Source organism: Gasterosteus aculeatus, chromosome Y (assembly GCF_964276395.1).
Source record: "Gasterosteus aculeatus chromosome Y, fGasAcu3.hap1.1, whole genome shotgun sequence".
Classification (NCBI taxonomy): domain Eukaryota; kingdom Metazoa; phylum Chordata; class Actinopteri; order Perciformes; family Gasterosteidae; genus Gasterosteus; species Gasterosteus aculeatus.
The window spans coordinates 9,772,281-10,266,524 of NC_135709.1; the positions used below are offsets into that span (position 1 = coordinate 9,772,281).

General features: G+C 44.3%; 20 protein-coding genes and 8 long non-coding RNA genes across 49 annotated transcripts; 16 read left to right on the top strand and 12 right to left on the bottom strand.

Annotated features, from left to right (window-relative positions):
* Positions 1-17,056: 17,056 nt before the first annotated feature.
* On the bottom strand, positions 17,057-18,765 carry LOC144391363 (uncharacterized). Its single transcript, XM_078097981.1, has 2 exons — positions 18,379-18,765; positions 17,057-18,225 (listed from the first exon to the last, which is right to left on the bottom strand). Exons 1-2 carry the CDS (start codon positions 18,725-18,727, stop codon positions 17,057-17,059), a joined length of 1,518 nt encoding a protein of 505 aa, XP_077954107.1. The 5' UTR covers positions 18,728-18,765.
* A 4,048-nt stretch (positions 18,766-22,813) lies between these two features.
* LOC144391025 (uncharacterized) lies at positions 22,814-24,273 on the bottom strand. Its single transcript, XR_013454889.1, has 2 exons — positions 24,180-24,273; positions 22,814-23,602 (listed from the first exon to the last, which is right to left on the bottom strand). It is a non-coding gene; the product is annotated as an uncharacterized LOC144391025 (long non-coding RNA).
* A 1,762-nt stretch (positions 24,274-26,035) lies between these two features.
* On the top strand, positions 26,036-40,868 carry LOC120812494 (RING finger and SPRY domain-containing protein 1-like). 3 transcript variants are annotated; one of them, XM_040168564.2, is made up of 15 exons: positions 26,036-26,573; positions 27,008-27,613; positions 28,920-28,972; positions 29,812-29,924; positions 30,363-30,489; positions 30,779-30,837; positions 31,040-31,106; positions 31,422-31,553; positions 31,649-31,764; positions 31,902-32,045; positions 32,142-32,253; positions 32,488-32,590; positions 32,729-32,881; positions 33,523-33,627; positions 33,854-38,208. In XM_040168564.2, the coding sequence occupies exons 2-15, from the start codon at positions 27,222-27,224 to the stop codon at positions 33,948-33,950; spliced, it is 1,773 nt and encodes a 590-aa protein (XP_040024498.1). In that variant the 5' UTR covers positions 26,036-26,573; positions 27,008-27,221; the 3' UTR covers positions 33,951-38,208. The 3 variants fall into 3 exon arrangements, with proteins under 3 accessions (XP_040024498.1, XP_077953681.1, XP_040024497.1); XM_078097555.1 differs by lacking the exon at positions 33,854-38,208 and adding an exon at positions 40,731-40,868 and having other exon boundaries at positions 31,902-32,253; XM_040168563.2 differs by having other exon boundaries at positions 31,902-32,253.
* A 76-nt stretch (positions 40,869-40,944) lies between these two features.
* On the top strand, positions 40,945-41,478 carry LOC120812538 (metallothionein B-like). The gene is made up of 2 exons (XM_040168652.2): positions 40,945-41,053; positions 41,252-41,478. Exons 1-2 carry the CDS (start codon positions 40,945-40,947, stop codon positions 41,341-41,343), a joined length of 201 nt encoding a protein of 66 aa, XP_040024586.2. The 3' UTR covers positions 41,344-41,478.
* Positions 41,479-42,938: 1,460 nt separating this feature from the next.
* LOC120812487 (nuclear pore complex protein Nup93-like) lies at positions 42,939-64,365 on the top strand. 2 transcript variants are annotated; one of them, XM_040168534.2, is made up of 22 exons: positions 42,939-43,113; positions 46,312-46,494; positions 46,829-46,946; positions 53,982-54,044; positions 55,408-55,536; positions 56,213-56,287; positions 57,086-57,178; positions 57,314-57,453; positions 57,549-57,681; positions 57,923-58,080; positions 58,177-58,342; positions 58,482-58,575; positions 59,909-60,100; positions 60,171-60,297; positions 60,470-60,542; positions 60,877-60,921; positions 62,065-62,181; positions 62,322-62,440; positions 62,522-62,639; positions 63,432-63,515; positions 63,589-63,717; positions 63,980-64,365. In XM_040168534.2, the coding sequence occupies exons 2-22, from the start codon at positions 46,316-46,318 to the stop codon at positions 64,088-64,090; spliced, it is 2,463 nt and encodes an 820-aa protein (XP_040024468.1). In that variant the 5' UTR covers positions 42,939-43,113; positions 46,312-46,315; the 3' UTR covers positions 64,091-64,365. The 2 variants fall into 2 exon arrangements, with proteins under 2 accessions (XP_040024468.1, XP_077953682.1); XM_078097556.1 differs by lacking the exons at positions 42,939-43,113; positions 46,312-46,494; positions 46,829-46,946 and adding an exon at positions 50,638-50,659.
* A 4,025-nt stretch (positions 64,366-68,390) lies between these two features.
* Positions 68,391-70,850, top strand: LOC120812860 (uncharacterized). The gene is made up of 6 exons (XM_078097982.1): positions 68,391-68,424; positions 69,499-69,657; positions 69,702-69,951; positions 70,145-70,249; positions 70,578-70,588; positions 70,681-70,850. Exons 1-6 carry the CDS (start codon positions 68,391-68,393, stop codon positions 70,800-70,802), a joined length of 681 nt encoding a protein of 226 aa, XP_077954108.1. The 3' UTR covers positions 70,803-70,850.
* Positions 70,851-74,182: 3,332 nt separating this feature from the next.
* On the top strand, positions 74,183-85,560 carry LOC120812492 (matrix metalloproteinase-15-like). 2 transcript variants are annotated; one of them, XM_040168558.2, is made up of 11 exons: positions 74,243-74,509; positions 76,148-76,171; positions 76,314-76,462; positions 77,312-77,434; positions 77,506-77,828; positions 78,422-78,583; positions 80,413-80,819; positions 80,988-81,126; positions 81,841-81,991; positions 82,145-82,260; positions 83,060-85,560. In XM_040168558.2, the coding sequence occupies exons 1-11, from the start codon at positions 74,390-74,392 to the stop codon at positions 83,518-83,520; spliced, it is 2,175 nt and encodes a 724-aa protein (XP_040024492.2). In that variant the 5' UTR covers positions 74,243-74,389; the 3' UTR covers positions 83,521-85,560. The 2 variants fall into 2 exon arrangements, with proteins under 2 accessions (XP_077953683.1, XP_040024492.2); XM_078097557.1 differs by lacking the exon at positions 76,148-76,171 and having other exon boundaries at positions 74,183-74,509.
* Positions 85,561-87,636: 2,076 nt separating this feature from the next.
* On the top strand, positions 87,637-127,261 carry LOC120812510 (cyclic nucleotide-gated channel beta-1-like). Of its 11 annotated transcripts, none has more exons than XM_078097561.1 (21): positions 87,637-87,760; positions 88,750-88,887; positions 88,990-89,095; positions 89,428-89,447; positions 89,525-89,624; positions 91,250-91,274; positions 91,497-91,581; positions 91,886-92,013; positions 92,132-92,195; positions 92,541-92,616; positions 92,777-92,801; positions 94,529-94,793; positions 95,623-95,775; positions 95,896-97,929; positions 99,810-100,011; positions 100,097-100,387; positions 100,478-100,523; positions 100,693-100,767; positions 100,846-100,893; positions 100,971-102,919; positions 103,170-107,645. In XM_078097561.1, the coding sequence occupies exons 2-14, from the start codon at positions 88,751-88,753 to the stop codon at positions 95,945-95,947; spliced, it is 1,236 nt and encodes a 411-aa protein (XP_077953687.1). In that variant the 5' UTR covers positions 87,637-87,760; position 88,750; the 3' UTR covers positions 95,948-97,929; positions 99,810-100,011; positions 100,097-100,387; positions 100,478-100,523; positions 100,693-100,767; positions 100,846-100,893; positions 100,971-102,919; positions 103,170-107,645. The 11 variants fall into 11 exon arrangements, with proteins under 11 accessions (XP_077953687.1, XP_077953685.1, XP_040024532.2 ...); XM_078097559.1 differs by lacking the exon at positions 100,846-100,893 and having other exon boundaries at positions 103,170-103,353; positions 106,637-107,645; XM_040168598.2 differs by lacking the exon at positions 100,846-100,893 and having other exon boundaries at positions 100,971-101,157; positions 102,791-102,919.
* Positions 127,262-127,578: 317 nt separating this feature from the next.
* Positions 127,579-133,316, top strand: LOC120812522 (uncharacterized). Of its 2 annotated transcripts, XM_040168621.2 has the most exons (5): positions 127,579-128,024; positions 128,370-128,474; positions 128,632-128,766; positions 131,333-131,512; positions 132,317-133,316. In XM_040168621.2, exons 1-5 carry the CDS (start codon positions 127,974-127,976, stop codon positions 132,695-132,697), a joined length of 852 nt encoding a protein of 283 aa, XP_040024555.1. In that variant the 5' UTR covers positions 127,579-127,973; the 3' UTR covers positions 132,698-133,316. The 2 variants fall into 2 exon arrangements, with proteins under 2 accessions (XP_040024555.1, XP_040024556.1); XM_040168622.2 differs by lacking the exon at positions 128,632-128,766 and having other exon boundaries at positions 127,662-128,024.
* Positions 133,317-133,966: 650 nt separating this feature from the next.
* On the bottom strand, positions 133,967-155,666 carry LOC120812491 (engulfment and cell motility protein 3-like). 4 transcript variants are annotated; one of them, XM_040168555.2, is made up of 22 exons: positions 155,384-155,665; positions 152,773-152,873; positions 143,026-143,066; positions 142,863-142,935; positions 142,253-142,303; positions 141,993-142,162; positions 141,755-141,854; positions 141,500-141,651; positions 140,963-141,041; positions 140,439-140,519; positions 140,217-140,267; positions 140,011-140,133; positions 139,585-139,707; positions 139,372-139,476; positions 139,031-139,139; positions 138,803-138,939; positions 135,898-136,061; positions 135,701-135,813; positions 135,502-135,606; positions 135,309-135,388; positions 135,135-135,215; positions 133,967-135,034 (listed from the first exon to the last, which is right to left on the bottom strand). In XM_040168555.2, the coding sequence occupies exons 2-22, from the start codon at positions 152,848-152,850 to the stop codon at positions 134,822-134,824; spliced, it is 2,229 nt and encodes a 742-aa protein (XP_040024489.1). In that variant the 5' UTR covers positions 152,851-152,873; positions 155,384-155,665; the 3' UTR covers positions 133,967-134,821. The 4 variants fall into 4 exon arrangements, with proteins under 4 accessions (XP_040024489.1, XP_040024490.1, XP_077953694.1 ...); XM_040168556.2 differs by lacking the exon at positions 140,439-140,519 and having other exon boundaries at positions 155,384-155,666; XM_078097568.1 differs by lacking the exons at positions 152,773-152,873; positions 155,384-155,665 and adding an exon at positions 143,988-144,374.
* A 2,526-nt stretch (positions 155,667-158,192) lies between these two features.
* LOC120812515 (transcription factor E2F4-like) lies at positions 158,193-165,800 on the bottom strand. The gene is made up of 11 exons (XM_040168608.2): positions 165,367-165,800; positions 163,927-164,036; positions 162,836-162,997; positions 162,175-162,218; positions 162,019-162,083; positions 161,609-161,797; positions 161,383-161,470; positions 161,077-161,223; positions 160,420-160,467; positions 160,290-160,331; positions 158,193-160,139 (listed from the first exon to the last, which is right to left on the bottom strand). The coding sequence occupies exons 1-11, from the start codon at positions 165,529-165,531 to the stop codon at positions 160,024-160,026; spliced, it is 1,176 nt and encodes a 391-aa protein (XP_040024542.1). The 5' UTR covers positions 165,532-165,800; the 3' UTR covers positions 158,193-160,023.
* A 16,199-nt stretch (positions 165,801-181,999) lies between these two features.
* Positions 182,000-199,438, top strand: LOC120812505 (FERRY endosomal RAB5 effector complex subunit 3-like). The gene is made up of 13 exons (XM_040168587.2): positions 182,000-182,091; positions 182,347-182,535; positions 183,043-183,188; positions 184,020-184,201; positions 185,177-185,276; positions 194,287-194,411; positions 195,365-195,471; positions 195,660-195,857; positions 196,001-196,129; positions 196,621-196,689; positions 198,310-198,367; positions 198,662-198,729; positions 198,849-199,438. Exons 2-13 carry the CDS (start codon positions 182,355-182,357, stop codon positions 198,917-198,919), a joined length of 1,434 nt encoding a protein of 477 aa, XP_040024521.2. The 5' UTR covers positions 182,000-182,091; positions 182,347-182,354; the 3' UTR covers positions 198,920-199,438.
* A 660-nt stretch (positions 199,439-200,098) lies between these two features.
* On the top strand, positions 200,099-218,715 carry LOC120812512 (solute carrier family 45 member 3-like). 2 transcript variants are annotated; one of them, XM_078097570.1, is made up of 6 exons: positions 200,099-200,244; positions 210,739-211,070; positions 213,212-213,402; positions 213,486-214,170; positions 215,871-216,136; positions 216,226-218,715. In XM_078097570.1, the coding sequence occupies exons 2-6, from the start codon at positions 210,923-210,925 to the stop codon at positions 216,646-216,648; spliced, it is 1,713 nt and encodes a 570-aa protein (XP_077953696.1). In that variant the 5' UTR covers positions 200,099-200,244; positions 210,739-210,922; the 3' UTR covers positions 216,649-218,715. The 2 variants fall into 2 exon arrangements, with proteins under 2 accessions (XP_077953696.1, XP_077953695.1); XM_078097569.1 differs by having other exon boundaries at positions 200,113-200,244; positions 210,739-211,063.
* Positions 218,716-221,536: 2,821 nt separating this feature from the next.
* Positions 221,537-227,186, top strand: LOC144391030 (fibroblast growth factor 4B-like). The gene is made up of 3 exons (XM_078097572.1): positions 221,537-221,979; positions 222,588-222,691; positions 226,640-227,186. Exons 1-3 carry the CDS (start codon positions 221,628-221,630, stop codon positions 226,814-226,816), a joined length of 633 nt encoding a protein of 210 aa, XP_077953698.1. The 5' UTR covers positions 221,537-221,627; the 3' UTR covers positions 226,817-227,186.
* Positions 227,187-233,347: 6,161 nt separating this feature from the next.
* Positions 233,348-235,569, top strand: LOC120812525 (fibroblast growth factor 23-like). Of its 2 annotated transcripts, XM_040168629.2 has the most exons (4): positions 233,490-233,625; positions 233,713-233,996; positions 234,384-234,487; positions 234,589-235,569. In XM_040168629.2, the coding sequence occupies exons 2-4, from the start codon at positions 233,783-233,785 to the stop codon at positions 235,021-235,023; spliced, it is 753 nt and encodes a 250-aa protein (XP_040024563.1). In that variant the 5' UTR covers positions 233,490-233,625; positions 233,713-233,782; the 3' UTR covers positions 235,024-235,569. The 2 variants fall into 2 exon arrangements, with proteins under 2 accessions (XP_040024562.1, XP_040024563.1); XM_040168628.2 differs by having other exon boundaries at positions 233,348-233,996.
* An 832-nt stretch (positions 235,570-236,401) lies between these two features.
* LOC120812526 (putative fructose-2,6-bisphosphatase TIGAR A) lies at positions 236,402-240,266 on the bottom strand. The gene is made up of 6 exons (XM_078097571.1): positions 240,003-240,266; positions 239,675-239,707; positions 239,476-239,596; positions 238,206-238,283; positions 237,953-238,063; positions 236,402-236,904 (listed from the first exon to the last, which is right to left on the bottom strand). The coding sequence occupies exons 1-6, from the start codon at positions 240,176-240,178 to the stop codon at positions 236,500-236,502; spliced, it is 924 nt and encodes a 307-aa protein (XP_077953697.1). The 5' UTR covers positions 240,179-240,266; the 3' UTR covers positions 236,402-236,499.
* Positions 240,267-245,635: 5,369 nt separating this feature from the next.
* On the bottom strand, positions 245,636-263,816 carry LOC120812517 (G1/S-specific cyclin-D2-like). The gene is made up of 5 exons (XM_040168613.2): positions 263,298-263,816; positions 261,720-261,935; positions 259,036-259,195; positions 252,351-252,499; positions 245,636-246,479 (listed from the first exon to the last, which is right to left on the bottom strand). Exons 1-5 carry the CDS (start codon positions 263,601-263,603, stop codon positions 246,318-246,320), a joined length of 993 nt encoding a protein of 330 aa, XP_040024547.2. The 5' UTR covers positions 263,604-263,816; the 3' UTR covers positions 245,636-246,317.
* A 12,171-nt stretch (positions 263,817-275,987) lies between these two features.
* Positions 275,988-278,826, bottom strand: LOC144391031 (uncharacterized). Its single transcript, XM_078097573.1, has 5 exons — positions 277,009-278,826; positions 276,810-276,871; positions 276,630-276,707; positions 276,412-276,526; positions 275,988-276,317 (listed from the first exon to the last, which is right to left on the bottom strand). The coding sequence occupies exons 1-4, from the start codon at positions 277,261-277,263 to the stop codon at positions 276,517-276,519; spliced, it is 405 nt and encodes a 134-aa protein (XP_077953699.1). The 5' UTR covers positions 277,264-278,826; the 3' UTR covers positions 275,988-276,317; positions 276,412-276,516.
* A 5,929-nt stretch (positions 278,827-284,755) lies between these two features.
* On the bottom strand, positions 284,756-367,252 carry LOC144391337 (uncharacterized). The gene is made up of 5 exons (XM_078097957.1): positions 367,198-367,252; positions 366,500-366,583; positions 321,788-321,885; positions 299,763-299,812; positions 284,756-285,429 (listed from the first exon to the last, which is right to left on the bottom strand). The coding sequence occupies exons 1-5, from the start codon at positions 367,250-367,252 to the stop codon at positions 285,387-285,389; spliced, it is 330 nt and encodes a 109-aa protein (XP_077954083.1). The 3' UTR covers positions 284,756-285,386.
* On the top strand, positions 293,273-293,800 carry LOC144391038 (uncharacterized). The gene is made up of 3 exons (XR_013454901.1): positions 293,273-293,351; positions 293,455-293,568; positions 293,668-293,800. It is a non-coding gene; the product is annotated as an uncharacterized LOC144391038 (long non-coding RNA).
* On the top strand, positions 328,146-329,541 carry LOC144391032 (uncharacterized). The gene is made up of 5 exons (XM_078097574.1): positions 328,146-328,535; positions 328,673-328,734; positions 328,825-328,902; positions 329,004-329,118; positions 329,213-329,541. Exons 1-3 carry the CDS (start codon positions 328,280-328,282, stop codon positions 328,840-328,842), a joined length of 336 nt encoding a protein of 111 aa, XP_077953700.1. The 5' UTR covers positions 328,146-328,279; the 3' UTR covers positions 328,843-328,902; positions 329,004-329,118; positions 329,213-329,541.
* A 12,221-nt stretch (positions 367,253-379,473) lies between the features above and the next one.
* Positions 379,474-382,977, top strand: LOC120812561 (uncharacterized). The gene is made up of 4 exons (XR_013454899.1): positions 379,474-379,577; positions 380,053-380,736; positions 380,902-381,029; positions 381,174-382,977. It is a non-coding gene; the product is annotated as an uncharacterized LOC120812561 (long non-coding RNA).
* A 7,887-nt stretch (positions 382,978-390,864) lies between these two features.
* Positions 390,865-391,841, bottom strand: LOC144391037 (uncharacterized). The gene is made up of 4 exons (XR_013454900.1): positions 391,480-391,841; positions 391,280-391,341; positions 391,100-391,177; positions 390,865-390,998 (listed from the first exon to the last, which is right to left on the bottom strand). It is a non-coding gene; the product is annotated as an uncharacterized LOC144391037 (long non-coding RNA).
* A 1,518-nt stretch (positions 391,842-393,359) lies between these two features.
* Positions 393,360-398,720, bottom strand: LOC144391034 (uncharacterized). Its single transcript, XR_013454895.1, has 6 exons — positions 398,583-398,720; positions 396,535-396,688; positions 395,202-396,443; positions 395,029-395,108; positions 394,153-394,323; positions 393,360-393,587 (listed from the first exon to the last, which is right to left on the bottom strand). It is a non-coding gene; the product is annotated as an uncharacterized LOC144391034 (long non-coding RNA).
* A 5,484-nt stretch (positions 398,721-404,204) lies between these two features.
* On the bottom strand, positions 404,205-407,766 carry LOC120812548 (uncharacterized). The gene is made up of 7 exons (XM_078097575.1): positions 407,673-407,766; positions 407,376-407,488; positions 406,551-406,601; positions 406,077-406,265; positions 405,190-405,354; positions 404,678-404,686; positions 404,205-404,631 (listed from the first exon to the last, which is right to left on the bottom strand). The coding sequence occupies exons 2-7, from the start codon at positions 407,482-407,484 to the stop codon at positions 404,318-404,320; spliced, it is 837 nt and encodes a 278-aa protein (XP_077953701.1). The 5' UTR covers positions 407,485-407,488; positions 407,673-407,766; the 3' UTR covers positions 404,205-404,317.
* On the bottom strand, positions 406,660-407,222 carry LOC144391035 (uncharacterized). Its single transcript, XR_013454896.1, has 2 exons — positions 407,111-407,222; positions 406,660-406,707 (listed from the first exon to the last, which is right to left on the bottom strand). It is a non-coding gene; the product is annotated as an uncharacterized LOC144391035 (long non-coding RNA).
* A 5,552-nt stretch (positions 407,767-413,318) lies between the features above and the next one.
* Positions 413,319-414,344, top strand: LOC144391163 (uncharacterized). 2 transcript variants are annotated; one of them, XR_013455051.1, is made up of 3 exons: positions 413,319-413,644; positions 413,912-414,060; positions 414,250-414,344. It is a non-coding gene; the product is annotated as an uncharacterized LOC144391163 (long non-coding RNA). The 2 variants fall into 2 exon arrangements; XR_013455052.1 differs by having other exon boundaries at positions 413,320-413,608.
* Positions 414,345-429,400: 15,056 nt separating this feature from the next.
* Positions 429,401-439,412, top strand: LOC144391225 (uncharacterized). Its single transcript, XR_013455122.1, has 2 exons — positions 429,401-430,070; positions 434,530-439,412. It is a non-coding gene; the product is annotated as an uncharacterized LOC144391225 (long non-coding RNA).
* Positions 439,413-494,244: the final 54,832 nt, after the last annotated feature.

The window sequence follows — 494,244 nt, forward strand, 5'->3', positions numbered from 1 at the left end:
CGGTTAGTGCGCGACAGTAGACAGACAAGACAACAGTGCACAAGTAATAAAATAAAGTGGAATGAAATGCTAATGCAATGGGTTAGTAGAATAAGGCTATGGCTATGGGTTAGTATAAAACAAGGGAATAAAGTTTAAAAAAATTGCAAAAAAGTGCACTAACGAACAAGTAACAGACAAGAGACAAAGTGACAAGTGACGACAAAGTGATGAATTGCAGTTAAAGTGGCATGTGCAGGATGAAGGGGACTGACCGGTGGAATGTTATAGTCAGTCAGTGGGGGACCGGGCTCTGTTGATGAGCCCGACTGCCGACGGGAAGAAACTGTTCGTGTGGCGGGAGGTCTTAGTCCTGATGGACCTTAGCCTCCTCCCAGATGGAAGGGGCACAAACAGTTTTTGTCCGGGGTGGGAGGGGTCGGCCTTCTTTTTAGCTTGCTTCAGAGACCTGGAAGCGAAAAAGTCCTGCAGGGACGGCAGAATGCAGCCAATCACCCTCTCTGCAGAGCGGATGACCCGCTGAAGCCTGCCCTTGTCCTTGGCTGTGGCTGCAGCGTACCAGACGGTGATGGAGGAGCAGAGGATGGTGGACTCGATGATGGCCGTGTAGAAGTGGACCATCATCGTCTTTGGCAGGTTGAATTTCTTCAGCTGCCTCAGGAAGAACAACCTCTGCTGAGCCTTCTTTGTGATGGAGCTGATGTTCAGCTCCCACTTGAGGTCCTGGGTGATGATGGAGCCCAGGAAACGGAAGGAATCCACAATAGTGACGGGGGAGTCACACAGGGTGATGGGGGAGGGTGGGGCTCAGCATACATGCATAACAGCATAGCAGGCAACAGTCATTATATGAGATTAATTTACATGAAATACAATGAAATACAATTACAATGAATCACATACCTCGCTCCGCATATCAAAGGGTGCTATAAAGTGGTAATCCAGGGAAGTCCGCCGATAGTATGATGTCTAAATAAAAGTCACATAAAATCTAAGTAGGAAACAGGATCATCAAAATGAAAGAACACTGCTAGTGGTCATTTACACTCCCACCAATCATGTTGTGAAGAGTGAAGACAAGGGTCAACCTGGCTGAACGCATCATACTTGAGTCCTGTCTGTATCAGTGTTTCTAGATTTGTGTAGGTGAGTAGTACTTAATATCTAAGAGAGAATAGACTATGTCATAAGGGAATAAAAGGTGTAGACAACTAGACTGATTACTCACTCTCGGGGAGGAGAACTAGTTTCTGGATGGGCCTTTCTATGATCAAAGGTTTGGTAGGGAGATCTTGTTTTGCTGATGTTCTTTCTCCTACTAACACCTTGACGCGACACACTAGACCATCGCTCCCCTTTGTGGTTTCAACCACTCGTGTTTTGGTGTCACATTGTTTCAGTGCCTCTTTGAACTCATTTCTAGCTCCCACAAAATTGGTTCCTTGATCGCAATGGATTTGACGAACGGCTCCTCTGAGACTGATGAAGCATCTTAAGGCGTTGGTAAATGCTGTGGATAAGTCCTCAAGCATCTCAATGTGAACAGATCAAGAGGCAAGGCAAGTGAAGATTAAGCTATAGTGCTTTGCTCTTTGCAGGCTTTCTTAGTGATGAATGGGCCGAAGCAATCGATGCCACAGTATGTGAAGGGAGCAGAGACTTCCACACGTTCCTTAGGAAGCTCTGCCATGCGTTGTTCTTCTACAGGCCGTCTGAGTCTTCTGCACTTCACACATCTGTGTATCAGCTTAGCAACTGAATTACTTCCCCCAATGACCCAAAACCCATTGGCTCGAAGTTCTGTTAGTTTGATTACGTCCTTGGTGACAGATCCTCTCGTGGCAGTGGGTCAAAATCAACTTGTTAATATGTCCTCCTTTGGGTAGAATCAAAGGGTGTTTGACTTCTAGTCTTAAGGATGACTGATCCAGTCTTCCACCAACACGAAGTGCTCCTCCTTCTAAGATGGGATTCAAGCGAAACAGAGGGCTGGAGTTTTGAAGACGTTTTCCCTTTTGAAGTATCTCCATCTCTTGGGAGAATGCTTCTTCTTGAACAAGCTTCACTACTGATTTGGCAGCTGTTTCGCGTTCTTCTACACTCACAGGTTTGCCAGGATGATTTTGCCTTGAGTTCAGCCTCTTGATTCTTGCAATGACTTTCAGGAGTTCTGACCAGGAGGATAATCGATTTAGACGGGTAAGAAAGTCTGACTCGGAAGGTTCAACCTTAGTTGTGAACGCCTGCATTGACCTGACCTCAGGATCACCGACAAGCAACTCAGGAGTGAGGCGAGACTCGCTGGAGACTGGATGTATTTCTTGTTCCCACAGGAACTTGGGTCCTGATAGCCAGTTTGTTGAGGAGATGTCCACTGCGTTTAGACCTCTCGACGCATGGTCAGCAGGGTTTTCTGTTGTGTCTATGTAGTGCCATTGGCTGGGGCTGGTGTGCTCTCTGATCATTTGCACACGATTGGCAACGAAGACATGGAACCTTCTTGCTTCATTACCAATATAAACCAGGACAGTTTGGGAGTCAGTCCAGAATAATTCTGCATGGATCGGCATTTCAAGCTCGTTTCTCAGCATGACACTTGATATTGCAGCGACCACTGCTGCTGAAAGTTCCAATCTTGGAATGCTTGTGAGTTTTGTAGGCGCAACTCTTGCCTTTTCCATCACGAGGCTGCAGTGAACTTGACCATCTTCATTTTTGCTTCTCAGATAGGAACACGAGCCATATCCTATATTGCTGGCATCGGAGAAGTGGTGCAGTTCCCTTGTGACAGTTTTGCAGAAGCCTTGTGGTTGGTAGCATCTCGGTATTGAGACTTCCTTCAGCCTTTGTAGGTCGCTCTTCCAACTCTCCCACCGTGGACTTAAGTCTTCGGGAAGTGGGTCATCCCAGTTAATGCCTCGACGACACAGCTCCTGGAGGATGCACTTTCCAGTTAAGATAAACGGAGCCACGAATCTGACTGGATCGTACAAAGAAGCAATGACGGATAGGATTCCGCGACGTGTGGATGGCCTGGGTTGTGGGTTTACATTAAAGCTGAAGGTGTCGTGTTCAAGGGACCACTGGACACCAAGAGCACGTTCTGCTGGAGCTGCATTTAGGTCCAGATTTAGGGGTTCAGATGTGACTGCTCTCTCAGTTGGATCCACAGAGTCCAGGACGGATCTTTCGTTTGAGTTGAACTTGTGTAGACGCAAACCTCCTCCCTTGCACAACTCTTGTGCTTCAGCAATCAACTCCTTTGCTTCTTCTACGGAGGGGACGCTGATAAGCCCATCCTCGACGTAGAAGTTCTTTTCAACAAAGGCTGATGCTGATGGATACTCTTCCTTGTGTTGACGTGCCAAGTACTTCAGGCCAAAGTTGGCACATCCGGGTGACAAAGCGGCACCGAATAGGTGGACAGCCATTTGATAATCTTGAGTTCCGTAGTTCCGTAATTCAGGAGAAACGTAAAACTGATGGAACATTTTCTCGATGTCGCATATGATGGCTACCACCTCTTTCCTGAAACGACAGGGACTCCAAGGAGAGAGTTGACCAGGTCAGGACCTGTTAGCAATGTATCCTTTAGTGAGACACCACGGAACTTCGCTGAACAGTCAAAGACTACCTTTAGCTTCTCTGGCTTCTTGGGGTGGAACACCCCATGGTGTGTTATGTAGCACGTAGTCTGCTGTTCTGTCGCAGGAGAGGCTGGCTCTGCGTCGCCTTTCTTTATCATATCCTTCATTAAGGCTTTGTACTGTTCTTTATACCGCTCATTATTTTTCAATCTTTTCTTTGGGTGCTGCAGTCGAACTGTTGCCAGCTTCTTGTTGTCTGGTAGCAGAGGTGGCTCTGTGCTCTTGAAAGGAAGGGGCATTTCATAGTGTCCATCTTTCCTTTGAGTTATGTTGTCACTCAGGAGCTGAATGAAGCGAACGTCGTCTTGTGACACATACTTGTCTTTATCTGCATACTTCCTTTCATTGAAGTCTGATTCCAAGACCTTCAGCACGTCATTGGTTGATGCCGCTGGTATTTCCTTCACTGTCACTCGATGGACAAACCTCTGGTTTCCCTGGCGATCCAGATGTGGATTGGATGAGCCTACAATGCTCCAGCCGAGTTCCGTTCTCTGGGCGAATGGATCATTTTCGCCTCCTATGACGACTTCCTGGGGGGCTAGCGCCAACGGGCAATCATTTCCAATTAACAGTCCCACCTCACAGTCCTTCAGCAGTGGAAGTTTGTTTGCTAGATGCTTTAGATGAGGCCAGAGCAGCGTTGTTTCAGAAGTTGGAATGTAGGACTTGTCGACCGGGATGAAACCACAAGTATAGGCCTGCCGCAGCTGAATCTGTTTTCCAGACTGTAGTCCTCGAACTTGTAGACAGCAGACACTTTTGCTTGCTATGGGTGTGTCAACAGCTGTCATGGTGCTCAGTTTAAGCTGTACTGGTTCAGCTCTTCGAGTAGCTCTTCGAGTAGGTCTTCCAAGACAAATGTCGAATCACTCTGCGTGTCTAGAAGAGCATACGTTATAACTTCTTTCTGTGGTTCATTTGCAGATGACATGAAAACAGGGACGATGCTTGATGTGGCAAAGACGCGCTGCGTCACTGGATGGGACGTCACTTTGATCTCTTCCTGACTAACGTCTTTATCTGTGGAAGTGGACTGTTTCTCTTTTGCTTCCACAGATCTCTCTTCATGTAGACAGGTGGGGTGACTTCTGCTGCATATGACACAAGTGTGTTGCGTTTTGCAATCCTTACTGTTATGTCCCTTTCTCAAACATCCGTAGCACAAATTGTTTTCCCGTATGAAGGCTTTCTTATCTTCCAGAGATTTTGCTGCAAATGTAGGGCACTTTACGACGCCGTGCATCTCATCTTTGCAGATAGGACAAGGTGGCTTCGACTTGGTGCTGAACACTTTCTCAACATTTTCTGTGGGATTGTTCCTTTTAGTGTTTGTGTGAAGTGCTCTAGCTCTCTTGGGCTGCCTGTCATCTGTGGCCTTGATCAGAAGTGGAGAGGTGACAGGGTTACATGCTATCCAAGCCTCCTTCTAGATGAACCTTGTGAAACAGGAAAAGCTTGGGTAATCCCCGGATTCGTCCAACCTTTCCGTGACGACTCTGCTCCATCTTCGTGTGATCCAGTCAGGTCATTTCTTCAGCAGTTTGTGGTTCTCTTCCCAGTCGTCCAAGATGGCCAATCCTTTCACATGAGGCATCACTTCAACACATCCTTGCAGGAAGTCAGCAAACTCTCAAAGTGCAGCAGGACCACTGGTACCAACCGTGGGCCACTTCATGAGCTTGTCTCTAAAAGCCTTTTGCACAATGAAGTGGTTTCCGTACCTTTCCTCCAGGACCTTTAAGGCCCCATGATATGCTTCTTCTGAGTTTCTATAGAAGAATCCCTCTACAGCTTTACGTGCTTCTCCACTCAGATAGTTTTTTAAGTAAAACTTTTTTTCATGAGCGGGGAGAGGATGGTGGTCTATGAGGGCCATGAAGGACATCTTCCAGTCTACATACTTTAGGGCTTCGCCAGAGAACTTTGGTGGCTCAGGAGCAGGCAGGCGATTCATATTGAGTGAGTTAATGAGTGCTTGAGTAAGGCTATCTTTCTCATGAGATGCTAGCGCTTTGGCGTGCGCTTGGGGAGGCTGGTATGCGTTGGCCATTGGATTAAGCTGGCTTTTGGATTCAACTGTGAGATCGGTCTCTTTTAGACAGTCTCTGAAGTCATGTTCAAAGCTCTCGTATGCGTTTACTCTCGCCTCTGCTATTCTTACTTCTGACTCTGCTTGAATTTGCTGCAGTCTTTTCTTTTCCTGACGCATATTTGCCTATATCCTTTGAAGAGCAACTTGCCTTTCTTCTTCTAACCTTTTAAGAACTAGCTGCTTCTCTTCTTCTAACTTGCTAAGAACTTCTTGAGCTTGTATTTGATATACTGCTTTAGCCTTTTCTTGTTGCGCTGCGAGTTCTGCTCCTGCATCTAGATGTTTGCTTGAGCCCTATGAGTGGATAGAATTGTCTGCCAGAGAGAGTACAGTATCTGTCTTTGTGTGTCCGAAGATAGATCCATACTCATCCTTCCTAAGTGCCATCCTCACTCGTAGTTTCACAAGTTCTGGATTAAAGACCTCATCTACAGTTTCAAGCCGCTTCTCTATTATTTCGCTGCTCTCTGCAGTGAGTGCTATACAAGCATCCATTTTTGGTACAATGTCTGGGGTGGCATCATGGTTGCGTTGAATGGGCTCATAACATTCACTTACTGCACTGTGTCGACTTTGGATATCTTCTCTGATGTTATTTAGTTCATCTTGAGAAGAGAATGATTTTAGTGCAGTCCTAATCTCTCCTGCAAATTCTTTCCAGCGGCCATAAGCTTTCATGAATTCTTTATTGTGTTTAATAGCTTCCTGTTTGTGCATCTCTAATCCCCTTTCTGTAAATGTTCTTTCACGTGAACTAGACCTGACTGGCTTTGGGTTATCCGTTTTCATCGGTGGATCATGTGTGCTAACTACTTCTTCTCCATTAAGTGACATTTTGTTTAAGTTGTGTTGTTGTTTGTTTATCTTGAACTAGTTCAATTACTGAAATATAGACTAATAGCTCAAGTACTTAATATCAAGCATGCACTGGGGCGATTATCATCAACAAAAAATGTAGGTTAACACACAAACAGCTTAGCAAGGTATGCTGTCATACAGATTTACCCATGAATGAATTTACATTTAACAGGTTCAATTTGTTCAATAGTTTTTTGTAAAGTCACCTTTCTGTAGCTTTAAATGCACCTTTCAAATGTATGATTAATTTAGAGCATCAAATATACAGTAAATTGTTCATAAAAGGTGACTTCAGTCCCTTACATAAATATCACTGTTCGTAATCAAAGAGTCCCTGTGATTGAATGCAGCAATCAGCAAACAAAAAGGACTGATCTTGCCTGGGTGCCGGTTGAAGTGAGGGCGTTTGAACAGAAGGTGGCAGTCTTGTACACAAATGGCGGACGGCAATCATACTAACGTTGAGTTGAGTTTTCACTCCACATCGTGGTCGAGTTTTCACTGTAGCATCCCTTCAACTTGGAATAAACAGGCTTGGGAGTGTTTCCAGACGGGTGTACTTTAATTCAGACGAGTGTGCATAGCACCAACACCAACACCGTCACCGTGAAAACTAAAAAGGGAAATAACAAAGGCAATTTAGCGAGATACAAAATAATCCTTTGACAAATGCACTTTAGCATACATGGATAACAGCATAGCAGGCAACAGTCATTATATGAAATGAATTTACATGAAATACAATTACAATGAACACCATACCTCGCTCCGCATATCAAAGGGTGCTATCAAGTGGTAATCCAGGGAAGTCCGCCGCCATTATCTTAATTTATTAAATTGCTAGCTAGCTTCTCGTGTCTTCTATTGAACAAATGTGAGCGTGAGCATGCGGGTGAGCGATTAATCACGTGAGCAGATAGTATGATGTCAAAATAAAAGTCACATAAAATCTAAGTAGGAAACAGGATCATCAAAATAAAAGAACACTGCTAGTGGTCATTTACAGTGAGTATATACAGGGCCGGCGCTAGCCATTTGGGTGCCCTAAGCACAAATGCTTGGTGGTGCCCCCCCCAACCAACAACCAACCACCACCACCACCAAAGCAATAACAACCATTCAGAATTTCTTAGTTCGGTTCTCTTTATTCCCCAAATAACTTCTAAACATAAATAATGTACATAAACAAACATGAAAAGAAATAAATTATATAAACGATAAAATTATAAATACCAAATACCACCACAATTACTAAAAACACAGATTTGGAACTGAACATAAACGCAGAAAGTATTCAAGTATATAACCGTGTAAGTAATAATGTGCACATTTCTTCAGTAAATAATATACATAAGTACAAATAATAATAATAAAGTGCACATTTTAAAGTGCAAATAACCATACATAAGTACAAACTGCACAGTAGAATTTACTTTACCATCTCTATAAAAGAGACCATTCTGCTATCCGATAGAACTATATTACAAACATTTTCACTACCATCAGTTGTCAAAGGCCCTAGAGGCACACGGCTGCATTTCCTAGCTGCAAAATCAGCTATCAGGTCAAACAAAACAAATGATAACAAAAACGGTAACGGTAACAGAAACTTCGGGCGGCCCGCGGACGAGTACCGAATACGGCCCACCGACGATCCGTGCGGACATTATGAGCGCGAGTATATGTGGCCAGCCGGCCGCCCGTTGACCGCTAGCAACGGTCCTCACAAGAAAAAGTTTGATTTAAAACATTGTCTTACCTGAGAGCGACGCGCAAGCATCATCCCGCTGTCTCTTCTTTTTTCTTTTTTCCGCCCCCGACTCTTGATGCCTTTTCGAAGCCATTTCTAAGCTGTCTGCCACATTTGAGATTTGAGGCATAATCGAACAAACCACTGGGAGGTGGGGGGAGGGGGGGCCGCACAGGAGGTTCCCCTTTTTCTCCACTAAGTTGGTCTAGGCCTATTACTTTTGTATTTCTTTTGCATATTAACATGCTTTAGACATATTTTATTTGTTATTTATACTAGTAGCCTACTGTGATGATTTTTCACGTCCCAGATTTTTTGATGCCCCCCCAGACACTTGGTGCCCTACGCGAAGTGCGTGATGTGCGTGTGCGGAGCGCCGGCACTGAGTATATACATTACAACCTTTAAATGCACTGTAATATTTAGAAGTTATTGAATGGGAAAGTGAAGGACGTCACACAGCAATACCACATAGAGATACCTGTGTGGTTGTGTGTTAAGTAAAATAAGTGTCAACAAACAAATAAAATTGTCAACAGAAAGCGTATAGAGAAAAGAGGAGCTCCTTGCATGAGATCATTGTTAACTATTGTTCTTCGAATCTTTATTCCAACAACTTATTATTCTATTTCTTACGCCGCACCTTTCAACTCCTTCACACTTTCAGCTATTAAAACCATTCAAATATTAAAATATTCAGCTCTTTCGGGAGAGGGGGGGGTATGGCTTTTCAGCTTTCTAGCTCTTAAGCTTGAATTTATATAAATCAATAATCATTAATATTTTAACATCGTTTTCCAATGGAGACCGTTTTTCAAATCCTCTTAAACTTCAACTTTCAGATTCTTCAGCTTCGCCAATCTTTCAGCTACAGACACCATTTAAACTTTCAAATGTTGACGCAAGTCTCAACTATTTCATGAAAAAACTGCTTGTTGATATCTATTCTAGTTTTTTTCATAATCACTGATTATGTTTCACTAGTTCTTTGCTCCGTTTCTGAGTTTTACATGAGTGTGTATTGCGTCTGCTAGAGTGAGACCCGGAGATCTTAGAGTGTCGGGAAGCGTCAGAATCTGGTTTAAAAAATATGGAACTTCTGTCCTTGTAGCCAAAGTATATCCTCTAGAGCAGGGGTCCCCAAACTACGGCCCGCGGGCCGCATACGGCTCCACATTTGACCCGGCCCCCTGAACAATACTGAGACGGAAAAAAGGCTAATGGTTATGGTAAAATGGTTGTGTCATACAAGTAATTACGACTGCTCGACGGATTGCGGTCCCTTTAAATGTTCTGTTGTTGTTGATGACGTAGAGCCCGTTGATAGGGAGATTACAAGGCTGCACCATCTTGTTTTTTCATCCGTTGTGAAAAATAAACGAGACACACGCTTGTTCTCAACTTTCTCAGTGGAATGCAACTTCCACAATAATGGCAAAACGGTGTGGTAAGAGAAAAATTGATTCAGAATGCAGGGTATTTAACCCGCAGTGGACACATGATTACTTTTTTGTTCAGTTGAAAGAAAAGGCTGTTTGTCTCGTCTGTCAAGAGACGGTGGCGGTATTCAAAGAATACAACCTGCGCTGACATTATGAATCCCGTCACAAAGACAAGTATGCTAGCCTGCACGGCCAAATGCGAGCAGAAAAAATGTCTAAGCTAAAACTGGACTGTTCGCTCAGCAGACTACATTTGTACGGCAAACTCAGCTGAACCAAGCATCAGTTCGGGCCAGCTTCCGTGTTGCTCAGCTGATAGCAAGCTGCGTAAATCTTTCACTGAAGGAGAGTTTGTCAAGAAATGTTTGAATGTTGTCGTGGAGGAGGTCTGTCCCGAGAAGAAAGATGTCTTTAATGCCGTGAGTCTGTCGGCAAGTACAATTACCCGACGTGTTGAAGAAATTGGGGGTAATGTGTATGCCCAGCTGCAGCAGAAAACTAAAGATTTTCAGTTTTTTTCATTAGCACTGGATGAGAGCACGGACGTGCAGGACACCGCGGAGCTTCTTATTTTTATTCGTGGAGTTAACGCAAACTTTTTGGCAGCACGTATATCTGCGAGCAAACCTTTTCACGCATGAAACTCCTGAAAACTCCAACGAGATCAAGATTGACAGATGAACATTTGCATCAGTGTTTGAGACTGGCTGTGACTAGAATGGAACCGGACATTCAACTTCTCTCCAGCCAGATGCAGGCCCACAGTTCACACTGATGAACACACAGTACATAGGTAAGCTCACTTTTCTGACTTATATCAGTCATTCTGTGTATCAACAAATGTAATCATAATAAAATCTATTGGGATAAAAATCCATCTCCACAACCATACTGGTATTGAAATGCATTGTGCTGTATCACTTAGTTTGGTTTCTTAGCCTGCTTGCTTTGTGCTTTTCAGAGGGAAGTTGATGAGAGGGAGCCTACAGTGGTGTCTACTGGGCTAGCCTATGGAACCTACAAAGAACACAAGAACTTTGAGAGACATTTGAGATTCTGCTGTGACAAGTGAAGTTTACCTTTTATCTAGGATTGTGCATGGCACAGCATAACTTTCTTTCTGTGAAGAACCCAGAGAGGGTTATTTGATCTCAGAAAGGGTTATTAATATTTGGATATGTGTGGTGCGCTGGAGTGTCAGCATGTTTTCTGGAAAACAATAAATGATTACATTTAGGGACCCCTGCGAATGTCACACTTTTTCTCTTAGAAACTAACCCTGGCCCCCCATCAGAGAAGGGAAAAGTTATGTGGCCCTCACTGGAAAAAGTTTGGGGACCCCTGCTCTAGAGGCTACATTTCTTCAGATTATCAAGGGCATGGTTGTGCTGATTGGATTAATGTGTTCATGGAATCCCAGAGTTCTTTAGTTTTGGTTTAAGGAGTGTTAGAGTGACACAACCTCTGCCAAAAGCCCCATAGGCTCCAATACAAATCTGCCGACATATTTCTCACAAAAATCCAGAAGGTACACGTTTTGTCAACTGCGATAAGAGCCGTATTTATTACCGGACAGACATAAAAACACATCCATGCGTTCGGTAGAGTCTTGGATCTTGCACAAGTGTCTTATTTTTTAGATAGCTGTTATAGTTTTGCGCTGGTGGTCATTTGTTTGAGGTGTGGATTCTGTGTAACTCTCTGTCCTGTGTCTGCCATTTGCAGCAGCTCGTTAATGAGCCCAGGTGCGCCGTTGCCGTGGTTACTCGCACACACATGCTGTAGTATCTCTGTCTGTGACTCACAGCTTCTCCTATGACCCTTCCTCACCCTCTCACCCTCCCTCTCTCTATCCACACCCCCCACCCCACCCAATCCAATAATATCAAAATAAAAGCCCCATGGAGGGAATTTTTACTGTAATGTTTGTGATGAGGCCTATTAATTAAAAACGTTTTAGTTTGAATAACAAACATTCTGTCAGAATCTGTGTGTGTGTGTGTGTGTGTGTGTGTGTGTGTGTGTGTGTGTGTGTGTGTGTGTGTGTGTGTGTGTGTGTGTGTGAGGAGGATCCGATTGCAGGAAGGCTCACACACTCCTGACGTCCTAAAGCAGGTCAGTTCAGCAGCAGTAACCAATTTGCCAAAGTGCTCTTCTGAAAGTCCTGACCAAATAATCCTTGAGGCTCTTGAGTGAAGCTGACCAGCATTCATTGATATGCTGCCGTACTCGTTGCCAATTCGTTCCGGTAACATATGTATGCATGTAAATTGTGATCATTTCTGATCGAGTTGACCAAAACTATATAATCTTGTATTCAAATTAAACATATGAGGTGAAGGGTCAAACATAGTTAATAGGATTGGATACAACACATTAAATACTAAATACAAAAGTTAAAGTGGAGACATAAGAACCACATCATTTGGGAGTCTACTTTGGAGCGAGATGGATGTACGTGGCTAAACAATTAACTCATTTTTCTACAGCTTCTCTCAGTAATTTGCATCATATGATCATTCAACGTCTGAGATGTGGGGAAATCCCTGTTGAGTGACCTGATTGGGTCTTAGTAGAGTTTGTCAATCCATTTAAACAGATCTCATCACAAGCTGCAGGTCAGGACTTTGATCCAATCAGAAGCAGCCAAGGTGAAGAGGTGCTGTTGTTGGAAGCCGTATCCAATAGATAGAGGGCTTAATGAAGGGGACACTGAGGATCTGAGTGGATGTGGCTTGCATTGGGACTGTGGCCTTCTCTACAAGTATGATGGGTTTATTTTTGTTGTCTTTGTTAGGGATTTAAGCCAGAAGTGCACCCCTAGTGGTGGAAATTATAATACGTGTAATAATGTTTAGTGTTAGAATTGTAGTTTGTGATGTTAGATATTAGTTATTACATAAACATGTTAGATGTGAATGCAATTTGAATCAAACACAATGTACAGTCATTTAAATCATATAAACACTGTACACAGTCCTGGGGACGGATGCTAATTGCCGTCGTTTATGGATTTCTCCCAATTTTATCCCCAAAGAGGGTTTTTTGGGAGTTTTTTCTCCTGTCAGGTAGTAAATGAACAACTTAATGTAAGGCAGCCGACTGAGGCAAATGTCTTTAGAATTGGACCACATGAACTGTCTTAGATCTTATGATGAAGTGTGATGAACGGTGATCATTAATGATGTGTTGTAATTAAGGTGTACTAGTTATAAGATGAAGACAAACTATGCATGCTTTGTTATATTCACTCATTGAGGCATAAAGTCAAATGTATCTACATTGAATGCATTAGAATGTGAGGGACAGATAGGACAGAGAGGTTCAGGTTACAGCTGCAGCTTCACACCTCGGTGTGAAGGGGACAGTCCAGGAGGGGACACTTTGAAGGAGAAGCAAATGACATTCAAATGCACCCAAGAAGACACACCTCGAGAGTTTTCAAAGGACCAAAGCGGGGAAAGGACTGTTAGAATTTTCCTGCAGCGCTTTGATAAGTCGTTTTAGACTTGCTCAGAGAATTCTCTATTTTGTGAAATATTTTACTGTTCGGTTTGTATTTCACTTTGTAATTGTATTCCCTATAACGTTGTTTAGTTATTAAATACTTTTTGATTTTTTAATTTAAGCAAGCTGACTCTTTTGATTCTTCGTTTCCGGCCGGGACGAGAACAAAGGAGTGAGGTCTCCCTCGAGAGCTTTCCGAAACCCTAACATCTTGAAACTCATCTTTTTGTTGTGTCAACCCCGGCCTCCCGTAGCTGCCTGTCACGTTGTCCACATCTACCTGGTAGCAGGGGATCGTTGTGGCCGACCGGGAACTCTCCGGCCCGATGATCCCGGACGGCCGTGACTGCTGCTAGCAGTCTCTCTGCTCCTTCTTTCATCAGTTGTTTGGTTTTCCTGGTCTGACTTTACGTTTAACCCCGGTACCTGATATCATTCAGGTCACTTTCCATTTTTTGGTTCAATTCTGTTTCATCGTACGTCTCTTTGACAAGGGTCTGTTTTAGGCCGTCATGGTGGTTGAGAGCACGATCGATTATACCGCACATTTGCTCTCTTCGCAGACCGTGCCATGGATCATGTGCTGGACATTGCTGACAGTTATATCTTCACTCCGTATGTTTATCTGGCCTCATGGCCTGAGCACAGGGCTCTGCGTCAGATCCTCAGCCTCTGGCTCCCAACCTGGGAGCAGTGCTGATCTACCTGGGCTTGGGAGCTTTTAGCTTCTGCTAGGTGTTTGACCATAAGCTCATGAAGCATCCACAGTTCATCAAGGTAGGTCGTTCTGTGGCCGGACTGGTTCAAGGGTTGGGGAATGGATTGGGCTTTGTTAACTATTGGTGACTTTGGCTGTTTACTATTATTTAAGAAAATATCAGACTTTTCCAAACTTTCCCCTGATCCAAACTTTGTGCGTCATGTATCGACAGAACCAGGTAAGGAAAGAGATCGAACTCTCAGCGACCTCGATCTTCTGGATGAGCTTTCCCACCGTGGCCCTTTTCTTCCTCGAGATCCACGGACACAGCAAACTTTATGACAACATCAGTGAATCTTTTCTGGATGAGACAACAGTAATACAGACACATTGAAACACAGTTCAACAATTTACTGACTAAAGGTCAGTCGATATTGGCCGCCAATCAAGTATTTTTGGAACAGGTTTTAAAACAGTTTTCTTTCTGTTTCAGGCTAGTCTAGGTTGTTCCTGAGCATTGCTGGTTTCTTGTTCTTTACCGACATGTGTATCTACTGGATTCACCGCTCCATGCACCATAGGGACATCTACAAGGTGAGCTCCGTCATAATCATGGCCGGATCAATGCTGCTCCAAAACAGTGAACCACATTACATTACATTACATTACATTACATGTCATTTAGCTGACGCTTTTATCCAAAGCGACGTACAATAAGTGCATTCAACCATAGGGTACAAACTCAGGAGAACAAGAAACAAGAAAGTGCAATTTCCTCAAATAAGCGAATTTACAATTTGCTATAGATGAGTGACGTCACAAGTACAATTTAAGTGCTACAATTTGTTAGTCTTTAGTCGAGGTAGAGTCTGAAGAGGTGTGTCTTTAGTTTGCGGCGGAAGATGTGAAGGCTCTCTGCGGTCCTGATGTCTTCAGAGAGCGCGTTCCACCATTTCGGCGCAAGGACAGCGAAGAGTTCACATTAAAGTGAACTTTTAAGATGAGAAGTGACGAAAGCACTGATCAACCTGTCTGCAGTTCCACTTTTCAAGTTATTGTGTTAGTGTCTTTCCTTTTGTGTTTTGGTTCAGTCTCACTGTTCATATCAGCTTGTTTTCCGCAGCTGTTTCCAGCTAAAAAAAACGGTGAAAACCCCACATTATGCTACTTGCGTTTATTTGCGTATAACGACCAACGATCAAAGTTAGAAGCTATAAATTCTATAAAATCCAGCTGCTAAAGAGCCAGATGTTTACCTCAGATGCTGATGAGACCAAAGCAGAGCTAAAAGAAGGGTGAAAATAACACTCATAAGTACATAAGACTGTTTGCTGACATGTTACACTTCATAAAATTATGTCAATGCTGCGCCAAAAAAGACATTGTCAAAGGTTAGTAAAGGTTAAAAGTAATGTTATATACCAAACTACTTAAATGTGTATATTTGGCCAACTGCTTTACATCAAAATATTTGTGAAATCAGTCACTGAATCAACTTTGCTTGTTAGATGGGTCACATATTTGATTGGAGTTAATACAAGTAACAGTAGACTGGTTTTCCATCATAATTCTGGCCCTAATTAGCTGTGGATCGGTTTGTATTTTATTTCCATCCCTCAGCACCTCCACAAGCAGCACCATACATTCAACATCCCTACACCATTTGCCAGCCATGCCTTCCACCCGGTGGACGGCTTCCTGCAGAGCTTACCCTATCACATCTACGCCTTCATCTTCCCCCTGCACAAGGTGGGGGTCTGCCTGACACTATACATTACATTACATTTCATTACATTACATGTCATTTAGCGGACACTTTTATCCAAAGCGACGTACAATAAGTGCATTCAACCAAACTCAGGAGAACAAGAAACAAGAAAGTGCAATTTCCTCAAATAAGCCAATTTACAATTTGCTATAGATGAGTGACGTTACAAGTACAATTTAAGTGCTACAATTTGTTAGTCTTTAGTCGAGGTAGAGTCAGAAGAGGTGTGTCTTTAGTTTGCGGTGGAAGATGTGAAGGCTCTCTGTGGTCCTGGTGTCTGTTAGGGATTTAAGCCAGAAGTGCACCCCTAGTCATAGAATTTGTAGTGCGTGTAATAATGTTTAGTGTTAGAATTATAGTTTGTGTGATGTTAGATTAGTTATTACATTAACATGTTAGATGAAGTGAATACAATGTGAATCAAACACAGTTTATAGTCTTTTAAATCGTAGAAACACACTACACATTTACATGTTACATATTTGTTACATATTTTCTGTTACAATGTGATGTTAAAACCTGGGGACGGATGCCAATTGCCGTTCTTTATGGATTTCTCCCAATTTTATCCCCAAAAAGGGTTTTTTGGGAGTTTTTTCTCCTGTCAGGTAATAAATGAACAACTTAATGCGAGGCAGCCGACTGAGGCAAATGTCTTGAGAATTGAACCACATGAACTGTTTTAGATCTTATGATGAAATGTGATGAACGGTGATCATTAATGATGGGTTGTTGTAATGAAAGTGTACTAGTTATAAGATGAAGACTTAAACGATGTATGCTTTGTTGGGTTCACTCATTGAGGCATAAAGCCACTGTATCTGCATTGCGTGCATTGGAATTTGAGGGACAGATGGACAGAGAGGTTTCAGGTTACAGCTGCAGCTTCACACCTTGACGTGAAGGGGACAATGGAGGAGGTGACCCTTTGGAGAAGAGGCCAATGACATTCAAATGCACCAAAGAAGACACACCTCAAGAGTTTTCAAAGGACCATGGCGGGGAAAAGACTGTTAGATCTTCTCCTGCAGCCGCATTGATAAGTCCCTTCAGACTTGCTCAGAGAATTCTCTATTTCGCGAAATATTCCACTGTTCGCTTAGTATTTCACTTTGTAATTGTAATCCCTAATACGTTGTTCAGTTATTAAATAACTTTTGATTTTTGAATTTAAACGAATTGACTCATTCGTGTCCTCGTTTCCGGCCGGGACGAGAACAAAGGATTGAGTCCTCCCTCGAGAGCTTCCGAAACCTTAACATGTCTTCAGAGAGCTCGTTCCACCAGATCTAGTCGAGTGTTTTGCTCTCAGTGAGGGAGGGACGAGTAGTTTTGCAGATGCAGAGCGGAGAGTGCGGGTTGGGATGTAGGGTTTGACCATGTCCTGGATGTAAGCTGGACCCGATCCATTCACAGCATGGTACGTGAGCACCAATGTTTTGAACTGGATGCGGGTGGCCACCGGTAGCCAGTGAAGAGAGCGGAGGAGTGGAGTAGTGTGGGAGAATTTCGGAAGGTTGAAGACCAGTCGAGCTGCTGCATTCTGAATGAGCTGCAGAGGTCGAATGGCGGTGGCAGGGAGCCAGGAGGGAGTTGCAGTAGTCCAGGCGAGAGATGACAAGAGCCTGAATCAGTACCTGCGCTGCCTTCTGAGTGAGAAGGGGACGTATTCTCCTGATGTTGTAGAGCGTGTATCTACAGGATCGCGTTGTCGCGGTGATGTTGGGAGTCAGGGAGAGTTGGCTGTCGAGTGTGACGCCGACGACGTCGATTTTGGATCGGTAGAAAGAGCTTTTGGCAGCAGAGATAGAAGCAGAAAACGAGGAGAGGAGAGATTGAAATTCAAGCAGGTCGTCAGGTCGTTTATATTTACGCCATCTCCTTTCCGACGCTCGCATGGTGGCTCTCATGGCACGGACCGGTTGAGACAGCCATGGAGCCGGAGGGGATTTGCCAGTCCGTTGTGTCGTAAGAGGGCAGAGAGAGTCTAGAGAGGAGGAAAGAGTTGAGAGGAGAGTCTCTGCAGCAGCGTTCGGATGCAAGAGTGAGAAGGAATCAGTTGAAGGGAGGACTGATAGAACAGAGGATGCCAGCGAGGAGGGAGAGAGGGAGCGAATATTGCGACGAGCCGGTATAGAGTTAGTCAATGAGGGAGGTTTGTTAGTTATAGAGAGTGGAAGGGAGTAAGAGATGAAGAAGTGATCAGACACATGAAGTGGAGTTACGGAGAGGTTAGTGGTAGAGCAGTTTCTAGTAAAGATGTAGTCAAGGTGATTGCCGGCTTTGTGAGTAGGAGGAGAGGGACTGAGTGACAGAGCGAAGGAAGAAAGTAGGTGTAAGAGGTCAGATGACTTCTCTGTCTGGATGTTGAAGTCACCCAGGAGGATGAGCGGAGGTCCATTTTCGGGGAAATTAGACAGGAGAATGTCCAGTTCTTCCAAGAAATGACCTAAGGAGCCTGGCGGACGGTAGAGGACAATGATGGTTAATTGTACCGGGTGAGTGATTGTTACAGCATGGAATTCAAAGGACAATGGGGTGGATGGTGGTAGAGGGTAGAGAGAAAAGCTCCATTTGGGTGAAATGAGTAGACCTGTGCCACCACCCCTACCAGTGGGCCTGGGAGTGTGGCTGAAGGAGAAGGCGGAGGAGAGAGCGGCTGGGGTGGATGTGTTCTCAGGTGTGATCCAGGTCTCGGTGAGAGCAAGGAAGTCGAGTGACTGCTGGATAGCGAAGCCGGAGATGAAGTCAGCCTTGCGAGTCGCTGACTGGCAGTTCCAGAGACCTCCTGTGACGAGGTGCTGGACATGTGTGGAGCGGGTGGGATAGGTGAGAGAGGAGAGGTTACGATAGAGAGCAGATCTAGCCCGAGGCCTGTAGTATCTGCGGGAAGAGATTCGAACAGGCACGGGTAAAGGGGTCAAACACATTATTAAGAATAGCAGAAGAAGGCGCCGCATTCAGCCGCCCCGAAGACTCAGCGAAAGACTCCCTGGTCTTTGTTCTGCTCGTCTTCACATGAAGTAAAACGATTTAGGATTTAAGACGTTTTATTAAACGGACCCTGGGTACGATCATTTAATTAGTCAGAAAACGGTTTTCCAATGATGCAAGAACACAACCTGTAAGTATGTTTTGTGGTTTCCATGGCGACCATGTCTCCATGGCGCTTTGCTCTGGTCAGATAATCGTTGGACACACCAGCATTTGAAGGTAACTATGAATTAAACCGATAATAGAATGGGAACTTGAGCGTTTCATTCAGGGAGGGAGGGCTTTTGATGCTACATTAGTATATCTGCTAGCGATAACTTATTGGTTAGCGTCTAGTTTTATCGAGAGAAACCTTTAGTGGTTGTTGTGGCAACGTTTTCCTTTGGAGGTGGCCTACTTTTCAAATATATACCAAAGGAGATTCCGTCGGAAACTGTATCCAAGTATTTCCTAAACACTTCTAAAATATTGTAGAGTGCCTTGAGTTCATGGATGTATATGGTTCTGATTGATGTTGCTGTTGCGTGGGCCGGGGTTGGGGTGCCGCCCCTTCCGGGATGGTGTGTGTGGTTTCGGGGAGCACAGGAAGGTGAAGTTGAGTTCTGACTAAAATGATGACCGGGTGTTGTGGAATGGCGTGGCTGTGGCCGACAACAGGCAACAATAAACCCGAGTGATAAGAAACTGGCTCTTTATTGACACGGAACGTTACAACTTGTGTCAGAAGAAAACTTAAGTCTGATTCTGATAATGTAGTCGACCGCTCTGGCATTTGCGGACTACTGTTTGGTGGACGCTTTTTCTGGTGGAGATGGAGCGTTCTTTTGGCAGAGGTTTTTGTGTCAAGAAGGAGGAGGAGGACAACGAGTACGGATATCCTCGAGCTAGCTACACGGCGCGCGAAAAATTGCAATCCTGACTGACGCACTGGAGTACGCGCTGGAGAGGGAGAAGGTCATGAGCGCTGCACAGCACGATGCTTCTCCAATGGTCAGGGTGGTAGGAGAGACAATGTCAGAGCGGCCGCTGTGGGTGAACAAGGTGGCCGAGATGATCAGGGGGTTGGCTATGCCCCCTGCCAGGCGTCAACAAACACAGGCCCAACAACAACAACAGCCGCGCCTCTGCTGGGGGTGTGGCCAAGCTGGACACCTGGTGAGGGATTGCCCTGCCTCGACTAAAGCTCTGGGAAACGGCAAGGGAACGCAGTAGACGGGACGCTGCGTGCCCCCACCCTTAAGTCCCGTTCGGCACTGGTTGTGGCCAGCAGCGCCTCTCAGTACAGCATGGGCCGGGGGCAGAATGTGGCTGTGTTGGGAAGGACTTCCATATCGGACTTCTGCCACATTCCCATTTGCATCGAGGGAGTTTCATGCACCGCCCTAGTGGACACAGGGTCAAAGGTCACAGTGGTCCGGCCGGAGGTGGTGCCAGTGGGTACACAGCTGGAGGACACAGCAGTTCAGCTCCGCACAGTAACTGGTGAACTAGCACCAATGAAAGGGAGAGGGCAGCTGATATTGACTGTGGGGGGACGGAAAATGAGACACACTGTGTGGGTAGCGGAAGTACAAGATGCCTGTATTTTAGGCTTGGACTTTTTGCGGGAGCAGGGCTGTCAGTTAGACTTGGGGAAAGCCACACTGAGCTTTAGTGATGTGCTGGTGGTATGAGACCGCTGGATTCCCAGCGCGCAGCTACACACAGCCGGACCTCACGGGTGCTGTGTGCGGGAAGGAAAGCAGACAAGGGCTGCCATGTCGTACCTGTCACCCGTAGCTTGGACTCGCCAGTCAGGCTGACCCCGTCTGCGGTGGAGGGCTGCGGTGGAGTCTGCATGAGAGCGAAGCGAAAAGGATGACAGCTCTGCGCGAGGTCTGGCAAAGAAGTGCCGGGGACTTGGATTCTGAGCAGCAGGAGCGACTATGGCAGCTGCTGATAGAGTTCCGCGACTGCTTTTCATGCGACGAGGACGAGCTGGGACAGACCTCTCTCGTACAGCACACAATTGACACGGGTGATGCGGTGCCTATACGGCAGCGCCCACGTCGCCTCCCCCTGGGCCGACAAGACGCAGCGGAGCTGGCTTTGGAGAAAATGCAGCGAGCAAGCATAATAGAGCCCTCTGAGAACCCCTGGGCATCACCAGTCGTGATGGTGCCGAAGAAAGGAGGTGAGTGGCGCTTCTGTGTGGATTATAGGAGGCTTAATGACGTCACTAAGAAGGACTCCTACCCCCTTCCACGTGTGGATGAATGTCTGGACCTAGTAGCTTGCTCTTCCTGGTTCTCGTCCTTGGACTTGAGGAGCGGCTATTGGCAAGTCCCCCTGGCCGAAGAGGCCTGGCCCAAGACCGCATTCTGCACAGGAAAGGGGCTGTGGCAGTTTAAGGTGCTCTGTTTTGGACTGTGTAATGCGCCTGCCACATTCGAACGCTTAATGGAGAGGGTGTTAGCTGGAGTTCCACACACAGAGTGCCTGGTGTACTTAGATGACATTCTGGCCCATGGCAGCTCATTTGATTCAGCTATGGCAGCACTGCGCAGTTATGGAAAGGATCAAAGGGGCTGGACTGAAGTTACACCCGGACAAATGCAGGCTGCTGTGCAGGGAGCTGACCTTTCTGGGGCACCGAATAGGCAGCGAGGGTATCGGCACAGTGGAGGAGAAGGTGCGTGTCATATGTGAGTGGCCCACCCCGACAGACCACAGGGGACTAAAATCTTTTTTGGGTTTAGCTTTCTATTACAGGAAATTCGTGCGGGGATTTTCAGGCATTGCGGCCCCCCTGTAAAGGCTCCTGGGCTGTGGTAGTAGAGGCTCCTGGCCTGTGGTAGTAGCCAGTATTTATAATAATAATAAATAATTAATACTTTATTAATCCCGCAAGGGGAAATTCCATGACTCCGGCTATTATGGGGTGCTGCCCTGCTGGGGGGCGGAGGTCGCAGCTTTTCTACAAAAGTAGGGGGACGGCAAGGAAAAAAGGTTGGGAACCACTGCTGTATGGCATGGATCAGTGCAGTATGTGCAAATATTTAGGGATGTTTAAAGGTTTTAGAATATATGGGAAAGTATATAGTCCAGGATCCACAGCCCGTAAAGGGGGGCCAAAAGCGGCAGTATTATAAATGTTTTTGCCCACCATAGCCTACTCTTTAGCTCAATAAGTAAGTTAACTTGCCTAAGGCCTTCTTCGGACAATCTCCTCTGAATCGTGCTGGATGACACACCAATCAGATCCGCGATTTCTCAGGTTGATAGACCGGAAAACACAAAGTTAGCCAGCTTGTCGCCAGGAATATCCAGAGGCGGGCGTCCAGCACCTGTGCTTGTAGTACCAGCTAATCTTGACTTTATCAACTTGGACCTCTTCCACACGCACGCGGTGCTCAATCAGTCTTAAACAATTTAAAACTTCGTCGTCTATGTATACATCTTGAAGAGCACTTATCTGCCCTAGTATTTCCAAAAAACCCTCAATATGCGTCAAAATCGTATCTGCAGAAAACCCATGTTGATCGATTTGATCTGCTAATGCTAGGATGCTACCTCGGAGCCCACCAATATCTTCCATTATGTCAACACCCAGTGAGCATTTTTTTGGTTTAAAAGACGTTTAAAAGACGTCTATGCCCGACGTTGAAAAGACGTTGCAAAATGGTTTAAAAGTGAAAGTTGTTTCAACATCTATTTGTAGACGTTGAAAAGACGTTGCAAAATGGTTTAAAAGTGAAAGTTGTTTCAACATCTATTTGTAGACGTTGAAAAGACGTTGCAAAATGGTTTAAAAGTGAAAGTTGTTTCAACATCTATTTGTAGACGTTGAAAAGACGTCTATGTTTAGACCACATTTCAAAGTGATTTTTTCATATGGTAATATTTCGTCCTCTCTTGTGTGCTATATCATTATTTTAGAGGTTTAAAAAGAAACTACGTCCACATTTGTAAGTTTACCACCGATATTATAAATCACGTTGAAATGTGGTCCATACGCGAACGTCTTTTCAACATCTATGAATAGACGTTGAAACAACTTTCACTTTTAAACCAATTTGCAACGTCTTTTCAACGTTGAGCCATAGACGTCTTTTAAACGCTGTTTCAACGGATGATTTGCCTGCTGGAAACTTACAAGTTACATACTTAGTCACAGTTGTCATGTTAACAGCCCTTAACAAGGACAAACACATTATTTTATTAATTTGTATTTATTATAAATATAACACTATACATATAACAACACTTTTGCTAATTAAAAACGATACAGAAATAAAATATCTATTTCAGGGAAATTAACCATGAAATTAAAATTGCAGAAACAACATTTCTGTGTTGAAAAACAACAGTTTTGTGTTAGTAGACCAATTTTCTGAATCATTGGAACTTAATTTTTAGATTCTGTAACAAGATATGGCTGTGAGTCACTTGAGTTGGGATAGTATACCTGAAATCAGCTGCATCTCCAACATCCTCACTTGAGGATTCTTTGTGTAAAGGGAGTCAGAGTGCACAGAACACCCCTCAATTGCAGATTCCTCTGGTCAACGTGTTTATGCATTTTATTTTGTTCAGCTTTGGAATCTGTAAACACGCAACACCCTGTCCCAAAACCCCCATAATATAAAAAACCTTCAACCGGGAGAAACCTGAGGGGAAAACAGCAGGGAAGTAGGTGTGTAGAGTATGAACGACTTAAAAGATGTACAGTACATTCAATTCCTACAACAGAAATGATTCAAATATAGTGGATTATTAAGCCTGGGGTAACGCAGGACCAGTGCAGGGACAACCATCATCAGACGTAACCTCCATCAGATGCAACCACCACCCACAGAAACCTGTGAGGAGGGAAAGCACAAAGGCAAAGTTGGTCATTTGGGTTTATGATGACATTAATAAACTAGTAATAATAACAGCAGCAGGTGTGTTAGAATCCTCATTTATAGATTGTTCACTTATTACATTATAAACAAGATAACAATTCATCTGCAACTTATGGTATTTCTGGAGTAACATTTCCAGGTGTATTACACAGTATCATGCTTTAAGCACGCAGTAACTTACAATGTGTTGGCCCTCTTGTTTACAGACCACAACTTGTTGAATTCAGCCCTTCACCCCTGCAATCTGTATTTAGCCCCCATTGCTTTAAAAACGTATTTTCAATGTGAAATGCAATAATATTTATGGGTACGCATTAGCAACACCAAACACACAAAAAATATTCTGGGATGTTTACTTTTGGTCCAGGTCATCATGCTGAACGCTCCAAGCGAGCATGCTAACTAGCAAACTACCTGCGCTAATGCTAACTAGCTTAACAAAAAGGACCGTCTTTCCCGTATCGGGTGGGCAGCACAAGTAACACCCGGTTATAGTTCCATGTGTGCTTCATTCAAACACTCACGTACTTACAGAGTAGTGGAGCCGGTAGTCGTGGTTCACAGCTCGTTCATGTCGCTCTGCTGCCGTAACTTTGCCTCGTGCGGCACCCGGTCGGAGCTCTGCAGGCGTCTAAGAACTCGCGCATGCGCGTTACAGACGTCAGCGGAGTTACGTGTTTACGAGTAATGTTTGAACCTGCCCGCATTATTATGTCTTAAACGCATCTTATTAACAGCACGCAGTCCGTCGTTTCATATTTATGACGTTTTAAGTAAAATATTAAATACGTTGTAATCACGTCTTCGCTTAGAGTAAATTTCGCCGACCAGTTCATTACTATAATAATCTTAATGTTAATATCGTCTCTCTTTCAACCTTACGTTACAATATGACACATTTATCAACAAATTGACGTTTTCTGGCACGTTGATGTTTCATCCCATTTTTAGCCGGTTGAAAAGACGTTGAAAGGAGGTCTTAGACGTTCAGACCTCATTTCAATCCATTTCAACCATATTTCAACGTTGAAATTACGTCTTGTGCTCACTGGGCACTCACGTCCCTTAGCCAGCCTTCTTTTGCACACGGCTCTGTTGTCTGTTCTGAATGTGAGATATAGCCACGCCCCCTGATTTGCCTATAAGAACGTGAAATGTAAAACGGCATTATGAAATAAAAGTCTCTGGAAATGTAAAACGGCATTATGAAATAAAAGTCTCTGGAAATGAAAAGTTGCATTATGAAATAAAAGTACCATGAAATGAAAAGTGGCATTATGAAATAAAAGTACCATGAAATGAAAAACGGCATTATGAAATAAAAGTCTCTGGAAATGTAAAACGGCATTATGAAATAAAAGTCTCTGGAAATGAAAAGTGGCATTATGAAATAAAAGCACCATGAAATAATTAAATGTATTTAATATTTACTGCCTCATTTATTTATTTCATGATGTATTTCAAATGCATATTTCATGTATTTATTCATGTATTTATTTAATTGTAACTAAAACTGCATTCCATAGTATCGCGACAACTCTTTCAATACCACCCTGGACCGCAGTCGGGTGCATGACAGCACCACTTGGCGATAACGTTGTCATCGCACTTTACTGTATTGACTATCAAAGGGGCGCTCACACAGTTTGTCGTTGCATCTGACTCTTAACCAGTCGTTGTCTTGGGGGCCCTGGCCAACTGAGCTTATGAAGTTATTCATTATTCATTCGGACAGGGACAATATTAACAGCAGCTGTTCTTCAACGGATATTAGTGAATTAAGTGTTTAGTCCCTGAATGTAAAGATAAAACAGCTTGTATTTTATTCTGGTTTGTTGTATTTGTGACACTGCATGCAGTGGATGCCTTTACCCATTTATTTCTTTGAATTGATAGTACTAAGCATACCATCATACATATGTGGGAGAGCTCAATAAATAAATAAAATAAAGACTTTTTGGAGGACCGATAAACAGATTCTCGTGTATTTTTTACCATTTCAAATGCCGTTTCACCTTGAACTATTCATAGTTCTCTCCTTAAGTTTCCTCTTTGTAAAGTTAAGAAACGACCCCACTGCAAGAAGATAACACATTTATTCCGTATTGAATTTAAACATTCAAAGGTATTACATCATGTAGTATAGGTGCCCTTTAAAATTGAATTATTATTTATGCCTGGTACTATTCTGAGGGGTTTTTGATCTTGTGACTGCTGGGGAGCGTTCAGGGACACTCGGAAAGTCGCCTCCTACCATTTGGGTGCCTTCAATTAATTTATGGTTTATTTTCATTCATTCACATTTTTATATGATGTCACATTTAGAACTTGTTGTCATTTTTTTATTTTTCCTTTCTGTTAAATATAACGTCACATACGTTACATAAAACACACACACACACACACACACACACACACACACACACACACACACACACACACACACACACACACACGCACACACACACACACACACACGCACGCATCCAAACAACCACATCTAGAGTATCCCTTCTTGCACAATAGAAGAAAGATCGGAGCTGATGGAGCTTTTAGCTGCAACCGCTACGGAACTTAGCCAGGCGCTAGCGGTGTAGGCTCGTTAAAATGTGTGTGAGGGGTGTTTGCTGGTCGTCATATGAGGGCGCTTGTCAGCGAGCGCAGTAAATATGTGTTTAATAATACTAACTAGTCACTCAAACGTGCCTTTATACCAAAACGGCGTTTGAGTACCACGCGTAGGATCGGTGCTACTCGCGTTAGCTTCGTGTGTAGTTTGACGGTAGGATCAGAGGAGGTACACCGGCTATCCGCTAGCTGGTTAGCAACACACAGCGCAGCTGGCTAGTTAGCTCTCTGTTTTGTTCAGCACTTCGTTCTGGATCGACTTGAGTTTGAAGGCTGCTGGTTTTCAAGTGGTTGCAACGTAAGTATGCGTTTCGGATCAAATTGAACCATTATAGTTCACCAACCAAAATGCTGACTTGTGAGAATGGGTCTTCATTTGGAACCGCTACGTTACGATGCCTGCTTGGTGGGTGGCTAGCTGGCTAGCGAGCTAACTCCAAATAGCTATTATATCAACAATGCTAAAAGGTCTCAGTAACACGGCACGACTACAGACTAAAATGCTAATACTACACGCAGGATAGTTTCTACTTCACTCGTGAGACTTCTTAATCTTAAAATGTGGATTTTTGTTTCTAGTTTCCACTATTTGCTTTCTTCAAGGATTCCCATTCCGTTCTATAAGGGTGTTTTCAGCGAGTTGTTAAAGCTTTGCCGCTGGAAGAAAACAAGCAGCTGCTAAACGATTATGTATACTTTAACAAACTGAACCTTGTTTTGTTTGTGCCTCAGGAGCCCTGGAGGAGCACCAGGCCTGAGCCTCGGCCTCTCAAAGATGTTCAACGCTTTCCCCTGTGCATCATCAGATCCCTCATCTATTTGACTAGCTAAAATATTACTCACAAACCAATCCCACATCTGTGCTTGGCAACACTATGACCATTCACGTTGACCCGGCCCATCCCGCTGGGACAGTAGTGCCCAAAAACCAAGCTTGCCAAATGATATGATAGTAGCCACCTGGATCACTTTCTGTGCTTGCAGAGGCCTTGCAAGGGGGCTGCTCTTCTTTTCCTCCACCAGCTCGCGCTCTCCCTTCTGGGAGACACTTGCCAGTGTGGTCTCTCGCACCATGGGTAACAGCTGCGTGTGCCGTGAGGACAGTGCCTTGGAAGACCACAACCATCGGTCGTCGAGGGCAACCAGAGGACAAGCAAGGCGGGTGGATCGCGGTATGGGCGTTGGTGGCGACGCCGCAGAGGCGCTGAGCAGCAGACCCAGGGACCCGGTCAGGCCGCCGCGCAGAGGCCGAGGGCCTCACGAGCCGAGACGCAAGAAGCAGAATGTTGACAGCCTGGTGCTGGACACGTTGGCTGTCATCAGGACATTGGTGGACAAGTAAGTCTCATTAAAAGCAATTATGAAATTGAAAACATTTTCTATAGATTCTTTAGTATCTATAATGAAATGGGCATGTAAGACACAAGTGCTCTGTGAAAGAAATCATGGCGAACCAGCGTATTTCCGTCAGACGTTGGCTTGGAACATGCAGAGCTTCTCGATCGTGTTTTGTCATATTCAGTATTTGAGACGTACGAACATGATGATCGACTCAAGCACTGGAAACTTTTATTTTAAGACTACGACTTTGACTTAAAACGCCTTTGATCAAACTGACTAAAGTCACTTTCACTCGAACGAAGAAAATTAAATTAACCAAACTGCGGACTTATCTTTGTATTTCAATTACTGTTGAAATGTGCTCTGCAGCAGTCCGTGTGTACTTTATGTATATTGATGACTTGTTGCCAGCGGGCTGAAAAACTTTGCTCCTCCTCCAGAGGCTTCAATAGGTAGAACTACTTAAAGCCCTTTGTGCAAGTCAGTAATGTTGGTGTGTTCAGGGAAGCGATATCTTGGTCAATTAGTTACTGAATTTCAAGGTTGAGGTGCTCCGTGTTGAATTTGGTGCAAAACAATGACGGTTCTATTTTGTAGCTTAAATGATTATCAAGTGAACGGGATATTTATTGACAGTAAATCAAATACTTCATCTCTTATGGAACCACATAATTTGGAAGCTGGTTCCATTACCTTGGACACGATCACGAAAAATGTTTGCAAAATGAAGCTAAATAAATATAATAAAGTTTGTAAAGAGAACACTTACATAAATACTGTACGTTGAACCCCTGTCTTTTGAATACTTTTCCAGCCCTGTATTAAACATGCATGAACAATTCCAAGAATGCGTTCACATTTGACTTATAAACGAAAGTAATTCTTAGTTGTGTTAAGAATCATGAGCATCGAGTTAGCTGCAATAATGAAAGCACTTGGGACGAGCCAGGACAGAAAACCGTGACAGCAGCAGCATCAAAAACAACAACAACAACCACTGAAATAAAACATGTACACGTGACACCCCCCCCCCCCCCCCCCCCCCCTCCCCTTTGGACAACATCACCCTCGGCCCTTTGCCGAATCCCAAGTGCACACAGTCATGAATCCCATGTTTGATACTGTTTCATGTGCAGTGATCACAGTGTCAAAAACACTTGAAATTAACGTGTAACACATGTTCTCAAATACATTCAAGTAATACAAAAAATAGAGATTGCGATGCAGAGCAATTATGTGGAAGGAGAAAGATGTGAGAATCGGGCTGTTACCACATTCTGTTCAAACCTCTTTTTTTCCTCAGTGACCAAGAGCCCCCCTACTCCATGATCACTCTGCACGAGATGGCAGAAACAGGTAAAGGCCAATGGCAAACACTCATCTACTCCCTTGGCAGGGACTTCTTAGACATCACTTTGTCGAGGTGAAAGGCTAACACACACACACACACACCCACGCGCGCGCGGTAAGCAACGGGACGCATCAATGGTTTATAAAAGGGGGAAAATGTTGGAACATTGGCTCCCTTTGTCATCAATAATCACACTTGTCTAAACAATTTAATGGTCGTCTCCATATTGAAATGAAACATCTACTGGACTGTAGCTGAACAGTTGAGTTTTTTTCTCAAACTTTCCGAGGGATTCATCATTTCAGCTGACTGGTGAAGATTCCCGGGAATTTTGATGATTGTCGGGTCTTTGCTTGCAGACACTGAACCCTGAAGGCAGCCAAGCAGCAAGCCGCTCCCGTTCCGTTTGACTTAATGCTACATTATTCATCACCTAGTTGGCTTTCATAGTATCTTATTGAGTCATCTAACGAACATAAAAAGGGTGTTTTAGTGTTTATAATGCAGCTGATAATAATCTTGGGGTGATTGTTGTGTGCGTTATCAGTGTTTGCCCGAGGCTTCCACCTTAGGGTAAAAATAGCAACTAGAACTTTTTTCCCCACATTTTTCCAGGGGGGAAGTAATTTTGGTTATATTCCTGTTATAATGGTGGAGTCCCTCAAGTGTCCCTGAGGAAGACACCTGACCCCTAACTGCTCAAAATGTTAAAAAAACATTGGTTAAAAATGTAAGTCGCTTTGGATAAAAGCGTCAGCTAACTGCCATGTAATTTAATCTGAATGGCCCATATCACTTTAATCCGTTGAGTCCCCTTTGAATGATTTCCTCTCTTCTCCCTCAGATGATGGCTGGCTGGAGATTGTGCAGTCGCTGATTCAAGTGATCCCATTGGACGATCCGCTTGGCCCCGCAGTGATAACGCTTCTGTTGGACGAGTGTCCTCTGCCCACCAAGGTTAGTGGCTAATAACTGTGTATGACACAGAAGGATTCATTTGGGCTGCTAGCTTTGAACACGAGGTCACCTGTCTGCCAAACAGTATGAACCCTGTAGTCATTCCAGTATTCAAAGATGATTCTGCTTCACTTAACAAAACATGTTTTGACGGTTTCAAACTGAAAATGCGAAGCCTTAAACACCCAGCAGCTCTAAAAAGAGTGAAATACAAACCTGAAACACGCCCTTGTGGATGCGTATAATCAGCACTGACTGTGCTGACACTGATGTTGTCTGATGGTGCTTTCTGCTGCAGCACTTTGTCTCTGTTAATAAAGTAGATTTGATTTACTTTCTCCAGCTGTTGGTCCAAAGAATCTCCTCCAGTTGTGTGTGTGTGTGTGTGTGTGTGAGTCAGACTTTCATCAGAGTAACTGCTCCCTCTGCTCTGCTCAGGATGCTCTCCAGAAACTGTCCGACATGTTGAGTCTGAGTTTGGCCATAGCGCGACAGGACGCTCTAAACCCAGCGAAGCACAGGAACACCACGGCCGTCCTGGGATGCCTAGCGGAGAAACTGGCTGGTAAATCCCACATTTACACACGGGACACTTTCAGACCCTCGAGTCAGCGGCGCTTCCCCCAGTTGCTTAACGGCTCATTGAAAATCAAAGATTGCAATTTAGGTTTTACTTTTGCTATCAAGGATAGCTTGATGTATTTTGTAGTTGTAGATTCTGTTCTGTCTTGATTAGTCAGATTAGACCGGCTTTGCTCAGTCACAAAATAATCTTTGAATAATAAAGCCGTTCATGAAGGAGTCTCCTTGAGAGATTTAATCCTCAACACCATTTCTTTCCGTTTCTTCTTCAGGTCCAGCGAGTATTGGATTGTTGAGCCCTGGAACCCTTGAATACCTTCTAGAGAGCCTCGTGAGTGCGCATGTACACACACACACTTTCTCATCACTCCTGCCGATGCCTCCACTCACTCTAATGTGCCTTGTCAGAGTTGTAAAGTCAGACTGATCCAACAAAAAGCAACACAACGCAGTGGTGTCATTAAAACATCACAACGTGTGTCACGAATGAAACTGTTGCAACGTGTTGATCGTTTCTGTAAATCTTCCTCCAGAGCTCTGAAGCCCACCCTACGGTCATGCTGTTTGCCCTCATCGCTTTGGAGAAGTTCTCCCAGACCAGTGAGTTCACCCGCTGTATTTTAAGAGGCAGCTCACGTTGAGGATTCGCGATGAGTCAGTTGAAATCTTGTGGCTTGTAAAAGAAACTGATGAACTAGAGTGCCCTTATCAAAGGAACGACATTAACACGTCCCAACTTCTGCTTTCCGCGGCTTCCCTGTGTGATCACTGTTGCATGTGAAAAGATATCGCAGTGCAGGAGAGACACGGATGTGCTGTTCATCAGTTTTTAGTCAAGCCAATGTGTAAATTGCTAATTGGTGTCAATGTAACATCGGTGTGCTAAAGCATATTAACGATCTTCTCTCTCTGCAGGTGAGAACAAGCGGACGGTGTCAAAGTCGTGCATCAGCAATCGACTCGCTGTGCTGGAGTCGTGGGCGGAGCATCCCGACTACCTCAAGAGGCAGGTCGGGTTCTGCTCACAATGGAGCCTCGACAACCTTTGTGAGTACAAAGGGCCACGCTAGACGAGGCCTTTTTAAGTAGCCATTTGTGTTTTGGGTGTGTGAGTCCCTCAAGAAAACGTTTCTTTTGTCCAGTCCTAAAGGAGGGTCGTCAGTTTACCTACGAGACGGTCAACCTCACCAACATCAACGCCATGCTCAACAGCAATGATGTCAGCGAGTACCTCAAGATCTGCCCCACTGGACTAGAGGTGTGTGTGTCATTTACAATGCTCAACAGGAAATGTTGCCTTGTTTAACAATTTACACCCATTAGCCGGATGGGAACGTTTTTACGTGTTCATTTAAAATCAAAATTATTTCATGAACGTTCTCCTCCCCTCCTCAGGCGCGGTGCGATGCCTCGTCCTTTGAGAGCGTGCGCTGCACATTCTGCGTGGATTCGGGCGTTTGGTACTACGAGGTGACGGTCATCACTTCCGGCGTGATGCAAATCGGATGGGCCACCAAGGACAGCAAGTTCCTCAACCACGTGCGGCTCGCCGGCGTCCGCACTGCTCGCCTTCCCACCGCAGCCGCTGCTTGTCCGCGCTCGCCTAAATTAGCGCTGTGTGTGTGTTTTTCACAGGAAGGCTATGGGATAGGCGACGACGAATACTCGTGTGCGTATGATGGCTGCAGGCAGCTCATCTGGTACAACGCTCGCTGTAAACCGCACTCTCACCCCTGCTGGAAGGATGGTAAGCAATACACACACACACACTGTTTACCTCAATCATTCACTCCAAAGAACGTTTGTGTTACTGAATATTAGAAAAGACATCACATTTAAACATTTTATAACATTTTTTGGTTTTAGAAGTTGCTTTAGTGTCTCTGGGCATGTTTTGTGGCTGTCTCTCACACACAAAGTATCGGATAATAGTAACAGCAGCGCGCTGCGACTTAATCGCTCTGCGGTGCGGCCTGTTTAGGAGATGCCATCGGCTTCCTGTTGGACCTCAGCAAGAAGCAAATGGTTTTCTATCTGAATGGACATCAGCTGCCGCCGGAGAAACAGGTCTTCTCCTCAGCCACGTATGTCCACAGTCGCCTCTTTAATACCTTTCTTCTTTTTTTTGTCCTGTGCCTGCTTCCAGCTGTCCGTCCTCATACTCTTTCACCCCCCCCCCCCCCTCCCTGTGTATTTACCGTTCCCTGTCTTGTGTCCATCAGGTCCGGTTTCTTTGCAGCAGCCAGCTTCATGTCTTACCAGCAGTGCGAGTTCAACTTTGGGGCAAAGCCTTTCCGTCACCCGCCGCCTGGCAAGTTCAGCACCTTCAACGATTTCGCTTCACTGCTGCCCGGTGAAAAGATCATCATACCGAGGTAACGGATTATGAGCTGATCTTTGGTGTCTACAATAAACTTCCTGTCTCCCCGACTAGTGAATCACTTGCACACTGTGTCCAACACCTTTTGGGGATTGTTCCTGAGTACAGACAGTATTTTAGACTAGTTTGTTGCACCCATCAAAGCAGCTCTTAAGACTCTTCAGTCTAGATGTAATAACTACTTAAAAGTTGACCTGAAGGAGGAGACAGGAGTCGGTCACATGTGCAAAATGCGACAGGGATCCAGCGTCCACGGCTCACCGGCAGCGGAACACTAAGATTAAATGCACTGTTGATGTCACTTATTACACGTAAATTTGAGACAAAGTGTTTAAAGTATCTCCCCGCCTGTCTTGAATAATATGTTTTGTGAAGGTGAAAATGATCTGATTTCATTTGACTGGCCGAAAGAGACTCAATTCTGTCGCAATCCGATGCCTACACAGAAGTTGGACAGGATGTAAAACCATTTATTTTGGACAAAGAAGATAATTATTATAATATTACAATCCTGTTGTCATTGGATCTAAGCGGTGCACATATTACTGATATAAGAAACGGCGAGTAAACGGAGGATATAAAGAATGTAAATGTTGTGTGTGTGTGTGTGTGTGTGTGTGTGTGTGTGTTTCACAGACAACGACGCCTGGCCTTACTGAAGCAGGTTAGCATCCGGGACAACTGCTGCACGCTGTGTTGTGACGTCATGGCTGACACGGAGCTACGGCCCTGTGGCCACGGGTACGTGTGCATCTGGTGCCGGCAAATGCTGCTTGAGTCATCACCGTCTGAAATTACAATATTGTAGGTACAGATAGTCAGAATATCAACGAGACAAGTTTGTCTTTGTAAAACTGAAAACCCAAGTCCATTTTCTTCTGTATAATGTTCTATGGTTGGCTATTGAAATCTCCCTTCGTGCCCCCCCTCCCCCCCCCCCGCCCCTGTCCTCCTCCTCCTCTTCCAGTGGTATTTGTATGGAGTGTGCCTTACAGTTAGAGACGTGCCCGCTGTGCCGCCATGACATCCAGAACCGCGTCAGACTCATTGCACATGTCTCCTGACAATCCTCCTGCCCTAACTCCTCCAACGAGGACGGACACGGAGGCCCCCACAGCGGGGCTGTGGTGATGCCAGAACTGTGACTTCTGGTACGAGGAAGCAACAGTGGAGGGTTGGAGTAAAGAAAATGAAGAGATGAGTGGAAGGGTATTTAAACCCCAGCTGGATCCCTAGGAACTCTTTTTTTTCATTTAAAAAAAATCCTTCCGACTGCAGACAACGGGCCAAGAGTTGTTAACTTTCTATATTTCAGAAATAAGGAGCAAAATCATATCGTATCTATGATGTGAGGTTCCCACTCATGAAAAATGCCTAGCGTGTAAAGAAATCAACCATGTTCCAGAACCTCTCGTAGATGACCAAAGTGTTGTCCATTTCATCAACAACGACATTCTGTATGAGTACTATGTCCTTATTTTCCAACACTTTTTTTTTCCAATACTGCTTTTTCACAGGAAGACCAGTGAGGAGTGGTCCATGGTTGTGCTCTCTCAAGGATCTTGTTTTGGAGAAGTTTGTTCTTTTGTGCTGACTTCTCTCTGACAATCGGCGAACAACTTGCTCCAGTGGTTCTGTAGGCTTGCGCAACAGTTTCTTCAGGCGCCCACAGAAGTTTTCTAATGGGAAGCATGAGATATTATCAAGGACACCATACTTTTTGGCATCTTGGCTGAGGTGCACTAATCCATGCATGTTGTAGGTCACTTGTTCTTTTCCATAAAGCTTGCTGCAGTGATCAACAAAGAGAACCAAAATTCTGTGTGCATAGTCTGCAAGGTCAGCACACAGGGACACATTCAGTAGGATGGTAATGCCAACTGAAAGCAGCATGAAGTTGTTGTACACTTGAGTTGGTACAAGGCCTTTTAAGCTGACTGGTCCAGCGTACAAGAGGAACTGCCTGAATTCTGTAGCTTTCCAACGCTCGACATCTTCCATGGATCGTTGCTTCGCAGCTCTGGAGAGCTCTTTTACCATGCTGGGCGAAAATCTTGTCAGCCGCCGTCCCTTTAGCCAAAGGTGTAACAGCTTTCTTGTCACTCCAAGGCATACCAGATGCATATAATCCAATGGGAACTGCGTGACCAATCCAACAGACAACAATGACAATGGCGTTTCTCCACACTGATGACTGTCATCAGAAAGTTCATCACGGAGTGCATCGTCTACTTGGAGTAGCATCTGTTTGAGGAAAAGTCATCCTGTTCTCGTAGTGGACCCCCTTTTGAACACACTTGTCACACCCATAATATCCACTGTGACCTTTCACATTTCTAACAAGCGCACAAGCAGGGGCGTCACAGAGGAATGTTGATATTTCGAAAGAAAGTGCTCTCCCTTCAAACAGAACTCCTTCCGCTTCAAGCCGCTGTGCCTCTTCTACAAAAGGATTCAAAAAGTGAAGGCTGGTTGGCTTCTTCTTTCCATAATAGAGACCAATGACAAACGGAAGTTTGTTTTGCTGGACATTACCCACGTATTGCTCAATTAAACTGAGAACTGGCCAGAACTGGGCATTTGAGCTTCTGAAAAGTGGAAATCCATCAACATTAACTTGCATTGAAACTGACGTCAACTTCTGCAATTCAGGAGACATCAACAACTGCGATAGTATTCCACTTTCAATTCCAGAGTGATGGTATACACCACCTGAGAGTTCTGTTGTTTTAACACAAGTCACCGTTTTAAGAAGGGTTCTTGGGTCTTTAGGAAAGGTTGGATGATCCTTGAACAAAATGGTTAAAAGCTTACCAAGTGCCACATGGGGGATCATGTTGTCAGTAGCCCACCCTGCCAATTGTGTCCTTAGGCAATCCTCTTCCTCTTCATCTTATGTGCTTGAGGAAAACATCTCACCAGCTTCACATGCCTCATCAACAATTATTTCCTGTGCTACAGTGGTCACAGTTTGTACATGGCTTGTTGTAGCCATTCCATATAGATGTTCATTAACATGGGGAGTTACTTGGTCAAAGACTGGAAAAAGAGCAAGTAGAGCATTGTTTGCAGCCGTAATTTCCTTTTTATCCCTCTCAACTCCTTTCAATATTCTTCTCCTTTTGGCCCAGTAACTAGACATTGTGACTAACAATGCATTTACCTTTAAATCCAAAAAGATTGTCCAACAGTAGGTCTCTTGGGTGAAGATAACCGGTAATGCTCTGGTCAAGATATCTGCAAGAAAATGTGAACAACAACAACAAAACGCATTGTTAACGTTAGGAATCAGTTGTTATGCCGTGGGGGGAAAAAATACCCGCCAAATGTATTCATTAAATTGTCCTCTAACATGAAATGTACAGCAGTTCACAGAATTACAAATCTGTTTGTTAGAAAACACCAAAAGTTAACCGGTGGGTGTGGGCTGGTGAGGTCGTTTTTTTGTGTGCAGATAAACAGACGGCAGCACTTTGAAACTTGGCAAAACAACTATATTTAAGAAGGGTTTGACTTCATATTACATTTGAACTTTTTTTCCTTCATGATAACTACAATGGCATTAGCCATAGCCGCGCTCGGAATGAACCGTGTATCTACAATTTACACTACTGACTAAAACCCATTTTTATTAAATGCTGAGGTGATTACTACCAGACAGCATATTTTATGAGTAAACTGAAAAGAATATAAACATATTATTGTGTTAAACACAAAGGAAAAATGTACTTATCTAAACGATGGTAGTCGACGTCGATGACTTCAGACTCCAGGCTGTAGCAACTTCGAGTAGAACCAAGTAGGAGACACGCCACTTCAACACGTGTTTTTAAGAAAAATACATAACGGTAAATATGGCGACTGTATGCACATGTCCCGCCCCTTCCGCTGGAAAGCCAATCATCTACTTCATGTCCCGCCCCTCCCGCGGGAAAGCCAATCATCTGCTTCTTAACAAGCTGGGGAAAATTTAGGCCTATGGACAAGTTTATGAGCCGTTTCCGCTCTACATCCTAAACTCCGCCCATTTATGCAATCCACTTCCGTTCTCGCGGGCTGGGTTGTTTTGCTAGCTAGCTGTTCCACTGACGGTCGCGCACAGACCAGAACCCTTGCGCATGCGTAGTAACAGTATAACCTCTGGGGGAAAAAGGCGATCCTTGTTTTGGGGAAAAGTCACCACCATCTTAGCCCCGCCCGAAATACTTCTGAACACAAAAAAACACTGCAGTTCCTTCTATGCGTTGTATCAATAGCATTTATAATGTGCTTAGATTTTATTTCTTTTTTAAAATGTCTTAAACATTTCTACAGGTTGCTAATTAATACTTAACTGATAAAGGCAAAATAAATAAAACATTGAGATAATTTTATTTTTAGACGACAAAAGTCTATCATTAGTTATGAGAGATGCACCCAACAATGGAAGAAAAGCTTTGGCAATATTGAGAGAGTATTATGGTGTAGTCACTGCAGAAGTGACACACACAAAGACGCCACGTGTAGGCGTAAGGACAAGGACAGTAAGAGCACAAAGGATGGTGCGAGTAAAGTCTCAGAAGACGCAGAAGACTACATGTTCAAGATGAGAGACAGTGAGAACGATACCCAGCGGCAGCCGCCATGCAACATCCAGCAGGCTCTGATGGTGGACACAGGAGCTACCTCTCATATCATCACGGACATAACCATGTTCAAGAACTTTGACTGCGCGTTCAGGCCGGAAACGCACGGTGTCGAGCTGGCAGACGGCACCCGGTGCAGCGGGATAGCTCAGCGGAGGGGAAATGATGAGCTTTCCCTTATCGATAGCGGAGGACAGCGACGCAAGGCGGTGCTGAAAGACGCTTTGTTTGTACCGTCGTACCCCCAGAGCATCTTCTCTGTGAAGGCAGCGACCACCAGTGGGGCTACGGTTGTCTTTAAAGAAAATAAAGACGCCCTGATAGCCAGAGACGGTACCAGGTTTAACATTCACGTATACGGAAGGTTGTATTTTTTGCACACTGAAGCTGAGTCTAATGATAAGTGTAACGCATGTCACGACATACAGACATGGCAGAAGATATTGGGTCACTGTAACTATGACGACGTTTTTAAGTTGCAGAACGTTGTTGAAGGTATGCAGATCAAAGTCAAAACAGGCAGACCCGAGCAAGAGTGTGAGGTTTGTATTCAGGGAAAATTCGATTGCTGAATTGCTGTAGAGCCGTATGTGGCATTCCACAGACTTATGTGGGAGCAATGGAGTCAGCGAAGGTACTGTAGGTGGGCCGCGAGAGGTCATTTACAATAAATAAATAAAAAGTTTTTAATTTTCAATTTTGAAAAGTTTGAAATTAATATAAAAATATGTATGACGCTGCACATTAGTTATGTGAAACATTAATTGATGAACCACAAACAATTTAAACGAACAGATTGGTTAATCCATACTGGTTGTACACGGCGCTCAAGGCGCTCTGCCAAACATGCCAAAGCTTGTCTACGACGGCGAGACGCGCTCAAGCGCGTGAGATACGGAGCTTGTTTCAGGGCGCGTCGGAGAAACAAAGCTGTCGTTCTTGCCGAGCACTTCATGAGATTAAAGAGCGAGAGACAGTGCCCTTTTCTTTGCAGTAGCTGAACCATCTTAACGGGGAAAATAAGTTATTCTAAAAGGAGCCCTTGGTAGGCGGCGTGGCTGGAGAGCTGCCGAAGATTTAAGGCGTGGATGGCGAGGGGGACGCACCTCGCAGTATCGATCGGACCCTGGAAGCACCGTCTCCACCGTCTTGGCTCCAGCCAATCCACAGACGGGGTTTGTAACCAATCAGGTGTAGAGACCATATGACTGGCTCCGTCCCCTTACTGTCAGAAAGAACAACCGCGTAGAAAACTCCTTCGAGCGCGAGCAGAGATTCTCCTCGCAAGTTCACGTCTCGCAAGCGAGCAAATACCTCGCTCGAGACGGACTTTTCCTGACGGATGTTTGATTTACGCACGCGCATCAACCTGATTTGCGCTCTTGAATTTTGACAGTGATTTGCGCTGATAGACTGCAGTATCTTATGCGCCTTATTGTGCGGAAAACACGGCACATGAGCTCCGGAGAAAATGGTATACAAAACATACATTGCCGGTTAATACATTTTGAATCGGTTGAATTCTTAAGGTCATTTAATCATCCCTAGTTTATGTTTTGATCAGGAATCAGGAAACATTTATTACCAAAATATGCCAAACATACAAGGAATTTGTCTTGGCGGTTGGTGCGTGACAGTAGACAGACAAGACAGCAGTGCACAAGTAATAAAATAAAGTAAAATGAAATGCTATCAGAGTTGTGATTAAAGGTTTGGGTGGGCCGCAAAAGATTTTCAGATTTCAAAGTGGGCCGCGGCATTCTTGAGTTTGGGAACCGCTGCTGTAGACCAAGAGAAACACCCTGTGAGCAAAAGCTGGTGTATACTGAGGGTGCAGTAAAGATGGAAGATGTCAGGATGTACAGAGAGGCTGTGGGAAGTCTTATATATCTGACTGTTTGCACCAGACCAGATTTAAGCTTCGTTGTGAGCAGGTTGTCACAATTCTTTGCTGAGCCTACAGAGGAACAGTGGATCACTGTGAAGCATGTACTTAGGTATCTCAAAGGCACAGCAGAAAAAGGGTTTAGGAGAAACAACAGTGAGGAACTAGGTATACAGGCCTACAGTGACGCCGACTGGGCGGCTGATACCAGTGATAGACGCAGTACCACAGGATACTGTGTGAGCCTTAGTCAGGACAGCTCTCTAATCTCGTGGAAGGCTAGAAAGCAGCCTACTGTCACGCTATCCACATGCGAGGCAGAATATATGGCACTGGCATCAACCATACAAGAGTTTCTATACCTAGAACAGTTACTGGAAGGTATAGACAACTATGAGTACACACAAACTGTAGTACATGAGGACAATCAGGGAACAATCGCTCTCGCCAAAAACCCTGTAAACAGACGAAGATGTAAACATATTGACATAAAGTATCACTTTATCACATCAACTGTGAATGAGGGAAGAGTGACTTTGATGTATTGTTCTACTGATAACATGATTGCTGATGTAATGACCAAACCTGTGAATAAGTTGAAACTGAAGAAGTTTGCAGGTCCTCTTTTTGGAGATTGATATGTGTATGACAGGAGTCCACATTCATTCTGTTTTTGTTGTTTTCGTTTTGCTTAAGAAGATAGCAATCTAAGTACAAGTGGGGGTGTTGGGATATGTTCATTATGTCCTCAGTTGTGGTGATGGTGTAGTACAGTGCTGATCTGTGTTGTGCATGAGCCACAAGGGGGCACTCGTTTGCATTGCTATTTTGTTTGTCCCAAAATGTTTTGCCGTTTTATATGAAGAAGTAATGAAGGCTGTCTGACTGTGAGACTGATGTGTCAGCGGCAGCTCCTAAAATAAATATGCCGAAGACAGCTAAAGATGGCTCATCTGAATCGTCCGCTCTTTTCCTCCGAATGCAACGTTAGCTGCAAGAATGCGAGTAACCCAACTCAACAAAGAGACATGCTTGTGCTTTAAGAGACATGCAAAGGCAAAAATAATTGAATATTTGTGTACCAATCTGCTGTCTTTAGATTGTATTCGTTTTTTTAATTTGGGGCTTTACACTTATTTCACTTACGAGCATTTATTTCCAAATCTCAAAAGGAGTGTGAGGGCAGTGCGCCCTGTATAGTCCTCTAGACACAGCAGACTTACGTTAATACAGACCTGTAATATAGTGGTACACTGCATGTAGTTAGTATAGATAAATATGCCCACTTCTACCTTTCAGCTATATGACATTTATCTTTTGTTGTCTTTCTTCAGTTCCTCTGTTTCAGCTGCAGCTTTTGATGCTGTTATTGGCGGCATAGAGGAGATCATCATGGGTAGGATAAGTGATGAGAGTGCACTTTTCTATCTCACCTTTTGTGAAAGATTATAAGATTATATACATTCTAAGAAGCGATTGTCAAAGTCTTGTGTTGGAAATAAAACACATCTTAGCAGTCTTTTGAAAACCATTGAAAAAACCTACTGAATGCAGGAAAACTTTGCAGTCTGTCTTCTTTTTTCTGTGGCAGGTGGAACCTGCAACTGCGGAGGATCTTGCTCGTGCACAAACTGCTCCTGCACCACCTGCAAGAAAAGTGAGGCAAGCGAGCTCGTTACTTCGAGTACATTATTGGGATCCAACTCCCATCCAGGGTGACTGTATGAAGTGTGTTATAACGTCACTCCCCTAAAACAACCCAATTCCGTGTGTAATTCAGCGACGGTCTGTAATTTCCCTGGAACTCCTGTTGATTGATGAATTGCCAGATTGAATAATGCGTGACTTGTTCCAGGCTGCTGCCCCTGCTGCCCGACTGGCTGCACAAAATGCGCCTCTGGCTGCGTCTGCAAAGGGAAGACGTGCGACACCAGCTGCTGTCAGTGAGGAGCCTGCAGCATCAGCCCTCTTCTGACATGAGATGGCGGCAGTTGGAACATCATTAACTTGTTAATTGGGAATGTCTACAGATAACTATGTTTCGTACTTGTCTTCAATGTTGAAATAAATATCTCTTCCTAACGTGGGTGTGCTGTATTTGTTTAGCTTGTAATGGTCAATGGATTATACGTAGCAAAGGTGACATTCCTTCACCTGGTGTAACGTCATGTTGAGGAAGTAACTACGACTTCTTGGTGTCCACTTTTTTATCGGTGTGTCAGCAGAATTTATCGCCTTATCGTGAAACAAAGGACAAGCAATGGTTGACTATTGGTTCAGGATTGAGAGAACAAAACGGTCTAAAACCTGTAACTATTCTTTGTATTTTATAGTATGTGGAATGTTTCTAGCAGGACAAACCTTCATTCAACCTTCAAAACTGTTGCATGTCCTTTGTTCTATGATGAAGTGCAGCACCGGCGCTTTGGCTCCGCATGACTGCTGTTCTCACAAAGCAAGAGCCTGGAGCCTAGAAGCATCATTCATCAATCATCTGGGCTTTGTGATTCACGCTGCAGTCGGTGGATTGCTCTCATTTGACTACAAGGGCTGAAGTAAATTAGTGTTATGAAAAGGTGGTTGTGCACGTGGCGGCCCATCAATTGTTCAGCATTAACATATCACTTTTATTTACAGGAGTGATGTAGCTAGTGGAAGGCTGCATTGGGCATGTTTGAGGAAGAGTGACACTTCTTTACATTTGGGCTGCATGGAAGAGTAAATTCACCATTTTGCAGAGCTGTGTTGGTGTAAATCTTTAGCCCTCACAAAACAAGGGTTGGGATGAGGACACAAGAATCTTAATCTTCATATTTTTGCCAGTAGATACACTCAGTTCAACTGAGACAAAGAAAGACTACTGTTGGGCTGCAAATAATGTGTATCATGATATCAATAAGGCTGTACTATTCTAGGTTTTTGCTACCCTCAGCTGGCAGACATCTTGTCAGCCGAGATTAGGGGCGCTGGGACATTCTGTCATTATGAGGGTCCCATGAGGGTAAACAATCAGTCCTCTGTACGTAACCATCCCCAAGCCATACCTGCAGTATATGTTCCTGCTCCAAAGATGAAAACCTTTGAGCCTGAATAAACCCTAAATAAGCCTGTGTTGTGCTTTACCCTGCATTCATATAAACCTTTTATTTCACATGTTCTGTTCAGCTCAAAGTAGAGGTGCCATGTTGACCTGAATAATTTGCCATAGCTCTGATAGGTTGGCTCCATGAGGAATCTATGTGCCAATTTTAGGGTTGTTAATTGTTCTCACAAAAAGACACAATGGTTTAACGGTTCACGTGTTCGATTGTATTGCAAAAACACAGTTTGAATATCTCAACTTTGCCAAGTACATGTTTAGATAGTATTGTAATTAACATTAAAAAGGAAACAAACAAATAAAAGATGTTAATTTCAGGAGAAAGTTGTCTTAAACCACTTCACTGTTGAGCGCTCACGCAGTCTGTGGTCGGACTGTTTGTCCTCCCGCCCAGCTGGCAGAGCAACGCGGTTTATCACATCTCGAAAAATGCAGAAGAAGAACAACATCCGGTCCAACTGTCGTCCAATCAGCATCGGCTCCAGAAGTGCCGGGGCAAACAATGCATGCATGTTGCACGTTAACGTTATTACTTCTTAGCAAAACTGAGTAAACTGTGAACACATTCACTCGAGGGACACAGACAGGACCGTATTTACGTCAATTCCACACAGCAGGTATGAAGCGTGCCTGCCTGTAACGGCGTACGACCGAATTAAAAGATTTAAAAAATCCAACCAGTTGTGAGCGTGCGAGAGAGCGTTAGCCATGTAGCCTCTTGCTAGCTAACTATGTAGCGCCATCCGTTTTGACACAAAGCAAACTGGTGTAGCAAACCGTCGGGGCACGACGCTGTCGTCTTAGTTGTGACTACTCTGTGCTGCTAGCTAGCCGAAGTGTTAGCATTGTGCTAACGCAAAACTCAACAACCACCGCAGCGCGCGCAGCAGTTGTGATGTTGTTTATGTCAGCTGTCAAAAGGTGTTGTGGTATCGGTTTATATCCGGGATAAACGGAGTATCTTCAGTTTTTTTTGGCGTGTTTCTACATCTGTTCTAGATGTTCTTAATGTCATGGTTTACAGCAATGGTCAAGTTTGTGTATATGTTACATACTGGTTCAGTCATCGACCAGATTACTACAGGAAACCGTCGTATTGAAATAATCGAGTGTCGAGCAAACGTCATGCAAACTGAATTATTATTGTATTGGCATGACTTCTGTGTGTCAGGTGGTGAAGCACAGAATTGACAACAAGAGTGATGGGGACCAGATATATAGAGCAGCACCAAATAACGTGTCTCAATCAGGGACCCTTGTTGTAATGTGAATCAGTCCTTTTATTTCTGTGTGTCCATTTGCGCTTATATTTATTTTGTCTCAATTTACACAATTTCCTTGTTCACCGTAGGATCTGAAATGCAGCTGTGGTCATGGTTAAAGTGCGAGAGACAGCGAGATCCTCCTTGTGGCACTGGCACTCAGTGGCTCTCAGTGGCTCTCATTGGCACAACTCGTGGCTCTCAGTGGCTCTCATTGGCACAACTCGTGGCTCTCAGTGGCTCTCATTGGCACAACTCGCGTGAAGTAAAGGGCGGGTGTCTCAACGCCACCCCGAGTGTGCGGAGCCAGGCTTTCCCGGAAACGGCCGTTGTTTGTGCGACAGGTTAGCTGCCGTAAAGATGTTTTTTGTAGTTCTTTTTATTTTATTTCATGTTTTTTGTATTTATTTTATTTTATTTGATACACGACATATTCCCCACATCTATCTCAAGTCCGACGTATTCCGCTGGGGGGTTGGGGCGTGGGGCGCAGACGGGGGTGTTCTGCGGGGGGGATCGGCGGTGTTCCGCGGGGGGGGGATCGGCGGTGTTCCACGGGGGGGATTGGCGGTGTTCCACGGGTGTGGGATCGGCGGTGCTCCACGAGAGGAATCGGCAGTGTTCCGCGGGGGAGGGATCGGGGGGATCAGCGGTGTTCCACGGGTGGGGGTGGGGGGGGGGGGGTCGGCGGTGTGTAATTCAGTGGCAACAGTGGCACTCAATGGCACAACTCGTGGCACTCAGTGGCACTCAATGGCACAACTCGTGGCACTCAATGGCACAACTCGTGGCCACAGTGGCACATCAGTGGCCACTCTGGCAATTCATTGGCAACCTTTTACGCTCCTCCAAGCGCCACTCGATCCGAGAGGCTGCCGAGCTGTTTCTTGTTTTTTATTGACTCGAGTGGGGTTTTGTTTTTCAATTTATTGGGTTTGTTGAGCAAGTTGTTTTGTTATTCTAGGGCTTGCACTTATTTGTCCTATTGCCACTTGTCAGAGGATATCCAAGCTGCCACAATAATACCTCTAGATGTCAGAGTTTATTCCAAAAATACTCTTTTTAAGGTTATTTTATTCTGTTATGTTTTCAATGAAAAGTACTATTGGAACAGAAATTCAGTTACACATGAAAGCATAAATATTTGCCTAATCAATAGAGTAAAAAAAAGTTGTCATAAGTGGGACCATTAGAAGAATTAAATGAGACGCAGAGACTGTCAGGAAGGATATATATATATATATATATATATATATATATATATATATATATATATATATATATATATATATATATATATGTATGCATGCTTATTGTTATGCCACTGATGTGCCACTGAGGCCACGAGTTGTGCCATTGAGTGCCACTGTTGCCACTGAATTACACCCCCCCCCCCCCCCGTGGAACACCGCCGTTCCCTCCCGATCCCCCACCCGTGGAACACCGCCGATCCCCCCGTGGAACACCGCCGATCCCCCCCGATCCCTCCCCCGCGGAACACCGACGATCCCTCTCGATCCCTCCCCCGCGGAACACCGACGATCCCTCTCGATCCCTCCCCCGCGGAACACCGACGATCCCTCTCGTGGAACACCGCCGAGCCCCCCTCCCGATCCCTCCCGTTGGAACACCCCCGTCTCTGCCCCCTCCCCCCAACCCCCCCAGCGGAATACGTCGGACTTGAGATGTGGGGAATATGTAGTGTATCAAATAAAATAAAATAAATACAAAAACATGCAATGAAATAAAAAAGAACTACAAAAAATATTTACGGCAGCTAACCTGTCGCACAAACAACGGCCCACTCGGTGTGGTGTTGCGACGCCCGCCCCTTACTTGCCGCAAATTGTGCCACTGAGAGCCACTGAGTGCCACGAGTTGTGCCAATGAGAGCCACTGAGTGCCACGAGCTGTGCCAATGAGAGCCACTGAGTGCCACGAGCTGTGCCAATGAGAGCCACTGAGTGCCACGAGCTGTGCCAATGAGAGCCACTGAGTGCCATTGCGTGCCAGTGCCACAAGGAGGATCTCGGCCCTGCTACCCTTTTCAGGTTAAATATGAAGCTGATTAGTTACAGTTAGTCATGTGACTTCTTCAGCCAATGAGTCCTTGAAATCTGCAACCAACATACAGCAGCAGACACTTTGTAGCCTCCTTGCTGATGCTCTGCCAGGCCGTCTTTAGTTATGCCTTATTTTGGTTTAAGGGTTTTCTGCCTTAAGCCTTGTCTTCAGTTTTCCAATTTTAGGGCTCTGTCTGTTGTTGCATCTGTCCTAGCACATAAAATGTTTTTAGTTAATTCAGTATTCATTTAGGTAATTCTTGTTTGTTGTTGTTTTGTTTTATGAATAGAACAATAAACAAGACTATGCCTCCAGTATTCCTGTAAATGTTCAAAGTGTTGCTCAAAGTCAAGTAGTTCATGCCTAATCAAATGTGCTGCCGCACATAATTTAAACAAGAAAGAAAAGCTGAGTGACTGTCCAACTGTTCTCCCAGATTTATTTTGATTACTATAATGTCTGTCTTTACTCACACATTTCTCTCTTTAGAGGAATGGATGCAGAGGGTTTCGGGGAGCTTCTGCTGCAGGCAGAGCAGCTAGCTGCTGAGACAGAAGCAGTATCGGAGCTACCGCATGTTGAGAGGAACCTCCAGGAGATCCAGCAGGCAGGAGAGCGGCTTCGATCCCGCACCCTGACCCGCACCTCGCAAGATGCTGCCGATGTGAAAGCGTAAGGAATATGTCCAATGCACCTATTCATAGTGTTCACAAAACCCATAGAGGCTGTGATCTAATCCATCTGCTTCTGTAAAATAAACAGTCATTTCATTTTACCACTCACCTTTTTTATTCCAATAATGGGTTGTAATTTTTATAAGTGGTGACATACTAAACCATTGGATATAATGCTCTCTTGATTGTTCCATTTGTAGTACTGCTATAATCCTATCAAAGCTTATTGTGACCTCTAGTGGTTGTCAAGCAAAACTACAGTCAATCTGTTGCTCAGTTTTATCCTTTCATTACATTAATGAATTCTCACCACCTCTCTTTCCTACTCTCAGGTCAATCCTCCTCGGTTCCAGAGGTTTAGACATCTTCCACATCTCTCAAAGGTTGGAAAGTCTTAGTGCAGCCACCACCTTTGAGCCCCTGGAACCGGTAAAAGACACTGACATACAGGTATGAACGGCCTCACAGGCCATGAGTCCAACTGGGTTCTCGCTTTGTGGTCTTTTAACACCTGTGCTATAGCTTGTTTCGTCAAAGAGATACTCACCAACGTGGAGGGCTTTTTGGTAGAATGCTTGGTTCAGACATCACAACAACAGAGAATAAGGAAGGAACCATCTTTGGCTCAGCTTGCATTGTTGGAACATTGGCTTGCGGGGAGATTGCGTTCCCAAGATTGAAAGGGAAGACAACTTGTTTTAATGTCACGGTATTAATGTCATTTAGTTATAGATGATAAGATCTGCAAGTTTACAAACCTCAATGAGTACATTGTTCCCGGCTGAAAATAAGCGTCAGGGTTGATAGGCTTTTTTTGGTTATATTTTTTATATATTTCATGTAAGGTATTTCTGAGAGGCTTTTCCTTTCGATACGTGATACACGATACATGACTGTCACGGCTACGCTTTGATTGTGATGGTAAAGACTTTTCACATGTCTAGTAAAATGGAGTGGAAGTGTATGAAGGGAAATAGAGTTGGATATTGGAAAGTAAAAATATTCACAATGGTTTCACATGGATGGGAATTTACTCATTGCACATTTATCTTGGTCAGCCGGATGTACGCTGGCTTGGGTGCTTTTGACTGACTGATTGGAGGAGTACTTAGCGTCTGGCACCACACACACACACACACACACACACACACACACACACACACACACACACACACAGAGACACACACACACACACACACACACACAAGTATCGTTCAGTAGACTATTGCTCTGCTGTATTACAGAAGGAAAAAAAAATATGGCTCCATTCGAACAAGTTATATATATTTTTTAGATAGTTACATAGTATCCGAAGCTCATCCTCTTCGGCTTCATGTAGCCAATAATACTTTATGGGACTGATTGTGAAACAAACATCGTTGCAGCGAACACCGTAAGAAGATCTAGTTCTGCTAAAACCACGGCCATTGACTAAATGCATAATGGGGCTTTAAAAGAAAAGCCTCAACATCTGCGTCACATCAGCCTTTCAGAGTCAAAATTAACATTTTCCCCCCGACAATACGTTTCACCTTGGTTTAAGAATATTCTGATGTCAAACTTTGTACTGGACTAATGTACACTGATATGTAGTTTCAATATTTTATGTTAAAACAACTTGAAACACCACAAATGACGTCCTAAAAAAAGACAATGGACATCTTATCGGGACAGTGTATAAAAAATATACAAAATGAAGTCCCAGTAGAAATATTTGGAATGTGTTGTGTTACAAACGGTTGCTACTTAGCTGGTCACTCAGCATCTGACTGGAAGACCAAAATAGAGGTGAGTGGACTTTTAATAAGCCGGCTACTGATACTTTGAGCATTTGTTTTTCTAATTAAGATCATAAGGTGATAAGCAAGCAGTCCACGCCTAGTGGAAAATTGTAACCAATTTGCGACTCTAATCTCACTGAGTCGCACAACACAGGCAGCTTGTGTTGATTTGTTGTTCTTATCGACACCGAGCAGCATTGCAGCCCTGTGATTCCTCCTTCACATCTCCACTTTACAGCCCGCTAGGAGAGTTTCAGTCACGTCAAGTAGCCAACTACACAGAGCGGAGATATTACAAGAAGGCAACTCGCTACGGGATTGATGTTTAACTCCTTGGTCAAAACAAGTTCTGATTCTAAATCTGAAAAGCTACAGGCACAACTTTCAGAGACTGTGTCCTAGTGAATGTTAGCCATCCAATAAAATGCAAATGCTGCCTCATTCTAAATAATTTGAAAGGAGGTAACTAGATTAAAGGGAGAAAAAAAAGATTTGGGCGAACGTTCCCAGACATCTATGATCATTACACACCTACATCTCCTACTGAGCCATCGGGGACAAGCAGCACATTACTGTGGGTCATTTATGATTTTGACAAGAAAACATAGAGAAAAAGACACACGTCTCCGGTGTAACCTGTCAGTCCAACAGTGCTATTGGACTTTGGGATCATTTGCACTGTGATTATATTCACAGATTTGTGTTCGTTATGTATGGTTCAAGGCCATGCATGTGTAAACATGGAGTTAGATGGATGCACACTAGGTTCCAGCAGGGGTCATCTGCACTACCTAGTAAACGGTTTATATCCTTCCTGAAACCTTGTTTGATGCTCTAGCAGGTTTGGCATTCGCGTCGTATGTTCTCTGTGTCTGTCGACGTCATGGTCGATGTCGTCTTAGTTGGTATTTGGCAATCTTGGGTATTTGTTTTATGCGTCATTAAATATTGTGTACAATGTTAAACACAGCAGGATGACTAACATATGAAGAGGCTGAAACCGAGGGAAAAGAGGAGGTAACAAGGGGCCAAATGAAAAGTGGAAGTGGAAGGCTCAGGCATTTTTTTTTCTGTCTCCGTGTCCTCGTCTCACTTTTCACTGTTTCCATCTTTCTCTGCCAGCGCTCTCTCTCTCGCTCTCTCTCTCTCACTCTCTCTCTCTCTCTCTTTCTCTCTCTCTCTCTCTATCATCCGGTGCCTCACATCACTCTGCTTTTCTCTTTTGCTTTTCCTAACATCCTCTGTCTTCCCCTTTCCATTAACATCCTTTTGTCTTTCTTTTCTCCTGCCCTCCCAATGCCATGCACACACACGCGCACACACACACACCCACACACACCCCTCAGCAGTGATGGCATGCGTTCAGCGGGTGCAGTTGGCTAAGCCCAGTGCATTTGCTGGGATAGACGAACAACGCTGACATAGCTTCACAGGGTGTGTGTGTGTGTGTGTGTGTGTCGGGCTGCATGTGTGTGTGTGTGTCGGGCTGCGCGTGTTTGTGTGTGTGTGTGTCAGGCTGCATGTGTGCGCTGTATGACGTGGGCTAAGAAGTGTGTGTCATGTGCAGAAGTCTGCAAGTAGAGAGTCGTGAATGTGAAACCATGCGTGCTTTCTGTGTGCTGTAATAGTGGGCCCACATATGGGAATGGCCCCATCATCCACCTCCCCAAATGTGCCTCCCAAAGCCTTCATTAACAAAACATGACCCTTAAAAGAACAATTCATTTCACAGACAGGATGTCGGAAGCATCAACCAAGCGGGTTTGGGTCCATTACTATAATTGCATTGAGCTGAGCGAGGGAGGGAAGAAACGACAGATGTACAGATGGATAAAACAAGAAAATTAGTGGGATTAAGGGAGAAAAATGGGACACGGAAGGCTGTGAGATGCTGGGATGAAGTGGAGGAGGGATGGGGAAGAGTGGTGGTGGGAGGGGGAGGGGGGTGCCAGCTGATGGTAGGAGTGATATTCTATATGAATCCATAGTTTCTTCTTGGGCGTCCCCCCCCCCCGCGTCTGAGTGCTCAGTTGGTACGGCCCTCTGACAATAAAACCACCTCCGATGAGTCTCAATGTGGCACTTTCGCTCGGTGCTCTGGAGTCAGCAGCCCTGCTGGGGGGGAGGCTGCAAGCGAAGCAACATGCCGGCTCGACGGGGGCGCAGAGAACACGCCGCACCATGGTGTCCGCCGCTGCCCTGGCGCAGCAACAGGGTGGGATGGAGAGACAGAGGAGGGGGGGGGCGGATGTCTCCCATGTTGTCAAAGAGCAGATACCTTGGCACAGACAAAGAAACAAAAAAAACCCTACTTTTTCTTATTTTTGACTCTCCTCATCCTGTCTTCTCATTTGCCGCCAGGCTGGCAGGAGCTCAGCATGAGTGAGTATTGCCCATCCACATATACATACATGCGCACCCACTCACACACAGGCATGTGCTTTGCCTGTCACAGGTATTTTTTTTTCTTATCTGTCCATCTCTTCCCTGGTTCTGCTGCTACGCCGTCAGGCACGGACACGGCAACGATTGTTTCAGTATATAGACGCACACGTGTGTGTATGCTCCGTAGTACTTTGTGTGTAGGTTTTATGTTGCACATAAAGTGAAGGGTGTGGTTTTCTCAGTCACTCACACACAGTAACACTCATAAACACACACTGTCATTGTGTCATTGCAAATGACAGAAAGCCTCCGTCTTGTACGTTCACCATGACTGGCACAGAGAATACGGCTCGCTGGCTCCATTTGCCCTTTAACTGCTCTTTGGCTGTGTCCTCATCTAGCCTTTTGATTCCTCGAGACCATTTATTGACCAATCATATGTCATAGATCAAGAAGGGTGGAAAAAAATCGTAGTAGCTGGTTTCTCTTCATGTGGTGAGAGACTATCTTGACCGGGCTGAAGGCCTGTGAGTGCCGGCAGGGAGAATGCGGACATCCACCCATGCATGTGAAGGTGCATATTTGAAGACGCGCTCTCACATGAATTAGATACTTTACAGGAATGATGATTAGAGATCATTTAAAAAAAGGGTTTAATTTCCATCTTGTATGTTTTCAAATGAAAGGCAGACTAGTCCTCGATTCCACCTTCTTCCCCCCCGGTTATTTAACACAATTGTTGTCCTGATTTATCACTCATTATTGTATTTCTTTTGTGGCTGTGTGAGACGTGGGCCGTCTGGCCGGCAGGCTGTGGGTGTTCACAGTGGGCTGCAGATCACGATGCAGGGGTGGGGCAACGGGAAAATCCATCTTCAGGTACACCTATCGCACTGAATTGATGCTTGAAACTGATACGCGTGCCGTTGTGCCACATGCTGGAATGTAATGTTATTTTTAAATTGGTGTTAACTGAAACCAAAACCAAAAAAAGGATAGTTAAAGCATCATCCATTAAATTCTGGGTACCGTGTGTGAGAATAAATAACGTGCCAATTTCTTTCAACCGTTCAATGTAAATCAAGATCCAAAGGCAGCAGTTTTGACGTTTAACGACGACGATGTTGTGCCTTTTCTGATGGATCCTCTTTTAATTTAGTAAAGTGGACACGATTCATCCAGGTTTGTGACAGTAAGGGGGGGTTGGGGCGGGGGAGTCTATTTATTTGTTTAGTAACATCTTGTCGTAAAGAGTTCTCTCGGAATTGTTAGAAATATTTCGCGGCAAAAGGGACTTTCTTGTGAAAAGAGAAGATCCTTTACTTTTTTGTCACATGTTCCACAGCTGTTTATTATTAGTTATTAATTCACATTTAGGACAAAAATGTTGCAGCGTGAACGCTGTTGGCAGTGCAGCTGGAATCGGTCGACTAAATGACAACGATGAAGCTGAACTGTGTCAGTCAGTCGTCACCAAAGACTAATGCCGTCCAATGTGCTCCTGTAGGACACGTATCCCACAAGCCTCTATTCTTCTTCTTCTCTTCCCAGTGCAGCTCCCCAGTGAGCGTTGACCTGAGCTCTCTGGTTGCAGTAGTCAGAAATAGACCTGCTGTATTCTCTGTATCTCCTGGGGAAAGAAAGTGTTGATGAGAGAGAAACTTAATTGATTCAAATAGACTATATTTGTTCAAAGCATTTGAACCTTTTCAGTTCCAGCTATTAAAATAATAAATTATGCCAACTTTAAAGGTGAAATGACCCTCACAGATTTGAAGTCACCTCTGATTTCAGCAGATTTAATATTGCGTCAGGAAACCAGTAGAACCGATCCCAGTTCAATAAAGCGATCTATCTTTCTCTGTTAGAGCTTCTCTGTGACTGGAGTGCTTTTCCCTTCATTTTAAATACGCATTACCGGTCCGTTTGGAGTCTAGTGGACTGCTGCCCACCGGCACCCGACAAGATGGAGCTCAAGGTCTTCCAGCCTTGTGTCTCTGGCATCGACCAGCTTTCAATGAAGTCATTATCGGTTGCTTTGCTATCAACGTTGTTTCCAGAAGAAGAGCAGGAGAGGGGAACGCAACGACAGGCCGGTGAAGGAAAGATAGGAAATGAAATATATGCTGAGTGACGAAAGAGAGAATGATCACCAGGCGCGAGCTGAAAGCTTCCGACGTTCTTAGGACGCTAAAATAATACGGTGCAAAAATGTCAGAAGTGAAATAAAATGTTGTAATCTTAGTGAGATAACGATGTTTTTTACATTACATTACATTACAGGTCATTTAGCAGACGCTTTAAACCAATGGCCTTTTCACATTTTTGCCCAGGGAGCAATTAGGGGTTAGGTGTCTTGCTCAGGGACACTTCGACATGGAACATGGGGCAGCCTGGACTCAAACCACCAACCTTGTGCTTCCCAGCACACCTTCTCTAACCCCTGCGCCACGACGAACTGAAGAGGATCTTTATGTAAACTATGAGAATTCATTGTGTGACTTTCTTGCATATTTAAGAAACGCGTGTTTATCTACACGCTCAAAATTGTTCAACAAAAGCATCACATGCTGGCAATTGTCTTTTTTTTTAAAGTTCTTCTTTAGGCAAAGACTTGCAGGAAAGGCGTTTTTTTTGTCGATACCTCTGAATAGAGCGACGACGCGCCGCTCCTTTTTGTTTTCCTCCCGTGGCTTTCTGACTCATCCGCAGCTACGATGCTGCCGTCCTTCCTGCATTTAAAACGCTCCTCACAGGAAAAAGACTGTCGACCTGTGTTGTTGTTGTTTTTGAACAGTGCAACGCTGCCTGTGACCTGTCAGGATTTGCCAGGAAACAAGATGACTTGCAGCATAGACGGCATTTTGGTGCTTTCGCAAGATGTCGGTGACGCGTTCCCTTCTGACCACTCCAGCTGTTCCGGGAGCACCACTTACTCGCCAAACAGCCTCAGATCATGTGTATAAGAGAAGTCGTTTCAGTGTGTCTGGTGTAAATCAATACAAACTTCATAGGACGGGCCAGAGGAAAGGGGTTCATGTGGGTTCAATGGTGGCCATTGAGATAACTTCAAAATGGAGGACGACTGCTGTCTGAAATCAAAATTGTGTGTGTGTAAAACATTTGCTTAATCCTGACTGCACGTGTCGAGGAACGTCGCGGGGGAAAAAAAACGACTCGAGAAGCTTCTGAAAATAACGGTGCCGCTTAATCCGTCCAACCAGAAATCTGCACAGTTGATCTCCGCCTCATTTTGTCCCCAATTTTGCAGCTAATATTCTCCTGCGTTCTGTCCCTCCCGTCCCCACTTTGTCCACAGGGCTTCCTGAAGAACGAGCGGGACAACGCCTTGCTGTCGGCCATCGAGGAGTCTCGACGCAGGGTCAGTATCTGCTCGGTGTCGACGGTCTGAATCCTACAGCGTGGAGCAGCAGAGCAGAGACATTTGTCTTTCTTCACAGGTCAAATTGTATAAATCTGGAAGGATAAAATGCCAAAATTAGACTCCGCAATCACAACCACACAGCAGTGGTTCTGTTTTTGCCTCCTATTTAGTTTTAACACAATGGGATGAATTTTCAGCTATGTGTGTGAACAGCACAATATAAAGACGGTTAAAGCCCCGTGTCTACAAGTCCTTCTGGTGTGGACCTTGGGGGAATGGTTTGAAATGTCTTCCCTGACGTGCACAGCTAATTGGCCTCCCTCTTAATTAGCTGCTGCTCCCATTATCGCTCCTCTTCCTGAGAGACGGGAAAAGGAGGCAAGCGAAACTCGAATGCACTTATTAAGAAGAAAGCGGCTGTTCTTGCAGATTTCCATCTCGACTTCTGTAGCTTTTCACATTAAATGTTGGCCGGCTGAATGACGTACTTAGTCAAAGTGTCTCTGAAGCTTGACGTGAATGTGATCTCATTTAAACGGGTATAAATGTTTGACGAATACAAAAAAACTCAACTTACTTAAAGCATATTTTATGAGAATGGCTCAAATGTGATTATAAGGCAGCTGGCAAAAAGAGATATTTACTGAGTGGGACGTTTTACAATTAAAACGTAGTTTAGTTCTCTGTGGACCACAAACTATTTGTATAATCTCGTTTTAATTACCTCAAATGTATCTTTTCCTTTCTGCTCTGAAATATGTGGATTCCATCATAGTTTTTGACAGACTTTAGTGAGGCAACATAAACGCTTCGCCCCTCAGGCAGTGAACAAGTGAACCAAGGAGACGCTGCTCTGGTCTACATGTTAAAAATAGATTAAAATAGACTTCACTGTGTCCTAAACGAGTGGCGTGATCGCGATGGGTCAGGTGCTAAATCAGGTGTGTGTGTGCCATATACACACTGTATTTAATAGATTAAATGTCTCTGAGATTAAAATTTCGTTTTTTAAACCAGCAGAGATGGGCCTGCTGAGGTGTGTAATGTTTAGTTTAGACCCTAATCATCCACATGTATGTCGAGCAGAGCAGTTATCTAAAAATAAAAGGACAAGGAGGGGAAACTGTATTTATTTGAGAAAAGAAAGCTAATTTATTTTAACATAGTTTGCTGATGTGTGATAAATAATAGTTCTAATCAATACTAATAAAGGTTAAAAGGGACATTAAGCACATGAAAAATTGGTATCATGCTATAATAGCTCCTAGCCTGCAAGTGCTGGCATTACGTTGGCTTTACTGTGCGAAACAGTTAATTTACTGCACAAAAGAGTTAATTTACTGGCGTGCTCCCGTTGCAGACGTTCCTGTTGGCTGAGGAGTACCACCGGGAGTCCATGCTGGTGCAGTGGGAGCAGGTGAAGCAGAGAGTGCTGCACACGCTACTGGGAGCAGGAGAGGACGCGCTGGACTTCAGTCAAGATGTGGAGGTACGGGAGACGGAGACGCTGGAGGAGGAGACTCGGGGACAATGTCTTCGCCGCAGAGAGAGAGACACAAACTCTGCCTGCTGAGATGTGCTCGCTGTACCTCATGGGGGCGCTGTTTAAGCTGATTCCTAGTTAAAAGAAGATATTTTACTTTTGAAGTTGAATTTATTGAAGATTGAATTTATTACTTTCTTGTATTTTACACTCAAACTACAACATGGTGCAAATATAAGTGACCTTGTTTTAGTGACTTAAGTTGTGAACCGTGTGGAAGATTGCTATGTTAGTATATTAATGTGCAGATATTCTGTGCAACAATCATTGAGCGGCAGTGTAATTTTGTTTGAAATTAATTTATTCACATCTATATTATAATATATTAACTTCCCTGGCCAAATATGTGTACTTAAAAGCAAGTTACCCATTCATCTAAACGAACCAGAGCAATGTCGTCTGAGATTCATAGATACTATTTTTATCTTGCTTCTGAATAACGTGAGGGCAACAGGCCCTGATTACGGTCTTTAAAATGCAGAATATTAAGCATGAAGAAAGAAGAGTCAGTTAAGATGCCGACACATTAGATGAGATTAACAGTTTCTTATCAGAGTTCATTAACAAGGCTTCTTGTGCAGCGTATTTATCGAGCAATCTGCTGCCTCTGTTTTTATTGTAGCCGAGCTTTGTGAGTCAAGTACCAGCTGCAGGAAGAAGCGCTCTGGACAGCGTGGAGGTCGCCTACGGACGGCAGGTGAGTTGATGTCAGAAGGATCTATTTGTTGAACATGGAATAGACCTTGGATGAAGACTAATGGAGAGAAAAACATCCCAAGAAAACTCAGAGGCGCTCTTTTTTAATTTTTAATTTTTTTTTAACAATTACAAGGCTTTTATTGTTTGACTAAATATGTGATGCGTTTCAACAAAATGTGTGAATCAACAAAAAAACATGTCACCATTTATATATTAATAGATATGAGCATGATTCATCTTTTAAATCATTTTGCTGTAGAACAGAGAAATGTTCACACGATAAATAAAATAAAATCGTTGAATTGAATACGTGTTTGTGGTTCCCTCTGCTAGTTCAGTTAAAATTGGGTCACAGCCAGAGATCAAACGTATCGATTGATTGGGCGGTCGAGCGGGACTCTTGAGTAATTCTCTCCCCCACCCTGTGTCTGTGTGTCTCCCCGTCCCTCCTCCCTCATCATCCCGTCTGACCTTCTGTCTCTGTCTCTGCTGCATGACGCACTATTTATTTTCCTCTGACGATGTGTCGACACATTGCATGCGGCGTCATTTGTCTCGTTTTTTTAATCCTCTTCGATGACCTTCCGAACATTTTGATTCTTTTCTTCTTGTTTTTTGTCGTGAACCATTTCACTCGATGGCCTTAATATCGGCTTTTACCTTTTGAAGTTACGGATAGAGCTGTACGCCGATTTAAAACAAAAAAAACAAAAAGAGAATTATTCTCTCGTTTAACCGGAAAACCTGTCAATTATTTTTCCCTCTCCATTATTATAACCAAGTCTTCCTCCTCCAGATTTACGTTTTCAATGAGAAGATTGTGAATGGTCACATTCAGCCGAATCTGGGAGACTTGTGTGCTTCAGTCGCAGAGAGCCTGGACGACAAGGTAATCTGTGTAAAGTGTTGTTTTTCAGACCTAAATATTTTGTCCTCTGCAAAGACACCGCTTACTTCTACTCTGCCAGAGGACATGCCCCCTTTTCCTCAAGTAACCGGCTGCGGGCCCCTCTCTGCCCTGCAGAATGTATCAGACATGTGGCTGATGGTGAAGCAGATGACGGATGTGTTGCTCGTTCTGGCCAAAGACACTCTGAAAAGTCGCACCTCTGTTGAAATGCAGATGGCTTTTGTACACCAGGCGCTCGGCTTCCTAGAGAACAGGTGACTTGTTTTTGTCGCTGTTTTCCATAGGTTATCAGTGGTGATACGGTGGTTTAAATTTAGGCTGATAATGATGTTTGTGTCTCCTCTCCTAGTTATAAAAACTACACCTTGGTGACGGTGTTTGGGAACCTCCATCAGGCCCAACTAGGGGGAGTGCCAGGAACATACCAACTAGTCCGCAGCTTCCTCAACATCAAACTACCGGGGCCTCTGCCTGGCATGCAGGTAACACACATGTATTTGTAATAATAATAATAATATAAGGGCTGAATATCCAGAACGTGATTGAGCACCTTTCTAGACTAACAGTCAGATTGTGACCTGATCTTCACTTGTGTTTGCAACCAACAACTCTACACGATGAGTTTTTGGAGAGCGAGCTTGATTTATGTTTGAAAACCAACATGGGGACATAGTGGAGTCAGTGGAGTATTTCCAGCCCTGTATTAAACGTGTGTCCTCTCAGGATGGTGAGATAGAGTGCCACCCAGTGTGGGCGGTGATCTACTACTGTCTGCGCTGTGGGGACCTGAACGCAGCCATGCAGGTCGTGAACCGAGTGCAGCATCAGTTGGGAGACTTTAAGACCTGGTTTCAGGAGTACATGAACAGCCCAACCAGACGGTGAGCTCCCCTTGTCTTTGAATGATGAGACGCGCGCGGCGGTCAAAGGAGGTCCAACCGTTTCATTGTTTATCCCTCCGGATCTTCTCCTTTCAGCCTTTCTCCAACTTTAGAGAACAAGCTCCGCCTCCACTACCGCAGGGTGCTGAGGAACAGCGCCGACCCTTACAAGAGAGCCGTCTACTGCCTGATCGGGAAGTGTGACATCAGCGATAACCACGGAGAGGTGGCAGACAAGACTGAAGACTACCTCTGGCTTAAGGTACGGTGCACCTCATTAAGCTCTTCTGGGTTTATTTAAACATGTGTGGCCAGAGGAGAACGCTGGCCCAGATACTGATCGTCACTAAAAGTTCCACGACTTGTTTAACAAAGTCGGTACCGCGTTGTCGTCCCTGCAGTTGAACCAGGTGTGTTTTGATGACGACGGCAGCAGCTCTCCTCAGGACCGACTGACCCTGCCGCAGCTGCAGAAACAGCTGCTGGAGGACTACGGTACGGAGCGACTAAGACTGTATCTGAAGTAATCTTTAGCATTTCTCCATTTGCATCCTGTTTTTGGTCTTTTTTTAAATTTCTACATTCTAAACCAGTGGTTTGCAACTGGTCTGGCTCCGGGACCCGCCATCACCCATTAATGACAAGCCGCGACCCAAATCGAGGAACATTCTCAACTTCTCAAATTTATTTAATGAAAATATGGTGCAGTTTGAACCTGAGATAGTATGGAGACAGAATATGTATGCCAACACAAAAACAAAACCTCCTCTCCTCCGCTCGCTGCGTCCTCTCCTCCTTTCATCCTTTATCCCTGTTTCTCCTCACACCCGCACTGCAGTTTCCTCTCCTTTCCTCCCACCGATTTATGTCCCCGTTTCACTCCTTCCATGTGTTCCTGTGTCATGTGTCATTTCTTGTTTGTATAATTTGCTGCAGCCACCACCACCACCCCCACCACCACCACCCGCTCTTATCCTGCCTTCGTCCTGTTCTTCCTCTTCGTTGCTCCCTCCCTCTCTTCCTCTCTCATGCGCTTTCCCTTTTTGAACTGAAGTGCTGTCAGTCTGAGATAAGGCTGAGAAATGGCTGACGTGGTCCACCCTGTTCTCCTCAGCCAGCTAGAGGATTAAGGATTATAATTAAAAAAGTAAACTTGATGACTAAATACCTGCACCTCACGGCCTATTTTCAAATTCCTGCATGTCTGTTGCCATAGCGACTGCCAAAAGTTAACTTGGCACATGTAGAGCAAGAGTTCACCTGTCCTCCCAAATGATGATTCTCACTTAATACATTTAAGTACATAACGACCGCAGGTAAGCGCTGAAAAACCCACACAGGACATTCAATCAATTTGTTTCCCTGAATTAGACCGGGATCTTGATTGACAGGTCCTTCCATAACGGATGCACTGTGTCGTCTTATGCCTCACTTCAACTGCTTGGTTCTGCTTGATTTGCTTTTGGTAGCAAGTCATTTTCCTGTTTCATTTCCTACTGCCCTTGGTTCCTCCTCAGTGGAGGCTTCTCGGCTGAACTGCCACGACAACGTCTTCACTGAATCAGACCAATGTCCGCTCTGTCGCCTCACGTTGTCATTTTACAATGCTGCTATTTCTTTTTTCTTTGTTAGTCATCTGAATAAACTTGGTTACTGGAATGGAATAAAATTGGTTACTACCAGAGTACAAAGAGTTACAAACGGCTCTCAAGAATAACATGTGCCGAAACGCATCTGACATTGAAATAATGTGCTGGTTTAATTGAGGTAGAGATACTTTGACTCTTCATCGGAACCAACTGCTTCCCTCTCATCTGCCGGCCTGCAGGAGAGTCCCACTTCTCAGCGAGCCAGCAGCCCTTCCTGTATTTCCAGGTGCTGTTCCTGACGGCTCAGTTCGAGGCGGCGGTGGCGTTCTTGTTTCGCGTGGAGCGACTCCGGAGCCACGCGGTGCACGTGGCGTTGGTCCTGTACGAGCTGCAGCTGTTGCTGAAGTCGTCGGGACAAAGCGCCCAGCTGTGTGAGTGTGACCCCCCCCAATTAGAAAGAGAGCGTGAGTGAAACCAAATGCGTTGACCTGTTGTCCGTAGTGAGCCAGGAGCCTGGCGACCCCCCCATGGTACGCCGCCTCAACTTCATCTGCCTGCTCATGCTCTACACTCGCAAGTTTGAGTCCACCGATCCACGGGAAGCCCTGCAGTACTTCTACTTCCTACGGTGAGTGACCTCAGTCCAACAGTCAGGTGAACGCCGCCTACTGGCAGATTATGGACATTTACCAAACAGTGTGTGAGGGACAGATGTCATGAATTCAGCTTTTGTTCTGGTCCACCGATGTTCACCGCAACGCCTCCGTTTCTAATTCCTCCTACATTTGTTTGTCCCGCAGCAACGAGAAAGACAGCCAGGGAGAAAACATGTTCATGCGTTGTGTCAGTGAACTCGTGATTGAGAGTCGTGAGGTGAGTGACCCATGTTTACAGAGAGCAGTTCGTCCAATGCGTCTTGACTTGTGAAACGGTTGAATTAAGCCAATGAATAGATTTTTTTAATAGATTTTATTAATTTATTAATTTTTATTTATATTTCAATATTTTGGAAAAACATACAATAATTCAAATTTTTAACACTGTAGAACCCTGTTTGGACTTTTTTTTAGATTTGTAGATAATAACATATATAATAACATAGAGGTTTGAAGAGACCTTTGATCATTTTTTAAGACTGAACAAAACCAAAGTAAGTAAAAATAATGTCATTTCTAAGGTCTGTACTTGGTATGTTTCTTGTTCACAGTTTGACATGCTGTTGGGGAGACTAGAGAAGGACGGCAGTAGGAAGGTACGCAGAGTGTCTTTGGTCTGTGTCTCTCCATCTCGTCTGATCCGTGTTTCTTTCATCATCGACTTCTCTCTCTGCTCCACGTTCTTTGTCCGTCGCTCCTCTTCTCTGACTCTTTGACGTTCAGCGGCACTTTGTTCCGCTGTCATGGATCCAAAAGATCTTCACGATGTTTCTTTAAAGCTTTTTCTTTCAAATGTTCTTCACATTGCTCACCGTGCCTGCAGAACTCTACAAATATGTGAGATGTTTTCACAGTATTTTATTTTGTATGTTTCCTTCCACCCGGTGACAAACACACTGGTTAACTTATTTATGAATCTGATAACTACCTATTAATGAATCAGGCAATAGGATGCGAGTGAATTGGATGCTAAATGGAACTTTCTAGTCCTCTACACCAATAGACCTTTTAGGTGACCTTATATTAAACAGCATGTGATTGTAAGATTGTTGTTTGCTGGATTGAATCATTATTGAGGCAACGTCCTTAATGTTGTGCATTCCATCGACAGACATCTGACTTGAGACCGTTCTATAAGTTTATGCCTTAGAGCGTTATAACGGTCATGTATCGTGTACTTGAAACTACTGTGACGTGTGATCAATCAGATCGATCAGCAGACCAATTACTGTAAATCAGATACAGTGTTTAGAAAAAAAGCACTTTGATATTAAACATCTCTGAGCTGTGAAGGTTTAACAACAACAATTTGTTTAAAAAAACATGTTGGAATTTTTCTAAGGAGTTAGATTTTGCTCATACTTGGTTTAGTGTTTAAAATTGGTTGGACATTTTAATAGAGCATAATTATGGATGTTTTTTATAGGTAAAATCTGGTAATTTTCAAAATATCATCACTCAAGAGCAAGTTATCGCGACCGTTAAAGACCTTGATTAGTTATTGAATTTAAACAAGCTGTTCCGGCGCAGCTATCGGATGTCAGATGTAACGAAGAAAAGAATCCTCATCTAAATTGACTTTTATCAGATTGTTCTAAACTGGCTTGCTTTGCTTTAGTTTGATCTCGTGTTCTGGTTGCTGGAAGCAAACCAACCACTCCAGTCCGGTTCCATCTGCTCAACCAGCAGAACCTCAGTACTCCCAGTCTCACTCGGTTCTTTTCTCCTCCTCCCTGCAGCCCGGAGTCATAGATAAGTTCGCCGGGGACACCAGAGCCATCATCAATAAAGTGGCTCTGGAGGCCGAGAACAAGGGCTTGTTTGAGGAGGCGGTCAAACTCTTCGAGCTGGCCAAGGTGAGCGGAGCTGTCCGTGCTTCTATGCCTGTGTGGACCAAACCAAAAGTTCCTGCAAAGCTGCTGCCGCCACATGCGGCCGTTTGTTTTTTGTTTTTTGAGTCGTCTCACTGTCTGTTTTTCCATTTGTTTCTATCTAGAACCCAGATAAGGTGTTGGAGCTGATGAACAGGCTGCTGAGTCCAGTCGTTGCTCAGGTCAGCGCCCCTCAGTCCAACAAGGAGAGGCTAAAGAACACCGCAGTGGCCATCGCCGAGAGGTAGGACGCACGCGCCATGCACTCTGAGTCAAATTCAAAGCCAAACAAATGAAACGCAATCATTCCCTCTTTCCGCCACAGGTATCGTTCTCAGGGCATCGCAGGAGACAAGTCCATCAATAGTACTTTCTACCTGCTGCTGGACCTGACCACCTTCTTTGACGAGTACCACGCAGGTCACTTGGACAGAGCCTACGACGTGAGTACCGTATTTTCCGCACTATAAGGCGCACTTAAAAGCCTTTGATTTTCTCAAAAAACAACAGTGCGTCTTATAATCCGGAGCGCCTTATATATGGATCAATTGGTTGATCCACACTGGTTGCACACGGCGCTCAATGCGCTCTGTCAAAATGTTTCAGTATGAAAAACCAATAATAATAAATATGTTTCGGTACGACTGGTAAACTACAAAGTCGCACCGCTTGCAGCATTACGGCTACCGTAGTCAGTAACCACCGATACTGTGCTTACTTACAGTTAGGGTGACCAGACGTCCTCTTTTCCCCGGACATGTCCCCTTTTGGAACATAAAAAATGCATCCGGCAAGGATTCCAAAAACGTCCAGGATTTTGCTTCATCGGATATTTGTGTTTCTCTCTTTCACAAACTAGTTATTCCGCCCTTAAGTTTTGGAAATGGTGTCTCCCTTGTTCTACCTTCTTGCATGAGCTCTGACTGTAGAGAGAACAGTCATTGGTCGACCGATCTCAATGTTGCCAGATACACGATAATTATCCTCCAAATACGACCATTTTGAGCCAGGTAAAACGTTTGACTGCAGTATTTTATTCGTCTTATAATCCGGTGCGCCCTATGTATGAAAAATGTTCTAAAATAGGTCATTCATTGAAGGTGCGCCTTTTAATCCGGTGCTCCAGATAGTGCGGAAAATATGCTACGCTTGTGTATTCGACGCTATGCTCCTTTTTTTAGCAGTAAATCCAATCTCCTCTGTTCATGACATTCCTCTTTGTGCTTCTCCACCAGGTGATGGAGCGTCTGAAGCTCCTTCCTCTCAGTCAGGACAGCGTGGAGGAGAGAGTGGCTGCTTTTAGGAACTTCAGTGACGAGGTGGGAGACTTTGTCTCACAACAAACAGCGTTGTTCTTTCGCTCGGTTCTTAAAGTGCTCTCTGTGTCTCCAGGTGCGCCACAACCTGTCCGAAGTGCTGTTGGTCACCATGAACATCCTGCTCACTCAACACAAGCGCCTGAAGGCGGCGCCAGCGGGCACGCCGGGACGACCCCTAAGGACCGCAGAGGACAGGGACATGGTGAGAAGAAGGGCTCTGATCGAGCAGAGGGACAAAGAGAGGCATTGCAAATTGGTGTGGCGCGATGAAACCTTTGGAGACAAAGTCTGTAACGGACACTCGCAAAACCTACTGTCTGTAGGAGAAAATGTCTACTGCCACGTATTGCCATTAATATGCGGACAGCGTCTAATGAGATGTACGGAAGAAGTTTCTTATTACAGTGTTTTAATTTCTTTGTACATTTCTTCTGCTTCCTCTTTTCTTTTTGTTCTGTGAACAGCAACTCCGCAGTCAGGCCAGAGCCTTGATCACCTTTGCTGGTATGATTCCCTACAACATGGCCGGAGACACCAACGCAAGACTGGTGCAAATGGAATTACTGATGAACTGACACACACACGGACACACAAACACACACGCACACATGGACAGAGAGCGACAAACAGAAACCTTTTGGCTATATAAGATTTCCACCAATCGTATTCATACAAACCCTCTTGTCGACCATTTCTGTTTTATAGAATACAATATTTGTCGTTGTTTTATCAGATACATCGTCTTGCATCATCCATTTGAGTTCATCTTTGTTGTCAGTTGTCTCTTTTTAAATTTTTGTTTGGTATTTGTCTCTTTTGATGATTTGGATTTTAAAAAAAGTATGCTTTTCAGTTGCCTTTATTTTCTACACGTCCATTTCACTTTTTTACACATCTAGCCTCACTTTTTTAAAATCATGATTGTTTTTTTACAGTTATTGTTGCACGTGCAGAGCAGTCAGTTTTCTCAATTTTTCATTTTCAAGATGAGACAAGACAACCAATACTGTTCAATCAATTTACCTTTTAAACTTGAGTTTATAACAAACAGTGATGAATCAAAATTGGGCTTAATTTAACATATACAGCAGACTGATAGCCCTCAGAGCTCATCTTTCCACAGAGGAAAGTGGTGATTGATTGTCCAGTTTCAAACATTTCATCTCCCTTTCGTCCCTTTATGAGCAAATTACCATTCTTGGTCCTAAGTGTCGCAGACAGACGCCGCATTGTCCTCACAGGCTGCGCTGCTGTGTCTCTGTCCCGTCCTCTGGCAGATGGTTGGTTGGCTTGAGGCGGACTGGAGGGCTATTTCTGCTTTGTCGCAGTATCAGAAGGGGGGTTTCCGGGGTAACGGGAATAGACATTTTAGACACTGAATTAATAACGCTACATGTTTTTCCTGTTGAAAACTATGCAAATGCTCACACACACACACACACACACACACACACACACACACACACACACACACACACACACACTCCGATGTGATTACTGTTTGACTCCATGGTTCAAATGTTCATCATTGCTGTCCACTTAAATCAGGTCTCTGCTGTTTCAGCAATTTCATCTTTAACCGGGATTTTCCAAAGTATAAAGCCTCATCACGGCACGTCTCGGATGATGTTTCCCACCTAACACTTCAGCAACCCCAGGGAGACGCCATAGCAACCATCCAGAACGCCATAGTAACAACCTGAAGACGGCACAAAAGCATTAGGCGCCGGCCTGCCGGTACGTTTAGCAGAAAAAACTAACTCGTGTTGATGCCTTTAAGCCACCAAACCACATGCAAAAAACCCCGGATCCCATCACCCGTCATCCCCTCTGTTGAATGGGTGGCCAACACTCTCTGGCCTGAGAGAACGCAGATGGCGGCTCATTCTGTCTTGGCTCCTCTTCATATCCAAGCTGATATGTATGAGAGAAAGCTGAGCCAAGTACTACGGGGCCCATGCTGTCCTTCTCCTGCCCGGGGCGGTGAGCGGGGACTCACCGGTGATCCTCCTGCACACCGCCGGACGATCTGGAAATCACCTGACATCAGAGTAGCTGTCCAACCCGTCACGTTTGAGAGCGCAAAGGCTGCTGCATAGAGTCCTGACTTTAGCTGTTCTCTTCTTAGGGTTTTAGTTAGGGCTGCAACAACGAATCGATAAAATCGATTATTAAAAGCGTTGGCAACGAATTTCATTATCGATTCGTTGTGTCGCGCGATTATTACGTCACTCAATGAGTTGCGGAGATGCGCGCGGAGCAAAAATAAAAATAAAGGCGCCGAGCCGACGTAGAGGAAAGAGCAGCCGGCAGTTGTTGTGAGTCACATGATGCAGGGAGAGACGACGTCTGTTCGACTAGTCGTCTAAGGTGTGCGAGCGTGGGGGGTCCCGGTCCACGTTGTCCCGTTTTGACGTAAGGGACGTAACAAGCCTCCTGTTTACTCGTCATCCAGCTGATCAAGCTAGCGTTAGCTCGCTAATAACAGCAGTAAAGCAGTTAGCAAGACTAAGACACGTTTTTATTTACTCGCCCCCTTTGGATCATTCATTTTTCAATGTGTTGTCTGATATTTTGTGCTTTGTCCCATATCGGTTATTGTTGACAAATATATTTGTGTGTGTTGTGCTTTTTAATGCTGTCATATATGGTAGTCCAGTGCGCTTGCGCATATACTGTGGGTTATACGGTAGTTGATGTTATGCCTGTACTGGGAGACACATGGTGATCCATTAAATCAACTAAGAAGCCTCTAATGCATTTGTTTACAAACGGTGGTTGTTTTTTAGCTGTATGCATTTACTTAACTTGCACTACAATGATGGTAATAATTTGTTTTAGAATAAAGGGTTGGAAATTAAAGCTTTTTAATGCCGTTTAAAAAAAAATCTGATTCATCGATTAATCGAATAATCAACTGATTAATCGATTATCAAAATAATCGTTAGTTGCAGCCCTAGTTTTAGTACAACCTGCCATGTGTGTGTTTGTGTGTGTTTCTACACATCCAGCAGCAGAAGACCGGCCTCTCAGGTGTGTGTGCTGTAGCTGGTGTTGTGAATCAGGCCGATGACAGACACCTCCTATAACCCGGCTATTTCACAACACCAGGGTGGCACCGCACCGCTACCGACCAGACCAAGAACCACCGCCCGGCGCCGCCAAGGGAGGAGATGCAAGATGAACACACACACACACAGAGCGGAGACATTTCAGTGGGCTGTAAAACTGGTGTGTTTGTTGTGCAGGTTCTGTCAATCACACCTGATCATAAACTGAAATCTTTTTTTGCCCCATATAATGATTCAGACTTATTCACTTTCACTCAGATATGAGAACCACATATGCGTACAGATTTATAACCATTTAAGGATTCACATGAAGATTCTCTGTATTGAGACACAGTTGTCTTTCTTACCCCCTTTGCTCTGTAAATAAATAACATTACCAATATTTCCACTGTTGCTGTTCAATCAGTTGCATTTCTCCATCCTTTGGGCAGTCAACCATTCCCATCTGGTTATTTGTAGACCAGATTATTACTTTCTACTTTGAAGGGTTGGGCAGAGAAAGAGGACTTATTACGATTGCAGCCATTGTTAATACTCAAGAAACAAACACAACCTGGTGTTGTTGCAGACCAGAGCGGATTCAAACCTGCAGCATCCATCACGGCTCGTCCCTCTTCAGCAACTTATCCTCTCTGTGATCTTTCCCACCAAAGACAGATGGTCTGCCTGTTGTCTGGGAATATGGAGTGTGGCCTGCGGGTGTGACCCACTTATGTCTTTCCCTCAAGACACCGCTGAGCCGCTCACTGTTTTGACCTGCACACTTTAAAAAACAAATTTATTTTCCTTCTGTTCACACAATATTTCTCTAGTCGCCCTATAGTATTTATATAAGTAAATGTAGAATCGGAAATAAATCGTCTTAGAGATTTCCCAAGTGCATTTTAATTGCTTTTCTTTTTTTTGTAGTGTTGTTTGAAATGGTGCAGGGGAACTTTCTACAGCGCTGAACCATTTTGTGCAGAAGATAAGGACATCTAGTGGAGGTACCTGGCATCTAGTTTCTATCCAGTCTCCACATTTCTCAATAGTCTCAAAAAGTCTTCCCGTAAATCAATGTAAATAGAAAAATAGGGGTTTCAACTGTCTTTGTTAGTTCGTCCACCATCTGCATAACAGTATGAGTGGTTCTATTTTTTATACTACTCAAAAATGTCCATTTTCTGTAATTTCACAAGTCAGTTCTTATGTTTTCCTCCACTTTTAATGCTTCCTTGTTGTGAAGTTTCTTTTTTCATGCCTTTTGCTGACCTTTAGTAATCCATGGTTTTCCTTTATCCAAAACGTCCTAACAAGACAATGTTATGGATGAAAACAAAAGGCCTGATTAGAATCATTAACATACAATTTCTACCAGCTGTTCATTGTAAGTTCCATCTTTAATGCCTCAATTCTCTCAAATGTTTTCACCAATTTACAGGAAGGCTTCCTGACCCAACTCAACAGTTAACCTTCAAAGTAAGATTTGAAGATGGTCACTGAAATCAGCTAAAAACCAAACCACCTGTTTCATGTTAGTAATTGTGTCATGATCAGAACCAAACACTGATATTCTTTCAATTCCAACACATCAATATTAAAGTCACATGACGTGGTTGACAATTTCATTAAATGCGTGTGTTCTGTTTTACAAATAGAAACCCACCAACTCAACGACATGTTTAATCAATTACCAATGATAAGTGTAACGCGTTGGTAAGGTGTTTGTGATTGAAGAGCAGCACCTGATAAGAAAACGGGCTCAGCGGAGGAGCGCGTGCGTGTGACGACATTGTGGCCGAGTTCAGGCCCCCGGTCACCTGGCATGCCGGCCTATCGCCGAGAACACAGTCGAGAACGTTGGATGGAATGTGGATTTTGGCGTGGGCGCCCATTGCCGCTTCGACCGAGGTCCTTTTTTTGGTCCCACAGTCTTTCTTTATTTTTTTTAGTGTGTTTGTTATCTGGACGAGGCTCCGGTCAAAACCAGTTACAGCCATCTCTCTCTTTGAATCTGCTGCAAAACCGGTTTCGTCCGCGAAGCCCCATCTAACTTACTCTGGACTTCTGAAGAGGACCAGAGTGCAAGAAAGCAGCTTGTTTCCTCGTCTGACCAGTGCTGTTTTTGCCTAGTAGCGTCCATTGTGTTGTTGTTAGCTCGATTAGCTGCTATCGAAAAATGGCGGATCACAAAGTTTCTCTCGTCTTGTTGGTCACGGTAACCCCGCCCCTAGCCGCTGACGTAAGCGGTTCTTACTTCTAGACCAGCAATGATATGGTGCTACTTAAGAACCACTTTTACTGGTTCGGAGCTGGTGCTTTGGTGGTGGAAAACCGTAGAACCGATTTGAAACTAGGCTCTGGCTTCGAACTAGCACCAGTTCTGCCTTGGTGGAAAAGGGGCATGTGAAAGAGGTAAGCGTGTCTACGTTTAAAAAAAATATAATATAGGCCTACATACAAAAACCCTGTAAACTTGCTGCAGTTTGTCAAAACCATTGATGGTTATTTGTCTGCTGGTTAGGAGTTTGCAGTGTGGAACATTGCACCAACAGCACCAGGTGTCTTCTGTCTGAAGTCCAAAGGAGATGCAAATGTGCCAACGGATATTATTCGGACCTCTGTGACAAAAAGTGGACACTTTTTCTTACCTGATCAACAATTTTCCATAAGTGGTCGTTCTGTGTTAGATATTAATTTGTTTTCTTTCCAAGGAGGGGAAAAAAACTGTTCGCTATTGACAATTTATCAGTATTCTACGTGGTTGACACGTTTTTATGTAGTTTGTCTACAACTGGTTAATTGCTTAGTTTGTAAATCATTATCACATTCTACTTAAGGTGTTTCTTTTAAGCTCAAAACAAGGAATCTGATCAATACTTCTGCATTTCCATCTTTGTTTACCATGTTTGAATGACTTTTTTTTTAAACAGATGCACGCATCAAAGTTGTGTGCGGCAAGGACTTCATTGCAATCCGGGCGATGGAAGATTACTTCACGTTTCACAGCGTACCGCTGGAGTCGCTGCACTTGCCCAACAAGTCCTCAGAGGGAGGTCATCAACGGTGTGCCGTACTTCGTGTCCAAGATCTCTAAAGATAAATATCAAATGTGTCGAGGCAAGGCGCTGACGGTATGACTGGAGCACAAATGTCACGATTGGGTGTAAAAAAAAAAGGAAAACTTCTCCCTGTCAAAACCCTGAAGTTCTTGTTTTTTGTTTCTTCGAGAAAAAAAATCAAATCTCCTATTCCCCGAGTCTCCAGTCAGAGCCTCAGGTGATTGGAAACATCGTCAGAAATCCAGTCATCAAGATGAACTACACCTGCGTCTATCCGTCCATCAGAACCGTCAGCCTGCCTTTCCCAGTCATCTTATTTTCCAGGTAAGGAGGGACGTTGAATCTAATCAATCTTATTGATACCTTGGCAAAACCTCGCTTACTTGCAACATTCAACACGGGCATTAACCATTTCAAGCTAATTTGTCCCAAATCTGGTTGTACTGTGCACTACAATATTAACATTGGTCATCAAAGTTCCCTTATTTCTTCCCTTCCCTCCTCTGCATGCATACAGTGAGCTGGTGATGCATCTTGACGAACGTTCCACCATTCACTACAGCTTCGACATGTTTCGTTTCACAGCAGAACCTCACGACCTCTATCTGCACTGCACCGAACAGTGAACGGCAGAAGAGCACAGCTCCTGTATGCCGGTCAGTGCGCTCGGCTCGCTTGCTTTGTACTCTTGAATCAGTCATCTGAATCGGCCTTGTTTTTTGTTTTATAGATTAACTTAAAAAGATCAAAGGATACGTGTCTTCAGTGTTCTTGTTCACTTCAGTCATGTCTTTTATTTTGTATTTTTACTTCACAGAACTGTAATTCAATGAGTAAGAGGGAAGCGATGCGGTCGGACCTCTCTCGTATGGACCCATCCAGATCGAGATGCCGGACAGACATCAATCCAATAAGTTTCTCTATCACTTGTGTCCTCGTACGACTACGAGCTCCTTGCTCTGTTCGATGCTCCACCTCTTTGTTCTCGCTGCAGGCGTCATTTGAAGACAAACTTTCCTTCGGGAATACTGCAATGACCTGTTTTTGTTTCAGGCATACTGGCGACTGTGGTGCTGCCGGTCGCAGGTGTCTGGATTTTGGGCTTCTTCATCATCATCCTCATCACTGTGATCAAGGCAGGCAACAGGAGGTTAAAACTAACTGGGGAACAGTGACAACAATGTTGCTGCTGTTGGCAGCTTGAATAAAACTTAAAAACCTTTCTTTGTTCTGTCAGCAAGGTTAATAATCGATTTGCAGGTCTTGTGACATTTTTTACTTTCACCAGCAGTGCAGCCAAAACAACTGTTTTCAGGACTGCTACTAACAGTCTGGATGAGTTCAAAGGCTGTGACTTCTTGCATTGTCACCAGTTTGAGTCAAACCCTGGTTTACAGCGGAACTCAACTACGACTGCAGAAGAATCAGGCATTTAGGAGTTGGGACAAAGTCTTGTCAAAATACAGGTTTGGCAAGGCGGTGAGAGATGTCTGTACTCTGACCAGTGTTGGGCAAATGACTGAAAATGAGTATTAAGTTAGTTACTAGTTAGTTCTTTTAAAGGTAATTGAATTACTTACCAGTTACTGTGTATCAAAAGTAATTTGTTACTCTGTAAAGTAACTTTTAAGTTACTTTTATGTCTGCTTTTTAAATGTAATGAATATAAATAGTACTGAACAGTCAAACATAATAAACATATTTTTTAGACCTATTTATTGTAATCAACAGGGTAACAGGCCTACAAATCAAGCCATAGTACAAAAGTCCTTTTTAATACTTAACTTAATACAAAATAACTGTTTCAGCAGCTGGTCGGGACTCCATCTCCACTCACACCCTGAAGCAATGTGCTGGTCAGCGGTCTCTGGTGTTCAGACATCTTCAACACCTCCCTGGAGACATGCCACGTACCAGCCTGCTTCAAGGACTCCACCATCTGTTCCTTCTCTTTGAACGGCACTTCCCCGTCACCGCCGCGGATTCCTTCAGTTTTCTGGGCTCCATCACCCAGGACCTCAAGTGGCTGCTGAACATCGGCAGGAAAGACTGTAGCTGACCCCTCACGCCAGTCAGAATCTTCCCTCTGCAAGAGGTTGCAGTCCAGGAACAAGATCTCCTGCCACAGTTTCTTCCCCGTCAGCAGTTGGTCTCTTGAACCAAGAGTCCCCCATTGACTCAAATACTTCAACCTCTGAACATTGCACTGTCGATTCACACCATGGAAAAATAAGTACGTTAACACACGTATGCATGTCCACCTGTTTATATTAATTCTTGCCTTTTATATTCTTATTGTACCAAGTCAAATTCCTCCATGTGCATGCACGATTATCCTGATGGCTGACATCTGGTTCAAACTAATGAGACGGTTTGAGCGCCGATCTGCCTTCGAGGAACTGAGATAGCCTGATGTCAATCATCTCGGTAATTTGAGCTGTAGAATGGGACATTTGATCGACTTAGTTGAACCACGTACGAGGAACAGGGCGGGTCTTTGTGATCTCTCAGAAGTCTCTCTCTATAAGGCGTAATTCTAACTGATATCGATCCTTCATCAATGAGGAAGAGCGCTGCCCTTTTTTTCTGGGGGAGTGATTAACTAATCCAGAAGCTCAAATGAACCTGCGCCAGAGCAGGTTTAAGTTTTTCTATGTGTTGCTATGGTGATTTAGACAAACCTGCTTCGGGGAACCGAAAAGCCTGATCTATGTCATCTCATCCTGAAAATGATCCGGCTAACTCAGTTAGCCACGTACGAGGACCAGGGCCCAGACTGCTGCATAACAGGATCATTTATATTTGAGGAATATTTTAGGTGAAAGTATATTTGAGTTTGAGGCAACATTAACAATTCATTGTTATTCAACCCCGTTTGCAGTCTGAGGAAACAACATTCTGTTGTACACACTAAATCCATTCAAATATATGAAATAGTTATTTATTGAATGTCAGCATCCAAACTGGATCTAATCTTTTAATGGACTGACCATAAACCAGTGAAGCCTACCAAGGCCTTCATCTCGCATCACAATGAAACCAGAATTTGAAGCGCAAAACAATCTAAGCTTCCAAAAAAGACAATAAAAACCTAATTAAGTTTAATCTGAGCTTTTAGGAAGAATCATCTCATGATGGTTTGTTCTCATTTCGGTGGTAAATATTGTGAGAATCACACATCACCACTTCCTCCTCTGGTAGAGTAGCAGTGTATGTGGATTGTCCTGCTGGCTCTCTGTCCTTCTACAGAGTCTCATCTGACACACTGATCCACCTCCACACCTTCAGCACCACATTCACTGAACCTCTTTATTCTGCGTTTGGGTTCAGGTTCTGGTCCATGTCTGGTTAGGATTCCTGTTCTGGTTGCTCGGTGTCTCTGTGTTCTCTGCAGGAGGGAGAGTCTCCACCTGATGGAGAACCTTCCTCTCTGCATACCACATAGTTCAGTCTGTACAGGTCATGTCACACAGCAAAAAAAGCAAACAGCAGCAACGTTCCCTAAAAATCAAATAAAACAGAAGTTCTGCAGCCTGAACAGAAAGACGAACGACTTTAACTTAATCTCTTAATAACAATGTTATTTTACCTGAAAGAAATGATTACAATAAAGTACATCCTCATTCTTCTCTAAGCGGTCAGATATTAACAAACATTTCTCTCCATCAGCCCAGTCAGGGTTATCTTTTTATTATTATATTATATACATTCTGTCTTCTGAAACCAAATGAACTCATAGCAACAACAAAAAAAGGAAAAGAACTAAAAAATACATTTAACGTCTGAACTAAAATAAGGTCCACTCTGGACCCACAGAGACCCGGCTTCCATGTGTCAAACAGAATAGGCCCAATTCTATAATGCCAGATTTGGCCCATGTTCGGCAGCCATCAACGGGCCAGAACCGGCTTCAGAGCTGCTGGCCAATAAACCCGGCTGCGTGCGCTGTGGTGCGAGGCTCTCATACAAGGTGTTACCATCCCCCTGGAAATGGGAAGACGGAACGTTTTAATAAAACCACCCTGTCGTTGTTGCGTACCTTGACTGACACAAAGAAAGCTGACTGGAAGAACTCCCTGGAGAAAATGGTGCATGCATACAATTGCACACGCAGTGAGGCAAAAGGGTTTTCTATCTACTATCTGCTATTCGGTTGTTCAAGCTCAAATGCCGTTAAACAGACTGATTGCAGAGGGTTGTCATTGTTGCTCTGTGTATCTTCAGACTTTACCTTGACTAAAAAACACAACAAAGCTAAAAAGCACTTTAATTGTACTTATAATGGCTCTTTTCTATCAGCTTATTTGATGAAATTGCACTTTCTTGTTTTGCGTTCTTCCGGGTTTTGGATGAAAGCGTCAGCTAAATGACACGTAATGTAAAAATCTATTGGACAAATCTCATTATTCCCTCTAGTTTTCCGGTGCATTTATTATTTACACCAGATGTACCTGAACAAATCTCAGTTTTTGACTATTTAAGCAATCATCCATCTTTTCCATGATGTCCATGATGATAGTCTCTCGTGGACCAGCCTGCAGTTTCCTACAACGGCAGCAGATGTCCCAGTGGTCTGCAGCGTTAGGAGGGAGGAGAGCCCTCTCTCCCTCTCTGTCTCTCTCTCACTTTAAAACCGCTTCAGATCTTACATCAGATCGACCACCGCACAGCTGTTAGATGGCGGTCTCTCAAATATTTAGACAACGCGTTTCCGCTGCGAGGAAGTAGTTCGGCTGTTTTCGGGCTGCGCATCGGGAAGAAGATGGCACCCAAACAACCGTGGACCCGGATCCTGATCACGCTCTCGTCCTTGTTCTCCGTGGCCGTGTGCAGCACGGCGGCGGCGGACGCCCTGCAGGAGGAGGAGGCCCTCAATGCGGAGGTAGGACCACGTTCTTCCGGCAGATGGTTGATATTTTTTCGGTTTTGCTATTTGTCAAAAGTTTATCAATTCATGATGACTGTCACTTTTTTTCCTCCTATTGAGGAAATTCATTAGAGAAATTAATGGTTTTGTCGGTTATTAGTCGAAATCTTTGTATTTGTTTTGGTAAAACATCAAAGCATCAGGAGGGGTGTTGCACTGCGGGGATGTCCTTTGACCTTTTGACCCTTTTCGAAAAAAACACCAGTACATGTGGGACACCTGGGAATAACACAATATGATCTATTTTGTATTCCCAATACTTTGGTTGAAATCACATTTTACAGCTAATATCATGTCGCAATAACCAAATGTCTTGCTTAAAGATTTTTAGAGTTTGTTCATGTATTCACAAATTATATCATGTAAGAAGCTTACAAAACTGAGCTATAAACTGATGAACGATATGATGCAATGTGGGTGAATATGAAATATGTCTTTATTGTTTATATCAATGTGAGTTCTAGTTTTTCACTTTTGCAATTGAGATTTGGAAGAAATCTTTGAATTTGTTGTTGCGTTATTGATGTCCTCATAAGAAAACTTTGAAATAAACCTCTAAATATTTCAATGTGTATAACTAGTTAACTAATGCTTTATAACACACGGTTGGGATATGTTCATGTAAATATCATACAATTTTATTCTATACTGTCCCTTTAATCATTCACAAACTGTTTGTACACCAATAACAGAGGCAGGAAAGTTTTGATGGTAGCATTAATACTTTTTATTTATTTATTACTATTCCAAATTACATTTCAGTATTTTATTAAGTGTCAAAATGCTTAGTAAAATCGAATAAATCATTATTCTGAGGAAAGATTATTAAAAAATAAACAAACCAAATGATGAGCTTTTCAGTTTCTACACGTAATGGTCGAACACTGTTGGTTTTAGTGAATACCAATTTTATTCTTTTATTTGTAATTGTTCTATATTTGCCATACTCTGATGGATATGATGATGTCTGACGGTCACGATATTGAAGCTGTCCCCTACCGACGCACTGCTGCTTCTCTTTCACTATGTTGGTTGGGACTTTCCTTTCTATGCAGAAATGGTCTGGTCTAGATTTTCTCTGCCTTTTATAAGTGCGCACATGTTGGGTCTTGTGTGTGTGTGTGTTTTTTTCTCCTGGCCTGCATTCATCCTGTACATGTATGAACATGCGAGTCCCATGATCCAGCTGTGTGAGAGGGGCTGCAGGGTTGTTTTTGAGCTCCACCGAGGAGGTTTCTTAAAGGTCAAAACTCCCCAACCCCCCCCCGGAGTCGTCATCCTGTTTCCCTGGTTACGTTGCTCCGCACGCAACAAACTCGAAACAAAGTGTCACTAGGCTGTTGGCCTTTTACCATCATTTCAATGGTCACACATGTAGGGTTTCGTGCTTATCTTGTGTTGCTACAGTGGTGACACTGGGTTTGATTATTGCCCTTTTTTGTTCTCCTGTTTCCCATCCTTCCTCTAGTCTCCTCTCCGCAACTTGGCTGTCGGTCAGGAGAAGGCGAGAGGAATGAGAGAGCAGGAATTTGTAATGTTAATGAAAGCCATCTGGTTTCTATCTCTCCTTTCTCTTTCCTTTTACCTCCTCAGATGGTCTCTTTCCCGTTATTACAGGTGAGGGGGGGGGGGGGGGGGGGGGGATATCACAACAGCTGTAACTGTCATTCGTTTTAATACACCATCCAACGCACACACTCAAAATCAGACGCGTGGGACCCACAAAGCGGAGCTGAACCCTGGCTTTTCTTCGTCGCAGGCTTGGCTTCGTCAATTCGGCTACCTGTCTCAGGCGAGCGGTCAGATGTCCACCATGCAGTCGGCTCAGATTCTGTCCAAAGCTATCAGCGACATGCAGCGCGTCTACGGCCTAGATGTGACGGGGCAGATGGACCCTGCTACTGTTGCGTAAGCATTTTATTGTTTCGCCACACTATCAACACAAGCTGACTCATTTGCATTTTTATGAATAAAGTTTCTATTTTTCCACGCATTATACATGTAATTATAGATGACCGCACATTTCCATTTGTCCTCTGTGAATTCCGGGCCAACAGACCTCAACTCGACAAACCAAGCTTCGTGAAACAATTTGTTTCAGAGCACTGGCTTTTTGCCATCACATAATAACATTGTCCGATTAATGTGTTTGTATAACCAGGGCCTTCTGAAACAATGCCAGGTTGAATTGTTTTTCTTTGCTCAGAAGGTTTGGATTACAGTTTAATTAGCTTATATCACGTCTTGACTAATGAGACTATTGTTTCGTATCTTCGCATTTAGCTGAGAACCAGATTCAAGGTATTATCAGACCTCTGGGTTAGGGTTAGGGTTATTTGACCTCTGCTCTCAGAGCAGTCACTGTGTGTGAAGAGAGAGTCTTTTTTGAGAGAACTAGATGAGAGGATTGATCCAACTGTGTAACTGAAACTACAACAGCAGGAGCGGGTTAGCTTAGCATAAAGACATTCTTTGATGCTTTTGAAAAATGTTACTAAATCAACACCTCACAAATCAACACATAATATTTCATTGGTTTAATCTGTACAACCTTTATTTTTCCTTTGGCTGTTTCCCTTTCTTTCCATCCTTCTCATTAAGCTAAGCTAACAGGCTGGAGCCTTATACTTTGAATAGGTCGATAGATATGAGACTAATGCTGCAGAGTGGTTTTGCTGCCAGCTGTTTATAAGGTGTGTGTGTGTGTGTGTGTGTGTGTGTGTGTGTGTGTGTGTGTGTGTGTGTGTGTGTGTGTAGGGCCATGCGTCGGCCTCGCTGTGGCCTCCCAGACAGAAATCTGGAGAGGATGCATGGTGGCACGAGGAAAGAACGCTACGCTCTCACTGGACAGCAGTGGGGAAAAGATCACATCACCTACAGGTTCATAGCATTGAGAAACGGCAAAGCTGAACGTTTCTCGATTCTAACGTGCTTTTACCTTCCGGCTCCAGCATCATGAACCAGCAAATCCCCTCCTCTCTGGGCGAGGAGCGGACCTACAATGCCATCCGCAAGGCCTTTGACGCGTGGAGGCGGGTCACGCCGCTCACCTTTGAGGAGTTACCTGCTGAAAACCGCATCAGCATCAACATCAGCCAGGCAGAGCTGGCTGACGTCCTGTTGTTGTTTGCGTCTGGTTTCCATGGTGACATGTCTTTGTTTGATGGCGAAGGAGGGTCGCTGGCCCACGCCTACTACCCCGGACCAGGGATCGGTGGGGATACGCACTTTGATGCCGATGAGCCTTGGACGCTAGAAAACCAAAACCCACAAGGTTAGTGGGGCGGATTTCTTGTGGGAATTGAACCTGTGGCGTTCTGGTAGCCGCATTGTCTCTCTAGCCGTTATCTTCTCATGTGTGGTCTGGTCCACTGGGCTGGATTTAATGCCATAATAACAACATATAACCACTGACTATTCTGTTAATTTGAATGTTTCTTGGGTTCTAGGTAAACACCATCGTCAAAGCGTTGATATGAAACAATGTGTTGAAACAGCTCATATTGCGAGATTCAGAAATGTAGCAGGTTTAACAGCAACATGCATTAATGAAAAGTGATTCCTCTTTGGTTCAGTTCTGTTTATTTATTATAGTGAGTATCAGTGTTTCCTCTGTTTGATCCCCTGTAATGTTTTTCTGAGGTAAGGGGCTTCTTTTTGTTAGTGAATTGATGCTGGTAGTTTTACAAAAGCAACAGATTAATGAAATATGCACAGTAAGTGACGTTTTTTTTTGCATGTGGTGTGCAACACAACTCCAATCTACATGCATCTACTATGTTCTATGGGTTGCATTCACTCCTCTGGTGCTTGTTATTTACACACATACCTCTGACAAGTGTGGACCCACTGTGTGTGTGCCTGCAGGTATAGACCTGTTCCTGGTGGCGGTCCATGAGCTCGGCCATGCTTTGGGCCTGGAGCACTCCGATAACCCCAATGCCATAATGGCTCCGTTCTACAAGTGGATTGACACACACAACTTCACCCTCCATGACGATGACATCAGAGGAATACAGTACCTATACGGTAAGGAGCACTCACTCTGCTGAAGTTTAAACCCACAATATTTATTTTCTTTAGAGTCAACACCAGCAGAATTTGCACTGAACCACTTGAGACCCAGTGAGTCATTTCATTTAGTGTTCTACACCAGATACTTATTTCATTTCCTAGAGACGTAGCACTGACCCAACCAGCAGGGACACAATACACATGTGTAAAACCACTGTGAGGGTTGAAGTGCAGAATGTCTGTTGTAATTTGTCAGTATATCAGACTATCACATCGAGACACTTTGATCCAACTCCACGTATTCATCCGGGAAACATGGCTGAACAGCATGTAAAGCATGCCGGGATGATGTTCTCATGCGTTTCCTGTGTGAATAGAGGGCATTGTTTATTGACAGATGACATCTTTGTGTGCGTGTGCACATGTTGGTTAGAGAAAGGCCTTGTGTGTAGATGTCGGTCTCTTTCTGCTTTGGCCTTAAGAGATGTAATTAAAGGTGAAAACTCTAATTTTTGTCTTACATCGAAGATGTGTTACAGACATTGTTTACACTGAATGACTGAATGACAATGTATTTTGTTACTTTTGTCTTGTCCGGGAAACATCTCTGAAATCAATCAGCAGAACAAAAAATAGAAAATGAATTGGCGAGTTGAGTTTTTACAAACAGGAAAAATCTTAAATGTTTGGACTGAAATTACATAGTGATCCTTTTATGAAACAGATCGAAATGACTGTTTTAGAGAGAAGAACACAGAATCCACTTTGTTGGCAGGAATAAACATACAAGTTCTTTGTAGAGGTTTCTATGCCTAAACTATTGAGCTGAGAGACATAAAGTCTCAACAGTAAAACACATTTACTTATCTACAAATCAACTTGGGAATAAGTAATAAGTAAGTAATTCCAAGTGTTTAACGGCTTTACATTTTAGGAGAACAATGTTGCTTTAGGTCTGTGTCTTGATGTCCAGCATGAAGCATTTCCCAAAAAGGAAGATTTGAAATGATCAGCTGTACAACCTTTTTATATCTTTCTTTTTTGGCTTTTTTGCTTCACTCTAATCTCCCATTTTTGACTGTAGTAAGCAGCTGTTTTAGCTAATCAACTTTAACAACCAACTACGACGCTACCTGCAGAGCACCAAGCGGCAGACAAGACGATTATCTCCATGTACAGTCTGGTAAAAGTCCAAAGTCTTGAATTGACAAAATCATTCTTTATTGACGAAGACGAAAACCACCAACTACTCGGCCGGTAGACTAAGAAGGGACCCGCTCAGAGGCACTGGGCCGACGGGTTGGTAAACACCCCTTTGCCATGTTGAATGCTGCTTTTAAGACACAAAAAAACACTTCACAGATTCTATTGCCGTTTAAAACGCAGCAGGTGGTGTATTTCTGCACGCGCCGCGTCGCTGGCCAACATCGTCCCTCATATATTCCTAGCAGTATTTTTGGCTCTGTGTAATTCAATACGTCTTCAAGTCCATCAGCTGTCCCTACATATTACATAACGCTCTGTATCTGTGTGTTTTCCTCCCTTAGCAACCAGCTGGGTTGTTTTTTTTCTCTCCAAAGAACAGCAGCACAAGTCGCAGTCAATCGAGTGTGCTCATAGCTGCTCGACATGATGGAAAATAAGGTTTTCTTTGACATTGTGAGGACAACGGAGGAGAGCATGAAATATACCACTGGGGTTTATTGCCACACAGACAGGCTGGGGGAATTATGTTATTTCAAAGGGAACTTGTTTTTGCATTTTACTTTAAAGTATGAGGAGGGGGGAAATAGCCTTTTAAATGTGGACGTTTGTTAGCCGCCTCTCCATCTTTTATTTCCCAGGCCCCCCCCTGCTCGGCGACGCTCCACCGACCTCTCCTCCGGTCCTCGACGACGAACCCAGACACGACTCCCCCAGCTCCCCTTCTCCTCCTGAAGATGGACCCGACCCAACTCCTCCCAGGCTCCCCCCACCCGATTCCCCCGGCCCGACCGACGGCATTCCCGATCCCCCGGAGCCGAGTCCCAGTTCTACCTCACCCACGCCCTCCCCCACCGACTCACAGCCCCAACCCGTAACCCCACCTATTAGAAAGGATGTCCCCCTCCCTCCTCCTCCTCCTCCGTCTCCTCCTCGGCCCCCTGCCCCTCCCCGACCCCCCAAGCTGCCGGACAACCAGGCCCCCGACATCTGTGACGGGGACTTTGATACGGTGACCGTGTTGAGAGGGGAGATGTTTGTCTTCAAGGTGAGAAGTGAGGAGTTATTGCTCATGCTTGGTGCCACATGATATGGATCATGTTGAGTGTCACTGGTGTTTTTAACCCCAAACACCACCCTGCTCAGGGTCAAAACAGCGTTCCAGTCATGCAAGCAGAACATTCTGACAAAAAATACGGTGATTTTGCCTGCACAGGGTCGCTGGTTCTGGCGCGTGCAGAGGAACCGGGTCCTGGATAACTACCCCATGCCGATATCTGTGTTCTGGAACGGCCTGCCTAGTGACATTGACGCGGCCTACGAGCGCCACGATGGCAAATTTGTCTTCTTTAAAGGTATGCGAAAACCGTTAAATCCCAATAAAACGTGTCGCCTTCCAAACACAGCATCAAAACCTTCTTACAAGACCATGAGTTTTAATAGCTGTTAATAATTAATAGCTCAGCACAGCTATAACTCGGTATCTGGCAGAACAACCCACTGAAACTGTGGAAGTTATGTTAACAAGAAAATGATTTCCTGTTTAAACATTTGGGGAAAACGGCCGCAGATGGAGACTGATGAGTCTGCGTGTCTTTGCATCTTTGTTTAACTGCAGAGTTCATAATCGTATTTTAGTGTTTTGCATCTATGTTGAATGGGGCTTGTGCAGCGTGGCGGCTGTCGAAAGTCCAGAATGTGTCTCTCACTCCAGCTGAGTGCCAGAAGGCCTAATGAGAGTGGTGGAGGATTACATCAGCCTTTACAGCTCACTGCTCCAGATGTTCACAGGAGCTGAGCTGAGCCTTCAGAATCAGGTCTAACAGTGATTTGTCCTCCTCACAGATAATTTTTTTATTCCCCATTAAAGGAGTTTTCGGGGAGTTTATTTTGTAAATTCAATCGAGGGTTGATATAAAAAGAAGGAATGAAGACATCGGAAAACACACACGAGAGAGTGTGTGTTTCCGATGTCTTCATTCCTTTTTTTTTTCACTTGGAAGTGTTATGCCACCCGTTTCTACCTCTTGTGTCCAGGTAAGAAACATTTAATCTTCTTGCCCCTGCAGATGATAGATTCTGGGTGTTCAGGGAGGCCGACGTGCTGCCCGAATACCCGCAGCCATTACACCAGTACGGACAAGGAGTTCCCGCTCATAAGATCGACACAGCAATCTGGTGGGAGCCCAACGAGTACACATACTTCTTCAGCGGAGACAGGTACACTATGCTACATAGCGAATGAAAGACAATCGCTAGAAGAATCTCTTTTGTCACCTTCACCTCTACAACTTTCTATTGCTCTCTATATCTAAAAAGGGGTTTTGATCAATGTATGAAACTCTATGCACACATCTCGCTGTCTGTGTGCAGATACTGGCGATACGACGAGGAGACCCGCACCACGGACCGGGACTTTCCCAAGCCAATCAACAGATGGGGCAGGATCCCTTCGTCACCTAAGGGGGTGTTCCTCAGCGATGACGGCGGTACATATCGACTTTCGATTAAGCGAATGCGTCCTTCATTTGGAGTAAAAAGGCCACTTCTGTTTATTTGAATCAAATCAGACGCCAAACATTTACCGTGTCACATGTCACCGCGTTGACAGCAGGGGAGTAACACCATTTAGTGAGGAGGGGGAGGCGGGGGGGAAGATGACATTTTATGCTGCAGCAGAGAGAAGGGTGAGGGAATGAAGAGAGGAATGAGAGCTCTGGTTTGAGAGTTGGCACATCGCTCCTTTGGAAATTAGATTTGTGGCAGAGCTGCTCTGAATGCACTCTGCAACAAGTAACGTCTCCTCTCCACCCTGAATGTCTCTGCAAGTCTGGTTTGCACTACAAAGCTGCACTTACTCCTGGAAATGGACCCAAGAGGAGTGTTTTTACTTATTTTTGCACCGTGTTGCCAAATCGTAACGCATGCCATTGGTTTAGTTTTCTGATAACCCTTTTAGGTGTTACTAAACTAGTCCTTGACAAAACTGACATTTTATTGAGATGTAGCCTAGCAATATGAAGGGTGATGTAATGAGACATTCATCTCCTCTCTTTACAGTAAATACAAAGCTACAGGCAGGCGATGCCTTAGCATAAAGACTGGAAAGAAAGCAAAGCGGCCAGCTCGGGTCGGCCTGAATGCGTCATCTAAATATCCCATCTAACCCTCCCCCTATATAAGTGGAGAGCCGAGACACCAAATATCAAAACTGTATAAATTCTACAGTATACAACATTATCCATTGACTTTCATTCTTTCTTTTCTTTGAATCCTCCTCTCATGCAGCTCACACCTACTTCTACAAAGGCACCAATTATTGGAGGTTTGACAATCGCAGGACGGAAGCGGAGAAAGGCTACCCTCGCTCCTTCCTGAGGGATTTCGTGGGATGTGTGGCAGCCGCCCACCCGCAGCCTGATACGGACACCGAGCAGGGACCCAAATACAAACCAGTCAACCCGTCAGACCGAGGCAACGACGAGCACGAAGAGCCCGACGGGGCCGGAGACAAGAACGAGAACCCGTCCTCCCGACCTGACGGCGCGGAGGAAGAGGAGGAGGATAAAGAGGTGAACGTGGTGGTGACGGTGGCCGACAACGGATCAAAGGTCATGACTCTGATCATGGTGATTGTGCCTCTGGTCCTCATCCTGTGCGTCCTCGTCCTGATCTACACCATCCTCAGGAACAAAGAGACCCCGGGGGCCTTGGTGCACTGCAAACGTTCGTTGCAGGACTGGGTGTGAAGCGCAGAACAGGGGGGGCGGGGGGGGGGGGGGTGCGCGGTATTCGACATTCGCAGTCGTTACAGGCGTCTAAATTTGTACTAATGGCTCTGACGCGGTAGTTTAAGTCTACAAAAGCAGAGGATGAGTCACCGTTTGGGGCCCCGTTTATTGTCAGAGCTTTTATCGCTGATGTGAAAGATGTAGGTGCCTGTGGAGCGGCAGCGTACGTTTCCTTCTACTGGCTCTTGAAGTTCTTGTGCTTTGTGCCTTCAAAATGTCTTAAAGGGTACTTATATATTTCTTTAAAGAAAAAAAAAATCAATCACAGCTTTAAAAAACAAAAGATGTAGCAGCCACCAGATGTTTACTGAAGAAGACGCACGACACTTTTCTATTCAGAGGGGAGGGACCAGTAATTTAGTCGTTGTATGAATGCAGACCAAGTCTGCACACAGAAGCACACGCACTGTACATAGACACAAACATGTGTCCTTACGGCTAGAGAATGAATTATTCAAATACACTCATTGATATGAACAAGTCTTCAATACGCTCGACTACGGTGCCTCAACAAATTCTAACTTGATTCTTTGTTTGGATCACATCATTTGCTCTTTTGATTCAGTTTTGCTGAGGGGGCGTTATTGCAGATGCGCTTGTGTGTCCTTGTGTTTGAAGCACACTGACACCAGCAGAAGAAGGCCGGCGCAGGAATGTCAGACAGCTGTGTGCGTCCGTGACCGGCCACCTCCCACTGAGCCCATTATGTCGGACACGCACCAGCATCACATGATCTCAACTCCCAACTCTCCCTGCACATGTGCAGACACACACACACCCACACGCACACACTAAGACATAGAGACCACTTACCCAAACAAAGGCACATAGTTTTTGCACACAGACACAAAGGCTCCAGCCCCCCAAAACCCCCCTCCCACCACAGCCTGATGTGAGCACCACTAAAACAGCGTCCCAGTGGAGACGCCCGGGGCCACGGCTTGGATGAAATACAACAGAGGGGCATTTGTACACACTTAACCAGAAGATTTGAAAAGTGCTGTGATGTTTTACAAATGATCTCTCAGCTTTTTTGCTTTGCAGCAGCGGGTCCGGCTCTGGTTTCCATTAAGCCCACATGCCGCTGATTTATTAGTGTCAGGCATGAGCGGAGAGAGGGGCGTTGTGGAAAATGCAAGAAGAAGGAGGTATAAAATATAACAGTGGGGGGAAAAGGGGGAAATGAGAGAGAATGAGATGACAAGAGAAAGAAAGAAGCCGGTGGAGGCGGTGAGTGAGGAAGGGGAGACGGAGAGCTGTGCCAAAATTTCCTTTCCAGTTTTTGTTTTTTTAAGGAAGAGGAGGAGCAAGGGAAAAAGGGAGGACGGATGTTTGGGAGGAATAGCGCTGGCGTTGCGCCTCTTGACCTAGATTAGGACACTAAATCCACGCCTGCCTTTCAAATGTTCTTGTTTTTGCTGGGTTTATTTGTCATGAGCTGTAATCAACGTCCTCTGCGACCCCCTTCGCTCTCCATTATCTCTCCTTCTCTCTCATTATTCTCTCGTGTCACCGTTCTGCTTCTGGCTTTGTCTCATTGCTGTAGCTCTCTGCAGTAATTCACTCAGATGTATTCACTTTATAATGCACAGAAACATCTACAGAAAAGGTTAATTTAGTCTTCCTTTATCAATTTGTTTGTTTTGTTGTTGTAAAGTCACTATTGACATACTAACCATTACATTTTACTTGTGTCTTCCCATTGTCCCCATGTTTGCTTTTTACCATTATTGTGCCTTTTTTCTGTGAATTATGAGATGGCTTTTTTTTTTTACTATAAAAATCACGAGGGGACATTTAAAAAAAATGTGTTCCCTTTTCTTTTTTAAATCGTATTACTTGTAGTTTTGAAAATTGTATTTTTGCTCTAGTTTTCTGTATGGACAGTATCTGAGATAATCGCAACGTTGATCCATGCAGGGCATGTTCTGTAAGGCCTGTGCACTCCTCTGTAGAGTACATTCAAGTTTTCACAATAAAACGTACAAGTAAAAGCAACACAAGTCGTCTTTGCTGCAGTGTTTGGCCTTTTGTTATTGTAACTGTACACCTTCAGTGAGATGTGTAAATGGCCAGTACAAGGAGTTAATTCTACTTTTGGCCGCAAGATGGGGTGTCTGCTTCAAACATGTTGAAAACAAAATCGTAATAAAGTTCCGCATAACACAAAAACACAATGATAACTAATTAAAGTTAAAACATGCTGGAATGCAGAATTCATCCAGTCTGTGAACTACTAATTACAATCTGGAGGTAATTGTACTTGTTGAGCAATTTCCATTTAATGCTACTTGATACTCCATCTAAATTGTTTTTAAAAGCAGTTCATATTTTTTTTTACTTTATGCAATTGGCCCCCCTCTGGCTCGAATGATCAATTGTTGTGGTTCTAATGTTCAACTGGAGCCAAGAACTTTTATTGATGGAAAATAATAAATTGCCTGAAACAGACACGTTGACTAATTTACTAGTAATAGTATGTTTGTGTATGTGAGAGCACCTTCCTGAATGTCTTTATTTCAAAGATGATCAGGATTAGCTTCCATTACAGATCATCCGCTACAGCTTTACCTCCGCTTTCTCTTTTGTCTCTTCTCTGCGTTACGTCCCTGATGGCAATTCTCTCCTTACATTGCAGTTTGTTGTTAGTTTTAATCTGTTGTACAGTAAATTAAACATCAACATATATAGACGAAAATGAATAGTGCAAATTAACTTTGGTTTCCTGAAAAGTTTCCCCATAATTAGAAATTGTTTGCACACATTTAGCTTCACTGTGTCCATTTCCCTGACTGTGTCCCAACTGCCCCGGTCTCCTGTCTCATCCAGATGCTCAATTAGGATTGAGGCCACATTGGTGGCGCCCGTAGGTGCTGCCATATTCCAGCCGTGGGTCTGTGTGATCAACCTGCTCTCCCGGCTTAATCCCTGCTGAGCTGATAATTGGATCTGCCTGCTGCATCATCAGCACCATGAATTGTGGTGACCATGAAGGTTCTTTTCTCAAACCCCGGGCCGCAGAGGAGACGAGATGAGATCCGTCCGCCTGTCAGACAGGATTTTTTTATACCTGTCTGTGGCTTTTTGTTTACCCGTCAAACATATGTCACGTGTATACTTTAGCCTGACTGATGCTTGCACAAGTTGCCTGTTTGGAACGGCACTAATGTCACGGTAATGCCTTTGACGTCAAATGTGCCACGTCCTCGTTACTAGACCGTCGGTTAATGAGCAATGACAGGCGTGGATCCTTGTTAATCACCATTAAGCATCATGCAATTTGTCTCCATCCTCTTCCCTCTTTATCTTGATTTGTACTCCTCATTGTGTCACCTTGCGACCTGCATTTAAATTCTTATTTCAATAAAAAAAACAAAAAAGTTCAGTTTTTAAAAGTGTTCGAAGGGTAAGGTAGCAGAGTTAATGGTTAATGCCTTTTGACGTGCAGTTAAATGTCTTAAAGCCACATGGGAGATGTGGTTGGCTTCATTTTCAAAAATAGAAGAAAAGCTTTGCTTAGCCTTCAGTCTTCATGGGGCAGACATGCGAGGAAGTCTCTCATCAGGCCCCCGGTCAGACCCTGAGCCTTCCTAATAAGCTTTACCTTCCTTTGAACTACTCCACACCGATACTGAGTTAAAAGGTTTGTAAAGCTCATTGCTGGTCAGTCGGCAAGTGGCCCTGCGTCAGTCGCTCGGGGATAAAACTGTAATCAGGATGCGGTGGGAGATGATAGGGTGCGGAGGTCACCGGGTGGGGGAGGGTGGAGGGGACGCACTGTGCACGCAGTAAAACCAGTGACCTCCCTTTATAAACAGTACGCATCCCAAAATGTTCCCATCTTTGGTAAAAAAAAGGCAACGTGTTGATTACAAATGACAAATCAGGGCCCAAGATAAAACACGTTGTTGTCTGCGCTCTGTGCTCATAGTCAGCACTTGTTGGTTGGTGGGGGTCAGGGTGGGGTCAGGGGAGGGTAACATTTTTATAGGTTGAATGAAAGATGTCCTGGCGATACGTTTCGCTGCCGTTAATCTGCGATGGCTCAGAGTCCAGGATTGTGCCTTGACCTTCAGGCTGTGCAGTAATCCCGTTAGCCGCGGGCGGCCGGTGTGGAGATCTCAGCAGACCTGTGCCATCTGCGCCGCACTCTGGACCTCTACGCCAGCGGCATGCAGAACCCCCTGTAGACACACAGGTAAGCAAAAACAAAGTCTTTGTTAAACTCGTACAGAGGACGGATGTAAATAAATACAGCGGATTGGAGTTGCTTGTTGTGATGACCCGCGTCTTGGGAAAGAGACGGTGGAGGAAGTTGCTTTAGTGGGTAAATGGCCGTACATGTTGATGTGATCAGATGTTGTCTTTCAGCTTTGCTTTGCATTTGCGAGAGGCTGACATGCACAAGTCATTGCTGAACTAAAAACACATAATATCCTAAAGGAGTTGGGGGGGGGGGGGATCTTCCTCTGATTTATTTATATAGTGAGATGAAGACGTCAGGGGTTGATCCAGCCCTTAAGCAGAGAAGAAAGCTGTAGATTAGTTGGGGGACAGAGCTGCAGTATTTAATCCGATGGGACGGTGAAGAGGCCCCGCTGATCTCTGCTGATTGGGACAGTTTGTCACACACTTTGATCACCACAACAGCTCAAATTAAGTCGGAACAGCTGGATTTGTAAATGTATCTTTGTAATTAAACTCTTATCTTGAATCTGTTTACTGCACCCTTAGCCCTTTTTCCCCTGAACATTTGTTGACCGTCTGTCACGTGGACGCTGTTGGTAAAGTATAGTTTGTGTCCCCCCCACTGTTCCTCTGCCTCCTGGTCTCCTTTGACTTGATCTCTATCTCTTCCCTGAGTTAATTATCTGACTTTGAAAAAGTCTACATAACAAATTGCAAACAAATTTATTATTCAGTCATATAAAAACCCAGCTTTCCGTGACCGTAGAGAGACACTTCCAGTTGGAAACTATGTTACGTGGGATGAAAGCTTAGATGATGCCGGCAAACGTCCTTCAGCTCTGCTCACTGGACCTGGTTAAGACATGAGTAAGGAGTAAGTAAGGAGTAAGGAGGAGATTATGAATTCATCATCACTACAATCACCATTGACCATGTTTGCTTTGTGGAAGCTGACTGTTTGGGTTTGTGTGTGTGTGTGTGTGTGCGTGTATTCAACAGGATGTTTAACTGGGTGGTGAAAGTGGCCCCACAACCCCCTGAAGCTCCTGGAACAGACGACGCCGCCAAGACCCCCGCCGGCGGTTCAACAGGGAAGCAACCTCCACAGAAAAACTCGGACGAGAATTCAGAGGACAGGTAAACGCGTCTCTCCGCTGGCTTCTCCGAATGCCTCGATGAGTGTGCGTGCGTGTGAGTGTAAACATACTGACTTGGTGCCTTTCGCTATCTGCTCTGCAGCCAGGCCCAGGAGGGAGTTTTAGGCTGGCTGTCCAATGGGTTCGTCAGTGCCTTGCCTCGACCTTCGGCTTCCCCTCGACTCAGCAGGTTCACCTCTGACGCCAAGGTGAGTGTAAAGGGGTTTGAGTATCCAGTAACACGTATGTTTACTCGTCAAGGCCTACACTGGTAAGCTGATGGGGCCAAAATGGCCCATGTTTAGCTTTTATGAACTAGTAGGTGTCAGAAAGTCAGGTTATCCCTAAACATACGTACCTAAAAGGGAAATTTAGACCAAAAAAATTGAGAAGAAACACACAATTGACTTTAAAACATTCAAAAATACAACCATGCCTGTTTCCTTGGTCATAAAGCCATGTGAATTTCTTTGGAAAAGCCATTTTATTTGCAGTAAATTCAGCATTTTTGTCATTCTCTTTCTTTGGATCACAATGGCAGCCAGGAGAGGATGGAGAAAGGTACGGTGGGCGCAGATTACCGTACATATTACCAAATACATTCTGCAAAGGTAAACTACGTTCGTTTATTCTTCCAGGTCTGGAGTGATAGGTTGGGTGACTCAGGGTCTGACCAAGCTGTTGCCTCAGCCTGAGGAGAAGTACAAGGAGGCGGAAAACAATGACGAACCCACCGAGGTGAGACACCAAATCAATATCTTAACAACATTTGTAATATAAATAGTGCTGTAACATCCAAACATCTACTAATAATCTACACGTAGTACACCAGGACTGAAACCAAGACTCCAACATAGGAACGGCGTGTTTTTCATTCAAGCAGCAAAGAGAAAATAGGAACTCTGTGACACTTGACTCAAGCAACTTAATATTGCCCCACCAAGGGCATCAGACTGATTATATGTAAGGATTCAGTTCATAGAGGAATCTTCAGGCGGTCTGCCAGGATAAACCCCTCCATATGGCGCTAGCCATTTGGGTGCCCTGAGCACAAATGCTTGGTGGTGCCCCCCCCAACCAACGAACCAACCACCACCACCACCAAAGGAATAACAACCATTCAGAATTTCTTAGTTAGGTTCCCTTTATTCCCCAAATAACTTCTAAAAATAAATAATTTACATAAACAAACATGAAAAGAAATAAATTATATAAAAGATAAAATTCTAAATACCAAATACCACCACAATTACTAAAAACACAGATTTGGAACCGAACATGAACGCAGAAAGTATTCAATATAACCGTGTAAGTAACAATGTGCACATTTCTTCAGTAAATAATATACATAAGTACAAATAATAATAATGATAAAGTGCACATTTTAAAGTGCAAATAACCATACATAAGTACAAACTGCACAGTAGAATGTACTTTACCATCTCTATAAAAGAGACCATTCTGCTATCCGATAGAACTATATTACAAACATTTTCACTACCATCAGTTGTCAAAGGCCCTAGAGGCACACGCCTGCATTTCCGAGCTGCAAAATCAGCTATCAGGTCGAAAAAAACAAATGATAACAAAAACGGTAACGGTAACAGAAACTTCGGGCGGCCCGCGGACGAGTACCGAATACGGCCCACCGACGATCCGTGCGGACATTATGAGCGCGAGTATATGTGGCCAGCCGGCCGCCCGTTGACCGCTAGCAACGGTCCTCACAAGAAAAAGTTTGGGGACTCCTGATTTAAAACATTGTCTTACCTGAGAGCGACGCACGAGCATCATCCCGCTGTCTCTTCTTTTTTCTTTTTTCCGCCCCCGACTCGTGATGCCTTTTCGAAGCCATTTCTAAGCTGTCTGCCACATTTGAGATTTGAGGCATAATCGAACAAACCACGGGGGGGGGGGGGGGGCGCACAGGAGGTTCCCCTTTTTCTCCACTAAGTTGGTCTAGGCCTATTACTTTTGTATTGCTTTTGCATATGTTTAGACATATTTTATTTGTTATTTATACTAGTAGCCTACTGTGATGATTTTTCACGTCCCAGATTTTTGATGCCCCCCCAGACACTTGCCACGCAGTGCGTGATGTGCGTGTGCGGAGCGCCGGCACTGTGTGAGGCTCACAAGCACCACATGTAGTCCACTCTAAAGGCAGTGAAGGAGCACAGCAGACAACCGCCTCACATTCACAATGGATTTATAGTACAACAGCATTCATCTTCATTATTTATGAATGGAATATATACACGAATTCTGCCACGTACATCGAGGATAATATAAGAAAGTAAAGAAAACATAACCAGTCTCATTCTGATTGATTTTAACAGAATTTTGTACCTCTTCTGTCCCAGATCTATGAAGTCGAAACGATGCCTGGTAGGTTTCTTGATCATTTATCAAAACATTTTTTCACATTGAACAAAAGCGATGTTTGAAAGTTAAAATAATTATTAGTTAAAAGAAATAATAAAATAATAGAACAAAAGAATAATAGAACGTTTAAATAATTGGCTTAATTTTTTTATCCTTTTAAAAAAAATGGAATATTCAATCCCGACTACTGAGTTCTGCTCTCTGATCGGTCTGTCTGTCTTTAAGATTTTGATCCCCTCCCACACATCCCAGTGGTGGAGATTTTGTCGGAGGACGAGTCGGAGGTGGAGACGCCTCAGTTCCCTCCAAAGTGAGTACAAAACGCCTTTCGCTCACGAGAGGGTTCATTCGATCACATGAACCCTCACACACCAACACATATCAAACAGCGCCTGATGTTTGATGGGTTCCTTGGTCCACTGGAGTCCAAAGTACCTCGGCTGGATTTTAATGGATCAAACACACACACACACACACACACACACACACACACACACACACACACACACACACACACACACACACACACACACACACACACACACACATATAAATACAGGTAGTTAAAAAACAATAAGCATAATAGGCTGACTTTTTTTTTTTTTCTGCGACAGCGTGGTGACGTGGATAAATCGGATGGTCCCTCAACCAATTTTACTGTCCCCTGGTGCCGTACCCATTGAGCCATCAAGCAGGGCATCCCATTCCTCACTGGACAAAAGTACATACACTCTGTGGCAATGTGGGTCATACAACACATTACTTAAACACACCGTGATGCACTTCACTGTATTATTCTGATTTAACTGGAAGGATTATTGCTTTGTGCACTGAAATGTGTGTCCTTCCCCTCTTTCCAGTTTTGTCTCCACCACCCGAGTCCCTCAGTGGAATCTCACTGGATACTGACAGCAAGGCCTCAGCGTAGGTTTTATCCATCACTGTCCTATTTTATCAGACTTCACCCAAGACAACATGCAAGATAAAATAACGCTCGCAAGGAGAAATGAAAATGGTTAATTAGCTTGTAGAGCTCAGCCAGCAAAGGAAGCTTTGGACGCTGAAGGCTTTAATTGGATTAACACGTCATCCATCCATCCATCTTACAACGACGGCACATGGACGGCTGAGATGTCGACTGGCTCTACTAGTGTTTTTCTGGAAAAATACATTGAGATTAAACACTGTGATGTTGGAAAATGCTAAAAGTAACGGTTTGTGTGTAAGTGTGTAAAAGTACATGCCGTAAAGTCGTTGGTCTCTTGACAGTGTGGTTGGCTGGTTCGTGTCAGGACTCGGCCTGAAGATGCCTCAGCCTGCACTTCCATCCAGAGATAATGCTGAGGTAACTTTTGGGGAATAAATAACTTTTCCTCTATTTTCCTTCTCCTCTTCTTGTCTTTCAAACCCTTCAACCTTTCACCGATCTTTTGTGAGTTGTGCTGCCACCATATTAAAAACAACTCCACTTATACATTATATTTCTTTCACTTTTTTACCCCTAGAGTGCGACTGAAGTTCTACAGAAAGGTACGTCTATTCACTCAATAATTCTTTCCCGTAGTCTGCAAAATAAAACTATGATTGCAATAGTATTGTCAGTATCACTGCTCCCAAATTCCACAATTCACAGTTCAATCAGGTAGATCTCACATACTGTTGTCTGGACGATGTGTTTAAGTGTCTGCAGAGCAGCGCTGCAATTAAAAAAAAACATCTCCTCAATAACATGGAGTGGGTTTTTTTGTCTCCTGTGGATCTGTGTAATATTTGGGACCTTTTGCCGCGTTGAAGCACCCTGCAGCTTTTCCCCCCATAGTTTTTGAAGAGGTGTTTTGGTCGGAGCCTTACTCAGTCCCTCTTCTCCTTCTGTTTCAGGGGGGAAGGCGCTGCGAGCCCCTTAAACAGCAGGAGGAGACGACTGGGGGACGCTCTGATTCCCACACAGATATATATTAATATTGATATTGCACTGCTGTGAGAGGTGCAGGTGCTGTGACGCCTGCAGCTCTGCAGAGATAGGCAGCTGTAAAATAACAAAAGAATATTGAGATATATTCAACTCACCTTACTGTACTTGTACAGTTTCAAATGAATGTATGATAACTGAAATGCGTGCATTAATGTAAAACGTATACTTTTATGTAGAAAAATTAGATGAGGTTTTGTCTTTGTGATTGGAATTTTGCACATTTGCCATTTAATTGAAACTACCGCAGGTTTCATTCGCAAAAGATTGCAGAAAGAACATTTTATGTGACCTTATTGTGCTTTAAGCTGTGGCAATGTAGACTTTAAATTCATGTTGCCATTTTCATATGTCTCTCTGTCTCTTTACATGACACAGCAACAGGAGATACAAAATATAATTTACTGGTTATTAATTTAGATACAAGAATAATTATGAGACGTCCAATGTTCCACATTCCATTAACAGAAATCTGGATTTACTAATAAAATGGCAGCTATGTTCATTTATCATTGTGTTATTTTTTGACAAAGTACAAACTATATCAAAATTTATATTTGACAATTACTTGAAATTATATTATTTTTTTTAAATGTAATTCCTGCTCATTAACAGTGCTGATCATTGTGCTCTAGTTTGGTTCTTAATCATGTAGCAGTTTGTATTGAACAACCAGACACAGACATACAAATAAGCCTAATTGATTGGTTTTCATGTTGAACTTTTTGAACTGTGAAATGTGGCCTGGGGACTTGTTGAGTTGTTGTTTCAAAAGGTTTGACTTCATTTAAATGAACCACATTTGCACACATTGAAATTTGTTGACCGTCTTCAAGACAAGACAGTCAACAAATTTGTGTAATTAGACACTGTAATGTTAGGATACTACAGGACTAATAAAGATGCAATGTTCAATCATATCATGTGGTTGCCTTATCAATAACACCTTCCATTGCCTCATGAATATTCTACATATCAAGTTGAATTCAATAAGAAAATATCTAGTTTCTGCCTTTCAAAAAAAAAACAGCATGAACTAAACTCCCTCCCAAGTGAGCATTTTGAAATGTGAATGCAGCTTAATGCATCTGTGTTATAAACAGTCCTGCTTGCAATCCGTTTTGGTATATTCAGCAGATGTATAAATCTAAATCTCAAATCCAGCATTGTACTGTGCGCCCATTTCTTTCCACAAATCCAAACAAAAACCGAATCCATCTATGACATCTACAATGTCACCCGCACGTCCCCTCTTCCTCACACGCCGGTGCTCGTCACCCTCTTGCAGCTTCATCCAAACTCAGACTTGACCTGGTCCTCGAAGACGTGGACTCGGACAACGAGGACGAGCATAAACTCCAAGATCAGTCCAGAGCTGCAGCGCTGACTCGGGAAGTGACACAGCCGGCACAGGCCGACCCGCAGCCAGAATCCCCAGACAGTGTGGGAAGGTCTCAAGAAGACGCCGAGACCCAGAGGGGCCGCTGGACGCCCTTCATCGAAAACATCAAGAAGAAGGCCGAAGGTGCTGCTTTTGCTAACATGGAGGAACGGTAAGACGGGTGGAGGACGAGGGAGTATTAGTATTAAAAGTATTAATCCCTTACCGGGTGGTCACAGTGCTGCACCCTGTCAAGTCAATAATACCAGTATTTCCAGTTTAGCTGACATGCAGCCTTTCTGCAAAACATCTTGCAAACCTTCAAAAATGTCAATATCCAACAACCATCGTTTAGGAGCTCAGAGCGTGCGTTATTAATGATGTTCACCCTGGTGAACTCAGAGGAATGAGGAGACCACTGCTCAAGTCTTCTGCAAAACAGAAACAATTAACAACCCAGTCTCACAGCAAAACGTGTAATAGCTACGTTGTGGAACGTGGTATTCTCGCAAAGCAACGTAGCTATTTTTAGTTTTTTTAGTTGCAACTAGTTCACGTGACAATCAACTTCCCCTCAGCTAAAAAAAGAAAATGGCGGACTGTCGGTCTATTATCTGTGAAAAACATAATGTTTTATGAAAGCATCAGCATTTGCATGCATTTGGATGGCATTTCTAGCGAGAAGTATGTGTTATATTTTCATAATCTTCTATCAGAGAATGTAGAAGACCTTTTATTAGTTTCTAGTGACGTAGTTGCAAGGCAACGTAAATGAATAGGCCAAAATAAAACGTAGTATTGACACGCTACTTTTTAGTGGATTGCTTTGCTTTATGGTCTTATAGTCTTCCTGCCCATATATAAACATAAATATACACAATATGGCGATGAACCTTTGTGAATTTTGAGTTTTTGCTGTGTGACCGGAAGTCACTGCAATATGAGAGAAGACAATTTTCCCATTCCCTTTTTTCATTTACCATTTTACATTTATAACACAGTCTGCTACAGGAGCGCGTGGACGTGGCACGGATTGCTGAGGAGGTGGCCAGAGAGACGGCTGAGACGGCCATCAGACAGAGGACCAGGGAGGGGCACTCCATTAATTTATCACTGGGGAGTAAAGGACTGCTGCAAGAGGAGCCTGAAGTCGAGTGAGAACTTTTCAACTGTTCAAATTAGACAGAGAGAAAGAGAAAGTTTGTTTCAGCATTTCTGTATTTTGCCGAGTCGCCCCGTGTAGTAACGTGGCGCTACGTGTTCACTGTGACCAGGCTGCCAGTGGAACAAGAAGAGGAGAGCGAAGTGGACCAATTCACAGAGTAAGAATACTTATATGCAGCCTTAAAATCCTTTGTAGGACCCTTGACTTACTTTGTCTTTCCCTTGTAATAGTGCTTTTGTGCCTTGAAATAGTTTTTATATCATTGTAATTATATATTAACAAAGTTCTAAACTTAAAAACTATCCTGATGACTTGAAGAGGAAACATCACTGTCTCGAGTAACTTGTTGAGCAGATGATGAAAGTTTAGCAAGTGACTCAGTGTTGGATGAAGTATTCAGATCCTATATTTAGGTAAAATAATCAACTCCCTTGTTGTTTGATTGACAACTGGCGGTAGAGCTGATTTAAATGACTGGGTTCCCCAAAAGTACTGTTGGGTAGTTCAAACAATAACAATGCATCTTTTGTTTAAATGTGTATAGCTCAGACTATCAGATGAATTAAGATGAGTGAAGTTGGTGCAAGCATGAGTACAAGCAGCTGCATGACATGATCCTGAATCGTGCCACTAAGGCGTGCAGGTAGACCTGCTGTCTCAGGCTACCGCATGGATCCTGGTCCCAGTCCGATCCAGCAGTCATTTGCCTGACAGCGCCCAAATCCTGTGGGTTCTCGTTATGTGATCTTTGCCGCGCTCTGCCTCGGCATCGCACTGCCGTGTCATAGCAACGGCAGCTTCCCTTGGAAACGAAACGGTTACCCCGGTAACAGCGTGCACCTGCTGCTGCTGTTTCACTTCTGGAGACGCACGCAGAGAAAACGATGGTCGGAAATGTATTGGGACATTTGTCTACGATGTTGTTTTTCTAAAATGTTCCGAAATCTCCCGGTATGGTTTTAACGACCTCACAGCCGAGTTTGTGCCGCTTATTGCGTCTCAACGCTCGTGGACATTTTGTGTCTCAGCTGCTAACGATAAACGCGCGTGAATACTGACAGAGAAAGTGAGTATACCTCGCGATGACGTTGTGTTTATGTTTTAGGCTAACATAGGTAATTCAATAAATAACGTTGTTGTTTTACACTAACTTTGTGATGCAATAAGCGTCACGGGCTATTTGTAACCAAGTCAGGCCGCGTTGTAGTACCCCAGATAGCAAAAAACATCGGCACGGCTTCTATTTCCCGCCGACGCTAAGCTGTCGGCTATAGGTGCGTCCCGCTGGCGGGGAGACGACAAAGGTAGCTTAGCGTAGCACAGAGAATATAGAGGGAGGGTGAACAGCTTGCTCGGTTGTCTTCTCTCTTTAATTGGCAGTTGAATCATGTTTATCATTTCCTCATCCTGTTTGAAAAAGTATTTAAAAAAAGATGTCAATGTTGTCTTTATTTTTTTCAAACCTCAATGTTTTATTTATTTTGCCTTTATCAGTTAGGTATTAATTAGCAACCTGTTGAAATGTTTAAGACATTTTAAAAGTCCCTGAAAAAAAGAAATAAAATCCAAGCACATTATGAATGTTATTGATACGACGCATAGAAGGAACTGCAGTGTTTTTTGTGTTCAGAAGTCTTTCGGTCAGCTAAGACGGTGGTGACTTTTCCCCAAAACAAGGTTTGCCTTTTCCCCCCACAGGTTATACTGTTACTACGCATGCGCAAGGGTTTGGGTATGTGCGCGACTGTCAGTGGAACAGCTAGCTAGCAAAACAACCCAGCCCGCCAGAACGGAAGTGGATTGCATAAATGGGCGGAGTTTAGGATGTAGAGCGGAAACGACTCATAAACTTGTCCATAGGCCTACATTTTTCCCGGCTTGTTGAGAAGCAGATGATTGGCTTTCCCGCGGGAGGGGCGGGACATGAAGCAGATGATTGGCTTTCCCGCGGGAGGGGCGGGACATGAAGTAGATGATTGGCTTTCCAGCGGAAGGGGCGGGACATGTGCATACAGTCGCCATCTTTACCGTTACGTATTTTTCTTAAAAACACGTGTTGAAGTGGCGTGTCTCCTACTTGGTTCTACTCGAAGTTGCTACAGCCTGGAGTCTGAAGTCATCGACGTCGACTCCCATCGTTTAGGTAAGTACATTTTTCCTTTGTGTTTAACGCAATAATATGTTTATATTCTTTTCAGTTTACTCATAAAATATGCTGTCTGGTAGTAATCACCTCAGCATTTAATAAAAATTTTAATCAGTTTTAATCAGTAGTGTAAATTGTAGATACACAGTTAATTCCGAGCACGGGGGGGCGCCGGGCTAATGCCATTGTAGTTATTATGAAGGAAAAAAAGTTCAAATGTAATATGAAGTCAAACCCTAAATATAGTTGTTTTGCCAAGTTTGAAAGTGCTGCCGTCTGTTTATCTGCACACAAAAACGACCTCACCAGCCCACACCCACCGGTTAACTTTTGGTGTTTTCTAACAAACAGATTTGTAATTCTGTTAACTGCTGTACATTTCATGTTAGAGGACAATTTAATTGAGCAATACGTGGGTAATGTCCAGCAAAACAAACTTCCGTTTGTCATTGGTCTCTATTATCGAAAGAAGAAGCCAACCAGCCTTCAGTTTTTGAATCCTTTTGTAGAAGAGGCACAGCGGCTTGAAGCGGAAGGAGTTCTGTTTGAAGGGAGAGCACTTTCTTTCAAAATATCAACATTCCTCTGTGACGCCCCTGCTCGTGCGCTTGTTAGAAATGTGAAAGGTCTCAGTCGATATTATGGGTGTGACAAGTGTTCAAAAGGGGGTCCACTACGAGAACAGGATGACTTTTCCTCAAACAGATGCTACTCTAAGAGTAGACGATGCACTCCGTGATGAACTTTCTGATGACAGTCATCAGTGTGGAGAAACGCCATTGTCATTGTTGTCTGTTGGTTTGGTCACGCAGTTCCCATTGAATTATATGCATCTGGTATGCCTTGGAGTGACAAGAAAGCTGTTACACCTTTGGCTAAAGGGACGGCGGCTGACAAGATTTTCGCCCAGCATGGCAAAAGAGCTCTCCAGAGTACTCTTGACCTTTACACCCCATGTTCCGTGCGAGTTCAACAGGAAGCAACGATCCATGGAAGATGTTGAGCGTTGGAAAGCTACAGAATTCAGGCAGTTCCTCTTGTACACTGGACTAGTCAGCTTAAAAGTCCTTGTACCAACTCAAGTGTACAACAACTTCATGCTGCTTTCAGTTGGCATTACCATCCTACTGAATGTGTCCCTGTGTGCTGACCTTGCAGACTATGCACACAGAATTTTGGTTCTCTTTGTTGATCACTGCAGCAAGCTTTATGGAAAAGAACAAGTGACATACAACATGCATGGATTAGTGCACCTCAGCCAAGATGCCAAAAAGTATGGTGTCCTTGATAACATCTCATGCTTCCCATTAGAAAACTTCCTTGGGCGCCTGAAGAAACTGTTGCGCAAGCCTACAGAACAACTGGAGCAAGTTGTTCGCCGATTGTCAGAGAGAAGTCTCAAAAGAACAAACTTCTCCAAAACAAGATCCTTGAGAGAGCACATCGATGGACCACTCCGCACTGGTCTTCCTGTGAAAAAGCAGTATGCGGAGTGTTACTTTCAAGACTTTGTTGTGAAATGTTTGGAGGGAGACAATTGTGTCCTGTTGGAAAATAAGGGCATAGTACTCATACAGAATGTCGTTGTTGATGAAATGGACAACACTTTGGTCATCTACAAGAGGTTCCGGAACATGGTCGATTTCTTTACTTACCCTGTGGAATCTTCCACACTAGGCATTTTTCATTTATCTGGCCTATCAGATACACTCCACTTTACGCACACAGCAAATGTGCAGAAGAAATATTATCTTCTTCCTTGCCCGGAAGGAAAGGCTGGTTTTCCGTTGATTCACTCGTGAAAATTACAGATTGCTTTGAAGGGGTGAGAATTTTGCCTAAAAATGTGTATTGTGCAATTCTTTCTTGTATTTTAGATGCTGTTTGCCATTGTTCAGTTTATCGACGAGGAGGATCTGCCATTTGCAGTGGTTCCCAATCTGTGGCTCAGCGGGGCCATATGCTATTGGCCCCCATTTACCCTCCGCAAGTAAGACAAAGGCAACAATTTAGCCATCCGTTGCACGCCTCCACACAGCACCTGGGAAAAACATACTTTTAAGTTCATGAAGGGAGCAGGTAAATGAGACTTGTGCATTTTTTTTCCTGTCATTTCTTTGTTTATGGCGCATAACTGACTCTCAGTTATTGTTCCCTGATCTAGAATCTTGGCAAGAGGCGAAAAGATATTTGGAGCGCTTCCAAACAGGTTCCAGCGTTGAAAAAACAACAGACGACAACAAGAAGAGAAAGCGAAAGAGAATCTTAAATTCCAAGCACCGACCCCAGGCCTCTTCTGACGAAGAGGAGTCTACTCTTCCGGATGCACTAGCTGTGCTGAGTTTTGAAAAAAGTGTTCCCGGTAACAAGTTTTCCGTGCTGCCCGATACTCCAGAAGTTTCATTCGGGCTAGAAAACCAGGAAAACGTTGAGCCATCTGTAGACTTCAGAGCTGGTATGTAAAATGTTTGGTGGGGTGCTTAATTTGTGATCCTGCCACTAAACTATACCATTTGTTAGATTTTCACATTTTCCTATTTTTCAGCACAATGTTTCTTGTCCACTTCTAAGAGCCAAGAGTTTGAGTACAAGTAAGTGACGTTGTTTGTCTAAGACTATTGCTTCTATTTAAGATTAGGAATCCTTTTATGCATAATCTGTTCTTCATTAGGGCACTTGACTGCCCTGGATGGAAGGTGTCTAGGTGTGTTGTCCAATTCAGTAAATATATGCAATAACTTGTTGTCAATTTATCAATAGGAGAAAGTCAACACTCAGTAATGGGCCCTTGGACTCCCTGGAAATCACGTGTACAGCAAGTTTCCAACACCGAAGGTATATTCTTGACCTATATCTCATAATATAGTTGTTATATAATGAGCCTTTCAATTCCTACAACTTGGACTGGTGTAGGGGCTAAAGCTTGTTTTAAAGACCTGTTCCTGAAGAACATTGTTCAAAGTAAGTTAGATATTCTCTTAAGTAGATGTGTATGTCATGTGTATTCAAATGGAATGACAGATCTGTATTTTCTACAGGGGCCATACGGAAGAATCCGGCAACCCAGGATGCCACTGATGAGGCGGTCCAGGTTAATGTAATGCGTTACCTGAAAGGAGCATCTGACCGCGAAGGTGGAAAAAGGCGCCGCACAACAGAGAGGGACCCGCAGCCGACTCCTCAAACCTAGGATGTCTAGACTACTGACACCCCAGCATGTTCTATGTGTGTGTGTGTGTGTGTATATTTTATGTATAAATTATGGCTGCAACTAACGAAATTCATCGATTATTTCATTGATTAATCGATGAATCGGATAAAAAAAAAAAAACGACATTAAAAAGCTTTAATTTCCAACCCTTTATTCTAAAACAGAACCTCAAATTTGTCAGAACTAGTTCTCTATACTACACTCACAAACACACCGTCATGTTCACTTGAAGCATATTCAATAAATTATTACCATCATTGTAGTGCAAGTTAAGTAAATGCACACAGCTAAAAAACAACCAAGTGCTATGAGATGAATTTAAAATTCAATTAAATAAATGCATTAGAAGCTTCTTAGTTGATTTAATGGTTCACCATGTGTCTCCCTTTACAGACATAACATCAACTACCGTATAACCCACAGTGTATGCGCAAGCGCACTGGACTACCAGGAGGAAATCAGGATCAGGAAACATTTATTTGCCAAAATATGCTAAACATACAAGGAATTTGTCATGGCGGTTAGTGCCATGTGCCAGTAGACAGACAAGACAACAGTGCACAAGTAATAAAATAAAGTAAAATGAAATGCTAAATGCAATGGGTTAGTAGAATAAGGCTATGGGTTAGTATAAAACAAGGAATAAAGTTAAACATTTTAAATATTAAAAAAAAAGTTAAAAAGAAAAATATTAAGCAACCATATATGACAGCATTAAAGTACAACACACACAAATACATTTGTCAACAATAACCAATATGGGACAAAGCACAAAATATCAGACAACACATTGAAAAATGAATGGTCCAAAAGAGGTGAGTAAATAAAAACGTGTCTTAGTCTTGCTAACTGCTTTACTGCTGTTATTAGCGAGCTAACGCTAGCTTGATCAGCTGGATGACGAGTAAACAGGAGGCTTGTTACGTCCCTTACGTCAAAACGTGGACAGGGACCTCCCACGGATATATATATATATATATATATATATATATATATATATATATATATATATATATATATATATATATATATATATACACACACACCTTACATTGAGCTGAACCAGCTTGCCCGACACTCCCCCCTGCCTCACCCATACCATCCGCAGCTCCGGACCCGCTCCCCGTCTCCGTCTTCCCAGAATGGTAGCGCCCTCGAACTGCCCAATGTCCCGTCCTACCCACGCCTGCCGCCCATTGTCAGCCCCCCCTCAAAGCAGCTCCTCTCGCCGCCCCACCAGCTGGCGGGTCTCTCAAACCCGGCATTCTTCATTGAAGACGACACAGACGTTTCAGCGAGTGAAGCTCATTGTGTTCATTTGTGGTATTCTTTGCGGATACCTGAACTCAGCCATAACCAGTGATATATGTGGCATCCGGGTAAAATAGCTCTAAAATGAAAAGTACAGCTGATTGCCCTCAAACCGTAACAAAGGAAAGGATCAACTGAGTTCAGATGTCATTGCAAATTTACTGTGAGAGTGTTTCTGATCATGAGCACACTCTAGCTGTTTAGTGTTGTGGTTGTGACTTTTGGATGTTGTTGTTTATGTGTTGCTTATTTGAGGGTTCAGTCGGCCCTCAAATAAGCTGAGGCAGGGTGGGAAACACGCAACGTCCCTAAAACTCTTCCATTGTTTTGTTAAAGTCTGTGACAAAGGGTAAAAACCAGACGAGGCAGCTTACTGGCTGTTGGCGGTGTTGCCACACGAAGACGACAGAACTGTGCCAGTGCACCATAAGCCTGATTAGCTGGACTCACTTCCTCGCCGCAAGAGTAAGTTCGTCCTCTCGGCTCTGAGGAGACTTTTATACGTGGTCTAGTTCACAGGTGGATCCTCTGGCATTAGCCCGATGTAGGCCCTCTCACACTATCCTGCCCCCCTCTGCTTGTTGTCTGTGACGTGCTTTGCTGCTGGCAGTGCTGTTTAACGGTCCTGTTTGTCCTAAATGCAACACACGCTTACTTTGCAACAGTATAGTATAGTATATGATATATTCATCCACAAAATGTTTTTCCTCGCCAGAGAGCTCTAGCCTCAGCCTTCGTCCAGCTGTCAACGTAGAGGATGTTGACTCGGAACATGAGAAAGGAGGGGAAGGAGGGGCAGCTGGGGAGGAACAGAGCATCGTCCCCAAAAGCCTCCCCCCTCAGGACCCCAAACTTACAACCCTCACCGTCCCTGTGACCCCGTCCGGAGGTTGTCAAAGGTATGAAATACTTCTTCTGTTTTACCGAGAGGTTTACACTGTTTATTTAGTGAACACTAGCCGGGGATCATGCTGTAAATACATTCAGGGGCTGAGTTTAGGCATCAACAGTTCATTTAGGCTGTGCATTACACCACTTTCAATCTTTTCCTCTCCCCTCCCAGATAAAGAGTAAGAAAACTGCATAGATCGGTTGAGTTGTAGTGCGTGTAATCTTCTTTCAACAGTCATTATTGTTTTTCTCCAGTAAAACCACACATAAGCATGTTATTTGAAGTATGTCAAGGTGCAATCTTCTCTGTGGGCAAAGGGGAGAGTTTTCAACCAAAATGAGATTTTATAGAATATTGGTATCGGTGGCATAACGCAAGAATGTCATTGAAATCAAACATTCCTTTTGAAATGTAAATGATTCTAGTGACAAAGAATTGTGTCTATCGTTTATGGCAGGGGTCTTCAACGTTTTTCAGGCCAAGGCCCCCCAAACTGATGATAGAGAAGGGACCCCCTACTATATAAATTACATAAAATTGTGTTTATTATATACTGGGCCTAGTGCCATATAAACATAGCTACCCTGTTATTGTGCATTCAATACTAAGCTATTCAAATAAGACACAGGTTAATATATTCATTAAGATTTTTATTTTTTAACATTGAATTTAACATTTAACAACATGAAAGGTATAGTGTGGCCGTGCCACTGCCATTTAAAAACATACATCTTGCATACAACTCTGAGCTAAATATTAATAACAACTTATTAAAATATTTCACATATTTGTTTTTAGTTTAACATACATAAAGAAGCGACAGTGAATCCTCAAGCATCTGTGGATGGCACACATACTTCCACATTAGTGAGCTGTCTGACCCTGATGTGTAGCGCACAACTTAACTAACCTCGGACGGATGGACGTTGTCAGGCAGAGGGTCATATCAGCCTCAGGCTGCAGCCTTGACCTGTATTTGTTTTTCAGGTAGGTGAGTAAGGAAAATCCACTTTCGGAAAGATAAGTTGTTGCAAAGGGCAAAAGGCTCATCATTGCTTTTGATGCCAATTGTGGAAAGTCTTTCTGGCAAGAGATCCATTCTATCAGCTGATCCTCCTCTGTCACTGTCAGCCGTGTGCCGTCTGCTGCGTTGTCTCTGAATGGAAACTGTATCCATGCCTTGTCCCAGCGCCAGGAGTCAGCCTCAGAAAAGTAGTTCCCAAATTGTCCTTCAAGCGCCTCGAAGTGCGCAACAATTGCGCGTGTTACGGGAGGCGAGAGCACAGCAGAATCCCCCAGCTCATCCACTGACAGAAACATGGAAAATATTCCCACCCCGACGCGTTCCCTCAATCTTCTGATTTTTTTTCAGAAGATTTCTTCCATTCTGTCATACAGCTGATTGGCATGTGTATTGCGACCTTGCATGGAACTGTTTAGTTTGTTCAACTCAGCGAAAATGTCAGCAAGATATGAAAGTTTGGTGACCCAGATATTGTCACTGAAAAGTGCAGCCAGCTCTGCGCGCTTTTGGAGAAGTAAAAACTCTCAATAGATTTGCGTAATTCCAACACTGTTCCACGTGAATGCCATCGCACCTCAGAATGGTACAGTAGCCCAGTGTGTTCTTCTCCCTCAGCAGCACAGAGATTAGAGAAGAGACGCGTTTGCAAAGCACTCTTCTTGACTATATTTACAACTTTCACGACTGAGTCCATGACATCTGACAATTCTGCACTCATGTCTCTGGCAACAAGTGCCTCCCTGTGTAACATGCAGTGCGTCCAAATCACGTGCGGAGCCACATCCCTTACAAGCAAGATTAGTCCACTTTTTGTACCAGCCATGGCCCTTGCACCGTCGGTGCACAGCGCATACATTTTTCCCATGGAATGTTGTTTTCCCTAAAAAACACATCGATCACTCTGAAGATTTTCGAACTAGTTGTGCGTTCAGGAAGGCGCTGTTGTATTCGAAAATGAAGAAACGCCAGACGGACAGAGGTCATCGCTGATCAAAAGGTTAAATCAAATGTATTTAATAAAAGAGATGGTGTTGTGGTAAAAAGAACATCTCAGCTGAGGAGCCGCTGGTCTCAGCAACCAACAGGTCCCAGGTCAGTCCTTTTGACCATCCCTAGTGCCCGTCTGTCGTCTCCACCAGCGAACTCGAGAACAATGGTTCCTACATGTATTTATAACAATGCTTAAAGGTGTGAAAGTTAGTGTCCACACCTCTGGGAGGGGTCTTCTGGTGAGTTCATTGTAACTCGGATTTCGAATGGCCCATAGTCAATATCAGTTCAGTATTACATGCATGCATTCCAGTTGATTACATTACATTAAATACAATCATAACTGTACATTGGTATTATTCTATTGCAGTTGCAGAAATACAGTGGTTTTACAATATTGTCATTACTTTATTGATTACACAGTTTCAGAATCATGGCTGTATTCTGGTGTACAATATATGCATTATATTAATTTTATGAACCGGGTCTCAATTTGTTTTTAATATCCTACAGCGCTTACAAAACAAAAATTCCTCCTGCATTTCCTCTCCATCGACAAAGCGCACAAACGCCAGAAGCTGGGCGTCCTTTGCAACATCTGTTGACTCATCTAATTGTAAATGCATCTGCCTCATCAAGCTCAGCTTCTCTATCAGTTGCTCCCTCACATCAAAGGCCATCTCGTCAATACGGCGAGCAATGGTTGTGTCCGACAGTGTAATACATTTCAGTTTATTAATGTCAATATCATTCCCACACAATGTTTTACACATGTCAGTGGCTGAAGGCAATATTAGATCCTCTCCAAGTGTGTATGGCTGTTTCTTCTGGGCAATCCGAAGAGCAACTTGATACGAGCATTTCAAGGCTAGCGCACCAACTTTGGCTGATTTTCTCATCAATGTTTGTTGACCTTGGAGGGATTTGATACTCTCTTTGAAGTATTCTAAAGGTTTGTCTTTTAAGTGGCAGTGGTTTGCCTCCAAGTGACGCTGCAGCTTAGATGGCTTCATGGATTCATTTGACAGCACAGTAGAGCAAATGACACACTTTGGTAATTCAATGCCATCTGTCTCCTTGAAGGTAAATCCGAATTTCAGATGATTTTCTGTATATTTTTGGGTCTTCTCTCGTTTGCGCTTACCCTTATTAGTTGCTACATCAGCAGCAGGTGCCGCCCCTTCACCTGTGGTTTCTGAGGTGGATGGTATCTCTCTCTCGCTAGTGGAGTTTTTTTGCAGAATTACAAAACGATCCATTTTCTGTCTTTACAAAGGTATCTTCTTTTCAATAATGGCTGACTGACACGATCCAACGAATGACGGAGGAGGAGTTTGGCGCATGGTGTTGTGTTGATAACAGAGACGTTCTAGTGAGATTGACAGGTCAACAATTTAATCACGCCGCTAGCAAGTTGTTAAGCTTGTAGGTAGTAGCATGCTAACATTAGGTGGGTGGCTCATACACCTCGCAAATCCTCTTAGACTTATTTTTCAGTTACAATAAAGGTTTTTTTACATTGTACACTGTCTATTTCTCGGAAATTAAAAAAAAAATCTAAGCAAAAAAAAGTCAAACAAACAACTTTTAGGTACAAATAAGACCATCTACGGAGTTTGGTCCGCCATCTTTTATTTTTGAGCTTCGCGCAATATGTTGAATTTATCTTAATGTGGATTTAAAGACAATAAATACAATTCTGATTCTGAAGACATTTAAATTTGTGGGGAAAAAATGTGTTAAAAATTTTTTTGTAAGAAATATAAAAAAATTGTCTTATCAAATAACATTTCGTGATCCCCCTGCAGTACCTCCGCGGACCCCCTGGGGATCGCGGACCCCCTGTTGAAGACCTATGGTTTATGGTATTGTGGAATCATTAAAGGTATCATTTTGAGTTTAGATTCTTCATGTTTTGCCTCTGCTTAGTGCTGTTTATATCTACTGCCCTCTGCTGCACAGTCTGGATTTCAGTGTCGTGCAGAAACCTGGTGTGTTCTTTAGGATTATTGGAAATGCCTTTCTAAGGTTGGGAAATCTGTTTGGACTTAAAGAAAAACAGTGTGAACTGTCGGATTCACACAAATAAAGCAAACCAGCACACACTGTTGTGTTTATGCAGAACACACACAGTCATCAGTATTGTTGTGGAGCGTCATTGTTTGTGTTGTATTGTGTTGTGATGTTCTGTTCTGTTCATGTTTGTGTGACTTTAACCGTTTTTTGTTCATTTGATTGGTGTAAGCATGTTGTCAGAAGAAAGTCAATAAATGGATGCATCATAATCTTCCACTTGTATCAACCACTCTGTCACCTGCCTGTCCACATGGATGGATTACTGAATGGGTTTACCAAGTAGGGACCCGAAGGGAGGGGCCCTAACTGAAAAAAGAGTGTAAAACACCACACACAATGTAAAAACGCCCCAAAAACCTGCAAAACAATCAGAGAGATGCAAATCAATCCCAGATATGCAGAATTACTCAAATGAAGTGTGGAGTGAAAAGAGTGAAAGTCAACTCTCAGCAGTAGATTGTATGTGTTGTTTCTATGCAGACAGGGCGGGCGGCCTCTTATATGCTGGTGCCCGCGCCCCCCCCACTCATAATCCATCCATGCCTGTGGAATATTGTAATGTATTATCTTCACTTGTCATCTGTTTCTTGGACTAATATCATGCCTTCCGTTGGCACACACTCGGCACACAATCCCTCTCTCTCTCTCTCTGTCTCTCCTGATCCCCTTTTCCTGAACACTTGGTGACTTTCATCGCCGCTCCGACCATCCCCGACAGTAGTGGAAGGAATGGTAGGACTATCTGGACAAAGATATCCCACTTGTACTGTATTGTGTTGACCGCTGTAGTTTCCATCCATCTCATGCTGCCCTGTCATAGATGTACAGTGGTATGAACTCCATAGTCTCTCATTAATCAAGGTTTGCTCATTCACTTGTTTACTAATCCTTTTAAGTTCGCATTGTTCCATTTACCTCACAATCATCAGTACAGAATATTTAGCTTGTAGTGTTTGTAAATAATTAGATTCTGTGTGTTAAAATGCACGCGTGCGGCTTCAGAGAATGAGCAGTGAAGCCACATCGCAGTGGGTTTCACTTTGTCCCCGTCTCGTCCCAACGATGTCGCTGTCTCCACTTGACTAAATCAGTAGGACCCTTCACTCTCAAAGTGAAGATGATGATGATGATGATGATGGAAGAATGCCTGTCAGAGCCTGGCCCAGCCAGTCCAGCCTGCCCTATTCAGATTACAGGTCAGATGAAATGTGAGCGCTGTGCACACACACACACACACACACACACACACACACACACACACACACACACACACATACTAAATAGTGCTGATGTGAGGCAATATGGACATTTCGTGATCTTACAAATGATCATTTAACTTAATTTGTCTGCAGCCAGTCAGACCAGTGCGGTGGTCAACGACCGCCTTCAGGAGCTGGTCCGCATGTTTAAGGAGAGAACAGAGAAGGTGAAGGAGAAACTCATTGACCCCGACAGCTCAGACGAAGACAGCATCATCCCCTGTGAGTTAGAATCTTTGTGCTTCTCTTTCTTTTCCATCTACACACACATAAATAAACATAAATGATGCAGTTTGTAATTCATTTGTGGCATTGAAAAGCCCTTTAGAGGACTTACATTACATGATTCGATTTAGGCCCTTCAATGGATTTCAAGCACTGTGATCCGGTTTGAGATGGTAAACCTTCTTCTTTGGATCTTTCAAAAAAAACGTTTTGCTCCTTCCCCTCCCGCCTGTCTCCCTCCAGCTCCTCCTCAGCCTGCTCCCGGTGCTCAGCCACTGGACGGTGTAGAGGATCAGGATCAGGATCAGGAAACATTTATTTACCAAAATATGCCAAACATACAAGGAATTTGTCTTGGCGGTTAGTGCGCGACAGTAGACAGACAAGACAACAGTGCACAAGTAATAAAATAAAGTAAAATGAAATGCTAATGCAATGTGTTAGTAGAATAAGGCTAGAGAAGGAGGCACAGGCAGGTCCATCAGGAGGAACAGGAGGAGGAGGAGGAGGAGTGGAGAACGGGGTGGTCCAAAATACAACTGAGTTAAATGATTAAACATTATGGGTTTTGGGTAAAGGAGAATGAGTTGCACTCTCTTCTTGATATGAGGGCACCTCACCATTTGTGAATGTCAGTTTCATTTCACCACTCTGTCTCCTTTTGACAAAGACAACTTCCAAATAAGGCAACGTTTGGTTACAGATTAGCTCCTTTAGCTTATTTGTGCTGCTCTTTGTCTCGCTCTTACTGTAATTAACAGCAATTAAAGGTAATCGCTGCTTGCATAGTGAGTGTTTCCAGTCTTTCCTCACTCTCAATTCTCCTGCTGTCTGTTTTCCCTTCAACTTCTCCTTCACCATCTCATCTTTTGCTTCGTCCTCAGACCTAATGTACGTGCTGTGGATGCTTTTGGTTTCTCTGGCGTGGAACTGGAACGCGTGGTTCATCCCGGTGCGCTGCTCTTTCCCCTACCAAACCCCAGACAACATTTACTACTGGCTGCTGACCGACTACCTGTGCGACCTCATTTACATCCTGGACATCACCGTCTTCCAGCCGCGCCTACAGTTTGTTCGCGGAGGTGACATAGTGGTCAGTGGGGACACACGCAGCCAGAATCACAGGAAACACTGTTTCACAGCAAAATAATCTCTGTTGTTATCGTCATACTTATTTACGAGTGTACATGATATTTATACATTGTCATGGTTAGTGAAAAATCTCAAGGTTATGTGTGTTTCAATAATTGTTGGAATGCATTAAGCATTTCAAGTATTGTTCTTCGAATCTTTATTCAACTTATTATTGTTGGAATGCATTAAGCATTCCACGTATTGTTCTTCTATTCTTTATTGTTGGAATGCATTGAGCATTCCAAGTATTGTTCTTCTATTCTTTATTTCAACATATTATTATTCTTCTATTTCTTCCGTGGCACCTTTCAACTCGTTCACACTTTCAGCTATTAAAACCATTCAAATATTAAAATGTTCAGCTTCTTTCCGGCTTCCGGGCTATGACTTTTCAGCTTTCCACCTCTTAAGCTTGAATTTATAGAAATCAATAATCATTCATATTTTAACATGTTTAAAATCTTTCAGGTACAGACACCATTTAAACTTTCAAATGTTGACACAAGTCTCAACTATTTTATGAAAAAAACTGCTTGTTGATATCTATTGTACTTTTTTCATAATCACTGATTATGTTTCACTAGTTCTTTGCTCCGTTTCTGACTTTTACATGTGTATTTGTGTATTTACGTGTGTATTGCGTCTGCTAGAGGGGGACCTCAAGGAATCTGGTTAAAAAAATATGGAACTTCTGTCCTTGCAGCCAAAGTATACACTCTTGAGGCTTCATTTCTTCAGATTAATGAGGGCATGGTTGTGCTGATTGGATTAATGTGTTCATAGAATCCCAGAGTTCTTTAGTTTTGGCCTACGGAGACCAACAATCACACAACCTCTGCTAAAAGCCCCATAGGCTCCAATACAAATCTGCCGACATATTTCTCAAAAAATCCAGAAGGTACACGTTTTGTAAACTGCGACAGGAGCCGTATTTTTTACCGGATAGACATAAAAAAAACCCTCTCTGCGTTCGGTAGAGTCTTGGGTCTCGCACAAACGTCGTATTTTTTAGATAGCTGTTATAGTTTTGCGCTGGTTGTCATTTGTTTGAGGTGTGGATTCTGTGTAACTCGCTGTCCTGTGTCTGCCCTTTGCAGCAGCTCGTTAATGAGCCTAGGTGCGCCGTTGCCGTGGTTACTCGCACACACATGCTGCAGTATCTCTGTCTGTGACTCACAGCTGCTCCTATGACCTCATTAGTGGAGTCACATGACGCAGCTATGTTTTCTGTCAACAGACTAATATGCTAAAAACACTCGCCCCCCCCCCCCCCCTTCACCCTGACCTCTTCTCACTGTTAATCACTCACTCCGTCAGTCTGTCTGTCTATTTCTCCTCCCCTCTCCCTCTCTATCTCTTCCTCACCACCCCTTCCTTCCTCACCCTCTCACCCTCCCTCCCTCTATCTACACCCCCCCACCTCACCCAATAGGTGCGCCGTTGCCGTGGTTACTCGCACACACGCTGCAGTATCTGTCTGTGACTCACAGCTGCTCCTATTACCTCATTAGTGGAGTCACATGACGCAGCTATGCTTTCTGTCAACAGACCAATATGATAATGATGCTCGACCCCCCCCCCAATCACCCCTCACCCAATTCCATTATTACAAAATAAAAGCCTCAATGATTATCTGTACCTTAACCATGAAGCTCAGAATGAGGCGGTTTCGGTGAAATACGTATTGCTCTTTCAAATACTACTACAACCACTACAAATATTACTAGTACTACAACTGATACGTCTACTACCATAATACTAGTATTTCTACTGCTATTAATACTACAACTACTACTAATGTTATTACAAATACTACTATGGCTAATAGTATTAGTATTACAGCTGTTTCTACTGCTATTGATACTAAACCTACTTCTACAGCTAGTACTACTAATACCACAATTACAACTATAACAAATACTACTACTAATATTACTACAAACTATTTTAAACCTCTTTTTATTCATCTCAGCTTTTGTTATTTCTGTACTTTTTAAAATTCATTTAAGCTCCTGCAACTTCTGTTTTTTGAAAATGTATTGAAATTCAGCTCCCCCCACTTCTTATATTTTCAGCAGTTCTTTAAAATAATTTATGCTTTTCTTATGCCTCTATTAACAGCAATGTTTTAATATTAATTTCTGTATTCTTTTTTTGCAATATTTTACATTTATTTCCGTTGTTTTCATTTCTGCTTTTTTAGCAAATCTATTGAAATTCCTTTCAGCTTCTCCCATTTCTGTATTTTCAGCCATTTCAAATTAATTTTAGCTTTTCTAATATCTGTAATTTCAGCAAATGTAATCAAATTCCCTTCAACTTTCTGTAATTTCAGCTATTTTTAAAAATTTATTTCAGCTTTTTGCATTCCAACGCATGTATTTTCAGCAATTTCAAATTAATTTCAGCTTTTCTAATATCTGTAATTTCAGCAAATGTATTCAAATTCCCTTCAACTTTCTGTAATTTCAGCAATTTTCTGAAGTTCATTTCAGCTTTCAGCATTTTGCATTCCAACACATTTTCAGCAGGAAATGCATTTTCTCGTTAAATAATGTAATTGTCTTCTTACAAGAATTATAATTAAATCTGCAGTTCTTATGTTTTTGTTACAGTATGAGAAAAAAGACATGAGAAAGAATTGCATGACAACCAGGCGATTCAAAGTAAGTTACCAGAGCTGAATAAACCGACTCTATTCGCCTTTGCTTCTCCTATTATGTGTTGACTCAATCATCAACGCAATTCAGTGAGCCAGGTGGTACCTTCTCTTTTTTTTTAGTTTGATGTTGCCAGTCTTGTTCCCCTGGAGCTCTTCTATTTTATAACTGGCATCAACCCTCTCCTTCGCTTGCCCAGGCTGCTCAAGGTGAAATTTAACACGGTTTATTGTGTTTTCTAAACAAACCAGTGTGTTCCAGTTCCCACATTCTGGCAAACTCTGAGAATCTTTCCACATAAATCCAACCTCCACCTCTTACAAAGGAAAGGGTTATTTCACTGTATATATCCGTTTTGAGAATTGTAATTACTCACATTTGACTGTTTAAAATGTTTGATTGCCATTTTTTAAGCCAAACTCCTTAAATGTTTTTTTCTCTATCAATGCCTCCTTAGATCAACTCCTCCTTTGAGTTCAATGAGCGTTTAGAGGCCATCTTGACCAAAGCCTACATCTACAGGTCAGCTTCCACCCGATGGTATCTTATAATATCTCTGACTGTATTCACACCCAATCAGCCTTTGCGCTGATTATCACTGCGCCAAATAAATCAGCTTTTATCAACAACTTTATCATCAGGTAGACGAACGATTAGCTCACATTCCCTCGGATGCAGCGACCCTAAATTGTCCTGATTAGCAGTGAATGCAGCCTTACTGTACTGGCGGTTCTATCTCTGCATCCCCACATTGTCGGCCTTCATTTAGAAGGACTCAGATGAACAGATTCCCTGGTTTCCGGTGTTCCGTTGCGTATGTGTTGGCTCTCTCGCTTTCTGTCTCTCAGAGTGATCTGCACCACCACCTATCTCCTTTACTGTCTCCACTGTAATGCCTGTCTCTACTACTGGAGCTTTGCCTTCACAGTAATAGGCTCCACCATATGGGTGTACAATGGCAAAGGCAACAGGTTGGCGGTATTATAATTTGTCATTCATTTGAAAACCCATCCTGTTCATTTTAAACATTTTCCTTCTCTGTCTCTTTCTAATCTCTCTTTCTCTGCTCAGTTACATTCGCTGTTACTACTTTGCGGTGAAGACCCTGATCACCATCGGTGGTCTGCCGGACCCCACCACCCTGTTTGAGATCATCTTCCAACTCATCAACTACTTTGTTGGAGTCTTTGCCCTATCATGATTGGACAGGTAGGCATACGAGTGTAATTGAGATATTAGTGCCCTCCGCCTTCCACATATTTAACCTTAAACGCTCCAGTGTCTTTATTACACCCTTCAGGCAGCAAAGACTCATACTTCATAAATGTCTTTGTGGAAGGACAGAGTTAAATAGGCAAGCGTGTTTTTGTCTCTCAGATGCGTGACGTAGTGGGTGCAGCTACAGCAGGTCAGACCTACTACCGCACATGTATGGACAACACGATCAAATATATGTCCTCGTATCGCATACCCAGAGACGTGCAGAACCGCGTCAAAACCTGGTACAACTACACCTGGCAATCACAAGGCATGCTGAGTAAGGAAAACTCTGTCATGCACAGTCATATGCATGTCATACGTCTGACCTTTAAGCCGTGCAGTTCTTTCACTGTCCTCCTACCAGATGAGCAGGAACTGCTGACTCAGTTGCCAGATAAGATGAGCCTGGACATTGCTATTGTTGTGTTCAAAAATGAAGAAAACTCCAGACGAACAAAAGATACTGCAGATCGAAAAAGTTAGATCTAAAGAGTTTAATAAAAGAATAAGCGTTGCGCCAAAAAGTTAACACCTCGATCGAGGATTCGTAAGCTTCTCCAGTCCACAGGCCACAGAGAGTCCTTTGACTTCAACGTAGTTAACTGTCTACCGGTTTCACTCACGAACCCCGAACGAAGGGACAAACACGTACATATATAGAAAATCGGAAAGGTGTGAAAACTATTCTATTGGTTTACAGAGTTCTTCTATGATGATTGGGTTAAAGTTGGTGCGGTAGGCAGTGTCTACGCCTCTGGGCACATGACGTCTTCTGATGCGTTCAATGTTGACTAGTTATTTGAAGTGGTGCAATGTGGTATTACACTGAATGTCGCGTTCAGTGTAACCTGGGTTTTTTAGTGTCTGACAATGTAAATGGTTTTATTACATTTTCCTGTATGCACATTACATTTAATACAATGATATTTTAGCTTATTGACTCAATTGATTGTCTCAGAATTACAGTTATACATTGACATTACATCGTTCTCATTTCTTTATTGATTACATAATTAAAAAGGAGGAGAATTGAGTTTTTAATAACCTACAATCCATCCCTTTACACCAATCTTGGTGTAACAATTCACACGTAATGAACAAAATACATAGGGAGGGGAGTGACAGTCGGATCAATGTCAGTCTTGTCAAAGGAGTCATCTGTATCACTGAGATCCATACTTACCACCGGCATCATCCGGGATTGGTTTTCCTGTGACAGTGCGGTGGCTATGAGTCTTGTCATGAGGGTTCTGATACAGGGGATACAACAGCATCCACATAGGATGAGAATGCTGGCCATGATGATAATTGCGGTGAGTGCAGATATGAACAATTGCTTGTATTTACCAAACCACGAGTCCAGAAAACCTGTGAATGAGTTGTCAATGCCACTGTTCTCGGTTAATTCTTCACTTAGGGAACTCAGTCCTGCCAATGCTCTAGTCACAGATCCGTCGGGGGCAGTGTTATTGGGAATAAAGGTACAGCACATAGATCCAAACATCTTACACACTCTGCCCTTCTCAGCCAGCAGCATGTCCAGAGCCATTCTATTTTGCCATGCCATTAGTGAGGTTTTATCCAATTGCTCTAACAGTCCTTCGATTGCATCTCTAGTGTAATTGACGAATCGTTGCTGGTTGTAATAGATGTAATTAATCCAATCTACATTCTTGTTAATAGTGGGCCACAGGAATATAGATTCAAATCCTGCAGCTATTTGGTTACGGGCTTTGTATTGGTCGGGGACCCCTCTCGGAACACCTATGGCGTCAATGTAGATGTTCTTGTCGAATGAAGTTGCAAGCATTTCTCTGCGGTTTCTGTCTAGTGCTTGGTTGCGGGAGATTCTTATTTTCATAATATTGTGAGTTTGTTTGTGTAATGGGATCATAGACATGGGCATGATTAGACGAACCATAGCACAGGTACCTGTCCAACTCTTAGGGAGATAGACTCTAAGAATTCTGTCGCCACAATACCACCACACGTCCGCACGGGCAGTGTTTTGTTCAAAAACTCTGCTGGTCGTCACATTCCGCTCTCCCGCTGTAATGTTAAAAATGGTGGAACAGTCTGTCAAGATTCCAACTTCTTCTGATCCTTGACTGCTATGTAAACAAGTATAGTTGCCTGGATAATACGTGAACGTCGGAGGATTAACTGGATGCACTGCTGGGAAAAGTAAGTTTAAAGAAGTACAGTTGCTGCTTGTCTGCCCCTGGAAGAAAGACAACATGCATAAAAAACCATCTGGATCATTATTGGGGTTCAGGGTGAAGGGCACAGTGGCCAATTGAGGTCGTGCTTTGGCACACACTAAACCAGGGGTCTCAAACTCAAATCAGCTGCGGGCCAGATGCAGCCCACTTCAACCGAACGCGGGCCAGACTAGCGTCCGAACGGCATGGTCGACAATAACACAACTTAACACTCACTTTCAAAAGCAGTCATTGAACCCCACCCTGGGGAATCGGTCCGAATGAGACTACAACACTAGTCCTCCTTTAACTCAGCGGGGGAGACCTAAGGTCATGTGACCGTGGAATTCCTTTATAGCCAAACGTGAAGTTACGTGAATCGAAGCTGCGTAGTAATGGACGAGACGCTCGTCGGTGACGTCAGATGCTTCATGTGTTGTTAGTGTGAGTCGTAAAGGAAAACTTTATTAAACGAGCGATGCTAACGGTTAGTCACATGATCACCTGCGCGAAAGAGGGCAGGAAACTGAATTTCACCCTCCTGCTCTCTGCACCTCGGCCGACACACACGACCCGCCCCCCATGTCAGTCACATGCATGCCACGTTCACTGGACAAGCACACAGTAGGAAACCAGAACATCATAACATGTCCCACACAGCAGCTGACAGTGGGGTTACAGTATAAAACTTGCGGGCCGCACTAACATTACACTTTCATATTAAGGATGGGGCCACAAAATATCGTCCCGAGGGCCGCAATTGGCCCGCGGGCCGCGAGTTTGAGACCCCTGCACTAAACAGTCGGGTCGATTAAGGTCTTTCGCGGTGTACAATAACCAATTAAGCCACTGGTTTTCCTGAGTGTACCCGGTTTCAGTTGCTATGGTCAGTCTTGTGGAGGAGATATTCAAATACTTTATTAATGGTTGAGGGATAGGAGATGTTTCCTTTGGTGGAGCTGTCGCAGTTTCGGATTCAGGCATTACTGTGGAAGATGGGGTTTCTGGGTTAGATACAGTCAGAACAATATCCCACCAGGGATCAGGTCCTTCTTTATCCACCCCCAGCTTATAGGTTCCAGTCATGTCTAGTTGTGGAGACGCTATCGCTAAGTTGACAGCGTTGCAACGGGGCCAAACGATGCTTTGTTGGGGACAAGTTTGTAGGGGTCCAATTAGGGCTATTTGACCAGCCCGTCGATGCTCTGGGTTGACGTAACCATGGGGATCAGTGTGGGCAAACACATCAAGCCAGTTTTCACAATTTCCAGTGCACAAATACTTATGATATTTGGCCATTTGAGTTATTGAGCTCCATTGTAGTTTTAATGAACCGGCTGGGCAACCTCCGGTCATACATAAATCAAAACGTGCTACACAAGGTGTTCCGGTCACACATTTCACATGGATCTGAGGTTTTGTGGTGAATGTGTTTCTTTCCCTGTTGGATCGTTTGGTTCGGTGATGAACTTGTGCAAAATTCTGTCCCTGGGTACAATCTTTACCATTATGTACGGTGGAATTCAGTTGTGGTTCTGGTTTGGTCAGGGAGGTTTTTCCTCTTACTTTCATTGGTCCTCCCCACCATAGAAGTGGAAGGAGTATGAGACCAGTAAAGAAGACCATCCCTAACCAGAATTTAAATGCAGTGAGACCACACCTCTTTCTGATTCTTCTCCCTTCGAGGTTCTCCATCCCTGTTAAACTCATTCCTTTGAATTTATCAAATCTTGCCGTGTAAGTGTTCTGGTTGGTGGTTCTGTTGCTTGACAATGGGTTAGACGATGCCACTTAGTTTTGGTGTGACCTCTTACTTGGAGTGCGTGTGAAGTCCTTGCAATGACTTCAAACGGTCCAATCCACCGCGGTTCAGTCCACTTTCTTTTGTGAACTTTCAACCTTAGCCAATCACCTGGTTCCGCTGATGACACGTTCTCATCAGCTGGTGTCTGGTTGGCTCTTTGAATCTGTGTAGACAAAACTCCAAGCTGGTCACATAACTTTCCATAATATTCAGACTCTTCAACTTGAAATATGTCTAGCATAGGACTGTCTCCCAACTCTCTGTCTGGACCCGGCATGGGTCTCCCCGTCATCAATTCATGAGGAGAAAGGAAAGTTTTCCCTCCCTGTGAGGACCGCATAGACATTAATGCAAGAGGTAAAGCATCCAACCAGGTAAGCTTAGTGCCGTGACAAATCATAGCTATTTTGGACTTAATGGTCCGATTAGCTCTCTCGACTATCCCCTGTGACTGTGGGTGATAGACTGCTCCATGTGTGTGTGTGATGCCCAAATACTTTTCAACCTCGTGTAAGTGTTTGTTTGCAAAATGTGTGCCATTGTCAGACCTGATTCTTCTGGGAACTCCATATCTTGGTAGGAGCTCATTTTTCAGCCATTTGATTACCGTTTTGGCATCTTCTTTTTAACAGGAGATGGCTTCAACCCACCTGGTATACCGGTCTACCATTACCAGTTGGAATCTGTACCCCTTCACTCGGTTCTCTGCTCCCATGTCTGTGTAATCGATGCAGATTTCTTTGAAGGGGGCATCTGGAACTGGGAATGCTCCTTGTGGACATTTGTATGGTTTTTTCAGGTTGAAGCTATTGCAAGTTGGGCATTCTTGGTGGTATAGGTTGACCAATTCTTTCATATATGGATGCCACCATATTCTGGAAACTTCTTCTTCGGTTCTTTTTGAGTTGACATGAGAAGGGCCATGAGCCTGTTTGATGATACCTTGGCACAGTTTTGCTGGTGCCACAAGTCTTCCATCATGTGATCTCCACAGTCCTTCTTTTTGTGTTGCTCCCTTTTGGGACCACTGGTTCTGTTCATACACCCCTGCTTCTTTCTGCATTAGTTTGATGTCTTCAATTCCCAGTGTTGGCAGTTGTGGTGTTGTGATGGTTATCATTTGTCTGGCGTAACCTCCAGCTTTCTTTGCTGCAAGGTCTGCTGCTTCATTTCCTTTTGCGACTAATGTTTGGGATTTTTGATGTCCTTTGCATTTCATTACTGCTACTTTAGTTGGCAGTAATATGGCTTTAATTAGTCGTTCTAATAGTTCTTTGTGTTTCACTGGCGTGTTTTCTGTTGTCAGGAAACCTCTTCTCATCCATTGTGGGCCATCCACATGAACTGCACCATGTGCGTATGCAGAGTCTGTATAAATGTTTACCGTGTGGCCTTCAGCATATTCCAGGGCTTTTGTTAATGCTATTACTTCAGCTAGTTGTGCTGAAGCAGGTTGTGGGATGATGGCAGCTGCGATGGTGACATGTTGGTGTCCTTTTTGTTGCACAACAGAGTAGGCTGCCACATTTCCTTCTTCTCCTTTGTGGCAGCTTCCATCCGTGAACAGGGTCATTTCTGGTTTGTCCAGAGGGGTTGTTTCTAGATCAGTTCTGATTTTGAGATCAGTTCTTGCTATTGCTTCACAGTTGTGGGGGATGTTTTCGTTCATTGTCAAACCTTCTGCCATGTTGATTTGTTCATGTGCAAACATTATGTGTGGTTGTTGTAAGGTTTTGGAGATTTTGGCTTGCCTTCCTGCTGTCATTGTGAATGCGCTTGAGGAGAGGTAGGCAAGGACGCCATGTTCTGTGTTGACTTTGAGTTCATGGCACATAACCATGTGTGCAGTTTTTTCTATTGCCTTCTTTAGAGCTGCTAGATGTCTTGTACATCCCGTTTGTCCTCTTTCAATGTGATCCAATTGTGGGCTGTAATACATCAGAGGTCTCCTTCCTCCCTCCTTTTTCTGAAACAATACTGCGGATACCATCCCATTTGTTTCAGAAACATCCAAATGAAAGGGTTTTGTGTAGTCCGGAGTTGCCAGATGTGATGCTTGGCCAAGCTCCTGCTTGGTTTTGGTGAAGGCTTCTTCTGCTTCCTGTGTCCATGTCAGAGGTGCTTTCATGTTACGGTTTCCGGCTTCTGATAGAAGTTCTCTGAGTGGTTGTGTGAGGGTGGTGTAGTCCGGGATGTAATGCCTGCTGTAACCTTGTAGCCTGTTTTTGACAGCAGCGTGAGTAGTTCTTTTGTGACTTTTTTTTTTTGAACACACTTCAGCTGTCGGTGCTGCCAGCAGTAGGTCGTCAACATACTGGATGATGATGACGTCTTTCAGTAGGTGTAACGGTGTCATGTCTTTCTTGAGGGCTGCGTTGAATAGGCCAGGGCTGTCTTTGTAGCCCAGGGGCATCCTGGAGTAGGTGTACTGATGTCCTTCAAATGTGAAGGAAAATATGTCTCTGTTTTCTTCATTTAAAGGCAAGCAGAAGAATGCATTCGCTAAGTCAATTACTGTGAAGAACTGTTGTTTTGGTGATATGCTAGATAATGCTACATAAGGATCAGGGACTGAAATGTTTTGTGTTGTTGTTGCTTGGTTGATGGCTCTTTATCCTAATTGCGTTGTTCAATTGTCCTGCAACGCGGGAGAGAGGCTCGTGGTCGGGAAGAGTGTGCACCTTGGCGTCTTGTTGTACTGCGATACTCTCCACCAAGCTGGAGCACTGGGTGAGGAGGGATCTCATATCTCCGAGAGCCAGCGTGTGTCCTGCTGTCAGTGTGTTTAGCGCTCTCAGCCATGGTTTTCCTCTGTCTTCAATTGATGGCAGTTTCTCTACTATCATCTGGGTGTCTCTCATGCTGAAGGGTTGATATTGTTGTTGTCCATTGGGTAGTGACAAAAGGGGGGCTTGGAAGTCGGGATGGGCATGTACCGGGAGCTGATGGCTTGTGTGACCTCTCGACCTGAGGTTGTGGTTGTGTTGGGCTGGGGCGGCGTTGTCTCCTATCAGTGTGAGATGTTCCGGGAACTGGACTGTCCCCCGGAATGGGAGGTCAAAAGGTCGCTGGGCGCCCTCCGTATGAGATCTTGGTGAGTTCTGGTCTCCCTGGAGAGATTCTGGCCTCTGTTTCTGGTCTGGTGGTGTGGTTGGGTAGACTCTGGGGTGAGAGGGTGCTTTGTTCTGGCCTGATGGGGGTCGTCCAGTCACCGTAATTTCCGTTGGAGCCACTCAAGTTGAGAGGGTCGACGGAGGCCTCTCCTCTCTGGTGCCATGCTGGGTCATATTCCGCTGCTGCTGGGGTTGTGGTGTGACTTTCAGGTCCTGCTGAATTGAGGAATGGGTTTGGGCTTTGTTGCATGCTGGCTTCATGGCTGTTCGTCTGACTGCGCATGCTTTTTTCCGTTAGCTCGTCCCCAGCGGTCAGGTGTCTTTTCACTGTGTCTGTGAGGTTCTCTAGTTGTGTTGTGAGAATGCCCACGGCATGGTCAGTTAATGTCGAGCTTACGTCCAGTGTCCCTCCTTTTACCTCCAGTATGGGTGCTTGTAGCTGGGGTTCAAAAGGACGTCCTGCTGCATATGGGGGGGGGCATGAGAGAGGGATGAGGGAAGGAGGCAATGACAGGCTCGCTCCTGTCATTGTCTTTCTGTCTGGCATCTCTGTTGGTGTACTCTTTATGATGGCTTCAGGCATAGGGGGTAGCGTGGGAGAATCAACATCAATGGAAACAGGAGACATGTAGGCAATTTTCATTTTGTCCATCCCTTCTACTATTAATTGTCCGATCGCCAAGTCTTTTTGTGCTTTCTCGATCTTGTTGGATTTGGATCTAAACCATGCTCTTTTCACATTGTTTACTTTGGCCATCTCCAGTCTTTGTTGAAGGATTGTTAGCAGACTCTGCCTTTGTTCTTTGGTGGGAAGTGTCATATTTGATTGGTCCAACAGTCCGTCTGTTCTCCATTCCAGAATGCGCTTTTTTATTCTCCTCTCTGTCTTGTGTCTGTCCTGAGGTGCGGTGACATCCCCAACTTTCCTGCACAGCACGTCAAGCCATGTATAGGGGTTTTTCGTAGTAGCCATCTTCAGGTCTGACCAAGTGTTGGTGTAAACAATACTCACCGTTAAATAAGAAAGATATGTTACTAAAATTAGTTAGGGTGCTTGTAAAAAATGTATGGAAATGGGAAAAAATTGGTTATGTTACAGAAATGTGCGGACAATGGGAAAAATGGTTATGGTGATTATAGGAATGTGCGAAAAATGGGAGAAAATGATTATGTTAACAAACAATGGGAAAAAGAGGTTAGGTTACAGAAATGTACAGACAATGGGGGAAAAAAATAGTTATGGTGATTATAGGAATGTACGAAAATGGGAAAAATGGTTATGGTATTATAGGAATGTACGAAAATGGGAAAAACAGGTTAGATTACAGAAATGTACGAACAATGGGGAGAATGGTTATGGTGATTATAGAAATGCACAAAAACGAGAACGATGTGTTAGAGAGAGCACCGACTGTTCAACATGCAGGAAAAGAAATCTCGTGCAGACAGAAATCCCAGTTTCGGAAATGGGACGGTGAGAAAAATCAAAAAGGCACCACTGTCAAACAGTAATGTCAGTAACAATGCTGGTGGGGAACAATAATCACATAGCGTCATAAGTTTGTCATAATTAAAATCAAATATTTTCCGAACCGTCGAATATGTGTCAGGAATAATGCTTAACAAGTCTAATGGTTAATCAAAACAGCAGGCCACTATGTCAAACTTTAACGTAAATAGCACTACTCTCAATGCTTAAATGTCCGTATGTGTGGTTGATGAACTTCTACCGCTTCATTCATCCACTAGATGTCAGTATTTAAAATTAGTAAAAATATGTTAATTGGTTCCTAATCCGCCATTTTGTAATTACATTCACTATTCATTTCCGGCTACCATCTTGTAAAGTTCCAAGAAACATGTGCTCCGCGTTCCCCACCCCCAAACAATGGTGGTTTCGGTCACAGTCCTTTGTTTCAAAGAACAAAGCCTTGCAGGCCCTGTTTAAACCATGTGCTCCTTTGTCCTCACGAGATTAGGCCAAGAACCAAAAAGCTTAACTGGTTGCGGCCGTTTCAAAACAAAACTATACAATACACTATTATATACAAAATCGCAACGTTTTCAACTGATCTATATTTATTGTAAAAATTTATCCAGTAATTTATAATTTAGTATCCTCACCCTTTTCGAATTTTAAATTGTAACTTCCAGCCTTCAGGGTCTTGGCGCGCTGGTCCGTGACTCTGTCCTCACCTGCAAGGCGAGTTATATGATGACCTATTTCTTATCTTATCTCCTATCTCTTATAATTTTAGGTCTATTTATCCCTGCACTTAATTATCCGCAAAATTTTAGTCAGTTCTTGGCAACTACGGCGCGTGGCTCTGTCCTCACAAGTTCCAAATTTATTTATTTATTTTTTAGTTATCTAGCCTCATTGGCGTCGTCTAGTTCATATTTTAATTTATTGTGCCGCCTAACAGATTCTAAAAGAGCTTACGGAGACAACGAAGAACCGCCATTACAACGCGAACCTCTTCCACTCAATTACTGCTGGTATCACTCCTGGTTCCATCAGGCCTTGTGGACTTAACTCTGCTAGCGCGTTATACACAGTGCATTACGTATACAGTCTATAAATTGCTATACGTTTATCCCCAACTGGTTAGAGGCCTATACTAGGTTTCCATTCATTCTACGACTGATCAGTTAAATAACGTCGCCCATTCACTTAACGTTAACGCTACACAACCGAAACTTCGTCGGTAACACACACAGAGACGTCCAAACAAACACTATATACAATGTGCCCCTTTTTATCGCAACGCCCATCCAAGCTAAGAGAAAAATCTCAAAATTTTAGTTTACCTCAACACATCGTACTTTGTCCACTCACACCTAAATGTTCTATGATAAACTATACAGCATTTCGGTTTTTAAACAACTGGTTGCCGGTTACCTTTTTCGATGGCGCCGTGTGAGTGAAGAAAATCGATCGCTGGGCCTTTGTTCAGATCAGCTGTTCCTCCGTCCGTCGCTCCTCATCACGTCGGGGTCACCAAATTGTTGTGTTCAAAAATGAAGAAAACTCCGGACGTACAAAAGATACTGCAGATCGAAAAAGTTAGATCTAAAGAGTTTAATAAAAGAATAAGCGTTGCGCCAAAAAGTTAACACCTCGATCGAGGATTCGTAAGCTTCTCCAGTCCACAGGCCACAGAGAGTCCTTTGACTTCAACGTAGTTAACTGTCTACCGGTTTCACTCACGAACTCCGAACGAAGGGACAAACACGTACATATATAGAAAATCGGAAAGGTGTGAAAACTATTCTATTGGTTTACAGAGTTCTTCTATGATGATTGGGTTAAAGTACATAATTAAAAAGGAGGAGAATTGAGTTTTTAATAACCTACACTATAGACGTCAACTACTCCATTGTCAGCAAAGTCCGTCAGCAAAGTCCGTCTTTTTCAGGTAGAAATTCCTAAAAGATACCCGAACAAATTGCACAGTGTAAGAGACAAAGCAGGACATCTGCTGCGTTGTCATAGAGATCAAATGTCGGGAGACATCATAAAGGTTGGCGAGGTGCAGGTGGTCGGGGGACCGGAAAGGAGGACAGTGTTTGTCACTCTCAGGGCAGGATCGGTCTTTGGAGAAATCAGGGGAAGACATTTTCAAAGGTGGCGATCAATGAAAACTTTGTCTTTGAAGATGCTTACAAATGGCAAACAATAGTAAGATTTATTATATACGTATCTAAGCTGCCGTTCTGACAAATACCTTAGAACAGGACGTGGGGTTTTCAGTCTTTTTGTGTGAAATACCATAAACCTTGTATAGAAAAGTCTAGCAGACCAGAGCTTTTCTCATGCTAATAGGTCCAATGAGGTAGAACATAACCTTTCACACCATAATGTGTGTAATTTGCAGTTTGCTTGCGGTAGGCGGCGGTAACAGGCGAACAGCAAATGTAATCGCACACGGATTTGCCAACCTCTTCATCCTCGACAAGAAAGACCTGAATGAGATCCTGGTCCACTACCCCCAGTCCAAGAAACTGCTCCGCAAGAAGGCCAGGTCAAACATCAATGCACCCACAACAACAGTTACCTGTTACACTATAACTCTCTGCTTTGTAGACGTCCTGTGCAGATGAAGTGGGGCCACCAGATCAAAAATCAACTCTCAGAAGCCTTCCTTTGTCTGCGTTGTGTGATTGTTCCTGAATCAGTTACTCTCTCACAGGAAGATGCTCAACAAGGGAAAGAAACCTGAACCCAAAGAAGAGGCGAACCCCGCTCACGTCGGCAGCCCCTCTCAGACCAGAAACTCCCAAACTGCTGAGAGCAGCCTTGGAGATGGCAGAGAAATCCTCTGGACTGAAAGGAGCTCTGTCTAAATTCAAAGAGAAGTACAGCAAGTCCAGCGTCTCCCTACAGGTACCGCAAATACAGTATGGACGCGTGACAGAGACAAGGAAGAGAATGTCCACTGTGTGGTGGATTAACGTCTTCCTTTCTCCTCCAGCCCTCCCTCTCCTCCTCCCTGCCTCCTCCGTCCCCCACCTTCAGTTCCGGATCCGACCGAGACGTGGACTCGCCATCGGCCGTCTCCACCTGATCTGCAGTGCTCCCCGCCTCCCATCGCCCCGACAACGGCAACTCCGCTGTGCCTCCCTCTGCATCCAGGGGCCGCGGTGACGCAGACCAGGAGCGTGATGTGGACCGAAGAGAGGCGGGCGTCGGCGAGGTCGAAGGGAGCGAGGGTGGAAAGAGGAAAGAAAAGAAGTTGTGATAGTTCATTAGAGGATAAGGACAAAAGATCTTTAAGGAGAAGGGAAATCGGAGGGATCACTGGGAAATGAAGAAATGCTCTTTTTGAAAGGAATGTGGAAGAATAAACTACGGAAGGGAAGGCCGGCTATAAAGTGGCAGAATTTTGGAGCGCAGAAGTGACGAGGTGTTACTGATGAACACGTACAAAACTGCTATACCTGATCTGCAAGTGGGCGTTTTGTAGGACAGCATCATTGCAAAAATATAAAGGCAGTACTGTAATCCACACTGACCGATGTCCACTAACCAAATATCACTACCATGACATTAGCTGTTGTAGGATGAGCTGAGTTAACCATTAGACTAAATATAGTTAAAAAGCAAGATAAAAGCAAGCCATTCAACTCTCCACTATTCAACCACATCATCATCTACACCGAGGTGGCAATGTCAGGCCATAACTGTGAACTTGGACGAGTCCTTTCAACGGAACCGAACTTCTTATCTTTCCAAATCACACCAAAAGGTTTTTGCTGTTGTTGTCTGCTGACTGTAGGTTTCTTTTGTAACTTGAATTAACAATTTGCCTTACACGTTGTGTAATTTAGGGTGTGAGTAGTTTGCAGTGCTGATGTATTTAAAAGTGGTTCTGAAGAACAACACCAACCTAGAAAACCTGTTTTTAATGTTAATGTTTAATGTAATAAAATGATCTTCTGTACTCCATCATGAGAAATGTTACCAAAAATGTTGACATTGTCAGGTCATTGTAACGTCATCCTAGATTATTCTGCATGGATTTCCAGGCTCTCTTTGGCAATGATAGCTTTATGAATTGCGAGTTAAAACATCACCTTTTTAACTGATTTAACATGCTAATCTAAGCAGTATATATTATATACATATTAATAATCAATCATGTAAATATATAGCCATCAACACATGTAATAGTATTGATTTACATATTTTATAACTAAAGTCAACATTTTAATTTTCATGTTTTCTTATGTACAGTAATGTAAATACATTTATATTTTGAAAGTTAGATGAATTTCACTCTCCTGTTCTTGTAAGATCACTTTCCTGCTTGTAGTGCTGTGACATGTACATACTGTACATTCTAATAGTGCTTAATATATAACGTGTGCTGTAAAATGTTATAGTTATATGTTATAATGTTACAGACACAGCATGATGTTTTTCTATAGATGGTTTTATCGATACAGCCTCTGAAAAAGGGCTAGCCACACTGCCAGACCATCTATAGAGAAGATTTGCAATGTTTTTCTCCTTTATGGTTATATGTTTGTGTGTGTGTTTGTGTGTCTGTGTATATGTGTTAGTGTGTGGTGAGAGGGGAGGGATTTTAGCATAATGAACACAATGAATGTGTATGTAATATAGGGCCCTTAAAACTTGTGAGTGAATAAATTATCTGTATCAGCATAAGCAGTCGTGAGTTGTTTATCTCCCAGGGGTCGTCGTGGCGCAGGGGTTAGAGAAGGTGTGCTGGGAAAATGTGAAAAAGCCATGGGTTTAAAGTGTAATGTAAGTCGCTTTGGATAATATTTACATGTAATGTAATGTAACGTATCTGTCCTCTGGCGACCCAACATGGCCGCAAGTTAACAAACAACAACAACAGCAACAACAACTAAAGGAAGGAAGTTATTTGCAACAGGTGTTGTTGAAGAGGTGATGTCATCATAACGACCTCGTTGTCGTTGCTTTAAGTGACGTCAGAGTGCGCTAACTGACTCGTTGGAGGTGATGAACCACTATGAGGGAGACATAGTGGGGAAACTACATTTCCCACAATGCTCCGCGCCTTGACGTCGGTGTTTTCGCAGGCGTCAGCTGATCCAACCGAAGTCAGGCGGAAACGTACAGGCTGCGTGCTTGCGGTGAAGTGTGCGCAGCGAAGTCGCTCGGTGAGTTGACAGCAGTCGACGAGCCACCTCGCGGGCTTCCATCGATCTGGTGTTGGTATTCGCATCGATTGGTTCACCATAAAATAATGGAACTTAGCAGCGGCCTCCCCTCACGCACAAGCTATTAGCTGTGAGGCTAACGGCAGCTAGCTGCATCTTTTAACGAGCCAGCGAGCCGCTGGGGATGAAGGTCCGGAGGTCTTCATCGTAACGAAGGAGAAGCTGCGATGGAGGAATGCGATGGGGAGGACACGGAGACACCTGATCTTCCCCTGGAGGTGAGTTTGTCCATAACTAGAGACTAAAGTTATTTAGAGTAACTTTTATGTAATACAAAATAATTTAACACACTGGGACGCATCACAAATGTACAGTATATGTATTTTATCAAAAGTATTCCCGTTCCTGTTTCCTGAAGTGTGCCAAAAATGCTTTTAAAATGAGAAGAATGTGTATTTTGAAAGGCACCAAGTCTAAAATTATAATATGATCTAATTGAGTATATCAAAAATAAAATAAACTACATACATTGTTTTTACAATATGATACACAGGAACAATACAATGTACAGGTTGTTTACACTTTCATGTAACCTAATGCTGTATTTTGATCCCTTGCCGCAGATCCTAGTTTACATCCTTATTCGCTTTCTTCACACATCGGAGAGGAAGGAAGCCTTGCTGGTCAGCCGCAGTTGGTATTATGCCAGCCAGGACCTTAGCTTTCAGGTGATTGCCTCACATCATGATTTCGAGGCGCTTCATTGGCTGTAGACCCACAGTGCCGAAAGGCGACCGTGGAAGGATCTGCTTTAAGGATCTGCTTTATATGCTATGGGGTCAATTCAACCGCATGCCACCTCTTTCTTTGTTCCTGTTTGTGCAGAAAAATGTCACCTTCTGCTTCCTGGCTTCAGCCTCGTCGCTGGAGCTGATCAAGGGTCTGAGCAGAAAGTCACGCTGCAGTCTTATTATCAGCCAGCTCGATGGGTTCAGTATGTCCAGATCTCTGCTTCTGGAGGTGCAGTATGCTGTTATGATTCAAACGTATAGCAACTTGGGTTAACATGATTTCAGATTCCTTGTACGTATCGATATTCTCCGGTGTTTTCACATCTGAAGAGACTACGTGATTAAAGATAGATTGTTATGTGATTATTATAAGATGTTTTATTTGTCCAAGCTGCAACTTAAGAATATTTCAAACTGAATATTTATCACACATTTCCTGAAGAGCCCCTGAAGCTCCCCCTCGAACCCCAAATGAATCCTGCTTTACGAGGCCAAACAAGACAAATTAGAAGTAGAGGTGAATGGGGGAAAAATCTAAATATGGAGCATTATTGATCGTCTGTGTGTCCATATGTTTCCACTCTGGACTGAAACGGTAGCATTTATTGTGAGAACGAAATTGATCGCTGCTGTCATGTGAACTGTGATTTAAATTAGCATTGTAATCTCCCCTTAGATGATCTCCCTATTCCTCCAGGGAATTTCCCCAGGAGGAGGGCTTCTGACAGCCTTTTAAAAAAAACAATCTGAGTAACCAAGTCAAGGGACACATTGTCTTCAGGTCTCCCCTCCTGAAAGGCCGTCATTGTAGTCAACCAGGAACAAGGATTACATTACATTACATGTCATTTAGCGGACGCTTTTATTCAAAGCGACGTACAATAAGTGCATTTAACCATAGGGTACAAACTCAGGAGAACAAGAAACAAGAAAGTGCAATTTCCTCAAATAAGCCAATTTACAATTTGCTATAGATGAGTGACGTTACAAGTACAACTTAAGTGTTACAATTTGTTAGTCTTTAGTCGAGGTAGAGTCTGAAGAGGTGTGTCTTTAGTTTGCGGCGGAAGATGTGAAGGCTCTCTGCGGTCCTGGTGTCTTCAGAGAGCTCGTTCCACCATTTCGGCGCAAGGACAGCGAAGAGTCGAGATCTAGTCGAGTGTTTTGCTCTCAGTGAGGGAGGGACGAGTAGTTTTGCAGATGCAGAGCGGAGAGTGCGGGTTGGGATGTAGGGTTTGACCATGTCCTGGATGTAAGCTGGACCCGATCCATTCACAGCACGGTACGTGAGCACCAATGTTTTGAAGTGGATGCGGGCGGCCACCGGTAGCCAGTGAAGAGAGCGGAGGAGTGGAGTAGTGTGGGAGAATTTCGGAAGGTTGAAGACCAGTCGAGCTGCTGCATTCTGAATGAGCTGCAGAGGTCGAATGGCGGTGGCAGGGAGACCAGCCAGGAGGGAGTTGCAGTAGTCCAGGCGAGAGATGACAAGAGCCTGAATCAGTACCTGCGCTGCCTTCTGAGTGAGAAGGGGACGTATTCTCCTGATGTTGTAGAGCGTGTATCTACAGGATCGCGTTGTCGCGGTGATGTTAGGAGTCAGGGAGAGTTGGCTGTCGAGTGTGACGCCGAGGTTCTTAGCGGTCAAAGTGGGCGTTAGTACGGAGTTCCCAAAGTTGACTGTCAGGTCCTGGGTAAGCGAATCTTTTCCGGGAAAGAGAAGTAGTTCAGTCTTGTCGGGGTTGATTTTCAGATGGTGGGCGGACATCCACTGGGAGATGTCAGTTAGACAGGCAGAGATCCGAGCCGCCACCTGGGTGTCCGAGTGAGGGAAGGAGAGAATTAGTTGGGTGTCATCGGCATAGCTGTGGTAAGAGAAGCCATGCGAGCGAATGACAGCGCCAAGAGAGTTAGTGTAAAGCGAAAACAGGAGGGGACCCAGCACGGAACCCTGAGGAACTCCAGTAGTAAGAGGACAAGGTTCCGACACAGATCCTCGCCAGGTTACCCGGTAGGTGCGGCCGTCGAGGTAGGACGAGAGAAGGGAGAGAGCAGAGCCTGTGACACCAAGTTCCTGAAGGGAGGGAATAAGGATCTGGTGGTTGACCGTGTCAAATGCAGCAGAGAGGTCCAGAAGGATGAGGACAGAGGAGAGAGAGGCGGCTCTAGCAGTGTGGAGTTGCTCTGAGACAGCAAGGAGAGCAGTCTCTGTGGAGTGGCCTGCCTTGAAACCCTTGAAGGAGGTTGTTACAGTGGAGATAAGAGGAGAGTTGATTAAAGATAGCACGTTCAAGGGTTTTGGACAAATAGGGAAGAAGAGAGACCGGTCTGTAGTTGTTTTCTTCAGAAGGGTTGAGGGTGGGTTTCTTCAGGAGAGGGTTGTCTCTTGCCTCCTTCAGAGAATTGGGAAAACAGCCAGATAACAGAGCGTTGTTGATGAGACAGGTGAGGAACGGAAGAAGGTCCGGTGCGATAGATTGTAGAAGATGTGATGGAATGGGGTCAAGAGGGCAGGTGGTCGGACGGGCAGAGGTTACTAGGGTAAGAATTTGGTTAGGAGAGAGGGCGGTGAAAGTGGAAAGTGAGGGCGAAAGGATAGTTCAGGGCGTTGAGTATTTGCATGGCAGCACTCTTATCATTTTGGATGATAACATGTTGCGATCCAATGTTCAGAGCAGCTGCAGGTGTTTCTGCGAAATTCAAACCCTTATCGCTCAACTCAGCAATAGCGTGTGTACGCGCTTCATTGAATTTCCTGCTCAAAATGAAGCAAATTGCTCTCCCTTGTCTTCTTTTAGGTGGGTCTGTGCCTGGGCTCCAAGTTGGAGAGCTTGTCCCTGCCTGGCAGCAGTATCACCGAAGCCTCTCTGCTTGCACTCCTCCCCCGCCTCACCTCCCTCCGCAGGCTGGACCTCAGGGGCCTGGACAGCTTCTTCATGTCCGGCCCTTTCCTCTCGAGGGAGAAGCATAGACAGCAGGTTTTATACGTTGCGTTATGCGTCAAGGAGTGTTTGAACACCGGAGTGAAGTGCTAATAAATGAAACAAAAGTTGACCAATGGCATTTGGGAAAATGCAAATGCCAAAGGTGGTATCTAAGAAATTGCCTGTTTGGTTTAATAGAATTTGGGGAGATGGTGCTGTGCATTTTTTGAGGGGACACAAACATTTTATGTAATGGTAAGATTATGAAGTAATAAAGTAATAATGATTTCCTAGGCAAGGCACGTTTATTTGTATAGCACATCTAAAAAAACAAGGCAATTTAAAGTGCTTCACATCAAACCTTCAAACAAACAAGGAAAAAGAAAATGGATTAAGAAAATTTATTAAAAACAGACAAACAAGCTTAAAATTGCTTCACTGGACTGTTTTCATGTCCCCAGTCTCTACGTCTTTAGTGCAGCTTTCTGGGAGTTTGTTCCCGATATGAGGCACACAAAAGCTCAATCGTGCCAATGAAACACTGTTACTAATCTTTTTGTTTTTAAAGAGGAGGTAATTGGTGATTTGACACAGATTCCTTCATGTTTTATGCAGCAGTCTGCCCTTAAGAACTGTAACTTATTTTTGGACCTTTTCCCGGGTAAATCTTGAAGACCTTTTGTGTCCTACTGTCAAGTGTCACGCTTATGTTCACTACACTATTACGACAGTTAAATGTAGCCTCACCGCTCATATTGATCCCCCTCAATAAATGTTTATGTCATTGTGTTTGCACGACTTTATAGTTTTTCCACCTGTGGCTCCAGATTCAGCTCAAACTCCATCTTGCGGTTGCAGGTCCGGTCGGCTCTGTCTGGTCTGGAGGAGCTGGACCTGTCCGACCTGCGGTACCTCTCCGACGTCACCTTCAACCGGCTCACCGGCTGCGCCCCTCGCCTCCGCCGCCTCTCGCTGGCCGGCTGCCACATCGCCTTCGAGTTTGACCCGTACCGAGGCTGCCCGGTGGGGGACGTTAAGGATTCCTCGGCATTGCTGTCGCTGAGGAACGTACGGAGGCTGTTGACGGAGCAGAAATCCTCCCTTGTTGCTCTGGACCTCAGCAGGACTTCTATTACCCCCGAGTCACTACGCACTATAGCACAGGTCAGGTTTCCTTCAGTCCCCCGGTACCTACACACTGGTTTATTCAGTGACAAAATACCTGCATTCTGCTCATGATTTCAGTGCGGCCTTTAACTTTTCCTAAAAATAAGTGTTTTGCTTTCCTGTGATCATAGAATGCATAGAACGAAGAAATCGAATATAATATTCAGAATTCTGTTTTCATTATTTTATAATGACTTGAAAGTAAGAATTGTGATGTTTTTGTTACCTTTCTATGTACATTGTGGAGCAGGTTCATATGTGTCCAAGGCAGCCAGCACGGTTCAAGAAGCCTTGCGATGATGATGATGATGATGATGATGATGATGATGATGACATGTATGATGTTATGTCAGCGCTGATCACATTCATTAAGAAAAGGAATTTAAAAAAGTTAATATATCTTCTGTAGCAGATACCATCACAACTTTTAAAGACTTTCAACAGAATTTAGGTCCTTTTGTGGTTCTCAAATGTTTCTATTCAATCTATTATTTTTTTAATTTCCTGAAACTTCTAGAACTATGTTTTAAAATAAAACCAAACATGTATTTATTGGGCAAGAGTGACTCCATCCAAAGACATTACATGTTTTTTATTATATTATATTTTTTTATCCTGTGATCGCAATTTTTCCAATTTTCTGTCCGCTTGGTCTCCTTTTTTAATAATAAATGTATAAACTCAACACTAATGCACAATCATGTTCATGACCTTTTATTTTCCCGGCACAAACTGTACGCTACAACTAATTATATCAACATAAACACAAAAGGAAAACAGAAACAGAATCTGAATCTTTTATATTTATTTAAATTACATACAACAGTTTGGGCTTTTGAAATGTCTTTTTCCTTGATGGTTATTGATAAAATAAACTTATGTATTACAATACACACAACTCTTACAGTGGTCATATCAAAAGTGTAAAAACAAAAATAACAAGCTATAAATATCTAACTACATATAGGTATAAAATGGAGCGTGGTTATGTAGAGCTGCGCTGACCAAATAATGATCAACAGCTGCTTTTCATCTGGATCAAACACTGACGTCCACAGACACTTTATGTCTGCGGTATTTCAAAAATAAAAGTATAGTATTTAAAAAAAGTCATGTCAAAGCATGTTGGAAACCAATTATATAACATGTAGTTCTAAAATGTAAGTTGCATGTCAAAAGTACAGTCATGGCATTTCATGGAATTACATGTTAAGTTATAACAATGTTATAAAAAGGAGTTTGCTTGAATGGTCATTACAGGCCGTTCTACCGATGCCTCAAATGGCTTCATCTCTTTGATGAGTTGGTTCATGTGCCATAAGAAAAACCCACACGTTCTAGTTTTTCGGTATATTCAAACTGTTTATTATTGAAAAGTCATCAAAAGTGCGTGATACAGAGCAGACCGTTAGGTCAGTTAGTCACTACTTACTTTGAGAGTCAGACTGTAGCAAACTGTGCCGCAGCACGCTGCCTCATATCATCACCGTCATATTATTGTCCATTTTGTAAAATCGATCAGTTTCAGATCAAACAGTTGAGGAAAAACCGTTGATTGCATTCTGCGTCATACAGATTTACGCAGATGATTGCTGGCTGGATGCACAATTTGTCATAAATTCTGCTCATTAAAAAACTGTTGATCACAGCAAAGGTACCGTTCTCCTGTTGATAATAACTAAAGTAAAAAACAAAAAGGTTGGCTTGTTTATGAGTGTAGCTGTGCATCACTGTAATAGAACGAGACGTTAAACAGAGCTTAACTTCATAGTAACCATATTGAGCCACTGGGATCCATACCAAGGCCAGTACCTGTATTAGGTATATTTAAGTAAAACACTGCCTAACACGAAAATAAAACCCGCTGTACTTGTCCTTCATATGTTGGAAATGAAGGACATGTACCGTGTGTTGAGAAAGCACCGGCTTCTATGTTCTGCCCATTCAAAAGAAAAAAAAAGACACGGTTTAGTTAAGATGTATTGAGAATTATTGATTGATCATTACAAAACAAAATAAACCGGTGTTATAGGAATAAGTGCATGGAGGCACAGGGCGGAGCTCAACACACGTGCACCATTTCACACACACACACACACACACACACACACACACACACACACACACACACACACACATTATTATTTTTTTACACTTTCACACGTCTTAGTTGCACTACAGCAAAACGCACACACTCTACTGCTCCGTCTGGCTGAAGTCGTAGCAGAAGTTGTAGTTGCTCGGCGGTTTGGGGACGACCGGCGCGCTCTTGGGGATGGGAACGTTCTCCAGGTCCAGGAGGCGGAGCTTAATCTCCATAGAGAGCAGGATCTCCAGCTCGCTGTGCATTGACTCGCTGGTCATGTCTCGGCCCAGCAGAACGCTCAGTCCATCTGTCCACAGGCAGAACTGACCCCGAAAAGAGGAAGCCAGCGAGCACACGATGGGTTCATGTTCTTATGAAACGCGCACAAACTTTGATAAGAGAGGAGAATGTCCGGAGACTCACGTCTGTTCTGGAGGGGGCGATGAAGTTCAGGCTGTCCTCCTCTACGTCATATGTGATGCTAAATGCCAGGTCAAGTATCTCCTGCAGTGGGGGGAGGGACATATCAAGGAACACACGTACAAACACGGTGGAGTATTGTGAGCATGCGGAGCACATCAGATGGGTGCTGCTGACCTTGTTCTGTTTGCCTTTGTGCTCCTTCATGTGGGGACAGTCTTTCCCCGTCAGCAGGCCTTGGATATCTGCTACTGGAACTGAGAGAAGAGAAAAAGAGTGATGCAACCTCGAGACCTCAAGCCGGATTTGTCTCAAATAAATAAGCCAGGGCTCAGACTAATTTTCACATCCCAGAGCAGCTTCTACTCACTCTTCTTCTGCAGCTCTTCGATTGTGGGACTGTCGGTGTCTTCCTCCGCATCACCGTAGTGAAGCATTTTGTGATTAGGGGACAAGCGGCAGTACCACAGTTTATCTTGAGAAGCAGGGAGACAATCAGAGACGTGGAAGGAACCAGACGCAGACGGCTGTTTTAGGGTGTGTGTCTGTGTGTGTGTGTGTGTTCTCACCCTGTCTGCGTCGGCTGCTGATCTTCCTGAACATGGTTCCTTGACACAGCCGGTTGAGTCTCTGCTGGCGGATCAACTCCAGCAGCTCCGGCTTCAGGCGCTCTTTGAGCTCACTGTGGAGAAAGTCCCTCGCGTTACGCCTCGTCACACACGTTGGAGAGCGGCATGGACGCTCTTTGGGACGTCCTGCTACTCACACTGCGGGCAGCGCCAGCGTCTCTTCTTGGTGCAGCCGCTCCGTCTGCCGCAGTTTGAGGATCTCACTGTAGTTCAGGGCATTGACTTTGTTCTTGAAGAGCTCCAGGGAGGTCGGCTTACTGGATAGCGTCCTGGTGATCTGCTCCCTCACCACCTGCATCACCTGGAGACGGATCGAAGTTAGACGCAGGGCGGGTCACATGGTGGTCACATGGCGGGCTGTGGGACGTGTGTGTTCCAGTAAGAAACAAAAACTAACGTTATTGTTGTTGTTATTGTTGTCGTTATTATTGTTATCGGAGGATTCCTTTGGGTCTTAGTGGCCTTCAAAACGAGTATGATGTCAAGTGTTGAGATTAGGAACTCGCACACTTCACCAGAAGTCCGCAGTAAAAAAAAAGAGAAATGTATGAATTCAAATCCGGGGAGGGACAATCTATTTCTTCCTCTTTTCTATCTCCAATTTGTTTTTTATTCACCCTGTGTCTGGTGGTTTTCACTCACTCCACCCTGAGGTTTGCAGAGGTTCCAGTGAAATCCAAACACAGCAAACGCCTAACACCCATTTCAAAAGTAAAAGCCCATAACTATTACCCTTTTACCTTTAAAAGCCACATAATGGAGCATCCAGAACATGGCCCCCGGATTGATTGATTGAGTGATGAAGAGTGGAGCCTGCAGGGAACTTCCCCTTCCTCTCCTCCAGTCAATCATTCATTATTAGGGTTGGCTGCATTCACATATTTACTTTAATTATCAGCTAAAGCGCCCCCCCACACCCCCCTCGGCGCCCTAAAACAGGAGCACAACGCAGTCGGTGAAATGTGGAAGATCTACATCCAACTTGGGAATACGTGAGTCGGTTGTGAATGGAGGGGATTCTATAGAGGTGCAGATAGTAAACGGACTCGCTCTATCTGACCCACACTCTGCTGACCTCGATTCTTCCTGTTCACACCCGACTCAACGGGGGTTGTGATCAAGTAGTGACTGAAGTGTAAATCGACCCATTCAGCGCGGCACCGTCCGGGCTTTCTCTTCCACGTCTTACAATACAAAATATCTGAGATAAGCATTCGGTTGCAAACAATTGACAAATAAAATCAAAAACCAAAAAGCAGAGCTCTCAATCAGAGATCAAACCCCCCCTCGGGGTGAGAACGTGAGCCGCTTACGAGCACACGAGAGACCATTTGTCCGGCCGCAGCGCCAGCGCAGATGGTCATTTCATATTGTGTGAACACGCAGGACACCAAAACAAGCGGCTAGAGTTTCACCCTGTGGCTTCTGGCCCAGACCCCCCACCTCCTCATCCCCCCCGAGCCAAAATGCACTCACGGTGCTCCAACTTTCACATGACACAAACCTGGGACAGCTGCTGCACACCTGTCATCTGACCTTTCGTGCTAAACGTCATTTCTGCTGGTTATGGCTCCCCTGGTTCAGCCTTGGAGTCTGGTGGAAAATGTGGAGTGGAAACCTTTGATTGGCCTTCCTAATTAAAATCCTCATACTTCTCAAGCAGGAAACAGTTGTTGAGTAATCGCTGCTTGAGCCCCGAGCGCTTTGTTTTTCTCCTTTCCTTCTCCCCTTCGTTTCTGCCGTCCACCACGCTTCTCTTTGTCCACCCAATGACCCTTTGTCCTTGCCCCAAAGCACCCTGGGCAGGCTCGGCTAACCCGCATGTCGTTGTGTCCTTGGGCAAGACACTTAACCCAACATGGCTCCTGTAGCTGGGACAGTGTATGAATGTTAGTTACTGATGGCAGTGTGATACTGTGTGTGGTTCTCCTGTCATCAGTGTGTGAATGGGTGAATGATGTCATGTCGTGTTGAAGCGCTTTGAGTGGTCAGAAGACTAGAAAAGCGCTATACAAGTACAGTCCATTTACCATTCCTGAATGCAGGGGGAGGATTTGGATACGGTCATCATAAGAATAACACATTACAAAGTCACAGTGGTAAGCGGAGCCTGTGAGAGGTTCTACTATAAGCCAGACTGTGAATGGAAAAGCTCTGGATCTTTTAATCTTTCTGTATCGTACCTCAAAATTATACAGATTCTTTCAGGAATTCTTTTTACCATTACAAAATGGTAAAATATGTTATAACATTGTTTTGTGCTAAAGCCGTGTCTCAAGTGTCCTGTATTTGACCCTGATGTGCAAAGAGCAGCATGATACAAAATTTTGCTTTGCAGCTGTGTCTTGAGAAGGGAGGACGGTCGACTCAATCTCATAGAAGCTTCAAAACAAAGGACTTCTGTTCATGGCCTTGGTTCATATCTTTTTCGGTACGAAATTTCCGGATCCACGTTTTTACTTTATGTCAATTAATTATGATTTGCACCGGCCACTGAGGAGGATCTAGTGTGTGTGTGTGCTACCCTCAGCTTCACCTGGGTTCTTATCTCAACCTGTTTTGCAGCTTCTCGTAACTGGCACGGAGAATGTCCTTCATATGTGTATAAAAACTCAGCGTTCTTACTGCTCGGGGACGCCATTTCCACAGAGCACCGTGATACGTGCCTGTGTATTTGACCTCCTGCTTGCAAGCAATAAATGGACTTTTTGCAACATTGATCATTCATCAAGACTTTATCCGACAAATCATTCTCTTCTACCGAGCTTTTATTGAAATATTGCATAACAGAATCTAAGGAGTTCCCTTTTGGGGATATCAGCATCACTTATTAGCACAAAGACTGAAGAAAGGGAAAGAGGCAGTCGGGCTTTGAGGACAGTATTGATCTATTAATCAAACTCTGAATGAGTCTCCAAGTTACAACCACTGTTGTAAAGTGAAAAGAAAGCCGGTTGGGTTTAAAGATAGAACCTCCAGGTCAAAGTCGTCCTGCATGTTGCTGGACCTTTAAAGACATTTTGCGCCACGCTGTTGTCCTACCTTGTCAAAGTCCTCCTGCGTGGCCCTCATCTCCTTCCACGTCTTGTTGATCAGCTGAATGCAGACACAGAACAGCTCCTCCATCAGCCGATCCTGACTGAAGAAGACGGGATGGTAGTCGCTGCCCGTCTCCGAGGCTGCGAACGGAGGAAGGAACCGATGAGAGGGAGGACTGAAGAGAGCAAAGTGACAGACAGCCGACGCCACGAGGACCTGAGGACAACTCACGGGGCTCGCCGATACGAAGGATCTCACACAGGATGAGGGTGAGCTGGATACTGCTGCGTCCAAACGGACACTCGTGTTTGTCTTCCCTGCTGCTGTTCTCCAGGACAAACTGGGGGGGGGGACAGAAACAATTGTCCATTGTAAAAGGTCATCATTACAAATGAAGCTGCTCGGAAAACTCCCGAAAAGCTTTTCGCAACAGTTACACAACATTTGCTCTTTGCACTTTGCGTTTGACAACTGAAACCGGATGAAACTGCATGAGATCAGGTTGTGGAAACGTGTCGTTCATGGAGCTCAGGCTCGTGACGTACTGCCACAAGCAGCTCGATGACACTCACCCTACTGTAGGCGTCAGTGTAGCGTGCAGCAAAATAACACATGGTGTCCAGAGCGAGAAGACCGGGAGGCGTCCGCACCAGGTCCTGACCGGGGTTACTATTGTTCTGAAGTGATCAAAGAAAACATCAATATGAAATCACAGCGATGTGAATAGTGGAAATAAGAACTCAGAGATTTAATGATTCTTTTTTTTTTTTAAAGCAGTCGCTCACAGAGAAGCCCAACTTCTTGAACTCTTTGGCGCAGAGCGAGCGGCGTCTCTCGTGGTTCAGACTGTTCTCCGTCTCCGTCTCAAATGCCACGAGCCGCAGGTTGTGGAGGATATCTCTCTGCTCCTGCGGATGAAAACGAGGAGGTTCACTGGCAGGTTAGTGGTGCACATCTCTGTGTGGTCGCTGTGGCGCATCTCATAATTACCACCGAGTCACTATTATGATGAAAGCTTTATTAGATTTGTCGGTAAAATGTAGAAACTGGAACAGCTCGATCAAACCGCTGATTTAACTTCCGTTGAGATAAAAGAACAAGAGGGATGTACTTTAAACATTAACAATTTGAGGCCAACCAGCTGAGAAATCCAACCAGAGACAATGTGCAAGGCGGGTCAGACAGAGCAGCAAATGATTTCAGCACCTCACCTGGCTGTAACAGTCCATAGGAGTCCTCATGCGGGCCTCCATGTGATTTAAGGTGACGGACTGTAGGACATAGAGGTAGTGGGCCATCTTGTCCTGGACTGAACCAGAACTATGGATGATGTTCTACAACAAAAACACACAAATTAACTCAATGGGCCGGAGATGTTGCTTTTACTTGAGACAATGTTAATAAAGAGATCACTTACTTTATGAATGTACTGCCGGAGATTCTTCTTATTCAGGAACGCTAAAATATCCTGGAAAAACAGAAGGAAGAGGGGGAAAAAAGTGAGCGCGACTAAAACGTGTAATGACATGTTTCCAGCAGGAGGTGGCGACATATAGTCAGTTGCAGATTAGTGGGGAGGGGCGAGGGGGCAAGGGTCAGTGTGTTGGACTTCGGCCTCTGGGACAAAACCATCACTTACTGGTACATGCATCTCTAGCCCCGCCTCCTCGTTTGGTTTCAGGGCCCATGTGCTGAGAAGAAGGGCGGGTTTGTTGACCGACTGTTAAAGTGAGGAAGTGCGAGTCAGTGACAAAGAGAGTCTGACTGAGAGGGAGACGCAGGGCTGAATGAGGAGACTGTTTCCGTACAATTGGAGAAGACCAGGGACTGAACAGTGGGAGTGAAAGCCTTAACTTTCCAGCGGTCTGCAGGAAGTGACGCCTGCAGGATCCCGACTTGCATGCTCAAAAAACGGCCCTTCTCTGCCTGGGATACAAAAGCTCCCCATCACTACACAAATGCACCACAGCAAAAAGAGTCACGATGGCTGAACACGACAGAAATATCAGCTGGTTTTCAGGTTTGGAAGTCACAGGCATTGAAGGAGGCCCTGAAACTGAGCAAGTAGCTAGACGCACGCACGCTTGTTGGTTTTAATAGCCATGAGAACAGGAAGTTGATGTGCTATCTGATTAGAAAGTAAGAAGCGGGCTGCGGCGGCACCTGTCTTTCTGTGTCCCCGGCTGTTTGTAGCAGCGCCATAAGTAGCGCCATGGCTTTGGTCTGTATCTGCTGGTTCGTCCTGAAGACAAAAACAGAAGTGAGACAAACACATCATGGTGATACGGTGCATTTAGGGAGAAAAACAGACTAAGATTAAAATGATCCTCACATCTGCACATTCAGTCCAGATGAACAATGCTATTGTCTGCACTCGTTTTTTTTTTTACATATTTAAAAACTTCCTGTTTCAGATTCTGGGCTGCTGTTTTTATCTGCACCGCCCAGAGATTTGTATCACTGGCAAAGTTACTTTCTCATTGCTGAACAATAGATTTAAAAAAAATCAATTTTATCTGCAACATTTACCACAGTCTCTGGTGTGTTCCATTGCGCTCCACCGAAAGCAGTTTTCCTGCATGTGGTTTACCTTTAAATATCGGTACATCCAGCTGCTGTGGCTGCATTCATTCAAGATTTCAACTAACTACTAAAAAGGATCGGCTTCTAGGAGCTGGACCACATGTATTGGTTTCTTACACCTGGAGGTGAGCGATGAGACGCTCCATAGTGATCTCCTGTTTGACCTCCAAGAAGAGGCTGTGGCTGCTCAGCACCATGCTCTCCAGGATGTCCAAGGACACCTGCTGTATAGACGCATCGGTCAGCTTGGCGTTGACAAAGCTTGCAATCTGAAGGGAAGGGAAGGAGAGAAGGAGGAGGACTCTTGAGATAAGGGGTGCAACTGAAACCACGGCAAACAAAACCACAGACGCTGAGCACGAGATGCAGCACCTTCTTGATGAAGACAGACGACAGGTTCTCCCATGACACTATCCCATGATCCATCAGCTCCATGAAGCCACTCAGCGTGTGGGTCATTATCACATTGCTCCTGAATGACAGACAAACATACAAAGAAATATGAAGCGCTTTCGGATCGATCAAAAAAAATGAACGAATACTGTCAATACATGTTCAGGTCACCGCTCTGCACCACTGGCACACACCCAGCCATGGAGGATTAACTCACTCATTAGCGTCCTCTACTATTTTGACCAATAAGAGGTGTCCGTCTCGACTGATGAACTCCTGAGCGAAGGTCACGTCGGTGGAAACCTTTGCCAGCTCCTTCAGCGAATCGCAGCGCACCCCCGAGTCGGAGCTCTGGATGCCCTTGTACAGGTCCTCTGCACAGCGGCCCTGCGTTCAACAACACCGCGCTGCTTGTTCATATCAAAAGGAGCCAGAGCGCTTGGAGGAGTGCGAGAAGCCCGGTCCATGCAGACTCACCGGTGCCTTGGTCAGACGCAGAATGCAGCCGTTCTTAATGTCCAGACGGTTCTACAAACAAACAAACAAACAGTCAGGAATGCAGGGAATTAAAACAGCCCAAAAGCCCTTCACACACAGTAACCTATGAAAAATCCCACACTTGGATGAATATAGTCGGCTAAAATCTGCAATAAAATGGTGTGTAATTAACTAGTGACTCGACTTGTTCAGATAAGAACAAATCTGTGTGCGAGCTGCAGAAAGACAAACAGCTTTTTCTTTTCTATTAAGTATTATTAGGGAGACTGATGTGGCCGGCCTGCTGATCCAACACTGAAATACAACGATACATCTGCTTCATTCGTTCACAAAGGTCACTTGACACCAAGAGGACCAGCTGCTTTTCTGCGTATCCTTCTCTTCCTGTCTTTCCATTTATGTGCTTCTGGACTCACACAATTGGAATTCCCAGATTCTTTGTTGTACATTCGTTGAGGTGTTCGTCTTCAACTTAGAGACGGTTTTCAGATGTGCTGCTCAGGATGTCGTCCAGGTGAGTCCAAACTTTTTTCCAGGTGTAGATCACCTTTTTGTGTTTCATTTGCCACACTCGGCCGACGTGACTCACCGACTCAGTGATGTACGTCTGGACTCCGTCAGCGTACTGCAGGGCGTAGTTATCAGGACCCGGGAGGTTCCAGCTACACACACACACACACGCTGACATCAATCACAATATACAGACATATATACGGTTCAACGACATCACCACAAAGACGGCGCCAACTTACCCATCACACACTTCCTTTATCACAGCAGACAGAGGCTTTTTCTGTACAAGGACACAACAAAACAGCGTGTGGTCAGAAACCAAAGCAAATAGAACATAAAGAAAAAAAAAAAGTAAACCCCTTTGCATACGCGTGGGTCACGACAGCAGATATGACGTTTTGGGATCACGGTACCATGACTATTACTTTTGGCTGCAAACCTCGATTGCAGAGAAGCGGAAGTGACAGCGTTTCTAGAATAGGAGCTGCTGCCTGTCTGGCCCTCAGCTAGCCTGCCATTAGTGGTCCACCAGTCAGAATGTCTGTGGGATCCGCGGTGGACCCAAACGGGCGCAGGGGGTCATTAGTGGCGGCTGAGAATGCCAACCAATCAAATGGGTTTAGTCGAGACGCCCGGGACGGTGGGAAGGTGTCGGGGGGGATTCTTCCGGGCCGGCACGATTGGTTGTGAGCAATGTTTTTTTTTTCTGCTGTTACGGATCAGTAACACAAATGTAGCACCCGTATCACCACTCTGTGAGTCACTCACGTGAGAATGGGGGGTGCTTGGGCTCGATGTATCGTAAAACCTTTTAGCAAGAAGCTATTTAAAAAATAAATGAGACCCAGAGATGGTTGTTCTTTTAACAAAAGTAAAATAAATAGGGCAACGCCCTTGTTTATTTAAATACAATAATTAATTTCCCCCAAAACCCAATATTACCAAATAGAGAAAAATAAATAACCAAAACTTCCCCAAAACGTAAATAATAAACTCCAAATTCAGTGATATAAACCCAGTAGTATCAAGGACGTTACATCAAAATAAATGTTCGAAATGTTCCCGTTCCTCAACTCGGAGAATACCAGAGTTCAACAATAACAACAAAAACTTTCCCCTCCAAGTGTCTTGAAACAAGTATTAGCCGATGCGGTGTTGGGCCCAATCACCACACACAGCCACACATGTTCCAATTACTTACGGCAACTGAGCGGAAAGAAAAACACGTTGCAGACCTGTTTGGTCTGGCAAAACATTGAGTGCGCTGAAATCACTTTGAAAACATTGAGAGCGTGGAAACTCGGATCCGCGATGCGAGTCACCGACACTTTCGCCCGGCCACGCCCACCGTGGCTAGCAAGCTCGGCTCCCTCGATGGCGACCTCCGCTGCTTCTCCCCCGCTCCGTCCGACGGGGTTTCAGCTTTGGTTTTTCCTCCGTTTCCAGGCTCACAAACACACCGAGTCCGCGGTCCACTCCTTCCAGCCTCCCGCGCCGGTTTATTCTGCCTTCTTGTCTCCTGCTAGCGTCTTTTTCTCTTCCCCAAAAACGCCGGCGTCCCGTCTCTTCACGACTTCTCCTCTCTCTTCCCGAACCCCCAAACTTCCAGAACTTTCCAGTCACGTGTCCTCCCCGTTGTTTTCCCAACCAATCACTATTGGCTATACAGCGCGAATACACAACTGACCAATAATACGGTAACAAACAGTAATCAAACAGTAAGTACTAAAAGGCTAACGGCCTAAAGCCTCTGGAGATATTATTTAACTAAATATGAACTTAACATTAGTATTCATCACTATGACAAACATTACTCCATGCACGACAAATAAACATCTCCCCACTTAGAAATCAGGTGTCCTCTATTATGTATTTAATGTAAAATGAACATTTACTTTTTCTTTTTATAGCCAGGCACCTAGTTTTGAAAGTATGACTATAGTCCTAAGGTCACCAGGGGACTACACTCTCCCCCTTCTGGACAATTTTGATGCCCTCATCAAAATAAACCTTAGAGAACTCTAATAGTCTACCAGCCAACACTAGAGACCGGATTAAAACAAGTGTAACACAACGCCATGGGGTGGCACCAGAGAGTTTGACATACACCGCTCCTGGAGTCTCCGTAGAGTCCACTTCCCACCAACACGCCATGGCTTAGGACTGTCACAGGGTGGTCACAAGGCTTGCCCAGTTCATCGTAGCTCAGCTTGACCACTGGACGAATTACTCGTTTTGAATGCTCAGCTTGTCCACTCTCAGCTTGAGTGTTCGGATAGGGATTGACATCTGCTCCCCCCTCTAGAACGTCAACTTCTGGATCAGCGTTGGGAGGCAGGTTGGTCAGATTATTGACCGCTGGCTCTATTTCAACCGGGTCGTGAACTTGTCTTTCAGGTTCGGTGACAATTGGCTCAGATTGCTCCCGGGACAGTTCTGGACATGTCAGCAACTTGTCCCTGTCTAACTCAATGGGGCTTGGCAGGTATACTTCGTCATACTCTAATTCTGAGGACACATCGTCATCTTGGTTGGTTGTCGGTCCCCGTTCTTTTGTCTGTTGATGCAATGCTCTGGTCACAGGTCTGTGTTGTGCCCCCACTTCACCTTCGTCGACAGGGATTCTCACCAGGTAACCAATGGGTAACAGGTGGTTACGATGAATAGTTTTTTCGGCTCCCATGCCCCTCTCTGGCTTGATCTTGTAGACAGGTAAGTTGGGTAGCTTCTCCATAACAATATATGGTGAGGGTAACCACTTGCATTTCAATTTGTGCTTGCCTGTGACCCCAAGGTTTCTCAGCAGCACCCGGTCGCCTTTGTCAAGGACTTGTTCTTTGACGTGCTTGTCGTGTGCTTTTTTATTTCTTTGGTGATTACTGTCTGACGCTTCAGTTGCAAGACGGTAGGCTCTTTGGAGATCTTTCTTTAGCTTAGCAACATACTGATGGTAGGACTTGGTCTTTTGATCGTCCTCGGCCACGCCAAAACAGATGTCTACCGGTAAGCGAGCTTCTCTGCCAAACATTAGCAGGTAGGGCGAATACCCAGTTGCGTCGTTTTGAGAACAGTTGTAGGCATGGACTAACTGACTGATCTTTTGACTCCATCTTTGTTTTTGCTTTGGATCAAGTGTGCCCAGCATTGACAAGAGCGTACGGTTAAATCGTTCTGGTTGCGGATCTCCCTGAGGGTGGTAAGGCGTTGTTCTTGACTTACGAATACCCAACATCCTCAGTAAATCTTGGATCAGGTTGCTCTCAAAATCGCGGCCTTGATCTGAATGTATGCGGGCAGGGAGTCCGTAGTGTACAAAGTAGCGCTCACACAGTATCTTGGCAACGGTGACCGCCTTCTGGTCTTTGGCTGGAAAAGCTTGGGCATATCGAGTAAAGTGGTCAGTCACTACAAGGATGTTGGTGAAACCTTGAGAGTCTGACTCAAGTGACAGAAAATCAATACAGACTAGGTCTAGAGGGCCTTGGCTGGTAATCTGTTTTAAGGGAGCAGCTCTTTGAGGAAGGGCTTTGCGAGTGATGCATCTGCCGCAGTTTTTGATGTACTGCTCCACCTCAACTCCCATTTTCGGCCAATAGAACCGGTTTCTGATGAACTCAATGGTCTTGTCCATTCCCAAGTGACCTGACTCATCATGCAAAGATCTCAGGACCATCGGAACATACTCTCTTGGCAGTACCAGCTGCTTTACCTCCGTCCCATTTTTCTCAACCTTTCTGTAGAGCAGATGGTTTTGAATGAACAGCTTGCTTACTTCTTTGTTCAACAGGACAGAAATTGGATTATCGGGGCTGATGAATGATGAACCACCACAAAGCGACTGCTTGACTGGAGCGATAGTAGGATCAACATCTTGAGCGGTGACCAGGTCTTTGTAACTGAGCTGACTCAAAGAACCGAGATCCAACCAAACTGGGGAGGCAAAACACTCTGGTATACCATCAGGTGACACTCCAAGGGACTCGGCCATCGTCGTGGACTCCGTTGGAGTTTCACAGCACTTGATCTGCTTGCACAGGGCTTGAACACTTTCAGTCGATACAGTTTGCCAACGTTCTTCTGTAGTCGGACAAGGGTTGCGTGACAGGGCATCGGCGTCGATGTTGCTGCTGCCAGGCCTGTACTGCAGGGTGAAATTGTACGTGGCCAGTGCCGAGAGCCAGCGGTGACCTGTCGCATTGAGTTTGGCAGTCGTGAGAACATAAGTTAGGGGGTTGTTATCAGTCCTCACGGTAAACTGTGCTCCATACAAGTAGTCGTGGAACTTGTCCACCACTGCCCACTTAAGTGCCAAAAACTCAAGCTGGTGCACAGGATAGTTCTTCTCAGAGGCACTCAGCTTGCGGCTTGCAAAAGCAACAGGTCTCAAGCCCTCAGGGTACTCTTGGTTGAGGACAGCTCCAAGCCCTTGGAAACTGGCATCTATGTGAAGTATATAAGGCTTGAGGGGGTCGGCGAATGCCAGCACAGGTGCATTTGTGAGGCAGTGGATGATCTTTTTGAATGCCTCGGAACATGCCTGGTCCCACCGGTCCCCAAAAGGCTCATTGACTTTGTAGTAAGTCGTATCTGATGCTGAGGTAGACTTGTGTTTCTTTTGGGTGGGAGGATACCCTTTGCACAGCTCTGTTAGTGGTCGGACGATGATGGAAAAGTTTTTTATAAACCTGCGGTAGTAGCCGCAGAACCCCAAGAACGACTGCAGAGAAGGAAGGTCGGTTGGCGTCTTCCACCGCGTCACTGCGTCAACTTTGCCCGGGTCTGTGGCGATACCGTGCTCAGAGACGATGTGCCCGACATATGTGACTCTTGAGCGACAGAACTGGCACTTGTCGAGGGACAACTTTAGTCCAGCCTCTTCAAGACGAGCGAGAACTTTGAGGAGTCTTTGCTCATGCTCCTCCAGAGTGGTGCCGAAGACAATGAGGTCATCTAGATAGACAATGACTTCAAGCATGTGCATATCGCCGACTGCCTTTTCCATAAGCCGTTGAAATGTCGCAGGGGCCCCTGTAATTCCCTGCGGCATCCGCTCAAATTGGAAAAATCCCAGGGGACAGATGAAAGCGGTTTTGTCTTTGTCCTCCTCAGCCATTGGGATTTGGTAATAGCCACAGCGCAGATCCAACACCGAAAACCACTTACTGCCTGACAAACAATCGAGAGCGTCGTCGATTCGGGGTACAGTGTACTGGTCTGGGATAGTTCTCCGGTTCAGGGTGCGGTAGTCGATGCACATACGAAGTTGCCCATTCTTTTTACGTGCAAGAACAATTGGTGAAGCATATGGACTTCTTGATTCTTTTATGATCCCAGCCGCCAATAAACCTTGCAAGTGACGTCGAAGGTCATCCAAATCCGCTGGGGCAATACGTCGAGATCTCTCTCTGAAGGGAGTGTTATCATTCAGGCGGATGTGATGTTCTACCCCTTTAGCCAGACCGACATCTCACTCTTCAACAGAGAACACCGGGGAATGTCTGGAAATCTTTTGACTCAGCCTCTCTTTCCACTCTTTGCTTATGGGTGACTCACTGAAGTCAAACAAAGAAGGATCCATAGCTGGAACAGATTCCACATTAGGGTTCGATGCATCGGTCACAATGTCAGCGACGTGAAGGTGAGCGATCACAGTGCCCATTGGAATGGCAGTTTACTTCAGAGACTCATTACGCAGTAGCACCAGGAAGTTGTTTGAATCGAGCATCTTGCAGAACAACACAGTTGGCTGGACAAGTACACTTGAAGGAAGGGTAGGTGAGCGGGCTCGCTCAATGATGAGTATGCTGTCTCTGATGACTTGTGTTTCTTTAACTTTGCAGATAGCAATGTATTCAGTGCCAGGGGGAATTCTGAGAGGACCAGGCCCAGCCCATTTAACTTCAGCCACAGGCAGGTCTTTGTTGCCTTTTATTGTCATCCCTGCAGGAATGGGTAAATGGTTTTTCTCTTGCACGTGGATGTTGAGTGACTTTATGTTCTCCAGGTCCTCTTTTGTTGTTCTGGACTCGAAAGGCTGAACCCCCCTAACGTTTGTGCCGATAAGGACAGGTATAGTCTCGGAGCAACGTGGATCAGGGCACACCAAGGCCAAGACAGAAACAGACTGGACCTTGTGGGACTTCGATTTTTTTGGCAACTCCAACTCGATCTGGATGTACCCTTTGTACGGGTAGCTGCTCTCTGACTCACTTAGGCCCCATATGGCTAGACCGGTCACAGAATTTAACTGAATGTGTGATAGGTGTTTAGTATACCAGCTGTCGAAAATGATGGTAACTTGCGACCCACTGTCCATCAACGCGGTGCAGGGGTTGCCATTGATCCTGACCTGAGCAGTGGAGGGCGGTCCCACGAGTCCCTCGGGCAAACTGTTGGTCTGTACATTTACCGCGCTTCTCCTGACACTGGCATTTGTCGTCTTGGTTCTTGTTTCGTTTACAGATGTGCTGTTCTGTTTGGACTTTCTTTGCGCTAGCAACAACTTCTGAATAACTTTGGGATAGTTCTCAGGAGAGACACACTTGGTGGCAAAGTGCCCGTCTTCCCCGCAGCGATAGCAGAAAAAATCAGTGGGGTCTCTGGCTGTAGAAGGTCTTTGCTGCCAGGGTTTTGGCTGGGTCTCTTGTGGGCAGGGCTCAGTAGCAGGACCATACTTGGGCTTGACTGACATGACAGAGACTTGTTTTCGGAGCTTTACTACTTCTTTCTTTAAAGCTTGAACGTTCTTGTCGTCAGAGTTCTCTGCCGCCGGAGTGACTGAGAGCAATGTGCTCGTAGAAAGGTGACTTGGCATGGCGGCGGGGAAAGAGAGTTTCACTTACTTGGTCTCCGAGTTGGTGTATTTCAGCTCTCAGATCTTTTAACTCTGTGTCGAAGGTCACAGTAGCGCTTTTGGCGTAGACGGCTTTGGGATTATGGAGTCTGCGACGTGAAGCTTCATGCTCCTCCTCCTGTCGTATCTCATTCAACAGCTCAAGAAAAATGGGAGGATTGTTTCTGCGCTCTCTCAATCCGAGATTTAGTATCATAATATCAGATCTGATAGCCCCTTTAATGAATTGGTCAATATGTGCTTTGTCTGCCTCCGATGACTGGAGTCCACCCTTTTTGACAACTTTATTTAGGATTCTCTCAAGACGTCTCAGGAACTCCGAGAGCTTCTCATTGGGGTACTGACACAACATTCGGAAAGCAAAGTAAAGTTCCTCACCGCTCTCTGGGTTGCCAAAAGTAGTCTCTAGAATGTCAATGTACTCCATAGAGGTTGCAGATGGGTTGTTGAAACGGACAGCTTGGAGGATCTCCAGTGCGGGACCCTTTACACTTTCCATTATTCTCATTTTCTTTTCTCTTTCAGGGCGATCGTATTCTTCAATTAAAAATCTAGCTTGCTCAACCCAGTTTTCCAACTGTTCCTCTCCTGGGGGTGTGGGCATGACCCCTGAGAAAATGCGCAGTCTTCTGTAAAGATTGTGGTCACTATGTGGGGGCTGGCTGGCCCTTTGCAGGACATCACCAACTGCTCGAATGATAGCTTCAGGAGTTGAGGCTTGCAGTGGGGAAAAAGGACTGGAATCTGGCAGCGGCACATTTTGAGCATCACCAGCTGCCTGAGCTTGGGTTTCTCCCTCCTGCTGAGAAGGTCCAATGATCATCCAGGCCTCAGCAGACCCCTCAGGAAAAATATCAAAAGGAATGGCGTCGGTGTCCACATTCTCCCTGCACTCACATAGCACGGTTAGACTTTGAGACGTTGGGTCATACATTCTTCCTCTCACCCTGACTCTCCCGAGTGCTTTGACAGTCTGCATCGTTTCCTCAATGAAACCAATTTCAGTGTTCGGAGGTACATCTTTAACCAGCAAGGCTTTCACCGGGTCTATTCCTTCTCCAACACACCAGTTCTTCAACTGAGCCATCCCCACGGGTTGTGCACTTACTGTGATCACTTGTCAGAACTAAATTTGGTAGGTTTTACTTGTAGGTTAAAAGCTAACCAGCTATTGGTTTTAAACTACTTTTTAAACAAACTGTTTAAATCTCTGGGTCATACTAAAGTTAGAGCTAATTTAAACTACTGATATAAACTAAATTAACAATCCCAGCGGTGCCTCCATTTTATGTAGCACCCGTATCACCACTCTGTGAGTCACTCACGTGAGAATGGGGGGTGCTTGGGTTCGATGTATCGTAAAACCTTTTAGCAAGAAGCTATTTAAAAAATAAATGAGACCCAGAGATGGTTGTTCTTTTAACAAAAGTAAAATAAATAGGGCAACGCCCTTGTTTATTTAAATACAATAATTAATTTCCCTCAAAACCCAATATTACCAAATAGAGAAAAATAAATAACCAAAACTTCCCCAAAACGTAAATAATAAACTCCAAATTCAGTGATATAAACCCATTAGTATCAAGGACGTTACATCAAAATAAATGTTCGAAATGTTCCCGTTCCTCAACTCGGAGAATACCAGAGTTCAACAATAACAACAAAAACTTTCCCCTCCAAGTGTCTTGAAACAAGTATTAGCCGATGCGGTGTTGGGCCCAATCACCACACACAGCCACACATGTTCCAATTACTTACGGCAACTGAGCGGAAAGAAAAACACGTTGCAGACCTGTTTGGTCTGGCAAAACATTGAGTGCGCTGAAATCACTTTGAAAACATTGAGAGCGTGGAAACTCGGATCCGCGATGCGAGTCACCGACACTTTCGCCCGGCCACGCCCACCGTGGCTAGCAAGCTCGGCTCCCTCGATGGCGACCTCCGCTGCTTCTCCCCCGCTCCGTCCGACGGGGTTTCAGCTTTGGTTTTTCCTCCGTTTCCAGGCTCACAAACACACCGAGTCCGCGGTCCACTCCTTCCAGCCTCCCGCGCCGGTTTATTCTGCCTTCTTGTCTCCTGCTAGCGTCTTTTTCTCTTCCCCAAAAACGCCGGCGTCCCGTCTCTTCACGACTTCTCCTCTCTCTTCCCGAACCCCCAAAACTTCCAGAACTTTCCAGTCACGTGTCCTCCCCGTTGTTTTCCCAACCAATCACCATTGGCTATACAGCGCGAATACACAACTGACCAATAATACGATAACAAACAGTAATCAAACAGTAAGTACTAAAAGGCTAACGGCCTAAAGCCTCTGGAGATATTATTTAACTAAATATGAACTTAACATTAGTATTCATCACTATGACAAACATTACTCCATGCACGACAAATAAACATCTCCCCACTTAGAAATCAGGTGTCCTCTATTATGTATTTAATGTAAAATAAACATTTACTTTTTCTTTTTATAGGCAGGCACCTAGTTTTGAAAGTATGACTATAGTCCTAATGTCACCAGGGGACTACACAAACAAAATCAAAATGTTGTTTAAGGCATCGGGACTTGAAAAAGGGTGTCGATCGGTGATACGTGTTCTTTCCCCTTTCAGTGAAACCTCCTCAAGTGATGGGTGGAATGTAATTGTGCTGTACGGGACTCGGTTCAAACTACCACTCACGCTTATCATTAGTGTCTTCGGTAAGGAAGTACAACTTCCTCATGGTTTCTAAGAAAGATGGAAAACTCCCTCACAACCTCATGCTGCGAAATGTGATGAATCTACATATATACCGAAAATAAAAAAGGAAGTCCAGGCAACACTTCAGTTAAAGGCAATTTATTCATATTAAAACTTGTTTATCAAACATTGAAAATGTTGGTGCGCCGTAGATTGTTATGTCAAAAATAGAAGAAAAGAATGAATGTTAAAAGGCTGACTGGTCTATCGACCAATCAATGACATCACCGGCGATGCCAACACATTCAACCAACTGCGCTGCCATGGGCATCTTTAAACCCTGGTGCCGAGTTAATCTCCCTCTGGAGGCTGAAAGATGCTGCAAGCATAACGTACAACTGTGGTTTGAAAAGGACGACATTTGTCATCTTTTGGTTGTGTGTGTGTGTGTGCTTCACCTGGTCCAGTTGTATGAGCTGGGGGTAGGCCCCTGGCATCTGGATAGCAATCTTCACTATGTCCTTCTGTTGAGGCATGTTGGCACCTCGTAGCTCCGCCACTGTTAGTAACAAAAGGGAAGGGAACCATCACACTTTATACACTACATTCCTGAATCAGACTGTAATGATCATCGCTACCGGCAACCAGAGAAACAGTCCAGTGACTCTGTTGTGTCCCAGAACAAAGAGAAGAAGCTGAAACAGTCCTGTAAAGGAGGACCACGTGTTAAAGTGACGGCTCAGCCGAGTCTCGTCAACTCATCACGGCCGGTGAACTTAACTATCGTTTTAATTACGAGGCCGTGCAGAGACGTGTTCCTCTTTCACACACACACACACACACACACACACACACACACACACACACACACGTGTTGCAGTGAGTAATTCTGAGAGCGCTGAAACACTGTCTGAACACGCAGCTCCCCGAACCAACTCTCACACACACGCACGCACAAAAACATGGTACAAACATCCCCTCCGGCCTTCAGACGCTGCGTCCCAGAGGAGGATACAGAGGATACCAACCAAACCCCCCCTCCTCCCTCGTCTGTCTCTCATTGAAACATTCCGACCGGAATCAAAGTTCTTCTGTACGTTCTCCATAGAAGCAAATAAGTCGAGCTTGTGATCGGCTCGGTTTAATGCCCCCTCCGGCTCCCCCCATTCCTCCGGCTCTCGGATAGCTCACCTTTGCTCAGTCTACAGGAGAAAGCTCCCACAGGTTTATAGCCGGTTTCAAAGCAAATCTTCTGTCGAAAACAACCTGACGTCTCCTCCACTCGCCCGCCTCGAGGCAGCCTCTCTCCCCGACGAATCGGCCTTTGAAGGCAGAAGGGGGAAAAAGGTGGAGGACGACCACAGCAGGGCAGGCTGAGGACGCGGGTTTTTGGATTGTTGGGGCACGGAGGTCAACTTGCCATTGAAGGATTTGCAGACGTAATCTTTGAGAGATTTGGGTGTGGGGGGGGGGGGGTGAGGGAGGAGGGGAGCGTGGAGTTCTGTTGAGCACAGCTTAGAAATCAGCAAATTCAAGGGCAAACTCCGGGTAACAGGCACGTCGTTTTTCTGTAACAGCAAAGACCGCCCGAGGTCAGAGGGGGAGGGTGGGGGTGTCAGCTGCACATCTGTCTGGACTAAACGTGAATTCACTGAATCCCAAAGTAATACCTGGTTGCATGACCAATAACTAAAACTACTAACTATTAACACACGCACACACACAGGGAAGGCACTGCAGTGGACACCCTCGACCTATCCGTACACGCTGATGAACACTGCTCAGCCCGCACTGACATTCCCCCACCATCACCACGCCGAGGGCCACGCCACCCTCAAGTTCGTCTCACCACCACCAAGAGCAGCAATATTTAAATAAAGTAAATGGACTCCATTTATGTGGTGCTGTCTGAGAGAATTACCCTAAAAAGGTTTTTACAACAAAGCCGGCATTCACCGATTCATCAACACGTGATCATCTGTAATAAACACACACACACACACACACTTCAGGGACCGGGAATCGAACCACGGCTTTTAGTTTGTTGGTTTGTTGCACACCTCTGCTCATGAATTCAAAACGGTTTCCCCTTTTTAACCTGAGCAAGGGAAACACAGCGTGTGTGTGTGTGTGTGTGTGTGTGTGTGTGTGTGTGTGTGTGTGTGTGTGTGTGTGTGTGTGTGTGTGTGTGTGTGGAGGAGGGAGGAGAAGCTGAAACAGCACCGTCTGTTTCAACCGGTTTTAAACAGAAGCGAAATCAAGAGGTATTAGTACACAAGTACAATACTCATCTCAACAAATGAATGAGTTACATGAACAATAAATGCAATATACTTGGTTTCAGTGCTGGCTTTTGGACATGGCTACTTACACTGAATACATTACAAAAGGAGCCATCACTACTGGGCATTTTTATGCATTTTCGAAAAGATTGACTAATAAATAAAACAGTTGGCTGATACATTTATTAAATAAATCTGACAACTGCCAGTTTCATTAGTTGTCATGTCACTATTGCAATGTGGAGCTATAACGGTCCCAGTAGAAGAAAATAAGAAACTCCAGAAGAAACAGCGAGATTATAAAAGAGTTTTTAGGGTTTTTCTGATTAAAGCTCCACCATGTTCAGCAGCTGTCAAAGCCTGACTCACTGACGCGCGCGAGTCAGTGTGCGCGCGCACACACACACACACACACACACACACACACACACACACACACACACACACTAAAGGGTAGACCACAGACAAAGACTGACTTGAGGTGTGACTGACTTAATGGCTTGCTTGCTATGTATTTATTAAAGTGTAAAGAATATTAAAGTGTCGTGCATCCTGTTGATGAGGTTGATGCAGCTCCACACAGATGAATGTCTCCATCTGCAGATGAACACTGGAAGCTCAATTAAGTGACATTAGTTCAATAACTGTGTTTAAACATAAGTAACTTTTCCGCCAGCGCAAATAAACGTGAACATAACTTAACGGTGAGTCCTTCAAACTGATGCGAATGAGGCCGAAGCTTTTTGCAGAAAGATGACGCGACGAGGAGAGAGAAAGAGAATCCTACCTGGTTCGAGGAGTCGAGGACTAACTTCACTAACTGTGATAAACTTCACTGTCCCACAGGAACCGCCGCGGCTGGAGCGAGAGGCATCTGCGAGGGTCTACTTTCCCCCGCGGAAGGAACTTCTTCGGCCCGCAGCAGCGACTTCGCTCGGAGAAATACTTCAACTTGTTCTACGGAATAAAACAAGGGCTGAGTTCCCTGCGATGGTTTGTTAGGAATAGTTAGTGGACCTAAAGGTTCCGGGTTGGTTCGAGTCTCTCTGCGAGAGGTTTTTTAGCGAGGGATTTAGGCCACGAGTTTCCGGTTGCGCTTTCAAAATAAAACCCATCCGATCGAGCGCGTTGGGGTGAAAACTCCGATGTGTCATGGTACAAAATGTGCAAACAATGCACGAACTGAACTACCAATGTTGACTTATTGCATCAAGTGTAATTCCTCCTCAACTTTGTGGATGCGAGATGTTACCTTCCTAAATGTTATTGTTACTTTGAAAGTACAATTGCAGGAAGCCGTGAAATGCCGCCAGTGCTTGTGAACCTGAACAATTCCTGCTTTCAAATTTCCAAGAAGTAGGTTAATTAAATCCAAGTTCCGGATCGGATGCAGCAGGTTACAGCTGCCCTCTACTGCCCTTTCCCCCTCAATAACAGCTGTATGTCTTTTATGTAGATGAATGACATCACTGCTGCAGGTCGACACGTTGACTTTGAATCGGTACTGTTTCATGTTACATTACGTTATTACACGTCATGTAGCTGACGCGTGTTGTAACCAAACCTCAACTCCGTTTCAAATTATCAAATTGTGGGCGTAATGATGACATCACAATTGTATGACGCTTTTAATGCACATAAACAGTAGAAGGGCATCCAAATTCCAGAATATATGTTACGATTCTATTATTATGAGGTCGCACAATTGTCTATGAGAGATGACTTGATGTGTCAGGATCAATGGAAACACACGGGTTGATCGGCTGCATACTCCCATGCAACCCTAACCTCCAGTCAGTACATAAAGTATCATTACATTACTTTAGATTACAAGTCATTTAGCGGACGCTTTTATCCAAAGCGACGTACAATAATTGCATTCAACCATAGGGTACAAACTCAGGAGAACAAGAAACAAGAAGAAGAAGAAGAAGAAGAGTGCAATTTCCTCAAATAAGCCAATTTACAATTTGCTATAGATGAGTGACGTTACAAGTACAATCTAAGTGCTACAATTTGTTAGTCTTTAGTCGAGGTAGAGTCTGAAGAGGTGTGTCTTTAGTTTGCAGCGGAAGATGTGAAGGCTCTCTGCGGTCCTGGTGTCTTCAGAGAGCTCGTTCCACCATTTCGGCGCAAGGACAGCAAAGAGTCTTGATCTAGTCGATCTACTCTAGCAGTGTGGAGTTGGTCTGAGACAGCAAGGAGAGCAGTCTCTGTGGAGTGGCCTGCCTTGAAACCTGACTGGTGGGGGTCAAGGAGGTTGTTACAGTGGAGATAAGAGGAGAGTTGATTAAAGATAGCACGTTCAAGGGTTTTGGACAAAAAGGGAAGAAGAGAGACCGGTCTGTAGTTGTTTTCTTCAGAAGGGTTGAGGGTAGGTTTCTTCAGGAGGGGGTTGACTCTTGCATCCTTCAGAGAATTGGGAAAACAGCCAGATAACAGAGCGTTGTTGATGAGACAGGTGAGGAACGGAAGAAGGTCAGGTGCGATAGATTGTAGAAGATGTGATGGAATGGGGTCAAGAGGGAAGGTGGTCGGACGGGCAGAGGTTACTAGGGTAAGAATTTGGTTAGGAGAGAGGGCGGTGAAAGAGGAAAGTGAGGGCGAAAGAGGTGAGGTCGGTGGGACGCGAGAAGTAGGAAGTGGGTTTGAGAAGGAGGAGCGTATGTCAGCTATTTTCTTGGTGAAGTAGTTGATAAAGTCTCCCGGAAGAAGGGGGGAGGAGGGGTAGGGGGTTCGAGGAGATTGGAGAAGATCGAGAAGAGTTTTTTGGGGTTAGAAAATGAAGATTCAATTTTGGATTGGTAGAAAGAGCTTTTGGCAGCAGAGATAAAAAGCAGAAAACGAGGAGAGGAGAGATTGAAATTTAAGCAGGTCGTCAGGTCGTTTATATTTACGCCATCTCCTTTCCGACGCTTGCATGGTGGCTCTCATGGCACGCACCGGTTGAGACAGCCACGGAGCCGGAGGGGATTTGCCAGTCCGTCGTGTCGTAAGAGGGCAGAGAGAGTCTAGAGAGGAGGAAAGAGTTGAGAGGAGAGTCTCTGCAGCAGCGTTCGGATGCAAGAGTGAGAAGGAATCAGTTGAAGGGTGAGCTGATAGAACAGAGGATCCAGCGAGGAGGGAGAGAGGGAGCGAATATTGCGACGAGCCGGTACAGAGTTAGTCAGTGAGGGAGGTTTGTTAGTTATAGAGAGTGGAAGGGAGTAAGAGATGAAGAAGTGATCAGACACATGAAGTGGAGTTACAGAGAGGTTAGTGGTAGAGCAGTTTCTAGTAAAGATGTAGTCAAGGTGATTGCCGGCTTTGTGAGTAGGAGGAGAGGGAATAGTATTACATTGGTCACTGTTATGATCCAAGTACAATATTTCAATATAGCTTATGGTTGTTCATCAAAAAAAATTAAGTTGAACTGTTTACCTAACATCACAAACATATTCTGTTTCTTTTTTTAATCAGTTTTCATTAAAAATAAAATGTAAGCACCTCATGAAATTATCTACTAAACAGCTTTTAAGCAAGAACTACAGTCTGTGTGTGTACCATGACGCACGGAAACACTTGCCAAATTACTTAAATTAGAAAACAGACAATACTTCAGGAATGCCAAAGCGTTTATTTTATTTCATTTGATGCAACTATAGCTTAGCAAATAGTGAATCTTGTAAAAAAAACAAAAAACAACTACTGTCTAGAACGACTCTCTCAAGCCGTCCCACAATGTCTTGATTCATTCCAAACATTACTGCCGGGCTTCTTTACTGAAGAAACTCATGACGCCGCCCAAATATGATGACTCGTTACTGATCAGCTGAGAAACAACCAATCAGTCCACAGTGATGTAAAGTGCAACAAGGAGACAAGACGCTTTGACGAAGCAGTGGAGGAATTCAAAACACCATTAAGTGAAGCCCCAAATACGTAGCAGTAGTAATAGATCTATCGGGTATAAAAAAATAAAGGCTATCCTATACAAGCGGTAGCGATGGATATAAACAGCACATACTTTACATAGACTTAATCCGGGGCAAAACGGACATGGAGGAGCCATGTAGAAACATGAATGATGTTGATATCGGACAAGCTTTTAACAGTTTGACACCCAACGACTCATCCTGAGCTGCTACTCACCTGCTTCCTGCAGAGGAAGACAGATCAGATTCAAATAACTCATTACACGAGAAACAGAAAGGACTTGGAATAAACTATTGAATAGGGATCTTTACCAAATATACAAACAAGCAAACACACGTGCGTCGTCAGTGACATCGTAACCATATTCGCTCAGTAAAAATACATGTCCAAGTCCCTTTCCATAAACATGAACTGAGTACGGTGGTAATCATATACATACATAATTAAAAGACAAAAGAAACAGAAGTCTTTTTAGAGAGTGAGGTGGGGGGGGGGGTCCTTTGATGCGCTCCAGTTATGTTTTATAATAATCAGAGGCAATAAAAATAGCAAGGTTCAAAAGTAAAGAGGCAAAATAAAACGGAAAGCTGGGCTATAATTCATTATCAGTGGAGACGTGGCAGACACATTTCATTTTTATGAGCACCACGTTGACCTCGACAGTGTTCACGTTAATAGGAAAAAAAGAATAAAACGAGTAGCACGGTAAAATTCTCCAACTAGACCTCTAGTTTTGGTCTGTGCCTCTTTGTCACATATATTTTATTGGGTTTCCGCTTTCTGTATGGTTCACAAACACACCTTCGACACTGGAGGGTTTGAGACAAAATGCCCTGGACTTAACACGGCGCGCCATACAGACGGCACGAGCGTTAGCGTATCGGGATCTTTGTTCATTTACAGACCAATGATCTGCCTTAGTTACAAATGAAGTTTATTACTACACACTCGCGTGCTGGTAATTCAAAATATATATTCTCTATGTACATAAGGGCAGTGCATATTTAACCAGCTGTGTGTGGACTCGTTGCAGCCATGCATAAGCAGCTGCCGTGTGACGAGGGCTGTGCTCCGTTAGTCTGCCGGGACTAGTTATCTGATAAAAAAAAGGGGTTCTCCATTTGTACCCCCTCTAGAGACATCGGACACAAGTTAAGAGAGCTTTCAATACGAAACTCACTCACACACACACACGCACACGCCGTTACCCAAAAGCACTGCTTTGACATACATAGCCATTTAAAAATATAATTATTTGTCACTTTGCTTTGACTCGGCTTCCTTGGAAAAGCAGGAAGTAAGACGTTTTCGTTCATGCCGGTACGTGTTCACAGGGCTGCCCTCGGAGCAACGGTCGGAGCTCAGGTGTCCTCAAGACGCTCGTCGAATCAAATCGGCGTTCCTGTGCCGCCACTCACCTTCGCCGTCAGTGAGCGGGGGGGACACTTGGGAGAGAAAAGGGAATTAGCATGTTTGGGGAGCCGTTTCCCACTCCGACATCAACCTCAGGAGTCAGAGATTGAGGATGGGCACGTCGAAGAGGTCACAAAGGCCCTCTGTCTCATCCAGGTTGTATATGTAGTCGTGGTCGCTGGGCGGGGGGGACAGACGGAGGAGAGGCGAGAACACTAGAGGAGACGAACAAAATGAGACATCCAGGACGCGTTACAAGGGGAGGCGATGAGTGAGGACATGTATAAAAGCATTTCTTGGTTCTATACAATATATGTTAACATTCATAAATCAACTCTTATTAGACACGGTCAGGTCAAACTCACCTTCTGATGACATCAGGTCCTCCAGAAGGTCTCCGCTGATCTCTGCCAGATACAGAAAAGAGCCATCAGTCCACATCACAGCAACAGCAGATCAAACATGTCATTCCTGTTATACGCGGGGGCAGTTTACCTTTTGTTGGATCAAACATGTCAGAAAGCTCTTTGGGAAAGTCCAGCACTGGAAGAAAACCACAGCAAACATTTCAGCTCTAGAGTTTCTCACTATATTAAACCGCATCTAAAAAGATACTCTGATGTCAAGATCGAAGATGATCGCAGATGCACCAACTGCCACGTCAAATTCCTTGTATGTCTAACATATTTTGGTAATAAATGTTTCCTGATTCCCGATGTCAAAAATGGTGGCATAACAAAATATATATTATATATATCACTTCTACAGAGTTTATTTCTGTGACCGTGATGACATTTATGTTCTTTAGGATCGGAGTGTCACATTGTGTATTACGTGAGCAGAGTTTAGACTTCCAAAATATGAAAAAATATATATAATGTGAAAAGGACAGAAATGTCTTTACGTATAAAAATAATGAAAATGTCCTCTTCATATGGCCCAGTCCTGAATAGAAAGTTGTAAAAGAAAGTTTACAACCAATATGTGCACGATATTATTAATGTAACGGTAAAATATTAGCTTTATCCCTTTAACCTTTGCAAACCTGAATTTTAGTGAGTGTGAGAGAAAAAGATTGTGAGTAAGAGACAATGTGAGTGAGAAAGAGAGAGAGAGAAGCTGTAAAGAGATCAACAACTTGCAAATACTCACATTCAGACGGATCTGACTTAATTGGTTGAAACCCTGCGGACGCAGAAGAGGACGCAGATCCATCCAGCGAGGCAGAAGACTGCAGCTGCTGAGTAGCAGCAGCAGGCGTGTTTGTCGTCGGGGTGAGCAGCGCGGCGCTCGTCGCTTCTGAAATAAAACAAGAGCATCTTGGCATTATAGCAACAGAAACTTCCAGAAGGATTCAGTGTAAAACAAATCGCTAAAGTAGATGAGATGTAAATATTTGAGATAAGTTCGTCTTGCTGTTGCTGTATTTCAGCTTAGAGTGCCGGTGTACTCTGGTACCTGTCACTGGGGCTGTCGCGGTGGCTGCTACAGCGGTTATTGCGGCCGGGCGGGGTTTTGCAATCATTGCTGGAGCAGTTTTGGAGAACTGGAGGGCGGAAAGATAAAGTAAAGAAGATAAAAGTTTTTATATGAAAAAATAAATATAATGTATTCTTCAAAGAAAAAAAGAGACAAAAGCAGAATTGAAAACGTTGCATTCAGTAATTGCTGGACCTGCACGGACCTGTGGGACAGCCGTGGGCGGCTGAGAGGTAGGCGTCGGTACGGGGAGGCTTTGAAGGATGTCGTCTGGAGGAGGCACGGGCAGCACAATAGGTGAGGCACTGGACGGGTCTTTATTGACCAGTAAAACCTCGATGGCACCAGATGAGCTCTTGAGACGGATCTGGTATTTCCTCTGCCCGTTGAGGACCTGGATGAGAACACATTGGCCCAGTGTGAAACATGACATCGAACAGCAGCTGGACATAAGGAAACGACACGCCTGACTCCCTCCTCTGACGTTCTCCCTAAGGTTTCTTTTTTCGTTTAATTTCCTGTGCAGATGTCGCATGTGTACAGACTGTAAAGCTCTCAGAGACAAATTTGTAATTTGCGATTTTGGGCTATACAAAATAAAATGAATTGACTTACAGACTCGGGTATGGGGACCTCTAGTTGTGTGCCGATGGGAGCCCGGATTGCTAGCAGAGTCTCACCTGAAGAAGAAGGAAAGACAATTGTGTTTGGTAGCTGTGTTTGAGATGCACAAATAAATGTCACAAAGCATCAAGCATCTGAAACAATTACCATTGAAAGCGCCACAGAGGTCTTCATGTCTGATATATGCCATAGTGGGAATTTGTTAAGGGTCCATTTCCACGACGATGAAACTGAAATTCAACTTGACCGATGGGCTGTGCAAGTCTTTAAAATACGTTTTCTGTTCAGGATGCACCGAGGACAAGACGGTTTACTGAATACTTACGATCCGTTAGTCGGGAGCTTCCGAAACATAGTGCTGCACTTCTTCAAAGTGGGACTCAAAAGACACAGAATAAAACAAATAGATATCAACCAGGAGACATTTTCTTTTGTAGCTGGAGTCAAATTACAAAATTGGTGGACGGAAGAATTAAGAAATTAATTGGCTGCTGCATGTCATATAAACACGGATGTAAATATGGACCAGAAACTGTCACACGAAGGCTAGTTTACATTCATTAATGGTTATTACTCAACTAATGAATGTATTCTGGTCACCGTCATGTCAGACAAAAATACCACACGTACTCCAACATGCATTACATCACCTTGGCCGGGAGAAGCACCGCTAACAAACCAATATTTTTAGGAGCGGTCCTCTCTAGGATTTGGAAAGCGACCGAATGAAATCCCGGCGACCACAGGATGCATCTATGGAGCACTATTCCATTCACAATAAACACATAAACACTGCAGGGAAGGATATGGGCTGTTGTTAGAGTCATCCGTTACATTCTTGATGCTCTGCTGGACCCAGACTCTCTGCTGGTCCAGCTCGTTCTCCCTGAGAGCCAGGTCATCCAGCTCGGCCTTCAGATCAATTAGCTTATCTGCGATCTCCCTGGTGTTACATCCTGGACCTACACCCCTGAAGCACAAAGACAAATGCACAACAGGGTCATTCAAGGTCTGCATGCAAACACAGCTGCATAAGCATGCGAGCACGTGTGCTGTTTTTTCAGTAACATCCTGCTTGGTATTTATTCAGCTCTACGGATTCACTTTTCTCGTGGCTTCTGATCAATCTGCCTTGTATTAGTGGACAAAAAAATAAATGAATACAGCTGCATTTGCAGGGGGCATTGCCTGTAAAAGATGTGGTAATCACCACACAGCTTGACTAATGTTTGTGGTTCAACAAAGTAACACATTTCATACAGTCAGGCGGGTTGGAGTCATGTGCTTTCTTATGCTTAAGGACATTTTGTCATTCCATCGTTGTAACATTAAAATTAGAAAAGGAAATGGACAAATTGGTCAGCTCTTTAACCGAGATGCAAAGATTTCATGCAAACGGAGATCCTATTAAGCGTCATGTGGCCTCACACTCTCCTCCCCAACCAGCATTACATACGAGATGCAGTCATCAGCATGTTTGTACCACGGAATAACACACTAAAAGTCATGAGTGGAGGATAACGCGACTAAATCAACAATTAGTGCTTGATCCTCAGATTTTGGCAATAAATGTTTCCTGATTCCTGATAGCTAGAATTTGAATGTTTTAAATGGAAAGTGGGGGGGGGGGGGTTGGTGCAAGCGCTTGCAAGAAACATTTTCAGTTAGTATTGTTGTTTGCTACAGTTACCCTCTCTCATTATCTAAGCATCATCACATTTCTGTAATGTCAGTTATAGACTAAACTGAAATATTGATCCAATTAGCTCATTAAATACAAATAGTGGCGGTCTTTTGAAAATTAGGATTCAATTTAACATTTTGACTTTTCATGAACGCACCATGCAGAAAAATGTGGTTATTTCTTTGGGAATAAAAAAATATATACTGTGTGCTTACTTCCATTGGATGCTGTTCTTGGATTTCTTCTCTATCAGCCCAATTCCCTCCAACACGTTGGTGATGTCGTAGATTCGCCGTTTCTGCCGCACTGCCAAGGTGTCTGCGGCCTGAATTTTCAGGACCAACAAAATGAAAAACATGGTCAAGATTATCTGGCAGCATCTTCTCCTTTACAGGGTCCATGACTAAAACCCAGACAAACACATCTGTGCCAACGGACTCAATGCCCTGCAGCCGCCCATTGTACGATATGACAGGAGCATTTCAACTTCCTTCCCAGCAAACTTCTCGGCGTTAAACAACCTCAGATAACCACATGGCTGGTGCTGATAACTTGGGGCTGCGTGTCGGCACTGTGGTCACAGACTTGCTCAATGACAGCTAACAAAACCGTGGCAGTTCACACACACACACACAATAATTTCCCTTTTCACTTTCGTATTAGAAAAAAAAAGCAAGGATTTAGTTAGCCGAACAATTGCTGCAGCTTTGGTTTCGGTATTAACACATGCATTACATTTAATAAACATTTGACAGGGATTGAGATAATGAAATACAAAGTATGCATTACTGTTACAATCCAGCTCGCCCGGCAAATCAATGAATGTTATGTGAGAAGACAATACAAAGGGATGCTTGGCTGGTCAAGCTGCCATCTGGTTCACTGATTTTGTTGGAGAGAAGGGAAAAAAACGTGGCTGGCACTTGTGTATGTTTCTATTTATATTCCAATTTGGGTGTGTAGTGAAACTGCTTTTCTTAAGTCTGGGCTTCAGGGTTACTCCCTTTGGAAGGATTATTAATGTTAATGGCACTGGCTAAACACTTTCCCGGAAATCAAAATATCTTTATCATAATAGGAGTTTACACAAAATAACTTGCTGTTCGAGCAACTTTTGTCACCGAAACTGTGGCTGCTCAGCAAGCGATGGTTTACCTGAAATATAATACGGCATCTATGTATTGTGGCTTCGACGCGGCTAAGTTTAGTTTACGTGACGTTAAACGTAACGTTGGTCTAGAAGCTAAACCATAGGCCCACTTCCTATTGGACACTAATGGAGGGAATGCATGAGGGTAATTGACAAAGACGTTTCAATCAATCAGAAAATGATTGCTCATGTGTTAAGATGCAGCAGCGTTAGCTTTAATAGGAACCACAAAAGCGGACCCACTTTTTAAACTTTGAATCCGCGGAGGGGCGGAGGCAGAAAAGTTGACCCGAGTTCACTTTGAAGCCCCACTTCGCGACACGCCAGATACCACGACGCAATCACGAATACCCCAATGGCAAATAAGTGTCCCAAAGAATTAGCATGTTAAACAGCTAGGCTATGCTAACTGGCATGCTAGCGAAAGTGCATGCAACCCAACGACAGCGGGCAGGCTCAAAATGACATGTGCTAGCTAACAACAAAGAGCCGGCTGCATGCTCACCGCCTTCAGATCCAGCACTCCGTCCTTCGCCTCCTGTAGTAAAGTCACAAACTTGGTCGTGAGCAGCCCCAGGCTCTTTTCGTGCCTGCTGGGAGTCTGTGGCTGCAGCGAGTCCCCCACAGCTCCCAGTTCGCCTCTGTTACTGGCCGACTCTAGCTCCATCATCACTCGGGACCAGCTCCGCGAGCGTTAACTCCCCGCTGCCTGCCCGAGCAAACCCAGCCAGCGAACTCAGGAAAAGCACGTGCCGCCGCCGCAGTCAGACAAACGGGAGGCCGGGGAAGTGTGTCTGCGGTAACCGGTGTTTAATGGGAAAGTTCGACCTGGTTTTTATTCCGTATTTTCTCCCCAAAGTGAGGCGAACGGGCTGAGTCGAGTGATTCAACGGGCGACGCGATCAGTCGGCAGAGAGAGCCGTTGGCCACGCGAGGTATGACGCGACGGTTGATTCGTCGCAGGGAGCGTCTGCCAGTTCTCACGCCGATTCAAAAGCGTAGTACAAACCAACAGTGCGATCAGCACAACGTCTCAAGCCAATCAATGTACTATGTTCGAAATATGTATTTTTCTAAAGGTTGATGGATGTCAAGGATTAGGTAATGTCCTTCTAAAAATGTTAAAGAGGCTAATTTGGATATGTATGGTAAAGATACTTTTACACGCTCCCTTACTCACTCAAACTTGAAGAAAACAAGCACGCGCGTTTTGACGTGCGTGCATACTAGCACCTCTTGTTCACGCAAACTGTCAAGAAAACGTTAGAAATATCACATAAAACAATTCAGAACTTAAATTCAATTCAAAACTTTAAAAATCCTGTGAGTTTGAGGTCCGCACCAATTGTATGAACTTCACATAACTTTGACTGAATATTACTTTTAAAACATATATACCAGGCGAATTAACACATACGTAATAGACTAGTATTTGCATGTTCAAATCTTATTGGATTGTGTGTGTTAACGGCACCAGACCTAGAGGAAATCTGGACCGGCAGCAAAGGTTACACAGGCTAGGAAGCACTGTGTAGCCTGTGGATTAATATGAAGAGAGGACACACGTTAGCGTCATGCTCAAGCCAGAGCTAGTTTTATTCTGAGCTGCGCATCAGCGGAGCCTGTAGCTACGTTCTCTCCAACGTCTCACGTCTTAAAGAGTGCATTTATTAACAAGGAGAAAAAAGGGGGGCGGGGGGGGGGGGTTGTTTTAATAACAACTAACGTGTAGCATTTCCAACCTACAACACTCTCCCCTGCTTCAAGAGATGTCTCCGGACATCCGAAACCTAACTATCACCAGTAAGTTTAGGTCAAGAGTCTCCCCCAAGCCCAACAGTCAAAGTACAGTCAACAGTGAATTTTTTTCTTCTTCGTCATGATGTCATTACAAAGTTAACATGTCCATACTGGTGTCGGGTAGTAACAGAATTCAGGAACAGCCGGGTAAAATGGCATGGGATAGGGGACACAGGCAAACATACAATTTGCTCCTAACTTCCAGGGCTGAAATGAAGGTTGTCCAAGTTGGTTATATGTGAGCATTTTATCAGGTTTTATTGCTCGAGTTGACCTTCTCACCGGTGGCGCTTCCTCATCTAATAGCCTTGGTTCAGGTTCACTATTGTCTGCTTGCTCTTCTCAATCTGCATTGTCCATATTGTCCTCCCTTGCTGGTTGATGTGGTAGCTCCTCAGCTGATGGTGTAGCAGCCGGTCCCGGCAGCTGAACTGAATCTGGCTCCGCAACTGGCTCACGTTCAGTTGGCTGCCGTATTTGAGTGGTCTCTGTCGCTTGTCCCATTGGCTTGAACTCTGGGGCTACAGCACTGAGTTCACTCGGAGGCCTTGGGGGTCTGACTCTCCTCCTTTCATACACTGGTATGGTCCTGAGACAATATGTGTATTGTTCCTCATCCTCGGGATGTTCAGACTCCTGCTCCACTGTTGTATCACTGTTCTTTATCTGATTGTCCCTCTGTTTTTGGTTTTTCTTGAGTGCAGGCTGTCTCTGCTCAACCTGCTCCAAGGGCAAATCATTTACCGGAAGCAGCAGGTTACGGTGCAGGACACGTAAGGTTTGATCTCCATTTTCTGGCTGAACTCTGTACACAGGTCCATCTCCAATCTTTTCGATCACGTGATGAATTCTCTTCTCCCAATAAGCACAAAGTTTACCCGGCCCACCCCTCTCTGACAGGTTTCTGACAAGCACCCGGTCTCCAGGCTGCAATACCCTGCCTGTCAAATGCCGATCATAGGATTTCTTTCCCTTTGCAGAGCACTTCCCTCTGTTATCTGATGCAATCTTGTTGGCCTGGTGCATGCGAGAAGCCCATTTCTGCGCATACTCTTGTTTGGCCGTTGGTTCTTGTTGAGGTTTCAGGTCAAAGAGTAAGTCAACAGGCAACCGTGGGGCTCTTCCATACAGGAGAAAGAACGGTGAATAGCCTGTTCCCTCATGTCTCGTGCAGTTATACGCGTGTACTATGTGGGGTAAGTGATCCTTCCACTCAGCTTTTTTTTCCTCTTGCAGAGTGCGGAGCATCTGTAGAAGTGTCCTGTTCAGACGCTCAACTGGATTGCCCTGCGGGTGATAGAGGGTGGTTTGAGAGTGGGCGACTCCTGCAAGCTGCTGCAGTCTCTGGAAAAGACCATTCTCGAACTCCTGGCCCTGATCGTGATGCAACCTTGCAGGGTATCCGAAGCGTAGAATAAAGTCATAGAAGATTTTCTCAGCTGCTTTTCTGCCTGACTTGTTCTTGTTGGGTAGGCTTGAGCAACGCGAGTGAAGTGATCTATCAGAACTAAAATATACTCATAGCCACCTTTACTGCGTTCAAGATGGAGATAGTCAATGGAGATGAGCTCAAAGGGGGCACTGGTTGTTATTGAACCCATTGGTGCTCTCTCTGGAATATTTGGCTTTTTTTGTTTAACACACTGGCACTGACGAATTACGTAGTCTTCAATTTCCTGTTGCATGAAGGGCCAAAAAAACCTCTCTCTCACCAGGTGGATCACTTTGTCTGCGCCAACATGCCCCATATCATCATCCAAGTGTTTTAGTACAGTCAACTTCAGTTTGCTGGGTAGGACCAACTGTTTCCACTGTTCTGTCTGCCGGTACAGTATTCCTTTATCCAATTTGAGTCTGTTCCATTCATGTACGATTCTGCGTGTCTCTCGTCCCATTTGTCTTTTGTCTTTATCATTAGGATTCCATCCTCTTTTTTTCAGGTTTATCACCTCACAGATGGGAGCATCCTCCTTCTGAGCCGCTGAACACTTTCTGGAGTGATAACCGGAATGCCTTCACAAAGTGTGTCTTCAGCATCATGATGCAGCTGTAGTGCAGCCACCCATGGCACATTACCGTCCCTCATAGCTTTGTCCCCCTGCCAGATGGCAGAGACAACATCTGGCGACATTGTTTCTGTGTACTCTTTTAGATGGTTGCGAAGTGGTACTGGATATCGTGACAGGGTGTCAGCGTTTGCATTTGACTTGCCTGGCTGATATCTGATGGTAAAAAAAGTCTGCTAACTCACCCACCCAACGATGTCCAACTGCATTCAACTTGGCCGTACTCAGAACATAAGTAAGGGGATTATATCCGTGTACACGCTGAAAGTGGGCGCATAATAGAGGTAATCTCTAAATTTATCACAGACTGCCCACTTTAAGGCCAGGAACTCCAGCTTCCCAGAATGGAGATGATAGTTATTCTCAGCTGGTGAGAGTTTCCTGGAACCATAAGCGACAACACAGAGTTTGTTTCCCTGCTGTTGATAGAGAACTGCCCCCAGACCTTCATTCGATGCGTCTGTGTGAAGGACAAATGGCAAATCAAAGTCTGGGTAGGGCAGGATGGGTGGACTGCATAGCATGTCAACAAGGTGAGCCACCACTGCACTGTGTTGTGGTGTCCATTGGACCGGTACTTTAGATGAAAGCTGACCACTATTTGCGTCCCTTGCCTTGGTCTTGTTTGATTTAGCTGGGTTGGTTTTGGAGTTGTCTCTAGGACTTCCAATTAGCTGAAACAGAGGCCTGGCTATCCTAGAAAAGTCCTATATGAAGGTTCTATAATAACCTAGAAACCCTAAGAGAGCCCTCCTACGTTCTTTGGCTCTCTATCCTCGAAGTGCTGAATGGCCTCAAGGTCTTGAGGGTCTATCTGGATGCCTTCCCTGGTCACTAAGCGCCCTAGATATCTGACCTGACTTTTAAAAAGCTCACACTTTTTTGGCCGTAACGTTTAATACCGTTTTCTTGAAGGCGGCCAAGGACCTTCCTCAGGTCGTCAATATGTTCCTGGAAAGTCTTGGAGAAGCAGAGCACGTCATCTAAATATGGAGAGCAGCACTCATCCCTTAGACCATCAAGAACTCCCTCCATGCATCTTTGAAATACTGCTGGTGCATTGGTCAGGCCAAATGGTAGTCGAATCCACTCGTTGAGACCCCATGACGTGCTAAAGGCAGTCAGGTGTCTGGAACACCCATCGACAATACCCTGGTGGTAAGCACTTCCTTGATCGAGTATGGAGAACCATGATTATCCCCCGAGATTATCCAGCAGATCTTGGATACGTCAGAAGAGGGTGACGGTCAGGGACAGTGTTTCGCTTCAAGCCTCGAAAGTCAACACACAGGCGTAGGCTCTTGTCTTTTTTTCTGACACAGACCACTGGAGACGAGTAGGGTGGGGTGGATTTCCTGATCCACCCGTGGTCAAGCAGGTTCTGGACATATTCCTTTACCTCTTTGTACAAGGGCTTGGGACCTGAATTGTAGAACGTTCGTTTGTTTTGTCCTTTAGGAGGATTTGCAGCTGCAAGTTTGGGATGGACCCAATGTCAGAATCCTACCTGGCAAATACATCGGACTCTTCGTATAACATGTCTCTGACTATCTTCCTCTTTCAGGTGTGACACGTCAACAGGGGGGTGCCGGCTCTGCTCTGACATGCCTTTCATCTCATGTCTATCACTTGTTTCTCTCTGCTGATTTGTGTTTAGCTGAGCTGAGTATGCGTTCGCAGTGGGATGGGATAGTGGCTCTGACCCACCTGGAAAACAGTTAATTGGTTTTACTTCCATCGCTTCCTCCAACGTGCCCAGAACCGTTCTCTTTGTGAGATAGATGTTGTGCTTAGTGGGGTTCTGAATAGGAATTTTGACTATTTTTGTGTACCCACTTGGAAAATCTACTAAAGCCGGAAACAGCTCTAACCCTTCAGGGCAGTTACTCACTAGATTGGGTTGAAACAGCATTGTCCCGCCCCTTGGCCACTCTCTAACTCTACACCTCACCTCACAAATCTTCTCTCCAGGAATCGTTACTCCTCTCCTTCTTGTCCTCACACTACACTCAAGCTCGGAAGCAGTTTCCTCAGTGGTCGAAAGCTGGAGAGTAGCAACCAGGGCCTCCACTGCACTGTCACTGACACTTAAAGCTTCTTTAAGTAAAGCAGAAATATCAGCCTACCCTCTTTGTTCCTGGTTTGTTTTGATAATCTCAGCTATAACGTTACTGCCTAACAGAGGAGAGTTAAGAACATTCTTGCTGATCAATACTGGCACTTGTATAGTGACATGTCCATAATTTTGACTACAGACCTGGAGTTCAACATCTGCCCATCCCTCAAAAGGAACATCTGTACCATTAGCTGCCAAAATCTCCAAGGGCTGGTCGAAAAGGAGGGATTGGAGTGGCTGGATTTGGACATTGGGAAGTGTTTTTTTCATCCATGCTCTCCCTACCATAGTCACTTGAGCCCCTGAGTCAAGCAGCATTTGTAGAGGAACTCCATTTATAGCACATGAAACCATGCATCGCTTTCCTATGAGCTGTGCTATACACTTCCTTGGTGGTGGTTGATGCTGTGTGTCTGCTTTTACAGACCTGACTGGTGTTGAGGCCTCTTCAGCTGTCATGATCACTGGCTGCCACGCTCCAGTGACCTCAACCCAGTTTCCCGACATCTTTTTTTTCAGACAGCCTATGGCGCGATGTCCTGCTTGACCACAAACGAAGCAGTGAGGGAAGCTAATTTTTCCCTGTTGTACACAGTCATTGCATCGGCCCCTAGTCTCTGTTGTTGGTGCCTGAGGTCAGACTGCTGATGGGCAGGTGTCCTTTGGTGTCGTCAGTAGGTTTACCCATCTCAATGTCGCAGCCTGGTTAGCTTCTACCCCTTCGGTGTCTGTGGCCCCAATCCTCTAGGACTGACAGTTTCTCACTTCTGATATAGTCGACAATCAGGTCATACAGTTCTGGTTCGCTCAGATCCTCAATGTTGCCAATTGTACCACCATCATCAATTGAACTCGCAACTCTCAGGAGTTGACTTACACTCAAGTCGGACAGTCTCTTCTGAAGCTGGGAGACCAGCGTCGGTCTCAGGGTGACAGCGGCCACTTTTTACCGTTACCACGGTGTTCTCTGCTCTCTGGATGAAGCACGATATTGCAGCCTTCCCTGAAGCTTTTGTCACCGGTTCACGTTGTTTTAGCACCCACTTCACCTGGTAAAGACGCCAGATGATCCAGGACGAGCCCCCAATTGTTACCGGCACCAGACCTAGGGGTAATCTGGACCGGCAGCAAAGGCCAGGAAGCACTGTGTAGCCTTAATCCTTTGGATTAATATGAAGAGAGGACACACGTTAGCATCATGCTCAAGCCAGAGCTAGTTTTATTCTGAGCTGCGCACTCATAACATTTTACAATTTCCACAACATGGTGTGAACAAATACAAATGAAAAAAAATCTCTTCCATATCCAGTCCTACGAACATCTAGCAACTACGGTGTAACACTCAATAAGAACCTGCCGATGTAAGATTTGTTTAACACTACATCACTTCCACCGAGACAACTTTGAGACATTCAATTTTTGTTTTCTTTTAAAGAATAGTTAGACTCTGGTGTTTAGTTTATTCCAGGTCATCTTAAGTGCTGTTCTGATGCACACTGTTTTAAAACTTATTGTGTGTGTGTGTGTGTGAGAGAGTAAGTGTGATTGCGTGTGTGAATGAGTGAGTGAGTGAGACTGTGTGTCAAGTGTGTATGTGTGTAAGATGTTTACAGTTATTTTATTGCACTTTTCTTCAGATTACTTGATTTGTGCTGTTATTTTTGTGAACGAGTGAGACTGTGTGTCAAGAGTGTATGTGTGTGTGTGTAAGATGTTCACACTTGCACTTTTCATATTTCTAAATTTTTAAGAAATTAAATAAATATTGACATGACAATCAATCTGAAACCCTTAGTTTCAAATTTGTTTTCAGAATTTTTTCTGTTAACAGGATTTCCTGTTTTTCAAACACAGCTCTGGTATCGGAATATTATCTGTATCGGCCGATATCCAAATTTAGATATCGGGATCGGATCGGAAGTAAAAAAATGTGGATCGGTGCATCCCTAGTTCCTACCTATAGTTCCTATTGTTACATCCTTTCTCTTTTGAGAGTTAGAGCTGTTATCTCAACATTTGACTGTGGCCAACAAGCAAGATTATAATACTGACACTGCTTATTGCTAAATCATAAACAATTCAATATGCTCATCAATCAAAATCTTCTCTCAGCAACTGATGAAAATAGCCTTTCACGTGCCAGGTGCATGTAAACATCAGCATTCATCTGCATGATACCGCACAGTCCTTATATCGCGGTGGCTGCACCACTGTGCGCCCGGCTCTGGTCATGACAGGGGTGTCTCCGCCACCAGTGTCTCTGGGTGTATGTTCTGCTGCGACACCGTGAGGGACAGGAACAGACTCTGCAGGTTCATGTCTCACAGCCACAGGCTGTGAGACATGAACTGCTGATCTCCATATCGAGAGGGTCACTAAAAGTCACACCAGGTGGACGCCTGAGGTGTCTGCGATTTCTCCTAATGACACTTCCAGATTGCAACTGAACCTCATAGGACCTCCCATCAACTGGCTTCAGCACCCTGCCTAGTCTCCAGACAGCATGGGGTGAGAGTGGTTGTATCCTCACACAGTCACCCGGGGCAAGTGTGTCCAAGTCTCTAGCTGATCTGTTGTAGTATGTACTCTGACATTGCTGCCTGTTCTTCAGCTTCTGGCTGACCTGAACGACTTCTGGCCTGAGCAGGGTTGCTTTCGTTGGCAGCAGTGTTTTGGTACGGCAGTCGCTGTGCTGGGCTACTATCCAGGCCCTGTGACGGTGTGTTGCGGTGGTCCAGAATTGCAAGATAAGGATGCTGTCCAGCTGCTTTGGCTTTCATGAGAAGTCTCTTTGCCGTCTTGACAGCTGATTCTGCTTTGCAATTGCTCTGTGGGTAGCCAGGTGACGAGGTCACATGCTGGAATCCCCACAGTTCGCAGAATTTTTGGAAGTCCTGGGACACGTATTGTGGGCCGTTGTCTGACATCACTGAATACGGAATGCCTTGGCGGGCAAAATGAGCTTTCAGTTTCTTTATCACTGTGGTGGATTTGGTATCTATCAGGTAGTCTATTTCCCAAAAGTTTGACCAATAATCCACAGTGATGAGATAGATCTTGTTGTCAAACACAAACAGATCTGTGCCCACCTTCGCCCATGGCCTGCTTGGAACCTCATGTGACATCAATGTTTCTTTTTGTTGTTTATTGTCCATCGACCTGCAGATATCACTGTTAGCTATATACGTCTTAATCTGGTCGTTCATGCCCAGCCAGTAGACACACTCTCCAGCTCTACGTAGGCATCCTTCAACACCCAGATGCGATGAGTGTAATCGACCAGTGATGTCTGATCTCAGCGTGTCAGGAATTACGGCACGCTCACCCCTGAAGACTATTCCATCTTGGTGGCTTAATTCTCCTTGTAATGAGAAGTAAGGCCTGATTTCACTGGGTACCTTTGATTTGTCCTTGGGCCATCTCTGGCTCATTGTTTTAATGAGAAGCTGCAATGTGGTGTCTTTTTTTGTCTGTCTGTCTGAGGAGATCGGTAAGTGTTGCACCATGTTGACAGTCTCTAGATCAGCTTCCCCCGATATACTCTCAGGAAGATAGGCTCTGCTGAGAGTGTTGGCCAGAAACATGTCTCTTCCAGGCACATAAATGACATCCAAGTCATATTCTTGTATGCGCAGCATCATGCCCTGCAGCCTTTTGGGTGCACTCAGCAGGGGTTTGCGTACAATGGTTTCTAACGGCTCGTGATCACTCTGTACAGTGACTTTGCGGCCATATGTGTATTGGTGGAATTTCTCCATGCTGAAAACCACTGCTAAAAACTCTTTTTCTATTTGGGCATAGCGCCCCTCAGTTTGTGTAAGTGCCCTGCTTGCGAAAGCGACTGGCTTCCCCATCTGCATCAGTGCTGCGCCCAAACCTGTGTCTGAAGCGTCACACTGTACTGTCAGCTCCTCCTCAGTGTTGTAATATCTCAATACTGGAGCATTCGCAATTGTCTCTTTCAGGTTGAGGAATGCCTCCTCATGTTCTGTTGTCCATGTCCACTCACTGTCTTTGTGTGTCAGGTCTCTCAATACCTTGCATTGGTCTGAGAGGTGTGGGCAAAACTTGGTGAGGTAATTAACCATACCTATCAGCCTCTGCACTGATTTTACATCTGTCGGTGCTGGCATCTGCCCGATGGCACGCACTTTTTCAGGATCCGCTTTGAGTCCATCTGTCGTCAAGCGGTGTCCAATGAATGTGGTCTCCTTCTGTCGCAGTCTGAATTTTTTTGCATTCAATTTTATGTTCTTTTCCCTGCATCTGTCGAGAAACTGTTTCAGTTTTTCATCGTGATCCCGTTCCGCTTCCTCTTGTGTCTCCCCCTGTCCTGTGATCAGAATGTCATCCGCAATAATGTACAGACCAGGTACATTATCCAGCGCTTGTGTCAGCTTTCTCTGGAATATTTCAGGGGCCGGACTTATCCCCATCGGCATCCTCCGCCATCTGTACCTTCCAAATGGAGTGGCAAACGTTGTCAAATAGCCGGACTCCTCCTCCAGCTGTACATGGAAGAATCCACTCTTGACATCACACACTGTGAACACTTTAGCTTTTGACAAGTCTGGTAAGATGTCCTTGATGGTTGGAAGTGGGAAGTGACTACGTTTTAGTGCTTTGTTCAAGGGTTTGGGATCAATGCAGACCCTTGGCTTGCCATTCGGTTTTTGTACTACCACCATAGCACTGATCCAGTCTGTGCTGCATTCTACAGGAGTGATTATCCCTCTGTGTTGCAGGTCTCTAAACTCTTCCTTCAGTGGTTTCATCAGGGCCACTGGAACCCATCTCTTTGGCAGCTGCACCGGCTTCACTGTGCTGTCCACCTCCATCTTGTATTTACCTCCAAGACAGCCATCTCCAGTGAACACGTCAGCATAACTTGTTTTGATTTGTTCCATCGTCCACCCTGTTGTCGGTTTTCCTGTTGTGATTATACTGTCTATTGTCATGATATGGTGCACTTTAATCACTGTAACAATCACTCACCCGGTACAATTAACCATCATTGTCCTCTACCGTCCGCCAGGCTCCTTAGGTCATTTTTTGGAAGAACTGGACATTCTCCTGTCTAATTTCCCCGAAAATGGTCCTCCGGTCATCCTCCTGGGTGACTTCAACATCCAGACAGAGAAGTCATCTGACCTCGTACACCTACTTTCTTCCTTCGCTCTGTCACTCACTCCCTCTCCTCCTACTCACAAAGCCGGCAATCACCTTGACTACATCTTTACTAGAAACTGCTCTACCACTAACCTCTCTGTAACTCCACTTCATGTGTCTGATCACTTCTTCATCTCTTACTCCCTTCCACTCTCTATAACTAACAAACCTCCCTCATGGACTAACTCTATACCGGCCCGTCGCAATATCTGAGCGGCCAGCGCAGCCGTTCAGAGGTTAAATTCCCCTTCCCAGACCTGAACTAGCCAGTGTGCATCTCTTCTACAAGGCCACCAGACATCCAGGCGACCTGAAATCGGACTAAGTATCTCTTTCTTTAAACCAAGCTAGTCTGCTAAATTTGCTGTTGATTCTAGTGTCTTAAGTTAATTTGATTGCTGATTTGCTTTAGTTTTTGTCGTCTCACGACCAGTTCTCTTTGTTTGAAGTCATCTTGGTTGCTAGTTTGCTCAAGCTCTTTCAGTCTTTTAGTGCCAGTTTGTGTTCTAGATTCTACTATTAAGTTAACTGCCAGTGTGCCCTCCTAACTCTGCTAGGTTTTGACCTGATCTAAGTCTGTTTTGCCTTGTTTTCTGAAGCAAATAAGACTTGTATCCTTAAACTCTCATTTTGTCAAAAGACCACATGGTGTTCACTGATTAGGGTGTCAAGCTATTGGTGCTTTGCATTTTGAGGAGTTTCTGTCGGGGGCCAATCGACCTTTTGTCTCCTAAACGACGGGGGAGCGGCCAGCGCAGCCGCAGCCGACTTCCACTAACGAGGGAGTATTTAACTAGAAATCGTAGGAAGCGTTAGCTTCAGCGTTATCTTATCCTCGCAGCACGAAGACGAGCAGAACAAAGACAAGGGAGTCTTTCGCTAAGTCTTCGGGGCGGCTGAATGCGGCGCCTTCTTCTGCTATTTTTAATAATGTGTTTGACCCCTTCACCCGTGCCTGTTCGAATCTCTTCCCGCAGATACTACAGGCCTCGGGCTAGATCTGCTCTCTATCGTAACCTCTCCTCTCTCTCCTATCCCACCCGCTCCTCACACGTCCAGCACCTCGTCACAGGAGGTCTCTGGAACTGCCAGTCAGCGACTCGCAAGGCCGACTTCATCTCCGGCTTTGCTATCCAGCAGTCACTCGACTTCCTCGCTCTGACCGAGACCTGGATCACACCCGAGAACACATCCACCCCAGCCGCTCTCTCCTCCGCCTTCTCCTTCAGCCACACTCCCAGGCCCACTGGTAGGGGTGGTGGCACAGGTCTACTCATTTCACCCAAATGGAGCTTTTCTCTCTACCCTCTACCACCAGCCACCCCATTGTCCTTTGAATTCCATGCTGTAACAATCACTCACCCGGTACAATTAACCATCATTGTCCTCTACCGTCCGCCAGGCTCCTTAGGTCATTTTTTGGAAGAACTGGACATTCTCCTGTCTAATTTCCCCGAAAATGGTCCTCCGGTCATCCTCCTGGGTGACTTCAACATCCAGACAGAGAAGTCATCTGACCTCGTACACCTACTTTCTTCCTTCGCTCTGTCACTCACTCCCTCTCCTCCTACTCACAAAGCCGGCAATCACCTTGACTACATCTTTACTAGAAACTGCTCTACCACTAACCTCTCTGTAACTCCACTTCATGTGTCTGATCACTTCTTCATCTCTTACTCCCTTCCACTCTCTATAACTAACAAACCTCCCTCATGGACTAACTCTATACCGGCCCGTCGCAATATTCGCTCCCTCTCTCCCTCCTCGCTGGCATCCTCTGTTCTATCAGCTCTCCCTTCAACTGACTCCTTCTCACTCTTGCATCCGAACGCTGCTGCAGAGACTCTCCTCTCAACTCTTTCCTCCTCTCTAGACTCTCTCTGCCCTCTTACGACACGACGGACTGGCAAATCCCCTCCGGCTCCGTGGCTGTCTCAACCGGTCCGTGCCATGAGAGCCAGCATGCGAGCGTCGGAAAGGAGATGGCGTAAATATAAACGACCTGACGACCTGCTTGAATTTCAATCTCTCCTCTCCTCGTTCTCTGCCTCTATCTCTGCTGCCAAAAGCTCTTTCTACCAGTCCAAAATCGAATCCTCATTCTCTAACCCCAAAAAACTCTTCTCGATCTTCTCCAATCTCCTCGAACCCCCTACCCCTCCTCCCCCCTCCACCCTTCTTCCGGGAGACTTTGTCAACTACTTCACCAAGAAAATAGCTGACATACGCTCCTCCTTCTCAAACCCACCACCTACTTCTCGCGTCCCACCGACCTCACCTCTTTCGCCCTCACTTCCCTCTTTCACCGCCCTCTCTCCTAACCAAATTCTTACCCTAGTAACCTCTGCCCGTCCGACCACCTGCCCTCTTGACCCCATTCCATCACATCTTCTACAATCTATCGCACCTGACCTTCTTCCGTTCCTTACCCTTCTCATCAACAACGCTCTGTCATCTGGCTGTTTTCCCAATTCTCTGAAGGAGGCAAGAGTCAACCCTCTCCTGAAGAAACCCACCCTCAACCCTTCTGAAGAAAACAACTACAGACCGGTCTCTCTTCTTCCCTTCTTGTCCAAAACCCTTGAACGTGCTATCTTTAATCAACTCTCCTCTTATCTCCACTGTAACAACCTCCTTGACCCCCACCAGTCAGGTTTCAAGGCAGGCCACTCCACAGAGACTGCTCTCCTTGCTGTCTCTGAGCAACTCCACACTGCTAGAGCCGCCTCTCTCTCCTCTGTCCTCATCCTTCTGGACCTCTCTGCTGCATTTGACACGGTCAACCACCAGATCCTTATTTCCTCCCTTCAGGAACTTGGTGTCACAGGCTCTGCTCTCTCCCTTCTCTCGTCCTACCTCGATGGCCGCACCTACCGGGTAACCTGGCGAGGATCTGTGTCGGAACCGTGTCCTCTTACTACTGGAGTTCCTCAGGGTTCCGTGCTGGGTCCCCTCCTGTTTTCGCTTTACACCAACTCTCTTGGCGCTGTCATTCGCTCGCATGGCTTCTCTTACCACAGCTATGCCGATGACACCCAACTAATTCTCTCCTTCCCTCACTCGGACACCCAGGTGGCGGCTCGGATCTCTGCCTGTCTAACTGACATCTCTCAGTGGATGTCCGCCCACCATCTGAAAATCAACCCCGACAAGACTGAACTACTTCTCTTTCCCGGAAAAGATTCGCTTACCCAGGACCTGACAGTCAACTTTGGAAACTCTGTGCTAACGCCCACTTCGACTGCTAAGAACCTCGGCGTCACACTCGACAGCCAACTCTCCCTGACTCCCAACATCACTGCGACAACGCGATCCTGTAGATACACGCTCTACAACATCAGGAGAATACGTCCCCTTCTCACTCAGAAGGCAGCGCAGGTACTGATTCAGGCTCTTGTCATCTCCCGCCTGGACTACTGCAACTCCCTCCTGGCAGGTCTCCCTGCCACCGCCATTCGACCTCTGCAGCTCATTCAGAATGCAGCAGCTCGACTGGTCTTCAACCTTCCGAAATTCTCCCACACTACTCCACTCCTCCGCTCTCTTCACTGGCTACCGGTGGCCGCCCGCATCCAGTTCAAAACACTGGTGCTCACGTACCATGCTGTGAATGGATCGGGTCCAGCTTACATCCAGGACATGGTCAAACCCTACATCCCAACCCGCACTCTCCGCTCTGCATCTACAAAACTACTCGTCCCTCCCTCACTGAGAGCAAAACACTCGACTAGGTCTCGACTCTTCGCTGTCCTTGCGCCGAAATGGTGGAACGCGCTCTCTGAAGACATCAGGACCGCAGAGAGCCTTCACATCTTCCGCCGCAAACTAAAGACACACCTCTTCAGACTCTACCTCGACGAAAGACTAACAAATTGTAGCACTTAAATTGTACTTGTAACGTCACTCATCTATAGCAAATTGTAAATTGGCTTATTTGAGGAAATTGCACTTTCTTGTTTCTTGTTCTCCTGAGTTTGTACCCTATGGTTGAATGCACTTATTGTACGTCGCTTTGGATAAAAGCGTCAGCTAAATGACATGTAATGTAATGTAATCAGTTTCATCGCCTCACTGGCTTTCCGACCCAGCAGAGGCACTGCACCGTCTGTGTTCACCACTTGGAACTCCAAGCGATACTGTTTGTGATGTCTTGGATTTCAATGGATTTTAATGTTACATTTCCCCACTGGCTTCAGCTTGCTTTTGTTGTACATAACTAGTACACTTTTAGTGTGTTCTAGCTCGGTGTCTGGATTCAGCAGGTTAATGGGGATGATGTTGCAACTAGCACCACAGTATTTGGAATCTGACCATGTCTTTGCCTAGTAGCACACCAGCATAGAGAAGCTGAGTGTCCTCTTTAACAGTGTTGTTATCTTTCACATCCTGTTCTCTCTCTGGGTCTTCATCTTTGCCCAAGTCTGTCTCCACTGCATCCACTATCTCAATGTCTGTCACAGTGATACATGTTATATCTTCATATTCATCACTCACATATTCTGTTGCTATTGTACTCACATTTTTCTTCCTCCTTTGGTCTGGTTTAGCTTCACATTTGGCTGCAAAGTGGTTCTCTCTGCCACACTTTGCACACTTCTTTCCGAACGCCGGACATTTCTGTTTGGTCCTTTCATGGGTTCTTCCGCAGAATTTACACTCCACTGTGTTGTTACCTGTTACGCCCCAGTCTAGGGGTGCCTAAGGTGCAACATGGATAGGCCCCAATCTTCCCCGTCTCCCAAGTAGCCACACACACTTTGCATTTATATAGGGGATATTTATTGAAAAAAAAGAGCTGGGTTGAGTAAACCCGGTATGTTGGGGTAAAAACAAACCACGGCTTCGCCGTTGCCCATCCCCAATATAACAAACAAACCAAAAAAACGATCCTAGCTATAAATAAGACACTGACCTACCAAAACAAAGGAGAAAAATAATGACATCAGTCTTACCTACCTATCTACTTAAAAACAGGAGAAAACCAACTCAAAAGAAAACATCAAACAACATTTTCTCTCATGATCGTGTTGTTACCACCACGCACAATCCTATCACGAATGAGCGAGTCTCTCAAAGTCCCAACGTTGCATGTTTTGGCCAGCAGTCTCCGTTCAGTGACATAACTGTCCATATTTTCACTGGCGCCCTGATTTCTCGTGAAGAAACAATAGCGTTCGACAGCTGGAGCCCAAACACAACGTCTGTGGCGGCTTAAGTCCCTCCATGGAATCACACGGCAGTCGCGCGCTAGCGGCTCAACCTAGCAGCGGTTAACTCTCTTCAGATCGGAGAAAACTAGTACGCACTCAGAATGAGTCCTCTTCCGGTGCCACCATGTTATAACGCGGTACTTAATCACAAAAACGAGCACACTCTTCCAGGTCTCACCTCACTGGGTTGTAAACTTTAATAAACTTCCACGTCGCGTGTACGATCCATCTTGCTCGGTCCGGTTACAAGACAGTGTTTTCCCAATAACAGTCCGTGTGACTCACGGAACTAAAATATGGTTCCTACCTATAGTTCCTATTGTTACAAGTACGAGGTAACACAATATGATTGATTTGATATTAATCAACTGTATTATCTATCATAATTATTCATTATCAGGTATTTCACAATGCTATAATAAGTTCCACAGTTTGTTAGTACAGAAGTGAATTGTTTAAAAGTTTCGGATTTGCCTCCATTTCCTATGTTATTTGAATAATGAGCAGGCGTGGTTGTATGGTACTTTGCCAGCAGGGGGCGATAATGCCAAAGGAATAAAACTCTCCCTGATTAAGTTTCAGGATCATTCATTAGATTCGTGTAAATCTACTACGGCTTTGTAAATCTACTTTGTAGGTGAACAAAATAATCCATATAAAATGTCTACGATTTAAAAAACAAATAAACTTTAGAGAGATATCACAACAGGTTTGATAAACACCATTAAATATTTTACATTAACAACCATCTAAAGTTGCGAAAGTGCTTTTTCTGTCACGGCGCTGAAGACACGAACAACTGAAGCGGTCAGCTGACTGAATCTGCAGGGCCACTAAAGCAGACAAACGCCACATTTATTCTTTCTCAGGTAAAACCTTCGCTTATAACATATTTAAATCAAAGGACGATGCTCAGCTAGACGTGTTCACCTTTGCTAGTAACAGTTTAAACATGTATTTATAAAAAAAACAATCCCGAAATCAGTGTGTTTCCTGCTCTGTTCGGGAACACCGTTTTGCCTTCTGGTTTCCTTACTTATTCCACGTGACAGTGAGAATGATGGTCGATGACGTTCTTCCCTTCCCATGAGACTCTCACGCTTCATCTATTCACCTTTTATCAGACGCAAGAATGAAGAAGAACAAATGCAAAGCGAGCAGCACAGCGGAGAAGGAGTTCGTGTTTGAGTTCAGGGCGGGGAAACACAGTTGTGTCCTCAAAGCGCCTCTGCAGTTTCCTGCTCAAGAGAACATCTGTGACCTCCACGGACGCCTGATCCTGCTGCATACAATACCCTGTTACATAGAGAACGGTGAGTGACCCCCCTCCTGCCCCCAGCTGGACCTTTGGCATTTCTCAGGCAAATCCTGAATTGGCTTCTTAAGCTGGATTTCTGCCTATCATTGCAATTCTGATGTTAATATCAGCCGAGCGCGAGCATTGTGGAAACTTGTCAGAAAATGTTTGCGGTCTTGCAGAAAGGTCCCCGTCCGTCGTTCTAACATCTCTTTATTTCTCACAACCTTCTCTGACAAAACCGACTAGCATTGGACAGAACTGTCACAAAATGACGACAAATGGTATTTTAAGTGTTGATTTAAATTCTCTAAAGCTAAACAGTCGAATTCTGGTTATTAAAGATGAATCTATTTAAGCAATATTTCCCTGCATGTCTTCATGGGGATTAAGAGTTATTGTCAAAATGCAAGCTGTTATTTGAAGCAATCTCATGCAATGGGGCCATTTTAACACTTTGCTTGCACAGTAACTAGAACATTGAAATTATGTTTTTTCGCTGTGTTTTCACCTCCTCCTTTAGAGCTAAAAACTTCCCTTTCCAACTTTGTTGAGAGTGAGACCATCCTGGATTATGACAGCGAGGCAGAGCTGGCCCTGCAAAGACTCACAGTGGGGGATGTAGATGTGAACCAGCTCACCAACGCGTGGACCAGGTCTTATGTGGAGGTAACTACATATTTCAGCATGTTTATTGTGCATAACAACTAAAATGCATTGCCTTCTTATCCTATCAGTATTTGCTGGACTGGCTGTTGACAGATTCACGGTCATGGTGCATTTTCTTGGATTGATTTTGATTTGTTAAAGCCACTCATCACCACTTTCTTTTACTTTTATGAGCTGATTGTTTCCCTCTAGTGGTACACAAGGTTGTTGCTTTTGTATACTACAAAATATCAGACTTTATTGGTAATATACATATATATATATATACAATATGTTTTTTATATACTGAGTGAAATAGATGCACTACTTTTTAGTAATTTCAAAAGAAGTAGTGCCGTTCATCTGCATCGATTATTCATCGAGTTTTTGAGAAAAAAACACAATCTTATTTCAAAAGCCGGCATGTGAATGTAATGTCTCTTCCATGCACTTGGCTAAACTTTGATTATGTTGCATCGGGTTGCACATCCTTGAGAGAAGGATCGTCACTTTATGTCAACGATCAATAGCAAACCGTCGGGTGACACGTTGAAGTAGACTTTGTAGTTCCAATGAGTACACTAAGAACAAACCTCTCACCCACACATTTCTTACATGATAAACGTCTCTTATTACTTAAGTCTTGGGTATTTGTAGAAAGACGAGGGCCGCCTCAGCGCCTGCTGCTCTTGCACATCTATCAGTTTACCAGGGCCCGTCATGTGTGAGTCTGTATAAATAAGGGAGTTTCACATTCTGATACTGTTCGGTCTCTGCTTCTCACTGGCCACTTTTAAGTGCAGCAGATTCGTTTTTTCTAAAGGGCAACTCTCTTTGTGCGCTCTGTCTCAGACGACGCTGGAGCATGCACGGCCCGAAGAGCCCAGCTGGGACGAGGACTTTGCCGACGTCTACCACGAGCTGATCCACTCGCCCGCCTCGGATACGCTTCTCAATCTGGAGCACAACTACTTTGTCAGCATCTCCGAGCTCATCAGCGAGAGGGATATGGAGATTAAGAAGCTCCAAGAGAGGTGGGTGTTTGTCTTTGTGAATTAGACCCTCGTAGGTGCTGAAGCTCTTCTCACCTTCTGTATGTTCAGCTTGCTCTCATTAAATACATGAATTAATCCATTCAAATTCAAGGTTGCATTGCTTGAAAATAGGTATAACTTGATGGGGTGAATATCTCAGAGGGCTCTGTAGATAAAGATGTATTTCCCGATCACTCTAATCAAATAAGCAGGCATGAAAATCCCTCACCTTTCGGCGAAGTTCGCCGTTTTGAAACCAGAACAGGTGACCTACGTGAATCGTGTAGATTCGATGATTTTTTTTGGGGGGCGGCGGGGTGTATTCATATTCAGTGAACTGCGAACAGGTGCGCGTGTCAGAAGGGAGCGCGAGATTCAGTGAATTGCGAACAGGGTAAGTGATGGTTTAAATATTTTCTGGTATATCTAAGTTAAGTTACCCAGGAGCTTTGTTGACATAGACTTAGCTAACGTTAGCTACAGGTTGATGAATTGAGTCATTTAACACAGCAGGAGAGAACGCGGCGTTGGCCAGCTAGCTAAAGCTCCGGTGGAATATGATTAGCTAACGCTAGCGTTTTTGAGGAGGTAGATTTTGAGGTGAGGGGACTGACAAGGTAAAGTGGTCCACCGTTCTATCAATAAGCAGACCTGCCAACCTGATACGCATTTTGACTTCAAAGTACGCTGGTACGATTTGTCACTCTAAACTACGCAAGAATTTGTCTAAAATTAATTTTAGACTAGTTGACCAGCGCACACTATATGCAATGCAATATAATGCATGACGAGTATTTAATAAGTATTTAATGTATTAAATACTATTTATTTAGTATTTAATGACTTGTCCGCTATTAGTTGTTGTCAACCCCCCCCCCCCCCCCCCCCCCTTGGTGCAAAAAATGATCCCTGGGACAAAACCAGTTGGGAAATGTCCCAAATATAGGGAAATGTATATTTTTCCTTGTCTGACAGGCAAGCCGTTGAAATGGACAAAGTGATGCACGAGCTGGGAAATACTTTGAGTGACCACGATGTAAACGCAGTCGCCTCTCAACACTTTGATGCACAGCAGGTAAAAAAGTGTTAATAGCAGGTGCCCTTTGATCCAAGTACCCAGTTATCATTTGACCGCAGACATTTCAGGGGGTTGTGGTGGAAGATTTTGCACAGACAATCGTTAAGTAAGAATCAAAGGCTCTGAGTCAAGTATGTCTTTTCTCCGTTTATTTCCTTGCAAGGGAAAAAAGGGTCACAACAGCTACGTGGTCAGTAGACTGTCAAGAACCTCCTTTTCTTCCCAACACATCGAGGCAGTTCTTATACCTAAACTTAGATATCGGTGGCGTCAACAGAAACCGTTAACCATCTTGTTGAGTCTCTACAGCCAGGGTACTGGGAACACCTTGTCAATGTGAGACACATCAGTTCTTTGACCGTGTCCTTGCTCTCCCAACATGCTTAAACAAAGGTGGTCATAGACATAACAAACACTTTGTTCAATCTCTACAGCTATGACGCTGGAAACATCTAATCCAAGTGGGAGACATCAGTTTGTATGTCAGGGCCTTTGTGACCTAAGCACTTGCAACTAATAAACTGGTTATACAAATGAAGCATTTAAAAGGGTCACATATCATTTTCCCATTACATTCCACTCTTTTGATTACATAATAATCACAAACTATGCAATCAATTTAGAATGACTACTCTAAAAATTCACTAGCTGATATCTACCACATCAAATATCACAAAACATGAACATCTGGACATCGCTCACAAAACTTTTCCTGCCACAGAACAAAAACTCCCTAAAAAAAACCTCCGAAATGGGAAAATAGGAAGAAATCTGTTAGGAGAAGATAAAGACTGGAAACCTTCTCACAGGATTTGAGCGTTACACCCCAGATGTCATGTGTACAGTATTGAAATAAAAAAGGAAGGAAAACATGTTTAAATCACAATACCAGAACTTGATCCCTTTTCACACAATACAGATATAGAATATTGTGGAAAGGTCATTATATCAATCATATTTACGTTACATACTAATAAATGCAAGAGTAAAAGCTGTTTTTGTGAGAATGTTATTTCTCATTGTTTTAGCAAGCTACTGTGAAACCAAAAACATTTAGAACACCAGGAATGCACACAGACAGTGTGTCACTATGTCACTATGCGTATGTGTCGAGGTCGTAAGTGTTCAGCTCGTCAAGGGAGTCCGAGTCACTGTTGGGGTTATCGTCAGAGTCGTTCCATGATAAGAGAGAACCACACTTTAGATAGCTGACTACGGAATCACAAAAAGATGCTGAGATTCAATGAAACTGAAGCAAGCAATAATATGAATAAAACCGTAGTGACACAAACGACTACTGTGTCTATGTGGAGGGGTCCTGGCCGTGTTCTTCTTCTTGTGTTGGTCCGCAGGTACACGTTGGGATGTGGAGTCTGCCAACCTTCTTTCTTGTGAGGCATCCGCGTTGTAGACAGTCAACACAGATCACAATGCACTGTGTGTCTGTCGGTCAACTGTCCGTCCGTGGTCACTGGATCGGTGGTGTCGGTTGATTGACACTTTTTGTGGGGGTAGGGTCGCCTGAGCCCACTGCTGGTACTGGATCTGGAACCTTCTTGCAATGGGATGCGTGGACCCAAGTTGCTCTTTCAGCTACCTTGACCGCTGTTTGGGTGACCAGGAGAATCTGGAATGGACCCTGCCACCGTTTAGCTTTCCAACTTTTCCTCCTGAAGTCCTTCACCAGCACAAAGTCACCTGGTTGCAGTCGGTGTAGTGGACCCGTTGCTTCTCTTGGAAGTGCAGCTACAACCTGTTTTCTTACATCAGACAAAGTGGAAGACAGTCGAATGCAATAGGTTAACATGTCATTCTCGCACATTGTGGTGGAAGGGAGTGGTGTTCCTGGAGCTTCCACACCTATATGGGGAGGAACTGCGAAAAGGATTTCAAATGGGCTTAGGTTGCTGCGTGTTTGTTTCCTCATCCGCATGTACATCAGAACCAATGACAGTGCTTTTGTCCACGGTAGACCTGTGTCTGTGCAACATTTGGCCAGTTTTGTTTTCAATGTTCCATTTTCTCTCTCTACCGCTCCCCCACTAGCTGGATGGTATGCGCAGTGTGTTTTTAAGTCAATACCCAGGTATGCACTTAATTCTGTGATTGCTTGGTTGACAAAATGTGAACCATTGTCGCTAGAAATTTTGCTTGGGATTCCCCAGCGGGAAATGATCTCTGAAATCAAGGCTTTAGCCACTGTGGAGGCTGTCTGCTTACTGGAGGGAAACACCTCAACCCATTTGGACCACATGTCTACCATTACAAGACAGTGTTTCTTACCTTCCGATGGGGAGAGTTCCACAAAATCCATCATTACATGTTCAAATGGTCTTGCAGGCGGTGGATGTGCTGCATGATGTGACACCTGTACTGAACGACCTACATTGTGAGTTGCAAATGTTATGCATGCTTGGCAGAACCTTTGTGCGTAAGCTGCAAAACCTTTTGTGAACCATGTTGCATCAATGATACTTAACATTCCCCCTTTTGACACATGGTCTAACCCATGAGTCAATTTCGCATATTGAGGGAAGAAATGTTTAGGTAAGCATGGATTACCATTCGGACCATACCAGATGCCGTCTATGAATTTGGAGCCTGAGGAGGACCAAAAACGTCTCTCATCTGAAGTAGAGAGGGACTGCACGGCTGCAAGAGAGGAGGGAAGAGAACACATGGCCGGAACTGGGCGTGATGGTTTGGGAAAAGGACGTCTAGCAGCCGCTTTTGCAGCTAAGTCCGCTCGCTCATTCCCCTTTGCGATGTCGCCTGTGCCGGATGTGTGCGCTGCACATTTACAAACGGCAATAGCTGTGGGCAACAAAATGGCATCCAATAGTTCTGCTATCAGAGTGTGGTGTAACACTGGTTTGCCATCCACAGAAAATTTCTGTGTCTCCACAGCGCGCCGAAATCATGAACCACGCCAAAAGCGCATCTGGAATCAGTGTGAATGGTTGTCGTTTTATCCTTAGCTAGTTTACAAGCTTCTGTTAGCGCGATTAATTCTGCTGCTTGGGCTGAGAGGTGACATGGAAGAGGGCCGGAACACAGAACAGCTGAGTTTGAAACAACAGAGAAGATTAGAACCAGTCAGGGGATCCCGTGAAGCAGATCCGTCAACATACATTACCATGTCACTGTTGAGCAGAGGTGTATCTGCGAGGTCTGGTTGAGGTGTGCACTGAGCTTCCAGCTCAGCCAAACAATTATGCTCCTCTCCATCCTCCGGAGTGGGGAGAAGAGATGCAGGATTGAGGACATTGCAGCGTTTTACTGTAACATTCGGCATGTCTAGGAGACATGTGTGATATCGAAGGTAACGCGCTGCAGATAAATGAGACGACTTCTGTTCGAGAAGAATCAGTGAAACCGAATGTGGAACCAATAATGTTAGCGTAGCATAGCCTACAATGTCACGAGAGGCTGTAAGTGCCTTTTCAGCAGCTGCCACAGCTCGAAGGCACTGTGGTAAGCCTGCTGCTACCGGATCAAGTTTCGCAGAGAAATAAGCTACTGGTCGTAGTTTATCGCCATGGGATTGTAGGAGCACTGATGTCATACATCCAGAACGTTCATCAACGGTTTGTGTGAACGGTTTGTGAGGATCAGGAAGACCCAAAGTCGGAGGAACTTGTAACGCGCATTTCATGTCCGTGAAAGCTTGAGAGGCTGCAGGGAGCCACTGAATTTTATCATGCGCGCTGAGATTTTTTCCATGTATCAATGAGGTTGCTCGTTCCTCTGAGGAACAGAGGTTGCTCGAGTTGGGAGTAATTTGGAATAAATGACCTACAGTAGGAACACATTCCCAAAAATGACATCATCTGTTTCTTGGTTTGTGGTTTTGGAAGTGTTACAATTGAGGCGATGCGTTTTGGTGATAGTGTCTTCCCTTCACCGGAAATGTTATGGCCTAGGAAATGAACGTTTTGTGAAACAAACTGTAGTTTGGATAGGCTGGCCTTGTGTCCTTCCGCTGCTAAGTGTTGAAGCAATTTGAGTGTGTCCTGTTCACACTGCTTTTGTGTTGGAGCTGCAATTAAACAGTCATCAACATACTGCAAAAGAGCTGTTCCTGGAGACAAAGTGAGGCTCTCCAAACTTTCCCTGAGTGCCTCGTTGTAGATCGTAGGTGATTCTGTGTAGCCCTGACACAAGCGTGTGAAAGTGTAAGGCTTGCCATTGAAATTAAACGCAAACCAAAACTGACTGTCAATGTCCACAGGGACACTGAAAAAAGCATTTGAGAGGTCAACCACGGAGAACCATCGAGCATCAGGTGGAACCTGTGCCATAATGGTGTAAGGGTTGGGAACATTTGGGGCTCGTGCGTGGACGGCTGCATTAACTGCTTTTAGGTCCTGCACGAAGCGCCACTCAGTTGGTTTGCCTGCATCTCTGATCTTTTTAACTGGAAAAATAGGTGTTCTTACCGGCGAGTCAGGACATGGAACAATGACTCCGGCCTTTAAGAGGGAGTTGAACACCGGTGTTATACCGTCAATGGCCTCTTGGCGCAGTGGGTATTGATGTTTGTGGGGACGGAAGTCTGATCGAGGAGTGATGACCACAGGTTGACATTTTTTGATGAGTCCCACGTCATATTTATGCGCTGCCCACAAGGTGTCTGGAACAGAACTGAGGGCAGGAGAAATAGAGGAGACATTAGTCAAAAATGTATCAGTGTGTGTGTCAGAAAATATGTTATTTTCATCCATGACATAAACAGATCTGAGAGCAGGTGTGCAAAATGCGAATGGCTGTTTAAAGAAGCCTGTCGACGGAGAGCACATCACAAGTGGATCTGGTGTAGCCTCCCAATCTGCCAATGCCTCGCACGCTGCGACAAAGGGTCCCAAATCTCTCCATTGGTCTGTTGCTGCTTTAGACAAGGAGATGTGTGGGAAAGAAGAGTCCACATTAAAGAGGTGCTGCTGAGAGGGGGTGAGAGAAACGGAAACAGCACATTTAAGTGTGGACCAAAACAATGTCATACATGCAATTTGATCATTCAGATCCTGTAGAAATAATGCATCATATTGCTTATCTGGCCCATGTGACACATGAGCTGTGCAGTGGAGATATGAAGCATCCATGCACTCTGCCTCAGGCTGGACGCGTGATGCTGCCAGGTGGGACAGTTCTGATTGTGAGTCAACCGGAAGCCACCACTGGTACACAAACATTGGATCACTCATAACTGTATTTGCCATCTGGTCAATGGCTCTGCATCTCACCACTTGCAACCCTGTAGGAGTGGAGATGAGGCTAATGCCGAAAGAACACATGAGGTCTCTGCCCATTAGATTAATGGGACAGCAAGAGGACAGCAAAAAGGAATGTTTTACTGTGATGTCTGGTTCAGGGTCAGTTGAGTCAGTGTGTGTACTGGTCATAGGTGCCGTAAATCTCTCTACAATAGTCATCCCTGAAGCTCCTTGTGAGAAAACCTGTTTTCCACTAAGTTTCTGACCTGGAAAATACTTCTGTTGTATTACAGAATGTGTAGCCCCCGAATCAACCAAAAACGATAAAAGTTTCCCTTGAATTTGCACCATAGTGGTGGGCATATTTTCAAATGATTTTCCTGAAAACTTTGCGTATGTGTGTTTAAGTGAAAGCTTTTGTTGTGTTCTCAATTGCTCTGTGATGTCCACGAGAGCTTGTTGTTGCTCTGGTGTGTGTGTGTGAGTGTGTGTGTGTGTGTGTGTGTGAGTGTGAGTGTGAGTGTGCGTGTGCGTGCAGGGAGTTAGTGCAGAAAGCGTTTCTTCATTGCAGGCTGCGGTGTGTGTGTGTTTTACTTCCCTTATCATGTGAGGCCTCAGCATGGTTGCCGTCTCCCCCTCACATGCAGCCTCCTCCCCCTCCGCCTCACGTCAATCGGAATGTGCGTTGCCACCCCTTCCTCGTCTGGCCAGTCCACGCCCCCATCCTCTACGAGGTGCGTTTTGTGGACATTCTCTGTGCCAATGTCCCTGTTCGCCACAGCGGAAACACGTATCATAGTCATTGGGTGGAGACAGCTGTGATCCCTCCTGGTTCCAGGAGGAGCGTCCCCTCGTCATATCCCGACCACGCCCCCTGAATCCGCCCCGTTGGTTGGGATCCCGTGGGCGGTCGTTTCTGGCAAGTTGAGTGACAGCTTGGAGCATAGTCAGTTGGGCGAGTTCAATCTGACGTGAGCGCCTTTTCCCCTCGTGGTCAGTTCTCTCTATGTCCATGGATTGCGCATGCGCAGCATGTTTCTTTACATCCGCTAGTCGCGAGTCTTCCATTCCAGCAACAGAGCGCTGCACATTCATTTTTATGTCGGGTAATAGTCCATTCATGAAAGCATTCTTCAGGTGTGATTCCCACGTCCCCAGAGCGTCTCCTAACACGGCGGGTTGTGGAATGCCACTGAATGCCACAGAAGTCTTTGGTAGTAATCATGGACGGACTCACCCGCTGCCTGCTTGTTATTGTTGATGGGAGTCATATCCACTTTGTCAGGGAACAATGTCTTTATGCCGTCGCTCAAAGCCGTGAGTGTGTCTCTGTACGGCTTATTTTGATTTGAACTCCATTCAACGTCTGCCGCACTGGTGTCTCCTGCAACCAGCTGGTTGAGCTTCTGGTAGTGAGTCGGACCCACGTGACTCATTAGAACACGTCGAATTTCAGCAAAGTTGGGCAGGAATTGCTTACAGAAGTCCATGAATGCTTCAGCAAACAGTCTTCCCGAGTGCTGTATCGGCGGGAGATGAGCCATTGCAGCTCTAATGTCCGTATCAGTCCAAGGCCGGAAAACAAGTATGGGACCTGAGTGTCCTGGTACTTGAATCATTGGGGTTTGGAGCACAGATTTTCCATCCGGGGGAACTCCCTCTGGGTCGAAAGAGGGGGAAAAAACATCTGATGTAGATGGTTGCTCTGCAATCAGTTTGTTGATGGCAGAAGTGTCCCCTCCGGTTGCTCCTGGAGAGCGAGATCGAGTGAGGAGAGCAGCCTGTCTCTTTTCCTCCTCTTCGCCGAGGAGTCGTTCTTGTGCTGCTTTCACTGCCGCTTCCTTTTCCTCCCTCTGCCGGGTGTAGTGAACTTTGATATGTGCTCCTGCAGACGGAGGTTGCTGGTTCGCAGATGAAGCAGGGTACGGTGGTGGGCATGTGTTGAGGAGAGGGCCGCCAGCCCCTGTGAGACTCGGATACAAGGGAGAAGAAGCACATCGGTCATTTTGTTCAATAACATTTGGATCTGGTTTTTCAACCAATGTGGTTTTTGCGCATGTCAATTCTTTAGCCATTTGTTTCCTTTCTCTACATTCACATTCATCCTCCCACCATTTTAACCATTTACTTTGTTTCTCAATGTTCTCCAAGTCTTTGCCTTTTATCACCCTCTGAGTTTTTATACCCTTCTCTTTTCCCTCTAAGCCTGTTCGTAACATGTTCAGTTTTATTCTACTGAAAGAACCATTTGCAGGGAACCCAAAATCTTTTGACCACTCGGGCAAAAACTCTAGAGATTGATCTCCATATTTCCTTCTCATCAGATCCACAATGGGTCCCTCCGGAGAACCCATTTCCTTTTTACCTTTACCGTGTACACCACCCATCTTTCAGGCGTGGTGAAGTATACTTTTTATTACTTAAAATATAGTCGTCACTATAAGTCTTGATTTTCTTTTACGTAGGAAAAATACAAGTTAAAACCCAACCAGAACTATTGGTTAATAAATATAGGTCAAGGGCGCAAATATCTGTTTTCATACTTCTGTCCGAAAACCCCGATATTGTTCCTGTCTTCCTGTTAGGTCAAGGGCTGAGATTTTGCGACTTCAATGAACTCTCAAAATCCCTCCTATCTTCCCCTTCGGTCAAGGGTCACAATTGTCAATTGCCCCTGTCTTCCCCTTTGGTCAAGGGTCACAATTATGCGTTTTCAGAGTGTTAGTCTGAATACAATCGTAAATGCGCACATTGCTCCCTGTCTTCCTCAGTAAAAAGTTGGATGCTGATGAACCGGAAATACTGTACAATTACTCTTATAATTTTATACACATTTTTCAAATAACCGGATAAAAAGACAAGTTATCATCATTAGAAGCCCAATCAAATAACCGAAATTTGGATTTTCTAAGAAGAGAGAGAAAAAATAATTTAAAAAAAATCCCAAAGTACTAAATACCCGTCTTTGTAATCTGTTATCACCCGTTATAATTCAGGAAGCCCCGTTTGAAAATCAGAATATCAACTTCTTACCCGATTCGTGTGAAAATCTTCCTCATCGGATCGTGTTGAAGCCAATCAGGTCTCTTTTGGTCGCCGGCCCCCTCTCTCTGAGTGTGATGAGGTATAGGGCAGAATCACGTTTGGTGGATCCTGAAGGGGCCCCTTCCCGGACGTCCTCGGAGTCCCGACGGAGCTTCAAACGATCCCACTTCTGACACCAAATTGTGGTGGAAGATTTTGCACAGACAATCGTTAAGTAAGAATCAAAGGCTCTGAGTCAAGTATGTCTTTTCTCCGTTTATTTCCTTGCAAGGGAAAAAAGGGTCACAACAGCTACGTGGTCAGTAGACTGTCAAGAACCTCCTTTTCTTCCCAACACATCGAGGCAGTTCTTATACCTAAACTTAGATATCGGTGGCGTCAACAGAAACCGTTAACCATCTTGTTGAGTCTCTACAGCCAGGGTACTGGGAACACCTTGTCAATGTGAGACACATCAGTTCTTTGACCGTGTCCTTGCTCTCCCAACATGCTTAAACAAAGGTGGTCATAGACATAACAAACACTTTGTTCAATCTCTACAGCTATGACGCTGGAAACATCTAATCCAAGTGGGAGACATCAGTTTGTATGTCAGGGCCTTTGTGACCTAAGCACTTGCAACTAATAAACTGGTTATACAAATGAAGCATTTAAAAGGGTCACATATCATTTTCCCATTACTGGTGAATTATCCGATTGGCTCTGGCCTGCTCAGTTCCTCGGTGGGTGACTTTGACTCCTTTGAGCAGGTGTTGGAGAACAAGTGGGCCAGTGAGCTGAAGCAAGTTACTGGCATTCAAAAGCACGAGTATCAACAGTGGGTCATCAGTCTGCACCAGGACCTGCAGAAGTCCAACAACAGCAGCCAAATCAAGTGAGTTCATCTGCATGTGTGTGTGTGTGTGTGTGTGTGTACACTCAGACAAAAGACTATGTCAGCCTGTTGGAGTCGTGGAAAAACTGAGGAATGATGTGTGTGTTTGTGTGGCATTGTCGGATTTAAATTCAGTTTAAATTCATATGTGATTCAGCATTGAGTCGATACTAACACTTAACACTTACATTAAGAAAAATAAGGTGATAAAAAGAGGGATCTAAATGATTAAAGCAACTTGTTAAGTTCTAAAACAGCCTGATTCTGACTAAATGGCTTTAGATTTGCTGCAGTAAAAGTCTTGACTCGAGGTCAAACTGACACTTAACTGACAGGATCTTACTTATTACTCACCTACTAATCCAAAACATGGCATGTCGACTGGCCCTTTTTATGTACATATAAACCGGTGTTGCATCTAAGTTGCACCAATGGTGAGCTTTATAACATCAGTTCGGTCCGGCATCGTTGGATAAGAAGTGCAGAAAGAATCGAATGACGGTTTGCGGTAATGTGGTCTGTTTTAAAGAGAGTGTTTAAATTCAGGTCTTACGTCCCTCTTCCATCAAAACACCGATGAATGCTAAGAGCTGCTCGGACAATGTGCTGACCCTGCATCAGTTCTCTCTCTTAATGATGAATATCATTATCTTGTTATGTGTTGGTGGAACTTCCAACTTCCAGATCAGCACTTTGTAATCAAGCATTGTAAAAGAATTCAGGCTGCAAATTTGATTCCAATTGAAGTGCTGAAAGCAAAAGTAAAATCCTTACCACATTTATAAATACATTGTTTAATATTTTTGAGTCGCCACGGGAAAACTGCTGCTGAATGAGTGCGATCGTCTTTAATAAATGTGCCTTATCCCTTTTAATAATGTGTTTTCCAGGCCTCGTAGGGGAAATCTTGCAAATAATTTCAAAGCAGTAAAAATAGATCTCTTTATTTCCAGTGAGGAGATTATGGTGCAGCACAGCCAGCAGTCGGAGCAGGCGGATTCCGAAGCCAGGATGTTTGAGGAGCAGCCTCCGCTGAAGGAGAGTTTCACCATCCACTTAGGTGCTCCACTTCTAACACGCTCTCCGAGTCCTCGCGCAGAAACCTCAACGACAGTCTCCCCGAAACACTCGTATCTGTTTTGCTTTTTGGTAGCGCGACTCATTAAAATTCCTAAAAAAAAAAGAAAATTTAAAAAAAGCTGTATTGACGGGTGCTACGGGTCAACACGTGATCACTTTCCCGACCAGGAGCTCAACTGAAGACGATGCACAACCTGCGGCTGATCCGGGCCGACGTGCTGGACTTCTATAAGCACCGGCGGCACGGCAGCGGCGGCGCCAAGCTGAGGCGGCTGCAGACGGCCCTCTCGCTCTACTCCTCCTCTCTCTGTGGTCTGGTGCTGTTGGTCGACAACAGGGTCAACTCCTACAGCGGCATCAAAAGAGGTAGGGAGGGGGGGGGTTAGTTTGCTCATTTAAAGTGTTTAAAGAAGGGGGGTAGCACTCCTTTGATGGTATGCTTATAGACCAGGCGGTCCATTCTCCTTTTTAATTGTGGCTGTGTACCAACTTTATCTTCCCCCCCTCAGACTTTGCGACTGTCGCGAAGGAGTGTACAGACTTCCACTTCCCCTTCCTGGAGGCGCAGCTGGACGAGGTGCAGCAGGTGTTGCTCTACGCCAGAGCCCAGCGGAGCAGCAAGCAGAAAGAGCAGCCCGGTCCGACTTTTGCCTGCTCCACGACATCTGTAATCGAGACAGAACATTTAGAGAAGATCAGAATCCAGACTGAGGAATGTAGTTGATCATTCGTTTCTTTTTTTTTCTTTCATTTAGCCCGCCGTACCTCACACAAGGGTTAACTGATGTTGTACATCATGGCCATGATGCACGTGGTCGTACCGCCTTGGTTTAGCTGAATTCCTCTCAACATGGGGAGTGAGTCTGTGTAAATGTCTGCCTTGCAGCGCAGAATTTTATATAGGAAACAGTTTTTTTTTTTTACAAAGCTGGAACATTGGATTCAGCATAATGCCGGCAGTGTGAGCCGGGGATTAAATAGTCAGAAGGCAGAAGAAGACACTTTCCCGGGCTGCTATGTATAGAAACATCCTTCCTAAAGAGCAGCCGCCTCAGCCGTCAATGACATCATCATTTGACAAAATATTCGTACCAATTTTCATTGTATTTCTCAACCTATTTCCTCACAGAGACTCAGAGGAACGGAGGCGACGATAAGAGCAAAAACCTCGAAAGAAACCCATCCAACATCCTACCAGGTAGTAATGCTTGTTACATGTAGTCCTGGTCCCGGTTTTCAACTACAGGTTTTCTGCAGGTTCAGGAGCTCCACACAGATTTTGTAGAAATTGAGAGTACGGCAACTATGCACCAACCTGTTACACCTGAGCAATACGCCAACGAGCGAGCAGAGATGTTCGACCCTTTAGACGAAATTAACGTGTAGAAAGTTTCAAATGAGAGAGTAAAAGAAATAAAGAATTGAACCAGTTGGCTTAATGAAATAAATAACTGACTCGCCGTTGGCCGCTCCATGTGACTGGAGTACGAAGGCGGAAACAACGAGAGTCCAGAGCTTAGGTTGATGGAGTCCCACGAGGTCAGGGGTCACGCTCAAGTCCTGATATCGGCCTGTTGTTGCCCGGCAGAAAACCTCCCCGGCTGCACGGGCCCTCAGCGATGGCCCTGAAGCGCCGCGTCCTCAGCTGTGACCTGGCTCATCAGCCATCATCTTATTACCCCGGTTCTAATCCAGGAGGCCAATGTAGAGGGTCGTGAACTCTTGTGTTTACCGAGGACCTCGGTGTGTGTGTGTGTGTGTGTGTGTGTGCAGCCGTACAAGCTCTCAGCGTCGGATCAAGTTCAGCAGAAGATGCCATCACAAATAGGGGAAATTATATGTGGGGGAATTAGAAAAACATTTTTTTAATTTATTCGTATTATTTGGCCAGCTGAAAAATTAATCAAGGCGCACATTCTTCCTCGTTCCTTAACTGAATTAAGATTGAAATATATTAAACTGAGAGTCTCACACGACGGGACGTACGTTTCATGAAGCCTCTACCTGGATCCCCATCATGCCACAACATTTCCATCCTTCTCCGGTCTAATCAAGAGTCGTTGTTTACGTAACCAAAAGGCTTCTAACTTTTGAAGCCCCCGGAGGAACTTTGATTAATAGCTTCTGGTTCCACATCAGAACTTTCTATTTGTCATCTTCCTTTCAGTCTTGTTTGCTGCTTAGCTGTGATTTAGGCCTGTCGGCACAAGCCTGCTCTTGTGTTTGGCATTGAAAACCCCACAGTTTATTTTGAAGAACTGTGGAATGCAAAAATAAGCCAACCTGACAACGCTTTTGTTCATCTTCCTGGTTGTAATTTACCAGCCTCAATAACTTGTGCGAGCACACCTTCCTTTGTAAAACTCCGGCCAAACGGTTGATTAGTTGTGTCAGATCGCCGCTGCTCGAGTCTGATGCAATTGATCTGGAGGGCAAACCGCTCAGTGGGTGACGGGCGTTCACACCGGTCCAATCGTGGGCCAGTTTGTTGACAAAGGAATGGCTGCAACACAGCGGATAACGAGAGTGTGCGTCTGTGAGTGTGTGTGATTGTGTTTGTGACTCTGCCTGTCTGATGTTGTGAGCAAAGGTTGGATGCAGCGATGACTCCCTGCTGAGGTCACTGTGTGAGAACCAGCAGTCTGCAAACAAAAGTGACTTCACTTAAACATTATTTGTGTGGATAGAGTCCACTTTGTGTTTGACTTAGATACTGTACGGACTACATATTAACTAATGTGTACTCAACTCAGACGAGGTGGGATTTTGTTTGATCCTCCAGCACATCTTTTGTGTGTCTCCCCTCGCCTCTCTGCAGGAGATGACCATCCCGTGGTGTCTAAAGAGAGCAGAGCTGGTATTCAAATGTGTCAAAGGTGAGATGGACATCCAACAACATTTTCACCTGGGAAATAATTTTCCTGAGCTTGTACGCTCCCTCAAATATGATCACCGTTAAAGCGGCAAGTGACATTGCCACTTGGACGCGTTGGTCCTTAGCCTGCTGTGTGTTGGTGCCGCTACGGCAGCATTTTACATGGCAAGAAATAACCAAAGAAATATATAAACACGCACGATTTATAATAAATTGTTGTCAGATTGAGATAAGCAGAGAGCTCCTACATACAAACGTACTGCGAATAACTGCTTCAATCTGCTTCTGTCTCCAGGGTTCATGATGGAGATGGCCTCATGGGATGGAGGAATATCACGCACAGTCCAGTTTCTAGTGCCAAAGGTGAGAGGCGAACGTCCCCTTCCTCCCCGGCGTGTTTTCTGTCTCAAAACTCTTTGCCGAGACGATGCGCTATCGTCCTTCCGAGCAATAAATCTGCGCTTCTCTTTTTGTGTTGACAGAGTATCTCCGAGGAGATGTTCTGCCAGTTGAACACCATGCTGCCTCAGATCTTCCGTCTCCTCCACCCTGACGCTCACCTCAAAGCACTGAAGGGAGCGCGTTGCCCTTTTTTCAGGAGCTGTTGACTTAAGTAGTGACGATTTCCTGGCAAAGTAGCACACGTGCCAAAAAAGAAAAGGAAAAAAAAGAGATGTAGACAAGCAACGTCTGGTGAGCCTCGTTATTTTTGCACCTTCCAAAGCCACCAACGCTGTAAATCCTTCTCATTCCAGTCAGTCAGTGGCTCATCTCCAAAACAGCTGTCGCAGTTTTCATTTTGAGCCTGGATCACTCTTTTTGTGTATTTGTATCTGTGTGAATGAGTGTGTGTGTGTACGTCTGTAAAAGCAGTTGGCAGTGTTCCTGAAGACAAAGATGCAACTCACACACTTCTCCCTGCACAAGAGATTTAAAGATGTTAAGTTTAAAAAGAATGTCGTCCGACCCTTGAATTTCATGTTCGTCCTCATGAGCCGCTTATATTTTCTGTACATTCACTCTATATGTTTACATTTTTAATGTTTGAATAATAAAACGCTCTCCACACGGATTTGATGTAAATTCGTCATGAAAGCCACTAAAAGCTCACGACAGACTTTCCCATTTTGGCTGGTGAGCTTTTTTCTCCCCCTCTGCCAGCCACGTACAGCTAGTGGCGTTTGATGAGTTATCCACAAGCACACAATCCCTCTGAAGTCATTCATTGAAATTACATCGCTCACTTATTTAAATTAAATCACTGCACTGCTTAATGAATCAAAGCCATGATATTTAATAAACAAGCAAACTGAATTTATCTTAGAAACCGCACCCGCCACAAAAAGTTAAATGAGGACAAATGAATTATTCCAGGTAATGACTCATACCCAGAACGAGTGGAATAGTCATTTTAATGTTAGTTGCCGCCATAATTTATTGACTATTTTATGCAACGACGTCACAGGTATCACTACCGGACGTAGCAAGGTTTCGCTTCATGAAAATAAAAGTCGTGTGTGATCATCATGGGGCACTTTGAAAACAACACAAAAATGATGTGCGTGTCTCCGTTTGGTCAAGCGTGTACATATATTACAGCATTCGTTTGTTTTGGGGTCCCTTGAGTTATTAAGATGCTATTAAGTCAGTCTGATCGCGGGGCCCATTTAACTTTGAAAAACTGAAACCGGAAGCTGCGGCTGTGATCGGCGCTCGCTTGACAGCAGTTGTCACAGCTGGGTATCTGGCTCTCCGCAAGTTGAGCAACAAGCGTTACGTCGAGAGCAGAGCGACTTGCCGCGCGGATCTGCCGGAGCTGCGCTCAACTTGAGGTGAAGTTGGATTCAGGAGAGCCCTCCAACGACGCGTCGTCCACCGGTATGAACTTGACCGACACGGCCTCTCGTTTAGCATCGTTTCCTGTGAGTGACGAATCCGACGCGGTACTTTTGTAACCGTAAGCGTCGCTGCGTGGGTTGAAACGTATTCATCGTAATGTGGCTGGCTGCCTCTTGACCGCGTCGAAACCTCAGCAAACCCCCGAGACACCTGCTTGTGTCCCCGGTGCCGCTGCGCACTGATCCGTGCGACGCCAAAAAAACGGTGATTTAAAAAACAAAAACATTTTAATGATTGTTTTTTTTTCATGAAAGCGTGCGGTTGTGTCGGTCTGAAAGGTGCAGCCTGTGGTCCAGCGGCGTGGTGCTTTCTGGAAGTCCCCCCCGCAGCCCCCTTACCTTGCGCTGTTCGCCGGACTCCGTGCGCGCACTGAACCGGTGCCAGGTGCCATGGTGGCAGAATAACTGCACCATCACAACGGTCCCTGCGAAACGCCTCCTCCTCCTCCTCCTCCTCCTCCTCCTCCTCCTCCTCCTCCTCCTCCTCCTCCTCCTCCTCGCTGTTTGCATCCCCCGGTTGGGTTGTTGTGGTTTCTGGGAACCAGGGAAGCTTTGCTGCTTGCAGCTGCGAACACTATCAGGTATTGTATTGTATTGAATTTGAGAAAACATTTTTAGTGTGCTAGCCTTCACATTTCTACTGTGGATAAGCAGGCGGGGATCTCTTTGGTTTGGAAGCAGTCCTCTCTTGTTGTAATCCGCAGTGCAAAGCAGGAATATATTCCAGCTGTTCAGTCCCAGTAGAGTAACAGCAGGCACATTTCTATTTAAACTCTTGGATCAATCGTTGCCTGAAACGATCCACTTAGTGGCTTACTGTCCATACGTCACTTTATTATTGTTATAGCCCAGTGTTGTAAAAGTAAAGAAGGATTTTGACTTTCTTACAGTTCAAAAAAAGGAAAGTCTTAAAAAGCTTCTGTTGCCTTAATGTTTCTACACTTACCTTTGGGTTTGTCTACTTTTTAAAGCCTCTCATCTGAATCTCTAAAGGATACAGTGGGTTTTCAAGTAGCCTAAACTTCTCTCGAAAGCTGCAGTTAAGAGTTTCCGTGTGTGTGTGTGTGTGTGAGAATCAGTTTTTTTTGTATTACACCCTCCATGATTGAAGACCACATTAAAGGGGAAGAGGATCAAAAGGTTAAACAGCTCTAACCCACGACAGAGGGACTTTTATTGTCACGATGGCCGTGACAACACACACAAAGACCCCCCCAATCCAGAGCCCTCGAGTGTTATTCATTCCACCAGGGGAAATAGACTCTCCTCCCTGAACCCTGTTGGGCACCTCCTCCTCATCTTTTGTCTTCGCCTTTAAGATTCAGTCTACTCAACAACCGGCCGTCCTCGGCCTCCTCCTCCACAAACGGGTACGACGTCCTCTTTTTGTCTCCCAAGGGGAGACGCATGACCCCCCTCCCCCCCCCACCCCCCAGAGCGGCTTCTGATGGATGCTGCGTGGTTAGACCTCTTGTGCCCCCCACCCCGGAGAGGACACCAATCTGTTTTGACGTCAAAAGTTTGGACGCACCTTGAACGAGGACGGCGGCGGGTGGGTGGGAGGGCCTCGCTCGGGTTGTCACTCAATCAAGCGAGAAGGTGCGTCCAAACTCTCGACTGGTACCGTTGGTCCTCTCCGGTTTGGCCTGTAAATCGCTCCTTGCAAAATGTGTGTGGGAGCTTTTTGGCTTTTTTTTTTTTCTTGAGCAATCATTTTGTAATTAACACCTGAATGCGCATTAACACAATGATGTGGTGCGTGCGAAAGAGCTTCCGCACGCAGTCACACAGTGAGTAATGGGCTGATGTGAGTGGCGTTCATTCGGTGTGACGGGTGATCATCTCTCCCCCGTTATGACGCGGCTCTCGGCGCTCTTTGAAGTGTGGGACCCTGCATATTCTAAAAGACGCCGCCGCGCTGGCTTTCATGTGAGCGAGCTGGAAGGGATGCTGTTGACTGTCGGAGGGCGACCTTTTGATATGCGAGACGCTCCCGCGCCTCGGGGAGAGGTTCCAGCTTACGATTTCAGTCAACATCTGTGCGAGCTCTTTGAAGCCCACTGCCGCCGCGTTAGTGTTCGTGTGATTGGGCGTTCGCACGCTGGGTCAACGGCAAACGCCGTCCCGTTTGTGGACTGCATTGCCATGGAGCAGCCTGTCGGAGGGCCAGAGGAAGCGAGAAGACTTCTCCTGATTGCACGCCTCTTTTGCCGACGATTGACATTTGTTATTTACGCGCAGGGTAGACTTCCGCCTTTTTTGCCGCCTTTTTTGCCGCCTTTTTTGCCGCCGTTTGTGGGTTGGGCCACGCACGGGGATAGAAACTTGCGGATTTGAATGTTTTTAAAGGGAAGGCTTCATTAAATGGAAATGCGTCTGCCGAGCACTCCGTGGCCGTGGGCAGGATGTTTACTAAAATGTTTTTTCGCGTTGTGCGCTCTCCTACGTGGAGGGTCACGGCGGGTCACGTGTGTGTGGGTGTGTGTTAGTGTGTGGTTTCGTGCCTTCCTGTCCGTGCTGCTGGTTGCAGAGAAAGTTCCATCTTCGCCATCTGGTTTGACTGGGACGTTAATCATTGTGCCTTTTAGGGCTGCTACCGCTTCGACAACAGCTGGAAAATGGACCCGTCGATGTCCATCCGTCCGTATTTCTGTCAGTCCCGCTCTGTAAACTGTATCCGTGCAGCAGCAGGGTTCATGACCTCGGTGATGGAGGTTTCTTGAAAACAGCCTGGAAAGGCCTCGTCGGCTCCATTTCCGCTTTCCGAAATGTCTTTCTGCCCTCAGCTTCCCTAGGTTCACTGACTCGCCTTTTTATTTTGAGAAACTAAGTGCTAGTTCATGCCTGCCACATCCCAGGGCGCTCCCCCCCGTCCCCACCCCCCCAAAACTGTCACGTGTGTGTGTGTGTGTGTGTTTTTAAGAGAGTGGCTGTTCATGTTCGGCCCCCTTGTCGAGTGATCCTGTACCTACAGACTTGTAAAAAGTTTGCGTTTTGAGTGAAATGTATGTTTTTTTTGTTTTAATTTACTGAAGTGTTCGATCAAATTTAAAGTTGTATTTCTTATTATGTGGAATGCTGTAATATCAACATCTTTTGCATCTGCAAATGCAGTTGATACAGACCTTGTGGTTCCGATCGCCGTCAAAATCATGGCTTAAAGTCCATCGACTTTTCCAAGCTTGTTAATGTCGCACATTTCCCCTCTGGTGAATAACGCGTGTCCTGCAGTGAGGCTCCTCTTCGGGAAGCAAGCAGGTGCTGCTCTGCACGTTAACAATGGCGGTGTAATGCTACATGATTACTTTAGTGAATTAATATTTTCCTCTCAATATATGAACTGAAAAATGCAGTTTTGCTCCTTTTTCTCTTTTTTAAATGGCCGGTTTCCATTTATTTTGTAGGTTTTATTTCATCCAAATCTGGTGATTCTTCATCTCATTGCTGTTCTGGGAAAAGAACATTTGCATGATCGACATAATGTTGCAGGCATTGCTGTTTAGACTTTTGGATAAGATCGTAAATTAGAGAGGATTGCTGCATCATTATTTGACAGCGCTTCTGTTGTGGACTTTCCTTTTTAATCCATTATTAACTGATAATATCACCATGGAAACTGCATTCTGTGTGGAAAACCCTGCATTTCACGCCAATACATGTCAAATTTCCACTTTAAAAAACATATCGGACCTGGCATTTGTTTCTTGACTCAACTCTTTTGGTTTGAGCTTATTTTATCAGACCAAACATTTGTAAAGCAGTTCTCAGCCAGCTGAGTAATCTCAGAGGGGATGTAGTATCCCGTGGGCCTCTTGGCGCGCGCGGCTTTATCAACGGCCCCATCACTTCATCACCACGTTATCGGACAAGACAAGTGATGGCATTCTTAAACTCAAGGAACCGACTAGAAGAGGCCTGGACAGTCCATGCTCTGTCAGAGGACAGAGGACTCGTGGGCATCGTTAAACGCCCGGTCCTCTCGTCGGGTATGTAGGGTACCTCCGCGTTTATTTATTGGCGTCACGTATTTGCTTAAAGGTTAATTTGGCATAGGCGCGCACACAGTGAGTGATTGATCTTTTCCGTCCCACCGTCCGCCCCGCGGGTAATGTGGTTGGCATATAGGCTCTCTGCTGGATCCCAGGCCACGATGTCCGAGAGCAGCGGCCCTCGAGTTCTATTTCTGACACACCATTTTGGCTTCATCGAGGCAGAGAGCGGTGTGTCGTAGCTTATTATGGGCACGCAGGGGTTTGGCCGGCCCTCGCAGGAGCCGTGCCATGTGGGAAAAAAATGGTGTTGTTGACTGCATACTTCATTGTGCGGACTTCAATCTGGTTATCCTGGTGCCGAGACAATGCAAACCTTCTCTTTCCCTTTTTCCCCCCCCGCAAGCGTGGTGCTTGTTGGAGATATGCGTATTTGTTCTCGAGGCGGGCGGCGGCGCTCTGGCCAGATAACGCACACTTGCCAACTCTTTCAAAGGAAGGGCAATGTTAGTTTTGCGTGAGCTTATCCAGATTTATCAGAAACAGGCGCGGTGTCGGGGCGTGAGACGTCATTTGGCGAGTTAGGACACCACCCACCGCTACCACTGCCATTAACCACCCTTTCCCATTTTAGAGCTCCCTTCGTTCCACTTTTTCTTTTCTACCTCTCACTGTTATCTAATTAAAAGCTTTTCTATAGAGGGCTAGTCTTGGCCACCAGGCGTGGGGTACAGAAATGGCAGCCTACCGGGGGTTGAGTGATTGTGTGTATGTGTGCGTCCATGGACAAGCGCTCATGCGGTACCGTAAGCCGGACTGAGACTGGGCTGCGGGGGGGCAGAGGGGGGGTAATGAGAGAGGTGGGGCGGCTGCCACTGGCCTGAGACAGCTGAACATGATACTGGGTCAGGGGGTACAAAGCAGAACCTCTAGGGAGTTGTTACAGATGGAGAGGAGGACGGGTCGGGGAATGGTGTTGCTGTTAGACGATGTCTGTTAATTTGTTTTGTCTCCAAGTATAATATTCCAGGTCAGAGTTTTAATTTTTTGGGAGATGGATACGGACAGAAGGTGACAGAATTCTTCTAGTGCTGATTTCCCCAGTTCCCACCTTAGAGGCTGAGGCACACGGGGGAGGGAGGGAGGGATGCAGAGGAGGTGGGCTAAATGAGAGAGGAGGGAACAGGGGAGATGCAACGAGGCAGCAGGATGAGAAAGAGTCTGACTCCGGGAGCATCGAGTCAAAGCAGGTGGTCAAAGGAGCCGTGTGCAGATGTGCTTTGCAAGTGGAGGGTGTCGATCGTAGGAAAAGTACGAGATGCTCAATCTCCAGATGTGCGTGTCTGTAGTTGGACCTTTTTTGGAGCTTTGCTTCAGTGGCAGGTGAGTCTCATTTAGCCAAATAGCTTCACTCCTACTCATTCTGTTCTTTTGCACTCATCGTACTTTCATACCATTGTCTTCCCTCAATGTGCAAATAAGGATAGACATAATTAATACATGGCTTTGAAATGGTAAAGATTTTTTATCCTGCATTTGGGATTTTATTCGCTGCCTTCATTTAGTCAAGACCAATGTTTTTACTCTTAATGTGATGAAATGAAATAACTCCTGTGTCTTAATATTAGTAAAGTTCCATTCATTCCTTTTTTCTTTTGGAGAAGCCACGTTTTTACATTAAACGAACTGAACTGAACTGGCATCCTCACAAGAACGCTTTCTTTTTATTGATCAAAAGGCAATTTCCAACAGACTGATTCAACACCCAGATGAATATTACATGACGTCTTATCACATTAATGATTTAACTTGAATACGATTTTTACAGTTACTGAGTTAGTTTGACCACTAAACTCCTTCAAATAATTTCATTTCATAACGGTTTGTTGGTTAAACCTGATTAAGACGCCGTCTGCGCTGTTAACTGAATGTAAACACACCTGATCGCTGTTGAATGAGAACTCATTAGCGTTTGCATTCGCCCCCATTAGTCCTTTCACCTCGCCACAATAGGTTTTCAGGGACTGTGAAGCTGCGGCCCGCGGGGATACGCCGCTCAACTCTGCTGCACTCCTTTGTCGCGCTATTTGCATGAGGCCGGTATGATAACGGTCACCCTCCCTGAGCCGAAGCTTCCCTCAGTTCGCCCTCTCAAACACACACACACACACACTCGGCCTAATTATCCCACGCCAGAGCAGCCCATTGCACACTGCATTACATTACATACATTCCTCACATGTTCACCTGATAAGAGCAATTTGCACACGTGTGTGTTAAGTTGTTCCGTGTGGATCAGCTGCAGTCTCCTTCAGATAAGCACCAACGCTTTACTCTCTCGTGGAGATGCTTTTTAAAATACTGCACTGGGGACTTCTGGTGTAGTGAATGATTTCTTTGAGGGTTTTCCCCTTTTTACAGTAAAACATACCGGAAGCGTTTATCCCGCGCTTGACTTCGTTTCACTTTAAACCGAAATGACCTATTTTGAGATTGTCTCTTCAGCCGGAACCACCCGGCGACCGCTTGACTCTTCATTTAACTAGACGGCTCGTTACGGGAGGCGAAAATCAGCGGCAGACAGTCACGCGCCTGCTGGCGCTGTCTTTGACATGCCACGACGGTCACGTGATTTGCGGTGAGAGGCGAGTTCGGGGGTCACGGTGACGGATGTGGGTTTAAGATTACAGGCAATGGGGGTTCGGGTCAGCACGGTCAGTTCTGTCGGAGGCAGAACACAAATCAAACGGTACACTTTCTTTTAATTGTGGAATAAGTTCCATGTTGCCATCCAGGTGTGAGGAGCTGAAGGAGACTGATTGGTGGTCTAAAGGTCGTGTGAGGGGAGCTTGCTACCGGCTGCACAGAACTGAGAGAAACATCCCTGAATAATCACAGGTTAAAGAAATGAAGACTCATAACCACGTGAAATGTAAGCATTACAATTGGATAATGTGTCATTTCAGCCGTTAGGGAAGTCCAGAGGTCCAGATAGGGACCGAATGTGCATCACATCGATGGGCGAGGCATCGATGGGGCGGGGACCGGGAGGGAGGAAGGCCTCAGAGCCGGAGCCCTTCAGCTGGAGCCCAACTCCCTCCTGCTCAACTCTTTATATACACACACACCCACATCCTACCATCTATATGAACGCTGCGTTAATAAAAGACTTGGAAGTGGACTTTGTAGCCCACTATATCAAATGACTCTCCCTGGCACTATGTATACAAAGGCTGTTTTGTATCTTTAGAATACGTCATTTAGAACAGTTTTTTTTTTGGGGGGGGGGGGGGGGGGGGGTGCAGCTGAATAGGGCATAGTAATGGGGCAATGGCAGAGCCGACAAAAGCCCCCCCCACCCAAACACACACACAGACCCCACCCTCCCACCAGCAGCCCAGCTCGTTTTGTTTGAACGCGTAAGGTGAATGAGGAGAGTACGCCGGCCGGATGCAAGTAAAAGAACAGAACAAAAATTGTATCATGATCATTGATACTTTCCCAATGTGGTAATTGTGCTGTTTGATATCCTAATAACAATTGGACAATTGCAGAGGGAGCTCTTTGTCTAACCGTGTGTGCGTGTGTTTGTGCACCGGAGCGATAGGAGCGCGATGAAGGGCATGACTGGAATACATTGTAGAGTCAGAGGTGTCATTAAGTGAGTGGTGCAATGTGTGTGTGTGTGTGTGTGTGTGTGTGTGCGTGTGTGTGTTTCTCTCCTCCGCCCTGAGAGCTCCGTGCTGCTCTGTGCACACGCCACAAACATCTAATTGGCCTAATGGCCCCCATATTCGCACAAAAGGTTTTATTGTTTGACTTTGAGGTGGATGAATGCAGTGATGAATGCTTCAGGACATACACTAGTGCTTTCTCTCAGTCCGGCCTTCCCTCTGTCCTGACTCTGACTCTCCCACCCGGCACTCGGGTCGAGACTCACGCAACCGCTCCATTTTTAAAAACCCTGGAATCTGACTAGCATGCGGCTTCCAGACAGGCCGCAGAACATCTGATGCAGCATCAAGCTGGGGCCACAATTGAAAGCATTTCAGAACGCGATTCAGAACCGAAAGGCGCAGCCAGTCGTGTCAAAGGGGTGCTGTTAGAATGCAGGTCAGAAACTAAGCTGACCTCAGGTGTGGAGCAAGGATGAGGACGAAATGCAGTGGTGGGGGGCGGGGGTGGGGAGGGGGATGTGCACACACACACAGACAGAGAATCGGCGGGTAGGGGGTTGTTGTGGGGCAGAGGCCGGTCCCCCGATGGGTGTCTTTCAGCGTGCCCAGGCAGTGGGAATAGGATCTGACGGGTGTGAAATGGTTCTCTCTCTCTCTCTGTCTGTCTCTCTCTGTGACCAAGGGCCCCGCTCGCTCCGGCCGGCCGACACTGTCGCTTTGTCCTCCAGGTTCTCAAAGAGCCTGTATATCAATGCGGCCCACAATGCCCGGGCCGGGAACCCGTAGGAACTCTGACGGCATCATGGACAGCATTCGGTTAACATGGCTGATTCTAAGGTGGTGAAAGGCGCCAGTGGGGGGATGTGGAGGGGGGGCGGGGGGGTTTAGATGCAGGGAGACGTGCTAGTGGGGCTTAAATACAGACGTTTAGGGACACCTGAGTTGGAACGACTAGATACTTTCACTCACTGTGTTTACATTAGGGATGTAACGATTCATTTTAACAATCGATTCGAATTGTGATTCAAGGTTGCCGATTCGATTCATGGACGATCTGGGTTAATTTAGAACGATTCGATTCAGTGACTTGAAATCGATTCAGTAACTTTACTGGACAGTGCAGGCAAAGTTTCTGAGATCCCTGTTGTTTCTTGTTAGGAAATCAGGTTTAAATTAATTATGGATATTATAAACAAGCAAACAACAATTAATGGCAAATGAATTAACCTTTTATTTGAATCAAGTGCCATTTTCAATGTAAACATTACACAATAATTACACAATGTTTGGATCAATTTACAGAGCCCCGGATTTTCAACCACATTGTAGGGTTGCATGTCTTTACAGATAAACTTGGCAATTGTTACTGTGATGTAGAGTTTGGTGCTGGCGAGGCCTGAGGTGTCTGCAGAGCTGGAGTTACCTTCTGCTGCTGCAGCGGTGACGCTGCTAGAGGTCCTGACTGTCGCCGTTGTTTAATCCCACGGCGCCTTAGTAGATGGCCGGAAAGATTCGACGCTGGATCGATAAGTTGGTTTGTAAATGTCTCGCTCGCAGTCGTCTCCTCCACGCCGTGTTTTGTTGTTGTTCAGAGTTTCGCGCGGCTGCCGCTGCGTACTGATGACGTCACAGACAGGCAGACTGAATCGAGTAACGTTTAACGTGTCTAAAGTGCTAAAAAACAAACAAACAAACACACATCCACACCGTTTTTGTACTTAAATCCAATATGCAGTTTCCAAGTATTGATACAATCGATTATGTACCATTTCAATCGATTTGTTATCGATATATGTCATCCGGATTGCCGATTTGCGGAGCACAGATCGATTCAGTTGGATCGCAAGAATATTAAGCGATTAATCGATTCAGTGGATGAATTGTTACACCCGTAGTTTACATGATGGTATTGGCCGAAAGCATGTCATATCCGATACGATAGGTGGCGCTGTTTTCATTACAACTAGTTGTGATGCACCCATTTCCGCTTGACCGCTTCACCACTACCAACAACAACATCAACATCAACATTACGAGAAAGATGGCGAACGGAGAGCAAGGTGAAGCTACGTCCCTCTACTATTTGTGCATGATGTTAATAGGAGTACAGCGAATGCGAACCGCGCTATTGGCTGATTTGATAACAGAGAGAAGACGCCGTCGGGATCTCAAGCATGCGCAAAGACGCAAAGTGCAGTTCCTTATCCGATTCACCGTTACATGCCGCAATAGTCAAAAACTATGAACTGGATTAGATCGAGTTATCCAGGGGTGTTAGTCGGATCGTAGTTGGACCGCACATAGTCGGACAAAGGTGTTTACATGAAACGGACAATTAGATTTCAGTCCGACTACGCCAGTTATTTGAATCCATGTAACCACGCTGAGTGTAGTTCTTTTTGAAAAAGCGTCCTTGGAACGCTGAATCGGATGAAATCACCTTCCGATCAGAGTAGGTTTCCTGTTATTCGTCGCATCTTGTTGGAGATAAGGAGAGAACAGATGGGTGCCATTGGCAGAAAGTGATCTCACCAAATGCAAGTATAGCACCTTGTTGTGTCTGTTTGCGGCGGGTCTGACTGTTCCTGCTCTCTCCCTCTGCTTTAAACCAACGCACGCCTCATCAGAAATGAGAAATAAGTTGACTTATCTCCTCCGTCCGCCTGTTGTTGTTACTGCTGTCCCCAGGCTGTTTCATCATCATACATCATTTTCCTCAACTGTCACTCACACTTTTTTCAGTTTCTCTCAAAGCATCCTCCCATGTTTCACAGCTCTCCTCATCCATCTTTCCCCCTGCTCCTGCAGATCCACGATGCTGAGAAGAGGATGAGTCCCCCAGGTCACCTGAGACACCCACGCATCCTTGCTGCCGTCCATCCCCGGCGGCCCTCTCCTCCCACCCGGGACGGATCATCATCCGCCTGCCTGCGCTCCCCCCCTTGCCCGCCCGCCTCTAGCCGGTCCCGGAGGCGAGCCCGCTTGTGTAAATATGCCCGGATGGAGGTCACAGTGGCGCCTGGTCCTGCTGAACTCCCTGGCTTGCGGGCTGGAGATCTGCGTGGCAGCCGGGATCACCTACGTGCCCCCCTTGCTGCTGGAAGCGGGGGTCCAGGAGCGCTACATGACCATGGTACTGGGTAAGGGCTCGGGATCTAGTTACCAGGCCGCTTTGCGTTGTCATGAGGCTGGAGGGAAACTGGATATAATTTTAATTAGTCTAATCGCTTGTGGGCAGCGGTTCCGTTAAAGTGCACCACAGATGGGATCTGATGAGTTTCGGTGTGTAATCGTGGGGGTCATGCACAGACTGTGCCTCCGGACTCCTCTCGTCTGTCCCATTCAGGTCATAAAGACGTAATGGAGGACGTGGCAGAAAGCACGTGGACTTCTCCTCTGTTGTTTTGGGGAGGTGGTAATTGTAAGGCAGCAGGAGAGCAAAGCGCCCGGAGCAGCAGCCACAGTTTCCAGACAGACTGAGACACGTGTTGCTTATTGAAGTTCAGTGAATTCACTTGACGGTGAACTTTGGAAAACAAGGAGCATCTGTGATTCACATCCACTTTCTTTACTGGTCAGTTCACACCAGCATAAACATTTGATTCATTTGTTTTCAAAGAACTGATTCAGAAATCACATCAAGACGGTGTCCATTGCTTTGTGCCCTGTCAGTCTGGGGATTTCTTCTATTACGTCATCTTGACTTTGTGTGACCCGTAAACTTAAGCGACCTTCTCTGGAATGCGGGCGCGGCCAGCAACCTGTCAATCACAATAAGCCCGCCCCTCCTCCGCTTCATGGTCTATTTGACTCTAAATGGATCATCATTTAGGAAATGATTCTGCGTTAAAGATTTAGACTTTAAGCTGACAATTGAGATAAAAAATCCCTGTTTACAATGTTTACTCTGTTAATAAGTAAGTAAGGTTATTTTCTCATACTTTCATGTAGTAATATTAATAAAACCAGTGTGAGCTATAAAAACACACCTCTACATTTTGATACTTGTACAACAGCTGCATAAGGCACAGTTTATAAGCAAGTAACAGCAATATAATAGCTTCCTCTCCTCCACTGATTCACGTGGCGTCTTACGTTATTATTTTGCTCAGTGTCCGACCGACGTACAGGCTGTAGGTTATTCGGGCGCTGTGATACTCTCACACATTCTCACCGGAGTGATATCTGAACAAAGCTAGATATCGTGTCTCGGGAGGGTTAGAGTTTATTTCCTTCGGGCAGTCGTGTCGGGTTCACAGATGGCTGCTCTCGACTTTATCTGACAGACGTTTGTTGGCTGCTTCATCCTCCAGTTGTTACTTCCTTTCTCTCGTTTCCCCCAGTGGACGAGCTTATGCGTGACTTTAAAAACTGAGGTGTCTGTTGCTCTGTTATATTAAGCACTTTAAGGTCTGTTTTTCACAGGTCACATGTTAATGTGTGTGTGAGTAGGTAAATAGAGCTGTAAAACAGAGAGAACCCTGAGGGACTATCAGGTCTACAGTCTAGGAAACATTTAACATCAACAACGTGGCAGTTTAAAGTAACACAAATAGTTCTGTATTTCTAACCATGTACAATCAGCTTACGCTTCGACCGCACGCAACATGTTTCAGGGCAATAACTCATTTATATGCTAATTATGAGAATTGACGTCATGTTGGTGGTACTTTTACTTGTTGTGTGTCTCTTGTTGCTGTCGCCCACCCGGTCTCTGTGTCTCAGACAACAAAAATGTTGTGTTTTTCTATTTGTTTTGTCTGTATTATATGAATATACACACACACACACACACAACATAACCCTGTTCTACCGTCGGGTTCCTTTTCTCCGTAGATTGTGTTTAATTTATTCATTTTCATTTTCTTTTGTATCTTAGACATGAATTTGAATCAGGGAAGTACGAATTTGCAAGTCTCCAACGAAAACACCAAGGGGTTCCTTTTTTCTTAAATGTCAAACCCCCAGCATAATCCACGTGTGTCAGACCGTGGGCGCCGCATGTAGCACGGTGTGCTCCAATTAGCCGGACCCGACCACGCGCGGCAGCTGAGCTGCTCAGCAGGCCATCTGCAGGAACCTCACCAGCCGTCAGCAGCAGCAGCGACCTCATCGACGCTTTCTGGCTCGCACATATTTCCTGCTCGGAAAGTGCAATTTGTGATTTCAGGCTATCATACGAAATTTGATTTAGAGTGCGTCCTTTGTCCAAGTCTTTTGCTGTTTGTCCTCTACACATTCTGTCCCTAAATGCTTCCGTGCCGTGCTGCTCTGTCCGCAGGTATCGGCCCTGTGCTCGGCCTCCTGTTCATCCCTCTGATTGGCTCTGCCAGTGACCAGTGCCACAGCAGCTACGGCCGCCGCCGACCTTTCATCTGGCTGCTGTCTTTAGGGGTCCTCCTGGCGCTATTCATCATTCCCAACGCCGACGTACTGGCGGCGCGTTTCGCCTGGGGAGGCCGCACCTTCCAGGTAGGACACCCGTTAATTGTCTTTGACCGTCCATCCGACCCGAAAAGGAAGAAATTGACACGCGTTCTACCATCCTGCTTCAGGTGGGCTTCCTCATCTTCGGGGTGGGCCTCCTCGACTTCTGCGGACAGGTGTGCTTCACGCCGCTGGAGGCTATTTTGTCGGACCTGTACAAGGACGAGGAGGACTACGGCCAGGCCTTCGCCATGTTCTCCTGCATGGTCAGCCTGGGCGGCTGCGTGGGCTACCTGCTGCCCGCGCTGGACTGGAGTCGCGGCGTGCTCTCCGCCTACCTCGGAGGCCAGGCCGGATGCCTCTTCTCCCTTCTCGCCGCCATCTTCGTCTGCAGCGTGCTCACCACCATGAGGGTGTCCGTGGAACCCTCGCGCGCCATCGGCGGCAGCTCGGCGGCGGCGGCATCGCCGTTGTCGTCTGGGTCTCTGCTGGAGCCGGGGGCCGGCGCCATGGAGGCCGGCCAGTGCGGCGTGCCGCGCTCATGCTGCTACCTGCTGAAGGGCAAACTGAGGTGGCTGAAGTCCGGGCCTTTGCTCTGCCTGCTGAGGACATGCTGGTCCATGACCCCGGTCATCTACAGGAGCTACTGCCACGTCCCGCACGTCATGAGGCGGCTGTGCGTGGCGCAACTGTGCAGCTGGATCGCAGTCATGTCCTTCATGCTTTTCTACACAGACTTTGTGGGGGAAGGGCTGTACGATGGCGTGCCCAGCGCATTGCCAGGAAGTGTGTCCAAGCAGAGATACGCCGAAGGTCAGATCTCCTCTTAATAATACGGATACCACCGTCATGTGTTATGCGACCTCATTTCATCGGTCTTCAACAAAAAGACACTTTCCTCTCGGCTAATTGAGGCTGCACACTCTTGATAATATGTTTCTTCCTCTGTTAATCTTTTCATCTTAACAAAAAGAAAGAAAATAAAAACCAATTCACGGTCCACGTGAAGCGGCGTAGGGTCCATGGTGGAGGAGGGAGACTTTTGTCTTTTTAGATATTGTACCAAACAACCCTTGAGAAAAGAAGAGGTTAAAGTAAAGAATTTACATTTTTACTTTTCCTCCGTCTCTCCTCCCTGTGCTTCCTGGACCACGAGGAATGTCGCACTCACAAAGAATTAATGTCAAGGAATCGGCACACAAAGAACTTTCATTGAAGTCCGGTGGAATCCTGAGGTCCGTCTGCACTGCATTTTGTTTAATCTGAAACTCGGCGGATGTTATTAAACCACATCGCACAACCTGCAGATGTTGAGCCGCAACAAGGTCCTCTGCTGAGTTGCATTCACAGTTTCCTTTTATGTGATCAGCTCTCCTACTGGGAATGGTTGCCATGCAAAACATGTGTGAAGCTCGTGCTACAGATACAATGCCCTTTCCCAAAAATGCAGCAGTCCTCCAGCGCACACATTCGGTAGCGTTCTGACTCTACCGAGGGCTTGAATATCTGTCCTTATTGTCCGCTGTGTTTGCAAAGTGGGCTTGGCAGCTTTGCTTCCCGAGGGTAATGTGATCCACGCACTCCTTTCACAGAAGCAATTCTCTGCCCCGCGGCTGAACTTCTGACCCACACTGTTCACCGGGAGCAAGCCGGGAGATCAGGCTGATAGCAGCAGAAATACATAACAGTGCAGACGTGTCATCACCCCGGCTTCCAGGGAGAAATAAATGTGCTTTGAATTTTCCAGCAGCTTACAAAATCACTGGTTCACTTTTTTCCTTCAAATGTTTTAATGGACTCTTTCTTTCTTGAAACAGCCAATGCAAACGCTTGTATAATTGTACTCTACTTTAGAAGCACACTAATGTTTTCTTTATATTTTGATATTCACAGCATCGATGTAGCAGCAAACACTGAACTGTAGTTTCTTTTCTTTCCTTCCGCAAACTGAACTTCTCAAAGGACCAGCACTGCGTACTGTGAGCCGCTACCAATATCGCCACTGGTAAATGTTCATTGAGCCCACTGGCCGTTAATCCATTTATTTAAAAATAGAAAACATTTTGACGCCATGCAGCAGGCAATTGAGCGTAATCGTATTTTTCCTAATCTAAGTATGCAACTCTTTGAACTTAGACTTCCGTCTCGGTCAGACGGTCAAAGGACAGAGGCCACACCTGAGGCCAAGGTACCAACAGTACTCGTTACTATTTATTAAGGGTTAATTTCTAAAGTGTCCCACTTTGCTAACGGGCTAAACGGTAAAGTTTGGGCTCATGTGAGTGCACCAGCTAGGAGTTGTCATAAGAACGGCTGTGCACGCTGCGTGTTTTTTATTTCCTTATTCGTGGGGAAATGATCGGAGATGATGCGGATGTCTTATTTTACGTCTGTCCTGAAAATGGTTTGCAACAAGGAAACCATAGTTAAAGCTTTTTCCCCGAACAAGGCTGTCCGACAAGCTACGAGTTTAATGTGGCTAAACGTTTTTCTCCTCCTTCCTTTTTTTTCAGGTGTCCGTATGGGTAGCACGGGCCTGTTCCTGCAATGTGCTACCTCAACCTTCTTCTCGCTGATCATGAGTCGTTTGGTTCGCCACTTTGGCTTCCGCTGGGTCTACATGAGCAGCATGGTGAGCTTCACAGTCTCTGCTCTGGTCATCTGCCTGTCCAAAAGCGTGCTCCTGGTCACTATCATGACGTCCCTCACTGGCTACGCGTACGCCACGCTGCAGTCTCTGCCCTACACGCTCACCTGTATGTACCACAAGGAGAAGGAGGTGAGTTAAGAGCTAACAACTTTCACGCAACGTTGCGTTGACAAAACCTGTGTGAGTGATGAGCTGAGCCCTCTGTTGTCTCATTTCAGGTCTATATGCCGAAAAGGAAAACCCAAAGCTTGCATAAAAACGGTGTCACAAGCAAGCGGGACCCTGTGTATTTGAAGGAGGGGGGAAGATTGACCCACACGGCAGGGTCTCCCTACGAGAATGCCTTCTTCGGCCAGCCGCACGGCCCGAACAGCTCAACTAACAGCTCAACTAACAGCTGCGGCGGCGGGGAACAGGAGGAGGTTGACTCGGGTCGTGAGAAACGCGGCGTGGGTTTGGACTTTGCCATCTTGGACAGCACCTTTCTCCTCTCTCAGGTTTTCCCCACCCTGTTCATGGGCACGATCGTTCAGTTCACGCAGTCCGTCACCGCCTACATAGCCTGCTCCGCCATCTTCGGCACCGTCGCCATCTACCTGGCCAGTTGGATCGTCTTTGAGCAGAAGGACCTCAAAAACTGAGACTCGCGTGACGCAAAAAACATCTGGAGAGCGACGGCGTCGCAGGAAGGACGTAATGGATCCGTCGGGCTCCATGAGGCGGAAACCCAACGGTGCACCACGATGCCTCGCTTGCTCAAGCACCGTGTGTCTGCACTTGTGAGCGCGCTGTGTTGGGGAATTGCCTGTCGGGTTATGATGGAAAGGGGTTTCTGTGATGGGGTGTCAGGAGTTGGCCCCAACATACAAAACATTTTTGTTTTGATATCTTTAAAAAAAATTTTAAACAAAGCATTGTCTTGGAAGAGCAGCGAGCGAGCGAGCGACCAGGTACCTCACCACTAGATTCTGCCAAATCCTACTACACAACCCTTTTAAGTGCCAACCCCTTTTAAACACTGCCCTCAGTTTTAATGGCCGTTTTCCTTTCCACTGAGTGAATACCAAGCGCACCTCAAGGTAAGACAAGGACCAATATATCCCTATGGGAGTTCTGTTATGCAACCTTTTGAGGTGAGGTTATATGGGGATGTAAAAATGAAACCGTTTACTAGAACTGGAAATATTCAAATCAAGGGAGTTCTGTCTAACCAAGAATAATCTATTCTAGTTGTCCAACTATGCTCCTGATCAGGACAGTCGTCTCAGGTTAGTACATTGTTTGTGTTTCATCCTGTCCTTTTTAAGCCACTGCTAAAAAAATATATACTTTTTTCTTTTTTTAATAGTTCCCATGAAGTCTAAACCTTCATGTTTTATAGTATTCTCAAATGACAATCCACCACATCCGGGCGGGCTTTTTGCATAATGCTGTCATGTAAACATGTCGGGGGATGTTTGATGGAAGCTTGCTTCATTGAACCTATTCATGGAAGACCAAAAGTGAAGTGAAGTAAATATTGGGTTACTGAAAAATGGTGTGAGTTGACACTGTATATTGATGGTAGCAGATTTGGAGTGTGTGCTTGTGTGTGTGTCTGTGTAGGGGGCGGGGTTGATGGTGTGGGGTGCATAGCACGGAGGAAAGAGGGACAGTGAGGAAATGGTACATTTTTAAAAGTGGTGACGTGAGGGTGTGAATGTGTTGATTATTTTTCCCCCACACCAGTCAGTATGAGCTGTATGGACGTCACCACGGCCCGTGTTAACTATGCGTCATATTGCAACGTGGCCTTCATTTGTTCAACTTTTAAAAGCGGTCGAATGGTCTAACCACCGCGCTCGTTTCCTAACGCAAAGGGAATTCATCCGAGCATCTTCTGTCCTGCTCGAGATGAATTGCTTAAAACCGTCCTGCAGGATCTCGTTGCCTGAGGAGTGCTCAGCACGAGAGAAGTGAACGCGGCGCAGGGTTTGTCCCCAAGTTTGGTCGAGTAGCTGAAATGTCCTAAAGAAGGTTGTTTTACAAGTGCCTGTACATTTTTCCATCTTTTTTTGTACATATGGATTTATTTATTATGCTTTTATTACTAAATTTGCACCTATTAAACTATTTGGCTCATCTCTTTGGTGCGAGAACGAAGGCTGTTTCTGTGAATAAGAAAAATGATTTGTATAGATGTGCTATAGAAGCATCATCAAGCATAATTTATTTTATCATTACCTGCTTTATCCTGTAACTTTGTTAGCATCTCTGGGTGATTGCCGCTATAACTTAATTCCTTTCACACTACTTCTTTCTGATTTGTCTTTACTACCTGGTGTAGTTGACAATACTGCCTCATCTGGGTCACATGTAACCGTGTATTTCTTCTCATCCAGGAGCTGTGGTTGAGTTAAACGTAAACATATAAACACACAACAAATATTTCACTGAATTGTTTTCAGTCCCTGTTGCGCTAAACCAAATGTCTTTTTTAATTTCACACAAAACAAGTGCCAATGGTCCGACTATGTTGAGGCCACAAGTCGATGCGATCGATCAGGTTTTTTTCAAATCCGTTTTTCGGTAACGTGTGTTATCGTCATGAATGCGGTGAATTAAAAGGGTGTGTTTGTGTGACATTTTCATCATACATCCATCGAATGCTGTATGAATATGCAGTTAGCAAATAGATTTTATACAAAATAAAAGAACTGCATTGTTAACTAGGTGTCTGTAAGTACATTTATGAAACGCATTCTCCTTCATATGAAATACAGATGAATTATTGGTCAATTCTGCATACAGTACACAACTTTAAAATATTTTAATGAATCGAATGTGAAAAGCCTTTTGATTATAGTTATCATACGTCTACATCAGTTGGGGGGATGTGCTTACCGCGAATAAGTAACCTGATAACCTCATTATTATAGGTTTTTTATTTATTTTCATAACACTAACATTTAAAGTGGAAAAAAAATGTTACATGAAGCTCCACACCTACAAATACACCGATTGCTGGTACATGGATGACCAGATGCAATTAACTCAGTGACGCGAGCAAACTCACAAGAACCAGACACAATTAATTTAGAACAAAGCATGACGAAACAATATCAACAATAAATCATTAACTTTATAATCAAAACGATAGACAAAGTAACACATTACTGAAGACACAAAAGCAGTTATTTTAACAAATGCCGTTCACTATTTACAGACAAAGCTCAACTTGAACTCTAAATAAATGGAATGCCGTTTTAGTCAAAATTAAATAAATGAATAAATACGTAAATACATGAAATATGCATTTGAAATACATCATGAAATAAATAAATAAATGAATGAGGCAATGAATACATAAATATTAAATACATTTAATTATTTCATGGTACTACTATTTCATAATGCCACTTTTTATTTCCAGAGTCTTTTACTCCATAATGCCGTTTTTCATTTCCAGAGACTTATTTCATAATGCCGTTTTACATTTCACGTTCTTATATGCAAATCAGGAGGCGTGGCTACATCTAACATTCAGAACAGACAACAGAGCCGTGTGCAAAAGAAGGCTGGCTAAGGGACGTGAGTGTTGATATAATGGAAGACATCGGTGGGCTCCGAGGTAGCATGCTAGCATTAGCAGATCATATCGATCAACATGGGTTTTCTGCAGATACAATTTTGACACATATTGAGGTTTTTTTGGAAATACTAGGGCGGATAAGTGCTCTTCAAGATGTATACATAGACGACAAAGTTTTAAATGATTTAAGACTGATTGAGCACACCGTGCGTGTGGAAGAGGTCCAAGTTGAAGAAGTCAACATTAGCGCTGGTACTACAAGCACAGGTGCTGGACGTCCACCTCAGGATATTCCTGGCGACAAGCTGGCTAACTTTGTGTTGTCCTGTCTATGAACCCGAGAAATCCAATATCCAAAGGCGGGCGTCCAGCTCGTTCGCTATCTGTTCATGTTATTCATGTTAATGTGTTAAAGAATGTGTTAAAGACAATAAATACAATTCTGATTCTGAAGACATTTAAATTTGTGGGGGGAAAATTGTTGAAAAAAGAAATCTTATCAACAAAAAATTGCAGTACCTCCGCGGACCTCCTGGGGGTCGAGGACCCCCTGTTGAAGACCTCTGACCTAGAGGAGGTCACTGGATACATATACGTATAGGTGTTTTGACGCGTAAAGTATCGGGCTCTTTGGAGTTGGATCTACTGACAGCTAAGGTCTGAGTGCTTAAAAATTGAATTTGGAAATGGTGCCCTCCTTTGGAGATCCCGGGGAACTGACGCGTGCACGAGAGACCGCTGCTGCGCAACTGCGCTGTCCTCAGTGACGCATGGGCACGCTGCTGGTGCCATTCTCTGTTACATGGAAAAGACGACAGGCTTTCACGTTGCATGGCAATGGCACGCTGACAATGTGCACCATTTCATAACGGGCCTCTCCGGTGTGCTCCTCGGTTCTCACCAGTGCGCCATGGAAGATGCATTGGGGTTGTGATGTACTGTTACAAATACATATATTTAATGTATGCATACTTTACAAAGCCGTATAGAGCCAGGGGAGGCGGGGGTGTATGTATGTCTTATGTCGCCCCGACACGCAGGTCTTGAACCCTGATCTCAGCCCGGCCATGGCCTGGTGGGGCCCCCGCTGGCTCTCTGGTCCAGCATCGTGTTCTCAGGAAAACACAGATTTATAGAGAGTTAGAGACAGAGAGGGGGGGGGGGGGGCATAGCAGAAGAAGTGGCATCACAAGGGCCCTGTCATTGCTCTCCGGTGACAAGCGGGCCTGTTTTTACACCTTCCTTCTAAATAAGGAAGCGGCCTGACAGACATATGACCATCGACCCAATTTGGGAGCAGCCCGCGTGCCCCGTCGCGTCTCACGGCCCTACTGAACGCCACCAATGAGCTTTCTCCTCGCCTCAAGTCCCAACAGTGACAGTGGGGTGTTTCTCCCTCCCCAGTATGTTCCCCTGCTGTCAGCACCTCCCTCTACCGTCGTATTGTCCCCGCGGCGAAGTCAGCACGATTCCATCTATAGGGATGCAGGGATGCGCCTGACGAGGCTGAACCGGGGTTTTCAGTGAGTGGTACAGAAGATTTATCTTGAACTATTACCGCGAGGAAGACAGGCGGGGGAGGCGGGGAGGGGTGGTGGAAAGGGAGAGAGGAGAGAGTGTGTGTACGTGTGTGTGCGTGCGTACGTGTGTGCGTGCGTGTGTGTGTGTGTCTGTGTGTGTGCGTGCGTGTGTGTGTGTGTGAAGGAGAGAGAGAGATAGAGAGAGAGAGAGAGAGAGAGAGAGAGAGAGAGAGAGAGAGAGAGAGAGAGAGAGAGAGAGAGAGAGAGAGAGAGGGAGAGATATGCGCTGCAAAACATGGTAATCACCACCACCAACCTCACCATCACCATCACCTCCAGCTCTGCCGCGCACTCTCCCGACTCCTCTCCTCCTCTGCACCGGGTAATGCGTTTCATGCCCAAAGCCCCGATCCGCACTCCAGAAATGACCCCCCCCCCCCCCTAGGCCAGCATGCCGAAGGAAGCAAAACAAGAAGAGCGGTATTTTTAGGGTCATTAATATCAACCACGTGGGCCGAAGGTAAACCGGATGGCCGTTGCGCAAAGGCTCCTCGTCAGTATGTCCTGCGAGGCCGGCACGCCGCACTGGATGCTGACCGCGGTGGTCCTCCTGGGCTTTCTGCTGGGGGTCGTGTCAGCGTACCCGTTACCGAGCAGCAGCAGCAGGACAAATGCAACTTTACTGAAGAGACGATGGGAGACGCTTTTCTCGCGCTCCGTACTGAGGATCTCCGGGGAGAAACCGGAGCTCAACTGGGAGAGTGACTATCTGCTGGGAATCAAGAGAGTGCGGAGGCTCTACTGCAACGTGGGCATCGGGTTTCACCTTCAGGTCCTCCCCGACGGCAGGATAAACGGTGTACATAATGAAAACCAGTACAGTGAGTTATACCTCCACCGATGTAATGCAATGGACGTGAACGAGAGGGCGAGTCAGTGCGCATGGATCTATGATGAGCGGGGTAGTCTATACCCCCTCTTTCAACGTGCAGGATCATATGTCATAAAGTATCTATTAGGGCTGAGCCCCTTCATTTCTTCCCCCTCCTCCCGGAGCTCAACCATGACATGAATGTATCGACGCTTTTAGACACAACTTATTTTTACGCAGCCCAGTGAGGGCGGTCCGGAGACTAATGGCACAGTGCACGTCGATGCAATTACTGCCGTAACAGCGAGAATGCGCTTAATTGGCACGCGCCTGGGTGCAAATTTAAGATGGGGTGAAGGATACAGAACAAAGGCTCCGTATGCTGCGCAGCAATCTGCAAGGTTACACCCATAGACGCAGAGAGGGAGAGAGAGAGAGAGAGAGAGAGAGAGAGAGAGAGAGAGAGAGAGAGAGAGAGAGAGAGAGAGAGAGAGAGAGAGAGAGAGAGAAGAGAGAGAGAGAGCGAGAGAGAGAGAGAGAGCGAGAGCACAATGTCACGATCGGTTGGTGTTTCGTTTGGTTTTAACTCTGATGCTGTAACGCTTTGTCTTGCTTCAGGTCTATTAGAGATTTCTACGGTGGACAGAGGAGTGGTGAGCCTATGTGGGGTGAGGAGCGAGATGTTTGTCGCAATGAACAGCCGTGGAAGGTTGTACGGAACGGTAGGTGCGCACTATATTTCTTACTGTCCAGCAATGTTAGTTTATGGGATATTCAGCTCGATCCACCTTCTTTTTGATTGCCAGTCTGGTTTTGGGGATGCTGCCCTTCCAGCAGAAGAGCTGCTGCGAAATCCCCATATTTTAATTTCATTAGGAATTTATTAAGCTCCATGTAAAGTGTGCTAGGCCCGGTCCCCTAGGGGTAAATAATGATGAGGTTAACCGATGCGAGGTTCAGTCCACGCGCCTGTAATGTGGTCGTGTGTCCTCACACACAACCACATTACAGGAGGAAGAGGAGGAGGAGGAGGAGGAGGAGGAGGAGGAGGAGGAGGAGGGAAACCCACCTGACGCAATGAAACTTGTCAGCAGAGCTGGAAATCGATTTAAAAGCGTTTATTCTGCAGGGCGAGTGCACATCACACCATCCTGGGAGGACCAGGCCAAACTCACCACCGCTGCTCCTCCCACCTCCAACATGACACACAAAAAAAAAAGATTTCCACTTGATTTTAGCAGTGGTGATTTGGCAATGAAATTGTTGTATTCACCGCGGAAGATTTAAATGATGCGATCCAAACATCCCATTGATATATCACACCCAAACCGCAGCCCCCCTCAGCAGAAATAGGAACATGAGAGGAATAATACAAAATCAAGCAATGAAGACCTGAGGACATATGTTTTTACCGTAATGACACAAGGGACCTTCAAAAGACCAAGTTAGAGTTCCTCAACATCAAATAGCCCATGAGCGGCACTGAACAGTACATTTGTCATCTGTTGATCAACCTCATCCATGTAAACGTTGTACATGTAATCCAAAAGTCAGTTTTTAATAATGGCTGCTTGAGCTGGAGCCTCAATTAGTCTCAAATATGCATCTTGAAAGGCCGGCAGACTCTTCAAGACAACGCGCTTTCCGCAGTGTTTTGTTAGAATTCTGCGTTGTTCCCACTAAGCCCAACTTATCTGCTTGTTAGTTTAAAATCCTACCTGCCTTTCTGGCAGATCTTTGTCTGTGCATCCACTTGCTGTCTGTTTACGCTATAAAATAAGACATGAAATTTAAAAATATATTTCTATATAGTATATGTTCACGTAACCAAGTTTTCTTTTGACACATTGTTGAATGATCTATTTTGATCATTTCCTGCTTGAAATATGAATACGTTGTTGGGTCCATGTGTCCCAAACATTTTATTATTTATTATTATACTTTGACCCAGGGGTACGAGTCAGTATTGCTGTTCTGACATTAACTTAAGTTCAATATTAGCTAGAAAGACATGAACCATTAAAGTCCCCCACTGGGATCCCGATAGCCCATCAGGCCCCACTCGCAATCTAAAAGGTCACATTCATCGCAAACAATGATGTGGCTTTGACATATTTTAGGTCAGTGAGTATGTAGCATATTTCTTTCGTTAATGCCCTCTATGTTATTTTTTCTTCACATTTTAAAATGGCTGATACAGAAACCTTGTAACATATTTCACAGGCTGAAGAGAAAGTGTGCCACTAATTACCTTCTACTATGTATGAATTAAACTTTCCAAAAACCCTCATTTGTTCTCCTGATGATTGCGGTGAGTGTTTGGAAATATGAAATGCTGGTGGCAGTTTACTTTGTGTAATCACAAATGCACCTTATTGAAACATATATACATTTATTGCATCGCCAACAAAGAAACAGCGTTTTATTGATTCAATGTAAATGTAATTGTAACTTGAACATTTTAATCCATTAGAATGAATGTAGTTTGTCTGGTTCTGGAGCACGGGCAGTTAATATATGAGTGTGGCTGGTGCAGGGGGAGGAATCCGTTTAGTAGAGCCCTGCTGAAACATGGCCGCTGCCTCGCACTCTGTGGTCAACATGTTTGACAGACCCGATGCGAGTCGGTTATCTGGTCTCGAGTGATGAAGCATCAGCTTGTAAATTGGCTGATGATCCGATAAGAGATTGAATTATGCCCCATTCCCGAGGGAGAGTATTTGCTCTGCTGCTGCACACGTCATACACTGTTAGCAGTGGTATTGTTCAGTGACAGATTTGTGTGTTTAGAGAATATCTTATGTAGCAGGGCTCTATGTTTAGAATAGTGATCAGGACTCTTGTACCTAAAATCCTCATATTGTCTATTTTATAATAAATATCAAAGGTAAATACGGTGCTCAATTGTATTGTTTGAAAATTCCAGAAATATTTTTTTCTTTTTAAAGGAATAGTTTGTAAAAATAAGTTGATGTGCTTTCCTACCAATTGATCTTAGAGCCAGCGGAGCATTATTTTTAGCTTTGCATGAAGAGTGGAAAAAGGGAGCAAACTGGGAAGTTAAAAAAAACCTTTAAATTATTGAAGAACAATCTGAAAAAAACTGTAGAGTTCCGTTTTTTGGATTCATTAGCAGGATGACAGATATAATGTGTTATACTGTGGTATGGGGAGCATTAGAGGTGGTAGTAGGCGTATTTTGTTACCTTTGGACCAGGGCTGTCGGAATAATCCGAAATAAACGTGGTGTAATTTTAAAACAGCTAAAACTATGTTTCCTATTGTTGAACATATAAACGTCGTGAGTCATTATAATCTGCGCTGTATTATGGTCTGTGACCATCCAATCAGTGCCTTGCGGCTGCAGCAGCGACACCAATCAGGATCCAGGAGGTGTGTACACGTTGTGGATCAGCCTAGTGGTCCCCAACCTTTCTTACCTCACGGATTGGTTTCATGTCAGACAATATTTCGCGGACCGGTCGAGAAGGTCCGACGGGGGGGGGTGTAGTGGTCGTTGCGGGCGGATTGACCGATGGGGGGGGGGGGGGGGGGGGGGGGGTAGTCGCGCGCTCTGTGTTCGCTGGTCGTGCACGGTAAAAGGACAAGAAAAACGCCTGGTGACGCGTAGATTAGAAAACAAGTCAGTTCTCAATGTGAAAAAAAACATGCTGTATAGGCTATTTATGATGACATAGGTAGTACATGAGTGTTCCTTTAACTTATGTTGTCAGTGTAATTGACAAGCTGCTTAACTGGTTAACTCTTAAATTCAACATATTTTTTCAGGCAGTGATAGGACAGGCAATGATGCAGAGAGCACAGGGAGAGGAGAAACACCAGGTCGAATAGAGAGAGAAGCATAGAGGAGCCATGAACCCCAGAACAGAACGCTCCTCTGTGCAAGGCAGGACCTGACGTGGAGGACTGTAAAAAGGAGACTCCATATGTAGATAGTTCTTAATCTGCAATTATGTTGTGTCTTTTCTTCACTGTTTTCTTAGATTTAATAAACTACAAACTACTAACCCATTTATTCATTGTCATTGATTGTATATGACTTTTACTGATAACATAATGCAATATATCCAGGACAGCCTTACAGAGTCGCAACGCTTTGTGTTGCGTTGCTCCGCATCGCGTCAAGGTCTGTATGATCACAAAATTCAGAGTTTACCCACCTCTAATTTTACCACTACAGCACTGCTTTGGACTCAACCCCCCTGCTTCAAGTCTTTAAGCTAAGCTGAACTCGACTTCTCTTCTGGTGCAGCCTTTTACCCTACAGACAGCAAATCTCAAAATGTAAATCTATTTATTTAAATTCTGCACTTCAGTCAAATTGAAAATAAATCAGTTAATATACCAACCTTCCAAAGAGCTTCCTTTAATGTTCAACATTAGCACATTTATTAGTGGATGTGGCTCACTGTGTTTGTTTTAAGTAATACATTTTTTTAGGAGCAAACTACATACGCCTCATATTTAAGAGCTGTTAGCATTGCTGGAGGATTGCTCAAAGATAACGCTAACAATGATGTGTGGGATCTCATCTTTGAGCTTTATTCATATTTCATCTTCAGTCTGCCCCCATCCCTCCAAACTACAAAGTGCCTGTTTCTTGAGCGGTCCATTAAAAGACACTCCGTCTGTCTCTTTGTCCTCTCCAGACAGTCTTCCATGACGAGTGCAAGTTCAAGGAGAGCTTGCTCGCGAACAACTACAACGCCTACGAGTCTCTGGTCCACAGAGGCTCCTACATAGCGCTCAGCAAGCATGGCCGCGTGAAGAGAGGGAACAAGGCCACGAGCGCCATGACTGTAACGCACTTCCTACCCCGGATATGATGAGTGGAAAACGGGCAATAACAAACTTATTTGCACATGTGGATTATTTCCGAGGTAACATAGATGCCGTATACGTAGGTACAAACAGAGAAGACAACACGGACTGTAAAAGAAAGATATCTGATAGTATTTATTGAAACTTCATATGTATATTTGGGTAGCTTCCTTTGTATTACAAATGATGGAGATGCCATTCTTTGCTGCTTTTTTTATTTTGATCATTTTGTGACATGATGGGGATGGACAGGTGCCCTCCATCTCCTCAGTTTCTATGGGTGCTTGCCGGAATTGGTGGACCTCTTGCTCTGTCAGTGGATGACAGTCCACCAAATGGATACATTATTACCTCAAAGCACCGTTTCCTGAGAAGTAGAAGGGGAAGAAGAAAAAGAAAAAATGTGTGCATGAAATTTCTACAGAGAAGAACGCCTGTTTACTGAAAATGCCTTTTCGATGTCATCCATTGAGGATTTGAGCGCTTCCCATTGTCTAAGTTCAACTGTCTCTGTCACTGTCAGGGCAACTAGGGCGCTTGCGAATATGGCGGTGTGTTTTTTTTGTTCATGCCTCGTCATGAGGTGGCGGTGCCTTGAGTTCCTACTTGCGTCCCCACCCCCCCGCCACCCCTTGCCCTTGCATGCGAGAAACATGGAGCTCAAGTCAGAAATAGGAATGAAACACAAGTGGTTGCCTCCTCAGACACCACCAGGAGGCCTGAGCCCAATTCCTAGAGGGCCGGAGGTTTCTCCACTTTATTTGCTTTCCATAATTAGACCAATTACGGAATCAAGACTATGCTGCACAGTCACCCAGTGGAGGCCTGTTGTTAATATGGGAAGCTAGATTTGAGTCGGTACCCATCCGCCCCCTATTATTTCCAAGGGAGCTTCACAATCCCAGGTTTTATTCACACAAATGTTGTGACCGGATCATCAGGCCAGATTGAATGTGCGACTTTTTAGTAAATATGTCGGCATGCGTTACTTTCAAGTCTAAATGTGGACTTTTTCAATTTAAGAGCTCCTCAATTTGAAAGGCTTTCTTTTTTTTTCATCGTCCGAGGTCAAGGGTGCTTCTGTGTAACAGAATATACAGAATATACCAGACCTGACAGTATGAAACGAAATGCCCTCCTGTATATTTTCCTTGAGTTCGGTTTCATTGTCAGAATCTGGCGCTTCTGGTCTGGAGCCTTGCCTTCATATTTAAAAGTGAAGATGGGAGTTGTGTGACTTTCACACGGGTTTGATGATGTTTGGAGCTTAAAGTCTGGTGTTGGTGTTTCAGTGAACATCGTTGAGTGCTCAATTACCTGTAAAAATGATGGTTCACTGCATTCATTTGAAATAGTGTAGATTCTCTGGTTTGGTTTGGAGGGAACTTGAATTACTTGTGAGTTAATGATTCTGGGATATGTGAACAATACTTCAGGTAACTTAGTCCGTCGGACATTTAGAAGATGTCGATCGCGCTCACAGGTCCCAGATCTTTTAGCGCATTTTTGAGATTGGCCGCTGAGTCACAGGATGGCTTCTTGCAAACAAAGAAAGACAAGCAATTTTGCCAAACGCAGCGAACCAAAGGGTTATAAAGGCAAGGTTCCTCCGGGCTTTGTGTATGCAGCATACCATACTTGAATTCAACAACTGCTCGGGCTCCTCTTTTAGAGACGAAGGGGGCGAGGAGGACAAAGAGCGAGCAAAGTTGAAGATAGCAATGATGTGCGGATGACTTAGATGGCACTCGGCATGTGGCACTGGTTGTTTGCTTAACTTGGCGAGGATGTGAATAATGTGGGGTAAAATACCTGAGCATCACACTTAGCGTGCCCCTCGTCGGTTGAGGGCCCTGGGATTCTTGTCCCGCTCATCTGAGCCATTTTTGTACCAAGGTCGAAGACCTGTGCTTCCTGGCCTTTGTGTTACTGACCGAGGCACGTTTTCTGGTCCATCTCGACGGCTTTAGTCGGTCACAGAGCTCTGTGCCTGCTATGTCTTGTTCAAGACGTGAATGGTTGTCTTGTACTGTATAACAAAGACGTAAAGGATTCTGCACTTTTCTCGTTCTCCCGAGCAGAGTCTTTTTACTGTGGAAATGTGGCGTGAGAGAGCTAGATTTCATCTTTATGATTTTGAGAAACGTTTTGCTATTTCAGCACTTGATCGGCAATATCCTGTCAGTAGCGAACCAGCACTCAGGCCAGTTTGGTGTCATATGATGAAAGAAACGTAGCATGGCTATTAGAGTTGTATAGTTATCATATATCACCTCATGCCCTTTCGAACATCACTGCAACGCGTTGACAAAATGTCTGTGAGCAATGGTTTACGTGCCCTTTAAGCTCCAGCTTTTATGTCTAGTGGCAGAGATGACGGAGTGCTATCTGGAGTCTTTGTAAGCATGTGTGTATGTGTGTGTGTGTGTGTGTCTCTACATGCATGTGTCCTGATGTCCTGTTTCTGCCAAAGCGACAGCAGAGATGGTATCAGATAGATTTACCTCGAGTCAGGAATAACGGGGCAGAGTCTGTGCGAGCTGATGTGCTGTACTCTCCTCACAGGAGGAGGACGAGGCGGGAGGGACGTGTGAAAGAAAAGAAAGCACCGCCTGTGGTTTGAGCGTGTCGTTATGTAGCAAAATGTCTACTTAAAGAGAATCAAATGCTTCCAGGAAAGGGACACTTGAGGTCAACAAGTTGTGCGGTAAATACTGTGATCCAGGAGAATGACCGTCCTTTTGTTGTTATTGAGTACTGACACCTTTGATAATGGTGTTGGTTTTCTTTTTCTTCCCTTGAGCATCACATTAATTGTGATTTTATTTATTGCTTCACTATGATCAGATTTTTATTTTTATTTTTATTTTTCTCTGAATTGATTTTGTGGCAGTGAGGATTTGGCTGGAGAAGTATTTTTGCTAGTTTGTCAAAATATTAAATATTACAATATTCATTTTTTATTTTAGATAATATTTACTGAGCATGGGGTACATGCTGTTTCCCCTTGCTCAGCTTCCATCAAAACAAGCTCTTAGATACACTTGTTTTCGATGATAACATTGTCATTATTACGTGATGTAGTTTCTGATTTATTATGGTATGTTTCAGAGGACGCTACCGGCACAAGAAGCGATGACTCGAGTGGGAATTGTAATGTTACAATGGCTCCCTTCACTACTAAGGGACACCTGATACGTTTCGAGAGGCAGAAAGAGGTTGAACGATACAGTGGAAACTGAGAGCGTGGTTGTCACTGGTACACCATCCGTTAACACTGACGCCTCCTTAATGCATACGGAGAATGGACTACGTGTGTGTTCCGCCCTTTGATTAAGGATCCAGTGTCTGGATTTTGCCATTGTGCTTCTCATACCTTCAGCTGGTTTTAAAATGTGTTTCAGGCTCACAGGGAACCGGAGGTCCATGGAAGGATCTGGGTTCAAACGTGTGTGCGTGTACACGTGAGAGAGCTCCTGAGTTATGGAATGCCGTTTTAGTCAAAATTAAATAAATGAATAAATACATAAATACATGAAATATGCATTTGAAATACATCATGAAATAAATAAATGAAGCAATAAATACATGAATATTAAATACATTTAATTATTTCATGGTACTTTTATTTCATAATGCCAACTTCATTTCCAGAGACTTTTATTTCATAATGCCGTTTTTCATTTCCAGAGACTTATTTCATAATGCCGTTTTTTTTCATAATTTCACGTTCTTATATGCAAATCAGGGGCCGTGGCTACATCTAACATTCAGAACAGACAACAGAGCCGTGTGCAAAAGAAGGCTGGCTAAGGGACGTGAGTGTTGACATAATGGAAGACATCGGTGGGCTCCGAGGTAGCATGCTAGCATTAGCAGATCAAATCGATTTAAAATGCATATTTCATGTATTTATGTATTTATTCATTTATTTAATTTTGACTAAAACGGCATTCCATACTGAGTGTGTGTGTGTGTGTGTGTGTCCCTGTGTGCCAGCAGCCTTTGTGTTTCAGTTTTCTATTCCTGCACTGAGGGTAGAGTGCTTCCTCTGAGTCCCCCTCCTCTTTTTTAACATATACCTCACCTTCTGCCTTAGTTCCGATTATTGAAATGATTGTAAATTAGTGTGAGACAACAGACTTCTCCAATCATTTGTTTCTGAAAAATACAATAATGAGTAACTAAAATACCATATAGCAAATGGTTTTCCTCTTATTTTTGTACGTATGTGCTGTGCACAGCAGTCAACTGTATTCCTGAGATGATAATAATTAATAATAATTTAATAATAATTAAAGACCTTTTGTTAAAGCTGTTGTGATTCAGTGCGTTAAAGTTGTGTGTTTGCTTGAGGCTTGAACACAGATGACAGGAGGAGCTTTGATTAGACATCAAGCCAAAGTCACTGAGGGGGGTATCATGAGTGGATATTATGAGTGGGTATTATGGGTGGGTATTATGAGTGGGCATATGAGAGGGTATTATGGGTGGGTATATGAGTGGGTATATGAGTGGGTATTATGGGTGGGTATATGAGTGGGTATTATGAGTGGGTACACTGTAAAAAATGTCACCGTAAATTAACGGTATTTTACAGGCAGCAAGGACGCCAGAAATTTACCGTTATTTTACGGTATAATATCGTAAATGTTTTTTACACCGTAAAATGGATTACTGTATGTTACCGGAAACTTGAACCCATTTTACTGTGAATTAACTGCAATTTACTGGCAGTCGACACTAGTAACTTACGGTTTTATTTACCGTAATATACAGTATGTTGTCATATATTTGATTACAGTTTGTTACCATACGATTAATGTTTTTTTGTGTTATTAATACCAGAATGTTACCGGCAATGAGAAACTCTTCCGATGTTGAAACGCACAGGTGTTCTGGATGAACTGAGATTACGCGTCTGATGTCACGTTCAGGAACAGTCGGTCACGATTAACACTCAAATCACTTTTAGGCAATGAACACTTTGAATAATTCAAATATTTCTAATCTTTACATTCCGGCTACTGAAATGACATCGAAGGCGGCGCATGGGATAGGGAGGGTGTGCTGTGCACAGGTCGGCGGTTCGAATACTGGCTGCTCCCTGTGCCAAGTCGAAGTGTCCCTGAGCAAGACACCTAACCCCCAATTACTCCACATTCAATTATGTCAAACCATGGGCGTTTTGGATAAAAGTGACAGCTGCATGTATAGTAATGTCCTGTAAGTCAAAGTCATCATCGTATCTCATGAGATACTCATTATGATGACTTACAGGACCTGTTTTTCAGTGGCTGACATGGGCTTCCATACATTAACCTACAACTGATGTAGATGGATTGTGATTCACTGCACTTGTATGTGTATTTCCACCACTTATATAAAATATATGTAACATGCAGTTGAATTACGGTAGTCTGCTATTATTGTAAATTGACAGGTTTAACTGCTTATTCATGACATTGGCCGTTAATTTACAAGCAAGGGATTGGAATTTAACTGTATGTTACAGTTATTATGACATACCGTAGGATACCGTTAGAAATGCACTGTAAATTTACAGCAATTTGTTACAGTGTATATGAGTGGGTATTATGAGTGGGTATATGAGTGGGTATGTGAGTGGGTATATGAGTGGGTATTATGAGTGGATATTATGAGTGGGTATGCGGCACCCTCTCCTGGTGAAGGGACACGCTTGGAGGGACGTTTAAGCAGATGTATAAAAATGAAACGACTGCAGTTTCTTTAATTGCGCTATTTCCTGGAGTTTCAAAGTAAGTTTCCAGGACACATTTAAGTGTTTAATTGGTATAACATCTGACTTGATTTGAATGAAACAATAAATTGACATAATGTAAAATATTTAAGGCAGTGCTCAGCAGATCAGCTGAATGTACAAAAATGGCCTAATTGTTCAAGGACGCATACATGTCAGCAACAACATGAATAAAGTTTCAGATCATGAACTAATGTTTTTTTTTATAGATTTACTCGGGATAAACAGAGCAGTTCTTTTAAGGTAGTTTCTCTGAATATGAACTCAACACGGCAAACTAAAAATAACTCAGTCAGACCTTCGTCTCTGTTTCACCTATTATTAGCACTCAGCTCCTTCCAGGAAACATAATTTATGAACAAGAAACCTGAATAAAAAAGTGATACTCAGTACCACCGTTCCTGTTTGTTCCCCTCATCAATAAGCAAATGGTTTGTTTTTCTTTTTTAAGTTCAACCTTCTGGAAAAAAAACTACTATATCAAAAACTATCGCCTATCAGTCAATCAAGGTCAGGAGTGAAGAGCCTTATTTTCCATGGGGCAATAGAATAGTTTAAAAAATCTATAAATGGAGCAAAGCTTTTGGAAATGTACACTGGTGAAAGGAAACGAGAGGCAGCATGTAACTATTATGCAAGGTAGCAGAATATAATAGTCATCGTGAGGTGCATCACTCATAGTTGCTATAATGTGCTCTTCTTGGCCTGGGGTCATTATCAGAGTTGTACTTCATACTAATAGTAATGTTACTCTGACCAACGAGATATTCAAAGTACTAAACCAAACAAACGCCAAGTCAAACAATGAGTATGCGATTAGTTTGGAAAGTTCTTACCTTCTTCCTCTTGATCAGACACACGGGTTTAGTTGATTCTTTGTCCTCTCTCTTCTGCTTCCTTTGGAGTTTTCAAGCTTAATCTTTATTTTTGAAGTTTTCAAAGGTTTGCAGTCCTCTGACACAGTTAAAATAGTTCAGATGCTCCACCAGTGCAGCCTGCAGGCATTCCAGAAGACTCTTATCCCAGGAAAAGGTAGCCTTTGGGTCATTTTGGTAAATGAGTCCACCAGTTCATTGACCCTCTGTCTAAACAGGCCTGTTGGACTTTCTCCTCCTTCAGTAGCTGCTCACATGCCAACCTGAACGTTCGTGCTGTTGGGAGCAAAGAGAGCGCGGCCTCGCCATCGACCATGCAGCCGGCTTTCTTCTCACTCGTCCTGATTGCCGTACACGCGTCTCTGTCGGTGGATTGTGCACCGAGGCTCCGGGGGCCAACGCGCCTGGTGCAACATCAGCGGAGGAGCTTCCAGACGGGCGCACGTGCCGATACGTTGGCTGGTACCAGTCCTTTCTATTGGGAGCCCAGTGGATCAACGAGAAAAGGCCTTTACAGAAACTCTTTTGGTAAGTTTGTCCACGTCCTGAAGAAAAAACACAGCTCATTTCAATGCAGATCATTTGGTTGAAAATAAACCAAATAGTAATAGAAAATTCCTTTTGAGCAATAATTGCTAGGCTTACTTCATTTCTTTTACTAACAGGGTAATTGCATGCTTTTTATATATTTGTGTATTTGCGTAAATGTAAAACAAAATGCACAAGAAATGTATGTGTGCCTGATCAAAGTTTGGAAGTACATGAATACTGTATAAAAGAACAAATATATGTTGTGATGTTGACAAACAACACATATTTTGCATGTTTATGTCAGAACTCTTAACATTGCGATACGTACAATGTTGCTTTGTCGTTCGTAACTGATGTTTGCATCTTTAAACCTTCTTCTTACAGTAATTCTGCCAGTAAGAACAGCTACCAGCAACCTAGTGTCAATATTTGATTTGCGCAGAAAAAGGTTCCTCTGTATAGACTCAACGGGAGATCCGTACAGCTATGTGAGTATTGCATTTCATTTGACTGAAATCAAGAAATGACTGCAGGGGGGGAAAAAAAGTCACATTTTGTATTTTCTTGCTTTTTTTTCTTTTCCCAACAGAGACAAGCGGACGCAGACGATTGTCTCTTCCAGCCCGTTTGGTTGGACGCGGCGGACCCCCATGACGTGTTTAACTCCATAAGCGTGGGCCGGCGGCCGTTTGGGCCGCTGGGGTCAGAGCTGGGAGTCGCTTACCGGCAGCCCCCCAAACTCTCCTCCTCCTCCCTGGTGGAGCGCTTCCTCGGCCCCTCGGTGAAGAGATGGAGGAGGAGCGATGCGGTGAACCCCTCCGATCCATTAAGGTCACATTCACACCCCTCGCATTCTGCCCAGGACCACAAGGATGTAGACCACCGGCAGCCCGATCAGGACCAAGCCGGCGCTGTGTCCAAGGAGACCATCACCTCCTGCGATGACCCCCTGCGGGTCCTCCAGCCCAACGGGCCGGTCAGCCCTGTCAAGACTAATATTGCAGACCGAGCAGAACAGGAATAAGAGACTGAGCTTTGGTTTATAAGCAAAAAGTCACTTTATTAAATCATCGCATGTTCAGATTGTTTGAATGGTGGTATCTTGCTCCGTGATGTAACACGTTATGTCACAGCAGTTTGTTCACATCTGGTCTTTGAAAAAGTTTGGGCCGGCGTCCTGCTGACCTCTTCCGTCAAGTTAAATTTTAAACCCTCGGGTTGGATGTGGCAATGTTTGTTTTGCAAATGTGAAAATGTGTAATCTGCAAGTAATTGTGAATTTTTATACACGCATTTGTTGGGGCAGTAAAGCTCCACACTTTTACTGTTTACTAACTAAACAAAAAAAGACCAGCACACGCTGAAGAAAAGAATCTGCCGTTTCCTTAGATCACACAGTCATGAACAGAATCAAATCACGTCAGGTGCCGGACACCAATAATCACAGAGAGGAAAGGGTATTTATTTATTGAAATGTGTAAAAAGACTTCCTTCTTAGCCTATATTATTATTTATACAGTTCATGTTGTGTTACTTCTTATGTGAAACAATAAACGTTAACTACTTGGTGCACAATGTCTGGACTCGGTTTATCCAATTGTCGGTTTTTAGGTTCAAATTTTTTATGAGGTCAATTCTAATTAACTACACTTAGGCTTTAGTTGAACATTTCCAATGTTCATGGCCTATTCACGCAACAAACAGACGCATTGCTGCAAAGGGAATGGAAAGGCCACACAAATCACAGTGTTGTTATGCACACAGCCAATTGGTTATGCAACTGGCAAATAGAGAAATAATACATGTTAAAGGAACGTAGACATGATGCAAGTGAAGGAGCATTCACACTCAATGGAACCAGTGTAGGCGAGGATGTGTTTCTGGATCTTGAACAAATGAGAACCAATTTAGACTTAATGTTTTATTTAAATTCATATTTAAACTATCTTTTTTCCCAAGTTTCCTCAGATACCTGACCATAATACAGAACATTTTCTTGTTTTGGAAATATACTGACGTGCTCAAGTGAGACAGCGTACCTTGTTTTTTTCAATTTCAGGGTCACAGAGAACAGAACAGCTGAGAGTGGAATAAAGTACAGAAACCACGTGCTTGCACTTTTTCTGTGCAGGTGTTAATTCCCAACAATGAGAAAGTCACTGATTCCCCAAAAGTCAACACTGTTGCAGTTCTGCTCCTTATTCCTACTTAGGATTTTTGAACTTCCGGAGAATATATATAGAAACATGGACTCATTAGAGCAAAAAGCTGCCCACACTTACAGTAATGAACAGCCAGAGACGTGATGACGTGAGCACTGCAACACAAATGCTCTACGAGTGGAAATAAAATCTCACAAAACAGCATCACATACCCTGGAAATTAAATAAATCATTCTTTTTTCAGACCGCATTTTTAAAAATAAGCTGGTTTTCAACAGCTAGGAAACTTTCCACACGTCTTACTTTTAACTCAGCTTGAAAAAAAAAATGCAGTTCATTTAGCTCCTACTTTTGAACGCCCCCCCCTTCCTGTGGACAAACACACAGCGGATTGCTGACAGTGCGAACCTGCCCTCCGCTCTTCTCACGGTGAGGAGAAACCGACTCAGACCCGTGTTTGGACTCAAAGCGAAGACGTGCTCTTTGTCGGAGCCCGGCGGCAAGGAGCAGCCCAACTCCTCCACCAAGAACCGCACCGCCATGCACATGTGGGCCCCGTGGGTGATGACCAGAGCGTGGACAGGGAAACCTCTGACCCCCTCGTCTGCTCGTCCCTCCGCAGGAGATGTTGACAACGGATTGGAGGAGGAGGAGGTCTCGTCCTCCTCCCCTCTGTCACACCAGTGCTCGGCCCCGATCTGCTGGAAGGTTTTCTCCAAGAACTCTTTGACCCGCTGTGTCACCTGAACGGAGCAGACGTTCAGGAAATGCGTCATGCTTCTCTCTTGTAATGTATTTTTTTAAAAACACAACATGTCAGTGAAACGTGTCTACCTGCTTCTGTGAGGGCAACAAGGGGAAGGGTTGTTGTAATGAACACAAGATGGATACAAACTTTTCCATAACAAAAAAACAACCACACACACACACACACAAGCTGGTTTTTGAGTTTTAACCGGATCCGACAAGCGGTGACCGGTCAGAGCTGGGAGGGATTCATGGAGCCGGCACTGATTGGGGCGCCTGTTGCTTACGTCAACTCCATCTTTCAGCATTATCATCATCATCATCGCCACCACGTGCCAGTCCCGTAATGGGATGCACCGGAGTTAACATCCAAACCGAGAACTAATGGATGAAGGTCTTTCGGGAATAGAACATCCCTCCTTCCGACGCCCCCTCACACATGCGCCCACGCATCCTCTGACACAAACAACACAGAGCTAAGTGGTGACTTTTTAATCAGGAGCAGTGACGAACGGGCGCGTACTTTGGTCCTCCTCCCTCACAGGTGCTCCAGCACATACGAAATGATATACGGATCATGTGGGTGCAAAGAGACCCTGCGACCTCTGTTGCATCCATGCAGAGGAAGGGATTTGACTGAGAAAATGACTGTTTTCCTGCCACTTAGAGGGGATTCAGGTTGGATCCACAGCCACAGTTAAATATGGAGGCTATTTCCTTTTTTCTGACCAATTGTTAGTATTTCTTGCTAAACCAGAGGATTGTGTGTGTCAAAGAAACAACACATTCAATCTGTTTTATCTTTAATTTAAGTTGCCTATGTTGGAAGGAGTATTTCAAAGTGGGGAATCATATATTTTGCAATGCAAGTAATGAACTGAAGTGAGGTGGTGATTCGTATCCGGACACACGTGTTATCTGATGTGTGAGGAGTAACTACACGCTGAACGAAAGGGAGATAAATAATGCCTGCATGATGGATGATATGACAGACAAACAGCTACTCAACCCTCCTTCAACAGCCACAGGCCGCCACCTCCACACCTGCTCCTGAGTCTCCCCCTTCGGAGGGGTGAAGCCCGGAAACGACTGGCCCGCTGCCTCGGCCATCTCCCTCACGTCCTGCACCAGCCGCCCCTCCGCTATCCCGAAGCTCTGGGAAATAACGAGACCGTGACTGGATTACTCATGCGTATCTATTAATGAGTAAATGTATCTTAGGAAAACGTTTTTCGTGAAAAAAACAAAAAACAACACACTTTTTGCTGTATAATCACACAGAGGAAATGCCACTCACTTTCTCCTTAAGCAAAGGGTCACACACCAATTGCAAGCCAGAACAACTGCGGTTGTGTTTCATTATTGTTTGAACCGTCTGGAATAGATAATACATGTTGACGTCATCTAGTCAGCACATGCTAACATACATCAGTTGGGTGTTTTTTCATGGTTCTTGCCACAATTAATATTGCTCACAGGAACAAATGTCACAAACTGACACGCTCGGTCCAATGAGGTGTGACAGTGCATTTCTATTAAATCTAATCAGCCAAGAGTGTGGTACGTAAAATGAGATATTTGGGTCACGTCATCCGGTTTGATTAAAGTGATGGTGACGATGTGCAGCTGTATGTGTCACCAGGGGGACATTGTGGTTTCTGTATATTATTGGTTTATTACATTTTAGCGTGGTTTGTTTTATTACATTTTTACATATTAACCCACCTTTCAGTAAACTACATGCACCTGGAGGGACTAATCAATTACAGAGAGCCCTGGCCAACCACATTACACAATGAAAGGACCTCCCCTCTCCAATTAACACAGCTGCTATAAAGGACACTAAGCACGGCATGAAAGCCGAAGCCACAGGAAGGGGAAGCCACAGAAAGGTGAAGCCACGTGTAGGAGAAGCCGCGGGAAATCAAGCGAGAGGACGGCAAGACAGCGGACGAGCAGGCAGGGTGCAAACGAGGAGAGGAACGAGACGGACTGGACACCTCACGCAGGAAAGGAACGGAACGGAACCGGAAACGAGAAGAAAGGGCAGGACGGATCAGCCGCAGTGGCTGGTCGAATTCTTAATCTTTTTTAGTACTTTGTTCCAGCTGGACTTTTAATACAATTGTAGTTATTTATGGGTTTTTAGTTAATAATAAAATCCTCCTTTTAAACCACGCTTTTAAGTCTTGTGATCCATGCTGTTCTTCCTCCGGTGAACAAGAACCTGTTTTTATGGAGACCTAGACTCCGCAACTAGGTGGCGTTGCTGGTACCTTTTTTATAAATGTATCTTATTTTTATTAGATTTTAAGTCCCCCGCCTCACAGGGCTGACATATGCACAAGCCAACTAATAGCCTAAACTAATCCAGACCCAGAGTAATAGGAATTGTTTTTCGGAAACATTTGAATAAATGTCAGTGTGTCTTTTCTCGTATAAAGTTTTGTTGTATTTGTTTTTGATGCTTTCATATGGACTCAATAAAGTTGAATAATCAAACAGTAAAATAACTACGCCCTGCAGTGTCTTGATTCATTTTAGAAATGAAGGTTGAAGCGTTGCACCTGCTGCGCCCGCAGCATGTTACTGGAAAACACGTTACTGCACTCAACATCTTTCAGGTAACAGCCGGCTGCCTCAGCCTGCTGCAGCCCGCTCTCAGACAAGGGAAATCTATGGCCTGGCCTGTATGGAGGGAGACGAAAGGATGACGGTAAGACTGTAAACGACTGACTGTACACATTCAGTCGTACTACATCTTGCAGCAGGCCGTCTTTGTTGTACTGCGTTTCCCCACTGCAGAAAATAAAAGACTAATCAATATCAAAGTAAAGGAGCAAACAGATTAGTTAAAATGATTATTTTTTAAAACATACATACATGTAAACAAGTTTACTCTGCATAATGTTTTGCTCACGGGACCTTTAAGGAGGGCAGATGATCAAACATGGCTCCTGTTAATTTGGTGACTGTATCACATGTAACGTGTGCTGCGTGATCAGGTCGAAGCAGCCTCACAGTCTATTTTTAGGGGAAACAAACACAAGACATTTATCATAAAAACTCGAATATGAACGTCAACCGCACTTACTGTCGAATAAGGCTCAGCGCAAATGTCAGCGTCTTCATGCTGTACAATAAAGCACGTGTATATGTGACCAAATGGACACTTAAAATACTTGGGAATAATATCCAGACGTGACAACGCCACTCTCTTTGGAGGGGAGAGACCCTGAATTCAATTATCTTACTGGCCAAAAACCCCATACAAGGTAGATCATAGACAGACAGAGGCTTCTGCGTGTACAAACAATGACTTTATAAAACCACATCCGAATAATTTATACCAGTAGTGATTGACCGGGGGCAACAATAACACTTCCAACAATAAAAACACTGCACACTGTTAAGAAAGGCTAAAATAACCAACACTACAAACCAACACACTCAAATACGATTACTGATCCTGGTTAAAAGACACAACACAATAAAAAGTGGGGAAGGGGGAAGCAACGGTCATCAAAAAAAAGGCACAATATCAGTTTGTTATTTCTATAAAGAGAGAGAGCAAGATAGAGGCACTAGATCACAATCTAAACTAAAGCTATGGTTGGAGAAAAAGAGCAGTGGCTGCCCTTCTGACCACTGCGTGTCACCAGTTCAGCCTGCAATGTACAAAACAGCCATTAATCACCGAGTACCCATCATCCTTCTCATTACAAAACGCATAATGTGCTTGCAAGCCCAACTTCCTACCTCCTAGGCCCAATGCACCTGTGCACCAGCAGGTAGGACCCTGGGCTCACCAGGTCTGGTTCAGGTCTGACCCTCTACCATAGGAAAGAACATTATATTAATTTCCCCATGGCCTACAGGATGTAGATTAAAATTGCACAACCTATCTCCTTAGTATAGTTTGCTCACCCACCCGTGTGGGCGAGCAACAAACATAGCAACCCAGACTTCAGCACATGCTGGACAAAGAGAACAAACGTGAGTTGCTCAACTCTCATGGGATCTCCTTTATATGGAGAGGCTCTCCTTGAGTTTAAGCCTAAAAATTAGCGTAATTGTTATGAATAAAAAAAACTAAATTTATTGAAAAAAATGTATCAGTGCCAATGTGCACTTTTTCGTTTGGTTGAATATGTGCTACATTTTTAACTTGAAAAGGATACAAATCAATCTTTTCATTTTATTTTCATTTGAAAAACAGTTGGTGGTTTTACGATACTCAGTCCGCGGGAACTATGAAAGATTCTTCAGGTTAAGTCCAAATGTTTGACCATTCATTAATTCATGACCATCACGCCATCCACTGTCCAGTGCCAACTTCATGTTCTTATTTGCATTTTTTGGTTAGATCTGGTTAGTCTGGTTAACACAAACTAAATGCTGTGTATTAGGGTGTTCACTTTCTCTGTCGATAGTGCATGTAGGCAGAAGGGTTTATTTGTCACCTCACAAGGAGTTTTGCAGAGAATATTTTCAATGGGCTCAAGTAGTCTTACACATGACATACTCGCCTCATTACCAACCGCGTTGTTCATTGTTATTGAAAATTGAAAGCACCATTCAGTGGCCTCTTTATTCTAAGATTATTATGAAATTGTATGGCAGCTATAAAAATGACAGAAAATGTCATAATAACCTTCATATAAAGATAATACTGTAATAATCACAAGGTTCAGGGGCTGGAGTCCGTCCCAGCGAGTGTTGGGTACACCCTGTACTGGTCACCAGTCATATCACTGACAGACACCCCCATTCTGCAAATCTGAGATAAATCCAAGCATTTGCACCTGTGATCAATAGAAGTAATACAGTTTACAAAAGGCCAACTTTAAATCTAAAACCTATTGCGGTCTTATTAGTTTAGCTTACAATCAATTTCAGTATATTGAACTCATACTTACAAGTCTGTGGCTGTAACGTCTAAGCATCAGATACGTTAATAAATGTTGCCACTCTAGATCACAAACAGCACACTTTATTTGTGACATTTTACCAGTCAGCCATACTTGGGAGATTAGAGTTTCAACCCTCCTTCATTATCACTGCTACACACATTAATGCATGTCACCCAAACCGTGCATCCAATTCTAATGTGCCACAGAGAACGCAGGGTAAAGCAGGAGGTTAACGGTCTGCCTTTTTATTTTCTGTTTTTTACTTCAATGATTATGCACAATTTAGTTTTATATAAATGAAGTCCCTTCACATCTATAATGCTCAATTTCCTGCTGCGCTCACAGGAGAAGAGCCCTTTTTGTTACCAGTAAATTTCCTTCACTTTTGGTTGCATGCAGATTTATTGGACGCGGTTGAAATGTTCTTGTGTGTACACATTTGCAGGGTGTGTTTATAAGTGGTCGACCTCATTCTCTGGCATGCAGGGGAACTGTTGTTATTCTTCCACATTCGTCATCAGTGCTTTGTGTACCTTTCAACCCTTAAAGTGCAGCTAAACTTGCTGTTTCATTGCCGACTCCCACACAAATCAGTCCATTGATTATGAAACAATCAGACGCACCACTTAAAAGGAGCACAGGCGTGGGAAATAGTGAGTTGATGTGATGTCACACCCTTTAAAGAAGAAGTTTATTGAACAGAGGTTGTGCAACAGACATTTGAGGTACATGATATGAGTTATAGTGGAGGCGGGGCAGCTAGAAGGGAAATCTGCACCATTGAAACTTCCAGATATCAGAGTATTTATGGTCGGACATGACAGGTGTAGCTCAAACTGTTCTCACGTGGCAGTTATAATGGTGCACAAACAATGTTTCAGACCAAAACATATCTTTTCTTACATACAGAATCCATATTTACTGACATTCAGGGTGATTGTGCTTTTATAAAGCAAGAACTGTACTTTGGCCATTGTAGGAATGCTGTTACCCCATCTCGTGCACAACAAGTCAGATGTTAGCACCAAGATGAACAGAAATGAACATGCTTGAACTATCCACAAAATAACCCCCCAATACAGGAAATGTTGCTGCGCCCGCCATCCAATAGGTTAAGTCCATCTCACTGAGCAAGTTGTTTTTCCACTGAAATAGTGGGAATCATCCACAAAAAGAATAACCTGTCGTTCCTCGCGCTCTCCCTCCACCCCCGTCGCACGCGTTCCCCCTGCGCTCTGGGCCGACTAACCGCAGAGGTATCGGTATAAGATTTGCTTGTGTTTTGTTTTGTCCAGTAATCCTGAGGTATGCGAAATACCACTGAAGAAGAATGTGACCGAAGGAGAGCAAAATAGATAAAAGAAGAGGGAAAGGAGACATGCTATCTAAGCAAACTGTACAAAGAACATTTCCAGTCGAATAGTCATTTCATGTTCTTCTATCACCATCTACTTCTGTTTTTTCTAAATGTATCTCTTAAGCAGTAAAATAATTATATTATAATACACATGTTTATAAAATAGCAGCACACTCAAGTGACACATCACAACTAAGTAATGTTATTTTTTTTGTATAAATGACACAAATTCATAGCTTTTAGCAGCGCAAAAAAGACAACAATAACTCAATAAAAATATTGACACTTTTTTCTTGTCTTCACACCTCCTCTTCTGTCCTCTCTTCACTTTGGAATACAGTATCTGTAAATCTTAGAAAACCCCTTATGTGGGTCTGGTCACCCCACAAAATATATCAAACACAAATTGAAAAGATGGTCTCAATATATAACACATGCAACAATCATTTGCAGGAAAGAAAATCACAACTATTACGTTTGGGAGAGAGCAAAATGAAGAGGTTATATCAAATATCCAAACGGGGATGTTTTGGCAAATATGTCATAAAATTGCCCAGTTTTACTGAAAAACATCACTTAAAACACGTGATTCCCCACATTTATCTTCAGTTTGACGGACATACACTCGGCGAAGGCACATGCCGTCGAGGAACGACTCAAACATTGAGTCAAAGACACCTTTCTGTGTTTCATTAAAACAAAGAAAAAAAAAGAAAAAGAAAATCGGTCTCTTGTTTGGTGCGGACGTCTGTTTGGCTGACGAACCCCCTCGCCAATGATTTGAAGCAGCAAAGCTCACAGGGGACGGACGTGTTCACTGACCGACGATCGGCCCGAAATGCACAAGCCAGCACCACGGAGAACGGAGCAGCCGCTGAAGCACACATCAGTTAAGATGGTCTCCGACCAAAGGCCCTGCTGTCTTAAAACTTCAAACCTCAAAATTCAAGTAGAAACAAATATTTAATTGTTTTCTTTAAAAAAAGTGAAATAAAATCAAACAGGACCCCTGGATCAGTGAACTCTGCCTGTTGGCATTTTCCAAATCAGTTTGGCCTTTAATATTTGCTCAAATTCTCTGAGTGATCAGACTCCCCACCGACTCGCCGTTTGCTTCAAAAGGAATGTGGTTTTTTGTGTGTTTTTTGATCGGAATGTCCTCTCGTCGCAAGTTGTGGAAAAGCCTTTTATTAATTGGACTCTTGCTTGACGAGGGTGTGTCTGACGTTTGGGAAACCAGCCCTACAAAGTAAACCAAAGAAAAGGCTAACAAGGCGGCAACAAAAAAGAAAAGAAAAATCCATTCACCTCCAATCACGACCCAACACATTTACTTATCTCCGGGGGAGCATGGTCTCAAAGTGCTTTGCCATTGAAATCATATAGGGGAGCTTAAACAGCCCTATGTGGGACTCCAGATGCATTGACAGTAAATTATCATCCTGTACTCCTCCACCCCCCCCCCTCCCCACCCACCCACCCACCCGACCCAAACCCCCTACATGAAAGTTCATCCACACATGATCCGGCATTGCTTGTTTTATCCATTTACAAACCCAGAATGTTTTTGTTCACTCGGCTCTGTCATTGTGGACATCCATCATGACGGATGAATGTTGGTTCCAGCCAAATATGAAGATATCAAAGTTTTTTTAATTTTTTTTTATCATAAGGCCTTTAAAAGCATCTTTAGTTTGTTATCATCTTCCGGCCGCTGACCGCAAATTCTCCTCACAGCAGCACAACCAGAACCCTCTCTGTCCTACAAGCCCTGTGCTCGGCAGTCACGTGCCTCACACAGTTCAACGGGGACTTTTATTAGTTGCAAAAACTGTCCCTCTCTTTCTAATTCTTTCCACACCACACCTGGTAGAATCCAATGTCCTCCAGACTTTAAAAAGCATCACATTTGTCATTACGACTCTCTGTCCGCGCTCGAAGCAGCCTCTCGCAACTCGGGAAACACCATCTCGTAACAACGTGACTAGAAAGAAGTATCTGCATCATCATTATAAGAATGGAAGTAATAAACAAACACCTCAAATGACCTCCAAGTCTGAGGTTTAACACCTCAGGGAAAATGCTCTCGGAAAGATAAGGGGGCTCTAAGTGAAAGTCCCTTCGCCCCCACATCCTACCTCGCTATATCTCTATCCGTCTCACTCATAGTGCATGCACACAAGTTTATTGTTGGCCAACAATGAACCATGATGCATCGGTAATGCATAAAGTCAGTGATCTAGCATCGATGCCCTGTTATGCCCTACTACTACGTGTAGCCTCCTCCAGCTCGTACGTAGTCCTTTAAGTGTAGACTCAACTTTGCTCCACAGACCGCACGTGGTTACCATAGATACAGGTTCACACGACGCATTCATACCTCACACACACACACACGCATGCTCGTTATCTGCCGTGTTCGCACATGAACACACACACCTAACTGACACACAAGCAGCCAGACAAAGAGGAGTTTATTGATCTCTACTACTCAGTTTCAAAAACATATCCAATGATATTATCTATAATAACCATAACAATTACTAATACTATCAATAATTATTATGATCCCGCCTCTTCCATGGAATCGCGACCCACCAACTTTTAACATATTCTCACGGCTTCGTCCGTCTCTCTCGCGTGGACCTCCTGATGGTTGAGGAGCTTGTGTCCTCTCTCGCATCAGCCATGAAAGTAGTGATTCTACTCATGTAAAACAAAACGGAGAAAGAAAAAAATAAAATAATAATAAGCCCCACCGTGATCCCATGACATCTTTTGAATGGTTTCCACAACCTCTAGCATGGGTTCATATAAGTTAACGATCGTACTACACAATCAAAGGCAGAGTGCAGATATGATTGGCTTCCCTTCTGTATATCCAAGGCACCGCAGAGCGTCATCTTCAATCAAATTTGTTTGCTTTTGGACAAGAACATTGTAGGAAATCTGATTTTGTGGGCAGGTGTTTTTCATTTGAAGAAAAATCTACAAACACTGTTCTTTTTCTTTTAAAGGGCTTGTGTCTTTTTTTTGTCATTTTTTCTTCTTTTGTTCTGCATTTAAAAAAAATAATTCATTTTTCATTTTCATGATGCTTTTTTTTTGTAAATCCTGTACAGTATCGCCCTCTGGTGGTTCACAAGTTGACATCGCGCACGTCTGTGGGGGTGGAGGACTGATCCAGCTCGTCCAGGCCTTTCCCGCTGGGGCCTCTTTGCGTCTGCTGCTGCTGGCGGCCCTCACGCAGGCTGCTCACCAACACGCGCTCAATCTGCTCCTGGCACTCTTTGAGGACGTCCTGCAAGGCCACAAGAGAGAGAGGACAAGCAGTAAATATTAGTTGTCGTTTTCAACAAAGGGTTATTTAACGCAACCAGAAGGTCACCCAGTTTGCCTCCCGTCCAGCGGTCCAGGCCCCGGCGACGGATTTGGTATCACAGTTGCTCACTAGCTCATCAGGAGAAACCTAAAGGCTGAAGTCGGTGCATGAACGCAGGGGCCCCGGCGGGGCGGTGGAGGGGGGCCACCGCTCACCGAACACCCCCACAGTCAGCACGTGCACGCCGCTGCCTCTCCCATGCCCCACCCACCCACCCACCCCGACCCCTCCCTGTTCCTAAACACACACAGAAGTAGCCTTGACAACGGCAGCTGCAAACACAGGTAGTACTAAAGCTATGTTAATTACATCCACCTCCTGTGGGAACACAAAGGTGGTGCTTTTTTAACGAGAGCCAGTCTGCGGGCCTGCCTGCCTGCAGGAGATCCATCTAAGACCTGGCCGGCTCGCCTTTAACCATCAAAGGCCATGGCGGCAACCTGAGAACCCGCCTGGGAGAGGAGCCTGTCAGCAGCACTGAGCCCTCATATCCTTCCCTGACGGAGAGTTGACGGAGGGGACAGCACAGCGCATGAAGAGGGTGGGAAATGCACTGGGGAGGCTCGGACTAGAGGAGGGAGGGGGGGGGGGGGGGGAGTTGATGAGTTGTTGGCTCAAGGACGAAATGCTTCAGAAGAGGCAGTGTACGAGCCGATGGGAGAGTTCTGAATCAGACTCCACAGCGCCCCCTGGTGGCAAAGCACCACCACAACGCCAGACGCCTGCTTCCACCACACGCCAAAAGCACCGGGCGTCTGTGCGGAAGATGACTGAGAGGCCCCCGCGGCCGCAGGAAAGTGCGCGGCTGCTGGAGCGAGGAGACATTCTTTTTGAAATTTGGAGCTAATTAAAAGCTGATGGGCCACAGTCCCGGTGCCGCTGGGCCTTGATGAAATGAGAACAGAGGCCTCACTCACGTCTAGATTGCTCTTCAGGAGCTGCACGCGGGTGAGTGGCAAAGAGGTCGCGGTGTCAGAGGTCAAACAGCACGACATGTGCACCGTTTTGTTGAAGGGAAACTAGATGAGTTTACTTTTGAGCAGGGGCGTGGCCAGCAATGGGCCAGGGCGGCACTGGCCCGCCCACATTACTCACTGGCCCACCCAGGCAAGGTTGATCAAATTGTTTTTTAGTTAATAATTTTTTGTTTATTTTTACTATTCAAATGTATTTAAGAAAATATATTAATATCAATTTGATTTATTTTTGACTGGTGTGTGTGTTTATTTGTTTTCCTAATAAAATTGAACTGTTGAAGTAAATTGTAGAAATACTCCTTCTGGAACGTAATTGGTTGCTATGGTTGCTAGGGGTTCCGACTGGACGACTCTCTGCGCAGCGGCGGGTTCTTTGCTAGCTAGCTGCTTTTTTAGCTAATGATTAACATCGCCACAATAATGGCTAAACAAGTGTCTTTAATGTGTTATTTTAAAAAAGCAAGAGTTGAGGGAGAAGACTCGCCACTGCCTCCATCTACCGAGTCCACCCAGCCCAGCCCATTAGCCCACAAGAAGCCTAGTCAGGTGCCCGTGGCGGCCGCTGCTTGCTCCGTGGCAGTGCCGGTGCTCTCTCCCGGTCAGCCTGACGCGGGTTTACCTGCCGATCTAACCGCAATTGATGAACCACCTTCACAACCCAATTTGAAGGTATTCCCCTGCACTGTCAAGAATGGAAAATCAAGGCGCTTCTCATCGAAGTGGTATGGACAGTTTCCTTGGTTTGAGTACAGTGTGATCAAGGACGGGATTTTCTGTAAAATGTGCAGACATTTTCCAAGCGCAGCTGACAGCCCATTTGCGACAGAGGGACAGAGCGACTGGAGCTCCAAATCCGGAGCAGTGAGCAAAGTACTGACGTTACTCGACGTAATATTAGAAGTGCTGGCTGAATATGCTGAAAGCAGTGGCCAATCGAAGGTTGAGGCGCAGTCACTGTTGAAACAAATACAAACAAAAAAGTTCTTATTTTTACTCGTCACATTTGGAAAGTTATTTCAGACGAGCGATTTTGCCACACGGGGTTTACAAAGCCCAACATTGTCAGTTTCTGAGTGCATCGATCTTATTGAGGGACTAAAAGAGAGCTTTGCTCGGTTTAGAGACAATTCAGGGTGTGATTTTGAGCAAGCAATGAAGCTAACAGAAGAGTTGATGCAGAAAAATGAAATCACAAGCTGGGACATCACAGCTGGGACCAGAGTGAGAAAGCTCCCTGCAAGGCTTGCAGGATCAGTGGTCACAACTAGTTTGGGGAAAGCAACAAGTGTGAGAAATGATGATGACTTAAGACACATATGGAACGACATCCTTGACAGATAGCTGGCAGAGCTGGACAATCGTTTCCAAGAGGATCAGTATGGAATAATGAGGGCAGCAGCAACTTTTCTCCCACAGTCTAAGACTTTTGCAAAGAAGGATTCTCTGCGGGCCCCGTGTGATCACTTTCATATATTGGCTGAGGACGCTGAAGTGATTTAACTATGCGGTGTGTTGTATAGCTGTGTGCCTTATAGGCTACATTTTTTAGTTTAAACCATGCTCTGCTGAGAGTTTTTATTATTTTTATTTAATTTCTTTTACTTTTAGCCTACTTTTATTTTCGGGGAACTGTCTTTGCACTGCTGACTAGCCAGAATAAAATAGACAGGTTATTGTCTATGCTGGTCTATCTAGCCTTTATTGAGCTCTGTTGGTTGAACATGATGTTTAGACAGTGTTTTGTTATTGTCTTTGCCGATTATTGCAAAATAAAGGTGTAACTGTTTTTGGAATTTAGTTATTCTCTTTTCTACTCTCTAAGGTTTAATTATTATTTAAGTAATTTTTTCCTACAAAAAACTGTAGGCCCACCCATTTTTTCACTGGCCCGCCCAAAATACAATTTCTGCCTACGCCCCTGCTTTTGAGACGGGTGATTTGTTGCATTTCTGTACACGGGGACCATTTGATGGAGAATGCTTGTACGAGTGGATTCTTCTTATAACGTCTAATAAGTTAAGAATAAAATAAGACATTAGACAACAATCATGCAGGGTTTTGCATGAGGTAATTCCCGTCATGACGTCTCTCTTATTTTCAGTGCTCCAGACGCTACAGATGATTAGCTTGAGAAAGTTTTGGGGTCACAAACCACGAAGGCTGATTTGACGTTGAGGAGGTTGGACTGATCTGAGCTGCGTTGCGACGGCTCCGACGTGGAGGAAACCCGACCGTGTCTGTCCCTTAATCTCGTCCAGAAGTTGGCTGCTAACATGGACGCGCACACACACACACACACACACACATGCACACGCACACACACACACACGCACACACAACATCTTCCCAACCAACATGTGCCCCACAGCTTGTAAGATCTCAATTCCTATGAGAAAATTAAGTTAAGCGAACAAACATATAAAGGAACTGCCTGTGTCTTACCACAAGAATGCACGCCTTCCCTTCTTGAAAGACATTCTCCACAGTTTCGTTGGGATCTCATGCCAAGCGCCATCGGCTTTATTCAAAATACTTCAATGGCTTCAATGTGGGACTACCGAAAACACCAATTCTGTTTTCAGCAAAGCTCTTGGTATTTGGATACTGAGCGGACCCGAAGCTACACCCGAAGCATCTTATTTTGCAGCCTCAACCCGAAAAAAAAAATGAAAACACGACCAACCTCTGATCCTCCTTAGTCGTTACGGCCTCCATCTCCCCCACCTCAAGCATACGTTACTTACTGACGCGTTATCCCTGGGCGGCCTTTGCGACATGCACGGAATGTGTTTTAACTGCTGACTGCACCGCACAGGACAGCGCAAGCTACTCTGGGAGGACTTGGTGGTCAGACAGCTGAAACAAACACGCCGTAAGAATCTCAGCGGATCCGGAGGCTCACGCCGGACTGCATGACTTGAATTTCCGCAAGTTACGATAAACAAATGTGACCGCTCTTTGTCTCGACGCCACAGGCTGTCGATAGAGATCATGCTTCTTAATAGATGTGTCTTCGTTGCGAACGTCGGCGCTCCAGCACACTGCCGCTGAATTTCTCTCCCAGAAATATAATCACATTTCATCCATCACCCAAATTGTGCGAGGCCAATAAATGTGAAAAGCGCTCACCTCAATAACAAAAGGATGGGGATGCGGTTGGCAGCAGCAGCAGCTGCAGACGTTGGCCAAACTTGCTTGCGCCTTCATATTCTGCCAGGCCCATCAGCCTGGGGCGGGTTGTGACATTCTGCTCCACCCCAAATACAGTGGGTCGAGTGTGCTCGTTCCAGACCCGGGTTCGAACCACCTCACTGAGGTGTTGAATTGACCAACACACACAGTGGTTCAGAAAGGGAAAAGAAGTGTCAAAATGACAGTTTCACTGCTCCCCGTTTCCTCCCCTTGTACAGTGTAAATGCCGATAACTCCTTCGTGGTTCTGAAGCCCAAAAATACGGATGCTCTCTACGCGTTGGCTCCTTTGCAGGTCACACCAAAGCAACCGGTACATATGTTGAATCGGGGAGCTTTTCCTCTCGTGTTCCCCTGTGAGCCGCGGCTTGTCTGGAGCCGATCGTGGAGACACACGGCGGCGGTTTAATTCCCGCGAGTCGGAGACCTCGTAGCCTAAACACACTGACGCCCTGTTGCTGCTGAGGTCAGCTATTTGTTTTTCCTCAGCTGCCGAGCGAGACTTCACACAACTCGCACCAGAGGGAGCCATGCTATCCAGCAGGGCCACATTATGGACCATAGGACGAGGCGAGAGAGGGCCCGATTGTAAAAGAGAGAGAGGCGCGAGGGAGCCCCCCCTTTTTTCCACTCCCAGTGTCCTTTTCACACTTCAACAGCTTTCTTCCACCTCCTCCTCCTCCAACTTTTCCTCCTTTGGGGAAAGAATTAAACGGGCCAGGGGATGAAGCTCGGGACTCCTTTGATCGGCCCCCCGCGCAGCGAGCACACGTGATCTGAAATATGTTTAAATAATAAGCTAACTGAAAGCCATTTTTATCACAGGCCTCCGACCCGGTGCCGGCGTTCGGCCCCACCGCTCCTTACTATAGAGAAGACGCACGTTCTGCAAGCAGACTCATAACATAAGAATAACATAACGCATCGACTCCCAGTCTCACTCAACCCCCCCCCCCCCCCCCCCACTGCAGATCGGCCCACCTACTCACTCTCACAGTGAGCTGAAGTCCTCGCTCATCCGCGTGATGAAAGCCAGGCATCTCAGAGTCAGCGGAGGCCCTGCCTGTGTTTGAACACACCCGCCACCGCAACATTCACTGTACCCAGACAGCCGCACGACGGCCCGAGCCAGCATTCCTGTCAGCGACAGAGCACACTGTATATGCTCTCAACCGGGCTGGATTTAGACGATTCTTTATATGAAGGGTGGGGGGGGGAGAACCTATCACAAGTCTAGTCAATTGCACGCCAGGTACGGCTGCATAACATAAACGGAAACAGTTGAGGAAGTATTTGAATGAAGGCATTGGTGGTCTTAGCATGGTGCTAATTTGTATTTAAACACAACAAATATTGACACCAAAAAATGTGTCTGACTGCTGCAAACACACACACACACACACACACACACACACACACACACACACACACACACACACACACACACACACACACACACACACACAGACATGTGGCACTTCCTGACCTTTGACCTGAATAATGTGGTGTTTTCCCATCGGAGGGATTGCAAGATAAGAATTCAGTGTTCTAGAAGTCAGTTTTCTGGTTCTGGAGGAAAACATTTAATAAAATCTGCAACGAGTGTCCCAAAACAAACTCACCACTTCTGTGTTTGTGATTTTGGCCAGCAGGTCTGTCAGACTGTCACCCCACTGCGACTGGTCAGCTGAATCCAGCTGCAGGCCGCAGATGGCTGCCCCCACACTTCCTGTGGCGATCATGGAGGGAGGATGCATGGCGAATCCGAAATCTGTCAGCGGAAGAAAGCAACAACTGAGTTAAATGTATCTCCAGTTATTTTGGTCCAGAGAGGTATTCATTGTCACATGAAGCGAAAAAATGTTGTTCACTGGACTTTATTCACCTGGTGCAGTTTCTAAAATGCACTTTTCAATTCAGTTGCTCCTCAAAAAAAGGGTACACATATGTCCCCCCCCGAGAGACAATATGATCTAGTAATCTAGCAGTCGGCTAATAAATAATCCTTCTATTGCAGCGGACCTGAACGCGGCGCTCACTAATGACCAAAGGGGCCCGGGTAATGAGGGTTCACTTGGCTTGTAAAGGGAGCTGAAAAGCAAACCACCCTCACCCGCTCTCCCACCCCAGTCCCCCCCCCCTCCACCCTCCCACCCCCCTTCCCCAAACCCGGCCCCTTTTCTTCCATCTCCTGAGTAAATCGTGTGCTCGCTGAAAAAAAAAAAAGAAGCCCCATAGCGCTTGGAAAGGGAGGAATAAAGAGGCTCAGTGCTCTGCCAATGCTCACTGCTGTAGGTCCTTTTTCCACGTGTGGTCACAGGCGTGCGTCTCAAAGACCAATAATCTTGTTAGCTCCCCTCACTGTCATTCATAATGCAAATGAGACAGCTTGTGAACAGGGCCAGAAGCACGAAAAGGCAAGGCAACTGGCACACAATGAGAGGGAGACAGACAGACAGTGAGGGAGACAAACACAAACACACACACACACACACACGCACGAAACGCACACACTCTATTCTCTCTTTATGTCTTGCTCAACTTCTACCTTTCTTTTTGGACAACACATAGCCCGCTTAGACGGAAGGGGGGGTGGGCGTGGGGGGTGTGAGGGGTGTTGGGGGGGCAGGGAATGGCACACATGCCTCGGTCTTTGTTGCTACAACAGGCAGTGGTTTGCGTTGGCGGCCCTCCTATCTCTTAGCATATTAATAGAGTGGCGGGCCGGCGAGAGGGGAAGGCACAAGAGTGTGACTCCATTGTCCAGAGTCATTACCTCATTTCACCCAATTGAGAGACACGGGGGGACAGGAGGTCGACGAGGTAGGGGTGGGGGTTGAAGAAGAAGGGATGGACAGAATGGCGACGAGGCCACGGGGAGAAAAGAAGGGTAGGTGGTGGGCTCAGTGGGGGGGGGGCAGACGACTCCAATGCACATCACTCTTAAGTCGGTGTCCGGACTCTTGTGAGGTTTCTGGGAGAAGAAAAGAGTCGCCCTCCATCGACCCTCACCTCCTACCTCCCATCAACCCCCCCCACCCCCACAAGTATCCCTCTGTTCCTCGGTCACCTATGGGCTGGAGGAGTGGGCAGCGGGGGCAGAGAAACAGCCTGCACATTAACATATTGCCATATTCAATTGCAAAGCTAACTGTGTGCGATGGCCATGAAGGACATTTTTCTTCCTTCTTTTTTTAAAATCTGGAATCAAAGAGGTGGGTCCTTTGATAGCTGTAAAGGCCATGGGCTCAGGGCTCAGTGTTGACAAATAAATGAACTTATTATACACCCCTGTGTTAGCCGCTGGGCCTCTGCCAAGGGGCGATTTATTAAAGGCCACCTCGAGCTAAGAAAAGCACACAAAGCCCCCTGCGCATTACATCACTGCTGTAAGAGGAGGGGTGAGGTGACAAAGGCACACACGGATTTACTGTACGTGTGCGGTGAGCGCAGGCAAGGAACAATGCACTGATGCCTGCATGCATTAAGATGCAGACACACACACACACACAGCACAGACGCTGGTTTGTGAGGCCGCTGAGTGGCAGACAGTGGGTAGCAAGCTGATTCTTCGCACTCAAGACAAGACAGGTCTGTGGCAGAACAAGGGCGAGCGCGTGCAGCCGATGCAAGCCGACACGCCGGCCTGGTGGCTGCTGCATGTGTGGGGGGGAAGAATGGCCGTATTTTAGGAGGCCCTCATTGATATTCATGTTGAGGATAAACAGTGTATGTAGCTGAGTGGGGACGCCTGCGATGGAAAGCTCCCTGTGAGCAGCGGCTGGCTGGCCTGGCCTGCACGCCTCTCACCCCCTCAATGGCCCTTTCTCCTCCGTGTGCCTCCTCATCTCCATTCCTCCATGTTCCCACCCCCACCTTGAAACTTTATCTTCTGGCTTCTGGTCACACAGTCTGCTGCCCTACATGGCCCACTCCTCCTGGGTGGCTGCAATGCATAGCATGCACATTGAACCTGTAAATTCATTAAAGTTTGAAAGTTGAACAACAGCCAAAAGATGAGAGAGAGAGAGAGAGAGAGAGAGAGAGAGAGAGAGAGAGAGAGAGAGAGAGATAGAGAGAGAGAGAGAGAGAGAGAGAAAAAAAATCTCTCCTCCTCACCAGGACTATAAATCAGGGTCTTGTATTCTATACATGTAGCGCTTATTGACCTTGTTTATTAAAGGAGCAGCATTACCGGGACCCTGGGCCTGCCAAACACAAACATCATTTTGGGATTGGCATAACAGTGTGTTTCACCGCTAACGCAACACGGCCCCGTAGTCAAAACAAGGTCTGTGGGGAGCTTCTGGGACGGTACGACGACTTTAGGAGTTCTTCCCTGTGCACCGAGGGGAGAAATCTCTGATCAGGTAACGAAACCTTGATCGGTGTCGGGAAAGTCTGAGTCACTTGCTCAAACTGTGATTTCTTGAGGAAGTGCCAGAAAACAGAACTCCTTAAATTGTTGCACCCCGTGAGAGCTTCCTTCTGCACCTATTATCTCCACTGACTCAGCCGCAGCTTTGAGGCGTTGGTGAGTGTCGGTGTTACAGACAGATTCGGATTGGATTAAAAGGTGAAATAATACAAAAAACCCCATAAAACTCTCTCTCGTTGTAGCCAATATGATTTGAGAAAAAAAAAAAAAGTTGGAAGAGAAAGCAAAGAAAGACTGATGTCATGACATAAATGTTCAGGTCAAACTTGCTGCCACTAACATTTACTTCAGATCACAAATATTGGTCTTTGTGGTCAACATGACCTCCAAGGAAAACATGTAACCTCAGAAGCATTTTGATTTCTAAATCTTGTGGGATGATTGGAGCCTCTGAAGCCAAAACCTCTTTCTTTGTGTTTCTGGTGTGACTCAGCTGGCCACAGTATTTACGGTATGATACCGATTACACCAGCAGGATGAAGGTGAAACGGAGGGAGTGGGGGGTGGGGGAGGGTGGGGGGGTCAGGACGTGCCAGTCGATGACCCGCTCTGCGGTTTGCTCCATGTGATGACGCAGCGAACGGACCGGACACGATTGCTCAGATCGGCACAAAGATGATAATTTGTTGGAGGACGTAGTTAATTTGTCTGGGTTCTGAGTCATCCAGCATGGAAGGCGGCCCTATGTAAACAAACACCAGTAAAGACCATCTCGTTGACCACATCTGAGGGGAATCATTCGGAGCCGAGTCTGGAGGCGGTTCTCCAGAAAACGCTCCATATAGTGTGCAGGTTGATGAATCCAGCAACGCTGGTGAATACCTCTCATTCTTTATATCAGGCAGACGAAGAGGTTATTAATCATTGAGTTACTTCGCACAACCCAAAAGACAAAACCCAAGAAGTGGTCAAATACTATCCGGGGATAAAAGAGCGACTACCCACTTTCTTAAATCGCTTGTTATCTACATCCCGACTTGTAGGGAAATCTTCATTGTGTCCTACGGCAGTGGTCCCCAACCACCGTGCCGTGGGCTGTTTGGTACCGGGCACCACAGAAAGCTTACATATTTTTTTCTGAAAAATGTTTTATTTTGAAAATTGACTGGATTATGTGTGCTCGTCCCTCTGATTATGTGCGCTCGGCCCTCCGTGCAGGGCAGTTTTGCCGACCAGCCAACACAGAGCGCACGACTACTACCCCGCCCCCCCGTCGGTCGTTCCGCCCGTAACAACTACTACACACCCCCCCCCCCGCCCCCGGTCGGACCTTCTTGACCAGTCCGCGAAATATTGTCTGACATGAAACTGGTCCGTGAGGTAAAAAAGGTTAGGGACCACGGCCCTACCGGAAAATTGACTCTCCCTTGGACAGCAGTGATGGCCCTCGTCCAGAAATGTCTTTTGATCAAGGTCTACAACTATTGTCACCATTCCAGGCCATAATCCCTGCCAATATGGCAAGAAGACGGGGCTCAATAACCGCAGCAGACAGGTTGGGGTGCATCTGTCTGCTCCCTGCACCCCGTCCATTCTCCCACTTTACTCCATTGAATAAGAATGGAAGAGGAAGCTCAGAGTGCTCAGTGTCTGTGTGTAGGAATGGAGGTTCATAATCTCCCTTAATGAGCTTGTTTCTGGGTCATTATCCGGCAGCCTGCCTGAGGGAAACGCTGGTGTTTCCTATCAAGTGGCCCCGCAGCGCTGACCCCTCGCATGGCTCTGCATATGAAATGTGAGGGCCGAGCCTTTTGTCTCTTTTCTCCTAGCCTCTAGCTGAGCTCCCGAGCCATTTGCATAGTCCTGAATGGACCAGCCAATGTTATTAATTAATACAGAGCCAGCCTGCGCCACCTGACCAAATCCCACCGAGTGGCCCGAACGGAACTGTTTCATCAAAAGAGAGGAGCCATTAGGCATGAGAGGCCTTACTCTCCACTTCTCCTCTTTTCTCTCTTGTTCCCTTGAAAACACAGGGCCACGGTTTTATGCATGTTTTCTTTTCAGCGTAGGGGCAGCGGTGGTGGGAGAAGTGGGCGGGTGGTACGAAATAGGAAGGCCACAGGTGACCTGTTGTCTTGCGAATGTAAATCCTCTTGAGAGATCTCCTCCTTATCCTGCGCCTTCACCTTCTCAGCTACGCTCCGAGACGTCTTCCAGGAGGATTCTCTCGCGATAACCCGGAGATTTACGGCTGGGAACGTTCCACAAATGGGGTTTCAAATTCCCAGAGATCTTCAGATCCACCAAATGGTTGCCTCATGTGCTCGCTCTCTCTCTCTCACTCGGTCTTGCCCTCAGTCTGTGTTGGCGTGGATACAAGTCTGAGGAGAGTATACACAGATAAATGGCCTGTTTCTAATCTGGAGCTATCTCCAGAAAGATTCTCTCCTAAAACACAATATCAGGAGGACGACTCGACGAGGATCGTAAATGTATTTCCACTACCTCATTGGCGCAATTAAGGACAAAGTGCACGCTGAGCGTTTCACAATGTTGCTCTGCGTCTGATCACTGACACGCTGTCGTTCCACTCATTAACCCGCTGGCACCAAATGAGGGGTGAGAGACGTGGGGTCAGACCGGGAGACGTGGTAGGAAAGAGCGAAGAAAAGCGAGACGCAGAGAAAGAGAGGAAACAGGCGCTTCAAGTTATTTTTGCTGGGAACTCCTCTTGCCCTTGATTGTGAGCCAATACACGTCCCTGCAGGTGGTTCCATCCCTTTTTTTTGTTGCAAATACCTGTCCCCTCCCTTGTATATCCATCTAACTACACACTATCTGAATGATGTCAGCACAAGGCGCTATTTCCCATGGGTGGGTGTAGTTAGCATTCCTGTTTGAGGCCTGCAGAAAAGGAAGCTGCACTGGTGGTGGGGGGTTACCCAGAAAGCCAGTAACAAAGGAGGGCCAAACAGATGTATTGTGAGGAAACAAATGCACTATTTTCCAATCTCTAGTTATGGCTTCTTGGTAGCTTTCAACGTGGAGGTGAGGCAAACAGGAGAAAGCTGCCCTATAGTGAATCTCAACATCTCAACAAGCTATCATGTCCTCCAGCTGTAGGGCGGTTAGGGTCAGACGTTTGGGGGGGGGGGGAGGAAGGTGGCAGAGGAAAGAGATATGAAAACATAACATGCCTTAGAATTTGCTATGCGAAAACAATACACTCCTCTGGCTTTCCCCAACTCCCCCATCCCCTCTTGCATCTTCACGCCTCTTCGGATCATGTTCTGGGCTCTCTGTCCCTCCCACGTCTCGATGGATGTTTGATCTTGAGAGAACAATTCACCTCCAGAGCCGAAAGACAATGGCCTGCCCGCCTCCACCCTGTCCATTCCTCTTCTCGACAGCGTGCTACATGGGAATGCCCCTCAACCCGGGCTTAATCTGCTTTGAAGTGTCACTGGATGCTCTGAAAGCCACTGATATGCTTCTAAAACACATGACCACATACCGGCTCCGGGAGAAGATTGATGATGGACGTCAGACCTGGGAGACTCACCCTGAGATGTCTTCCATGACACATGCTTTTCTAAAGGCTGAATATTTTCCCATCGGAGTTAATACATCTCACTTAAGTCACGGCGGGCCGGGACTGGCCCGCGGCACACCCCTGAACGGAGCTGTTACCGCACGTTATCGAGAGAACCGCGCTTTGACGACCCGCCGCCGGTAGAAGAATGTGGAGATAAAGACATTTTACGACGTGATAAAGTATGTCGATGCGAGCCATCACTGCCGGGCTTGTCTACGCAGCTTCATCAGCGGCCCCCTTTTGGTTCTTTGACATGGACACCACTGGTTTGGACAAACACCCGCGAGTGACACAGGACATTGAGCGCGTGAGCGTGCCCGCCGCGTCCTACCTGTGGCACAGAGGGCGATGAAGGTCTGGACATGTTTGCGTATAAGTGCCAGCTTATCCTCGGGCAGCGGCAGCCTCCTCACAATGTGCTCGATGAAGTCGTTGGGTGTCACTGCCGCCAGGTTCCACTTCAACTTCCCCAACACCACCAGTTCCCACTCCTGGAGAGAGAGAGAGACAGAGGGACAGACATAGATGAGACCCAGGAGAGGTCAGGACAAGATCCAGGAAAATGAGGAAGATTCATGTGAGCCAACGTACAACTACATATTTACATTTTAGACAGTTTAGACAGCACGTTACTGAAGTCACAGCTGGCTGCACTGCGGCCTAAAGAAGGCCGCGTGCCGTTACTGTGTGTGGAGGTTTAGCATTATTGTTATAACGTTGGACTCGCCGTGGCCGGGCCGGAGACTTAGAAACTTCAGCAGCGCCACCAACCCAGGTGACCTCACAACACTGTGTCCCGCCCCATCTGTCTGTCTGGCATCTGGGGACTTTCCAAAAGAGGCCCACCAGAGGTTGTACAGTGTGTGTGCGCGTGTGTCCCATTATTTTTCTATATTGCATCTTTCTGCCAATTCTGTTCTATAAATAAATTCACCCCTTTCGGAGTAAACGGAGCGGCACGTACAGTCAGATACCTCAAAGGAAACACCGTGGGCAGCGTTTGAAGTGCAGTTTTGAATCACACGTAACTCAACACCTTTTCTGTGTCATCGGACTCGGAAGAATTCAATTCTCTGTACTTCACAAATCACTTTTAACGCGACTCTCATGGCAAATTGTGGAGGGGCAACAGGCGTGGTGTTCTGTTCTGTAAAGGGTGAATAATTACTTTCACTTCCTTGAGGAGGAAGTGATTAACGGAAGAGGTGGTGACTAATTCGGGAATTTTTTTTGTGGTTTAGTTCCGGACTGCAGCCTTGTGACAGGGACCAAGGATGCTCTGTATTTTCCCTTTGAGTGAGAGAGAGAGAGACCACATGGACTCAGTCATGAGACAAGTCAACATGGCTACCACTGACCCGGCATGCTTATCCAAGGGCCATTTCTGAGCTGTTTCCTGAGCTCTATGATGCTACGAACACGGATAGAGGTGGTGCAGAGGGTTTTAAACAAAACATCAACAAAAACAAAGATTATGTTTGTACCCACTGATACCCATGAGGGAGGAAGCGAGAATTGGAAAGCACCTCCTACTGAAAAAAGGTTAAAAATATCTTCATCTGCTTGCTTGAAGGTGTGTAACCACGATGTGAGATATTCAATAATTTGATCATATGCAAATTATGGCCCAACAGTGGCCTGTTGATTGCGTCAGCCCGAATGTCTGCAACGAGGCTGCCCCCTGCTCTCAAAAGCCTCTTTCCACCAGAGCCGGCAAGCCGGATTCAGGCCTACAGCGAGGGCCGTGAAGAACCTTGCAACACAGGCTCAGTACTGACGAGAGTGGCAGGCATGCAGGCACCCACTTCCTTCTGCTATAATGCCTTCCTCTGGTCACACCATCTTTGTAACATTGTGGTTCTCTTTACAAGAAATTGTTACCAAAGACAAGGACAAAAAGAGAAAAAAAAACGATCACATGCCCCGAGCAGCTGATCTCTGTTTCCTGTATCTGCATGTCAGCCAAAATACTGCCTTATACAGAAACACAGCGAAGAGGCCCCAGCAAACCAGTTGGGACTGAGGGCTGGGTCTTCAGACTGATCATAAAAAGTAGGACGTTTTTTGTTGTTGTTGTAAAGTGCAGCAAAACATTACCGTTTTATTACACAAGTCCGCCCCGTCTAACGTCAAACACCACTTTCCCATTTGAACGCATGTCACCCCTACAACCATGATACGCGGACCATTGCACCTTTCCCTGAGTCAGAGTATGTGGCCTCTTTCACAACATGGGTGGGATTGGCTGTTGTTTTCTAAGGAATGTTTATGAAGCACCTCAGAGCGGTGGGGAAACACTTATCTGATGTGAAACTGAGTCAATTAGGTGGTAAGAGCCGGTACTATCAGGCCTCAGGGAACATAGCACAGTCCAATGGCATTTTGCCGACTCTAAAAGACACCTGCAAGCCCCACTCACTTATATGCTTCGCTGTGACTGAGACCTACATTTCATCGCTGAAAAATGTGTGAGGAGCAAAAATAGTGCCGCATGACATAACATCAGAAATGCTTGCATCAATGGTTATTTTTGGACGGAGGCTGAACTGTAAAAGGCAAACTTGTATTTCTCTGTGTCTCTCCCTCTAAGGCTGACAGGAACAGAGTCAGAACTTTGGCCGAGGTTCAAGCTGACCTCGTTGCTCTGTGAAAATATCTGCCAGTAGATGGTGATGGAGACCATTGCACGGCCGTGATGGTTACTGTAAAGCCCAGTGGGTCTGGTACAGTGAAGAGATTCATTGTGGAACAATTCAGTGTGAGGCTTTCGCTTTTTGTGCACCTCTTGATGATGGCGTGACACGAGAGCCGGTAAAAAGAGAACAACCCTGCAGGTACATTTATAAAACAAACGCACTTTGATGCATTAATACCATAAAACCAACTACACCCCCCCACCCCGCTTTTCAAGACAAAACATACATACATCATGGTGTCTTGCTTATGTCAACAACATGAATCATCATAGGAACGACAGTGAATTTTGTGAGAAGTGTTAAACCAACGTTTGCTTACCAGCAGTTCTTGTGGTCTGATGGAGTTATCTGTGTAGATGCAAAGCTTCTCTGCTGTTAATGGACGGGTCTCTTTCAATTTGGATGCAAGGAACATGCACACTGCTCCCAGCAGCTGCAGGTTGCACTTTTTGGTGGGTACCACAGCTAAAAATCTATCTAAGTAGTTCATGGCCAGGGGAAAAACCTCTTCCTCGCACTTCTCCTCCTCACAAACCTGAAGAACGAGACAGCAGACAATGCAGCAATGTTCAACGTTTGGAATCAATAACCCACCCTAAAGTGAGCAGACATATTTTCCAGCACTTTAGAATGTGTATAAAACTTTCATGAAAACGAAACAAAACTCTAATCACATAAAGAGAACATATATATTCAATGACACGCATAGTTGGGGCCGGGCCAAGAATTTGCGCCCAGCCCCAATCGGTTGCGACATCAGAAATTAATTCGGAATAGATTATTTCATAAAGAATGAAATAAGTCCCAAAGGCATATTGTCAATAGAGTGGCTTTCATGTAGTCCAAAAAGAAATTAATTCAAGTCACAATTACACGAGCCAAAAAAAGATCCCGACATTGCAGCACACGGAAACACATTTTTTTTCTTCATTCGTCATATTTTCATAAAATAATTAAAAATACAGATAAATTATGTAGACTAATGTCCTTCATTCCATAATGTTCAGAAAGGTCTTCTGTATCATACCCGACAATACATCACCAAATTCATGCGCGGTAAATAAGAATAAAACGTCAAAATAAAGGACGAGTACCAAGAGGTTGGTCTGATGTGCGTCACTGGCGACACGATATATTTATTTCAAAAATTAATTAGAAATCTTCAGTGGGTCGGACTGTCACGATATTTACATGAAAATAAATAGCACAGCCTTGGCATTGTTTATGGGTACGCGTCGATCAAAAATATTACACGGAGTGTCAAAAATCGAACATAATTCCACAGTGAGGCAACGCGACGGGGGGAACATCCAAAGGACAAATAAGGCCCTCACCCTCTCCGACGTTTCGAACAGATACATAAAATGTTTGCAACGCTTCTTGACATCATTCATACATTCAGTGCACATAAAAGACCCTCTTCTGTCATTGCCGACGGGTTTGTGTCGCTGTTATTGCGTTTACGACACTGTAAAGTCCTCTTAAAAACCACGAGCGCGAGAACCCAACATGGCGGTAGAGCACCACGGGCACACAGCATCGGGGAGTGCATACGTGTGCACGGAAATAATCCGTGTATCTACAATATTAACGTAACAGAATCGACATGCAGCTCGTGCAAGCGACACGTGAAGCACGGCGGGGAAAACCCTTCAGGTGTCACCGATATCACCGCTGCGAGTTTCACGGACAAACGTCTTCGCGACGGTAAAAAAACTTTAAAAAAATTCAAGAAGTTACAGAAAGCGACGCATTCGGTTAATATGAAGTATAAGCTTTAAGTCCCGTCTGTTGTCCGACTGCTGCACCAGTCGGTAAAGCAGAAACTAAACAAACAGGGAGGTTTTTTAGATCGAGCACGGAAATAACACGACTCGTAGTCAGCGGTTCGGTGTACCTCCAACATCCAAGTGGCGACCATCCTCCTCATAAAGGGCTGAATATCTTTCTGGACGCTTTTGAAATAGGAATATTGGGGTAGAAACCTCTCCTCTATGGTCAACAAGCTCTGCAAGACTCTGTCATCGCACAAGAGGTTCGGATCGGGACGAGCTCGGATGGTGTCCATTTCGAGGCAGAGCAGCTCCATGGTGCTTTCACTTAAGTAGAAAAAAGGTAGTATTTCTCTCACGGAAGCGCAGCTGCGGCGTAATACAGCGCGAAAAATGCGAAAAGGATGGCAGTGAAAGTGTTGAAGAGGCATAAAAAGCGAGATTGCAGGAGCTCCGTAAGAGTTGTCCTGCCTCTCCTCGTCGAGAACTTTTTCCTCTCTCCCCACAGTGCGCCTCTACTTTCATCCGCCTGGCCAGATTAGGCGCATTTCATGCATGCGCCACTGACGCAATTCACTTCACTACCTCCGCATAGACCAGAAGCAACATGCAACACACACACACACGCACCAACGCACGCACGCGCGCGCGCGCACGCACACACACACACACACACACACACACACACACACACACACACACACACACACACACACACACACACACACACACACACACACACACACACACACACAGGGCTTTATGAACTATTTAATTCATTGCAGCCAAACTGCTTGTGGTTGATGAGATGGCTTTCTAGGAAATGTGAAGCAGACCTTATTTTTTTCTGTGTTCCGTCAAAGATAACAAGACCTTTGTCGGTGGACCAAAGACCCTTGACTTCGCTCAACCCAAATATTATCAACCAACTCAACAAGTCCTGCTGTAAAACACTTTATTTTTTAATTTTTGGACTTCCTTGATAATTCATGTACAAGAAGCAGGTGGAATCGAAGCGGAGAGCGCAAGTCATTTAATTAAAAAAAAAGACTGCCAAATGATTTAGCCTCACATGAAGCCACAAAGGGAATCCGCATGGGTAAATATGGTAATCCCCCTCCTATTCTTAGTCAACTTCAAAGACCGAGCCTTGAATGAAACGAGACTTCAGTGCATCGGGGACAAGACTGGAGACTGTAAGTCCACAGAGCTTTAGAGTTGTTAATTTCCACCCAGCGCTTGTTGGCTATATCGCAATGCTAGTGAGAAAAGTGGGGGAAATGTCTCTTTAAAGTTTTTTTTTCTTCTTCCAATCCAAGTTGTTTCCTCCTCCCTGTGTGTCTATTTGCGTAGCCAATAGTTCCTCAGCGCTCGACCGAGAGACAGATCCAGTCAAATTTGTCTGGACGGGGTAGTGAGGTGGAGAGACAGGTGTACCGAATACTCCTCCTTCTCATCCAGCACCAGCAGCTGCTTTGCTCTCCAAACTGCGCATTTACGCATCTCAGAGTCATCACCTCCAGCATTTCACCACAGGCGGATTTCAGTCACGTTTGCTTCGTCACAAGCGCGTCATGTCATGTCGTGTCAAAAAGAAAGAACATGGCTGATAACAGGCAGCAGGTCTGTTAATAAAGATCATCCTCGGCGGCATGCACTGCAAAACGCCAACCTGGACGCACTCAATCTGGCAATATTGCTTCTTTCTGTATGAGAGAAAAAGAAAATCCTCTAGTAGAGTTGATCTAGAGTTGTTTTGCACACTATAAATTCAGTGTTTTCCATCCTGTTAAATATTAAAACAAGACTGGTAATATAACCCCCCCCCCCCAAAAAAAAACTTTCTGAAACAATATTAAACAAAGTTCATTCACCATTTTCAAAGACTTTTTTTTAATGAAATAACTTCTAAAGACGCACTTCTTTTTCTCCTTTCCGGCAGCTCCTGCAGCAGAACAGTGACGCCAGCGGCTCCTCTGAGGCGGATCTCAGGCAGCAGCGGCGCGTTTCGTCCCCGGAAGCTTTCATTTACCGTATCAGAATAAAATCGAAACGCAGCGCCGCCGTTTAGAAACATTACACGTTATGAGGAAAAACATTAAATACATTCATGTCAAAACCATGAGCGGATCAGTCATCGCAACCCGAAGTTTGAAAAGCACCCCCCCCCCCCCCCCCCCGCCAACACACACACACACACTGCAAGAAATATCCTTTGGATCTAATGATTTGATACAGTTTCGGGGTTTGAAACAGTATTTCTCGCTATTAAAAAGTTTAATCAAATCAATCAGACAAGAAGCGAAGTCATGCCCGATTCCTGGCAGCTTTATCAAATGCGGCTGTTTCCTGAACACCATGAAATAGTCTGCCTTCATGCTTCATGATTCAGCTGCAGAGGATTCCGGAAAATTGCCGAAATTATTTTCTAATTAAAAAAATATGAATAACTATTAACCTCAACTCTTTTTTTTCTGTTGTGTTTTCATTCAAAATGAGACTGTGCACAAGTGGACAACGAGTGTGGGTCACTTTTTGCAGTGATGTTAAAGCAGTGACTCATCACCGCCGCACATGTCTCCGTTTAAATCCGTTACCGCTTCGCTCTGCGTTATGTTCCTTTTCCTATTCTTTGACGAACTATGACGCTTAGAAAAATGTCCCATGAGACTAAAATAGGTGTCGGAGGGGAATTTGGCTCCTAGAGTTGTGAAATGACAGCAGCAGGTCTGAGTGTGTTTGTTTGGAAGCAAAAACACACCGAGTGACAAATTAAACAGCTCTGCCTTTTCAAACAAGTAGGGTTTATTATGTTTGAATTCGTCAGGCACCTCACAGGCTAAACCCCCAGAGCAATGTGAAACAGAGAGGGGGCAGGAGGGCATTTCACACTATTTTTATTGGAGATAATGATAATTTTTATTTTGTTGTTTACACATACTATATGTTACACTCCTAATATCAAAATAACAAACATCATAGGTGGGTTTTCTCAAGCTTCACAATGAAGCTGCATGTCCATCAATGTAATAGTGAAACTAAAATGAACAAGAATAGTCTGACAGTTATCGACCAAAAGCCCACTGCAGCAAATAGATCAAATCTGTTTAGTTGCGTAAATAAAATACCTCAAACACAATCTAAAAACAACACACCTGCATCAGCAGGTCAGCAGCTGCCATACCTCTGTGAAGTTAAATATAAGGATTACTCGTATTTTATTATAATCTGACATTATCTAACTAATCACCACTTTTCTTTTGATCTTTTGAATAAACAAAAAATATTAAATGAATCTGCTATAATATAAAGAAACTGGTAGCTTTATGTGGAATTCCCCCAAAGTGTCCTTCACTTAGAATTCTGTAATTATTCTTTAAACATCTTTGTTTAAACTGTTCATATTAGACCTTTCTTTTATCATGATTCCCTTAAGTTTAATTGTTAGACAATTTCTAACGAAGGTATTACTAAGCCAACTACAATAGATTGTTTTTCATTGGAGAACTGGCTGATTATTTAAAAGACAATTTAATTCAGAGATTTAATTATTTGTGAGAAAACCATGTGAATAAAATGAAACATTTTATGTTTACAATTCAAGTGTGGGCATCTTTGTATTTTCTGGATAATAAATCTGCTCGATTTCCATTTTGTTTAGATTCTATGAACATATAAAATGTATTGCGAATAAAAAAAAAACAGGGAGTATTGTTTACAAAGGCTAAAACCGGAGGAGAAAAAAATAATTTAGAGTATTATTTGTTGGAATTATTACTTTAGAAATTTGTTATCACGTATTTACATTAGAGGTGTTGGAACTTTTAAAAAAAAAATGCAGCAGTTTAACAAGAAAACCGTTTTCAAACAAACCAAGCAGCAGGTGAGAAGCCCTGAAATAAACATTCAGCAGCATCCTCTCTCTTTTTGCTTCAATTTACAATTTAACGAGGAATAAATCTGCCAGCTGAACCTATCCGGTCGCCTCCTCCTTGTCAGAGAGGAACATGGAGACATTTCAGAGAGCAACAAGAACAACAAGCTCTGACGATTTCTTTATGCAGCTCAAGTGTGAGGACATGTATTCAAAGTTCAAACGTTTTGAAACTGAGCGGCATTGCACGGTGGCTATCACACCCGCCATGTGATTCACATGAAAACATCACTATCACTTATATAGAATTTGTTAATCATGCCCACATTTCCTCATTTTGTACGTATTTTTCTGTGGTTGAGTAACTGCAGATGTGTGCGCCAAACAACAACAATGCAAAGAAAACCTGATCATCCTTGATAAAAACACCAGACCTAAAAAAAACAAACTCCAACCGGATAGATTGAAAGACCACAAATGTATGTGTACATGTAAAACACTTTTGTGCAAGTTTGAATGCTTCATTTCCTTCAGCTGCATCCCACTGATCCATGAAATAACAAAGGTTTTACATGGTTAAACACAAAACCAGTAGGTGTTGGCCGCTTCCTAACCAGATACGCTCACCCATCCTGAATTAATCTGAACCCAATTACAGGCACAAACAAGTGAAACGCTGGACATCGTGGCTGTGATGCTGTTTAGATGTAGCACCACGAAGATTGATCGAACTGAATGTCCCTTCACCAAAGACAAATATCTGGTCAGCAATGATAAAAGGCCCCCAAAAAAGCAATAATTGATTGTTGGTTTTTGGGAGCATAAAGCTGATGCCAGCAGCGGTGTCAAGCTCGTCCCTGACATCTCTGCTGACCACCTGTGGGATTCTCTGACTGATGTTACAACAATGCAGCTTTGGTAGCGAGGGCTCTCGCCCTGCAGACGTCCCTCAGACTCCTTCAGAAAGGATCTATGCAAACATGTCCTCATTAACTGGAAACGAAACCAAGCGAAGCAAAACACGTAAAGGACCAAGGACCAAAGAACCATCTCGATTGTTGACTTCTTTCGGGACAAGATGTTGACTGCATGATGCAGGGGAGGTAGGCGGAGGGGGAGGGTGAAGCAGGGTGGGGGAGGGGGGTGAAGGTCCTCTCTGTTTGTTGAAACAAGACATCTAACTCAGGTAAAATGCCTTTCAGAGCCTCTGGTCAAAATGTAACTGCCACACAAGTGCTGTTAACGGGCGTTGAAGTGACTCCATTGGCAGCAAAGATTTCAACCACATTGTTAATATTTGTGTGATGTACACGTCTGTGGATCCGTATTCATTTAGCCGAGGGCATTGGATTGATGGAAGACCAGCAACGCATTGCTCGACACAACGGCAGAGGCTTCGCTCACGCCAAAGTTAAATGCATTTCTGCACAAGTACCCGAGTTCATGGTGGTGGCATCGCCAATTTTTTTGACGGACGCCTCTTTAAAAGATATTAGAGAGAAAAGGTCATGCCACGGGACAACAAAGAATTAGTACAAAATTACGTTGAAGTGATACTCGTGACCTAAACAGTTTCAGACAAAATGCTGCAGCTCATGGTCAGAGCTGTATCCTTTTCCGTTAAAAGGACTTTACATTCAGAAGTACATACATTTGTGTGGGATCTTCTTCCCGTTAACAGATGAATAGAAAAACGCTCACACAAAATTGTAGTTTGCAGATCGTTTTTCCAAAGCCTAACTTGACTGAACCATCGAAAAGGTACTGAGCGGCACAGTCGTGGGACAATAGTAGTAACCTTGTGTTAACGCAGGAGCGAACTCTCTGGTGTTCACCTCCTATCTACGTTCCCCATCCTGTAATGCCTGCCTTCCTCCCTGCATCCGCCCCTCCACCCTCCCGCATGCTTGACGCGGCCTTTTGAACTTTTCATGTGGTCATCAAACCCAATGGGCCCGATACAGAGGTGGGTTTGGAGCACCGGCTGCTCAATAACGTCAAAGTGTCCTTGCTCTAACTGCTTTCTCACACTTTTTTCTCCCCACATGGCAGCAACAGTGACGGCTGCCTCGCTCCACACACACAGATGCACAGCGGCTCAGCTGCTGTCGCTGTCTCTTCCCCTCCTGCTTCTCCCGGATTTTCCCATGTTCATATCGCTGGCCCTTGACTTTGTCACTCATGCAACAGCTGCTTGCTGATACCACGGCACAGTTCCAGCCTCTCGCTCTCCCTTCTTTCACTATGCACACCAACAACAAAGACATTGTTAATCCAGTGGAGACCTTTGTGCATAATGCAATGACTTCTCCTAGAGAGGTAGTGTACGTCGAGACAATAACTACATTTTTGCAACAAATCTTTTTTTCCCGACTGTTTGAAAATTGTGTCTCTCGGAGCTTTAGGAGGATCAACATCCTGAGGACTTCCACCTGGAATCACAACAAGCTCAGACTAAAACACGCTGAGCTTGAGGTCAAAGAGATCTCACGCCGTGGGCTTTTCAAAAAAAAAAAAGAAGCTTACTTGGGACTTGAATAAAGGCTTGAATCAAAGAATCGTCACACATAATTTGTTAGAAGGTGTTTACGCCTACGCAAAAGGGATGCTGAATGGCGTGCGGAACGTAGCTGCAGGGTGAACGGCATGCAGAGCGATTTGAGCAGCAGGATAACCCACATTAAATCAAGCTGTCCCTACAAATCCTGTTTAATCTATGAATCACTCGCCGCTCCCAATAACGAACAAAAGGAAAGTTGCCTATTTCCATTGAGTGTGTCAAACACAGGGAGAGGAAACGGCAACATTAAAGTTAACCATACGGCTCCCAACATAACAGAAGTCCCTAAAATTAAACCCAAACACCAAATATAGCAAACACCTGAGCATGAAGCAGCCCTCACATGAGACACATCACGTAGCAAGTGGTGCTACTGTTGCCCTTGTTTCCTTATCGCTCCTGCAGATGGTACAGATGGTGCATATGGTACATGGCAGACAACAAGATTTCAACCATTATTGAGGGTTTTCCTCCTGTTACAACGGCATCCGGTCGCAGCGATCTGGTGTCGCTAATAATAAACACACTGAAAAAAGAGAAAGGAGACACAGACGCAGGAACACCTGATGACAAAATATGACACACAAAATAAAACAGTTTCACACATACAGACTTTCTGATCTTCTTTGTGATTAGTGACAAATGAGGATTTGCCACTAACCCGGCTCCCCACGTGCAGCTGCAGTACAGCACCGCACGAGAATGTGCATCCGTCCCGCCAAACACGCCGGGTCGGCCCACAACGATCGCATCTTTTCGGGAAAGCCGAGGCGTTGGACTATAATTTATAGGCCGTATCTTTCAAGTCCCCCCCCCTCCCGACTCGGCTGGTGGTGTCAGCCCGCTGAGCCACTGTGTGTTTAACCGCTACATGTGTCGCTCCCTATCTCGCTCTCCGGGTGGCACAAAGGTAAAAGGAAGCTTAACAGCCTGGGAAAAAGTTGAACAGTGTGAAATTACCTTGATCCAAAGATTCCTGCCACATACCAGCCCAATGAACCCACAACAGAGCAGGCATTCTGCCTGCAGGGAACAGCTGAGACATAACAGAGGGAGAGGGAAGGGAGGTGGGGGGAGTATAGGGAGGTGAGAGAAAGAGAGAAAGATAAATGGGAGCAGGAAAGAGGCCCACCTCCAGTAATCTCCAGTCTCCAGTCCGTGGTCGGGCTCAGAGTATCAGAGTATATCTAATGCACATCCTATGATCACGCTGGACAACTGGTAGGTGGGGAACCGCTGACTCGATTCAGTCAGATTTCACACTCTGAGGCCCTTTTGGGGAGCAGCTGTAGGGCTGCGTGACGTTGACAAAATATCGTGGAGGAATGAGACGACAACGCAGAGAATTGATTCTGTTTCTTTTGACAATGCATTTTCAAGGAGTTCAGGGGCTTAGGGGCTTGCTGAAGAGAAGCTAATCAAAACGGACGTCCCGTAGAATTCAAGGATGCTTCTATTCAAAACTAAATCGTTTTTTCATTAAAGACGACAATATTCTGCAGACAAACAAGGCAGGGCTCAGTAATGGGAAAGCATTTAGGTTATTTAGATGGATTAAGGTGCTTGTTGACCTACTTTCCTTGGTCAGACAGCCATGCTTTGATGCCCTGGTAAAGGCACGCGGGGCAAAATGTGATGGTAAATCATCGACAGTAAATAGATGCTTTGAAAGAGTTTCGCTTCAAAAACTCGAGACTTGATGCATAAGAACGACTCTTACTTTCTACTTTCTTTACTGATTTTCTTAAATTAGTTATCTTTAATCTACTTCACGGAAGAAGACAATTATTATAATGCATTTTTACTCACAGGCTGATCTTTTATTTAAAACTTCACTGTGATGCACTTTCATCATTCTCTTTAGAATTTCCATGTATCCAATGTGCTTTATTTTAATTAAACTCACACAATCTTGTAACGATCACAAAATGATTAGCGCTTAATTTTATATTATTTACACTCTGTTACAGGACAATTCGATTGACTAATAGATTGAACTCAAATGTTGGATCAATACTGTCAAAGAATAAAATGTTTCAATTAGAACTGAACTACAGACTACAGGCAGATCTATGACATAACCAATCAATATAAATCTTACTCCGAGAGCAGCATCAAGCGATAGAGCCCCAAGTGAAAGAACCAAATGGCTATTAATTACAGTATGAGGCTTTAACACAATGTTCTTGGTAAGTAAGTTGGTTTTATCCTCCACACGAAACCAATAACCGATGTTCGAGGGCAAACAAGACAATAAACACTTCTGCTGGACATGAAATTGCATAAAAGATCACAAAAAACGCCTGCACCATAATTGCTCCCGAGAACATTTAACACATTATAGTGAGATTTTAGATCTTCATTACAGAAAACCTGTTAATGGGCCAATAAAAAGCAAACACTGAAATCAACTGGAATTCCTGTCTTGAGACACTGTTTGGGAAATAAAGGCCCTGACAGGACTGAATACATTCGTGGGAATGATTGGAGATGGAGGTCGGTGTGTATTCTATTTTTCCTATCTCAGACACAACAACGGACAGATGGATTTTGTGTTGGCGGAAGACACAAACACACCCTTCACCGCATTTCAATCTGTCTTCATAGGTTCTGTCCAAATAAAACTAATCAAGTGCTGTGCATGTGACATTGCAGACAAATACCAGACGGACTTCTTAGGCCCTAACCAGCAAAAAGCAAAAGCAAAACCTATTTGTTCTTATTTAGTGGTAAAAGAAACACTGTGCTTTGACGATTCATAGAGGCCATCCATTACTAATGAGTAACAGTTACTATTAGAAGTATTTATAAGTAATCTATGGGAGAATGACATACCGTCGGTACGTAACTGCAACTCAACACAGCGGCACACTGAAGGAGGTTAAACGGTTTCAAGGTAATTCAGAATTTGGCTCTTCCTGCGTTTGTTGTTTGCACCTGTTTATTGTGTGGCAGCTTGCGACGAGTTTACTCTTATCAGAATATCTGCAGTGCCTCAGCAGTTGGGCGCTCTCTGGGCTTGGAAGTCTGACAATGTTTTTGTAGCCAATTAGAGTCTGCTGGAGGTTCTGATTTTGACGGCGCCGGATATGAGCAACAGTGCACTTTGTGCCACATCTAGAGCAATGTAACCTGAAAGCCAATGGGAGTGTGCCATCGGGTCAATCAGGTGCAAAATGCTCGTGCTGCACAACTGAAAGGCTCAGAGAACTTTCTTTTTGACTGCTGTTGCAAACACATGAGCAGGTCTTTGCGCGTCAGAAACCAACCCAGAAACCAACAATTCTCAACTATGGCTCAGTTTTTACACCATTTATTGAAATCTGTCAGCTAGAAAATACTACAGGACAACATATTAAAGACAACATATATATATTGTATACCAGGGAATTGAGTTACATTTAGTTTATAGGTCCACATTGGGTTATTTTCTTTTCCCCAGCTCTCTCATTGTAAACAAATACTCCTTTATTAACTTTCATATTTTCCCACCCAAAATGCATTGCGTGCATCCATATGGGCAAACAAACACGATGAATATATGTGTTAGAATCTGCACATCATTTTCTTTCTCAACATGCTCTAGACAGGTTATATTGCCCATAAATTGCCATTATGATTTTAAGTTGAAGTACTAAACCAATTACTTTCATCCTGTAGACTTACTGAGGTTAGTGATGAATGCAGGATATTTCATCTACTCTACCTGAATGTCATAGATACTTGTACAGCAAGTAAGTGAGTTTTAAGGTTATGTACGTTTTCCGCTTTAAAGCGTTGAGTAAGCCTTTAATCGTATCATCTTACAAGTACAAACTGAAAGCGAAAGTGTCTGCGTCTCAGAGATGCAGCAGAGCAGGATGAGTGAAATGTTCTTTTATCAGAAATGGCAGTGGGGGATTTGGTGTAGCGGAGAAGCAAAACCTTTATGACAATCTGCCCATACGGTTATCAGACCGACGAGACCCGTAATAAGTAATGAGGAGCCTTTCCAGCACATTAGACCTGGACTGAATGGTTGGAAACTTTGATCTGAGGTCGGCTCAGGGTCACCGGCTACTGGGACGGTCGCAGACCTCTATTTGCAGGGACTGAGCTAAGTAATGTAATTTTTGCAGTTTCCGATTGCTTCCTTGGGAACTGAGAAGAAGGACGCACAGATAGCAAACTCAACCTTAAGTGATTCCCCATCGGAATCAAGGAACTGGACTCATTCGTGTTCCATTACCTCAGTAATGTCTACCGGGGAATAAGGGAGCAGCCACACATCACAGGCCGCCATTTACCTTGCAACCCCCCCCCTGCCTGACGCCTTTAATCATGTTAGCTCATACATAATCACATTTCAATTACAGGAGTGTGACCCTTGCCTCCCAACATGCCTAATCGAATACATATGTTTCCTAAAAGACAGAGGGATGCCTTGTTTTGGTGGAAGGTGGGGGGAGAGAGAAGCGTGCAGAAACTGTAAAAAGGGGATGCGGCAGCTTACGTCTGATTTGGCCTCGGAAGCCGGCAGCTATTATTAGCAGGACGTATGGGCCGTTTAGGAAGTGATGTAAACACTGCTGGAACTGGATCTGCAAAGTTGGTAAGAGAGAAGCAGCAAGAAAAACAGTCCCACAGGGCCGAGTGTGCCTCCATCAAGTCAGCCTCCAATCAATTGTGTGTGTTTTTGTGTATCAGGGCCCCTCTGAGTCTGCAGTCCCATCGTTCAGGAGAGTGGAGCAAAGATGCACTCAGTCATAAATTTACTTCTTCCCCCTCCCTCCCCGTCGGCCCCCCTGGGTAAGGTAATTCCTTCTTTCAAGACTTTTTCCACCATGCCCCTGTTTCCCTCCATCCCTCTCACGACTCCTTCTCCTCCCTCTCTTTCTGTCCCCCTGTGCTTTCACTCTGTAATTCCCACTCTGTGCCTGTGTAAGCACACAGCCTTGTGTCATTATTATGGGCCAATTTGTGTCAATGCAAACATCCAATTCATCATGGGGGGTGGTTTCCGCCAGGGCTCGGGGGGCTTGCATCACCTCACCTCTCACATTTTCACCATGGTGGCATTCGCTCCACCGTGGGGTTGGAGGTCAGAGTTCCAGACCTCCTGAGTGATCAATGACTTTTTCTGATAACCCCTTCGCTGAACTCCCATTCCTGCTCTCAGTCAGCTCGCTTACATTTCCAGATCTTCACCCCCCTCCCCTAGTTTTTCTCTTTTTCTCTTCATTGACTCCCAAATCACCCGTTCTTCCTGTGCTTTAAATCTCTTTGTACTTCCTTACCTGCTGTCTTTTTTTATTCTTGACAAGACGAACCCCAACATTTCCGCACTAAAATGTTTGACTCTCACTCTGTTGTGATTTCATGAGGCTGATGTTTCTACACCACGCTCCATAAATTATGCTCCTTTTCCCAAGCCTTATTCCACCAGCACGCTCCCTCCAATCCTCCCCCCCCCCCCCCCCCCCCCCCCCAACACATCAATGGCTCACATCCTATACTCTCACTAAAGCCCCCGTATGCGGGTCGATGGTTTTCTTATGAATGAAGGGCCCAAACGAAAGTGCATTCCTGTCTCAGCTCTGAGAGGAAGCAGCTGGCTGTTTGGTGAGTTCATGTCAGATGTTTGGTGTTTTATGTCCACATTCTACACAGGAGAATAAGATCACGCATCGACTTTCGCGAGAAGGAGAACGAAGAAATGCACTTCAATGGGAAACAGGACCCAGGAGGACTACGTGCAGAGAATTGTTGTGGAAAGGCCTCCACCCCACCTGAGGCTTCTCCTCCTGTGAACCGGTGGCTGGGACAAAGGAGGAATTGAAGCGGATGTGAAGGTGACAGGTCGAAACACAGAGCTGACACTGCATGAAAAGTGAGATTTTCGTCCCCGTAAACGCCCGGAAATTTCCGACAATTTGCAACCCGCGCACGTCGCGTTTGTCTGTGCCACAAATTGTCGGAAACGAACCATGACGTATGCGGAGAGCTGGCGGAGGTGCGAATGGCCCGAATTAGCATATGAATGCAGCGAAGCCGCGAGTGGTCGAGCCGAGCGGGCTTGAATATCCTTACTCCTTATTGGATGAAACCACAACTTACTAACAAATAAAATCACTCGTGATTGGCAGCAAAACCACACGTGGGCAGACCAGGCTTGAGTTTCCTTGTTCATGATTGGATGAAACCACCACTTTCAATCACTCGTGATTGGTTGGCAGATCTGTCGCTATTGGTCACCCACCTCATTTCATTTATATATATTTATATATTCATATTATGCTGTATATTCATTTCATGGTTATCCTATGTAGGCTACTACACTATTATTAGGATACCAACCAGGACATCAATGAATTTATAGAGAAAATGAACATTTGCCACATGTTTATGCAAAGAAAGAGCTTTATTAACAACACACAAACAACAACTACATACAAAGTGAGGATCTGCCCACACTTGGGTAACGGCGGTTTAAAAAACTACAGCTCAGTAAACTGTCCGTTTGCCTCCTCGGGGTGGTAGACCGTCACTGGCGCCGTGTTTTCCGAGGCAGGTCTGTTGTGCAGGCGCCTCGTGTGTGTGTGGCGACCGTACAATCCACCCCGAGACCCCGCCAACAACGCCGTCCCCTCCGTCCGACGTGAGCTCTACGGTGGCGGATTTCCAGAGTTCCACCTCGTCATCAGCCAGCGCACTTTGTCTCGATTCCAGCAGCTGTAAAAACAACAATGAATCAGTACTGTGCGATGCGTACGGACACAACACATCGATCAATGCACCTGAAAAGAGTCAGCAAATAAACTCTGACCGTCTTTCTTCTCACTCGACTCCGCGCTGAATCCTTCGCAGCTTCAGCCCGCGGTGAGTGTTCCGGCTGAACCTGAAGCTCCTGCGTCCCGTCTCAAAATACGTCTCACAGGCGGCTGGAAAACAATTAAATGAGTGTGGTATGAATACAAAAAAAATCAAACGCAAGTCACAGTAACATTTAACAAGGAAGGAGAAACAGTAAACAGTGTCACTTACACACAATGACGTCGTCTAAATCTGGACTTTTCCCGGAGCAAATATGAGGTCACCGCCTCATTATGAGGCGAGATTAGTCTGTGAAAACAAAATACAGTTATGATCGGTATCCATCCTATGGTATCCATACGTATATATTCCCTTATACCGCAGAATGAAAGCATATTCTTTAAATCTGACCCTTGCTCCGGTTCGTAGCGCCTGTAGTTCGTCTCGGAGTTGTGAAGACGGCGCACCGCTTCCTGTAAACGACACGGCAAAGAAAACACACTTTAATAAAGCTGTTTCTGCTCACTTGTAAGGCTACTAGGCTACTCTTAGCTTAGCTTGAGGATACGCTACTTTTAGCTTAGCTTGCAGTCATCGAACGTATTCTTACCGCTATCGTGGGATTGTGCTCCCGTCTCCTCTTCTTTGAGTCGGTTCCTCTCCTCCATGGACAGAAACCTGAGAGTCCCGAACGCTCCAGTGGAGCGAACCGCTCGTTGATATCGGCATTTTGTTGTTGGAGTTGACGAGACGATCCACTGAGAGCATTCAGCAGCTTCTTCTCGTCTGTCTGCGGACTGGCTGAAAGTTGGTGACCGCGGAGAGGAGTTGAAGGCGAGTTGAAGGCGAGACGTCGTCCAGCCATTATTCACGAAGCAGCAAAAACCAAACAAAGGAACTGGAGATACAGTTCTTCTGAATATAGTAACACACACGTGTCTGTTTGTATGCTCATCTTGCAAGTACTGCGGTATCAGTCATGCCTATGACCTCACACGTGATTGGACGAGGAGTCTAAGGGTCCTCCAATCACATACGAGGTTATTGTTATACGGAAGGACCAGTATTTTAGGAAGACAAATGGTTGGGACTTTGAAACAGCTGATATGCTTTATGAAAAGCAGTGTTTTGGTGTCAGCAGAACGACTTTCCCTAGAAATCTGTACAGTGGTGCCTCTCTCTCCATTCCACCAGACAGTCTTGAGTCTGACAGACATGCAATGTTGATAATGTATCATCACATGTACCCTTGTGTCCCTGAGGTTGAATGTTTTGCCATGACATGTAAACGGGTAACATATATGAATGTAACTTACTCAATCGATAGATGCAGAGCATAAAGGTCAGCCTATGTTTATGCTAAGTGGTGTGGAAACACTAACAGTTTTGAGGAACCCGTCCTTGACCCTCTAGCAGAACTACGACCAGCCATTATAAAGCAGTTTATAGTTGTTAATGTTGTGTCAAAGGGTACGGCATTTAAACATGTTCGTGCACAAGTTTCTTGGCTTCATCCCCACCGGGACAGACATTTTTATGGAAAGCCAATAGAAGTTTGGGGCTTGCAGGGAACAGACACGTCATACACAGCATCATTTCTGCCAGTTGAGCGCATTGCTAGAAGATGTGTGGTTAATACATCCTCTGTGCATTTAAGTAAGACCAAAGAAAAGGTCACTGTAGTCCTGCCACTATGCACTGTAGTTGAGCTCTAGCAGACTGTGATCTCTGCAGACCCCTCATGCTGATTCAAATGTTGTTTGCATGGAATGCTCATTTTACCTTGATTAAAACTATTTTTTTTAAGAAGTTATTTTGTGTATCTTTTTTACATAACATTTGCCATTGCTAATGGCGTACACAGTAATCTAGCATATTTGAATTAAATAAATCAATTCAAGCTAACATGTAAGAGTCTATAATTAGGCTACTGAGCCTGATCTATTTGTACCAGAGATTTTCTTACCTTTTAAAAAAATGTCACCTGGGCTAAAACTCCCTCTGCGACCCTGATTTGCATTTGTATAGCTCACAGCATTTTCATTTACATGTCAAAGCCTCCCCTAGAAATAGGAGGAGGGCGGACATGGGGGGACAACTGCCAAGGGAGGCCCACATCAATTTCTGACAATTTACGGCAGTTTTCGGCGTTGCCCGCAAATTGCCGCAAACCTGAAATTCCACGACAATTTACAGTGCCGCATACTGCCGAAAATCCCACTTTTCATGCAGTGTGATATCTGCTGTGATGGTCTAGACTCTGTTTCACGTGTCTGTGTCAAAGCTTCACATGGAAGGTTTCGCTCCACGCGAAGAGCGTTGCAAACTAATCACGACCTCTGCGGCTGACCCTCTGGATTACACAATGCAGACAGCAAAGATTTCAGATAAGCAGCTGAGCTGAAAGGATCCTTGTTGTTGTGAAGTTACCATTGTTTGTTTAGAGACGGTATTTGCTGTGAATCTGTGCAGCGAGAGTTCGGCTCCCCAGGCATGGGGAAGGAAGGCAACGCGGGGCACGAAAGTCCGTCTCTATTTTGTCCTCTGGCAGCTCCTAATTATGCTCAATTACACCGTGCGCCGCTGTGGACATTTCTCAAGGTGTGAGGTCAAGCATTTCCTGTGTCTGTGAATGGCCCAACGTCAGGGGAATTGTCTTGCATGGGCCTCTCTCCCTCCATCATTCCCCCTCTCTGTCTATTTGACCCCTCCTCCACTAAGCCTCGATCCCAGACCTACACCATTCACCACTGAGTCAGATAGTTGGGGCTTAACCTCTGATGCTTGCTTGCTCATGCGTGTTTGCATTTGATGCATGCAAATAGAACAAATGCAAACACGTTAGCAAGATGAGCCAAACCATACGAACTAAAAACTCAACAAAGATCTTTTAAAAAAATAAATAAAGAACCACATTTTAAACATGCTTCTGTGCATCCAGTTTTACCCCCACCCCTCTCCATCTAGAGAGGGTTACTATGTTCCGATGGTCTAGACAATCTTTTATCCTTCAAAAACATCTTAATGGCTTTTTTAAACTACAGATCCGATCAAATCTAATCTTATCTAATGTCTTTGACAGCGTGTTTTCGTGCGTCAAATTGTATGAGTCACAGCTCGAGAAGAATCGGAAAACCTTCCGCATAATGGTAGTGTACCAACAGGTTGAGTTCCCACACCCAGTAGGAAAATAAATACTCCATAATCACTGCCTAACAAAACAGGGAAAACCGAAAACGGCACATTCCATGGGAAATCCATAGCGAGCAAGTACGTGCTCGCTCCTCTGCACTGACATTTCGGAGACACAAGGGAGAGATTAGAGGCACATGTGGAAGGGCCACAAAACCAGGATGAAAGATGGTTGGATATAGGGGTTAGGCCCCCTATTTTTATAAGACGAATTGTCGGTCGGAGCAACCCCATGCTGATTGAAGAGACCGAAGGTAAAATCTGTAAGTGGCTCAACTGGATTTAGTTGGGTGATTAAATGAACATGAACAGGTTCAGGATTAGAACAGTATATTTACGTCAACGTTGTATGTCGTTCTTCTCAGTGGGCGAGCTTGCACAATCCAAAGAAATAAATGAAAAAACAAGGACTTGTGTATTGAAGATCTCCAAAACAACAATTTGCCCACCCACCCGCCCCACAGAGTCCTGCAAGCCACCACGCAGCAGATACAGTTACTGCAGTGACCTGGCATTTCCCCCTGCCAAGAAGACAGGAGTGGAAACAAATATGAGAAGGAAAATTTAAAAAAAATGTCCTCCTGAGAAAAAATGGAAGGATTCTTTTTCTTAAATGCTGAGTCGAGGACTTTGGTTATTATTGGAGGTGGGGAAAAATGAAAGAGGTCATTCATGACAAAGCGCCAAGATATGAGGAAACCAAACTTGTGTCTGCAACAGGCACTGGGAAGGCTGAGCCAAGTCTTGGTCTCAGCTGTTGTTCCAAGCCACACATTTATCACACAGGCACTTCCCCGGGCAAGAAAAGACCCCCACCGGCAACTCGCGGAGGGGTGCGGACTTGCTCAAGTGACTGTAGATGACCCTGAATGCTGGGGAGCGACAGGTCTGTGGGATGAAAGGAGGACATGTCTTGTGACTCAAAGCGCTGTCCCGCGTTAAGGTAGAGTGACCCTTTAGAGAGAGACAAACTACCTGGACCAGATCTGTGTGTCCCGGACTCACATTGTGAGCCATGTGAAGAGGAGGAAAGCTGAACTGGGTGGAATATGGCCCATAGCTATTAAACACACATCGTTCTCCTCCTTCACATTCTTCACCTTGGAAAAAATGAACAGGATAGAGAAGGTGGAAGGAGTGGGTGAGAGAGAGAGAGAGTGGGAACAGAGTCCAACCTCCACTATACTAAAGAGCATTGTATGTAGCACTTCAGTGGACTAATGATTATACGAAAGCTTTTCCAGCTTTTGGCCATCTGTCACTTTTATGAACAGTGCGGTAGGAAAATTGGGTCTTTTGGGTTGTTTGGCCTTAGAATAATGAGCCACTGAAAATGAGTATTATAGATGACCTCCCGGCACTGTGCTCATATGGAGCCAAATCGAGATGGAGCTTCACAGGCCTCTTAACAATCAGGGATAAATCAAATGGATGTTACGGGTCAGGGGATGTGGGTGCTGCCGGAGGTGGGCCTGGGAACAAGGTGACGGAGGAGGGCTCGACTATGGAGTGCTTCAGAGGCCTTGTTCCAATCAAAGAACCGTCAAAATCTTTTAATGCTACACTTGAAGTCTTGAAGGGCGATTCCTAAACCCCCTCCCCCCCAAAAAACAAGGAGGCACTTTGGGTATTACTTACTCCAATTAACCTCAAGAGCGGGGAAATTCTTTTCTTTAACATCTGGTGTGAGTAATTTAAAATGCGAACAAGTGAGAGATGTGGGAAAGACAAAAAGGATGAGAGACATGTAAGAAAAGAGGTGTGTATTCCAATCAGTCGTAACGCCGAGCCCTCTTCGGATGCCTCTCAGTCAAAACAGACAAAACACCCGATAACGGTTGATTGTGAGAGACATTCCTCAGCTGAATGGATGTGTGCCGATGAGGGCACGTTGTGTGGTCAACAGTGTTCACACAACTGATATCAAAAATCAGAGTCCCACAGAGAGTTTGCGGTGAAACGTCACACGAGGTATGTAGCAACAAAGATAGCATCGACGCCGCCTCCTCGTGTGATAACAACAGATGGTTTGACTGCAATACTTATTTGTTAGCTGGCTTGCTAATGTTAGTCACTCGTTAGCCTACATCCAGGGGTCCCCTGAATTTAACGCACAGCTTCACCGTGAGGACCGGGCCTACTGTGTCAGTAAATACCTCTGCAGGAAGGGTGCTGGTGAAACTAAAAGGACGTGGGAATCACTGGCCACGATGCGGACATGGTTTCAGTATGAATAACATATGTGAAAATAAACATACGTCACAGTACAAAAACAAAAAACATGTGTATGCGAATGTACACACACAAAAATACTCACTCATACACACAGCTGGTCACGTGTCAATGCGAGTTGAAAATGTAATATTAGAACTGCGGTTAATGGGGAATCAAGATGTGTTCAAAGGTCATGTTGATGAACCTCAGTTGAGTAACATAAGTAAGTAGAATTTAATTATTCGGATAATCAGAGTTATTAGAGAGTTATTTTTCAAAAGATATAGTAGGAAATACAGCAGAATTGTATTTTATTACTGATTTCGCACTGCAAATTTTGACATCTTTTAACTAATGTACAAAAGCCTTTTAGGCTTCAACGATAAAGTAAAAACAACTAAAGATGATGCTGCAAATGTTGAAATATGTGATCACTCAGAGGGGCATTGATAGCAGTAAGAACATTCCAGACATCCTCGTGCTACTCCAGTTTCCAATAGCAGACATCTGGTTGATTCAGTTTCTCCGGTAAATTTGGCACGGTTAAAACCCCTCTGTGAACCTCCGGTGGATTTCTTTCCCTGGGCTGTTTGCATGCACATTAGAAATGCTAGTATGTCCTCAGGTAATGGAGAGTGTAATAACTGGGTTAAGTGTGAGCGCTGCACATTCTGGCCGCCCCTTGTGAGGACAGAGGCAGCTTCTTTATTTCCATCTCTCTCCTTCTCTGATCCTGCAGGCTCCCATGACTCCTCACAGCCTCCACTGTGCGTGCACGGCTTGGTCTACCGTGGCGAAATGTCAGCGTACTCGCATCAGTGTAACTGTTATAAAGGAGGCCGTGGATGAGAAAAGTTACATGAACAGACATCTGGAAAAACATACTAGGGGACCAAATGTCTTCATATTTCTTTTCCTTCTTCGCCTCATTCTCTCTGGGACAAGTGACCTTATGGAACATTTTCTTTCTGTCTCCGGCCTTGACGTTGGGAGTGTGTTGCAGGTAATCTCCAAAGTGCATCCAAGGTGTCATTAGGCCTTCAGAGGCAAGCCGTCTTTGACCTTAAGAAATATTAAAACAGGTGAAAATGAAAAAGAAACTAATTGAAAATTAGCACGAAAATATTGGATGTTTTGAAAATTAAAAACGGTTTAATAAATAAGCCAGCTCAGTTCCCGACGCTCTTGCTACATTGTCGTGGCCATTAAAGCCAAAGTGGAACAATCCAAGTCGGGAAAGTGGGAGAGACGCAGCCGCTGTCCGGCACATGCGTTGATGTATTGTATTAAAATACGCTTGCTACGTGGTTGTCGTGTGTTTAGAAAAGGCAGGAGCCAATCATCAACAGGCAGCCACGTGAGGGGCAAACCTTTGGTTTGCACAATGGCAAAGCTCTCGTGTGACACAAGAACCATGCAGAGAGCTCCAGGCTGTCCACGGCTTCCGGTGCGCTGACTTCCACTCTGTGTTGCGTGCCGATGCTGGTTAAATATCAATTATAATGAATTGATTGATTTCATCCTGAGAAAAAGCCCCCCCCCAAAAAAAAATTAAACTGATGTGATGATTTGACCTACCTTGTGGTCGAAACCACGCCCTCCAGAGCAGCTCTGGTTACGAGGCACAGAGTGAGGGACAGAAAGAGCGAGACAGAAAAAATTGTTTGAAAAAGTTCCGGGAACTCATCCTCGGGTGGACAGGATGGCCAAGCTGTCTGTCTGTCTGTCTGTCTTTCCGCCTGTCTGTGTGTGTGTGTGCGTGTGTGCGGGACATCTAAGCTGAGACAGTGGCTTGCAGCCCTCTGTCTCCACACACATGTCAGCAAGCTGCACATTGGGGGACACATAGTTGTGTGTGTTTAGGGTGATCCATGTGGGAAGTACTTTGAGTCCAGTATCTGCGTGCGGGTCTTTGTGAGAAGGCTTCTACAAAGATGAAAGCGTGTTAACGAGTGTGTGAATGTGTAAACATGCATTCAAATGGGTTGAGATCACCAATATTATTGGGCTGAGGAGGATCGCTCTTCAGCCCATTAATATTGGTGATCTAATAATATAATATAATGCACGTCTTAGGTCCAGTACTTCTCCATAGAGACACCTGGAAGGGTTATATTTGCACTATAACAGACAACGTCACTACTGAGATTTGGACATTTTAGGACGACAGAAGAAAAAAAGGAGCTCAGTGTTCGCAATCCTCAATGTCTATAAATCTTCGTCCTTGAGGGCGCTGTCGCAAGATCAGCCACATGGATGCACATTTCTTCTTGGATTTATGTGACAAATGCAGCCTTACTTTTTGTTATTGAAAAAGAAACCAACGTGCAGGCACCGGAACACACCAGGAATGCAGGTCTAATCTCAATCCCTATCACAGATGTTGGGCACCTATCCATTTCAAGACTGTGAATCATGCTTGTAGCGCGGAGGAAGGGATACGCACAGCCCCCATACTTCTGTAATCCCAATTCCTCTTCCACGTTCAATTTGTATGTAAAGTGATACAATTAATGAAGCCAATCCAGGTTTCTCCTCCACCCACACTCCCTGTGCCCCCCCCCCCCCCCGACCAGACTTGACCCTGTGTGAAGACTGCAGGGTGGAGTAGTAAAAGTCTGGGTTTTGGTGAGCGGAGTGGAGATGGTGCACAGATGGAGAGGTTCTCCCCTTACAGCCTCAACTCAAGTTTGCTGGATAGAAGGTTAAAGCTGAAGGAAGGGATGAGGGGGCTGAATCCAAAAGAAAAGTGAAAACATGCAGCTTGTTATGGGAATTTTCCTCCCTCCGAGAAGCCTCTCTCTCTCTCTCTCTCTCTCTCTCTCTCTCTCTCTCCACCCACCTTCTACTGTCCCTCCGCCCCTCCATCACCCCCCACCCCCTCTTCACTTTGGGGGGTGTTGTGTTCAAAAATGAAGAAACGCCAGACGGACAGAGGTCATCGCTGATCAAAAGGTTAAAATCAAATGTATTTAATAAAAGAGATGGTGTTGTGGTAAAAAGAACATCTCAGCTGAGGAGACGCTGGCAACCAACAGGCCCCAGGTCAGTCCTTTTGACCATCCCTAGTGCCGTCTGTCGCCTCCACCAGCGAACTCCAGAACAATGGTTCCTACAAGGTATTTATAACAATGCTTAAAGGTGTGAAAGTTAGTGTCCACACCTCTGGGAGTGGTCTTCTGGTGAGTTCAATGTAACTCGGATTTCGAATGATCCTTAGTCAATATCAGTTGTTGTGCAAGTATTACATGCATGCATTCCAGTTGATTACATTACATCAAATACAATCATAACTGCATTGGTATTATTCTATTGCAGTTGCAGAATTACAGTGGTTTTACAATATTGTCATTACTTTATTGATTACAGTTTCAGAATCATGGCTGTATTCTGGTGTACACTATATGCATTTTTATTAATTTTATGAACCGGGTCGTATATTTGTTTCTAATATCCTACAGGGGCCCTCAGCTTCCCTCTCGGCTGACCAGGGAGCTTTTAAGGTACCCTGATGGATGCTAAAGCCGGACTCTTTCAGATCGTTTTACAGCCGGAGCCTTTGATCTGCCAGCAGGCTTCTCTTCACGGGTGCCTGTCCTGAGAAAATGTAAATCCCGCCTTACACCTGTAAAAAGAAAAAAATGAGAAAAAGGGGGACAGAAAAAGAAGTTACTCGAAAGAAAAGGGGGAAGAAAAGATACAGTATTGTGACATTTTGTGGGGGGGGGGGTTGGATTGCGACAAAGAATGAGATGGAATTTGTGCGGAAATAAGAGCGAGTGGCAAACAAAAAAAAAAAGGGGAGAGAAAGGAGCGGAGAAACTGAGACATGGTAACCAACAAAGAAGGAAAAAGAGGGATGGGTACGGGAGGGAAGACTGGGCGAGAGAGAAAGCGAGGTGGAAATTAGCGGAGGAAAAAGTTGGTAAAAGCGGAGACAGATGGACAATTTGACTCGGGGTGAAGAAAGCGACTGGGAGACGGCCCAGACAGACATACGAGGCCTGTCGCGAGGCTCAAGGGTCGCGAGTCCGTACGGTTGAAAACTTTGGAAGGAAGAAGGGGGTAAAAAAAAAAAAAAAGTACGGTGAAAGGGGACTTGGCAGCGGCGGTGACGGCAGTAAAGGAGGTCTCGCTCCACCGGCAGCAGCGGCAACAGCGGCAGCAGCGGCGGCGGCTGCCGCTCTGAATGGCGGCGCGCTGTTGCCGGACAGCTGGCTGCAGCTGATCGGGGGACAGACTCCCGTGGAAGAGCGCTTGTCTTCCTGCACCCAGCTGCCGTGTCCAGAGGCCATCAGCGACAGCACAAGGCTCAGAATTGATTGCCAGCGCTGGCGGCTCAATGGGGCGGATGGAGTGCAGTGAGGTTGACTTCTCTGAAGTAGCGTGCACTGTACAACAGCAGCAGCAGCAGAGCCCAGCTGGCACTCACTGTAAGCTCTTCTGAGAAAAAAAAAAAGGGGAGAGAAGAGAGATTGCTATTATTGTGATTCCCCCCCCCCCCCCCCCCACCCCTCCTTTCTTTCAGTCTGTGTTTCCTTCCCTTCTTTGTCCTGCCCTTCCAAACACTTGGGGTCATTTGTCTCTTCTTCCCCCCACAGAGAATGGTGAAGGAAATGAATGTCATACATTGAGAAGAAGTGCTCTGAAACCTACAAAGCATTGCGTGAGTCATATTGTACCGAACGGGGTGGAAGGCGAAGAGCTGAACGCAAAGATGAGAGGTTGCGTTCTGCTGCCGGGCCTCCGGCCTGCAAACAGACTTTTTTTTCCCGCTGGATGAGATACGGAGGGAGGAGGGGCGCCGGTGTAACATCAGGTCAAAGTGCATCAAAGTTCTTGCCGACCATTAATCCATCATCATCGTTGATTATTATCATGAACCGAACGATCTTAGTGCTTCATTGTCTTTCACGGTCACATACGCCCACGCCGCTAATCTCCGACTCACTTCACCTTCCTGTTGTCATATCGAAACTGGAATGATTCAGTCATTCTCCTTGTAGCTCTAGGATGGGAAGCCCCAAAGTCCACGGTAGCAGCAGCATCCTCCAGTCTGTTCCCCGTCAGTCCGTCTGTGTCTCGGATCGGCGCACATCCGGAAATCCTGACTCCCCTTGCGACTCCCCCAGACCTCTGTGTCAGGAGGAAGGAAGGAAGGAAGGAAGGAAGGAAGGAAGGAAGGAAAGCACTGCGGTCACATAGGAGGGAGAGGGTTTGGAGAAAGGGAGGGAGGAAGTGTGAAAGGGTGTCTTAGCTGGAGCTGATCCACTCCAATGGAGCAGATTTTGCTGAGCAGTCTGTCGTGCGGTAGAAAGTGGCGGCCCGGGGAGAGACGGAGTCAGCGCGCTCGGCGGCGTCTCGCCCGCCGCTGCAGAGCGAGTGGGGAGAAAAGACGTTTCCTTGGCGTGAGGAGGGGGCAGCCGGGAGGGCGACTGCCCACAGTCCACCAATTAGCTTCGTCAGCGCTGCAGGTGCACAGTGCGCTCTAAGAGGCTGGTGTTTGATCCCTGGAAGTTAAGGGAAGGTGGCAGCATGAGTAATCCAGGAATGGCTGCAGCGAGGAGTGAACGCTGTGGAAGTGCGTTTGTTGGCTGGACACAAAACCTAATATAACTAATCTGCCTTTTAAAAGGTGTCACTGCGAGTGAAAATCCAGGTGATAGAACCTTGAAAACTAAGATTGCATCAATACGTATAATTTACTTAACTTTAATAAGCTAGAAGGACGACACATCTTGAATGCGTGAGCAGACCATCAGAGAGAAAACGAGGAAAGCAGTGTCAGCGAGACAACATTCCTCCCCCAGGTTTAGAAAGCTGCCCCAGTATTGTGTTACTGGCCAGGTAAGGGAAATGTGCTTGTTGTGTGTGTGTTTTTTTTTTTGCTTCTTTCTTTTCTCCTTCCTGGTTTTCTTTCCTGTGCTAATAACATTATTGGTTTCCACCTGTGTTGCTGCTCATTGGTTCCCTCGGCCTTCAAGCTAATCCATCTTCATTTGGGGCTCTGAACAAGGGGAGCAAGCCTTACGAGTTAACGCCCCCCTTTGCTGTCTGCCAACCCAGTCCCCTACAAAAAAAGAGAAGCTTTCCCGTGCAACTAAAATCCATTTTTGATAACGTTTACAGCAAAACATATCGTCTCTCGGATTGACGTTTCAGTTTAACGTGGTTAAAACTGTGAATTGAAAAAAATCGAAATAGGATTAAAATTACTTGGTTATGGTTGATCAATGATTAAAGTACTTATTCTATAAGAATATAATGCCTATTATAAGTGTGAATTATGGGAATTAAAATTAATACCGACAGGCCGGCATGGTGGTCAGCACTGTTTGTTCACAGCAGGAAGCTCCTGGGTTCAAACCCACCCAGCGAGTGACGCCGAGTGCGAAAAGTGGTCGTGGCAGGTTCCTTTGTCAGAACGGCAGGTCGCTTGATCTGTAGGCACCTTCCTATAATATGATTGGAAGGTGCCTACAGATCATGCAACCTGCCGTTCGGATGATGGGAACATGGCAATATTGGGACATATAATATAATAATATTATAATAATAAGAAATAAAGCAAGATCCCATTTTCTGGTGACGGCGCCTAGTCGGGCGAGTGGTTTGGCCAGACAGGAGGGACCCACGGTCATGAAGATACTCATTTAACGTTACATGGACTCTGCATGAGGAGGGTCCAAGTCGCTAAATACCCAACTGAGATCGGCTTGTGCCGTTCTGAAAAAGGAACCTACCACCGACCAGCGGAGGAACCGACCACCCAACCTGGCGTTCTGAAAAGGGAACCTTCCACCGCCCACCTTTCGCACCCAGCGGCCTGTCTGTGTGGAGTCTGCGCATGTCCTCCCCGTGTCTGCGTGGGTTCTCTGCGGGGACTCCGGCGTCCTCCCATACTCCAAAGACATGCTCTAGGGATCAGGTTAATTGGTGGCTCTAAAGGGCCCGTGGGTGTGTAAATGTGAGAGTGAACGGCTGTTTGTCTCTGCGTCAGCCCTGCGATTGGCTGGCGACCAGGCGTAGCCCGTCTCACGCCCGACGTTGGCTGAGATTGACTCAGAAGAGAATATTCGTTACGTATCCAGAGAGGCAGCAAATCAATCACTTTCATTTTCACTTCTACCCGTCTTCTCTTTTAGAATTTCTTTGGTCGCCTCGTTATTGTCGTAACAATCGTCTGAGATTTTAAACTTAACTTTGAATTGACTCGTCACTTCCTGCAGAGTGTTATCATTGTTTTGTTTGATATATGATTTCTCTCGCTTTTTTCTGTGTGTTCAACTGATAAGACTTCCAGTCGGGGCTCGAAGAGGCACACCTTTGCATGCTCTTGTTCAGCCACTAAAAATACGCAATGAAGTAATGTGAAAAAAACTGCTGTATTTACATTTTGTTAAGTCACTGCCTCCTCACTGCCTGCCTGTTCGACAGCAGTGTTGAATCTGGGCTAAAAGACTGAGGGGAAGTTCTTTTTTGGAGCAAAACGATGAGAAAGTGGAAACAGAGAAGACCCAGGAAACTAAATAGGACAAACTGAAGTAGGAAAAAAAAGATATGAGAAAGTATTGATTTAAAAAGATTAAGTTAAGCAGAAACGAACCGAATGTTGAACATAAAAAATCTGAGAAAGAGTAAAAGATGCCAAAGATGAGAAGAGGAGACGGTATCGGACATGTGAGGGTATTTGTCACATCTCATTCCTTCCTAATAGCCAAAGGGAGGTGGGGGACAGAAATAACAGACACGGCAGGGCGGATGGTGGATTCAAATCTCTCTGGCTGGATTTATGAATGATTGGGATCAGAGGGGCACGTGGACGGATGTGTGCACTCTGCTCGGACCCTGCCGTCGTGCTTCCCCTCGGACAACAGCGCTGTCCGAGGGGTAAGAGAGGACGCCAGCAGGATCCACAACCACACGAGCTGTGGTCTGCTGACTCTGTGACAAAGATTCTTGAAGCAGGATGCACATTTTGTTGCATTATGCCGGCTGTTCTTCCGTTTTGGTAAAAACTAACAAAATGGTACATGATGAATAAATGATGAATTGTACACTTGTGTGCATTTGATGCAACCAATGCGGTTATGTGACTGGAAAAGGCGACTTGTCACTGAGGCATCAGACAGCTTCCGAGCTGCTCTGGTAATGTCAGGTCTATTCATCGGCTCATCACATTTATCATGAGGCTGCGAAAACTACATTAAGATTGAGATTCATAATAAAAATAACAATGAATTCCAACATTAATCATTTGTGTTAATCTTCTATGCAGGATACATGCTGCGCCGGTCAGGTGTGTGAATTCATGTGGATTCATGTAATGAATGAGAGGAAATGACGCCATCTATTTTGTCTCTGAAATAAATATATACAAAGATACAGCTGAGAAAAGTACAATGGGGTTTGCGCAATATTTGTAGGGTCTGATAAAAACCCTTTTTTTCTGTCGGATTCGTGATGGATAAATGTTTCTCCTGAATCTTTTCAGCCAACGCTTGTTACAGCTAATGCCTTGCTCAAAATAGGGCAAACACTGTTTCATTTGTTTTAAAATGAATCTCAAATAGTGCGCTTGTCTGTCAAAACAGGTCATTTAGCCTTTAGCTAACAGTAATTGGCTGAAGGTTAAATTATGCTGGAGTGAACACACAATGTAATGGAGTATTTAGAACATTTCTTAGCAGTAGTCAGGGACAGTTAAGCGAATCATTGGATTTTTCAGAACAGAAATTTAATTAATATCTTATCACTGCATGAAAAGTGGGATTTTCGGCAGTATGCGGCACTGTAAATTGTCGTGGAATTTCAGGTTTGCGGCAATTTGCGGGCAACGCCGAAAACTGCCGTAAATTGTCAGAAATTGATGTGGGCCTCCCTTGGCAGTTGTCCCCCCATGACCCCCCTCCTCCTAATTCTAGGGGAGGCTTTGACATGTAAATGAAAATGCTGTGAGCTATACAAATGCAAATCAGGGTCCCAGAGGGAGTTTTAGCCCAGGTGACATTTTTTTAAAAGGTAAGAAAATCTCTGGTACAAATAGATCAGGCTCAGTAGCCTAATTATAGACTCTTACATTTGAGCTTATATTGATTAATTTAATTCAAATATGCTAGATTACTGTGTACGCCATTAGCAATGGCAAATGTTATGTAAAAAAGATACACAAAATAACTTCTTTCAAAAATTAGTTTTAATCAAGGTAAAATGAGCATTCCATGCAAACAACATTTGAATCAGAATGAGGGGTCTGCAGAGATCAGTCTCCTAGAGCTCAACTACAGTGCATAGTGGCAGGACTACTATGGCGTTATATTTGTGCCACAATCCTGAGCGCGTAATTTTAAGTTTTGAGCACAGAGAACTATGTTGTAGCAAAAAAAAACATTCCGTGCGCGCAGTTTACTGAGGTGCCCTCGCCACAAACTGGTTTTCTGCGCGCAGGCAGCGGTTGCTGCGCTCGCTCCACCTCTTCACGCTGCGCTCGCTCGACGGTTCACTCACGCGCTCGCTCGACTTGCAGCAGCGTTACATTTGTGCCACAAAACCAACCAATCAGAGAATTAAAGAAGGTCCATTTTGATTGGCTGTTGGTCTCCAATCACAACGCTTCCTAAAGAAGACGAAAACGAGTGATATTAGAAGTCCGACTAGCCACCATCAGACATGACCGAAGCAAATGATGAGAACACCAAATGTTTTAATCCAGGCCATTAGCATTTAGCACAAATGCTGCAAACTTCAACAACTCGCTGAGCTTCCGCGATGCTGTAGGTAGTTCTACTAGCGTTGTGATTGGAGACCAACAGCCAATCACAATGGACCTTCTTTAATTCTCTGATTGGTTGGTTTTGTGGCACAAATGTAACGCTGCTGCAAGTCGAGCGAGCGCGTGAGTGAACCGTCGAGCGAGCGCAGCGTGAAGAGGTGGAGCGAGCGCAGCAACGGCTGCCTGCGCGCAGAAAACCAGTTTGTGGCGAGGGCACCTCAGTAAACTGCGCGCACGGAATGTTTTTCTTTGCTACAACATAGTTCTCTGTGCTCAAAACTTAAAATTACGCGCTCAGGATTGTGGCACAAATATAACGCCATAGACTACAGTGACCTTTTCTTTGGTCTTACTTAAATGCACAGAGGATGTATTAACCACACATCTTCTAGCAATGCGCTCAACTGGCAGAAATGATGCTGGGTATGACGTATCTGTTCCCTGCAAGCCCCAAACTTCTATTGGCTTTCCATAAAAATGTCTGTCCGGGTGGGGATGAAGCCAGGAAACTTGTGCAAGAACATGTTAAAATGCCGTACCCTTTGACACAACATTAACAACTATAAACTGCTTTATAATGGCTGGTCGTAGTTCTGCTAGAGGGTCAAGGACGGGTTCCTCAAAACTGATAGTGTTTCCACACCACTTAGCATAAACACATGCTGACCTTTATGCTCTGCATCTATCGATTGAGTAAGTTACATTCATATATGTTACCTGTTTACATGTCATGGCAAAACATTCAACCTCAGTGACACAAGGGTACATGTGATGATACATTGTCAACATTGCATGTATGTCAGACTCATCCAAGATTGTCTGGTGGAATGGAGAAAGAGGCACCACTGTACAGTTTTCTAGGGAAAGTCGTTCCGCTGACACCAAAACACTGCTTTACATAAAGCATATCAGCTGTTTCAAAGTCCCAACCATTTGTCTTCCTAAAATACTGGTCCTTCCGTATAACAATAACCTCGTATGTGATTGGAGGACCCTTAGACTCCTCGTCCAATCACGTGTGAGGTCATAGGCATGACTGATACAGCAGTACTTGCAAGACGAGCATACAAACAGACACGTGTGTGTTACTATATTCAGAAGAACTGTATCTCCAGTTCCTTTGTTTGGTTTTTGCTGGTTCGTGAATAATGGCTGGACGACGTCTCGCGTTAAACTCGCCTTCAACTCCTCTCCGCAGTCAGCAACTTTCGGCCAGTCCGCAGACAGACGAGAAGAAGCTGCTGATGCTCTCAGTGGATCGTCTCGTCAACTCCAACAACAAACTGCCGATATCAACGAGCGGTTCGCTCCACTGGAGCGTTCGGGACTCTGCGGGTTTCTGTCCATGGAGGAGAGGAACTGACTCAAAGAAGAGGAGACGGGAGCACAATCCCAAGATAGCGGTAAGAATACGTTCGATGACTGCAAGCTAAGCTAAAAGTAGCGTAGCCTCAAACGAAAGCTAAGAGTAGCCTAGTAGCCTTACAAGTGAACAGAAACAGCTTTATTAAAGTGTATTTTCTTTGCCGTGTCGTTTACAGGAAGCGGTGCGCCGTCTTCACAACTCCGAGACGAATTGCAGGCGCTACGAACGAACCGGAGCAAGGGTAAGATTTAAAGAATATGCTTTCATTCTGCGCTATAAGGAAATATATACGTATGTATACCGATCATAACTGTACATTTCGTTTTCACAGACTAATCTCGCCTCATAATGAGGCGGTGACCTCGTATTTGCTCCGGGAAAAGTCCAGATTTAGACGACGTCATTGTGTGTAAGTGACACTGTTTACTGTTTCTCCTTCCTCGTTAAATGTTACTGTGACTTGCGTTTGATTTTTTTTGTATTCATACCACACTCATTTAATTGTTTTCCAGCCGCCTGTAAGACGTATTTTGAGACGTACGCAGGAGCTTCAGGTTCAGCCGGAACACTCATTGCGGGCGGAAGCTGCGAAGGATTCAGCGCGGAGTCGAGCGAGAAGAAAGAGGGTCAGAGTTTATTTGCTGACTTTTTTCAGGTGCATTGATAGATGTGTTGTGTCCATACGCATCGCATCGCACAGTACTGATTCATTGTTGTTTTTACAGCTGCTGGAATTGAGACAAAGTGTGCTGGCTGATGACGAGGTGGAACTCGTTGTTGGCAGGGTCTCGGGGTGGATTGTACGGTCGCCACACACACGAGGCGCCTGCACAACAGACCTGCCTCGGAAAACACGCCGCCAGTGACGGTCTACAACCCCGAGGAGGCAAACGGACAGTTTACTGAGCTGTAGTTTTTTAAACCGCCTTTAAGTGTGGGCAGATCCTCACTTTGTATGTAGTTGTTGTTTGTGTGTTGTTAATAAAGCTCTTTCTTTGCATAAACATGTGGCAAATGTTCATTTTCTCTATAAATGCATTGATGTCCTGGTTGGTATCCTAATAATAGTGTAGTAGCCTACATAGGATAACCATGAAATGAATATACAGCATAATATGAATATATAAATGAAATGAGGCGGGTGACCAATAGCGACAGATCTGCCAACCAATCACGAGTGATTGAAAGTTGTGGTTTCATCCAATCATGAACAAGGAAACTCAAGCCTGGTCTGCCCAGGTGTGGCTTTGCTGCCAATCACGAGTGATTTTATTTGTTAGTAAGTTGTGGTTTCATCCAATAAGGAGTAAGGATATTCAAGCCCGCTCCGCTCGGCCACCCGCGGTTTCGCTGCATTCATATGCTAATTCGGGCGATTCGCACCTCCGCCAGCTCTCCACATACGTCATGGTTCGTTTCCGACAATTGTGGCACAGACAAACGCGACGTGCGCGGTTTGCAAATTGTCGGAAATTGTCGGAAATTAGGGAGATTTCCGGGCGTTTACGGGGACGAAAATCTCACTTTTCATGCAGTGATATTGCTGAAAAAAAATGCTGTTCAAAGATTGCAGACTATGAGGAATAACGCGAATAAATCCCCTGTTTCAAACAAAGTTACAAAAAAATAATTATCTTTGTTTGCTAACTAATATCCGGAGGTTGAATGTCTCTCCATATTTGCGTTTGGTTTCATGATGGATAATATGAATCCCTTTGATGTAGTTTGATACTTTCTCCATCTAATAAGAATCCAAATAATAACCACATCATTACATGCCTCTTTCTTTATGTTTGTGATCTATTTTTCTATTTTTTGACAGTAAACGTTTCAATCAGGTGTCTTAAAGAGCGATAATATGTGACCATGGAGCGACAAAATCTGATGCGAGTTCCACACCGTGAATATCTCTAACCATCTCCACTTTGGCTGGAAACAATTTAGAAGGTCTTGGGTGAGTAAAAGAATCCTGTATCCAGGCCTCGATTAAGCCACTTAGGTACTGATGGAGGGCAAAATGGTTTGATATGGATAACTACATGTGGTTCTGTGCACATTAAGTGGCCAATCTTTATTTCATTCTACTGATTCCATTTCATTAATGACCTCTCTGATATTCCAAAATGAATGTGACAGCAGCCGCGGCGGCTACAGCGGACCGATATCCAACTAGCTGATGATGAAACAAAGCGCGGACCACCGCTCACCCGCCTCTCCCAATTCTCTGATGAAGAAGAAGAAGAAGAAGTAAAAAGGAGCTCGTTTGCATCTTATCTGCAGGAAATAGCATTAGCCAAAATTGTCCTCCTGGATTTTCGGCATGAAAGGGATGGCATGGTCGCGACCAAAATTTGCCTTGTCCCCTGACGTGCGGCCTACCTCTGATCCAGAGCCAAGGCTGGGCAGGAAGAGGCAGAAGGTGGGCCGGCGAGGGTCGGCAGCCCTGGGTGGGCTGCACCACTAATGGGTCGCAGCTATCAGCCTGGTATGTCGGTATGCAGGCCGCCACTGCTCATGCCGACACCAGGGGATTTAAAATCGTCTGGAGCAGACGGCTGTGGAACCGGAGCGCTACGCCGTGCATCGCCTCATCGCGGTCACCGACCATTCAGCACCCATCTCCTCAATGAAAGGCTCTGCGCGGTCCGGACTAATCTCGTTTCTACGTTCGCTCCTTCTCATAGGGAGCAGAAAAGTTTTTTCTCAGCTCACTTACATCCCACAATGAAACCAATGAGAACACTCAGCTTTTTCCTAAGCAGTTTCCACAACGGCAGCTATTTTTTCCCATGCTCTCCTTTCAGAGGACCTATTTGGGGTACTGAGGCTATCAAGCCAGCGGAGAATGAAAAAATAACTCTTTGAGAAGTCAAGAAACACACAAAAAGTCTATTCAATAGGCACAAATCTCGTCCCGATTTAACCACTCCATTATTTCCAAACATGTCTTTGTATCAGTCTGTAAAAACTCTGTTTTTAAAAACAACTCTCTCCTAGCACAACTCCTTTTCGTATGTAGTGAAGTGTTACATGACGTTTCCTGAGCTTTCAGAAACAATGACCTAATTGAAAGGCTGAGCGGTATTCACAGCAGCTTTTGTGTCCATCACGTCGGGGTGAATGGCTTTTCTGCCCCCCCGAGGCAAACACACAACCTGCCATTCGGCATAACGTCCACGTCAAAGAGAGAAGCACATCATACCGCGGCTCCCAGTGTTTGACAACCAAAACGCTCCAAAAAGCTCCACAGCTGTGGGGCAGAGGGCAGCGATGCAGCTCCAACGGAAAGCTGAGGAGACGACGGTCCGGAGACGCATTGTCTAAGTATCCACTGACGGGACGCTCAAGTGTCCACCAACAGTAGAAAAAGTTGTGATGTACAGTGAGTGAAACAGAATGTATGAGAGGTATTTGATGCTGTAACAAGAGGTTCTCACAACGAGACCAAAGGCTGTGGCGCTTTTCAGAGGACGACTATTAATACCAGGGAGTAGTTGTCACCCTGTCCCCTGAGGGGGAAAGATGGAGGAAGTCATTGATTCTTCCCACCATAATGTCTGGGAAGGACCGACCTTGCCTTTTCCCTTTTGGGTGATGACGGTTATTATTCTACGGTTCTTAAAGTGCCCAAACAAGAGCTATTTGTGTGTCTCGAATCGGATCGTCGGAAGCACCAGCAAATAGATCTTTTTTGCCGCCCCCCAATTCCCTTCGCAAGCGCTGTGATCCATCTAAATATTTTTGGGGGTGACTAGCCTCGTACAGAAATAACAGCAGTCATTTCTTCAAATACTGGAAGTAGGAAGTTGTCTCTCTGCAGCAAAAGCAACATATTGTTGTTATAATACCGTAAGCACGCAAATAGCTACCTTTTAATAGATGGCGTTGGTTTATTTTAATTACAATTATTTTTTTTTCCGATACAAGGCATTTTTTGGTTATTATTAAAACCGTACCCAAATCATTGCCATTAAGTCAGTAGTCTGTGTTCATAACCCCGACCAGGAAGCTGTGGAGGCAGATCAGAAAACACGGCTGAGTTTGGCAAAAGGGGACCATTGCACGTGTAGGTAATTTCAAAAAGGAACTTACAATCACTGTATTATGGCTTTTAGTTTGGACTCCCTGGAGGTACCAACCCGCCAAAACACAGCTACAGTACCAGTTATGTACATATATTCAAAACATCAATGCTCAGAAAGAAACAGTAAAAACTAACCGCCATGGTGTCTGATCTGTACGATTTTGAGAATTGCCTTCTTTCTATTTTAGCAAGATGTTTATTTCCTGTTCCAGATTGGGAAGCTTTGACCATTTGTGTTTCTGTTTACTTTTTTGCAGTTTGTTTTGTATTGGTCTGTTCCGCTTATATGTAACTGTACCTATACAGATGCCATTATGCTCGCTCGACCGAGCACAGCGTGAGAACACACCCACCAATATGAGGACAGACAGAAGATGGAAGCGTCCGCAGCTGTCGGAGCAGGTTCTTAGTGCAGAGATGGTGGAGGACAAAGTGCACAGTGGTGGAGACAGGATGAGGATGGGAGGAAGACAGACAGCATCTGTGTGTATGTGTGTGTGTGTGTGTGTGTGTGTGTTTGTGTGTGCATAAGCATCATTGCATGTGTGCTTTGTGGAGTAACAGTCTTCCTCTGGCAAGCGCAACCACTAGGCCCTCCTGTGTGTGTATGTGTGTATGTGTGTGTGTGTGTGTGTGTGTGTGTGTGTGTGTGTGTGTGTGTGTGTGTGTGTGCGGATCTGGAGCAGTTAGAACAGCAGCAAAGCAGATGTTTCCTCTGTTCGCTCCAGAGCATAAACATGAAGAAAAACAAGGGCCAAACCCAGAAGTCAGGATCTCATCGATTGCACCTTCACTAACGGAGTCAAAGCAGCGAGCAACAAACAGTTAAAGATCTATTTAATTTAGTTAAATATTAAAAGTCTTCTCACATGGCAATTGCTAGCAGCCGATGATGAAGAGCAGAATATTTTCCTCTGAGGCGAGGTGGAGGAGACTTATAAAGTTGCTAAACTAAGTTTACAAAATAACTAAATTGTTATACTAAAGTAAAGTACAAGTATCTTGCATTTGCACAGTACAGTACTTAAGATAATGTAGTCAGTGAAATTCCACCGCAGTAATTTGTGCAAACCCCCCTTGTGTTACTTACCGATAACAACATGTCACCTCTTTTGTTGGAAATGCGCGTGCGCACGAGTCGCAGCCGAGCAGCTGCGCACGCTTATCCTAACGGGCGACCTCTGAAAACCCAAGTGTTTCGCTGCTAAGAAGCCGACCACATGTCAAAAGTGTCGAGTCACCCCCGAGAGCAGCCCTTGACCCGGGAACGCCTGCGTCACGCTGGACTACACGCCGTGCGTTTTCCAGAGAGCCAATTAGGATCGAGAAGGTGTAAAGGGATTTCCACCAGGCTGGGAGACGTTAATGGTTTGTTTTTCGCATGTTTTGTTTTTCGCATGTTTTCTGTATTCGTGTGCTTTTGTGGATTTCCGTAATTTGTCGCCAGTTCGAATTAAAAATTGTCGTTTTACACAAGCGCTTCTTATCTTCAGGAAGTAAAAAACTGTTGAATAATTAGAGGACGAGATAATCAGGGTCAGAATATGAAATAAACAAAACACACTCTCACTCAGCTTTTCACAAATTGATTAGCAATATAAAAAGAAATTCGGGTCATTGTGTGCCGCATGGCAGAAGCAGAGAAACCACCGCTCAACGCTTTTACATTTACAGGAATGTGTGTGGGGTTTCAGTGGCAGAGAAAGACACAGCAGTGGTATCGTATTATGATGACAGATCCTCTGCTGACCTTTCCCTCACCGACCATAACCTGACTCATTACCAGGGTGATCGGCTGCAATCTGCCGTCCCTGGAGGACTTGTTCGCTTCCAGGTCTCTGAAGCGAGCTAAAAAGATCGCGGCCGACCCCTCCCACCCCGGACATAAACTGTTTGTGACCCTTCCATCTGGCAGGAGGCTGAGGTCCATCAGGACTACGACCTCCCGCCACACGAACAGTTTCTTCCCGTCGGCAGTCGGGCTCATCAACAGAGCCGGTCCCCCACTGCCTGACTATAACACTCCACCGGTCACTCCCCTTCATACTGCACATGTCACTTTAACTGCAATTCATCACTTTGTCACTTGTCACTTTGTCTCTTGTCTGTTACTTGTTTGTTAATGCACTTTATGCTTAATATTTTTCAACTTTTTAATATTTAAAATTTGTTTAACTTTATTCCCCTGTTTTATACTAACCCATAGCCTTAGCCTTATTCTTACTAACCCATTGCATTAGCATTTCATTCCACTTTATTTTATTACCTGTGCACTGTTGTCTTGTCTGTCTACTGTCGCGCACTAACCGCCAAGACAAATTCCCTGTATGTTTGACATATTTTGGCTAATAAATGTTTCCTGATTCCTGATTCCTGATTTGCACACCTGCAGCGGGTCTCCAGAAGAGCCACAAACCGGGTCACCCGGACCAATGTGACAAGTACCTGCTCAAACATGTGGTTGTGCAACAAATGTCAACGTCAGCACAACTGCAGGGGGTGTCACTACCACAATCTATACTGTCTTTGGAGGCATTTCCAAAACATAGCCGAGCGCCACGCTATATATCTTGCGTCCGAGCGCGGTGAGTCGTTCCCAGTATCTGTCACGTAGGCCACTTTCACTTGATATCCAGCAAGCTCAAACACACAGAATAAGGAGGACAGGTTTTCACGTAAATCAGCAGCTCGTGTAGCGGGGGGAGACGGGGGAGGAAGAGGGGGGGGTTGTCTTACCTCAGATCCTCCTCCAGTCTTGTGTTCACCCCAGTGACGGCACCCCATACCTATAGGACACAATATGCAAGTACGCTGAAGGAATGGTGGTTATGAATGATTTTATTAATTATCATTTCAAGGGTGACACACAAAAGTGATGCTTGTGACGGGCTGAGACTTAATTCTTTTAAAAGTAAGTAAGTTGTCATGCAACTACACATTGGAATCGCCCCCCCCCCCCCCCCACACACACACAGAAAAGTAATAAAATCAGCTCTGACACCTTCTTAAATGTTTGATGTGTCGTACTCTCCAGTGTACTGACTCATTTCCAGCAGTGGGCTGTGCACATTTTGTTTTCAGAATTCCCTAATTGAACACGTGCCTCATCACGTGGAACTCAATCGCACCACATGGATTACATGTAACACGAGAACAGGCTTCATGCATTACTTAATATTTTTGTTTTTTTGTCCTCCTCTCATACGTCCTTATCACTCGTCACAATGACTTGGATGAGAAGAGCAGATTATTCCACAAAGGAGCCAATTGACTTAAAGCTAAGTCCCCATCCTATCAGGTGTAATCTCCTGCTTTCCACACAGAGATCATCTCACGAGAGCGATGCAGCGGCGCCCGAGGGCCTTTCCCCAGCGCAGGCCAGAGAGCTGCTTTTGCTTCCGAAAGGTAATGCCCCACCCGTCTCCCTCCCCGGGTCCCCTGCTGAGCTTCATTTGACAGTGAGACAAGCAGTGAAGGAACGCTCGAGGTGGCGAAGCTGTACGTGAAGTTTCTCAAAACACACATTTGCTTCTTCTTTCTTTTTTTGTTTTGTTTTGTTCAAACAGACGGAATATAGTGGGTATACAAAGCAACTGAAAAGCAGTGAGGTTTGAATTAGATGCCCCCCACCCCCCAGTTATTAGAAGCCCGGAAATGGGATCAGATGAATAAGAACAAGACATCCAGGACTTAAGATCCTGCATTGTCTGAGATGGCTTTTTAACCGCCTTCCATTATCCAGCCCCCGTCTTTGAAACATGAGCTCCTGGCGGAGCGCATCAGCGGCTCGGCTCCTGATAAACAAACGCACCTCAGTGGGACCTGACTTGCCTGCGTAGCTTTGTGCTGTTTCAATTTAAAAAAAGAATAAAACATTATTTACACTTGATGAACGACAAATCTCTGCTGCAACTTCTCCATTCGCTCTGCAAGTGTTACTTCCATTGCTCTGGTTGTGGATGTGGTGACAGTGTGCTACCAGATGACAGCATCTGCTGGGACGGGGCCACGCCGAGTGCAGTCGGGTCGCCTCAGTGGAAGGGGGAATCTCCCAGGAACAATGCTAGACTCATTAGTGCTTCAAACTGCCTTTACTGGGCATCTTCACTTCTGAAGCAGAAGAGTAACAGCTGCCTTTTATCAGACTGTTAGAAAGTTTCTCTTTTTTCCGTTGTGTGTGTGTGTGTGCGTGTGTTTGCGCACATGTTACCAAATGCCAACACTTCATCCAGGTGGGTGGTAACAAAGAGAAAAGGGTGCAGGTAGGATCCCAGACCCATTCTGGCTGCCAAATCTCTCCATTCTGACACACACTTTGACTTGTGAGTCAGTCAAAAGCTTCGGCAAACAGCCGGGCGCGTCGCCACCCAAAGTGAAAACGGACAGAAACTTTCCTGTCTCCTCTGTGTTTGTTCAAGAAAGGCCGCCTATCTTTTCAAACCGCCCCCCCCGGGGGGGGAAAAGCTCTGAAGGAAAAAGAGTTGATTGGCAGATTTCAGTGTCCTTCCTCCGCTCCCTTTTGTGAAGTGGCTTATTTAAGGCCCCCTCCCTCGCCATAGCATGACCAGGCAGATGTTCCTTCACAGCGGTCAGCGCTGTGAATGCACGAGGACACACAACATTGACAGAGATGTCTCAGATCATAACACATGCAAGATAAAGTAGAAATAATAGATAACTCAGAAGAAACGACAGAAGAGGGAATGAAAAGGGAAAGAAGGCATTGGAAGGAGGAGGAGCTGGAGGCATTTGACGGAACAAAGCTGTGAATTCCTTTCCTGTTTTAGCAAGATGGCATCATTTATTGTGAAAGGAAAGAGACGCGGTGTCTTATTCTGATTTCACACCCTAACCAACAAACAGATGGCTGTGATGAAGCTATTAGCACACAACACTGGGAGTACCTCAATGAATCAAATCAAATGAATGACTTAAAGGAAACACAGACAATGACACACACGTTGCATCACAGGGTTTTCTCTCAGAAAAACGCATGTTCTACCTGTAACTATCAAAGATGGTAGGAGACTGATGGATTGATAATGGGATGGAACAGAGATGGAGAATAAGAATAAGAGAGAATAATTATGCGGTTAAGTGCAGAGGCCAAAGTAGCTCAATTCATTATGGAAATGATTCCTATTTATTATTCAATAATGAGGAAGAAAGCGTTGCATAACAGGAGCAGCATATATGTAAGGGATAAAAGCCAAAGCAGACTAGTGAAATGTGCGTTAACAGTGATAATAGTAACAGTGATAATAGTAACAGTTATAATAGTAACACTGACACGCAGTCTCTGCCTTTTTCAACCCCACATGCCCCACTTAAGAGGTGAAACCTGCTCTGACAGCTCAACGGGACGTCCCACATGGGAGCAAAAGAAACAAGTAGACAAAGAGGAGGACTTCACACTGCCAGGCTGATTTTTTTTCCATTGTGTCGGCCTTGATCTTGTGAATACTGGTCTCATCTTTTCCTCTTTTTTTTTTAAACCATTTTTTTAAGCCTGCTTCACCAGTCTGCCCCCAGCTGTCGGAATATTGGCAATAAGCACTAACGGGAGTAAAAAAAAAGAGTTGATTGGCAGATTTCCGAAGACGGTTACCTGGAGGAAACAAGAAAGTCCCGTTCTCCCCACGTTTTGCCGTTTCTTTTAATCCGCGGGGCTCTTAGAGGGGAACAATGTTTTTGAGATGCCGTCATGTGGAGCTCAACATACATTTACTGCCTGTTAAAATTTAAGGAGAGACACTTAAGTGCCTGTCAAAAGTTTGGACACCCTTTCTCATTAAATTGAATGAGAAAATGTGTCTGGTGCTGAGAACTGTTTTCAAATTAGGCGGTGTTATAGATCAATGATCCAACATGCCCAAGAATGAAACTCAAAGTCAAAGCGCTCGGTGGCGCATTGTTCTCCAGCACGCCAGAGGCCGCAGAACAAAACTGTGAAGAAAGAGTGTGACCCATAGACATGCATGACCTCCACAATGCAAAGGGGATTGTAATTATCACAAAGACGGCATATTCTGTTCATGGACTGCTTTATTGCCTTTGCACGAGCCTTGTAAAGAAAGAAGTCACTTACTAAATGCTTTTAGCCCTAGTTTACGCTATTAGCGCTGCTAGCTGCACACCGCCTTCGAGAGAGAGCCCCTTTATTTAAAGATAATAGCATGTGTGGCATCTCTTGATTGCGAAGCACTTTACCTGAACAATTTGCTGAATGATTAACTGTAACACACTTTGTTTTACCGAGAGATGAAGCTCCACATTGTCGGATCAGATGGAAGAGAGGCAGACAGAGAGAAGGAGGGAGAGGAGATCCATATTGGGCTTTGAATGTGTGTGCGTAGGGCCACTGAACACATCTTACTCAACGCCTCCATGGGTTAAAATCTGCTTGCTCCCATCCTGCAGCTCAACGTCACTCGGAGGAACTGAGTGAGAATGTGACAGTAGACTTTAAGAAGTCCAAATCTCAACAAACATCCACACATATACACATTTATCCACACACACAAACACACAGGCATGCACACACACATGGATATGTCCAACAGCTGCATGGGTCGGCCTGGAGCGAGACCAGCCACCTCTTCGCCACAAAGGGCTGCTTGTGCCCCCGGCTCGCTAGGAACATAAAACACAAGAGATAAGACCAGACAGTGTTTGCCAGAACCAGTGGACCTCCCCAAACAGGAACTGCAAGTGCAAGTGTTTGACACACACGCGCACACACACACACACACACACACACACACACACACACACACACACACACACACACACACACACACACATGCATGCATGCATGTGAATTACACACAAACACAGGGCATGTTTCAATGTGTATATAGGGAGAAGACTGTTAAATGACATACAAAAAGGTCAACTTGGTTAAAAGGCCACCTCTGCTGAGGTACTTTCCCCACAATTCGAGGCTCATCTGGCCCCTTAAAAGCTCTGCAGGAGGTCGGCTTACTCTTAACAGGCTTTATTTGATAGTTGGAATCAGCTGCTGGTCCTGTTTACTTGAAAAGTCTATTTTCAAAATATCTTACAATGCTGAAAAAAAGGTTGTCAATAGATGAATAGATTCATTTCATAAGAACACCCTACTCTCTATTACGAACCCTTTAATCGCAATATCTCACTCGGTCTGGTACAACCAATAACGTTTGGTTGCTAATATAAAATAATAAATGAATATAAAAATAAAATGAGATATAACATGTAAATTATATGACTGAAACAATTTGTTGACTTTTGGTCGCCTCTACACTTACTACAGCTTTTAGCTTGTATTAGCATATGTGTTGTGACTGCACGGTTCTGTAGGATGCAATGGCAGTCATGTGTTACAGTCACCACAAGTTAACAGGGCATTTTCATCCGGTGTAGATTTGTGGACGAAGGCGGTGGTGTTTTGCGGGGGGGTTCCGATCCCGTGACAAGCGGCTAATGTGAGACCTCCTCTAACAATGAAGCTCTGCTCTATTCTTCTCTATGTTGCTCTATTTCTGCTGAGTCACGATCCGTCCAGTCACCACTTGCAGGCCCACATAGACACAGGGCCACACACATCATGACACAGTTGAGTCTGTGTGGCTTGAATCAAGGTCCACTTGCAAAGAGGAGGGTGTGGGGAGGAAAGTAAACCCTAAACGTGACTGATGTCTTTGTCCTTATCGCTGCCCTTCTTCTTCCCCTCTCTCTCCGTCCGTCTATCCATCACTGGCCTCGTCTTTCTCACTCTGTCACCTCCTGTCTCTCCGTCCATCTGTTGCTATCACCGCTCCCCTTCCATTGCTCGCCCACGAGGAGCTTGTTTCATCTAAAATCGTGCAAAAAAAATTTGCATCGATTCACAATCTTGCGGGAGTTCCTGCTAAAGCGCACAAACAAACTTGATGACCTTTTTGTGTTTTAAATATTTGTGTCCCGCTGCATCAACAGGGTGTGCATTTTTGTAAAGCCAGATGTGTGAGGATTATATCGATGGGGAGATATGGAGGCCAGACGCAGGAATGTTGCTGTAACACCTAGCAGTTTATTTGAATAATTTCCTTCTCATTCATCAGCTGTCTATACTGACCAGTGCGTCATGCAGCTGTAGCTCATTCATAACCTCCAGTGGTCACCGAGCACACACACACACACACACACACACACACACACACACACACACACACACACACACACACACACACACACACACACACACACACACACACACACACACACACACACCCTCCAGATATGCTCCATAGACTAAATGACTTCAGTCAGTACGTCCGTCAAAAAACTAAAAAACAAAATGCACAAACACACTCTAGGGTGAAAAGTCAGCGTGTCTGGTTTAAAAGGAGACTGGGGGGATTTTATAGAACTGCAGTGTGTATACAGAAGGTGGAAGTTTTAACATCTGTCTACGCAAATAAGAATGAGAGGGCTCTACGGTGCCTGAAACAACTGGGACAATTTGGGACACGAGTTTAATCCACAGAATCATCAAGGCTCTCGGCGATACAAAAGGCGATGAGATATGGATGGAAACATAAGCGTGCATACAATTATGCAAGCATTTACACATGACGGTTTGGCTCTTTAAGTACAACCTCAGGCGTGTATCCGACAGCGCTTTCTAATCTAAGATATTATTTCATCCTTGGTTCATTTGAGGTCAAAAGATGGAGAAAACATAAGCTTGGGAGATTAAAACCCAAATGGCCTTCCTCAGTTGATGTTGCAGGAACTGGTTCATGAAAAATGTGAGACATTTAAAGACAAACATCGGAATGTATGTTACATGTATGGAACTATTCATCAAAAGATTGTTGGTTTTGTTTTTTGCCGCCACCTCTCAGATAGTTGTGTGCAGCAAGTAGCACATTCAATAAATGCAACAGCTCAGGTTAACAAAACGGCCATCTTAGTCTTTATAAAAAAACAGGAGCTTTAAATTAAACATAATTTGTATTAACAAATCTGCTTTCTCATTATAATTTATTTCCAAATGCACATCTCTCGCTTTTTTTGGGATGATGATCTTGGATACTGTTGCTATTCTTAAAGCAATATTTTCAGTGGGATAATTTTAATATTGCCTGTTCTACGTTCTTTTATATTTGATTATACTAAACGAACGCTTTCAGTTGCTCCATTTTTATCCACTTTAGACTACACTTTTTGTGTTCGACCCAACACCATTCGTAAATATACATCATGTTAAATTGGGTAACCTATATAGCTCTTTGCCACCGTGTTGCGGCTCTGATGGCTGCTCCACGCTGGCCCCGCCCACCGTGGTTTGTAAACACTGTGAAAGAGGTGACAGAGCATGTCAAGGTGCACAGACACAGGTGTGACATCTTTTTTGTATTGCTATTTTCATGACAGAGGGCTTTTAATGACAGATTGACTCTCACATTATGGTCGGCCATTTGTGTTATTGGAGCAGTGATCAACTCTCTCGCACAGAGCAGCAGCATTCTCATTTTCTCTGATTACAGCTAATTCCTGCGTCACCTCCCCGTGCCCCGGCACATTGCACTGGCTGTTTCAATTTTGGATTGGGGTATTTGCCTTCTTTTCTCTTCATTTAGCAACTTGAAAAAGGTCCTGTGATCGAGCTCTTTGCAAATAAATCTCCTTCCCTCCCAAAGGGATGTGACTAAAGTTTAACTGTTTTTGGACAAAATAAGTTCACATGACATGAGTGGGACGGACTCCTGTGTGATTGGTTGATAATTACCATGTTTGGAATGATGGAAAGCTTCTTGGAAATTTGTGTCTCAACTCTTCATGGGCAGTTTATTGCACATGAAAGGAGAAAGGCGCCGTCACTGATTAACAGAAGCCAAGATGTCAACTACAATAACTACCTCTGATGAACCCTGATTCAGTAACAATACATCAACTAGCTATCTAGAGGTAGAGTTCACTCGCTCTCTCCAAATACAAACACCTTAGAGGTACATCTAGATTTATTAAGAAAGATGATATTTTTGCATATTTTGCAACATTTGGACAGTAACACCCATAACATTTATTAAAAGAATATTGATTTTTTCAATTTAGTCACACCTTCTGTGACTCATAATCAAATGGGTGGGCCTGCAGAGATATTGTAAATATAGGCTGTGCAGCTCACCGCCTGGGTCAAAACGGAGCTATGCTGACATAACGGTATGTTGGTCACCTCAGATCGACAGCAAACAGGATGTTTTTTGGATCCGCCAGCGATGGATGTGAAACAAAAAGGTGAAGTTGCGAGCTGTTACAGGTCTGTAACAGCTGAGAGCTCTCGCTTTGACTCAGCGTAATGAAAGATCGCTTTTCTGCTCCATCATGAGCGAACCACTGGTTGCTAGAAGTTCATACAAAAAATGGGGATGACAATCTCCACTAAAAGACCAATAAGTCACAAGGTTTGGAATCGGGTTCATATTTTTTTTTTAAAGCGGAATAAGTTAATAAAGTTTTTTCTTTATATTCCTGGGAAATTGTTTCTTGAGGTTGATTGCATAATCTTCTTCCTTCCTAGATGTTCTCAAGAGATTTGATGCAAGCAAGCAAGAGAACAAAGAACCTCTCCAGCTCTCAGCACACCGGTGGGTTCTCACTCGCACTTTCCTCTGTGCCTTCCAGCAGCTGCAGTCAGCTGGTCTGACTAGCGCCCTCTGTGAGAGGCAGGCACTAAATGTTTCTGCAGAACACATGGCAGAGACAGTGGTGCAAACCCCCCCTCCGAGGAACAGCTGCTCCGCCATCAATCACACTTACACCACCGACATGGGATGAGCAACTTATGTTACTGTTTCCGGAACCATTCGCTATGAGGCTTCGACAAGGTCTTTCATTTTCTTAAAATAACAACAATAAGTGAATTTGAATTTGTCGGCGCTACAAACATGCAAAATGTGAATACAATGTTCTTGCTTGCATCTAATGTAAATTTAAGCTTTTGTCACAAACAGATCCCACTGCTCACACTGATAATGCTTCTGTGTGCGTGTGTGTGCCCGCTGTCAACAAGTTAACCACAAATCAAGCAGCCAACCAAACAACAGCATAAAACAGAGTGCAGGATGTGTGACTTGGGGTCAATCGCCAAGGCAGTGTCGGTAGATCGCCTGCCAATGCAAAAAAAATTCACTCATGCACAGTCGACCGCGGGAGAGCTAACGGAAAGCTAATGCTAATTAGCGATCTCTGCTTACTAACTCACACATTTAATTTCATTCCAAAGCAACCCTGACTTAATCCAACCCGTGCAAGTCATCAAGTAAGCTAATGACCGAGAATGCGTGGGTTGATTGTGACGGTTCCTCGAGGGGCTCGTTGTTTTAAAAAAAATATTGATTCGTTTTGCGCATGCAACGGTATGCAGCGCTGTTGTTCTGTTTGGGTCCTGCTACTACTCGTTCGTCCGGGGGGTGGGTGGATTGCCATTACTTGCTAATACTTGGCAATCTACCCACCATTGGTCTAAACCAGGGATCCCCCGACCAATGGCCATACACCACAGGCCATAGAGAGTGGTTTAACGTGGAGAAATCTATTTAATCATGTGAAAAATACCTCCTGTCTTTTCACGCACAACACATTCCTGCTACTCAACACTCGACTGTGGTATTTCATTTGAACTGTAGCTTTGGTTTCTTTCTTTCTCTTTCTTCCTGTCAGTTCTTTCACTATTACATTAGTGAACATACTCTCATGTCTTGGTTACTGTCAGCTTGCACCTCGTGTTTTTATTTTCTGGACATTTAAGAGCAAAACCCCAGTCTCCCTAACCTTTTATTGTTTCAATAAAAGGACATCATCTTCTGTTTACATAGCTTGAATAAAGTGAGAGGTTTTTTGTCTTTATTGGACGGATAAAGAGTGAGGTAGCAGACAGGGGAGAAAGAGAGCCTTGCAACAAAAGATCAGGTGGTTGGAGAATTGGTTGGCATGTGGAGTAACTATTTGGCTACCAAAAACTCTGCCTTCCTCAATTCTGAAAAGTTTTTATGATTTCTATTGTAGGATATTAGAAACAAATATACGACCCGGTTCATAAAATTAATGAAAATGCATATAGTGTACACCAGAATACAGCCATGATTCTGAAACTGTGTAATCCATAAAGTAATGACAATATTGTAAAACTACTGTTATTCTGCAACTGTAATAGAATAATACCAATGCAGTTATGATTGTATTTGATGTAATGTAATCAAGTGGAATGCATGCATGTAATACTTGAACAACAACTGATATTGACTAAGGATCATTCGAAATCCGAGTTACATTGAACTCACCAGAAGACCACTCCCAGAGGTGTGGACACTGACTTTCACATCTTTAAGCATTGTTATAAATACCTGTAGGAACCATTGTTCTCGAGTTCGCTGGTGGAGACGACAGACGGGCACTAGGGATGGTCAAAGGACTGACCTGGGGCCTGTTGGTCGCTGAGACCAGCGGCTCCTCAGCTGAGATGTTCTTTTTACCGCAACGCCATCTCCTTTATCAAATACATTTGATTTTAACCTTTTGATCAGCGATGACCTCTGTCCGTCCGGCGTTTCTTCATTTTTGAACACAACACTATCAATGGCTCCTTCTAGCGATAAAAATATTGGGGAATCAGGCAAAGTAGGCGAGGAAATGTCCTACAGTTTTATTCTGTAGGACATTACTCAAAATGAAATTTATTTTAATTTTTTTATGCATGATAGGCTCTAACATTTGTAAAGGGAATTTGTCTGTTTCTGGCTCTTTAGAAAACTAAACCTCACAAGAGACAATCATACCCGTTTTAAAGTCTAGTAATAGGGCGTCGTTTTTGGCAGTTGTTTGAACTTTAAAATTAACAAGAGAAAAATCCCACCGGCATAGAAACAGGGCATGAGTCATCTCAAACTTCAGTCATGTCTGTACAAAATCCACCATCCTTCTCATTTGTTAAACAAAAAAAAAATGAACTCATAATTATTCCTCGAAAACATTAAACAGGAGCTCAAAATTTAAGCCAGGAGCGAAACGGGCACAATCCTGTCATCTGGGTGGGAGAAAAGAGGGACGGATGGTGTCATTTCCGTTGGCGCTCCATCACCACCATCATCTGCGCCCGCAGTGACATGACCACTTCACATCACCATGGCAATGACGGGTAAATTGCTTGAAATAAAAATTGAGAAAGCCATCAAAGTAGAAACTAGCAGAGTAAAAAAAAGAATTGGTATTGGCAACAGTTTCTGTAACTCAAACACAAAAGTTGAGATATAACTCATCATTTGTTAGGACATCACCTGTGAGTAATCTATGTCTGTAAGAAGAATCTGTGAAACCTTCCAGGCTCATGCACCGAAGCTTGTAAAAGGAAAATGTGACTTTTTTTTAAAAGCAAGAACAACCAGTCATCAGATAACAACAATTCTTAACCGATGACTAGTTGTCTCTTTTCTCGCTTTTGGAAGTAATATCAAGGGGGCAAGTGGAGAGATGGGTTGAATACAGCAGGGTTTCATATACAGTGTCTCCCAAAGCCTGGTGGTCTCCTCCATCTTCATGCACACACAGCCACACCTGTCTAATACCACATCCTTTTTTTCCCTTTCCACACACACACACACACACGCACGCACGCACGCACGCACGCACGCACGCACGCACGCACGCACGCACGCACGCACGCACGCACGCACGCACGCACGCACAAGCATGCACGCATTGACAAAAATAGTGAGCCATCACCTCTATTTTTCACATGGGACTCCACATCTGGAATGACAAGTGCGGCGCACAGCGGAATCAGAAACAGCGTTGCGGTGGGGCAGTGGGGGCAGAAAGGGGCCACGAGAAGCTAATAGCGAACGTAGACGTGTGCGCATCTCAATGTGAAACACAGCCACAAACACCCAAGCAATGTCTGATCTTGGTGTTTGTGTTTGGAAAGTTTAAACTACTGCGTCTAAAACGAACGTGTTGTTTGCCATCAGTTCAACAAACTCACCCTTCTTAAAACCATTCGAATGAGCGGACGCTTCAGGTATGTGCATGTCCTGATGAATCACACCATAAAGCACCGGTTCCCAGCGTGATTGAGCTCTTGAAGTAAAAGCTTGTCAAACAGTTTAACAAGCGATGAAAATGTTTTAATCAAGTACTTTTTAGGGGCCCGATGATGTTACTTTAATAACGAAGTCCCCATGTAGCTATCGTAGGAATGTCTGTGACACACCAGGTCAGGGGGTTTCAGAACATACAAACCCAAATCAATTAAAAAACGTTTCAGATGTCTAAATATCCCACGAGGAACTCTTTCTTCAAAAGAGCCAATTACCGATCATGAGTCAACATATTATCCATCACATGCTTAATGTCTTTTTGAAAGAATCCTCTTCCCAAGAAGTTAGGTTCAGGCAGTAAAACCTCTTTGTTGGGTTCAGGAAAAGAGCATATTTGACATTAATGTGGCTAAAAACTCATGCAACTAACGACTGACGTGATTTACCTTTTGGTTTTGTATGGGATTGGTATAAAAAAAAGTTACTTGCGGGTTGTATTACCCTGCCACAGTCCACGTCGTCAACGAGCAGCAACGTGTCCGGGACGGTAATGTCTATTTTGGGAACAGTTCAATACACGTGGAGGACCGTGGCTCGACCATTTTGAACTGAATGTGAGAACAGTGAACTTTAACTGTGGAATATGTTTATTGTATGCAAACAATTTAATTGTATGTTTTTTTGCATTTATTTAGGATTGATTCCACCTGTTACACATGGGAAAAAATAGTGTGTTCGTATGTGAAAGTGAGAGAAAAAGTAAGCTTGATGTGTCCACTGCACCACCTTTATCTCCCAGCCATGCGTCTAGGTGACAATTTAAAAACCACTGCAACTATTCTTGAATAGACTGACTGCAGACTGTACTACGGAAACGAGTGAAAAGGGGGGCGAGGGAGGGGGGGTGTCTTTCATTAGGAGGCCAGATCGCTTCTCTCCAAAGGTTTGGAGAGAAACTGCTGCTGTTGGCTCTGAAAGAAGAAGCCCAGCTAGGGTGGCAGAGGATGATTCCTCCTTTGTTCCATCTCTGTCACCTAATCAATTTTCTTTGGCAAGTCCTAAATAAAGTCATACAGTGGTACTAATGTTTTCATCTAACGCCATATGTCTGCGGCACAGTTATGGCCCCAGACCTCCTGATCCCCCTCTTCTGGATGTTGATTCATTAACAGGCTAGAGGGGCGGCATTTGTTCAGTGGCCGGGCACGAATAACGAGAGAGAAGATGAGCAAAGACACAACAGAGCGTAAGTGCCGGGGAACGGGGAGGGATGGGGAGCGTAGAATAGGCGAGTATAGAAAGAAAGAAAGACATAAAGAGACAAAGAAAGTGGAAGAAAGACACGGTCCGTCCATTTTACACACCGTGCCGAAGAAAAGCATCATCATCAAAAGTGTGAGACTCGGGGGGAGTCTCAGAAGAAGAACAGGGAAACAAAACAGAGCTTAGGGGAAGACAAAAACGTAGAAATTGAGGAAGGAAAGGAAGAAGATGAAAAGTTGAAAAGCAGCCTGTCTGAACGGGACTGCCGGGCTCAGCAAGTTAGTGATTACTGATTAGCCAGCTCTGTCCTGTGGGGAGGCCTGTCTGTCCTTGGCTTGGGAAAACAACATAAAAGGGTGCCGGCTGTTTTGTGACGGGACTTGAAAGCTTGGTAGCTATCAGGAGACATTTGCCTTATCAATGGCCGGTCACTAGAGCCGAGCTATATGAAGCAACAAGGGCACCGCATTTCCAGAAAGAGATAACCAACACATGCCTCGGCCAACATTTGCATGCGCCGGGGCGAGAGCTGGGCGTGGAGACACATCATGACAAAAAGAGAAATGGACATGAAAAAGACGCTTTGCAGAACAGAGATATTAATAAGTCACTATGTCCTGTCCAGCGCCCTGATGGGTGTGGCAACGTGGCAGACAAGTGAAGTGCTGTACTGTATGTACAGAGCCCCGTCTGATGCTTCTCAAACCTCGCCGTCCGGTATTGGGTTCCTCCATACCTTTGAAGGGAAGGGTTAACAAGTGCAATGGCACCTTTCAATCATTGAAAAGAACACCTTGACACTTGGTGCGGGTGTGTGTTTGGCTGTTTGAGTTTTCCATTGGGTCGAGTCCACTAGTCTAATCTGTTGAACTTGGGTCAGTGGAAAAATAAGCTTAGAAAGGAACAGAATAACTACAGTGAATTATGACAATATGAGAAAACATCAAAAGACCTTTGTGGAAAGGTCCCCGTTTCCCTGCATCGTCATTGTACATAACACATTGGAGCAACCCGCACGCAAACCTGTGCACAGAAAGACCAACACACATCCATAACCCCCCCCCCCCCCTCACTCCCAGTATGTTTGTGCTGATTGATTTTTGTGGGGTAAGGTCATTCGGAACAGCTGCTGATATACTCGCAATTCATCTGGAGATCAAACAGTCCTTGGGTCGGTCAGTGTCGTTCCCGTTTGTACTTTACCAAACAACAACGTCACCAGGCAGCCTGCCTTGTCAATAGCGTGGGTGGCAGGATCTGTCAGTCACTTTTATCTGCAATCACAGCCATCTCGGCAATTTCAGCAGAGCCCCAGAATGAGACACAAGGTGGATTAAAGAGAAGGTGAAGGAAAGTGTGCGTAAAGCACCTGCCGTTAACTAAATGCTAGGCCAATCCTGCTTCTTTCCTCCATATTGTTTGCAATGCACAAACAACTGGAGCAGGGTTCATTTTCACCTTGTTTTTTCTCTCTCTGTATTTGTCCCTCTTCTAACGAGGCCGCCTGCTTCAGATCATGTTTTCCTCTCTCTCAGCTGACAGGCTGGCCCACCTTCCAAGGGGCAAAGTCCCCAGAACCAGAGAACGGGAAAAAAGGCATGTGTGCGCTCACATTGGCGACACAAGCGCATCCGTGTAATCATGTGCAAACACAGGCATGCGCACTGGGCCGCAGGCTCATCCTCCGCTCCATCCCGTTCTCAGGAATCGGTGCACAAAGAGGCAAACCTGCTGTACAGACATACAGACACACACAAGCACACACTTCCAAAGTCCTCCAGCTTCATGCCTTCCCACTCTACACTTGATAAAACCCTTGTGTGAGCCTGACAAATCAGGAGAGGGCACTCAGCAGCCTTTGAACACTGGAGCAGGTTGCATAAGACGGCTCAGCATTCCAGTGGACTGTTCACACATTGGGTACTGTACCCGGTACTGTTTGACTCAAACAAAACATTCCAGCAACGAGATCTTAAACTGTCCAAATCTCAAAGCTGACCGAGCGAATGAAACAAACAGCATTTGACGTATGGCTCTTGTCGTCATGAGGCGTAGTCCCCAGACGGTGAAAATAGTTGTATCATGTCTTCTATGAGCTAGACAAAGCCTGGGGACGTCATCAGTTCGGAATATCTTCAGAATCAGAATTTGTTTAATGGCACGCATGTTAAACATACAAGAATTTCTTTTGGTGGATGGTGCATAAAAAGGAGACAAAAGAATACAATAAGTTACCGTGAAATATGTGGGCTAAGACACGTATTGAGGTGAAGTATTCAGATGACAATGTCTGGATCAGTGAGGACGCAGACCTAGTTTATAAGACCAACTGGTGAGGGAAAGAGGTCTTGGTCCTGATGGTCTGCATCCTCCTGCCAGAGGGAAGGGGCTCAAAAAGCTTGGGGTGGGAGGGTACACGGCTTCAAGCCGATCACCTTCTCAGTAGAGCCAATGATACGCTTGTCCCTCACTGTGGCTGCAGCGTACCAGACGGGGATGGAGGAGCAGAGGATCGACTCGTGATGGTGGTGTAGAATTAATTGCACCATCATTGCCTTTGGCAGGTTGAACCTCTTGACCAACTGCCTCAGGAAGTAGGTCCTCTGCTGAGCCTTCCTGGTAATGGAGCTGATGTCCAGCCCCCACTTGATATCTTGGGATGTGATGGCAACCAGGAAGCGGAAGGCCTCCACGGCAATGACAAAGCAAATCACCCAGGACAATAGGGGGAGGTGGGGGCTGCGTTCCTTCGGAAACCAATAACCATCTCCACCGTTGTAACCCAAGACGATAGGGGAGGGGTGGGGCTGCACTCATCCGGAAACCAACAACCATCTCCACCGTCGTCACCCAGGACGATAGGGGAAGGTGGGGCTGCGTTCCTTTGGAAACCAACAACCATCTCCACCATCGTCAGAGCACTGAGCTCCAGGTTGTTACATCCGCACCACGTCACCAGTTGGTCAATCTCGCAACTGTAGGGGAACTCCTCCCCGCCAGAGATGAATCCAATGAGCTTGGGCTCTGATGATACAATTTAGACGATTTTTTTTTTACCTGTGTCTTTTGTGATCACAATTTAACTGATGTTCAATACTAAATCATCAGAATATCCCCCTTTAGTAGCCATTTCCTTCTGACATTTCTGGCAACAATTGCAATAAACTGGTGACAAAGACTAATGTGGTCGAGCACAAGAGTCTTGGTTGAATTGGACTGAAAAGGTTAAAAATGAAAAACTCCAAGTTCCCTTTTACAGGGACTATCCCAATGTATCCCAACACAACCAAAAAACCCCCACAACATTTGTATTTTGAATAGTTTGATGCATTGATGGGAGTATTCTGGCTTCAACACTTGCAGGACTAAATCATTCCTAAAGTCTAAATCCATAAGGAATGAATGGCTCGGCAGTTGAAGTTCAAAGCAGCGGTCTCCATGCCTGAAGAGGAAACCAGAGTGCCCTGTTTGTCATTGATGTCATCGCCAGAAAACCACACTTCAAAATGGTTATAAGGCAGCAGGGGAATTCACTACAAAACACAGAGGGCCTTATTTGTTCAAGCTGCACACTCCATACTCCTACCAACACCGTGCGCTAATGGTTCCCACAGCATTCTCTCCCAGTGGCCTCGGTCACATATGACTGCCATGCGCCGCCATCTCCATCTCCATCCACCTCGCCTCCAACGGGCTCGGCCAATTAGTACGCAGCATGCAGAGTGCAAAGCAGGCTTCTGAAGGGACCTCCCGGTGGGGGATGTGAACAGGAAACAGGGCTGCGTTTACTGAAAAGCACATTTGGGATGCACGGATAGTAATCTGACTTTAATTTAACGGGTAAAATGGGGATGTGAGTGTATGCATGTGTGCTCGTATGTGTGTATAAAACTCGGGGTTTGAGGGAGCCCTGCACTGAGTAATTGATACCTTATTTCAAACAGCCCAGACCAGATCTTGACTCAATCACCACTGGCTCCATAGACGGCGTAGACTGGGGTCTACATCATTGTGCTGCAGATTTATTTTCTGGTTCCAATGGAAGGGCGCAAACGGATGTGAAAGGGAGGTACAAGGTATACATCATGAGGACAGTAGTACGGAGAAGCATAGCATTTGGACCATGTGCTGCAAACAGAACGGAATACCGAAGCCCAAACAATACTGCACGTGTGTCTCGGCTCACATTTTGAGTAACAAAGCTGTCACTCACAAACTAGACGGAAAGAAAGAGTGTCTGCCAAAACTGGGGCTGCTGTCTGTTACAGCATCTTCGAAAAGAAAAATAAACAATAAATCCCACTTGGCTAATAATTTCTATCTTTTGTCATGATGTGAAACAGCCGCTCACTTTGTTCATCTGCCTCTGTCATGCCATGCGTTTCGTCTCCTATGGTGCACTTGTGAAATGACAGGCTTTATTTTAAAAAGACCATTCAATGTCAATGTTTTGCCTTGAGTGTTATGGAAATAGACGTATCTATGGAAACAGACATGACCATGCAGCCAGCTGTTACCACAGAGCCGATTTAGGAATAACGTAAGTACGTTCAATTAACGGATCTAATTTCATCTGTGGCTATATGTTAAATAACTGTACATTCATTTATTCTTAACTTTCTAGCACAATACAAAAAACACCCTTTTTTAAATAAGCCCACATTGTATTACAACGCATTTGTCCTCAAAACTGTAAACTGTCACTGCATTCTGCACCAAGGCGTTTAGGTGTGGCTGCTTTACCTCAGCTTCAATATTCTATATTAATAATCATCCTCACGTCCTGTGCTCCAGCGTCCACACACAGATTGCAGCTCAATGAAAGGAGTGTCTCTTTTTTTGGGAGACACTACAACAAAAGTTGCGTCAGATGGCTAGTTTTTAGCTTTGTTTAAAGGTTAATACATCTCAAAAACATGAAGGGATTTGAATAAAACCATCGGCCAGGGGATTCGTTTTGATCTGCATTTGGATTCAAGAATCTTTCAACACTGCCTGCCCCCTTTTTGCAATTTTTTCTCACGAACTACTGTACTTTGAGAAAAGTGCAGTACTCGAATTCAGATCCGGATGCCAATGTATTAAAACCATATCTATTATTATAATACATTTAAGAGATTGTTCAGTCTGTGTGAGATTACAGTATACACACTCTCGCTCACAGTAATTTCTAGTTGCATCTGTTTTTGTTTTGTTTTGTTCTGATCTTTTCCATCGCTACAGCGAAGCAATGTTGGGCTTTTAGGAAGTCAAGCACTTACCAGCTTGCAGTCAAACTGCAGTGACTTTCTGGAATGACTGATGTAAGCACAAAAATAATTAGTTTGAACAGACAACAGTATTAGCCTGTTGCATTTTGTTCCCAGATAAACACTAGTTCAGTTTTGTTTCCTTTGCACTTCTCTATCCATTACCTGTCACACACGTACATCATCAAAACCAGTTGAAAGCGAAAGATTTACGATAGTCAGAGTTGATTAAACATTCCCCACCAACAATTATTCTTGCAATTTTCCCAAAGAACAATTTATTTACAAGAGGATAATGTCAAGAGTCACATCAAAATAAATCCACGCACAGTATCAGATTTCGGCTGCTGGCTTGGAAATGGTGAGTTATGCACTGCAGGAATGCAACACAGATGCAGGATAATGTTTACAATATGGAACAAAAATAATTTATTATACAAACCGTTTTCTAGAGTTCATAAAAAAAGATTATACGCGGTAACAAAGATAAGATGTAAATGAATGTATGAATACCTGACCTAACAACATATGAAAACAGTTTTCTCATGCTGTGACGTCAGACTATTAACTGACAAATTACCATAACATCCTGAATGTGCACTTTTTTTCCTAAGATGTGGGTACTCTGTACTGACGGTGTTGATGATCAAACGCGGCAGCCTGAGGCAGATGACATCCAGTTCCACTTTGTTAGGAGGCCCGCATTTTTCTGACATTTAGCATGAACGAACGGCGGGCGAAGCCCTTGTGGATGAGGCCTCCCGATAGGAGTCTCCTAAACCAGTGATCCCCAACCACCGGGCCGCGGACCGGTACCGGTCCGTGGGCCGTTTGGTACCAGGCCGCACCACAGAAAGCTTATATATATATTGTCTGACATGAAACCGGTCCGTGAGGTAAAAAAGGTTGGGGACCACTGTCCTAAACACATCAGCGGACGGCGAGCCGAAAGGGGCGACTTTAGCCGGCGCGAAAGGGCCCCCGAGAGCATCTGACTTTCATTGCCGAGCTCAGCTTGTTTAATACACTTAGCTGCCGGTATTTTGAGGAGATGCACGGCACCCTTCGCTGAGGCCCACACTCCGACACACATGATGTCACTGAGGTTCTATCATTACAGGCTGCAGATGAAGCTGCGTTGCGCCGGGGGGGTTTGGTTCCCACGCTTGTTTTGGCAGATTTGACATTGGAAGCAATAACACACAGAGGCTTCCGGCTGACACTTGAGTTGCATAAAGAAAGGAGAAGAGAGAAATCCGGACGGGGATATTCCGAGAGAAAAAAGTGAACATCAACAAGTTTCTGATTTTCTGAGACGAAATCCTGTCATGTTACAATCCATTTCGTAACGCCTAGCCGACAGTCTTTGTCAGTACTCTGAGGCATTTCAAAGGCAAACAGAGAACCATGAGCTAGTTTGCGTGATCCCTGCAGAACAAGTGAAATCTTTGGTGACAGCACACATTTCTCTTCACTTAAAACGTTAAAACGTAGCTGCTATAATTGTGGTGACGGGACGCATAACAACGCTCATATGTCTTCTGTGCGTTCCGACTTAAATGATCCATCCTGAAAAGCTATCACCAACTGCTGCGAGCATAACACGTCAAATATGCACTGTGAACACAGCTGTTTTTCACAGGTTTACAGTGGAAGTGGGTGTTGACTTCTGGATAAGCTCTACTGTACTGCCTGCAACACATTCACAATGGGAACAAGCAGCTTTCCTGAAACATCTGAGCACTTGGAATGAATTCTTCACTTAAGATAAGCTGCACAGGTAATCTAGCCCAAATAGGCCATCCGCCGTTCCCACAGCCAACAGAGGCTAATAAAATGCTGCGTCCAATCAGATTGTACCAGAGTGAGCCGAGATAAAAGCCAAAACATTAAAAAAATGAAACAATCTGGTGCTTTGACACTACAAGCAAGAGAGCTCACTGCTTCGCTGCTGGGCTGGTGGCAGGAATGTGCTCTTTGAACCAGCTTTATTTAACAGCGGAGCAGCATGCGCACAGCACGCCCCGAGTCTGCGAGCTGGCCCAGGGACCGTTTGCTCCCGACGTGGGCTCGTCAGATGCGGGGGGCCACCAGGTCAGGGAGCTGGCATCCTCACCCCTGGCACAACTTGCTCCCCTCGGGGGCGTAGGGGCTGACACCGGGCTCATGGGGAGGACCAGACAGACAGGGGCCTACCAAACAGCTTGTGACCATAACCAACAGTGGCGGAGAACAAAGAATGCAATTATTTACAAGAACACAGTCCAAGTCTCTTTTAGTCGATCCCCCATCACGCCTGTTTACTCCCACTCCCCTTTTGCAGGGGCGGCATGGGCAGGCTGTGACCCTGTCAGCACTGTCGTCGGGGGGACTTTTTTTCATCGCGCCCAGGGCTACCCTGCTATTCATGCTCTATCGCCATCAGGCCTGATCAGGGTCCAGCTGCAGCCTCTTTACTGCAAACTGCACAGTTTGGCGAGAGGTCAAGGGAGACCCATCAAACCTGGGAAGTCAAACTTTTTGCAAGAGAAATAAAACTGCACGAGAGCCAGTTTGGTTTTCTTTAGGTACAGTGTTGAGGTAATGTGGAAAAGATCTGGCAGGGGTTCAAACAAAAATACAGTTGTGAATCATTACTTTCATGCACCATTAGGAAGGAATTTCTCTTTCTACTGGTTTTAACTGCTGAGAACCTGGTACAGGCTAACAATTTTCTGTCAGCACATGGCTGTGAGCATTAGGGAGTGGGCCGAAAAGTCTGTCTAGGTAGAAAAAACGCATGTATGTATATATAGCCTTGTGAACTGTAATCATAAAACATGGATGCATGTAATACTTTTTAATACAACCAATGAGTGCTGACATTGATTGAGATGAACAGAAAATTACTATTTAACACCTATTACAGGTAAAATCAGGATAAAAAGATGATATATAACAAGATATATAGATGTCCAGGGTCATCAAACTTGGGTTTTCTTATACAGCCAACCTGCCCCCCCCCCCCCCCCCCCCCCCCCCTCTCCCAAAGAGAAGCTCATCTACAAGTTTGCCAAATATATGACTTAAAATTGTAGAATTGAAACACATCACCTGTTGCATATTAGTGACTGCGACCCCGGTGGACAAGGCCTACCCCGTCCCCTCCACATTGAACCGGCGCCAGCTGAGCAAACAACAGACTCAAAGAGGAAGCTGGAGTAGAATACTCGTGCCCAAGACTGTGCAATACGTTTATATCCTTCCTGGCTTACGAAGACTCCCTCTTTCATGTAAACACACAGCCATACATACAGTAGACACAGATTCATTTTTATTTCCCCCTGTGGCTCTGGGCTGTGGCCCCTCAGGAGTGGCCTGATGAAGAGAGCGTGGAGTGTGGCAGAGGGTCCTTTCCATAAACAAAAAACAACAGTTATCTTGTGTGCGGCCGTCTGTGTCAAGAGGCACATGAAGCCAAGCCCAGGATCTGAGAGGCGTCTGCTCCTCTTTCGACCCGTTGTAACATGACTAAAAGAAAAATTGAGGCCATTAACCAAACACTATTCAAACCATATGTAAAGCCAATGTTTGATCCAACTCCCACCACACAGTGAAGGGAGTAATGCCGAAACAACCTCCCAAAGTGGAATATGTTTGGACTCTACTGTAAGCAATAATAATGACAGCTCGGGCAGCAGCCTACGGAAAACCCCTGGATAGTCTAGACATTTTTGCCCTCTGAGCTGACCCAGGAACTGAGCAGGGCCCTAATCATGGCACTTGGCAGACGGCTGCGTTTTTTCCGTAGGAGCTCAGAGAAAAGCCCTTCCTCTACAAAGGCAGGTAATCACAACAAGAGCACATCCCGCCCCGTCCCGCCAATGAATGCACGCCTGTTTTGCCCACTCCGGGAAGAGTTGGGACACTATTTCTGTGCCTCTGACAGAATCAAATAACCCCGGCAGTCACCCTGCCTGACTGCCTGGTAGAGTGTGGGTGGGTGGTGCGACGGGAAGTGAGCTCCACAATGACGAGCGAGAAACCCATGTACGTCTACAGGCTGACCACTCCACGACATCACATCAGGGTCAAAGGAGAGTAAATATCAATGCGCTAAACGTGGTAGATGTGTCATAGATGTTCTAAGTTGACGGACTACAATTAGAAAAGTATGGAGAAAAAAAATCGTTTCGATTTTGCTCACTTTTTGACTTCTGGAATTCTCAGCGTTATCGCCAACCACCGGGGTCCCAAGGTTTGTTTTCCGGGTTAAAGTCCTGGGGTCCGTTGATGAACCTCTTCCTTTGGACACATGGGTAAAAAAATTGTCATGTCCAAAAAACAACCATTTGGATGCTTTTCCTTACTCTTGCTGACACTCCATCCAACAGCAAAAAACTTGATGAGGACGTCATGTTGTACCATTCCTGAGAGTATGACAACATCCCACAAACTGTGAATATGCGTTGCAACAATGGAAGAGATTCTTGGTCCTCTAATTTAGTAAAACATTAATTGTATGACATATTCTTCGGTATTGATGTTTTAGGGCAGTGGAATGAATTAGAATAAAAAAAACAAAATGAAGTAACACATGCTGCTTGTTTATTCGGGGGTTCATGTTTGAGTGACATAGGAAGAAAAAAAAGATGTATATATTTAATGGCTTGCATTTGTGACCCTTAAATAACAGCCAGATGCAAGCAGCTGACACCCCAAGAGTAGTTTCATGTGCATCCTTCTTGTGATCGGCTCTGTCAAATAACTAAAATATATTGCAAAGAAGTCTCTTTGACTTACCGATCACCTTTCCTGCAATCCTAACAATAATGGAGGGGCTCGTCTTTGCTAGAGAAGTTGTTTATTTCACAATGTGCAGCTTATGCATTGGTAGATTTTACAACTGCCAACAGTTCCTGCAGTCTTAACAGGAGGTCCCAATTTCAGCAGCCTCTAAATAGTTTGGTGACATAAAAGTAGAGGACTTAAGTGACAGATCATGCCAGACCACTTTTCCTCTTCCCCACAACTGAGTGATCTGAGTGATAAATGTGATCTGAGTGATAAATGTACTGAAGCGCGGACCGAGGGACAAATCTGATTTCCTCCAAAGCTGAAGCCAAGAAACAAACTCCGAGCAGGTACGGATCTCAGGTGGCGGCCGACTGCGGATTTGCTTAATTTTCATACTAACACACAAACTCAGAATTAGAGGTTAAATGGATTCACCTTGCTAGGGAGAAGGGGGACAGTTTACAACCTCCAAGCCGTATTATCAACACGTAATAAGTTACAAGATACATACCACTTGCATTAATAACTTGCAGGTGGGCTCAGATCTTTGCTGGTCATTTTGACCATGTTCATGATGGCACTGTTGTGTGCTAAGAATGAGCCGGACACAAGCAGGCATTGTAGTCCTATTGAGGGCCACACCAGGCTGTTTGTATAACTCGTAAATCTATGACGTTATCTGCTGACACTTCTGTCTAACTTCTTATTACACGCCGGGCTGTTTGGTGCTGCTTCTTCTTTGCTTCTTTCTATCATATCATTCCTCGTCCTTTGATTAATATTGTCCGAGTAGAACTTGATTGCCACATCTGGGTGGCTGTCTGTGACTAAATTATACAAAGCGCAATTTTAGAATACAGATATTGCTCAAGATTGGATGTTTTTAAGTGTGTGTGTGTTTGGGACATGCTTGAGTGCCATTGTAACATCCTCCTCTTTCCCAATGCCCAAAATGATCGAGTCCTTCTTCGCCAGACTCACCAGGCCGAGCCCACCCTGGCATTGGCAGTCACACAGCCAAGCTGACAAATATTATCTACCTCACTGCCCTTGCTAGCAAGCTGACGGGATGGACAGCATTTGTCTGGCCGGAGTGTAAAGCATCCGTCTGCCTGTGTAGGGTCAATGAGTCCAATGTGATCCCCCCTCCTCCCAATATAAGTTGAAAATGTACCACATTTTACTAAGACGTGTACTTACACTTAGAACTTAATTAATTATTTATTAATTAATTTTTACATACTTTACTCAATATCTATAGTTTTGACCTATAGTTTACTTAAAATGATCATTTCAAACAACTTCATTATTTCAAAGGAATACTTTGTGGTGTTTTTTGCCTTAGCTTCTGAAGCAGTACGATTGACCGTCTTGACCACGCAACATTCTACAATGTAGTATGGTGACACTGGTTACACAAGTCTGGTTATAGGTTTGGAAAGCAATACTTTCTATTACTTCTTTTGGGGAAAATCTGAGAAAAACTAAAGAGCACTCCTACCATACGTAGACATACGTAGATATTTTAACCAATGAGGCGGACGCGCGTATGCAGAAAACCCCATCCTGACCGTCAACGACGGAGGTGCGAGTCAACTCGGGATATCTGGATGTGGTCTCATCTGAGTCCTTCCCCACTTGTCCCTTTACTGGCTAGTATCCAGCCACCAGAATCCTTTCCAATCAGCACTACCAGCCACGGCAGCAAGCAGAGTGTCTCAGGGACTCACCAACCACTGATGATGAAGCTGCAGAGATGCTTCTTCCTGAAATTAACTATGGACATTTTTAATTTCCACATGCTCTGACACCTTTTTGGGGCAACCAAAAGTTAACGACCAATCTTGGTTCTTTCTTTAAAATGACTAATCCCTCATCTCTACCACTGTCCCCTTAAACAAGCCGGGAGCTTTTTGAAACTCTTTGAGGGAACACGGTGCTGGAGATGGAGCACGTGGTAGGCATGCTGTAGAGAAAACATTCAAATGTGGATAATGACAGATATGGCCTGCGACACAGATGGCCAAGGACTGTTTTAGACACCCACCCCACCAGTCCGAAAATTGCAGCGTCGAGCATCCCTCTCTTGAAGGAAACACGACTGGAAGTTACGGATCAAAGAGAGAAGACTCATGGCCTACGGATGGTGTTTTGGTGTGGTGATGCAGATGGCTGTGTACAATAAGTCATACTCTCAGTCATAAGTGCAGTTGATTTTTTTCGAGCTATTTATGAAAGAACTTCTCTGTGGTTCTTTATGTATTCTTTTGTGCCCAATTAGTAGTTCCATCCAATGGCATACTCTTAACTATTAATAGCTAAAGAATCAATCAACGCTCTTGACTCCTGAATCAGAAACAATTATTTCTAAGTTTAAAATAAACATAGAAATGAATCCAACATGTTTTAAGACTTGTCACAAGCAGTATTTATGGAGGTTTGGTGACTGTGGGGATGAGTGGGTGGTCCGGCCCTGATACCAATTCATCTCGCTAAAAAACAGTAGGCTAAGTCGGGAAGGGACATTCAAAGACGCTGTGTCTCACAAATACTAAGCGTACAACACACACACAGGAGGTCCAGAAAAGGGCAAACCCAAACAATTATCTACATACTTGTCCATGTCAGCATACATTCATGTTGTAAATGAATCCTGGCTCAAATGGAAAGCAGCTAACAGGGATAAAGAAACGTTTCGAACACAACAGCAAAGGCGACACAATTTGGGCCCATAATTCCTCAGAGAACCAGCTATGCAAAAAACACTTGGCCTTATTCCCTAATATCTATGCAAATGTCTTTTCTTTAATTTATTCTAAAAAAAAAGGTCCAAACAAAAGTCAGATTAATGAGATAAATGTTCTCAACCGCAGCATTGTTCTTCATGGCACTTCTTATAATGACATGCATTGATAATGACATGTCTTATAATGACATGCATTATAAGAAGTGCATGTAAGTTGAATGCATGTGGCAGGTGATTCTTATCAGCATACGCAAACGGCCTGTTAATTGCCATTTAAGGGCATGAGACTGCAGGGCCGTGTGCAGCCCGATGTAGGAAGTTAAAATCCGGACCTCTCATAAATAGCAGTGTCCGTGGATATAAAATAACACGAAAAAAAAACTTTAGATGCTGTTACTTGTGATGTGCTTTTTTTTAGGAAACAATAATACTTCTAATTATCATGTCGGTTATTAGAAGAGATTATATATAATGGTATTTGGAAAAATTAAGCTATTTTGATCCATCTCAATAGCTGATCACTAACTGTGATCACTATAAGTGGTTTCTACTGTATAGAAATAATTCAATATTATATATAATATAACACATTATGAAAATCAAACTGAAATCCTATATTTCAAAATGCAGAATTGAAGAAAATACAACAACCCATTTTTTGCAAAAACTTGTCAGAACTTCAGAGTGTATCCTTGTGAGTGTGCAGGGATTCTGTTCCTACCTAAGAATAAAGTCAAGATGAGAAAATATTGGTCAGTATCAGAATCTTTTGAAAAGTTGCTTAAGTGGGTTCAAAGGAGAAAGTTTAGTCGAGTAAGTAGTTTTTCTTCAGACGTAAGGAAAAAAGTCCTTCCCCTCTACAGCATCTGCTTTTCTTGACCCTCCCATCGCCCTTTCACAGCATATCACATTCTCTGATCACGCGGAAGCTCATTCTTTCTATTGAGTATGGACTTTTTTTTTCTTTTCTTTGCTGAAATTACAATGACACAAACACTATCTTGGTCCACAAATCTGCCAAGATGGGACACCCTTGATAACCCTTTCTGTTCCAATCTGCAATCTTTAAAAGCGGATAAACATCAAACGCTGGATGAGTGCCGAATTTTCAAAGTCTAAGTGATCACTTCTATGAGCTTGGACGCGATCCTAGAAGTGTTTGACATCCATGTCAATGAGACAGGCAGGCTCCTTCAGACAGACTCGCTCCTTCCTGGCTTGCCTCTCTTGTTCACACAAGACGCAATGCATTTATAACCAAACAACAAGGGCATAAAAAGCGTGTGATTGAATTACAATGCTCCCAATCTCTGATCTTGCACATTCAAGGAAAAAAGTGTTGCTTTGTCACTCCACCAGAAAGATATCCCGTGGTCAGCTCTCGTCCGACCATCTCCGACAGGCCGTGTCGATATCAAACAAAATCAAAGTTATAGGACAAAGTTTTGTAAAGAAATGTGATACTGTGATACTTTATTGTTTCGTCATGTCTTTATCCCGAAGCAAATTGTCTACAACTGCAATTTTGTGGTTAATCTTTGTGTTGTGTAACCACAATAATGATCCTTGGATATTTGAATTAATCTTCCTCTTTGTTTCTCTTTCTCCCCTGTCTTGGAACCCCCCCCCCGTGTCCCCCATCATCTGTCAATCTCACCTTTTTCGATTCTGCCTCTCACTGGCCCCTGGCATCATCTTGAATATTCACAACTGTTCTCTTATGAGCATGCTAAATGGGTATCAAGATGATTTGGCCACATGACAGAAGTGGACTTTCTTTGATAAGCCCTGACACTGCATGAAAAGTGGGATTTTCGGCAGTATGCGGCACTGTAAATTGTCGTGGAATTTCAGGTTTGCGGCAATTTGCGGGCAACGCCGAAAACTGCCGTAAATTGTCAGAAATTGATGTGGGCCTCCCTTGGCAGTTGTCCCCCCATGACCCTCCTCCTCCTAATTCTAGGGGAGGCTTTGACATGTAAATGAAAATGCTGTGAGCTATACAAACGCAATTCAGGGTCGCAGAGGGAGTTTTAGCCCAGGTGACATTTTTTTAAAAGGTAAGAAAATCTCTGGTACAAATAGATCAGGCTCAGTAGCCTAATTATAGACTCTTACATTTGAGCTTGAATTGATTTATTTAATTCAAATATGCTAGATTACTGTGTACGCCATTAGCAATGGAAAATGTTATGTAAAAAAGATACACAAAATAACTTCTTTAAAAAATTAGTTTTAATCAAGGTAAAATGAGCATTCCATGCAAACAACATTTGAATCGGCATGAGGGGTCTGCAGAGATCACAGTCTCCTAGAGCTCAACTACAGTGCATAGTGGCAGGACTACAGTGAGCTTTTCTTTGGTCTTAAATGCACAGAGGATGTATTAACCACACATCTTCTAGCAATGCGCTCAACTGGCAGAAATGATGCTGGGTATGACGTGTCTGTTCCCTGCAAGCCCCAAACTTCTATTGGCTTTCCATAAAAATGTCTGTCCGGGTGGAGATGAAGCCAGGAAACTTGTGCAAGAACATGTTTAAATGCTGTACCCTTTGACACAACATTAACAACTATAAACTGCTTTATAATGGCTGGTCGTAGTTCTGCTAGAGGGTCAAGGACGGGTTCCTCAAAACTGATAGTGTTTCCACACCACTTAGCATAAACACATGCTGACCTTTATGCTCTGCATCTATCGATTGAGTAAGTTACATTCATATATGTTACCCGTTTACATGTCATGGCAAAACATTCAACCTCAGTGACACAAGGGTACATCTGATGATACATTGTCAACATTGCATGTCTGTCAGACTCTAGAGTGTCTGGTGGAATGGAGAAAGAGGCACCACTGTACAGTTTTCTAGGGAAAGTCGTTCTGCTGACACCAAAACACTGCTTTACATAAAGCATATCAGCTGTTTCAAAGTCCCAACCATTTGTCTTCCTAAAATACTGGTCTTCCGTATAAAAATAACCTCGTATGTGATTGGAGGACCCTTAGACTCCTCGTCCAATCACGTGTGAGGTCATAGGCATGACTCAGACAGCAGTACTTGCAAGACGAGCATACAAACAGACACGTGTGTGTTACTATATTCAGAAGAACTGTATCTCCAGTTCCTTTGTTTGGTTTTTGCTGCTTCGTGAATAATGGCGGGACGACGTCTCGCGTTCAACTCGCCTTCAACTCTTCTCCGCGGTCACCAACTTTCGGCCAGTCCGCAGACAGACGAGAAGAAGCTGCTGAACGCTCTCAGTGGATCGTCTCGTCAACTCCAACAACAAACCGCCGATATCAACGAGCAGTTCGCTCCACTGGAGCGTTCGGGACTCTGCAGGTTTCTGTCCATGGAGGAGAGGAACCGACTCAAAGAAGAGGAGACGGGCGCACGATCCCACGATAGCGGTAAGAATACGTTCGATGACTGCAAGCTAAGCTAAAAGTAGCATAGCCTCGAGCTAAGCTAAGAGTAGCCTAGTAGCCTTACAAGTGAGCAGAAACAGCTTTATTAAAGTGTGTTTTCTTTGCCGTGTCGTTTACAGGAAGCGGTGCGCCGTCTTCACAACTCCGAGACGAACTACAGGCGCTACGAACCGGAGCAAGGGTCAGATTTAAAGAATATGCTTTCATTCTGCGCTATAAGGAAATATATACGTATGTATACCGATCATAACTGTACATTTTGTTTTCACAGACTAATCTCGCCTCATAATGAGGCGGTGACCTCGTATTTGCTCCGGGAAAAGTCCAGATTTAGACGACGTCATTGTGTGTAAGTGACACTGTTTACTGTTTCTCCTTCCTTGTTCAGTGTTACTGTGACTTGCGTTTGATTTTTTTTGTATTCATACCACTCATTTAATTGTTTTCCAGCCGCCTGTGAGACGTATTGTGAGACGGGACGGAGGAGCTTCAGGTTCAGGCGGAACACTCACCGCGGGCTGAAGCTGCGAAGGATTCAGCGCGGAGTCGAGCGAGAAGAAAGACGGTCAGAGTTTATTTGCTGACTTGTTTCAGGTGCATTGATCGATGTGTTGTGTCCGTACGCATCGCACAGTACGGATTCATTGTTGTTTTTACAGCTGCTGGAATCGAGACAAAGTGCGCTGGCTGATGACGAGGTGGAACTCTGGAAATCCGCCACCGTGGAGCTCACGTCGGACGGAGAGGACGGTGTTGTTGGCGGGGTCTCGGGGTGGATTGTACGGTCGCCACACACACACGAGCCGCCTGCACAACAGACCTGCCTCGGAAAACACGGCGCCAGTGACGGTCAACAACCCCGAGGAGGCAAACGGACAGTTTACTGAGCTGTAGTTTTTAAACTGCCGTTACCCAAGTGTGGGCAGATCCTCACTTTGTATGTAGTTGTTGTTTGTGTGTTGTTAATAAAGCTTTTTCTTTGCATAAACATGTGGCAAATGTTCATTTTCTCTATAAATTCATTGATGTCCTGGTTGGTATCCTAATAATAGTGAAGTAGCCTACATAGGATAACCATGAAATGAATATACAGCATAATATGAATATATAAATAAAATGAGGCGGGTGACCAATAGCGACAGATCTGCCAACCAATCACGAGTGATTGAAAGTTGTTTTTATCCAATCATGAACAAGGAAACTCCAGCCTGGTCTGCCCACGTGTGGTTTTGCTGCCAATCACGAGTGATTTTATTTGTTAGTAAGTTGTGGTTTCCTCCAATAAGGAGTAAGGATATTCGAGCCTGCTCGGCTCGGCCACCCGCGGTTTCGCTGCATTCATATGCTAATTCGGGCCATTCGCACCTCCGCCAGCTCTCCGCCTACGTCATGGTTCGTTTCCGACAATTTGTGGCACAGACGAACGCGACGTGCGCGGGTTGCAAATTGTCGGAAATTAGGGAGATTTCCGGGCGTTTACGGGGACGAAAATCTCACTTTTCATGCAGTGTGACTTGAACCACAACAAAGCAGCAAGGAGGAAGCGAGCGACAAAGAGCCCCTGAGCTGTATTCGGGTACTTTGTTGAACCAATCAGAACCCAGGAGCCGGACCGTTGCTGCTATGACTGGGCACCAATGGAGAGGTCAGTAGGGGAGCGGACCCCTGTGGTGGCCCCGGGGGTGACAAAGTCATTGTCAACAGGCCTGAATGGGTCCCAAAATTCCTCAACTGACCAAAACCTGTGAACGATTGGGAAACGAAAGACATTTGTGATTCAAATAGGGCTTTTGGGGGCTCGTCCGTGAGGTCTGCATTTGGTAAAGCTTCTCAGAGGAAACAATCTCTCACATACTATCACGGATACACCGGCCTTCAGGACAACGCAGCTTTCATTTGGAAAATGAATTATTTCATTCATTTGGCCTTATGGCAAAGTGAATAATCATGGTGGGAAAATAATACTGTCACACTATTTGGTGTCTTTCCTAGAACGGTTTTCACCAACAAACAATATAAAAAAATAAAACTCATGAGTCTCACAAACAGCAACATGGCTCAAATCAACTGGTACCTGCATTAATGTCTTTGTACCCACAATTGAACAGAGAAAAGGGCAATGTGTAATTTCAGAAGGTAATAACTTCCTTCGCTTGTTTATTTATTTTTCCGCTCGTATTAGTTCGGCGTAAGCTGGCCAAACCACCTCCGAGCTCAACAGCAGCGCTAAAAGGAAACAGTGATTTCTTTATTTGATAGTCCCTTCGGAGTAGTCCAACTTCCCTATAGGCACTAGAGACAAAGACCAGAGCTTAGAGACGTACTGAATGTTTCCTTGAACATGCACTGTGCGCAGCAACAGATGTCCAGGTCTAAATGGGAACCATTTCTGCCTTCTGATAACATGTTTATGATTTGGGAAGAAAAACTCCCCATAGCATAGGCAACACGTAAACATGACGATCCATCAGAACTACCTCTTGGACTCTTTTGATTTCCGGAGCCTTTGATCGAGTCATTCGGTGATAAGTGATGAACATATCACACAAGTTTTGATTCATGCATTTGAATAAAAGTAAGCATTATGTTATTTATCAATAGAAGCACAGGTTGGACCTAACTTTAGCGGCAAGCTAAGCGGTTTCATCTGTTTACAGGCCTGGCTGCTGCATAAATCTCGTCATCTCGTTGGGAGGGAGACGAAGGCTGGCACTCCAGGCTTTGTTTCCCCCGTCAGCCTCAGCGGGTTCCTCTGCCCTCACAGTCCAGTTACAGAGTAAACCCTTCACCGCCTGAATGCAAGGGAAAAAGACCACCAACCACTTTTCGGACCATCCTATATGCAACAATCTGCTATTGGCACCTCAGATTTAGCAGGAGCATATAAACATGCGCATGCACACTCACACATAACAAAAACCTCGGTGGAAAGCGCAAACCTGCTCCCTAATCTTCACTAAATCTGCCCTCCCCCCTATTTGGCTTTATCTGTCTTTTGTTATTAGTGCTGGGACTGAAGAATGACAGGGGATCACAAGGGTAAGACTTATTTTCCAGCATCTGCTTAAATAGAGGGTGGTGGGGGGGGGGGGGGGGGGCATGTGGGACAAGGGGCCTCCCCTCACTGAAGTCTGCAACCCTCTAAACTCTGGCCCCCAACTCTGATATTTTTGGAAGTCTTTTTTCCTTTATTCTGTCTTTTCTCTTTTTCCTTTCCCCTAAACCCAAACGAAGTATGTGATAGATGAGTGGACAGAGGCAACACCTCCCCCAAGAGGCTTCCAGAGGACCCAGCGGTATGCCCCCCCACGTCTCTCTAACACACATCATCTGGACACACACATGCAGCATTAGCCATGTCCCGGAGTTGCCATGCACAACGAGTTGGGAGTAAACACATCCAATCACATGCGAACACGGTTGCAAACCAAATGATATAAAAATTGCAAAAAGCCTGACGGGGAGGAGGGGACAAGCGAAAGAAATAAATGGCTGAGAGAATGAATGCGGAAAATAAACAGGAGGGCTAAAAAGGAAAGGGTTTGGAGAAAGGAGACACCAAATGGTCCTTGTTAGTGGCTGCAGAGAACAGAGAGATCTGAACAACAGTCTCTCTCTCGCTCCATGAGAGCACCGCCAGCACAAGTAGTAAATTCCAAGAGAGTGTCGTCATTAGGAGCAAGCGAAAGGCAGAGAAATGGTTTTAGATGAAAAATGAAAACCCTGGTTTAAGCCTCTGGGTAAGTTTGTGGTTGGTGTTGTATATACACACTCTATATGCTGTATGTGCACATACATATAGTGGGCTCGTAGGTAAGCGCTGGGGGGTCATTTGCATGGGACAGTGAATTCGCATTCTGCGAGCACAGGAGTCACAGGATCTCCATTAAGCAGTAAGAAACCAAACACATGTGTTGTAAACTGCAAATGTGCACTGAATATAAACAATCAAAAACGTTGAGCTGATGACAACCTGAAGGATTGCCCACTACTATGACAGCATCTCTTTCCCCTCAGACTGGGGTGCTGGAACGGTTCATTCGTTTCACCTGGACAATTTGACACCTGCCAGCAATTCTCCATGGCCGTTGTTGAGGTTGTAGTTTTGCAGTTGTATCTGACAATTGCCCAGACAAATATACCTTCACACAAACTGGAAGCAGCAGTATTTATCATTAATAGGGCGGTAGAGACTCCAAATAGCTTATAATGATGCCATGCGAATATTACTAAAGCGAAAGAGATTACTAAAGCGAAAGAGAGAGTGTAGTGCCAGTGAAATGTTTGTGACTGGGGGAGTTAATACTTTCAAAGCAGTATTAAGAAATCTTACGTATTAATTTATCTGCCGGTTACCATCTCCGAAAATGTAATCATCTTTGTCATCTTTGGTTTGTCAAATATGAAGTTTAGCACTTCACGCTACCAGTCCCAGCTCTGGAGACATTGGTACAGTTGTCTTTTCATAAGGTCTTTGTAGGTCTATGTGTTTTGTACTATCTGGACCTTGAGTCTGAAATAAAAGTTTGAAAGTCAGAACGGACAAAAACGCTGCTGGTAAACGTGATCAGTTGTCCGATACCTGGGAGACCTGGGAAGATGGACATATTGCACTCACACAAATAGTTTGCATGTATGTGTGTAGCAAAAAGAAGGAGGCCCCAAACATCAAAATCATTGAACCGTGGCTCCTTTGCAGCCAGTATAGTCCCAAAACCGTCCAATCGAACTTGTGTGCAGAAAAAACAGGTTCACCTCACTCCAGGAAATTCAATGCGTCGATGTTGTCCTCATTTTTTGAGTCAGTCAAGGGCTTCCGGTATTCTGATGTCAGTGGGTGTTTTTTCAAATGCGTAGCGATAGAAATTAGACCAAAGCTGTTCACTGTTGGGAAACCACATGACAGGATAACCAATATGTTCCAAGGAGCATCAGCTTCAGGACAAGATGATGAAAAAAAGAACTGCCGCACTGATCATGCGAGTGAAACATTCAATTGAATTAGAAAGCGTGTCCAAACATCTGGCTGGTACGTATGTCGCATGGATATTGAAATTTAAAAAAAAGAAGCTAAAATGACCCACAGTCGAACTAAAAATACTGTTTATCACAAGCACTCGAGGAGTGGAGCTAAACATAGCAGCAAGCTTCTGACCAAGGTTATTATAGTTTTGAATTTTTCACTAGTTTTTATTTTTATTTAGTTTTGACTTTTTGTTTTCAATTTCATTTTAGTTTTAATTAGTTTTTAAAGCGGCTTTGCTAGTTTAGTTTAGTTTTTATTTTTTGAAAATGCTTAGTTTTAGTTTAGTTTTTATTAGTTTCAGAATTAGTTTTAGTCTTTACCACAGAATGTAACAGACCAAGGGGGGGAGCATTTTGTTGTTGCTAAACAAAATGCTCAAAATGAATTGTAGATACAAGCTATAATAAGTAATACAAACTCAACACAACATACCATTTAAAAAAATGTATTTAGGACAGATGAACAGCCATCCCCAAAATACAATATGAAATATGTGTCAGTCAGTGTGTTTGTGTGTGTTTGTGAACAGCATGTACGTTTTAAACCCATTAATGAGCCACACATGACATTGCTTGGGAGCCGGGAGTCAATCTGAAAAAAAAAAGAAATCTAAAACCCAATAAAAACTGTAGAGCAGCGATTCCCAAAGTGTGGGCCGCAAAGGTACTGCAGGTGGGCCGCGAGAGGTCATTTACAATAAATAAATAAAGTTTTTAATTTTCAATTTTTTAAAGTTTGAAATTAATATAAAAATATGTATGATGCGGCACATTAGTTATGTGAAACATTAGTTGATGAAGCACAAATAATTTAAACGGACAGATTAATAAAACAGTAAGGCTCTCGCTCGAAACGGCTGCTCTTGTCCGCCTGTCGTTGTTCATCAAATGGGGCGCCCTCTTGTAGTATTAAAGTAAATATACCGCATTTTCCGCACTCCAAGGCGCACTTAAAAGGCTTTAATTTCCTCAAAAAACGACAGTGCCTTATAATCCGGAGCGCCTCATGTATATGGATCAATTGGTTAATCGGTTGATCCATACTGGTTGTACACGGCGCTCAAGGCGCTCTGCCAAACATGCCAAAGCTCGGTCTACGACGGCGAGATGCTGAGCGGCGCTCAAGCACGTGAGATATGGAGCTTGTTTTAGGGCGTGTCGGGGAAACAAAGCTGTCGTTCTCGCCGAGCACTTCATGAGATTAAAGAGCGAGAGACAGCGTCCTTTTCTCTACAGTAGCTGAACCATCTTAACAGGGAAAATAAGTTATTCTAAAAGCAGCCGAAGATTTAAGGCGTGGATGGCGAGGGGGCGGCGGGAGCGGACGCACCTCGCGGCAGCGATCGGACCCTGAAAGCACCGTCTCCACCTTACTGTCAAGAAGAACAACAGCGAGCGCGTAGAAAACTCCTTCGAGCGCGAGCAGAGATTCTCCTCGCGAGCAACGAAGTTCACGTTTCGCAAGCGAGCAAATACCTCGCGGAGACGGACTTTTGCTCGAGTTTAGGAACCGCTGTTCTATAGCATTGACAAAGACGAAAACTAAAGACATTTTCTCTATAATTATATTTTATTTTAGTTAGTTTTGTAAAGACACAACTTTGTAAAGCCACCCACTGTATTGTACATGTCTCAGCAGTAGTTGAAACATTTAGCCATGCTAGGGGCATAAATATTTGGTTGGAAATGTTAGTCTGTTGATCCGTCCACCACAGTGGTCCGGAAATAAATATATCATCGACTATTGGATGGATCGCTATCCCATTCTGTAAAAGACATAAATGGTGCTCTACCGTTTCTAGATGATGCATCCTACATGGTTTTGGTGGTTGGACTTTTCCTCCAGCACCCAGTTAAGATATATTTGCTTTGACCAAATACCTGTACAAAAGTTTGTACTTTTATTGTGCTCAAATAAGTGGAACATTGTCCGCCAAAGATTAGTGTTTCAGCATTGCCACTGTGAACATGCTAACTTTAGCATTCTGCCCAAAGAAAAGTTATATCAAAGTAGAGGCTCAAAGAGCTGATTCTAGTCCTAATTCATTTTAAAATATATATTTTCTACATATTTAATTTGCACGAGCTCCCCGAAATCCATTCTAACATTCCTGCAATCTAATTGGGAAGCTGATTGGTGATCACTACTTGAAGGTTATGGGATGGCCAAAGTTGCTTATGCTATACTTTGTAGGGCCAAAAATGGATGCAAATAGGAGGAATATCGGTATGGCTTCACTTATGGCAGAGCCAGGGCCCGGTTTTTCAAAAGTAATCCACTAGGATTTTGGATAACGGATTGGAACAAATCTTGAAAAAGGATTTTTCCAAAGAAAAAACGGATTACATAATCGGATTAGATAACGTAATCCAATCTTGGTTTAGATCCGGATCAAACCCTTACTTTGGGTTTTTCAGAACTTTTTTGTAGGATTTGGATCACTTTGATCCAAAAAATCTGGATTAAACTGATCCCATCAGAAGGGTGGATTCAGCATGGATTTCATGCCCAAAAGGTAATGAAAACTTTAAAAATGTATCAAATAATACAATATTTGGATCATGCAGTATCTTACAAGATATCCTATTTATTCATACGGTTTTAATTTTATTTTTTAATCCGTCAGGCTACAGTGATTAGGTAGGCTTTAACGTATTCAGCCTTTCGGTATAGGCCTACAGCAAAGTACAAAGAGTTTGGCCTCATAAAATAATCCCCCAAACAGCTGTCAAAATTGACCAAAAACAATACATTTTATTCTGTCACTAATTGATATATATATATATATATATATATATATATATTCATCACAATCGAAAATATTTTTGCTTTTAGAATATTTATTAGTGATGCATGCAATGATTACAGAATAACCAAAAAAATGCAAAGAATGGCAATCACTGATTTTTGAAATCCAAAACAAATCCAAATCAGAAATAGTGTCTAACTATTGCGTCCCTTGTTGCACGTCCTGTTTGCTCGTTCTGGCTGAGGAACAACTGACTCTGACGAAACTGCAGCAAACCAAGGCCAGACTTGAGATCCGCCTCCTAAAGGCTACGCTCAGACAAGCTGGTCTCTCCACATCAGATGAGGAAGTCTGGAATTATTGTATAAGTAGTATAGTAGTAAGTATACGTATTTGACAATAAGTCTTTTTTTAAATTCAATACATCTATATTTGAAACTTGTTATAAATATCCTCAATGTACAGTGTTTGTGTTGTAGGTCTCAGATGAGCGGACTACTGGAAGAGGATGGAGTGGGGTTTTTCTTGTTTTTAGCTTTTTTTAAATGTGTGTGTTTTCATTTCAAATAAAAATTAACTTATATTGAGCCCACACTGGCTATTAGACTTGTTGCTCTTTACATATCTACAGTTCTACATTGTGATTTCCTATCCTGTTTGAGCACTGGTTATCCAGATTTGACATATTTTGGCTAATAAATGTTTCCTGATTTGGTGATCCTGAAAAGTTCCTATTCGGATCAGATTGATCCAATTCGATTTTGCTTTGAAAAACGGGCTCAAAAGTAAGATGGATTACGTGATCACGGATCGCAAAAAAAGGATTACTAAATCCGGATCAATTTTATCTGGATTAAACCTTTTGAAAAACCGGGCCCAGGTGTTGTTACAACTGTTTTGCTAACTTTTGGTTTCTTCTCAATCAAAATAAACGAGTCAAAATAAATGTGGAACTCGGCCAAAGGGACACAAATTCACATTACATTCCCTTACATTACAGGTCATTTAGCTGACGCTTTTATCCAAAGCGACTTACATTACACTTTAAACCCATGGCTCTTTCACATTTTTGCCCGGGGAGCAATTAGGGGTTAGGTTTCTTGCTCAGGGACACTTCGACTGGAGACATGGGGCAGCCACATTATAACACTGGGAATCAAACCACCAACCTTGCAGTTCCCGGCGAACCCGCCCTACCCTCTGCGCCACGACGACCCCTATTTACTTCATTTCACCATAATCTTGTTTATTCTATAACAGTATTATCCCTTTTTCTGGTGTCTTCCCATCCAGGAACATTCTGCCATTTGCTCCTGCAGCCTGAACCTCTCTCTGTTGTCTTCGCCGCCACAACTTCAACTGCCATGGGGTGAGTGTGTGTGTGTGTGTGTGTGTGTGTGTGTGTGCCTGCGTGTGTCCGCAGGATCTTAAGGTCTCCAGTTGTGCGGGTAACGCGAGGCTTTCGGGCCCGAGCCAGTTGCCGCAGATGGCACGAGCAAAAATATCAAAGCGGCCCGAGAGGAGCGAGGAGGAAGTGTTTTTATCAGCAGCTGGCTCGGTGGCTCAGCCGGAGCAGTCAGCGAGACGAGTGCAGCAACAGGAACGCGTGGGTGTGCGTGGAGGCTGTGAGGAGGCCCCTCATAAGTCTGAGAGGGCGAGCGTTAGGAGCATGTGCGTGAGTGTACACGTTTACCGTTTCTAGGTACAGTAGAGGTACCTGACAATTGCGTGTGTGGCCTTTAAAGCTCCCCGAAGTGGTGGGCCGCACATCACGTACTTCTAGCCTGAAGCATTTACTGCGACCTTCATTTTGTTTTGACGCTGAGAAGCTTAGGCTCGTTGCCATGTTGTTTTAGTCACGATTAGCCTTGTGTCTGCAGTCTAAATTTTGCAGCAATTTGAAAACATATGAGATAAGTCGGAATAGGAACAAAAAAAAAAAAATCATCTGTAGTTTTGCATTCTTGCTGTAACTCTGCAGCCTTTGTTGAAAGCGGTTATTAGCGACTGATGGTAGCAAGAGCAGACAACACTGAGTCTGTGGAACATCAGGATTTGATCCCTGTAGTTCGGCTGTTTGGATGCTTTACATTAACGCTTGTCTAAAGACGATCGCGCTCGCAGTCTCTGAGGGATTCACGTCTCGAGTAGGTCCTCCTCCTCTGACAGTTTGGAGGATGCAGCCATGAGACCATGCGTAACAGTAAAAGTAAAACAAGAACACGTTTCCCGTAACATGTATTGATTCCCCTCCCATTTTTTGCGTTTGTGTGTGCGTGCACCGTTTCTTTCTGTGGCCTTGTGGTGTCACTGAGTTCACGCACTCACAAGTCTGCCTGGGACATTTTTGTAACATACTGTATAAACTTCTGAAGATGAAACAGAAAGCTACTTTGAATCATTGCGAATGTTTTAAACTCTGTTTATAGTTAAGGAGTAGTTGGGACTCAGCTACAAGCCTGTAAAGATACGGCATCACATCATTTTCCGAAGGCTCCCTGTTCAAGCAGGCTCTTCTCTTTCCATATTTACATCTCGTGATTTATTAAAAGTCCAAGGCCGACATTCCCTTTCTCCCATCATGTCATCCCACCCTTTCCTAAAAGCAGTTATTGTTAACACGTGTTATCATTAGAGCCAAACAACAAAAGGGATCATCCACTGCTTCTTTCAATAGCTTGTGGATGTCCAAATTCAGCTACGCCTGTGCCCCACTACATCTTTAAGAGATTGGAGCTCCTGTGAGAGAAGGCCCTGTTACATAACAGAGCCCCCCCTTCCCATTTCACATGTTTCAGAGTGTGACTGCCAACACTGAAAAGGGGGACAGAGGACCCTCTCAATGATCAGAGCTGGTGGAAGGAGGACAGAGCCGGGAGCGTGCATTGTGGTGCAATGTCCCCACGGTACATTATTCCTCCCCTCTTTGTCACCCTCCACCTTCTCCCCCCGAGCAGTGAGCCGTCCACAGTCCACGGACAATGGGACTGCTCAACCAAAATAGTACCGTACCGGGTTTCCTGCCCGTGTTCTGGCCTTGCAATATTTCTTGTCCCTTATCAACAGGTGATTCCACTGGATTGCTAACCGGAGGGGAGGGGAGGAGGGAGGAGAACTGTGAACTGCAGATTGAGGAGAGACAAGGTAAGCGGTGCGGTAAAGATGGGGAGGCTGAGGACTGAGGGAGGACTAAAAGACAGAACTTAACACATTGTAGTCAAGAGAAGACCTGAAGACGCAGGCAGAAGAACAGGGGTCAGTGAGGACGCAATTGGTTGTGATGCACACGCAGCGTATTACACACTTGTGGACTGCTCTCTCCTGCAGCTGGCATGTAACTCTTTTGAGATTACTTGACCAAATTAGACCACAGACAACAGTGCTTCACGTATCAGGAACAATGGACACGGATGCTATCAAAACAGTCGGTGCTTGCACACAAAAAACCCCACAAACGACAGCTTTAAATAGGCTTAGTGAATGCAAACTCCCCCCCAAATGTTGGCCTGGGGAGGGTAAACAAAGTTAAAGGAAGTACTGTAAAAGCCATCAATATACACAAAATGGGAAACATTTGCATCATCCAGCACCGAACAAGGTGTCAGCGAGATGGCAAAGGTAGGATGCAGCCACGGGACTTTGCCATGTGGTGCAATCTGCAATGGACACAGTTTACGTTGCTTACAGGATTAAAAAAAGAAACAGTAACAAAGTTGGTATTAAACATGCTTAATTATCAGAAGTGGGTACAGGAAAGGAAAAATACTCTTTTCCAAGTGAATTTAACAGTCAGTCTCATATGATCATTAGGATGAAAAAAAAAAAAAAAGAATATGTACGCATATCGGATTTCAAAGTTTTTTATTTTGAAATGAACAAACAAAAGATTGTCAACAAACCAGTGGCTCGGACTACAACAATTACAGAGTCTGGGCATGTTATCGTCTAAAGAAACGTTTGTGCTCATTAACGTTTGAGTGCTTTGGCTTCCGGCCACAGAGTTAATTGCAATCAGAAACGAGGCACATTTCGTCTGGCTGTTAGCCTGTTTGGCCTTGTGTTCTCAGCGTTATATTCAATCACTGCTTTAGTATGTTGAGGCTTTAGTATATACTGCCGCTTCAATCGGTGCTGATCATACCAGTTAAACACAACCTCACTCCAACCTCCATCACCATCGCCCGTTTCATCTGAACAAACGAACACGGCGAGAAAAACAAAAGCAAAACCATTTTTTTGCAAACATGGTATAAAAAGCGATTGAGACCACATGAAGGGCCGAGTGTAATACGACACTCCGGCTCTCCAGATTTCTGAGAAAAGCTACTCATCTCTCTTTTTCCAAAGCTCTCACAGCCTGAAGACAGACCCTGTCCTCCCTGAAGCTTCCGTTCGGTGCAAACCCAAGAAAGACTTTTTTCGCTGCATTGTGTGGAAGACATCTTGTGAAAGGTTTTGGCTCTGATTGTCTGACAGCAGTGGGGGCTGTCTGTGTGAGGCCCTCATTCATAGCGGTGGAAATATGATGTGGTGAGTAGTCCCCCTCTCCTTCTGAAGTGCATTCAAACCACGTCGTCCTACTGAGAGCTTTATTACGCTGTCCAGGGAAACACATCGTCTCCGTGGCTGTGTCGTGGATCTTTCCCTTTGGACTCCTTTCCTTCTCCCTTTCTAATGCACAGTGCACTGGCTAACTGGGAATACACCTTGTTTGTCCCCAGAGAACCACCAGCACGTGTCCTCTCATCAGCAAATATCCCCAAATCATCCCACCGCAACCCTTTTAGTGTTCTGTGGGAACTCTTGAGAGAAGACATCACGTTTTATATGTTTTTTTGTCTTTCATGGCACATAACTATTATTAAACGATGGCTGCTACGACGCTTTCAAAAGGCAATACACTTTCAATGATCCTAAAGGACATTCTATATGTTCCAGACAGTTTTCCCCAGACAAAAAGTGCTTGCCGTATCAATACTGTCCCCGGCACTCTCCCTCGCCTGCAGTGCTGTGGTATCATATCTGGCTCCATTGTGCACAGGGGAGTTTCCAGCCGCTGAAACGGTGAGCCGGTTGGTAATGGGCCACCGACCTCTGGGCAGCGTTCCTCTAACCGTGTGGGAACGGAGTGCTCCGCGTGAGACTGGGCATACAGACGCACACCTACTTTTTTAAGGAACACACACACACACACACACACAGTGACACAGTAGGTGGGACAGCGTGAAAGTTGTAGGCTTGTGGTATCAGTCTGGACCATTTTTTTGGAGGTGACAGCAAGCTGTCGCTGAAACAAAGCTAATCCAGTGGGCCTGAGAGGAGCAGCAGGACAGGTCAGTAATGCCGCTCCACCTCCGCGGAGGCCTGAGTCTTTGGCAGCATTATGGAGGCAGATAAAGGAGCTAGACGCTGCCTTCTGTGACTCTGAAGTCACTCTTGTCGGGCTGATCCTGATCCCTGACATCAGACTATTGGGAGGAAGGCTGGCAGGTCATTGGCTCAGTTTGATGGCCAGGTAAGCTGCTGTAGAGCCTGCTGTTACTATCAACGGCCCTGGCAGATCAACGACAGACTCCCTCACCTTCCATAACCACCTCCATTGCCTGTGTGTTACCATCTCCCCCTCTTTCTCTCTCTGTCCCCCTCTCTCTCATACCTATCTCTGTCGTGGTAGGACTTTCTCACCAAACTTAAACCCTATTTGTCTTTGAATGAGGGAACGCTATTGTTGCTGTATTGTTCAAAATGTCCATCCAAATCCTAGCAACTTCCCCAAATCGGTATGCCGCAGGATCCTATTAATTTTATATCAGGATATTTAAAATTAATAGGACTGGATAAACTATGCAAAACATGGCCTTCTGTAGCCTATCCATAAAAAATCGTGTTCAGTACAAATAAGATAGCGATGTTGAAAAAATATATATTTTATGGAACTTTAAGATCAAACGTTTGAGAAGTATGTTAACACCCTTGCAAATGCCGGGTTAACTGCCATATACCCGAAATAATTATAATCCTAAGGTTTTCTGAACACCACTCATCCCCATGGAGGATGTTGGGTTTGAACAGGTAACACCATGCGCCCACACATTCATTGCTCTCTCCTCCTGCTGGGCCTGCAGGCTATCATGTTAAAATAGCTATCCTGCATAGCATTCCTGAGTCATGACACTGTGCTCAAGGTGAAAACCACTCCCAGTCTCTCACACTCCAGCCCATTCATGAATACCGTCCCAGACAATAACAGAGTTTGCCTCATCATAAGGAAAAAAAGCAGAGGGGTAAAACACAAAAAATATATATAATTTAACATTTTTTTAAATTATTTTTAAATATGTAGGTACATATGCATACACATATTCCAATTTGCATACAAACAGAAATCTGAACTAGAATAAAATAACGTTTAAAATGAATGATTCAATTTCTTGACATATTAGAGTCCAAGTTATTTGGAGTGGAATTTTATCCAATCCCTGATTTGGATATAACAATATTTCTTTAAATGAAAAAGTATATAAATCAGGCTCTTAGCGATAACTTCTCAATAAAGAAATTAGATATAAACAAAAATCATGCTGGAAGGTTTTGGTGTTTGTAAATAAAGTGTCCAAATGTTTTACTTACATTAAAAAAACTACTTTTATATTAACGATGATCATAAATAAAATTAAAGGTTAATCAAACAGTTCACGGTATATAAAAAACCTGGCATCTCAGATGAGTTTTAAATGTATGTATATATTATACCGTATTATGCCTAATGACTGTAGCTGATGGCTCATCATTTTATTCGATTCATATGACATTATCAACTAGGATTATTGCTTTTAGAATGGGCTTGCAATACGTTATTATTTATTATCTGCACTTAAATCACTAACGAGTCGACTATATGTCTGTTTACATTTAGTTTTTTAAAAAACATAATTATATGAAAAACAAATACTCTTAAATAAAATATGGGCTTTGTTCAATACATTGTAAAGATGTATTGGGGAAAAATACTGTTCTGAGGTGAAAGGGTGAACATTCAATTCTGAGAAACTGTTGATGGGCCACAGCCCAAACTATCATCAAACACAAAAAAACTAATGTATTAATTTCAAATCAAAACCAAACGGGGCTTTCTTTAAAAGTTGCTGCCTGCCCCAGTGATACCACATAACATGTATGAACGCTATAAAAAAGGAGAGAAGAGGCTTACAAAACAAGGTGTGTCTTGGTTTTGGCAACGTAAATGTGTTTTCCTCTAGAGGATAAAAAGAATAAACAGGAACTTCTCCTGTAAATGGGTTTATTCTAAAGATAAAAATGAGACTGACAGGTTTGCAGCTGCACGAATATTTTGCAGAAAGACCGCTAGTGCCTCTGCAGCTAGATGGGGTGCTTGTATGACTACTTCTGTTCAGTCACGTCCTAGAGCCTCTCTAGTTCTGTTGTTTTCACTAGTCAGTATATATATATATATATCCAGCATATAGCATATACAGAATATATATATATATATATATATATATATATATATATATTCTGTATATGCACAGTACTACTCAAAAATTCGGACACACTTTCTCAGTTAAAGTTAAACTTGCAAAAGGAGAAATGTCACCTCTCCTCCGGAAAGAGAACATTTTCAAGAGCAGCAAAATTTAATTTAATCATGTTACCAATACATAGGTTACACATTTGCACCTGATTTGAGAAATATTTGAGGTGGTGTGGGTTTGAATCCCACATGACATTACATGCTTTTGAATTCATGTGTGTAATATGTTCCTCTCTTCAAATCATTCACAGCTTCAACACAAAGCTAACGCTGACATTATGATGTACAGCTGGTAAACTAATTTGATACTGTCTAGAAGTAAAAGTAAAGAAATGCCACGTGCTCAGCTCTTATTTTGAAAGTAGAAGGAAGGGTCCATTTCTGTCAAATTTGTTAGATGATGCTCTGACCTCGGTTTGATTTTGCGCTCAGTGGATTCAGTCCGCCAAAAGTGAGCGTGAGTATTGATACATGCTCAAATAATCTGTTCCACTCGCAATTCCCTCCTTCGTCACGCAAATTACGGACTCACTAAACTTATCAGGGTAGATTAATTTCATGGTAAACGACTGGATGAAATGCTTAATATATTATTTTATAGTCTTGTTTAGAAGCAACTTTAGAGGTTGGACTAAACTTGTCATGGTGTGTGATGTCCACATGCAGAATTGGATGATGAGAAACCAACAATATGCTGTGACTAACTGACTTCCTGTTGGGGGGGAATTCAGGTACTGATAATGTGTGTGGGGCCCGTCCAGATGGACAGAGGGCCAATATGGATGGATTGGGGTCATAACAGAAACTAGAATATCAAAGCTGAGAGGGCCGATTCCAGAAACTTGGCACTTTCAAGCAGCACTTATCCGGGGGTATCATATAAACTTAACCCTGCTGTCAGAATGGCCGCCTGGAAGGAAATGAGCCGGGGGTCATTCTCCTTGAAAGCACAAGTCAAACGTCCCCGACCACAGTTACAAGGTAGCTGCACAGCCGCAGCATTGGTGTGCCAGATGGCTCCAAAATCGGAGTCGCCGGCTGATGGGATTCTCTGAAGACGCGGGTCGTGTCTTAGCCCGCTGCACAGGGGCGGCAGACTGATACATAAGTAACACGGCAACTGTCACTGGACGACCACACACCACTTTGGACCAATTTTCTTCCTTTCCTCTTTCCCCTAATTCTGAAAACTCATGTTGGTAAAAAAAAGGTCAAATTAAGTAACACAGATGGGAAGCTATATGTTTAATTTCACTTGGATTTCTTCATTTTTCTTTCCACTTGCTTGCTCATAACTTTGTGTCTTACACACTTACGTCATTCACCAGACTGCCTAGAAGACCAACGCATCACTCTGATATCGCCGTGGTAAGAAATGATTCGATCTTCCCCATATTCTCTCTCCACTCATATACAGTCATCCACTTCATGTTATCAAGCCAACCTCGCTTCCGACAGTCTAGTCTACGGCCTGAAAGCGCTCCGTAGCTCCTGAGTGGTGGATGCATCGGGTCTTAAGAACTACGCTGGCTTTGTTGTGAATGACAAGTTCAGTTGTCGACTGTCACAAGCAGCCGATTTACTCGGCTTTTCAACCCCCCCACGAGCCATAGTACCAGTGGAGAGTGACTGCTAATGACCGGTTCGCCCAGAACCCTGATTGATGGGGCAGGATTAAGGAGTCTCAGAATGTGTCTGCCCTCATTCAGAGACCTTCGCTGAAGATACGACTAATTAAAAGGTTCAGGTGGAAATGTTGCATGGGGGGGACAAACTTTGATCAAAGTTAAAGTGAGCAAGTGTCTTATTATTTATGATTAACATTGCAGAGTCCTCCTTTAAAAAGAAAAAACAAACATACCAATGATGAGGAAAACACGCTTTCCCCCCCTCTCTAATCCCGGTTTACCCCACCAGGTCTACTGGCTACACACTTTAACCCTTCAGTCAGCAGCTCAACCTGAGGCCTTCTACTCAGCGTCATTACACCACACACAACGGCTCGTCAAGGTGTCTGGTTTCGGAGTCACATTCTTGGATGAATGCCATCCTGAAATCCAATCAGGTGGAAATGAATATACAATAGGTGGTCTCTCTGTCCAGGTGGACGTGAGCATTTTGAATGTATAAAAGTGCAATCACAGACACAGCGTCTTGATGAGCGGACGTACAAATGCACAACGGTGGAATGTAATCACACTCAAGTACTTTAACTAAAGCCTAGTTTATGCTTCTGCGTTTTCAGAGCGACGCAGACGCAAGACCCCCTTGCGTGTCCCTTGGGTGCCTTTTCACACCTCCTTGCGTCCTTCGACCCATTTTTCTAGGCTTGCGTCGAAGGCGACGCAAGCAACGCATTTCAAACGGCGACGTTTGTGGGAGATCTCCACAGATCGAGGGGAACAAAGTTGTGGAGGAAAAAACGGGACAAATGTGTCAGCGATGAAAAGCAGCAGTGGTGATGCACGGGGCAATAAAGTCTATGATAAATAAATAAACAAACCAACGACTTCCACACACAAAGACGTGACTCTCTAGGTCGTCATCGACAAAAACACGTTACTCCACCTGTTGTTCTGGCGGTGAATTGCTCTGCAACACACGCAAGACTTTTAGAACCATGAATTGAAACGAGTGCATCGACACGACGGTGCGTAAAGACGCAAACGCAGAAGCATGCGCCAGCCTTAAGGGAAGTTCGAAATGTGCATCCTGCAAAAAGCCTCCAGTGGACAGGGTTTATTATTGTGACAGGCCTTCCCTGTATTATTCAAAGTATTTAAAATTAGCTCATCCCCAATCAACTACAAGATGAAAGCAGAAATAACATTGATGCATCACTCATCATTACTATTATATACTATGTATTCATCACTCATATAATCTGAAATAAGGTATTCTAGAAAATGACTACTTTCACTCTTGATCCTTTGTCTATATTTTGACGCAAAGAATACGATCTACCATCGTCGATACATAAAAACTACATCTCATTTAAAGCACCTTTTTGACTTTTGGGGAGATCTCCTGTAAGTTTCATATTTCAAGAGATTTTCTTGTTTGGTTAGCAAAAATTGTTACTTGTTTAATTCACTCATTATCTGTGGTCATATCCTACATTTTGTGTCAAACGGGAAACTCTAGCACACTATTTCCAAATCATTTCCTCAGTTTTTTTTTTGTTGTTTCGATATGTAGCAACATATCTAATGAAAGAGTCTCTTATGAAATAATCACACGGTTGTCCTTCCCGGCAGCAATTCCAACTGCCAAAAATGGGCATACCCTTGTATTAACCTCCTATTTATGTTTCATTAGCAGACGGACACCAGAAAACCTACTCATTGATTTGTCCAAAGCTCCCACAGTAGTTTGCTATTGAACTGCTATGGTGGATGTGAGGGATCAATACAAACAGCAGTTGTCCCAGGTGTTCTTTAATAGTGATCACAGTTACCCCTGGACTGGAATGAAAAATGTTTGAGAAACAAACAGAAATGGCCGTGAACATGTGAGCCACGGAGATGATGCTCGTATCAATGCATGTATCCTTTGGCCACGCTTTGGAGATTTGGTGCAGCCAGTTGGAGAAACTCCCAAGAGCATTTTAAAGATTTTGAAGGTTAGTTCATTTTTTTCTCTCTCGCATAAAGGAATGGAGAGTCATTGGAGAGTCACACATTAGGGGCACGAGCAATATTGATACACTTGAGTATGGTTGTATTAGTTTGTGGAAATGACTTGAAAAAACACAAGTTTTGTTACAATTATTATTACAAACAATTATTTATCAATCTTGATTATAATATATATACACACACACATATATACACACATATTTACATATATATGTATATGTGTGTATATATGTATGTATATATACATTTATATATATATATATATATATATATATATATATATATTTCAGGGATATATATATATATATATGTATTCAGATTGATAAACAGCAACTTGATTGGACTATCCCTTTAAATTTTCAACACCAAATCTCATGAGCACCTTTATAAAAGGAGTGGCAATAACAGTCGCATAGTGACACGAGTTATATCGAGCCATACAAAAAAATAAAACTAAACAGGAAATATAAAACGCCAACCAAAAACACCAGTTTCCTCACATTCCTAGAAATCTCCAAAAAATGAGTACCAAGAACAGGACGTGCACGTAGTCTTCAGTGCGTCACTGTGTTTCTATCCTGTGTTTTAGTAGCTTGACAACGTTTACTTGTCTCTCACACACACAGCATCCACATTTAGGTTATGTGTATTGTGACAACCATAAAGGCAAGAATCACATGCAACAGATGTCATCATTCTGCATAACGGCGAGGTTTTAAAGCTATGCATGCTTTGGAAACCGTCACATGGCTTCAGATAATCTATCAAAAGCTTTAAGCCAAATGACGAGATAAACTAGGATACTGTGATGATGATAATAGCCACAACAGAGTGTAAAAAGATCAGCGACCTACAACAAAATCCTTTGATCCATAAAATAAAGTTAGCAATTGATCATGTGGTGTTCTCGTGAAAGGTGTTGGTTAAAAAGGAAAGAGGAAACTGCCCACGTATTTCTTCACATCTGCCTACCAACGACAGTACAAACAAAAATGTAAACATGGACACTGAGTTTTACATTAAACCACACCTACGATGGGTCTGTTGAGTGCATGCAAACAAGCGCTTTCACACGACTCATCCTTGTTTATCCTTCCATCCGTGGGGCAATAGTTGATTAGTACAAGGGAGAGTCTAAATGATTAGACTCTCTAATCCCTTGAATTCCTTGAATCTGCAAGGTGTAACTGTGTTGGTTTGGCTGGCAGAGACGAGACGATCTTTCAAGGAAGACTGGTTTAACGGTTGGAGCCCAGATGGTTGCACACCTGTGGGCCCCAAGGAAAGTGCTCAACCCCTAAAAACTCATTTCAGCATGCATATTCATTAAGCTTCTGAGAGCTGAAAACAGATCCATCCACGAGCACAGATGAGGTTTCACGCCCATTGAAATATGCTGCGCGTCCAGGCTTGCCATATTTTGATAATGCGATGACTGTATCGTCGCTCTGGGTTGAAAAATCTTTAATGCAAAATGTCAGTGTCAATTTCAGGGTAAAATCTAGGAATCAGCAATTGTTGGCAAATTAACCTTTTAAACCAAGAATATGTATACTCCTCATACTCATGGAAGTTACTCTTCAGGCAATTCTTTAAGAAGCAATTTCATTATACTTCAAAATTCAACCAATGACCGAGACAGAACCCATCTATTAAATCAACCAGGACCATCCCAGTGGGTCAAAAGTTCTATTGTAGCAGATAATATTTTTAAAATGTCCATTCCAGAGACGGACACCTTCCTCTCTACGTTCAGATCATTCATCAATTCATCGTTTCCAACATCCATTCCTTCCTTACTTTTTCTGAATTCTCAAAAGAATAGGTCCCCATTTTACACCAACCCAATATCTTAATCCTCTGGTTCTGATGGCTACCCAGCTACATTTCAACACTTTTGGAGACCCATATTCACTTCACTTTCATTTGATTTAAATGCTGCATTAATTAAAATAGGAACTGTATCTACACAGGTGAATACAGACATTGGCTCTTAAACATTCATTCCAAGAATCTGCACAAACATTTCACTCAACTGCTTTTTCTTTTTTTCGCACAAAAAAACAAACCAAAACAACGCACAACTGCTTTAAACAAAGCTTTGTTGTAAAATTCTCTACATAGATATGTCAAATGTAAACACTCTTTTCTATACATTGTATTCACTCCTAAAGTCTGACGCTATGTTTTTCCTTCGTGTAAATCACCAACAGAAATAATATAATGAAAAAACTCCGAAGCAGCACAGGTGGTTGAGCTGTCGTGCCATATGGTGGAATTTAAGATGAATTGTGTTTTTGGCTTCAGCCATAGTGAATATTAAAAGAAAATCAATTATGTTTGGACAGTTCAATTGCCTCAGCCATTTATGAGCTCACTCTTTGTATTTTTACACCTGCTACAATGTGTGGAGATAATTGCTCTCAATGGAGTGAGCACATCACTAATAGGTTGCAAGCATTTTACTGCACTTAGTTAAACAGTTAAGACTGTGAGGGAAACAGAATCCCAGCATCTCATCTGGCGGGTTCAGTCGGTGAGATGAATCATATATTTATCAAAGATGGAAATCTGTTTTAGCAACGTACGTCAGATCCTGTTTCTTACTTATCTAAACTAATGCCCAAGTCTTTAATGCTGGCCTAATTGAGAAATTATTAAATAAATAAAATTCAATTTCTCATATTTTGTGTTTTTTTATGTACATTTCTATATTGTATTTTTTCTCGAAGATTGTATGCAACTGGCTCATGTGTCATTTAAAGGCTGGTCAAATTATACAGCACTTCCATACAGAAGAGGAAGATAAAAAAAAAGATAAAAATAAAGCCAGGCAACTTTTAGCCTTAAGTGTGAAATCCTACATTTTTCACGACAAGTTAACGGAACCTTTTTGTAAAATGAGTGGAATTCCCTTTTTTACGAACCTGACTTGCTTCTTGTGAGTCTCCTGGTAACATGATAAGTCATTCAAAGATATTGATTGAGTGGCTCAGAGTTAATATTGGGTTTAAAAATAGAAATACGTGGGCGTCATGAATTAGAATACTGTAATGTTTGTGAACTTAACTTAATGATTTATGACCTAATAATGTATTTCCTCTTTATGCAGCCACTATAAGCCTTTTGTACACATGTGATTCCCTGCAAGCCTCTGAGCATGTCATGGTGGAACTGTGCTGTCCCTGTTGTCTGGTTGGAATCCCTCGGCCATTACATGTGACACATTTTTGATCAAATTTTTCAAGCCTTGGGGATCGTCCCATTTATTTATGTACATATGGGGATTTTATCCTCTCGCTACTTGACTAACTGTATTCTCCAGTACACTCATAATGTGCATGCGCACACTCTTTCTAAGCAAAGCATTAAAACGAATGCAGCAGTTCCATCTTAAGGTGACCAGGAGGTACTACGACATTTGAGGAAACATCTCATCTGCCTCGTCTTCTTTCTATTCATACTTCTGTTTTTCTCATATACAAACACTTTTTCTACTGCTTATTAAATTCAAACAAAAGGATATTCATTGTATCTAGTGTTGCACACGCAGGACCGTGGAATGAGAGCGCAAACTATGCATTATCTCCGTAGAAAAGCTCCATCAGTGCGACTATTGAGGGAGTTGCTCTCAGAGGGATTTAGAAGGTCTGCATGTCATTGACCAGAGGGTTGCCGCGAGCTATGAGCACAGTTTGTTGGTTGCAAATCAAGATTTCTTTGAATTTTTAGTAACCTCAGATAAACCTTATTGATTACCCCATAAAACTGGCCTTTCCTGAATGGCATGTCAACGAGAGGAGAAATGAGGCCATGTAAAGTGCAAGACTGGTAAAAGTCCTGGAGTTCAGGGAGCTAAGACACCAGCACCAGGGGAACTATGCCAATCATCCATATTATAAGTTGTGATATGAGATAGCTCTGGGAATGAAGGCATACGATTCGTTCAAAAGCAGGCAGGTGAAGTGCGTTTTTTTGCAAAAGCAAAGACGAGCGCACGCTTCTTGACTGGCTTAAAGCATTGGCACTTGGTAATGGTACTAAACTTAGTACATAGTTGATCCGTATAGGTAATAAAAATACATCAAAAACAAATATATCTTTTATCTATTTAATAATCTTAATAGATTATTTTATGTAAAACACCACTATATATAAAAAGAAAGTAAAACAAAAACATTTAGAATTTGGGGCGGTTAAAAGTCTGTAGCCTTGTAGCTGTTCCAACAAAACATCTGTGTAAGCCAATTTGGCTCATCGACAACAGGCAATTGGAATGTCTCTGCCAATCGGAAAATCGAAAGCTACAATCCAAACAGTGACTTTTGTGATGCGCTGTGAACACCAGTGCATCCCGGCTAACGTCCCAACCGCCGTCATCCCCGCATTTCACGAGACTGTTGCTGCACACGGTCAGGATGCCACTGCTTCACGGCAAAGTACAGTGTGGCACAGTGCAGTCAAGTATGATCTAACCAGGAGTCTAGCAGACTCCTAAGGTTATAGTAGGTGCCTGGTACAAACACAGTTCACCACAGTGCGGCTCAGACTGTCTGGGTTGGGAAAAGACTGCCGCTAGATACAAGGCCGTATGGAACACCACGATACGGGGGGAAGATTAAAGACTGACGCGACAGGATGGTACAGGATCCGCATAGCATCTAAATGGGGGGTCACTACTAAACATCCAAATGTAGCTTCCCGGAAATAGTCTAGTAAAGCGATTCAAGATGAGGGGCCTGTAGGGATAGAGAGAGAGAGCAGTGGCGAGATTAAGCGTAACAAGCAAGCACACATAAAGCCTGTCTCGTTCTTTCCTCTCCTCCTTCCCTCCCTCCCTCCCTCCCTCCCTCCAACTCGCTCGCTCACCATTACAGCAGCATTAGAAGCTGAGCTGCTCAACTGTTCCGAGATGTCAGAACTACAAAGCTCCCTTGAATGAGGGAATGTGGGGCTCACGGCAGCGAGTGGGTCTGGAACAGCTGGTCCAGTGGTGGGGCCTCCTATTCCCTCGCACTGCAGCCCCTAGCTCGCTGGGACAAGACAGGGATGTCTGGCTGGGAGGTATTGTGTGTGTGTGTGTGTGTGTGTGTGTGTGTGTGTGTGTGTGTGTGTGTGTGTGTGTGTGTGTGTGTTTGTGTGTAGAGGGAGGCTGGGTAGAAGGGGGTCAGGATCTGTTTCTGTCCCCTCATTGTATAGCAGGGATATAACAAGGAATCACCTGCAAGGTCCCCCTGACCTCCGCTAAAGAGGACGTGATGGGTGGGGACAGATGGGGAATTGGTTGGAGAGGGGGGGGGTGAGCTTGAGGAATTGCATTCAGTCATTCAGTCAACCTCCAGCCTTTTAAGGCTCCGAAATTTCAGGGATTGCAGCATCGCACCACTGCACGTAGGGGTGAAATGAATAGAAAGTAAGTAAATCAACATGAGAGATCACGAAAGTTGCTGAATAGATTCTTTTTGCAACACTCCGAATTCTTGGTGCGTGCACACATGTGTACACAGAGCTGCATCTCCATCTGCTCATGCTCTGTGCTCGGGGAGACGTGGAAAATTACAGGGAGAGAACACTTGTGGCTTACGTCTCATCTTTGCTGTCATAGAAGTGTGACTTAAAAGAAAAACAATTTTCATCAACCGTAAAGCTCTGAGCTGTCGAAGACCAGAGCTTCAGAGTTCAGGAAAGGTATCAAGTTAAAACCAAGCTCACCAACTTGGCCCATGGTAACCAGCCTCCCATTTCCCGGCGTGTGAACATAGATGAATGCAAGAGAGTTGCGGGCCTCCATACGATGATATTGGAAAAGAAGGATTGCACATTGGAGAGAACAGGCCCGAGGTAGGCAAAGGGAGACGGACGTCAAGGCAGCTGCATCTGCTCTTGCGGTTATAATAGCTGCGAAATACGTCAACCAAAGACCAAACATTTATTGTAAACCCACATAAAATGAATGGGACCAAATGACGTTGGGTTCCCATGCACGGGTTCTGTTGTCCATTTAGAAAATGGCACCGTTCTAGAATTTCACTGTAATCGTATTGGTGCGTTTTCCACGCTGTGGTAGTGGTGCTATCTGCATTAATGAGATACAGGGGAAATTTGATGGAACTTTTTCGGACTCATATATACATAAAGATGCACTGCACAAAACCAAACGCACACACACACACACACAAGCACATAGAAATGTACCCAAGCGCTGTGACGCTGCTCAAACACACAGCATTCCAAATGGGGGTGTGAGCACCTGAGGAACACCTAAGGAGACCTTTGACTGTGAAGTGCAAGAAAGTCCAAAAATGACAAGTTAAAAACATCCTCTTTCCAAAGACAAGGAGTCTTTTTTTTCTACCGCAGATTCCGTTTTTGTGGGCGCCACGCAGTCGACGACGCACCCGACCATAACGACATGAAGCTTAGTCTCTGGCCAGCCGAGAGAGGGATCCAACTAAGATTGGAGACAGTCTTCAAACCGGATCTCAATTGTGTACATTTGTAATTACACAATGGTTGGCATCTTCCCTTTAGAGGAGGTCAAACACCTGGAATTGGGCACAACAGATGCTTTCCTTAACACAGTTAGACAGGAAGGGGAGAGGGAGAGAGAGAAAGAACGAACAAAGAAAGAATAAAAATAATATGGGGACGATTTGGTGAGACTAGTCAATGCAGGTTGTAGGATATTAGAAACAAATATACGACCCGGTTCATAAAATTAATAAAAATGCATATAGTGTACACCAGAATACAGCCATGATTCTGAAACTGTGCAATCCATAAAGTAATGACAATATTGTAAAACCACTGTAAATCTGTAATATCACAACGCTTCCTAAAGAAGACGAAAACGAGTGATATTAGAAGTCCGACTAGCCACCATCAGACATGACCGAAGCAAATGATGAGAACACCAAATGTTTTAATCCAGGCCATTAGCATTTAGCACAAATGCTGCAAACTTCAACAACTCGCTGAGCTTCCGCGATGCTGTAGGTAGTTCTACTAGCGTTGTGATTGGAGACCAACAGCCAATCACAATGGACCTTCTTTAATTCTCTGATTGGTTGGTTTTGTGGCACAAATGTAACGCTGCTGCAAGTCGAGCGAGCGCGTGAGTGAACCGTCGAGCGAGCGCAGCGTGAAGAGGTGGAGCGAGCGCAGCAACGGCTGCCTGCGCGCAGAAAACAAGTTTGTGGCGAGGGCACCTCAGTAAACTGCGCGCACGGAATGTTTTTCTTTGCTACAACATAGTTCTCTGTGCTCAAAACTTAAAATTACGCGCTCAGGATTGTGGCACAAATATAACGCCATATTCGATCAGTCAGTCAGCCCAACAGCCACAGCTGCAGCAACTGGTGCTGTTGTGGTCTCTCTGCAGCTTCTTGGAGACTGCAGTGCGCGTGCAGGCAGCCACACGAGCGTGCATCCACGCAGACGCCGCTGCAGAGCATACAAATGAGTTGGAAAAAGCATTCTACCTGACCCTATTTTGCAAATCCACGATAGGTCGACTGTGTAAAGAGTTCCAGCAATCACAGCCTTTGCATCTGCAGTGTGCTCGGAAGGTCAAAGCCCCTCTTAAGGAGATGCAACTTGACGTTGGAACTTACTCAGACCAACAGCATTTTCTAAGCAGTACAAAAATGTCAACACTGAGCACTGTGATTCCTTTACAAGGGGTTTTATGTGTCAGAGGATTGGAATACAGTGGCATTGTGCTGGGCAGCTTTCTTGGAATTCTTTTACTGCTGTTCAGAAATAGAAACTTGAGGATCCTTTCTTGCCATGAGTGAGAGGCGGAGCTGCGGCCGCGAAGCTTGTATTTTCTAGCAGGTCAAACGTGCTGATTGACTTACAGTGTACACCTGCTATGCCCTCTGCAGACGGGGGTCTGCAAACTGTGCTTTGGTTGAAATGATGCCATTGAAATAGTTCATTCAGCTTTCACGTCAAGTACTGTCCGTGACACCTGCCCTCTACCTCCTGATGTATGTATAATGTCCTTACATTAAGTGAGCCAATAGCATTCACTTCCCAAGCTTATTATCGCACACACTAGGTACACAAAGAGAGCAATCTCACACGATTCCCTTGTAAAGAAACAAAAGAGGAAACTTCCCTCTGTGGGAATGGAAAGCACAAACACCAAAAGTCAAGGCAGCCCGGTCGGCCTTTTGAAAATGGAAGAAAGGGCTGTGACAGTATCATCAGGACTTGATTCAGAACTCTGATTGGGTACGGCAGTCTTTGTAGGAGCTTTGTTAGAGAGAGCGTAAAAGGAATTAATAGATTATTGCTACTTTAAGGCCTGCAGTTGCAGTATCATGTCATAGCAGTAAATATGGTGCGATGTAAAAGTACACCCAAATTAAAATGGATGTGATGAGAGAGTGATGGCCGACTGTGTCGAACCTTTAGCAGGACGGCAGATCCAACTATCTTCAGACGCGAGGATATTATGTTGAAGACATGCGAGTCCGTTCAAAAATGCCCGAAGACGAAAGCGGCGTCTCACACCTAGACGGGTTGTTTGACAAAGACAAGACCCACATTTGACACTTCGTCCCATTTACCCGTCAGAGAAAGACAACCTAACCTGCGTCAGAGGAAACACCAGCAAACGTCACTCAAGTTTCCCAAATCCCAACAATGAGTCAATTATACCTTACCTCAGTCATTGGCAGAGCACATAAAGCAAAGACATTTGCCGACCTCAAACTGACTTCCAGAGATGAAGGGCACACCGTGTCCTAACTTTAAAGAAATGACGTGGCACCAGAGCAGAGGCAAATATGGCCAAATACTATCAGAAAATATCAGGGGTGAGGATGTGGAGTGTACGCATGTGCCTGCTTTCCTTGGCAGGTGTCGTTCCCTTAAGGGCACACACACGGCGCGCACGCACACAAACACACACACACACACACACACACACACACACACATACCAACACACACACACTCGTCCTTGTCCTTTGCGTGAGCTGACTCACACGCCGTGACATGTGGTTAGTTTTGGATACATTGTTCGGGGCAGCGCAGTGACTTCACACTACGCATAATGGAAGGAAAAGGGAAAAGGAGAAAGTCACGGCGTTAAATACACAATTATAATGTTAGGCCTCTGGTTCTCCATGAATGTTTAACAATGGGACACCGTACTGGTGGGCAGCGGACAACAGTGACCCCGGAGAACTGGTAAGCGCGCTGGGGATTAGAATCACGGCAGAACGTGGGTTAATACTTGTGTTTCTGCCGTGTTAGTTTGTCAAATGTGCAAATGTTCCACCTTTGTGAAGTCGGCGAAAATACGGTCAGGTTTGGTTCAACGAAGGAATTGAAAAAAACAAAACAATGGCATTCACTGTGCTTGGAAATGAGCTCAAGACGGATTCCAAAGCAAAATAATCTGCAGTGAATTCACCCCCTCATGGCTCATTGCCGCATGGCTTCATCTGGGAGAGACACTGGTGGAGAGAAGCTGCTGAGGAGACCCACCACCGTCTTCTCCCAGCGCTGCCTCAGGAATGCTTTTCTTCTGGCCCTCTTAGCCCCATGTGTAGACGCCCTCTCTGCAGGGTGCGTTTTGCATGTAAAGCAGGCTGCAGATGCTGTCCACGAAAAAAAAAAACAGGAGGGACAAGGGGGGGGGGGGTGTACCGGGACACAAGGAGGCCCCACCGTCGTGCCACCCGCCAGGCCAGGCCTCGCTTTGCTCGCCACCCCATCCGCAGCACCCCTCCCACACAACACCTCTCATTACTTTGCCCCTCGACAGCCCCCCCCTCCACCGCCCCCCACCCACGACCCCTTCTTTCCATCCCCGGTTCGACATGCCACCCCTCCATCACCCCAAAGCCTCCAGCCGCCCCCTCGACCATCCCTCTGCCACCCTCCTAGCACACGTCTGTGCGTCTCCTGGGAAACAAGCTCCAGTTGGTGCATGCTGAGCTCAGACGGACACACACACACACACACACACACGCACGCACGCACACACACACAAAATACCACTTCAGCGGAGTGAAAGACCTGAGAAACGGCATTTGGACACAGGGAGCGAGAAAGAAAGCGAGGAGGAAGAAAGAGAGTGATCACCTCTAATAAAACGGTCCTTTACAATCCTGTTATGCTTATTCGGCTTGATACGGGTACATTCAGGGGAAATAATTAAAAAGTGTATAGCGTACATTAACATTGGATTTGACAGCAGACAGGTGGCTGGCTGGGAGCAGATCTTGCGGACAGAGGGAGAGAGGGACTGAATGAGCGGTAGAAGAAAGATCATTCCGGTCCATGAACTTAAATTTTACCACTGAACTCACAGACTTTTAGTCTTACAGTTAATTACAGTAAATGAGTTGAGAGACAATAGCAACAATTTCCGATCAAACAAATAACTATCAAGCAAAAAAAATAAATCAGCAGTAAAATAAATAAATCCAGTTTTTGCAAACTTTGAGGATTGTACTTTCACATTTGCATTACTGTATATTTAGTAACTTTAGTTTTGACTGTTCAAATGGTTCAAAACAAGCAATTTGTTAATATCCGCTTTATTGGCATTTTGTCCTTGTATATAACATTTTTCAACAATAGACACATTAAATTAATCCATCCATCCATCTTCAAAGCCGCTTATCCTTCATACAGGGTTGTGGGGGCCTGGAGTCAATCCCAGCCGACATCGGGCGAGAACATCAAATTAATGACCAGTATATAAAGGTGGAAAACTGTATTCTTAATACAAAACATTCCAGCTGCAGCTCTACATCTGCATACAACACAAAGTATCTATCGCATGACCCACAGTGAGGCGTCCATTAAGTCACTCATGCCACCCGCTCCAGTGTCTGCTGCACACAAAGCACCACAGTGTGGTCACTCACGGCGGGTGCAAATGGGATGACATAATGGTGTTTTCCATCCCGACCCGTGCTGAACTACGGTGTATTTTATGTGGTACTTACTGGGCTCGTGCCCGTTTTTGTCAATTTTACACAGGACGCGGTGCTTCTGTCCTGCTCGCCTTCTTTCCCGCCTCACAAAGTGACAGACGGGCAGCTCCAGGACGGACCGACCGCCACGTTGGTTTCCCCTTTTGTGTTGCCGCGCGGCCATTTCTAAGCAACAATTTGGCAATCTCATTTGAAAGCGGCACATGTTCGTCGCGTGTGAATGGCTCGATTGAAGGGCCGGGCGCGCGACCCTACCTAGTGGCACATTCACTCGGCACACAGCACATGTGCAAAGAGACGCCCGCCGAGCCGACAAGAGACCCTTTTTTTTTTTGGAAAACATTTACCGAAAAGGACTTTATTCTAAACGGGGAACCACCGGCTATGAAAAGTAGAAAAACGTTGAGCGGCGCAACCGTGTAATTCCAACGGTTCAAGTGCTGCCTGGAAATTAAAATAAATCTGAATGCCGCCTCTCCTGCTCTCGTCCACGGGGGCTGTCGGACTCTGCAGCTGAGCGGCCCGGGGGAAGACACATGGGTCTGGAGGCAGAAGCTCAGGGAGTCTCGATGCCTTGCTCCTGCATTTGGAACCACTTATCACAAATTCCTCCTTCTTGGCAGCAATACAGCTTCCTCTCTCTCGCTCTCCCCCTCTCTCTCGCTCTCCCTTTCCTCTTTTCATTATTGCTGGCAGTAGAACTGTAGTCTACATTCTGCACTAATTAACAGGCTTGAGAGAAAGACCACCAAACCGGTGAACCGGCACACTCAAAGCACGCTTACAGCAAGACCCTCGTTTCATTCTCTGCCCGTCCCCCTAAAGGGTGTGTGTTGTGTTCAAGGTCCTGTCGCGTTAGTCAACACAACTTTTCAGGCTAAGATGGAGCTCCGCATAAAGTTGAGACCGCACACACATATGTGCACAGTTACACACACACACACACACACACACACACACAGTGAAAATGATCTATGCCCTTGGCATTGACCCTGATACTAACTTGGGTGGCAGCTAGCCTTGCAGTGAAAGCTTGCTGTGTGTTATCAGAGTATACGAATAAACAACTGCAAAACATCCGCATGTGCCGGGTTGGCAGCTCTCCCCCCGAGTGAACAATTAAACATGTTTATTTTAGTTTGTGGCCTGGGTCGGACGTACACTTCACCCGGTCCATTAGTCAAGCGTGGTATTTTTGGGACATTAAACTATGTGTTAGGACTGAAATTGGAACGTGGGGAAACCTGACTGGATTTTTGTGTATTGAACTAAAGACATTATCAATTGTAAAACCAATCCGGACCTCTAGTTCATCATCTCGGTCTTATTCTGAATCACAAATCCATGTCAACCTCTATCAACATCTATAACCCTGTTAAAATGAACGACTTTAATGTCAGCCTGGATTACAGCGGCTCGACACTAAGGGGTTAATGAGAAAATAGTAGGTTTTTATCATTAGTTCACAATTCAATACTATGAATGTATGGTCCGTGATTGGGCAATGTGTGACGAGGCAAATAAATGTTGCAGTAGTTACAGTGTAGCAAAAGTCGGGGTACTTTTTTTAGTTTTTGCATTGAGCAGCGTCATTGGCACATCTGAGAGAGCAGCCGGGTGTCAGATTGAGGATTCTCTAGATGGAAAATTTGTGTTTTCCATCGCGCCATTGTATTTCTTTCTCATGGAAACCAGCACAGGAATATTGAAGAAGGTCATCGCGCAAACACACACACACATAAGCATATACACTGGAATTTACACATACACACAACTACTCTGCGTCAAAAACCTCCAGCCGCCCGGGTCCGGAGCATCAATCGAGTCTGTGTTCGTTCTCCTCACCCTCCTAGTCTGCCATCTTCAACCACCAACATCCACATAATTTGTCACGGAGCAGCGCAACCTAAAGCTGGGCAAGCTGCCTTTAAAGTGCTCTTAAATTAAAATTAGGTGTACGTGCTCCCCTTTGGATTCTACTGTGCACCAAACAGTCTGAACCTTCCCCCATCTTCCCTCGGGGGAAATGACTGAATAAGGGGGCAGAGTGGGAAGGTCACAGGCTGTCTCAAACTCTTGTCAAAGAAGTCAATTCTTAGCATTTCTGAAATGCCTTGATCGCCAATGTTTCACTCATTAAATTGCCAGGCACAGAAACACAACTGCGGGCAATTTACAAACGAGGAGGACCATGACGCTGTGAGAGAAGATGACAGTGGGCACCTTTATCTGAGAAAATCCACAGCCCAGACATATAAAACAAGGGGCGAGGACTGAAGAACGAAAGAATCTCAGGAAGACAGTGGGTCCAGTTTGTCTCGTCTCCCAAAGAGATGCTCTGGCATCCCGTTGATCACAGTCATCCTGAGTAGCAGCAAGGGGACAGCGGGAGGACAGAGGAACAGGACTTCTGGACCGCAGCAGGGCGAGCGGCGCTGGTGGGGCCGGCCGGCGCATTGTTCTGGGAGGCGAAGCAGGAGGGCATCGCGGCCCCCGGGGCCGACCGCTAGCCACGCGCTCCCTCACCGGAGGGCCCGCGTGAATTATTACATTTGGTTCTGTTATCTTTCATCATGGTTCATTATGGACGGACAATTGAGATTCGAGAAGGAGGCAACATGCTCAGGGGTGCGTCGCCCCCCTCCGCCCCCTTCCCTCCCCCCAGATGCCCTCGGAGAGAGAGAGAGAGAGAGAGAGAGAGAGAGAATCCCCGCACTCTCCGCCGAAAAGGACCGAGGAGGATGGACAAAAAACACATTGTCCGTGGATTTAAAAAGGAGGCTTATGGCTGCTATGAAGGGGGGAAAAAAAGTGTTTTTGAGAAGGAGAGAAGAATGAATCTGCCCGCTGATGCACGCTCAATGAGATGTACGCTGGCAGAGCCATAGAAAAGAAGTGTGAATTGAAAGGGATGGAATCTGAAGCAAATGACACTCGAGTGTTTGGAAAATAACTGACAGCTGCACAATGGGACACCAAAACAGGCCGCAATCGGGACACCAAAACAGGCCGCAATCTGCCCACAGATGAAAAGACAGGGGCTTGAATAGAAGTGCGGCCAAATACATACAGAGATACTGTCCATTAATAGCAGAAGTGGATAAATAGACAGCCGTGAAAATGGATATGAAGGGTGAGGTTTTGCTCTGATAAATTAACCCGACAAAAGAGACAACTACAAAGAATTTGTGAAACAATTAGGCTTTCTCGCTTTAAGTTCAACTGCCACAAGGACGCCCGGCAAGTTTAGACCTCGAGAAATTTTATATACCGTTGACAAAAACATTCACTTTCAAAACAAACAAAACAGAGACGAAATGTCACTTAAACATTTAAGTCGTGAGGAGTCCAGAAGGGGACATCGGTATTGTTAGAACTCATCGCAGCTGATTTCGAACCTCAAAGTGTGAATAAGTGCAGTATCCCTGAAACAACGAGCGATCCAGGAAAAAAATGCACGCGTTCCGGTATAATCGCAGCAGCCTCGCTTTGTCATACGTGTCTGGGAGGTGAGTATCAGAACATACTCCTCTTGTCACTCGCTGCTCTCTGCATAACATAGACATTTTCCATTCTGTCAGCGAGAGGCGGCGAGCACACTGGCTCCTTCTAGGCTCAGCCGCCACTTCATTAAATGACTTCAGACTCTTGGCAAGGTCGGTGGGGAAAAGTCTGTATTAGCTGTTTGTGAGATCCACGGTGGGTGACCAACAAAGGCCATATTTGTTCCCCGGATGTTTGGAGAGAGACTGACAGAGGAGCGTGTTGGGAATAAAAGAAGGACAGGTGCAGATAGAGACCCAGACCCACACTGGGAAGTCTGTTCTTTTTATTTACAATAAGTCTTCTAAAACCAATAAAAAAACAGGTACACAAACTGATCAACACATGGTACTGAGAACGACGCCAAAAAGGGACACAGCTGTCTGCACAGCTGTACAGACGATCAATCGGATCGACCAGAGGTGCCAGTTCTAAAGTCTACCTTGTTTTTTACCTTTCCCCAATCTGCTGGATTTATTTGTTCTAATTAAGCAAGTTTGGGCCCCTTGCTTTCACATATTAACTCATTAATCTTGTTGTGACAAGGAGGAAATTGGCCGATTATCCCTCAGAAAAAACAAAAAGAAAACAATTTCTTTCAACGCCAGGAGGTCAGATACGTTTATACCAACACATAAAAAAATATAAAAAAATATTTTTGGACAAGTATGCACAATGCATCATATTTGAGTCACTGTATATTCTGGTTTTCCACATTGGGTGAGTTGTTATGGTGTGCGCTGAGCCATGAGCGGGGTTCAGCCTCGCGCTCCCTCTTGTTGAGTGTGTCAACACCAATTATTGAGATCAAACTTGTGTGTTTGCGGTTGGGGGGGTATTGCGATTGTTCGGGCCTCCTGTAATCCCTGCCCCCAGCCTGCCCGCACCCCGCACGCATAAATGTCCCCATGTGACGGTACTTCGGTCCTGACCTCCTCCACCGCTTCGCCACGATGACACAAAGCTCTTTTTTTACTTGAAACTCTTCTTTGAAACACCGGAAGAAGTTTGCATTCAATTAAAAGTACCCCACAAAAAAGGTGCGTGCGTGCACACACACACACACACACACACACACACACACACACACACACAAACACCCTGCCACTAACCTTAAGATGACCCCCGGGCATCCTGAGCCATCCACCACATTACACGAGGGGATTTGGAGCACAAAATGAAGAAATAACACCAAGCAACACTGTGTCTCAGTTATTTTCACCGTGAGGTTTTATTCTCGAAAAATGTGGGGAGTTTCAAAATACTACATCCTTCCTGCAGTACAAGAGCATTCTGAATAGCTCTCTGTGTCTTTAATTAGGCTCTTCTACCTTTTTATCAGGGTTTTGTCCGTCTCTCTCTCTCTCTCTCTCTCTCTCTCTCTCTCTCTCTCTCTCTCTCTCTTTTTCTATGGAGCTCTCTGTCTTTCACACACACGATGGCGTTTCATCCTATAACTGAAGTGGAAGCTCTCATCACATGGACGCACACTCATGTCACATTAAGGTCATATTGTAAGCGTCTCTGGAGTTCATCAGCTTGACTCGTCTGCTCTCTGGTGGAGATGCATCAGAACCACAGCAACGGCAGTATCTTCTAGCACTGCACTCTAAATAAATCATTAAATAAGTTTGTCATTTTGTTGTGAATTTTCAGCGCTTCATCCAGAGCTTTCTGCTATACAATATGATGAACTCACGTTCAGAATAACTTGAAAACTAATATCTGTAAAATGACCTGTAAAATGACCTGTAATCTATGTTTTTTGATTCATATTGTACTTGCACAACCTTTCCTGACCACTAGAGGTCAGCGTTCTGTCATATATGAACTGCGGCCCGGACGGACGCCACGGCCACGTTATCACACTCTGACACTGACAACCGAAAGCAGAATGATGAAAATCCGTCCAATGCAGCTTCCTCATCCGATAATTCAAAAGTCACAATTGCGCCGGTAGGGCTCGCATGCAAAGATCCGTCACTGGGACCTTGAGCACCCAACCGGGATCTACCGATTAAATCAACGAACCCTTCTGCCCTGCGTTGATGACAGTGCAGTAACAAATACTGCCGCCCCACCCCCTTTCCCTCTGGAACGCTCTCCCCAAGACTGCACTGACCCCTCCACATTCAAAACACAAATCAAGACTCTTCAGAACCGCTTTTAATGGATGACTGCGTGTCCTGTGTGTGTTCGCTATTTGCTTGGTTTTATTTATTTACAGCTCAGCTTTTAGCATATTATATAATGTTTTATTAAAGTGACTTTAAGCATTTGGAAAAGCGCTAAATAAATTAAATGTATTATTATTATTATTGTTGTTAAGGAGAGCTCAGATATTACTCACCTGTATATCATACCTTTAATAAAGCAAATTATCATTATTATATAAAATCGTTAAAAAAAAATAAAGCGGCTGATTTAACGTGTAAACTGTGTCGCTTGCGTTCCTGCAGTATTTACGCTGGCATAATCAGCTTTGCCAGGCCGGGACGCCGTTCCTGCCCAACAGCTGCGAATCTCAGAGTTGATCCTGGTCCAACTCTATAGTAGACACATCCGGACATACAGTCGGACACATGCTCTGCCTCCTCCTCCTTTTCTTCCTCCACCTCCTCCTCGTACTCCTCCTCCTGCTGCTGCTGCACTTGAAAACATGCCAGGAGGCCTCTGCTAAAAAGAAAAACCTTTTTCATTTCCAACCTTGTGTCCGAGTTCTACTCCAAGGCTTTTTCTTTGTTGACCAACGGGCTCCGCGCACATTTCCCAAAGTCTAACAGTGACGGTGGGGAGTCAGTGGGAAAAAACTCACAGTTTTAGTTTGGCTTGGCTGCAGAGTTACATTCTTCAGACACAGATTTTTGGAGGACAGATAAATCCCCCCCCCCCACAATGAGCGTCTCTGAAACGTGTCGACCACGTTGCAACTCCTGTAAAAGATGGTTTGGGCAAGAATAAATACAGTGCCGCTCACACGCATACCTCTCTATTCTGCTTTCCTGCAGCATGAACAGCGCCGAGCCAAAGACGACTACAGCAGCATCCTCTCAGCGCAGCTGCATGGCGCATTTAAAGCAAATCAAAAACCACCAAAACACAGCAGCTGGCCTCCCAGCGCCGACATACGCCTTCGTGTTTTCGGGAAAAGCCCGACAGGAACCGATGACGTCAGCGTGTCACGTCGAACACGGGACACTGGGGGAGCGGCGAGAGCAGCGAGACGTGAAGCAAACAAATATGTTCCCGATGCGAGGAGTCATCGAGATGACTTAGAGGTTAGAGATTTGGGATTTCAGCTGAACTCCGACTGAACTGCGGTGAAAAAAAAAAGAAAGTTACACACAAATCAATCTGATCAAACCAGAGCTGAAAATATTATTCCATGAGAAATAAATGTATATAAATATATAGATATTTATTATGTACTGCTTTCAAACCACCATGTCTATACACACAAACACACATCTATGTAGATATAACTATTTATCCAATCCCCAGCTCAGAGTTTGTGTCAGTTGTTGTGTCAGTTTACATCTAGAACAATGTAGATACCAAAAATACGTGGCAGAGCTAAAAATGTGGCTGTTTGTTTGTCGAATAGGTAGAAGAGTAGAGAGGGAAGGAACCATTTGTCCAACATGGAAACAAAGAGCTCAGTACAATCGAGGTGAAAAACAAAAACAAAACAGGAAACTGCCACAGATGAACTCAAATGAAATCATGTGGACGTGGGCGTCACATTTACAGAGAAGATACAGCAGAGACACTGGTGAGGGCATGCAGCCCCCCCCCCCCCCTCTCTGACAAAACCTCAGCTTCAGTTCAGCCAATCTGACAGGAAGCTTTCCCCTCCCCCTTCTTCCTCAACCACTCCTCCAGCAGCGGAAATGTAGAGCATGCAGATGTTGACCTTCCACAAGAAAGTCGTGCCCACATCCGCTGAGAATGAAAAAAATTCTGTAATCCATGTTCAGACTGACAGTAAAACAACGGGCGCGTTTACAGCGCTTTAAACTTTCAGCACCGCTGGAGGTCACAGAGAAGGAAGGTGTGACGGTGGGAAGAAATATTTCAAAACAGATCCGATTTAAAAGGCTCGTCTACTGATGAGCTGCTTTCAAAATATCTGCCAAACAGGGTGACGGATCTTTCAGCGGTCTAGTTTGAAGCGAACCACACTGCGACAATAAGACGTAAGACGAAAGAGACGTATGACTTATGACGTGTCTCGGGAGACCGTTGTGACGTCACGCATGGTTAGAAGTCGGCCTTTCAGTGGAGCCTGACGCAGGCTTTCGTTTCATAAACACAAACAAACATCGTTTTGCACCAGCACCGCTGCTGCTACTTCCACTACTACCACGACTACTACCACTACTACTACTACTACTACGAGTCACGAGGACACGCATATAACGCTCAGCACACACTTTTTTTTTAATAGGAAAACGCGAGCAAACCAAAGTGTGTCTCACCTGTTTGGCAGCAGCACCGTCGCGCCCTCCCGTAGTAAATACAGCCGACGCGCTTAAAAGCAGCGTGGGAGTTGTTTACAAAGTCTCAGGCTCCGCCCCGCGCCTCGGCCCGGTGACCGAGGCGCGGGGCGGAGCCTGAGATTCCTGGAGTCAGACACCAACATGAAGTTGGAAGAAGTTCAGCCCCTCGAAGGTTTAACACGACGAAGGAAAAAGTGGAAACGGGGAGTGTATGTTCATGTTTCCCGTAAGTAACAATCACAACCTTCTGAATCACGTTAGACACAATGAAAGATTGTGAAGACACCTCATGGTCTACACACCGACATGTGTAGATGAGCCATGCAATCATGCAAATGTCTGCAAAAAACGGTTCACTTAAGCAGTATTAATAGTTTTTTAGAATTTACAGTGGCATGTAAATTCCTGAAGGAAGCAAAATCAAAAGCCTTTGCCATGAGGCTCTTTTCAAGCTGTCAGGTGGGGACTCGCACATTGTGATGGTTCCTCGCCACACATAACACTAGACGTCTTTATTAACAAAAAAAATCTGTTTTAATTTTTTTTTAAATCCTGCCCCGCCTCAGGCATTCGGTAAGAACAGGATATCATCCAGGGATTGGACTTCCAGAAGCCCCACACCAGCAATTTTTTCTTTTTTTTCTCTGCTTTCCAGATCATTACACATTAATTCACACCGTGACCCCTTGACCCCTGATGCACATCTTTAAAGGACATGACGGCAGCTATCATCATGTAACCTCCTGGTGCGAAACAACTTCCCGAGAGGTTAGAGGTGTTAGAGGTGATCAGTGATGAAATTCTACTGGACATGCTGCCAGGAAAGCTTTTATAAAAAACAGAAAAGTGGCCGCGATCAGCAAATGCATGGGACAACAAACAGAGACAAATCCCTAAAGACAATCAGTACGCCAATACAAATGTTCTTTATGTCAGTGTCACTGAAGTTTCTTTTACTTTTGCAAGCACATCCTAAACTGCATTTTGCAATACGTGATTGAGCTTATTCATTTAAAGATGTCGCCTGTATTTCTGGTGTGTGGAAAGATGGATGTGGAACATGGTGAGTGTATTACAGCGGCGGATTAAACACAACAGATTCCTTTCAATAGACAAAATATTAATTCTGAGCACTAAATGTTTTTGGAGAGGGGAATGAAACACAGAAATTCATGGCCAAACCTTTCAGAGGTTTTGTGAATCTCTCTTCTGCTCTGCCTTAATGTGGTTTATCAAGGGTCGACACACAGATTTAATCAAAAAGAAAATTCAAGCACTCTAAGGGGATTTTCCTTGCACACGTGTGGCATTGTGTGACAATTTGTATGTGTCTAGATGTAGGCAGGAGTTCATACTTCCTCCGTTATGGTTGAGGGACCAATTTCCTCCACAATATCGCATTGAAAAACTAAAGCATGCACGGCAAATACAAAAAGTATTAGTTGTTGCCTCGTGGTGAACATGCTCAACCCGTTTTACTGAGTTATTATAGAAAGTCTTTTTGTGGATCTTGGTGGAGAAAACAGTCGTTTCAGTCGCCGCTGTTTTCAGCCAAAGAAAATTCCACATTCAGTCAGCAATCGTCCTCCTAATGAAAAACACTTTGCTTGATGTTGACTTGCTGTGCTGCTTCTGTATACAGAGAAAGGAGAGTTACACCTACAGTCCACCGTGTCCTTCATAAGAGCTCACCAAAAAAAAGGAAAGAAGAGATGTGAAGAAATAAATTCATCCATTTCATAAATATTGATATAATACAGCTTATAAATGACAACAATATGTCTTTTGTTGTGTTCAAAAATGAAGAAACGCCGGACGGACAGAGGTCATTGCTGATCAAAAGGTTAAAATCAAATGTATTTAATAAAGGAGATGGCGTTGTGGTAAAAAGAACATCTCAGCTGAGGAGCCGCTGGTCTCAGAAACCAACAGGCCCCAGGTCAGTCCTTTGACCATCCCTAGTGCCCGTCTGTCGTCTCCACCAGTGAACTCGAGAACAATGGTTCCTACAGGTATTTATAACAATGCTTAAAGGTGTGAAAGTCAGTGTCCACACCTCTGGGAGTGGTCTTCTGGTGAGTTCAATGTAACTCGGATTTCGAATGGCCCATAGTCAATATCAGTTGTTGTTCAAGTATTACATGCATGCATTCCAGTTGATTACATTACATCAAATACAATCATAACTCTACATTGGTATTATTCTATTACAGTTGCAGATTTACAGTGGTTTTACAATATTGTCATTACTTTATTGATTACACAGTTTCAGAATCATGGCTGTATTCTGGTGTACACTATATGCATTTTTATTAATTTTATGAACCGGGTCGTATATTTGTTTCTAATATCCTACAATCCATCCCTTTACACCAATTTTGGTGTAAAAACCAATCAGAGGGATCGGTTCATCAAATTCCTCAGTTTTGTCAGATGTGTCGTCTCTATTTGTTTAGCATAACGTTCGATCCAATATGACACGCTTGATCCAACACATTCTAATCATAAGATGTGCCTCTGGACACACCTTGTTAACTTGTACCTGGCACAGAACAAAACTCCCTCGAAAACCCTTTTTGGGAATAAAACGAGGAAGAAATCTGTCGGAGAGATTGAAAGATCTTCTCCCAGGATTTAACATTTCATCACGGATGTCATGTGTACAGTATAAATTGATACAGGACATTCATTTAATAAAACCTAATAGCATCATGGGGCTGGTCTTCTTGAATGGGTGCGGTGGTTATGACTAATAATAAGAGTCCTAATATAGAGGATGCAACAGCATCCAGCTAGGAATAGAATGCTGGCCATAATGGAGACTGTTATCACAGAAATAAACAATTGTTTGTATTTACTAAATCATGAGTCCAATAAACCTGAGAAGCGGTTGTCCATGTCACTGTTCTCTGCTGGTTCTTAGTGAGAGCTTTCAGCAGTGGTTCACCTCCATTTGTGTGTGAGGGTGTTTTCTCGATCATTCTCAAGATCTCTTATGCTAAATGGTTGTTGTCCATGGGGCAGTGTTTGTAGAGGGGCTTGGAAACTTGGGAGTGTCTGTACTGGAAATCCATGGCTCTGATGTGACCCAATGGGTCTGAGGTTATGTCTGTGCTGGGCTGTCAATGTCCCCCATTAGTGTGAGGTGGTCTTGGAACTGTGCTGTCCCTCAAAAGGGAGACTGGAAGGTTGCTTGGACCCTTTCTGAATCGGTCCTAGTCTTGCTTCTGGTCTCCTAGAACGATGCTTGTCTTGCTTCTGGTCCGGCTCTGCGGTGCTGGTTCTGATGCTTCCTCCTGGTCCTGCACGGTGGTCAAGCAGACTCTGGGCTGAGGAAGTCCTTCCTCTCAGCGAGATGACGGTTGTTTGGTCACTGCTCACGGTTCCTTTGGCGCCGCTCAGGTTGTTGACAGGTGGTCTCTCCTCTTCTGTGTCATGTCTCTCTGCTCCAGCAGGGCTAGAGGTGCGTCTTCCAGATCCTGTGTATGACTTGCAACTAATTAGACACCCCCCAGGTATTCCCATAGCTTCCATTCTACTGATGTGGCTTTTAGGTTAACGTAGTTTATCAATTATTGGTGATGCATTCCTGTCTGTTGTTCACTGTGTCTATAGTTATGTTTTGTTTAATCGGGACAATACTGTTATCTTATTAAGTACGACCCAACGGAAAGGTGAATCTCTTTCACCGTCCGACCAGATGTTCAATGTGAATATGTCTATTTACTATATAGTTCTATATCAGGGAAATGTTTGGACATTATAAATCAAGAACCTTGATCTCTTGTTCTCACAATAATATCAACCGTGTGGATTTGCTCGTATATCTCAATCATTTTTAGCATGGATTTAAATGAGGGGTTTCTGTCCCTTTCCTTAATCTGAAAGTTGTGTGGTAATAACTTGTACAAAAACTAAAGTGTTTGTGGGATTATGGTTGAGTGTATACTTCCTCTTGTTATCAAAGGCTTGGTCAGGCGACACGTAGTGGTCGTCATTGACGTGTGATTGAGATCCACTCTCTTCTTGATCCTGAGAATCTCGCAGGTCCTGTGACCAGACTGATCGGGGGATCCGAGGTGTTGGAAAATCAGGATTCCCTGGTCAGCTGTTGAATAGAGAAGCACAATGGGGTGCCTACGTGTGTGTGTGTGTGTGTGTGTGTGTGTGTGTGCTCTTCCCAGGTGTTCCTCCTCCGTTATCTATATCTTTCTTTTAGTAATTTCTTTTGTTAAGTTTTCCTATCGTTCAATTTGGAAAAATATTTCTATATCTACATCCCTCCTGTTGAGGCATGTGTTATTTCAACACATGTCTCAAAATAAATGGGTCATAATCAGCATCAGGTCAGCTTCAGACTTCTTTGCATTGTCTCAAAGTTCGATGCTGGCTGGCGAGCTCTTCCTTTAAATTGAAAAACAGAAATTAAGAAAACAACAGTCCCTATGCAGTGATAGAGAAAAATGATTAAAGCATGATACACAGAATATTTGCATTCAAACAGTGTGTGTGGTTTTCGAATTCTGATCCGGGACTCTGAGACTATGTTACTCTCAACAGAACCCCTGTAAAAATAGTAATGCTTATCCCGTTTGTTGTTGTATTGGGAGACCTGCTAAGTCCCTCCTGTTGGTCAGCTGTCTGCACCCTTTGACCTCTGCATCTTACCAAGGTCTTATCCCGTTTGTTGTTGTATTGGGAGACCTGCTATGTCCCTCCTGTTGGTCAGCTGTCTGCACCCTTTGACCTCTGCATCTTACCAATCCGTTCGCTGCTTCCTCCTTTTCTCCTTGCAGCCTCTCTGGGCTCCAGGATGTGTGTGATGATCTATCACAAAAACTTCGAACAACTGTTTAACCATTTAACCTACTTTCCCAGCTTTACACTTACGTTTACCATTTACCGTACCGTCAAACACCTTATGAGTGTCTCCATCAGTTTTCAACTTCCTCTGGTCCTACTTAACTTACATTTGCTCATCAAGATCAACCATCTGTTGGCCCACTGAGGGCCCCAACCATTACAGTCAGTTCACCATTGTCTTTGTGACTTTCCATCACAATTGGACTTGCATTCTTGCATCCTCAGTCGTCAGGGCTGCAGCCGCTTTCGGGGGTTTGTTACCTGCGTTCTCTACCTGTGAACTCAAAACTCAACTCATGGTTTGTTAGTGACCTAGAACATTCATGTATTCCTAATGAAAATGGTGGATTATCAATATATAATATATAGTTACATGTTTGTATGGTTTGTTGATAAAATCATTACAGGATGATGGTCTGTAACAAAGTTTCCCAATCTGTACTGCCCTATGATCTAAAATTTGCTTCCGTCATTAAGATGCTGTATGAGATGTACCGTGCACTGTACATCTCATATCCACACTCAACAACTTGCAGCCTAAGTTTAAGAGAAAATAACAAATTATTTACAACAAGGTCTACAGATTTGGCTCAAATCACATTATTTCCCACTCATTTAAACGTCTCCCTCTGTGCTAACTATTTACATATATTCACCCACTGGACTGTTGACCGTCTCTACGTCCCTATGGGTCGCACCTCTCTCGGAACGACTCCCTTTTGTCTTACCAGACCGGCTCCACAGACAGCGTCCTGTCCTTTGTCTCTTGCCCAAGTCCCATGGGTGTGTGTGCTAATGTGCATGTTAATGTGCATCTTCAGGTGTGCTGCTGCTGTGTGTGTCTGTGTGTGGTTGCAGACTCTGATTAGAGTCTCTGTCAAACTCAGTATTTGTAAAAATGGTTAAACAATAAATGGGAAAATTGTGTTAATGTAAGCAGAGAAAAATTACATAAACGTTAAAACAAAGAATCACATAGAGCCTAAAAATAAAAAATTAATTACAAAAAAAAAGTCCATAGACCGTTTGTAATGCAAGCAAAAGTCACATGGTCATCTGTGTTTCTTCTTTTAACTGTCGCCGGCTGCCATTTTGGAAATCTCCAAAGCACATGTTCTCCACCCCTAGTAATGGTGGATAACAAGTCATTGTTATCCCCTCTGTAGACCGTGCTGAGAATTTCTTTCTCAGCCATCTTTTAACTGTTTTCTCTATTTATCTCTGCCCGCCATCTTGTAATGTTCCAAAAACATGTGCTCCGTTTTCCCCAAGACCAGGCCCCAATAAAATCCTTAATCCGACTTCATTCTTTTCTAAACATGCAACATACAATTATATACAAGTTCGTAACGTTATTCCCCGATCTCTAATGTATTGTAATTTACCATTAATTTTGCTATCTGGGTCGTTCTCCCAATTTAATTAAATGCTGACCGAGTCCCCATGACTCATGTCTTGTTTCTGCACACAATTATTCCGCAAATTTGACGGAGTCCCGTAGGCTCATTTCCGAAATATAATCTTGCTTTCTAGCCATATAGGCGTCGTCTAGTCCATACTTTATTTAATTTATTGTGATTTCTAACATAGTCTAAAAGAGGCTTATTGAGACAACCGCTAGTCGCCACTGAACGTCGAACCTCATCCCCCTCCTTTGCTCGGCAACACGATCACGGTCCCGACGCGTCACATGGGTCTTTAACTCTGTTAGAACGTTATACACCGTGCATTACGTATCCAATCTATAAATTGCGATACGTTTTCCCTCATCCGGTTGAGGCCTATACTAGGTTTTCACTCATTCCTTATTATGACCGATCGGTTAATTAACGCCACCCATTCGCTTAACGTTAACGCTACACAACCGAGCTTTGTCGGTAATACACACAGAGACGTCTAAACAAACACTATATACAATGTGCTTTTTTTATCACAACGGCCATTCAAGCTAAGAGTAAAATTATTTTTTCTCTAAAATGTAGTTTACCTCAAAACATCGTATCTTGTCCACTCACACCTAAATGTTCTATGATAAACTATACAGCATTTCGGTTTTAAAACAACTGGTTGCCGGTTACCTTTTCGATGGCGCCGTGTGAGTGAAGAAAATCGATCGCTGGGCTTTGTTCAGATCAGCTGTTCCTCCGTCCGTCCATTGCTCTCCATCACATTACATTACATTACAGGTCATTTAGCAGACGCTTTTATCCAAAGCGACTTACATTACACTTTTAAACCCATGGCTTTTTCACATTTTTGCCCGGGGAGCAATTAGGGGTTAGGTGTCTTGCTCAGGGACACTTCGACATGGAACATGGGGCAGCCTGGAATTGAACCACCAACCTTGTGCTTCCCAGCACACCTTCTCTAACCCCTGCGCCACGACGACCTTCTCTAACCCCTGCGCCCTGACGATCACGTCAGGGTCACCAAATTGTTGTGTTCAAAAATGAAGAAACGCTGGACGGACAGAGGTCATCGCTGATAAAAAGGTTAAAATCAAATGTATTTAATAAAGGAGATGGCGTTGTGGTAAAAAGAACATCTCAGCTGAGGAGCCGCTAGTCTCAGCGACCAACAGGCCCCAGGTCAGTCCTTTGACCATCCCTAGTGCCCGTCTGTCGTCTCCACCAGTGAACTCGAGAACAATGGTTCCTACAGGTATTTATAACAATGCTTAAAGGTGTGAAAGTCAGTGTCCACACCTCTGGGAGTGGTCTTCTGGTGAGTTCAATGTAACTCGGATTTCGAATGGCCCATAGTCAATATCAGTTGTTGTTCAAGTATTACATACGTCATACATACAAGCATTCCAGTTGATTACATTACATCAAATACAATCATAACTGTACATTGGTATTATTCTATTACAGTTGCAGAATTACAGTGGTTTTACAATATTGTCATTACTTTATTGATTACACAGTTTCAGAATCATGGCTGTATTCTGGTGTACACTATATGCATTTTTATTAATTTTATGAACCGGGTCGTATTTTTGTTTCTAATATCCTACAGTTTCTCTCTATTGGTGTAATTGCAGGGTAGAGCATTCAAATCTAGAAAAATAATACCACTTGAAATAATTGGCAATTTTACTCCATTTAAATGCTGTGTGTATATAGCAGCATAATGATTGTGGACAATTTCCTTCACGTAGCAGCTCCATAGCCCTCAGTCCCACCCAGACAGGTGGTCGCATGATGGCAATCAGGTCCTTTGATTGCGCTTTTTCACGGCCACCCGGCCTCTCGTAGAGACGCCGCGGAGCAGCAGCACGGTCTTTGATTGACAGTCTGGCCTCCTCGAGAGCAATGCGGTGCAAACGGTGAACAACAGAAAGGTGGTTTGCAAACACGATCCCTTCTCGATGGTTCGACGGCTTGAGGCCGCAGAGAAGAGGAGATCGCCTGGGGCGGACTTTTTTTGAGCACAAGGCGAGAAAAAATTTGTGGTTTTACCCATAACAATGACGTCTGCAAAGGAAATCAAAATCAAGATATCAAAATATTCCACTTTACTTAACATGGTAAATAGCACCAAAATCAGTGTTTGCATTTTGCCCTTTTATAAAATCTTCCGACAGAGATCTTTACATTAGCATTATAGTAATAAACTAAGAAATTCATGTGCCGTAGTTTATTTGTGAAATTGAATATATTATATAGTGTATTCTGAAAATGTTTATTTAAATTTTCCTTTAGGTGTCTACCCTGCTCCATTACATTGAATCAACCTGGTAGATTCTGACAAAATTCTCATCAAAGCACCATTATAGAGCTCTGAGAGAACATGCTCTTCCTAGTATCAGACGAATTGACTTTGAGAGAGATTAAGATCATTTACGCACACACACACACATATCTGCCCAAACACCTGGACACACACACACACACACTCACATAGACCATCCAAAAGACATGCACGCAATTACATTTTTTTTTTTAAAGTTTACTGAGTGCTGAGTCCTGCTCAGCACCGTGTAACACAGCTGTTCTGCTTATTGCTGCTGTGATTCCACCCTGCTGAGCTTCATTGTGTTTAAATCCGCCAACGCAAGTAAAGTCCATAAATTGTACTTCACAAAAGGTAAAGGTCAAGTGCTGCGCCTGCCAAACGATTCAGGCTCCAGGCCTCCGTTGGGGTCGGTGTTGAGTATTTACATTGTTACGAAGGCCAACACACACACACAGTACTTGCTCCTTGAGTCTTGAGTAGCGTAATGAGTTAAAAGTCCACGTCCGCCATCTTTCGCCTTCCCCTCGAACACACACACACACACACACACACACACTCCCCATTCCGAGTGGTGTCCAGCGCTTCCAGGTGCTGTACTTTGAGCCATATGACAGAAACCTGTTGATTTCTAACACAATACATTTTTGACTGTGATGACAGCTGGTTGTTATTGTCAGTAGTCGGATTCAAACCTTCACTGTTCACTCTCAGTGTGGAAAGGCGCTGTGACGCTTTGACACTTAAGAGTAAGAGTGAGCACCGTTTTTGAGACATTATCCACAGTTTTGTTCTTGGTTCCTGATTCAGCGACGGTGCTCCAATATCATTAACATCTGTTAATAACCCTGTTCATATTAACAAATCCTTTGTTCAATTTTCTTACCGGCCTAAAAACCAAATCCACTCGTGCCAGAAATCGACAGTAACTTTAAAGGATTTCTGAATGCTCAACTTTACGTATTGATTAGCCAGAGTGAAGGATCTGCATACTTCTTCTATCAGGTCTGAACATGCTGTTCCTTGAGCACTAAACGTTCCACATGGGGGGGCGTTCAGAGGGATGGGAGTGTGCGAGCGGGGGGGCTAAAGAACCACTCACATTGCCGTCCCGGCGTGGCTGTTTTGTGTCTTTGGCTCACGTTGGGATGCCCAAGGAGCGCTAGCAGGCTAGTTAGCGCCTGCTTAATCACCATCTCATCAGTCTGTGAAACAAACAGAGATGCTCGGTGGGCCGTAAATAAGGGCGGACCAACAGAGTGACACGTTCACTCTGTGGCAGCTAATGGAAAACACACTCCAAAAGCAAAATGTTTGATTTCGCTCATATTCTTAGTAGTTTAATCACCGCAGCTACGGAGCTATTGCAATGCATCTGTGTGTGCTTGTATAAGTCATCTGTTAATGGCGTGCCCACCAAGGACACAAGCATGCTAAATGGGAGGGAACAGAAAATCCATCACGTCTAAACCCTATGGCTCCGATGCCTGAAGTCCAACTGCAGCCATTGCCTCTCTGTTGTATCGCATTGGCTCCGGATTCGTTTTACACGCGGAGTGCAGCGCCTTCGTAAACTCACCCGCCAATTTGCAGTGGGGCACTGTTTTATTCAAAAATGAAGAAACGCCGGACGGACAGAGGTCATCGCAGATCGAAAGGTTAAAATCAAATGTATTTAATAAAAGAGATGGTGTTGTGGTAAAAAGAACATCTCAGCTGAGGAGCCGCTGGTCTCAGCAACCAACAGGTCCCAGGTCAGTCCTTTGACCATCCCTAGTGCCCGTCTGTTGCCTCCACCAGCGAACTCCAGAACAATGGTTCCTACAGGTATTTATAACAATGCTTAAAGGTGTGAAAGTTTGTGTCCACTATATGCATTTTATTAATTTTATGAACCGGATCATCAATTTGTTTCTAATATCCTACAGCACCGATGGTTCCTCAGTCAAATGTCTGCAGTGTGTAGTTTGCGGATGATTAACTCGTTGATTGCGATGTCGTGTCACAGTTTTAATCGTCAGTCTCCCACCGACCTCCAGCTCCTGTGAACAACATCACTAGTTGTTGTTTGATCCCACAGAGAGCTAATGATCTAACTACCACTTACATTTATAGAAGATCACAGTGGCAACAACTTTGGCATTTTTAAGGCCACCAAAAGATAATAAAGGAATAATTCAACATTTTGGGAAATATGTTTATTGGCTTTACAGACTGAATAGACAAAGGTAGCTTAGCGTAGCACAGAGAATATGGAGGGAGGGTGAACAGCTTGCTCGGCTGTCGTCTCTCTTTAATTGGCAGTTGAATCATGTTTAACATTTCCTCATCCTGTTTGAAAAAGTATTTAAAAAAAGAAAAATAAATATGTTATAATATGAAAAACTAACATTATATAAGGATTGGAATTCACTCCAATCTTTTTGGGCTTTCGTTCAATGGCTGATGTTTTGTGTTTGGTCACACGGTTGGTTTCTTTTATACCCAGTTTTTACCCAGAGTTTTTGTTTTGAGATATAAATGTTTCCATTGCAAAATCAACTAGTAACACAGGCTTCATACTCTCAGCATGTTCGCACGTGCATTGATAACTGTAAAGAACGTGCTTGTGTTAATTAAGCCTGCGATACTTATTTTCTAAGCAAAACAGACTGTAGTCCTCAGGATCCTGCCAGCGTGTAATATCTAAAAATACATTGCGTGTTGGTGATTGACCAAAGGTTGAGAGGATTTCCAGCTTCATTAGTCCTCAGTTCTGGGCATGCGTGGATGGCTGTGCATTTACACACCTGTTGTATATCTTCAATTAAAAGGTTGCCAGTAGCCTTCCCTTTATTGAAGCCTTGCCCTCCCCAGAGAGTTTCTACAGCAGCTCCGGCGCAGGCTTGCAGGGGTGTGTAACTGCCAGTAGGGGGAGGAACAGCATATAAAGTACACAAACAAGTCCCTGTGGAACAATTCAATTCAGTCACAGTGAATCTTCCCTCATCGCTGCGTCATTCGTCAGACGGACCGACTGCCTGCAGAGCCAAACGTGGACGCCGTATTGAACTAATGACACAGTGGGATTCTCAGGAAGAGAAAGAAGCCCTGCAGGTTCATGTTGCCACAAGCAACCAATCCACGCGTTGCATGTGGCTTCTCACAGAAAGGATTCTGAGAGGGTTCTCTTCCTTTACTGCATTTAGACTGTCAGCAACCTTTGAAGGATTCTTTTCTTTTTAATAAACAGAGTGCTTCGTCTCAGCGGGGGTTGGGGTGGGGGGGCTCCAGAGTAGCAGTGAAGCTCCGGCCTGTTCAGCCCACCCCGCTGATCCACGTGGGCTACGACGGCTCACGTGTTACATCCCCGACTCTTCAGAGACAAAACGGGGGGCAGAGAGGGCGTAGTCGGGGAGGTTGTGTCTGCGGGGTTTCTGCTGATCTTTTGTCGGCGGGCCGAGCCGGGACAAAAGGAATAAGCTGAATTAAAAACACGTACAGCGTACTCAGCGCACAAAACATCGGGTCTCAACAAAGCAGAGGTCCCAGCACCCCAGACAGCAAAAAACATCGGCACGGCTTCTATTTGCGGCCGGCGCTAAGCTGTCGGCTATAGGTGCGTCCCGCTGACGGGGAGACAACGTTAGCCGCCGATTACGTCACTCACATTCCTAGCGAGATCCGCCTGCTTCATTTTCTCTGGCGGTTGCCTCTGACTAAAGGACCGCGACCGGCTGGCGGCAAGCCGCTTTGAAATACTCTCAAAATCTTTTTGATGTGAAGGACTCAAGCTCTCCTTGTGCCATTCCAGGAAATTGCGTTGTCTTTATTTTTTTCAAACCTCAATGTTTTATTTATTTTGTCTTTATCAGTATAGTTGCTAAAGTATTAATTAGCAACCTGTAGAAATGTTTAAGACATTTTAAAAGTCCCTGAAAAAAAGAAATAAAATCCAAGCACATTATAAATGTTATTGATACAACGTATAGAAGGAACTGCAGTGTTTTTTTGTGTTCAGTAGTCTTTTGGGCGGGGCTAAGACGGTGGTGACTTTTCCCAAAACAAGGTTCGCCTTTTTCCCCCAGAGGTTATACTGTTACTACGCATGCGCAAGGGTTCTGGTCTGTGCGCGACCGTCAGTGGAACAGCTAGCTAGCAAAACAACCCAGCCCGCCAGAACGGAAGTGGATTGCATAAATGGGCGGAGTTTAGGATGTAGAGCGGAAACGGCTCATAAACTTGTCCATAGGCCCACATTTTTCCTGGCCGATGATTGGCTTTCCCGCGGGAGGGGCGGGACATGAAGCAGATGATTGGCTTTCCAGTGGGAGGGGCGGGACATGTGCATACAGTTGCCATCTTTACCGTTACGTATTTTTCTTAAAAACACGTGTTGAAGTGGCGTGTCTCCTACTTGGTTCAACTTGAAGTTGCTACAGCCTGGAGACTGAAGTCAACGTCGAGTAACACCGTTTAGGTAAGTACATTTTTCCTTTGTGTTTAACGCAATAATATGTTTATATTCTTTTCAGTTTACTCATAAAATATGCTGTCTGGTAGTAATCACCTCAGCATTTAATAAAAATGGGTTTTAATCAGTAGTGTAAATTGTAGATACATGGTTCATTCCGAGCGCGGCTATGGCTAATGCCATTGTAGTTCAAATGTAATATGAAGTCAAACCCTTCTTAAATATAGTTGTTTTGCCAAGTTTCAAAGTGCTGCCGTCTGTTTATCTGCACACAAAAAGACAACCTCACCAGCCCACACCCACCGGTTAACTTTTGGTGTTTTCTAACAAACAGATTTGTAATTCTGTGAACTGCTGTACATTGCATGTTAGAGGACAATTTAATGAATACATTTGGCGGATCTTTTTTTCCCCTACGGCATAACAACTGATTCCTAACGTTAACAATGCGTTTTGTTCCTTTGTTCACATTTTCTTGCAGATATCTTGACCAGAGCATTACCGGTTATCTTCACCCAAGAGACCTACTGTTGGACATTCTTTTTGGATTTAAAGGTAAACACATTGTTAGTCACAATGTCTAGTTACTGGGCCAAAAGGAGAAGAATATTGAAAGGAGTCAAGAGGGATAAAAAGGATATTGCGGCTACAAACAATGCTCTACTACTCTCTTTTTTCTGACTTTGACCAAGTAACTCCCCATGTTAATGAACATCTACATGGAATGGCTACAACAAACCATGTACAAACTGTAACCCCTGTAGCACAGGAAATAATTGTTGATGAGGCATGTGAAGCTGGTGAGATGTTTTCCTCAAGCACAGAAGATGATGAAGAGGAAGAGGATTGCCTAAGGACACAATTGGCAGGGTGGGCTATTGACAACATGATCCACCATGTGGCACTTGGTAAGCTTTTAACCATTTTGTCCAAGGATCATCCAACCCTTCCTAAAGACCCAAGAACCCGTCTTAAAACGGTGACTTGTGTTAAAACAACAGAACTCTCAGGTGGTGTATTTGTAGTTTGGTGTGATGCTTAATTTGTGATCTTGCCACTAAACTATATTTGTTAGATTTTCACATTCCTGTTTCCTATTTTTCAGAACAAGGTTTCTCACCAGTGGTCCAGTCTCCACTTCTAAGAGCCAAGAGTTTGAGTACAAGTAAGTGACGTTGTTTGTCTAAAACTATTGCCTCTATTTAAGATTAGGAATCCTTTTTTGCTTAATCTGTTCTTCATTAGGGCACTTGACTGCCCTGAATGAAAGGTGTGTTGTGCAATTCAGTAAATATATGCAATAACTTGTTGTCAATTTATCTGAGCGCAGCTGGAGGAGAACCAAGCCTGCTGGAGGGGAAGCAATGCACGAGCAGCTTGATAACTGCAGCTCACTTCAAGATCAGTTGAAGCAAGTTGGGACAATGATGAAGACCTTTGCTCGCACAAGGCAATCAGGTACGACTTGCAAACTCCTGTGTTTGTTTGATTAATTCCATCTGGGGCCACCTATACATGTTGTATACCAAGATGTAAATATCATAGTTTAGTAGTTGAGGGACCAGGACTGACTATGTTCTTTTATTTTGGGAATCCCTTTAGGCGCAGATCAGACCCTAATGCTGCGACGTCTTGGGAGAGTTTGGCGATGTTGTGCGTAGCATGGAAAACAAAATGGACACATTGCTGCAACATTTCAGTGCCAATGTGTCTGTTGGAGAGTTATCCCTGCCCAGTGGTCTTTTACTCCCCATAAACACCCAGGAAGATTTGGCGTTGCTTGACAGCAGCTTGAGGCAGGATAGCGAGCTCCAGGAACGATTTGTAAGTGTGCTGCTATTGTTTCTAACGCTGTAGGTTCTAAAGTCAAATTAAGATTGTACACTGCATATTCGACAGTCTGAATTCACAGCCTGTCACATTTGATATTTATGTATGAGAAGCTTCAGCGAAATGTAATATGGAGCACTTTTGGGGATTTTCAGCTTTTTTGGCCATCAAATGTGGGAAGGACCTGAAGACAACTGTGTAGAGAATGCTTCAGAGTATCTTCTCAAATCGCCTTTCAATTTCTACAACTTGGACTAGGGGCTAAAGCTTGTTTTAAAGACCTGTTCCTGAAGACCATTGTTCAAAGTAAAGCGGTAAAGCTGCCTTTGTTATAACTGTGGCGGAACGGCGGTTGACCTGCTGTCCGTCCGCGAAAGAAAGGCGGTCCGCCGGCGGCGATTACGCCATTCTGCCGCTGCTACGATCTCTGGCGAACCGCTGGCGGCCCGCCGACTCATTGCTATCTGGGACGGGGCTTCAAAAGGACGTATGACATCACCTCGCATTACCAAGACTAGCAAAGGCCTAGTTTATGCTTCTGCGTTTTCAGAGAGACGCAAGGACACGCAGACGCAAGACCCCCTTGCGTGTCCCTTGCGTGCCTTTTCACTCCTCCTTGCGTGCGTCAACCCATTTTTCTACGCAAGCCTCCCGCAGCGCACAAGGCTGCGATTGGTCTGCTATCTACATCCTTAACGGAGTCTCACATTTCTGGTTTCATAGCACAATACCGCCATTATTAAAGTGGAGAATGTTTACGAGAGAACGGATCAGATTGAAGAGCTTTTGTCAGAAGAAATGCGTAAATATGACCGCTTCTATATCCCGTCATTGGCGGACTATAAGGAAGCGCTGATGGTCTCTGATTCATGGAGAGAGATCTCCGCAAACGTCGGTTTGCCGGTTGAGAGGTGCACAAAGTTGTGGGGGAAAATACGGGACAAATGTGTCCGTGATGAAAAGCAGCAGTGTCGATGCACGGGGCAATAAAGTCTATGATAAATAAATAAACAAATAAATAAATAGACGTGACTCTCTAGGTCGTCTTGGACAAAAACACGTCACTCCGCCTGTTGTTCTGGCGGTGAATTGCTCTGCAACACACGCAAGACTTTTAGAACCGTGAATTGAAACGAGTGCGTCGACACAACGGTGCGTAAAGACGCAGAAGCATGCGCCAGCCTTAAGTAAAAGTATGTGAGTATATAGTTTTGCCGTATCTACTTCATAACAGTGGCTGTGGCTCGTGGGGTTGAGTGTGTTGTATCGATGATTGTAATAAAGCATTAATTTAAGATTCTAATTCAGATTATGTTAAACATACGTGCAATCTTAGTAAGCATCATGCGCTTCTATAAAACACATAACACGTATAGCGACTCTTGCCAGTGTGTGTATCAAAGTCATGACTTTTATCTAAATGTATTTAATGTGTTTTAAATTCTTATAGTCTCATAATAAAAACTCAGGAATTGCTCTTAAAAATAACCTTCTTGTTTGTAAAGCTGGTTGTTTTCCTGATCCCCAAGTGCTGTTCAGAGTTATATTTACCACTGCTTCCCTAGAGTGCATGGAAATGATAAAATTAAGAGTCACAGATTAGTGAGGGAAGATGCTGAAATCAGAGTTAAGTGAGTGCCTTGATTTAATAGAGCCCTGCTCCTAAAAAAACTATTTGCCAACACACAGCGAAAGCACCAGGGTGGCGTCTGAAATTAGGCTGGAAATCATATTCTCCAGTGGAACGACACACTGTGAGCAGTCTACTCTTTGCCACTTCTGGCTGCTGCCGAGCCAGCTGGAGGAGCCGCTGCATCCAAAGTCAGCACCATCACACTTAACTCCAAACTATTCCACGTCATAGCAAGTACTTTGTTAAGAATCAGAAATACACATAAACAACACTTCATTTGAAAAGGGCGTGATCTTTCTATAATGATTTATATTCCGTGATCTGAAAATTGGGGGAGGGGTCCTGTCATGATGAATAAACTTTACTCAACCCAGATCGCACACAATGGGTTTGTTTATTTCTGAAAATCATAGATAATGTTGAATGGGGTATTACTAGCGTAATATGACTTTCTTATAGACATAAAATTGTTCACTCCAAACCTGAATGAATTGTTGAACAGTGATTTTGCTTTTTTGTGGCTCTAGCTGTTGAAGATTGGACAAATCTCCTGAGGGTTTTAAGGACTGAATCCGACGTGGAGTTAGAAAGAAGGCGTCTGCAGGCAGGTCCTTACCTGCTATCATTACTAAACAACATTAGTTGTTTGTACTAATTAGCTGAAAAATTCATTGCACTAATCATTTTTAGCACATTTTTAGCACAGCTGGTCTGGTCCCGTGACCAGACCAGCGCCTAACGTGCGTCCAAGGGGCCCTTTCACCTGGCGGGATGAGCACAGGCATCGGCAGCAGACGGAATCCAAGAAAGCGACCTTACCACCTCGAAGTGGAATGGTTAGTATATAAAGTAACTATTGTAGCCTAGTTATCTTTGTGGGGATGTTTAATACCCAAAAGCTTGCAGATAATGTGACGCAGCTTTTATTTCCGTCTAATGTTATTGTTTGAACCTGTGCATGGTGTTAATACATGCTTATTGCTAAAACTAGCTAGCTAGCTACTAAAAAAAAGTGTCAGCTGAACTCAAAGTTAACTTAGTGTTAACAGTCTGAGGACGGCTCACATACCGTTAGTTTGTTCGACGGTATCACCTATTTCAACCGTCATTTTACGCAATAGAAAAACGATTCAACCGCTGTCGGGGCAAATTGGCATCTGCTGTGGAGGTGTTTAGCTACACCCGAGCTACTCGGAGCCATTGATTCACTCGGCCCATCCTTGGCCGCTCTCTTTTCCCTCTCACGCTCTACACACTGGCAGCGTGGCGTGTCTGTTTATAGTTAAACGGTTAGAGCTTACCCACTGCCTGCTAGAAACAGGACCGACGGCTATTTGTCACGCGGCACGCAAGCATTGGAAGCGTTTCCAGGCAAAATTTAATATGAAAAGATATGTTATTATATTTCAAAACGATTATCGATTTTCAAATATTGCACCTGTACAGAATGCAATATTCTGTAGTGTATTTACCGTCAATACTGCCGACGTTGTCTTTGCTGTAATCAAATCAGTATATATTTATGTGTAACATGAAGTATACTGCTTGAGTGCAGTAAATCAATGGGAAACATGCATATGGTTAGAGACAAGGCTAGCAGCAGCAGCGCCGCGTCAGACACGTTTCTGGTGTAAAAAGACAGAAAAATCCACGCAGCTGACAGAAATGCCACGTCGGCAGTGTGTAGACGGCCTCACATACGCTTGTTTACATGCCGGTTTTCTCTGTAACACAGGTGTTGTTTCGGTTTTATTACCTTATTGTATTTAACAGTGACATTGTAGTGCTGAGTTGTTGGCCTAAACGTTTTCTTGTTTTACAGATTCTTGTGGTGTGAGGATGCTATGGAAGTGTAAGTACTGTGAGTTTATCTGTGACAAAAAGGGGTTACCTTTTAAAACATTATCGGTTAAAACACGGAAACATGGTAGAACTGTCCTATTTCCCTGCTTACACCAGCAATGTTCAACTCCATTAATGCACTTAAGGTCTACTTAGCAAAGATTCACCAGAAAACCCACGGTGCACAACTTAGTGAAACTGCCCAAGTTACCTTTAACAGTCAGTCATGTGATTTTTCTGCACCCTGCACTAAAGCAGTCTTTCTCACTCACCTGCGCAGTACACATTTAAAGGTGAATCACAGAGTCCTGTGTCCATATAATGGCTGTAACTTATACACAAATGTGTATTCTATATTTAATGCACATAGAAGTAAGGAGCACAGAACACACAACTGGAGGATGTTCAGGCCAGAAATAGTCTCTAGTAGTGCAACTAATAACATGTCCCAAGAAGAACATGAGCCTTTAAATGACACCCTTGAATCAGAAGACAGTGATGATTCTACCAATGAAGATCTTAATGATCTAGAGAAACAGCTGGAGCACAACCTAGCAGCTCTTTTTTTAAAGATGCAAACGGTCCTACACGTTCCAGAACGTACGGTACAAGAAGTCATACAACAGCTGTTACAGATGTGTGAACTATCCCAGCCACTGCTGCATAATGCACTTAAGGACATTCTGAAACAACATACAGATGTAGATGATTCAGTTGTGGAAGAGTTAGTCAGGGCTGCCGCAAAGAGCAATCTGATCATGAAATTCTGTGGCAAGGATGGCCCCTTATCAACAACAAAAAGGAGAGCAGCATATGTGAATAAAAACTTTACAGAGATTAAACCAGTGGAGTACATTATTGAAAGAGGAAAAAATCTAGTGCTGTTAATGTTCCTTTGCATCCAATGCTACAGAAGATGTTGAATAGGGCAGATATTTTAGACAAAGCTCATCCGGTCCAAAATCATGTGCAACATGAGTACAGTTCATATAGAGATGGCCCGTACTGTAATGACAATGACCTCCTTAAAGGGGAGGAATTCAAAATCGCTGTTGGACTTTATACAGATGATTTTGAAGTGTCCAATCCTTTAGGACCATCTAGAAAGAAACACAAAATGAATGCAGTCTATTGGGTGATAGCGAATGTGCCATCAAAATACAGATCCACACTCCACTCCATTCAGCTTGCTGTTTTGTGTAAAGCCTCTCATGTAAAAGAATTTGGCTACGCTAAAATTCTCCACCCTCTCATTCATGATCTGGCTTCTTTGGAGCAACATGGTGTATATGTGGAGAAGTTGGGAGAATGTGTCAAAGGTATGGTTTTATATGTGGCTGCTGATAACCTGGCTGCTCATTCACTGGCAGGATTCTTTGAAAGTTTTATGGTAGACAGATTCTGCAGGTTCTGAATGGCGACGAGAGGCGAGATGCAAGCCACGGAGGTAAATTCAGGTGCTTTTGAACCCCGCACTATAGACACTCACAACCAGCAGGTGCAGGAGGTAAAGCAGGATCCCACTGTGGCAAAACGGTATGGTGTGAAAGGAGGGTGTGTATTGACTGACAGTCTGGAGCACTTTCATGTTGTTCGTGGGTACCCCCCTGACATCCTCCATGATCTTTTGGAAGGCATTGTTCCTGTTGAGTTATCCCTCTGCATTTCAGACATGATTTCTAAGAAATATTTCAGCATAGAAACACTGAATCATGCCATAAAAACCTTTGAATATGCTTTTCATGACAAAACTGACCAGCCTCAGCCAATTGTACATGGCTTCTCTGCCAAAGGGACCATAGGTGGCAATGGCCATGAGAACTGGGCCCTAATCACGCTGCTCCCACTTATCATTGGCCGTAAAGTCCCTGAAGGAGACAATGCATGGAACATTCTGCTGCTCCTAAAAGACATTGTTGAGTTGGCTGTCGCAACCAAGCACACTGAAGAGTCGGTGCATTTCCTTGACTGCAAAGTGTCAGAACATAGAGACTTGTTGCAAACGACATTCCCAGATTTTAGATTACGGCCAAAACACCACTACATTGAGCATCCGACCAAAAGTATTGAGTGGTTGACAGTATCAAATGCAGCATTGGGGTCTAATAGCATTAATATTGAAGTTTTGCCAGAGTCTGTGTTAAGATGGATGTCATTTACAACTTTAATAAGGGCCGTCTCGGTGCTATGAAGAGGTTGAAATCCTGACTGGAAATTGTCGTGGCAGCCAGTTGAAGCCAGGAAGTGATTAAGTTGTTGTAGGACAACTTTCTCAATTATTTTACTTATGAAAGGTAGATTTGAAATTGGTCTGCAGTTGTTGATAATAGAGGCATCTAGGCTCTGCTTTTTTAGGAGAGGTTCTAATAACTGCAGTTTTGAAAGCTTTTGGGAAATGGCCTGTCTGAATAGAGTTATTAACTATTTGCAATACGTCTGTTGCTAGGCAGTCAAAAACATTCTTAAAGAAGTTGGTGGGTAGAGCATCAAGAATGTAGCTCTTACATTGGCTGTTAAGCATCAGAAAATGATGGCTTACTATTTGGACACAAGTTCATTTTTCAAGCCTTCAATTGAAATGGACAAGTTCACCACAGCATCAATCACATCTTATCCTGAGAATGTCCAACAGGTTTTCTGCCAGAGGGTTCCTCAGCTTACATCAGTTCTAGTTGCATCATCAGTCTATGTAGATGGAATTCGATATTGTGCTGACATGATAGTCGCTGTTGGTTCATGTGCTGGCCTCCCTTCATTCAGGCAGATCAAACAGATAGTGGCACTTAACACTGAGATCCTGTTTGTTTGCAAAGAGATAACTGCATGGTATGGAAGTAAATCTGTGTCATCAGATTTTGAAAGAAAAAGGTGATTGAATTTTTTGCAGTTGAATATTTATGCATTGAAATCATGTATCTGAATTTTTTTTCAACGTTAAAATATTCAACCTCAAATAATTCAACCGCAAAAATTCAACCACAAAAAATTCAACCGCAAAAATTCAACCGCAAAAAATTCAACCGCAAAAATTCAACCGCAAAAAATTCAACCGCAACATCCGGGAACCCAAGGAAGAGCAATCGATTCTAGATTCAAGATCGGGAGCGTGCGTCAAGCAAAAGGAGCGAGCGCCCCAGTACAACTTCGGCTTGTCGACTATGATGACCGGATTTCAGCCATGTCCATTAATAATGGGGCTTCGTTGAGTGTTTTAACTTTAACTTCATGCCATCAGTGTGGTTTGTGTCTGTACGATTCAGTAATAGACAGCTGATGCTGGGATGCTTCGACAAGCTATTAGGAGTGATTGGCGGAGTTTTGAAACCAGGAACGCACTTGTAGAGCGCATAGGAGCCGCTGCAGCGTAGTGGGGAGGGGGCGACAGTACGTGCAGGTTATGCTGTTTACATGCACGATCATTGCATGTCCAACAGTGATGGGGTTTGATAAAGTCAAACTAGTATCACAACTTCTACTCAACTGTCTTTACTTTTAAGAACTTTATTAAAATTCAGTGACAGATCACAATCTCTGCTTCACAACTGTAAGGCCGTATGGGACAATAAACCTTTGTCACACTATAATGTGTATATGTCTGATATGTTCGTGTTTTTGGTGAGTTTTTTATGATGCTATATAATATATGACATCGTACTGAGAGCTTGAAAAAATAACCACAACCGAACGTCATCTCGTTTAACTTCCGCTTAGTTCACGTCCAATGTACAAATGTCAGCTGTCTATTACTGAATCGTACAGACACAAACCACACTGATGGCATATAATAGAGTTAAAACACACCGAAGCCCCATCACCGTTAGACATGCAATGATCGTGCATGTAAACAGCATAACCTGCACGTACTGTCAGGGTTATGCGTCTGCACACGCTCCGCTAAAGCTGCCGCCCGCCCCCCACTACGCTGCAGCGGCTCCTATGCGCTCTACAAGCACGTTCCTGGTTTCAAAACTCCGCCAATCACTCCTAATAGCTCGTCGAAGCATCCCAGCATCAGCTGTCTATTTCTGAATCGTACAGACACAAACCACACTGATGGCATGAAGTTAAAGTTAAAACACTCAACGAAGCCCCATTATTAATGGACATGGCTGAAATCCGGTCATCATAGTCGACAAGCCGAAGTTGTATTGGGGCGCTTGCTCCTTTTGCTTGACGCACGCTCCCGATCTTGAATCTAGAATCGATTGCTCTTCCTTGGGTTCCCGGATGTTGCGGTTGAATTTTTTGCGGTTGAATTTTTTGCGGTTGAATTTTTGCGGTTGAATTATTTGCGGTTGAATATTTTAACGTTGAAAAACATTCAGATACATGATTTCAATGCATAAATATTCAACTGCAAAAAATTCAATCACCTTTTTCTTTCAAAATCCGATGACACAGATTTACTTCCATAGCATGGTACCATGAGTATTTGAGATCTTTCGAACTCATCTGTGACAGCAGTAACCCTTCTCTCTGTGTGGTGCAGCTGAAAGAGCTGAATGATGTTTTCCCTTTTTCAGCGTACAGATATGGTGATAATTTAGTAGTGACCCTCAGGCGTTATATTCTGTGTTAAAAAAGCCACAGTAGGATTTCTGCAATCGATCTAGGCTGTAATGGAACATGTTGTAGCTTATTTTAAAACTCATGTTGAAATGTATAATGATACATTCTCTGAAGTTTTTTTTTTCCTAAATTTGTCACTTTGTCTAAGGGGACTATTTTCTCTTGTAAATCTGTGACACATTCAACACACACGCAACACAGACATGGATAACACCAACACACAAGACGGACACGAACAACATCCGCAATACAGACAACACCCACACACAAAACACAGACACGGACAACACACAACACAGACATGTACAACACTCACACACCAACAACACACCCATTTTTGAATGGATTTACCACTTTATTCTCACTGGTCATCTGTAAATTTATTAGTGTGATTTATGAGGTTTTTTTTTTTCTTCTCAGAATACACTGCATGAAAAGTGAGATTTTTGTCCCCGGAAATGCCCGGAAATCTCCCTAATTTCCGACAGTTTCCGACAATTTGCAACCTGTGCACGTTGCGTTTGTCTGTGCCACAAATTGTCGGAAACGAACCATGACGTATGTGGAGAGCTGGCGGAGGTGCGAATAGCCCTAATTAGCATATGAATGCAGCGAAACCGCGGGTGGCCGAGCCGAGCGGGCTTGAATATACTTACTCCTTATTATATAAAACCACAACTTTCTAACAAGTAAAATCACTTGTGATTGGCAGCAAAACCACACCTGGGCAGACCAGGCTTGAGTTTCCTTGTTCGTGATTGGATGAAACCACAACTTTCAATCATTCGTGATTGGTTGGCAGATCTGTCGCTATTGGTCACCCGCCTCATTTTATTTATATATATTTATATGTTCATATTATGCTGTATATTCATTTCATGGTTATCCTATGTAGGCTACAACACTATTATTAGGATACCAACCAGGACATAAATGAATTTATAGAGAAAATGAACATGGACCAGGAACATGTTTATGCAAAGAAAGAGCTTTATTAACAACACACAAACAACAACTACATACAAAGTGAGGATCTGCCCACACTTGGGTAAAGGCGGTTTAAAAAACTACAGCTCAGTAAACTGTTCGTTTGCCTCCTCGGGGTTGTAGACTGTCACTGGCGGCGTGTTTTCCGAGGCAGGTCTGTTGTGCAGGCGCCTAGTGTGTGTGGCTCTGTTTTTCTGAGTCGCCTCTAACCAGGACTGCACTCAGAAATGGCGGCGAGACCCCGAGACCCCGCGAACAACGCCATCCTCTTCGTCCGACGTGAGCTCTACGGTGGCGGATTTCCAGAGTTCCACCTCGTCATCAGCCAGCACACTTTGTCTCGATTCCAGCAGCTGTAAAAACAACAATGAATCAGTACTGTGCGATGCGATGCATATGGACACAACACATCTATCAATGCACCTGAAAAAAAGTCAGCAAATAAACCCTCTTTCTTCTCGCTCGACTTCGCGCTGAATTCTTCGCAGCTTCCGCCCGCAATGAGTGTTCCGGCTGGGAAAACCTGAAGCTCCTGCGTACCGTCTCAAAATACGTCTCACAGGCGGCTGGAAAACAATTAAATGAGTGTGGTATGAATAAAAAAAATCAAACGCAAGTCACAGTAACATTTAACAAGGAAGGAGAAACCGTAAACAGTGTTACTTACACACAATGACGTCGTCTAAATCTCGACTTTTCCCGGAGCAAATACGAGGTCACCGCCTCATTATGAGGCGAGATTAGTCTGAAAACAAAATGTACAGTTATGATCGGTATCCATCCTATGTTATCTATACGTATATATTTCCTTATACCGCAGAATGAAAGCATATTCTTTTAATCTTACCATTGCTCCGGTTCGTAGCGCCTGTTATTTGTCTCGGAGTTGTGAAGACGGCGCACCGCTTCCTGTAAACGACACGGCAAAGAAAATACACTTTAATAAAGCTGTTTCTGCTCACTTGTAAGGCTACTAGGCTACTCTTAGCTTTCGTTTTAGGCTACGCTACTTTTAGCTTAGCTTGCAGTCACCGAACGTATTCTTACCGCTATCTTGGGATTGTGCGCCCGTCTCCTCTTCTTTGAGTCAGTTCCTCCAGAGCCGCCATCCTCTCCTCTATGGACAGAAACCTGGAGAGTCCTGAACGCTCCAGTGGAGCGAACCGCTCGTTGATATCAGCAGTTTGTTGTTGGAGTTGACGAGACGATCCACTGAGAGCATTCAGCAGTTTCTTCTCGTCTGTCTGCGGACTGGCCGAAAGTTGGTGAGCGCGGAGAGGAGTTGAAGGCGAGTTGAACACGAGACGTCGTCCAGCCATTATTCACGAACCAGCAAAAACCAAACAAAGGAACTGGAGATACAGTTCTTCTGAATATAGTAACACACGTGTCTGTTTGTATGCTCGTCTTGCAAGTACTGCTGTATCAGTCATGCCTATGACCTCACACGTGATTGGACGAGGAGTCTAAGGGTCCTCCAATCACATACGAGGTTATTGTTATACAGAAGGACCAGTATTTTAGGAAGACAAATGGTTGGGACTTTGAAACAGCTGATATGCTTTATGTAAAGCAGTGTTTTGGTGTCAGCAGAACGACTTTCCCTAGAAAACTGTACAGTGGTGCCTCTTTCTCCATTCCACCAGACAATCTTGGATGAGTCTGACATACATGCAATGTTGACAATGTATCATCAGATGTACCCTTGTGTCACTGAGGTTGAATGTTTTGCCATGACATGTAAAAGGGTAACATATATGAATGTAACTTACTCTATCGATAGATGTAGAGCAGAAAGGTCAGCATATGTTCATGCTAAGTGGTGTGGAAACACTAACAGTTTTGAGGAACCCGTCTGTTACGTCCCCAGAAATCTGGGTTCGTATAATGTTTCCAATTCGGGGATTACGCGTGTGTGTGTGTGTTTGTTTTCCAGATAGGATTGGGACCCGAAGCTCCAACCCCTGGGCCAAGCTGGCTGGGCTCTTTAAAAAGCCCAGTTTTGGACCAGTTCGGGGGATGCTTGCTACATATTCACACATGTTGATCTTGGTTTGTACCCTGTGTGAGGAGACATTCATTTGTGTTCAGTGTTAGATAACTTGTGTTCCTTTTGGAAACGTGTAGCAGCAGAAGAGAGCAATTGTTTGTTTGTGTCGTTTGACTAATTATTTGTTTTCTCTTTTGTTCACAGGGAGTGGGGAGTAGATTTAGAGCTACCCCGGGGTATACATCACCCGTAGGTTTACTTCTGTCTAGAAACACCAGTTTAGACCTGAGCGGACCACCACCTGTAAGTTTGGTTAGGGCGCCTTGACCGTGTGCCAGGTAGAGTGTCTTTCGATTGGGGGGGGTTAGTATAGGTTAGGGGTGGGGACCTTTTGTTTATTTCTTTGTTTTGGTCCTGCCAGCCCTCCCCATTTCCCAGAAAGTTATTGTTTATTTATGTGTATTTATTTTGTTTGATAAAAGAGTTATACTATATTTGGTGTTTGTCGTTTTCTCGCACCGCGACTCCATACCCCTTTTGCTGGCACCGGTGGGCCGGAGCAGTGGGTTGTTATGTTCCCCTCCCTCCACAATTGGGGGCTCGTCCGGGATCTTGGCACCCCGCTGCTAGGACCACCCTGTGGTTGGTGTTTGGGGTGTGGTGTTGGGGTGTGAGTAAAGTTTAGTTGTTTTTTTCGTCTTGCCTGGTAGTTGTTCTGTCCTTGTCCTTGTCCCTGTTGTAGTATTGGTAGGTTGTAGTGTTCGTTGTGCACTGAATTGTGCAGGGTTGTGGTTTGAGCATGGCAACTTCTTCGGATGTGGCAGGCTTTATTTCGGAGCCCTCGTTGGGTTCATTGGTTAACCTGCGTAAGGTGGATTTGTTAGCGCTAGCGGACCACTACAATCTTACAGTTGAAAAGCAGGCTCGTAAAGAAAAGTTGGTAATGGTGATCAAAAGCCATTTATTGAGTCTGTCTAGGGCAGGAGTTATGGCTGTGGAGGATGTGGAAACAGAGGATGAGGGCCCTGTAGAGAATCTCTCGCCAGCAAGGCCAAAGGGCAGTGTTGGAGATTGGGATGCCCCAGTGCCTCAAACTCTGCCAAAGTATGCACCGTCGTCTCCTGAGTCTGTAGAGGTTGCTCGGCTAAAGTTGAAAACGGCCCGGCTGGAAGCAGACCAAAAAGACAGGGAAGACAAAAGGAGGTTTGAGATAGAAATGAGAAAAATAGAGGCAGACAAGGAGGCTCGTATTCACATTCGGCGAATGGAGCTTGATGCCGAGGGATCTTCTCACCTAGTGGGTAAGACCGGCCATTTTGATGTGGGAAGGAATATTGCGGTGGTTCCCCCATTTCGTGAGTCTGAGGTAGACTCTTATTTCTCTGCCTTTGAGCGGGTAGCTGCTGCTCTGCAGTGGCCAAAAGATGTCTGGCCTCTACTCTTACAATGTAAACTAACTGGGAAGGCCCAGGAGGTCATGGCCTCTCTCTCTATAGAGGACAGTTTACATTATGATGTGGTCAAAGCTACCGTGCTGCGTGCTTATGAGCTAGTGCCAGAAGCTTATGGACAGCGCTTTAGAAATTACAAAAAGAACAGTAGTAAAACATTTGTTGAGTTTGCAAGGGACAAAGAGTCGTTGTTTGACCGCTGGTGTGCAGCCAATAAAACATCTACTTATGAGGCTTTGAGAAATCAGATTTTGCTGGAGGATTTTAAGAACCACTTACCCGAAAGAATTGTGATGCATCTAAGTGAAAACAAAGTGGCGACGTTGAGTCAGGCAGCGGTCCTGGCCGATGAGTATGCCTTAACGCATAAAACTGTGTTTACAGCGTCCAGTCAGATCAGGACATCTGTTTCACCCACAGCTGGTGCGTCACGCTCTTCAGATCCTCCTACTGTTCCCAGGAAAGAGGACAGGGAATGTTTTTATTGCCACCGGAAAGGCCATTTAATTGCAGATTGTCTCTTACTCAAGAACAAGAAGTCACCCCCGCTGTCCCGTAAGAGTGTTGGATTAACTCAGTCTGTTTCTATCCAGCAAGCTACAAGTGCTAGCGAGGCTCTTGCAGGAAAACCAGACCTGGTGTATGCTCTGTTTGTGTCTGTCGGGAGTGTTTCATGCACAGGGAGAACTGAAGACCAAAGAGAAATAAAAATCCTACGTGACACTGGTGCAGCTCAGTCAGTTATCCTTGCAGATGTGTTGCCCTGGTCTGACCAGACATACTGTGGTTCACATATCCTTTTGTGTGGCATTGAAGCCAACCCAATTTCTGTGCCTTTACACTGGGTTCATATGCATTCTGACTTAGTTTCAGGTCGGTTCCGTGTTGGGGTGGTGCCTACGCTAGCAGTGGAAGGGGTAGCACTACTACTAGGAAACGACATTGCTGGAGGTAAGGTGTCTCCAGTACCAGAAGTAACAGACAGGCCACAACCTAATGGTTCTGACATTGTCTTGGTTCAAAAATACCCTCAAGTGTTCCCTGCATGTGTTTTAACAAGGGCACAAGCTTGCATGCAGGGGGATACAGTGAATTTGTCAACTATTTTTGAACAGGTTGAAACTGTAGAGGTAGAGCCTAACGCAGAGAAATTACCTTCTGTGCAGGCTGTGAAAGGGGGATGCGGAGTCAATCCCCAGTTAGGTGATGTGTTGTCATCCATCACACCAGAGAGACTGATTGAGTGGCAAAAAGAGGATGTCAGTCTCAATAAATGCTTTGATTCTGTGGTCTCTTTTGAAAAGGCAAAAGTACAGGAGACTGCTTACCTTGTGGACGCTGGTGTTTTAATGCGTAAATGGACTGCGCATAAAACAGGTGAGGACTGGGATACAGTTTGGCAGGTAGTGGTTCCGTCACCAATGCGCCAGCAAGTACTGTCGCTGGCTCATAACCCTGCATGGTCCGGACATTTAGGGGTAACTAAAACGTACAACAGAGTCCTCAGACATTTCTTTTGGCCAGGATTAAAATCTGACATTGTGCAATACTGCAAAACCTGTCATGTGTGCCAACTTACAGGGAAAGTGAACAAACCTGTTCCTCGTGTGCCACTTCACCCGATTCCGGTGATTGGAGAACCGTTTGAGCGGGTGATTATTTACTGTGTGGGTCCATTCCCAAAAACCCGAACCGGTAACCAGTTTCTGCTTACCATTATGTGCAGCGCCACTCGGTATCCGGAGGCAATTCCCCTCCGGACAATTACAGCAAAGACCATTATTAAGAGTTTGATCAAGTTCTTTTCCACCTTTGGGCTCCCCCGAGTGATCCAGACGGATCAAGGCACTAATTTCATGTCCAAACTGTTTTCTTCGGCATTAAAAACATTGTCCATCTCACACCAGGTCTCAAGCGCCTACCACCCAGAGAGTCAGGGGGCTCTTGAGCGCTGGCACCAGACACTGAAAACCATGCTGAGGAAGTATTGTATGGAAACAGGTGCTAACTGGGATGAGGGGGTTCCCTTTGTTTTGTTCGCTGTTAGGGAAACTGTACAGGAATCATTGGGGTTCAACCCTGCTGACCTCGTGTTCGGACACACGCCTAGGGGTCCGTTAAAAGTGTTAAAAGAGCGTGTTCTATCTGATGTGCCTAGTAGCACCCCTAAGAATGTGTTACATTTTGTAAGTCAGATGCGGGAGAGGCTGCATGCTGCCTGCATGCTAGCTCAGCAGTCTCTCTCTTCCTCTCAGACACGTATGAAAAAACGGTATGATAAACAAGCAAAAGACCGTGCATTTGTGCCAGGAGATCAAGTATTGGTTTTGTTACCAATCCCAGGTTCATCACTGTCTGCCAGTTTTTCTGGACCGTATATTGTGGAGCGCAAAGTCAGTGACACAAATTACATAATCAAAACACCAGATCGTAGGCGCACTTCTCGTTTGTGTCACGTGAACATGTTAAAAGCCTATCATGTGCGCGATTCTTCCGACAGCCCCTCTAGTGCTCCTGTTCAGTCTGCAGGCTCCAGCATGGCGTTGGTGGTGCCTGTGCCTGCTGTGGACCTAGAGGAGAACAATACTGATGGTTTGGAATTGCGTCACTCATTACAACAGTGTAAACGTCTCGGTAATTCAGAGATGCTACAAAACTTACCTTCATTAATGGAACATTTGGACGACAGTCAAAAAGATGATCTTGTGTCTCTAATACAGACGTTTCTCACAGTGTTCCAAGATGTACCCAAGAGCACGTCTGTTCTAACGCACGACGTGGATGTCGGCAGTACACATCCTATTCGGCAGCATCCCTATCGGGTAAACGCAAAAAAACGAGAGTTAATGAAAGGTGAGGTGGACTACTTGTTAAAACATAACATGGCAAAACGTAGTCACAGTGCTTGGAGCTCCCCGTGTATTCTAATTCCGAAACCAGACGGTACGTCCAGAGAGCAGGGATAGATTATGGCGAGACATTCTCACCGACAGCAAATCTGACAAGTATTCGTGTAGTGATGCAGAAGGCAGCCCAAGACGATTTGATTCTGCATCAAATGGATGTGAAAACCGCTTACCTACATGCCCCCATTGATCGAGACATCTACATGGAACAACCTGAAGGTTACAAAAAGGAGGGAGATGAGCTGGTGTGTAAACTAGAGAAGTCAATCTACGGCCTGAAGCAGTCGGGGCGAAATTGGAATGAGATGCTCCACACCTGCCTAGTAGATGACAACTTTATTTAGAACCCGACAGACCACTGTGTTTACACAAAAGAGTCTACAGAGACAGGGAAGGTAATAGTGGTCATTTGGGTGGATGATCTGATCATCGCAGCCAGCAACACCCAGAGTTTGGAGAGGGTGAAAAACATGCTTTCTAACAGATTTAAGATGAAGGACCCAGGTAAGTTGAAGTATTTTCTGGGCATGGACTTCAGCCAGTCTGACGGCTGGGTAAAAGTGTCACAAAGGAGGTTTGTAGAAAAACTACTGGAACGTTTCGACATGCAGGAGTGTAGGGTTAGAGAAACCCTATGTGAACCAAAGCTAGAATACTCTGAAGGTGCGCCTAAAATCTCCGATGTGAAGAAGTACAGGGAGGCTGTCGGCAGCCTCATTTACCTGACAACCTGTACACGCCCAGACATATGTTTCGTAGTGAACAAGTTATCACAACATTTTGCTGACCCTACAGATGAGCATTGGGTCACGGTGAAACATGTTTTGCGGTACCTCAGAGGTACTGCAGACAAACAGCTCTGTTTCACAAAAAGCCAAGGAAGCCTAGGCATACAAGCATATAGCGACGCAGACTGGGCTGCGGATGTTAGTGACAGACGCAGCACCACTGGGTATTGTGTGAGTATGAGTAAAGGTAGTTCCTTAGTATCTTGGAAAACCAAGAAGCAACCCACAGTAGCACTCTCCACATGCGAAGCCGAGTACATGGCTCTAGCTCTGACAATACAGGAGTGTATTCACTTGGAGCAACTACTGGGAGGGATGGATTCCTATGTGTATGAGAAAACGGTTGTCTACGAGGATAACCAGGGGACAATTGCGCTTGTTAGAAACCCGGTGTGCAGACAACGGTTTAAGCATGTGGACATAAAATATCATTTCGTCAGGTCTACCATAAGGGAAGACAAGATGTCCCTTGTTTACTGTCCCACCGACAACATGGTCGCAGACGTTATGACAAAGCCTGCCTCCAAACTTAAGTTAAAGAAATTCGGGGAAATCATGTTTGGTGTATAAAATGTTGATATTTGACTATGCCATGTTTTTGTTCTGTTTTTGTTTATTTGGTCATGTAAGTGTTGCACAGTATACATGTCATTCATAAGTGGGAGTATTAAGAGTGTATGAATGCATGTACCTGTAACTGTTTCCTGGGTCGTGATATCAAGAGCACCATTCCCATATAAGGGCAGTGTTCCCTCCCCTTTTCTCAGTGTGTACCCGTCTCTCCCGTGAGCGGGCAGTTGAGCATGTTGTGCTTACATTAAAGAATGCCACGAGTCGGATGGCTAAAGAGATAAACGCCTGGACGTCCGTTCATTCTCCGAAAATCATTGTTCCGCCGCGCAGGTAGGCCGAATAAATAAGCCTACCTGTCAACAGGTGGGCTACTACCGGACTTTTTGTAAAAACTTTTCAACGGTGGTAGCGCCCCTAACTACATTGCTCAGTCCCAAAGTACCTTTTAAATGGTCCGCAGAGTGCAGCTCTGCTTTCGAGTCCGCAAAAGCACTGCTTTGTACCGCTCCTGTGCTAACAGCTCCTAACTTTGACCACCCTTTCAAACTGGAGGTGGACGCCAGTATGGTGGGGGCTGGGGCGGTCCTCTTACAGGGAGATGAGGAAGGAGTAGATCGGCCAATTAGTTTTTTTTCCAAGAAGTTCAATCCGTGCCAGTCACGATACTCTACTATTGAACAAGAAACTCTTGCTTTATTGTTGGCCTTACAGTTCTTTGAGGTATACGTCGGTTCTAGTGTTGCGCCTGTAGGAGTATTCACAGACCATAATCCTCTTACATTCCTCAAAAGAATGTACAATCAGAACCGCCGTCTTATGCGGTGGGCTCTGATATTGCAAGGATACTATGTGTGTATCACTCACGTCAAAGGGACATCCAACGTAGTTGCCGACGCGTTGTCCCGTGCATACCAGGACTAGTTGTGTGCAAAAGGTGGCTTGCACACTTTTTTGGGGGGGGGGGGCGTGTTACGTCCCCAGAAATCTGGGTTCGTATAATGTTTCCAATTCGGGGATTACGCGTGTGTGTGTGTGTTTGTTTTCCAGATAGGATTGGGACCCGAAGCTCCACCCCCCTCGTCAGTGGTTGCAGCTGGCTGGGCTCTTTAAAAAGCCCAGTTTTGGACCAGTTCGGGGGATGCTTGCTACATATTCACACATGTTGATTTTGGTTTGTACCCTGTGTGAGGAGACATTCATTTGTGTTCAGTGTTAGATAACTTGTGTTCCTTTTGGAAACGTGTAGCAGCAGAAGAGAGCAATTGTTTGATTGTGTCGTTTGACTAATTATTTGTTTTCTCTTTTGTTCACAGGGAGTGGGGAGTAGATTTAGAGCTACCCCGGGGTATACATCACCCGTAGGTTTACTTCTGTCTAGAAACACCAGTTTAGACCTGAGCGGACCACCACCTGTAAGTTTGGTTAGGGCGCCTTGACCGTGTGCCAGGTAGAGTGTCTTTCGATTGGGGGGGGGGGGGGGGGGGTTAGTATAGGTTAGGGGTGGGGACCTTTTGTTTATTTCTTTGTTTTGGTCCTGCCAGCCCTCCCCATTTCCCAGAAAGTTATTGTTTATTTATGTGTATTTATTTTGTTTGATAAAAGAGTTATACTATATTTGGTGTTTGTCCTTTTCTCGCACCGCGACTCCATACTCCTTTTGCTGGCACCGGTGGGCCGGAGCAGTGGGTTGTCATGTTCCCCTCCCTTTTGGGAGCTGGAACGTAACACCGTCCTTGACCCTCTAGCACAGGGGTCTCAAACTCAAGTCAGGTATGGGCCAGATGCAGCCCACCTCGACCGAACGCGGGCCAGACCATTATGGCCGACGTGGGGGATGACACTGGCGGTCCGACCGGCGAACGGAGCGGTCGGCGCTGGGGTGGAGGTTATAAGTGGCTGCTAACAGCGAGGTTGCTACAATATGGAACTCGCAGGCCGCACTAACATTACACTTTCATATGAAGGCGGGGGCCACAAAATATCGTCCCGAGGGCCGCAATTGGCCCGCGGGCCGCGAGTTTGAGACCCCTGCTCTAGCAGAACTACGACCAGCCATTATAAAGCAGTTTATAGTTGTTAATGTTGTGTCAAAGGGTACGGCATTTAAACATGTTCTTGCACAAGTTTCCTGGCTTCATCCCCACCCGGACAGACATTTTTATGGAAAGCCAATAGAAGTTTGGGGCTTGCAGGGTACAGATACGTCATACCCAGCATCATTTCTGCCAGTTGAGCGCATTGCTATAAGATGTGTGGTTAATACATCCTCTGTGCATTTAAGTAAGAAAAAAAAAGGTCACTGTAGTCCTGCCACTATGCATTGTAGTTGAGCTCTAGGAGACTGTGATCTCTGCAGACCCCTCATTCTGATTCAAATGTTGTTTGCATGGAATGCTCATTTTACCTTGATTAAAGCTAATTTTTTTAAGAAGTTATTTTGTGTATCTTTTTTACAAAACATTTGCCATAATGCTAATTTCTGACAATTTACGGCAGTTTTCGGCGTTGCCCACAAATTGCCGTGAACAGCCGTAAACCTGAAATTCTACGACAATTTACAGTGCCGCATACTGACGAAAATCCCACTTTTCATGCAGTGATAGTACTCATAGTTTGGTTCATAAAATGGTGATCAGTGTTTGTCAAAGCCCAGTGTAACATTCTCAAATATTTTTGACTTGAAATCATCATTCAATTATGAAAATAGTTAAATTAGTAACTTCATCTATTCATCGTTGCAGTTTTCTTATTACCTAGATGGGTAACACTTTACTTGAATGGGTGTTCATAAGGCTGACATAACATTGTCATAAGCATGACATGACAGCTGTCATACATATCAATGAATACTTATGACAGTTGTCATTAAGTGTCATTCAGTAAGTTATGTCACTTTTGATGCAAAGGTGACATTGTTTGAGATGTCCTTGTTATGACAACTTGACATAAGCCAAGACATCAAAACCTGCCATTAACATGTCATAACAGACCTAACTGTCAAACTTAAGCAAAACGTTTGGCTTCATATCTTAGATAACACATTTCCCATTTCCCTTCTAGTGATTTAATGATTTTAACTTTGCATTAAGACATCATGTGCAATTACATAGTCAAACCAGTTTATGACAGTGTCACGACTGTTTTCTTTGAATTCAAGTAAAGTGGAACAATTAGATTCTTCAATTAAGATGTCATTATGTGTAATTACATAGTAAAACCAGTTTATAACAGTGTCATGACTGTTTTCTTTGAATTCAAGTAAAGTGGAACGATTTCAATGTTTCGTTAAAATGTCAAAGTGTTATTACACTGTCAGATGATAATAATACATTAACAAAAGCAACAGACAAGTCAAGAGATATTTTTTCCTTTATGTATTTCAACACAAAACATTTTGTTGTGATGCCACTCTATCATCTTAAGATGAAGCAGAAAAAACAATTTCCAAAATTCCTACATGTATTGCAGGGGTGTCAAAGTCAAATGGACGGAGGGCCAAATAAAAAATTTAGCTACAAGCCAAGGGCCGGACTGTTCGAATGTTCATTGAAAAATTTTTAAATGACGCATATAGTCTAGTGAACCTAATTGAACCTACTGAAAACCTAACAAATATATTCCAATATGATCAGATAAATAAAGCAATATTTTCTTATGGCTCTGTCAGTAATCTTTAATTTTCAACAGACACAAAAGACAAATTTCCTTTATATAAAAATCCCCATAACATGAACATTAAATGAAAGAAACCGGTATTCAAGGCACCATCAGTAGCCTATATTTTCTATTTTAGCAAAAGTGGGATAAATTTACTTCAAAGAAAAAAACAATAATAGCAATTTTCTATCATCCACTCAACTGAAATATTTTTAAAATATAATTAATCAAAAACAACACTTTGTTTAAGGAGAAGTAACATGCAGTGAAAACAAATATTAAACTTTAACTTTTAAACTTGAACTGAGTAAAAACTCTAAATATGTGATTGCACAGTAATGTTCACTTGTTTGAGGTTGAGGGTGATACTTGGTGGTGTCCCATCTTTTCCACAAGTTCATCAATGTTCGGGGTAAGGCTCTGAGCTGAGGAAATCCTCAGAATTGAGTGGAGGTGTTCAGCAGTAAGTCGACTTCTGTGTGATGTTTTGTTCAAGTTCATCAAAGAAAACAGTTGTTCACACAGGTATGTGCTGCCAAACATAGACAACGTTTGAGCAGCCTGGATGCGCAGCTGGGGCATTGTGTCGGGGAGGAAACGGGCGAACTCCGCAGCACCCACTGCCGCATATTTTGCCCTCAGTGCATCATTGCATTGGAGGTCAATCAACTCCATTTGGAGGTTTGGTGGTGAGCTTTCCACGTCAACAGCAAATGGGTTACCGAGCAGTTCCAACCTGCTTTTTTGTGCTTCAAAGTCAGCAAATCGGCGTCGAAAGTCAGCGGCAAGCATACCTATTTTATCAGCCAACTGTGCGCTCGGGAACGCACTGGTAGAGAGCTTCTCTTTCATGGTCTGGCAGCTGGGAAAGTGGCTCAAATTTTCTTTCCGCATCTGCGTCTCCCACAGAGTCAGTTTGGTTTTAAATGCCTTCACTGTACTGTACATATCAGAGATGACACGATCCCGACCCTGCAGCTGCAAGTTCATTGCATTCAGATGACTCGTAATGTCACACAGAAAAGCCATTTCACACAGAAACATTTCGTCTCGGAGTTGTGTTGTGTCTTTCCCTTTGCTGTCCAAGAACAGACAAATCTCCTCACGAAGCTCGAAACATCTTTGAAGCACCTTTCCCTGGCTTAGCCATCGCACCTCTGTATGATAAGGCAAATCACCATGCTCCGTTTCTAACTCCGTCAGAAATGCCTTGAACTGGCGGTGATTGAAACCTTTGGCTCTGATAAAGTTAACTGTGCGCGTGATGATGCTCATTACATGCTCCATTTTCAAGGCTTTACCGCACAACGCTTCCTGGTGTATGATACAATGATAAGCTGTCAGCTCACCTGTCGCGTTTTCCTCTTGCATCTTTTCCCGTATCTTCGCCACCAGTCCGCTCCTGTGTCCACACATCGCAGGTGCTCCGTCGGTTGTCAGACCCACAAGTTTTTCCCAAGGCAGCTCCATCTCATTTACACATCTTGACACCTCTTCATACAAATCATGCCCCGTAGTTGTGCCATGCATAGGGCGTAAAGCCAAAAACTCCTCTGTCACGCTTAGGCTGGAGTCCACTCCGCGGATGAAAATTGACAACTGGGCAATGTCAGAAATGTCGGTGCTCTCATCCACAGCCAAGGAATATGCAATGAAATCTTTTCCCTTTTTCACAAGCTGCTCTTTTAGATTGATGGACAACTGGTCTACTCTCTCGGCAATGGTGTTTCTGCTCAGACTCACATTTAAAAAGAGTTGCCTTTTTTCTGGGCAAACTTCGTCACAAACTTTAATCATGCAGTTTTTGATGAAATCCCCCTCCGTAAATGGCCGGGCTGATTTAGCGATCTCTTCTGCCAAAATAAAACTGGCCTTGACAGCAGCCTGGCCTTGTGATTTGGCTTTTTTGAACAGAGCCTGTCGAGATTTGAGGCCTCGTTTTAATTCCTCTGCCTTTTGTAGCCTTTGTTCCATGTCCATATTCTTGTTTTTGTCCGCGTGTTTCGTTTCATAATGTCGTCTCAGATTATACTCTTTCAGTACCGCCACACTTTCTCCACACAGAAGACACACAGGTTTTCCAGCTACCTCCGTGAACAAATACTCCGACTCCCACCTTGTTTGAAACCCCCGGTTCTCAGTGTCCACCTTCCGTTTTGCCATTTTTGATGGGTATCTGAAAGTTAATTTTACTGTGATGCTGACAACTGCTGTGCCAATAAATATTGAAATGAAGCAGCCTACTGCTCGGTGCGTCACCGTTGCATTGTGGGAAATGTAGTATTGGTGCGTGTAAAAGATCTGCGGGCTGCCGGCTTGCTGCGGTCTGCGGGCCGGTTCTAATAATAAATCAAGATCATCCCAGGGGCCGTAAAAAACCTTCTCGCGGGCCGGATGTGGCCCGCGGGCCTTGACTCTGACATATGTGATGTATTGTGTATATAAACAGATTAACTTTTTTAACAAAGTTTAAACAATTGTTTAACAAAATGTAAACAAGTGTGAACAAAATGAATATTCTTAAGTATATTTATACATTATTGGGAGGAGCTTTCCATTTTTTTTGCATGCTGTGATGGTTTCGGCCATCTCCTCGTTTATGGCCCCGCGACAACGCTCTACAAGCACACAAATCTTCATTTGATATCCGTCACCTGTCAGCAGACCTTGGAACACGTCCTGAAAGGTAATTGCGAGCTCAGCAATTATAGCTGTGCGTGCAATTGTGTTTCGATCAACATTCATTTTCGCAAAGGCTTTCTTGATGGATCCACACTTTTTGAAGATACGAAGGACATCCTTATAGTGATGGATCACTCCATCTGTTGTGGTTACTTAAGAACACAACAGAAAAACAAGCAGATGAGAAAGGATCCTTACTTTTGCATCCTTCTTCTAGGCTGGTTATATTAGACTTTCCTACCTGACTCTGTGGCTAGCAATATCTGCCTTCACCAGCCTAGAAGGAGGATGCCCAGGAAGTAATGTCCTTTCTTACCTGCCTGTACAAAACATAACCAGCTTGGATAGAGGAAGCAGTGAACTCGGATGGTACAGTAAGTAAAATTGTTTTCTTATATTTTTCTTTTTCAGAGGTTAGATATATAACAAAACTGGAGGAGATCATAGAATAACTTGAGGAGATCAGGAGAGCTATACAAGGCTGTAGAGATCTCAATCACTGATTTTCAGAATGATTACTAAAATATACCATTAGCAAGACATCGATATAACATTACCTTTAGTCCCATGTAATTATTATTAACAAAGCCCATGGAAGTAGTTGCTTTTCATATAAATGTAATCCATAAAAGTTTAAGCAGCGGTCAACTTTAGGATTGTTATAAAGGTGATTATAAAGATGATCAATATCTCTGCTTACTTCTTTTAACGGCTGTATGATTCAGTGTGTTTTTTTGACTTAATGGTCTTTTTCTTGGACATCTTCCTTTTCTTTTTCTTCTCTTCTTCTGAGGATGATAAGAAGCTGGAGTCTGAGAAGGGAGATGTCGATGTTGAAGTCGAAGATGAAGAAGGCTCTGGAGCAGTCTTTCTGCCTGGGGGAAGAAAAGTGGGGGGTAGGTGGAGAAGCAGAGATGTTTATAAGTAAATAAAGCAAAAAACTAAAATACTTTTTTTTAATGCAGAGTCACTTTTTCGAGAGCAGACAACTGCACGTGTACAAGAGGCTTTGTTATAGATCATTACTTACTTATTATTTTCTTATTTATTATTTTCTTTCTTATTATTTCTATTGCATTGTAGTTGATAATTAACAGGTGTTTGTTTGGGGGGGGGAAGCAGGAGCAGAACCAGAGCACCCAGAAGTCACACTCTATTGTACTCTAGTTATACTCCCAGAGCAATTTACTGGCAGGAAAGGCCAGAGTTATTTTAGCAGCAGCAGTAACAGTTGAGTGAAACATCAGTTTGTGTGTGTGTGTGCCTGTTAACATGTTAGTAGAGCATTAGCTGTAGCATACAGTGAGTGATGGCTCTACTCTATCTCAGTGCATAGCATTTCTTTCTACATTACATTACATTACAGCAATGCCATTACATTACAGCAATGCCATCACCAGAGACTTATTAGGTCATATCGGAAACCTTTTGGAAGGGCTTGGGAAAATAGTATTTAAGCTCAATTGGACATCTCAGTTGTAACAACAATGCAATTGTATATAATAATATATCCTTACACTCTGTGCCCAGCCTATTTCTATTTCTGGTTCCTTCACCAACTAGTACTGCGTGGATGTTAATTGTAGTGCATTTGTACCTTTCCCAGAAGATGTAAGTGTGCCGGGAGCTTCCTTAATTTTGGCAAGTAGGAAGTCCTTGTCAGCTTTCAGGTCCTTGTTGGCCTCCTCCAGGTAATTAATGCGCTCCTCAAAGTGTTCTATCTTCTGTCGGTCCATCTTGGTTTGTTCCTTCAGTTTGGCCAACTCCAATGCCTCTGTTGGAGACACTGCAACAGAGGAAGTACTTTAAGTGGATTATTGAGGTCAGTCAATGGTGGTGGTGAACTGTTGTGCAATATATTGATATGTGTCATATGTTAATCTATTCTATCTATCTATTCATTAACATACATAAATTCATTGCACTGCAGTACACCAACAAAATTCCCAGTACTTTTGTGCATATTGTTTATTGAGAAAAAACATGTATGTAAATATGTATAAATAAAAAGTACATTTCTAGCCCTACTGGTGAAAGTAGTAAAAAAAAAAGATAAATAGACTAGACTTACTTGTTTTCCTCGGGGAATATTTGATTAGCTTTTTTTTCTTTGGATGAATAGTGTTCCGTTTTCTCCCCACGGAAAGGGCAACCCGGCACACATAGGACTTTACTCAAGATTCCTCATTTGTTTGTTTATTTCTTAAAAGGGGAACCAGGTAAAAAACCTGGAATAATAAGAAATGCAATACTTAAATTTCCATGTGCACACCACAACCAACACAGCTCCCCAGTTCTTTATCTTAATAACATTATTCAAAAATACAAATAAACATTATTAATATACTATAATCCACCATCATCAGTTTCGTTATTTGCATGTACACATTCAATCATTATGCACCACATTCACAATGCATGCAGTCTTTTCTTAGCAGGAAACTACAATTCCCATAATGCCCCACGGCAAACCAGGAAGTACCCACGTCACATAGCAGTCTGGCTTATATGTTTAAAGTATGAAACACAAAGAAAGTAAACACAGCAGCAACACATTTAAGGTGACATCAGACAACATGAAGCGTACATTATAAAGGAGACAAGACAACATTGAAAATCAAGAGAGCTTACCAAGTGGCTGCACACCGGGTTGGAAGTCGTTACCAACTAAGTGAATCGCGCTTCCTTTTCACTCAGTAAACACTGGTCACGTGACCTCACAGCACACTCCTCTCTTAAAGGGACACTACACTATTGCCCTGCTACCTCAAAGTTTCTCCATATAATACTGGCATTTACATATATAGCTCTGGCAGGTAAACATTTGATCACACATGTAAATCCGAAATAACAAAACGTCATGAATTAAAAACTCCACAGAAAACACAACAAATAGGGACCTCTTCACATTCTTGTGCCAGGTCCTCTTCCACAGCGTGTAGCAGCTTGGGGTTAGCTTCATTATCCTCAGCCTTCCTGCCACGTTTGCTGAAACGGGTGTCCATCTAGCTACAGTTGTGTAAGCAACGAAAACAGGCTACTTAAAGGCTAACTAGTATTAGTTGCTGAACGCTAACTTAATAAAACGGCGAATACTGTAAACAAAAAGACTAACGTCACAGTTATAATGTCCTCTTCAAAAAAATGTTCTTTTAAAATCCAAATTACACACCGTTATTTCGCGTTAGCTTACCTGAAGTAGGAAACTTCCAGACTGTTGATCAGTGTGTTGCACTGCTGGCATGTCCGTCACGTCGCGTTGGGATCTACTCATGTGGATAGTCACGTTACGTAAACGTTACGTTACGCGCGCATTCAGTTCAAATTCAACAAAACTTGTAAACAGTGATGAAATATTAATACATGTGTTAGTTTTAATTAGTTTTATATTTAGAAAAGCCAACTACGTTTGAAATCTCATAACTTTTTTCACGAATACAGGTGCAGTTCCCCTGTAGACACACGTGGGGGCGCTGTTCTGTCTTGTTGATGGAGCATTGAGCGACGAGAAGAAGACTGACGTACCTATAAAAGGCGCGGTTCAGAGACGGGTGACTAGTTGTTGATGCAATGACACTGATGGAAGAACTTTTAAAACATATTAGGCGTTCAAATACACACAAGAGCAGAAAGAAAATTCTGAAATGGATGCAGAAACGTGGTATCCTGGCGACGACGATGAAGTGCGCAAAATGCAACCGTCACATGCATCTGGTGAAATGCCATGTCAAGGATGGGCTGTGGTGGTAAGCAGAAGCTAATTCTAATTTGTTAATTTAAATGGAAACTACATAAAAGAAGCTGCTGAGCTTGCGTGCCTGACATCACCGCGCATGGTTGGACGGGGTCTTTCATTAATTTATAATATTATTATTAGTATTGTTATTAATAAATGCTCTGCTCAGATTCATGGGAGACGTGCTTGTTTCCTGCCGTTGGCAGCATTTTGGATAAGTTGCAGTCTAGGATGTTTCCCTTACTGATTACTACAGAGCATTGCAGTAGGCTAGTTTTTAAGAGATAAAAGCATGAACAACCTTGTCTACATTGCAGCCTTTTTTACTTTTTTCATTATTTTTCCTCAGGGTCTGTAAGCATCATAAAAGTTTCCCAAAGTATGTACGTAATGGCTCAATATTCACCAAGTCTCACATCCCTCTGACAAAATGGCTTGAGTTCATGCACAGGTACAGTATTAATATATCAAATGTATTTTTTGTTACATATCTAAATAACATATTTAGCAGTCTTTTATTTATGTGTAATTCATGTAGGATTGTTATATTAGGAATTCCGTTCCACCAGCCCCTCAAATTTTATTTGAGCTATTTATGTCTTAAAATAATTAAATCTTAGTTTCATCTCAGCCCAATTTATCAAGTATGTTTCTTACTTTTTCCTTTCTTCAGATTTGCCCAAGGTTTGCAGTTGAAGCAACTTGCCATGATCAGTGACAGGCACTGCATGAAAAGTGGGATTTTCGGCAGTATGCGGCACTGTAGATTGTCGTGTAATTTCAGGTTTACGGCTGTTCGCGGCAATCTGCGGGCAACGCCGAAAACTGCCGTAAATTGTCAGAAATTGACGTGGGCCTCCCTTGGCAGTTATGACCCCCTCCTCCTAATTCTAGGGGAGGCTTTGACATGTAAATGAAAATGCTGTGAGCTATACAAATGCAAATCAGGGTCACAGAGGGAGTTTTAGCCCAGGTGACATTTTTTTAAAAGGTAAGAAAATCTCTGGTAGAAATAGATCAGGCTCAGTAGCCTAATTATAGACTCTTACATTTTAGCTTGAATTGATTAATTTAATTCAAATATGCTAGATTACTGTGTACGCCATTAGCATTGGCAAATGTTTTGTAAAAAAGATACACAAAATAACTTCTTTAAAAAATGAGCTTTAATCAAGGTAAAATGAGCATTCCATGCAAACAACATTTGAATCAGCATGAGGGGTCTGCAGAGATCACAGTCTCCTAGAGCTCAACTACAGTGCATAGTAGCAGGACTTCAGTGACCTTTTCTTTGGTCTTACTTAAATGCACAGAGGATGTATTAACCACACATCTTCTAGCAATGTGCTCAACTGGCAGAAATTATGCTGGGTATGACGTATCTGTTCCCTGCAAGCCCCAAACTTCTATTGGCTTTCCATAAAAATGTCTGTCAGGGTGGGGATGAAGCCAGGAAACTTGTGCAAGAACATGTTTAAATGCCGTACCCTTTGACACAACATTAACAACTATAAACTGCTTTATAATGGCTGGTCGTAGTTCTGCTAGAGGGTCAAGGACGGGTTCCTCAAAACTGTTAGTGTTTCCACACCACTTAGCATGAATATATGCTGACCTTTCTGCTCTACATCTATCGATTGAGTAAGTTACATTCATATATGTTACCCTTTTACGTGTCATGGCAAAACATTCAACCTCAGTGACACAAGGGTACATCTGATGATATAGATTCATTGATGTCCTGGTTGGTATCCTAATAATAGTGTAGTAGCCTACATAGGATAACCATGAAATGAATATACAGCATAATATGAATATATAAATATATATAATTTAAATGAGGCGGGTGACCAATAGCGACAGATCTGCCAACCAATCACGAGTGATTGAAAGTTGTGGTTTCATCCAATCATGAACAAGGAAACTCAAGCCTGGTCTGCCCAGGTGTGGTTTTGCTGCCAATCACGAGTGATTTTATTTGTTAGAAAGTTGCTATTTCATCCAATAAGGAGTAAGGATATTCAAGCCCACTCGGCTCGGCCACCCGCGGTTTAGCTGCATTCATATGCTAATTAGGGCCATTCACACCTCCGCCAGCTCTCCATATACGTCATGGTTCGTTTCCGACAATTTGTGGCACAGACAAACGCGACATGCGCGGGTTGCAAATTGTCGGAAACTGTCGGAGAGATTCCCGGGCGTTTACGGAGACGAAAATCTCACTTTTCATGCAGTGAGGATAGCAGCAAGCTCCAGGACATTGACAAGAATGGCAAAAGTACTCTGAAAGGTTGTCAAATTACATACCAGACTAGTCTCTAACTTTGATTAGGTATAAAACAGGTACACAAGTCACCACTCTAATCAATTGGATTCTACATCGCTGCAGAATTATTTGGTACACCCAGTGACACATGCAATGCAACTTTATTCCTAAACGTTACCATACATATTAATCAAATTCCATACTAAGGCATAGTTATACCTCAAGATGCTTATATTTTATTTTCAAATTTGAAGGTCTGCATTGCTGCTGTCAAGCGACAGAGGAAAAGATGTATGAGGATTGGTGGTCGTCATCAAGTTGTTGTTATTGACGAGAGCAAATTTGCCCACAAACGAAAGGTGGGCTATATATTTGTATAAATTTGTACTATATTTAGATCAAGATTTCATGATGAGTAATATTTTATACTTTATCCGGCAGTGCATGTGGGAAGGACACATGTTAAAATGTAATACAGCCCAAACCTTATGAAATGTTTGTGTTTTCTTATTTACTTCTAGTACCATCATTGTCGATGTGGCAACACTTGGCGCCGTGAACGGCAGTGGGTCTTTGGGATGTTGGAGGTCGACAAGAAGTCCAGAAGACCCATTCTGAGACTTGTCAGGGATCGCAGAAGGAAGACACTTATAGGTCATATTAGACGCCATGTCAGACCCAGAACATCCATCCTCAGTGATGAATGGCGTGCCTACAAAGGGCAACTTGCCCAGTATGGGTATGATCATTATTCGGTCTGCCATAAAAACAACTTTGTGGACCGAGAGACTGGTGCTCATACTCAGCATATTGAGCGTGCATAGTAAAGCTACAAGCTGGAAGTATGGCGTCACAGAGGGAATCGTACTCCTGAATCACTCAAGCTTCATCTTAAGATGATAGAATGGCACCACTGGTTGGGTGTACACCATTACAATGGCGTGTTGGGCAGACTTTTCCATGATTTTTTTTTTTTTTACTTTACTTTTTACTGATGTGAAAAAACTTGTTTTTTCACATCAGTAAAAAGTAAAGTAAAAAAAAAAAAAATCTCTACAATGTCTGCTGGCATTTATGCATCTATGTTGTGGCGTTAAACTCATTATATGTTCTCCTGAGCAGATCCTTGCTTGTGTTTTACAAACTGTCACTGGATGAACATCACAACAAAATGTTTTGTTTTGAAATACATAAAGGAAAAACTATCTCTTGACTTGTCTGTTGCTTTTGTTAAGGTATTATTATCATCTGACAGTGTAATAACACTTAATGACATTTTAACGAAACATTCAAATCGTTCCACTTTACTTGAATTCAAAGAAAACAGTCATGGCACTGTCATAAACTGGTTAGAATATGTAATAACACATAATGACATCTTAATTGTAGAATATAATTGTTCCACTTTACTTGAATTCAAAGAAAACAGCCATGACACTGTCATAAACTGGTTTGACTATGTAATTACACATAATGACATGTTAATTGAAGAATCTAATTGTTCCACTTTACTTGAATTCAAAGAAAACAGTCATGACACTGTCATAAATTGGTTTGACTGTAATTGCACATGATATCTTAATGCAAAGTTAAAATCATTAAATCACTGTAGGAGGGAAATGGGAAATATGTTATAAAGTCATTTAGCAGTGTAGTTACACTAACAATATCTTAATGAAAAGGACAACATTTATGACACAATTGTAATGGTTTTATAACAGCGAATGTCAAAACCATCCATATATGACGGTTTAATGTCGCTCTAAGATATGAAGCCAAACATTTTGCCTAGGTTTGACAGTTAGGTCTGTCATGACATGTTAATGACATGTTAATGACAGGTTTTGTTGTCTTGGTTTATGTCATGTTGTCATAACAAGGACATCTCAAACAACGTCACCTTTGCATCAAAAGTGACATAAATTACAGAATGACACTTAACGACAACTGTCATAGGTATTCATTAATATTTATGACAGCTGTCATGTCATGCTTATGACAATGTTATGTCAGCCTTATGAACACCCATTCAAGTAAAGTGTTACCGATGGGGTAACACTTCACTTAATGATACATTCCACATCTACACGTATGTATTTTAACTTACCTTTTAATATTTCTTACTATCAGCCATTGAATGGCCTTTTGGTGTGTGACCTAATTATTGTTTCTATTCCCAAGATGACTGCAAACCAGAAGATCACCTTGAGGGTCATTCTAACACAGGCGGATATAAGAAAAGTCATCCTAACCACAAGGCCCTCTACAGTCGAAGATTTGATAAGCAAGCTTTAAAGAATCACGGGGACTTCATTATAACTTCAGTCTCCGATACCAAGACCCTGAATGATGAGCTAATAATGAGCTATGCAATCTGACAGATAATGAAGAACTCCCAGAAAAACCAACAGTTAAAGTCATGCCTGTCCTTGAGCTGGTACCTGTCTCATCTGATGAAGTCTTCAGTGACACACCCAGTACAGCAGATACAGACATACTCTCACACTCATCTCAGGAGCGCCAGAAACAGTGGCCAGAATTTTTTGATATTTTCTGTTAATGTGGAGTATAGACTTGTAGTATAGAAGCAGATCTGCTGTTTATGAGTGAGGGTACATAACTTAGAGTATCAAAAGAACTAAAACACGAGATACTTGAAAGATTGGCAGAGATCATGTATAGCTACACAGCATACCCAACTGCTGCTCAGTTCGAAAGTGTTGCAGCAGCACTGAAAAACAAGCACCCTTGTCTCCAAGAGCGAGGCTCAACCACTCGCTGTTGTGGTTGGAAAAATAGCCTAAAGCATAAAATGGCAAGTTATAGAACAAAACATAGGCAATCGGCATGCCTTGATGTTGCAGTAAATGCAGGCAAGCGGGGAAGCCATTCAGCAGGACAACCAGCTAACAAGCGCATCAAGAAGGCAAACAAAGGTGAAATCAACTACTTGCCCAACTTTCCAGATGGATTTGATCAGGCAGCCCTGGAGGGTGCCTGTAAAGACTTGGTTGATGAAATGCAGAAGAGAACACCAAATGGACCTCTTGTGAAACAGAAGATGGATCAGACGTTTGCTCTGAGAAGAAAAGAGGTAGTGGAGTCGGAACCTGCCATAAGCACAATGGTGAAACGCTGGCCTGCCCTTTTCACTGAAGATCAAGTATGTTTAAGAAAGAACATAACAAATAATTATCTTTCTATTATATAATGTGTCTAGATGTATATTTCTCTTGTCCTCTTTAAAGGAAACATTGTTATTTTTAATTTGGGGTATGATGTTTTTAATTTAAACATCAACATTTCAAATCGTATAAAAAGGACATTCATGGATGTTTTTCAGGACAGCACTACTTTGCAGATGGCTTAGCTGCCTTGTATAGTTCAGTTGATCTAAATTCAGATTTTTATTGTTCTCTGTATTTTTCAGGTCTTCATGGAGTTCAGCAGGATTGTGGGCAAGAACCTCAAGACGGAATTGAGAGCATCGACCGGCACAGTCCTCGTCTCCTCGAGTTATTTGGATCCAAGAGAGGGAATGTTGGACAGTTGTTGACACATATTTTACAACAGACCAATGTAAGTCCACACACATTATGTACTTGGCATTGCTTTTCTTAGGTTAGGTATAAACATCATATCACAATGCTACTCTACTAGTTGTATAATTCTATCCAAACATTGCTCGGCCTGTTTAAGCTTTCTTAGCGATCATTATTTGTTTTTTTTAGCTATCTAACTTGTGGTACTGTGTTTAATTCCCAAAAGACTACAGAGCCAACTGCGATCCGGACACAGGTGCTCAGTGGGCTTCCTATCATCCTTGGGCACAACCCCACAGACTTCTTCAAAGCAGGCTTTGTTGGTAAGCTCTTGCTCTCTTATCGGAGAGAGCGCAACTACCCCCCCCTCGTCGGTCGTTCCGCCCGCAACGACTACTACATCCCCCCGTCGGACCTTCTCGACCGGTCCGCGAAATATTGTCTGACATGAAACCGGTCCGTGAAGTAAAAAAGCTTGGGGACCACTGGGCTGATCCACAACGTGTATGTTTACATACCTCCTGGATCCTGATTGGTGTCGCTGCTGCAGCCGCAAGGCACTGATTGGATGCTTGCTTCACAGACAGATGCTTAAAGCGCAGATGAACATGATTCAGACTACGGCGTTTATATGTTCAACAATAGGAAACGTAGTCTTAGCGGTTTTATTTCAGATTATACCAACGAAAGAATACAAGGCGCAGGGAACTTTGAGGTGCGTAAACGCCACTTAGAGGTGCGTAAACGCTATTTATAGGTGCGTAAACGCTTTTCAAAAATTCTAGAGGTGCGTAAACGGCGTTTACGTGCGTTTACCCTCCACTACAGCCCTGGATACAGTCGAACAAACTAACAGTATGTGAGCCGTCCTCAGACTGTTAACACTAAGTTAACTTTAAGTTCAGCTGACACTTTTTGAGTAGCTAGCTAGCTAGTTTTAGCAATAAGAATGTATTAACACCATGCACAGGTTCAAACAATAACATTAGACGGAAATAAAATCTGCGTCAAATTATCTGCAAGCTTTTGGGTATTAAACATTCCCACAAAGATAACTAGGCTACAATAGTTATTTTACATACTAACCATTCCACTTCGAGGTGGTAAGGTCGCTTTCTTGGATTCCGTCTGCCGATGCCTGTGCTCGTCCCGCCAGGTGAAGAGCCTCTTGGACGCACGTTAGACGTTGGTCTGGTCACGTGACCAAGCAGCTTTTTGAATTAGCCCCTCCCCTTTCTTCCAAAAGTAAACATACCGAGTTATCTGTGCTAAAAATGATTAGTGCAATGAATTCAGCTTATTAGTACAAACAACTAATGTTGTTTAGTAATGATAGCAGGTTTTTACTAAACATAAAAGAATAAGTAATGATCACTCGTAAGTTTAATTAGAAACAAAATCCGGGTTTACAGTGTATGGGTTTTCCTCCGCGGGGTGAGTGAAGGGGCTGGAATAAAGATGTAGAGAAAGTATTTACCATGTCATTTCCCATACAATTTTCCTGAAGAGTAAATCACAAAGGGAAAGTATTAAAAAGAGCAAAACGCTGTAAATGTCAGAATTGAAAGAGCTATTAAACGCTGATAACTACACAGGGGATCCTCTGCTCTGCGAGGTGTCCTGTGCAATATTAGGCTGGACACAGACTTTATTCTAATGTAACTCACAGACCGCACAAGATGATTCATGGCAAAGACAGATCTGATGCTAACGCATGCAAATGAACACTCCGTTTAGCAGGAAAACATCACAACTCCTTTGATTTGATTCCTCCGTTTGTCTTTTGGCGTTTCTCTCAGCTCTTCACCACTGACAGTTTGAGGAGCTGATTTTAGAGGCCCGTATTTCCATCAAAAACAAAAAACAAATGCCAAAGTAGAACTTTTAGTAGAGTCTTTGCCTCATACGTCCAACGTATTGTGTTGTTTCACCGTTTGTCCAAATGCCTCATTGACCTCTGATGTCACATGAGGATCTGGTCTTGCATACGATTCATGCTTTGAATAAAGCAACATCCAACGTAAAGGATCAGACGCCCAGCAAACAAGCTGACAGGGGGACAAACATCACAAATTGCACACCATAGGATTTGTGTAGTGGACAGTATTTTTAAAATCCTGGACCCAGAAGATCCCTGATGGAGAAGCAATATCATCTAAACAACACTGTCTAGTCAGTGAAGACGGTGAAGAAGGTTTACAGTTTGTCAGATCAACCTCTCTCTCACACCACAACTTTTAATTCATTTAAAATGGACAGTTTGACAACAAGTTGTAAGTCTCTGAGCTGCTCTAGTATCTATTAAACACATCAAGGTCGAGGCAAAGTTCAAGGAGCAGAAGCAGCCGGGAAGATGTGAGGTTACACTCAGATAACACAAAAACAGACGCTTTGTTGGCCACAACTTCCATCAAGACGCTTTAAAATCTCTACAGAGATCTAGATAACGTTCTCACATTTATCTGTGACAGAAAGAGGCAGCAATTACAGGTGAAAATTACCATCGATAGCAGTGTATGAATCCTTTAATAGCTTGAGTATTAGCAGCCATAATTATAAATCATTACTGGGGAAAGACTTCCTCTGCAACAAATCACAAATCCACAAAAACTGCAAACATGTTGGCCTGGTTATGAATCTGGTCGCTGCAAAAGGAGTTGAATGTGCAAATTGTTTTAGTCTTTACTTACAATAGACTGTATTTCCAGACTGTTTAAAGGAAGACCAATGAAGTAAAACATATTTAATTGCAAGCCATTAACGACACTCAAATCCCATCACTCTGTATTTGCCCATTAAAAGTACGACGGCGTAACGCTGAAATAACCGCTTCCCTCAAAAAAAAAAGTTCTCCATTTTCAAATTTAGATTATCTTCACCTCAATCATTAACATGCTCATCAATGTCACGGCCATTTATATCCATCTGTCCATACAGGTTGCGGCAGGCTGAAGTGTATCCCAGCATGCACAGGGTGAGAGACGAGACACGATCCTCCACAGGTGACCCGTCCATCACGGGGTTTGGAGAGAGAAGCACCAACAGGATTATTTATAGTTTCCAACCTGCGCATGTCTGCGGGCTGTGACGTGAAGCCAATGAGAGCACAGAGATGAAGCACACGGCGCACCACAAGGACCCACACGGGCTGCAACTTATAGGTCTTTCTTTATATGCAGGGGAGTCTATTACCCGCGAGCCACCCTGCTGTCCGCTTTCATTCAAATGGAATATTTATTCATAGTCTCTATGAGGGGGGCCGATATTAGACGGTGAATCATGTGTTCAAATACACACAGAATTTACGTTTACGAGTACAATAACAACAAATGTTGTACCTCATTTGTGTTGGGGTGGTGGCAGAGATTTCCAAGACTGAACTCCCCAAACTTTCCACAAATATTTCAGATTCCCGATGTACCACAAAGAGGAAGACAGGAGAATGGATGTTTTTATCAATAGAATTGTGTGTACACAAAGACAGACAAATAAGACGGAGGTGGAGTTCCGAGTTTATCTACACAGTGTATTTTAATAAGTGCTATATGTTCCTATATTACTATTATTTGATGACTTGATGCCTTATTTATTATTACTATGTCTCCATGTCAAACTGTTTCTCATCACATAATCCCATAGTTGTTCCCTCGTCACTCGCTAAACAAATGCCCAAAAAATAACATTTCCTCCAGCTGATGTCTGGTGTTCGTTGATATTTGTCCTCTGATTTGTTTAAATATCTGACCAACCATTTTTTGGGCAGCAATCCAGTGATTAAATCACAGAAAAGCAAAAAGGTTGAAAAAGGTTGAAAAAGCTTGCGAGAGTTTGCGCACCGTTAAAATGTGAGTGGTGTACACGTACATCGACCCAGCGCGTCTCTGTTCTCCGCCGCTGACATCCATCCTCAGTCCGTCTGAGCACACAGCAGAATAAATGTGATGAGGGAACAGGACTCACAGATCATGATGAGGTTTATAATTAGCCTGCGGGTTAGAGGACCGGCCGCTGGAGGTCAGGTCTGAATGCCTCCCTGCTGTCAGGTTCATGCATGCAGGTGTGTGTGTGTGTGTGTGTGTGTGTGTGTGTGTGTGTGTGTGTGTGTCTGTGTGTGTGTGTGTGTGGCCGATCGTGCATTTGTGAGTTTATGCGTTTGGTGGGAAGAGGGAGGGGGTCATTCATTGCTGACTGCCAATTAGTCCTCCTCCCCTTATTAGGATTTCAGCCATATACATAAAGAGAAACCTTTTTCATTTGGAAAGCATGGTTGTAGTCTACATATTTATTCTTCTTGCTGTCTGAATTGAATCCTTAAATGCGTAATCTTAACCCGGCAGTATTGATACTCAGCGATCGGTTGAACGGTATCGATGTTTATGCAGAGAGGTGAACTGTGGGTCGCTGTACAATTGTCTATATTGCAACAGGGTTCACTGAGGGTTATGACGGCCGTGTAAATAATACACAGCTAGTGGCCAGGGTTACTCCAACAGCGACCCTTTCAGGAATTCACCTTCATCGCTCAAGGAATAGGTAGGATGGACTTACTTATTTATGTCATGAATAAAACCGAAATAAAGAATTACTGGGGAGGCGCTTGGTAATAAATAACTGCTGAGTCGTTATGTTTCCTCTAGCACCTTCAATTAAACCTATTCATGCAAATACTGTCAGTCACTGATTCCTCTGTACGTTTCTAAAATTTCCACAGAAAAAAGCCAAGATGACCATAATCCAAAGCAGCAAACATGAAGGTGTTTAAACCACATTTATATCTTAGAATCCCTTACGCTTACTAAACACACCAGGGCTACCGTGCATGAATGAGGAATATTTCTTTAAACTTATTATCCAGATGAGTTGTGGGTTTCTTTGACCTTGCGGATTTTCTTATTGCAGTGAAATGTCCTGGCTATCATTGGATAGTCTCCCACTGGTACAGATATCCATGTTGGGCTTTGGTCCAAATGAGCAAAAATCAGCAAAAAATAGTGACCCCTTGTTTAACCTTTCCTCTACTCGCTTACGCTTTGACAGTATGTACGAAATCAAAGCAAAAAGCAGTCATGATGACAGCCTTCAGTGTCGAAGTCAAATGGTTTGAGGTCTCATTCATCCAGGCTCTCCCCAGAATCCTTTTTATGCTGTAATAATATCATTGTTCAAAAAGCCACAAAAAGTCAATGTTAGATAAATGTTGCACACAACAAATGCTCTCTTTTTCTATGAGAAAAGAAGACAAAAAAAGTCTGCTAACCTCAACAGATCATTGCCTGGGGATGGAACAATAATCTGTAAATCTGTAATCTGTACAACAAATCTCACACTGTAATGGTGTCCGTTTCAGGCCCGGTTTAACATGTTAGAACATTACTCAAAGCGTTGTCATTTGGGAAAATTCTGCACCGAGCAAGGTGGCTCGGCGGCCAGCGGCCATCCTTACCATCTTTCCCAGAAAAGCAGGTGATTTTTCATCTGGAGGAAAAAAAACAAAACTAATTTGAAATGGGAGTGAATGAGAGATGCTTCAGTTGAGAAGGAGGGTGGAGAAGATTATAGTTGGCGTGCAGATCAGTGATACGGCAGCACTTCAGCGATGACTCGGAGAGGGAGGGATGTGTGTGCGAGGGAGAGAGCGTTTCTATGTTGGGGGAGGCGTCACACCAGACGAAAATAAATGAAATGAAAGAAAGTAGAACATCAAAGAAAGAACCGTACCGAGAAGGGGGAGGTGAATATTATTCCCAAAATAAGGAGAATTACTGAAACTAACAACGCCGCCGAGAAATGAGCCGTAATGCTCTTCACTGCCTTCTTTGTCCTGCCTGATTTATGCACGACACATTTAAGTGGTTGTTAGACTCTGTCCGTCTCATTTTGGGTGCAGGTTTCTTCACATCTTTAAAGCAAGAATGCATCCCAGAATGCATTTCCCTGTTACCTGGTCGATCCAGACAACTGCTGTGCAGCGAGTCGACATTTGGCGACAAAAACATATTCAAGATATTTTTTATACTTGTGCATATATGCACCCAAACTGTGAAATGAGTCATTTCACTTATTTGGTCTCCCTAAACAAGAACACTGCCCAACTTTTGAATCTCCACCAATGGCTTGTGGAGCTCGCAAGCCAATCTGCACTGACTGGGCTTAATGCACTGAGGGAGGTTTAATGGGCGCTAAAGCAAAGGGTTTTAGACTGAAGATGAATACTGAATTTCTATTTACTTAATTGAAGCGTAATCCTGACAATGAGCATGCGTTATCCCCAACATTTGCACTAAGCCATTTTTAGGCCTCCATTTTTTTTAACCATTAAAAAAAAGAGAGTATATCGCTGCAAGCACATGGTCTGTGTGAATAATCTAGGTGTCATAATAAAGGGAACACTGGTGAGATTTGTCCAAATATGTAAATATCAGTATATATGGTGCAGGTTAAGAGTAAATGAAGATGCCACACAAGAAAAAAAACCTTTCAGTATGATTTTGCCTTTGGAATTATAGTATTATATCTCTACCCAGATATGTGTGATTTTAGGGTTTCGGAAAGCTCTCGAGGGAGGCCTCACTCCTTTGTTCTCATCCCGGCCGGAAACGAAGAATCAAAAGAGTCAGCTTGCTTAAATTCAAAAATCAAAAAGTATTTAATAACTAAACAACATTATAAGGAATACAATTACAAAGTGAAATACAAAGCGAACAGTAAAATATTTCGCAAAATAGAGAATTCTCTGAACAAGTCTAAAGCGACTTATCAAAGCGGCTGCAGGAAAATTCTAACAGTCCTTTCCTCGCTTTGGTCGTTTGAAAACTCTTGAGGTGTGTCTTCTTGGGTGCTTTTGAATGTCATTGGCTTCTTCTTCAGAGTGTCCCCTTCTGTATTGTCCCCTTCACGTCGAGGTGTGAAGCTGCAGCTGTAACATACCTCAATGAGTGAATATAACAAAGCATGCATAGTTTGTCTTCATCTTTTAACAAGTACGCCTTAATTACAACACATCATTAATGATCACCGTTCATCACACTTCATCATAAGATCTAAAAGAGTTCATGTGGTCCAATTCTCAAGACATTTGCCTCAGTCGGCTGCCTTACATTAAGTTGTTCATTTACTACCTGACAGGAGAAAAAACTCCCCAAAAACCCTCTTCGGAGATAAAATTGGGAGAAATCCATAAAGGACGGCAATTAGCATCTGTCCCCAGGTTTTAACCTCACATTGTGACAGAATGTTAATGTGTACGGTGTTTATATGATTTAAATGACTATACATTGTGTTTGATTCAAATTGCATTCACTTCATCTAACATGTTAATGTAATAACTAATATCTAACATCACAAACTACAATTCTAGCATTAAACATTATTACATGTATTATAATTCCATGACTACGGGTGCACTTCTGGCTTAAATCCCTAACAGGGACCATCCGGCTGTTTGATAATGAAGTCAGATAGTCCGGCACAGAGATGGCTGTGATCCTCGATCCTCACTTGCAAAAGCATCTTATGTCGGGTGGCTCTCCTGGCCGGGCTTTGGACAGGTTTACCAGAGGTTTTGGACGTGCTTTTGTAGCTCAGTCGAGCAGGATCCTTGGGTGGGAAAACACATGTCTTATCAGTCTTATGTGTTGCTGATTTCCGCTGGTGCTGCATTTGTTTTTGCCACATTTCTGTGTATTACGCATCGAGGACAATGTTGAGAGTAAAAATCTATAACCTTTTTTTCTCATGCTCTGCGTGTTAGAAAAAAAAAGAATAAAGCTGCTGTTTGTTCGGTGATAAAAAAATCCTTCAAAAGTTTGGATTTTATCACTGAATTTAACAGGCCAATAAAAACACCTTTAAATCTGCAGGCAAAAATCAAGAAAGTGATAGAGCGTTCAGGCTCAATGAGAAATATGGATTATAAGATGTTAAAAGTGTTGCACAGAATATAATGTGTGAACTGTGTGTACAGTGTGTTTATCTCCTGAATGATCAGTACATGTTAGGCCAAATGTCGCTTTATATGAGAAACACTATCCTAATGGCTCATTAATATATAATCAAGAAATGTGACAAAGCATGAAACTAAGTGTCGTGGAGTTTCTGCAGAGTCCACTTTCTGCGTGCCTGTAATGTCAACGGCTTCATAACAACCTGAAAACAAAGGAAAGTGCTGCTACATTGAAAATAATTTTGACAAGGTACAAGGTAAACTCCCCTGCCCGCCCTAAAGCCCCGCCCACTTCGTCCAAAAACCCAACTTGCAGAGGTTCTCTTGTGCTGGTGTTTCACGGCGACGGACTCCTGTGTGCTGTAGTTTCACTCCTGGGACCGCTGAGACTGGACGTCCACCCACCACTCGTCCCATGAAGACCCACCCAAGCCCCCCGATGAAAAGCCTTTATCTTGCAGGATTGGGCGGCCCCTCGGGAATCGAGTCCCTTTTCGGGACGGAACGCCTTGCAGTAGACTTCATTTGTACACAATAACATAATAAAATCATTATAGAGATAGGCTCTTTGTAACTGCAGCCATTTAATCACCATCCGTTTCTTCTCCTCTGGTCTTCCCCTCATCTCCTTGGCCGGCCGTGTCCCAGACTGACCGCCTGGTCAAACATGGAGGTAAACTTTATTCACAAAGCGAGAGATCAAGAGACTTTTGACATCATTAGAGTCTAGACATCGCCACCAAATATTCCGCGGCTGGAGTCATCACTCGTCTTAAGAAGACAAACGATCCTCCCTCTTCCACTCTTCCTCTTGGTTGTTTGATCGTTCACATTCACTTTATGATCATCATTAAGGGAAAGTTCTGAAAGTTGTATGAGAAGCAGACCTTTCAACCTTGCGTTGGCATCAGGCTTTCAACTACCTCACAACACAAAGCCATGCGTGTCCTTAGTGGACAGTCCGATGGAACTGTGGAGTTAAAAGATCATCAAGTCATTTCTCTTTTCAACAAAGTGTGTAATTCTGCACCACTTGATCCCTTTAGTGAAACTGCATTGTTAAGTAGGTTTCAGTACAAATAAATGTTATTCAATTTACATGTATTACATACATTGTCTGCGAAACGTAACTGAGAATGTAATTTAGCTGTTTGTGAAAGTAATTTTATAGGAGGCAGAGTTGGCAGCTCACACAATACCTGTCTGAGTAACAAAGATCCATATGAAATACAACTAATAGCCATTATGAAATTATCAGTGGGCTCGTATTTTAATAGCAGAGTTATTTGGGCCTCTGAACTAAATGAAGTAACATGAATAATGCAAAAATAGGGAGTAATTGTGCCACATGACGTACCGACGTGACAAACTTGCAGGATTCTTTTTGTACTTTGAATAAATAGCTGTCAGTGTTATTAATTAAAAGTTCATTAAAACTGACTAGTTGACATGATTACTCTGACTTAATACTGATTTAGGCCAGTGGTGAACTAGTTAAAATCCTGTGATTAACATTCAAAATAAATTGAAAAAGACAGCTGTGATATTATTTCTATTACCAAATAATATTTAGATGGACGGATGGAAGATGGACTGAGACTGAATCTTTATAGGATGTGTAAAAGCATGCACCAACTGTGTAACTGTGTCAGAGAATTATTACCATTATCATGCTGCTTAGTTATCATATTTAGATTATAGATGCAGTTTTTTGAATTACTGTTCAAAATTGTACCTGTTGTTTCTTTAAAGGTCAATGTATCTTAATGTGTTTGTGTGTGACTCACTGATAAATGACTCAGAACGTCTGTGTTAGTAAGAGCAAAAAACCCGGAGGGCAGAGCGCACATGCACACACCACACAAGCACCAAAAAGATATATTCATAATATTCACTGACTGAAGGGTCGTACATGTTTAGTGATGCAGGAGAGGGCAGTTTTCTGACCGTAATGAAACAGAAATTGAGAAGTTGGCATGTTACCTGCATCTCACATTTCCTCCTCTTCCAACTCTAATCCTGGCTCGAGAAATTCCACAGCAACAATATTTGTCTCATTAGAAGAACGGCTGTAATAAAATCATAGATCGATCCACAATACATACAATCTCCCAACAGACCGTACATCATTTTCTATTATAGCTAGCACATCTCTTAATGCAGCAAGCATCGAAAGGTTATTTCCATTTGATTACAAACCGTCTAATCACCAGCTGCGACAGCGTGTTGTCGGGTTTTTGTTTTCTCCTCATGAGTCACTCTGTGTTTGTGTGTCTGTGGACAGATTACTTTCACTGCGATGGCGTCACAGTTGAGCAGGAGGACATTTTGGAAACAAAGGCAGGAGTTTTGGGGTTTTATTTATTCAATGGCGTGAAACAAACATTCACTTAGTAACGGTAAAAATCTTTGATTTACTTTTAACATCGAGCCTTTTTTTCCCCCACTGATGTCCGAGGTGTGCAGCGCCAACCACAGATGTCAATGTGCTTTCCTGGAATAATTTTCATTCAGTGCATTCTGCATTTCCGTCCCAGGCAAAGGCACCAATTTATTCATGACATATAGAAAAAGAAACATTCTGTCCTCGCTTTTTTGCTTCTTTTCATTATCATTTAGATTTTATTTACATTTACATTTTAGAGTAAAAATACTAAAACATCTGTTGTTATTATCTTTGTTAACTTTAAAGTAATCAGAATCTACCTCTGTCGGTTAAAAAGTAAAAAATAATGTAATAATACATGTGACTGTATAATTTACTACTTAATACTACCACAAATAAGGAATACTTTTGAAACTTGTCCTGCACTGAGCTGAACAAAAAGCATCTCTTATGCTGTGAAATTGAAATTACCTAAAAAATAAATGTCACCTCAAGCATTTGCTGCCAATGACACAAAGTGAGACAGAGAGAGATGTCTTCTGGGAAGCCTTGGGCTCACTGTGTTGCCCCACATAGAGATTAAAGCTCAAATCTAATACATGGCCTGTGGAGCCTACTGCCCCCCCGCCCGCTCCATCATTGCACTAACATTTCCCTAATACTATACTAAGACAGTCAGGGCCAAAGTCAGGAGGCGCACTTTCACTGTCAGTTAGCAGGAAGCGCCACGGGCGTCTCTATGACATGACGGGATTTGTCCTCTTTCATAGCGCCGTTGTTGAACCCCCCCACCCCAACCGCCCCACATAAAAATACGGTGGTTAAAAATCCTGTTGTCACAGTTCTGCACTAAAGGTCAGCTCTCAGAGATCCGCCTGGTGCTTCTTTGTCAATTTTTGCAGGCTGAACATGGCTGTCAAGGAGGAAACGCTGCTCTTCAGATATCACAAAGCCAACAAAGGAAAACCAGGATGCTATAATTGATTGTTTCCCACCATTGTGCTAATTTCATATCGGCGAAGGAGGCTTGGAGGGTAAATACCATCGTGGACATGAATAGGCCAGCCTTTCTCTTGGTATTTGATGCCGATGCAGTGCTGTTGTTTTTTGCTCCTCCACGTCTCCCGTGAGTCACCACCATAAAAACTGCTTACGGTAACACGGTGTCAATGCAGATAATCCACTAATTCACTTGTCCAAATGCGCTGGACTGGATCCACGCTACAAATGAGGGAGTGACTCTTTTTAATCAGCCACCATCTGCACATATAACCATTCCAACTGTTGCCCCTACAGATTCCCTTAAATATCATCTATAAGACCTATGGATGTCCAAAACCGCCGTTTAATCATAGACGTCTGTCAGAAGCCGATTGATCAGCGGCCACGCTCTGCTGTGGAGCTCTGCAGGACTTCGGCGGTGCTTTGATGGTCCTCAGTGGAAATGGGCAAGGACAAAAGGCTTTGGACGTGTCCCTTTTTTAACACTAGAGTGATGTCTGGTCAGATTCAAGCTGAGATCTGTCTTGATAAGCAGTTTACCAGGGTCGCAGTTAGTTAGCATTCATGTACAGATGTATTTCTCCACTCTTTAAATCCGCTATCAACATTTTCCACCAACCTCTGCTATATTTTACTATCAGGGTCCTGCGGATTTACCTTAAAATGATCAGTGGGTGCATTGTTCAGCTAACATAAGGTCACATAATACACTGTTCTGTTCATCATAGCTATTGTCTTATTCAGCTCAAGTTATTAGTGATTAGTTTTTCTTCACTGCCGGTATGATTCCAAATATAGAGTGTTATTTGGTATGGTGGAGCTCAACACCTTTTTGGGGGGTTAAAACATTGTCATGAAATTTGCATGTCATTCCTACCGTCTCACGTTAATAAGTGATCTTCAGCAGTTTTATAGTTGTGCCTTGATGAGCAAATTGTCAATTTGTATATTCTTACATGTTTAGAGTGATGTTGCATCGGCATGTCCTATCCAGAAGCTTCCAAAAGTTTAATGCTGTGAAACTAGGAGTCTGATGAAAAAAGCCCCAAGTGATTCACTAAAACATCACAAAACCATATTGGACTTCTGCTACTTACACCACAGGTTCATCTATTTTATCATTCTTCACAAACAAGGTCCATTGATTGTTTTGTATCCAAACATTGTCTCCCTATCCAGCTCCCTCTAGTCTGGTGACTTTTCACTAAACCACTCAACCTCCACTTGATTTTGATTTATGAGATGAGCTCCCGGCTCTGTCATGGGCCCTGGTCCTGTATTATGTTGTCATAGAAGAGAGGCCAGACTGGAGGCACAGCACGGGATCAGCGTACATCATTCTTCTTCTGAGGTATTTCCCTCTGACGAGGTTTGGAGTTGGAAACAGTTTGTGCTTGAGTGATTTTCCACTGCCTGTTGACTCACTTACAGTAATGCACCTAGTATAACAATGCCAGGACGGGCTGCACGCAGGGCTCCATTTGTCATGAAGGCCCCTTCCACAAGCCTGCCAGTCAATATGGTCGACGCAGAGTAATGGAAGTCGCTGTGGTTCCATCAAGGCCTGTGCTTTGGAATACAGTCATTACCAGGTCTTAACCTCCACTGTGTTCTGTCGTCAAACGGGGTTTCCACAACTACCTGGACTCTACAGAATGAAGGAGTACAATTAAATACTAAAGGCTAAAGGAACGAAGGAACTGTAATAAATACAGTTTAGTTTGTGAAAGACGTTTACGTTTTTTTCAGCTAATTGTTTTGGATTTGGAAGTTTTTTTCACTTTTAGTGTTTTTTTCTTTTAACTTTAAATCCATATAGGCTGTCAGCCAATCCCGAAAGAGCACACATACATTACATTACATGTCATTTAGCTGACGCTTTTATCCAAAGCAACTTACAATAAGTGCATTCAACCATAGGGATACAAACTCAGAAGAACAAGAAACAAGAAAGTGCAATTTCCTCAAATAAGCCAATTTACAATTTGCCATAGAAAAGTGGCGCTTTAAGTACAATTTAAGTGCTACAATTTGTTAGTCTTTTAGTCGAGGTAGAGTCTGAGGAGGTGTATCTTTAGTTTCCAGCGGAAGATGTGAAGGCTCCCTGCGGTCCTGGTGTCTTCAGAGAGCTCGTTCCACCATTTCGGAGCAAGGACAGCAAAGAGTCGTGATCTAGTCGAGTGTTTTGCTCTCAGTGAGGGAGGGACGAACAGTTTTGCAGATTGCAGAGCGGAGAGTGCGGGTCGGGATGTAGGGTTTGACCATGTCCTGGATGTAGGCTGGACCCCATCCATTCACAGCATGGTACGTGAGCACCAATGTTTGAACTGGATACGGGCAGACATACGGACATACAATCCAGAACAAGGGTGTCTAAACTACAACCTGCTGGCCCCCCATTTATTTTTAATTAGCCCGCATCAAAAGGATGAATGTATTGTTCGTATTAGTTTTTTTCATAATAAGCAATCATTTGCTGAGGGAAGGAAAGAGACGTAAAATAGCAAATGAGTGCAGAAAATGTCAGACATGGTGGAAATATGAATAAGTTATATGAAGAAAACAAGATCAAGTATGTCTGTTAGATTTGTAATGAAACGGTTATAGAGAAAGAGTACAATGTAGGAATTATTATATTTTTATAAAAATCAGACCCTTACATCACGCTGGTGCAGAGAAAGTTAAGCAAACAGCAGCAAGCTTATAATTTTGACCCAACAAAACACAAGAAAACGCAACCATAGCCAGTTACAAAGCAGCTCAACTCTTTATTCTAAATGGGAAATGTTTCTCATATGGTGACTTCATAAAACAGAGCCTCACTAAAGTTGTATGAATAATATTCAACGGTGTTAGCGTGTCCAGAAATAGTTATGCGCCGAATTGAAGACTCGTCGGCTAACTTCAACTGTCATGAATGAAGCTTGTGCTTTTGACTTTTTGCGATTGCATGTGATGAGAGCGCAGATGTCTCGGATGCCTCACAGCTGCTCATTTCTTTACTGGGAGTTGATGATAACCTTTGCGTCCCAGAGAATTTGCTTGATCTCGGGTGTCTGAAGGGGGACAACAACTGGCAAAGACATTTTTGAAGCTGTGTCAAAGGCAATTGACACAAGCAGGACTCTAGGGGACACGCCGTGTTAAGTCACAATGGATGCACCCCAGCAACCACAGGCAAGCGCGGAGGAATGGCCTCTATGGGCAAAGAAAGTCCAGGGTGGCGATGTGATGAGGTCTCTACCACGGAGAGCATCAAGCTTTCTAAACCTACTCTACCAGTCTGATGTTAAGCCACGCAGCAGTTTTATTCCCTGAGATCAAACAGCAGTTCGTTTTTGAAAGTCGACCTCTTCATGAGCTGAGTGACCCTCCGTTGCTTAACACACTGAACAAGTGATTGGAAGGCCAAGAGCAGCTGGTACCACAGCTGTGTGTGCACATGAAAGCGTTCCCTGCGATGTGCCGTCTCTTTGAGTCACAATTTCAATGTAGCGCACTTTGACCAAAATCAAACGTGCCTTTCAAAAGGCCGAGGTCGCTGCTAAAATAGGAGAATACGTGTCTGTGATCACATCTCTCATCATAGAATTCAGTTAGAGCTTCCAAGTTTTTTCTGTCATTGAGAAGGAAATCACACTGTTTGCGACTCTCTGAAGAATCATTATCAGCTTCTCTCCCTACCTGAATTCTACTCGCGCTTGGAAAAGGTCAAGTTTCCTCTGATCAGACCCCACGCGAAAAGAATGGTGAGTCCGGTCGGCTCAACATACAGATGTGAGCAGACATTCTTTCTATTTGCTCGGAACAAAAGCAGCTTGACAAACAGAATGACTGACAGCCACCTCTGGGATGTTCTTTGCATCTCAACCACAAAACAGACTCCTGACCTGCGAGCTGTCCTGACCAGAGTCCAGCATCACTGCCCCCACGCAAATACAATATATTCAGTCAATTCAAGTTTGTGACACTGTAATAGTGTTAATTTTGGCAGCTATTTTTGATCAGTCAGCTAAACCGAGACAGCTGAGCTAAACTAACTGTTGGGGGAAAATTGTTGAGCCTGCGTGGGGTGAGGCTCTCAGGAATGTTACCTTTGATGTGAGCCGGTGACTTAAGGCAATCCAGGGTGAGATAAGACACGGATGAAAACATGCGTGCCCTGACTGACCTTTTAGATGTTGTTGATTGTCTGGGTCCATAAAGGGAGGGTCACAGGGTCACCCCTAGATCATCTGCTACTTTTCTCACATTCCTCTTGAGGGGTGGGCTGTCCTGTCCTGAGGCAGCACAAACCCCCCTAAGTGTATAAAACCTCCTGTTCTCCTCTTTGACTTTGTCAGATCTTCCTGCTCCTTTTGGGGGAAGGAACCTCTGTCCCTTTTCAGCTGAATTGTAGTCATTTGACTTCTGTCTGTGCTTACGACTTGTGCTGATGATTTCTATATTCTTTATCTTTTGCCTTTACTCTAGTTAGTAATAAATACTTAATCACAAAGCAAGCTCAAGATACTTTTGATTTCTCACATGGGCTAAATCCACAAATTTCCACCACAAACTTGGCGACGAGGATGGGATGGACGCGTGATCTGGACTCTGATGGACGGACAGAAGGCCATATAGTATAAGTGATTCCTCCCTGAGGGTGAGAAGCTGCCGTCCCGACGAGACCCGGATTGCCGATCCATCCAGTTCAAGAAAAGAAACAAAGAACGCGGTGAGAGATGAAAATCATTTTTAAGCCAGACAGAGTCATGACAAAAGGGTTTTAGGCCTATCTCACAACGAGTGTGTCTTGTAGACAGACGTGTCTGGGTCACCTGTGGTATTCATCACAAGGTTCCAACATCCTGTGGCTGAAGTTCACAGGCACAACTTTGGATCAATGCAGTAGGCTGAGTGACCAGAGAAAGCAACGGTCACTGACTTGCCTTAGTTATGCATGTGGTATTTCTCCGTTTGTGCGCACCTTTATAGGCGCGTACACTCCGGGTATACAGATACAGATAGCTAAATGGGTAGTGTTCAGAGTAAAGGGGAGACGGGTGATAACCATGAGACTAATATCCTGCCACTATTGTGTAAATTTATGTCAGAGCGTTATCCTGGCAGTTTGAATCAAATACAAAAATGGGTTGAATTGGGGTTTCCTTCAAAGGGGAGTTTGAGTAAGAATCATTTGGAGCAGTTGGAATTGCAACTTAGGGGGAAGGAGGAGAACGATGCAGCTCAGCATGCAGGCCTGTCGGGAAGAAAGCAGAAGAAGAATGTGGTATGTAAGGCAGATTGGGAAGCTTTCAAGATGACGAGAAGTATGAGTCGGAGAGAAGGGAGAGACAGAGGTTGGTAGCATTTAATTCATTAAAGACCAAAGATCCTACAAAAAGTTCTGAAACGTGTACCCCTTCTAACCCAAAAACACTTTATCCTTGTTTTTATGAGTTCCTGCGGATATTGGTGGACACGGATCTGGACTCCCCCCCTCCCCTCACTGCTCCTCCAGCTCCCGCCTTCATGAGCCCGCAGTCTCCACGGCAGGAAGCAGCACAAGCAACCTTTCCTCGGCTTGACAACAGCCCACCAGGAGGGAAGCCAGATTCAACCTCAAACACCAGCCAGACGACCTTTTCACCTACTGTGATCCGCTCGCAGGCTCAACAAAGGTGGGCCTTGATCAAAAAAAAAAAAAAGAGACGTTGTTCGATCCTGCAGCTTCTTTTCCAGTCGAGGGGGCGCAAGGGCCGATGCTGGTTCTCAGACCCTGGTCAGATGCCGATGTGACCAAGGCAATGAGCCACGTCTGCAGTCCCAAGGACAATATTGCTAAGTTGGAGACTGATTTTCAGCAATTTGTTAGAAAATACCATCCTAGCATGTCAGAGCTGCGGCGTCTGATGTGCAGACTTCTGACACATGGCTATCACAAGGTTCAGAGTGTGTTCAACACCACAAGAATGGCTGCTCGCCTTAAAGATCCTGATTGTGAGCACGGCACAGATGTGGACATTAGAAGTGCTGTAGATGCTCTCATTGTGTTGGTAAAAGAACAATTTCCTCTGAGACTGAACCTCCCCACCGTCACCTCTATGACACAAGGGCCACAAGAAACATGCAGGTCCTTCCTGGCACGCCTGACGACAGCTTTTTACATCCACAGTGGCCTTAAGCGACCTGATCCAATGGGGGCACAGCCCCTGATGCCATATGAAGTCCATCTGAAAGAACATTTGATAAGCAGGATGAGACCTGAGCTTATACGGATGGTGAAGAGATCATGTGTAACCTGGAAAACGTGTGCTCTTGCAGACATCCTTCAGCACGCTGAACACGCTGAAGATGAGTTACACAAGAAAGAGGACAAACTAAAAGGTTTTGAACAGGCTCAGTATGCAATGTTTACGTGCTTGCAGTGCCAACAATTTGCCCAAGGCCAACGTGGAAGAGGAAGAGGTTATGGAAGAGATCGTGGCAGAGGCAGATCGGACTTACGGGAATTATGATCCAAACGTGTGTTACAATTGTGGACAACAAGGACATTGGCGAGCAGAGTGTCCTGAGCACATGAGGATGAGACACATCACACGTCTGACTGAGGGAGGCAGAGGGAGGGGCGGACCCCAGAGACGGAGCACCCCATCACGGAGGAGAAAGTAACGCACCCTACACACACTAAAAAACGGAACAAATAGCTAACACAACTGCACACACACACATCTTAGATTGCATGTCGAGTTATATTCAGAAATTCCCATAATTAACGTTGACGATTTCTTGCCATCCGGTAACACTTGTAGTTGACTCAAGAGCATTTGGCATTGTGTTTGAGCTCAACATCAGATGGCACACACGAAAAAAAACTAAAAAAACTAAATTGCAATTATTTTAGATGTGTAACTACAGTCCAAAAACCCTCCTGTATGTATATGGATGAAAACTACTGGCATACTTTGATGCATTAATTACTCATGACCATGTAAAATTGCGCATACACACACGGTAGAAGATTACATGCATGAACAGTCATTACATTGCACATCCCATGTAAGCACAGGGCGAGATAGAAGGTATGTGGACGTATGGCATGACCAAAAGTTGGAGAAAGAGAGATTATGGTTGAAGCATGTGTATTGGTCAGAGGAGGCTGCTGCGGTGTCTGTATCTCTCTCTCCTTCCCAAAGAAAAAAAAAAAAAAAGGTGTTCCTCGATTCTAGTCCACATTTCATTGGCTAAACCATCTCACTGGGATACAGGATCTTGGTCCATGGTTGCATGGGTGTGTCTCGGCCTAAAGTTCAGACCGGGTGCAGAGGATCCTCATGAAGAATATAGCGCTAGTGGTAATGTAGATCGCACTACGTTGATCACACGAGTAAGTGTACACAGAACAGTAGAGCTCGTTGAGGAATACACATAACACGCAGACTTGTATAGCCACCCAAACAAGAAGACATAAGTTTGGTTTGTTTTTTTTCTTTTTTGGGCGCGGCTATAAATGGATAGGATGTCCAGTGGGTTACCACGGAAGTCAGGTGTATTCCACAGAAGCGCTTAGGAACATCTACATAATTTATAACTCCCTGCAGGGTCGGCCCATCTAAATTATGTGGCTGATATGATGATTTGCAGCCCATCAAAGGAGGCTTGTAAAATTGATACAATTTGGCTACTTAAACATTTGGCAGAGAACGGACATAAGGCTTGCCTACGAAAACTTAAATTTGCTCTAGAACAAGTGACTTATCTGGGACATGTGATCACAGCTGAGGGCAAAATCCCTCTCTCCCAAACGTATTGGGCCAATTCAATTGGTACAAAAAACGAATTATGAGTTTTTTGGGGATGGCTTCATACTGTAGACAGTGGATCCCAAATTATTCAGAGAGAGAGGCACCTCTCTCGTTCATGGTCCACGGTAAAGGCCTCAGCGAGCATGACAAACTGACTTGGACTACTGAAGCTGGAAAGGCTTTTCAGGACTTAAAGACTTCCTTATCACAGGCCCCGACTCTGGGCCTACCGAGACCCGACTTACCGTAGACTCAGTTCATAGACCAGAAGGACTGTTAAATGACATCAGTTTTGTGTCATCTTCATGGAGGACAACTTAGGCCTGTTGCCTACTTCTCCTCAAAACTTGACCCTGTTGCTTCGGGTCTTCCTCTCTGTTTGCGAGCAGTGGCAGCAGCCGAGAGAGACATTTTAGCATCATGACATTGTGGGCTTCTGTGATGTCCCACTTACTGTCTCTCATATCTTATATGCCCAGAAGACTTCTCACCTCTCTGCTCAGAGATGGTTCAGGTATCCTACAACATAACGTAATTGTCAAACGATGCAATGTCCTTAACCCGGCTACACTTCTTCCAACTGCAGATGACAGAGAGCTTCATGACTGTGTCGAAGTCTTGCAGCAGACATGCATACCAAGGCCTGATCTGTTGGACACACCTCTTCCCAATGCAGATCTTGAGCTGTTTGTAGACGGCTCCGCTTCTCGCTCACCAGACACGGGTTTTCAGTGGTTACATCACACAACACACTTGTTAGTGGCGGGCTTCCTTCACACTTCTCAGCACAGGCGGTAGAGTTGATTGCACTTGCCGAGGCAGGTAAGGCAGCTGAAGGTAAAACAGTTAACATCTTCACTGATTCATGTTATTCTTTTGGTGCGGAGCTCTTTAGAGACACAGGGGGTTTCTTACGTCATCTGGCAAGCCTATTGCACATCATACCCTTGTGTCGGCTTTTCTGGATGCCATTTTACTACCCGGAGCCATTGCAGTCATTAAACATGAAGCTCACACCTCTTCTCTTGACCCTGTATCTGTAGGGAACAGGGGCGCGGATGCGGCTGCAAAAAAGGCAGTCTCGCAGGGCTTCCTTTTCCCCCTGGCTCACATGCTTTCCACACCGACCGATCCTAGTCCTTATGCCGATTTTTCCGCACTTCAGCCTCTTGCCGGTGCACAGGAGCGTTCCCTGTGGAAGCGATCTGGTGCCATTCTTGAGGGCGGAATCTGGACAGGGCCAGACAGTAGGCCCTGTTTGCCACGTGCTCTCTTCCACATTTATGCTAAGTTGTCTCACGGAAAAGATCACGTGGGCAAAGGGGGGATGTGCACTGCTATAAATGAGCATGCTGAGATATTGTGCTAACCTCTCCCCTTCACTCTCAGCACTGCACGGAGAGGTACAGCACCACCTGAAACCAGGAGACTGGGTCCTCATTAAGGATCACTGGAGAAAGCACTGGAAGCAGAGACGCTACACGGGGCCCTTCCAAGTACCCCTGACCACGGAGACGGCAGTAAGGTGGAAGGGAAAGCAACGTGGGTCCACGCCAGCCACTGCAAACGCATCCCGGATCCAGGAGGCGAAGGAGCACATCCATCTGGTTCCGGTTAAGGGGTTGCAGGGTGGAGAGCCCTCCCCCACTGCAGTGTTCCAAGACACCAACGGGCCCAGCAGAGATGGCAGAGACGGCAGGGACGGCAGAGACGACGGCCACCCGGAGAACAGCGATAAAAGACAGATCTCCAGCGCCAAAGAACACTTAGGAAGCATGGTTGGAGCCTGAGAATGAACATGTGCATATCACTGACGCTGGCAACATTTGTGCTGATTCCCCTCACGATCAATGAACTACAACCTCCTTATGTGAACATCACGGATTCCAGCCTTCTCCACCTCTCCAATAGAGAATTTCAGGAAGTTTCCACTGTCCAGCAAAACAATGCGACGAGACAGAGTGTTTGCTCTACACAATCGAACATGATGCATGGGTTAAAATAGAAAGTCACTTAAATGAAATTGTGTATGTTGCCAGGTTGGGAGAAGAATATGTACTGTGTGGGTGCCCGGAAGATTTGGTTTAGGAGATCCACCATTCTGGTGCAGTAAACCACGATCGTGTCAGGAGATACCAGCCCACACTGGCTCCAGCAACTGGAGGGAGGCATGCAAAAGAACTTACCGGCCTGTCAGCGAGACACAGCCTAAAACAGTACCACCTGAAATCATTTACGAGGCCGTTAAACCACAGGCCCTGACCTCCTGCAGGCCAGAACAGCCCCCACCAAAGCAACTTGGAGGCAAGTGTTGATCTCTCTCAATTGTCCGAGAGGGGGGACTGAGAAGGAGGGTTGTAAAGTTTACATGTCACGGCTGAGCACGCCGCACTTAGGTCGCTGGTCAGTCCTGGACTCGGAGGATTTTAGGACTCAGACAAACGACACTTGCACGGTGACTCTAAGCCCTAAATATCACACGAGTGGGGAATACCGTTCTGGTGCGCTCAACCTGCAGACTGTACAACAGAACCAGCCCATTTCACTCGGTTAGATTGGCAGTATGCGTGCAAGTAAGCCTAATGTTAAGAACTTCCAAACCGTACACCACCGTACAAGCATGATAATATTGCGTTGACTATTATGAAGGATTTTGCTAACAAAAGGAATGTCTAATTGTTGGATATGTTAGCATATGCCCATTTCATCTAGAGCACCTATGCTGGTTCCTGTTCCATTCACGGAAGCCGACTGGGATGTCATGGGGTGGCCTGAGCTATCTCATCGATTTGTGAGTAATGATGAAGACTGTTACACTCCTCCACTGCACACGGCGACAACAGCGCAAAGCACAGTTGCCTATGGAGGTGAAAAGGGGGAAGTTGTATGTTTTGCAGTTAAGCGGTTCAATCATGAAAATAGACCTATAGATATTAATTAATTAATTATAGGTATTAATTTAATAATATTAAAGTGATGTTGGTTAGATTCCGGTCCATCCCTTAACCAACGTTATCACTTTCTAGGTGGTTCCTCTCTAGGTACGAGTGACTGTAGTAAATTACATCAAACACATGGTACTACAAAATAGAATGGCTCTGGACCTCGTTCTGGCCTCACAAGGCTTGGTATGCAAAGTGATTCATACTGTATGTTGCGCTTACATCTCCGATGCAACATCATCAGTTTATGATGTGGTGGCAGACACAGAACGGGGCAGTAAGGAATTGCATGACCACGACTGGAATCCGTTTGGGGAAATACAGGCATTTGTTGGATCATAGGGACCTTCTCTCTTCAAGGAACTGCTATGGGAATTAGGGGGCATTAATCTGTCTGTAATTGTTATAACCCTAATTGTAACTGTTTTAAAGCTCTTGTAAGGAAGGTTGTTAGCACTCATGTATCAGTTGAACACACAAGTACTACTATACGGTGTCCGGTTCAGAAATGGACTCCATATCCATACACCATATCCGGATAGCTCTGACAGTGATGATGAGTGTGAGGATTGTGTGTAACTAGACAGCATGTATGGTGTTAATGTTTAGCAAGAGTTTTCAAAGTACTTAGAAGTTAATGATGTGATGTTCTGAATCTTCGTGAATTTACACCACTGATGTGTGTTCTAAGAGGTTTTTTTGTTGTTTAATTTTCTTTCTTAATTTCGATTTGGTTGTTGTTTAGAGTTTCTTAAGTTGATTCCTGATTGTCTAAAAATGACAAAAAGAGAGGGATGTTGGGGGAAAATTGTTGAGCCTGCGTGGGGTGAGGCTCTCAGGAATGTTACCTTTGATGTGAGCCGGTGACTTAAGGCAGTCCAGGGTGAGATAAGACACAGATGAAAACATGCGTGCCCTGACTGACCTTTTAGATGTTGTTGATTGTCTGGGTCCATAAAGGGAGGGTCACAGGGTCACCCCTACATCATCTGCTACTTTTCCCACATTCCTCTTGAGGGGTGGGCTGTCCTGTCCTGAGGCAGCACAAACCCCCCTAAGTGTATAAAACCTCCTGTTCTCCTCTTTGACTTTGTCAGATCTTCCTGCTCCTTTTGGGGGAAGGAACCTCTGTCCCTTTTCAGCTGAATTGTAGTCATTTGACCTCTGTCTGTGCTTACGACTTGTGCTGATGATTTCTATATTCTTTATCTTTTTCCTATACTCTAGTTAGTAATAAATACTTAATCACAAAGCAAGCTCAAGATACTTTTGATTTCTCACATGGGCTAAATCCACAAATTTCCACCACACTAACGAAGCCACATTCAAACTCGCCGAAGCGTAAAATAGTCGTCGCGGTCCGTAGTCGGTGCACAAGAACCACCGCTGCACGGATGCGAGCGAGCGTTCTGGGTTCGTGGATGACGTCATCATGACACGTTAATATCCGCCGTACTTTGTCTGTTTTCTGTCAGCTGAGTGCGAATTTAGGGGGAAAAAAGTATCGTGATTTCATCAACCACCAACATGTTCGTCTCGTCTCGTTAACGAAAGTTAGAACAGACTTAGTCATAGTTTTTATTTAAGATCGTTTTCGTCTTAGTCTCGTTAGTCATGGAAAAAAGGTTCGTTAACAAAAAATTTTCGTCATAGCTTTCGTCGACGAAATTAACACTGCACTGTAACAAACATTAGTTATAACAAAATAATAATGTATTTGTTTAACAAGCTCAATACATGCCCTATTTCTCTTACTGCACCTCCTATCATACAGGACTATGACAGGGAGCAAAACTGAGAGAATGACCTTTTTGTGGAAAATAAGACAAAAATCCATCGATAAGGAGCTTAGACGGACGAAAGGAAGGTTTTGACACTCCTTATCGAGGAGGCATAGAGACAGAGATTGGTATTTGCGCTGTTTTAGTATATAAAACTCAGGGCTTGGTCACATAACGCGGCCCTTGTCTAGTTGGTAGACTACAGGTTGTCTTGGTTGAGCATCATCTCTTTCTGCATGTTCTTGTCCCCTCCTTTGTTTTCCAGGGAAGACCCAACTGAACATTGAAATGGAAAAGCGGTAGTTCAGGAAGGAAGGCTTCCGTTACGCAACTCGTGATTTATTCATGCCTCAGCTGGTCTCCCAGCATTATGCCATCAGCTGATATCGGGTGTCCAGGTGTAGTGTATACAACCGACCAATCAGGTGCGGCACTGTGTCTCTAAACCAATCATATCGTGGCTGTTAAACCTTTAAAGGGGGTCTCTCAGTTGTGGCTGTCAGGTGTCATTTCAGCAGCGAAACCGGATGCCATCCTCCTCCACCTCCAGGCACCTCCAGCCAGCTGTCAGGCATTCGTCACTCAGCCTTGGTTTTCATCAGCTCCTTTCTTCACTAGTCCAATCACCAAGGTTGTCCACTATTGTTATACAGGTGTTATAAATGTTTGTCAATTTGGACCAAGTCTCTCCTGATTGAACTAAGTGTACATTCATCCAAGTGGCCAAAGCCTCCTAACTCTGATTATCTGGCTGAGACGACGCTTGCATGTGGATGTGGTGAGAAGTGGACTTCTGAATGAGCTTAACCGTGTGTTACGTGCCTCGGCCTGCTTGGGGGAGGGTGTGTGTGTGTCTGTCTGTGTGTGTGTGTGTATTTTGAGTTGTGTTCCCACAGGTGTTCTGACACACCCACCATGCAGTAATCTCCACTGCCCCCTCCCACCTGCAGCCACTAATCACCCTCACCCACAGCCAATCAACTGCAGGATGCCGTGGCTTAAAAGGAGGAAACAGAGGTCATGGAGAGGGAGAGGGAGTTTTTTTGTGCAGAAAAGTAAAAGAGAAGGAGGAAGATTCGAAGAGTCTTCAGAGAGGCTCCATTGGACCACTTTTCTTTTTTACAAGTATAAAAGGAAACTATTAAGAATAACAATATTAAAGTAAAGTGCTCCCACTGAGCAAGTTGAATCCTCTCCACTAGAGGTTGATGTGTATCTTCAAGTAGGCACAGCAACCATGCAGAAAAATATTTTCAAATCTGTCCCAGCGTGCCACGGTTATCACCTGCAAGACACATTCTTCATTTCCACTGTCGTTACCATCAAAGTCGTGCATGGTTGTTTTTGACTGTAGAAAGCGCGTTTTTCTGTCACTACCACGCAAACCCGTATGCACGCATTGACAGGGTCATCCACCTGCAAGCGTATGCACTGGCAATATTATCTCATTATCCTGACTTTGACAAGACATGGGAGAGTTGTGAGGAGGCAGCGATGAGGGAGAGAAGAGGGCCAGATATGTGAGGACAGGATGTGGGACTGAAGAAAAGGAAATTTGGATGAAAAGAATTGAGTGAGCAGAGACGGTAATCGTCTCATTGGAATTCTGACAGCGCCAGCGCCGGTCTGAAGACAGATGTGAACTCACATGCGGTCTGTAATTTCTCTGAATAAACCGTGAACATAAATGCTTTTTGATGTGTGTATAAAATATATGGAACAGTAAAATTCATATCTTGCATCATCAGCTGTCATTACCAAAATGCATTATTTGCCAATGCAAATGCATACATTTGCAAAATAAAGCAGACATTGAGACGCTGTTGAAAAGTAAAAAAAGTTAAAATGCATATTTAGTTACTCGATAATGTATGGGTTTTAATTGATGTTATGCATCATTTGCTGCCAGTCAAATCCTAATCTCAGTCAATGATTGCATCTATTTACTCCGATTTAAGGATATATATTGTATACATACTGTTTGGCGTTGAAACCCAATCTATGCCCTCGGCACACTGAACTTTGAATAACTTGTGCATCTAATGTCATAAGCAAGGTTTTCGAAAGAATCAAGATCCAGGTTTTGAGGGCATGAATCGAATATATGAATTTTAGATGTTGAGACCAATAACTGATGTTAAAATTGAAGCACACATGAGTCTCTAATGCAAAAGAGTAAATTACGGTTTCAATAACAAAAACCACCCAGAATTACTTAATTAATTGTCATGGCAAATGAACATGGTTTCAGTCAAGCAACTGTTTCAATGATTTAGAACTTGCCAGCTTTAGCAGTGGCCACACTGTCCTGTTCCAACCTGATGACACCTACAAAGTTGGGAAACTTGAGGATGTTGTGAAAATACCTTAAATGTCCGTATAACCCTAACCCTGATTTAAACTATCTGAACCGAAGGACATCTGTCAGAACACAGAATACTCGTCGACCTGGACGGTAAGGAAATATAAGATACTCAAAATTCTAACTGCATTATAATTGATATAATGCGTTCCTTTTTTGATTGTTTTCATTAAGTATAATATTTTTATACATAATTAAATCTGCAGAATGCCCGGCTTTAAGGCAAGGCAAGGCAATTTTATTTGTATAGCATTGTTTTCATACACAAGGCAGACTCAAAGTGCTTCACATTGCAACATTTCATACAATAAAGTGAAATAAAATACAGGAATTAAAAGACAATTAAAGCAAATAAAATTATAAATTAAAATCTTATTTAAATTGTTTAATTAAAAGCAGAGGTTAAAAGTGCAATGTAGGTCAAATTTAGCAGAAGGCGAAGCTGAACATAAAAGTTTTCAGTCTTGTTTTAAACGTGGTCAGAGTTGGGGCAAGTCTTAAATCTTCAGGAAGTTTATTCCAGCTGTTTGTTGCGTAGTAACTAAATAATGCTTTCCCATTATTTGCATTTACTCTGGGAATCACTAACAGATTGGTGTCAGAAGATCTTAGTGATCTTGAAGGCTTATGTAGTGGAAGCATATCAGTGATATACTTTGGCCCTAAACCATGTAGTGATTTATATGTGAGCAGTAGGATTTTGAAATTAATTCTCTGACATACTGGGAGCCAATGTAAGGATTTAAGAATTGGTGTAATGTGCTCACATTTTTTGGTCTTTGTTAGAACTCTAGCAGCAGCGTTTGGAACAAGCTGGAGCTGCCTGACAGTTTTTTTTGGAAGACCTGCAAGGAGACCATTACAATAATCTAGCCTACTAGTTATAAAGGCATGTACAAGTGTTTCTAAGTCTTGAGCTGACATGAGCCCTCTAAGTCGTGCGACATTTTTGATGTGGTAGTAGGCCGATTTTGTTACTGATTTGATGTGACTCTCCAAGTGTAAATCTGAATCCATAATAACCCCCAGATTTCTGGCTTCATTTGATGTTTTCAGGCACAGAGAATGAAGGTGTTGGGTTACTTTAAACCTTTCTTTTTTAGCACCAAATACAATGATCTCAGTTTTGTCTTCATTTAGTTGTAGGAAATATTGACACATCCAGTCTTTGATTTGCTCAATGCACTGGCACAGAAGATCTATGGGGCGATAGTCGTTTGGTGATAGCGCTACATAGATTTGGGTGTCATCAGCGTAGCAATGGTGGTCAATTTTATTTCTTTGCATGATTTGTCCTAGTGGGAGCATGTAGATGTTGAATAAAGATCGACCCTTGGGGACTCCACACGTTACGTCGGTTGTTTCTGATACGAAGTCACCAATGGAAACAAAATAGTTCCTGTCTTGTAGATATGACCTGAACCAGCTTAAGACTGTGCCTGAGAGCCCCACCCAGTTTTCCAACCTGTCCAAAAGTATTGAGTGGTCGACAGTATCAAATGCAGCACTGAGGTCTAATAGCATTAATATTGAAGTTTTGCCAGAGTCTGTGTTAAGACGGATGTCATTTACAACTTTAATAAGGGCCGTCTCGGTGCTATGAAGAGGTCGGAATCCTGACTGGAAATTGTCGTGGCAGCCAGTTGAAGCCAGGAAGTGATTAAGTTGTTGTAGGACAACTTTCTCAATTATTTTACTTATGAAAGGTAGATTTGAAATTGGTCTGTAGTTGTTGATAAAAGAGGCCTCTAGGCTCTGCTTTTTTAGGAGAGGTTTAATAACTGCAGTTTTGAAAGCTTTTGGGAAATGGCCTGTCTGAATAGACAAATTAACTATTTGCAATATGTCTGTTGCTAGGCAGTCCAAAAAATTCTTAAAGAAGTTGGTAGGTAGAGCATCAAGACAGCAGGTGGATGGTTTTAAATTTGTCATCGTTTCCACTAGAGTTTGAGAGTCTATGGCATTAAAGCTTGTCATCATTGCTGTGTTACTTTTGCCTAAATAGGGTGGTGATCCAACATTTTTGTTTGAGATATTAATGGCGCGTCTGATACCTTCAATTTTATCAGTATAAAAGAACGCAAACTCGTTGCATTTCTGTCAGTCTGTCAACAGTTTCAACTAGGGTTTTTGGCCTTATTAGGGTTGTTTGTTAATGATGTTGAAGAAGAATGTTTCCCTAGCACTTTTTAAGTCTAAATTGTAGGCCCGGAGGCGCTCTTTATAGATGTCATGGTGAATATGAAGTTTTGTATTCCGCCAGATTCGTTCAGCCTTCCTGCACTCTCTTCTCTGGGATGTTACAACAGCAGCTTTTCTCCAGGGTGCCTTTTGCTTACTAGAACTGGTTTTAACCGTAACAGGTGCAATGTCATCTATAACATTCAAAATTTTGGAATTAAAGTTGTTTACAAGATTATCAGCATGACATGGGATTAGAGGTGGTAACGAGGAGATGACATTTTTAAAGAGTACATTAGTATGTTCATTGATGTACCGTTTTTTGACAGTATTTGAATAGGATTGTGTGTCAGGAATGAAAGAAATATTAAAGAAAACACAGAAGTGGTCAGACAATGAGGGATCAGTCACAAAAACATCCGAAACAATGAGACCTTTTGTGATAATCAGGTCCAGGGTGTGTCCCTTACAATGAGTAGCCTCTTTCACATGTTGAGACAGTTCAAATGTGTCTAAAATAGTCCAAAGTTCTTTTGCACTCTTGTCATTCAAATCGTCAGTATGAAAATTAAAGTCACCAGTTATAACAAGACAGTCAAAGTCGGTAGAAATGCTAGACAATAATTCAGTAAAATGATCGAAAAAAAATCGAAAAACGTTGGATATCATTTCCAATTCAATTTACTTAAGATGCGACAAAGCATTTGTCAACTGAGCTTTATATCCATTCAAAATTAAACTAAAAGTGAGATAGTGTATTTAATTGGGTTTTATTTAAGAATGTGCCATACGGACAAAAAAACGTCTAGACTAAAGTCAGTCCAGTATCACACCGCTCGATAGGCTTGTCACAGACACGCTGCAATCAATCATCGATCGTCAACGACAAGTCATCACATCATCCCTCCGGACACCCGCTCGGACAAACACACAACCCTCGGGCCGTCACGTGTCTGTGCTTCATACTCACCAGTCCATTTCGATCCAGCTCTCTGCTTTGATGTGCAGGTTGTCTCTTCTCTCGCACCGAGACCAGTCACACCGAGGAGCAGCTCCGAGCAGCTCCGCTCATTTTGTCCACTTTCACCTCTGGCAACGGCAATCGCTTAACGAAACAAAGATCAGGAGCTCCTGGATACTTACAAAACCAGTGGGATTATATTTTCTTTTAGATAAAACAGGCATTTTTCAATATTTTTACGACTTCCTCAACGCTACGCGAGGAGGCCTACCAAACAAGATAAGCCTGAGCCTGTGCTACAGTGCTAAAGGTAATTAGCAGAAGATGCCTCCCTTCTCTACGGAAGATTACCACAAACTCGTACAGAAGATTTTACTGCTGGAAACAAAAGTTAATCGGTTAGAGGTAAATGTAGAAGTAAATGGACCATGTGGGAACAACACCACTCTAGCAATGACTCAAAACAGTGGACAAGAGCATGCTAGAACCCAGCTAACTAGCAATGATGGAACTATGAAGAAACTGGAGGACTCTGTACAGGGTAATAAATCTACCAGCGACAATCCTCCCTGGACCACACTTGGTGCAAAGCCAAAGAGACCTGACAAGGGAGAACGGATAACTGGCAGGACCCAGCGGCCCGATAGCTGTGATCTGGCCGACTGGCCTGCATTACCATCCAGGCATAACGCCTCCTCAACCCCCGTGCTTCGTAGAACAAAGCAGCGGACAACTGAGAAGAGGGGAACTACCAAGAAACCTCCCCAGCAAACAGGTGTAAATCTACAAAACAGGTTTGCTCCACTGTTGCAGGACCATGGATCCCCCTCTGAATTTCTGGAAAACCCTACACCACCACGCAGCAGGGTAAGACCTGCTAACTCAAAGCCACAGAGAAAGCTAACGACAGGGCCTGAAAATCTGATTGTGGGTGATTTTTCTGTAAAAGATATGAAAAGTAGTAACGGCACCAAAGTACTCTGCTTCCCGGAGGATATGGTGTCTGACTTGGAAGAAAGAATTTTGGAAATTGTGGCTGAACACCCAACTGTGAAAAACCTAATTCTGCACATTGGCTCTAATGACATTGAAAAACAACAATCAGAAAAGTTGAAAGAGCACTTTGATAATCTCCTAGAAACAGTCAGCTCTGTGAATGCTGAGCTGCTTATCAGTGGTCCTCTGCCCCCCGACAGGGAGAGGAGCTGAGAGATTAAGTAGACTGTTTTGGCTCAACAAATGGCTCTTAACTGCATGTGCAGTTCGTTATATGCATTGTATCAACAATTTTAGCTTTTTCTGGGACCGCAGGCATCGTTTTAAGACAAATGGACTTTGCCTAAATAAGATGGGAGCAAAGCTTTTCATTACCAACATGTTTTACATCATGCGTCATCCATTGGTCCCACTGCCAAGGACACGAGACAAGAAGAGGAGCCCACAAAGAAGGAAGAGAAAACACAGCTTATCAGAAACGGCGAAGGAGGATCGCCATTGCCATCCTCCTCTAACCCTCCTTCCATTACGTGTGAGGATCCCTCTCCCACCCCCCCAGAGCCCCCATCCAGGTCCACGTCTCCCTCTTTCTCCCTCCCTTCAGTAAACCTTGATCCCCGCTCCTCCCCCTTGGAGTTCCAAGAGTTACCCCCACTTACCCCCCGCTCTACTCCTATTTTTACTCCCTTAGATCGACCTCAGCGCCCTCCCCCCCAGCGTCCAGCTCATCTCAGCGGTGACGCCATCTTACGCCGATCTGCCCCCCCACCTCTACGAAGACCTGCTCCACCTCCACCTCCACAAATCCATCCCAGCTGTAACGCTGCTCACTCCCCCCCCTTAGGCCCACCCCCTCCTCCTCCTGACAGCAGCCCTGAATATTACTGAGATAGAAAAGGGTTCAGCAGTAGACCGCATTATCAGCTGGACCCAAGGTCGCCTACGTCAAAACATGGCACCTTCTGCATTCCTGTTGTGACCACCAAGAGAGTGAACATTGCGAAACTTAGACACACTGCTAATCTAACAAATCTCACCCCTATTCTCTCCGGCTCAAAGTCAACCCCAAAGCCTGTGGATAACACCATCAGGATGGCTCTGCTTAATGTTAGGTCTCTTAATAACAAATCGTTTTTAGTCAATGATTTTATTACCACTTCTTAACTTGATTTTATGTTTTTAACTGAAACATGGCTAGAACAAAATAACAGTGCAAGCATTCTGATTGAGGCAGCACCCCCCAACTATAACTTTATTGATGTATGTAGATCTGGAAAAAGAGGTGGAGGGGTTGCTGCTATATTTAAAAATATATTTCAGGGGAAACAGATGTCACTTAGTGATTTTCCATCATTTTAATATCTTTGTGTTGTATTGAAAGGTTCTCCCAGAGTTCTCCTGGTGATTTTACTGAATTATTGTCTAGCATCTCTACCGACTTTGACTGTCTAGTTATAACTGGTGACTTTAATTTTCATACTGACGATTTGAATGACAAGGGTGCAAAAGAACTTTTGACTATTTTAGACACATTTGAACTGTCTCAACATGTGAAAGAGGCTACTCATTGTAAGGGAAACACCCTGGACCTGATTATCACAAAAGGTCTCATTGTTTCAGATGTTTTTGTGACTGATCCCTCATTGTCTGACCATTTCTGTGTTTTCTTTAATATTTCTTTCATTCCTGACACACAATCAAAATCAAATACTGTCAAAAAACGGTACATCAATGAACATACTAATGTACTCTTTAAAAATGTCATCTCCTCGTTACCATCTCTAATCCCATGTCATGCTGATAATCTTGTAAACCATTTTAATTCCAAAATTTTGAATGTTATTGATGACATTGCACCTGTTACGGTTAAAACCAGTTCTAGTAAGCAAAAGGCACCCTGGAGAAAAGCTGCTGTTGTAACAGCCCAGAGAAGAGAGTGCAGGAAGGCTGAATGAATCTGGCGGAATACAAAACTTCACATTCACCATGACATCTATAAAGAGCGCCTCCGGGCCTACAATTTAGACTTAAAAAGTGCTAGGGAAACATTCTTCTCCAACATCATCAACAACAACACTAATAAGGCAAAAACCCTATTTGACTATCAACTGACTGTCAACTGTTGACAGACTGACCAACCCCCCGACACAAATACCACCTGAACTCCATTCCACACAGAAATGCAACGAGTTTGCGTTCTTTTATACTGATAAAATTGAAGGCATCAGACGCGCCATTAATATCTCAAACCAAAATGTTGGATCACCATCCTATTTAGGCAAAAGTAACACAGCAATGATGACAAGCTTTAATGCCATTGACTCTCAAACTCTAGTGGAAACGGTGACAAATTTAAAACCATCCACCTGCTGTCTTGATGCTCTACCTACCAACTTCTTTAAGAATGTTTTTGACTGCCTAGCAACAGACGTATTGCAAATAGTTAATTTGTCTATTCATACAGGCCATTTCCCAAAAGCTTTCAAAACTGCAGTTATTAAACCTCTCCTAAAAAAGCGGAGCCTAGATGCCTCTTTTATCAACAACTACAGACCAATTTCAAATCTACCTTTCATAAGTAAAATAATTGAGAAAGTTGTCCTACAACAACTTAATCACTTCCTGGCTTCAACTGGCTACCACGACAACCAGTCAGGATTTCGACCTCTTCATAGCACCGAGACGGCCCTTATTAAAGTTGTAAATGACATCCGTCTTAACACAGACTCTGGCAAAACTTCAATATTAATGCTATTAGACCTCAGTGCTGCATTTGATACTGTCGACCACTCAATACTTTCGGACAGGTTGGAAAACTGGGTGGGGCTCTCAGGCACAGTCTTAAGCTGGTTCAGGTCATATCTACAAGACAGGAACTATTTTGTTTCCATTGGTGACTTCGTATCAGAAACAACCGACGTAACGTGTGGAGTCCCCAAGGGTCGATCTTAGGGCCGACTTTATTCAACATCTACATGCTCCCACTAGGACAAATCATGCAAAGAAATAAAATTGACCACCATTGCTACGCTGATGACACCCAAATCTATGTAGCGCTATCACCAAACGACTATCGCCCCATAGATCTTCTGTGCCAGTGCATTGAGCAAATCAAAGACTGGATGTGTCAATATTTCCTACAACTAAATGAAGACAAAACTGAGATCATTGTATTTGGTGCTAAAAAAGAAAGGTTTAAAGTAACCCAACACCTTCATTCTCTGTGCCTGAAAACATCAAATGAAGCCAGAAATCTGGGGGTTATTATGGATTCAGATTTACACTTGGAGAGTCACATCAAATCAGTAACAAAATCGGCCTACTACCACATCAAAAATGTCGCACGACTTAGAGGGCTCATGTCAGCTCAAGACTTAGAAACACTTGTACATGCCTTTATAACTAGTAGGCTAGATTATTGTAATGGTCTCCTTGCAGGTCTTCCAAAAAAAACTGTCAGGCAGCTCCAGCTTGTTCCAAACGCTGCTGCTAGAGTTCTAACAAAGACCAAAAAATGTGAGCACATTACACCAATTCTTAAATCCTTACATTGGCTCCCAGTATGTCAGAGAATTAATTTCAAAATCCTACTGCTCACATATAAATCACTACATGGTTTAGGGCCAAAGTATATCACTGATATGCTTCCACTACATAAGCCTTCAAGATCACTAAGATCTTCTACACCAATCTGTTAGTGATTCTCAGAGTAAATACAAATCATGGGAAAGCATCTTTTAGTCACTACGCAACAAACAGCTGGAATAAACTTCCTGAAGATTTAAGACTTGCCCCAACTCTGACCACGTTTAAAACAAGACTGAAAACTTCAGCTTCGCCTTCTGCTAAATTTTACCTACATTGCACTTTTAACCTCTGCTTTTAATTAAACAATTTAAATAAGATTTTAATTTATAATTTTATTTGCTGTTTTAATTGTCTTTTAATTCCTGCATTTTATTTCACTTTATTGTATGAAGTGTTATAATGTGAAGCACTTTGAGTCTGCCTTGTGTATGAAAAGTGCTATACAAATAAAATTGCCTTGCCTTGCCTTGCCTTGCCTAGAGTAATATAACAAAGAATTAGTTGTACAGTGTCACACTCTCTTCAGGAAAAAGGTCCCTCCGCTGGCTCCGTGTTGGGCAAAGAGTCAGTCTCAGACACAGAGAAGGAGCCATTTTATTTACACTGATGGTTTAATTTGGCATATAATTCAACATTATATTTGCATAACCTTAATCAAGCGGTCTTTGGGCCGAAACCAAACCAGATCAATGTATGTTTCATTTGCATTCCCAAAGTCACAGAGCTTTACAGTCTTTAAGACATATGGGACCATCCATATACAGTGTGTTGGTTTGCAATTGATGGGTTGATAGTTTGGAGCAACGTAACACAACAGAAGTGAGCTGCAACAAAAGCGGACGTTGCACTCTGTCTCCAAACAGATCTATAAAGAAATGCAATCCTTTTTTCCTTGATATAAAACTTTCGATACTATAGGTAGAGATGAGGTTCCCAGCATGGGGGATTACTGCAGAGAAAAGCTGAGCAAATATCAATCCATCGTACAACTGGGCCTTAAATGTACATTACTATAAAACTAGTAAAACCAAAGCAAATGAAGCGTTGTACGACGCCAAATGATCACTTGATGCAGTTGCACATTATGTATAATTTTAAACATGGTGTAAATAATGTTCTGCTTTATTTTGTATATGATGTTTACACATATAAAAGTAGATATTTTTATTATTACAGCTTATTTAATAATGAGAAAGGCCACAAAGTAAATCATTACTGACCCAACAAACTGAACCGGCTACGCTGTGAGACAAGCGTGTTAATAGTCTACAGACGTCCTAATGGAGAAATGGAGCAACGTGTTTTTTCTATCAAGGCCGACCTGTGTAGGTCTTTTACATCAAAGTGTGTTGTATGAGTCTTCACAAGTGTTCGAATGAATCTCATGTTGTAAGGCTGACGAGCCCATAGGTTGCAAAGCGTGGGCTAAATGCACCAAATAACGGATGATAATTGTGTTTTTATCACATTACTAGAGCAAACACAACCCACATAGATGAAGATGCAGTTATTTAATCAAATGGAAGTGTTATTTAATTCACTAATTCAGTCTGAACAAAAGAAGAGGCAGTAATTTCTTATTCCTGCTCGAATAACCAGCAAGGACACGAGATCATAAAAACATTTCGACAGTAGCACAATACATTAATATATAAAAGCAGAACGATGTGTGTCCAAATGGGTCTTCTGGTGTTATTTAAAGACAAGATCCATTCAGTTTGCATTAACACATTTGGGCCTATAGTTTCCGGTCGATCCATTATCATTTTTGCTGAAATCTTCAAATGGCTCAGAATGATAGGAAATAAGCAGATTCTAGAAAAAGCATAAATAGCCTGAAGTACTTCTGGTAACTTGCACAATTGTATATGTGCCTCTTCGACTCATTTGGTGGTGGTGGCACAAGAAGTGTTAGAAAAACGTGCCGGCACCACAGAAACAATGTTAACATCCAGCCTGTAAAACGCACAAACACCTTTAAGCCAAAAGCCTTTAAAAAAGTCAGTTAAAGCCAAATTAAAGTCAAGCTTGACACAGTTCCATTGAAAGATCCTCACCGGAAGTCCACACTTTGACTTTGACCAGAAGAGTCAAAGTCCAAGCCTGTTGTTTCACTTTCATTCTATCAATGTATTAGTGAGAGTGGCAGAATCTTGTCCTTGACCAAAATCAAGGACAAAGATAATCAAGCTAAACGCTGCAGCAGTTAAAAGGCTAATGCATATTTCTCTAATGGTTATATCATTCCATTAAATATTAACTACTGTCATTTGTGGTGACATCTAATTCCGAAAGGAATTCATGAATGTATTCAAGTGCTTCTAGTGCTCTCCATATGTTTTTGAAAAGTCACTTCTAGCTGATACTACAAAAAATGCAACACTCCATTGGGTCCTTAAAGTACACAATTAACCCCCCCGACTCCCCAAGAAGAAATACATTAATAGATCTTGTAGCCAGTGAGATATTATAAATGTGTTTTAACATTTATAATGTAACATGTCAGTAATGACATCATAATATTTAGAAAATATGAAAGAAATGAGTCAGACAACGTCTGCCTACACGACTGCATGGTTTTCAGACAGACATGCACTACCGTACTAGTTTAAATATGTATTTAAACAAATAAAAAAACTGATACATAACTCGTCTCATTTTTAAAATTATACAATTTGCAAGTCATGTTGTCATCCTGCTTGCTTTTTTTGTTTAAGTTTTGTACTGTCACGGTAGAGATCATCATCCGGCTCCACAGTTGTTCTGCGGAATGTGGAAGTGAGAGTATATGGAAATATCATGACAGTAAACATCAAAACCTTCATTTGAACTCCTTCTGGAACGGAATAAAACAGCTCTTAGCCGTCCGGCATCGTATGAGACATTGTTCACTTAAATCTTGAAGGTCCAGTATGTCCCCTTCTTTCAAACACAAGAGAAAAGGGACATGAGAGGAGAATATAGGCCACTTCCTTTCACCCTTCTGTTCATTTACAATAATAGTAGCTCCTGAAATTAGGCGAGGTTGTTTTTATTATATGCACACTTGTGTGTGAGCATACTGAGATATTTCACAGGATAAGTGGAAACTTTGCCCTGCTGGTTGGACTATATCAAAGATCACGTTAGCAAAGTTACCATTAGGTTACCATTAGTATTTAAATGTTTTCAAAACGTGCCACTAACTAAAAATACGTGGAAGGCAACTTTTCAGACCAATTCATAGTTGCGTAGCGATGTTTCAGTAAAGACCAAAGCGTTGGAAGTAGCAGTTTGTAATCTGGAAGGCCCAGGTGACCTTAATCAAGCCGACGACCCTTCTTCTCGGACTACTTCCTGTTGGTGTTGGCCAGGACAGCCTTCAAGACGAAGAGGGGGGCCGTCACAATCTGGTCCAGCACACAGGGTTCACTGTGCGGGGGACGCTTCTCAGCTCCGTGTCCCGGGTGCAACTGCAAACTGCAGCATTTATTTAGGCTTCAAGTCTACTGAGCAAACAGTTTGAGCTTTTACAATCTGTCACTTTATTACGTTGAGTATATAAAGACGTCAATATGGCCTGTTTATCTATAGAATCCCTTTTGACAGATGCTATGAAACATTTTCAGAGATGTACTGAGGAAAATATTCCAATAAATACATATACATATATTGTGATTCTAAAATATTTTTAGGATATGCAAACTCTTAATTACGTCCGGATTGACACACAAATGTAATTGGATATTTAAAGCACCAGGAAAAAGAGGATTATTTCCATCATTGTGTTTAGCACAATGGCCAATCAAGGATCACAGGGCAATGAGGGAAGAGCAGTAATTAGAGAACATTTCACATCCACAAAGCCAGCCTGATGTTTAGAGGGATGCTCCGTGGAGACACACTGCTGTGAATGGAAAAGCATTGTGTGTCCATAGTCCCTGCTCTCAGATGGCCTAACACACAAGAGGGGTGTGAAGAATGCTAATTAAAAAAAATGTTTTTGCTTTGTTCCATTCTCATGTATTCCAAATATCATGTATTGTGTCTTTGTGATTACTTAACATTTCATACAATAAAGTGAAATAAAATTAAGGAATTAAAAGACAATTAAAAATAGCAAATAAAATTATAAATTAAAATCTTATTTAAATTGTTTAATTAAAGGCAGAGGTTAAAAGTGCAATGTAGGTAACATTTAGCAGAAGGCGAAGCTGAACATAAAAGTTTTCAGTCTTGTTTTAAGTTAATTTCGTCGTCCTCTCGCTCTCTTGCAAACGCGTAAAAAAGTAAAAGCTGGCTGAGCTGAGCTGGCAATGTAGACAGAAAAACTTGCTGTCCTTTATTTTTTCAATAAACCCTAATCCCCATCTGACGTTGGTATTTAAATAAAATGCACAAGAGGAGAAAAAAGCTGGTTGGGCTGGTTTTCTCTTATGGTAAAATGGTAAAAGCAAAGTGTTCTGTGCAAGAACATTAATAAAGCAAGAAACACAATATAACTATGAATCTTATTTCAAGTACATTATCATTTTAGTGGAATTTCTGTAGCAGTAAGGAGCCGACCACTGTCGTCGTGCCTCTGCCATTAAAACCTGCCAGATTAACGCACTGCTAGACAGCTCCGTGGACACCTACTGCTGGGCTGCATGGCCGATGGAGGGAAATGGCGGCAGAGATTTGTCCCCCTCGTGCCATCATGTCACTGTGTGACGGAAGGACGCAACATATGTCAGTATTTGACATTTTTATTCAGGGCCCGGTTCAATACCTGCATCCACAGCCACATGAGGTACCAACAACCCTTTCTTCCCTCTCTCTCTCTCTCTTCACTGACTCCATTGCATCCATTAAAGACAGCGGGAAAGCGCAGCGAATACATAAGTATCATCCTGCCTCCTGGATTTCAAAGCAGGCAGAGTGCTGAGCTGCTTTCAATATTCCAGTGCCTTCCAAAACAGAAAAAAAAACAACAACAAAAAAACGAGGAGAATCTCCAGACATTTTTTTTATTCTTAATAGGCCCTGACAGAGATGAAAACATACATAGTCAGTGAGAGGCAAACTGAGCTGAAGGATCAATACTTTGGTGAGTGCAGTTTGAGCGACATGAAAAGAACCGATCAGCTGACTCATGCACTGTCATGAATGCTTGTCACCAGAAAATAACAAATAACACAAATAAGTATTGGCTGTCAGCGTGTTTATTAACATGCGTTCGCTTACATTTTGTATCAATTACACATCGGCATTGAGGAAAAACTGGAGAAGGCTAAAAGAAATGAATACTATGAAACTCCAACCCCAACAACGTAGGACCCAATAGAGGGTGTGATAGCAAAGGGGGGGGATCTAATTCAAGACGACAGTTATAGCACCGTGGCCTTGAGGCAGCCGTTGTTTGCTGCGTTGCAGCTCCATGCCAATGATAAAAAACAAGCTAAAACGCATTAGTTGTATAATGTTTATGAAGACAAAAAGGTGCATTTAAGCCGTGGCCCATCATGACACTTGGTAAATATATATCTATTCTTTTTTATGGACCATTATGTGATCAACATAGCACTCGCTGAAAGTCTTATTTTTGCTGACCTCCGTTGGTTTAAATGCTTTGAATCAAGCTACAATGGAACCCAACAGCACATTGCTAAATATAAATGAGGAGGTAGAAATGTATTGCAAACGCATTGTCCAAATCTCAATGGACTGATACCAAACAATGGATCTAATTGTCCAATGTTAGTATGGGAATGTCTAGTGTTTTAAGTGTATATCTAAAATGATGTTGTGATAATGTTTAGTTCTCATACTTCACACTCTGGCTTCAAGGGAATTGTATATTTTAGTCATCATCTCCCTAATTGTACTTTTTAACGAGTGCAACTTATTTCATACTACTTCAAGCATAAAATCTTAGGAAACTAATAAGCATTGTTCAGAGGTTGTTGCAGTGGATCAGGCCAGTGGTTTTCAAACTGTTTTTGGTGATGTACCCCCTAGTAAATATTTATTTCAGCCAAGTACCCCCCCTAAGCAGTGCAAAGCCTTTTGCTGAAAGAAATATGTAATGAACAGTGCTGTGCTGTCAGCGTCTGATTTCTTAAACTGTTAACACTGAAACAACGCAAAGCTTTGGGTGCGCTGCACCTCGTGGATTCAATAAATATTGAATATTTATTAAATAACTATTTTAATAGGATTCTTGAGTGGATGCCAATTATTATTTTTTTCCCGCCGTATCACCTGCAGTCCCTCAACGTACCCCAAGTGATAAAGGTATCCGCTATTTGGATCAGGCAATCTGGTTCATATCTTCTCTGTTAAGCTGGGTTTAAAACTCTGAACCTCTTGCACTTAGTATTCAAAGTCTTGTTGAAAGCCGTCAATTAAGATGAGATCAAAATATGTAAATATTTAATTTAGAAGGAACTTACATTTATCCACAAAAACAATTGACTTGAATCATTTAGAGTAATTTCAAAAGGGATTTATTTCATTGCTTTTATTTGCTTTTGAGTGGGCCCTAGTCAAATAATTCTTAGAGATGAAAGCTAGATGCACCTTTGACTGTCTATTTCGAGGTTGGGTTATATTGCAAAATGAAGCATACATTGAAATGATACAGTTTTCCATTGTCAAATTTAAAGAGGGTGATCATGCACACTTTTAAATGAAGACTTCATTTTCATATTGGCTTAAAAATTAAATGTAGTGTTACGCTGTGGAATTGTCTTTCCTGTTTCACAAACTTTTCTGCACATTAACAGACACACATGTTAGGACTCAGAGCGTCATATAAAAGTTGCATTTCACCTGCCTGCCTGAGGGGGGCTGCTGTTATATTTTGCCTTGCTCTGTTCCTCTTTTTCTTTGCAGGTGATTGGCCATTGGGGTATAAGATGGATCCTGTGGGATCACAATAAATAACCGGTGATAAACGATAACCTGCAGCATTGGTCCTAATTTGGGAGGTGGGGAGACGCTCCCCTAGGCCGGGCATAACATAATTGGGGGCTCGTCTTTTCTTTTTCGTCCTGCGTTCCTAGTTTTCGTTTGTACATGTTACATAGTGTGGCTGAAAAATGGCTTTAGATCTGGATGTTTGTAGCTGATCCTACACTTCAGCAATTAAGGAAATGCAGGAAGGTGGATTTGGTGCTCAATGCACTTTTGACATACAAATGCCTGTGAACATAAACAGAGGAACTGAGACAGCTCGTGACGGAGAAGCTAGGGGAGAGGGGGCTGTTGACTGCAGAGGGGCCAAAGAAAGTGGATATTCAAGCTACGCTGGTGATGTCGACTAAGGAGCTCCAGCTGACACTTTGCGTTAAGGAGCTGGATTTGAGGAATTGGGAGTTAGAGGTGGAAGCTATGCACCTTACAGTCAGAGCCTTAGAGCTGGAACGCTAGCCTGGTGGCCCGCCTCGGTCACCTGTAACAAATCAGACACCGCAGTCTCCTCTGATGTCAGCAGGCACATAGCGGTGGTACCACCGTTCAGAGAGTCGGAAGTGGATTCATATTTTAATGCGTTTGAACGCATCGTATCCACAAATGGCCGACAGATGTCTGGACTTTGCTCCTCCAGTGTAAATTGGTGGGAAAAGCTCAGGAGGTGTGTAACGCTCTGACACTAGAGCAGAATTTGGACTATCAATTGGGAGCTGACATGAGTGGGAGATGGGCCACTGTACAGTTGAGGTACTGGCTGGGTTCGAAAACTCTTAACAGTAAGATAGCTATAGTATAGTCTTACTACCTTGATGTCTCGTCAAGTCAGGTGTCGGACTCCAGATATTTTTACGGGTGAAGGTATATCAAAAAAAAATCTTTGTTTTCGAACGGTCTTTCGAGATAGTTGCGTTGATGACGTGTGCCGTTGGTGCGCTGAAAGAACGTTGGGCTAACATGCTAATGCTAGAAAGTTTGCTGACTGACGCCTCGCAAATCACATCAATCATTATTGCTGGTTACAATAATAACATTATCAGATAGAACCGTGTCTATATCTCTAACTTTTGAAAAATCTAAGCGAGAACGCAGAAAGATGTACATTTAATACAAAAAATGTCTGTCAAGCGGATGATTTCATGGTATCTTATAAAAGCGGAAGAGACAGAATAATGGATTTCGAACAGTCCTTTCTCTTCAAGAGAAGGAAGGTAGTAAGTACATCTTACTCACTCTCACTGTCTTTTCATTTAGCTTTACGTATTCATGGCGTTTATGTCAGTAGCTACACCTGAGTGACCCCCCCCCCCCCCCCCCCCGCCATAGACAGACACACATTCATTTGGTCTACAAAGTGTTGCTTTCACCTGTCGGCAAACAGAACCACGGACGTAGTGTACTTACAAATACATACAAACCCCAAACCACATCCTTTTTTGAGCCCAAAAAGGCCGTTGTTGCCTACAGCTGAACCTTAAGAACTAACTAAACTACGTTGTGCATTTAGGGACAAAGTGGAAGTATTTGACGAGTTCGGGTGAAAAAATGTTGTTCTTGTGTATAAACTCAAAACACATGCATAGGGCTGTTGGTGAACTGCAGCTATTCATGATTCATGTGACCATCTTTGGATTTTATGAACATGAGAGCAGAGCACATATCATTAGCCTAAAGCGAAATATCACAAGCTGAAAAATGTCAAATTGCACTCAGAGGATGAGTTGCAATCGTTTTTTTTTCCTCCACTGAAGAAGTAATGAATTAGCTGAGCTCTTTTCATTAAGCTCTCCAGTGGTACTGTGACAAACAGAAGATGAAGATGCCAAGGAATGAAATCCAGCAACAGCGTACAGGAAAGACCCACTTTTGTGGTGTTGAGAGTCTTCTCTCCAAATCTGGGAGTCAGATTATTGTTAAAGGGTTCAGTTTGTTTCTTAAATGATTTAATAAGGCCTGTGTGTGACATCAGTGCAGAAGTGTTGTCAAGGCATTTAGTCTGGATTTTTTTTTCACCAGACAAACATTATGGTGCTCGTCTCCTACACGGAGCATTTCCTACCTTCAGAAAGTGTGCCTATTTTAGCCGCACATTAGTCTATTATTTGATGCCCTCCAATCAGCACAATGTGAGCTGCAGGTTCACTTGGCCCCTTTTATTTCACATCCTGAAAGAACTCCTTTGTAAGCCGTCTCTTTTTGCATCTGATTACCGGCTGGCTTAATTGATCTAATTATTGAACTCTCCCCGTGGGTGCTTTGTGTTTATCCAGTCAGGCGAAGTCTTTAAGATAAGGATATGCTTCTTATCCTTCCCTTTTGCTCAGGCTGTTTTGCCCTCAACTATTCAGTCGCAACATGCCATTATTAAGTTAATTGTGCAATTTAGGGAGGAGGTGGCAGCGCTGTTTTCTCTTTAATGCCGGTTTTAAGGAAATTAATTGCAACCCAAGAGCCAGTTACATGAACCCTTTATACAAAAATATCACGATTGCGACTCGAACAGATATTGAGTGGAGATGTACGACAATGAAACAAACGCAGGAAACGCGGTGGAAAATGTGTGAATGTGTGGGAAGTGCGAATTGTTACGGACCTGCCGGCTCCTCCTCCTCGTTTTGTCTATTTGCATCTCCCCTACAGGTGAGCGGAGCACAGGTGTGACGGGTTTCCTATGATTCCTTCCAGGAACACCTGGGATGGCTTTATGTATCCTGAGGGGTTTAAAAGCTCTGGAGACCTGGTGGAAGGGGGCTGCCGCTTCTCCTTCTCTCCCGCACCGTTTTGCTGATTTTGTTTCCTTTTACATGACTTTTCATATACCCTGATTTCATACGCTTTCAGTTCTCCTGACTAACACTTATACTGACTTTATTTACTTTACGTTGCTCATTCGTTGTCCTTAATAAACGGTATTTTCTTTCAATCAACTCATCTGCGTGGTCTTCCCTCTCTGTTGCATGGCCAGGCACAGGCAGAATGTAACAGAATTGGGGGCTCGTCCGGGATCGATCCAAAACGACGTCGGTAAATATATATAAAAAAAAAATATATAAATATATATAATAATTTATGCGTTTGAATGTATTGAGACCGTTTCGTTTAGGTGCGTCTGATTCGGAAAGTGCTTTTGATAGTTCATTGATTTGAACGTGTGTTTTTGGGAAGACGCATGCGGATTAAGGTGAAAATCAATTGCGTTTGGAACAATTGGTCTATTTATTTATTTTGTTGGTGCGTGAGAGGAGGAGAACAATTAGGTAAATTTGTACCTTGGCCGTCGTTAAAGTAGGCCAGGTTGAAGTATTGGCGGTGAGCGATTGTTTGACAAGTGTAGGTCTGCACTGCGCGTCAAGATTGATTGATTGGATAAAGTATTCGATAAAATTATCAGAGCTTTACAAGTGCCCGTTAGTTGTAATGTTTGTTATTTTAGTTTGTTATTTTTGTGCTATCCTGGGCAGAGGGCACCGTCGTGGAAGCCTTCTTTAACGGCATTTTGTCGGGGAAGTTAAGGCTCCGCTGATATTGTGTAATAAAAATCTCTGTCCTTGGGATATGCATGAAGAGGATCGCTATTTTTTCTTTCTTTTTACAGGGCAGCTCTGTTTTGTCTCGTCTGATGCGCAGTGTGGTAGCCACATTTGCATTGGGAAAAGGTGAGCTTGTTATCTTTATTTTCAAGAATTGTATGGGGTAAAAATCGTTTCATTTGTATGGCTAGTTTGGAGGATTTTTTTGTTACTCCATCCGTGGAGGTTTTGAATAATTTGACAGAGGATCAGTTGCGCCAGGTTTGTGACCATTATGGCCTTGACTTAGGTTTACCCAGAACAGCAAAATTAGCCCAGATTAGATTGTCCGTTTAGGCTGAATTGGTTGTTAAGAATATTTTGTCACCTGAATTTAAAATTATGGATGATTTGGGAGAAGCACTGTCGACACCTCATTCGACAGGGTGTTCTAAGGTGGCGCTCACGTTTGAGCAACAAAAGGTGTTGCTAGAAATGGAACAGGAAGAGAGAGAAGCTCAACGTGAGGCAGAACGTCAAGAGAGAGAAGCTCAACGAGAGGCAGATCGACAGGAAAGAGAAGGTAAACGCGAGTTAGAGATGGAAAGAATAAAAAGTGAACGTGATGTGGCGTTGGAACGGCTAAGACTGAGTGCTGAAGGTAGGCTTCCAGTTGATGGGGAGGAGGGTCCTGCTCCTAGGGAGTCTGTGCGTTCCCCTGAGATATCTAGCATGGTTAGGTTGCTGCCAAAATTCAATGAAAGAGATCCAGATATTTTCTTTTCTTTATTTGAGAGTGTGGCTGATGACCGTGGCTGGACTGACTCTGAAAGAACGTTGCTAATCCAAAGTGTTCTTGTAGGTAGAGCGCAAGAAGCGTTTATTGCTTTGCCTGTACCAGATCGAAAAAAGTATGTCAAAGTAAAAGAGGCAGTGCTTGAAATTTATGAATTGGTTCCTGAGGCTTATCGTTTGCGGTTTCGCAGCTGGAGAAAGGGAGAAAAACAGACTTATACAGAGGTAGCGAGGGAATTGTACAGCCACTTTAATCGTTGGTGCTCCGCGGTGGGAGTCACTACTTTTGAAGAATTGTCTAACCCAGGGGTGTCAAAGTCAAATGGACGGAGGGCCAAATAAAAAATTTAGCTACAAGCCGAGGGCCGGACTGTTCGAATGTTCATTGAAAATTTTTTAAATGACGCATATAGTCTAGTGAACCTAATTGAACCTACTGAAAACCTAACAAATATATTCCAATATGATCAGATAAATAAAGCAATATTTTCTTATGGCTCTGTCAGTAATCTTTAATTTTCAACAGACACAAAAGACAAATTTCCTTTATATAAAAATCCCCATAACATGAACATTAAATGAAAGAAACCGGTATTCAAGGCACCATCAGTAGCCTATATTTTCTATTTTAGCAAAAGTGGGCTAAATTTCCTTCAAAGAAAAAAACAATAATAGCAATTTTCTATCATCCACTCAACTGATATATTTTTAAAATATAATTGGATTGAAATACAATAAAATAAAGTGCAAAAATCTATTAATCAAAAACAACACTTTGTTTAAGGAGAAGTAACATGCAGTGAAAACAAATATTAAACTTTAACTTTTAAACTTGAACTGAGTAAAAACTCTAAATATGTGATTGCACAGTAATGTTCACTTGTTTGAGGTTGAGGGTGATACTTGGTGGTGTCCCATCTTTTCCACAAGTTCATCAATGTTCGGGGTAAGGCTCTGAGCTGAGGAAATCCTCAGAATTGAGTGGAGGTGTTCAGCAGTAAGTCGACTTCTGTGTGATGTTTTGTTCAAGTTCATCAAAGAAAACAATTGTTCACACAGGTATGTGCTGCCAAACATAGACAACGTTTGAGCAGCCTGGATGCGCAGCTGGGGCATTGTGTCGGGGAGGAAACGGGCGAACTCCGCAGCACCCACTGCCGCATATTTTGCCCTCAGTGCATCATTGCATTGGAGGTCAATCAACTCCATTTGGAGGTTTGGTGGTGAGCTTTCCACGTCAACAGCAAATGGGTTACCGAGCAGTTCCAACCTGCTTTTTTGTGCTTCAAAGTCAGCAAATCGGCGTCGAAAGTCAGCGGCAAGCATACCTATTTTATCAGCCAACTGTGCGCTCGGGAACGCACTGGTAGAGAGCTTCTCTTTCATGGTCTGGCAGCTGGGAAAGTGGCTCAAATTTTCTTTCCGCATCTGCGTCTCCCACAGAGTCAGTTTGGTTTTAAATGCCTTCACTGTACTGTACATATCAGAGATGACACGATCCCGACCCTGCAGCTGCAAGTTCATTGCATTCAGATGACTCCTAATGTCACACAGAAAAGCCATTTCACACAGAAACATTTCGTCTCGGAGTTGTGTTGTGTCTTTCCCTTTGCTGTCCAAGAACAGACAAATCTCCTCACGAAGCTCGAAACATCTTTGAAGCACCTTTCCCTGGCTTAGCCATCGCACCTCTGTGTGATAAGGCAAATCACCATGCTCCGTTTCTAACTCCGTCAGAAATGCCTTGAACTGGCGGTGATTCAAACCTTTGGCTCTGATAAAGTTAACAGACCCACGAGTTTTTCCCAAGGCAGCTCCATCTCATTTACACATCTTGACACCTCTTCATACAAATCATGCCCCGTAGTTGTGCCATGCATAGGACGTAAAGCCAAAAACTCCTCTGTCACGCTTAGGCTGGAGTCCACTCCGCGGATGAAAATTGACAACTGGGCAATGTCAGAAATGTCGGTGCTCTCATCCACAGCCAAGGAATATGCAATGAAATCTTTTCCCTTTTTCACAAGCTGCTCTTTTAGATTGATGGACAACTGGTCTACTCTCTCGGCAATGGTGTTTCTGCTCAGACTCACATTTAAAAAGAGTTGCCTTTTTTCTGGGCAAACTTCGTCACAAACTTTAATCATGCAGTTTTTGATGAAATCCCCCTCCGTAAATGGCCGGGCTGATTTAGCGATCTCTTCTGCCAAAATAAAACTGGCCTTGACAGCAGCCTGGCCTTGTGATTTGGCTTTTTTGAACAGAGCCTGTCGAGATTTGAGGCCTCGTTTTAATTCCTCTGCCTTTTGTAGCCTTTGTTCCATGTCCATATTCTTGTTTTTGTCCGCGTGTTTCGTTTCATAATGTCGTCTCAGATTATACTCTTTCAGTACCGCCACACTTTCTCCACACAGAAGACACACAGGTTTTCCAGCTACCTCCGTGAACAAATACTCCGACTCCCACCTTGTTTGAAACCCCCGGTTCTCAGTGTCCACCTTCCGTTTTGCCATTTTTGATGGGTATCTGAAAGTTAATTTTACTGTGATGCTGACAACTGCTGTGCCAATAAATATTGAAATGAAGCAGCCTACTGCTCGGTGCGTCACCGTTGCATTGTGGGAAATGTAGTATTGGTGCGTGTAAAAGATCTGCGGGCTGCCGGCTTGCTGTATAATAAATCAAGATCATCCCAGGGGCCGTAAAAAACCTTCTCGCGGGCCGGATGTGGCCCGCGGGCCTTGACTCTGACATATGTGCGCTATAGTATATTGTTAAGTGTGTAATTAAACCGTGATTCACATGAATCCCTGTTCATCCTCCCACATTTTTGTTTTGCAGAGATAATGCGGCTACCTCTGATCATTTTGAAAACGTATCTCATGGCTTCAGGTAAGTGGCCCGACTATTTCACATGCAAAACAAACCGTTTGGGTCTGGCGGGAGGCACGACTTCAAGTGCACACAAATACCGCGTCAAAGGGCAACAAACCCGTAATCAGAACAACATATTTATCTAAACCGTGGTCAATATAACCGTCGTAGATATTAGTTTTTTTGTCATTTGCTTGTACGAGTTTCTTACTCAAACCCCCGCTTGCCTTTGCTGCTGAGGTTTGGTCACCACAGACTTTACACAGACTCAGGGTAAATGTTTGGGCTCAGTGCAAGATGGGCCAACACGTGCCGATGAAGACCTCCCCCCCCGCCCACCACGTGTTTATGAAGCAGTGTGAATGTTTGCATTATGCAGTCAGCTGTAAAGAATTAATTTATTCCATTTTTAAATTCATCCTGCAACGGTTTGACAGTTTGAACCTCCTTTTGAGAGTCCATCTCGGTACTCAGCACCCCATAATTACTCGAACACTCCAAATGAAAAGACTAATGCATTAAATTACAGAAGACCCTTTTTAATGAGTGGGATGGAGATCATTAAGCTTTCCGGTTGTGTCCTTCTCCAGTACATCCATTACCTGTACATCATTTTAAGGGGAGCCAACGACGCAACTAAAGGTTTGTGGTCCTCTTAACATCAGCCAGGAGCTGCAATCGTGATTACACATGAGGAAAACATGACTTCATTTTTAATATACAGCCTTACCCATGACAGGCATATGCTGATAAACAAAACCAAACAAAGAACTAGAGACTGCAGCAAAGGCATCAAACCAGCCTCGACGTTGAATTAGTCCAAGCCCTCAATTAAAGGGGGAGGAGGGGCAACGGCCCCTTCGCACCTCGTGCCCGGATACCCACCACTCTTTGAACTCAACCTTCCTTTTCATCTCAATTACACACTTGTAAAGTTTTTGAACTAATCATACACTGTCAGTACTCTATTGAGCAGGATTTATACCCTGAGTCAAGGGGGAAATTTAGTTAATGGCGGCACTAGATGGAAGGTTAAGGGATCCCCAAAGTCATTAGAAACTATCCTCTTGGGATCTTGAAAATCCATCACGAAAAATTGTCTAAATATATTGCAGTCAACCAAATAAACAACCATAATCCCAGTTTGATTTTCTTCTCGTTCCACCTGAGGAACGAATAGCTGCGTTCTCTAAGGGTTCTCATTCAAGTAAACATGGATTACAGACAAAAACATCTCCTGGGATATCGACGAATCACTGCGCATTATTTCTGGACATTTCTACATTGCTGGACGGGACAAGCCTGTCATCGGACTACATCAGACATCAGATTGGAGAAAAAGGCCTGCTTTAATAGAAGTGCAAAATGTAGCATGAAGCCCAAAACAAAAAAAAACATTGATGCCGAAAACAGTCTTAGATGCCATAAAAAACGCAACAGCGAATGTGTTAGAGAAGGTACAAATCTGATGGAGACTAGTTAGGAAAGTGTGAGTGTGGTTGTGTGAACCAGGTAGTGGACCAAGCCAGAGTCCCACGTACTGGTGTGCCAGAGACGATCCATCAATCCTCCCTACACGCATAATGTCTTTTTCTTCACCGCTTTAGGCACCAATTGGCTTCGTTTGGGTAAAGAAAACTTGACCGACTCAAAACTGTGATTCTCAAAACGAATCATTGAAATACGTTTTAGTAAAATGTTACCCGTTTTCCCAACAACAAGTTACGTGACAAACAACAATGTTACCGAATAAGACCACTTTCACTTTTTGTTTCATATGGGAACGAGCAGCAGACTCCCGGGTTTAAATCCTGTTTGTGAAGGGGGACTGGGCTTGGTAGCTAAAAAGGTGCCAGTGCAGAATAATAATTGAAAAGAGGATCTCTTTGACAGTACACAACTTTCAAGCAGGAATGTGCAGTAACACGTTTGAAAAAACCTGAATCATCTAACTCTTTCAGCTTTTCCCACTATGCACCTGTCAGGATCTCCGATCCCCCCGAGTTGGTTGATGAGAAGAATCGCAGCACGTTGATCAATTAAAGTAAAAAAGTTAACATTTATTTAGAAGAGAAAAAGATTACATGAGCAATTCTCCGCAGATATCTGGCTCTAACTATTGCTTGCAAGCAGGAGGTCCAACACACCAGCACGTATCTCAGCGCTCGGTGTAATGACGTCTCCGAGCAGTATAAAACGCTGTGTTTTTATACACATGTGAAGGACATTCTCCGTGCCCGTTACGAGAAGCTCCAAAGCAGGTTGAGATAAGAACCCAGGTGAAGCTGAGGGTAGCACACACACACACAAGATCCTCCTCAGCGGCCGGTGCAAATCATAATTAATTGACATAAAGTAAAAACGTGGATCCGGAACTTTCGTACCGAATAAGATATGAACCAAGGCCATGAACAGAAGTCCTTTGTTTTGAAGCGTCTGTGAGCTCGAGTTGACCGCCCTCCCTTATCAGGGCACAGCTGCAAAGCAACATTTTGTATCATGCTGCTCTTTGCACATCAGAGTCAAATACAGGACACTTGAGACAAGGCTTTAGCACAAAACAATGTTATAATATATTTTACCACTACATGCATCTCACACACCCTTTAAAACGGAAAACCAAATTGTGTGATTGGAGTGTTGTGATTGTTATTTGTGGGATGTGCGATAATGAGAAACCTGAGAGTTAACAAAGTTGTGGCCATGCTTCCAAAGCTGCACACGAGTAATACTCGAATTGATGTTTAATCATGCTAAAATGCCTTGATTGATTTTTACCCATTCATAATGATTCACGGTGATTAGGCTAATTTGTTGGACTGTAACAATAGTTTATCACAATGGGGCCGTGTTCAGTCACTCGTTGGCTAGTTACCATCTGCTTCGGCTCGCCGTGCCGGATCTGGTTTTAAATGACTTCAAGATTTTTATTTTTGGATGTGGTGTGAAAAAAGTAAACCTAAATAAATTAAGAAACGCCTGCATTAGCAATTACTGCTAGTATTCATATTTCACATTTTGTGATTTTGTTTGCCTGCTTTCCAAACAAATTCCCAGTTGGATAAAGTTGTATTTGAAGCAGGCGCATACCCAGAGTTCTGTACGTATAATCATACATTTTTGAAAGATTGAAACTTGTAATCTATATGTTTTTTTTTTTAGCACCTTATGCATAGCCTGCGGTCAATGTGGCATGATCCTGATTCGAATGCATCTCAGAGCAAAACCACAAGCAGTTATCTTCTGCTGGAGCAGCCCCCACTCTCTGGAAACGATCCTTACGTGAGGATTATTAAAGCTAACCATTGTTGTTTAGTCTGTTGATTGAGTTTTTCCCAATACACTTTAATCCTAGTGTCCTTGGGTTACTGTTTTTTTTTTCATCTTTAGTTTTGCTAACGACTAAAGCATACAAAATATTCACCAAGAACTACAGACATATAGTCGGACAGTTTCCCTGCGGTTTGAAGCTTGTAGCAGCTGTGGTTTTCCTGGTTTGGGCCCCTACATATGGAAGAGAGCTCAGGCTATTGCGACCCATTTAGAGGTTTTGAAAGAGACGAGGAGCCTTTTTTCTGGTATTGCAAAAAAAATTGGAACTGTGTGTTTCTGCCTCTTGTTGATGAAATGAAAGATTACTCACCCTGATACGAACTGCTGCCCCATCTAGTGGCCTTGTTTGTCAATGAGTGTGAGCTATCAAACTAATAATAACTTTAATAAATACATAACATGCTTACCATCGTCATGCTATAAGGCTGAGAAGACCATTTTGAGAGAGAGAGAGCGAGAGAGAGAGAGAGAGATTTGTGGCCTAAATCAGATAAATGGAGCTAATTGCTTCCTCATGTCCCCAGTGTGTTCATGTTGTTGTTGCGGTTGATTGGCCTAATGAATCTGAATAATTGGAAGCATGTATACATGGTTGCAATGTGGTACAGTTCATGGTTTAAGGACCACAGAGAGTTTGTATTGGCAAGCCCTTCCAATCCTCCTTCAACGATCTTCATATATGTTTGTACATATATATATATGTATGTACAAGAAATGACACCAAAGACATCATAGACAGATAATGGTAATCCTAGGCGAGACATCTTCAAATAATGATCAGTTCATTTACCATCGCTTTGCTTGCTTTGATTTGTGACAACAACTTTTTCAAACTATCCTGTGAAAGTCACAATTCACAAACTTGAAAGCACTTTTAGTTTAACTGTTTGTCTCATTGTTTTTTCAAAGGAAGTTCTTTTCTGCTTTTTTGTTGTAGTGCAGCATGCAGACACTGCATGAAAAGTGGGATTTTCGGCAGTATGCGGCACTGTAAATTGTCGTGGAATTTCAGGTTTGCGGCAATTTGCGGGCAACGCCGAAAACTGCCGTAAATTGTCAGAAATTGATGTGGGCCTCCCTTGGCAGTTGTCCCCCCATGACCCTCCTATTCCTAATTCTAGGGGAGGCTTTGACATGTAAATGAAAATGCTGTGAGCTATACAAATGCAAATCAGGGTCGCAGAGGGAGTTTTAGCCCAGGTGACATTTTTTTAAAAGGTAGGAAAATCTCTGGTACAAATAGATCAGGCTCAGTAGCCTAATTATAGACTCTTACATTTTAGCTTGAATTGATTTATTTAATTCAAATATGCTCGCACAGTACTGATTCATTGTTGTTTTTACAGCTGCTGGAATCGAGACAAAGTGTGCTGGCTGATGACGAGGTGGAACTCCGCCACCGTAGAGCTCACGTCGGACGGAGGGGACGGCGTTGTTGGCGGGGTCTCGGGGTGGATTGTACGGTCGCCACACGCACACGAGGCGCCTGCACAACAGACCTGCCTCGGAAAATACGGCGCCAGTGACGGTCTACAACCCCGAGGAGGCAAACGGACAGTTTACTGAGCTGTAGTTTTAAAACCGCCGTTACCCAAGTGTGGGCAGATCCTCACTTTGTATGTAGTTGTTGTTTGTGTGTTGTTAATAAAGCTCTTTCTTTGCATAAACATGTGGGAAATGTTAATTTTCTCTATAAATTCATTGATGTCCTGGTTGGTATCCTAATAATAGTGTAGTAGCCTACATAGTATAACCATGAAATGAATATACAGCATAATATGAATATATAAATAAAAGGAGGCGGGTGACCAATAGCGACAGATCTGCCAACCAATCACGAGTGATTGAAAGTGGTGGTTTCATCCAATCATGAACAAGGAAACTCACGCCTGGCCTGCCCATGTGTGTTTTTGCTGCCAATCACGAGTGATTTAATTTGTTAGTAAGCTGTGGTTTCATCAAATAAGGAGTAAGGATATTCAAGCCCGCTCGGCTCGGCCACCCGCGGTTTCGCTGCATTCATATGCTAATTCGGGCCATTCGCACCTCCGCCAGCTCTCCACCTACGTCATGGTTCGTTTCCGACAATTTGTGGCACAGACAAACGCGACGTGCGCGGGTTGCAAATTGTCGGAAATTGTCGGAAATTAGGCAGATTTCCGGGCGTTTACGGGGACGAAAATCTCACTTTTCATGCAGTGAAGGATCCAGCACGTTGATCAATTATAGTCAAAAAGTTAACATTTATTTAGAAGAGAAAAAGATTACATGAGCAATTCGCTGCAGATATCTGGCTCTAACTATTGCTTGCAAGCAGGAGGTCCAACACACCAGCACGTATTCCAGCGTTCTGTGTAATGGCGTCTCCGAGCAGTAAAAACGCTGAGTTTATATACACTTGAAGACAGTTCTTAGCGCCAGTTTCGAGAAGCCACAAATCAAGTTGAGATAAGAACTCAGGTGAAGCTGAGGGTAACACACAATGCTCCTCTGATCGAAGGTCCGTGAGAGCAAGATGACCCCCTTCCCCAAGCACAGCTGCAAACCCTAAATCTTTCTATCTCTCTCCATCTCAGGGTCAACCACTGCGACCTGGCTTTTAGCACAAGACAATTGTTTACAGAATGTTTTTACCACTACATGCATCTCACAATTCCCCCTTTTGATCTCTTCAGAAATCACCCCAATCTCTGAAGGACGTCTGCTGGATCAGCCTCCTCATCGTGTCTTTGCTGAACTAATGCGGAGAATTGAGAAAGATAGAACAGAGAAGAGGATAGTTATACACTTATTCTTGGTCTTCTTGGTTGTAGACAGTCGACACAGATCACCATGCTCTGGGTGTCTGTCGGTCAACTGTCCGTTGAGAGTGCGTTTGGGGACCCTCCGGTGCCCGTTGCCGCCTCTTGCTCCTGATCTTTCAGGACGTCCTGGAGAGTGAAAGCTGGTTCCTCTGCGGTGGCGCACTGGCTCCAGTGGTACCAGGTATCAACTTGTCCTCTCAGCCTCACTGCATGTGAGGTTCTTTCCTCCATCTGGTACGGTCCTGTCCACCGCGGCTCTGACCACTTCTCTTAATGACCCTCAGGAGGACCCAGGCTGGTGTGTGGGTGTTGTGGGCGTTCTGATCCCCTTTTTTGTCTCCCACCTGGTCAGCAAAATCTGAAACGAGAGCTTGTAGATCGTTATAATGACTGGCATACTCACCTGGCGGAGCATCCGGGTTGGGCCTAAGCTTCAGGCAGGCACTGGGTCCAGGGAACTGTCTCCCGGTGGTCAGTTCGTATGGGGTGAAACCTGTTTTGCAGCTTGGTCAGCTGCCTGGTTTCCCTTGGCCACCATACTGTTGGAGTTCTCGTGTCCGTTGTACTTAATAATAGCCACGGTGCTCGGTAGAGCCAAGGCTGCCGCCACATACTCGGTTTTTCTCCAGCCGTCAGAAAACCTGCTCCTAACCACTGTCCCAGCTCCACATGAGCTGCTCCTACTGCATACGCCAAGTCAGTATAGATGTTTACTGTCTTCCCTTCTGCCAGCTGTCATGCTCTTATCAATGCGAGTACCTCAGCTCTTTGAGCTGACTGACTTCCCTGGATCCTTTCTGCTTCCAGAACCTCTGTCCCTGCCCCATGGCTTCTGACTACCGTGTATCCCGACTGCAACCCCTTCTGTGGATGTCTAAAGCAGCTGTCATCAGTGAACAATTGCCAATCAGAGTGTGTCAGTGGTGTGCCTTTTAAGTCTGTTCGCACTTTTGTTTCCAGTTCCACCTTATCTTCACACTGGTGTGGTTCTCCCTTTCCCATGTGATCAGCCATGTTGATGCCTTCATGTGTGAAGGTGAGATTTGGAGCTTCTAACAGCTTACTCAGCCTTCTTTGTCTTAGTGACGTCATCGTACAAGTTTGTGAATTTACATAAGCTACTATGCTATGTGTTGTTAGCACATGTAGTGGATGGCCCATGACTATGTGTGCTGTTTTCATTACAAGCTTTGCGCCTCCTGCTGCGTGTTGCGTGCATTCATGATGTCGTTTTTCCATGTTATCCAACATGACACTGCTATACAGAAGCACCTTCCTTTTACCACCCCCCTTTTTCTGAAACAAAACCCCATAAACAACCCCTGTTGTCTCAGAAACATCCAGGTAAAACGGTGCGCTGTAATCTGGTACTGCAAGGTCCGCGGCCTGTGCCAGCTCTGATTTTAGCCTCCGCCCCTTGGTCGCATTCGAGATTAGCAGTGAGATTTCGCATCCTTTTCTCATTTACCTTCGCACGCAGAACTTGAGTAAGATTCGAATAGCGCGGAATGAATTGTCTACTGAACCCCGTGAGGCCCAAAAACGAAAACATTTCTTTTACGTTTTGTGGACGTTGATGATGGAAAATACTGGACCTGTGAGCGGCCGAGAGCCCTGAGCCGCTTCCCGACAGTACTCTACCTAAAAATGAAACCTGTCTTCTGGTGACCTGCAACTTAGACTTACTGACCTTAAAACCTGTTTCGGCCAACCGGCGGTTGGACGGTGTCTGTTGCTTCCAAACAGGTTTCCGCTGAAGTGGATGCGAGGAGGATGTTGTCCACGTATTGGATTAATGTCGTGCCCTCTGGCAGGGAGCACCCCGTTAACGCCTGTTTCAACACTTGGTTAAAGATACCTGGCGAAAGCGCGAACCCTTTTGGTAGCCGAGTATAATGCAGCTATCTGTTTCCATACGTGAATGAGAACACATCTCGTAAGTCTTCGTGTAGCGGCAGGCAAAAGGACGTGTTCGCCAAATCAATGCAAGTGAACCATTGCTGTTGCGGTGTCAGACTAGTCAATGTAGTGTACGGGTTTGGGACAGGTACTGTAGTGGTTACCAGTCTGTCATTTATTTTTCTGAGGTCATGTGCCATGCGATATTTACCAGTCCCTGTCTTTTCTACATGAAGAATGGGCGTGTTCCAGGCGGACTGTGAGGGCTCCAATACACCTGATTTGATGAGGCCCTCTATAGTTTCTTTGATCCCTTCTGCAGCGGCTGGCTTGTGAGGGTATTGAGGTTGCCAAATGGGAGGACCGTCATGAACTTCAAACGTCACTGGTTTACATGCGTTACAAAAACCTACGTCAGTCGGACCTTCTGACCAGAGGTAGTCTGGCAGTTTCTCAAAAAGGGTTGCTGTGCAGGGATGGTCGGTCTTTTCGCGTCCGTGGTCTCTGGACACCCAGTCGTCTAGCAGCAGCGCTCGTTTCTTTAGCCTGATGTTCGGGATGCAGAGCCAACGACACATGCGGCACTGCATCTTGATTCATCAAATACCATTCTGATTGATTGGGGGAGAGGATGACAGCTGAGGCTACCCCTTGCAGGCCCACATAGAGGTTTTGGGAGGTTTCTGTGACACCCCGGAGAACCCCACAACGCTGACGCTATCTCTGGACATAGCAGACGAGCCCGCTGCCTGTATGGTGGAGTACGTGGCCCCAGTGTCAACGAGAAACGGCAGTTGTTGTTGTAGCACTGTGAGGGACAGCATGGGGTCCGCCCTGCCCCTGCCGTCCGGGTCTCTCTAAGGGGTGTGTCACTGAGAGGCATCTGCCTCATAGCCCCAGTCCTCCAGTGTGGGGTACTGTCCTCTAGGGGGCTGTGCAGCATGTGCGTTGGGAGTCCATGCTTCCTGGGGTGGGACACCTCTACCCCTTCCTTTTCTTCTTTACCAGGACACTCCTTAACCTGGTGCCCCGCCATACTGTTGTGGAATATTTCAATAAAAGCTCGGTAGAAGAGAATGATTTGTCTGATAAAACAGAGTCTTGATGAATGATCAAAGTTGCAAAAAGTCCATTTATTGCTTGCAAGCAGGAGGTCAAATACACCAGCACGTATCACGGTGCACTGTGGAAATGACGTCTCCGAGCAGTAAGAACGCTGAGTTTTTATACACATATGAAGGACATTCTCCGTGCCCGTTACGAGAAGCTGTAAAGCAGGTTGAGATAAGAACCCAGGTGAAGCTGAGGGTAGCACACACACACAAGATCCTCCTCAGTGGCCGGTGCAAATCATTATTAATTGACATGAAAGTAAAACTTGGATCCAGAACTTTCGTACAGAATAAGATATCAACCAAGGCCATGAACAGGAGTCCTTTGTTTTGAAGCTTCTATGAGATCGAGTCGACTGCACTCCCTTCTCAGGGCACAGCTGCAAACTAACATTTTGTATCATGCTGCTCTTTGTACATCAGGGTCAAATACAGGACACTTTAGACACGGCTTTAGCACAAAACAATGTTATAACATATTTTACCATTACATTCCACTCTTTTGATTATTATTTAATCACACATAATATTGCAAAAAATATATGTTTTGTGAGACCATGTCGCGTGTTGTTTAGCAAGCAAGTGTGAAACAAAAATTTAGAACACTAGGAATGAACACCGAAACATGAGAATACAAAAATGCCACTATGCGTATGTATCGAGGTCGTAAGTGTTGAGGTCGTCAAGGGAGTCAGAGTCACTGTTGGGGTTATTGTCAGAGTCATGTTCAGGGAACAAGTTTGGTGGTGAGTTGTTAGGTGGCACCAGGTTGTACATAGTCATTTGTTTTGCAAAAAGTTGGGAAATTGTATAACGGATCAATGGGATACCGCAAATCATGAATACGAAGAGAGCACCAAGGATAATAGTTACTTGTATTAATGTTCCTTTCCATGAATACCACAGGCGTGTGATCCAATCTGGGGAGGGAGATTCGTCTTTTGCCATAGATTTCTGAAGTTCCGTCATATTTTGTATCGCCTGATGGATAATGCCCCCGTCTTTGTCATTGCTAGAGTCATGTTTACAAAACTTTTGAAACGATAATCAACTGTTTCTATTTGTAACGTGTTTTTCCCTACTCCTGTCTATGGAAACAGTGCCCACCAAACTTTAGTTGATGTACTGCCGTGCTTAAACTCGTTAGGCACATTGCTGCACATTGAGTCGTGCGGTGCAAAATTGACTTCCGGGTTAAGGCCAGTTTCCAATTCCCTTCTGGATCGTTTGTTTGTCGCTGTTGTAGCTGTGAGAATAAAAGTATGATCAGTAACACGAACGGGAGCACATATTCCGCTCCACTGAGGAGGGAGAGACACACGGAGGCTGGTGCCGCACAGCCACCACCCTTTGGACACTGGATAAGTCCCGTTTTCACCAGGGAGAAAAGCGAAATGATAAACGAAACCATTAACATTTAGTGGACAATCTTGCGGATGTAATGCAGTAAAACCCCAGCCGGAACATAACCATTTTTGGAGATGAACGGGCACATTTGCAGCCCTCTCTGCAGCGGCCTTGGCTTGGAAAAAGCTTACATTATGGTTTTTGGCGCAGTCATTTCGGAAAGGTGGGAATTTGTCATAATTGCAATTTGAATCATCCGTGGAGAATCCCCCATTGAGGATCGTGTCACACTTAGCAAGGTCTGTTTTCCCCACCGAATGAGTCCCATTCCGAGCATAGCAGAAGGGAAAACGTGTTGGGCCTTCCTGAGCTCGGAGGGTGAATGGAGCCGTTTGGTTAGCCGAGTACTGTTTGATATCGTGATGTTGTGAACAGACTGAACTATTTACCTCCTCCCATGGAGATAGTCTGTCGTAATACCAAGAAGTTCCATTGCTGTCGAATACGAACACGGTTTTGTCGGGCTGATACCACCCACTACTTGAGAGCCCGCAGAAACAACCTTCAGACTTCCCCAGGGGTGCTACAGTTAACTGTGGTTGATTAGAGCTGATGGGTAGCAAAGAACATACGTAACAGTCTGAAGCATTTTCTTTTTTTCGCTACGTGTTGAGCATAGCGCCACCACATATTTGCAGAATATTTGTTCAATGGGTTTATCCCATTGTCGAGCCAGTTGTCTAGGCGGGTCAGTGCTCGCTTGGTGCGGTTGCGAACAGTCGAGTTAGAGTGAGTCTTGTTGTCGCGTTGGTCACGTAAGTCGTCTAAATGTTTCTGGTGGAGGACAAAATATGGAATTAACACAAACAAAGTGACACTTGCAAATAAACAAATGGTTACACGAGTCCCCCCCAGTTGTCTAAGGGGGCTCCATGGGCGTTGTCGCTCCATGATAAGGGAGAACCACTCTTTAGATAGCTGATTACAAAATCACAAAAAGATGCTGAGATACAATGAAACTGAAGCAAGCAATAATATGAATGAAACCGTAGTGACACAAACGACTACTGTGTCTATGTGGAGGGGTCCTGGCCATGTTCTTCTTCTTGTGTTGGTCCGCAGGTACACGTTGGGATGTGGAGTCTGCCAACCTTCTTTCTTGTGAGGCATCCGCGTTGTAGACAGTCAACACAGATCACAATGCACAATGTGTGTCTGTCGGTCAACTGCCCGTTGTGAACCCGTCCGTGGTCACTGCAACGGTGGTGTCGGTTGATTGACACTTGTTGTGGGGGTAGGGTCGCCTGAGCCCACTGCTGGTACTGGATCTGGAACCTTCTTGCAATGGGATGCGTGGACCCAAGTTGCCCTTTCAGCTACTTTGACAGCTGTTTGGGTGACAAGGAGAATCTGGAATGGTCACTGCCAGCGTCGTGCTTTCCAGTTTTTTCTCCTGAAGTCTTTCACCACCACAAAGTCACCAGGTTTCAGTTTGTGGAGTGGTCCTTCAGCTGGTTTTGGGAGGGCGGCTGCAACCTGTCGTATGTTAGACAGAGCAGAAGAGAGTTGTGCACAATATGTTAACATTTCATGTTCGCATAATGCAGTTGAAGGGAGTGTTGCCGTCGGTGCCTCGGTTCCTACGTGAGGAGGAAAACCAAACAATATCTCGAAGGGACTCAGGTTGCTTCGTATTCGTTTTCTCATGCGCATGTACATCAACACTAGAGGCAGGGCTTTTGTCCAGGGCAGACCTGTGTCTGCACAGCATTTTGCCAATTTGGTTTTGAGTGTGCCATTTTCTCGTTCCACAGCCCCTCCACTCGCTGGATGGTAAGCGCAGTGTGTTTTTAAATCAATACCCAGGTATGCGCTTAATTCTGTAATGGCCTGGTTGACAAAATGAGAACCATTGTCACTTGATATTTTAGAAGGAATGCCCCATCGAGGGATGATTTCAGAAATTAGGGCCTTGGCTACTGTTGCAGCGGTTTGTTTGCTTGATGGAAAAACCTCAACCCACTTGGAAAACATGTCTACCATCACTAGACAGTGTTTCTTACCTTCAGATGGAGACAACTCCACAAAATCCATCATAATGTGCTCAAATGGGCGGGTTGGTGGTGGGTGTGCAGCCTGGCTGGACACGCCCACGAGCCTGCCTACATTGTGAGTAGAACAGGTGACACATGCAGAACAGAATTTTTGTGCATATGCTGTGAACCCTTTTGTAAACCACGTCTCATTAAGTGCACGTAACATTCCCCCTTTTGACACATGGTCTAACCCGTGAGTCAACTTAGCATAATGAGCAAAATAGTGTTCAGTCCAGATACCGTTGGTGTAAACACAGCCAGATGTGGACCAAAGCCGTCTTTCATCAGGGGTAGAGAGTGACTGCATCGCTGTAAGAGAGGGGGGAACTGACCCCTCAGAGCACATGAGAGCACAGGTAGTGGGAAGCGGAAGCAGAGCAGCAGCTTTTGCAGCCGAGTCTGTTCGAGCATTTCCGAGGATGGGCTTACCGTCCTATTTAAGGAAGTTCCTGTGTTTCCACAGCACCCCAAAATCATGTACTACACCAAACGCATAGCGAGAGTCAGTGTGAACTGTGACTGTTTTACCCTAAGCCAGTTTACAGGCCTCGGCCAGAGCGATGAGCTCAGCTGCCTGGGCTGAGAAGTGACATGGCAGAGGACCTGAACACAGCACACCAGAGTCGGAAACAACAGCAAAACCAACACGATTTTCACCAGACTGAGGATCGCGGGAGGCGGATTCATCCACATACATTACCATGTCGCTGTTAGTTAGTGGAGTGTCCACTAGGTCAGGGCGAGGAGTGCACTGAGCTTGGAGCTCAGCCAAAAGTTGTGGTCCTCCCCATCCCCAGGAATAGGTAAGTAATGATGCAGGGTTAAGGTTAGTGCAACGTTTTATAGTGACATTCGGCATGTCCAGGAGACACGTGTGGTAACGCAAATAGCGAGCCGCACAGAGGTGAGATGATTTCTGTTCGAGGAGAATCAAAGAAACCGCGTGCGTAACGAGCAGAGTGAGTGGTGCGTAACCCACTATGTCACGTGAGGCTGTGAGTGGCTTTTCAGCCACGGCCACAGCGCGCAAACATTGTGGCAGTCCTGCAGCGACAGGGTCGAGTTTTGCGGAGAAGTACGCCACCGGGCGGAGTTTATCACCATGGGGTTGTAGCAGCACGGAAGTCATGCAGCCCTGTCTTTCATCTACTGTTTGAGTAAATGGCTTATTCGGATTCGGCAGTCCAAGAGTCGGAGGAGTTTGCAAAGCACATTTCATTTGTGTGAAGGCTGCAAGACCCTCTTCAGTCCAGATTATTTTGTCGTGCGCTGTAAGATTTTTCCCATGGATTAAGTTTGATAACGGTTGTTCCATTTGTGAGTAGTTTGGAATAAATGATCGACAGTATAAGCACATGCCCAAAAAGGACATCGTCTGTTTTTTGGTGTTGGGTTTCGGTATTGATACGATTGCGGCGATTCTTTTTGGGGAGAGGGTTTTTCCTTCTCCAGATATGTCATGACCTAGGAAATGCACATTTTGAGACACAAATTGTAATTTAGAAAGGCTGGCCTTGTGGCCTTCCTTCGATAAATGTTTGAGTAGTTTAAGCGTGTCTGTCTGACACTGTGCCTGATTTGGAGCTGCAATCAAACAGTCGTCAACATACTGCAGAAGTGCAGAGCCGGGAGAGAGCGTTAAGCCCTCCAAGCTTTCTCTGCGCGCATCATTGTAGATTGTGGGTGATTCGGTATAGCCTTGACACAAACGAGTGAAAGTGTATGGCTTACCGTTGAAGTTGAACGCAAACCAAAATTGACTGTCTTTGTCGACTGGCACGCTGAAAAAAGCATTCGACAGGTCAACAACAGAAAACCATTTAGCTTCAGGAGGAATCTGAGCAAGGATTGTGTAAGGATTAGGAACATTTGGTGCTCGTGCATGAACGGCCGCATTTACTGCTTTTAGGTCCTGCACAAAACGCCATTCTGTAGGCTTGCCAGCATCTCTGATTTTTTTTACTGGAAATATTGGCGTTCTGACCGGTGAGTCTGGACATGGAACTATCACTCCTGCCTCCAGGAGCGAATTGAATATAGGTGTGATACCGTCAATGGCCTCTTGTCGCAGGGGGTACTGATGTTTGTGGGGGCGGAAGTCAGAACGTGGAGTGATGACGACCGGTTGGCAGTTGTTCAAGCCTACGTCATATTTGTGTGCCGCCCAGAGTGTCTGTGGAACAGAAGCAAGAGCGGGAGAAATTGACGTGGGAGTTGTTAAAAATGTTTCAACTTTGTCGTTGTGCTCATAAAACACATAGACAGATCGACAAGCTGGTGTGAGAAGTACACAGTGAGTTCTGTGAAACCCTGTAGAGGCGGAGCGCAGAACGAGCGGATCGATTGTCTCCTCCCAGTCAGTGAGAGATTCACACTGAGCCACAAATGGTCCCAAATCCCTCCATTGGTCAAGGAGTACTTTAGACAGTGAGACATGGGGATAAGAGCCGGGAACTTGAAACAGTTCTTTCTGTGTGGGAGACAGAGAAATAGACACAGCAGATTTACAAGTTGACCAGTACAAAGTAGAACAGGCAATTGCATCATTGAGGGCCTCAAAAAATGTCTCTTCAAAAGACCCGTCTGGACCCTCTGAGACATATGTTGTGCAATGCAGGTGTTCAGGGTTCATACGGTCTGCATGAGGAGAAACCCGTGCTTCACCAGCCTGGCTCAGCCTCCGAGCTTCATCGATCGGGATCCACCACTGATACAGAAAAAGAGGATTAGAGGGAGCCTTTTGCACCATTTGGAGTGCGACTCTACGCCTAACCACTTTAAGGCCGTCTGGAGATGACGTCAAACAAATACCATATGTACACATCAAGTCTCTGCCGATCAGATTTATGGGACAGAGTGAAGAGAGTAAAAAAGAATGTTTTACTTTTATGTCAGGGTTTAGGTCAGTCTCGTCAGAGTGTACACTCGTCATAGGTGCAGTAAATTTTTCTGTCACAGTCAAACCTGAAGCCCCTTGACAATATACATACCGCCCACTCATTTTTTGATTTGGAAAATGTTTTTCTTCTACTAAAAACGTCAATTCTTTCCCTTCCACAATTACTCTTGTAGTTGGCATATCTTTGTATGCATCTGATGAAAACATAGCATACGTGAGTGGCGGTGGTGTGGATGTATTCTGTTGCTGTTGCTCTAAGTGAGAAATGATGCTGAGCAAAACAGCATGTTGTTCTGCAGTGTGCGTGCGAGGAAGCAGGTCTTCATTGCAGCATTGTGTGTGCGTGTGTATGTGGGTGTGCGTGTGAGGAAGCAGGTCTTCGTTGCAGCATTATGTGTGTGTGTGGTGTGTTTCACTTCCCTGTTTTGGAGAGGAAGCAGTCGGTCCTCCTTCACACATGCGCTCTCCCTCCCCATCGCACCGTCAGTCTGAAGTGCCGAATTGTTGACCCCCTCTGTCAGTCCCGGAGTGGCGCTGTCGTCCATGTGGCTGACGTACCTGGTTTGAACGGTAGGGGCAGTCTTTGTACCAATGTCCTGTTTTGCCACAGAGGAAGCATTCATCGGGTTGCACTTCTCGTGGGGCCCCTCCTTGAAAACGCCCTCTTCTCCCACGATTTATTCCATATGCTCGTCCTCTCTGTTGGTCTGTGGATGGGTGGGGGTCTCGTCCTCCTTCTGCACCCAGTGTCAACTGTTTTACGGCTTGGAGCATCGCAAGCTGGGCTTTCTCCCCAGTCTGCTTGCTGCATTTGTCTTGACACATTTGGTTTTCCACATGCATTTTATAGTTGTGTTGTGCATGTTTTACCACTTCTGTGAGCCTTGCATCTTCCAGACCCACGACAGAGTGTTCAGTGGCAGTTTTGCCGTCTGGCAGAAGCCCGTTCATGAAGGCGTTCTTGAGATGAGTTTCCCCACACAGTCATGTTGGTTATGTCTGTGGGCTCCTCGAGGCCGCTGTGAATCTGAAAAGCAGCCACAAGACGCTGATAGTAAGACGTTACATCTTCGGTCCTACCTTGTTTTGTGCTGTTGATGAGGGCCATGTTTACTGTTGCCGGAAAAGCTGTAACAACAGCTGCACATACTGCGGTGACAAATGCTCTGTAGGCGACGTTATCTGCCTGATCCCAGTTGGGTGCCTCGTGGCGGGAGTCAGAGGCCTGACCAGTGACCACCGCTTTGATTTTACTGAAATCATTCGGGCCCACATGTTTGACCAGAAGGTTGGCATGAATTCTTTACAGAAGGCCAGGAACTCTTTTCCAAAGGCTGCACCGTTTTTGATGTTGTGCAGGTGAGAGGCTGCCTGTTGAATATCAGTCGCTGTCCAGGGTCGAAACACGACGATGCCCATCCGGTCCCGGGACCTGAATCATGGGGGCCTGGATGAGGGAGCCGTCAAAATTACCGTCCATACTGTCCATATCAGGGTTTGACCGTTGGCAGGCCAGGGGCTTTGGAGTGGATTGGGCTATGGGGTAATGCGAGAAGGGGTTGGTCTGGGACATTGGGGTCGCTGGACCGCCCTGGTTCTGGAGTCTGGTGACGCTGCGGGTCTGGTATGGAGGTGGCGGTAGTCCCGCTTGTTGAGCTGGCTGAGGTGGGGGAGTTTGGTAGCATGTGTTCAGGAGAGGACCGCCTGCCCCTGTCAGGGATGGATACAGTGGAGAAGACACAAGTGGATTATTCTGTGTTTCTATGTCAGGCTTTTCAGGTTTTAGATACGCCATTTGCGTCATTGTTTGTTTTCCCTCCCTGCATTCACATTCCATTTCCCATTGTGCCAGACATGTCTGTTTTTTCTCTATTATTTCCAAGTCTTTAACTTTGATCTTTTTACCACTTTTCAAATTTTTTAACCTTGCTTCCAAATCCCCTCTTAACATTTTAAGTTTAGCGGCACTCAACTCAACTCTTTTGTCCAGTATGGGAGACACTCCGTACATGTTTTCCCGTATTTCTGCTGCATCATTGCCACAATCGGACCCGACGGTTCCGTGTGTTTTGCGGACTGGACACCCATCTTTTACTGGTGGACCCTACCGGTTTACTTATTACAATACAGTCGTCACCGTAAGGCTTAGTTTCTTTACTCAAGAAAAAACTTTGCAAAAACCCCACTCAAAACTCACGCTTCGATTTTGCCACGATCTTGTTCTAAAAGTAATTCAGTAGAACTCACGTTTGGTTAACAAAAACAGTGATATCGTTTTGAATGTTTTTCAGTGTAAAACTCACGCTTCGATATTGCCACGATCTTATTCTAAAGGTGATTCAGTAGAACTCACATTTGGTTAACAATAACAGTGATATCGTTTAACCTGCTTCAGCATAAAATTCACGTAGGCTATTTCCACGGTCTTATTCCACAGGTGGAATTCACGTTTGGTCAATAGCAACGGTCTTATTTTACCCGGGTAGTCAAGCGATCTGCGTTATGATCTCGGAGAATTTGTTCCGGGTGAAATCTTTACTGTAAGCAATCCTGTCTTCTACATGTAGTTTAGCGATGTTACGATCTCGGAGAATTTGTTCCGAGTGGAATCGTACACGATCCTATCTACCTTCGCATAAAATGATGCATTAGAAATATCCCGGAATCATGTACTAAATAATAAAAATTAAAAAAAAACCAAAATGTTAAAAAATAATAATAATAATAATTGTATTCCCCAGACTATAACAACCACTTGATCAGTCATCGGTTTCTGTTATGTTCAACTCTTTACTGTTACTTTATAATTGGAATTTCAACTTCTTACACGAGTTTGTAGAAATTAATTCTTTTTCGCTGGATACACGTGACGTCAATCAGGACTCCTCTGGTTTCCGCCGGTCCTTTCTCTCTTGTCTAACGAGGTATGTGGCAGGATCATCAGCTGGTGATCCTGGAAAGGGCCCTTTCGGACGGTCCCCCGGAGCCCGAAGGACGGTCAGCGTATCCTGTTCGTGACGCCAAATACACCAGCACGTATCACGGTGCACTGTGGAAATGACGTCTCCGAGCAGTAAGAATGCTGAGTTTTTATATACATATGAAGGACATTCTCCGTGCCCGTTACGAGAAGCTGCAAAGCAGGTTGAGATAAGAACCCAGGTGAAGCTGAGGGTAGCACACACACACAAGATCCTCCTCGGTGGCCGGTGCAAATCATTATTAATTGACATGAAAGTAAAACTTGGATCCAGAACTTTCGTACAGAATAACATATCAACCAAGGCCATGAACAGGAGTCCTTTGTTTTGAAGCTTCTATGAGATCGAGTCGACTGCACTCCCTTCTCAGGGCACAGCTGCAAACTAACATTTTGTATCATGCTGCTCTTTGTACATCAGGGTCAAATACAGGACACTTGAGACACGGCTTTAGCACAAAACAATGTTATAACATATTTTACCATTACAATACCACAGTGGAAACAACCTCTTCCCCATCTGCGTCCGCCTCTTCCTCCTCCCCCTGCATATGGACCTCCTCGACAAGCTCCTCCCCAACAATTACCTCCATAGCCTCCCCTGTAACCACCCCCTTGGGCTGTCACATACGACGTCTCCTCCCATGGTGGGAGTAGATACAAATCAGGGGTGTTACCTCCAGCTGGGGCAGCCTGTGCAACCATCTGTTGCTCGTCTTTCCCTCTCTGCTTCTTGTCGCTCACTTCCTGTCTTACTTTCGTGAGCTGGAGCTTCAGCAGTTGAGCCTGCAGCTCCTTTAACTGTTTATCTTCAGTCGTCCTTCCTACCAGTCGCACCGAGGAGCAGCTCCGCTCATTTTGTCCACTTTCACCTCTGGCAACGGCAATCGCTTAACGAAACAAAGAGCAGGAGCTCCTAGATACTTACAAAACAGGCATTTTTCAATATTTTTACGACTTCCTCAACGCTACGCGAGGAGGCCTACCAAACAAGATAAGCCTGAGCCTGTGCTACAGTGCAAAAGGTAATTAGCAGAAGATGCCTCCCTTCTCTACGGAAGATTACCACAAACTCGTACAGAAGATTTTACTGCTGGAAACAAAAGTTAATCGGTTAGAAGTAAATATAGAAATAAATGGACCATGTGGGAACAACACCACTCTAGCAATGACTCAAAACAGTGGACAAGAGCCTGCTAGAACCCAGCTAACTAGCAATGATGGAACAATGAAGAAACTGGAGGACTCTGTACAGGGTAATAAATCTACCAGCGATAATCCTCCCTGGACCACACTTGGTGCAAAGCCAAAGAGAAGACCAGACAAGGGAGAACGGATGACTGGCAGGACCCTGCGGCCCGATATCTGTGATCTGGCCGACTGGCCTGCGTTACCATCCAGGCATAACGCCTCCTCAACCCCCATGCTTCGTAGAACAAAGCAGCGGACAACTTCTCAGTTGTCCGCTGCTTTGTCCCAGCAAACAGGTGTAAAACTACAAAACAGGTTTGCTCCACTGTTGCAGGACCATGGATCCCCCTCTAAATTTATGGATAACCCTCCACCACCACGCAGCAGGGTAAGACCTGCTAACTTAAAGCCACAGAGAAAGCTAACGACAGGGCCTGAAAATCTGATTGTGGGTGATTTTTCTGTAAAAGATATGAAAAGTAGTAACAACACCAAAGTACTCTGCTTTCCGAAGGATATGGTGTCTGACTTGGAAGAAAGAATTTTGGAAATTGTGGCTGAACACCCAACTGTGAAAAATGTAATTCTGCACATTGGCACTAATGACATTGAAAAACAACAATCAGAAAAGTTGAAAGAGCACTTCGATAATCTCCTAGAAACAGTCAGCTCTGTGAATGCTGAGGTGTTTATCAGTGGTCCTCTGCCCCCGACCGGGAGAGGAGCTGAGAGATTCAGTAGATTGTTTTTGCTCAACAAATGGCTCTTAACTGCATGTGCAGTTTGTTCAATGCATTCTATCAACAATTTTAGCTTTTTCTGGGACCGCAGGCATCTTTTTAAGACAAATGGACTTTGCCTGAATAAGATGGGAGCAAAGCTTTTCATTACCAACATGTTTTACATCATGCGTCATCATCTGTCCCCACTGCCAAGGACACGAGACAAGAAGAGGAGCCCACAAAGAAGGAAGAGAAAACACAGCTTATCAGAAACGGCGAAGGAGGACCGCCATTGCCATCCCCCTCTAACCCTCCTTCCTTTACGTGTGAGGATCCCTCTCCCACCCCCCCAGAGCACCCATCCAGGTCCACGTCTCCCTCTTTCTCCCTCTCTTCAGTAAACCATTCCCCCCCCCCCCCTCCTCCCCCGTGGAGTTCCAAGAGTTACCCCCACTTACCCCCCGCCCTACTCTTATTTTTACTCCCTTAGATCGACCCCCCCCAGCGTCCACCTGCACCAGCTCATCTCAGCAGTGACGCCATCTTACGCCGATCTGCCCCCCCACCTCTACGAAGACGTGCTCCATCTCCACAAATCCATCCCAGCTGTGACGCTGCTCACTCCCCCCCTTAGGCCCACCCCCTCCTCCTCCTGACAGCAGCCCTGAATATTACTGAGATAGAAAAGGGTTCAGCAGTAGACCGCATTATCAGCTGGACCCAAGGTCGCCTATGTCAAAACATGGCACCTTCTGCATTCCTGTTGTGACCACCAAGAGAGTGAACATTGCGAAACTTAGACACACTGCTAATCTAACAAATCTCACCCCTATTCTCTCCGGCTCAAAGTCAACCCCAAAGCCTGTGGATAACACCATCAGGATGGCTCTGCTTAATGTTAGGTCTCTTAATAACAAATCGTTTTTAGTCAATGATTTTATTACCACTTCTTAACTTGATTTTATGTTTTTAACTGAAACATGGCTAGAACAAAATAACAGTGAAAGCATTCTGATTGAGGCAGCACCCCCCAACTATAACTTTATTGATGTATGTAGATCTGGAAAAAGAGGTGGAGGGGTTGCTGCTATATTTAAAAATATATTTCAGAGGAAACAGATGTCACTTAGTGATTTTCCATCATTCAAATATCTTTGTGTTGTATTGAAAGGTTATCCCAGAGTTCTCCTGTTAATTATTTACAGGCCACCTAAATATTCTGCACATTTTTTCGATGATTTTACTGAATTATTGTCTAGCATCTCTATCGACTTTGACTGTCTAGTTATAACTGGTGACTTTAATTTTCATACTGACGATTTGAATGACAAGGGTGCAAAATAACTTTTGACTATTTTAGACACATTTGAACTGTCTCAACATGTAAACGAGGCTACCCATTGTAAGGGACACACCCTGGACCTGATTATCACAAAAGGTGTCATTGTTTCGGATGTTTTTGTGACTGATCCCTCATTGTCTGACCACTTCTGTGTTTTCTTTAATATTTCTTTCATTCCTGACACACAATCAAAATCAAATACTGTCAAAAAATGGTACATCAATGAACATACTAATGTACTCTTTAAAAATGTCATCTCCTCGTTACCACCTCTAATCCCATGTCATGCTGATAATCTTGTAAACAACTTAATTCCAAAATTTTGAATGTTATAGATGACATTGCTCCTGTTACGGTTAAAACCAGTTCTAGTAAGCCAAAGGCACCCTGGAGAAAAGCTGCTGTTGTAACAGCCCAGAGAAGAGAGTGCGGGAAGGCTGAACGAATCTGGCGGAATACAAAACTTCATGTTCACCATGACATATCCAAGATGGCGCTGTTGATGGCCGCCTCGGTGCTTCGGTGCGCTTCGTTTTTTGTTGTTTTTGTTGTTAATTACGTTTGCTGCTGCGATTCCCGGAGCTCTTTCACCAGAGATGAGCTCTTGAACATCCGTGGAACTACTCCAGCGGAGTTACTTCCAACTTTCCTGCTTTCTTCCGTGGAATTACTGGACATTCTAGTCAAAGGTGCGCTCACCTTTCGTCACGCGGTGAGACGCCGTAGGAGAGGAAAACGGGCCGGCTCGCTGGTGAGACTCCGCAGGCGTGGTTCTCGCACTCCGCTGCCAGGCATCTTTCTCTCCAACGTGCGCTCACTGTGCAACAAACTCGACGAAATTCAGCTGCTGCTGAGGAGAGACAGAGACATCTCTACATCCTCCGTCTTGTGCTTCACGGAGACGTGGCTCTGCGGATCGATACCGGACTCCGCGCTCCAGCTGGCGGGCTTCCAGCTGCTCCGAGCGGACCGCGACACGGAGCTCTCCGGCAAGACGAAGGGTGGAGGAATCTGCTTCTACTTCAACAACAGCTGGTGCAACGATGTAACGGTGATCCTACAACACTGTTCTCCTGATCTGGAAACTTTTTTCATCCACTGCAAACCCTTTTATTCCCCCCGTGAGTTCGCTTCATTCATCCTGGTCGGTGTTTACATGCCGCCGGCGGGCAACGTGCACGAGGCACAGCGGACACTCGCCGACCAGATACGGCGTGTGGAGCGGACCAACCCGGACTCTTTAGTTATTGTCCTCGGGGACTTTAACAAAGGAAATCTCAGCCATGAACTTCCTAAATACAGACAGTTTATTAAATGCCCCACCAGAGAGGAGAACACGCTGGATCACTGTTACACCACAGTAAGCAGGGCTTATCACGCCGTCCCTCGTGCTGCACTGGGACACTCTGACCACGTCATGGTCCATCTGATTCCTGCATACAGGCAGAAACTAAAGCTCTGCAAACCTGTGGTGAGGGAATTCAAGAAGTGGACCAGTGAGGCGCTGGAGGATCTTCGGGCGTGCTTTGACTGCACAGACTGGGATGTTTTCAGGACTGCTACTGACAGTCTGGATGAGTTCACAGAGGCTGTAACTTCTTACATCGGCTTCTGTGAGGACAGCTGTGTACCATCATGCACCAGGGTGAGTTACAACAACGACAAACCCTGGTTCACAGCGGAACTCAGAACACTACGCCTGCAGAAGGATCAGGCATTTAGGAGTGGGGACAAAGTCTTGTACACAGAGGCAAAATACAAGTTTAGCAAGGCGGTGAGAGATGCTAAACGACTGTACTCTGAGAAACTCACAGAAACAACAGTTCTCAGCAAGTGACTCTGCTTCGGTTTGGAGAGGCCTCAAACACCTCACCAACTACAAGCCAAAAAACCCCCACTCCATGAATGACCTCCGCCTGGCAGACGAGCTGAATGAGTTCTACTGCAGATTTGAAAGACAATGTCCTGATCCCATCCCCCACAGCTCCACCAACCTGCTGCAGTCCCCCTCCCCTCCCTCCCCCAGCCCATCAGGTGCTCACGCCTCTTCATCTATATCACCTTCCCCTCCCCCACCAGCAACGACCCTCTCTATTCTGGAGAGAGACGTTAACCGGCTCTTTAGAAGACTAAATCCCCGTAAGGCAGCCGGTCCGGACTCCGTTTCCCCTCACTCCCTGAAGCATTGTGCTGACCAGCTGTCTCCGGTGTTCACTGACATCTTCAACACCTCCCTGGAGACATGCCACGTACCAGCCTGCTTCAAGGCCTCCACCATCATCCCTGTCCCCAAGAAGCCCAGGATCACAGGACTCAATGACTACAGGCCCGTCGCCCTGACCTCTGTAGTCATGAAGTCTTTTGAACGGCTAGTCCTGACCCACCTGAAGTCCCTCACCGACCCCCTCCTGGACCCCCTGCAGTTCGCCTACAGAGCCAACAGGTCTGTGGACGACGCTGTCAACATGGCCCTCCACTACATCCTCCAGCATCTGGACTCCCCAGGAACCTACGCCAGGATCCTGTTTGTGGACTTCAGCTCTGCTTTCAACACTATCATCCCGTCTCTGCTGCAGGACAAACTCTCCCAGCTGCACGTGCCCGACTACACCTGCAAGTGGATCACAGACTTCCTGTCAGACAGGAAGCAGCACGTGAAGCTGGGGAAACATGTCTCAGCCTCTCGGACCATCAGCACCGGTTCCCCCCAAGGCTGCGTTCTTTCCCCTCTGCTCTTCTCCCTGTACACCAACAGCTGCACCTCCAGTCATCAGTCCGTCAAGCTCCTGAAGTTTGCGGATGACACCACCCTCATTGGACTAATCTCTGGTGGGGACGAGTCCGCCTACAGGTGGGAGTCTGACCATCTGGTGTCGTGGTGCAGCCAGAACAACCTGGAGCTTAACGCTCTAAAGACATTGGAGATGGTTGTGGATTTCCGGCGGAACAGAGCCCCACCCTCCCCCATCACGCTGTGTGACTCCCCCGTCACTATTGTGGATTCCTTCCGTTTCCTGGGCTCAATCATCACCCAGGACCTCAAGTGGGAGCTGAACATCAGCTCCATCACCAAGAAGGCTCAGCAGAGGTTGTTCTTCCTGAGGCAGCTGAAGAAACTCAACCTGCCAAAGACGATGATGGTCCACTTCTACACGGCCATCATCGAGTCCATCCTCTGCTCCTCCATCACCGTCTGGTACGCTGCAGCCACAGCCAAGGACAAGGGCAGGCTGCAGCGTTGTCATCCGCTCTGCGGAGAGGGTAATTGGCTGCAATCTGCCGTCCCTGCAGGACTTATTCGCTTCCAGGTCTCTGAAGCGAGCTAAAAAGATCGCGGCCGACCCCTCCCACCCCGGACAAAAACTGTTTGTGCCCCTTCCATCTGGCAGGAGGCTGAGGTCCATCAGGACTACGACCTCCCGCCACACGAACAGTTTCTTCCCGTCGGCAGTCGGGCTCATCAACAGAGCCCGGTCCCCCACTGCCTGACTATAACATTCCACCGGTCACTCCCCCTCATACTGCACATGCCACTTTAACTGCAATTCATCACTTTGTCTCTTGTCTGTTACTTGTTTGTTAGTGCACTTTATGCTTAATACTTTTCTTTAACTTTTTAATATTTAACATTTTTTAACTTTATTCCCTTGTTTTATACTAACCCATAGCCTTAGCCTTATTCTACTAACCCATTGCACTAGCATTTCATTCCACTTTATTTTATTACTTGTGCACTGTTGTCTTGTCTGTCTGCTGTCGCGCACTAACCGCCAAGACAAATTCCTTGTATGTTTGACATATTTTGGCTAATAAATGTTTCCTGATTCCTGATTCCTGATTCCTGACATCTATAAAGAGCGCCTCCGGGCCTACAATTTAGACTTAAAAAGTGCTAGGGAAACATTCTTCTCCAACATCATTAACAACAACACTAATAAGGCAAAAACCCTATTTGAAACTGTTGAAAGACTGGCCAACCCCCCAACACAAATACCACCTGAACTCCATTCCACAAAGAAATGCAATGAGTTTGCATTCTTTTATACTGATGAAATTGAAGGCATCAGACGCGCCATTAATATCTCAAACAAAAATGTTGGATCACCACCCTATTTAGGCAAAAGTAACACAGCAATGATGACAAGCTTTAATGCCATAGACTCTCAAACTCTAGTGGAAACGGTGACAAATTTAAAACCATCCACCTGCTGTCTTGATGCTCTACCTACCAACTTCTTTAAGAATGTTTTTGACTGCCTAGCAACAGACGTATTGCAAATAGCTAATAACTCTATTCAGACAGGCCATTTCCCAAAAGCTTTCAAAACTGCAGTTATTAAACCTCTCCTAAAAAAGTGGAGCCTAGATGCCTCTATTATCAACAACTACAGACCAATTTCAAATCTACCTTTCATAAGTAAAATAATTGAGAAAGTTGTCTTACAACAACTTAATCACTTCCTGGCTTCAATTGGCTGCCATGACAATTTCCGGTCAGGATTTCGACCTCTTCATAGCACCGAGACGGCCCTTATTAAAGTTGTAAATGACATCCGTCTTAACACAGACTCTGGCAAAACTTCAATATTAATGCTATTAGACCTCAGTGCTGCATTTGATACTGTCGACCACTCAATACTTTTGGACAGGTTGGAAAACTGGGTGGGGCTCTCAGGCACAGTCTTAAGCTGGTTCAGGTCATATCTACAAGACAGGAACTATTTTGTTTCCATTGGTGGCTTCGTATCAGAAACAACCGACGTAACGTGTGGAGTCCCCCAAAGTTCGATCTTAGGGCCGACTTTATTCAACATCTACATGCTCCCACTAGGACAAATCATGCAAAAAAATAAAATTGACCACCATTGCTATGCTGATGACACCCAAATCTATGTAGCGCTATCACCAAACGACTATCACCCCATAGATCTTCTGTGCCCGTGCATTGAGCAAATCAAAGACTGGATGTGTCAAAATTTCCTACAACTAAATGAAGACAAAACTGAGATAATTGTATTTGGTGCTAAAAAAGAAAGGTTTAAAGTAACCCAACACCTTTACTCTCTGTCCCTGAAAACATCATATAAAGGCAGAAATCTGGGGGTTATTATGGATTCAGATTTACACTTGGAGAGTCACATCAAATCAGTAACAAAAAGTTACAAATCAGTAACTACTACCACCTCAAAAATGTAGCACGACTTAGAGGGCTCATGTCAGCTCAAGACTAAGAAACACTTGTACATGCCTTTGTAACTAGTAGGCTAGACTATTGTAATGATCTCCTTGCAGGTCTCCCAAAAAAAAACTGTCGGGCAGCTCCAGCTTGTTCAGAACGCTGCTGCTAGATGTAATATTTGTAGGTGAAGGAAGGGCACACGGAGACAGGGAGAAGATACGCCTGGTTGCCGTTTACTTATAACTCAAATGCCGGTATACAGATAGTGAAGTGGCCAACATTACCGTAGTATATGTGAACCACTACACTCCTCCCTCCTAGATTATAACATATAAAGCCAGACTACATACTTCATTGCATTAGTCATTCCTTAAACTACATATGCAGTCTTCAATTAACAGTAACATACCCTAAACTTCATAATCATAACAGTAAGCAGATTGAACATAATTACTGACTAAATAAGTCATTATCTCAACATGAACATTTAGAGATTCAGTCTTTCTGGTGCTGTTCGCTGTCTTTCAGGATAGCGGCGCTCCGGTTGAGCTTCCGGAGATGCACCAGCAGCTACATCTTCTTGCTCCGTGCTTTCTGCTTGGTCCTCAGAGTCCAGGAAATTGCTGTCATCCATTCCGCTTGGATGTGTTGAAGCTTTAGATGCCCGAAGGTGATCCACATGCACCTTGACTTGGCGTTGACCTATTTGCACTACATAGGTCTGAGGTCCTTTCCGTTGTGGAATTTCCCCTGGAATCCACAGTTTCTTAGGATGTCTGAAATCTCGAACTAACACCCTCTCTCCCAGATTAAACATCCAGAGAGGCTTTGCCCGCTTGTCATGAGCCTTTTTCTGTTGTAGCTGATGCTTGACCACCACTTCAGATATGTCCGGCTTCAGTAATGACAGGCGAGTGCGTGGTTGTCTTTTCAGGAACAATTCAGCCGGGGTGCGTTCAGTGACTGTGTGAGGAGTGTTTCGATATGTGAACAGGAACCGAGCAAGCCGTAGATGGGGTGACACAGACTATGCTTCCAGTCGCGTCCAGGCTTTCTTGAGAGTCTGTCCCGCTCGTTCCGCTGCTCCGTTAGACGCAGGATGGTAAGGTGGTGTGAGAACATGGCGAACTCCGTTATTCTTGAGAAACTGCTCAAACTCCGTCGATGTAAAGGGAGGGCCATTGTCTGACACAAGCACCTTTGGCAGACCATATGACGCAAAGAGGTTCCTGAGAAGATTTGCAGTCTTCTCTGCTGTTGTTAGTTGTGTAAGCAGGACTCCTAGCCATTTGGAATAGACATCTACTACCACCAGGTAGTGGTGCTTGTTGATTTCCGCGAAGTCCACATGTATTCTTTCCCACGGTGTTGTAGCCCATGACCAAGGATGAAGAGGTGCTGCAGCAGGTCTGTTCACTGTAGTCTCACACGCTGCACACTGACTCACGTGATTCTCTATCTCTTGGTCTAGTGCAGGCCACCACAGGAAACTTCTGGCTAATGCCTTCATCCGTGTCATTCCTGGATGTCCCTCATGCACATCTGACAGAAGACGCTGCCTGAACTTCGGCGGTATAATTACCCTTGACCCCCAAATAATACATCCCTGGTCTGTAGACAACTAGTCCTTCCTCAAGTAAAATGGCTTGAGCTCTGGATTGGGCACACACCTTGGCCATCCTGACAATGTCAGATCCAGGACCTTAGAGAGGATTGGGTCAAGTCTAGTCTCTTCTGCTATGTCTTTGGCAGACACGGGCAACTGCTCAACATGGGACACACAGAAGGCTTCATTCTCATCTGTGCTTTCATCAATGTCATACTTGCATGGAAGACGTGACAACGCATCGGCATTGGCGTGGTCACTGGAACGTCTATACTGGATGTCATAGTTATATGCCAGTAGGATTAAGGCCCAGCGTTGCATGCGGAGTGCAGCAAGAGTTGGAACTGCTGATTTGGGGCCTAATATGATCAAAAGTGGCTTGTGGTCGGTCAAAACCACAAACTTCCTTCCATACAGGTACTTATGGAATTTCTTGACACCGAATATTATGCTCAATGCTTCTTTTTCAATTTGAGTAATTAATTAATAATTTCGCTCACTTGATGAAAGAGTCATTGATGCAAAAGCAATTGGTTACTCTTCACCAGAGGGTAGCACATGTGAAATTACTGCACCAACACCATATGGACTGGCGTCACATGCTAGCCTAAGAGGCTTTTCTGGGTCATAGTGTGCAAGAGACTTACTGTTCAGGAGACGCTGTTTGCAGGCTTTGAATGCGTCTTCACATTTCTCTGACCATGTCCATGGTGTGTCTGTGTGTAGCAGCTGGTGAACTGGATGCAGTAATGTAGATACATTTGCCAAGAACTTTCCATAATAATTAAGCAATCCCATGTATGATCTTAGCTCTGTAACATTCTGTGGAGCTGGTGCATTTACTATGGCTTCTACCTTGCTTGCTGTTGGGTGAAGTCCTTGTGCATAAATTCTGTATCCGAGGTACTCCACTGAATCTGTGCAAGAATGCACACTTTGATTTCTTGATCCTTATTCCATGCTTTTCCAGCCTTTTCATGACTTCATCTAATATTGCTAAATGTCTTTCTTTTGTAGGCGCTGAGACAAGAATGTCATCCATAAAGCACACTACATTCTCCATTCCATGAAGGATTTGGTCCATTGTGTGTTGGAACACTGCCGGAGCTGTGGAGACACCGTAGGCCAGACGGTGGTATCTGAGGAGGCCTTTGTGTGTGTGTATCGTCAGATACTGCTCTGATTCTGGATTAAGCTGCAATTGTTGATAAGCGAAGGACAGGTCAAGTTTACTGAAAACTATTCCGCCAGCCAAAGTAGCAAATAAGTCCTCAGCGTTTGGTAGAGGATATTCCTCTGGGAGTATGCATCTATTCACAGTCACTTTGTAGTCACCGCACAATCTCACAGTATTGTCTTTCTTTGGTACTACGACGATAGGTGCAGCCCAATCACTCCTTTCCACTTGTGTAATGATTCCGTTCCTCTGTAAGCACTCAAGTTCTTTTTCCACTGCTTCCCTCAACGCATAAGGTACTGGTCGTGACTTGTGGAAGATTGGTTTGGCATTGCTCTGCAACTCTAATCTTTGCTCTGAAGTCTTTAATCTTCCCATATCCATCCTTGAACAAGTCTTTGTGCTTTTCAAGCATGTCTTGCAGTGTGAGTGGTTCAGTTCTCTGAAGGCTGAAGATCTTGCCCCAGTTCAGCTTTATCTTCTGCAGCCAATTTCTTCCCAGCAATGGCGGTTTACTGCCTTTAACCACCACAAGTGGCAACTTCCACTCTTGTTCCCCATGCTTCACCGGCACCAGGACCTTCTCCAGCACAGGTATGATTTCTCCTGTGTATGAAGACACGTGAATGGCAGCTGGTTTTAGTGGGCAATTCTTCAGTTGCTCCTGATAAAGGGACTCCGGAATCAAAGATACTGAAGCATCCGTATCCACTTGCATTTTCACTGGTTTCCCAGATAACTCCATGCTGACAAAAATGCCGTCTTTCTTTCCTTGTGCAGTGTATACTGTAAACAATTCCAGCTCATCGTCATCACCATCTTCTGAGTCATCCGTTTCCCTGGTTGCTATGACCATTTGCGCTTTGTCCCTCTGTCTTATTTTCTTGCAGACTCTTTTCAAATGTCCAACCTTCCCGCATCCGTGGCATGTTTCAGTGCGGTAGTGGCATTCAGTTGGTTGATGGTTATCTTTGCCACATCGATAGCACTGCCATTTCTCTGAAACCCATTGTTTTCCTCTAGAACCATCCTGCCGGTCGTAACGTGAACTTTGACCTTTCATGTGATGTCGTCTTTCACTTGAAGTATTGAAGACTTTGTTAACTGCACCTTTTGGTTTCTCAGCATGTTCTCTCAATTCTTCTGTGTCCTTGTAGGCCAATTCTAGAGCAAGTGCAATTTCACAGGCCTTTTGGAAAGTGAGTTCTTTTTCAGAGAGTAGCCTTAAGAGGCCACATACAAACTTATCCCTGAGTGCATCATTGAGAAATTGTCCAAAGTCACAAGTGTTCGCTAGTTTCTTCAGTGCAAGGATATATTCAGAGACTAATTCATCTTGCTTTTGCTGTCGTTTGTAGAATCTGAAGCGTTCTGCTATCAAGATAGGCTTCGGCTTGAAATGCAGTGACATGGCTTTCGTGAGGCTATCGTAAGTCTCCTCACTGACTTTTTCGGTGCAACCAAATTTTTTAGTAATCCATATTCAGTCGGACCCAAAACACTCACGAATACATCAGCATTCTTCCCTGCATCAATGTTATTTGCAGACAGCCATCTTTCAAACCTTTCCAAATATGAATCAAAATCTTCTTTCTTACTGTTAAATTCCGGAACCTTTCCGATATATGCAATTTCTGCAGTTGTAGTCTTATTTGAATGTCTCTGCAACTTTATAATTCCCCCTCTTTCAAGAAGTCCTTCAGTTGACTTCCCTTTCAGTTAATCTCCGTTTTTCTTTGTCAATTTAAACCCCTTCCTTTTTGTCTTGAACACCATTTTCCCTTTTTGTTACAGTCACTCACCACAGGAGGGCGCTCTTGCGCTTTCAAATGTTTTGCCTTGCTTAGCATCGAAAACTATTTCAGCAGCTAGCATTTACGGTTTCTTCCGAACCAGAAAACATGGGAAATCTTGCATTTAGGAGAAGTTTTACTCATCAAACACCTGTAGTTTTCATCACTGATGTGGATTCACTTTGTTACCTCGTCGCCACTGTAATATTTGTAGGTGAAGGAAGGGCACACGGAGACAGGGAGAAGATACGTCTGGTTGCCGTTTACTTATAACTCAAATGCCGGTATACAGATAGTGAAGTGGCTCATACAGATACCGTAATTACCTTAATACTATGGCCAACATTACCGTAGTATATGTGAACTACTACACTAGAGTTCTAACGAAGACCAAAAAATGTGAGCACATTACACCAATTCTTAAATCCTTACATTGGCTCCCAGTATGTCAGAGAATTAATTTCAAAATCCTACTGCTCACATATAAATCACTACATGGTTTAGGGCCAAAGTATATCACTGATATGCTTCCACTACATAAGCCTTCAAGATCACTAAGATCTTCTGACACCAATCTGTTAGTGATTCCCAGAGTAAATACAAATCATGGGAAAGCATCATTTAGTTACTACGCAACAAACAGCTGGAATAAACTTCCTGAAGATTTAAGACTTGCCCCAACTCTGACCACGTTTAAAAGAC

What these genes read in the sequence shown, in the direction of transcription:
- LOC120812526 (XM_078097571.1), bottom strand. Translation starts at nt 240,178, where the DNA reads ATGGGGTTTTTGGCCAGTAAGATAATTGAATTCAGGGTCTCTCCCCTC. An exon ending in GCGCTGAGCCTTATTCGACA is followed by an intron (nt 239,708 to 240,002) that starts GTAAGTGCGGTT and finishes TATTTTCTGCAG; the next exon opens with TGGGGAAACGCAGTACAACA. An exon ending in TACAACAAAGACGGCCTGCT is followed by an intron (nt 239,597 to 239,674) that starts GCAAGATGTAGT and finishes CCCTCCATACAG; the next exon opens with GCCAGGCCATAGATTTCCCT.
- LOC120812510 (XM_078097561.1), top strand. Translation starts at nt 88,751, where the DNA reads ATGTTTAACTGGGTGGTGAAAGTGGCCCCACAACCCCCTGAAGCTCCT. An exon ending in GACGAGAATTCAGAGGACAG is followed by an intron (nt 88,888 to 88,989) that starts GTAAACGCGTCT and finishes TCTGCTCTGCAG; the next exon opens with CCAGGCCCAGGAGGGAGTTT. An exon ending in GACTGAAGTTCTACAGAAAG is followed by an intron (nt 92,802 to 94,528) that starts GTACGTCTATTC and finishes ACCCTCTTGCAG; the next exon opens with CTTCATCCAAACTCAGACTT.
- LOC120812517 (XM_040168613.2), bottom strand. Translation starts at nt 263,603, where the DNA reads ATGCCTCTTCAACACTTTCACTGCCATCCTTTTCGCATTTTTCGCGCT. An exon ending in TCGCCACTTGGATGTTGGAG is followed by an intron (nt 261,936 to 263,297) that starts GTACACCGAACC and finishes CTCGTTCTTCAG; the next exon opens with GTTTGTGAGGAGGAGAAGTG. An exon ending in CATCGCCCTCTGTGCCACAG is followed by an intron (nt 252,500 to 259,035) that starts GTAGGACGCGGC and finishes TTCCGCTGACAG; the next exon opens with ATTTCGGATTCGCCATGCAT.
- LOC120812860 (XM_078097982.1), top strand. Translation starts at nt 68,391, where the DNA reads ATGCCGGCCTATCGCCGAGAACACAGTCGAGAAC. An exon ending in CGTACTTCGTGTCCAAGATC is followed by an intron (nt 69,658 to 69,701) that starts TCTAAAGATAAA and finishes GGCGCTGACGGT; the next exon opens with ATGACTGGAGCACAAATGTC. An exon ending in CCAGTCATCTTATTTTCCAG is followed by an intron (nt 69,952 to 70,144) that starts GTAAGGAGGGAC and finishes GCATGCATACAG; the next exon opens with TGAGCTGGTGATGCATCTTG.
- LOC120812548 (XM_078097575.1), bottom strand. Translation starts at nt 407,484, where the DNA reads ATGGACACCCGTTTCAGCAAACGTGGCAGGAAGGCTGAGGATAATGAA. An exon ending in ATATTCCCCGAGGAAAACAA is followed by an intron (nt 406,266 to 406,550) that starts GTAAGTCTAGTC and finishes CCTCTGTTGCAG; the next exon opens with TGTCTCCAACAGAGGCATTG. An exon ending in ACTTACATCTTCTGGGAAAG is followed by an intron (nt 405,355 to 406,076) that starts GTACAAATGCAC and finishes TTCTTCCCCCAG; the next exon opens with GCAGAAAGACTGCTCCAGAG.
- LOC144391032 (XM_078097574.1), top strand. Translation starts at nt 328,280, where the DNA reads ATGGCGGGACGACGTCTCGCGTTCAACTCGCCTTCAACTCTTCTCCGC. An exon ending in CGCACGATCCCACGATAGCG is followed by an intron (nt 328,536 to 328,672) that starts GTAAGAATACGT and finishes TGTCGTTTACAG; the next exon opens with GAAGCGGTGCGCCGTCTTCA.
- LOC144391030 (XM_078097572.1), top strand. Translation starts at nt 221,628, where the DNA reads ATGGCCGTTGCGCAAAGGCTCCTCGTCAGTATGTCCTGCGAGGCCGGC. An exon ending in ACATAATGAAAACCAGTACA is followed by an intron (nt 221,980 to 222,587) that starts GTGAGTTATACC and finishes GTCTTGCTTCAG; the next exon opens with GTCTATTAGAGATTTCTACG. An exon ending in GTGGAAGGTTGTACGGAACG is followed by an intron (nt 222,692 to 226,639) that starts GTAGGTGCGCAC and finishes TGTCCTCTCCAG; the next exon opens with ACAGTCTTCCATGACGAGTG.
- LOC120812512 (XM_078097569.1), top strand. Translation starts at nt 210,760, where the DNA reads ATGAGTCCCCCAGGTCACCTGAGACACCCACGCATCCTTGCTGCCGTC. An exon ending in CAAGCAGAGATACGCCGAAG is followed by an intron (nt 214,171 to 215,870) that starts GTCAGATCTCCT and finishes CTTTTTTTTCAG; the next exon opens with GTGTCCGTATGGGTAGCACG. An exon ending in TGTACCACAAGGAGAAGGAG is followed by an intron (nt 216,137 to 216,225) that starts GTGAGTTAAGAG and finishes GTCTCATTTCAG; the next exon opens with GTCTATATGCCGAAAAGGAA.
- LOC144391337 (XM_078097957.1), bottom strand. Translation starts at nt 367,252, where the DNA reads ATGATAGCTGCCGTCATGTCCTTTAAAGATGTGCATCAGGGGTCAAGG. An exon ending in TCAGGGGTCAAGGGGTCACG is followed by an intron (nt 366,584 to 367,197) that starts GTGTGAATTAAT and finishes GCGGAGCCTGAG; the next exon opens with ACTTTGTAAACAACTCCCAC. An exon ending in AGAATTCCAGAAGTCAAAAA is followed by an intron (nt 299,813 to 321,787) that starts GTGAGCAAAATC and finishes TGTGTCCTATAG; the next exon opens with GTATGGGGTGCCGTCACTGG.
- LOC120812487 (XM_040168534.2), top strand. Translation starts at nt 46,316, where the DNA reads ATGGATGCAGAGGGTTTCGGGGAGCTTCTGCTGCAGGCAGAGCAGCTA. An exon ending in CTCGGCTTCCTAGAGAACAG is followed by an intron (nt 57,454 to 57,548) that starts GTGACTTGTTTT and finishes CTCCTCTCCTAG; the next exon opens with TTATAAAAACTACACCTTGG. An exon ending in ACAGCTGCTGGAGGACTACG is followed by an intron (nt 58,576 to 59,908) that starts GTACGGAGCGAC and finishes GCCGGCCTGCAG; the next exon opens with GAGAGTCCCACTTCTCAGCG.
- LOC120812522 (XM_040168621.2), top strand. Translation starts at nt 127,974, where the DNA reads ATGGAGGAATGCGATGGGGAGGACACGGAGACACCTGATCTTCCCCTG. An exon ending in CACCTGATCTTCCCCTGGAG is followed by an intron (nt 128,025 to 128,369) that starts GTGAGTTTGTCC and finishes CCCTTGCCGCAG; the next exon opens with ATCCTAGTTTACATCCTTAT. An exon ending in GGGAGAAGCATAGACAGCAG is followed by an intron (nt 131,513 to 132,316) that starts GTTTTATACGTT and finishes TTGCGGTTGCAG; the next exon opens with GTCCGGTCGGCTCTGTCTGG.
- LOC120812491 (XM_040168555.2), bottom strand. Translation starts at nt 152,850, where the DNA reads ATGCCTCAACAGAAGGACATAGTGAAGATTGCTATCCAGATGCCAGGG. An exon ending in CGCAGGAGGACTTTGACAAG is followed by an intron (nt 136,062 to 138,802) that starts GTAGGACAACAG and finishes ATCCGTCTCCAG; the next exon opens with GTGATGCAGGTGGTGAGGGA. An exon ending in TCGCCCCCTCCAGAACAGAC is followed by an intron (nt 135,035 to 135,134) that starts GTGAGTCTCCGG and finishes TTTCGGGGTCAG; the next exon opens with TTCTGCCTGTGGACAGATGG.
- LOC120812492 (XM_040168558.2), top strand. Translation starts at nt 74,390, where the DNA reads ATGGCACCCAAACAACCGTGGACCCGGATCCTGATCACGCTCTCGTCC. An exon ending in AGGAATACAGTACCTATACG is followed by an intron (nt 78,584 to 80,412) that starts GTAAGGAGCACT and finishes TTTATTTCCCAG; the next exon opens with GCCCCCCCCTGCTCGGCGAC. An exon ending in CAAATTTGTCTTCTTTAAAG is followed by an intron (nt 81,127 to 81,840) that starts GTATGCGAAAAC and finishes TTGCCCCTGCAG; the next exon opens with ATGATAGATTCTGGGTGTTC.
- LOC120812515 (XM_040168608.2), bottom strand. Translation starts at nt 165,531, where the DNA reads ATGATGGAGCTAGAGTCGGCCAGTAACAGAGGCGAACTGGGAGCTGTG. An exon ending in AAGAACAGCATCCAATGGAA is followed by an intron (nt 162,998 to 163,926) that starts GTAAGCACACAG and finishes TTTGTGCTTCAG; the next exon opens with GGGTGTAGGTCCAGGATGTA. An exon ending in CCTCTGTGGCGCTTTCAATG is followed by an intron (nt 162,084 to 162,174) that starts GTAATTGTTTCA and finishes CTTCTTCTTCAG; the next exon opens with GTGAGACTCTGCTAGCAATC.
- LOC120812494 (XM_078097555.1), top strand. Translation starts at nt 27,222, where the DNA reads ATGATAGTAGCCACCTGGATCACTTTCTGTGCTTGCAGAGGCCTTGCA. An exon ending in CCTAGCGGAGAAACTGGCTG is followed by an intron (nt 30,490 to 30,778) that starts GTAAATCCCACA and finishes TTTCTTCTTCAG; the next exon opens with GTCCAGCGAGTATTGGATTG. An exon ending in GAAAAGATCATCATACCGAG is followed by an intron (nt 32,882 to 33,522) that starts GTAACGGATTAT and finishes TGTGTTTCACAG; the next exon opens with ACAACGACGCCTGGCCTTAC.
- LOC144391363 (XM_078097981.1), bottom strand. Translation starts at nt 18,727, where the DNA reads ATGCGGCGCCTTCTTCTGCTATTCTTAATAATGTGTTTGACCCCTTTA. An exon ending in CCACACTCCCAGGCCCACTG is followed by an intron (nt 18,226 to 18,378) that starts GTAGGGGTGGTG and finishes ACCGTCCGCCAG; the next exon opens with GCTCCTTAGGTCATTTCTTG.
- LOC120812525 (XM_040168628.2), top strand. Translation starts at nt 233,783, where the DNA reads ATGCAGCCGGCTTTCTTCTCACTCGTCCTGATTGCCGTACACGCGTCT. An exon ending in CCTTTACAGAAACTCTTTTG is followed by an intron (nt 233,997 to 234,383) that starts GTAAGTTTGTCC and finishes TTCTTCTTACAG; the next exon opens with TAATTCTGCCAGTAAGAACA. An exon ending in CGGGAGATCCGTACAGCTAT is followed by an intron (nt 234,488 to 234,588) that starts GTGAGTATTGCA and finishes TTTTCCCAACAG; the next exon opens with AGACAAGCGGACGCAGACGA.
- LOC120812505 (XM_040168587.2), top strand. Translation starts at nt 182,355, where the DNA reads ATGAAGAAGAACAAATGCAAAGCGAGCAGCACAGCGGAGAAGGAGTTC. An exon ending in CTACAGCGGCATCAAAAGAG is followed by an intron (nt 195,858 to 196,000) that starts GTAGGGAGGGGG and finishes TCCCCCCCTCAG; the next exon opens with ACTTTGCGACTGTCGCGAAG. An exon ending in CAAGCAGAAAGAGCAGCCCG is followed by an intron (nt 196,130 to 196,620) that starts GTCCGACTTTTG and finishes ATTTCCTCACAG; the next exon opens with AGACTCAGAGGAACGGAGGC.
- LOC144391031 (XM_078097573.1), bottom strand. Translation starts at nt 277,263, where the DNA reads ATGGCTGGACGACGTCTCGCCTTCAACTCGCCTTCAACTCCTCTCCGC. An exon ending in AGCACAATCCCACGATAGCG is followed by an intron (nt 276,872 to 277,008) that starts GTAAGAATACGT and finishes TGTCGTTTACAG; the next exon opens with GAAGCGGTGCGCCGTCTTCA. An exon ending in CGCTACGAACCGGAGCAAGG is followed by an intron (nt 276,708 to 276,809) that starts GTCAGATTTAAA and finishes TTGTTTTCACAG; the next exon opens with ACTAATCTCGCCTCATAATG.
- LOC120812538 (XM_040168652.2), top strand. Translation starts at nt 40,945, where the DNA reads ATGCAGGAAAACTTTGCAGTCTGTCTTCTTTTTTCTGTGGCAGGTGGA. An exon ending in CTGCACCACCTGCAAGAAAA is followed by an intron (nt 41,054 to 41,251) that starts GTGAGGCAAGCG and finishes GACTTGTTCCAG; the next exon opens with GCTGCTGCCCCTGCTGCCCG.